This window comes from Taudactylus pleione, unplaced genomic scaffold (assembly GCF_031769625.1).
Source record: "Taudactylus pleione unplaced genomic scaffold, aTauple2 ptg000065l, whole genome shotgun sequence".
NCBI lineage: Eukaryota > Metazoa > Chordata > Amphibia > Anura > Myobatrachidae > Taudactylus > Taudactylus pleione.
Genome location: NW_028284467.1, coordinates 5221843 through 5798558, shown reverse-complemented (window position 1 = coordinate 5798558; position 576716 = coordinate 5221843). Strand labels below are relative to the sequence as shown.

Sequence of the window (576716 nt, the reverse complement as noted above, 5' to 3'; positions counted from 1 at the left end):
CGCAGCACTGATTACATCTGCGGTAAAAGTATCCCCCCTAACTCCTTCCCATCCGCTCTCCTCCCCTACCTACCAGGCTGCAGCCGTGGACCCCAACCTCCCGCTGAAGAGGAGAAGAATTTTTTCTTTTTTTTTAAATTTACTCCGGAGCCGGAGGACAGACCAGGGAACAACACAGCGAGCCGAGGAGGACCTACTCACGCTGAAAGCAGGTAAGTATAACCCGCTATACGTCACCTGAGAGTGGCGTATAGTAACACCATCAAATTCCGAAAATACATAATTTTGGGAATTTGATAAATAGCCTAATTTCTACATCCCCATTCTAATGTACTAATGTATGGGGAGTGTGGAAATTAACACAGATGGACTTAACCAGGAGATATCAGTGTTATCTTCTGTGTTAAGTGTGTTAATGAATACTAAAAACACTGTAATTAAGGAAAATGTCCTTAAAACCGTTATTTTAGTGTTGATGAATAGGACCCATAATCTTTTAAACTGCTGTGTTTGTGTCGCTGCTCTGCTGCTTAGTTTAGCCAGCCACCCTTAACTGTCCAGGGCCGAAACTAGGATTTTTGTCACCCGGGGCAAGACAGTAATTTGCTAATTCTCCCATAGTAATGCCCCCTGCAGCAGTGCCCCTATAGTAATACCCCTTTAGCAGTGCACTTATAGTAATGCCCCTGAGGTAATGCCCTTGTAGTTGTGCCCATATAGTAATGTCCCCATAGTAATGCCCCTGTAGTAGTGCCCATATGGTAATGCCCCATAGTAATGCTCCTATAGTAGTGCCCATAAGGTAATGCCCCTGTAGTAGTGCCCATATGGTAATGCCCCCATAGTAATGCCCCTGTAGTAGTGCCCATGTAGTAATGCCCCCCATAGTAATGCCCCTGTAGTAGTGCCCATATAGTAATGCCCCCCATAGTAATGCCACTGAAGTGCAGCTTACACAAAAAAAATAAAACAATACTTACCTTAAACCCCGCTCCTGCGTCCGCCGCCGTCCGGTCCACCCGGCTGCTCCTCAGAACTATGGGAGAGACATCATGACGTCTCTCCCATAGTGCCCGCGGGAAGAGCCGGAAGCTGAAGTTCAGGAGAGAACTCCAGCCTCCGGCTACCGCAGCGATGCAGCTCTGCGGGCATCCGCTTGGAGCCTCCCTGCGGCGTCAGGCTGGAGGACACTGGCGGCTGGTGCAGCGGCGCACCTGGTGCAAGTGCACCTCAAGCCCCTCCCTAGTTGCGGCCCTGACCCTTTAGATAAAATTGGTGAAAAATATTGTGAACTGTGAGGTGATCAAAATTTACTGCAAAATAGAATGTAAAATCAAACTCACCTTCCTCATTACTTCCTATTGGGCCAAATGTATCACATGCACACTAAATAACGGGGAAAAATTTGAAACACTTGTGCACGCTCTAGAAAAGTGTTTATCATTTATTCATAAATATAATGTGCTCATCTTAAAATATATATATATATTTTTTTTTAAACATTTATTTTCATTTGCCTGGCTGAATCCCACCATGTTGGCGTGGGGCTGTGTGCACCTTTGCTATGGGGCCCCCCAGGGCCGGATTATGGGCGGGGCGACAGGGGCCCCCACACAAATTTAGTGTAGTGCGGACCGCCGTAGTGCGGTCTACACTACACACAAAGCAAAGAACACACTGCCGCTGGGTGCCGGTGGTGGTGTGTTTGTTGTTACTACAAAAACACCGCCGCTGACACCCGGCGGCAGTGTGTTTGTTTTGGCAGCCAATGAAAGTCACACAGACTCTCATTGGCTGCTGCACCCATGGAGGGAGCCGGGCTGGAGCTCACTCATGAGCTCAGCTTTCCGGCTCCTGCAGTGGGTGATGGGAGAGATGTCATGACGTCTCTCCTCATGACATCTCTCCCATAGACTGCCTGCCGGAGGAGCGGAAAGCAGCGGTCGCGACAGGAGCGGCAGGATTCAGGTAAGTGGGTTTTTTTTTATGTATTTGTAAGGGGGCACTGGCACTGCATGGGGGGGCACTACCTAGGGCACTACATAGGGGGGCCTCTACTGGGTACACTGGCATTGCATAGGGAGCCACTACTGGGGGCACTGGCACTGCATAGTGGGGCCACTTCTGGGGGCACTGGCACTGCATAGGGGGGCACTACTGGGGGTACTGGCACTGCATAGGGGGGCCACTACTGCGGGCACTGGCACTGCATAGGGGGCATTACTAGGGTCACTATATAAGGGGCCTGCATAGGGGGGGGGCACTACTGGGGGCACTGCATAAGGGGAACTACTACAGGGGAACTGCATAGGGGAGCATTACTGGGGGCACTATATAAGGGGCCTGCATGGGGGGGCACTACTGGGGGCACTGCATAAGGGGAATTACTACAGGGGGCACTGCATCGAGGAGCATTACTGGGGGGGCTATATAAGGGGCACTGCATAGGGGGGTCTACTACTGTGGGCACTATATAAGGGGCACTGCATAGGGGGGACTACTACTGTGGGCACTATATAAAGGGCACTGCATAAGGGGAACTACTACAGGGGGTCTGCATAGGGTTGACCATTACAGGGGGCACTGCTACTGGGGAGATTGCATAAGGGGCACTACTACAGTGGGCATTGCAAGAGGGGCATTACTACTGGGGGCATTAAGGTGCATACAAATAAATAAATGTTGCTAAGGTGACAAAAAATGGTGGTATATAGGGGCCCCAACAAGTTTGGTGCCCAGGGACCCCCACAGACCTTAATCCGGCCCTGGGGCCCCCCAAAGAGCTAGTTATGCCCCTTGTACCGTAGGTAGGTGCACAGCATAGCATAGCCTTGAGCAGCCATTATTCCTACAGCCAAACTGCCCCACATGATTTTGAGGACTCTTAAAGGCATCACATTCAATTTCAGCCAAAACAATGGTGTTTAGAAGCTCAAATCAACTGTCTCTCATTATTCTATTCATTTGGGGATTTGAAGTTAAATTTTGAGGTCGATTTACGTTTGATTTGCAAATGTTAGTGAAATTTCATTTTCTGTTCGATTTGACATTCGATTTTGGCTTTAGTAAATCTCCAATATCAAAATCAAATGGAAATCGAACCAAAATCAGATGGCAAGTCGTACAGAATCCAAAATCGATCTTTAGTAAATATACCTCCCAGTTAGTTACATCTCTGACGTTATCTCCCTTCACACTCCCATCCGCCCTCTTTGCTCCGCTAATGAATGCTGCCTCTCCTGCCAATTGATTACTTCTTCTCACAACCGCTGCTCCCTACCTCTGGAATTCTCTACCGCTCCCTGTCAAACTCTCAAGACCCACTTCTTCATCAAAGCCTTCCATCTCTCATCCTAACACTGGGCCTGATTCAGAGCTCTGAATCAGGGCCGTTCTTTTTTTTTTTTTGGTGCGGCCTCTTGGCCGCTCGCATAGCTGTGGGTGGGTCTCGCCCATCGCAAGCCCCAGAGAGCTTTCGGCTATAACAGAGCCAGAAGCTCTCCACTGACATCACTTGTGATGTCAGTGGAGCCGCCCCCAAATGGCAGGCGTTCTCATGGGACCACCTCCATTTGTGCAGCCACCCCCTGGCCCGCCCACCAAAGAGGGCGAGCTGTCACTCAACATCGACAGCTCGCCCCCTTTAGTGCGAGACCCGGAGTGACAAGTGCCCGTCGCTAGCCAGGTCTCGCGCATGCGCACGACGGAGCCGGCTCCATCGTGCGCATACGCTGTGGGCCACCATCGACCCGGTTGTGAGCGCTCAGCGCTTGCGACCAGGTCTGAATCAGGCCCACTGTCCCATGCTCACTAACTACCCCATCTGTGTCACCCCTGTCTTACTACCCCTACCCTTTAGAATGTAAGCTCCCGTGAGCAGGGCCCTCTTCCCCTCTGTTCTTTTTCTTCTCTTACTATTACGCACCTAACCTTTGATTCCTGCCACCACACTACTTATTTGAGAGTTATGACCGCTGTTGTAGAAATGTTTATATACCATGTACTTGTTGTGCATTGTCTTGTACTGTAAATCACTGTTCTCTTGTTCTGCTCAATTGTTTATGTACTTTGTAAAGCGCTGCAGAACCCTTGTGGCACCATAGAAATAAAGGATAATAAAGGATAATAATAATAAAAATAATAATAATGATAAGGTTTACACTTTCAGAATCAGAAAAAGTGTAACATGTTTCTCCCACAAGGTGGCAGCAGTGTCCTTGATTGTCTTTCCAGCTAATCCAATATTATTTTGTTAAATTTATTTACTTTATCAAGTTAGATTTGGCACTATTTCTACGGTTTGTGTTTTGCAGAAAGTTTAATAATAATAAATGTTTCTTAGCTTTACAGGAAGGAAATCATGATCTTATTTGTGCAATACAGTTGAGTTTAGCTAGTATGGATGAAGATCGTTTTTCTAAGATAGTGATGGGCAAAGATACAATATATTACAATATTTCCAGAAAGACTGGTGCATCCACGCAGGTTGTGCACAATGCTGTCTCAGCAGACTCTGGAGTATTTCTATCTCCAATGTGTAATAGACCATCGCGACCATCGGGCTTGCGATGGAGACCCTGCAGTAGGGTCTCGCTGCCGCAAGCCCTGGAGTGATTTTGGCTCTATCAGAGCCAAAATCACTCCCACTGACATCACTACTGATGTCAGTGGGGCCGGCTTCAGACGGTAGGCGTTCCCATGGGAACGCCTCCGTCTGGCAGCCACGCCCCCGGCACGCCCACCAAAGGGGGCATGCTGTCAATCAACATCGACAGCACATTCCCTTTAGTGCGAGACCCGGAGCGATGGAGAGCCCGTCGCTATCCGGGTCTCGCGCATGCGCACGACGGAGCTCCCTCCGCATGCGTCCTGCGGTCGCGAGCGGGTCTGAATGACCCCCTGAATGTATGACATATGTCTCCGATATCTGCTGCGATCTCTCCATTCCCGCCGGTAGCCAGAACCTCAATAGGTTTCTATGGTGGATGCGATGCTGCCATATTTACCAACCTCTGGAATGCGATGCATTCCGGAGATTGGCCCCCGCAGCTACTGCCATCAGAAATTGCTAACTTTATTGCACGCTATAAGTGCTCAGGCTGCATATGGCACCGCAGTGGATAACTTATGAACGCCCCTGCAACATCGTTTAAACACACTGGTACGCCTGCATTTCTCATGCCATCCCACGTCATCTTCCACAAATGGTACTTCCTGTCAATCACTCTGCGATGGGTCTGCACAGTCACTGCCGGTGGCCGGTTCGCACACGCGCACTGTGATGCATGCGCAGAATGCAACAATCGGCCGACTGTGTGCTTAATCGCAGTTGCGATCGGTAATGAATCAGGGCCTATGCTTGTTCCATTTATTAAATGCTCAAATGAAGAATGAAAAAGATATAAGATTTAAATTGTTTCTCAGTGACTATGGAAGCTACATTTAGTGCCTGTGGATCTTTTATTTCCAAAGTGTTTGCCCCCAAGGAATCTCATTCCAAAGCTGGTAGACTTGCATTTGAATAGAAAATTGACAATTGAATTAACTTCCTGTCTTCAAAAGTTTGCTAAACAACTTCACTTGCATCCTGATAAAACACTGTGTGCAAATGTATATTTGTAGTGTCATTAGCACAGGAGACCAGTATCCACTGCACAAGTGATGATTCTGGATATAGTGACAAGTCCTTGGTTAGAGGGCTTGCACTTCTGAATTCGGTTTTCAGGTAAACAATCAATCATGACGCACTGTATCCTTGAAAGTCTCCTATACAGATGCCAGTCATGTGTCACAACTATTTACAATGCAAACACGTATTTTATATTTTATTTGGTCTAGGATTGTAATGGCTGGCATGGCAACTGCACTGCTGTGGGTTACACCTCAAGATCCCAGACAGCTTTTGGCAGCCAAAATACAGAGCAATATGGAATGTTCGTTGATGCTGCTGGTGACTGGTCAAGTTGACTGAGACAGCCAGTTCGATCAGCTGTCAGTGACCAGAGAACCACAGTTCCGGGCACATGTGACCCACATTGAAAGGGGCAGACTCCAGTGGGAGATGAGTGAGTGATGTATATAACAGTGTATAAAGCATTCGCTTCTTTCTGCTTATCTCTCTATCTATATATAGGCTGAGTATATAGAGAGAGAGACAGGCAGGGAGTCTATAGTAGAGAGGATTGTGGACTCTAAATACACTGACTGAGACAGTTACTAATAATATTATTGCTGATGCACGCTTGCAGGAGGACACGGGACTCAGAGAAGTCAGGAGTTGGCAGAGAGCACATTGACATTGAATGGAGACAGCCTTTGCCTTGCCTGGGTACAATTGGTCGTCAGTTATCATGTTGACATTCATGTCTATCTGGATAACACGGCGATGAACGGTCCCTGGTCCCTTCAGTGTCTTCCAGGTTACAGCGGTCACACGAGGATCAGTTCCGGCGGCAATGTCTCAGCAGCAGTGTTCCATTGAGTATTTTCCCCACTATCACTAATCCCTAACCTTCCTCCTTGCCCTACCCTTGTTTTGAAAAGAAAAAGTGACTGACAAAAGATGTAAAAATATAAAAATAACAGAAGAAGAAGAAAAAGAACAAGAAGAAGAAGAATTTTAAAAGTGTCATACACTTTCAGAGTCTTTGGTACTGTACAAATATACAAACAATGAGAATATGACTTTAAATGAAGTGTCTTGTACATGTTCATCGTTGCAGGCTCACATGTCAGATTTTCTTTCAGATATGAATGATTGAACGATTTTTAAAATCGTTATCATTCATATCTGACAACAAATCTGACCGTGTGTACGCACCATTAGTATGACACAAGGCCTTTGTTAGATTTATATTAACAGATAAGCAGGCCACAGCAAGGCGGATTTAGAACTCATGGGGCCCCCCTTCCCCAAACAATCATAGCACTATATTTTCGTTCCTGATTTATACCCCTTACATTATTTGCAGTTTAGCTGTTGCATACGTGGAAGAAAAGATAGTAAACATATATACATTCAGATGAGCATCAGTAACATTTCCCTGCATTGGTTATAAGGGCACATGAAATCAAATAACGTTTCTCTTGGACACTTATATGGAACCACTTGTGAGTATAGCACAATACATGAGCAAGCCCTGACAGTACCAGTGTCTTGTCATCAGCATGTAGATCTTATTGAGCAACAACTGCAACATATAGGGGGAAATGTATCAATCCTTGGAGAGAGATAAAGTGGAGAAGTTGCCCAGAGCAAGCAATAAGCTTATAACCATTGTTTAGCTAGCACAGTCTTTGAAATGATAGTTAGCAGCTGATTGGTTGCTTTGGACAAGGACTCCTCTTTTTCGCTCTTTAAGGCTTGATACATATCCCCCATACACTGCTTTGGGGTTTATTTACATTTGGATGTAAGTCCATTTTATGACGCGCCTCTCAGATGTAGCCGTACACGTCCACTTTCACAATCTCCCTGAAAGGCTTTTTTAAAAGTAGGCAAGTATGAACTAGACCAGTGTTGGCTAACCTTGACACTCCAGCTGTTATGGAACTACATAACCCAGCATGCACTCTACAGTTTTGCTATTAGGGCATGCTAAAACTGTGGCAGGGCATGCTGGGATATATAGTTCCACAACAGCTGGAGTGTCAAGGTTAGCCAACACTGAACTAGACACAGCTTTATAACTGCTTTTGTTACTTGTGATAATGGGCATCGCATATTATTATGTAGACATGATATAAATACAAATGGGTATGCACTTCTCTGCCTACTATATCCACTCGAATATGACTCTTTATTATGGCCCATGTTTGACACCTGATAATGAGCTTCTCTATAAATTGCAAACAAAAATTCCAAAAGCTTAAAAAAAATCAATACTTGAAGTGTATGTGCCCTAGCTGGCTCTTCACCACACCATCCCCCACACCACGCTATTTGTAGCAATCAGGCCCAGGCCCAGACTGTGACAGTGTGTGCCCACCCCCCTCCCTGTTTGTAGCAATCAGGCCCAGACAGTGACAGTGTGCCCACCCCCCTACCTGTTTGTAGCAATCAGGCCCAGACAATGACAGTGTGTGCCCCCCCTGCCTGTTTGTAGCAATCAGGCCCAGGCCCAGACTGTGACAGTGTGCCCCCCCCCCCCCCCCCCTCCCTGTTTGTAGCAATCAAAGCCAGGATCAGACAGTGACAGTGTGTGCCCAGGGCCGGCTCTAGATATTACGGCACTCAGGGCGAAAGTTCTCAGTTGTGCCCCCCCCACCCCCTATTTTATGGATAGTGTTCCGGAAAGGAGGCGTGTCCTTGTGGAACACCCCCAATTCATCACACTTTGGGGCGTGCCCAGCACTTACGGAGATGCTGGGCTTCCCCCAAGCTCTACCCTCACAGTGAATAATTGCTGTACGCAGTAATTCGCCTTACACAGTACATCACACGCTGTAATGCCCTTTATAACACATTATGCCACATGCAGTAATGCCCTGTATAACACATTATGCCACACGCAGCAAGGCCCTTTATAACACATTATGCCACATGCAGTAATGCCCTTTATAACACATCCACATGCAGTAATGCCCTGTATAACACATTATGCCACACGCAGTAAGGCCCTTTATAACACATTATGCCACACGCAGTAAGACCCTGTATAATACATTCTCCCCAATTCAAAGTACGCCACACAGTGGTCCCTTATTCATGTTATGACACACAGTAGTGCCCCTTAGTGTCATGGCATCTTTCCCATAGTGCTCACTGGGGGAGCCGGAAGCCGGACCTCAGGAGTGAGCTCCGGCTTTCGGCTGCTGCTGTGGGGAGAGAGCCGGATACCCACAGCGGCAGTAACAAAATGTCAGCGGGCGCCTGGCAAATGGAGCCTCCCTGCGGTGGCAGGAAAGTGGGTGTGGGCAGAAGTGTTGCGGTGGCCACTAAAAGAAATAAAAGGACCGCCCCAGCTTTTTTTTTTTCTTATGGGGCTCAGCGGCGCCCTCTAGGGGCTGGGGCTCTGTGCAACGGCTCTGTTAGCCTACCCCTAGAACCATCCCTGTGTGTGCCTCCCCTCCCCTGTTTGTAGCAATCAGGGCCAGGCTCAGACAGTGACAGTGTTGCCCCCAGGCCCCTCCCCCCTGTTTGTAGCAATCAGGGCCAGGCTCAGACAGTGACAATGTGTGACCCTAGGACCCTCCCCCTCTTTGTGCCCCCCTACTCCCCCTTTTGTAGCAGGTGGCTAATAGTTTACATTGAAGCACTACTCAAACACTACAGGTATGGCGCAGCCTGGCAACTGCTACATCAGAAACACCTCAGGGCTCAGCAGGCAGCGGCTCACATTCTTCACTCTCCTCTGCGCATGTCCTGACTCCTCTCACTGTGCGTGTGATGTCACAAGCACGTGCATCATGACGATTCATACGCAGGGCCGGTGCTAGGGTGTTCTGCGCCCCCCTGCAAACTATAAATTTGCGCCCTCCCACCCATATTTTATAAAGGTACAGCGCGCCCCAAAAAGCTGTGGTCTCACAAGTAAGAAGCTTGACAACGCATTCGGACCCCCGATTTAAATTAGGCCACACGCATCACAATCTTATTCATATTACACCACATGGTAGTACCCGATTAACATTACACCACATAGTAGTGCCCCTTATTATTATGACAAATAGTAGTGCCCCTTATTCACGTTACGCTACACAGTAGTGCCCCTTATACACATAATGGCACAGTAGTACTGATATGAAACCAGATCCCCAGCTGCATCCAAATAATTGTAGAGGGCTCAGATGTCAATGGAGCGTCATCCTAGGATAGAATTTAAGCATATCATGTGACACGCGCTTTCAGTCATGTGATCCTGTTCTTCCACCGCATCGCAGCCTTTCCTACCTTTTACATTTTTGTTGCCTATGGTGTCTCGATTACCAAATACAAATACTTATGTGATACCCAGGTAAAAAAATGTATGGTTTAGTGTGGTGTATTGGTTGAACACCTTACCCAATTTAAGTAGCTTGTTTGTTGAACACAGGTTCATCTAACTCCCACAGAGAGGTAAGGAGGGTTTTTTAAAATAGAGAGAGAGCCACATCTGGATGCTGCAACTGAAGAAGATGTAATTTTATTTATGAAGAATTCTTTCTTCAGCAATGTTAGAATGACAAATAAAGCAACTATGTTTATTTACAACAGCATATGGTTTTCACTGTAATGGTTTTAGTAAATTTTACAACAACAATGCCTTTACCTAACTGATCACCGCAATATGATAAATAACAAGTTTAACACACCAAATACTTTGACATGTACTGTATATATATTGTACATATACTCAGGGCCGGATTGAGGGCCACATGTGCTTGGAGCTGAAAATGACCAAGGGCCTATTATGAGACGTAGAGGAGGGGTGACCAGTGCCATGTAGGAGTGTACATCCCTATACTCTCAGCCTCAATGTCTCCCTAAATATGTAAAAGAAAAAAAATGCTTCATTTTGTGAGGTAAATAGAAATACAATGTTACTACTTATGAGTTATGGCTGACCGTGCGGAGAGCAGATGGCCAATCAACACCATGTTGTCATGACAATGGGCCTATTTTTATGTGGAGGCCTGGAGCTGTAGCTCCATCCGCCCCATTGTTAATCTGGCCCTGCATATACTTTAGTGGGGCCCCGTTAGTCTCATTGTTCAGCTGATTACTGTACAGGTGGTGCACTGTTGGAATGATACGCTTCCTTTTGTTGAAGTTAAATAGAGATGGACTTTCTCAATCTTGGAATAAACAGAAAGCTGCCAGCAATAATCTCCTAAAGGGTCCTTGGTGAAGCCTGGCAATGGTATTGGCATCTATTTAGCAGAGAGTGCTTGGTAAGGTAGTTTATTCCTATGTATTGTAGCTATCAATAGATGAAATGGAGGAGCTGAAGGAAACACACCCTCTTTTATAATGTTTTTCCGACTAATCTGCACCGGATATGGCCGGCCTCTAGCAAACTGTAATGTTGGTAAGCTGGTGTGTGATGGTCGGGTGTACAGCTGCAATACCTCTCCTGCTGCCTGCAATGTCCTCAGAGGTGAGGGAGCCTGTCAGGTGTGCTGCTACTTCTCACTGCTGGTTGTTGCCCTCTGTAGATCTGTCATCCAACCACCTTATATGGTAATGGTGTCTGCCTTTCAGCCAGCCTAGGCCGTGCCCCAGGTCTCTGCCACACACCCTCTGCTGCTTTATCCTCCTGCCGCTCCCCTCACAGCATCTGGGGAACCACTGGGACCAGGTAACAAGCACACGCCATGCAGGTCTGCTCTCTCTGGCAGTTACCTCACCACAGTGCAGCCACCAACTGCAATTTTCTAATTCAATCCTTGAGCCGGCCACATTACTCACTGTCCCCTATTGTCCACTGCCGCTGAGAGGGCCAGTCCAAAAAGGTCCCTTAACCCCAAAGAAAACAAAATCATAGCCTATCTTAGACAATATAGGAGGCACTGTATAACTTTTTGCAGGGGCACCCCAGCATGGTTAGGCATACAGGGTCTTAGTGGGGTGCCACACTTAGAATAATCAACAGTGTTTGCAAAACATTTGCCATCTTACAAGTGTATTCAGACTGTCTCTGATTGTTCCCAGCATGACGATCTTTCATACAGGGAGAAACCTGACTCACTAAAGACTGAAGAGAGGAAGAGCAGAAGCTCAGCTGTCACCAATCCCAGTAGCTACAGTTCAGGCTGATCATTTCAATTAAATCAGCCCCCCAAGACATTTTTGCCAAACCCAGAAATTAGAAATGCACCGTCAGCAAGTCCCCTGGGACCCGTCGGACCTCCAGCAGCCGCCTTGGGTGCCTAACGGTAAATCCGCTACTGAGCCACAGGCAGGGCCGGTTCTACGCATACGCATGGTACGGAGCTGAGTAGGGCACCACATAGTGGAGGGTGCCTCAGCTGTGACCATGTGAGCAGACTGTGTCTCTGTGACACAGCTGCACCGCACGTGTAGCACTACACAGTGACAAACACACAGCCGCCGGCAGCAGTGTGTTTATTTTAATTAGCAGCCAATGAGAGTCTGTCAGACTCTCATTGACTGCTGTGCCCTATGCCGGAGCCGGGCTGGAGCTCACTCATGAGCTCCATCTTCCGGCTCCTGCAGTGGGTATTGGGAGAGACATCATGATGTCTATCCCATAATGCAGAGCGGCCCAGCCCGAGAGGACGGACGGAGGAGCAGATGACAGCGGCGGGAGCCGGAGCCGGGATTCAGGTGTTTTATTTTTATTACGTGTGTGTCTACTGGGGGAGAGCACTGCATGGGGGGCGAAACCTCCACTAGGGGCACAACAAGGGGGGACTACTACTAGGGGCACTACAAGGGGGGAGCCTACTACAAGGGGGAACTACTACTAGGGGCACTACAAGGGGGGGGCTACTACTAGGAGGACTACTACTAGCCTACTACTAGGGACACTACATGGGGGAACTACTACTAGGGGCACTACAAGGGGGGGGCTACCACTGGGGCACTGCATTGGTGAACCACTACTGGGGGTGAACCACTACTAAAGGGCAATACTGGGGGTACTGCATAGGGGGGGAACTACAACTGGGGCCACTATTTAAAGGGCACTGCATAAGGGGGGGGACTACTACTGGGGGCACTATATAAGGGGTTTACTACTGGGGGCACAAAGAGCACTGCACAGGGGGGACCACTACTGGGGGCACTACTGGAGTCCTGCATAAGGGGGACCTCTCCTGGGGCACAAGAGGTACTGCACAGGGGGAAAACTACTGGGGGAACTGTATAAGGGGCAATGCATGGGGGGGTCACTACTGGGGGCCTGCTTAAGGGTGACCACTACTGGGGGCAATGTATAAGGGGCACTACTTGGGGCCTGTATAAGAGGGACCACAATTGGGGGGCATTGCATCCTGGGGTACTTTATAAGGGGCACTACTGGGAGGCCTGCATTAAGGTGCATATGGAATGGAAAGGACTGTTCCCAGAGTGACGAGAAAGGAGTCTGTGTCATGGTTATTGCTTTTTCCATGAGACCACGGACCCTTAATTTGTTTGGGCAAGCGCAACAATATGCCTGGGGGCGCCAAAAAATATACTGGCTTACCAAAAAATTTGGGCTAGGGACGGCCCTGGCCACAGGACATGTTGGATGACTTTTCACTTATTTATATATTTGTAAAGTTATAACAAAGTTCACATCCAAATTAAATTTATCCCATTATTCTAGTCCAAAAAAAAAAAAACAACAAATTTTAGGAGTTCCTGCAATTGTTATCATCTTAGAGTTAAACCATAGGCCTCAATATGCCATAACTTATTATGATTCACCTCTACATGAGGGAAAAGAGGGAAGATCAGGGAATGGAGAAATCAAACATGTAAATTAATTCTCAGTAGTGTTCCAAGAAGATCAAAGCTGCGGAATTTACTTTTTGCTCCAATTCGTCTTCAGAACCTATAACGCAGGAAGGACTTTTTTCATGTCTGATGTAGAACATTTGAATTTTTTTTTTTCATTTAGTTTTACAATAGTTACTGTATATTCTTTTATCTGCTCTCTTCTTTCTACATATTTGTAGTTTTGCAGAATGATGAAGAGCAGACTTCAATAGATTATCCATATGTTCCGCCAGTTTTTTTAATTCCATTTTTATTTTAATGAGAATTGTAAATAAAACATAATGTACAGGACTTTTTAGATTTAATTATGGATTGATAAATGCCAATAACTTATTTAAATTGCATTAGTAATACACTCAGAGTACATGATAAAAGTGAATACTATAATACATACGTGATACTGGTTTGCAGAATTTCTAGCGGCAGGTTTCAGAGTCACGCCACCAGTGTGGGTACAACCAGCATGGCTATCATTGCTAGGCTGCTCTCAAACCCTCCCCTACCTATAGCCTTCAAATATATCATGCTTAACAAATTACCATCCTTCTACGCACACTTAGCCCCAAAGTCAAATTAATAATCCCCCAAAACACTGCAGCATTAAAAAGTCCCATCATCCTACCTTAAAACTACCATGACCCCACTCTTAAATTGCAGCCACTGTCTTCCCAAAATGTAATAGCTACACCCAGCAGCTTTAAATGACTAACTCCCACCCTCCCCATCATTACATTACTTAGTTAGCTTTCCACCCTTATTACTTTTGTTTATGAATCTGAGTGGGCATCAACTTACTGCTTACTTTGCCAGTGTAAAGGCGGGTATCCACTACACGATTAAACAGAGCGATTGAACGATAACAACATCGTTATCATTCAATAATTTGTTAATCGGGCAGCTTAATGTCAAAAACGACCAGCAATGCGCGCTCCTGCTGGTCGTTTTGACATCTATCATCGCCCGAACATGCTGGTCAATCTGCCGATAACGACAGACCATGTTCGGGGATGAGGGAGGGTGCCTACACTGACCGACTGATCATTCAGTGTGGGACAGCACAGTCTGCTAGTGGATGTGCCCCTTAAGATAAAGTATTACAGACTGCAATGTAATAAACACAGAAAGTATATACGGAGTATTCCTTGTTTGTGTTCATCAGTATTATACATATATGCCAGCCTAATAAAGGTCCTCTTACCTCTCTACCTGCCCCTTATAATGCCCATTCCCCTTCCCACCACATGCAGATTATATTGCATCAACCTCCTCTGCTCAGAATCATTCAATTGAAAAGGGGTTTATAATGTTATATATAATTTATTTTAGTCTTACAGTACTTTTACTGATTTCTAAGTTCTCACTGTTAAGTGTCCTATTCTCATTGGGCTCGAAGATCTCTTTTCTCTCCTCAAGGGTGGCACTACCTACACTGCAAGGCAGATCCTGGGCTGCTCTCGAACTGAATGTGTGAATGCAGCCACAGCAGCAGACGGTCTTCTCACGGGAGCTGCGCCTGGCATGGTGCATGCTATCACAGTCACTTCCCTAGCTCCCAGGACCTGTAACCCAAACATCACTGAGCACAGGCCCTATGAAACATGTGGGCAAATCAGCAAGATCAAATACACTATTTCTTTGGGATCAGAGGCATAGGCGCAATTTTAAAAACTTCTTCAGCAGGGGGAGCGATCGCTCCCTCCTACACACACTAGGGCTGTGCACATGCCACTTTTCGTGTTTTGTGTTTTGGTTTCAGATCTGGATCTTTCTTCGTGTTTTGGATCTGGGTTGGTTTTGCCAATTGGATCTGGATTGGTGTTTTGGGTTCTGGGTTTTGTGTTTTGGATCTGGATTTTTTTTTAAAAAAGCATAAAAACAGCTAAAATCACAGAATTTGTGTGTTTTTCTGCTCCTATGCTATTATTAATCTCAATAACCTTAATTTACACTCATTTCCAGTCTATTCTGAACACCTCACACCTCACAATAGTGTTTTTATGTCCAACAGGTTGCACCGAGGTAGATGGATGACTATGCTAAGCGACACGAGTGGGCGGCACAAACACGTGGTCCATCTAGGAGTGACACTGCAGTGGCAGACAGGATGGCAGTTTGAAAAACTAGGCCCCAAACAGTACATAATTCAAAGAAAAAAAAGTGGTGCAAGATGGAATTGTCCTTGGGCCCTCCCACCCACCCTTATGTTGTATAAACAGGAAGCAACCTCCTACGCCTTTCACTGACAAGGTTCCCGGCTGCACTAAACACTCTTTCGGAGTACACACTGGAGGGGGGGCAACTCAGATAAAATAGAGCCAGTTTGTACAGGGACCTCCAAATTGCTTCTTTTTCCTGCCAGTACAGGTACGGACTGTCTGACATGCCTACTTGGATGCTGTCACCGATGTAATCCTTTAACAGACAGACGCACGCTTGTCGCTGCTGCTTTAAGGATGCACGTGCGGCTACATCGCACACAAGTCACAAACACATATAAAAAATAGTTTTTTATTTTTTGGAGCACTTTGAGGGTTACACCACCCTTTAACAGACAGACGCACGCTTGTCCCTGCTGCTTTGAGGACAGTATCATATGCAGTGACAGTAGACTTGTCAGAAATTGTTGGCACGTCCTTCAGTCCGGACCAGATGTCCAAACCGGCCCTTGACTTATGACACAGGCGCACGCTTGGCGCTGCTACTGTGTTGATGCACGTGCGGCTACATCGCACACAAGTCACAAACATAAAAAAAATAGTTTTTTATTTTTTGGAGCACTTAGAGGATGCAAGTGCGGCTACAGCCCACACAATTCACAAAGACAGAAAAAAGAAGAATATTTTTATTGTTTGTGTAGCACACTTTGAGGGTGTCACCACCCTTTAACAGACAGACGCACGCTTGTCGCTGCTGCTTTGAGGATGCAAGTGCGGCTACAGCCCACACAATTCACAAAGACAGAAAAAAGAAGAATATTTTTATTGTTTGTGTAGCACACTTTGAGGGTGTCACCACCCTTTAACAGACAGACGCACGCTTGTCGCTGCTGCTTTAAGGATGCAGGTGGAATCTAGACGGGATTTGGAACCGGGGACACACTACCTCCATCAATTGTCTAAATCCCACTGCACTAATGGCGGATACCGGACGCACGTCTAACACCAACATAGCAGTCAAGGCCTCAGTTATACGTTTTGCTTCAGGATGACTGCTGTCGTACTTCATCCTCATCGCTAGGGACTGTTGCAGGGTCAATTGTTTAGTAAAAGTAGTGGTGTTCCTACTTCCTCTCTGATATGATGAACAACTCCCAGCAGCAGCAACAGCACTAGGAGGAAGTGGTTCTTGATCTTTCCCTATTTTATTTTTATCGGAGAAAGTTTGGTCCTCCATTTATGTTATATTGATATATACGTGCGGCTAAGGCGCACACAAACACAGAAAATATTTTTTTATTTTTGCTGGAGAGTAGTGCATTTTGTGGGTTACACCACCCTTTAAGAAATAAGCCAGCCGGCTCTTTACTTATGGGACACAGGCGCACGCTTGGCACTGCTCCTTTGTTGATGCACGTGCAGCCACAGTGCACACAATTCACAAACACAGAAAATATTTTTTTATTTGGTTTGGACTGGAGTGTACTTTGGGGGTTACAGCACCCTTTAACGGTCAAGCCAGCCGGCCCTTTACTTATGAAACAGGCGCACGCTTGGCACTACTTTGTTGATGCACGTGCGGCTACTGCGCACACAATTCACAAACACAGAAAATATTTTTTTTTTTATAGCACTTGGGGGGAGCACCCCTGACGGCAGAGCACCCCCTGGACAACACTACAGCACCCCTTTAGGACTGGGACACTGCACAGGACTTTGGAGTGGACACAGCCCCTATGGACAACTGACTGCACAACACAGTCCAGCCAGCCCCTATGGACTTTGAAGTAGTGGACACAGCCCCTATTAACAACAGCAGCACAGCACAACACAGTACAGCACAACACTACTCTGCACTACACTACACTACACAGCCCAGCCAGCCCTAACTCCCACCCTCCCTCTTCACTGTCCACAGCCGAGTGAGAAAATGGCGCCGACGTGGATACCTTATATAGGATCCAAAACCCGCGAGACCCGGAAGGCGGGTTGATGACGTTTTGCCTCGATTTCAGATCCGAGTCAGGCGGGAAAAGTCGAGCCTGACTCGGATCGGCCTCGGATCGGGGGGGCTCGGGGGGGTTCGGATTTCAGAAATCCGAACCCGCTCACCCCTGACACACATGGCTGCGCTACTGACAATACTCAGTGAAACACAAGAATATGAACACTCACCTGCACACTCACATTTATAGTTATTGTATCAATTGATCCATAGAACTATACTATATAACTATAGAAGATCTATACCAGAGTCTATCTGGACATTAGGATAACACTGTATGCTATTTCCTGTTTTATTGTTCGTTGCTTTGTTTTAAAATGTAATATTTATTACTAATTGTTATTTGGTAAGGTATAATTCCCCTTCTGTTTTCATACCTGGAAGTGACGTGCAGTGAGGGCAGAAGTGCAGTTTCCTGCCCACACAGTCCACTAAAAGAAGAAACTTGTTTCCTCGCGGGCTCGCTTCATTCGCCCCACTTCGGGCACGGTGGCTCGCTTCGCTCGCCACAAGGTTATATTCCCCCTCTATGCCCACATGGATAATAGGGAATGAAGTTTGACAGTAACGGATGACATCAGGGTACTGAAACTGAAGGGGATCTAGCTGTAACCATTCCATTGTTACAGTATATGCCTATTAGGTTAGACTTCTACTCAAACTTTTTATTTCTGAGCCTGGCAGAGTAGCAAACAATGGTTGGTGTGACTTAATATTTAGAAATCGTGCAGTGTTTCTAGCCAGGTCACTAAACTCGTCGGAGCCTGCTCAATGAGAAATAAACACTAGAGCTTCACAAAAGCCCATGGAAGAAGCTGCTGCAACTAGGCATGCCTCGTATGCCTAGTTGCATGGTGCCCGATTGTGGTGCCCGATTGTGCAGCTTTGAATGGTGCCCGATTGGGGCACTGTAGGCTTGGAGATAAATCTGGCCCTGTCTAAACAAAATAGAATGGGATGTTTGAGGTACTTAGAAACCCCATTTGAGTGCGTTACGGAGTGTCAACATGTTCTGCTACATTTATTCAATGAAGAAATGAGACTGGTGGCTAGTGGGACCTCCGCGGTGTGCTCAGTCTCAGAAGCCATCCTGTGTGGCCTCTCCAGTCTTCCGACCACTGCAAACACTTGTGTAATATTGAATGTCTGGCACTATAATAAAAGCATGTTATCTGCCCCTCATTTATATATAAACAAGAAACTGAAAAATCCACAAAGGTTAAAATAAAATCCCCAATGTTTTACCTTATCTCAGTAAGGCATTTACTCTTTGTCTTAGGAATATAAAGACAAGGGAATATCCTTCATTTCAACAACTAGAAGGCAGTTGGGCAGTTTGTGTAAGTAGCTCTTTTTTGACATTAGAAATATTTAAATGGCAGGGTATATGTGAGAGCATAATTTATTACAACACAGATTTCTTCATGCTGTGCTTCCTCATATAAATTAGATATGTTACAAAAAAAAATGTTTTATTCAAAGGGTTGTTTTACAGTTATCCACATACAGTGCTTGCTGGTAGGCTTGAATGTTTTTGATGAGATACATTTCCAAAAACTGTGAGCTCTTACAGACACACAGTGTATGATGGTCTCTTGCTTAGTAATGGCACATTGTTGGTCTGGAAAGGAATAATGTCAGGATAGCGTATGTGGTGCCCATAGCTGTTAGTGATCAAGTAAATCCATCTGAAACTATAATAAAAAGGTTGGCTGTATTTCACCTTCTTGCTAGGGACCTGGAAGTGACGTGAGTGAGGGCAGAAGTGCAGTTCATGCCCATGAAGGCCATCCAGTTGTCCCCACTTAAAAAAAAAAAAATTTTCCCTTGCGGGCTCGCTGCGCTCGCCACACTTCGGGCTCGGTGGCTCGCTATGCTCGCCATATGGTTATATTCCCCCTCTATGCCCACATGGTTGGTAGGGAATGACGCTTGACACTGGCTGATGACATCATGGTCCTCTATGTGAAGGGGATTTAGACACTATGATAATAAATCCCTTCATCTATACAATGTGTAAAAGATAAAAAATTAATTTGTCAAATCCGACACTTCATTAACTCCCTCCCCCTTAACTCAATCGCTAGATCTCTAACCTCATATGAGTCTTTATGCCTTCACTATCCTCTCATGAAGGGTATCATATCTGTTATTTATAACCTTGTGGTTTATGTTAAACTACCGGACACACCAAGTCATGAACTTCAGTGGGAAAAAGATCTAGGGAGTCCACCTGAAGAGGACACATGGTCTGTGGTGCAGGAGAGGGTGTCTAAATCCTCTATTTCCTCCTTAATCAAGGAGAATGCCTATAAGGTTTACTATAGATGGTACCTGGTGCCTGCCAACTTGTATCATTCAGCTTCTGACCGATGTTGGAGAGGTTGTGGTGAGATGGGTAATATGGTGGTCATGCCCTAAAATAGCCCAATTCTGGGATGGGGTTTCTAGTTTCCTATCAGAAGTTCTTAAAGTGCCACTGACTAAGTCTCCCTGGTCTTTCCTCCTTGGCTGCCCACTCGAGGGCCTTAATAAACATGCTGATAAGCTCTCTTCACATATTTTAAATGCAGCTCAATGTCTATTTGCAAGACAATGGAAGGGTATTGACCCGCCTCCTCGCCAATAACTTATAAATAAAATTTGGCATGTGGCGGCCATGGAGAAATATCAGCCTATCTCCACAATACCGCTCATAGGTTTCTCATGGTTTGGTGTGACTGGTTCTTATATAACAGCACCACGCCACATGGGACTTTGACCTCAGACTTTTTAAATCTCCTACTCTAACGACTACAAAAATTATATATTTTTTTTCTCCATTCTGCCGTGGCGATTTGTGTTCAGGTTTCCTCAACGTGTATCATGGACCCGGATTAGGCCTCCTTCCTATTTACCCAACACCCTCCTCTTCTCTTCTTTTTCCTCTCTCCTCCCTCTTTTCCATGCTCTTATGATTCCCATTTGCTCTCGCTCTTCTTATGCTTTGCACTGTTATTTACAGTCTATTTTATTACGTTTTTGATATCTAGCAATTTTTATTTCTCTCTATTTTTTTCTCTTCATTTTTCCAATCAATTTATTGCTATATGTGCCTATACATTACTATGCAATTCTGTATCTTTTATTTTTGTTCATTCCAGATGTCTTATGCCTATGCATATATTGTTGTACTATTTTATTTTTTGTAAAACTCAAAATAAATGTGTTAAAAAAAATAAAAAAATAAATCTGAACACTCATTTACAAACCTATCACACTGGAAAGCAAATTATGTACCCTGCACCCATGTTTTAAGCAACTTTTATTGTGAGGAGCTGAGCGGATTAAGAGGTTTAAATAAAAGACACAAACAAATTGTATTTTAGAAGAAAATCTTAAGGCTTAATTAATTAATTAGGGTTGTGGTCAGATAATGATAGTAATAGCTGGTAAGTGATGTTTTTATGTTATCCACAAGGATCATTTCCATATTTGTTTGTAATTCCACAATGCATATATATGGTGGCAGTTCCCAAACCAGTAAGTACATATTCCCCTATGCAGGGCCGAAACTAGGATTTTTGTCAGCCGGGGCAAGACAGTCATTTGGCGCCCGGCCGCCCACTATATAGGTAGATTTAATATCCATATACTGTATAGATATGGAGATATATAGATATGGAAATATATAGATATATCTAGAAAGCTACTGTATGTCCCCTGTCCAAACAAGTATGTATGTATATATATTTATCTATAGATAAATATATATATCTATATAGATATATATAATTCATGTAGATATACAGAATATAATGTATTTACTTAGTGGGCGGACTACCTACCAAGTGCTCTATGTCAGTCTGTGCCACTGACTCTTTTTAGACAATCACAGCCCTAGCTCAGCCTCACAGTCATTGCCTCGTGGGATGAGGACATCATCCTCCTACGAGTCTCTGACTGGAGAAGCTCCTCGGTGGCCGCTGTAAGAAAGAGCTGAGTCGCTGAGGAGTATTACACTGTGCAGCGATTTAATATCGCAAGTAGCGGGGCAGTATGCAGTCAGTGTGAGGGGCCATGGGACAACCGCTCCTGTCACCCCACACATAATATTGGCTCCGGACCGGACATCGGTGCCCGCATAATCCGACTCCAGGCACATGCACCCCCAGCCCCCCCTAGTTGCGGCCCTGCCCTATGTATACAATAGGCAGACACATATGCACATTAGCACATAGTTATTAGCATTGCACATTTACATACTCTGCAGCTGATAGGGGAACGTTCGTGTCTCATTGTTGTTTCTTTTTTGGAAAATACAGCATTTGTCCTTTTACTCCATGTAAGAGCATAACTCCCTTATAATAATGCTTTGCAGATGGTATCTATTCAGTAACAGATTAATGCATTTTAAAACTAAAATATATTCCTGAACAGTAAATGAATTGTGTTTGCATGTCAAAATTGGGAAACGCAAAAGTCAGGCCCGGTGCCGGCATCCCCACACACACTGGTATTGTGCCACCATGCTCTTCTTACCTATGCAGGTGGGAGTGGCTGATTTTCTGCTCATAGCACATGGAAATGCAACTAAGAATAAGCTACTATAATAGTCACTATGTGCGCAGGGCACATCACACAAAGCTGCTCAGGTGTACGTGAATCTGTCCCATGCTGGAACTGTGGTGTTTGATTGAAATGTAGCCAAGCGTTAGCCTCCCAGCCAATACAGACATGGTGGAGAAGTAGCTTCACATTTACCAAAAAGCCAACTGCTGGTCTTTCCTGTCAGTGGCTGCAAGAAATGGCCACATTAGTTTATAGATTCTATCCCTTATCTCATTTTAATAATCTCAGACTGCAAAAGAAAATCAAATTTCTTTACTGCATCTCAAAAAGTTATAGCAGTGTGCATTCTCACCCCACCTCTCTGCCTGTGCAAACATCTACACCTGGTAAATTCCATTGTCTTTCTCTGCTCAAGTGTCTCAGCAGAAATCTAGATGCACAGTGGATGCAAAACTGACCAGGCTGAAGTTGGCTTCTTATTCGGCCAGCTTCTTATTCATTTCTTATTCATTTCTTATTCATTTCTTATTCACTTCTTATTCACTTCTTATTCATTTTTTATTCACTTCTTATTCAAGCTCCAGCTTCTTATTCAGAAAATGTTACATTAAAACATTTAAATAAAGTTAGATCACTAAACTAACACTATGTAAACAAAGAATTTACACAGTTTACAATTATTATTTTCCTGGCACAATAAGGATTTTGGCATGAATAGGGCAGTAAAGCGGGCATAGGCACCACATTTTGTCATTTTGAATAAGAAGCTGTAGTTGTGCAGGGGTTAACTAGCTTCGGTCATCAAATGTTACACTTGAAACCCACAGAGGGTGGTCTGGTACATATGACCCACTTGTCATTTCACTTGACCAACAAGGATTTGGGCATGAATAGGGCAGTAAAGTGGGCACAGGCACCATATTTTGTCATTTTGAATAAGAAGCTGTAGTTGTGCAGGGGTTAACTAGCTTCGGTCATCAAATGTTACACTTGAAACCCACAGAGGGTCGTCTGGTACATATGACCCACTTGTCATTTGCCTTGACCAACAAGGATTTTGGCATGAATAGGGCAGTAAAGCGGGCACATCCTCCATAATTTGTCATTTTGAATAAGAAGCTGTAGTTGTGCAGGGGTTAACTAGCTTCGGTCATCACATTTTACACTTGAAACCCACAGAGGGTGGTCAGGTACATATGACCCACTTGTCATTTGCGTTGACCAGCAAGGATTTGGGCATAAATAGGGCAGTAATGTGGGCACATGCACCTGATTTCTTAATTTTTAATAATTACCTGTAGTTTTTCAAGGGTTAAATATCCTTGGTCAACAAATTTGACAATTGACCTCTGAGCATGATCTGGTATTGGAATACAGGGGAAAAAAAAATCTGTGTGGGGTTCACCTTTTATACCGATAACCAGCTCTAGGCTGGTTATAGGGAGGAGGGGGTAACACTATAGCAGGGAGACACACTTAGCATGGTGCCCTCCTCCCATCACATTATTCAGCACTAGGCTGGTTATAGGGAGAAAGGGGTAACACTATAGCAGGGAGATACACTTAGCATGGTGCCCTCCTGCCATCACATTATCCAGCACTAGGCTGGTTATAGGGAGGAAGGGGTAACACTATAGCAGGGAGATACACTTAGCATGGTGCCCTCCTGCCATCACATTATTCAGCACTAGGCTGGTTATAGGGAGAAAGGGGGGTAACACTATAGCAGGGAGACACACTTAGCGTGGTGCCCTCCTGCCACTACATTATCCAGCACTAGGCTAGTTATAGGGAGGAGGGGGTAACACTATAGCAGGGAGATACACTTAGCGTGGTGCCCTCCTGCCATCACATTACCAGCACTAGGCTGGTTATAGGGAGGAAGGGGTAACACTATAGCAGGGAGATACACTTAGCCTGGTGTCCGCCTGCCATCACATTATCCAGCACTAGGCTGGTTATAGGGAGAAAGGGATAACACTATAGCAGGGAGATACACTTAGCGTGGTGCCCTCCTGCCATCACATTATCCAGCACTAGGCTGTTTATAGGGAGGAGTGGGTAACACTATAGCACGGAGATACACTTAGCATGGTGCCCTCCTGCCATCACATTATTAAGCACTAGGCTGGTTATAGGGAGAAAGGGGGGTAACACTATAGCAGGGAGACACACTTAGCATGGTGCCCTCCTGCCACCACATTATCCAGCACTAGGCTAGTTATAGGGAGGAGGGGGTAACACTATAGCAGGAAGATACACTTAGCGTGGTGCCCTCCTGCCATCACATTACCAGCACTAGGCTGGTTATAGGGAGGAAGGGGTAACACTATAGCAGGGAGATACACTTAGCGTGGCGCCCTCCTGCCATCACATTATCCAGCACTAGTCTGGTTATAGGGAGAAGGGGGTAACACTATAGCAGGGAGAGACACTTCGCGTGGTGTCCTCCTGCCATCACATTATCCAGCACTAGGCTGGTTATAGGGAGAAAGGGGGTAAGAATATAGCATTAGTAAAAACCCTACACCTCTGAGCATGATCTGGTATTGGAAAAAAATCTGTGTGGGGTTCACCTTTTATAGGGAGGCGGGGGTAACACTATAGAATATAGCAGGGAGACACACTTAGCGTGGTGTCCTCCTGCCATCACATTAACCAGCCCCAGACTATTCAGCACGTTTCTGGAATCTCTCGGAAAGCTGGTACATCGGCAGTTGCGTAATAAGGGGGGTGCGTGTGGGGCACCTTGCCCTGGGCACCATCTGACAGGAGCAGCAGAGGGGGGAGCTGATTCCAGGGCGATGTCCAGTGCTCAGTGGCGTAACTAGGGCAGGGCCGCCGCGGCCAGTGATGCCCCCACACCGCCGGCCACGGTACTGGCCCATCCTAGTTAAACAGTGTAGTGCCGACTGCAGTGAGAAGCTCATTCAGAGTCGGTCGCTGCTGGCGGACGCTCACTCTGCATGTGGGCAGGTGTTTATTTTTAATCTCCGGCCGCTCGCAAAACTGTGTGTGACCATCCACATCTTGTGTGAGCAGGCTGGAGACAGTCATAATTATCGCGACCATCGGGCTTGCGACGAGACCCTGGGGTAGGGTCTAGCTGCCGCAAGCCCGAGTGTACTTCCTGCTCTAATAGAGCAGGAAGTCCACTACTGACATCACTAGTGATGTCAGCAACCCCTCCTAAAAACGCCAGACGTTCCTAAGGGAACGCATGCTGTCAATCAACATCGACAGCCGTCCCGTCTTGTTGTGAGCCCCGTAGCGACTGACCTTCAGTCGCTCAGCTGGTCTCGCACATGCACCTGCTTTGCGCGGTGCATACTCAAACATCGAGCTGCTTGCGAGCACTGTGCGCTCGCGACTGGCTGAGTGAGCTCCTGAGTGCGATCAGCATTTACTCAGGACCGGCGCTAGGCTTCCCTGCGCCCAGCACTGTTCTGTGCTGCACAGCCGCGCCCCTTCTCTTCCCCTGAGCGCTTACCTAATAGCGCCAGGCGAAGGGTGGGAGGCGGGCTCAGGATAGCCCATAGAGCCGCCAGTGCATTTACAGCAGCCAATGAGAGTCAGACAGACTCTCATTGTCTGCTGCTGCTGGGCCCACTGCAAGAGCTGGGCTGGAGCTCACTCATGGGCTCCGCCTTCCAGCTCCTGTAGTGGGTTATGGGAGAGATGTCATGACATCTCTCCCATAATGCAGAGTGCACCAGCCCGGGAGGACTGCGGTGGTGCGGACGGCGGCGTGAGCAGGAGCGGGGATTCAGGTTAGTTTTTTTTTTTTTACTTGTGTGTTTGTCTAATGGGGGTACAGCATCAGGGGGGGAGGTGACCTCTACTAGGGACTACTACTAACGTATGGAGGTAACTACTATTGGGGGCACTGCATCGGGGGGGGCTCTACTGGGGACTACTACTGGATAGGGGGATCACTACTGGGGGCCTGGATAAGTGGGACCACTACTGCGATCTGCATAAGGGGGACCACTACTGGGGGCACCGTATAAGGGGAACTAATGGCGGGCTGCATAAGAAGGACTACGACAGGGGGAACTGTGTAAGGGGCACTGCATATGGGGATCACTACTGGGGGCACCGTATAAGGGGAACTAATGGGTGACTGCATAAGGGGGACCACTACTAGGGGTACTGTATAAGGGGCACTACTAAGGGCCTGCATAAGAGGGATCACTACTGGGGACATTGTATACTAGGGGTACTGTATAAGGGGTACTACTATGGGCCTGCATAAGAGGGACCACTACTGGGGGCACTGCATAGGGGGGACTGTATAAGGGGCACTGCATTAAGGTGCATATGGAATGGAAAGGAATGTTCAGAGTGACGAGATAGGGATGTGTGTCATGTTGACACGCCCCATTTTTAAGTGTCCGCACCCATTTTTTGTCACACGCACATAGGGAGGGTCGATTTTTAAACTTGTCCTGGGCTCCATATACCCACTGCCAGTGCTGTGACCAAATGCTTGATCCCAGCGCCTTAGTCCTGCAGTCCAGTGAGATGTATCCCCAGCAGGTCACATAAGTGTCCGATGCTGGGACAGTATGTCTGTTTTCAGTGCTGGTCAAGGCCCAGCAGTGGCTGACATGTGGTGCCAGCTAATAGCTGAGTGCAGCTCATTGACCTCCGGCCATTGAAGACGGGTGACAATTTGAATTTGAGCCAATCACAGTGGTGACAATTTTGACAATCTGAGCCAATCACGGCGTGCACTGGCAGCCAATAGAAATCGGCCACAGTGAGCCATTCGCTGTAAGCCGCATCATGGCTGGCTACGCCCATGGCGTCTAGCGTCAGATGTCTCTGGGAAGAAGAGTCAATTTGGCGGTAATGGGTGAAGAGCTCCAGCGGCCGTGGAAGAGTCCAGAAGACACCGGGCTCAAAAGAGAAGAGCTCCGGCGGCTGCAGAAGACGTTAGGAGACACCGGGCTCAATAGAGAAGAGCTCTGGCAGCGCCGCTACTGGCCAGAATGGGCCAGCAACAGAAGAATGCGGCTGAGGACCGGAGAGTACTGCGGTGGTTGGGAAGTAAAAGAGCAAATGAAGATCCTCACTGCATCCTCTCCCACACGAGAGGTAGACCCTCTTTGAGGCCTTACCATCATTAACCCCTCCCTAGACCATCAGATTGTTAGGCAGTAGGCACGTAGGGGTCATGAAGCCTTAAGCCTGTGGCACAAATAGGCAGGCATTAGGCCCGTGCTCCTAAGGCTATAATTGACCCTGGGCAATAGGCCCAGGTCACATAAATAAGCGAGGTGTCAACTTCTCATCTTGTCCTGGGCGCCAAACACCATAGTTCTGCCCCTGGACCTTGGTCACTGCTACCTGGGTGAAGACTGCTGTGGCAGTGGGAGTTTGCCAGCTCAAGGTGAAGACTACAGGAAGCACTGAGATCGTGGAAGTTGGCCCACCTCGGGTGAAGAACACATAGTAATTGTGGATGAACTAGGCTTAGTTCAGCCAAAGACTACTGGACTGGTAAATCTAATTGCATCGTATTTTCATTCAATTGCATGCTATTTTAATTGTCAGGCATTAGGCCCGTGGCCACTGTGGGCGTTAAGCCCTAATCAGCAGGGACGGCCTTTGTTAGGTGGACAATAAGCCTGAGCCAGAGAGGGCACTAGTCCCACAAGGTATAAGGGGCATTAGGCCCTATAGGGTTAATTTGGGATCCACATCATTAACCCATTGTTAGGTGGGCAATAGGCCCTACATAGTGTCATTGATCCCCTAGAAGGCAGGCACTAGGCCTGAGGCAGCAGAAGATGATTAAGCCCTGTAGTACTGTTGTTCTGATTTGATAAGAATGTATTGAGGTTTGTAACCTTGTTACCTCGTCATCTCAGCTACTACAATCAGACCTCCATTAAAAGGTAGGCTGTAGTAAGGTACCTGTTTGTGATTATTGTAATGTTTTGTAACTGCATTATTCCCTTGTCCTGTAACAATTATTGCATTATTGGTGTAGATGCATTGTTGGGGAGCACAGGGGTAGCATGGTGATATGGAGTGCACTACATCCACTCTGTATTGCTGTTGGCAGGGTGCTGATGTATGTATGAGTAGTCAAGTTGGTGTGTGTTGTCAGAGGCGTCACCTACCTTGGTGTCACCTGGTGCGGATGCTCTGAGTCCTCCTGCACGCCATAGGCGTGCGCTCCCAGAAGGGGCATGGCTTCGCAGGAAGGGGCGTGACCTCGCCTGTGAAGCGACATCCCTTATGTGAGCCGATCTTGGGTGCGTTACCGCCTCCCGTTCTCGTCACACAGTGGGCTTCCCCAGTCCTCCTGCAGCTGTTGGGGCAGCCCACAGTCTCTCCCTGCCTCTCTCCGCGTCCTGGCATCACGGTGACACCATCCGACCATGGTGACGCCAAAATAGCAGAGCAGCTCTGCTATTTTGGTGTCAAACCCTTCGGATGGTGTCACCCAGTGCGGCCCGCCCCCATTGGTGGTTCTAGGGGCGGGCTAACAGGGCAGTCACCCATAGCGTCGGCCCTTAGAGGACGCCACTGATTCCCCAGGAGGGCAAAAATAAAAATCCCATAAGAATAAAAAAAAAAAACAGCGCCAGTCCCCCCCGCGTTGATATTTGTTATCAGCGGGCACCCAGCTCCCTCTCTGCAGCAGCAGTCGGAGCTCACTTCAGAGCTCCGGCTCCCGCATAGAGCACTATGGGAGGGACGTCCTGACGTCATGAAGTCTCTCCCATAGAACCGTGGAACCGGAGCTCACTCCTGAGCTCCGGCTCCAGCAGAGAGCACTATGGGAGGGAAGTCATGACATCTCTCCCATAGATCCGTGGTGGAGCCGCAGTCGGACCAGACAGCAGCGGACGCAGGAGCGCGGCCTAAGGTAAGTATTGTGTTTGTAATTTTTATTTTTCAGAAGGGAGACATGGGGCATTACTACTGGGGGCATGTCTATAAGGGGGCATTACTACTGGGGGCATTACTACTGGGGGCATGTCTATAAGTTGGCATTACTACAGGGGGCACTAATGGGGGCATTACAACTGTGGGCACTACTATAGGGGGCATTCCTACTGTGGGCACTACTATAGGGGGCATTATTACTGGGGGCACTACTAATGTGGGCACTACTATAGGGAGCACCACTATTGGGGGCATTACCAATGGAGGCACTACTATAGGGTACTTTACCAATGGGGGCATTAACACTGTGGGTACTACTAAGGGCACTGCAGGGGGGCACCAATACTGGGGCCATTGTGTCAGAGACACCACTGCTGTGAGCATTCTATAAGAGGCACCACTACTGTGGGCATTGTATTAGGGGCACTACTACTCAGTACTGTGGACCTTGTGTATAAGGGGCACTAATTTGAGCATTGTGTAAAAGGGGCACCACTGTGTGTCATAACATGAATAAGGGACTAATGTGTGGCGTAATTTGAATTGGGGATACTGTATTATAGAGGGCATTAATGTGTGTGGCACAATGTATTATACAGGGCATTACTGCGTGTGACGACATGTATTATACAGGGCATTACTGTGTGTGGCATAATGTGTTATACAAATTCTTACTGTGTGTGGCATAATGTGTTAAACAGGGCAATACTGCATGTGGCATAATGTGTTTATAAAGGGCATTACTGCATGTGGCATAATGTGTTATACAGGGCATTACTGCATGTGGCATAAAGTGTTTATACAGGGCATTACTGCATGTGGCATAATGTGTTTATAAAGGGCATTACTGTGTAAGGTGCATTACTGCACATGGCAATTAATCGCCACGAGGGGAGAGCTTAAGGGGAAGCCCAGCACCTTCGTAAGTGCTGGGCACGCCCTAAAGTGTGATGAATTGGGGGTGTTCCGCAAGGACACACCCCCTTTCCGGAAGTGCGTGCGCTTTCAGCGCAAGCACAGGAACATCTTCTACAAAAAGTTGGCAACTGTGAACTTTCGCCCTAAGCTCCACAATGTCTAGAACCGGCCCTGCCCGTACACCCCTTGTGATGCCAGTGTGTGTGGTAAACACTAAAGAAAGAAGTCAGTATAGTGAAGCCGTGTAGGTGGAGGTTGTTTTGTGTTTCTACGCAGGTACCAAGATACGGATCATTTGTCCATTGCCCAAATTATTTATGCCAAAATCCTTGTTGGTCAAGGGAAATAGCAAGTGGGTCATATGTACCTGACCACCCTCTGCGGGTTCCAAGAGTCAAATTTGTTGACCAAAGATATTTACCCCTTGCACAACTACAGCTACTTAGTCAAAATGAGATAATCTGGTACCTGTGCCCGCTTTACTGCCCTATTCATACCAAAATCCTTGTTGGCCAAGGCAAATGACAAGTGGGTCATATGTACCAGACCACCCTCTGTGGGTTTCAAGTGTAACATTTGATGACCGAAGCTAGTTAACCCCTGCACAACTACAGCTTCTTATTCAAAATGACAAAATCTGGTGCCTGTGCCCACTTTACTGCCCTATTCATGCCAGAATCCTTGTTGGTCAAGTGAAATGGCAAATGGGTTATATGTACCAGACCACCCTCTGTGGGTTCCAAGTGTAACATTTGATGACCAAAGCTAGTTAACCCCTGCACAACTACAGCTTCTTGTTCAAAATGACAAATGATGGTGCCTGTGCCCGCTTTACTGCCCTATTCATGCCAAAATCCTTGTTGGTCAAGGCAAATGACAAGTGGGTCATATGTACCAGACCACCCTCTGTGGGTTTCAAGTGTAACATTTGATGACCGAAGCTAGTTAACCCCTGCACAACTACAGCTTCTTATTCAAAATGACAAAATCTGGTGCCTGTGCCCACATTACTGCCCTATTCATGCCAAAATCCTTGTTGGTCAAGTGAAATGGCAAATGGGTTATATGTACCAGACCACCCTCTGTGGGTTTCAAGTGTAAAATGTGATGACCGAAGCTAGTTAACCCCTGCACAACTACAGCTTCTTATTCAAAATGACAAATGATGGTGCCTGTGCCCGCTTTACTGCCCTATTCATGCCAAAATCCTTGTTGGTCAAGGCAAATGACAAGTGGGTCATATGTACCAGACCACCCTCTGTGGGTTTCAAGTGTAACATTTGATGACCGAAGCTAGTTAACCCCTGCACAACTACAGCTTCTTATTCAAAATGACAAAATCTGGTGCCTGTGCCCACGTTTACTGCCCTATTCATGCCAAAATCCTTGTTACGTCAGGAAAATAATAATTGTAGACTGTGTAAGGGACATAAATCTTTGTTTACATAGTGTTAGTTTAGTGATCTAACTTTATTCAAATGTTTTAATGTAACTTTTTCTGAATAAGAAGCTGGAGCTTGAATAAGAAGTGAATAAGAAATGAATAAGAAGTGAATAAGAAATGAATAAGAAGCCAACTTCAGCCTCATGCAAAACTGGTTATGCACAGTGGATGTTACATGCTTTGTGCCAGGAAAACATTTACTTGCACTAAAGTACTGTACCTGGGCCTTTCAGCACCATGGATAGCAAAAGGGAAGTATACCATTCCAAAGAGTATATTTACTAAAGGTCGATTTTGATCGATTTCAAAATCAATTGAAATCAATCAACATCGACAGATATAAAATGATTTTTTTATTGTGTTGAGTATTTTGAAAGTGGTCTTGCTTTTTGTTCTGTATATTGTCTATTTAAAGTGTGTATTTTTTCTAACCTGTGTTTTTTATTGGGGGGGGGGGGGGTTAAACCACTTTGTGTGTTTGTGTGTGAGTGTGGTGTGTTTGTATTTTATTGTTTAGTGTTTTATAATTATGTCTGTTTTTGTCACAGTCCGTTCATATCTGGTGAGAGGCATTATAGCCCTCCGTAGTCTGTTTCAGAGGTTCCCAAACTCCACCATTACAGTCCTTGATAAATGAAGGGTTTCTATGCTATTCTGTTCTGTACATAGTCTAAAGCATTGATGTTGTATAGATATTCTATTCTACTATTTATTGTGGTATTGATGATTTAGCAAATTCGCCACTTAGTAAATTTAGTGCAAAGTCCAACCTCTCAGAGCAGCACTAGATGTAACAGACTGAATAACATTTATTCTGACCGACATTCAGTCAGCTTCTCAATTGCTGCTTATAAAATATCAGCTTTAATTGACACTTAGGTTCTGATTCAGAGGCGCACACCATGTCGCTGCCGCACGCAGGTGGACAATGTTTTCAGTCTGCCCATGTGTCCGAGTCGCACTGCGTATGCGTTCTCATGGCTCTGCTGAAAGCCGCAGAACGAATTTGAATGCAGGGAGGCAATTTCAGTGCACGATCCTGTGTGGTAACGGGGGAGTGGCTAGCCAGACGCGAGCATGTCACAGGCGTGTCGAGTTAAATGACTGAGTCTGTTGCCGCAGTTCCACCGATTTCGGCGGCCATGTTCTGACAGACATTTTGCGCCTCCACAGGGCTGATGCAATGTTTGATAGTGCAACCAACATGCGGCCGATGGTGCGTCTTAATACGCTGCATCCAGTGACCGTCTTTGTGCAAATTCCATGGGCTGCGTTATTACCATAAAGATGCAGTCAAGCTGGGGAAAAAGACACAGTCACAGCTGCATTAGCATCCACCTCTCCATCAGGCCCTTTGGCTGATCAGCATTTAAAATGTTTCAATTATTACACTTACAGCGTAGAGATGTGCGGTTCAGTTCGTCGGAAATCTGAATCCATCAGAATTTCGTAAATCCGAGTCACGGTTCTCATATTCCTGCAGTTCAGAATTCAGATTTTAAATCCAAATTTCGGGTTTTAGATTGCAGAAATTACATGATTTTAGCGGGGGGTTTTTTGTTTGTTTTTTAAAATACAAATACAAAATGCACACACTTAAGGGTGGTTTTACAAAACCAAAACACAAAGATGAATCCAGATCCAAAACTAAACCAAAAACAGGAGGGTTGGCGCACATCGTTACTATAGAGTTGAGTGCAGGGGTTTAGAATCTCCCCAAATTCCAGATTGAGTCATAGGGGTACATTTACTAAAGGTTGACTTTAATCGATTAACAATAGATCTAAATCAATCAACATCGATGTTGTGTTTCAGAGGCTAAAGAAAATATTTACTAACACAATTTTTTTACATCAATTTTTAAGAGTTACAATTTGCGCGATTTAGCCCCTGAAACACAACATCCATGTTGATTAATATCGATTTGAAATAGATTAAAATCAACCTTTAGTAAATTTACACCATAGATTTCCAATAGTTGTACTATTTGGAGGTAATTGGGCTTTCATTCAAAACTTAAGTTTGACTAAAAGATTTGTTGCAAGAACCTAATAGAATTGAAAGAGAAATCTCCTGCTGTACAGAATGAAATGCAGATATATTTTCCCCATATGGATCTTCTCTTAGCTAATACCAGACATTAAGCTCAGATATGAATAAAACTATAAACCAGATCTAAAGAGCAGGTCGATCACTGTTTCCCCTCATGACCATTGGACTGCGCTTCATATCAGTCATACTGTCACAACATCAGATGTAAGATGGCGGGGTTGGCGGAAACAGTCAAATATTCAGGTGCATAGTGTGATCACATTTCTGCGTCTAAAGAGCACATGAGCAGCAGAAATTCATCACCAAGTGTAGAGGTGTATGGTGATAACGTCATGTCACGAAAACAGGTTTGGGCTAGGTGCACTGCCTTTGATAAAGGCAGGACAGATGTTCAGGATCAGCAACGACCCGGCCAGCAAAGCATGTCCACTGCAGATGACAATTTGTGCCGCATTGAAGGTCTGATTCAGGAGGACAGACGCATTCAAATTGGTGATATTGCTGACAAGCTGAACATGTCAGTGGTTACTGTGCACAACATCGTTCATGAGCAACTGGGGTACAGGAAAAAGTGTTCACGCTGGGTACCAAAGAAGTTCACAAACCAATAGGATGGGATTGTCTCTCGTGCACTTGACGTGGTGCCATGAGGAGGGAGTGTAGTTCCTGCAGCCAGGGGCGTTTTAAGAGTGGAGGGGGCCCATGTGCAGCCTCTGTTTGGGCCCCCTCCTCTTTGTCAGATCACTGAGTGCTGTAGATTCTGGCTTTATGCCAGAATCTACTTCATGCCAGAATCTAAATGGCGCCTGCGTCTATTTTCCTGGGGACATCTCTTCTACGCATGCGCATATCACTGGGAAAATGGTGGCAGCCATTTTCCCAGTGAGTTTTTGCTGCTCTGCAGTGCCTCGATCATTAGCATCCGGAACTAATCAATTAGAAGTCCATTTCCTCCCACAGCAAACCCACGGCCAATGCTCGTCAACCCATAAATTCTTAGTTAAGCATCCGGAATATGGGTTAATGCAGGCGTGTCAGCAGCGGTAAGGGCAGAAATACCTACTTACATTTATTTCTCCTTGCACCTCAGGAGAGTGTGAACAGAAATCTGTGGTAAATGTAATCTTCAGGCTTATGGTGGACTGCTAGGGATGTAGTCCAGAAACTAACGGTCTAAATGCCGACCGCCGGCTTCCCGACACTTTAATCCCGGCGTTGGTACTAATGATAGGCGTCGAAAACTCGACGCCTGTCATTAACCAGGTGCCGGAAGACCGACGCCCGGCATACCGAACGAAGGTAAGCCGGGCGCGGGCAGCCCCGAGGGGGGAGGGTTAGGTTTAGGGCTCCCGGTGGGAACTTAGGGTTTGCCCCCCCGAGAGGGTTAGGGTTAGGCTAAGGGAAGGGGGGCTTAGGGTTAGGCACCCCCGGGGGGAGGTTAGGGTTAGGCACCCCCCCGGGGGACAGCTGCAGGCAGCGGTTAGGTTTAGGCACTTAGATGGGGGATTAGGGTTAGGCATGGGGGGGAGGTTATGGTTAGGCACCCCTAAGGGAGGGTTAGGGTAGGGAATTAGGTTAGCAATACTTACCTTAGGACAATCGGGATTTTCACCCTTGCCGGGCAGCCGCTGTCGGGATTTAATACTTACCACACCCGACTGCTATTGTATAGCCCCAGACACTGCTACAAGCCCACAGTAAGCACCGTTTCTAACTGAATCTGCCCCAAAGTCTCTCTCCCTACAATAACAGGAACAAATGATAAGCAGCCTGACGTGTAAAAAGACTAGAAAGTGATCTAAAAAGAAAGAAAAATAAAGTAGAGTTTGTTTCTGAGGGAAAAGAGATACAAACTTGAACTTTCTCTTCCACCTCCTCTCCTTTCTCCCCATGGGACAATGCAGGTACCCGCTGTTGACTGTGTTTTATCTGTCCTCTGGTGGAATGGTTGAAGCTTATTGAGGAAAGCAGGGTTATTTATCAGCCAGACTTGTGAAGACCCATTATGTCCCCTGTGATTTTCTCATTGCCATATCTAATTTGTTCACCTATCACTAGAAGAGTCTTTGATGTGAATTTGGTTAACATAATAAAATGTTTCTGTTTTTTTTCTGTTTCATTGCTTCTAGGCCAGGGCAAGAAGTGAATCTAAAGTCTGTGTATAGTCTGTGTTATTTTCTGCAACTTTGTAAAACACCTGAATAAATCTCTATCATATCAAATGTGTACAAGTATAAAATGAATTGTGTTGCTAAAGCTTTAAGGTTAGATCATATGAAGATTTAAATTCATAAAATACAGATTATCCTAAAGTAAATTTTTTTTGTAGAAGCTAGAGATGAGCAACACTAACAAAACTGTTTTCTGGAAAATCCACATATGGACGTTGAATGTCGCTCCTCGGCTTCCTGGCACATTTTGAAAACAATTCCCCTCCATTATTTTTGTTCCAGTCTGAATTCAAACCTCACTACAGAACAGAATGGCCATCATTGTCCCAGCTCTATTTATAAATAATACATTCTGCAAAATTCATTTTTACAATTAAAGAGACCCATTTAGTGTTGGGGTGATGATGTACATTTTGTGCACACATTAAAAATAAATGACATTTGTATTAAGATTTGCACATATATTAAGATATGGGCAACCTAAAAACTAGAGATGAGAGGTTTGGTTTTGGCTCAGATCCTGCCAAGTTCGAATCTCGGAACACGGCAAAATATCATCTTTGTCCGTGAAAGATGATGTTTTGCCTCGTTCTGAGATCCGAATTGGCGGGAAGATCCGAGCCAAAATTGTCACGGCTCATCTCTGCTAAAAACAAGTTCAGAGATACATCAGTCATCTTTATTTAATAAGAAAATTGAGTGAAGAAAATTGCTGCACCTTTGCTCCTGACAGACGTATTCAAGACATTCTAATAAACGGTTTATTAGCATATCTAGTATGTATCTGTCAGGAGCAAAGGAATGACAATTTTCATAACAAACTTCTTCTCTGGGCCAAGCTGAAGAACAAAAAAAATCAAATAAATAATAATAATAATAATAATCAGCAACACCGCTATAGAACCTGGCTAGTTCCCACTAGAGTAGGAGGACAATGAGCTTTGGGCTTCCCTCATAAAACATTACCCAGAACTAGGCTACAAACTCTGGGCTGGTTACACTGTAACAGGGAAACCTGCAGCATGGGGTGCCCCAGTCATAAATGTCGACCAGACCCTGACTCTTCAGAGTGGGACTATAGCCTTAATGAGGAGTCATAAAAAGGTGTCATAAACCGGGGGTCTTAGTCTGTCTTATTTGATCTGACGATGTCATATTCAGGTGGGCTTTATCTCTCTTTGCCTTCTGCAGTGTTCCTGCTCTGTTTGTTTTAATTTCCTGGACTACATGGGCGCAGCCATGTTGGATACATTCAGGTGACTGATCCATCCAGTCAGATTCTGAATGTTGTGCTCACATGATCTCTGCATCCAATGACAGCCAGGAGTGCCCTATTTAAATGGAACGAGATAGATCCCCTTCTGTTTCTGTACGATTACATCATCAGCCATCATTCCCTACCATCCAAGTGGGCATAGAGGGTGAATATATTCTTGTGGCAAGCAAAGCGAGCCACCGTGCCCGTAGCGTGGTGAGCGAAGCAAACCCACAAGGGGCAGATTTTCTTATTTTTCTGGAAAGTGTGGGCAGAAACCTCCACGTCCGCCCTCACTCACGTCACTTCCAGGTACAGCTACTGAAGGGGTTTTATACTCTTCCCTATTTAAACCTGCACCTGAGACTCTGTCCTTGTTTGAACTAAAAGGAACATTGCTCCTCTGAGCTCTCTCCAGTCCCCTGACTCCAGTCTTCTGCCTGAACCTGCGCTTCTTCCTCTGAGATCTGTTTTAGCTTATTCCATCCTGCTGTCTGTGAGTTGTCTCATCCACTCTGCAGTATATAGCCACCTGCCAGTGTAAAGTCTGCATATTTCAAGCATGTGTTAAGTGTTGCTGTAATACTCCAGCTCCAGTTCATGCCAGTCAGTTAAACTTGCTGTTACCAGCCTGTGTTCAGCTTGCAGTCTCCTCCGATTCTAATCTGGTTTGAGTCTGCTATATTGCCCTGGTTTCACTCTGGTACAAGTCTTCTATACTCCTCTGATTCCAGCCCGGTTCAAGTCTGCTATACTCCTCCAGTTCCAGTACAGTTCAAACCTGTCATCATTCCGGTTTCCAGTCCGATCCAGTCTACATCTCTACAGCCTGTGTTATCCATTACAATTTCCAACCCGGTCCAGCCTGCATATCTTTACTACGGTTCCAGCCTGTGTTCGTGCTACAGTATTCTGAGGTATCCTGTTTATATCAGACTGTTACTGTGCTTCCAAGTGCCAAGTCTTCAGTCTGCTACCATCAGTGACTTCAAGCAAATCTTATGTTACAACTTGCCTGCTCATTGCAAGTTTATGTGGACTATTACCATAACTTATACTTCAGACTATATTGCTGTTCAGTGAACTTTATGTCCATTACTGCCTTTCTCAACACCGCAGCTCCAAGACTGTTCTACGGACTTTCTGTTTATGTTACCATCAGTGTGACAATATATCGTGGTTGTATCTTAAGGTCCTCTCTGTGTATTAGGGCTTGTGCTGAGGCCCTGATTCAGAGACGGACGCTCTGACCAGAGCGCTCGCTCTGAATCAGGGCCCACCTCCATAAATATGGAGCGTCCTCCTGGACGCTCGTATAGCTGTGGGTCACCACCCACAGCATATACGAGCATGCAGGATGATGGTCGCGATGGTCTGGATCTATGTCTCTCTTGAGGGTTTAGTATTCAGGCACCCAGCTCAGGTATCCCAGTTGTACCTATATCACTGGATTCCAAGCAGGCTATTGATTACCTGTTTGACCATCTGTTCTGCTCCTGAGTTATCATGTATTGGTTCCAGCCTCATTGTCCTGAGGTTCAGGTTCAATTAGTTCCAGGAGTAGGCTTGGGGTTTTCCAGTGGTCACTGACTTCTTTGATGACACCAGTTCACTTCTTATGTTTATGGCTTATTCATGAATAAAAACCTGATACGTTCACCACATTTCCAAGTATTACTCGTCAATCCAGTCCATGGGTCCTGCCTAGGATCTAAAACCCAAGTCTGTGACATCTGGCACTAGGGTAATGTTAATAAATAATTCCCTTTGTAGTCTTCATTCTAGCACCCTGCATCTGTCACAAACCAGCAGTTCCTCTTTTCTGCCTGGGGTGTTGCTCTCTGCTCTGGTACTTCTAGCACACACTGGTGTGTATATTAGAAGTTTGTTGCATCACCTGAGTGTGCTAGAAACACCAGAACAGAAAGCAACACCCCAGACAGGAAAGAGGAACTGCTCTGGTTGTGGCAGGTGCAGAGTGCTAGAATGAACACTACCTTTGTGTTTCAACTTTACCACCAGAGTGGTCCCAGTATAATGAGATCCGAGTCATTTAAACTAGGGGTGAGCAGGTTCGGATTTCTGAAATCCGAACCCCCCGAGCCCCCCCGATCCGAGGCCGATCCGAGTCAGGCTCGACTTTTCCCGCCTGACTCGGATCTGAAATCGAGGCAAAACGTCATCATCCCGCCTTCCGGGTCTCGCGGGTTTTGGATCCTATATAAGGTACCCGCGTCGGCGCCATTTTCTCACTCGGCTGTGGACAGTGAAGAGGGAGGGTGGGAGTTAGGGCTGTCTGGGCTGTGTAGTGTAGTGTAGTGTTGTAGTGTAGTGTAGTGCAGTGTAGTGCTGTGCTGTGCTGCTGTTGTCCATAGGGGCTGTGTCGACTACTTCAAAGTCCATAGGGGCTGGCTGAACTGTGTTGTGCAGTCAGTTGTCCATAGGGGCTGTGTCCACTCCAAAGTCCTGTGCAGTGTCCCAGTCCTAAAGGGGTGCTGTAGTGTTGTCCAGGGGGTGCTCTGTCCGTCAGGGGTGCTCCCCCCAAGTGCTAAAAAAAAAAATATTTTTTCTGTGTTTGTGAATTGTGTGCACTTTGGCTGCACGTGAATCAACAAAGGAGCAGTGCCAAGTGTGCGCCTGTGTCCCATAAGTAAAAGGCCGGCTGGCTTGTCTGTTAAACGGTGCTGGAAACCCCAAAGGGCACTCCAAAACAAAATAAAAAAATATTTTTTTTTGTGTTTGTGAATTGTGTGCGCAGTAGCCGCACGTGCATCAACAAAGTAGTGCCAAGCGTGCGCCTGTGTCCCATAAATAAAGGGCCGGCTGGATTGACCGCTAACGGGTGCTGTAACCCCCAAAGGGCACTCCAAACATAATTTAAAAAAAATTTCTGTGTTTGTGAATTGTGTGCACTGTGGCGGCACGTGCATCAACGAAGGAGCAGCGCCAAGCATGCGCCTGTGTCCCATAAGTAAAAGGCTGGCTGGCTTGTCCGCTAAAGGGTGCTGTAACCCCCAAAGGGCACTCCAAACAAAATAAAAAAAACATTTCTGTGTTTGTGAATTGTGTGCACTGTGGCTGCACGTGCATCAACAAAGGAGCAGCTGGCTCATTTCTTAAAGGGTGGTGTAACCCAGAAAGTGCACTAGTCTCCAACAAAAATAAAAAATTATTTTCTGTGTTTGTGTGCGCCTTAGCCGCACGTATATATCAATATAACTTAAATGGAGGACCAAACTTTCTCCGATAAAAATAAAATAGGGAAAGATCAAGAACCACTTCCTCCTAGTGCTGAAGCTGCTGCCACTAGTCATGACATAGATGATAACATGCCATAAACGTCGTCTGCCAAGGCCGATGTCCAATGTCATAGTAGAGGGCACATACAATCCCAAAAGACAAAGTTCAGGAAAATGACCTTCAAAAAAAACATTTAAATCACCTGAAGAGAAACGTAAACTTGCCAATATGCCATTTACGACACGGAGTGGCAAGGAATGGTTAAGGTCTTTCCCTATGTTCATGACTAGTGGTTCAGCTTCACATGACGATGGAAGCCCTCCTCCCACTAAAAAAATCAAACGAGTTAAGCTGGCAAAAGCACAGCGAAGAACTGTGCGTTCTAAGAAGATATCACAAATCCCCAAGGAGAGTCCAAGTGTGGTGGTGGTTGCGATGCCTGACTTTCCCAGCACTGGACGGGAAGAGGTGGCTCTTTCCACCATTTGCACGCCCCCTGCAAGTGCTGAAAGGAGCACCCACAGTCCACTTGCTGATATGCAAATTGAAGATGTCACTGTTGAAGTACAACAGGATGAGGATACTGGTGTAGCTGGCGCTGAGGAGGAAGTTGGCGAGGAGGATTCTGATGGTGATGTGGTTTGTTTAAATCAGGCTCCGGGGGAGACAGTTGTTGTCCGTGGGATGAAAAAGCCCATCACGGTCATGCCTGGGCAGAAGACCAAACATTCCACCTCTTTGGTCTGGCAATACTTCTATCCAAATCCGGACAACAACTGTATTGCCATATGTACCATATGTAAAGGTGAAATAAGTAGGGGTAGGGACGTTAACCACCTAGGAACATCCTCCCTTATACGGCACCTGCAGCGCGTTCATAAAAAGTTATTGTCAAGTTCAGAAACTTTGGCTAAGACAGTAAGCAGTCCAGGGACACCTAAATCCTGTTGTCCTGTTGTATCCAAGCACCTGCAAACCACACAGTCAACTCCCTCCTCGTCAATTTCCTCCTTAGTCAGGATCGGAAGTAGTCCTGCAGGCCATGTCACTGGCATGACTGACTCTCCTATCCGGGATTCCTCCGGAGGATCCTGCATTGCTACGCCTCCTGCTGCCGCTGCTGCTGTTGCTGCTGCTGGGAGTCGTTCATCATCCCAGAGAGGAAGTAGGAACACCACTACTTTTACTAAACAATTGACCCTCCAACTGTCCTTTAAGTACGACAGCAGTCATCCTGAAGCAAAACGTATAACTGAGGCCTTGACTGCTATGTTGGTGTGTGACGTGCGTCCGGTATCCGCCATTAGTGCAGTGGGATTTAGACAATTGATGGAGGTAGTGTGTCCCCGGTTCCAAATCCCGTCTAGATTCCACTTCACTAGGCAGGCGATACCGAGACTGTACAGAAACGTCAGAAAAAGTGTCCTCAGTGTCCTGAAAAATGCCGTTGTACACAATGTCCACTTAACCACGGACATGTGGACAAGTGGAACAGGGCAGACTAAGGACTATATGACTGTGACAGCCCACTGGGTAGATGTATCACCTTACGCAGCAACAGCAGCAGCGTCACCAGTAGCAGCATCTCAGAAACGCCAGCTCGTTCCAAGGCAGGCTACGTTGTGTATCACCGGTTTCAGTAAGAGGCACACCGCCGACAACCTCTTAGAGAAACTGAGGGAAATCATCGCCCAGTGGCTTACCCCACTTAGACTCTCCTGGGGATTTGTGATATCTGACAACGCCACCAATATTGTGCGGGCATTACATCTGGGCAACTTCCAGCACGTCCCATGTTTTGCTCACACAATAAACTTGGTGGTGCAGAATTTTCTGAAAAGCGACAGGGACGTGCAGGAGACACTTTGGGTGGCCCGAAAAATTTCTGGCCACTTTCGCCATTCAGCGACTGCGTGCCAAAGACTGGAGCACCAGCAAACACTCTTGAACCTGCCCCGCCATCACCTGAAGCAAGAGGTTGTGACACGGTGGAACTCAACCCTCTATATGCTTCAGAGGATGGAGGAGCAGGAAAAAGGCCATTCAAGCCTATACATCCACCTATGACATAGGCAAAGGCAGGGGTATGCACCTGACTCAAGCACAGTGGAGAATGATTTCCGTATTGTGCAAGGTTCTCCAGCCCTTCGAACTTGCCACAAGTGAAGTCAGTTCAGACACTGCCAGCTTGAGTCAGGTTATTCCCCTCATCAGGCTTTTGCAGAAGCAGCTGGAGAAAGTGAAGGAGGAGCTAAGACAGAGCGATTCCGCTCGGCATGTGGGACTTGTGGATGAAGCCCTTCTTTTGCTTTGCCAGGATTCCAGGGTGGTCAATCTGTTGAAATCAGACCACTACATTTTGGCCACCGTGCTCGATCCTAGGTTTAAAGCCTATGTGGTGTCTCTCTTTCCGGCCGACACAAGCCTGCAGAGGTGCAAAGACCTGCTGGTGAAAACACTGTCAGCTGAAGCGGAACGTGACACGTCAACAGCTCCTTCTTCATTTTCTCCCGCAACTGGGGCTGCCAGGAAAAAACTTACGTATCCTAAGCAACCCGCTGGCGGTGATGCAGGGCAGGTAGGACCAAGTTTGGACATCTGGTCCGGACTGAATGACCTGTCAACAATTTCTGACATGTCTACTGTCACTGCATATGATACTGTCACCATTGACAGAATGGTGGAGGATTACATAGGTGACAGCATCCAAGTAGGCATGTCAGACAGTCCGTACCTGTACTGGCAGGAAAAAGAGGCAATTTGGAGGCCCCTGTACAAACTGGCTCTATTTTACCTGAGTTGCCCCCCCTCCAGTGTGTACTCCGAAAGAGTGTTTAGTGCAGCCGGGAACCTTGTCAGTGAAAGGCGTAGGAGGTTGCTTCCACAAAATGTGGAGAAGATGATGTTCATAAAATGAATTATCAACTCTTCCAGGGAGACCAGCCTCCAGAACGTACAGAGGGACCTGTGGTTGTGGATTCCAGCAGGGACGAATTAATACTCTGTGAGGATGAGGATGTACACAACACTGAAGAGGGTGAGGAATCGGTGGATGAGGAGGATGAGGATGACATCTTGCCACCTGTTGGACATATAAACACTATTGTGAGGTGTGAGGTGTTCAGTATAGACTGGAAATGAGTGGAAAGTAAGGTTTTTGAGGTTAATAATAGCATAGGAGCAGAAAAATCAACACATTCTGTGATTTTAGCTGTTTTTATGCTTTTTTTAAAAAAATACAGATCCAAAACACAAGACCCAGAAACCAAAACACCGAAGGGTGGTTTTGGCAAAACCAATCCCGATCCAAAACACGAAGAAAGATCCAGATCCAAAACCAAAACACGAAAAGTGGCCGGTGCACAACCCCTAATTTTTAAACCCCTTACACATTCTACTAATAAATAATAAGTCAATAAAACTTACAAAACAGTTAAAGAAACCTGATAAAAAAAATCATCTTTCATGAAGTAGTCTAATGGGAATCTTCTTCCATGACCTAGCCTAGAGGTAATTAAAACCAGAAATGTATACACTCTGATAAATGCTCTGTTCAAAGACCTGACACAGCATGACAGTGTGTCACATGCTCCAACAACCCTTAGACCCTCCAAGAGATGTAGTTATGTGAAGTTTGCCAATAAAGCCTACAAACATGTTGTCACTAGATACAGTATATGTCACCTACATTTTGGCATGTGTTAAAAAGCATGGACATTTCCTCGATAGGATTTAACATATCACAGTGTATAATAAATAATTATCTTCCTCTTGGACATTGCTTATTTTGAGTTTTGAGCTTCATCAAGATCTCCATAAGATATCAACAGTGGGTTTATAGTGCTTCTGAAATCCTGTCCCCTCTTGGTAAAAATAGTATACTACAGTTAGTGAACTGAGTAGGAAGGCCACAGAATTCAGACAGAACTGGAGGAGGCAAAGTTATTTTTTTATGTTGTGTAAAAATGTGCAAATAAGAGAAAGGTGTTATGAAGTATTAAGGTTACAGTCTAGGGGCGGTATGTACTAAAGGAAAAATGCTGTAAAAACCCTCGGAGTTCTTACCGAATTTTCATATGTGCTAAGCCCTGGCCATCCTATTTTCAGTGCGGAGTGTAATGCCAGAAAAACCTGCCGTTACCCTATAGAAGCCTATGGGCTTCTTACCTAATCATGCTCCCGTCGCCCATCACTGGTCCCTACTCACCTCAGTCTCCTGGTTGCTGGCCCGTGCTCCTCCTGGGTCCTCCACCTCCTTCTCCTGCACAGGTCACCAGCAGGAAGCTCCCGCGGCTCAGAGGGGGTGGAGACCAATGGAGACCTCCTCACCTGGCGTCGGCTGCTTCGCAAAGGGCAGCTCTTATCGCAAGAGCTGTTCTTTGTGATACTAATCGCATATGTTAGTAGTACATATGCGATTAGTCATTTTGCGGTGACTGGCGGGATGTACACGTAAGGTTAGTACATTCTGTACATCACGCCCTAGGGCCCTTATTTAATAGCCTGTGAGTTGGAAGCATGGGTGTGATACAGATGAGTTAGCAGGTAATATTAAAGCATACATTAAAAGGGAAAACCAGGCTGGAAGCAGGATTTTCACATTAATGTCAGTAATTTCACAAGGAATACACGTTCTTTCATAACATCTAAATCAGATTAGGAGTGCATAATAACTGGATGTCATATCTAATTTGGCCATCAGTGTCTGTAGATGGCCAAATTAACCACTGATCCCTGTAATCAGCCAAGAAAGAAGACTGACCAGTAAATTACCAACATAATGAATATGATAAAGCTAGTAACAAATATTAGGCTCCAGAATTAACTATATGTATTGCAACCTGGGCTGCTGCCAAAGAACCAGATGGTTCTATGATTCATCTGAATAAATGGATGACTGGCACAAAATTTGATGTAGGTGGACATCATCCACTATTCTTAAAAATCAACATGAGGAGGGCACACAATGCGTTGTGAGCATAATGCTAGACATACACTGTTCAATTGTATCAGCGCAATCAGCTGTAAATCAGATGATGGGGACAATAATTGAACAGTGCTTTGCCGCAACCGAGCAGTAAATATCGGTCTGTCAGACAAGCAACAGTAAAAAATGTTTCCGACGTTAAAATAGTTACTTTTAATTAATTTCGGAATGCGAAGAACAAATATGATACTTAAAACTCTCAGTTAGCTCTGGGTTCCGAGACAGGGCCGCAACTAGCGTGGTGGCCTGCACAATGCCCTGTGTGTGGAGCCGCAACCGCGATCACAGCCTTTCCCTATGGTCCGCCCTCTTCCCGTCTGCTGTAGTGTCTTCAGAGAGGGACTAGAAGAGACATCATGATCCAGTCCCACGGTGCCCTGGTGTTGGGCTGAAAAGCCTGCAACTGCCGAAGACAGAGACTGCGGCTTCCCCCCAGCTCCACAGTATCACAGAGGAGCTTTGTTATATGGTAAGTATGCTGTATTTAAGACAGAGACCCTTGGGGGAGGGTGGGTTTGTACTGTGTAGCATAATGTGTAAGGAGGGGGTGTTGCACTGTGTGGCATAATGTACAAGGCGTGTGCGTATAATGTGTATAAGGTACACTACTATGTAGAGTAATGTGAATAAGAGGCACTACTCTGTCCCGTAATGTGAATGGGGTACAGTGTGGCCACGACCCTTTCCCTATGAGAACACGCTCTTTTTTCAGCCATGCACCTGCGGAAAGCCATGCTGGGATCAAGTGTCTGATCCCAGCATCGGCACAGCTGCAGGGGCAGGCAGAGGGGATGTGTCCTCCACGGGTCACATCCATTGCCAGCGCTGGGACAGTGAGGTTGTCCCCAGCGTCAGTGCAGACGCTGCGGGCACCTGGTGAAGGGACTGGTGGTGGTAAAGTGGCATCGGGAGAAGCTTCGCTCCGGCCGCAAGCTAAGAGGAGCTCGCTGCCCGGAAGCCAAGAAGCGGTGGCGGGTGTTTGGCTCTGGCCGCAAGCCAAACATGGCTCATGGTCCAGCCAATAGGAGGCAGATACGACGAGCCAATCGCATCTTGCCATGTCATAGCCCTGCCCACTCACTGCGTCTTGTATTAGACGCCGCTGAGCGGGAAACTTCAGTCCGGCGGCGGAGTGTGAGGAGAGAAGACCTCCCGAAGCAAAGAAGTCAGAAGGCGCGGCAAGAGTTCCGGCGGCCACGGAAAAGTCCTGAAGACGCCGCTGTCAAGAAAGAAGACAGGTGGCGCCGGCTGAAAGAAGAGAAGAAGAGGCGGCGCTGCTGGCCTGAACGGGCAAGCGTCAGAAGAATGCGGCTGAGAACCAAAGAAGGGTTGCTGTGGTGGTAAGCAAAAGAGCTAATGAAGCTCCCCACTGCAGCCTCTCCCAACGTAACTCGTCCCTAGACCACCAGGGTTGTCGGGCACTAGGCCTGTGGGGCATATTCAGGCATTAGGTCTGTGGCCATATAGGTGGGCACAAGGCCTGGGCGAGGTAGCGGGCATTAAGCCATATAGGGATCAATTGCCCCAATTAGGTGCAAGTGACTTGGATACTAAGGCCCAGGTCACTAAAGGAGTAAGTGGGTGAGCACTAGGCCCATGCCATCAGCCAGGCCCTAGGCCTGTACACATTGAGGAGGGCACTAGACCCTATACAGTAAGCCCCACGGTAGGCAGGCCCATAGGCCTGAGCCCTGTATAAAGTGGCCCTGGGCATTAGGCCCAGGCCACTACCTGAGTCCCACCATTAGGCAGGCCCATAGGCTGAGCCAGCAACCTCAAAAGGGGACTCTGTGCAGTAGGCCCAAGTCTCTCCTGTGCCCCGCAGTAGGCAGGCACAAAGCCTGAGCCGCCTGCCCATTGAGAGTGGTTCTGGGCAATAGGCCCAGACCACTGGTATAGCAAGTAGGTAGCCCCTGTGTAAGTGCATACAGGTGTGAGCAGTTATGCGACTCTCACCCTCCAAGAACTCCGTGGAGAGCTGTCAGGTAATTTCCCAGTAACCAAGAAGAGGAGCTGGCAGGCAACAAACCTTTAAAGGGACAGCACCGTGTTTTGCTCTTTTGTGATTACCATCTGTGATTGTTGTTCTGTGCAGGGCAAATGTTTAGTTGTTTATTGTTATACATGCCACACTACACACACTTTAAGGTGAGGACGATGTTGTCATAGCATGTGTAGTAGCGTGACACAGGTTTAGGCCCTGCACGTCTGTGATGTGTATCTCCTTACAGGGACCTGTAGATGAGTGAGCAGACGAAGAACAAGAGTTAACACGGTGAGCAATAACTGTGTGTACTGTCTCTGACTGTATGCTTGCCTCTACTTATCCTCCATTCTGGGCGGACAGTGGACCTTGCATCCTGGAGTCTTCACCTGGAGCGCGAGTACCTATAGGTGAAAATTCGGGATCTGAGGCCAAAAGTGCCAGTAATGATCTTCACTTAAACTTGAATCCATTAATCGGTTCGGTAGGGCGTGTCGGTCGACGTGAGGAAGGATGGTTCTCACGTCATCGTGTGCGTGTTCTGTTTGGGTTTCCAGGACCGTCTGTTCAACATATGGCCTGAAGGTGAAAGGGTGCGATGCAGGGTAAGAAACAGAAGTACACCTCCACGGCAGCAGGCACCGCACCCCTCTTACACACCTGCGATGCATGCTGTCTCGGTTTACAACATTAGGGGGGGACGGGGTGAGGACACCAATGCTCTATCTGGCACAGGGCCCCAAAATTTCTAGTTATGGCTCTGTTCCGAGATACAGGCCATTTATGACAATGATGGGGTATTTTGTTCTAGTTTGCATCCACAGAATATATAGGACTAGGTTGGCAAAACTGAATACAGAAACACTGAGTCATTATAGGTCTTGTTTTGTTGATGAGATTAATGAGAAAGCTGCTTGGGAAATCTTTAAAGGTGTTTTGCATGGCTTCTTGGGTAACAGAAGAGCTGGAAATGATGTTGAGATTGTGGACAGCTTTCTGTGAGGAGCACTGTGAGAGATTCCACCAAGACATTTCAGCAATGGAAGGAAGATATCAGGGTAGGTGGAAGGCTTCTATGCTTGCTGACTATTTTTGGACAGTGACTAGAGATGCCCCATTAGAAGAGCACAAGTGACAAGCAAAGAGAAAGCTCTCGTGAATAGGCCACTATTCAGACAGGATTTTCGGTTGCTGTATGTGGTTTAGTTTTGTGCTCTTGTGATGATTGAATTGAAACAACTGTTATTTATGGTGTATCAAGAAAATATCAGGTTATTTTAAAATTGCTATTCACTATGACTTTAATACTGAAGGACATATAGTGCAAGTAGTGTAGCTCAAAAACTAGAGCAAATAAAAACATTCTGAAGTCATATTCATTTTTCAGGACCTCATACCTGTATTGGTAAATTATTACTATTTTAGAAAGGCAACAAATTAAAAGTATCTCTTTGTTGTACAGTGTAATTGGTGCTCCGATTTCATCTATCGGACATGCTGACATGCAAGCATCAAATATCGTTGCCATAATCTTATAGTCAGTGGCGGGCTGGGCCAGGGGGTAGGGTGCCATCTGCCCCCCGGGCCGGTACAATTCTAGTGTGTCAGGGCCGGCAGGCACTGGCAGGCAGGCAGAGGATGCGATGCTACGGCTCCGTGCTGCTGCCCAGAGAGAGAGAGAGAGAGAGACGATTCAAGTAACAGGGGCTAACACAAAATGGCTGCCCCCATATCAGGCCACAATTCCAAGAGGCTGGAGAATGAAAAAGGGGGCATGGCCTATCGGGGGAGTGGGAAGAGCCTAAAGAGGAGCTGAATATGAATTATAAAATAAATGTTTTATCACACCCATGGAGGAGAGAGGGCAGAGATGAGGAGTGCCTGCTTCCTTCTTCTACACCCATACCAGGTAAGTGAAGGGTGTCACAGTGGCATAAACTTTGTGTTGTTTTGTTATTTAAAATATGTGTTTGCTGACTAAGTGTGTCTGTGTGTGTTGAGTGAGTGTGTGCGATTGTGTGTGTATATATTTGTAATCTGGGCATAGTCGAAGTAGACATTTTGAAGTGGGGGTATGGAAATATCAGGGGGGCTTTACTTAGGCAGGCCCAAATCCTGAGCCCCCTGATATTTCCATACCCCCACATCCTCTTAAACACCGCACACATTCCCTCACAGTCACAGCACACCACACACCATAGCTCATAGCATACTTCACACCACAGCACACCTCACCCTGCTCTGCTCTGGTGAACGCGGTCACTGCGCTGCCTTCCCTGGGCCCTTCCCCAATCTTTCTCCTTGGTGGTACTGGCATTTTGAAATTCAGCGCCGGCTGTGAGCAAATGACAGCTCGCGGACTGTCAGCAAATTGATTGGTCCGTGGCCGCTCCTGATTGGCTGCCGGTCCGTTAACAGTGATTGGCTCGTGGCCGGAGCCAAATTTAAACATGCAGCTGCTTGGTAACAGGCGCTGAGACAGTGATAGTCCCAGCCCCGGCCTCCCCTGATTGGCTGCTGCTCCGCGAGCCATGATTGATTCGTTGTCGGAGATAAAATCTAAACAAGCAGCCGCTTGTTGACAGGCACTGGGACAGTCCCAGTGCCGAACGGGTGCCGAAGTGAAGGGACGGCATGACATACCATTTCATACCCGCACACTTCAAGCAATGTATATATTTTTTTTTTTTTTTTGTCAGAAGGTGAAAAAAAGCACCTTATAGTGTAATATATTCAATGTCATTGAAGTAAATAAAGGTAATTATGAAGTGTACCATATAGGTTCAAACATCAGGCATGTAGTAGCTTACTGTGGTACACAACCCCAACATTACGGTCAGGCTCGTTTTTAAAATTGCACTCACCAGTAGAAAAGCAGGTCCACTTGCTCTGGTTTGCCCCCCAGGCTGAAAGTTGCCAGCCAGCCCCTGCTTATAGTGTATGGCAATCATATTGGATGTTGTCAGCATGTCAGATAATTGTTCTGTTGGTCTGACAGACATTTTAGTCTGATAGTCTACTCCCAATATTAGTCATTGCTTTTGTTTTTTTAGGTGTAAGAAAATTTAAGAAAATCTAAGAAAATTTCTTATTATCTCCCAACAGTTTTCAACATCCCTTTGCATATAGTCTACATTTAACAGAAAAGGTCTCATAAGCTCTAGAAACTTTTATACATATACATATGTGTGTTGTTCAACAAAATAGTATAAGGGTGATCCTGCACAGGATTTAGTATTTCAGAAAAATAGATAAAAGACCAACTTGTGCTTAAATTACTGACACAATGTCTGTATTATATACAGGGCCGTAGCTAGGGTAGTGCGGCCAGTGCCATGGTAGTGCGGCCAGTGCCAGCACAGGGCACCACAGGTCAGGGGGCGCTGTTTGGGCCTGTCAAATTTCTGTTTATTATCATTCTTGCTTGTAACTTCCTTTTATTTCATCCCCAGCATCTCCTGTCCTCTCCTATCTCTTCCCTGGCCCTTCCCCATGGCCATGGCCCTTTTATGGGTGCATTATGTCCCTTTGAAAAAAGAGGGGGCGCCAATGCTCTTCAAGGCACAGGGCACCAAAATGTCTATTTACGGCTCTGATTATATAGTTTAGTTGGCGGTGCTCACAGGAATAATGTATACAGTACTTAATGGTAAAGGACATTTAGCAAAGGTTAAAGCAGAAGAAATTCCTTTTTGGGGCACTCATTTATTAAATGTCCATAGATAATTAGGCAAGAGAAATGTGGTTAATATTAAAATATACTTTTATTGGTTTCTACTTAAAATAATAGTGTAATTAGACTCATGACAGTGGAGAGTCTGCCTTTCAATTTCCATCATAATCAGAGTTATGTGTAAGAGTATAATCTGCAATGACACATCTGATTAGCATAAACATTCTCATCACAATGTCTCCATAGCAATCTGTATGTGGGAAACAGCATCATATATCGCATATCACATCATTTGTGTACAGATGCTAATTATTCTCATACAGGGGGATGTAGCTATGAAACCAGCGGTCGCGGTGCCACCAGTCTCAATACCAACATTGAAATCCCGACAAGGGACTTAGGCGTAGGTATTTCAATGCCTATCATAGTCCTGACACTGGAACGCCAAAGGACATCAGCCAGAATGAGGTAAGTCCAGGGCACCCTTAGCATTAGCCGCTGGCAGTAGGGTTAGGTTTAGGGTGCGTAGCGGGGTTAGGGTTTTGTTTTGGGGGGAGGGGGGGTTAGGCACCACTGGGGGGGTTAGGCACAAACGGGAGGCGGTTAGGTTTAGGCACAAATGGGGATGTTTAGGGTTAGCCTACAATGATGGAGGGTTAAGTGGGGAAGGGGGAGGGTAAATATACTTACTCGACCCCTGTTGGGAACCAACCATCGGGATACCGTTGTCGGTATTCTGACAGGAGGCATCCAGACAGCCGGCATTACATACCCAATCCCATAAAGGTGCGTATTCCAAATTACACAGTCAGAGATTTGTGAAAAAGAAGAACTCTTTCCACAATTAAATATTTTAACATGTGTCTCAGTACTCTAGTATAGCCTAAGACACTGTTTGCCCCAATGTCAATACAGGCTTTGTTTCATTGTCAGGAACTTGGGGAAGGAAATGATGACATCATAGAATAATACAGTGATAGATTACTCAGACATCAATCATAATGTTTTTGCATAAAGTGCAAGTAGTGCATAGATAGCGAAAGCAACTCTGAGGGTCATTTATAACATCACAAGATAATACATTGGTATTCAGGCATAAATCATTGTGTTTAGCATAAAGTACAAGTAGTACAGCACTGAGGTGTCCATGTCCCTTCTGCTTTCTGGTGTCTTCCAGGGAGAGGACGCCATATGAGAGAGGGACTAGTGACAGTGCGGATAGAAAAAGAAGATTAGGTGAAGGCAGGGGCTCCTGTGCAAAGAGTTAGGTGGCCTCTGTTATCAGGAACATGGCAGAGGCCACATTCTCCGCGGGAGTGTGGCCCACACTGAAGTAAGATACCTGGGTGTAATAGCAGGACGACGGTCTCCTATTGCTGGTCACGATGAATCCCCATTGAGCTGGACCAGGGGATACGCAGAACATGCGTTTCACCTAGTGAGCTTGTACATTATTTTTTCTCTGTAGATTTAACATTATTCTGGCATATTTAAGCAGACATACTGTGATAAGAAAAATTGTTTGAAGGGCAGACTTGCCACTGTCATGAGTCTAATTACCCTTTAATATTATCCACATTTCTCTTACCAAACTACCTACAGACATTTACTAAATGAGTGCCCCCAAAAAGGAATTTCTTCTGCTTTAGTCTTTGGTAAATGTCCTATACCAGTGGTTCCCAAACTGTGAGCCGTGGCACCCTGGGGTGCCTCGGGACACTTACAGGGGTGCCTCAGGCTAGTGGTCCAGCACCAAATAAAATTATTTATGGTCAATGTAATGTAAATATGTGGACAAACAGAAGCTCAAATCTGTCCAGCACCACATAACTGAGCCTAAGGATGGCAAGTAAGCACTATTTACTTCACTTCACTACATTTTTTTTTTAATTTCTCAATAACAAACTTTTGGCTTAGGGGTGCCGTTAAAACAATACTGATAGTCTAGGGCGCCGTGATTCAGAAAAGTTTGGGAACCACTGTCCTATACCATTAAGTATGTGTGTTGTTGCAAGTGTTTTTTAATAAAAAATAACTTGCATTTCTGGTATCATTTTTAATAGTGTACACTTCCCAACTATTGAATTGATTATATGACCACTCAAATAAAAGGAAGACCATAATCATTATTGCATTATGGTTTTATAGCACACTTTTTTATAACCATGACTTACTCCCTACATCCACTTTAAAAGCAAAATTTTTTTTAGGCTTCACCATCTGAAAACATGAGTGTGTCTCGTATTGACTTATTTTGCAAGTTGGTTCAATCATTACCGGTTTTAAATCTTCCCTCTCAACAGGACCCCTGCAGGTTTGTCTGACAGCAGGAGAGGCAAAATCTTACAAGACGAGATGGGTCCTGCTCCGTGCTCTCAGCTGGGCGCTTGCTGACTTAGTTTGCTTTGCAAAATCAGAATACTCTTTGCATACGATATGTCAGAGGCAAATATGGCCTCTGGTTGTCACACAGAAATGAATGCAGTACATATGTCATCCGAATATTGAGGCTTTCAAAATGGCTGCTGGGGTCTGATATGAAACGTCTTTGGGTTGAACTAGTAAATGTATATCTTGTAAAGTGCTAATACTGGTATTGCATTCTGATAAAGTGACTCATGGCTCACACTACCTAGGTTTTACAACCATGACTTGCAAAAGGAGATATGCAAAGCACTACCATAAAATACACAGATTAAAGTACTACATTTGGTTAGATGTGAAAATGGACAATTACTGAATTACATGGCCCAAGTAGTGGCCTAATGGCACACGCAAACACAGTGGTCATTAGACATTTCTTTTCTGCCCAGAAAGATGAACAGCTGGATTTCTATTATTCTCAATGACCAATAATGGTTGTCTAAAAGATCACACTTGGTGGGCTGAAGGCAAGCTTATCAATTCCTATTTGGTCTGTGGGTGCCGTCAAATGAATAAAATGTATGTACTTATTTTCCCCACATCTGCCTCCCAGCATCTCATCTTGTAGCTGCTACAAATAGAATACTAGGAGATGCTGCAGACACATCGAAGATGAAACATGTTTAAGCTGTATATATCCTGAAGGGGACAGTGCACGGTTATTGATTACTTTTTCAAACATTATACTAACTGAACACACTGAATGGTTCAGTTTTCTAAAGAGAAGTCACTGCCTAATGTCTTTAGTGGATCTGACATGCTATTCAGCAGAGAGACCACTGATTTCAGGCTGATGCTGCCGTACAGTCAGAAGATTGGTGCGTGCCCAGTGTGCATACGAGATGGGGGCTTGATCCTTGATCTCCAGGACAGTGGAAAGCAGTACATAAGTGTGAGGAAGAAGGGTTGGATGGCATAAATATGGATTTCCCTATAACAAACAGGGTGCTGACAGCAGGGGCGTATCTACAATAGGTGCAGGGTGTGCGGTGCCCGCACCGCACACCCTGTACCCACATTACTTAAAACTTTCCTCTCCGAGGTCTCGCGCCAGGTGTCAGTGCTGTACAAAAAGCGCGAAAAATGGCCGCCGCGGTTATTTATCCAGCATTTTGCGCATGCGCAGTAGACTCCAGGCACACTCTAGTGCCCAGAGTCTACTAATGCTCCGGTGGCCGGCCAGCCTTGCTAGTCATCTGCCGGCCGTCGGGAAGAGAGAAGGGGGCCCCGGACAGGGAATGCACACGGGCCCCCTCCTCTCTAAAGACGCCCCTGGCTGAGAGGCTTATGTAAAGACCTTAAAGAGTCTCTTATATGCTATATTTCTCCCAGTCACTGTACTAAAGGTTAAACTTTCACAAAATCAGAGAAAGCCTCACAGCAGAAATAGTTGAAGACCAACTGTCCCTTCTCCTATACCGTGACCATTTGGAAGATAAATTAAACTCAATTCAGCTAAAATTTTCTGATCAAAAAGAGGGTACCAAAATAAATATTATTAATAATAATAATAATATCAGAATACATCCCAGAAGAAGTTCCCCCATACAGTATATAACCACTTTTGCTAAAGCTTTGCTCCCAGAATCTTCAGATGGATTTCTTAATTGATAGAGCAATTTCTATCCTGAAACTGCAAGGTATACCACTCAGATTACTGAAAGACAAAACTAACTTGTTTGCATTTCTATCTATCAAAGAGAAACACCTAAATTAATCTATGATCACCAGTACATCCCGTCTGAATACAAGGTTTTCCTGATTTACCAGTGATCAGGCTGCTGTGAGTCTCTTTCAACTGCTTAGACACATTTAAATTCCACAATATCCATTGCAAATGAATTACTTATAGAAACTAAGCAATTGTACAGCACTCCATACTGGACAATATTGTTTTGAGCAGCTTAGTGTACATCTATAAGTCAGTAAAGCCACAAGTAGCCAAACAACATCCTAATATCAATCTAGTATATAGTGAGCTGACCCTAACGCCTTTACAAGGAATTCCCCAATTTCCTTCCATGATTGAATCATTGCATATGGCTTATTTGAATTGCAGACAAACAGTTAAAGTATATCACTTAAGCTGGGCATCCATTATACAATTTTCTGTCAGATATCTGTCCAATCTGGCTGGTTGGAATGAAAAACTGGTAATGTATGGGAGCAAATGACAATCGTCCATTTGCTCACAAACACTGGAAAATTAACCAAAACTGGTTGTTCAGACAAATTGGTTAAAAAAAAAAAAAAAAAACACAAATGTAACCAATTTGATACATTTTTTTGTCCTTTTTTCAGTGTTTAAAACCATATGATCGATTGACATTTGCTCCCATACATTACCAGCCAGATTGGACAGATATCTGACAGATAATTGTATAGTGTATGCCCAGCTTTACTTTTAAGCATCCTATATATCATCATGTAGAGTGCGTTAAGTGGAATCCACCCAAATCAGCAATATAGGAGACACTTCCAATGTTTGCACTATATCAATTAACAACATTGGAACACGACAAGAAAACTTACAACCTTTCAATCATTATGGATTAGATTTACCTGCTGAGAAATTGACCGTCTATATAATTTATCTACTATATATTTATATACTGCATTTAAAAGAAGTTTATTTGTTGGCAAATATCTTCCACAGCTCTCAAGGTAAAGCTGTCATGTCTTACATAGTTATTTAGTATAAAAAAGTAACCTATTAGACCACATAGCGACAAATCTTATATAGAAAATGTAATGGTCTGTTTGTTTGTCTGTCCTCTTATGCATTTGAACACCCCTGCACTGATTGGGATGAAATCAAAGCAAGGTGGTCCAGCTGGATCTTGGCCAGGTTTTAGGGGGTTAGGGTCCCTGATGAGCCTCCCTTTGGTGTACGCTGGGCAGAACTTTGAACGAGTGAGCCTGTTCTTAGCCTTCCATTGGGATGATTTGGCCGAAAACTTCAGAGTGGTAACATTGGATCCCAGAAGACATACTGAGGGGGTTCAGGACCTGGTCGGACCTCTTGTTAATGTACACTGGGCAGAACTTTGACCTGGGGACGCTAGGCAGAACTTTGACCCAGGGAGCCCGTTCTGGGCCTTCCAACTGGATGGATTTGGATGAAAACTTCACAGCATGGTAACATTGGATCCCAGAAGCCATACTAAAAGGTTTAGGTTTCGGTTGGACCTACAGTTAGTGTACACTGGGCAGAACTTTGACTCGGGGAGTCTGTTCTGGGCCTACCACTGGATGGATTTGGACAACATCACATAATAATCTAATTCAGCTAAGGAGCCTGCTGTACCTGGGTGTATCGCAGGAGAAAACGTTGAAATAAATGAAGGGGTTGATGTCAATGTGATCATAGCCTTGGGCATGTTTTTTCACTTTCTACACAGTCTCACAACCCTGGCAAATAGGTACATACTAAGTATACTGGGGAAGTTCCAAAAATTAGATTTTGGTCAAGCTCCATGTATGGCAAGGTAGACAAGTAGGCATATTTACGAAAAACTAAATACTCTGCCTACTTCTTTTACAATTGATCTTTAGTGGCCTATTAATTATTATTTGCAGGATATCCTCCGGAAAAAAAAAATGTTTCTAAAGGAGACCGCAGCAGATATCAGACCACAAAAACAGTCATGGCGGCTGCTTTCTGGACGAATTTACCAAGCTCCAGAATGCAATTTAGAAGCTTGGCCCAGGTAGCAAACACCATCTGAAGATGACATTAGCCATTGTAGCCTATTGGTTTCATATCATAAAAGGCACCGGGAGAGGGATCCGTAGGATCCCTTCCCCGCACTCTACACTCACGCATGTGCGGTCAGCAGACCACACATGCCCAGTAGTGCGGCGGCCACCGGCAATTTGAATTAAAGTGTTGCTAAAGAGATCACTTTACTTTTACACATTGCAGGGACCGGAGCCCCCACCACTGTATGTGTGAGATGATACATGCCGGCTGTAGATCATTTCTTATTGCCGCAAAAAATAGTGGTAAGAAATTATAATTATCGATTCAAAAACCTTATAATTAGTAAATGAGCCCCTTAAAAATAAACATACACAGCCTCTGGACTAGAAGTTTGGATCGGGCAATAACTCGGTGACATGTTTTAATGCTTGCCTGCATTGAGTTCATTTTTCATAGGGACCAATGATCCCTATTGCAAGTGACATGTATGGTCCGTTTACCATACTGTGAATGAAGTGAAGTACAACACACCCTGGTGCCTGAAAATCATCTGTGATTACGCATACCTAATGGAGTTACAATGATATAAATAATATAACTGAACTTCTAGGAAAAAGAAAAATTGAGCAATTTGTATCAAACTGAGCATGTGAATGGGACTTCTCATGGCTGCACATGCAAATAATAGAAAAAGGAAAATGTATCAGTCACAGACAAATGTCTTGGTTTCTTCACTGATAAATCTCCCTTGCAAACAAAGAGCTTGTCCCCAGCAATCTTTGGTTGTCCATATGTCATTCTCACAGTCTATTGTGTCGTATGCACAATAAACAGACAAGCACTTATTTATTATCTAGTCACTGAAACTGTAATGCAAACTGTTTGAGAACAATAGAAGTAAATGTCTCTCCAGTCCCAAAAACAGAGTCACGGAGATCCCCACACAGTGTTCTAGAGCCACAGTAACCCTGGCAGAGGGTCACATTAGCAGAACAATAAAGTAAAAATTAGTTCTGGCTATCTGTAGTGTTGGGTGTAATTAGCATGGGAACAATACCTCAGTAGGGGGCTTCAATGGACCAAAGGCACAAATAAGCATTCAAATTACTGGAGGAATAGAAAGGTGGACAGTTGCATGTGTGAAATCTCTTTATTTAACCAAAAGGCCAAAACTTTTGTGAGTAAACATTGTAAGGGTAGTGTTAAGCAAATATAAAATATATACATGTCAAAATGTCATACTTAGTGCATGAAGGAGCCTATAAGTCTTCACATACTGTATGTAACATAATAAATGACTACATAAACTATGGACAGGCAAATAAAATACATTCACTATCCAGCATATTAGCCATGTGCTTAGATAAATTTATACCGCTACATGATCACAGGTGTATGATGTTATTTGTCTACCTACATGATTGGTGCATGCAGGCTACACTGCTTTACTAAACATACTATTATACACTGTACATTAATAAAATAGACTTACTTGGGCCACACAAGACTATTTTCATATTAAGGATGGACGCAGAGTGAAATAATAATAATGGTCACTTGAAATGGTTAGAACACGGATCATTACTCTTTGCACTGTAGAACCTTAAAAAATAATACAGGTTATGGCTAGAGGTGCATCTCCTGTAACACAGAATATTTGCAAAATCATGTTCATGTTGTTAGCACATCAAAGAGCCCAGCTGGGCAATGCTATGGAGGACAGGAAGCCAGTGCTCAGAGCAATTAACAACTTCTACCCAATAAAACACATTAAAGGGACTCCCAGCCGCCTCCTTAAAGACACACAGATGCTTCTCTCTATCTTTTTAATAAAACCCTTTGATACAGTTTCCCCACCCCCTGATTTGTGCTCCCTTGGAGACTTAACTCTTTCAGGCATGATAAAGATTTAGCTACACAGTTTAAGCTATAGAACGTTTACCTGACTTTCAAACAGAACCTGTGAAAATGTTGGAATTGGAAGCTCTTGTTTCTTCTGCTGCAGAACTGAAATCACATTACATACTGATCCCAGATAAAATACCTATTTGTAAAAGTAGTGCAAAATGGCAACAGATTAAAGTATAAAATGTAGCAGTAATAATACATGCCTGCCTTATCATGTATATTAATCTACACAACTGCTTTAGCAAAGAAATGTAATCCTTTGACCAATCTTCTCCAAATTATATACTGAAATGTTACTAACCACATTCTTACCTCGTTATACCTATATATAAACTGGGTACATGAGACATAAAGACATACAGGTTGTCCAAACTTACTGGAATCTACAGCCAAATATACAGGAGTTTTTCAGCATGGAAAACTGAAGCTAGAGCGAAGAATGAAAATAAACTCATCTTACACTTCTCATAGTTATCCTGGACTAAGCGCCTAATGTATCTGTAAATGTTTATTCATTTCATGGACATGGCAGTGATGCTATCTCTAGTATGGAGACAGAAGAAGCCCCCAAAGACCAATGATCAACAATCAAGTAATTCATGTTGAGCTGAAGTTTTCTTACAGGTGTATCCTTGGTACACTTGCTGAGAAATATAGATATTTGTCAGAAGAGGTAAAATTTCTGTATATCATTAGGAAGACATGATATTTTCTATAGTGAATGCAGCTATGACAGAAGTTCCCAAATGCGGTCCTCAAGGCACCCCAACAGTTCAGGTTTTACAGATATCCATGGTTGACCACAGGTGGTTATATCAAATTGCCTGAGGTACTAATTAAGTCACCTGTGGTCAAGCATGCATATCCTTAAATCTGGACTGTTAGGGTGCCTTTAGGACCTCTGAGCTATTGCATCTTGAAAGTACAGCCATGGTTCATTCATTAAGTACCAATACAGAATTTTAAAGTAGGCTACATAGATGAATTTCCTAACTGTGACTGTTGTCATGACACTGGGATTGTTTATTAATAAAATATAAATGCACATAGCAATCAGACATTTGCTCTTTCATTTACAAACCCAAACCCAGGTTCAGCTGTAAACGCACATAGTGGAAAGAATAAAGCGTCACATTAAACTTCTGCTTGCTGACACTTCAACACTACAACCCTTATTAAACTTTCTCTCCTGAAACAGCTTTTGTCCAGACTCATTTATGTACTCAATGTATAAAGCATAACATTGAGGGAACAGATGTATAGTCTATATTATGCATCACTTTGTACATCACATTGGAGAAATATGGGTGTATTTCAACCAAATATTGCACTGAAAAGACACAGGGTTCCATTGAAACTACAGAGAGACTTTACCTCTGACACATCAGAGGATATATAACTTTTTTTGCAAGAAGAGTCCCATCCACTCATCCATCCGTCTCCTTTACCTGCTAGCCAACGGTTGGTTCCCCAGTGACTGATTGTCACAATTTGGCGATCCCCAGATGCCTGGGTCGGAGGATTGGTGAAATTCAACATGTTGGTTTTTCGCAGATTTGCCAATCACAATCAAAATATGATTGTGATTAAAAGTCACCGATTTGCCAATCACAATCAAAATATGATTGTGATTGGCAAATCGGTGGCTTTTAACATGTTGAATTTCACCAATCATCCAACCAATCGGCGAACATCGATGGCCGCCAGTCGGTATTTCCGAATGGTGGATCGGCGTTTCCGATCCAAACGGAGGATTGGGCAATCTATCACTAGATGTATGGGGCCCTTTAAGGCTATCCATGCTTGAGCACAGTTGACTTAATTAGTACCTTAGTCAAATTGCTTTAACAATCTTTACTCAATCATGCATTTAATTGAAAACTGGACTGCAATAATGTAGATTGGGAACCTCTGGGCCTGATTCAGAGCTGCTCGCTCTGACAGAGCGCTCGCTCTGAATCAGGGCCGGGCTCTTTTTTTTTGGAGCGGCCTCTTGGTCGCTCGCATAGCTGTGGGTGACCACCCACAGCTATAGCGAGTGGCCATGATGATGGTCGCGATGGTCAAGACCATCGCGACCATCGGGCTTGTGACGAGACCCTTGTGGTAGGGTCTCGTTCATCGCAAGCCCCAGACAGCTTTCAGCTCTAACAGAGCTGGAAGCTCTCCACTGACATCACTCGTGATGTCAGTGGGGCCGCCCCCAAACGGCAAGCGTTCCCTCGTGAACGCCTTCGTTTGGGCAGCCGCCCACCAAAGGGGGCGATTTGTCACTCAACATCGACAGCTCGCCCCCTTTGGTGCGAGACCCAGAGCGACGGATTGCCCATCGCTAGCCAGGTCTCACGCATGCACATGACGGAGCCGGCTCCGTCGTGCGCATGCGCTGTGGGCCACCATCGACCCGGTTGCCAGCACTCAGAGTTTGCAACCAGGTCTGAATCAGGCCCTCTGTGCTAAGCAGTAAGCACCCCTGTGAGCATGCTCTCTCTGCCCCGAGTCTGACTGTAATATCTTGTCCCGTTTTTGTATATATGGACACAATACTATATGGGTGCTTTATCAATGTTAAAAAAAGAAGTGAATAAGCCAATCTGACCAACAACAAGATGCAATCTATGTACCATCCACAGACATTGCCAACTTTGTTTGCTGATCACTGCACTAACCATAGAAAATTGGTGAAATTACACAAAAATAGATACACAATGTAAGAAGTTATGATTTACACTGCCACTATTTTTGCATTTTAGCAATTCAAATACATACCTGGCTTCTACAATGTATTGCACAATTAAGTGCAATGGGGGTTATGCCAGATACACACTAGATAATGTGTGTAGCTGGCCGATGCACGATGCTATGAACGACATATCTTGTGGTCATTTTACACCACACAATCTGGTGGATGACTGTACAATATGTTGTTCACCAGCCGCCTCCACAAGCATGGGGTAGTTAATCAAACTGACATATTGAGCAGCATGTAGGCTTGATCTGTCGATGCGATGAAATAACCCTCGGGAGCGCACATGGTCGTTCGTAGTGGGTACACTCTGGCCGACGTGGACGATATGTCGGCCCGATCTGAAATGGACTTCAACATGGCCACATATAGTACAATGTTCAGACAAGCTGGGGGACAAATAGGCATATTTGCCAGCAATTCGTCACCAAGTTTGGCTATGTGGAGTTGCTTGCTTTATAGTACATGGGCACAAAGTGGCATCATATATGAGATTACAGCACTAGGTTGGTTATTTACCATATCAGGAAAAAAAAAAGCATATTGTACATAATCATAGATAAATTTCAGTGCAGGTTTACTGGGCCATAGTACAATAGGATCTGTCGTAATAAACAACCCATGGACAGAAGTCTATCTGGTTCTGTGCTATATCACAGTCAGACATATTAACAAAGATGGTTGCATCTAGATATCAGACAGAGTAAGAGAGTAAGAGAATGACAGAAGATAGGTTTGGTTTATCTCCATATTAGTGTGGTCTTTGCAAATTTCCGTAACCACAAAAGCAGAAAACTGCCTAAAACAGTGCGATAGTCAATTACAGTGAGCAAGAGCAGTAAATTCTAAATTAATTCTTCAGCAAAACTACTCAAATCAGATAAAGAAGAACTGTCTGAGCTTCACTAGAACAGTGGTCCTCAGCCTTAAGCCTCAAGTTTTCCCAACAGGTCATGTTTTGAGGATTTAAGTCTGTGGAAGCAGGTGGGATCATTTCTGACCCAGTAAAGTAGATTAAAGCTGCATACACACGTAAAGATTTTCTGTCCAACCATCCAACTAGTTGATTGGTTGGAATGAAAATCTGGTAAGGTATGAAAGCAAATGACAATCAGCAATTTGCTCCCAAACACCGTAATATGGACAAAAACTGTTGTTTTAACAAATTATGTAGATCAAACATTTAACAAACTTGTCTGACGACCATTTTCATCTGTTTTCTGGCATTTAGGAGCAAATTGCTGATCTTCAGTTACTCCCATACGTTAACAGATTTTCATTCCAACCAATCAAATAGTTGGATGGTTGGACAGAAAATCTTGACGTGTGTATGCATCTTAAATTTGTGCATGAATAAAAAAAATCCACAAAACATGACCTGTTGGTAGTACTTGAGGACTGCAGTTGAGAAGCCCTGCTGTAGACTATTATAGATGAGAAACTTTTTGTAAGACCTTGTTCCTCTCTTATTGACAAAATGGCAGGTGAAAAAGATTTGTTTCAGTAACCAGCTGGAATGTTATGATCAATGGTTTGTAGTTAAAAATATCCAGATTACCACAACTAATACTAAATAAACCAGAGAATTACTACATTCTCTCATCTCTGTCCTTTATGGGAATCCAGTAAGGTACAGTAGTCAGTGGATCCAAGTCTAACTGGACCACTGTAACATGACATGTGAAAAGTATGAGGAGTAGGGGGAAAGTTGATTCAATTAAGCGAGAAGGGGTGAGTTACCATTGCAACACCATGGGAACACCGGTAACAGCAAATTATCTCACCCCTCTCATGGCCTAATCTCGCCCCGGACTCACAGATTTTTGAACACTGCCCAATGGGGCTGCAAACACAAATCATTGAGACCAGAGCTACTGTAAGTACAACATATAGCTGCACTTACTCGCACAGACCCACGGGGCAACTCTAATTTAATCGACTATCAAGAGTGAAGAAAATGCAGAGGACTTTATCCTCACTGCTGGCACATGTAATAAATTATTAGCAGATCAGAGCTGGGTGCACAGAAGGCATCAATGAACTTCTAATATTTTACACAAAACTGATGTTTTAGTTTTAGCCTAATATCAACAACTAGTAAATATGGAATGATTGCACATAAGACACATTTCAGTTTTCCTTTCTTTACTAGCAAATAATGTCAAATAAATTGATAGAAGTAAAAAAATACAGGATAATACACACAGCATATATATATATATATATATATAGAATACATGTTACTACACACAGCGCATATATAGAATACATGATACTACACACACACAGCGTATGTATATATAAAATAAATACTACACACACAGCGTATATATAGAAAACATGATACTACACACACTATATAATATTTATTACCAGTATATTTATATACCACATGCTCACACATACACACACACTAGGGTTAATTTTTGTTGGAAGTCAATTAACCTACCAATATGTTTTTGGATTGCAGGAGGAAACCCACACAAGCACAGGGAGAATATACAAACTCCACACAGTTAGAGCCATAGTGGGAATTGAACCCATGACCTCAGTGCTGTGAGGCAGTAATGCTAGCCATTACACCATCTATGCTGCCCACATATATAGAATACATGATGCTACACACACAGCATATATATCAAACACATGATACTACACACACAGCGTATATATAGAATACATGATACTACACACACACACACACACACACACACAGCATTTATATTGAATACATGATACTACACACACAGCGTATATATAGAATACATGATACTACACACACAGCTTATATTTAGAATACATGATACTACACACACAGCTTATATATAGAATACATGATACCACACACACTGTATATATAACGCTTGTTTACAGTGATGCACTGATCTGTTGACTTCTGATCACCCCATGTTTATTTTGCTCTTGTTCCCAGGATTGTATTTTAATTAAGTTGCCTTTTCCATTACTTGTCTGCACAGTGCACATTGTTCCATTTAGAGCTATAATGCAATGAATACAATGTAACTACTGTTTAAATAAGTGTTACATCCAGGTTCTGGGAGCTAGAAACTCAATTTACTGTAAATCAAAGTAGGGTCTTGAGATACAGTACAATGAAGTGAACATTTCCTAACATGGTCAAGAAACAAGAGAATTAAAAAAAAAAAAAAACTATACATTTCATATCCCCATAAATAAATAAAGTGGATGTGAATATATAGTTGGGCTACATATGGGATTGAAGGTCCCTGGGGAGATCACATCATTGGCATACCAAATTATTCTAACACAGTAAACAGGTGCTCGGCTTAATATAACACTTCTTCCATGTTGTCCATAATGTTGCAGTAATTTGGGACTGTAAATATTACAGTTATTATTTGGTATTAGGTAAGAATTGCTAAGAAGATCAATTTACTTCATGGCTCATACCTTATCTGTCTTTCTGGCCATATGTCCTCACTAACAAGGCTCCAGCCACTAGACTGTCATAACTACTTTACAGAACATAAATGTGAAGGCAAAATGCACATTCCAGTGGTTTTCTCCCTGGATGCAATAAAATATTATTAAATGGATGACGTGTTATTTTACCATATATTAATTTCTACACCAAATGAATATATAGCGTCTAGTTTTATTGCAGTTTTGGAGGATAATTTAAGACACACAACAAATAATGTGTGATTTAATAATAGGAAATACTATACATCTCCATAAATTACCCATAAGATTTCCCCCAGCAGCTCTGACAAAGCCTATATGCTGAGATTACAGACAGATGTGTACCTGATGCTCCCTATTGTTACCAATGGACTCCGGATTAAGACCAGAAATGAACTCACTTATTAACCATCTAAATGGCACAGCTTCACTTTAACCCCTGGGATGCCAAAGAGAAGTAACCAAAAATCGTATTATTAGGCCTCTTATGGATTTCAAGTGTGCTTCCATACACACAGCTCTCAGCTCATGTCCATAAATCTGCTCATTTCGTTGCTTCTTTAAAATAAATGAAATACAGAATGAACAAAAATGAGATTTCCCAACAAAACATCCGTATTCTTATAGCTGCAGTAGCAGTGCTGCTCTTTGCATACATAACAGACAACCCCAGCAGGGGATCTGTGCATTTAAAGGAAGATTCAACTAGACCCCACTTTGAAAATGGTTCAATCTATTTTAATGATTGGTTAGCTTCCTCACTTCAAAGGCAATGCAAACAAACACTCCTGATTGGCTGATGAGCAGTCACAAAAAAAAAAAAAAAAGTTTGCAGAGTGAATCATGAAAGAGTATTAGATTTAGGAGAGAGTCAGAGGAAGCAACGTGACAACACCTGTGCTCCCTCCTGCTCTGGGGATGATAGGATACTGTACATAGCTTCACCAAACCTCATGGCTTCTGTGGTTCTTCTGCACAGAGAGAATACCTTGCAGGCTTATTTACAGGTAAGAGAGGACTACTAAATGTTCTTGGAAGTTATTCTCTAACTCCTGACCGTAGTGTGACCATCTCCTGGGCCAGCCTGTACTTTATCCCTTTAGTGCAATGTAAATTGTACCTTCATTATGAAACACAAGAGACAGTGTCGTTTATTACCTGCTTTATAAAGTGACTTAACAGGTAGCAGGGAAAGCAATGCAGTACACGGTGCAGTATTCAATGCTCACCTGACCAGTAAGGGAATCTGTGGGTGCCTATAGAAAACGCATGCGGTTTGTTCCATGGCTCTGGGTCGGGGCTTCCCCTGCTGTTGACCATTAGGCACCAGCTGGAACCTAGCTCACACCATTGTCTAACACCCGGCACTCTGCTGTGTGTAATTAATACGATTTATTTGTGTGGATAAGGTCACTAGTGCTCGGGTGTTACATATAGCCTGCAGGTGAGCTAACTTTGATTTATTATATAGCATAGACTATAAATATTGGTTTAAAGCATTCACTTCAGGATTGTCACGATTCCTAAACCAGTTCTGTTTCAATATCTAGTAGGTTGCCATATCTATGTAAGGATGCATTTTCTGAATTACTAGCCAAGGTCCCTAATAATGACCGTGCTTAATAAATAGCTAATAGTAAATCAGTAGAAATGTGCAGACCATAGCAAGAGTGCCTTCAATCTAGGGCAGAGATTCTCAAACTTCGTCCTCAAGAAACAGTCCAGGTTTTAAGGATTGAGCACTGATGACTAGATAAAAATTAGAGGTACTAATGAAGTCATCTGTGCTCAAGCAAGGATATCCTTAAAACTTGAACTGTTGGTGTTTCTTGAGGACCGAGTTTGGAGCTCTGATCTAGGGAGTTTACTTAAAACCATCTGTTTGCCTAGTTACACATTCTACCAATATCCTAGTAAATTTAGAAACACCGGTAATGCATGAGACTGTTATTAGCTTATAAGGTGCATAGGAGATACTGCAGCGTTATAACCATGTCAGCTGTGCAATACATCAGTAATAGGAGAGCAGTAGCTCACCTGCCCCAGACCTTTAGGATTGACTGGCTGCTGGTAATGAGATATATACCTGGTAATGTATCTTATTCATTCTGAGTTATGCTGTAACAAGTAGCTTTAACGCCTTCGATTTTTATTTAAAAATACTGGCTGATTGGTCAACAATATTTATATATGGATATGCATTGGTTCCTGTGATTAACAAAATATATATACTATATTAACATTAATCAGAAGTAGGCAGCCTGTGATTTTCCAGTTGTTATCGAACACAAGAGGCTGCTAAGACATACTGGGATTTGTAGTTCTACAGCTATTGAGTTTCAGGTTGCCAAATGCTCATATATACTGTTACAAGACATAGTTGCATCAAGGTGGAAATTGTACAGAATATCCAATATTCTAAATAGCTGTTTGGTTGTTGAGTTTAAGTCTTTGAAACTAAATACATTGTTCGTAAATATGCCATAGTGTGTTTTACCACAATAATGCCATAAATAAAATTGTAAACAAACATAATAGCAGTGTCTAATATTTAAACATGAGCTTATAGCAACTGTACATCTAGAGCAGGGGTATTCAGCATATGGCTCACCAGCTGGTGTGGAACTACACATCCCAGCATGCCCTGCCACAGTTTTAGCATGTCCTAACAGCAGCTGGATGGCTGCATGTTGAATACCCCTTGTATAGTGTATATGCTTTGATCTCTCTAGCTATTTTAATGTTAAACTAAACTGTAAACTTTTTTTTTTTTTTTTGTTTCCTAGGACAGAACACCTAATACATCTCCAGACACCGGACCTGTACCCTCTCTGAACCTACTTCCCCCAGCCTGCGGTTCAGTAACAGCACCCACTCGGGATTACCCACAGTCCTCTTCTAATTTGGTTGGAACAGCACCAACAATGTTTCAGCTCTGGAGCAATGATGTTGCTCCCAACACAGGGATGGGTTCTCACGTTGTGACCTTTGGTGTTCCTAAAGTGCAATATGCTGGTCATATGCAAGCAGTAGGATCTCATGAGCTGCCACTGACTCCTCCGGCTGACCCTACTGTTTATTCTTTTGATTTGTCTCCTGTCAAGATGTTGACTCCACAAGTTCCGAACAACACTATGTATCATTTCCAAGAGACAAATTCAATGACTCAAGACTTCTCAGGTTTCATGCAAGCCCCACAGACGCACATGCCTCCTGCACACATGGATGATCAGACTTGGTGGAGTTTGCAACAGACAAGCCCCAATAACCTTCACTCATTCCATTTGACTAACTCCTTGGTGGTTGGGCCACAGCCTCAACTTGCAGCACTTCTTCAGAGCTCTTCTAAAACATTACTAAGCTCAACTAGACGCTGCAGGAGGTGCAAGTGTCCTAATTGCCAAGCCTCTCCAAGCAATGAGGAGCCAGGCAAGAAGAAGCTTCATATCTGCCATCTTCCAGGTTGTGGCAAGGTATATGGAAAGACCTCCCATCTCAAAGCCCATTTGCGTTGGCATGCTGGTGAAAGACCTTTTGTCTGTAACTGGGTCTTCTGTGGCAAGAGCTTCACCAGATCAGATGAGTTGCAGAGGCATCTTAGGACTCATACGGGAGAAAAGCGTTTTGGATGCCAAGAGTGCGGAAAGAGATTTATGAGGAGCGACCACCTTTCTAAGCATACAAAAACCCATCAAAACAAGAAGGGAAAGTGTGCTAGTCCTCCCATGGATGACATTAAAAAAGAGTGAATGGATTTTAATAGGCCTGCCTGTAAAAAAGGGACAAATCTCCAAATTTTTGTTTTTCCCCTACAATTTTTAAGATTTATTTGTGTTCCTCATAATTGTCATCTTGCAGAAGAAATGTATATTTCTATATAAAATGAGACTTGAGTTGTGACCAAAGTTGCCTAGAAAAAAGGATGATAAAAACGAACATATGAAAAAAATTTGCTTTGAATATTTATGAACTTGAAAAATCTGAGATGTGCAATGATTTTTTCCAATTCCCTTTGTCGTGAAGGTCTTCCTTTTATTTGGGACATTATGGTCTGGTCATAAATATGTTCTTCTTGTAGGTGTGTGGATCAATATAATTTTAGGATGGGGCTAAACTTGCTTAAGTGTATTATATGTAATAATATGTGCATACTGCAAGTTTGAACAAAACAAAGGCCTGGGGCAGATCCATTGCTGCATCCAGTTCTATTTTTGAACCCACTGGCCAGATGTACAGCCCTGTATTTACTGCAGCCATTCCTCTAGAGAAGAGCACATTGTAAGGCCTAGCTAAAGGTCTCGGACACCTCAGATTCTCACTACAGGACATTTTTCAAAATGGAAACCAACATTTAATGTTTTCTTTCCATATAAAAATACTATTTCTTTAAAATATTTTTACTAATTTGTAACTAAAATGTCACTGTAATGTGAAGGTGAAAATAAACATTCTCTTCCCTGGTTCCTTCCACCTTGATTTTTATGTTGTTGCTAATTGTCTGTTGGGTAGCCGATAACAATGTGGTGAACCTCAATTATAATTAAATTATATTGTGACATGGCTTAAAAATCTCATTACAAGTTTCTTAAATGTGCTACATCTGAGCTGCCCTTATCTGAGATCTTATTTACTTAGTCAAGGTCTCAAAGTTATCACATTAAAAGAATATAAAGTTGGAATGTGGTAATGTAAGCTTTAGAAGGCTTGGGGTCAATCAAATTGTCTGCGATGATCTAGTGAGTGTGAGTCATCGCGGCAATAGTCTCACTTTACGGCAGCCCAAACTCGCACAAAAGTGCTTGCAGCCCCGTCAGGCTGTGAGCAAAATTGTGCAAATTCAGGCTTATTGTGGGTCTCGAGGGGTGCAAGTTCAGGTGCCGTTGTCGGCGTTTTAATGCCGTGGCAACAGGCAACTTGCACTTTTCATGGACAATTGGATTGACCCCTATATTTGTTAATAGCAAATGACTAACCTGAATGTAAATGATCTTTATATGCTAACTCATTTATCGGCAAGCAAAAAGCTTTTATCTTCTTTTTTGGGGAAGATTCAGTTATCGATGTCTCACCATAATGTTTGGCTGCAATGCATTATGGGTAGACAAAGCTAACTATGATATTTTGTTAAACAAACTGCTAAATTTCATGTTCACATCAATGGGCTGTGAGGGGGAAAACTAGTGATATTATTACTGTAGTCGTGAAGTGCTTTGGCCTGACTGTCCAGCAACCACTGCATGACTATCGAGGAGAATCAAATCTTCCCCTTTTGAGATTGGGAGTATTGTTACACCTTAATTGAAGAATAGGTTGGTGTGGCACCCAAACCTCGCACCATGCAGTAATCCCATTCAGTTACCTTCTAGTAAGTTTGTGGTTTCCTGAATCTACTGGTTAGTACATACAGTACTTTTACGCTTTTCATCTGTTATTAAATATAGGGGGATGGAAGCCAGAATTATACTGCTTTGCATTATAGAACTAAACTGTATTTAAGCAATCTTCATTTAATGGGTATAATAGAAGGCTGGTGTGTATACAGTGTGATGTTAGAATATTATCTGATTTGGCTTCTATGAAATCACAACATAAAGCAAACCGCACAAACGTTCTCTCCATCTAGTCTGTGTTGGATACAAATGGTCATGAATATAAACCTACAATTCCCAAATTGGCCGCATACACACAGCGATATTGCAGCTGCAATATCTCTGATAGTTGCCCAAAAGTGAACCATAGGGGCATACTGTATGTTCCTATATAAATGGAGAGGAACATTTTAATGCATATCAGAAATGACTACTGGTAGCATTTTGTGTTCAGTTGTCTTCCAGAACCAATGTGGGTGCAAAATATAAATGGGCAAATATAATAATGATCATGTCACTTCACTCCCAGGTCAAGAGACAGGGTTGGGCAGTGTGTGTCTACCATTAATTAACTTCAAGGGAGTCTTATTTGGTCAATAAAATTCTTGTGTTGCAAATATAAAATGTTTTATTTATTTTATCCATGAAAGTCCAATGACTGAAGCCCTGTGCCTTTGTGCAGCCTCCAGCATCATTGGGTTAGTATTATTACTGACAATGTGCTTTTCATTACAGGGTACCCTTGGGCTACATTTCAGAGCACGTTTATGCCCTTGACATACTTGGTGAACACATTGGCTGCTTGGGGCAAGGACATGACAGTGTTTAGAAGTTTGGTTCATAGTGGACACTACATACCTTAATAATTCAACACTTTTTATTAATAGTCAAGTGAAATAGGGCAGAAATTTTACATAAACCACTTACAATACTGCTTATTGCATATTAACATATGTTTTAGTGATCATGGATTTTACAACATGTATTATTATGTTACATTTCTACATACTGTAAGATTATTTTATCACTTATAAATTTAAGAAGGTATAGAATACAAATATTCAAATGCAGGACTCTAACCCCATCTGTCCACGTCTTGTCTCTAATCTGCTAAAGAACGAATTAACTAACAAATTTAACTTTTAAATAATAAACTTTTACAACAAATGCCCGGGTCACTGATCTCTGGTTTCAACTTATCACAGCGGCTTGAAACCTGTTTACACCAGAGGCCAGACCTGAGTTACGGTCGGGGCTTCTCCTCTGCTGGCGATTGGAGGGCTGTCCCCATGCGGTCAAAGGGACCCGTGTCACCTGTTACACTGCCCGTAACCAAGCCTGCTCACTACCTGGGTTGGATTGCTGGGTCACTGGTCCCAGGTTACTTTTCAGGGACCCATTTATACTGAGCCATGGCCTGAGTTGACACAGCAATAAACTGGGTTATATAGCGAGTGTGAAAGGGGTATTAGTGTGCAGTGACTATAAGCTTTACACGTTACTGGCACTATTTCTGAGTAGGAGATGCCTAGATAATCTTATAAATATTCTATTGTATCTCTGGTATAATTGGTACACTAAAGTAGGTGATTTAAATGTTGGCGGTATATTTATTATCAGGACTCCTTAGCCAATATCAAATATACCAGGGTGGTCCATCTAGTATCGTAAAGAGTTTTAAGAGCGACATAGGATCCCCGGGCTTTCACCTATACTGCTTCAACACATACCCTATAATTCTAATTAGAATTTGTCAACACACATTATGTAAGATGAATGCACCTGACACATTCCTCATTCCCTAATGTTGCTATTGTACCTTGCCAGCTCTCCACATGATTATACTGTATGTAGAGATATCCACATAGCACTGTTCCCAGAATCTGCATGTTGCAAAATGCCAGATGCAGGGGGTTGTTGGCACAGTATATGGCACCTTCCACCCTCTCGCCACCTGTGCAGTTGTACCTACAATCAGGTAGATCAGCTCTGTTGTACAACATGTACATTTCTGAAGCTGGGTACACACGTATAGATTTTCTGTCCAACCATCCAACTAGTTGATTGGTTGGAATGAAAATCTGGTAACGGATGGGAGTAACTGATGATCAGCAATTTGCTCCTAAATGCCAGAAAACAGATGAAAATGGCCGTCAGACAAGTTTGTTAAATATTTGAACAATTTGTTCAAACAGTATTTTCCGGCGTTTGGGAGCAAATTGCTGATTGTCATTTGCTTTCATACTTTACCAGATTTTCATTCCAACCAATCAACTAGTTGGATGGTTGGACAGAAAATCGTTACATGTGTACCCAGCCTTAAGCTGGCCATACACGCTACAATTATCGGGGCGATCTGCCCGATATCCGCGGATCGCCACCTATAATTGTAGCGTGTGTGCGGGCGACCGAGGGTTAAATATTGCTCGGGCGGGCATGCCGGATTGTCCGGCATGCCCGTCCGATGCGATGTTTAACAGGTACACTGTCGGCCGCATCGGGCTGTGTATGCCCAGCCACGTCCGACAGACAGACATTTCCTATGTTCCTTCCCATGGAAGGAACAGGGAAATGTCTCTTCTCCCTGGGGCGGAGCGCAGGTGTTGGGCTGATTCACAGTGTATGCCACGGACATCTGCGGGTGGCAGGCTGCCAGATAAAATGTCTGCCGGTCTGACAGGCATTTTATCAGCATGTGTATGCCCAGCTTTAGTGTGTAAGAAGTTAGCATTATCTACCTATTTTAAAGAGGAGATATACATTTATTAAATCTATTTATTAATTTTACTTTTATATAAGTGTTCATCAGAAGATCTAGAAATAAGTTGTCCTTTAAATACAGGCCTTCTCAACCAGTGGGACTCAATGTATTGTGAAACTACAAGTGCCAGCTATCGGCTATCTGGCAAAACATGCAGAGGCTTGTAGCATGACAAGACCGGCAGAGATACAGGTTATCCTAGCCTGATTCAATATATGTATATATTACCTGGTGCTGAAATGCTTCTATGTAGCGTCCTCTGTGTTTGGACACATGGATTGATCAGCCTATCAGAAAACACAACTGTTACCATAGTAGCTGTGCCCACTATGTGGTATACTATATCCACGCCTGCTGGAGTATATTATAATGGGACAATAATAGCTGTTGGCTAAAATAGTGAAGCTGATCCACCAGGTGCCCCTGTAATATTAACACAAAATAACAATGTACCATATCTTATGGTCTGTTCAAAGCTTTTTGGCACTGGAATAAAGACCACAAACACAATAAGTATATGTCAATTGCATGAAAATGAAATCTAATCTTTATCCCAGCTTTACATACATATGATTAGCAGGTTACCACAAGGTCACAGCACTTTGTAAGAGGTCTTATGTTCTATAAAGAAGGGATACTGGGCTTTGTGGGTGAAGAAACCTGGTGAGCATTTGTCTGCAACGTAGGAGTTAACCTTCATCAGTAACGTGATGCTTCACAGTTTGAGGTGTATAAAGGGAGCAAATAGTCAAACAATGGAGGAACAAAACAGCACAGGAAGGAAGAGTGCTTGTCCATTTGATGTCTAAGATCCCCCACCAGGTTTGGGCTCATCTCTTTGGTCTCATCCTTCTGTGAAACTATTTAACTTCCCCACACATTAACCAGCCTTCATTCTCAGCCCTGTGTGTAGCATTCCACTATTCATAATAAACTTGAAAGGGAAGTATCCCCCATCCATGTGAAGATACTGTTGTAATTCTATGATCACATCTATATTTATATTCAAAGTAATACTGCTCATGGCTTTTAGGCTGATGCTTGTGAGACATTATTTGTCATGACATTCCTTATTAAGATGCTGACGTTCCTGCATTTAGAGGTTATAGTCCATCCTCCAACCAGGATGGTGATTTGGAAGAAAGCTGCTTGTTGGGTTTATAAATGGGACAATACCTGCAGTGTACATGAATACAATATGTGGGCCACTCCTATTTCTTCCCAATCTGTAAACTGTAACTTCGTAAACATACAAGTAAAACAAAAATACACCAAGACAAAGAAAATAAAACAAATAAACAGAATATAAAGCACCTCTTTAAAATATAGTGTTGGCAATGCAGACTAGAAGCTATTGAAATGCAAAATATATAATTTAAAATGCAATGAATTAAAACAAAGTTAATGAAAGAATGTTGTTTTCCATTATTATTTATTGCTTACTGCTTGGTACAGTACATACCAATAAACCCTACATAATATATGGCCTCTGTAAGGCAGATTGGCCTGCAGCTGCCAGTTAAACATTGTATGTCAATATTATTTATTAACAGTTATTTATATAGCGCACACATATTCCGCAGCGCTTCACAGAGAATATCTTACCATTCACATCTGTCCCTGCCCCAGTGGAGCTTACAATCTACCACATACTCACAAACATACACACGATGGTCAATTTTGTGGGGAGTCAATTAACCTACCAGTATATTTTTGGAGTGTGGGAGGAAACCCACGCAAGCACAGGGAGAATATACAAACTCCACACAGTGAAGGCCGTAGTGGGAAACGAACCCACGACCTCAGTGCTGTGAGGTAGTAATGCTAACCATTACACCGTCTGTGCTGCCCTCCATTAAACCGTCTGTCAATATGAGTAAATGTCTATTAAATCAATGTATTTAGTGGCTTCCACAGATATGCTTAAGGGTGCAAAAATAGTGTTATTTTAGTTCAGTGTTGGCTAACCTTGACACTCCAGCTGTTATGGAACTACATAACCCAGCATGCACTGCTACAGTTTTGCTATTAGGGCATGCTAAAACTGTGGCAGGGCATGCTGGGATATATAGTTCCACAACAGCTGGAGTGTCAAGGTTAGCCAACACTGTTTTAGTTGTTACTATTATTACCATTTGATTTTATATTATGTATACAGCACCAACATGTTATATAATTATTTACAACCAGGATATATAATGATAATACAGAAAGATTCAATAAAAGAAGGGAAGAGGCTTCTGCTTACTAGAGTATCCATTTTAAGGTGCACACACAGGTAACAGTTATGTAAATAGAGATGAGCGGGTTCGGATCTCAGAGATCCGAACCCACCCAAATTTCAGGGATCCGTGGCGATCCGAGCTAAGCTCGAATCTCCCTGCCTGCCCTGGATCCCTCATCCGAGGCAAAACCTTGCGACCCGAGTGTCGGGTCGCGAGGTTTTGTTTTGAGCGGGCTTAACGCTGATTGGCTGAGAGAGCCGTCTGTCACGGCTCTCAGCCAATCAGCATTAAGCCCATTGAAAATGCACGGAGAGAGAGAGAAAGAAAAGATGGCACCTGCCATCCCCCGCCGCCTGACACCGCAGGCAACCCCCGCTACCAACACCACCGGCATCCCTACTGGCAGCATCCCCCGCTGCCGACACCACAGCTGCCGACACTCCTGCACTGCTGCCCCATGTACTGAGGACACCGTCAGCGACCCCTGCACTGCTGACACTGTCAGCACACATGCACTGAGGACACCGCTAGCACCTCTGCTCTGCCGACACCGCCGGCACTCTGCATTGAGAACACCCCTGCACTGCTGACACAGTCAGCAACCCTGCACTGAGGACACCACTGGCACCCACGCTCTGCCGACACAGCCAGCAAACCTGCACCAAATACACCACTGGCATCCCCAGACTGCCGACACAGCCAGCAAACCTGCACTAAAGACACCACTGGCACCCCCGCACTGCCATTCCATGTACTGAGGATACCGCCAGCAACCCCCGCACTGCCGACACAGCCAGCAAACCTGCACTAAAGACACCACTGGCACCCCCAGACTGCCGACACAGCCAGCAAACCTGCACTAAAGACACCGCTGGCACCCCCGCACTGCCGACACAGCCAGAAAACCTGCAATAAAGACACCGCTGCCACCCCCGCACTGCCAACACAGCCGGCAAACCTGCACTAAAGACACCGCTGGCACCCCCGTACTGCCGACATCACTGGTACCCTTCACTGAGGACACGGCCAGCACTGCAGCACTGCCATTCCATATACTGAGGACACCGTCAGCAACCCCGCTCTGCTGACACTGCTGTCACAGTAAGTGCACTATTGGTGTATCCAACCCACACTGTATAACACGCTGTATCTGTGTTGAAATTAGAAAATTGAAATTAGAAGCTGAACTGCCACATGTTAGTGCTGCCCACTGTGTCACTTAGCTTAGTCAGCCAGCTAGCTGGATGCAACCTTTTGGCCTTCACTAGATGAAGCAAATAATATTGTGAGGTGTTCATTGATTGGAAATTACTGGAAATAAATGTTATTGAGGTTAATTATACTGTAGGAACAGGCCCATTTTATGTGATTTTAGCTGTTTTTATGTTTTTTTAAGAAAAAAATACAGATGCAAAACCAAAACACGAAAACACCCCAGCCTCTTCCATCACCCCAGCCATCTTCACCCCTAAACATCGAACATTTTTGTTAGACACGTCAATTTGATATTGGAACTACTGTTCCCAACTGTGTATATTGTACATGCAGATGGCATCAGTGTTAGTTGTTAATTATTATTGGTCAATGTGATAGACAAAACCAGTCCTGGTGGCCGGCAATCATAACATATGTAGACAAACAGAAGTGCAACCCTGTCCAACACCACATACCTGACCCTAAAGTAACCACAATTTACTTAAATTGATATTTTGTGCACAGCAGAGCAGCAGGTGAATAGATACTCTGGGCCTGATTCAGCAAGGAACGCGGTTGCTAATACGCACGCAATTGGCCGATTGTTGCGTACGCATCGCAGTGACTACGCAGACCCATCACAGAGTGATTGACAGGAAGTGCCATTTGTGGGTGGTAACAGGGGGGTGGTCGGCCGAATGCAGGCGTGCCAGTGCGTTTCATCGCCATTACAGGGGCGTGCATAAATTATTCATTGCGATGCCCTACGCAGCCTGAGGTCTCATAACGTGTGTGGAAGTTAGCTATTTCTGAGTAAGGTCAGGGCTTGTGCAAGTGTGCGTGAGGCTGCGATGGTACTCGATTGTACTGATGGTTTTGCAGTGTTGCTAAACATTACGGATGTGAGTTAAGGTAAAGTGGGCGTCCTTGTGTAGTGCAGCGGCAGCATTGCGATCACAATGGATTAGCATACTATCGCAGTTGAACTGTGTGTGTAATCGCTATTGCATTCGCAGTTGTGTCCCGTAGTGAATCAGGCCCTCAGACAGCACTCGGGGAGTGCTGGGCAAGCCCCCAGAATTATGAATACTGGCGTGCGGGGGAAAGAGACTTAGCTGCATTATACTTATCAAAGTCTATATTGCATAGTACAGGTCATTTACTAAATGAAAAATTGCCACCCATCAGCATAAAAATATAGACTTAGGGCCTGATTCAGAGCTGGACGCTATTTGCGCTTGCTCGTCCAGAAAAAGGGGGTGCCTATTTAAATTAACCGTTCGCTCTTTGCGGTCTGTTCATGCCTCTATGTCTGAACGAGCGAACAAAACATGCGAACGTAATTTTGAAAAAAACTCCCCCTGGCCGCTCGCATCATACGTCATGTCCGCTATTTATTAGATTAATCGAGTACATCGGACGGCGTATGAACTGCTCGCTATTCTTGTGGTTGGTTTTTGCTGCCACAATCATGCGAGCAGTTCTGACTATAAAACAACCAAGTGACGTGGTCGATGACGCTGCTGTATTAATTATGCACACCCTTAAAACGCCCGTTTTGACCTTTAGGCACGCCTGCGTTCTGATTTCCACTCCCCGTTTTCAAGCACCTTCCCCTGTTACCACCCACATACGCCTCCTCCTGTCACTCAAAATAGCAGGCATTCGCTATTTAGCGAGCACATGATTTTTGGCCGCACTGACTGGTTCGCACATGCGTATTACAATCCGTACGCATGCGCAGATGTGCAAACATCGCTCGGAACGAACGAGCGTATGCTTACGAGTGGCTCTGAATCAGGCCCTTAATGTGACATTTACACTTTTGCACTTCTCTTGAGGAGCAGTTCTACTTTTAGAGGAGGATCATGAGAGCAGAGAGAACCATTGTATTGTAAGAGCAAAATCAAGACATTTGCTGGTACACACCAAAGGGTATATTTACTAAAGTTCGATTTTAATCGATTTAAAATCGTTCTAAATTGATCTAAATCAATGTTGTGTTTCAGTGGATAAATCGCACATTTACTAACAGACATTTTTTTAATATTGATTTTTAAATGTTATTAATGTGCGATTTAGCCCCTGAAACACACCATCAGTTTAGATTTTGTTACAATTTAAATCACTTAAAATCGACCTTTAGTAAATACCCCCAAGTGCGTTTTGTAACTGACCTCCACTGTGTGTGGATGATGGGAGAATGTCACTCAATGAAGCAGTATATCAAAAGTGTCCGACATACATCCCATTGGCTGTTAGGAAGGTTTCCCTCTCATTCCGTCTCATTTAGTAGAAGGACTGGGGTCTTGGTAGCAGCAGGCTTGGGATCAGTGCACTGTTTTAGTCTATTTCAGAAGCCCAGAAGCAACACTAATTTCCTAGGTAGCAGATCATATGACTAACAAGGGTTAGGCAAATCCAGGGAATCTAAAACATTTGAATTGTGGTTTTGAAATTTGTATTCAGCAGCATAAAATATGAACTTTTTTCCATTTTTCCTTATCCTGTGAAGGTGGCAGTGCCCCCTCCCCCTAGTGGCAGAATAAATATTGCTCTTGCAAACCTTTCAAACATTCCACTTTAGCAAATTAGGACACTACCTAAAAAATAGTGGTCTTTGGGGGTCATTCAGACCCGTTCGCGAGCAAAGGATGCTCGCAAATGGGTCGATGTTCCCCCACTGCGCATGTGCACGACGGAGGGAGCTCCGTCGCGCGCATGCGCGAGACCCGGACTGCGACAGCCAAGCTGTCGCTCCGGGTCTTGCACCAAAGGGGGCGTGCTGTCGATGTTGATTGATATTTGGTGGCGTGCCTGCCAGACGGAGGCGTTCCCATGGGAAAGCCTTCCGTCTGGGGCCGGCCCCACTGACATCACTAGTGACGTTGTGATACCCTATACTATGGATTTATTCACAATGTAATCATACAATATAGTATAGCAGTAAAGATGGCAATAGTGAATCCTTTCTTATGTTTATTATACTTTGCAAGAACAAAGAAACACTTGGCATATATCAACAATGCATTTCAGTAGACAGTAACACACACATTAACACTCTTGTTTATTTTATTTTTCAGGAACCTGCAGATCACTAGCGAACTCTGGACTTCGAACCTGCAAACTATAAATGGGTAAGTATTCTCTAGTGGCAATTATCAAATGACTGATTTTGCAATTCCCTTAATATCTCTAAAATATATACAAAAAACCTCACATGAGTATGCTAAACGGATAAGTTTACATCAAGAATACACTCACACTACTGCACTTTACATGTCTCATACACTGCTAGTTCAGCGCTGAAATAGTTAATAGGGTGCACCCTTCGTTGCCCGGGATATGAAGAATAGTTCTTAAACTAGCTACAGTACTTTTCTGTATTTAATGCAATACTGTAATCCTCTGTAAATGATCCTGCTGCGATGGTGTTGGTATTACAGTCAGTTCCTTCTCTGCTTAGCAACCTTAGTTCATACTCATAGTATTACAGGTGCTGGCACTGAAGTGTCCCCCTAACACTGCTGGTAACTGTTGTACCTAATCTCCAATATGCGATATCAGGGGGTTACTCTTACTGTTATGATGCAGTCTATAAACCCCAAGCTGATCTCTGCAGGGACTGCTGTGCATATGTAACGGTGGACAACTGTAGGCCTCCAGTTAATAAGCGCCAATGTCACTGAGTGTCTATTTGGGAGGTTGCAGCAGCTTCTTACCTCCGACTCCTTTACAAGCTCAGTCTCTATATTTCTGTAGCTCCGCTGAGGCACTCCCTTGGGGGTCATCTGACACACCTCTCTTATGCTGATTGTTCTCAGAACCTCCCCGGATAACACTGCTTAGTCCCATCGGATGTTCCCCGCCTCAGAGACCTCCGCTGTTTGTCCCGGAGTACGGCCGCAGCCCTCAGGTAAGCATCAAGGCAGCACAGCCCCTTCTCCTGTCCAGCTACCTCACCAACTGCACACACCAACTGCCATTTTTCTCTAGGTCAAATCCTTGAGCCTGCTACAGTACTCACTGGTCCCCTAACGTCCACCACCACTGAGGAGGCAGTGCAAATAGTCCCTGAACCTTAATGAAACCAGTTAAATCATGCCCTATATTAGACAATGGCAGGAGTCACATTAATATTTTACATTTACATAGAGGCATATCAGCGTGGGTAGGAACACAGGGTGTTGGTGGGGTGCCACATACTTCCCCACTAGAATGATGCGTGTCCTCATGCATCTTAGACCTCTATATACTCCTGAAGACATCCACTTTATACATCAGTATCTTTTCGGAATTATTTAAATACATATTAGATACATTCTTTCATTGCATGACGTAGATCACAATTAGTTACAATTACCAGGTAAGTCTAGAAAACTTTAGCTCCTTGCTATAATGTAACAATAGCATAACAGATTACTACATTTGTTACATATTAACACAAAGTTTCTTTAAGTTATGTACTTTTGAATACTCTACCTCACAGGCTAGTGTCTACATTGAATATGCGGGGCATTCTTGTTTTCCTTTTTCGATTTTCCCAGAACTCTTTGCATAATTAATGCTATTTCACTTGAACTTAGTTCAGTATACTCATGGACTGGGAATTTATACTCTGATGGCATAGACAGTAAGGGCTCTTTGGATACAAGACATGGCTCCTCCAGAACAACAGATTTCGATATTTCCATAACAGAATCCAGGCAATTCTGTTCAGGGGACCCCAACCTCTCTGCTAAGGGTGAGTCCAGAGCTTTCTTTGTGTCTTCTTTATGTACAGCTGTACTCAACTCTTGTTGATTGCAGAGGAGCATATGAGAAGCGCTGTCATACACTTTTGGTCGACTCTTTGGTTGTGGTTCTTGAGGAGATGTTGGCCGGACTATTTCTTGCCGGTACTGGCACAACTGTATATTTTGCATTCCTACATCTTTACCAAACACTCCATCCAGCCTTTCACCACGCTCTGGGAGATCGGGATATTGTTTGTGTCCATATGGTCTCTTTAGCCAGTAGGATGGGTAGCGACTCCTCCAGTAAGGACGTTGTTGATTAACCCTCTTTTCCTCTGCCACTCTTTCAACTTCTTCTGGACTCTTTTTACGTTCACTGTGTCGATAGTTATGTGGAGGACCTCTACGATGTGGATAATGCCAATAATGGTTGTGGCTTGATGCATATTTGCTGCCTTGGACTGGAACTCCACCAGGACCAGTTACATTAGTGGCCTTTGCACCTTTCTCTCCTTCAACCACGTAAAACTCTACCAACTCTCCATCTCCCAGACTTCGAAGATATTTTCCTGGGTTGTTCTTTAGGATGGCTGAGTAATGTACAAAAATATCGCTCTTGGAGTCATCTCGATTTATGAATCCATAACCTCGTTGCATGTGGAACCATACAACCTTTCCTGAAATCCTTTTTGCGATAGCTGAGGTAACATTCCCTGCAGTCGGTGTGCTCACAAATTTTATTTTGTTCTGTACTATTGGGCTCAAACTCGCATCTCTGGGTTGCCCTTCTTCCATTTTTGGACCTATTCTTTCTGTCTCTCCTGAGGGCTGGTCCTCATGCTCTCTCTGGATGCAATAACGTTCAATGTGGCCACTTTGCCAGCACTTTCTGCAGATAGGCCTCCCTTGTGTATCAAATTGGTCTGTTGGATGTCGACCTATCTCTCGAGGACTGTCCCAGTAAGACTGGTTCCTTCCCCCACGCTCTTGGTGCCAGTCTCTGCATTTTGCTCCAGCCTGCTCTTGACGAATCACTTTTATCTCCTTCATAATTTCAGTGACAGCACTAGTAAAAATTCCGATCAGATCTTGACCAGACTGTACTTGTTGGGTGACTGTTTCCTTAGGCGACGTAGTGTCTGGCGTCATATATGGTTTGGCTTCTCTAGAATATCCAACTTCCCACTGTTCTGTAGATGAGTCAAATTCAAGATCAGCATTCTGATTGAGCCCAAGAATATCTAATACCGCTTCCTTGAACTTGGAGAATGGGCATACAGGATTCTGACGTCTCAACATCCTGAGTTGGGCCCGTATGGCTTCTCCTCGCGCCCCTTCGATAAATAAATTAATTAGAGTCTCGTCGACTCGTTCTACTTCCCTCGATTCTCGGGCTTGGATGTCCTTCATAGTTTCCTGTAGGCCCAGAGCAAATTCTCTCAGTGACTCTTGAGGTTGCTGTTTCCTAGCATACAAACATCTTCTAAGTTCAGAGACTGTCCTTGCGTCAAATATACTTTGTAACTTTTTGAAAATATCCTCCGCTGTTTTTCTTTCATCATCCGCCCACGCTTTCACCTCTCGCAAAGCAGCTCCTTTCAACTGTCCAATGACTATTTCCACTCTTTGTTCGTCATTCAGTGGATATAATTTGAACATTGATCGCATTTTGTCCTTAAATTCTTCAATAGTGCTCGCACCCTGTGTGCATATCTCCCCTGAATACATGGGTAACCATGGAGCCCCAAAATAGTATGGCATCATAATGGGTGATGTCTGTGTCATATGTACCATACCACTGCTGGGTGAGGCATTTGTTGATGGTGAAGCTCTCTGTCCTGGAGAGGCAGGTAATCGTCTCCGGCCCGTGGTTGATGCAGGAGGCTGAGGTCCTGACATTTTCTGGTCGTATCCTGTTCGCGGACGCCAATTTGTGATACCCTATACTATGGATTTATTCACAATGTAATCATACAATATAGTATAGCAGTAAAGATGGCAATAGTGAATCCTTTCTTATGTTTATTATACTTTGCAAGAACAAAGAAACACTTGGCATATATCAACAATGCATTTCAGTAGACAGTAACACACACATTAACACTCTTGTTTATTTTATTTTTCAGGAACCTGCAGATCACTAGCGAACTCTGGACTTCGAACCTGCAAACTATAAATGGGTAAGTATTCTCTAGTGGCAATTATCAAATGACTGATTTTGCAATTCCCTTAATATCTCTAAAATATATACAAAAAACCTCACATGAGTATGCTAAACGGATAAGTTTACATCAAGAATACACTCACACTACTGCACTTTACATGTCTCATACACTGCTAGTTCAGCGCTGAAATAGTTAATAGGGTGCACCCTTCGTTGCCCGGGATATGAAGAATAGTTCTTAAACTAGCTACAGTACTTTTCTGTATTTAATGCAATACTGTAATCCTCTGTAAATGATCCTGCTGCGATGGTGTTGGTATTACAGTCAGTTCCTTCTCTGCTTAGCAACCTTAGTTCATACTCATAGTATTACAGGTGCTGGCACTGAAGTGTCCCCCTAACACTGCTGGTAACTGTTGTACCTAATCTCCAATATGCGATATCAGGGGGTTACTCTTACTGTTATGATGCAGTCTATAAACCCCACGCTGATCTCTGAAGGGACTGCTGTGCATATGTAACGGTGGACAACTGTAGGCCTCCAGTTAATAAGCGCCAATGTCACTGAGTGTCTATTTGGGAGGTTGCAGCAGCTTCTTACCTCCGACTCCTTTACAAGCTCAGTCTCTATATTTCTGCAGCTCCGCTTGAGGCACTCCCTTAGGGGTCATCTGACACACCTCTCTTATGCTGATTGTTCTCAGAACCTCCCCGGATAACACTGCTTAGTCCCATCAGATGTTCCCCGCCTCAGAGACCTCCGCTGCTTGTCCCGGAGTACGGCCGCAGCCCTCAGGTAAGCATCAAGGCAGCACAGCCCCTTCTCCTGTCCAGCTACCTCACCAACTGCACACACCAACTGCCATTTTTCTCTAGGTCAAATCCTTGAGCCTGCTACAGTACTCACTGGTCCCCTAACGTCCACCACCACTGAGGAGGCAGTGCAAATAGTTCCTGAACCTTAATGAAACCAGTTAAATCATGCCCTATATTAGACAATGGCAGGAGTCACATTAATATTTTACATTTACATAGAGGCATATCAGCGTGGGTAGGAACACAGGGTGTTGGTGGGGTGCCACATACTTCCCCACTAGAATGATGCGTGTCCTCATGCATCTTAGACCTCTATATACTCCTGAAGACATCCACTTTATACATCAGTATCTTTTCGGAATTATTTAAATACATATTAGATACATTCTTTCATTGCATGACGTAGATCACAATTAGTTACAATTACCAGGTAAGTCTAGAAAACTTTAGCTCCTTGCTATAATGTAACAATAGCATAACAGATTACTACATTTGTTACATATTAACACAAAGTTTCTTTAAGTTATGTACTTTTGAATACTCTACCTCACAGGCTAGTGTCTACATTGAATATGCGGGGCATTCTTGTTTTCCTTTTTCGATTTTCCCAGAACTCTTTGCATAATTAATGCTATTTCACTTGAACTTAGTTCAGTATACTCATGGACTGGGAATTTATACTCTGATGGCATAGACAGTAAGGGCTCTTTGGATACAAGACATGGCTCCTCCAGAACAACAGATTTCGATATTTCCATAACAGAATCCAGGCAATTCTGTTCAGGGGACCCCAACCTCTCTGCTAAGGGTGAGTCCAGAGCTTTCTTTGTGTCTTCTTTATGTACAGCTGTACTCAACTCTTGTTGATTGCAGAGGAGCATATGAGAAGCGCTGTCATACACTTTTGGTCGACTCTTTGGTTGTGGTTCTTGAGGAGATGTTGGCCGGACTATTTCTTGCCGGTACTGGCACAACTGTATATTTTGCATTCCTACATCTTTACCAAACACTCCATCCAGCCTTTCACCACGCTCTGGGAGATCGGGATATTGTTTGTGTCCATATGGTCTCTTTAGCCAGTAGGATGGGTAGCGACTCCTCCAGTAAGGACGTTGTTGATTAACCCTCTTTTCCTCTGCCACTCTTTCAACTTCTTCTGGACTCTTTTTACGTTCACTGTGTCGATAGTTATGTGGAGGACCTCTACGATGTGGATAATGCCAATAATGGTTGTGGCTTGATGCATATTTGCTGCCTTGGACTGGAACTCCACCAGGACCAGTTACATTAGTGGCCTTTGCACCTTTCTCTCCTTCAACCACGTAAAACTCTACCAACTCTCCATCTCCCAGACTTCGAAGATATTTTCCTGGGTTGTTCTTTAGGATGGTTGAGTAATGTACAAAAATATCGCTCTTGGAGTCATCTCGATTTATGAATCCATAACCTCGTTGCATGTGGAACCATACAACCTTTCCTGAAATCCTTTTTGCGATAGCTGAGGTAACATTCCCTGCAGTCGGTGTGCTCACAAATTTTATTTTGTTCTGTACTATTGGGCTCAAACTCGCATCTCTGGGTTGCCCTTCTTCCATTTTTGGACCTATTCTTTCTGTCTCTCCTGAGGGCTGGTCCTCATGCTCTCTCTGGATGCAATAACGTTCAATGTGGCCACTTTGCCAGCACTTTCTGCAGATAGGCCTCCCTTGTGTATCAAATTGGTCTGTTGGATGTCGACCTATCTCTCGAGGACTGTCCCAGTAAGACTGGTTCCTTCCCCCACGCTCTTGGTGCCAGTCTCTGCATTTTGCTCCAGCCTGCTCTTGACGAATCACTTTTATCTCCTTCATAATTTCAGTGACAGCACTAGTAAAAATTCCGATCAGATCTTGACCAGACTGTACTTGTTGGGTGACTGTTTCCTTAGGCGACGTAGTGTCTGGCGTCATATATGGTTTGGCTTCTCTAGAATATCCAACTTCCCACTGTTCTGTAGATGAGTCAAATTCAAGATCAGCATTCTGATTGAGCCCAAGAATATCTAATACCGCTTCCTTGAACTTGGAGAATGGGCATACAGGATTCTGACGTCTCAACATCCTGAGTTGGGCCCGTATGGCTTCTCCTCGCGCCCCTTCGATAAATAAATTAATTAGAGTCTCGTCGACTCGTTCTACTTCCCTCGATTCTCGGGCTTGGATGTCCTTCATAGTTTCCTGTAGGCCCAGAGCAAATTCTCTCAGTGACTCTTGAGGTTGCTGTTTCCTAGCATACAAACATCTTCTAAGTTCAGAGACTGTCCTTGCGTCAAATATACTTTGTAACTTTTTGAAAATATCCTCCGCTGTTTTTCTTTCATCATCCGCCCACGCTTTCACCTCTCGCAAAGCAGCTCCTTTCAACTGTCCAATGACTATTTCCACTCTTTGTTCGTCATTCAGTGGATATAATTTGAACATTGATCGCATTTTGTCCTTAAATTCTTCAATAGTGCTCGCACCCTGTGTGCATATCTCCCCTGAATACATGGGTAACCATGGAGCCCCAAAATAGTATGGCATCATAATGGGTGATGTCTGTGTCATATGTACCATACCACTGCTGGGTGAGGCATTTGTTGATGGTGAAGCTCTCTGTCCTGGAGAGGCAGGTAATCGTCTCCGGCCCGTGGTTGATGCAGGAGGCTGAGGTCCTGACATTTTCTGGTCGTATCCTGTTCGCGGACGCCAATTTGTGATACCCTATACTATGGATTTATTCACAATGTAATCATACAATATAGTATAGCAGTAAAGATGGCAATAGTGAATCCTTTCTTATGTTTATTATACTTTGCAAGAACAAAGAAACACTTGGCATATATCAACAATGCATTTCAGTAGACAGTAACACACACATTAACACTCTTGTTTATTTTATTTTTCAGGAACCTGCAGATCACTAGCGAACTCTGGACTTCGAACCTGCAAACTATAAATGGGTAAGTATTCTCTAGTGGCAATTATCAAATGACTGATTTTGCAATTCCCTTAATATCTCTAAAATATATACAAAAAACCTCACATGAGTATGCTAAACGGATAAGTTTACATCAAGAATACACTCACACTACTGCACTTTACATGTCTCATACACTGCTAGTTCAGCGCTGAAATAGTTAATAGGGTGCACCCTTCGTTGCCCGGGATATGAAGAATAGTTCTTAAACTAGCTACAGTACTTTTCTGTATTTAATGCAATACTGTAATCCTCTGTAAATGATCCTGCTGCGATGGTGTTGGTATTACAGTCAGTTCCTTCTCTGCTTAGCAACCTTAGTTCATACTCATAGTATTACAGGTGCTGGCACTGAAGTGTCCCCCTAACACTGCTGGTAACTGTTGTACCTAATCTCCAATATGCGATATCAGGGGGTTACTCTTACTGTTATGATGCAGTCTATAAACCCCACGCTGATCTCTGAAGGGACTGCTGTGCATATGTAACGGTGGACAACTGTAGGCCTCCAGTTAATAAGCGCCAATGTCACTGAGTGTCTATTTGGGAGGTTGCAGCAGCTTCTTACCTCCGACTCCTTTACAAGCTCAGTCTCTATATTTCTGCAGCTCCGCTTGAGGCACTCCCTTAGGGGTCATCTGACACACCTCTCTTATGCTGATTGTTCTCAGAACCTCCCCGGATAACACTGCTTAGTCCCATCAGATGTTCCCCGCCTCAGAGACCTCCGCTGCTTGTCCCGGAGTACGGCCGCAGCCCTCAGGTAAGCATCAAGGCAGCACAGCCCCTTCTCCTGTCCAGCTACCTCACCAACTGCACACACCAACTGCCATTTTTCTCTAGGTCAAATCCTTGAGCCTGCTACAGTACTCACTGGTCCCCTAACGTCCACCACCACTGAGGAGGCAGTGCAAATAGTTCCTGAACCTTAATGAAACCAGTTAAATCATGCCCTATATTAGACAATGGCAGGAGTCACATTAATATTTTACATTTACATAGAGGCATATCAGCGTGGGTAGGAACACAGGGTGTTGGTGGGGTGCCACATACTTCCCCACTAGAATGATGCGTGTCCTCATGCATCTTAGACCTCTATATACTCCTGAAGACATCCACTTTATACATCAGTATCTTTTCGGAATTATTTAAATACATATTAGATACATTCTTTCATTGCATGACGTAGATCACAATTAGTTACAATTACCAGGTAAGTCTAGAAAACTTTAGCTCCTTGCTATAATGTAACAATAGCATAACAGATTACTACATTTGTTACATATTAACACAAAGTTTCTTTAAGTTATGTACTTTTGAATACTCTACCTCACAGGCTAGTGTCTACATTGAATATGCGGGGCATTCTTGTTTTCCTTTTTCGATTTTCCCAGAACTCTTTGCATAATTAATGCTATTTCACTTGAACTTAGTTCAGTATACTCATGGACTGGGAATTTATACTCTGATGGCATAGACAGTAAGGGCTCTTTGGATACAAGACATGGCTCCTCCAGAACAACAGATTTCGATATTTCCATAACAGAATCCAGGCAATTCTGTTCAGGGGACCCCAACCTCTCTGCTAAGGGTGAGTCCAGAGCTTTCTTTGTGTCTTCTTTATGTACAGCTGTACTCAACTCTTGTTGATTGCAGAGGAGCATATGAGAAGCGCTGTCATACACTTTTGGTCGACTCTTTGGTTGTGGTTCTTGAGGAGATGTTGGCCGGACTATTTCTTGCCGGTACTGGCACAACTGTATATTTTGCATTCCTACATCTTTACCAAACACTCCATCCAGCCTTTCACCACGCTCTGGGAGATCGGGATATTGTTTGTGTCCATATGGTCTCTTTAGCCAGTAGGATGGGTAGCGACTCCTCCAGTAAGGACGTTGTTGATTAACCCTCTTTTCCTCTGCCACTCTTTCAACTTCTTCTGGACTCTTTTTACGTTCACTGTGTCGATAGTTATGTGGAGGACCTCTACGATGTGGATAATGCCAATAATGGTTGTGGCTTGATGCATATTTGCTGCCTTGGACTGGAACTCCACCAGGACCAGTTACATTAGTGGCCTTTGCACCTTTCTCTCCTTCAACCACGTAAAACTCTACCAACTCTCCATCTCCCAGACTTCGAAGATATTTTCCTGGGTTGTTCTTTAGGATGGTTGAGTAATGTACAAAAATATCGCTCTTGGAGTCATCTCGATTTATGAATCCATAACCTCGTTGCATGTGGAACCATACAACCTTTCCTGAAATCCTTTTTGCGATAGCTGAGGTAACATTCCCTGCAGTCGGTGTGCTCACAAATTTTATTTTGTTCTGTACTATTGGGCTCAAACTCGCATCTCTGGGTTGCCCTTCTTCCATTTTTGGACCTATTCTTTCTGTCTCTCCTGAGGGCTGGTCCTCATGCTCTCTCTGGATGCAATAACGTTCAATGTGGCCACTTTGCCAGCACTTTCTGCAGATAGGCCTCCCTTGTGTATCAAATTGGTCTGTTGGATGTCGACCTATCTCTCGAGGACTGTCCCAGTAAGACTGGTTCCTTCCCCCACGCTCTTGGTGCCAGTCTCTGCATTTTGCTCCAGCCTGCTCTTGACGAATCACTTTTATCTCCTTCATAATTTCAGTGACAGCACTAGTAAAAATTCCGATCAGATCTTGACCAGACTGTACTTGTTGGGTGACTGTTTCCTTAGGCGACGTAGTGTCTGGCGTCATATATGGTTTGGCTTCTCTAGAATATCCAACTTCCCACTGTTCTGTAGATGAGTCAAATTCAAGATCAGCATTCTGATTGAGCCCAAGAATATCTAATACCGCTTCCTTGAACTTGGAGAATGGGCATACAGGATTCTGACGTCTCAACATCCTGAGTTGGGCCCGTATGGCTTCTCCTCGCGCCCCTTCGATAAATAAATTAATTAGAGTCTCGTCGACTCGTTCTACTTCCCTCGATTCTCGGGCTTGGATGTCCTTCATAGTTTCCTGTAGGCCCAGAGCAAATTCTCTCAGTGACTCTTGAGGTTGCTGTTTCCTAGCATACAAACATCTTCTAAGTTCAGAGACTGTCCTTGCGTCAAATATACTTTGTAACTTTTTGAAAATATCCTCCGCTGTTTTTCTTTCATCATCCGCCCACGCTTTCACCTCTCGCAAAGCAGCTCCTTTCAACTGTCCAATGACTATTTCCACTCTTTGTTCGTCATTCAGTGGATATAATTTGAACATTGATCGCATTTTGTCCTTAAATTCTTCAATAGTGCTCGCACCCTGTGTGCATATCTCCCCTGAATACATGGGTAACCATGGAGCCCCAAAATAGTATGGCATCATAATGGGTGATGTCTGTGTCATATGTACCATACCACTGCTGGGTGAGGCATTTGTTGATGGTGAAGCTCTCTGTCCTGGAGAGGCAGGTAATCGTCTCCGGCCCGTGGTTGATGCAGGAGGCTGAGGTCCTGACATTTTCTGGTCGTATCCTGTTCGCGGACGCCAATTTGTGATACCCTATACTATGGATTTATTCACAATGTAATCATACAATATAGTATAGCAGTAAAGATGGCAATAGTGAATCCTTTCTTATGTTTATTATACTTTGCAAGAACAAAGAAACACTTGGCATATATCAACAATGCATTTCAGTAGACAGTAACACACACATTAACACTCTTGTTTATTTTATTTTTCAGGAACCTGCAGATCACTAGCGAACTCTGGACTTCGAACCTGCAAACTATAAATGGGTAAGTATTCTCTAGTGGCAATTATCAAATGACTGATTTTGCAATTCCCTTAATATCTCTAAAATATATACAAAAAACCTCACATGAGTATGCTAAACGGATAAGTTTACATCAAGAATACACTCACACTACTGCACTTTACATGTCTCATACACTGCTAGTTCAGCGCTGAAATAGTTAATAGGGTGCACCCTTCGTTGCCCGGGATATGAAGAATAGTTCTTAAACTAGCTACAGTACTTTTCTGTATTTAATGCAATACTGTAATCCTCTGTAAATGATCCTGCTGCGATGGTGTTGGTATTACAGTCAGTTCCTTCTCTGCTTAGCAACCTTAGTTCATACTCATAGTATTACAGGTGCTGGCACTGAAGTGTCCCCCTAACACTGCTGGTAACTGTTGTACCTAATCTCCAATATGCGATATCAGGGGGTTACTCTTACTGTTATGATGCAGTCTATAAACCCCACGCTGATCTCTGAAGGGACTGCTGTGCATATGTAACGGTGGACAACTGTAGGCCTCCAGTTAATAAGCGCCAATGTCACTGAGTGTCTATTTGGGAGGTTGCAGCAGCTTCTTACCTCCGACTCCTTTACAAGCTCAGTCTCTATATTTCTGCAGCTCCGCTTGAGGCACTCCCTTAGGGGTCATCTGACACACCTCTCTTATGCTGATTGTTCTCAGAACCTCCCCGGATAACACTGCTTAGTCCCATCAGATGTTCCCCGCCTCAGAGACCTCCGCTGCTTGTCCCGGAGTACGGCCGCAGCCCTCAGGTAAGCATCAAGGCAGCACAGCCCCTTCTCCTGTCTAGCTACCTCACCAACTGCACACACCAACTGCCATTTTTCTCTAGGTCAAATCCTTGAGCCTGCTACAGTACTCACTGGTCCCCTAACGTCCACCACCACTGAGGAGGCAGTGCAAATAGTCCCTGAACCTTAATGAAACCAGTTAAATCATGCCCTATATTAGACAATGGCAGGAGTCACATTAATATTTTACATTTACATAGAGGCATATCAGCGTGGGTAGGAACACAGGGTGTTGGTGGGGTGCCACAACGTCAGTGGGAGTGATTTTGGCTCTGATAGAGCCAAAATCACTCCTGGGCTTGCGGCAGCGAGACCCTACCGCAGGGTCTCCGTCGCAAGCCCGATGGTCGTGGTGGTCAAGACCATCGCGACCATCATCATGGACGCTCGCATATGCTGTGGGTGGTCACCCACAGCTATGCGAGCGTCCAAGAGGACGCTCCATTTTCAGGAAGGAGGGACCTGATTCAGAGCGAGCGCTCTGGTCAGAGCATTCGGCTCTGAATCAGGCCCACTGTCAGCACACATGCACTGAGGACACCGCTAGAACCTCTGCTCTGCCGACACCGCCGGCACTCTGCATTGAGAACACCCCTGTTTCTTAGTCTCCAATCACTTCAGAGGCCAGCGCTCACAGTTGCAGTGGTGTAACCACTGCCCCCGGCGCCTCCAAGCCACCGCGGGGGCTGCGGGGGCAGTAGTTACGCCACTGTGTCTTATTCATCCTGCGTCGGGAGCCGGCTCTTCTGCAGCAGGGGTGAGTATGTGAGGAGTGTGTGTGGTGTTTGTAAGTGTGTATGAGTGTGTGTGTGCATGAGTGTGTGTGTTTGTGTCCAGGTGTCAGTGTGCCCCCCCAGTGTCACTGTGGCCCCCCCATAATGGGCGCTGGGAGAACTACATCTCCCAGCAGCCCTTGCCGCACCCACCAGCCCCTGGAGCCTCCCAGGAGCCCACGGGACTCCCAGCAGCCCCCTCTCCAGTAAGAAGAGAGAGGGGATGCCACCGGGAGCCATGGAGACCCGGACAGGTAAGTGACTTTTTTTTTTTCTTTTGTAAATTTACGTGGCCTGTGGTTTTCAGTGATGAAAACCCTGTGTCCACTGTTTTTTTAGTTAAATCCCGTGGGTATCGGGAGCGCGCATACCTGCGGGATTCCAAAATTGGCCCCAAGGGCGTAAGGTTTTAGCCTCGCTAAACCTCTCTCGCAATTGAATATACCGCATTAATTGAGTTGTATTTTCAAAAGAGGAAACATCTGGATGAGAACGCAGTTACGGCCCGCTTAACCCCTGGGTATAGAAGCTCTGGAGAGTGATAAAGTGGAGAGTGTTAAACGACCAACCACTCAGCTCCCAACTGTCATGTTACAGGCTGTGTTTGAAAAATTACAATTGGGAGATGATTGGTTAGTCTTTTATCAGTCTCCACTTTATCACTTCCCAGATCTTCATACATCTGCCCCATATGCTTTATTTATTATCAACCTACTAAATCATTTGGTGCCACAGTGAGAACGCTGGATTGGAAGAGTCATATGATGATTGGAGCTCACCATACTGTAACTCTGGTTACTGCCACTTAATGACAGCCAATTTCAGCTCAGTTTATTAGTAACCACAAATGTTAGTATTGTGTAACCAAACACAAGCTGAGTGTCATCTTAGTACAATGCCTATTTCTGGAGATCATTGGTAAATTCACCCAGAGTGTGGAGACCTAGGATCTGGGGTGAGTACTCTGGGCTATGACTGTGTGGGTGCATTACATTATATTTCGTTTGAGGTTGTACAGAGACATTGAAGTAATTATGGGGACATGTGAAGTTATACATTGGTATATGAGGCTATTATGGGCTACATGGTAGCATACAGGATTTATTTGGCATTTAAAACTATTCTGGAGCATATGGGAGCTATATGGTGTCCTACTGCCTATGCAATGCATACTTGCCTACTTTCCAGGGACTTTCGGGAGAGCCTCCTGAAAATCATGTGATACTCCTGGCACCCCGCAAGAGTAGGCAAGTCCCCCACATTGTCAGCCGCCCCCCCGCGCCCGCACATGAAAGTGGGCGATTTGGGGGCGATGACACAATTCGCGCTGAATCGCGTCATCGTAGCCCCGTCCCTCGCTTTGTAATGCCGGAAATATTGGCATTATAAAACAAGGGGGCAGGGCCGCAGTGACGTGATCACGCAGAGAAGTATCCGCTCCGCCCACTTCAGCCGCCCACACCCTCCCTGCTGCCAGGGCCGGCGCTACCTTTAGACAGCTGCCTAGGGCCCCGGGATGTCATCCTTATGCTGTTTAATGCTGGTGGCAGCCATGGACCTTATAACTTATAAGCTACAGCTGCTGCTGCACTTCTCCCCTGCTCTGACACTGCCCAAGTCTGACAGGCACATGCAGACAGTGTTAAATGTAGAAGAACAAACACAACAATGAGGAGTGATGGCACCACCCATCTACTTCCCTCTCCAGACTCCTCCCCTCCACTTCCCTCTCCTACCAGCTAGCCTGGCCATTTATAGATGAAGCTCCCAGACAAGATGATGAGGAGCTGTTGAATGATCTTAACAGGGTCTGGTAAGTGAAATTGTCAGCTCTGCACACCTGCACTCCCTTTTACATTCAATTCAGACTCATTTTACAGACACCCACACTCTGTGCAAGCAATAAGAGACCAATATGTGCAGATTCTGGCTGTTTGCTATATTTTCATGTAATAATTGAATCCATATTTTATACATGATGTGATTATACATTTAATAAATTGTGTTATTTAACATTTTGGAGAACCTCTTTCATGCATGCACAGTGTGTATAATATCTATCTATCTATCTATCTATCTATCTATCTATCTATCTATCTATCTATCTATCTATCTATCCAGGGGCGTTTCTAGAGAGGAGGGGGACTGTGTGCAGTCTCTGACATGGGCCCCCTCCTCTCTGTCAGGCGGTCGGCTGTGCACTGATCGGTGCGCAGGCAGCGCCGCACTTATAGACTCTGGGCACTAGAGTGTGCCCAGAGTCTATAGCGCATGCACATGTCACCGGGAAAATGGTCGCTGCAGCCATTTTCACTGCGCATGCGTAAACGACGGGAAAATGGCTGCGGCGGCCATTTTCCAGCCGTTTTTACAGACGGAGACACCAGACGTGGGACTCTGGAGAGGTAAGTATTATAGGTGTAGGGTGTGCGGTGCGGGCCCACCCTGCACCCATTATAAATACGCCCCGTTATCTATCTATCTATCTATCTATCTATCTGATATTCTATCTCTCTATCTCATATCTATCTATCTATCTATCTGATATTCTATCTCTCTATCTCATATCTATCTATCTATCTATCTATCTATCTATCTATCTATCTATCTATCCAATCTATCTATCTTTCTATCTCATATCTATCTGTCTCATATCTATCTATCTATCTATCTATCTATCTATCTATCTATCTATCTATCTATCTATCTATCTATCTCATATCTATCTGATATTCTATCTCATATCTATCTATCTATCTATCTATCTCACATCTATCTATCTATCTATATCATATCTATCTGTCTCTCTGTCTTGTCTGTCTATCTACCTATCTGTCACATATCTGTCTATCTAATATTCTATCTATATTTTCAGATCTATCTATCTATCTATCTATCTATCTATCTATCTATCTATCTATCTATCTATCTATTATATGCACTGTGCATGTGTGAAAGAGGCTAATGTTTATAAATTTGGGCTATATACAAACACACATACAGTATACTGGTGCTATATAAGTAAACTAAGGGCCTGATTCAGACCCTCTCGCGAGCGCATTGATTGTCGATGGTGAGTCAATGTGCATGTGCGGCGTGTGCAAGCCCCGTAGCGAGTGAGAAATCACTCGCTCCGGGGCTCGCAACAAAACGGGACAGCTGTCGATGTTAATCGACAGCTCGCCCCGTTTTGTAGGCGGGGAGGGGGGGTGGCTGTACAAACAGAGGCGTTCCCGAAGGAACGCCTGCCGTTTGTGGGCGGCCCTATTGACATTACTCGTGATGTCAGTAGTGGACTTCCTGGTCTATTAGCGCAGGAAGTCCACTTGGCATTGCGAGTGCTGAGACTCTACCACAAGGGTCTCCTCGCAATGCCAATGGTCGCGATAATCGTGACCATCGCCAGGCCGCACACACAAGCTGTGGGTGGTCACCCACAGCTGTGCGAGTGGCCCGGTGGCCGTAATTTTTTAAAAAAGGTTCGCCCTGATTCAGAATAACTGTATATACTGGATTTTTCCAAAATGTTAAATAACACAATTTATTAAATGTATAATCACAACATTTATAAAATATAAATTAAATTATTACATGAAAATATAGTAAACGGTGAATAAATATGTGTGTGTATATATATATATATATATATATATAGGGGTTAGGGGTGAGCAGGTTCCGATTTCTGAAATCCGAACCCCCCGAGCCCCCCCGATCCGAGACCGATCCGAGTCAGGCTTGACTTTTCCCGCCTGACTCGGATCTGAAATCGAGGCAAAACGTCATCAACCCGCCTTCCGGGTCTCGCGGGTTTTGGATTCTATATAAGGTACCCGCGTCGGCGACATTTTCTCACTCGGCTGTGGACAGTGAAGAGGGAGGGTGGGAGTTAGGGCTGGCTGGGCTGTGTAGTGTAGTGTAGTGCAGTGTAGTGTTGTGCTGTGCTGCGCTGTGCTGCTGTTGTCCATAGGGGCTGTGTCCACTCCTCCAAAGTCCATAGGGGCTGGCTGTATTGTGCTGTGCTGCTGTTGTCCATAGGGTCTGTGTCCACTCCTCCAAAGTCCATAGGGGCTGGCTGGACTGTGTTGTGCAGTCAGTTGTCCATAGGGGCTGTGTCCACTCCAAAGTCCTGTGCAGTGTCCCAGTCCTAACGGGGTGCTGTAGTGTTGTCCAGGGGGTGCTCTGTCCATCAGGGGTGTTCCCCCAAGTGCAAAAAAAATAAATATTTTTTCTGTGTTTGTGAATTGTGTGCGCAGTAGCCGCACGTGCATCAACAAAGTAGCGCCAAGCGTGCGCCTGTGTCATAAGTAAAGGGCCGGCTGGCTTGACCGTTAAAGGGTGCTGTAACCCACAAAGTGCACTCCAAACCAAATAAAAAAATATTTTCTGTGTTTGTGAATTGTGTGTACTGTGGCTGCAAGTGCATCAACAAAGGAGCTGCGCCAAGCGTGCGCCTGTGTCCCATAAGTAAAGGGCCGGCTGGCTTGTCCGTTAAAGGGTGCTGTAACCCCCAAAGTGCACTCCAAAAAAAATTAAAAAATATATTTTTTTGTGTTTGTGAATTGCATGCGCAGTAGCCGCACGTGCATCAACAAAGTAGCGCCAAGCGTGCGCCTGTGTCATAAGTAAAGGGCCGGCTGGCTTGACCGTTAAAGGGTGCTGTAACCCACAAAGTGCACTCCAAACCAAATAAAAAAATATTTTCTGTGTTTGTGAATTGTGTGTACTGTGGCTGCAAGTGCACCAACAAAGGAGCTGCGCCAAGCGTGCGCCTGTGTCCCATAAGTAAAGGGCCGGCTGGCTTGTCCGTTAAAGGGTGCTGTAACCCCCAAAGTGCACTCCAAAAAAAATTAAAAAATATATTTTTTTGTGTTTGTGAATTGCATGCGCAGTAGCCGCACGTGCATCAACAAAGTAGCGCCAAGCGTGCGCCTGTGTCATAAGTAAAGGGCCGGCTGGCTTGACCGTTAAAGGGTGCTGTAACCCACAAAGTGCACTCCAAACCAAATAAAAAAATATTTTCTGTGTTTGTGAATTGTGTGCACTGTGGCTGCACATGCATCCTCAAAGCAGCAGCGCCAAGCGTGCGTCTGTCTGTTAAAGGGTGGTGTAACCCCCAAAGTGCACTCCAACAAAAATAAAACATTTTCTTCTGTGTTTGTGAATTGTTTGCACTTGTACGTGCATCCTCAAAGCAGCAGCGACAAGCGTGCGTCTGTCTGTTAAAGGGTGGTGTAACCCTCAAAGTGCACTCCACAAAGAATAAAAAATTCTTCTTTTTTTTTTCTGTCTTTGTGAATTGTGTAGGCTGTAGCTGCACGTGCATCAACAAAGGAGCAGCGCCAAGCGTGCGCCTGTGTCCCATAAGTAAAGGGCCGGCAGGCTCATTTCTTAAAGGGTGGTGTAACCCACAAAGTGCACTAGTCTCCAACAAAAATTAAAAAATATTTTCTGTGTTTGTGTGCGCCTTAGCCACACGTATATATCAATATAACATAAATGGAGGACCAAACTTTCTCCGATAAAAATAAAATAGGGAAAGATCAAGAACCACTTCCTCCTAGTGCTGTTGCTGCTGCTTTCTATCCAAATCCAGACAACAACTGTCTTGCCATATGTACCATATGTAAAGGTGAAATAAGTAGGGGTAGGGACGTTAACCACCTAGGAACATCCTCCCTTATACGTCACCTGCAGTGCGTTCATAAAAAGTTATTGTCAAGTACAGAAACTTTGACTAAGACCATAAGTAGTCCAGGGACACCTAAATCCCTTTGTCCTGTTGTATCCAAGCGCCTGCAAACCACACCGTCAACTCCCTCCTCGTCAATTTCCTCCTTAGTAAGGATCGGAAGTAGTCCTGCAGGCCATGTCACTGGCATGACTGACTCTCCTATCCGGGATTCCTCCGGAGGATACTGCATTGCTACGCCTACTGCTGCCGCTGCTGCTGGAAGTCGTTTATCATCCCAGAGAGGAAGTAGGAACACCACTACTTTTACTAAACAATTGACCCTCCAACAGTCCTTAGCGAGGAGGATGAAGTACGACAGCAGTCATCCTGAAGCAAAACGTATAACTGAGGCCTTCACTGCTATGTTGGTGTTAGACGTGCGTCCAGTATCCGCCATTAGTGCAGTGGGATTTAGACAATTGATGGAGGTAGTATGTCCCCGGTTCCAAATCCCATCTAGATTCCACTTCACTAGGCAGGCGATACCGAGACTGTACAGAAACGTTAGAAAAATTGTCCTCAGTGTCCTGAAAAATGCGGTTGTACCCAATGTCCACTTAACCACGGACATGTGGACAATTGGAACAGGGCAGACTAAGGACTATATGACTGTGACAGCCCACTGGGTAAATGTATCACCTTACGCAGCAACAACAGCAGCATCACCAGTAGCAGCATCTCAGAAACGCCAGCTCGTTCCAAGGCAGGCTACGCTGTGTATCACCGGTTTCAGTAAGAGGCACACCGCCGACAACCTCTTAGAGAAACTGAGGGAATTCATCGCCCAGTGGCTTACCCCACTTAGACTCTCCTGGGGATTTCTGATATCTGACAACGCCACCAATATTGTGCGGGCATTACATCTGGGCAAATTGCAGCACGTCCCATGTTTTGCTCACACAATAAAGTTGGTGGTGCCGAATTTTCTGAAAAGCGACGGGCGTGCAGGAGACGCTTTGGGTGGCCCGAAAAATTTCTGCACACTTTCACCATTCAGCGACTGCGTGCGCCTGTGTCATAAGTAAAGGGCCGGCTGGCTTGTCCATTAAAGGCTGCTGTAACCCCCAAATTGCACTCCAAACAAAATAAAAAATTCTTCTTTTTTTTTCTGTCTTTGTGAATTGTGTGGGCTGTAGCCGAACCTGCATCCTCAAAGCAGCAGCGACAAGCGTGCATCTGTCTGTTAAAGGGTGGTGTAACCCTCAAAGTGCGCTCCACAAACAATAAAAAAATCTTTTTTTTCTGTGTTTGTGTGCAAAATGTATGCGCAGTAGCCGCACGTGCATCAACACAGCAGCAGCGCCAAGTGTGCACCTGTGTCATAAGTCAAGGGCCGGTTTGGACATCTGGTCCGGACTGAAGGACGTGCCAACAATTCCTGACATGTCTACTGTCACTGCATATGATACTGTCACCACTGACAGAATGGTGGGGAAATTATTTTCTGTGTTTGTGAATTGTGTGCACTGTGGCTGCACGTGCATCACCAAAGGAGCAGCACCAAGCGTGCGCCTGTTTCATAAGTAAAGGGACGGCTGGCTTGTCCGTTAAAGGGTGCTGTAACCCCCAAAGTGTGTGCTCCAACCAAAAGAAAATAATCTTTTTTTCTGTTTTTGTGTGTGAAATGTATGCGCAGTAGCCGCACCTGCATCCTCAAAGCAGCAGCGACAAGCGTGCGTCTGTCTGTTAAAGGGTAGTGTAACCCCCAAAGTGCTTTCCACAAAAAATTAAAAATTCTTTTTTTTTCTGTCTTTTTGAATTGTGTGGGCTGTAGCCGCATCTGCATCCTCAAAGCAGCAGCGTCAAGCGTCCGTCTGTCTGTTAAAGGATTACATCGGTGACAGCATCCAAGTAGGGATGTCAGACAGTCCGTACCTGTACTGGCAGGAAAAAGAGGCAATTTGGAGGCCCCTGTACAAACTGGCTCTATTTTACCTGAGTTGTCCCCCCTCCAGTGTGTACTCCGAAAGAGTGTTTAGTGCAGCCGGGAACCTTGTCAGCGAAAGGCATAGGAGGTTGCTTCCACAAAATGTTCATAAAAATGAATTATCAACTCTTCCAGGGAGACCAGCCTCCAGAACGTACAGAGGGACCTGTGGTGGTGGATTCCAGCGGGGACGAATTAATACTCTGTGAGGATGAGGATGTACACAACACTGAAGTGGGTGAGGAATCAGTGAATGAGGAGGATGAGGACGACATCTTGCCTCCATAGAGCCAGTTTGTGCAGGGACAGATTAATTGCCAGCTTGTTTTGTGGGGGCCCAAACGAACCAATCATTTCAGCCACAGTCGTGTGGCAGACCCTGGCGCTGAACTGATTGGTTTGTTAAAGTGTGCATGTCCTGTTTATACAACATAAGGGTGAGTGGGAGGGCCCAAGGACAATTCCATCTTGCACCTTTTTTTTTTCTTTGCATTATGTACTGTTTGTGGCCTAGTTTTTCAAACTGCCATCCTATCTGCCATTGCAGTGTCACTCCTAGATGGGCCACGTAGCATAGTCATCCATCTACCTCAGTGCAACCTTTTGGACATAAAAACACTATTGTGAGGTGTTCAGAATAGACTGGAATTGAGTGGAAATTAAGGTTTTTGAGGTTAATAATAGCATAGGAGCAGAAAAATCAACACATTCTGTGATTTTAGCTGTTTTTATGCTTTTTTCAAAAAAAATACAGATCCAAAACACAGAACCCAGAACCCAAAACACCGAAGGGTGGTTTTGGCAAAACCAATCCAGATCCAAAATACAAAGAAAGATCCAAAACCAAAACACAAAACACGAAAAGTGGCCGGTGCACACCCCTAATATATATATATATATATATATATATATATATATATATTTATTTATAACAAGCGGCACTCAGGACGACTGGTAATAATCACACAAACACCGCAATAGCTGGAAATCTATATATATATTATCTAGTAACATTTACTTTACGGTATATAGGTATACTATATTTAGTCTAATTCTCTTGCCAGGCATAGGATCCGTTAAGAGCCCAGCCCAGCAAAGAGCTGAAAGCAGAGTAATAGCTTGTGCTATCACTCTATGTTCGGCATTGGGACACGCAGTGGGCATGCATCAGTGGGGAATGACGAATAAAATGTGTAAAAGAGTAGCCCATAGCCAACAGTTTAGCAGCTCCCATAGAAACCTACAGCATTGGCTGTCGAAACTCGAAGGGCTGCAGCAAATATCGGAGGTATCTGCTGTGACCCTCCTTGTTACATTTAGGGGATACTTAATATATTTGGGTACTTCCTGACAACACTTTTGTGTGAGGGGCTGGAGACGGTGGCAATGGGAGGTGGAGGGTGGTAGGATGAGGATTGCCTACAACGCCGGGAAAGCTTGCACCGGCCCTGCCTGCTGCACGAACCTTGCAGCCCCCTCCCGCAGGGGGGTGCCAGAAAGTCGGTTAGTATGATGTAATGGCCATATGGTGGTCTCATGTGGGGCTGATAAGTCTGATGTACACAGAAGATATGTCATTGCTGTACTGCGTACATACAATCATCAACAAAAAGAGGGGAAATGAAATGTCCTAAGATGGTGCACTGTACTAATATTAACTAAAGCATAACTGTTATTTAGTATATAATAAGATTCTGATATCTTCAGATTATAACAATAGAAACAGCAAAAATAGGTTTAAAATACAGATAGATTGAGTGAAAAGATAAAGAAAATATGTGATTTAATATTTTGTTCTAAAGAGAACAAAAGGCAGCACTCCTACACATTTATACAATTTCTTGTTGTTCTTAATATTAGTGGGATGTTTATATTGTCATTTATATGTATATAGTGTTCCCACACTTTAATACACCACCACATAAATCAAAATAATTATCCCTGCCGTTCATATGTATATACTACCCTGGTTATTGGTATACCTCACATAGTTGAAGAAATATTGTCTATCTGACAATGGCCCTCATTCAGAGCTGTACGCTCTGAGCAGAGCGCACGCTCTGAATGAGGGCCTGGCTCCATTTTCACGGAGCGTCCTCCTGGACGCTCGTATAGCTGTGAGACCATCGCGACCATCGAATTTGCGAGCCGGAGCCTGCGGTTGAGTTTCTCAACCGCAAGCTCCGGAGTGATTTTGGCTCTATCAGAGCCAAAATCACTCCCACTGACATCACTAGTGATGTCAGTGGGCCGGCTTCTGACGGGAGGCGTTCCCGTGGGAACGCCCCCGTCAGGGAGGCACGCCCCCGGCACGCCCACCAAAGGGGGCGTGCTGTCAATCAACATTGACAGCACGCCCCCTTTGATCGGACACAACGAGCGAAGGACTTTCCTTCGCTCGTCGCGTCTGGCGCATGCGCACGACGGAGCTCCCTCCGTCGTGTGCATGCTCAGTCCATAATATCGACCCACTTGCGAGCGGACAGCCGCTCGCGAGTGGGTCTGAATCAGGCCCAATGTCCCATATGTATTCTCATAAGGTTAATATAGAGACATTATATATTGTCTTTGACAATTGTCATCAATTATATTTCTGGGTGTTGTTTTAATTTTCCCACAATAATTCCTTAGAAATGTTTATAATATTAAAGTCAATTGTATATTAATAAGTTAGTGGTATTGATAATTAACCCTAGATTATAATTTTGAAAGGTATAACCAAATTTTGTCAGTATCCCTTAGTTGTATATTCATGTGAATTTAGCCAGAATGCTCCTGAGAGGGATGTGCGAATCAATGAGCTATTTAATGTCACACGTGGTTTGCATCCTCATCGGGTTTTGAATCTGCTATATCCTCATATACAGTGTGATTCTCCACTCAGAGTAGAGCCAACTTGTAATAACATGAGGGATTTGGGGGCGTGGCTTGGAGGGCAAGCAGAGCAGAGGCGCCATCACGCAGCTCCTGAAAATATAGTGCATAAAAGGCTTATATCTACAGTTTTACACTGTCCCTGAAAGTGGAAAGTTGACAAGGCACAGTCGGTGACTTAGTGGTCCCCTTGCCCGGCTTCCCGGGAGAGGATCGGAGTGGCGGAACTATCGCGGCCTACTTGAATGCTGGCGTCCCCGGCCTCGGGTGCTGCGCCTGACCTGGGGAGACACTGAGAGCTGTCGGACCGCAACGCGCCCTCTTCAAGCCGCCTGGACATAGCATACCTTGCGAGGTCCTCGGAGCTGGTGGTTCCCGAGGCTGCGGCTTATACTGCTCACCTCCAGCTGCGAGGTGCTTGCAGGCTCCCGCGCTGTTCCCGGAGCCCCAGGGTCGCTGAGGCAGACGAGGCTCATTAATATCCCTGGAGCCGCAACTTCACCCTGCAGATACGGAGGCACATGACCCTGCACTCTGCCTAGCTGTATGTGGACCTGCGGTCGCGCGGAAAAACAACAAGCCGCCGCTTACTAGCACCGGGAAAATTGTCTTCACTGTCTCCTGAAACACTGCTTGGTGGCTTCAAGCTGCACATAACTCCTGAAGCGTGCTTGCCCGCATTCCCTGCCACAGGTACTATCATCACCCAGCCCCCATAAGCCAGGTTTGCTGTCCCTTGTTGATAAGCAGGGCTCTGCAGGTCAGGCTCCCTTATATAAGGGTTCACATTACTTTTGGCTAGAATTATATATTTTTTACCTCCTTTTTTCCTTTTTTCTTTTTTATATATAATTTTATAATTCACCACTAGATGGTGGTATAACCCACATCATTTAAGAGTTGTTGAATAGTGCTATGTGAAGCTTCGCGACGAGCATTGTCACAGCCATCCTACTACGATATTGACTACCAAATACGTGTCATTTTTGCTCTTCCTACCCTTAATCTACTGATTGCACTATGGATAAATTTGTTGCTCCAAATACCCCAAAAACGCAAAGAGCTAGGGAGCTAGGGGTGGTGGCAGAAAAGGCGATCAATCCATGGACACCGCAGATGATACATCGGTACCCTCAACTAATTCCACTGACCGTAATGCCAGTTCTATCTCCGTGACACCATCACTATCCTATGCTGTGATTGTCAGAGCCATAAAGGAATCGGTGGAACCCTTGCTTCAAAAACAGGCAGACAAGTTCATGGGAGCTGTAGCTGATTTAAAATCACAAATATCCTCAATAACACATCAAGTATCTGTGAACGAAAATAGAATTGGGACTAATTTCCATGAGATTTCTGAACTGTAGCAACAGGTGTCGTCCCTAACGTCTAATCAAACACATTTATTAGCTAGGTAGACGATCTAGAAAACAGATCTCGACGTAGTAATCTCAGACTCGTAGGCCTGAAGGAGTCTGTAAAGGGTCCAGACCTTATCAAATTTTTGATGTCAGACATTCCTGGCTTGTTGGGCCTGTCCTCGGAATTGTGCTCACTGGAGATTGAGCGGGCTCACCGTCTGGGACCTTTCAGAGACTCTAATAACTCCAGACCCAGAGCTGTAATTTTTAAATGTCTAAACTTCAAACATAAGGAACTTATCTGGATGTCGGCAAAACAGAAGGGTCCCTTGCAATATGAGGGCCAGCGCCTCTTGATTTTCCAGGACTATTCAGCTGAAGTCTCAAGGGCTCGTAGAATTATGTCACCTATATGCTCCCAACTGATCAAAGCGGGAATCAAATTTACTCTTATGTACCCAGCCAGGCTTCGTATTTTTGCACCCGAAGGCATAAAGGACTTTACGGAGGTGTCGGATGCTCAAGCCTACCTACGGGAAATGGAGCAAGCAACCGGTTCGACTAACATGGATCAAGCTGACTGATAGGACTCTGGCCCTTCAGGTTTTATATTGATCTCAAGCTCAATATCACTTAAGTAATCATTTATTGCTGATATTTGTTTAGCAAATTTTTTCTTGCTTACAGATAATTTGAGGTTTATATTTATCACTGTTACATGTAGCTCTCTTGTTCTATTTGAAGGAGCTCGTCATTAGTTAATTCCTAGTATTTTTTGGTCATTCTGAATGGAACTTCTCTAGGTAGTTCCTATACACGATTTTGATCTAGTCAATTTTAACTTTTTGATAGTTTATGCGTTTGGCTGTGACTGCGCTGGTATGGTGAATTCACCTTCTCTTTACCATGTTCTTATTTTATTTTGGTGTTATTTTTATTTTTGTTTTAGCTTTTGTTGTTTTCTATATTTGATATTTTCAAATGTGTTTTCTAGCAGTGGTACATTACTAGAGCTTGTGAGGCATGAGGGGATTATCTTCCAAATATTTTGAGTTCTCTTACTACCCATGTCATTCCCGCTGTCTATGCTGTCTCCTTGGTGTTTCGCAAAAATTTTATTTCTCTCGTAGGGGGTCAAGTCAAAAATGGTATATAAATCGATTTGGTTTATTGATCCGTAGATTATTCCATGCTTATGTTTTATCATTACTTACAAACTTAGATTCTGCACTTGGAATGTCGGGGGGATTCACTCCCCGGTGAAGAGGAAGCGAATATTAACTCATTTAAACAAATTGAAAGCAGATATTACATATCTCCAAGAAACGCACCTCTCCCCCCCTGAACATGACAAGCTAAACATGTTACATCAAAAAGTATTGGCTTCTTCCTCTTACTCTACCAAAGCACGTGGAGTGGCTATATTAATTAGAAAAGGGATTGCCCATACCATACACACAACTATTACAGATCCAAATGGTCGCTATATCGTAGCAGATGTTACCTTAGATGGCGCAAGATACACATTGTGTAACGTTTATGGGCCTAATAGTTATGACAAAAAATTTATTTTGAATTTAATAAATATATTGTACCCTTTTGCTGACACACAAATTATATTAGGCGGGGATTTTAATTTAGTTGTTTCTCCAATATTAGATAGAAAATATACTTCACGCACTCGTCCTAACCAGCCCAAAGTTGGGCTTCAGTATATGGCGTCCCAACTAAATTTAGCAGATATTTGGAGAGTGAGACACCCGGATGAATTGGAATATTCTTGCTATTCAACTACCCATAATGCGTTCTCCAGGCTGGACTATTTCTTCCTTTCTAATTCTTTATCCCCAATAGTTTTAGACACAGCCATCGAACCCATCTCTATTTCGGACCATGCACCAGTATGGATAGATTTACAGGGGAAATTTCTTCTGGGCCCGTGTTCGCAATGGCGGTTTCCAGCTAAACTTGCTTCCTCACTTAAATTTAAGGCTAGGTTGGGGACCGCTTGGTCTGAGTATGAGTTTAACAATCAAGGCCACAAAAATGACTCTAGTCTTTTTTGGCAAACTGCTAAGGCAGTTCTACGTGGTGATATTGTATCTTTCATGAAAAAATATAGAACTGATCAAGAAGCCATGTACAGATCTGCTCAATCTTCCCTGACCGAAGCATTTCAAACATTTAAAGCATCTCCCTCTTTGGTTAATAAAACAGGTTATTATGAAAGTAGGCAACACTTTAACCAGGTTCTTACCCAGATTGATGACCGATATCAACGGTCTGGTAGATCTCTTTTTTTTCAGTATGGTAACAGGTCTAGCCGCTTGTTATCGAATATGTTAAAAGGAGAAAGGGGTCATACTAATATAGCAGCACTTAGGGATGAACACTCAAACACTCAGTTCAAGGGAGATAAAATAGCAGATATTTTTTATCAATATTATCAGAAGCTATACTCTCAGGAGTCTATATCTGAAACAATCTTTCTGGAGTGGAGTCTCTCTGCCGCAATTATCATTAACACAAATGGAGAACTTAACTAATAAATTCACTACTGATGAAGTCGATCGAGCTATAAAATCGCTTAAACCCATGAAGTCACCAGGCCCGGACGGTTTTAGTGGGGAGTTTTACAAAATACTTTGCCTGCATATTGTACAACCGTTGACTGACCTTTATAATTCTTTACTAGCCGGGGAACCCCTTCCGCAACATTTTAACTCAGCTATAGTGAAAGTGTTACCAAAACCTGGTAGAGATCTTCTTCTCCCCTTGTCCTATAGGCCCATATCTCTACTTAATGTAAAGACTTAAAATTATACTCCCCTCTATTATACACCCGGACCAGACCGGTTTCATATGGGGCCGTAGTTCAGCCATTAATATCAGGAAGGTTCTTGCGGTTTTGCAGTTCCTTCGTGACTCTCCGATGGATGATCCCGGGTTTCTTCTCTCATTAGACGCTGAAAAAGCTTTTGACTTGGTGACGTGGGATCATCTGTTCGAGACTCTTAAACGGTTTGGCATGCCCCCCGTTTTTATCCACTCAATTTCCTCTTTATACTCTTCTCCTAAAACACAAGTTTTAACTAATATTTATTTATCACCCTCCTTTCCCATACACAGGGGTACGAGACAGTCAGGATGTCCCCTTTCCCCTCTCTTATTTGCAGTTGCCCTCGAGCCATTGGCTATAGCTTTGCGACTAAGCCAAGACCACTGGTATAAGAGTTAGACACCGGGAATGCAAGCTGTCCTTGTTTGCTGACGATATGCTGCTTTTCATCTCAAGACCATTGCATTCTATTCCAGCCATACTAAAAATTGTTGATATGTTTGGTTCCTTTGCAGGCTACCGTATTAACATAGATAAGTCAGAATTACTCCCAATTAATGCACCCTCCTTCTTAAACTCTCACCCTAATGTTGCTTCGCTATTTACAGTTGCTCCGCATAAACTTAAATATTTGGGTATCTTCATACCAGCAACACTTTCATCATTATACAGCTATAATTTTTCACCTGTTATTCATAAAATTCGATCCCAATTACTACACTGGAAAGACCTTAAATTATCCTTACTAGGACGAGTAGTAGTAATTAAAAATGTAATATTTCCCAAGTTGGCGTATTTGTTACAAATGCTAACTATTATGATCACGAAGGCTGATGCTCTATTATGCACGCAGGTCTTCTCTAAATTTGTTTGGCACTATCGTAAACCCAGGATGAATCGTTCCCGCACTTATCTACCTAAAACTAGAGGTGGACTTGGTGTGCCACATATTGACGGGTTTGCCAGATCTGCCCACTTTCGTTATATAACAGATTGGCTGCTACACACTAGCAACTTCACTGACCCTGTCCTAGAGGAAGCCCTTTTCCATCCGTATGCACCAGCAGCTCTACTTCACACCCCTACTACACAAATCCCCTCAGGGATTAGATCTAATATATTATTCTGGGACACCTATAGGGCGTGGATTACTATAAATAAAAGTCTGAAGAGGAGCCCTTTCTCATCTCCTTATATACCTCTCTGGGGTAACCCATCTTTCATCCCCTCTCTCACTAACTCGAAATTTCGAACTTGGTATCAGAAAGGCATAATGTCTATTAAAGAAGTATTTGATCCAGGTGGCCATCTCCTTTCTTTTTCGGATTTGCGGGAGAGGTATAATATCCCCCAAACACATTTTTTCATGTTTTTGCAACTCCGCCATTACATTTAATCCTTGGATCCCCCTCTGACCACCTCTAGCCCACCAGATATATTATTATCAATATTATCTACATGCAAACTAATTAAATTTCGTATTAGACACCTATACTCTTATCTAGTCGAAGCGTCTCCTCATACGTGGTCATCCACCATCCTGGCATGGCAATTAGAATTAACCAATTTACCGGAATTTGAATCAATTATCAATTGTTTAGACAAGATTTTACCAGCCCTTAAATCTGCCCGTTTACAGGAGATACACATCCGTACTTTAAATCGTACTTATTTAGCTCCCATCCAAAGGAAGTACTTCGTTCCTTCTGATTCGGGTAATTGCATTAAGCGTGGTCAGTCTGAAGCCTCGCTATCCCATAATGTGTGGCAATGTGGTAAAGTAGCTAAATTTTGGAACAAATTATTGGAGCACATAAATTCCATGTTACACGTACGGTTACCCAAAATAGCTGCGCCATTCCTATTTGCGGAATTCTCCTCATGGGAAAAAATCCATCCTTTACAACCTTGGGAATCCCTGTTGACTGTTGTGGTCACAGTAGCTAAACATTTGATCCTAAAACATAGGATTTCCAGTTCGGCACCTACGTTGGCTGAGTGGAAAACTGCTATGCTAGACGTGTTATATCATGAGAGGCGGATGGCCACGTATGATATAGAGAGAGGTATTTTGGCCTTCTCCAAAAAATGGGAAATATATATAGCCCAGTTACCTGATCACTTACAAGATAACATCTGGAAGGTATTCGAACATACGGAATGGTTCTTACAGAGACAAATCGTTTGATTACTCGTTTAAATACACTTTAATACTTCTTCGTTTCTACCTCCTATATGGATAGGTGCCTGGTTTAGGGGTTTAGGTGCTTAGACCTATACTTATACTTTCTGACATTACAAGTTTTGACCTGAGTGTGACATGGGAATTTTTTGCGAAAACATGTTGGTAGCACTTAACTCTTACAAGATTGCATACCTTGTTATGGCAACTGAGATAAAAATTGCGCGATGCACGTATTGTTTTCTTCTACTTTATTTTATTTTATTTCGTTTCATTTCATTTCACTATTTTATTTTATGGTTATTTCCATGCTTTCTTATCTTTATTTCAACTTTGCTGTTTAAAAAATAAAAAGGGGACAGTAATTATTGTATTTGTCTTTTAAATCAACATTGTATGTGTATATGCAAAATTCTGATTGATTGAAATGTATATTCCTATGTTATGTAAATTTTCTCTTTTGCTGTTCAATAAACAGTTTAAAAAAAAAAAAAAAAACAGGGATTTATCCAGATTTAAAGTCTGTTGTTATACACCTCGGTACTAGGGGTGTGCACCGGCCACTTTTCGTGTTTTGTGTTTTGGTTTTGAATCTGGATCTTTCTTCGTGTTTTGGATCTGGATTGGTTTTGCCAAAACCACCCTTCTGTGTTTTGGGTTCTGGGTTTTGTGTTTTGGATCTGTATTTTTTTAAAAAAAAGCATAAAAACAGCTAAAATCACAGAATTGTTGGTTTTTCTGCTCCTATGCTATTATTAACCTCAATAAGATTAATTTCCACTCATTTCCAGTCTATTCTGAACACCTCACACCCCACAATATTGTTTTTAGTCCAAAAGGTTGCACCAAGGTAGCTGGATGACTATGCCAAGCAACACAAGTGGGCGGCACAAACACGTGGCCCATCTAGGAGTGACACTGCAGTGGCAGACAGGATGGCAGTTTGAAAAACTAGGCCCCAAACAGTACATAATGCAAAGAAAAAAAGAGGTGCAAGATGGAATTGTCCTTGGGCCCTCCGACCCATCCTTATGTTGTATAAACAGGACATGTACACTTTAACAAACCAATCATTTTAGCGCCAGGGTCTGCCACATGACTGTGGCTGAAATGATTGGTTCGTTTGGGCCCCCACAAAACAAGCTGGCAATTAATCTGTCCCTGCACTAACTGGCTCTACAGAGGCAAGATGTCGTCCTCATCCTGCTCATCCACCAATTCCTCACCCTCTTCAGTGTTGTGTACATCCTCATCCTCACATAGTATTAATTTGTCCCTGCTGGAATCCACCACACCAGGTCCCTCTGTACGTTCTGGAGGCTGGTCTCCCTGGAAGAATTGAGAATTCATTTTGATGAACATCATCTTCTCTACATTTTGTGGAACCAACCTCCTATGCCAGGAGGGGGGGCTACTTAGGTAAAACAGAGCCAGTTTGTACAGGGGCCTCCAAGTTGCCTCTTTTTCCTGCCAGCACAGGTACGGACTGTCTGACATGCCTACTTGGATGCTGTCACCGATGTAATTCTCCACCATTCTGTCAATGGTGACAGTATCATATGCAGTGACGGTAGACATGTCAGAAATTGTTGCCAGGTCCTTCAGTCCGGACCAGATGTCCAAACTCAGTCCTGCCTGCCCTGCATCAGCGCCAGTGGATTGCTTAGGATACCTAAGTTGTTTCCTGGCAGCCCCAGTTGCGGGAGAAAATGAAGAAGGAGCTGTTAACGTGTCACGTTCCGCTTCAGCTTTACAGTGTTTTCACCAGGAGGTCTTTGCACCTCTGCAGGCTTGTGTCGGCCGGAAAGAGAGACACCACATAGGCTTTAAACCTAGTATCGAGCACGGTGGCCAAAATGTAGTGGTCTGATTTCAACAGATTGAGCACCCTCGAATCCTGGTAAAGCGAATGAAGGGCTTCATCCACAAGTCTCACATGCTGAGCGGAATCGCTCCGTCTTAGCTCCTCCTTCACTTTCTCCAGCTGCATCTGCAAAAGCCTGATGAGGGGAATGACCTGACTCAAGCTGGCAGTGTCTGAACTGACTTCACATGTGGCAAGTTCGAAGGGCTGGAGAACCTTGCACAACACGGAAATCATTCTCCACTGCGCTTGAGTCAGGTGCATACCCCCTCCTTTGCCTATGTCATAAGTGGATGTATAGGCTTGAATGGCCTTTTTCCTGCTCCTCCATCCTCTGAAGCATATAGAGGGTTGAGTTCCTCTGCGTCACAACCTCTTGCTTCAGGTGATGGCAGGGCAGGTTCAAGACTGTTTGCTGGCGCTCCAGTCTTCGGCACGCAGTGGCTGAATGGCGAAAGTGGACAGAAATTTTTCGGGCTACCCGAAGCGTCTCCTGCACGTCCCTGTTGTTTCAGAAAATTCTGCACCACCAAATTTATTGTGTGAGCAAAACATGGGACGTGCTGGAATTTGCCCAGATGCAATGCCCGCGCAATATTGGTGGCGTTGTCAGATATCACAAATCCCCAGGAGAGTCTAAGTGGCGTAAGCCATTGGGCGATGATTTCCCTAGGTTTCTCTAAGAGGTTGTTGGCGGTGTGCCTCTTACTGAAACCGGTGATACACAGCATAGCCTGCCTTGGAACGAACTGGCGTTTGTGAGCTGTTGCTACTGGTGACGCTGCTGTTGTTGCTGCGTAAGGTGATACATCTACCCAGTGGGCTGTCACAGTCATTTAGTCTGCCCTGTTCCACTTGTCCACATGTCCACATGTCCGTGGTTGAGTGGACATTGGGTACAACCGCATTTTTTAGGACACAGAGGAAACTTTTTCTGATGTCTCTGTACATTCTCGGTATCGCCTGCCTAGTGAAGTGGAATCTAGACGGTATTTGGTACCGGGAACACACTACCTCCATCAATTGTCTAAATCCCACTGCACTAATGGCGTATACCGGACGCACATCTAACAACAACATCAGTGTCTCAGGGTAAATCCATCACCTTACTGCTTCTCATAGTATATTGCTCTTCTTGTCTATTTCATGTTTTTAGAATGTATGGAATTTTTATACATGTGATTATTTGATCAAGTTGTTATACACTTCCAATATTTGTTTTCTTCTCCGTATTTCTAAGTCAGGTCTGTTGTATTTTTATTGTGATTCGCTCAATAAAATGTGTTTAGAAAATAATAAATACTGTACCTGTTGCTACTGCACCTCGTGAGTTTTTGGATAAATATGGTAATTTGTGAAATTATTAAATTATAATTATATACTAAATGTTTGATCTGGATTTGATGCAACTGGCAGCAATTGGATATCCTGTGGTAATTGGCTGCAATCTGTACGATAATCTGGGTTGCCATGGCAGCTATTTCAAACAAAGCAGTGTGAAGTGCAGAATGCAGTCAGAGCTGATATAACCAAGCGTGCGCAAATCTAAAATACACAGAACAGCTGATGTATACCGCGGCCGTAACGTCTTTAAAATGAGTGCCTCAAGTGTATGTCCTAGAAAGCCGCTGATGGATCTACGAGGCGGAGAAACGCGTGGAGCAGAATGCCCTCTGAGCTGAGTAAATTTATGGAATAAGAGATGCTGTCATTAAAGAGTGTGGATCTCGGTATTAGTGTGCTTCACTTGTAAGGTAACAAGTTTCCCTCGTATTGGAATGTGATCACCACTAAACAAGGACATTTAAAAGCACATTGAAACATAGATTGTAAGCTCCACTGGGGCAGGGATTGATGTGAATGGACCAATGTTCTCTGCAAAGTACTGCAGAATATGTGTGCGCTATATAAATAACTGGTAATAAATAAATATATATACTGGATGCTGGAGATCCTAAATTGGGATTGAGCAAAACAACAGACTACCATATATGCATGTTACTATAAACTGTCTAAACTGAACTCTCCCTGCTATTTGCCTACCAACCAACCTCTTAGCTCGCTTATTAGTCTAAGCAAGAGGAAACAGACTAACATCCATTATTCGAGCTACAGAATGTATCTGCTGCTTCACACTAACAAGAATTGCTGCTTTCGATGTGGGTTATAACCCTCTGTTGATGTTCTTACAATATGTACATTAAAGATATTTGAATGCAATCTAATGTTTGGAGGGCAACATAGAATCTAGTAGTCATTAATAGTCTGTCAGTATTTTTTCTGTTTTATTTGGTATTTTTATTAAATTATTATAACTGATTAGCACAGTTTTGTTTGGTATATTGCCAAAAAATGTTTTTATTTCTGGCTGAGATTATCTGTCCATGCAAGATATTGTTCAATATTTTCCAAAGAATTCTGCATGGTGGAGATTTGGCGTCAAATGGCAAATGTATAGGTGTCACAGACGTGGGATTTTGGGGCTGTGTTCTCGGGCAGGGCCTTGGACCTGTATTACTCAGCTCAGATGCTCGCTGGAGGAGACTTGGTTTGATGAAGTTCCTCCGCATGAGAGGATGCAGAAGACTGGTAGAGGATTGATATAACACGGAAGTTGCTTGATGCTGCTGGAAAGCCATGTAATGGATGGTGGAAGCACGGACTGCTAGGTGCGGCTAAGGAGCCGCATGGTAAAGGTGGCAGTACGGGCTGCTGGGTGCGACTAAGGAGTCATAAGGTGACGGTGGTAGCTCGGACGCTACTTGGAGCGGCTGGGAAGCCGTAAGGAGATGATGGTAGCGTGAAAGCTACTTGGAGCGGCTGGGTAGCCGTATGGAGATGGTGGTAGCGTGGAAGCTACTTGGAGCGGCTGGGTAGCCATATGGAGATGGTGATAGCGTGGAGGCTACTTGGAGCGGCTGGGTAGCCGTATGGAGATGGTGGTAGCGTGGACGCTACTTGGAGCGGCTGGGTAACTGTATGGAGATGGAGGTAGCATGGAAGCTACTTGGAGTGACTGGGTAGCCGAATGGAGATGGTGGTAGCATGGAAGCTACTTGGAGTGGCTTGGTAGCCGTATGGAGATGGTGGTAGCATGGAAGCTACTTAGAGCGGCTGGGTAACCGTATGGAGATGGTGGTAGCGTGGAGGCTACTTGGAGCGGCTGGGTAGCCGTATGGAGATGGTGGTAGTAGCGTGGAAGATACTTGGAGCGGCTGGGTAGCCGTATGGAGATGGTGGTAGTGTGGAAGCTACTTGGAGCAGTTGGGTAGCCGTATGGAGATGGTGGTAGCGTGGAAGCTACTTGGAGAGGCTGGGTAACCGTATGGAGATGGTGATAGCGTGGAAGCTACTTTGAGCAGCTGACAACACCTACGGAGCACAGTGGTGAGGCGCACTTAGTTAGACTAAGGGACTTGTTGTACTGGCAACTAGTGAGAGAAGTGAGGTTCCTTTTATAGGAGCGCTGAATGCTTACTGGCTGGAGGAGAAGGAGGAGCAAGTCCACTGGTGGAAACTGCGTCACATGGGTAATCCAAGATGGCCGTGCCCATGAACCAGAGACCCGTGGTGGTCCCACGTGTGAGACGCCGGGCCGGAGACAGGAGAGAGATCACCTGCACAGGCCGGCAGGGCAGCAGACCACTGCGCCGCAGCGCTCTGAGAGGTAGGTGCCGAGGTCTGATTCTGGGGTCTCTGTGGTGAGTTGTGACAATAGGCCAGGATCATATCGTCCCTTGGAATTTCTTCCCGATCATAATAGAGGGATCCTTGATCTGCATGTTCCTGCTCCTGGTCCACCTCATATACCTGCTGCTCCCTCAGCTTCCCCTCCTCATGGTGTGGCTGAGCTGTGAAAAGCAAAAATAAGGTATTAGCACAGAAATGTACAGTAGGTTATCCAGTTAATATAGCAGTTAATATAGCAGGAAGGTGAAAGCCTGTACGCAGGGCTGTAACTAGGGTGTTGTGACGTGCCATGCCACAGGGCACAGCATAGCAGGGGGTTCTGTTCATCTCTGCCTGTCAATTTTCTGTTTATAACCATTCTCACTTGTAGCTCCCTCTTCTTTGATGCCTGGCATCTCCTGGCCGCCCCTATCTCCTCCCTGTCCAACTCCCCCTCCAGTCAGGTCTTCCTTTAATGCACACATTGAAAATACTTATTGTTTTATCATATGCAACGAGTTTTAAAACTGTGAAAAGAAATGGATCCATACTACATGTAGCAAAAGTTGCTTCCATGCTACATGCAAACAATATACATATACGTACAGTACTGTATTCATACAATATACATGTAGGTACAGTACTGTATTCATACAATATAGTGTTGATATGGCTAGTTTGGTAGAAATTTAGTGTATCCACAACAGCATGCATTATACAGTACATCAGACCTTTAATGACTAAATTCAATATTACATTAAAAATCACTATTAAGACAAAACTATTATGTGGTAATTACTGTACCTGCTGCCTGCATCATATCGGGCTCCTCTGGACCCTCTTACTTCCCATTGTCCTGGGCGGGCACCTCCTCCTGGGCAGGCACCTCCTCCTGGGTGGGCACCTCCTCCAGGGCAGGCTCTTCCTCCAGGGCAGCCACCTCCTCCTGGCCAGACACATGCACTTGGTCTGTGTTAGCATAAGAAATGGAAAATATTTTTAGATTATTATTTATCATATGACATCTTCACATATCTGTTGACCTACAGTTTAGTATATTGTAGTCATTACTGTAACCACAGTATACTGTTTCACTCTCTCTCTTTTGCACCATTGTTGCCAAATTAGAAGATTGATAACATGAATATAAATTGTTGACATAATATGAAACATTTACTGTACCCACTAGACCATTTATATGATATTATGTATATTGTATAGTAGTATGTCATAACAACATTCGTATACAATAGGGCTTTTATGGCCTACAATCAATGTCAACATATAAAACTATGCACTACTCCCTATGGGAGCACAATGGTAATGTGAAATCACTTCCAGTGACTCTAATAGGAATGAATAGGATCGCTCTGATTTCTCAAAGTGCAGCAGATCCTATGCTCTGACCAATCAGAGAGCTGCAATTCATCCCTTTTGCAGTACCCACGAGTGACCAAAATTCAGCTATTCTTGGCCCTTTGTTTTAGCATCTTTGTAGTGCACCAACATGAACAGCAATCAAAAATAATTTATGAGTAAAAGACTCCCCCACACACTTCTCTCCTAACCAAATAATTCCAGATGGCGTCTTGCAATACAGCACATCCAAAGGCCAAAGATTATTGACAGTCAAATGATTGAGAAAAGCAGGTATAAGCCCTGCGGATATACGATACTATGAATATTACATCAAGGCGGTGGAGTTTGGCTATTAAGTTCCTGTTGTCCAGCAATTCATTTACATTTTGCTAGGAGCCAGATAATTTTCTGATGTATGGGGAGAATAACTTTGTGAGGAAAGCACTTCTCATTTGTAGGTGTAGATTACCTTTTCTGATTGGTTGATCACACCACATTTTTCATTGGCTGAATTTCATAGCACTTAATTTCTGTAAAATAATCTTCTGCCATCTGACAGTCTGTATTACTTTTGCAAAACATACACGTGCGCAGTCCAGCAGCAGCGCCATCTGCCATGAGCTCCTGTATAGCTTTTGGAAAAATGTCTCGTGCCACTGCATGGAATGTAATTTGTACTAACAGCAACGATAACTAAGGACATATCTATATTATGTCGTTATCTAGTTAATGTTACCTGGCTTGATGACAACTATTGATTCCAGGCTAAGATCTTCTTTTATTTTTGATGTCTGCTTTATGCTAAAAGTAAAAAAATAAGAAAAGACCTCTCAGTTACAGCACATAGAAAGAAAGGGTTATAAAGAGCAATGTATAGCGGCACATTATATCATAGAGCAGCATATTGTATTATAGTACAGCAGGGCCGTAACTAGGGTAGTGCGACCAGTGCCATACCACAGGGCACTGCAGGGCAGGGGGCGCTGTTTGGGCCTGTCAAGTTTCCTGCTTATCATTCTCACTTGTAGCTTCCTCTACTGTTATCCCCAGCATCTCCTGGCCTCCCCTATGTCTTCCCTGGTACTTCCCCATGAGGCCATGGCCCTTTTTCAGGTGCACTATCTTATGTCCCTATTTAAAAAATGGGAGGGGGGCGCCAATGCTCTCTCTGGAACGGGGCACCAAAAAGGCTAGCTACAGCTCTGCAGTGCAGCACAGTAACACAGACATGATTATAACACAGGCAGCACATTGTCTGGGTCTCTTAGTACATGCTGGTCCAATAGTGGCTGCATTTCATTCTCGATGTCAGTGGCGCAGAGAGGGGGGCAGCGGATACTACCGGCGGGGGCCTAATTCCATCGCAGCTTCCCCATCCCTCTTACCTGTCAGCAGCCCAGCCCATACTACTGTGTGCTGGGCTGCAGTGTGACAGAGGAGACTGTTCTCTCCACTGCCTGTGTGGGGATGGGGGGAAGCGATCACACTGATCATGCCCCCCCTGGATTAGACCCTGGCTGAGGGGCCATGTCTCCCGTGATTAGACCACACCCTTCTAATGTAACGGCCCGGGCCAGCTCTCTACAGCCCTGCTCAATGTTGGGAGGTATATTCATTGTTAAATGTGGAAACATCATTTATAGGGCGGGATGTACTAAACAGAAAAATGCATTAAAACCTTCGAAAAATGCGGTTTTCGGACTTTTTTACCGCATTTCCCATATGTACTAAGCAACGATTTGTCCCGGTGGGTAACCCCATCTTCAGGTGGCGTCACCTAATGGCCTTTTATCGAGATGTCCCCTTGAAAGGAGTCCGATCATATTCCTCCCATCTCCCCTGTGAGGATACACAGAAAGACGCCACAGGAACTGGGTGTTAAATCCAGAAGTTCCTTTATCCGAGGACATTGCAGAGGACAACTCTTATAGGGAGAGCTGTCCTTTGTGATTTTATTCACATTTCTAGGTACATACTGCAGTAATCAACTGCAGTATTATGTACCCGATAAGAGGCAGGATGTACCGCGTTGTGGATGCGATGCTTAGCAAATCCTGCCCATATTGTGGTTGAATAGTAGTAATGGGGGCCCATTTATTAAGGATCGCATTTTGCAATGCGATCAGGGCAATCTGGGAGATCCCTCCACTGGCTGAAATGCGGGTAAGTGCCCATAGGACACAGCGGCTAACGCTATCTTCAGATACATTTGGCAGCATCGCATCCCCCATAGAAACCAATGGGGGAGGTGGCTGCCGGCGGCAATGGAGGGATCGCAGCAGGTATCGGAGATACCTGCTGCGGTCCCTCCTTCATACATCCAGGGGATACTAAGTATTTGAGGTAAACCCCTGAAAACAGGTGTTTTCGGGCAATTTACCTCAAATGCACTTTGATAAATGGGCCTCATGGTTAGTAATGAGGGAGGCAGAGTCCACAGAAGAGCAGAGGCAATAAATTCAATACCTGGTCAGATTCTATTTATTTTCTCACTGCAGGGAGATACAGGGGTCACACTAAAGATACAGGGACAGAGGTGGTAACACTAAAGATACAGGAACAGGGGTGGTAACACTTAAGATACAGGGACAGGGGTGGTAACACTGAAGATACTGGGACAGGGGTGGTAACACGGAAGATACAGGGACAGGGGTGGTAACACTGAAGATACAGGGACAGTGATGGTAACTGAAGATACAGGGACAGGGGAGGTAACACTGAAGATACAGGGACGGGTGGTAACACTGAAGATACAGGGACAGATGGGGTAAGACTGAAGATACATGGACAGGGGTGGTAACACTGAAGATACAGGGACAGAGGTGGTAACACTGAAGATACAGGGACAGGGGTGCACACTGAAGATACAGGGACAGGGATGGTAACACTGAAGATGCAGGGACATGGGTGGTAACACTGAAGATGCAGGGATAGGGGTGGTAACACTGAAGCTAAAGGGATGGGGCATGAGGCCAGGAACAAATCTGTCAGCACCAGCCTACTGCACCTAGTACTAAATCTGCCCCTGGAAAAGCCTGGAGACAAATGCACCAACTAGATCACATTGTTGTATTGTGTAATGATAATATAGTAATAATACACCCATGGGCAAGATAAATCTAACACTCTGTACATGATATTAGTAACTTACCAGTATCAAATGGCACAGGCCATAATAGCCACAACAATTGCCAGGAGTATTGGACCTACAACCAGCACGGTGAGCTCCATAGTAGAGATCTTATTCATCTCTATGCAGAAAGAAACAAGTGAGAGACACCATTGTCAGCTGTCTCTAATTTCCAGGGACAGTCCCAGGTTTTAGTGAGTTATCCCTTGGAACCTATGTCCCCAGGAATATCAAAACTTCACAGACGGGTGGCCATTGGTCTGGGATGCCTAACTTAATAACTTGAAGATTAGGTCCTGATCGGACCCCCCGTTAGTGTATGCTGGGCAGAACTTTGACCCAGGAAGCCAGTTCTGAGCCTTCCACAGAATGGGTTTGGATACAAACATCACAGAGGGGTGGCATTTGGTCTGGGATTCCTAACTAAATAAACTTGAAGATTTAAACTTGTGCAACACCAGGTACTTTAGCGAGTAATTCAATATTTATCACAGAACAGTATTTAAAATACAAAAACGCTGTTATGTTTAATAAACATGACATGATGGTATTTGTAGTTCTCCAAGGGCAGCAGAGACATGATGTGGTTAGATGTAGCAAAGTACCCTGGGAAATTATTTTAAATTGCCAGCGCCTATGTAAGTGATAAAGACCACAATGGGTCTACCTTCCATGCTGGTGTCAATGGCAGTTCTGTAGGTGGGCATAAGGCTGGGGATGGCACCATCATATCATGACATCACACGTGCAGGTGGCATTGTTAGGTGTGGATGTGCCCTGCAATGGCTCTCGTCAGTAGTGCCTATTTAAAAATGTAATAAATATACCAATCCCTTGTGTAATTATTTTTTTTTTCTGATATACATGTCATATATCATTTTAACCACACCTGTATGTAAATAGAATATGTAGTCCTGCAATATCAGTCTAAAGTTGACCCTTTATTTATTATCACCATATAACTAACCTCTGGATACAGGTGAGTCTGCACATGAAAACCAAACACTTCACCCAAATCTATCCTCACATAACATAATATGATAACACCCACTTAGGCCCGTATTCAATTAGCCGCGAAAAGTCCGAATCTGTGGAAAAGTATTGTGGATGACGTCATTTCGCCAGGCGGAATCTTTCCGCCATCTTCAATTCCAACTTGTTTTCGCAAATGCAAATCCAACTTGTTTTCGCAATGTAATAGGCGAAAAAGATTTGCAGAATAGCAGGCGGAAAAAAAGTGCAGAATTGCAGTTTTGGGGTGCAAAGGTGCAGAAACCACTTGGGACAGTCCCCCAAAGGATAACTGCGCAAAAAAAACTAAATAAAAAAGTGAGGGACCCCCCAAAAATTTACTTTGAAAATGGGTGCGCAAAAGTACAAATTCGGGGTACAAACAAACACTTTTGAAATAGACTTTGGGGGGTCTACAAGTATGGGTGAGGAGTTTTTTTGCAGGTGCTTGTTGAGGGTGTGTTTTTTACGTGTTTTAAAATTTCACTTTAGCAACTTTAAACCATGCTTGTAAACATTTTCATGTACCCCAAATTTGACAGGACTACTTATTTTCTCCAAAAAATCAGCTAAATGCTATTCTTCACCACTTTTGACACAACTTAAGTACCCCAAATACTTTCATTAGGGCTAATTGGGGACATCTATAGTGATCCCCAATGTTAGTGCATCTATTGGGGGGTATCAGGCTGATTTCCTCATTTCTGATAGCACTTTTCGCGTGTTTGAGTTTCACCGGGTGCCGTTTCCGCATCTTTGGTAATTGAATACGACGAAATGCGTGTGAGCGCACGTAAAGTTTACGCGTCCAAAACACACAAAGTCGGCAAAAAGTATTGCATGCGAAAAAATTTGCTGCTGAGAAACTAATTGAATACGGGCCTATGTGTATTACTGTAGTACTGTGTAAGGTTTGTTGTATTGTATGATAAGCTGTGTATTATATACTTTGTGTGCTGATATCTGCTGATGTATACATGTCTAGTTAAAATAACTGAGGTGTCTGCTTACCTTTTGCTCTTAGAATCGGGACTCCTGTGCACGACCTGAGCAATAATACTAGTAGAAATAGTGTTTTAATACACAAGCTACTCATTTTCTGTCTTTCTCCTTTGAAAACTTCCTATCAAAAGACTCAGGGGCCCATTTATTAAGGATCGCATTTTGCAATGCGATCAGGGCATGCAGTATCGCCCATGATCGCATTGCAAAATGCGATCATACCGGCCGAATGTATGACCCGGCACATGCACGGAGACGGGCTCCGAAAAGACCCCGTACCTGCGATGTGGCCGGAGCGCGTTCCGGACTGCACATGAGCGGGGCCCATTGCCGGCTCAAATGCAGTAAGTGCCCATAGGACACAGCGGCTAACGCATTCCCGATATTGATACATTTGGCAGCATCGCATCCCCCATAGAAACCTATGGGGGAGGCGGCTGCCGGCGGCAATGGAGGGATCGCAGCAGGTATTGGAGATACCTGCTGCGGTCCCTCCTTCATACATTCGGGGGATACTAAGTATATGAGGTAAACCCCTGAAAACAGGTGTTTTCGGGGAATTTACCTCAAATGATCTTTGATAAATGGGCCCCTCAAACTGTTAACGTCTATGACATCACCCTGAGCCAAAGCTCTATTATGATGCGTCATGTGCTGTAATAATGATGTTAGGAAAGGGGTAATTAGAGACAATTGTACAGGGAAAATATAATGTACCTGGTGTGATTTATAAGTAACTGACAGAAATGAAAATAATATCATCACATCAATGTGCTGTTAGTGCAAGGTTTATCCATCTAATTATTAACAGTGTTACCCTTTATTTATGTCTACATCAGTTGCTCTTGTCCTTTTGATTGATACCCTTAACATGGGGGTGCCATGATTTTTAGGGTGGCTAGATAAGATCCCATTTTTACAAATGGTTTCTGTACTACAGAATAATTAACTTTAATTATTAACTAATTAGTCTGAGAATTAAAGAGTACCATTTATGTCCCTCTTATAATATACCTACATCAGTTCTTCATTGCTATTTTATTGCTTCTACACAGAGCCCTGTTCATTGGGATGGGTTCATCGGCCGGTCAGAATCTTAATGCGGTATCCTGACAGGGTTAGAATACCAACACTTTTTGGCCAGTATTCTAACCCTCCGCCTCTCCTAACCCCTAATCATCCGTTCCTGATGCCTGAACCTACCCTCTCCCCCAAATGCCAAAACCTAACCTCCCTGCACCCTAACCCTCCCCCAAACCCTGCTACTTATCTTTTGCACCGGGATTCTGACAAATGTCGGGATTCTGACGCCGGCATTCTGACCACCGGCATCCATTTTGTTGTGATATTAAATGTATCCCCTTTCATTATATATGTGGCCGTGGCAATATTTGTAGTAAAATAGGTTAAGGAACCCTTTGGTGAGGGGCAAAGGTGGGCAGAGTGGTGGGAAATGTGGGCGGAGTTACAGTGGGGGTGGACTGGGCTGCAGTGGGACCAGGGAGACTGCTGCCACTGAGCAGCAGCAGAAGTCTTCTCTGCATGTGTGGGGGGTTTTCTCCTGGCTGAGGAGCTCAGAGCGCCCCCTTTTCTCAATGACTCAATGGAAAATATTTTTTTATTTTTCTAAGGGGGGTCCACGACTCACGCTATTAGGACACGCTCCCGATAAGTGCTGGCCCGGGGGATCAATTAGCCGGTGGTACTATGGCTAAGTACATTCCCCCCTATATGTCTCCTAGGTATTAGATTTTAGAATATATGTCATCTTGGAAGATCTGCCATTTGGTCATGTGCCTGGTATGATGACCAGGGGGGTCCTATTAGCGAAACCCATAGCACTGCTCCTTGCTGAGGATTTCTTCCTAATATAACTGATGGCTGGGTTTTGGGAGTATGAGAACCAATCACAAGCACTGATTTATCCTCCTGTTCACACACCCATCTCTGATACCGTTAGAAAATGGTAATCTTTATTTATGTGCTTTTTCTGTGTCATAACATCAACAGAACTCTAGGTAAATATCTGCATAAATGTTTACTATGTGGTTGTGCAGTTTTAATCACTGGCCCCTATCAATGCTATTGTAAAATTAGAAGACTTACACAGTTTGCATAAGTGCATAAAGGCATCCAATTCCTACAATCTGATAAAGGGCCTCATTTACTAACGAGTTTTATCACCAAAACAAGTGATACATTTCACTGTGTATGATAAATGGAGCTCCAGCCAATCAGCTCCCAACTGTCAACTGTTAGAAAAATGACAGTTGGGAGCTGATTGGCTGGGGCACCATTTATCATACAGAGTGACATTTATCTTTTGGTGATAAAACTCGTTAGTAAATGGGGGCCATAATAGGGAATTTAATATTTATTGTGTGTAGATTATAAATATCAGCAAACGTTAGCCCTAGCAAGTGTCGGCCTGGACCATGAAGAGAAGGGGAATGCAATGGCTGAGGCCCACTGGAAGGTAGTGGCATACCAATGGATGGTCATGGACAGCTGCATGAGGGGTGTGGTCAGCTGCCTGAGGGGGTGTGGCCAGCCAACATTGGTGCAGAAGGTAAAACATTAATTGCTTTGGTTACCTCACCTGAGTTATTGTTTATCATTTTAGTCAGTGTGAGGCCTCTCCCCAACCCTTTCTCTTCCAATTCAAATACACAGACAATGCTGTATACACATACTCATTTGGAAGACTCAGGCCCTCATTCAGAGCCGTACGTTCTGAGCAGAGCGCACGCTCTGAATGAGGGCCGTCCTCCATAACTGTGGGTCACCACCCACAGCCTATATGAGCGTGCAGTTTGATGGCCGCGATGGTCGTGACCATCGCGACCATCGAAACTGCGAGCCGGAGCCTGCGGTTGAGGTTTTCAACCGCAAGGCCCGGAGTGATTTTGGCTCTATCAGAGCCAAAATCACTCCCACTGACATCACTAGTGATGTCAGTGGGCCGGCTTCTGACGGGAGGCGTTCCCTTGGGAACGCCCCCGTCAGGGAGGCACGCCCACCAAAGGGGGCGTGCTGTCAATCAACATCGACAGTACTCCCCCTTTGATCAGACACAACGAGCGAAGGACTTTCCTTCGCTCGTCGCGTCTGGCGCATGCGCAGTGCACAACATCGACCCACTTGCGAGCGAACAGCCGCTTGCGAGTGGGTCTGAATCAGGGCCTCAGAGGGAGGAAAACATGCTTATGACACCTGTCAATTAAGCTAAAGATGCTCATATACTATATGTGCTATACTAGTAATTTATATTTTACGAACTGGAAGGGTTAATAACACAAAATCAGCCAAATCTGAATAGCAGGAGGGGGCACAGGTGCAGCCTCCGTTTGGGGCCCTCCTCTCTGTCAGCTCAGTAGATTCTGTCTTACTGCCATAATCTACTGCGCATGTGCAGGTCTCAGGGAAAATGGTGCCCGCGCATTTTACTTGGGGACATATTTACTGCCCATGCGCGAGTCACCGGGAAAATGGCCGCCGCTGCAGAGCAGCACACAGGAGTTTGCAGAAAGGTATATATAACAATATAGGTGCAAGGTGTGCAGTGTGGACTGCACACGCTGCACCCATTATAAATACGCCCCTGCCTCCCACTGTTTCTATATCCGTAGCCACTGACAACAAAAGAAGAAGAAAAGAATGTCCTGTCTTCCAAATAAGAGGATATTCTTTTCTTCTTTTGTTGTCAGTGTTCTAATATTGTCCTCGGCAGCACCCCCAGTTAGTTTATAAGTAATATAACTTGTGATTCTATACTTTGGGGCTTGTTTGCTAGTCAACAGAAACATAAATACCTACTGGTGCAGAAGTATTCCCAGAAAGCCTTTTCCTTTGATCAATTTATATCCGTAGCCGCCATGCACTATGCACCCAGGGGCCCATGTGGACCACACCCCCTGCCCCCATTATAAATATGCCCCTGCTGCCCATTATTTCTATATCCCTAGCCACCATGCACCATGCACCCAGGGGCCCATGTGGACCGCACCCCATGCCCCCCTTATAAATACGCCCCTGCTGCCCACTGTTTCTATATCCGTAGGCACCATCCACCATGCTGGGTGCAAAAAATCAGTCTAAAACAGACACAATGGGCCAAATGTAATAGGGTGAGAGTTTAAAAAATGTGAAGTTTAGCAGTAAACTCGCCCAATGTAATAGAGTCCGAGAACTTGGAGACTCGCATGTTTTTAGACTCAAGAAACTCTCACGATTTAAACTCTCATCCAGATGTTTTCCCATTTTGAAGATAAAACTCCACCAATGTGAGCGGTTACTGCTAAACTCTGACATTTTCTAAACTCTCACCCTATTACATTTGGCCCCTTATCTCCGTCTGCACACTATGATGGAGCATGGCGTTCTGCCTGCGTGCTCACCACACTCCCATGTCACTCTCACGAAACGGATCAGCTCTGTGCATCCACATGGTCGCTTCCCAGAAACACAAGCGTCAATGGATGTATAAATCCGTCTGCACTTGCGATCTCTGTGTGCGTATGCCATGTCTGGTACTGTACATGCGCAGTTAGCGATCTCTTTCTACGCCGCATGCACCATATACAGATATCCGTAAGACCAGATCGCATTTTAGCTTGCATCTGACTCATAATCAGGACCTAAGCAGAGCTGCATGCAGGTCCGGTATGTGGACAGGTCTTTTTAGCAACTGCGCATGTGTCAGAGCCGAACGCACACATCTCAGGGTCATACGCAGCTCAAGTGTGGCAGAATGGGCAGCGGTCACATGTAGGCCTAATGTTCTGAGGGGGTGTAATGGGCATTTAGGTGGAATTAAAGGTTGTCATATGCAGAGATCTGTCTGCTATCCCCAAGGATTCAGCTGGTGCAAATGCACACTGAGGACTGATTCAGTAGTGGATGCAGGTAAAGTATTGGGTACAAGCGCCTGCTGTGTTACCAATGCCTATCCGTTCCTGAGACGCACAGCTTGTGTCCCGATGGGTAGACGAAGTTGCACTGACACTGGTGGCCATAGTCACTCGGATATTCTGCGTCTGTCATAGGCAGGTGCTATGTCCGATGGTGTGTCTTTCTACACACTTTGGTAGATTCGCGCTGCAGCCGGTGGGTGTCTCAATAGTGCGCCTGCCAGCCATGGCATTAATGTATAGATGCAGTAGCACTACTACAACTGTGTTCATCTCTGGATCTCCCCCTGATAGAGGTGACGGCTACTGCTACAAGCAGATGTATAAGGACGGAGGGACTGCAGAGATGTAAGCTCTGTATACAGGTGGAAATCTGCATTTATGCCCAAGCACACTGCCAGTAACTCTGACCAGCCCCTGTAAGTAGAATGACAGCTCCCACGTGCACAGTGAGACTTTACTCTAGGTTTCATGCATGCACAATAGTAAAAAAATCACTCAACTATGTGAATACTGGAGTAGCGTACATCTCTGAATCGGGCCCAGCCAACGGACACTGATGATTGTCAGCTATCGATGTTCCCAATCATATGGAAATACTGTCCCAATTTAATGCAGAGATTGAGATGGTCGTTTTGAATGGAAAAAGCATTCCCATCAGATGGGGAACATCAATATTGGCAACCATCCCTAGTCTGGGGGTAACATAGGGTCTGATTCAGGGGTGGATGTAACGCTGATGTTTGCAAAGTTATCTGATGTTTTTTGTACTGTGCATGCATCCGAGTCGCACTGCGCATGCGTTCTGAAACTTCTGATGGTTACCGTCGAGGGTCGCAGAACAAATTTGGACACAGAGACAATTTCAGTGAGCATTCCTGGGGGGTAACAGGAGGTAGCTAGTTAGACGTGGGGGTGTTGCGGGCGTGTCGCAGCCAGCGACTGTTTCTTTTATCGCAGCTGCACTGTTCCGACAGACTTTCTGAGCAACCATAGGGCTGCTCTAATGTCCGATGGTGTAACCGATGTGTGTCTGGTGTTGCTGATGGTGCAACTTTTTATGCAAAGAGGCGGATTAGTGATGCATCTGGTTGTCATCTCTGTATAAATCCCATTGGCTGCGATATTAGGAAAAAGACAAAGTCGCGGCTGCTTTAGTGCCCATAGGGCCTGATTCAGAGGCATATACGCTAATTCCATTATAGCTGCGACTTGTATGCAGCAGTACTGAGAGTTTATACTAACGCCGCAGCCACTGTCATTTTTACAGAAACGCCCAAAGGCTGCGTCATTAATCCGCTGCTTCCGTACAAAAGGCGCACCATGGCTGTCCAGAGTGTCCGTCATTGCCTGGCTCCCAGAAACACACACTGACTGTCAGTCACTCAGATAGAGAGAAGTTATACGGATTGATACAAAGCTGCATATAAAGCAGGTGCATCTGCGGATGCATTGGTGGTTGATAATAGTCGCGGACTTCCTCCTATATTACAGTCGGCTGCGCCTATGTGGCTGCACGGCCCCTATACATCCGCTTGTGAGAGCAGCCGTCATCACTATAGGCCCATATGTGAACCAGCCCTATCTATGGTACCAAAGTCTGAAATTGCTGCATCTTTGTGTACTGTAACCTCTGAACAAGCTGCAGTTCTGTCTACATGCCCACGACATGCTCATGGCAAACTTATACCACATTGGCAAAGCCCATTTGCTGCCTAGTTACACCCACTTAGCTGCAAATGGAGAGTTTGCTGACTTTCGTGTCACTCTGAATGGATCCACAGATCTGCAAATGTCGGCCTCGGAGGTGTGCGAGCAGCTGTGAATAAGGCCCGTGGAGTTATAAAGGCAGATGCAGAGTAATACATCAGCTTGCACATCGTATCTTGCCATATTTGCCAACTCTCCCTAATTGTCAGGAAGAGTCACTGAACTAGTAGCAATCTCCATGATTGCACGGCACCCCCATTATGTATATTATTATTTTTTTTCTTCAAATGGTATAATCAGTGCCATTTCCCTGCATTGTTTTATACGGCATAATTATCCCTATGGCTACATGCATTTTCATGTAAAGATTCTCTTGGCTACTTATATGGAACCCCATGTAAAACACAATACATGAGCAAGCCCTGAAAAGGGGATGCAGTCAGAATGCCGACGGTCGAAATGCCGCCACCGGCTTCCCGACTGTCTAATCCCGGCAGGGGTCTAATGACAAGCATCAAAATCCCAACGTCTGTCATTTTACCCACGTCGGGAGCCCGACGCCCGGCATACCAATCGAAGGTAAGCTGGGCAGCGGGCGCGGACAGCCGTCGGGGGGTGGGTTAGGTTAGGGGCTCCCGGGGGGGCCTTAGGGTGAGGCACCCCCACGAGAAGGGTTAGGCTAGGGGAAGGTGGGGTTAGGGTTAGGCTCCCTCAGGGGGAGGTTAGGGTTAGGCACTTGGGGGTAGGTTAGGGTTAGGCATCCCTAAGGGAGAGTTAGGGTTAGGGGGGGGTAAGGTTAGTTATAGTTAAAATTAGGGGTGTGTACCGGCCACTTTTCATGTTTTGTGCTTTGGTTTTGGATCTGGATCTTTCTTCGTGTTTTGGATCTGGATTGGTTTGCCAAAACCACCCTTCCGTGTTTTGGGTTCTGGGTTTTGTGTTTTGGATAAGTATTTTTTTTTAAAAAAAAGCATAAAAACAGCTAAAATCACAGAATTTGTGGGTTTTTCTGCTCCTATGCTATTATTAACCTCAATAACTTTAATTTCCACTCATTTCCAGTCTATTCTGAACACCTCACATCTCACCAGGGCTGGATTAAGGAGGGGGGCGACAGGGGCGGTCGTCCCTGGGCCCCCACACATAGAGGACCCCCACACAGGGTCGGTGTGACCCTGCCAAGAACAGGTGCCGGCGGCACCTGTTCCCGGGAGGGCGCTCTGCAGCTGCGGCCATTCTACTGCATGCAGCACAGTCAGTGCTGCTGCATCAGCTTGGGGCAGGGTGGTAGTGTGGATGGCACATAAGTGCCGTCCACACTACACAGCACAAACACACAGCCGCCAGTGCCGGCAGCTGTGTGTTTGTTTTAGCAGCCGCTGAGTCAGTCAGACTCTGATCGGCTGCTGCTCCCACTGCCGGAGCCTCCGTCTTCCGGCTCCCGCAGTGGCTGATGGGGGAGACGCCATGTCGTCTCTCCCATCATGTAGAGCGGGCCGGCCCGGGAGGACACCGGATGGAGGAGCAGACGACAGAGCGGGGATTAATATACCGTATATACTCGAGTATAAGCCGAGTTTTTCAGCACATGTTTTGTGCTGAAAAAGTACCCCCTCGGCTTATACTCGAGTGAAGTGTGTAGCGCTGACCGGACGGAGTTCGGTCAGCGCTACACAGCACAAACACACAGCAGCCGGAGCCGGCAGCTGTGTGTTTGTTGTAATCAGCAGCCGCTGAGAGTCTGTCAGACTCTCATCGGCTGCTGCTGCTCCCACTGCGGGAGCCATCTCCCGCAGTGGGTAATGGGAGAAACGTCATGAGTAATGACGTCTCTCCCATTCAAAGCGGCCGGCGGAGCTGTTAGCGGCGGGACCAGGAGCGGGGGTTTCAGGTAAGTGATTTTTTTTAAATTCTTATTACGTCTCTCTCTACTGGGGGGGGGACTACTGGGGGCACTACCAGGGGGCGATTACTACAGGGGGCACTACCAGGGGGCGATTACTACAGGGGTCACTACCAGGGGGTGATTACTACAGGGGGCACTAAAAGGGGGCATTACTACTGGGGGCACTAAAAGGGGGGGATTACCACTGGGGGCACTACCAGGGGGGGATTACTACTGGGGGCACTAAAAGGGGGGATTACCACTGGGGGCACTACCAGGGGGTGATTACTACAGGGGGCACTAAAAGGGGGCATTACTACTGGGGGCACTGAAAGGGGGGATTACCACTGGGGTCACTACCAGGGAGGATTACTACTGGGGGCACAACCAGGGGGAATTACTACTGGGGGCACTACCAGCTGCTGCATTTCCCACCCTAGGCTTATACTCGAGTCAATAAGTTTTCCCAGTTTTTTGTGATAAAAGTAGGTACCCCGGCTTATATTCGGGTCGACTTATACTCGAGTATATACGGTAAATGGAAGTTGTTGTTTGTTGGGGGTAGTACAAGTGTCCCTGCTGGGGGGTGCTACTACTAGGGGCACTGCAGCGGGTACTACAAGGGGCACTGCTGGGGGGGTACTACTACTAGGGGCACTGCTGGGGGGGTACTGCTACTAGGGTCACTGCAGGGGGTACTACAAGGGGCACTGCTGGGGGGAATTACTGGGGGGACTACTAGGGGCACTGCTGGGGGTCTACTGGGTGCACTGCACACTGGTGGGACCACTACTAGGGGACACACCATAGAGGGGGATTACAACTAGGGGTACTCCTGGGGGACCACTGCTGGGGCAGACTGCTACTGGGGGCATGGCTGGGCTGGGTTTGACTGTGGCTTGAAGGGCCCCCCCGCAACTTAGTTGCCCTGGGGCCCCCACAAGCCTTAATCTGGCCCTGCACCTCACAATATTGTTTTTAGTCCAAAAGGTTGCACCGAGGTAGCTGGATGACTATGCTAAGCGACACGAGTGGGCAGCACAAACACTTGGGCCATCTAGGAGTGGCACTGCAGTGGCAGACAGGATGGCAGTTTGAAAAACTAGGCCCCAAATAGTACATAACGCAAAGAAAAGATGGAGTTGTCCTTGGACCCTCCCACCCACCCTTATGTTGTATAAACAGGACATTCACACTTTAACAAAGCAATCTTTTCAGCGCCAAGGTATGCCAGACGACTGTGGCTGAAATGATAGGTTTGTTTGGACCCCCACAAAACAACACTGGAATCCACCACCACAGGTCCCTCTGTACGTTCTGGAGGCTAGTCTCCCTGGAAGAGTTGATAATTCATTTTTATGAACATCATCATCTCCACATTTTGTGGAAGCAACCTCCTACGCCTTTTGCTGGCAAGGTTCCTGGCTGCACTAAACACTCTTTCGGAGTACACACTGGTGTGGGGGGGGGGCAACTCAGGTAAAATAGAGCCAGTTTGTACAGGGGCCTCCAAATTGCCTCTTTTTCCTGCCAGTACAGGTACAGACTGTCTGACATGCCTACTTGGATGCTGTCACTGATGTAATCCTCCACCATTCTGTCAATGGTGACAGTATAATATGCAGTGACATGTCAGAAATTGTTGCCAGGTCCTTCAGTCCATGTCCAAACTTGGTCCTGCCTGCCCTGCATCACAGCCAGCGAGTTGCTTAGGATACCTAAGTTGTTTCCTGGCAGCCCCAGTTGTGGGAGAAAATGAAGAGCACGGTGGCCAAAATGTAGTGGTCTGATTTCAACAGATTGACCACCCTGGAATCCTGGCAAAGCGAACGAAGGGCTTCATCCACAAGTCTCACATGCCGAGCGGAATCGCTCCATCTTAGCTCCTCCTTCACTTTCTCCAGCTGCTTCTGCAACAGCCTGATGAGGGGAATGATCTGACTCAAGCTGGCAGTGTCTGAACTGACTTCATGTGTGGCAAGTTCGAAGGGCTGGAGAACCTTGCACAACACGGAAATCATTCTCCACTGCACTTGAGTCAGGTGCATACCCCCTCCTTTGCCTATGTCATAGGTGGATGTATAGACTTGAATGGCCTTTTGCTGCTCCTCCATCCTCTGAAACATATAGAGGGTTGAGTTCCAGAGCATCACAACCTCTTGCTTCAGGTGATGGCGGGGCAGGTTCAAGAGTGTTTGCTGTCGCTCCAGTCTTCGGTACACAGTCGCTGAATGGCGAAAGTGGCCAGAAATTTTACGGGCCACCCAAAGCGTCTCCTGCACGCCCCTGTCGCTTTTCAGAAAATTCTGCAAAACCAAATTTATTGTGTGAGCAAAACATGGGATGTGCTGGAATTTGCCCAGATGTAATGCCTGCACAATATTGGTGGCGTTGTCAGATATCACAAATCCCCAGGAGAGTCTAAGTGGGGTAAGCCACTGGGCGATGATTTCCCTCAGTTTCTCTAATAGGTTGTCGGCGGTGTGCCTCTTACTGAAATCGGTGATACACAGCGTAGCCTGCCTTGGAACGAGCTGGCGTTTCTGAGATGCTGCTACTGGTGACGCTGCTGTTGTTGCTGTGTATGGTGATACATCTACCCAGTGGGCTGTCACAGTCATATAGTCCTTAGTCTGCCCTGTTCCACTTGTCCACATGTCCGTGGTTAAGTGGACATTGGGTAGAACAGCATTTTTCAGGACACTGAGGACAATTTTTCTGATGTTTCTGTACAGTCTCGGTATCGCCTGCCTAGTGAAGTGGAATCTAGATGGGATTTGGAACCGGGGACACACTACCTCCATCAATTGTCTAAATCTCACTGCACTAATGGCGGATACCGGACGCACGTCTAACACCAACATAACGGTCAAGGTCTCAGTTATACGTTTTGCTTCAGGATGACTGCTGTCGTACTTCATCCTCCTCGCTAAGGACTGTTGGAGGCTCAATTGTTTAGTAAAAGTAGTGGTGTTCCCACTTCCTCTCTGGGTTGATGAATGACTCCCAGCAGCAGCAGCGGCAGCAGTAGGCATAGCAATGCAGGATCCTCCAGAGGAATCCCGGATAGGAGAGTCAGTCATGCCAGTGACATGGCCTGCAGGACTACTTCCGATCCTGACTAAGGAGGAAATTGACGAGGAGGGAGTTGACAGTGTGATTTGCAGGTGCTTGGATACAACAGGACAATGGGATTTAGGTGTCCCTGGACTGCTTTCGGTCTTAGGCAAAGTTTCTGAACTTGACAGTAACTTTTTATGAACTCGCTGCAGGTGACATATAAGGGAGTATGTTCCTAGGTGGTTAACGTCCCTACCCCTACTTATTTCACCTTTACATATGGTACATATGGCAAGACAGTTGTTGTCCGGATTTGGATAGAAATATTGCCAGACCAAAGAGGTGGAATGTGGACAACAACTGTCTCCCCCGGAGCCTGATTTAAACAAACCACATCACCATCACAATCCTCCTCGCCAACTTCCTCCTCAGCGCCAGATACACCAGTATCCTCATCCTGTTGTACTTCAACAGTGACATCTTCAATTTGCATATCAGAAAGTGGACTGTGGGTGCTCCTTTCAGCACTTGCAGAGGGCGTGCAAATGGTGGAAAGAGCCACCTCTTCCCGTCCAGTGCTGGGAAGGTCAGGCATCGCAACCGCCACCACACTTGGACTCTCCTTGGGGATTTTTGATATCTTGTTAGAACGCACAGTTCTTCGCTGTGCTTTTGCCAGCTTAACTCATTTGATTTTTGTAGTGGGAGGAGGGCTTCCATCATCATTTGAAGCTGAACCACTAGTCATGAACATAGGGATAGACCTTAGCCTTTCCTTGCCACTCCGTGTCGTAAATGTCATATTGGGAAGTTTACGTTTCTCCTCAGATGATTTAAATGTTTTTTTTAAGGTAATTTGGGATTTTATATGCCATCTACTATGACATTGGGCATCGACCTTAGCAGGCGACATTTATGGCATTTTATCGTCTATGTCATGACTAGTGGCAGCAGCTTCAGCACTAGGAGGAAGTGGTTCTTGATCTTTCCCTATTTTATTTTTAGGGGACAAAGTTTGGTCCTCCAATTATGTTATATTGATTGATATATACGTGCGGCTAAGGCGCACACAAACACAGAAAAGAAGAATTTAAAAATTTTTTTGGAGTGCACTTTGGGGGTTACAGCATCCTTTAACGGTCAAGCCAGCTGGCCCTTGATTTATGACACAGGCGCACGCTTGGCGCTACTTTGTTGATGCACGTGCGGCTACAACGCACTCAATTCGCAAACACAGAAAAAAATATTTTTTTATTTTGTTTGGAGGGCTCTTTTGGGGTTATACCACCATTTAACAGACGAGCCAGCCGGCCCTTTACTTATGACACAGGCGCACGCTTGGCGCTGCTCCTTTGTTGATGCACGTGCAACCACAGTGCACACAATTCACAAACACAGAAAATTATTTTTTATTTTTGTTGGAGTGCACTTTGGGGGTTACACATCCCTTTAAGAGATGAGCCAGCCGGCCCTTTACTTATGGGACACAGGCGCACGCTTGGCGCTGCTCCTTTGTTGATGCACGTGCAACCACAGTGCACACAATTCACAAACACAGAAAATAATTTTTTATTTTTGTTGGAGTGCACTTTGGGGGTTACACAACCCTTTAAGAGATGAGCCAGCCAGCCCTTTACTTATGGGACACAGGCGCACGCTTGGCGCTGCTCCTTTGTTGATGCACGTGCAGCCACAGTGCACACAATTCACAAACACAGAAAATATTTTTTTATTTTATGTTGGAGTGCACTTTGGTGGGTTACACCACCCTTTAAGAGATGGGCCAGCCGGTCCTTTACTTATGGGACACAGGCGCACGCTTGGCGCTGCTCCTTTGTTGATGCACGTGCAGCCACAGTGCACACAATTCACAAACACAGAAAATAATTTTTTATTTTGTTTGGAGTGCACTTTGGGGGTTACAGCACCCTTTAATGGTCAAGCCAGCCGGCCTTTTACTTATGACACAGGCGCACGCTTGGTGCTACTTTGTTGATGCACGTGCGGCTACTGCGCACACAATTCACAAACACAGAAAAAAAATTATTTTAATTTTTTTAATTTGAAGTGCAGTTTGGGGGAGCACCCCTGATGGACAGATCACCCCCTGGACAACATTACAGCACCTCTTTAGGACTACAGCCTTTATGGGACACTTCACAACATAGTCCAGCCAGTCCCTTTAGACTTTGGAGTGGACACTGCCCCTATGGACAACTGACTGCACAACACAGCCCAGCCAGCCCCTATGACAGCAGCACAACACAGACCAGCCAGCCCCTATGGACAACAGCAGCACAACACAGCCCAGTCACCCCCTATGGTCTGAGTGAACACAGCCCCTATGGACAACAGCAGCACAACACAGCCCAGCCAGCCCTAGCTCCCACCCTCTTCACTGTCCACACCCGGAGTGAGAAATGGCACCGACGCGGGGACCTATTATAGAATCCAAAACCCGCGAAATCCGGTAGGCGGGATGATGAAGTTTTGCCTTGATTTCAGTTCCAAGTCAGGCGGGAAAACCCGAGCCGGACTCGGTTCCCGGCTCGGATCAGGGGGGCTCGGATTTCAGAAATCCAAACCCGCTCATCCCTGCGCGGTACTAATCGGTATCCCCACAGTAGTTCTTTGGGAGTGCTTATAATGTTAGAGTCATTGAAAATCTTAATGAATTAGTTGCACTTTTATTATCCCTAATCAATCATATCATAATGGGTATAACCAAATGGTACATGTAGTGTAATAATAATAAGTTTTTAATAAATTTTCAGTGTCCCTCTGTTACTGTATATATTCATGAGTTGCCAGAGTGTTTCTGGGAAGGATATGCAAATCCATCAACTGTTCAGTGTCACATGCAAACTGTATCCCCATCCAGTGTTTCAACTGTTATATACAGTTTAGCCCTCCGCTCGGAGTAGAGCTGGTCCACACTAACATAAGGGATCTCTCCAGGTTTAAGGTATATGTAGACAGAGGCAGAAATGGGGGCCAAAGGGTTTATTGGAAAAAAACAGTACTAATCCTGTTCGGTCCCAGGCACCCAGGTGGGGTGAGCGATCCACTTAGGGGTGTGTGTGGGTGGAGACGGGGAGGTGAGTGGACCCTTTTAGGGGGCTCCTTTCCGTGCAGTTCAATAGACGGGCACGTTACCCCTGCTGGACCTTTGGTCAACAGTCTTAGGATGTCTCGGGGGGAGGGGAGTGGTGGGTTGGCAGCGGGTCTGGCGGTTGTGGATGTACACCCTGGCGGCATCCCGCGCAGGGGTATAAGTCTCGGAGTCACTTACCTACCGGTAGGATTTGTTTGTGAAAAAGGCTTGGGCTGCTGGTAGCTGGTGTTAGTTTCCTTTTGCAGATGCGGTGTTGGATGGCTGCTGCGGTGTCAGCGGTTGTAGGAAGCTCTGTGTGTGTGGTAGTGGTTTGCTGGTGCACTTTGGGTCTTGGTGCACCGCGTTGTTGGCGTTCTGTTCCCGCTGCCTGGTGGGTGCCTGCTGGTGTGGATCGCTTAGGGATTGCTGCTGGACCAACAGCTGTGAGTGGAGCTGCTGTTGGTTGCTCCAAGGGGGCGGTGCGTGGTCGCCTGGGTCTAGCAGGTGGAGTGGTGATCAAGAGGGGTGCGAAGGGCTTTGCTAGGTGTGATGCCCAGCGCGGCCCTGCGGGTGGTGGGTAGAGAGGGTTCTGGAAGCAGCAAGGCTCGACCGAGTTCTCCGCAGGAATGAAGAGCTCTGGTGTAAGCTGGCTGTGGTGTCAGAATGTAGGGGGTCTCCAACGCGTTTCGGCAGGGGCTCTGCCTTCTTCACACCTAGCAAAGCCCTTCGCACCCCTCCTGGAGAGGGTCATGTTGGGAGGTATGCAAGTCATCTCAACAAACAATATAGTTACATAAAGTACCACATTTTACCTCAGGAATGTGCAAAACATGAAATATGTACATATAAAGTACCTGTCATCCTCAGGATTTGTCACATATATATTTTTATTAGAACTGTAGTTACTCCAGTCCCTAACCAGGGCTACATATTATATTAATGTTTCTTATATAAATAAATAAAAAATATTGTGCAGCAGCGCTGATCAGATATCAGATAATACTGTAAAAGGGCTGATTTAGAGTCACACACAGTACGGCCACATCTGCAGCCGCGTTACATGCCCAGGGTATAATGCAGATCTCCGCTTGTAATCAGAGTTGAAATTAACCGTCGTCACTGTCAGCACAAATTTGCACCAGCCCTTTCCTTGGTCTGAAATCTGTCAGATATCTGAATAGCCCACAATTTGGTCTCCATGCCCACGACATACTTATCTTATGTGTAAAGCACCATAGCCGTCCAGTTGCATCCACTCACCCACTGAGATGCTGCCCAGATCATACTTGCCTACTCTCCCCAAATGGTCGGGAGCCTCCCCGAAAATCGAGTGTCCCTCCCGGCCGCCCAGAAGAGTGGGCAAGACTCCTGGCCAGCGCCATCCATCCGCTCTCCCATTGCACAGGTGGCCGGTCCGGGGGGGAACTGATGACGCGATTCGTCCTAAATCGCACCATGGTGGCCTTGCCCCCAGTTACACAGTGCACAGTGTAGTGGGGGCAGGGTCATGATGATGCGATTACACCCCCGCCCACAAAACCGCATCATGCCCCCTTTGCTGTACCGAGCTGGCTGCCTCTCCCGGAAGAGTCAGCTAGATTGTCGGCAAGCCTGGCTCAGATGTAAATGGCTGACTCGTCTGTATTTGTTCAAAATGACATTTGCAGGCTCCAACACATGCACAGTTACTAACAATCACAAGATCCGTCTGCGGAGCAAAGTTGATTCAATTAGGCTCTATGGGGTCTATTTACTAAGCCTTGGATGGAGACAAAGTCGACAGAGATAAGGTAAAAATCAACCAGCTACTAACTCATTTTTCAAACACAGCTTGTGACATGGCAGTCAGGAGCTGATTGGCTGGTACTTTATCTCTGTTCACTTTATCTCCATCCAAGGCTTAGTAAATAAACTCCTATATCTTGTGCAAAGAAAATGAAGAAATAAAAAGTATTTCTGGACAAGCGCTACAGTGGGCCACAGTCTCCTAGCAGCTGTTTGTTATTTGAGGGTAGTCACTCCCTAACAAAGTAAATAAGGAAAAAACTGAGCTTATTGAGGAAAAATAGACCAGATTAAACTAATTAATAATTTTTAATAATAGATAAATATTAATAACTTATTACATTAAAAAACTGCATTTGCATATTACAGGGTCTATGGGCGGGATGTACTGAGTATCGCATCCGCGATGCGGTACATCTCGCCTGTCATCAGGTACATACCGTGGTTGATTACTGCAGTATGTACCTAGAATATCGATCTCCCGATAAGAGTTGGCCTTTGTGATCCTCGGCTAGAGGGACTTCAGGTTTAACACCCAGAAGTCCCTCTTGCCTCCTTCTGCTCATGCACAGAAGGCCACAGGCCGCGGGGGTGATGGGAGGGATCCGATTGGATCCCTCTCAGGGGGAGCGTCCCAAATAGAGGCCCATAGGCTTCTATTGGGTAACGCCACCTGAAGATGGCATTGCCCATCAGGACGAAGCACCAAGGTGCATCGCATTCTGGTGCTTTCTACAGAATGGGTATGTTTGACCGCCGGACGTCAGTCCAGCGGTTCAAATCCAGACGCCGGCAGCCTGATGCTGAGGATGCCGACAGCGGAGGTAAGTTAACTATTTCTAACCCTCTCCCCCCCTAACCCTCCTTTAGGGGCGCCTAACCTCCCCCCCTAGTGACTAACCTTTCCTCGTAAGTGCCTAAACCTAACTCCCCCCCTCCCCGCACCTAAAACCTAACTCTCCCAGGGGGTGCCTAACCCTAACCCCCCCCTACTGCCTAAACCGAACCTCCCTTCCCCCCTTCCCGTAGCCTAACCCTCCCGGGGTGGGGGGTGCCTAACCCTAAGTTCCACCGGGAGGATCCCTAAACCTAACCCCCCCATCCCCGGCTACATACATACTTACCCCCGGTGTTGGACGATCGGTCCGGCGTCCTGTCGGGGTCCCGGCGTCGGGATTAACTTAGGTGTAGACATTTCCCTTGCCGGGATTATCCTGTCGGTATTGAGCCCTACGGCACATACCCTTTCTACATATGGGAAATGCAGTAAAAATTGTGAAAATTGCATTTTCACAGGTTTTACCGCATTTTCCTCTTTAGTACATCCCGTCCTAAATCTTACTGCACTGGGAAAAGGGTTGTAGCCTTGGACTTTTATGCCCGAAGCTATTCAACCACAAGTGCTCTGTAAAACTACTGGTTACACGTGTTTACACATAGATTCCTGAATAAGTACAGCTAATGGCGGCGGTAAGCTGGTCGGGCAGTACGGCGCACTGGCTACAAATTTGTTAATTGTACGCCGTACCGGCCCATACCTCCTTACCACTGCACCACTGGCCCTAAGTGTCCACGAAAGCACCCCCTCACAGCAGCCGTCAGCTTCTGTACTCCTTTATATAGGTAATGGGCTGAGCAAAGATGTCACAGCCTTGCATCACAATCCCAAGACAATAATATGCCATTCCACCCCTGCTTCACACAAGGTAACAATTGATGAGAGGCACTTATGGGGGTGGCGGAGCCTGATGGGAAGTGAAGGGATAGTGCCTGACTTTTTAATATGAACAATAATGTTTAACTAATGGATCTATATCGAATATAATCCCATTTTAGCCAACTACTGTATGTATGTTAATTGTACTGATACAAATAAAACATGCTGTTCGATAATAACTTCTATTAGGGATTTACGTACCTATTTTAGGATTTGCTTTGGGTTTTTTTAACTTAGATTTGCAATGCATTAGAACTCCAGTAATATAATAGTAATGTTTTAAAAATTTTAATTTATTAATTCATGAAAGTTACTAACACTCTGGCGCCCTCTTGTGTTCACAAAGTACATTTCCTGCTGGCTAGCGTACACACTGTATATAGTGTATTTGTGACTGTAGTTTCATTGGGCTTCATTTAATAAAATCAACACATACTTTTATGGTATACATTTTGACCTTTCATGTTATACATTAGTGGAGAAGAAATATTCTGGGAAGACCTTGAAATAATGTAGCTATGTTTACACCTGAAATATCACTCATTACATGTGTGGTTCTTTATGATATTGATTTGAGGTATTTTCTATAAAAGGGTGTCAGTAATTCTGGAGATGATTGTATGTAAATATGTGCTCCAGTCACACAGGATATACAAGTCTCCCATGTTTTGGGGACAGTAATTACTCCTTTGAATAATAATGTGGTCAAGGGGGTGCTACCATGGGCACAAAATTGAGACTGCAGCAACAAAAAGAGGGGAAGTGAAATGTCCTAAGATGGTGCACTGTACTAATATTAACTAAAATATAACTTTTATTTAGTATATAATAAGATTCTGATATCTTCTGATTATAACAATAGAAACAGCGAAAACAGGTTTAAAATACAGATAGATTGAGTGAAAAGATAAAGAAAATATGTGATTTAACATTTTGTTCTAAAGAGAACAAAAGGCAGCACTCCTACACATTTATACAATTTCTTGTTGTTCTTAATATTAGTGGGATGTTTATATTGTCATTTATATGTATATAGTGTTCCCACACTTTAATACACCACCACATAAATCAAAATAATTATCCCTGCTGTTCACATGTATATACTACCCTGGTTATTGGTATACCTCACATACTTGAAGAAATATTGTCTATCTGACAATGTCCTATATGTCTTCTCATAAGGTTAATATAGAGACATTATATCTTGTCTTTGACAATTGTCATCAATTATATATCTGGGTGTAGTTTTAATTTCCCCACAATAATTCCTCAGAAGTGCTTATAATATTAAAGTCACTTGTATATTAATAAGTTAGTGGTATCGATAATTAACCCTAGTTTATAATTTTGAAAGGTATAACCAAATTTTGTCAGTATCCCTTAGTTGTATATTCATGTGAATTTAGCCAGAATGCTCCTGGATGTGCGAATCAATGAGCTATTTAATGTCACACATGGTTTGCATCCTCATATACAGTGTGATTCTCCACTCAGAGTAGAGCCAACTTGTAATAACATGAGGGATTTATCCAGATTTAAAGTCTGTTGTTATACACCTCGGTACTAGTCAGTATCCCCATAGTAGTTCTTTGGGAGTGCTTATAATGTTAGAGTCATTGAAAATCTTAATCAATTAGTTGCACTTTTATTATCCCTAATCAATCCTTATATCATAATGGGTATAACCAAATGGTACATGTAGTGTAATAATAATAAGTTTTTAATACATTTTCAGTATCCCTCTGTTACTGTATATATTCATGAGTTGCCAGAGTGTTTCTGGGAAGGATATGCAAATCCATCAACTGTTCAGTGTCACATGCAAACTGTATCCCCATCCAGTGTTTCAACTGTTATATACAGTATAGCCCTCCGCTCGGAGTAGAGCTGGTCCACACTAACATAAGGGATCTCTCCAGGTTTAAGGTATAGGTAATTCAATCAGCAGAAATAATATACATAACAACACATTGTCATAATGATAGATGGTAGGCAGCGCCGCGTGACCAACGCAGCGTTTCGATAAAGAGCTTTATCAAGGTAAGCCGAGCTGACTTACAGACCTCCATTAAATACCCACAGACATATTGGACCTCATTCAGAGGCAGTCGTTAGTTGCAAGCGGTCGCACTGAATCAGGGCGCTGCTTGCATCCTGAATGACCACCTCCTTGTCGATCGCTAAGCTGTGGGTTAACACCCACAGCTCTAGCGACCGACATGGGAGATGGTCGCGATGGTCAAGACCATCGCGACCATCTGGGCTTATGACCAGACCCTAAGGTTGGGTCTGGGCACTAGTAAGCCCCAGGGAGCAATGATGTCAGTGGGGCCACCCCCAAACGGCAAGCGTTCCGGCTGGAATGCCTCAGTTTGGGCAGGCACGCCCTCTGCCCGTCTCCCAAACGGGGCGAGCTGTCACTCACCATAAACAGCTCGCCCTGTCTGCTGCGAGACCCCTAGCAACTGAGCGTCCATCGCTAGCCAGGTCTCACGCATGCACACGACGGAGCCGGCTCCATCGTGCGCATGCCCAGTGGGGCAACATCGAGTCGGTTGCAAGCGCTCAGCGTTTGCTACCGACTCCGAATGACCCCCATTGTATCCCCAATCAGATGTCCGATGCCTCCGTGTTTGCCAATCATTGCAGACCACGCTCACTGGCTCCACCTCCCTCTCTAGATTGACAGTGCGCCCACGTTCCCTAGTGCTGGTGACGTCATCATAAGGGATCTCAATGGATCCTAGATACATGGATAAAGACTGGAGTAATCAAACTCCGATTTACACTCGCTGTATTAATGCTATTAATAGGTAAAACTTGATAGTGTGTGGCGTTATTTAAGGGGTAATAATATATATGGATGTAACAGAAAACCTCCTAAGTTCATAAGCAATAGGATAAATAGAATGATATAAATCACGTGATCATCATTATGATATTAGGGTCTTTTCAGGATCTCTAATTGATGGTAGAAAAAATGATGGGATCTGGACTAGAGAAAAATAATCAATTGCCTATTGGGCAAAAAAAAAATCAGATTTATTTGAATAAAAAATCTTTAATAATAGTTGTTCTAATCCACATATAAAAATATAAACAAATAAAACTACAATAATAAATAATAATATATATGTTGAATTATTGCAATGTGATTCCAATATTATACAATGATATTATGGTATAATACACTAAATAATAATAATAATTATATGAATAAAGGTTATAATATATGGACATAAACACCTATAATAATTTATTTTATCATTAAAAACCATCCACAATAAGGTGAATTGGAATGCAAGTGATGAATTAAATAAATGTGAACATGCAGTATATATATATATATATATATATATATATATAGATACATAGGTGAAAATATACTGTGATAGGTGATTTAAAATATTTTATACTTATCTCATATTTGATAAAAACAAATATATATATATATATATATATATATATATATATATGAAAATTATAATATTACAGAGTGAAATAAAATAATATAAGAGAATGTATATATAATGAAGTGAAAATTCTATAAATTGTGCAAAATATAGAAATATAAAACAAAAGTGTGATAAAATGTGCATAAAGTGTTCATATTTTGTGTGTAATGTGTAAAGACCATAATAATAGTGTGAAAATAATAAAGAAAAACAAAATAAATGTTAAAAATACTAATGATATCCATAATCTAATAATTATATCTAATAATAATACTATATAAAAATTGTTATATATAAATATGTGGATTCAAAAACAAACAAAAACAAAGAAACAAAAAGCAATCTATTCCACATAAATAATGTGGCTTAATTATCATGTTATTCCACAAAAGAATATCATTATTTATATATAGAAAATGTCAATAAATAAATTGCCCCTCAGATATTTCATGGGGAAACATTTATATTCGTATTATAATTAGCCCAAAAAAGACTCATAAGTATTCTCTTTAGACCTTTTGGTGTCAAAGTGCCCATAAGAAAGATGAATTTAGTCTCCTGTTTCAGAAGTTCACGATCCACATCGCCACCTCTGATGTTTAAGCTGATTCTTTTCATCCCAAAGGCTTAGACCCTTTGGGTTGCTTCCATGATACTTAAAAAAGTGTCTAGCCACTGGTGTCAAGGATTTAAACATTTGTCTGTCCAGTTCCACATTTCTTATACTCCCTATATGTTCTACAGTAGGTGTCTTTTTTTGAGAGGTCTTTTGGTCTTCCCAATATAGTTTTTACCACATGGACATTGTAAATTATAAATAATTCCTGTTGAATCACAATTAATATGCTCCTTTATGTACCAGGTTTTGTTGTATCTGTCACGGAAACTATTGGTAGTAATCATAATTGAACAAGCTTTGCAGGTTCCACATTTTCTGCTTCCTTCTTTCAAAAATAATTGTTTTTTGGGGGACTCTAGATGGCTTCAGACTAAGATGTCTCTAAAGTTTCTAGATCATCTCCAGCTCATTTGAATTCTGTCCCCAATTATCTTTGCTAGATCTTGATCAGTATGTAGTATATGTAGATGTTTATGTAATATATCTTGAATGTTTCTCCATTCGTGATAGAAACTCCCAATGAATCTTACACATTCTTGTTCTTTCTCTTTCTTTTTTGGAATTAGGAGTTGCTCTCTAGTGTACATTCTGGTATCCTTATATGCTTTTCTTATCATTCTCCAGGGTGTGGAGATCCAAACGCAGGCGTGCCTGACTATGCGAGGGGAGTTTAATGGAGTGCATAATTAACAAAGTAGTGTCATTGCACACGTGACATGGGTGGTTAATACACTGACTAGATCATAGTGCTTAAGAGATGGTATGGTCAGCCTTTAGCTCTGCGATCAGCTCCGATGGGTCCCAATGGTATCGATTAATCCTTATATCCCTGGAGATGACGTGTGTTGTGATCGAGATGGGGGTGTGTATTTAGTCTTACGACCGCGTCTTACCCTCGGTCGTTCAGCTAACGAACCCATCTTAGCAACGCAACTTACAATCGCTTCATTTGCATATCTGGCCCCTTTCCCCTACGACCGAGCGGCTGCAACGACCGACTCTGAATGAGGTCCCTATTCCCTCTCCCACCACCCCAGGTAGAGGTAAGCATACGTTGGGGCACACGTCGTCCCCATTGCAGTACCTTGTACCTGGAAATAAAAGTTAATACAGCGAGTGTAAATCGGAGTTTGATTACTCCAGTCATAGCATTATCCAAGTATCTAGGATCCATTAAGATCCCTTTTGATGATGTCACCAGCCCTAGGGAACATGGGCGCACTGTCAATCTAGAGAGGGAGGTGGAGCCAGTGAGCGTGGTCTGCAATGATTGGCAAACACGGAGGCATCGGACATCTGCTTGGTGATACAATGGGGGTCATTCGGAGTCGGTCGCAAGCGCTGAGCTACTGAGCGCTGCCTACCATCTATCATTATGACAATGTGTTGTTATGTATATTATTTCTGCTGATTGAATTACCTATACCTTAAACCTGGAGAGATCCCTTATGTTAGTGTGGACCAGCTCTACTCCGAGCGGAGGGCTAAACTGTATATAACAGTTGAAACACTGGATGGGGATACAGTTTGCATGTGACACTGAACAGTTGATGGATTTGCATATCCTTCCCAGAAACACTCTGGCAACTCATATAAATATATACAGTAACAGAGGGACACTGAAAATTTATTAAAAACTTATTATTATTACACTACATGTACCATTTGGTTATTTATTTATTTATTAACAGTTTCTTATATAGCGCAGCAAATTCCGTTGCGCTTTACAATTTGAATCAAGATTAACATTATACTGGGTTGTAAAAGACATACATACATGACATACATAAGGGTAAGAGGGCCCTGCTCACAAGCTTACAATCTATAGGGAAATAGGTGTTGATACACAAGGAGAGGTGCTATTGCAAATTGGTCCAGCCCAATTGCAGATATTCTTGGTGGGCTGTATAATCCAATCACACTGTTGGCCTAGGGTTAGGAGGATGTTCAATTGAAGAAAGAGAAGATGTGATAGGTGTTTACTATAAGAAGAGAGTTAGATAGGGAGCTATAAAAGGTTAGGTGGGCGGTCCTGGAATCTGATAAGCTTGTCTAAAGAGTTTTCAGAGAACGCTTGAATGTTTGGAAACTAGTGGAAAGTCTTATTGTGCATGGGAGGGCATTCCACAGGGTGGGTGCAGCCCGAAAAAAGTCCTGTAACCGTGCATGGGAACAAGTAATGCGCGGGGATGAGAGACGCAGATCTTGTGCAGAACGGAGATGTCGGGTTGGAAGATATTTTGAGATAAGTGAAGAGATGTATGTTGGTGTGGTTTGGTTAATAGCTTTATGTGTGAGTGTAAGTATTTTAAATTGAATACGGTAGAAGACCGGCAGCCAATGGAGGGACTGACAGAGTGGATCAGCAGACACTGAACGTTTGGTGAGAAAGATCAACCTCGCAGCTGCATTCAAAATGGATTGTAGTGGGGAGAGCCTGTTTTTGGGAAGACCAATAAGGAGACTATTGCAATAGTCAATGCGGGAAATTATGAGTGCGTGTATAAGAGTTTTTGCAGTGTCTTGCATAAGATATGATGGAATTTTGGCTATGTATCTTAGATGTATGTAACAGGATTTAGAGACAGATTGAATGTGGGGAACAAAAGATAGTTCAGAGTCAAGGATGACACCTAGGCAGCGAGCTTGTGGGGTGGGGTAGATTGTCGAGTTGTCAACAGTAATAGAGATATCAGGTTGGTAACTGCTATTGGCTGGTGGAAATATAATTAATTCTGTTTTGGATATATTAAGTTTGAGGTGGCGAGATGACATCCAAGATGAAATGGCAGAGAGACATTCAGTGACACGGACCAGCACAGATGGTGACAATCTGGGGAGGATAGGTAAATTTGAGTATCGTCCGCGTACAGATGATACTGAAAACCAAAAGAGCTGATTAGTTTGCCAAGAGAGGTGGTATATATTGAGAAAAGCAGAGGACCTAATACTGAACCTTGTGGTACTCCAACTGATAGAGGTAGCGAAGTGGAGGTAGAATCAGAAAAGCGAACAGTGAAAGAGCGATTAGATAGGTAAGATGAGAACCAAGAAAGGGCTGTGTCTTGAAGACCTATGGATTGTAGTGTTTGTATGAGAAGAGAGTGGTCAACAGTGTCAAAGGCAGCTGAGAGATCTAGAAAAATTAGAAGTGAATAATGGCCTTTAGCCTTGGCAGTGACCAGATCATTTACTACCTTAGCCAGTGCTGTCTCACTGGAGTGTTGGGAACAAAAGCCTGACTGAAGTGGATCCAATAAGTTGTGGGTGTTAAGAAAGTGTGTGAGGCGAGTGTAGGCAAGTCTCTCCAGTAGCTTAGAGGGGCAAGGTAGCTGGGAGATAGGACGGTAATTTGAGAGAGAGTTAGGGTCAGAATTTTGTTTTTTCAAAATGGGAGTGATCACTGCATGCTTGAACAGTGATGGAAAGATACCAGTAGAGAAAGAGAGATTACAGATTTTAGTTAAGTGTGGAATGAGCACAGGAGACAGAGCTTTACTGATTTGTGAGGGTATAGGATCAAGAGGAGAGGTAGTAGAGTAGGAGGATGAGAAGAGTGTAGCTACTTCATCTTCATTAGTGGGGTCAAATGATAAGAACGTGCCATTGGGTTCAGGTAGGGAATTGAACAAGACCCTGGCTGAGGAAGTGCATACCATTTCATTTCGGATATTATCAATCTTGTTTTTGAAATAGGAAGCAAGATCTTGTGCACTGATAGTAGCAGGTGGGTTGGGTGATGGAGGATTAAGAAGTGATTTAAATGTATTAAAAAGTCGCTTGGGGTTAGAGGCTTGGGCAGAGATAACAGATTGGAAATATATCTGTTTGGCATTATCCAGTGCATTACGATAAGAGTGATAGATTGTCTTATACGTGAGGAAGTCACTTGGAGTATGAGACTTTCGCCACTGACGTTCTACTTTACGTGAGAGTTTTTGTAGGTGTCTTGTGAATTTGGAATGCCACGGCTGACGTCTAAGTCTACGCGGAATGTGATGGGTAGCTGGAGCTACTTCATCAAGGGCTAGTTCTAGGGTCTGGTTCAGGTGTGATACAGCAGTCTCAGGAGAAGTGAAAGTAGAAATAGGTAAGAGTGATTGTTGCAGAGAGGTGGATAGTTGTTCAAAATTAATAGCATTAATATCTCTGCGGGTTTGAGGAGGTTTGGTTGATTTGCTTGGCATTGAGGCTGATGTAATGGAGGAGAGTGTGCAGGTGATAAGGTTATGATCTGAGAGAGGGAAAGGAGAATTAGTGAAATCAGAGACTGAGCATAGTCTGGTAAATACAAGATCAAGGCAGTGGCCATCTTGATGAGTAGAGGAGTCAGTCCATTGGGAGAGGCCAAGAGAGGATGTTAAGGAGAGAAGTTTGGAGGCATGAGGGGATTGTGGACTGTCAATGGGGATATTGAAATCACCCATGATGATGGTGGAGATGTCAGAGGATAGGAAGTGAGGGAGCCAGGCAGAAAAATGTTCCAGAAATTGATTGGGTGGTCCAGGTGGACGATAGATAGCAGCAATGCGCAGAGAGAAAGGAGTGAAAGTCCTAATAGAATGTACTTCAAATGATGTAAATGTAAGGGATAGTACCTGTGGAATAACTGTGTATGTAAAAGATTGGGACAGTAGTATTCCTACTCCACCTCCTTTACTATTACCAGACCTGGAAGTATGTGTGAAGTGTAGACCACCATGTGAGAGTGCTGCAGGGGAGGCAGTGTCTGGTTATACCCATTATGATATAAGGATTGATTAGGGATAATAAAAGTGCAACTAATTGATTAAGATTTTCAATGACTCTAACATTATAAGCACTCCCAAAGAACTACTATGGGGATACTGACTAGTACCGAGGTGTGTAACAACAGACTTTAAATCTGGATAAATCCCTCATGTTATTACAAGTTGAATCTACTCTGAGTGGAGAGTCACACTGTATATGAGGATATAGCAGATTCAAAACCTGATCAGGATGCAAACCATGTGTGACATTAAATAGCTCATTGATTCGCACATCCAGGAGCATTCTGGCTAAATTCACATGAATATACAACTAAGGGATACTGACAAAATTTGGTTATACCTTTCAAAATTATAAACTAGGGTTAATTATCGATACCACTAACTTATTAATATACAAGTGACTTTAATATTATAAGCACTTCTGAGGAATTATTGTGGGGAAATTAAAACAACACCCAGATATATAATTGATAACAATTGTCAAAGACAAGATATAATGTCTCTATATTAACCTTATGAGAAGACATATAGGACATTGTCAGATAGACAATATTTCTTCAAGTATGTGAGGTATACCAATAACCAGGGTAGTATATACATGTGAACAGCAGGGATAATTATTTTGATTTATGTGGTGGTGTATTAAAGTGTGGGAACACTATATACATATAAATGACAATATAAACATCCCACTAATATTAAGAACAACAAGAAATTGTATAAATGTGTAGGAGTGCTGCCTTTTGTTCTCTTTAGAACAAAATATTAAATCACATATTTTCTTTATCTTTTCACTCAATCTATCTGTATTTTAAACATATTTTCGCTGTTTCTATTGTTATAATCAGAAGATATCAGAATCTTATTATATACTAAATAAAAGTTATATTTTAGTTAATATTAGTACAGTGCATCATCTTAGGACATTTCACTTCCCCTCTTTTTGTTGCTGCAGTCTCAATTTTGTGCCCATGGTAGCACCCCCTTGACCACATTATTATTCAAAGGAGTAATTACTGTCCCCAAAACCTGGGAGACTTGTATATCCTGTGTGACTGGAGCACATATTTACATACAATCATCTCCAGAATTACTGACACCCTTTTATAGAAAATACCTCAAATCAATATCGTAAAGAACCACACATGTAATGAGTAAACATAGCTACATTATTTCAAGGTCTTCCCAGAATATTTCTTATCCACTAATGTATAACATGAAAGGTCAAAATGTATACCATAAAAGTATGTGTTGATTTTATTAAATGAAGCCCTATGAAACTACAGTCACAAATACACTATATACAGTGTGTACCCTAGCCAGCAGGAAATGTACTTTTTGAACACAAGAGGGCGCCAGAGTGTTAGTAACTTTCATGAATTAATAAATTCTAATTTTTAAAACATTACTATTATATTACTGGAGTTCTAATGCATTGCAAATCTAAGTTAAAAAAACCCCAAAGCAAATCCTAAAATAGGTACGTAAATCCCTAATAGAAGTTATTATCGAACAGCATGTTTTATTTGTATCAGTACAATTAACATACATACAGTAGTTGGCTAAAATGGGATTATATTCGATAAAGATCCATTAATTAAACATTATTGTTCATATTAAAAAGTCAGGCACTATCCCTTCACTTCCCATCAAGCTCCGCCACCCCCATAAGTGCCTCTCATCAATTGTTACCTTGTGTGAAGCAGGGGTGGAATGGCATATTATTGTTTTGGGATTGTGATGCAAGGCTGTGACATCTTTGCTCAGCCCATTACCTATATAAAGGAGTACAGAAGCTGACGGCTGCTGTGAGGGGGTGCTTTCGTGGACACTTAGGGCCAGTGGTGCAGTGGTAAGGAGGTATGGGCCGGTACGGCGTACCATTAAGAAATTTGTAGCCTGTGCACCGTACTGCCCGACCAGCTTACCGCCGCCATTAGCTGTACTTATTCAGGAATCTATGTGTAAACACGTGTAACCAGTAGTTTTACAGAGCACTTGTGGTTGAATAGCTCCGGGCATAAAAGTCCAAGGCTACAACCCTTTTCCCAGTGCAGTAATATTTAGGACGGGATGTACTAAATAGGAAAATGCGGTAAAACCCGTGAAAATGCAATTTTCATGATTTTTTACTGCGTTTCCCATATGTAGAAAGGGTATGCGCCGTCGGGCTCAATACCGACAGGATAATCCCGGCAAGGGAAATGTCTACACCTATGTTAATCCCGACGCCGGGACCCCGACAGGACGCCGGACCGATCGTCCAACACCGGGGGTAAGTATGTATGTAGCCGGGGATGGGGGGGTTAGGTTTAGGGATCCCCCGGGGGAACTTAGGGTTAGGCACCCCCCACCCCGGGAGGGTTAGGCTACGGGAAGGGGGGAAGGGAGGTTAGGTTTAGGCAGAAGGGGGGGGTTAGGGTTAGGCACCCCCTGGGAGAGTTAGGTTTTAGGTGCGGGGAGGGGGGGAGTTAGGTTTAGGCACTTACGAGGAAGGGTTAGGGTTAGTCACTAGGGGGGAGGTTAGGCGCCCCTAAAGGAGGGTTAGGGGGGGAGAGGGTTAGAAATAGTTAACTTACCTCCGCTGTCGGCATCCTCAGCATCAGGCTGCCGGCGTCGGGATTTGAACCGCTGGACTGACGTCCGGTGGTCAAACATACCCATTCTGTAGAAAGCACCAGAATGCGATGCACCTTGGTGCTTCGTCCTGATGGGCAATGCCATCTTCAGGTGACGTTACCCAATAGAAGCCTTTGGGCCTCTATTTGGGACGCTCCCCCTGAGAGGGATCCAATCGGATCCCTCCCATCACCCCCGTGGCCCGTGGCCTTCTGTGCATGAGCAGAAGGACGCAAGAGGGACTTCTGGGTGTTAAACCTGAAGTCCCTGTAGCCGGGGATCACAAAGGCCAGCTCTTATCGAGAGATCGATATTCTAGGTACATACTGCGGTAATCAACCGCGGTATGTACCTGATGACAGGCGGGATGTACCGCATCGCGGATGCGATACTCAGTACATCCCGCCCATAGACCCTGTAATATGCAAATGCAGTTTTTTAATGTAATAAGTTATTAATATTTATCTATTATTAAAAATTATTAATTAGTTTAATCTGGTCTATTTTTCCTCAATATGCTCAGTTTTTTTCCTTATTTACTTTGTTAGGGAGTGACTACCCTCAAATAACAAACAGCTGCTAGGAGACTGTGGCCCACTGTAGCGCTTGTCCAGAAATACTTTTTATTTCTTCATTTTCTTTGCACAAGATATAGGAGTTTATTTACTAAGCCTTGGATGGAGATAAAGTGAACAGAGATAAAGTACCAGCCAATCAGCTCCTGACTGCCATGTCACAAGCTGTGTTTGAAAAATGAGTTAGTAGCTGGTTGATTTTTACCTTATCTCTGTCGACTTTGTCTCCATCCAAGGCTTAGTAAATAGACCCCATAGAGCCTAATTGAATCAACTTTGCTCCGCAGACGGATCTTGTGATTGTTAGTAACTGTGCATGTGTTGGAGCCTGCAAATGTCATTTTGAACAAATACAGACGAGTCAGCCATTTACATCTGAGCCAGGCTTGCCGACAATCTAGCTGACTCTTCCGGGAGAGGCAGCCAGCTCGGTACAGCAAAGGGGGCATGATGCGGTTTTGTGGGCGGGGGTGTAATCGCATCATCATGACCCTGCCCCCACTACACTGTGCACTGTGTAACTGGGGGCAAGGCCACCATGGTGCGATTTAGGACGAATCGCGTCATCAGTTCCCCCCCGGACCGGCCACCTGTGCAATGGGAGAGCGGATGGATGGCGCTGGCCAGGAGTCTTGCCCACTCTTCTGGGCGGCCGGGAGGGACACTCGATTTTCGGGGAGGCTCCCGACCATTTGGGGAGAGTAGGCAAGTATGATCTGGGCAGCATCTCAGTGGGTGAGTGGATGCAACTGGACGGCTATGGTGCTTTACACATAAGATAAGTATGTCGTGGGCATGGAGACCAAATTGTGGGCTATTCAGATATCTGACAGATTTCAGACCAAGGAAAGGGCTGGTGCAAATTTGTGCTGACAGTGACGACGGTTATTTTCAACTCTGATTACAAGCGGAGATCTGCATTATACCCTGGGCATGTAACGCGGCTGCAGATGTGGCCGTACTGTGTGTGACTCTAAATCAGCCCTTTTACAGTATTATCTGATATCTGATCAGCGCTGCTGCACAATATTTTTTATTTATTTATATAAGAAACATTAATATAATATGTAGCCCTGGTTAGGGACTGGAGTAACTACAGTTCTAATAAAAATATATATGTGACAAATCCTGAGGATGACAGGTACTTTATATGTACATATTTCATGTTTTGCACATTCCTGAGGTAAAATGTGGTACTTTATGTAACTATATTGTTTGTTGAGATGACTTGCATACCTCCCAACATGACCCTCTCCAGGAGGGACACAATGCTCTGGTCCTGGACTTCCCTGGTAATTTCTGATTGGTGGTGGCTCTAGAGGTGGGGCTGCAGCACAGTCCAAAATACAAATAGGGGAGTCACACCAACTGCCAGTGAGTCCCAGCCAGTGATGTGTGGCAGTGTGTGAAATGACAGTTGGTGTGGCTCCCCTATTTGACTTTTGAACTGTGCTGCAGCCCCACCTCTTACCAGGGAAGTCCAGGACCAGGGCATTGTGTCCCTCCTGGAGAGGGTCATGTTGGGAGGTATGGACTTGTGTATAAATGAATGTACATTTATATAACTTTTATGTATAATATGTATTAATACCCTCTTGAGGTAAAATTGTGCCCCAGTTTGTGGGATACACATGCACTGTGGAGGAAAGGGTGGAGTGATAAAAGTAGGAGTGATTTGGTTTCTGTCAGGGAAAGAGGTTCCGGTTTTGAGAGAGGTATATAAGAGCTGTCGCCAGCAGCTGACCGTTAATAAGGGGATCACTTTCTTGAGTGCCCCCTCCCCTGTGTCCTGTGTGGCAGCTGAGCTATGGATGGGCTGCCAGGCGCAGGGGGTGGAGCCGGAGAGGGAGATTATCACAGCAGGAGCTGTGAAGCTGATGGGAGCTGAGTTACTCACCCAGCCAGAGAGGTGGAAGGGGTGGTGAGGTTGCCGATGGCAGTTGCGGCAGTGGAGTCTCTAAGGCGATTGGCTTCTAGGTTGGCTGTCAGCATCGAACGGTGATCGGAAACATGGAGCCAGTGTGAAGTTTGGAGGCCAGGACAGTTTCTCATATAGCGGCCATGGTGCTAGCTCCAGCCCAGAGGCAGTGTCAGTCACAGAGCAGGGAGTGATAGGGAGACACTGCACAGCTGGCAGGGGGCGGATGCTGCTGCGCGGTGGATGCTCTGCCTGATATCACAGCATCAGCACAGCGAAGAGCACTGTTAAAGTACAATTCTTAATAACACCATACCAGTTACTGAGTCTATGTGCTAACTGCTTGGGTGGAATATATATCTATATAACTGGGTTACAGTTAATTGATAAAACTCAGGGTGTAGTTATAAAGCATAATGCCAATGCAGTACTATGGATAATGAGGGATCTTCATCTATAACTAATAGACTATAAAGTAGCCAATGTTACCTAAAGACTGGTACTGACAAAGACACTGTTACAAGGTATGCAGCTAAATCGGTGCTGTAAGAGCTACATCCTAAGCTGCGGTGTCATGCAGCCGGCAGGGAAAGTATAATTAAACTAAGGCCCGCATTCAATTAGCCGCGATAAGTCGGCTAAGTTTCGCCTCCCGGACTTTCCGCCTACATCGCGTGTTTTTGGCGAAAAGACTTTGTGTGCATGCGACAGCTTTTCACCCAATTCAATTCCAAAGGACGCGAAAACGGGAGCCGGCGATACTGAAACAGGCAAAAAGTGCTGTGAGTTTTGGGGAAATCAGCCTGACACCCCCAATATATGCACGACATGGGGGTTCACTATGGATACCCCCAAATTGCCCTGCTGAAGGTATTTGGGGTACTTAAATGGTCTCAATAGGTGCTGTTTAGCGTATTTGAATAAGGGGTGAAGAATAGCATTTAGAAGATTTTTATCAGGAAATAACTAGTCCCAACAAAATTTGGGTCCCTGAAAATGGGGGGTAGCATATTCTAAAGTTGCTAAAGTGAAGTTTTAAAAAACATCAAAAATCCACCTGCCACAAGCACCTGCAATAAAAAAAACACCTGGGGCATACTTGGGGACCCCCCTGGAGTCTATTTCGCTATTTTTTAAATTTGTCCCCCAACTTTGATTTCTTTTTCGCCCCCAAAACGAAAGTAATTTTTTGTGGTGTCCTGAAGTTTTTTTAAAAACTTTTTTGATGCAGATTACCTTTGGGGGACTGTCCCAAGGGATCGCGCTCTCTTTAGTGAATGTTGTAGATGTTGTACATTGGACCCCACTTGCAGAAACACTGTGAGTGAAATAATGCAGACTGGATATATACCAAGGGGGATGTACAGAGTAATTTATTGATGTCACTTGCAGTATAGTGAGGACTAACTGTTTTAAATACATGCATGTGGCAGCTAATAATCTGCGTGGTTTATGCAGGTGAACATATGCAGGTGGTGGGGAGAGATGGGGGGGAGGAGGAGGAATGGACAGGCACTGGACAGATGGATCGTGCAGGGGACCGTCCAGTGACGTGACTAAGTGTGCAGGGGGAGGGCGTCCCGCACCCCACTGCACTGAGCAGCTGATGGTAGTTATGAGCTGTTAGTATCACAAAGTCAGGGTTGAAGTATAACAAGTCTAGATGACAGTCTTGGTGAGGCCTCACCTTATCTTCTTTCTTGGTCCGGGTCCTGGTATCTTCTTTTGGCAGTCTTCATCCACTCCTGCTATAGCCGTTGGTCAGACCATGTTCCAGCGTGCGCCTTCAGTGCGGCTGCTGGTTTGGTGTCCACAGTATGTCAGGTGCTGAATCCCGACCGGACCCGCGATCTCAGGAGGGTGCATGAGAGGGTGCAGCGAACTGACAGGAGTTTGAGGAATGCGGCAGTAGCGTGGTAGCTAGGAAGCTACGTGGAGCGGCTGGATAGCCGTGGGTAGACGTTGGTAGCAGAGTGGCTACGTGGAGTGGCTGGATAGCCGAGGGTAGACGTTGGTAGCTGAGTGGCTACGTGGAGCGGCTGGATAGCCGTGGGTAGAAGTTGGTAGCTGAGTGGCTACGTGGAGCGGCTGGATAGCCGTGGGTAGACGTTGGTAGCTGAGTGGCTACGTGGAGCGGCTGGATAGCCGTGGGTAGACGTTGGTAGCTGGGTGGCTACGTGGAGCGGCTGGATAGCCGTGGGTAGACGTTGGTAGCTAGGTGGGTACGTGGAGCGGCTGGATAGCCGTGGGTAGACGTTGGTAGCTGGGTGGCTACGTGGAGCAGCTGGATAGCCGTGGGTAGACGTTGGTAGCTGAGTGGCTACGTGGAGCGGCTGGATAGCCGTGGGTAGACGTTGGTAGCTGAGTGGCTACGTGGAGCGACTGGATAGCCGTGGGTAGACGTTGGTAGCTGGGTGGCTACGTGGAGCGGCTGGATAGCCGTGGGTAGATGTTGGTAGCTGGGTGGCTACGTGGAGCGGCTGGATAGCCGTGGGTAGACGTTGGTAGCTGAGTGGCTACGTGGAGCGGCTGGAGCGCAGTGGGAAGGCTTGCTTAGTTAAACTAAGAAACTAGTTGCACTGGCAACTTGTGTGAGCATTGGGGATCCTTTTGTAGTGGACACTGGGAGCTGACAGGCTGAGAGAGAAGGAGAAGGCTCCTCATTGGTGGTAGTGGGGTCACATGGGCAATCCAAGATGGCCGCGCCCATGGACCGGAGGACAGCGCTTCCTGGAGGTAGTCAGCGGGGACCAGCGGTCAGCAGGAGCCGGCGTGGGAGCAGCACAGCAGCGGGACCCTCCAGAGGACAACAGCGGAGACTGCCTTGAGAGATGAGGAAGGAGCGTACAGCGCGGGAGCCGGAAGACAGCGCGGGTCAGCGCCCGCACAGGTAAGCGACGGGGTCTGATTCTGGGGTCTCCAGGCCGGCGTGTGACACATTGTTGTCATCGGTGTATAGTATTGTTCTTTTGTTCAATTAAAACGTAAATGCATATATATGTGCATGCTATTGTCTGACGAGTACCGGAAAGTTATGTTACTATTTCTAAAGAAAATGCTAATATAAAAACTTTGGCATTATATGTAAAGTGTATTATTCGCCTAAAGTATTCTAGAACACTTGAAGAATCTCTGGAAAAGAAGAACAGGTTTACTTCATTCTTACACTGTAATATCCTGTGTCATAGTATATGGGTTGCCTAGCTCCCTAATAAAAAAGATAGACAATAGTTGTAACTTCTAAGTGGTTATTCCCAAATAAGGCCCATAATGGCTAATAATACTTGGGGGGGCACTGATGTAGAAAAGTACAACACTTAATAGGAGGATAAAGGTAGGAAAATATTAGACGGTAAGGGGGTTAGTAACCTGGTGACCCTTTATAGAAGGTGAAGGGGGGTTACAAATAGGTGAATAGTAATACAATAAAGATAACTTAGTGCACTCCTGGGAAAGCAGCAGAAATATCATGAAATTGTATTAAATTAGGCATGAGTCACTGGTTTGTCCTGCCTCTGGGTCACTGTGATACATTTCCTCCTAAGGGAATGCCGTTGTCACTAAAATCTTATCAAACAGCATCATGATGATCCATCCCATTCCCCAGCAGCGAGCCGCATGTGAGGCTTTTGGCAAACTAATTGTGGAGATATACCTGATGTAGATTGATTGATTAAATGATTTATACACAAGAACATGGCCAGACCCGGCAGCAGGGGGGGGGGGGGGGGGGGGGGCACTTGTACAGATTACACGGGGCCTCGGCTCTCAGGAATCTCGGGATTCTAGTTCATGTCTCCCCCTTGCCTGTGCCAATGCAGTATTCTGTAAATGCAGAAGGACATCGCAGCCTGGGATCACCATCGCAATCATCACGACCGATGGTTTACATGTTAGAAATATACTACACTAAGGGGTAAATTTACTAATAATCGACTTTGTCCCGAGTTTCCTTGAGAACCGGGACTCGGGAGAGATTAGAAAAATGAAAGATGCAAATTTACAAAGAACAGAATATAGACTGAATCGAGTTTTCCGATGGTGAATGATTTTGAGTTTTCTCTGCCAATATCAGTGAGATACGTGCGGCTGCATTTGTGTTTAATGTAAAAAAAGTAGAAAGAATAAAAGAAAATCGACATGGGCTTTCCCCCCAAAGTATAACCGGTCCCATGTGAGTGTGCAGAATGAGTCCTGCTAAGACACACGCAAGCCCTTGAATGCCGCTGCCTGATTGACAGGCAGAGGCATTTAAGGGGCGGTGCAGGCCCTCGTTTTCTGGGAGTGGCCAGCCCAGGGACTGCGTGGATGTACGCAGTCTGCTGGGCTTGCAAGCCAGCCAGGCTGAGTAAGCTGAGGCTCTCAGCTGGCCATCCGTCCGGCGCCGTCCACCATCGCAACCATCAATGGTCGCGATGGTGATCCCAGCCTGCAACCTCCATCACAGTGCTGTGATCGCAAATACAGCCCCCTGTGTCATACGCCTCCTGCTGCATTTGCATTGTTGCAAGGCTTGTAATTGCAAAGCTGCCAGCCTGCCTGCCTGCCAGCCAGCCTGCCTGCCAGCCTGCCTGCCTGCCTGCCTGCAGCTTTGCAATTGTGATCCTTGCTGAATCAGGTCCTAAGTTTTAAAAATTCCCCCAAAGTGTAAACAAAATAGGATGTTTGAAAAGAAAGACCAGGATGTGAAAGTTCATCTTTGATATAACAAAAGCTTTATTAGTTAACAAAAACATCTAATATTCTGCATCCCCCCTACCCAGTTACCCTTCCCATACAGAGCCTCCATTTTATATAATACAACTTAGTGCTGAGATCTGACAGCATTCCATAAAACATGCAAATACAAGATTATTATACAATGTCCTGCCCCCAGGAGGATAGAGGAGAGGGTTCCTTGTGTGTGCTAATCTGTGGGTTTCCCAGTATAAAATCATTTTCTTTCTACCAATGTCTATGTGTATTATGAAACAAACAACCTGTGGCACCCACAAACTCAAAATAACAGTGCGGTGGTTGTGCTGTGACACCACATTTCACTTTTCTTTAAAGACCGGTGTGCATAGCTCACAACTATTTCTTAGCAATATATTTTCATATACCCAGAGATAGGCAACGGCTGGCATTCTGGTGTGAACGACAGAAGTTGTCCTTCCTTATAGAAATATCTAATGCAGAGTAAAGCAGCCTGTGGCTCTCCAGCTACTGCCAGCAAAATCCTGGAACTTGTAGTTGCACAGCAGCTGTAGTGCATGGGGCTGGCTAAGTCTGACATAAAATATTCAAACAGAACATAGGGCCTGATTCAAACCCGGTTGCAAGCGCTGAGCGCTCGCAACCGGGTTGATGGTGGCCCACAGCGCATGCGCACGAGGGAGCCGGCTCCGTCGTGCGCATGCGCGAGACCCGGCTAGCGACGGGCAGTCCGTCGCTCCGAGTCTCGCCCCAAAGGGGGCGAGCTGTCGATGTTGAGTGACAGCTTACCCCCTTTGGTGGATGGGCCAGGGGGGTGGCTGCCAAAAAGGAGGTGTTCCCATAAGAACGCCTGTCGTTTGGGGGCGGCCCCACTGACATCACAAGTGATGTCAGTGGAGAGATTCCGGCTCTGTTAAAGCCAAAATCTCTCTGGGGCTTGCGGCCACGAGACCCTACCACAAGGGTCTCGTCGCAAGCCTGATGGTTGTGATGGTCTTGACCATTGTGACTATCATCATGGCCGCTCGCTGAAGCTGTGGGTGGTCAACCAAAGCTATGCGAGCGGCCAGGAGGCTGTTCTAATAAAAAACAACTCGGCCCTGATTCAGAGCGAGCGCTCTGTCAGAGCGACCGGGTCTGAATCAGGCCCATAGTTCTGAACACGTGTTAAGCACACAGGGTTCTGGCTCTCACACTCACATTTCGCACTTGTATTTTCAGTAAAGAGAAGCAGTTAGCATCATAAATAATTCAAAATACACACTACCCGTCCTTTACTTTCAAAGAAATTCTGAGGAAAAAAATCTTCATCTCTTTTTTTGTTGCATACAGCTGACATGAGGCACTTAACCAGACCCCGTGCAATACAAATTTAATTAATATGTCATGCAAAGATCTAAAGATAGCCCCAGCATGGAAACAGCACAAACATAAACTGAAAAACAAACAAACCATAATGATAAAATGTGGCTGAGAACTACAATTTATCAAAAATAAACTTTTTGCTGACAGATCAAAATTATTATACATCTCATAATACAATATGAGCCATTTTTACTTTGCGCAGTCTGATAAAAATGGTAGTTAAGTATAGCCATTGCCTACAACCGATGGAGGCAGCCATTTTATGGGTTACCTCCCATGTAAAAGCTGACAACAGTTGGGAGAGTTCATAGTGAATAGATAAGCTATATACACGTGATTTCATAGCCCCTCCCCCAGTCCCGACCTGCTTAGCTCCAACGTTAGGACGTATGTGAATGGAAGAATATATTGTGTTTGAAATTATAATAGTAGAGCATCATTTGTAGTATATTTTTGTATTTTAATTAGCTGTATGTCATCATGGATGAGAGCAAATATATTAGGCAATGGTTAGACTTTTGCAGTCAAATATGGATGTTATCCATAAAAAAGCAAAAAATCATACCTCCCAACTGTGCTGATTTAGGAGGCACGGTCCAAATCATTTGGGAGGTGTGCCCTGGCAATGCGTGTCCCTTTAATAAAACAAGTTCCAGAAACAGGTGCACGTTGAAATAAATGGATGTTTTAGGGCAGGGGTGGGAACCTTTTTTTCTGCAGAGTGCCATTTTGATATATTATTCGAGGGCCCGGTACAGGCCACACCCCCTCTGTGACATCACACAGGGCGGGGCCACAGTCACAGGTGATTACAGCAATGCTCCGGGGAGCTGTAAGGGCAGCGGTGTGTCCATCTGAAGGCGCCCAAAGGACGCTCTAGGCGGCACTGCTGAATAGATTCTATCCATTCTAGGCACCCTGCTAGCCAGATGAGGCAAACAGAAAAAAGCTCCAAGGGCCAGACCAAATGATTCCGCGGGCCTTATATGACCCCTGGGACTGAGGTTCCCCATCCCTGTTTTAGGGGAAAGTGGGCTGGGATGGAAGGCGCTTGCCCAGGACATTCTCTACTATCCATATTAGGGAAAAATAAAAGTTGGAAGGTATGGATGTTACATCATACAGAGGTGTTTTACACAACGATCTTCCCATGAAAGTGAGACAACAAAACCCTCACATCAATGCTCAGAGACACTGGGGTTCCTGCTCCTTCCACTATCAGCCAGTGCAACTATTTTATTATTATTATATATATATATATATATATATATATATATATATTTTGCTTGTATCATATCTGCATGTTATAATTAGTACTGTAAATTATGTATGTCAAATTTAATCTAAATACAGTCCTTACATTGAATTGCACCTTGGCGCTCGCTTCTTTCAACTCAAGGGAGGGCAGCCCTTATCCCAGGTACTGGAGTACGACTCTTTGTGAATTAGAGTGTTGCAATTTGCGCTGTTTTTTATGAAAGCCGCTGCTCCAGTTTGAAATACATGTGCAGGTGGTTACTTGGTTACGGCATTTATTCAATAATTAAGATAGTAATAACCTGAAAATATCTGAAGTAGCTCAAATGCAGGGCCGGATTAAGACCCACATGGGCCTGGAGCTGAAAATGTTCAAGGGCCTATACTGAGAAGGGGAAGAGCTGTGATAGGTGCTGTGTGGGTGTAGTCAGAGTAACCCTGGTTTATACACCCCCTAAACTATGAACCCAATGTCTCCCTAACTACATAGAAATAGAAAAATTGCATAATTTATTTTTTTTTGGAGGGGGGGGGGGGGGAGACTAAAAAAGTTATTTAAATACTTAAAACGCTTGGCCAGTTAGGCAGCTGGTAATCATGCTGTCATGTTGATGGGCCTATTTTTGTGTGAAGGCCTGGAGCTGTAGCTCCATCCGCCCCATTTTTAATCTGGCCCTGCTCAAATGCATGCCTTTCTACAATCTGTCCCAGTATGGTGTTACTTAATGGTAACTATTAGGGGTAAATTTACTAAAGTGAGGGTTTTTAGAAGTGAGTTTAAAAAGTGATGTTGCCCATAGCAACCAATCAGATTCTACTTAACATTTAACTAGCACCTTCTGGAAGATAAAAACTAGAATCTGATTGGTTGCTATGGGCAACATCACTTTTTAAACTCACTTCTAAAAAATCTCACTTTAGTAAATTTACCCCTTACACCTTAATGTGGTGAGTGGAATGGGTTTATAAACAGCTAGCCTGAGGGATTGTCTTGGTTGGGCCTGAAATTAAACTCATAGGAGGTATCCCGTATTACTTATGTGAGAATGTCCCTTCCCACCCATTCCACCTCTTCAGTGGGAAGCATTGATATGCACAAACTGGGTGCGGGACTATATAGGCGCAAATCAGTGTTTGCTTTCTGGACATGTACGGAGCGAAATCACACATAATGCACTACGCAACCGGCATAGTACTCACTCAGCCCCACAGTGTTTCAGTGTACAGGGCAGGGCACCGGAGCTAGAGAGGGCACCTAAGTGCGCGCAGCTAAGGCGCACGCGCGTCCGAACAGGGGGTGTGGTCATCGAAAAGGGGGCGTGTCTATAAGACGCGTCCCCTTTTCGTCACTCTTGGGGGCGTGCCTGGCACTTACAGACATGCCGGGCAGCCCCCAAGCGCTGCAGACAGGGAGAATAGATGCCAGGCGCATGCGTCCGGCGTCTATTCTCCAGCGGTGACTGGGTCACCGCACATTTCTCCACCCGCGGGGCACTGCGACCCACGGGTGAAGACGGCACCCGCAGGCTGTAAGGGCAGGGCGGTTTTTGCCCTCCTTCTGGAGGGCAGGGTGCTTTTTGCCCTCCAGAAGGAGGGCAGGGCACTGCGCCCCGCTAAAACAGCCTAGCTTGAACGCTACTGTTTAATGTAAAAGAAAGAAATATACACAGACAGCCATGGCCAAAAGTTTTGAGAATGAGACAAGCAGAGTTGGCTGGTTTATACCACCTCGGCTTTAAACCATAGTTACTTTAAACCAAATGGGTTTTTAAAAAAAAAAACCACTCTTCTTTTTTTTATTATGCTGACTAAAGGCACAACGCTGTGACTGGTATTATTCCACATTCTTGTTGTTTTTGGTCTTTATCTCAGTAAGCTGAACCAATGCAGTAAATTACACACACTACAAAGATATAGGGAGTATGAACCAGATAAGAGGTGCTAAATCTGCCTAGCATCAAGCTAGGACTTCTCCCCCATCAATCCCATAGGGCAGCAAAAAAAAATCACAGCTAGCATTCTCAATCGCAAAGAGTAAACACCAACATATAAAACAGGCAATACACAGAGAAACACCTCATGGTTTAATCTCCATGGTTACCTTTGTATTTCAATTCAAAACCTTCAGTCCTATTGAGATGAGTGCTAGAAAGAAAGACTTCGGTGTAAATTTACTAAGATGGGAGTTCTATTAAGAAGTGATGTTGCCCATAGCAACCAATCAGATTCCAGGTATTATCTTCTAGAATGTGCTAGATAAATGAGAAATAGAATCTGATTGGTTGCTATGGGCAACATCACTTCTTAAATAGAACTCCCATCTTAGTAAATTTACCCCTTAGTCTCTGTGGTGTCAGAAGTATCATCTTATGAATGGTTGACGAGCAAATATAAACGCAATTGAAAAAGAGTTAACCCCTATGTATTTCCCATTATTTAACTACTTCTGATTGCTCAAACATCTTTTTTTCTTCTTTCAGTTTAGTTCATTCAAAGCTTTGAAACAGAATGGGAACTGAAAAGGTCTCTAAACTAGTGTTTTTATTCAAAATGTTTAATGCCAGTGACATTTCCAGTTCTGATGCTCAACTCCTTTTTTCTGTTTGTGTGTTTTACTGAAAAGTGCTTTTGCATGTTTTAATTATGTTTAGTATAAAACTGGTTTTATTGAAAGTTTGCTGCTTCAGTGTTTTTAGAACTTTTTGTCGGATGTTACTATGGTATACTGAAGTAAATTTACAAGCATTTCATAAGTGTCAATGGCAACATCTGAGAAAAAGGTCTAAAAGCACTGAAGCAGCAAACTGTGAAAACCAGTACTTGTGTCATTCTCAAAACTTTTGGCCATGACTATATATGCAGAAACATCAAACACAATTAAGGATGTACGCGATCAATTGCAACAAAACTTCCCTAGAGCCGTGGCATAAATAGGAATTGTAGGATTCCTGTTCACAATATTATGCAACTGCACCCTCAGAAACAGAGGCTCACAATATGTGGCTATCTTCTCTGTGGAGGAACTAAAAGTCCCAGCATGCTCTGCCAGTAGCGTCTGGCAGGGCATGTTGAGAATTGTATCTCACAACTTCTAGAGCTCCACAGGTTTTCTGAGCAAGTTCTGGAAACCACAAATAATATATATATATATATATATATATATATATATGATACCAGGTGGCACAAGCGAATATATGGCAGAGCACTATATAGTGGTAAAGGTGAGCTACAGATGTATCCTCCTCTACAGATGTATCCTCCTTCATCTATCCTCAGTATGCCAGGCAGCGTGACATGCCTGGCATGAATGAGTCCCCATGTCCCATGCAACTCTGCTAGCGACGGGACTGTGGGCCTGATTCAGACCCTCTCGCAAGCGGCCGCTCGCTCGTACACAGCCGATGTTATGCGCATGCATTGCATGTGCTGCTTGAACTAGTCCGAGCGATCGGGAAGCACACGCTCGCCCAACAAATACAGCCCAGTGGAGTGAGTGACAGGAGAGGCCGTTTGTGGATGGTAACAGGGGCAGGGCAGTAGTACCGGGAGCGGAGTTGCGTACGCAGGCATGCCTGAGTGTTTCAACACCGTTTCAGAGGCGTGCATAATTAACAGGCAACGTCATAGTACACGTCACCTGGTTGAATTATACACTGAAGTGCTCACAGTGCTTGCGGTAGGGTACAGTCAAACACAAGCGCTGCGGTCAGATCCAATGGAACCCGATGTACCGATGGTTGTATATATTTCCTGGAGATGACGTTCGCTAGGGCGGCTAAAGACAGGATGGTGGGTGTCTGTAAACACAAAGTGATCGCACGCAAAGACATAGTGGGCGTGCTTATGCCTTGCCGTGCGATCGTCTGCCTTGATGTCACTTAGCTGAATTTGCATACGCTGGGAGCGAGCGGCCGCATCTAGTGAGAGGGTCTGAATCAGGCCATGTGTGTGACTGTATATGAAGCACAACAGAACTTAGCTTGGAAAAAAGCTGTGGCTGCTGCATTGTAGCACTTCCTATGATGATTCAGAGACTCAGTCGCACACAGATATACAAGTGTCATATATCAAATTAATCAGCACAGTCTCCTGGACGTCCTCGTCACATCACGTTGCGACTTAGCTGCATTTTCGCCAAAATAAGACGCTTGGAGGTAGCAGAGTCTCACTGGACCTGACGCGCCGAGATGGGCTGTTCGGCGTGACTGCAGCAAAGATGTGTGAGGACACATTCGTATACATAACCCTAAGCAGACTGAAGTAGCAGAAGTTCCATTCCTTGAATGATTGGTTGATTAGCCTATGCGGTAAATGCAATAGCATGTGAGTTGAAGGAATTTGCGAGATTTCTGCGATTTAGCAGCTAAAATTAAAGTGGCAATATGTTAACAGGCACAACCACCCCGGTTTTGCCTTTTAAGACATTGCTGCTTTGAATTTAGCAGCTAAATCGCCAAAATCTTGTTCAACCTCATACCAGTATCACTAATATGTTTCACTTTCTCTTCTGTAACCTATCCTGAGATAACACAGTGCTTCTTTATGGAACTGGCTAGTCGCTAAATATTGAATTGACTATTAAAAAAGTGATGTAAACACTTCCTATATAATGTCACTATAAAGTGGTGGTGTGTTGCGTAAACAACATATTCAGAATAGAAAATGACATTACGGGAGGTAATATAAGAAGTTGATGACTGTACAATGTGAAATCATTATTCTTTTGCTTTAATCACTGTTACGTTGGTCCTGAATGAAGAAGAAATATCTGGGCTTATTTAATGTGTACATCTGTGCTGTAATCTTTAGCAACCAATAGGATTCAGGCGCTCTTCTAGAGCAGTTCATAAAATACAAGCATGCAATGTGTTGCTATCTTGTGTACATGCTATTATTTTATTAAATAAACCCAAATGAGTATCAGCACTTGTCTACCATTAATAGCAATTGAAACGTAATAAAAACGAGTATTGCAGTCAAACATTTGTATACTAAACAAAAGAAAAGATAAAGAGCCTGACCAGAGTGGCATATAAATCACTTTGCAGACAGATCTGGTGATTTTTAGCAACTGTGCATGCGTCAGAGCCCATCGCACACCCATCTATGAGTGATTCAGAGTCATCCGTATCTCAGTCACATCTCATCTCCAGGTAGATGGGTGTAACTGGATGGCAGTGGGACTTTCAGATGTAGGCAAAATGTTCTGCGGGTGTGTCATGGGCAGAAAAATGGACTATTCAGAGATGAGCGTTCGCAGAGATCTGGTCTGACTTGGTGCACTTCTGCATGTGGATCTGGTCTGATTACAGATGGATCTCTTGCACCAAGGATAGAATTGGTGCACGTCTGCACCGATAGTGGTGGCGGCTATTTCTGCAAGTGGATGGATAGCAGTACTGCAACCACAGAGATATGTGCAACTCTGCATACAGATGAAGATTCCTATTTATTTTCCAGCACACAATGCGGCCAATGTGTGCAAGTAAGACCCTTAACCTTGATTTATTGATATTCAAGATATTAAAGTGATATGCCACCCTGTCATCCAACATCACAGTTCACCCAAATGTAATGCCACAACTGCTGTGCACTTGCTTGCGGAAGAGCCTGAGAACAATGGGAAAACCCCAATAATTATATAACGCTGCAGGTACCAAGCATGGAAAAAGAGTACAGGGGTTATTAATGGACCATTGGGGTGTGTAATCATTTAGATTTTATTCCCGAAAAGTAATTACGATCTGCTGTAATAAATATAAAATAGGGACAGTTGTCCAGATGCTTAAGTCATCCTCTTTAACAGCCGCAGACCTCTGTGTCCTTTGACATATTATAGCTTCTTTCCATTGCTACAATCCTCAATGCATTAAATTGCCTATCTCCCGTTATTTGGCAAAATACTGTTTGAAATATGGCTTACAGGATTAAATTGAACAATTATTAAACCCTTAAAAATATGAGAAAATATTCAGATTAGATAGACATCATATTATTGCGCTCATAGAATATCTAGACCATGGCTTACACCGCCAAAGGGGAAGAATCACTTTGGAATTTTAGTTTTATTCTTGCACTGGCTATATGTACAAGTAACTGTGGTAATACTCCATCTTCTATACATGACTTAAGTTAAAAAATAAAACAATCCCCCAAGTCAATCCTGATTGGCTGCTAACATACACAGTATGTATTGAGCCAATGGGGAGCAAACATCAAGTAGGTGGAGAAAAGTGATTGTTCAATTTACTGAAAGCTAGGAGAAGAACTAATATCACCAACATTTCCACTACCATGTCTACTCTGGTACTAGGACGGAGTAGTTACCACCATTCTTTGGCTGCCTGACTTTATATTTGTCTCTATGTGCAATATATATGTGATTTAGTGCCCCATCTCCTTTTATAGGCAGACTAATCATAATAACCCTGAATGCATCAAATATATGTGAGATACAGCTGCACAACTGAGACCCTCACATACTAGGTCCCTAGCCTTCATTTCTTTGGGATGTTTGATCATACTATTTTGCACTTTTTATGACAAAACTTTTTTATACAGTTAGAACTGGCTATAAGAAGAAAGTGGCCATTTAAATTAAGAACATGGTTGATCATCTATATAACAACAATATTCATATACAATTTTTGGTCATAACACTACAGGTTGTGTGCAAATATTTGATTTGAAAATCACCTTACAATGGTTCAGCAAGATGACAGGGGCAATGTACTGTAATAGCTACCACTTAGTCTTAAATGTAAGTACTGAGCTTTTATTATTGACAGGCAGGCAGAGATTGTAGATGTGACTGGCAGTGCATGCTGGGTATATGGCTCTGGAAATAACAACCAGCTCTGTCGCTGCTTGAGATTTCCCAATAACTGTGTTCTCACAGCCATTAAATATTTTTATAATGCCATATTTACAGTCATACGATGAGTGGGTGGAGGAGGATGGGGTGAGCAACTCAATCATATAAAAAAGTTTGCTTCTATGGTTCTGGTTCTAATTGATTCTAAGGGGTATATTTACTAAAGTACGGGTTTTTAGAAGTGGTGATATTGCCCATAGCAACCAATCAGATTTTAGCTATTATCTTCTATAAGGTGCTAGATAAATGTTCAGAATCTGATTGGTTGCTATGGGCAACATCTCCACTTCTAAAAACCCGCACTTTAGTAAATATACCCCTTAGAACCAATTAGAACCACCCACTAGACGATATGTTGTCTGATCTGGCGTATCGGATGACATATCGTCCACATCGGGCAGTGTGTACCCCCTATGTCATTGACGACATTGTCAGCGACATTGCCCGTCAGACCTCTGTGCAGGTCCGAGGAGCGATATCGTTGGCGGGGACCATGCTGCCGAATGCAGCATGGTCCCCGCTGTCGCGCAGTCGCTCCTGGCATCGGCAAGTGTGTACTCACTTGCCGATGCTGATTCCCGTTGCTAACATCGTCTAGTGTGTACCGGCCATAAGTCTCACAAAGAAACAAGGAAGCCACAGGTTGCATGAGCCTCATAAAAGACATCCAAAGTGTGTATGTGCTAGTACATTTAAAGTCAAATAGGTGAACGTTACACAGAACTGAACAGGTACATTGCCTCTGTATTGTTGCTGAACTGTAGACTTTATGGTGAAGGGAGTAATACAATGGGTAGGGTAGGTAGATAAGAAACAAGTTTTCCATGGAGTTTACTGAACAATGTATCTGGCGTAGAGAGCACACCTGGGTAGTTTCGGAGTGGATGGTACAACTTACTGCTGTTTAGTAAATTCCAATAAGAATGTCTCACTGAGGTGATGCACAGTGAGCCCTCAGCTTGTGATGGTCACATTTATAGCACTCTGCTCAGTTTTTATGATTGTCAAGTAAGTAGTAGAGAATTGGATCTTGCTCCCTGCTGAATTCAGTAATGGGTGTAATGGTAATATGTCTTCCCTTAGGCATGGGAAAAAACATTTGTTACAATTATTTGTACCCATTACCACCCAGTGGCATACACCGGTCTTCCGTTTGGTTCCTTCAGTCTCTCTTAAGTCAAGTCTAGAATGAGTCTTCATAAGTTTGAGCACATAGTAAACAAAGAATGAAAGGTCACCCAGGCAGTTCTGGGAGTTGGTTGGACATATATAAGAAAGCCATCCTACAAACTTTGTTCTTCAGAGAGCAGACATCAAACTGCAGACTGTGTTGGGTATGGAATAGGCAAAGAGGTGAGTTCCCATCTCACTGGTTTACCCTGTTACAAACACAGGAGCATAAGTTTTCTCTCCACTGGTCTCCGACTACAGCTGCATCCAGAAAACCCAGGGAATGCTTACACAAGGCACTCCTGTATGCTGGGATAATGTTCACAGTTCATCCTCGTCCAACTTGGCCAGCCGTGGAGCAGGTACACTTACTTCATCAGAGGGAGAAGTATACCCCGGGAGCTCCCTCGACAAGGTACTTAGTTTCTGGGGGAGACAAACACATTAAATGAATAAAATGCTCACTAGGTAAAGCTAGGGTGCACGGCATGCATATCAGTGGCAAGGATATAAAGTCAACACTTTATATATGACACTATCATTCTTTACATGAAAAATCTATATCCTAAATGCTTCTCAATCTCTATGTAAGACTATTTGGTGAATGGATAACTTAATCTAAGATAGCCGAGTGGTTGGATTAAATGTACTGAAACACATAATTTCCAGACATTGCGCATTGTACATAGGTGTGTTCTGTAGCCCATGTGTGAGAACACAACAAACTGAGCCATAGAAATGATGTTGCCCGTCACACTTGAAAAAAACAACCCAGATCTAAAGTGTACGTATCACCCACACACAACAATTCTGTGACATGGCTCTATATGAATAAGGATCCGGCCTTGTTAATTAACTAGGCGCTGCAGACTTTGTACATGTCACCAGTTTCTGCTGAATTGATAATGTGTATATTGGTGTAGCAACTATCTGCAAATAGCAACCATGTAAGCAGTGTGGGGAAATCACTTGATAAAGGGTGTTTGCTGCCCCTTGTACTTGTCCAATATTTTTGTCTGCTGGTGGTGTCAGTCTAATAATATATATACAGTAATATAAAATGCTTTTTTTTAAATTATGGCTTCAGACCTAAATGGCAGCCTTCACTGTGTGCACTGGTGATGGGTATGCTTTATATCAAAGTCTTCAATTGCTATATTTATATATATAACTGCTCTTTGTAACCTTAGGGCTACTTGAAATAGAATGTCTACATGGTTAAACACATATGACAATATGGAGAATAAAGGTGCCTACACACTTAGCGACATTTTACACGATTTGCCCGATTCCAACGCATTGTGACGACAAATCGTGTAAAATATGCCCAAATCGTGAGTTTCCACTCACGATCACGATGCCGATGCGCGTCCCTGCAGGTCGTACATCGCATCTTCAGATCTGCCGTGTTGTAGGGCAGATCTGACAATCTCAGTCACGATGCACTGGAATAGTTAGGAGGCACGATAGATCATGTGTCACATTGGACAGTTTTTAACACCAAATCGTGCCCACGACTGCCGGGGAGCTGCTGGGGAGAGTTCAAGGGGAAATCAGACACAATGTCGGATCATGAGCACATCGCCAAGTGTTTAGGTACCTTTAGACACAATTAACAATGTCGATTTTGAGAATCTTAAAGTCCATATTTGATGACATTACCAATCAATTTACAAACAACCTGAAAATTGATGTTGTTTAATTATACCCCTATCCCCACCCCACCTTCTTTACTCTTCCTTCTTCTCCTAGTGTGTATCTCTGTGTCAAACCTATTGTTATTTTTATAGTTGGGTCATGTCTTAAAAACTTTTGGATTACTATAGTGGTATGATATATATGATCTGTTAGCAGACTTTATTTGCCAGGTACAGCTACTCAGAAATTCTACTAGTGTTTTATGCATCTTCCATACAGGACTGGAATAACTGTTTGCTTTTTACAAATGACTTCATATTGTGATAGTGCCTTGGTTAACTTTACTATTTCTAAGGGCTCTATTACTACAATCCGCATATTAAATGCAGATTGTAGTGTGATATTATCGACTGAATTCGCACTGCGAATTCAGGCAATATCACAGGGATTTACTACAAATCCCTTGCAGGGACAGAGCTTGCGAGAAAGCTCTGTCCCTGCGAATCCCATCCGCACACTAGTCACGGTATTTTCACAAAAAATACTGAGACAAAGTGCCCGCGCATGCGCCCCCTGCTACTGCGACCCCCCCTCCCTTAATAGCACTTACCTGCATGATCTGGGCCTCCGGTGATGTCCTCCATGCGTCCGGTCAGGTGAAATCCCATACTGCACTGGAACTCGATCAACTGATAACCGGGCCGCAGTGCACTATGGGAGACCAGCTGACCGGAGGGGAGACATCACCGGAGGCCCGATCACCGGTCCCTGGAGTCAGGTAAGTAAAAAAAATTTTTGACAATTTTTTTTTGGAGACCTTGGGTAACGCCACCTCCAGGTGGCGTTATTATCACAGGGCCTCCCTAGGTATATTTTTCACAATTTATTTTTAGTAATTTTGGCCAGATCACATTTCCCATTACAATTATGGGAAATGCGACCTGATTACTAAAAATAAGTGATACTTAGGGGTTGGAGTAGAATTTTACGAATTCTATTCCAATTGCCCTGTAATAACTATAGGTGATACTAAAATAATGTGAAAAGGGTGTGAAAACACCCTTTTTCACTTTATTTTAGTCAAAATAATGTTAATAAATAGAGCCCTAAGTGAGTTACCTGTTAAGGTAGATTCATTATAATTATTATTGTTAATTAAATAATCCATTTTGCTGTAATCCATTCCTCCTCTTTTTTTTCTATACACTTTCTATACAGTATATGTTTATACTTGTTATAATTATTTTCAATGTCAATTTTGTTGGTGGCCATAACCATACAATAAATATACACCTCTATAGTATCCTGCACTGCAATAGTCTAATATTTTATGTAGATGAACCAAAAAAATCAACAATAAACTGAACAACAATCAGCATCACAAAGAAATATGCAGAAGTTCATAAACAAGACACCAAGAAAGGTGAAAGAAGACATTATTTCAAACTTTTAATTGGATCAGGAAAATAATATAGTTATAATGTACTGTACATGTGTAATAGAAGAAGTTCAAAGATTCATCACCATATCAGCAACACATTTTCAGGAAATATTGTATACTGTACACGACGACACTCTAGGTTTACTAGATAGAAAAACAAAGAGTTTACCTAGATTTCCAAGTGCATGGATTTGCCATACAAGATGGCAGCATTTAGGGTGGGTACCCCTGAATGACAGGCAATCGTGCCGATGTTCAGGGCGGTTTGCCTTCACATTGGACATCACATAATTGCCGGTACACACTATATGATTTAATAAACGAGGGAATGATCACTTGTTCCGTCCTTCAACAATATGTATGGCGCCACCTGCAATATCATATGATTGGCTGTGTCACACGATATCGCAAGCGTCCACAGGAGCGCGTAAATCGGGCATACACACTGCATGATATGTCCGATTTGTCGCTCAGATTTGGCTAAATCGGCCCAATACCGTGCAGGTGTGTACCCAGCCTTACAGAGTAGAAACTGGCCATTAGGAAGGGTTGTGTAGAGTGAAGATGATCCTTGCTAAGTACTGAGCAGGTGCACTAGTTCCCAGGACTGCCATCAGAAATTATGGGGCCCGGGACTGACAAAATAGACAGGGCCCCCATCCCTTATTGAAGGCAGGGTAGTGGCCACACCGACCATTGCGGGAGGCGGCGCAGCTGGGTGAGAAGTGACTCACATCGAGTCATTTACTCGCTGTATTGTGCAGCAGGGGGCCCGGCCGGCGGGATAGCGGTGGGCACTTTTGCGGGCGGCTGCATGCCTGCAGCATACTGCCACTGGGCCTGTCATTGCAGGGGGTAGTAGCGGGTGAACAGGCACTAGCAGGTGCCGGGCAGGCCCCCCAAGTGTTCGGGCCCGGGACTCCAGTACCGGCAGTCCCCCCCTGATGGCGGCCCTGCTAGTTCCCTGTGCTTTTGGAGAGGTGCAAAAGCAGAGCACTACATCACCCTACAACCTGCAACCCCACCCTCTTCCCCCACAGAAAGACCATCATTCCCTTCTTTAGAACTTACCTAGAAGTCTATGTGGTGCTATTTGCCAACAATGCTCCTACTACATTAAGACACTATATTTAAATAATTTACGGGCATATTGAACTGGCCGCAAATTTGTCAAAAATCTTGCGCCGGGGTTGTCCTGCAGGCGCAAGGTTTTTTGCTTTTCAATTGTGCGCGAGAATTTCAGCCAAGGAAATTTCCTTAGGAATTAACATGGTTTATTTCTCGCAGCCTGAGAGCAGGTGCAAAGTCAAGGAAAATCCCTATTTTTAGTTGAAAATGTCAGGACTTGTTTCAGAACCCCTTTGGACAAACCGCTAATGACTAATTAGGCAATTAGAAGTTTCCAATTAGCTTAATTAATCCAATACTTACATGTCATTATTGGGGTGAAAAAAAATGGCCTTAAATTACCCAAATATCAACCTTTTAGATTTTTAAGCTCCACATATTTAAAGTATTTATTTAAACGAAAAAAAATTATTGTTATTGCATAATGTTTTGCGTTTTAGTTTTTAAAATTAAACTGGCTTCAAATTAGCCAAAACAGATTTTTTTTCCTTTTTTTTTATTTTACATTTTTTCGTTTTAATCATTTGCATTTAAACTAAAAAAGTTAGCTCTTTATAATATAAAAAAAAATAAAACAACAACTAAATCACATCAGCAATTTGCAGAACTTTAAAAGCACAAAATATTTTTCTCTGGACCAGTAATAAACATCTATTCTGTTTTCCAATATGTGTTTTAATTTTTAGGACACAGGCTTTTCCCCAACATTTTTTTTTACATTTTCCATGGGTTTTTGTGGGAAAAGTGACAGCGACCATGTCTTTTGCAATTGGGTAGAGCGGGAATCGGGTGCGCTCATACCTACGTTAATGAAAGATGGTCGCTAAGGCGGCTGTAATTTTTGCTGCAAAAAACTCGCGGCTAATTGGATATGCCCCCTAGCCTATTACAGCAGGCTACTGATATAAGTAAAATGTAGATGTTATATAATAGCTGCTGCAAAGTTTAATTCAGTGATAAGGGGTGGTGATAAAGTAGAACATGTAGAATTATGCACATTGCTTCTTTACATTTTTTCTCCTCCCTGCAAACCTATTTGCACTTCTATTTTGCGTTGGTGTTTCCCAAAAGTGAAGAGTAGGGGTACACCTTGATATGTATTCGGATGACCATCTGTGTGTACAATCAAGTCATTTTGCGCTGCACATCCAGTGCGCTTCTTAAATGAGATCCAGAATATGTATTATTGTTTGCTCTTTACCCGGCTGGTAGGGTCACTTTGTGTGGTTCCATTGGAGACAGAAGATGTGGAGGACTCTGGATAATGATTCAAATCAAGATTGATGTGTGCTGGAGTAAGGACTGCTGGGGGTAGGACATCTGAGTGGGAACTTTTTCGAGGGGGATGAACCTGTAAAACATAAGAAGAATTACAGGATTATTAAGGGGCCCATTTATCATGAACTATTTGCAGCATTTTTTGGGAGATAATTGTAGTATCCCCTAGATGTATTCGGAGCCACTGTCTCTGCGGGTGCTTTTATATACATTAAGCTAGTATGATTGCATACTGCAATGTGATCATGGGCGCTAATATCGTGCCCAGATAGCATTGCAAATGTGATCATTGATAAATGGGCCCCTAAATCCTTTTATATGCAATTAAATGCAGACCACACAGTAAAGGGAAAAAACTTAGAGGTTGATTCTAAGTCAGATGCAATGACGATATTCACACAAATGTTGGATAGTTTTCAACTGCACGTGCGTTAAAGTCGCGAAGAAGTTGCACAGCGCATGCGTACAAGGTTGCAGTATCGAATGAGACGCTCAGACTCAGAAATCTATTGAGAAGGTCTGTCTTAGCGGCTTGTTAAGGGAGTGTCATGGGCGTGTCGCAGAAGTGGTTGCGGACTTAGCACAATCGCTTACATTGGTGGCCAATTCTGCAACCGATGGTAGCGTCACACACCAAGCACTATTTCTGCGCCTTATGGTGCTTAAAGTGGGGGTCTCAGTCCTTGCACATTCGAATGAATGGCTGTACACCAGGGAAGGGCTTGTAATGGCATTAGCATGATGCAAGAGCGGCAAAGGATGCAGACACATACGCTGCAGCGTAGACTCAGAATCAGGCCCTTAATATCATAGAATGTATCTTCTGGATACAGAAAAAGACTGGGCTTACCTTGTTTCCAAAGCGACTTTCTCGAGGGTTGCTGGGCAAATAAAGGGATGGCAGGGAAGAATTGTAGGACTTCAGGTTGGGGACTCTATTTCTATCCATAGAGGCAGAAGAATGAGGCCGGAGACCTCCACGGGTCGTCTCCATCATGCTGCTGTTACTGGTTCGGCCAAGACTATTGGACTTACTTTCTCTTCGTTGGTACTCAATAGGTGACTGAAGTGCTGGAAGTGGAGACATATCAGGGGATATTTAGAGATAAATTGCACAGATGACTAATGAAAGTCCACACTAATGTTATTTACAATCTATATGGTTATCTGGTTATCGCTGTTTATTGACGGTTATTGGATTTAGATTATATTTTATTCTATATAAGAGTTAGTTGACAATTCTAACCAAGTTTCAGGAAACTCCAGTAAACTTGGACACAGAAATATAATTTATGAAGGCCCCACGATGCAATCCACAGACAGCAAGATACATGGCGCAGGTCTGGAAGGTTAAAACCGCTACAGTGCAGTCAATTTGCGCTAAATCTGAAATGCAAAACATTCTGACAAATACAAATCTTAATTATTTACAGAACTATATTCTGAACTATCAATTGCATATTTAAATTAGACAAGATTGACCTGACTTATAAAACCTCATAGGTAACACAAGCTACACAACAAAATGACATGAAAACTAAATTTGGAGCCATGTATTTATTTTAACAATTTATTTATTTAATTATTATTTACTGATTCATTTGATGGGTCACTTCTTTGACCAGCACTAAGCATTTCCTTTCACAGACATTGGAGGACCTTCTACCACACGTCACTGCATCTGGTACTAGTGCTAACACAAGACACCTATCAAGGGACAGGCCATTTACGCCAGTGGGCAAATGGTTAAAAACCCTTTGAATTTGTGTAAATATCGAATTGAGTCCAACATTGGACCGGATTCAATTAGAGGCGAAAAGAGCCGTTCGGAGAAAAGTTTTCGGCGATTTGATTTTTCACATGTTTTCACAGTATCTCCAAATTCAATTCCAGGACGATTTTGCCTAAGCGGAAACTCAATGCATTGTAATAGGCGGAAAAGTATCTCCATTGAATTGCAGGTGAAAAAAAGTAGTAAATCTTTATTTTGGGGTGCAAACGTGGGGAAATGACTCAGAACCCATGGGACAGCCCCCCAAAGGACAAATCAGCCCCCCAAAATAAAAAAAATTACCTCAGAACACCCCAAAAATGACATGTCATTTTTGGGGAAAAAAAGTAAATAGTGGGGGGACAGGTATAAAAACTAGCGAAATAGGGTTCTTGGGGTGCCTTAAGGAGGGGCCAAATGTTTTTGGGATTGCGGGTGCATGTATGAGAGAGGTTTTTTAAAGATCACTTTAGAGACAAAAAAAATATGCTAGCACCCATTTTCAACTACCCCAAATTTTACAGGACTGTTTATTCCCCCCCAAAAAAATACTGTTTTAAACCATTTTTCAGCCCTTTTATAAATAAGCAGATAGAAAGCTTTTAACACAAATTAATGACACAAAGTACCTTTATTAGGGCTAATAGTACACATCTGTAATGATTCCAGTGTCAGTGCATCTTAATTTGGGGAACAGACTGATTCCCCCAATCTATTCAGTACTTTCCGCCTGTTCCGCATTCGCTGCTTTCCATTTTTGCCTATTTTGGAATTGAATTAGGCGAAAAGCGAGGACGCGCACGGAAAGTTTTTGCCTCTGAAACAGGCGAATGAGGCGTAAAATGCTGACAGACGAATATGGCGCCATGATTCCATCCCATCTCACAATGGACATACAACACAAAGTGCATTTACAGCATGGCAGTTACTCACCATTAAGAAAGTTGCGCTGGCTATCCAGTATCTGCCCAATGTCTCGGACCCAGGCCGTTCTGATTTCGGGGGTAGAGGCTTGCAGTATGTAACGTACTACGCTGCGATCTGTACCTCGTGACGTCAGTGCAAATTTACTGGGGTCATTATCCACAGATTCTTCAATGCCCAGACAGCTGACCTGCAGAATGGAATGACAATACAAATATAATATCTGGTTAATGGAGTCTGACATGATGAATTACACCACTGTAGAAATGCTTTTTTTTACATACACTATATTTACTTCTTCTCTTTGAGACGGCCAAATAGGGAAAACACCTACACAATTCTGTGCCCTACTGTGGCAAGTTACTGGCAGCTCCTGTACAGCCTGTAGCCATGCTCTTAATGTGTGTTTTCTTGCAAATGATAATAATACAATATAATATAATAGTATAATTCAAACATTGGACCTGATTCAGACCCGCTCGCTAGATTAGGCCGCTTGCTCCCAGCGTATGGTAATCCAAATAAATGACGTCAAGGCAGCCGCTCGCACGGCAAATCATAAGCACGCCCACTATGTCTTGGCGAGCGATCACTTTGTGTTTATAGACGCCCACCAGCCTGTCTTTAGCCGCCCACTAGCGAACGTCATCTCCAGGAAGTATAAACAACCATCGGAACATCGGGAACCATCAGATCAGACCGCAGCGCTTGCAGTTGACTATACCCTACCGCAAACACTGAGAGCAGTTCAGTGTAAAAAACAACCAGGTGACGTGTACTATGACGCTGCCTGTTAATTTTGCACACCTCTGAAACGGCGTTGAAACACTCTAGCACGCCTGCGTCCGCAACTCCACTCCCCCGTTAGTACTGCCCTGCCCGTTACCACCCACAAACGGCCTCTGCTGTCACTCACTCCACTGGGCTGTCATGGCAGGGAGAGCGAGCACATTCCGATCGTTTGTACTAGTTTGCGCATGCGAACTGCACGCATGCATACATTAGCGAACATCGTCTGCAACGAGCGGCCGCTTGCTAGCGAGCGGGTCTGAATCAGGTCCATAGTTCCAGAAGCGCGAAGAACAAATCAGAAATATATCTTCACCTTAGCTTACATTATGGGAGGAGATGAGATTTCTTGTACCTAACACAACTACTAATAACATGGACACTGCACTCATGTCGTGCCAGTAATGCAGCTACCGTAATGATGAACTTGGGCTTTTATCAATGCACTTAACACATTATCCAGAGCACAAGACTCAAGAGTGCTCATCTCTACTTGTCAATAAAAGTTACAGCTTGCTTCTTTCCACACTACTGGCTCTTACCACCACTTTATACTTAGTAACGCAGGGCACACAGCAGCAGGGATAATGCACTGTCTAATGCAAAGCAGTGTTCATTCAGCAATTAAGCAATATTAGTAGCATAGGTGTTTCCATGCCCTAAAGTCTGACTTCCAGAATGGTATGTTTTTTTAAAAACATAGAAAATCACCTTGGTTTAATCTAAATATGAGGGTCAGGATACAAGAATTGCTAGCTGTGGCCAGACTGGACAAGTAATGTTACCTGAAGCGCCCTGTGGCTCAGCTATAACTGAGATGGATCACTCAGAATATCTGAGACAACGTTACAGGCTTGGTAAGCATTACATAAACAAAACAAATGATAGGTAATTGTATATTTGTGGATTAACGGTATTAGATGGGACTCAGATCACATATTTAGATATGGTGGTATTAGTGGACAAATGAACAAACATGTTTTCATGTAGGCTGTCATCCCCTCTGGTAGGAGTCATTGCTATTATACCAGAGTTCATTGACTGACTATATATTACTGTTCCATACTCACTTTAATGCTGTTCTTGAAGATGTACCCAGGCAGTGAGAAACCCTTCTTCTTATCAATGGGCTCACTAAAGATGATGATTTGTTCGAAGAGGAAGACCCTGCGCTCCTTTCCCCTCATCAGAAAACCGCAGTCCTGCTCTGTCACAGCGAACGTGTCTTGTTGCAGGAGCTTGCCCTGAGCTGTGATCTTTCCCTAAAGGAGGCAGAATGGGCATATTCACAACAATGGAATCTTTACTATGTAAAACAGACCCCACTCAGTCCAGCAGGATCCATTCAGAGAGTCAACACCAGATTGTCGACAGGGTCAGAAAGTCGAGAATCTGGTGTTGTCGACCTCAACTTTAGGTCGACAACCAAAATGTCGGCATTAGAAAATGTTGACATGTTCTGAATAGTCACATTTAACATGTCGACATCAGAATGTCGGCATATAGTTTACTGCTTATTTTAGGCATTCTGGTGTCAACATGTAAAATTATATTTTAACCATGTCAACATTTCTGAATATCAACATATTGATTGTCAACATTCAAAATGTCGACTTTTCATACCACACATCCAGCACGTGTTTTAATCATCCTTTATATATTTGACTAAAATAGCTTTATATTTATATCACATTTTTTACAATGTCTTGCTAATCCAATGTATAGTACTACTATGGAACATATTTTAATGCTAAGGGTTTTTACACTTAGCCAAATGGAAAAAAATGTTCAATATAGTTTAATACAATATATGGCATAGAACTATAAATGACCAACTTTGTTCATTTTATATGATAATATCAATAGATGATGTTTCAAAATTGCATAAAACTTTGACACGGCCATTGACTTCAATACCTTAACCTCTATGGTATAATCTGCTGGCCTTAGAACTTAACTTCTACTAGTATACAAATAAGGCACTAATTCCCTTTCTGCCTCCCACCTCTCTATCCCTCTCTTTCCTTCCAGTCCTCAATAGCGTTATATTTAAGGAAGACTAAAAAGTTTGTGAAAATAGACATGCTGACATTTTGTTTCTGCTTTATATTCATTTATTGTGGGCGATTGTTTTTCTTCATTATTGGACGCTTTTTGTGGTTCATGCGTATTGATTGCATATGCTGTAGTTTCAAAAGAATAAACAATTACATACAGTTAAAGTGATCCCGTTGATAGCTAAGAAGAAAAGGTTATAATGCAAGCTTCAGGGCAATGAGGCCTTTCCAGCAGTATGCTTATAATTGTATGGCAGAGTAATATTATGTAATTTGCCATTTTAGCTTTTATTCAGAATATTACCCATGTACCCTTAATGCTTGTACTAAATTTACAAAATATATACACTGATTACCACATATTATTTAAAAAAATTTTGCACCTGATCGTTCTATGGACATGTTTTTAAGGAAGTCAAAAAGACTCTTAGGGGTATATTTACTAAAGTGAGGGTTTTTAGAAGTGGAGTTGTCGCCCATAGCAACCAATCAGATTGTACTTAACATTTATCTAGCACCTTCTAGAGGCTAATAGCTAGAACCATTGGTTGCTATGGGCAACATGTCCACTTCTAAAGACCCACACTTTAGTAAATATACCCCTTAATAACATAGCAGATAATATGGCAATAAAATCATGGTGCTTCTAGTCAAAGAAGCCTCAGGAAGACATCACCCTTCTTACTCAAAGTAGTGTTTCTGTTTCTCTTTCCCTAATATCATAGTTATCATATACACAAGAAAGGAAACATACCTCAAAACCCTGCAGCCGGCCCAGGTTCATCATGTCATTGCATCGTTTAGGGACAAAACACATCACTTCCACCGCTTTCTGCAACAACAATGATCACAGACACAATTGTAACTCCAGGAGGTGCAGATGTTTCACAGTCATTCAGTTAAATGCTCAATGTCTTCATTTTGACAGCATATTTATCAATATTATTTACACAAAAATATTGTGAAAACGGGTGTTTTCACACCCTTTACACATTATTTTACTTTCACCTAAACGTACTAAACAGCAATTCTAGGAGAATTCGCAAAATTCTCCTCCAAGCCATAAATATCGCATTTGTTTAGTAAGCAGATCGCATTTCTCATAATTGTAATGGGAAATGCGATCTACTCAGATTTACTAAAATTGAATTGTGAAAAAATAACAGGAGAAGCCTTGTGATAATAACACCACCTGTAGATGGCGTTATTAGGGCTTTCCCCTATTTCACGACTCCTGATCTGCTCTGACAGGCAGAGCAGAGTCGGGAGCTGGTACCTGTGATCAGCCTTGTGGGTCTAAATAGACCACAGGCTGATTACAGTGCAAAAAAGAACCTATTTATATATATAAAAAAATAACAACACTTAACTGCACCTAGGTACCTGTGATCAGTGATCTGGCGAGCTCATCTGTGACTCTGGTTAGCTGATCAGCGGGCTCCTGCTCAGTGACCCCAGTCAGTTGCTCCGTGCTGTAAACCGAGATGCGGGCATCTGTTTACAGCACAGAGCAGCTGACTGGGGGCCTGATTCAGAGGTGCTCGCTGTTTGCGAGCGTGCTCGTTCTGAATCAGGGCGTATTTTTTTCGGCCTCCAGGCTATTGGTGACCACCCACAGCTTGTGCGAGCGGCCTGGCGATGGTCGCCCGAGGAGACCCTAAGGTAGGGTCTCAGCACTCGCAATGCCGAGTGGACTTCCTGTTCTAACGCCTCCATTTGTGCAGCCAACCCCCCTACCCTCCTACAAAACGGGGTGAGTTTTGTTGCAAGCCCCGGAGCGAGTGACGTTCTCACTCGCTGCGGGGCTTGCGCACGCACATTGTGCGTGCCGCGCGTGCACTCTGGGCCACCATCGGCCCGCTATGCGCTCGAGAGCGGGTCTATATCAGGCCCTGGGGTCACAGTGCAGGAGCCTGGTGATCAGTTGACCGGAGTCACAGAGAAGCTCACATAGGGCATTATTTATCAATGAGTTTAATCACCCAAACAAGTAATAAAACTCGTTGTGTGTGATCATGGGGCTCCAGCCAATCAGCTCCCAACTGTCATCTGTTTGAAAAATGACAGTTGGGAGCTGATTGGCTGTAGCACCATTTATCATACACAGTGAGTTTTAGCACTCGTTTTAAGTGATGAAACTTGTTGATAAATACGGCCATGAATCACTGATTTGCCAAAAAATACCCTGAGAAGTGTGAGGAGAGGATTCGCAGGGACAGAGCTATCTCGCAAGCTCTGTCTCTGCATGCAATATTTGATACATCATTGAGATGTATTAAAATATCACATTGCGCACCAATGATAAAGTGGTTCAGCTGGCATGAATTTATCACGGTGGGTCCATGCCTTCCAATAAACACAAACTGATACTTCAAGGTTTTGATGTGTTCTGTATTTTGGTCTGTCTATTGCAGTTGTGGAGTGTCCTCTACTATTTGTGTATGTCATACACTGATTTAGATTTATTGGTATAATGCAATGTTTTATTTTTCTTGAATGATTTTTGCCTGTACCCCCCATGTTTTTTCTTCCCATTCTTTCTTCCTTTTCTTTTTTTCTGTACTCCTTCCTTTTTATTTGCAAAAAACAAAAAATTCAATAAAAATTATTGTTAAAAAAAAAAATATCACATTGCGATTATGGGCGAATATATCTGAGATGCAGATTGTGATAAATATGCCATATCATACAAGTGGTTTGTGCTTGTGAACTACATACGTACAGCCAGCAAGACCTTAGTAATACACACCTAAATGGATACCCAAAAACTTGATTCAGTAGAGCTAAAAAGTATGTGGATAAAAGAATGTTAAATAGCATCCAACATTACATTTTTATGTATGTGAACTGCTAGGTTACAGTAGCTGGTGTGATCGGAAATGACTTAAACCAAATTTTTAGGGTAACTGATGATCAGTCCCACATACAGGCAGAACAGCTTCAACTCATGCATGCTGGCGAGTGTCCTTGCATGAATGCCAAGCTTCAGGTGCTGCCACACACTTCTATTGGATATAGGCCCTCATTCAGAGCCACTCGCTAGCGGCAGTACGCTCGTTCCGAGCGATGTTCGCACATCTGCGCATGCGTACGGTTTTTAGTACGCATGCGCGAACCAGTCAGTGCGGCCGAAAATCGTTGGTACGCAATATAGCGAGGGCCTGCTATTTTGAGTGACAGAATGAGGCGTATGTGGGTGGTAACAGGGGAAGGTGCTTGAAAACGGGGAGTGGAGATCCGAACGCAGGCGTGCTTAAAGGTCAAAACGGGCGTTTTAAGGGAGTGCATAATTAATACAGCAGCGTCATTGACCACGTCACTTGGTTTTTTTTAACTCAGAACTGCTCGCAAAATAGCGGTTGAAAACACCAACCACAAGAATAGCGAGCAGTTCATACGCTGTACGATGTACTCGATTAATCTAATAAATAGCGGACATGACGTATGGTGCGTGCGGCCAGGGGGCGTTTTTATCAAATAAACGAGCGTATGTTTTGCTCGCTCGTTCACACTTAGAGGTGGGAACAGACTGCAATTTGCGAACGGATCATTTGAATAGCCACCCCTTGTTTTTGAACGAACGACCACAAATAGCGAACGGCTCTGAATCAGGCCCATAGTGTCCAATCCAAAATGTGATATGTCTTGTGCTACAAACATTATATTTGTACACTGTCATGTGTGTGTAGTGTCTTCGTCTTACTGCAAGACCCACCTACTGTTAACCACCACTTCACAGATGAATTCCTTGACATTCTCCTGTAGAATTTGCTTGTATAATCCAAAAGTCATAGTTACATCAATAATGTCAAAGTCCTGTCGCAAGAAAACAGCCGCCAACCGTGAGACCGACCAACGGATTTCACTGTTTGGGATGAGTTTCGTATGTTGAAATGCAGTGCCTGGTTTTCTCATTTAAGCCAAAAAGTTCTAGTAGTAGAGGTTTCCTTCTTGCAATCCTCCCATGCACAACATTCTTGTTCAGTATTTGCCTGATGGTGGACTCATGAACACTGACATTGGCCAGTCCAAAAGAGGCATGTAAAACCTTTAACGTTGCCCTGGAGCTCTTAGTGATCTCCCATATTATTACATGCCTTGCTATTGCAGTCATTTCTATTGGATGAGCACTCCTGGGAATAGAATCCATGGCGATGATTGGCAATGGAATGGTGAAGGCCCCAAGGCCCTGATTCTGAGGCGCTCGCTATTTGCAAGCGCTCACTCTGAATCAGGGCGGATTTTTTTTATAAAAAAATCCGCCTCCAGGCCACACGCATAGCTGTGGGTGACCACCCACAGAGTTTGCGAGCGGCCTGGCGATGGTCGTGATTATCGCGACCATCGGGCTTGCGACGAGACCCTTGTGGTAGGGTCTCAGCTCCCGCAAGCCCCAGTGAACTTCCTGCTCTAATAGAACAGGAAGTTCACTACTGACATCACAAATGATGTCAATAGGGCCGCCCTCAAATGGCAGGCGTTCCTTCGGGAACGCTTCCGTTTGTCCAGCCACCCCCCCTCCCCGTCTACAAAATGGGGCGAGCTATCAAACAACATCGACAGCCGCCCCGTTTTGTAGCGAGCCCCGGAGTGAGTGAAGTTCTCACTCGCTCCGGGGCTCACACACGCACATTGCGCAAATGCGCACTGGCCCACCATCGACCCGCTTGCGAGGGCTATGTACTCGCGAGCGGGTCTGAATCAGGCCCCAAATCTTTAGAAATTGCTTTCGGAGGTCCCCAGAAATCTCTTATGACGAAGACATGGTATGCGTCCACAAACCTGTGCGACGAAGACCAGACTTTGGTAGTGAAGACCGATTCTCCACTTTATGTTTTATTAAATAAGGCTGACCTGGTTGTCATCCCCTTGACTGACACTCATGACTCTGATTAGCTCCTAAAACACACTCATATTCCTAGCGGTTTACATACATTTTTAGACATAGAAATGTAATTTTGGATCTTTTTGATCAATTAATAAATGAAAGAGTATATATTTTTTAGTGTTAATTGATTATTTGTATGGTCTAAGCTGCACATCCACTAGACGACTAGGGAAAGACTGTACGATTACAACATCGTAATCGTACCGTCGTTCCCCATCCCCTGCCGTGCGTACACTGAACGATTAGTCGTTCAGTGTAGGCACCCTTCCTCATCCCCCGAACATGGTCGAGCTGTCGTTATCGGCAGATTGACCGGCATGTTCGAGCAATGATTGATGTCGGAAACGACCAGGGGGAGCGTGCATCGCTGGTCGTTTCCGACATTATAGTGCACGATTTGTGCACGATTAATGAGCGTTTGCACGACTGCGATGTCGTAATCGTGCAATTGCACATTAATATCGCCTAGTGGATGTGCGCTGTTAGATTAACAAATTGTATTGCACCACTGAATGTCTTATGACAAGCAGCCTGTGTGCTACCTAATGCTTGGAGAGCCACAAACTGCCTAAGATTGACCTAAACATGAAAACACAAACAGTAAAATCCTTGCTTCCATCTGGTTACATTTATAAATATGCTTAAGTAATTTATATGCCCCCATCTCTGTAATAATCATAATAGTTATCCATATCATATAAAACGGCAAATCCTGCACACTCAAACTGGCAATCTGAAAACCATGGTTCTTGCTGGTATTTGTGTGCTGGCCTGGGTTCCCAAACTTTGGATACATGGGCTTCACACCCTCAGCACTACATTTTATAAAAATCTAGTCTTGAGTTAATGCACCATTATTTGCACTATAGCAGATAGATAGACAAAAGTGCTATCCAGCCAGTGAATGATGGAATAGTACATTTACATGAATGATAGACGATGTGCTTGCATGTCAGTGCTCCTTTTTACACAATACTTTAATGGCTTTTCCTCACCTCCAGTTCCGACGTGTCTTGTCCAGCTTTACTGTAATACTTGAGGAAATCCTAATTTTGGGGGAAAAGGACACAATTGTGGTGGATTTATTAAAAGTGGCTCAGTGATTGACAACAGCAAATGTAATAGCAAAAGGCACCTGCCATGTCCTATTTTCTATCATACTCTGAAAGAACATAAAAACTGCCTAGAAGCATTGTTTAATACAACAGGGACTAGCTGTGTCTGTACAGCATAAGTTACACTGTTAAGTAATATTTGCAGCTTTAAAAATGTATTATTATTTGAAATTTTCATTATTGGACCTAGATCTTGTCTTTATTTACCATATAGGGAATCTAGGCACAGGCCTATGACATTGTTCCCAAGAGCATGATTTATGGTGATTTTATGTCCTTTGTCACTTCAAAATGTATTGTTTTGCAAATTTGGTATTTAAAAAATGCATATTTCCCAGTAACATGTAGGAAGGGCTATGAGATAGAGTCATGCACATCTGGGGTGCACATTTACTCATTTAGTGCATATTCACCACAATGCTACTTGTTAAAGGGCAAGATCTACTGCAAATACAGCCGTGACTACATTTCATTTGATTAATTCATACTTCCACTGAGATAACTGTAAGAACTTGTTACTATCAGGATCGTCTCCATTAAAGTTTCAAATAACTTACTTTATATCCAGTTGCCTAGGCTCCCTATGGTGCGCAATGCTCCCAAGGTGATGCGGCCACACCCCCTATCCCGATTTACACTCCGCCAATGTTGGGAGGTAGTCATATGGGTAGAGTTTCATGCATGCACTAGCAACATTTGCAGGATTGTATACATGATTGTTTTTACCAGCAAAAGTAAAAATTTCATCACCTACCTATAATCGCTCTTGGCCAGTTCCCTTAATTACAATATTTCTACTTTTTTTTTTTTTTTTTTACAAAATACTTGTCTTTGAAAACACATTTCTGTCTTAATTCAAAGGGGACATAGGAACTGTTTTACTTTCATGTCAAATTTGTACATTTTAATAATTTATTTACATTGTTATTAGAGTGCAGTCAAATGCAATTTCATGTGTCAACTTTTAATAGTTGGTGTAAAGCATTCTATACAAAGTAATAACCCAGGGGTAGGCAACAAGTGGTGATGTGTAACTACACATACCAGCATGCCCTGAAACAATTCTAGCATGTCCCAACAACAAAAAAATGGCAGGATATGCTGAGATGTACAGTTCCAAAGCAGCTGCAGTGCCACATGATGCCTACGGAATACATACAGGATGGCGGTGTTCAGGACATTTGTCGGTGTTTGTCGGTATCCTAACCCTGTCCCTACCATAACCCTAACTCCCCCCTCTCCGGTGCCTTAACTTAACCTAACTTCTCCCCTGGTGCCTAAACCTAACCTCCCCCTCCCCGCACCCTAAACCTAAGTCTCCCCCTAGTGCCTAACTCTAACCCCTAACCCTCCACCTAACCTCAGTACTTACTTTCGGAATCCCAGCGGTCAACATATTGACCACGTCCTGTTACAGAATACATACGCCGGCGTTCGGTATTCTGACTAGTGTCGGCATTCTGACTGCCGGAATCCCAGTGGTCGGGATATTGAATGCACCCCATTGCCTACCTCCTGTAATAGCCAATGATTTACCACTGTGTCATATGAGGACATGTAGAAGTCACGTTGCTCTGTGGTGATAACATTTCTCGATGCCCACGTGCTGTAATGGACATGTGCTATTCTCCACCCTACAACTACAGGTAGATCTCAGTCTACAGCACAAAAGCTTGTTTGTACATCTGCATAATGTGTAAAACACATTCCTGTATCTGTCCTGTATTTAGTACCTGATCTGCCAAGTCCTCCCCATTATAGGCAGCAAATCTGCTAAAATAAATGCAAGTCACAAAAAGAATAAGAAATTATGTTTATATTGCATGTCCTTATTTTTCAAAGTTAATGAATGACCCTTGTATTCTTTTTGTGATTATTAAAACATTCAGGAATCTATTTACTATGCATTGTTAGGAGATAAAGTGAACAGAGGTAAGGTACCAGCCAATCAGCTCCTAACTGCCAAGTCACAGGCTGTTTGAAAAATGGCAGTTAGGAGCTGATTGGCTGGTACCTTATCACCGTTCACTTTATCTCCTAATAAAGCTTAGTAAATAGACCCTGTGGTATACTATGGATAAGTACACTATTGTACTGATGCTCTAAAACAAAAGATCTGAAAGAAAGCTTTTTAATTCCTTCATATATTTCTCCTTAAGGCAATGCTGGCAGTGTTTATATTTCTGTAAGACATACTGCTGAACCTCCCCTGGATCTTCCCTCCACATTGCATGAAATGCGATTCATTTAATGCTGCAAATGCCAGACTGGCCAGAAGCAGACAAGTATACAGCAATAACACATAGGTAAGTTTTGAATTTGAAAATGTTCCAGTCTGTGTTGAGAGATAAAGTGAGCTGCACCATGCAGACAATTGATGAGTGATTAATGTGTCCGTCCCATACCTTTAGCAGCAGCTGGTACTTCATGATCCTCTGCACGGGCTTGATAAGTAGGTCATTGAGTTGCAGGCGGTGTGACAGCTGTTGCCTCAGCTCCTGTGGATGGGGTAAAATGTTTATACATATATTTATATGGTGAATATATAAAGTTTATTTTCCATCCTGTACTGGTAAATCCTGTCTGCTTTAATGTACATGGGTTTCTGTATGACCTTGTTGCATCACATAATACTCACAAGCACGGAGCTAAACACTTGGCATCATTTATAACGCAAACTGAATGCGCAGTCAAAATAACTGTGTTATGCACCACTTTGGCTAGATGGCCCGTACACATCAAGGTGCAATTCCTATGCTACGCTCCACAACATCATATATGTCACCGTGGGGGTGTACCTCGAACTCATGAAACGCTGAGCTGCCACTTAGCCATCACCCCCAAAACATTTGTGCTGCAGATCAACATTGCACAGGAAGTACCTCTCAGCCTTCCTACAAGTAGCCCCCAAATTGGCACCTATAAATGCAGCCATTATGTGAAGCCATTTATAGGAAACATGAAACCAATGACATAAGTGAGGCGTGAGGCTTGTAAATTGATATAATTTATTGATGCAGCCTAGAAAAAGACTGCTTCGCTCTATACAGGGCATGGGAACACAGTTTGTTTTAGTTGCCTTTGAAGTGGCACAGAAAAGAATAGGCATTTACAGTGTATACAGCTACAGATGTGTCCTTGCTCATCTAGTCTCAATACGCCATGCAGCTTGATATACCTGGCGTGAGTGAGCTGCCAGGGAGCGTGCAACTCTGCTAGCGACGGGGCTTTATTTGCCGAAGATGCGTCTAAGTAACAATGCAATGCGACTAGGACGCACCAGGGGACTGTGCTGAGTGTGTAAATGGACATTGGCGTGGAAAAAAGCAGTGGGCGCTGCATCAAGGCACTTCGCATACTGATTGACAGACTCGGTCACACACAGATATAAAAGTGTCACATATCAAATTAATCAGCACAGTCTCCTGGTGCATTTTCGGCAAAAAAAGACACCCGGCGCTAGCATAGTCTCATGGAACCAGACATGCTGTTTGGCGCAATCGCAGCAAAGACGAGTGAGGAAACATCACAACTGATCTGTATATAAAAGGTAATGAAAATAAACAAATCTGTTTGAGAGAACAACATTGCTCTGAAGTTAAAATTGCTCTTTTAAATTGCCATGCACTAAACTATCTCGGGCATATACTGTAAGTGCATAGATTTGTGTGGATAACTGTGAAGTCGGGTGTGGTATAAGAGATAGACAGTAATTAGACAGACAATATCTAGGATGTTGGACAGACAATAGACCGAAAGGGACAAAAGGGCGAAACACTAAAGGTCGACATGTAAGAAGGTCGGCAGTTACAAATGGTCGACGGGGTCAAAAGGTTGACACAAAAAATGGACGACACAAAAATGGTCGACACATGATTTTTTTATTTTTCTAGCCCTAATCTTCACCCTAACACTAACCCTCCCCTTGGTGCCTAACCCTAACCCCTCCTCCTGGTGCCTAACCCTAACCCTTCCTCCTGGTGCCTAACCCTAACCCTTCCTCCTGGTGCCTAACCCTAACCCCTCCCCTTGGTGCCTAACCCTAACCCCTCATCCTAGTGCCTAACCCCTCCCCTTGGTGCCTAACCCTAACCCTTCCTCCTGGTGCCTAACCCTAACCCTTCCTCCTGGTGCCTAACCCTAACCCCTCCTCCTGGTGCCTAACCCTAACCCCTCCTCCTGATGCCTAACCCTAACCCTTCCTCCTGGTGCCTAACCCTAACCCCTCCCCTTGGTGCCTAACCCTAACCCTTCCTCCAGGTGCCTAACCCTCACCCTTCCTCCTGGTGCCTAACCCTAACCCCTCCTCCTGGTGCCTAACCCTAACCCTTCCTCCTGGTGCCTAACCCTAACCCCTCCTCCTGGTGCCTAACCTTAACCCTTCCTCCTGGTGCCTAACCCTTCCTCCTGGTGCCTAATCCTAACCATCGAGGTAGGTGCCTGACCCTAACCGTCCCTTCTAGTGCCTAACCCTAACCCTCTGGTAAGTGCCTAACCCTAACCCTAAACAACAAAGCGGCATGGCAGGTAGGAATAGCACATGAGGAGTGGTCACGGGGACACCAGACACAGGACATGCGTGTCTGTTAGTACAGGCTCTCAGGGTGCCATCTACATAGATATTTTACATATACTGTATGTGTGTGTGCTTCCTTTAACACCTGTCCTCATACTTTATATATACATAGATAGCAGCTTTGCCTCTAGAGAAATGGGGTATTTTGAGAAAATGTAAGGGTTCACTGCAACAGGAACGCACATGCCCTGTCCAACTCCCAGCAGTCCTGCTCCTGCCTCCCGGACCATCTCTCCTCCATCCTTACTGACTGCCTGTCAGCATATGTACCCCCTGCCGAGCTGAGCTCCCTGCTACTTAGAGCAGAGACTTACAGAGTCACAGGTCCGTCCCTCCTCCTCCCAGCTCACCTCATTGGCTGGCAAGGCAAGGAGTAAATGAAATTAATTGGAGAGGGGAGGAGTCTGGAATGGAGAGAGGAGGAGTCAGGACTGGAGAGGGGAGGAGTTTCTTTACTTTGCTTTGTTTTGTTGTGTACAGCCAATTCAAGTTGGTGAGGTTTAGCAATTTTTGATACACCAGCTTTTATGATGTATACCCCTAACTGACACTTAGTGATGTCAATACACAAATAAACATAAAAAACCAAGGATCTAGTAGCAATCTTGATTTTTAATATTTGTATAGTGATGAGATTGTACTGTATGTAATATTTCACTATTACCAACACAAGGTTATATGATTGCTTCTTACCTCAAAGTAGGTATCAATGTACTCGGACACAATGTGCTCAGACTTGGGTTTGTTCTGACAATATACCACATACATGTGCAGCCTGCGCTCCTACACAAATAGAAAATACAACAACACATCCATTAACTAAAATATGCATTACGTGATTTCAGATTATAGCAGAAAAACTCCACCTAAAATGTAGAATCTGGTGTTAGATGAGGTTTGCAATGTTATGATTATATCCGGAGTGTCAGCCCGCTATGCTGTATACTATCCCTACTTGGCTGTCTCTGTTGTTACATCTTAATTTATAGAACTATTATACTTGCCCTTTCCCCGTCCAGTGGTTCCCAAACTTTCTTGAATCACAACGCACTAAAGTATCAGCATTATTTATGGCACCGCTAAGCCAAAGGTTTCTTATAAAGAAATTCAGCAAAATGTTTCAAGTTATGTAAATGTGCTGTTTGTCCATGTATTTATGATTGGCAGCCACCAATACTGGTTCTGCCTATCACATTGACGTTATGATTTGTAGTGGACTACTACCCGTGGCACCCCTGAAAATGTCCTGCGGCATCCCAGGGTGCCACGGCATCCAGTTTGGGAAGCACTGCCCTAGTGCAAGACTGGAAGATACACTCTGCTAGAGGATGTATCTAATAAATTACATATCCATCATTGTAGGCATTCTAATTATAAAGCAGTCCCTTCAAATCCATTATACACATTATTTGTATAAAAAAAAGCCACAGATCCTTTCAGATCTATTATTTAATCCCTTTAAAAAAAAATATATATATATATATATATATATATCAGGTGATACAGAGAGAGGTCAGATCACATCTAGTCATACAAGACACAATAAGGACTCACATGCTTTATGAAGAGCTGTGCTAACCGATGTGGTTCCTCAAGGCACTTTTGAAGCTCACTTAGAAAATAGCTGCAATGGAAGAGTAAATGACGAGTCAGCATAAGAAAAAGCCTCACTCAGCAGATTTCTTAATCCTATAACCCGCATCCCAATGACATGCTAAACCTGAGTAACTCATTTATAGTATCATACTGAGAAGTACATTTCTGTTACATGACCACAGTCTCTTAAATACCTCGCTGAAAGTGCTGAAGATACTAAGGGGTCTATTCATGACGTTAATTATCATTGTAACTTGCCGCGGAGTTGGGAGCATTTCAGTATTGCTCCGGTGCGGTGACAGATGATCAGAAAATCAGCTTCAAGGCTCCTTTCCGGAGCAGTGAATCTATTCAGTGCTCCTTTCGGAGCAGTGACGCTAGTGTGCATGCATGACCTGCAGATCATGTATGTGCACAAGAGCCCCAACATCCAGTGGAAGGAGCCGGACAGGGGCGGAGGGATCCGACCCGGCACTCCTTCCCGTAGCGAAGGAGCGGATTGTGACCCCAGAGCCATGAAGATGGCGAATGCTCCCACACTCAAGCTCTGAAAATATTGTATTTTCGGAGCTTGATGAATTCTGTCCCCATACTAGTGTATGGGGACAGCGGGCCATTCCGCCATAGGAAGGTAAGTACATATCTGTGATATCTCCTGCTTTATCTTCTTGATGAATGTCCTGAAAACTAAATTTTTACAAATGCAGGAGTAAATGTTACATTTTTTATTTTATTTTTAAATTAAGTGATGATGAATAGGCCCCTAAATGATTTTCTAAACCTTCTACACTATAAACAGACATTTTCTTGACCACTTACTCTTTGTGCCAGTCAAATATCTGGTGTATATTCCCAAAAACAATTTTGTCCTTTCCCTTCATGCCCTCGGGAACTCCTTGAGTGGTCATGGTTGCCATGTAACCCTGCAAAATAAAGGCAGCTCTAAATAAATCATAATAACAGTGTAGCTTTCAGTGTGACGTAATTTCTTATAGGTGACTGTGGTCCATTTGGATCAGCCAATACAGAGCACAAGTGTTAGAATTAATGGCAAAGCTGATATGCCATATTAAACATCACGTACAAAGGACTGTCTGTGTTATTATAATGTACAGTTCCTGTTTACAATTAAAACTCCTGATGCCACCAGATTAACAAAACTAGAAGGAATAGCACTATTATACTGCATTCTGTTGATGAGCTTTATATTAGGCCTCTTACCCACTGCCATTTAAATGTCGCATTTGACTTGTTTTTATCGGAAGTAAATATCATGTCCCCATTTGCGTTATTAGGTCTGTGTGTGTTTCCTTAGCAACATTTTTGTTCTTGTAATTGCTTGATCCATTTCAAAGAATATATGGAGGGTTATGAAATAGGTGCCGATTGTCACAGAGCCATCTGTATTTCTGCTAAAATGTACTTGGTTCAGCCTTATAACTCATTGCTTCTTTAAATTTAGCAGCAGTTGGTGTCAGCATTATGAATGTTGACTAGGTGACTGCAAACCGTACACATGCGCAGTGCGGTAATCTTACGTGAATCACATTTTGTATATAGACTTATATACATCTCTAAATCAGGCCCAGAGTAAATGACTCAAATATTACACTGCTGTTTTGTACTTACAGTATATAGAATAAAATGACCTAATACTAGTCTGAAAATAGAATACTAATGAAGGCATTACTCACTGTTATCTCAGATGAGGATTTCTCAGTGAAGAACTGGCTCTGACACAGCAGTGCAGGAAAGCCATCTTCTAATGTCCCATGTTATGGATGACCTAGCTGTTCTCAGCGTGGCCCCGGAACAAAGGAGCACAAATATCCCACTGCCTGCATGAGTTGACATACATCCCAGAGGGCCTGTGCTGTAGAACCCTACCCCTCAATGTTCCTGCTTTCTCTCAGCTCCATCAGCCCAATTTCCTGCTTGTGTTACATCAGCTGGGGACTGTTTATTTATCCCTGTGATGGGGGTTACAACTATCCTTACAATGAACTCTTCAAACAGTAATGAACTCGCTTAACAAAGAGATACGTCACTTGCAAATCAGCAGTCCCCTAATACCACTCTAAGAAGTCAGCTCTTCTGTCCAAATATAACAGTGGCACAAATATATATATATATATATATATATATATATATATAAAACTACAAGACTGCCGAACACACAGTTTCACCCAAAGGAAAAACCACCACTCAAAAGCTTATGGGGTCTATTTACTAAGCCTTGGAGAGAGATAAAGTGAATGGAGATAAGGTACCAACCAATCAGGTCCTAACTGCCATGTCACAGACTGTGTTTGAAAAATGACAGGAGCTAGTTGGTTGGCACCTTATCACCATCTACTTTTTCTCCATCCAAAGCTTAGTAAATAGACCCCATAGTATCTTGTATGACAATTTAAAGGTGCATTTCAAAATAGTGTTGGTATTGTCAAAACATTATTACTATTATTCGTTATTACTATTATAGTAACAACATTTTACCCAGAGAATCTTATTCAGGCACATGAGTTCCTGCCCCTGTATAGCCTATAGCATATTTTCCCAACCAAAAACACACAATCACACGAAATGTAAATCAGCAATAATATTAAATGTAAAACACTCCTGGGGGTAAATTTACTAAAGTTCGATTTGATATTCTACTTTATGAATCTATAAAATCGAATTGAAATCGAATGGCAAAATCCCTCATTTACTAATATTCGATTTTGCATCAGATTTTTCAAATCGAATTAGATTTTGGTTGATTTTAAGAAGGGAATTGATGTTCGATTTTGCATGCTTATGTACAAATCCAACACCAACCAGTCAAAATCGAACTTTAAATCCCCAAATGAGTAGACCTGCTTCATGCTTTCATTTTTAGCATGAGCAGGTCTGATTGACACAGATGCAGCATACATGAGTGAGATCTATGCATGTATCTTTGTGTAAAAAGCTGTAAAGTAATAATTAGAAAAAAAAAATTACGTGGGGTCCCCCCCCCCAAAGCACAACTAGCCCCGAACTTTTCATAGCCAGTCCTGGTTGTGAGAATACAAGGGACAAAAGACATAGGGGTCCCCTGTATTTAGCACAACCAGCACTGGGACAAGCTAGCCAGTCCTGATTTTGGAAATACAGGAGACAAAATGAGTAGGGGTCCCCTGTATTTTGCCATAACCAGAACTGGACATTTTCTAGCAGGGGTGGGTGGGTAATGCCACAGCCAGGGGAACCCTTTCACCGGGTCCCCCAGCCAAAGCATTACCCCTGACCACTAGTCAGCCCAGGACGGGGATCCCTGGGGAGTTTGGGACCCTCCCAATAAAGAGGTCCCCCCTCTAGGACTCTCCAGGCCTGGGCTGATGAGTGACATTTAATTTTCAGTTCAATTTGACATTAGATTTTGGCAAAATCAAAATCGAATGGAAAATCAAACAGAATCCAAAATCGAACTTTAGTAAATATACCCCCTGGTATCTACATAGTGCACAATCAGTGACAGTTACCCATACTTGTCAACTCTCCCTGATTGTCAGTGGGACTCCCTGAAATAGTAGCAATCTCCCTGACTCCCTGAAGAGTCTGGCAATCTACCTGATTGCGTCTTACCCCCATTATGTAGCTGCTATATACAGAAAAAACCAGATACATACATTCAAATGGGATCATTAGTATAATGTCCCTGCATTCATTATAAGGCACAATGACCCCTATGGCTACATGCATTTTCGGAAAAGTATCAGTGTAGTTTTATCAACAAGTAGATCTTAATAACTGCTTTGGGGCTCATTTACATTTGGATGTAAATCAATTTTAGGGTACACCTCTCATATGTAGCAGTACACGCCCACTGTAACGCTGCGCTCATACGTGTTGCTTTCGCAAACTCCCTAAAATGCTTTTTCAAAGTAGTAAACTATGTGATTACCGTATATACTCGAGTATAAGCCGAGTTTTTCAGCACAAAAAATGTGCTGAAAAAGTACCCCCTCGGCTTATACTCGAGTCAAGTGTAGCGCTGACCAGACGGAGTTCGGTCAGCGCTACACACTGCCAAACACACAGCCGCCGGAGCCGGCAGCTGCGTGTTTGGTGTAAAAAGCAGCCGCTGAGAGTCTGTCAGACAGCGGCTGCTGCTGCTCCCACTGCGGGAGCCATCTTCCGGCTCCCGCAGTGGGTGATGGGAGACACGTCGTCATGACGACGTCTCTCCCATGCAAAGCGGCCGGAGGAGCGGACAGCGACGGGACCAGGAGCGGGAGTTACAGGTAAGTGATTTTTTTATTTTATTCTTGTCACGTCTCTCTCTACTGGGGGGTGGGGACTACAGGGGGCACTACCAGGGGGCGATTACTGCAGGGGGCACTAAAAGGGGTATTACCACTGGGGGAACTACCAGGGGGGGATTACTACAGGGGGCACTACCAGGGGGGAATTACTACAGGGAGGGATTACTACAGGGGGCACTAGAAGGGGGGATTACCATTGGGGGAACTACCAGGGGGGGATTACTACAGGGGGCACTACCAGGGGGGGATTACTACAGGGGGCACTAAAAGGGGGGATTACCACTGGGGGAACTACCAGGGGGGGATTACTACAGGGGGCACTACCAGGGGGGATTACTACAGGGGGGGATTACCACTGGGGGAACTACCAGGGGAGGATTACTACAGGGGGCACTACCAGTGGGGGATTACTACAGGGGGCACTAAAAGGGGGGATTACCACTGGGGGTACTACCAGGGGGGGATTACTACTGGAGGCACTGAAAGGGGGGATTACCACTGGGGGCACTACCAGGAGGGTTTACTACTGGGGGCACAACCAGGGGGAATTACTACTGGGGGCACTACCAGCTCCTGCCATTTCCCACACTAGGCTTATACTCGAGTCAATAAGTTTTCCCAGTTTTTTGGGGTAAAAGTAGGTACCTCGGCTTATATTCGGGTCGGTTTATACTCGAGTATATACGTTACCCTTATTTACTATCACTGCACAATGCTCATCAACCATTCACCATATAGTTATTATCTGTCTGTTATTATCTGCATATTAGACAGGAGAGCTCATTTTCAAACACTGCAGTTAAATATAAAATTATCCTGCTCCCAAATTAATCCTATCCATTAGGTAGGATGTACAGTAGGTGACTGCTCAGGTTAATTGTTAGGTTACATGTTAGATATAGTTAGGTAAAACAAAAAAGCATACTATTGTGTCTTGTCCTATCTCTAACTACAGTATATATATATATATATATATATATATATATATATATATATATATATATAGTTTGGCAAGAATTTTAGCTTTATCTTGTATCCAAAAAATAGAACAGATAGGAAATTCAGTATTGGGGTAATTTTCTTGGGCTGCACTAGTTGTGTAATAGTAACAATAGATATAATTCAGGAATAATTATTTTCTTTGTAATTATGCCCATATTTCCCGATATAAAACCTTATTGAATAAAGATACTTAATCCAATATGAAACAAAATAAAATCCCTATTTCTTCTGGGAAAAAAAATAAATAAAAAAATATAGAATTCACTTAGCTAGAATTCAATATTAAAATGTTTGCAGCAAGGAGTGGAACACTACACCAACAGAAGCCCCATAGGAAAATTGTTGGAGGGGCCTAGCAATATGCTCCATCATTCTATGGTCCCATCAGCTCTTGTGAGCATGTGTAGTGCACCCACTAACCACAGGGCACCGTACAAACTACATCAAACCAGTTAAATAAACCCTTCATGACCAGAAATCTTCTTCATTCAATTCATTGGCGGTTATTTACTATAAAAACCCACAGCAACCAATCAGACATTTGCTTTCTTTGTCCAGTTTACACTAAATCCATCTAAGCTATTTGGTAATTGTTTGCCATATGTATATATGCTATCAACTAATGGCAACATAAACTATATACACCTTACCTCTACTATTTGGCCCAAGTCTTCCACATACATCTTCTCTGTTTCTATCAATTCCAATAAGACATACCTAAATGAGTAAAGAAAAGGCAGCACTAGTTATAAATTAAAAGAATATCAAAATATATATGTATTACACCTTTGACTTGTGAGCCAGTGTGAAGCCATACCGTGAGCTACCTGAGTAATAGTTACAGCTAAATGTTTCCAAGCAATCTTGTCCTATCATTTCCAGGGCAAAACAAGCACAACAGGAAGAAACAATTTTGAGTTTAACACCTTAATCTTCCGAGATGGGATTCCCATGACCTCACATTATATCATTCTGAGCTAATGGGGACCCTACTCCTTCCACTATGTAACTCTCAGGCTAATGATTCCCCTCCTATTCCCCACTCATGTGTAGTCACTGTCACTGCTCAACTCTGATTCCTTAGTTTTGGTTCGTCCATAGCTTGACATAGCAACATGTTACCTATCTAGTTCAATAATTACTATGTTCTACGTCATTGAAGCTGTATCCACCAATCGGCTGGCAGCTGGACATTAAATCACTTTACTGACACCTGGCATTAACAAATTACATAAACAGACTAAGCAAACCAGGCTGTGCACCATAATAAAGCAATATACCGGCATGTGTTATGGTGCACAGCATTTAATATATGTGTTATGGTGCACAGCATTTAATATATGTGTTATGGTGCACAGCATTTAATATATGTGTTATGGTGCACAGATGCATTTTTATCTAATGGAATAATGTAATAAAGTGCAATTATATTTAATTTTATGCAATATGCAAGATACAGTAGAAAATACCTTGATTATAGCCAAACTGCTACTATTAGATCAATGATTGGACAAAATGTATTGGAGGCTAGAGTACATATGGCAATAGTTCTGATAATATCCAGCCACATTACTCATCTAAATAGTACCTTTCTTAATTACTCTAATTAATTAATTACATTTTACATAATTGGAATCTTCTTGGCACCTCACTTTCATAAAGTGTCACATATAGATACAGTAAAGAGTCCATATGCTTCTTATGCAATCAGTGAGAGTTACGTTTGTATCCTTGTACCACTACCTATAGCCACATCCCGCAAGCTTTGTGAGCTTACTGTACATATAACAGTTAACAAACAGGCAAGGCTCTCACTAATCACAGTAACCTGGAGCCTCGTGCTCTCTAACTCTTAATATATAAGTGGAACATGAATGTCATCAATTGCTGATCTAATGAGAGATGTTTGGCTGCAGTGACATCACCCATTAACCATAAACAGCTAATTAATCACTGAATTGAAGCCTGAAGCTCATAATTTAGGAAGTAGACACTGATTGGTCACATCCCCCGGAATACACTTCCATTGTCAGCTTATAGGGAAACTCCTTCAAAGTCTATGTTTCTTTTCCTTTGTTACTTATCAGGAGACCAGCATTTCCCTCCAAACATGCAATCATCCAACAAGGAACCGTCCACTGCCCATATGCCCAAAAAGGACTCACTTACATACTCTTTTCTAAGGCACTCTTCCTTTCTTCTTCTGTTTCTTCAGGGGGATAGGAGGAAGCGCCTGACATCTCAGAAGCTATAGACTCTCTCTCTCTGGAGTCTGAGAGGTAGGACGTGTGTGGATCCTGCAAAGTAAAAAGCAATCTCTATACTTCAATGAAACAAAACATTCATTACACGCTGTGTGAGTTCATTCATTGGTATAATTCTAATATATTACAAGTACTAGGAAAGTTCCTTCTAAAAGTTGGTAGAGGAGCAGATGTACTTTTAACTATGTTCAACAAATAACTATCAATGCAATCTTTCTCTTTTGCCTGCATACTGGCTACCGGAAACTGTGTAACCTCCATCCCACTACTCCAATTAGTCACCAGGATGTTGGATTCCTCTTACACAAATATAATCAGATGTTTTACACTTTAAAATGTTATGGTGCTTAGGACAATATCCATAAAAGGCGTCCGGCTTGCAATTATCAAAATGATAACCAAGAAATGTGGAAAATTTTGTGAAACATCCATAACCAAGTACCACAATTATTTACTAAAAAAGTGACTGTGATGCACCTCGGCTTACCTGTCATGATATGATGAATTATCCTACCCTCGACCCTTGTTTGCGTCTTACCTACCTAGTGTTGGTCTATTGCGCTGTGTTGTTCCTAAGATATGTCAACTTACATTTACTGTGTGCAAATGTAAATCCCCGAATAAATGTATTAGCTGACCCGACTCTCTCCTCTTCAAACTCTCCTCAATGTTCCTGCTAGATTGTTCTTTCTGCCATAGTGATTTGTCTCTGTATTCCCTCTCTGCCACAAGTTCCTTATACCCTGCAGAATCCACCCTCTACTTTCCCACCTAAATCTACAATGCCAGCTCCCTCCACACTATCTCCCACACTTTTCAGACAGCTGGGTCTCTTGCCCACTGATTATTTCTCACGCCCGCCTCTAATACTTCTCACGCACTGCACCAACCAATGGAACACTCTTTCTCGTTCAGACTCTCCCTCAAACCTTCATTATTTACTATTTATTTTATTAACAATCCCTCAACGCTCACCTATTCAATCTAGAATACCATCCCTCTGTCTGATCCCTTCCCTTCATCCCACCCCTTCACCCCTAATATCTTTCCAATGCCCCCATTATTCCCATCCCCTTAGAATGTAAGCTCTCATTAGCAGGGCTCCCTCATCTTGTTTCATCCCTTTCCTTAAGCTCAAGTAACTAAGCTGATAGGTATATACATGGGGTTGGGTATGAAATACCGGTGGCTGAATAGCACCCTAACCCCCCACCTCTCCCCCCTAACACTCACCTCCCCCCAGTGGTGCCTAACCCTAACCCCCCCTTCCCGTAGCCTAACCCTCCCCAGGGGGGTGCCTAACCCTAATCTCCCCATGGGGGTGTCTAGACCTAACCCTTTCCCCCCCTGCGGCTAACACCTAACATGACCCACTTACCTTCGTTCGGGATGGCGGCTGTCAGTCTAAAGATAGGCATCAGGATTTCGACGCCTATCTTTAATCCCGAGTTGGGCTTTTGACGTTGGGACTCCGACGCCCAGCATCCCAGCCACTGGTAAATTAACTACATCCCTATGCATGTATTTCTGCTTATACATACAGTTGAATACATGTATACTGCTATGCTATTTTGTTGCTTTGTTTAGCCTGTTTTGTATCATTGCTCTGTCCTGCACTGCTTACCTTTGTAAGAACCTATAAATAATTATAGCACTGCAATGCAAAAAGCAGGGCAAGCGAATGTTATTGTTTATTACTGAGTACACTAACAGAGTAATGTGAAATAGTGAGTATTAGACACACAACTTAATTGCCTTCTAGCCTATACATTATTGATCAGCACAAGAAATGCTGGCAGAGGAGACATTCTGGTAAAAAGAATCTGTCAATGACATAAGAGTTTTCTTCACAAACAGCTCTGGGGATTGTCAATCTTGTTTTTGCAAATAATTTAGTGTATGGTTTCCAGGCCTGGATGGTACTTAAAGCTGTGTACCGTATTAGCAACTACCATTTCACTGACTAGTATGGTCTTATTCCATAATCTAATGTCCAGGTGCAAAGGCCTATTACTCTTAGATTTATTTTCCAAAGCAGAAACAAACTCTCTTAAAACAAACAAGCAAATAAACATTACAGGTTGAGTTTCCCATATCCAAAATGCTTGGGGCCAGATTTTGGATATCAGAATATTCCGTATTTTGGAATATATATATATATATATATATATATATATATATATATATCATAATGAGATATTTTGGGAATGGGACCCAAATCTAAACACAGAATGCATGTATTTGTTATAGACACCTTATACACACAGCCTGCAGGTCATTTTATACAATATTTTCAATAATTTTGTGGCTCAAGCAATGTTTTTGTACATACATGAAATTCATTTGGTCATATACACCTTATACACACAGCCTAAAGGTAAATTTATACTTTCTTTTTAATAATTTTGTGTCTTAAACAAAGTTTGTGTACATTGAATCATCAAAAAGCAAAGGTGTCACTATCTCAGTCATGCTAAAAAAAAATCTGTATTTCAGAATATTTGGAGACTCAACCTGTACAACATAATGGGGGACATGTATGAAATCTAAGTGGTTTTGCTATCCATAGTAACCATTTACATTCAAATTAAATGTGAAATTTAGAAGATGAAAGCAAACATCTGGTTTGTTACTATGTGGGAGATTTATCAAATCTTGGAGAGAGAGAAAGTACCAACCAATCAGCTCCTGTCATTTTACATACTGTGCTAGAAAACCTCTCTCCATGGACTCGATTCAATTCAAAGCGAATTGAATAATGCCAGGAATGAGCTCCCGGAGCTATTCAATTCTGCGCGCTGTTAGTTCGGGGAATGCCCATTCTCCCGCCCCTCGCACCTTAAACAGGGTTTTTAGTCGCGAGAATGGGAGGGATGCGAGAAGAAAAACTTAGTCGGGCTTAGCAGCGCGCTGAATTGAATAGCTCCGTGAGTTCATTCCCGGCGCTATTCAATTCGGTCCTTAACAATAACTTATTTAATAAAATGGTGTTTTGTACACAAATGTGTATGGATAATTGACATTTTAAAAAATGTTCTGAGAAATAATATATCTGCATATGGTAAACTGAAGGTGCAAATAATCCTTAATGGTTCCCAGTCCCATGCCAACTAATCACGGACAGAATTTTTCCTTAAGTTTTGCCTGTCCTTCCCCAACCAATCACAGGCAGAATCTGTCCTCAAATGTTCCCAGTCTTTCCCCAGCCAATTGTTGGCTGAATTTGGCCTTAAGAGCAGATTCAATAACATGAGCTGCCGCCAGGACCTTCCACTGTGCACTTGACGGCAATTCTGGTATCGCATTTTTGCTCGTACCTCCATGGGATGCAAGCCATTCCAACAGCAGCTAGTTGAATCAGCCCCTAAGTGTTCTTAGAACGACACTCACCACACCACACAGTAGCAGCATAAGCTGACCATTACAGTAAAAAGACACACTAACAATAGTGCTATCATAGTCATGTGGTGTGGGTCTCTTAGTATATACACCCTTTGACTTGGGCAAAATACAGACTTGTAAAGCAAATGCTGTTAATTCCTCATTTGTAGCATGATATTTCTATTTTTGCACAATTCTGTCCATTTCTATTTGTAGGCCTACAGTTTAGTGATGGAGAGTGCTGGTGCAATATGATGCTGAGTCTAATCAGAAGATCTGCTGAACATAGGTTACAGTAATGTGCCATGTATTGCACCAAAATGCAAAAACTAGGTATCTGTGTTACTTAGCAAGTTATTTCAAACATATGTGTCTCTTGTGATAATTCAGGAATCAGAAGAAGGGGTCTGATAACACAAATTTGACCTATAGATTGTAAACTCGCGAGCAAGGCCATCTTACCTCTATGTCTGTCTGTTATTACCCAGTTGTAAGTGGCACTTGTAGAACCAATTTTGGTCACGTTGGCATGTTCCCACCCATAAGCACTCACCCAGAATTGAATTCTGACTCTTCTAATCTGGAAGACTCCCAGACATTCTGGTACAGTAGACAACAAGATTGTTAATTTAAGGGTATATCGGCTTAGTACCTTTTTATGGGATGTAGTAAAAAGTTTGACAATGATAATGTTGAATTCATAATATCGACACCACAATGTACACAATGACAGTTATTATGTCAACACTGCCAAAATGTTGACAACCAAAATGTCTACATTCTCAGAATGTCAACAGGTTAAATGTTGTAATTGATGGAATGTCTACATTAGGGTTAGGCTGCGGGGGAAAGAGGGGGTTAGTGTTAGGCACAAGAGGGAGGGTTAGGGGTAAGGATTAGGGTTATGGAAGAATTATTTACCGGTGCTCCGGAGGAACGCATCTCTGACCCGGAATTCACAGTCACATGACCGCCGGGACCTCGAAGACGCTGCTGGAGCCGCCAGGAGCAAGGTAAGTAAACGCTGGGCTACAAGGGACGATGTATGTGTCAACATTCTAATATGTCAACATGTCCTCACTGTCTACATGATGAATATGGACATGGTCAACGTCGACTTTATGTCCATGTCGACATTCTCATGTCAAGATGAATGTCGACATAATGAATGTCAACATATCATACCACAGCCCTTTTTACACCCACAAAATAACATTTTACATATCTACTGAGGTGGAGCAGGGATCAGGTGTGGGGTAACTTTTACACCATCCAGGTGCAATTATACATGGGAACAGTAAGGAAAAAAAAGGTGTTGCTACACCCCAAAAAGTTACACATAGATATAAGATTTGTTGCAGCTTTCGCACTGTGGATAAGTGGGCAGATGCTTATTTCATTCATTTCTGAAATTATTTCACTGATTTCTTCCTGTTTCTGGAAATAGTTTTAATAATTAAAAATTAGACCACTGAGTACTACCATAAGAAAAGCACTGTGCGGGAACAAGTTTTAAAGGTGGACATAAGCCAATGCAAAAAATGTCAGAATGGTCCTGATTCAGGATTGTATAGACAGCTGCTGCCATTGCGTGCGCTTCGTGTTCTGAAATAAATGTGGATTTCCGTCTGTATTCAGAGTCATTTATGCGACCACACCGCTCTCTACTATACAATTGTGACAGTAGTTGTCATCACCATTTGCACCAGTCCTATCCTTGGTGCAAGAGATCCGATCAAAATGTGACGAGCCTCTGCCTACTCTCTGCTCTGAATAGCCCACAATTCCGTCAACATGCCTACTACATGTCCACTGCAAATTTATCCTACATGCAAATACCCCATTGCCATCTAGTTATACCCACTTGCAAGCCCTAAGTTTAGATACTATTGAGATCCGTATAAATATGAATTGTCCATAATTGCTCTAAATTGCATATAGTATGCAGTGCCCAATACGTGTGCAGTTTGCTTATAATCGCGAGATCCGCATGTCGGATCAGGCCCGGTGTGTGCCCACTTTTTCTGGTTCACAAGTAACGCTTAAAGTTTACCAAACACTTCAAGCCATATTCAATTAGCGGCGATAATATCGCATACTGCATACCGTATGCAATTTAGAGCAATTATCGTCTGATTTTATCGTACTCCCGATAATTTATCGCACTTTTATAGTGAGAAACAGGAGAACATTTTTCTCCATCTCAGACTTGGAGAAAAAAAAAGCAAAGTCCCTATTTTTGCCTAAAAATGTGGGGATTTCTTTCAGAACCCTTTGGACACTCCCCCCAATGACAAATTACCACAATTTTTTTTCGTAAGTTACTAAATTGGTTGAAAAACCGCAGCACAAATATTTGGCGAAGAAAAAAAACTTTGAAAATGGGTTTAAAGTATTGGGTCTGGTTTTTCGGGGAGTGATATGGAGGCGAAAAGTGTTATAAACATCGCATGTGGCCGCAGCAGGCGTTTTTTGTATTATTTTGTCAAAAATTTGCGTGGTCGTTTTTTGCCAAAGTACACAACTTACGAAAACATTTTGTGGTAATTTATCATTAGGGGAGGGGGTTGGGCTGGAGGTGTCCAAAGGGTTCTGAAAGACAATCGGACGATAATCGTCCAATATTATTGCCGGCAATATTATTGCTGCTAATTGAATATGGCCCATATTTGTAAACAAAAGGAAAAAAATTAAATAATGGAAAAAAAAAACACAAAATGCTTCAAAAAACTAATATATGTTTACTAAGGTTTTGTGTGTTTTAGCCATAATGGCATCTTACCCTCATTATTAAGTATTATTGTGTCTTGTCTAAGCCTATTAGGGCCATTATGTATTTTAAGATAAACTACTAGAATGTCTATTGAATCTCTCTGCTTCCTCTTACTTACACAGGAGTCATTCATTAAAATGATTATACTGAGACAACCAACGATGTTTGAGAACCCTCACTCCAATACTGCCAGGATATTTTCAAGCCCAGACAGTCTGGCATCCTGTACATCATCTACAGTATAACAAGGCAATCACTTCACTTGCTGGGTCACTGGTTGGAGAAGATCTCAAAGACTTGTGGAAGATAGCAGCCAGCCTGGAGGATTCTGTGACCTGCGACCATGCCCTATATAAGGCCTGACCCAGGTAGAAATTAGTAGAATTAATGTGTGGGTTACTGAAAAAGCCTGGACTGTGGGAAAGATCAGAGACAGACTGTCTGCCTGAAACAAGCACTAGATCAGGTTGGCCATGGACCTATGATGTGAATTATTAATGTGGACATATTGCAGTACAATTATAAAGAGAAAGGGGGGTGGTGCAGGTGTGACCACCCACAACTCCATTCCAAAGGAACATCTGACTGGTAAACCTTGATATATGCTATTAATGGAAAAATCTATGATTTACTTTTCAGCTGGTAGACATTTCTCAATACCAGACGTCATATATTCCAGTCCCATAGATGGGTTAGAGAACAGAACACTGCTTTACTTATATAACACGTTGAAATGTAACTTATCTGTGCATGTATTTCTATATGACTAAAGCATACATAAAAAGCGTAGTTTAGCGTATAAGCCTAAAAATAGTATATTATACATTTCCAGGATTTTAGAGGAGGTCCTATGTATTGTTAACAGCTCAGCACCACTTCATCTATTGTGTGCTGTTATTTCATAATCTATTGAAGTGTAGGATGTAAATGCTGAGGACATTATAAATGAACTGAACCGATCTGTACAATGTATACTTGACTCCATTTCTTTGTCAGATTTACCCTGTGTTCTGCATGGGACACCCGTCCACCCTGACCACAGAGCAGAGTAAATGCGCCATTGTGCCAATGCTATATGAAGACTATAATTTCTGTGAAATGCAGCGTCTACAATGAATGAAGGCAGTTGTTCTAAAATGATAATAATCTGTGGTAAACATGCCACTGTTAACACTATACACATACCGTGGATGTGAAGCTTATTATACACGAGATGGACAATTAAGCCTCTTAAGGAAAGTAAAATGCTGTGCACTTCTGGATATATTGCACTTCATATTTAACATTTCTGTACACAAGTGCATCGCCTTGTCCATTAAGCCCAATTCAAGGTGCAGATTGCCAAATTATCAGTGTTTGGAATCTTCCACATAGAATCAATATGCGCCTTGTTTTGCGGATTGGAGAATGCATCACATCAAAGCCCAACCTACTGTTGCTCTAGGACTAACCCCTTTAGTTATTTAAACTGTTACAATACTACTCAATTTAGCTTTAAATATGCGATTGGCCAAAACAACTAACAGTTTATTACAATGCTTGACGTATTGCCTACAAAAGCATTTTCCCAGCAACGAAGGTGCAAAATGCTTTTCCATCATTACAGTGAAATTGCGCAAAAGCATGTGATGTCACAAATGAGCATTTACACTGCGGTCTGAAATTTCTGCAATTCAGAACTGTCTTGATGTAGAAGAACAATTAAACTGAGTAGTTCTACTTGGCCATTACTTCTTCCTAATAAACTATGATGAATCACTGCTCTGTTATAGTCTAACCACCCTGACTGATGTACTGTGTCCTGCCAGTGCACAATCTGAATGCAGACAGTTCTGGAAAGAGAGAACACTAATAGCTGTCACAGGGACATGCACTAAGCATCGATGAATGACGACTTGCCAAGAGTGGGTGTAGGTGGCCCATGACAAGCCCAGAGCAGATTGACAGGGTGGCTATGGCAGCGGTAATAAGCAATACTTTTAGCTGGCTATTAACTCAATAATTCTCCCCGGCTCTGATCCCCATTCTCTGGTCTTACTCCATGAAGCTGATTGAGTGCAAGAAATATGAGTCTAGGAAAATATTTAATGTGGCTATGTCAGTGACTATTCTGCCACAACTATATGGGAAAAAAGGAAAAAGGCAGAATAACAGTAAAAAAAAAAACTACAAGAATATTCCTTATAAATAAGAAAAACAGAAAATAAACCTAGCAACGGCAGAACCCAATCACATTATATACAATGCACAATATTTTATCTTCAAAGGAATGTCTCCATGGCAACTAAACTGCTGAGCAATGTGCTGCAATGTTAAAGGAACGGACACCTTCTGGATTATAAGGGCAAAAACAATGTTTTGTTTACAGCAGAAATACATCCCCCCCCTCCACAAATGTATAAATATACATTATTGTATCCAATCTGTGCTGAACTGAATAAAGAGGACTGAAACATTTGCTACACCTTGAGTGTTAAGAGAAATAACAATTATGTAATAAATATCCTAATGAGTTTTTTTGTGATAAATAACAGTCACTAAAAGAAAAGCCCATATACATAAATTTTTTCTGTTTTGTGACCTGAAAGACATAGGCCCTCATTCAGAGCCGTACGCTCTGAGCAGAGCGCACGCTCTGAATGAGGGCCGGGCTCCATTTTCATGGAGCGTCCTCCTGGACGCTCGTATAGCTGTGGGTCACCACCCACAGGCTATACGAGCGTGCATTGTGATGGTCGCGATGGTCGAGACCATCGCGACCATCGAATTTGCGAGCCGGAGCCTGCGGTTGAGGTTTTCAACCGCAAGCTCCGGAGTGATTTTGGCTCTATCAGAGCCAAAATCACTCCCACTGACATCACTAGTGATGTCAGTAGGCCGGCTTCTGACGGGAGGCGTTCCCGTGGGAACGCCCCCGTCAGGGAGGCACGCCCCCGGCACGCCCACCAAAGGGGGCGTGCTGTCAATCAACATTGACAGCACGCCCCCTTTGATCGGACACAACGAGCGAAGGACTTTCCTTCGCTCGTCGCGTCTGGCGCATGCGCACGACGGAGCTCCCTCCGTCGTGCGCATGCTCAGTCCATAACATCGACCCACTTGCGAGCGGACAGCCGCTCACGAGTGGGTCTGAATCAGGCCCATAGCACACTTTTAATGTCATTTTCTGCTGTAGCACATCCATGTTCTGCTATTTCATAGTTCTTCTGTGGAGACTTTGGGGGGAATGCAATTAGCCTGCGGTCATTTACAGATGTCTAATTGACTCTCCCTTCCTCCCCCCGGGGCTATTCAATTAGCCCAGAAGCGCGGCCACCTTCAGCATTTCTCTAGGATTTTTTTTCTGGGACTTCAGCATGCTCCGAAAAAAAATACCTGATAATTATCCTGTTTTGGTAAATGGGCAGTGAAAACACATAGGTCTGTGTACTTATCACAGATTCGCCTGTGTTTTCCACTGAAAATAGAACATTTTTCGGGCACAAATAAGGGGTCTAATTGAATTGCCCAAAGGTAAAAAAAGTGAAACAGTCCAGTTTTATTGTGCCCCACAAATTATCGGGGCTAATTGAACTCCCCCTTTGTGTACAACATGTAGTAAATGTTTGTTCTGTGACTGATATGCACATGTTGGTAAAGTGAAAACCTATAGTACATAATGCATAGCAATAAGGGGACAAACGGTATGCCATTACTTCACAAAGGTTAACATTAACAATGTGTTTCTATTTCATTACATTGGTGACTGTGCTTATTTCTAAGCTTTCTCTATAAAATGCACCATGTAAACTGTACTTTTACAGAAGAGAAGAAATGTTGTATTTCAAGAATGATTTTGGTTTTGCAGCCCCCTCGCTCCCTGAATGTACACATGCCCCAGGAGATTCTATGCAGCAAATCCACCGTTAGTCTAAGCATTGCCTATGATTGCAGGCTTTCCAAAAGCACAGTCATTCAGCCGCTTGCTTACTTCCCATTTTAATAAACAACTTGAGTTAGGAATCAGAGGGAGCATTTTGCATTCTTGTCAGGCATTTCATTTTTAATCTTTAAATATAGAGCTGTGTTGTGCATAGGTGCCCTGCATGCCTTCAGATTATATACAAAATACTTCTTAAGCTGGGTACACACTGGGCCTGATTCAGAGATGAACGCAACTGCAAATCGCACGCAGATCGAGCGATTATTTACCATTGCACATGTGTATGCATCGCAGTGCACGTGCGCGAAGGCAGCAATGCGTTCGCTTTGCGTTCACGCAGACCACTGAGGCCCATTGCAGATTGATAGACACGAAAGTGACCGTTTGGGGGTGGGTAGTGAAACGCATAAATTAGTCACTACAATTGCAATACGCAGTTCTGCGTGGCTGAAGAGCTCAATGGCCTGCGTCAGGACAGACCTTCCGCAACGGTAAAATGTCCGCCGATGAACTTCAATGGTACCGATGTTTACGTAGGTATGCGTAGTTGTATGCAGGTGTGATGGCAGTAGAGGGCGTTTTTATGCTCGGGTGATCTTTGCTAACATTAGCATATTTTTGCAACTGCGTTGCTTACGGAGAAGCAGTTGTGATCGCATTAGTGTACGTCTCTGAATCAGGCCCTCTCTGCAATGTGTACCCCGCCAATATGTCAGCTCCACGAGCCGACATATCAGATCCTGGGTACACATCAGAATGATGTTAAGAACGACGGATTGATCACATGTTCCGTGCTTATTACACTGCATGGCGCCGCAAGCGATATCATCAGGTTTGATGTGCCGCGCATCAAATCTGACAATGTCGCATGCAAACGGTGCATACACACTACACGATATGTTGTTCCAGTTTGGTCAAATCAGCCAAATCGGAATGACATCGCTCCAGTGTGTACCCAGCTTTATTCTCTTGCATGTGTTGACACAAACAGCCTTAAATACTGGTAAGTGACACCTTGTGATCATGATGGATGCCACATTCCCCTCTTTGTGCATTTACTGTACAATTAATTAGCTGTGATCCAAATGAACGCCTGGTGGAAACTACTTTTAAGAATTGTGCATATTTACTAAAGTGTGGGTTTTTAGAAGTGGAGATGTTGAACATGGCAACCAATCAGTTTCTACTTATAATTTATCTAGCACCTTCTAAGTTAATAACTAGAATCTGATTGGTTGCTATGGGCAACAACTCCAATTCTAAAAACCTGCACTTTAGTAAATATACACCATTGACTGTATTCACAGCATCCAATAATCTCGTTGGCGCACATTCAAGAACTGCCTCATCATTGACTTGATTGATATTTGAATATATGCAATATCCTTATGTGCCGTAGCATGTATTGTTTACAGCAGTGGTTCACAAACTGTGCGCCGCGGCACCCTGGGGTGCCTTGGGACACTTGCAGGGGTGACACAGGTTGGTGGTCAAGCACCAAATCAAATTATTTATGGTCAATGTAATATAAATATGTGGTCAAACAGAAGTGCAAACCTGTCCTCCACCACATAATTGAGCCTAAGAATGACAGGTAAGTACAATGTACTTAATTTTACTACTTTACTACATTTTTTTCTGAATTTCTCAATAACAAAATTTTGGCTAGGGGTGCTGTGAAAACAATCCTGATACTCTAGGGCAATAATTCTCAAACGTGGTCCTCAGGACCCCACACAGTTCACGTTTTCCAGGTCATCCAGTAGGTGCACATGTGTACTCATTACTCACTGACATATTTTAAAAGATCTACAGATGGAGCCAAGTATTTAACTTCTGATTCTGGGAGGAGACCTGGAAAACATGCACTGTTTGGGGTCCTGAGGACCGAGTTTGAGAACCTGTGCTCTAGGGCGCGTTATTCAAAAAAGTTTGGGAACCACTGGTGTGCAGTGTTCATACTTGTACAGAAGGCACTCATTTAGCAGTTTGAGTACTAAAGGAAGTAATAAACACATCAGCACAGACTTCGGCTGCAGAGGACCATTTCTTATTCTCCCATTTTTTAGATTACTCATGGTGGCACCAATGTACACGACTCTCTAGACTTCCTCAGCCTTAGTCTTAAGAAGTATAGTTCTACACTGAAAATATTTTCCCATAGAAGTAGGACACCTTGTCCCAGCAGCTCCTGAAATATAATAGCATCCGCCCATGTATTACGGAGCACATGAAACATCCTATATACCAGGACTCAATGAGACTCGCAGCGAAGGGTTCGGGAACTCAGAGTCAGAGTCACAGGAGAGAAGTGTAGAGATTTAGGAGGAGGGATGGTAGGCTCTGATTAAAAGTTGTGTTTTTGAGTGATTATTTGAAGCTGGTGAGATTGGTAGAAAGTCTGACTGGGGCTAGATGTATCAATGTGGATTTTAATAAATCCTCAGAAAATTGCAATTTTCTGAGGATTTCTGCTTTAGCTAAGTATCCCTCATATGTATGATCAGGGATCCCCAGCAGATATCAGAGCTATCAGCTGCAGTTCTTCTGTTGTTGTTCAGCAGAGCAGTCTCCATAGGATTCTATAGGGACTGCGATCTGCCCCCAATTGAAACAAGTACAGCTTTTCGGTGCTGGGTCCCGACATCTAACACCAACTTTTGATGGCTTTAGCCATTGTAGCTTGTTGGCTACATTAACACAAACATTTATGGAGAGGTATCTCTTGGCTCCTTCTGTGTTACTTACCACTTGCACATGTGCAGCCCGGTGGCCACGCATGTGCATTACATCTGCTGAGTCCGAAACCCCAAAGTAATGACTTTGCCGGGACAGCAGTTTATTGGGGAGCTGACCTGACATAATTATATTGATACATCCCGGCAGACTAAATGCCAATGAGCACCTGTAGAGAGTAAAAATGGAACATATTTCTTTTGCAATCTCTCTGATACATCTCACCCTTGGTGAGAGAGGGAGTCATCAGCATGAAGCTGGTATTGAGAGACTGAAAGAGTTTGAGTTTCCCAAGGGAGAAGGTTTAGAGGGAGAAGAGGAGGGGCCAAAGGGAAGATCCTTGTCAATGTGACATGCAGAGAAGCTAGAGGTGGGGACAGTTACCATGTTATACCACCACTGTGCCCCGATGTTATAGCAGCTTCATGTCCCATATCATATTTATGTAACAGCATGAAACCAGTGTTCTCCATAACTATGATTGAATTTTGTCCAGGGATTACAGCAGCACTGTACTCAAGTATGATATCCGCACTGTGCTACCATCAGATCATACTAGGAAAGAGCATGCCCAGTAAATACTGACTGCTACCTGTCTGTGCTACCGTCAGACCCTCGAGGATGAGTGGGAACACCCTAGTAGGATAGATATGGAGAAGGTGACCCTTATTTTTCTTGCTTTGAATTACCAAACTAGGCGTGTATGTTTACACCAATCTTTCACATGTTTTCGCCCAGTTGCTAAGACAGGAATACAATTAAACCCCATCAGAAATAATGAAGGTTTCTAAAATAAATGACTTTTAACTTTGGCTCCTAGATACTGTAATCATGACAAATCCCATTATTAGAGTTAGAATCCTTTATTCATATAGCGTCAACATATATTGCAGCACTATTCACTGTTAAATCATTTAAAAAAAGCCCTGTACCAGTGGAACCTACAATCCAAATTACCTACCACAGTTACACAAAACATGCTAGGGACACTTTAGTCGGAAGCCGGTTAACCCCTTCTATTACATTTTTAACAGCTACTAACTATTCCTGAGCACAGAGTATATGTCATTTTTATAGTAGTTTTGACTTACATCATGATTTTTTACATACTGTATCAAAATTTCAGAATTGTAAAGCGCAACAGAATATGCTGGCACTATATAAGTTTAATAAATGAATGTTAATATATAATAAAAATGCTTGAATTCAGTGTACAATGTTTGCAATAGCAAAGCTATAATGTAGCAATTTAGCTCTTCAATGTGCTTTAGAGCACACAATCCCTAATGGCAATAAATAATTCACAGTGAGCAACTTTGCAGCAAAGCGTATAAAGCAGGCGTAATACAGGAACAACAAGCGGTGCTACATATGTAACTTGTACTGTACACACCTTATTGTTGGGTTCTGTGGTCGCCCCTTGAAGCAGGTCACACAGAAAAGATAAGTCAGGCAAGTGATGTTTGTCAGGAGTTTCATGTTCTTTCCATTCCTATGAAGGGCAAAGGAGAAATTAGATCCGAACACTATTCTTTTTATTTTACAGGAAGAATATATGTTTCAGTATATGTTTCTTGTGTATACTCACTGAAGTATTTCTATATACAAATGAATCACTCTTATATACAAAGCTCCCAACAATACCACCCCTTCATACAGTGCATCTCAAATCTCATATACTGTATATGAAGGGACTTAAATGTAATCCAAAATACGAGAGATCCGAGCCGGGACTTGGTTCTACTCTGAACCCCAGAGTGATCGGATCCGGAACTTGGTTCTACTCTGAACCCCAAAGTGATCGGAGCCAGGACTTGGTTCTATTTATTCTGAACCCCAAAGTGATCCGAGCCGGGACTTGGTTCTACTCTGAACCCCAGAGTAATCCGAGCCGGGAATTGGTTCTACTCTGAACCCCAAAGTGATCCGAGCCGGGACTTGGTTCTACTCTGAACCCCAAAGTGATCGGAGCCGGGACTTGGTTCTACTCTGATCCCCAAAGTGATCGGAGCCAGGACTTGGTTCTACTCTGAACCCCAAAGTGATTGGAGCCAGAACTTGGTTCTACTCTGAACCCCAAAGTGATCCGAGCAGGGACTTGGTTCTACTCTGAACCCCAAAGTGATCCGAGCTGGGACTTGGTTCTACTCTGAACACCAAAGTGATTGGAGCCGGAACTTGGTTCGACTCTGAACCCCAAAGTGGTCGGAGCCGGGACTTGGTTCTACTCTGAACCCCAAAGTGATCGGAGCCGGGACACAGTTCGACTGGGATATCCAAGTTCGGGTACGTTTGGTTTTCAGCAAAACCAAACTGCTCATTTCTAGTTATTAGCAGCTCTTCTATACAAGTGAACAAGTATTTCTGGCTTTGTGGCCTATAAATAATGATAAAAACAAAAATAAATGCAGAAAACAAATTGTACAAATACTTCTAGGAATTCATTCAGCAAACTGCATACTTGACTGGTTAGCACAGAGGTATAATTATCTCCTGCCACTATGATTGTTCATGACCCAAAAACAGCTTAACAGACTATGTTACCCCAGACAGACTACCTAATCTATAGTGTCCTGCTGGTGAACCTGCAGCGATGTTCCCCTGAGGCCTCTTACTTTCAGTGCTCATTTGTATTTCTAACAAGCCTGTTTTTAGCATCCTAAAAATGTGCAAATGAATAATTGGATCATTTTAGCAAGTTATAAACATGAGGAAATTGTAGTTCAAGTGAAATCCTTATTGGCCAATTAAGCTAGGATGGACTGTAAAATTTCAAGATTACTTCTGTCTCATTGCCAGGAAAGCAAAATAAATATATAATCCCTCTACAACTATATATTACCATAAATCTGGAAGTATCACAATCCATTAGACATGTGAGATGTAGTGAATAAATCGGTTAACCAAATAACTGGGGAATTCCTCTCAAACTTCTACTCATATGCATAGTTGCAAACTCTCCCTAACTTCCAGGTCAGCCCCAAGTTTTAGAGAGTTCTTTAATGAAATGTCCCTATTTTCAGTATTTACAAACTACTGTAAAACAAAAAATTCTGCTTATTTCTTATTTATAACTATTGAGGGGGGGGGGTGGCAGGACTATTGGCACTGCAGGGGTGCGGCCGCTCTAAAACCTGTAGGTGAAGGAAGCCCAGCAAAGAATGAGTAATGCAGAAAAAAGAAAAACTAAAGATAAATCCAGGACCCCCTCTCCTTCCCGGACCAAAACGTTTAAAAATCTGTGGGTTTGGAGCACACAGAGGCAAAACCTCTGTAACCATTTGTCTTAATTGAAAGGTACTGTATAGGGTAATATCTGACAAATTCCACAGGGATTGGGGTTAGTACATGCTGTTTTGTACATTGTTCCAATTCTGCAACATCAGATGTGTAACAGATCTCCCCATCAATGTACTGTCATATCCACTCCACTTCACTTTTGGCTAAGTGTAATTATTATTAAAACATACATATGAATGGGAAGTCCACTGTTTGCACTGACATCAGAACTGTGTGTTTGAATTAATCTCATTCAGAGAGGACTGCGCTATTGGACTAAGGACAAAGTCACAATACAGGTAACCAGAATTTTGTATTTTAGCATATAATATTGAACAATTAATTAGTCCCTATAATAAATATTTTGCAATGTGTGGCAGCCATGGAATACAGCATCACTGGGACTTATAGCAAAATATAGGGGCCCTGTGTATACTCAAAGAGATCCCAGCTCTGCTCTTCTGAAACTGCATTGGGGCTGCACTGTGCATGTGCTAGAGCAGGGATGGGGAACCTCAGGCCCAGGGGCTGTATAAAGCCCACGGGATCATTTGATCTGGCCCTTGGAGCTTTTTTCTGCTAGCCTCATCTGGCTAGCAGGGTGCCTAGAATGGCACCCTGCAGCCAGAATATATTCAGCAGTGCTGCCTGGAGCGTGCTTAGGACACTTCAAACGGTCACACAGCAGCCCTTACAGCTCCCCGGAGCATCCTCAGGATGCTCTGGACATTGCTGTAATCAGCTGCGATTGTGGCCCCGACCCCATGTGACATCATATGGAGGGGCGTGGCCTGCACCAGGCCCGCAAATAATGTTATATATATCAAAATGGCCCTTGGCAGAAGAAAGGTTCCCCATCCCGGTGCTAGGGGAACAGAGCAAGGGCCTAAGGAGTGTGCACAGGCTCAGACATGCTCCTTTCCCCCCAGACCCCTAGTGGCTGTAGTTCCCCTACTGATGTGTGGTATATGCCGGGGTGTGACACAACCTAAGGCAGCTATCTCAGGCAGATTTCTGAGATGTGTCAAAATGGAAGAAATTCATTCAAATAGAATTCTTTGCTGTAAAAAAGTCAATGATTGCTTCTGCTGTCCTGATATATGTAACACTGATTATATATTTGGCTTATAAAATTTATAATTCTCATTTTCAAATGTTTTATGGTTGTTCTTGAATGATTTTGGGTGGGCATCATATCAGTACTTCAGACAAGAAGAATGACCAGACACCCCCAGACACAAGTGGGCACAAGTGTACTACATATACAAACTGTATGGCAGATACAATAAGTCATAGGAACATTTTCCGTGGATGTCTTTATAATAGAACGTAAGGAAGTTCAGTACACAACCTGAGCCGGAGAAGGTAACCAGTGTTTTTACTGTTGCTATTAGACTTGTAGTTCCACAACAACTGGGGAGTAACAACACAAGACAATTTTATGTAAAGGATGTGAGTTTAACATTAATATATTTGCAAAATATGATCACTGATTAGGCCAAACCTCATCCCTGTACATTGTATTATAACGTTTAACTGTTTGAGAATGTGCTGTATGTTTGGAATCTATTAGTGTGGAAAGTCGCTTTCCCTCACAACCTGTCACAACTCTATTTGTCAAAGGATTTCTTGACATTTTTATTTTACATGTACAACATAAACCCTGCTGTAAATCTGCCTGTTATCTAACAATAATCCGATTATCCGATCCTGCTGACTTCTGTCTATTACCACGGCCATCTCCCATCAGGGCTTTCTAGCTAACTTCATTGTGTGAGAGGATTGTCAAAATAGAACTATTGTGTTGTGAGGTAAACGGCAACAATTGTCTACTTATCAATCACACACTACAGTCTGATGTCCACACTTCATTCTGAGTTACTGTATAGAGTCTTTCTACCAGAGTGCAGTCACGATGTGCAAAGTCCAATAAACCAGTGTATTTTATCTCTGTCAGTCACTGGAATACATGGCTCAGAACTTATACCTTCCTTGCAGGAACAATTCTGAACACATCTGTCTGAATCATGTGTCTTGAAAGGAGCAGTAGATGTAAAACATAAGGTCCAATATGAAAATGTATCTTTTAACCTCGACAAATAATTTTGTAAGGAAGGCCTATGTCATATTGAACATGTTTTAAGTTGTATATTGTGGAAAACACTGAGTGCTGAGAACGCAAAGGGGTCTATTTACTAAGCAGTGTTAGGAGACAGAGTGAAAAGTGATAAGAAAGTGATAAGGGCCAGCCAATCAGCTCCAAACTGTCATCTCACAGGCTGAAAAATGACAGTTGGGAGCTGATTGGCTGGCACCTTATCACTTTCTTATCACTTTTCACTCTGTCTCCTAACACTGCTTAGTAAATAGACCCAAAACTCTTGCTATTCCTCCATGGGTAGCTCTGAGCGACTCCGTGTTCAACAGCTGGACAGCAGCTTCAGATGAAAACAAATGGCCTGCTGGTAGTGGTGCTCAAACCATGGGCTCCAGCCTGCACAGTTTTTAGAAGTGGAGATGTTGCCCATAGCAACCAATCAGATTCCAGCAATTATCTTCTAGGAGGTGCTAGTTAAATGTTAAGCAGAATCTGATTGGTTGCTATGGGCAACATCTCCATTTCTAAAAACTTTCACTTTAGTAAATCTACCCCTTATTCTTTACATATTCAACCATTTCCATGGAGACACTTATTAGTACATCCACTCTGCAGCAGGTAGGATTTTCACAGAGACCACCCAGTTTTCTAGCGACCAAAAAGAGCTGTGGCCCCTTGGTTTCAAGGTAAATAGGTGCGATCTGTGTGGAATCAGCATGTGATCTGGGTGATAGTCTATTTGTCACATTTTGCCTACTCTCAAATTAGGGGCAGAGCTCCCGAACATCTTAAGCTGGGTACACACTGGCCGATATATTGGCCGTTCAATTGATCTGCCAATATATCGTGTCCCCTTCGGCAAGTGTGTACAGACAATATGTCTGTGAACAACGTCGTCCACAGACATATCGCATTGGCTGTGTTGCGCAGCCAATGAACAGATATGTCTGCAGACATATCTGTCCATCGGCAATTGCGTACGGGCGATCAGCCGTTCGCCCATACGCAGGGGAGCAGAGAGGAGGGGGAGGGGAGCCGCGAGCAGGTACTACTTACCCGGGTCCGGCACAGCTCCCCATCCACAGCAGCCCAGCGCAGGCTGCTGTGTGCTGGGCTGCACTGGGAGACTGTCCGAGGCTGCTAAAGCAGCAGCCCGAGCAGTCTCTTATGCCAAAGGGAGGAGCGATTACGCTGATCGCGCCCCCCATTGGCTGTGCGCTGGGCTGAGGGGCACACAGCGCCCCCCTCCCCAGCATCGCAAATGTTTCTGTTTTTTTTGGGGGGGGGTTAAGGGGGAGTGGCCACGGCGTCCGTGATTAAGCCACGCCCCCTACCCGCTCCCCGGCTGCCAGGACCCACTGCAGCATGCAGTGTTTGAATGTGCCTGAGTGCCATTACAGAGGAGGTCCCTGTGTATGAATGTGTCTGAGTGCCATTACAGAGGAGGTCCCTGTGTATGAATATACCTGAGTGCCATTACAGAGGAGGTCCCTGTGCATGAATGTGCCTGAGTGCCATTACAGAGGAGGTCCCTGTGTATGAATGTGTCTGAGTGCCATTACAGAGGAGGTCCCTGTGTTTGAATATGCCTGAGTGCCATTACAGAGGAGGTCCCTGTGTTTGAATGTGCCTGAGTGCCATTACAGAGGAGGTCCCTGTGTATGAATGTGACTGAGTGCCATTACAGAGGAGGTCCCTGTGTATGAATGTGTCTGAGTGTCATTACAGAGGAGGTCCCTGTGTATGAATGTGCCTGAGTGCCATTACAGAGGAGGTCCCTGTGTTTGAATATGCCTGAGTGCCATTACAGAGGAGGTCCCTGTGTATGAATGTGCCTGAGTGCCATTACAGAGGAGGTCCCTGTGTATGAATGTGTCTGAGTGTCATTACAGAGGAGGTCCCTGTGTATGAATGTGCCTGAGTGCCATTACAGAGGAGGTCCCTGTGTATGAATGTGCCTGAGTGCCATTACAGAGGAGGTCCCTGTGTTTGAATATGCCTGAGTGCCATTACGGAGGAGGTCCCTGTGTTTGAATGTGTCTGAGTGCTATTACAGAGGAGGTCCCTGTGTATGAATGTGCCTGAGTGCCATTACAGAGCAGGTTCCTGTGTCACAGGCTCAAACATCCTCATTATAATCTGCAAATGCTGAACAGGATGATTGTTATATAACTAAATAGCTTTATCTGCTGTGGGCCACAGGTTAACCCGAATACATCCAGCTCTTGAAGATCCCAAAATAGTTTGAAAACTGTTTCTGCTGCTGATAGAGGATAACTATAATCCAACTTGTGTTTTGAATGTCATTTCATTTGCTATATACTTTTATAATTATCCATTATTTATAAAGCACCACATTTTCAAAAGTGCTGCATCAAGAACTAGGCAAAAACGTACAGTACAAGTCTTTGCAAAGTATTAAGGGGCTTATTTATTAAATTTACTAAAATCCTCTTGCCAAAAGAGGGGCTTTGATAATAGACAGTCCTTGCGAAAAGCTGGCATAACGCTATCACACTTCTTCCTGGTTGTGGGTCCTGGGCGCACAATATGCATGTGTGGCCGTCTGCCAGCACATGAGTCACAGGATCCCTCTGTGAAAAAGAGCATAGGCTACTATAGGGCAACGCCATCTGGCGATGGTGTCATCCTATTGGGACCAAGTTCATAATAAATTTGACAGCTTTGCAACCCCCATAGAAACCTATAGGGGCTGCGTCTGCTGTCGGAAATTTAGGGACCGAAGCAGATATCAGAGATATCTGCTGCTGTCCCTCCTTCACACATTTGGGAGGTCCTTAATATTTGCGGGTATCCCCAGAAAATATTAATTGATAAATAGGCCCTTAAAAGCTCTTCCAGCACACTACCCTGTTATCATAGCTGATATACATCATATATGGTCATAGTGCTAATCAGTCACACAGGCAGTCATTAGAGCATCATGTCACTTGCTGTCAGAATATGAATTGCTCTGTCATTTAATCAGGGAGACCAGTAGAATGGAAGTTACATTGAGAATCCACAGGGCTTAAATGCTTTAGAGCATTTGTACTTTTTTTATTGCGGCCGCAACTTCAAGTACAGATCCTGTGCGACTCGGCTGCACCAAGCCTCTTTTTAGCTTAAATTGTGCATCTTATTCGCATAAATAAGATAACTGGGAGCAACTAAACTACTTCGTCGCTTGCACTGATCAATTCGATGTGCAGCATTTGTACATCTGTCTGCAAAGGAGTCTAAATCTGTATATGAAGTGCTGTGATGCAGCGGCCGTGGCGTTTTCTCACTACAAGTTCCATTGTGCATCATCTGCGACTTGGGGGCATATTCAATTAGACGCAAAAAGTCTTGTACTTTTCGCCGACATTGCTGGTTTTGCATGCAAAAAAGTATCGCGCGCATCCCCACTTATCCCTGTATTCAATTCCAAAGGAAGCGAAAACGCGTCCCAGCGAAACTCAAACAGGCGAAAAGTGCTGTCAGATTTGGGGAAATCAGCCTGACACCCCCCAAAAGATGCACTAACATTTGGGGATCATGGTAGATGCCCCCGAATAGCCCTGCTAAAGCTATTTGGGGTAATTAAATGCTCTCATTAGCTGCTAATCAGCGTCTTTGAACAAGTGATGAAGAATAGCATTTAGCTGGGCTTTTTTGTGAAAATAACTAGTCCCAGCAAATTTGGGGTACATAAATATGGGTGCAAGCATGGTTAAAAATTGCAAAAGTGAGGTCTTAAAAAGCATTAAAAACGCACCTTCAGCAAGCACCTGCAATCAAAAATACACCTCCCCCATATTTGCAGACTCCCCAAAGTCTATTTCGCTAGTTTTTAAGTTTGTACCCAAACTTTTTCACCCCCTTTTTCAAAGTAAATTTTTGGGGTGTTCTTTATTTTTTTTTAGGATTTTTTTGACGCAGTTTACCTTTGGGGACCGGTTCTAAGGGTGCAGTTTGGTTTCCCCATCTTTGCACCCCAAAACAGCAATTCTGCACTTTTTTATGACAGCTATTCATAGACGAAAATTTTCCGCCAGGTACATTGCATTGCATTTTCGCCCTGGCGAAAAGTCGCCACAATTGAATACGGGGATAAGTTTCCGCTGGTGAAATGACAAGTTAACCGCTAATTAAATACGGCCCTATGTATGTGTTTAAAACCAATTCCTGTGCGGTTAGAGTGTCAGCCCAGCATCTGTAGTACACTGTGAGCTGTGTTTTGCTGCGTCTGCGCTGCAAATAAAATACAAAATTTTGAGAAAAAGACTATTTAATTTGTGAAAATCATACTGATACCTTAGATCTGTCGGCTTTGAAAGTTTTGCCTGAAGCTCCCTCTAGGAATATATTGGATTTGTAAATCAATGTTATTTTATAGCAGAGATAAGTAAATAATTTCTGTATAATGAAGGCTACTGCTGTAAGTTATTTACAATGGAGTTCTCTTCCATTCCTTTTGGAATAACAATTAATAACATTAATGGCTTCTCGATATGGTTTAATCTTTGTAGAGATGAGGGGAACTGTTATGATTGTACATGATGTACACCTCATTTCACCTAATTACACATAGGACCACCAAACGTAGTTCATTTCACAACAAAGCAAGCAGTGTAATGTTATGACTGTCTTCACCCCAGCGTCATTCATAGACTACGGCCCAAATGTAATATCCTGCGAGTTGGATGCACTGGCACAATTTTGGCAAATTTAAAGAGGCAATCATTTAAAAGGCAAAATGACCCTGGTTTTGCCTTTTAAATTATTGCTGCTTGAAATCTAGTGGCTAAATTGCCGGCGCCTGCAACTCACAGGCTATTACATTTCGCCCTATATACGCAAGATGGGAATTTACAAATAGAGGGCCTGATTCAGAGCCGTTCGCTATTAGCGCTCGCTCGTTCAGAAAATAGGGGTGGCTATTCAAATGAACCGTTCGCTCTTTGCGGTCTGTTGCCGCCTCTATGTCTGAACGAGCGAACAAAACATGCGGTCGTTTTTTGGATAAAAACGCCCCCTGGCCGCTCGCATCCTACGTCATGTCCGCTATTTATTAGATTAATCGAGTACATCGACCAGCGTATGAACTGCTCGCTATTCTTGTGGTTGTTTTTTAATACCACAAATTTGCGAGCAGTTCTGACTATAAAATAACCCAGTGACGTGGTCAATGACGCTGCTGTATTAATTATGCACACCCATAAAACGCCCGTTTTGACCTTTAAGCACGCCTGCGTTCTGATCTCCCCTCCCCGTTTTCAAGCACCTTCCCCTGTTACCACCCACATACGCCTCCTCCTGTCACTCATATTAGCAGGCATTCGCTATTTAGCGAAAAAACGATTTTCGGCCGCACTGACTGGTTCGCGCATGCGTATTATGATCCGTACGCATGCGCAGTTGGGCAAACATCGCTCGGAACGAACGAGCGGCCGCTTACGAGCGGCTCTGAATCAGGCCCAGAGTGTAGAATGGCCTTCTGTGGAAAGCAGAACCTGTAGGTCATGGGTATTTAACAGGCAGCTCTCCAGCTGTGGTGGAACTACATATCCCAGCATGCTCTGCCACAGTATTAGCATGCCCTAATACCAAAACTGGTGCAGCGCATGCTGGGATGTGTAGTTCCACAGCAGCTGGAGGGCCGTATATTGAATGCCCCTGCCATAGGTTGTATTACCATAATTTTGCTCCTATACAAACCTGTCTGATCCACAACAAAACTTTAATGTGCATGAAATTTTGCTCACCTCCATTCACTCCCTTACTGTATCTTACAATGCACTTGATTCAGACACGCTCGCGAGCACTATGCGCTCGCAAGCAGGTCGATGGTGGCCCAGTGCGCAGACCCGGATAGCGACGGGCAATCTGTTGCTCCGGGTCTCGTACCAAAGGGGGCGTGCTGTCGATGTTGAGTGAGAGCACGCCCCCTTTGGTGGGTGGGCCGGGGGCGTGGCTGCCCAGACGGAGGCGTTCCCATGGGAACACTCACCGTCTGGGGCCGGCCCCACTGACATCACAAGTGATGTCAGTGGGAGAGCTTTCGGCTCTGTTAGAGCCAAAAGCTCTCTTGGGCTTGCGGCAACGAGACCCTACCACAAGGGTCTCGTCGCAAGCCCGATATCGCGACCATCATCATGGCCGCTCGCATAGCTGTGGGTGACCGTTCGAAAACACCAGAAAGCCGGCCCTGATTCAGAGCAAGCGCTCTGTCAGAGTGTCCGGCTCTGAATCAGGCCCAATGTTTCATGATTTTTTTTCCTGCCCTGTGGTTTAAAAAGCAACATATATTCTGGACTGTGTTTACTGTACTGCGCCAGGTATCAGCATATGTGGGAAGAGGTGCGTAAGGTCAGCAATTCGCTTAAACGCAAGATGGACAGTCTTAGTAAAATGAATGAATGCACTTTTTCTTAGCATTTTCCTCTGAATATATAATCAATTAAACTTTATCTAACTATTAATAATTATATTATAAGTATCCAACTGCATGCAGACCATATTGTCATTGTGTAAATATATGTAGCATTTTGTGCTTCCTTATACTATATCTAGCACATAAATGTGTTACCAAAATAAAAAGCTCAGCAATCATGTCCTCGGCCCATTCCATGCTCTAGTGTCTCTTACTGCATTTGAATTGTGGCGTAATAAACATTTAAAATCAGTAACTGTGTCTTTAGGTGAAAGGATAATGTATCAGCCTTTTATTAAAGAGCTTCTTTTTAAATCCCCTAGTCAGACACAAGTGATTGAAAATATGGTAATAGAGCGAGACATGAGAATGTTTGACAGGAAGGGGCTCCCGTGGTTAGCAACTGATCAGATCTGGAGACCATGAACTCCTTAAAATGTGGAAAATATTTGCTTTTAAGTTACCACATGTATGATATTAAAAAAAGGGGGTGGAAGTGGAAAGAAATATGGAATAAAAAATATAGTATGAAATGAAGAATAACTTGCTCTCTTTAGCCGGACGACAGGAGACTGTTTCTCTGCAGAGAGATTATGCATTATAGAATCAGTAGGGAACTCAGTCTCCGCAGGGTTGTGAGTCATTACATTGTAGGATTACCACTTGGTGCTATATATTAACAACAAAGGCAGCTTCTTGTGAAATTTCAAGGGTATTAACTATGTCGCTCAGGTGCGGTGTACAATCAGCTTTGCAGCAAAAACACAGATAGAATTGCCATCAACAAAATAGATTTAAATATATGTCCCAACATTCAAACAGACAAGAGTGAGGTTAAGCTATCAACATGTTGACTTAAGGACCTTGTAAAAGATGTAAAGGTAATAAAAATGATTATTAGATGAGCAAGTTAGATATATATACTTAATTTCATGTAGATGTACGTTTGACACCATATGCAGTTTACATCAATTTCACAGGAGTCATTTTTCATTTATGCATTGGGGCTCACTATTGTCTTGGCCTGCCAGAAAAGTCCATGGCTTGTCTAGATGATGTTCCTTGCAATGAGCAAATGAAGTTAACTAGGAACTAGATTGCTACTCGCAACGTTTCAGTAACTAACTCAAGAGATGGAACCATTACTGTAAAAAATTACATTTTACCAAATCAATTATACTCTAACTTAAGCCCAAATCTAGAAACATAACATATCTCACCAAACTCTTGTCTTCTGGATGGTTGAAGTCCTCCATCTTCCTCAAAACCCCAAGGTCAAAGCTTCCTCTGCTCCCATCGTCTGCGCTTCTTCTTCGGCCAGGCACTCCCCGCTTTGGCCTGCTCTCAATCTTCTTCGTCCGCTGATCCAAGCGGCTGCCACTACTTAATTTCCTCACAGGGTTTGTCAGCCATTTCTTTAATGTACTGACAGACCTCCTGGATCCAGGAGAACTTGGGGCAGAGCTAGTTGAAGGCTGAGGTTGGATAGAAGCCACAGAAGCTGATATGCTGCCATCACTGCCAGCAATAGAGTAGGATTCTAGAAAAGAAATATCAATTATAGTCTAAGTCCATTTCTATAGCGGTTACAGGACTGAAGCATCTTGCATAAATAGGCTATTTGAAGTATTATATAACAAGACTGCCTTATAAAAAGAATAACATTAATTTATAACAGAAACATGTTTCCACTATTAAACAAGGCACATCTGAGGCAAGGAAAATACAGGACAGCTGGACATCTAACATGTTATAAAACCAATCAAAATATTTTAATATATTTTTTCACAAATGCAAATGTTTCCAAATGTGACAGCTGTAGAGATGTATTTATAACATGTGCATTTCAAAGGCTGGAGGATATGCAGAAGTTTTGTTCATTGTATATGGGATAATGTACGCCCTGCTGTAAATTATAAGGATTCTATCAGTTACTGATGAGTTCCATGACTATATTAAGGCATAAGACTGGAGGCCAAATGCTTTCAAATAAATGTCATGGATTGCTAAAGCAATTGTGAGTATCTGCAATAATTGAAAGTTTGTTGGTTCATTACTTTATAATACAAAATATGGTAACTGACGTGTCAGCACTCATTAATTAGAATCGATCATGTCAGAAGTCAATGTATTTAAAGGAGTTTACACATATATTAGCATCACTTATGTATTATATCCATTGTCACATGTAACAGTAAAGTATGTCCATAATACCTGCATAATGGTGAACCATGCTTTCATTACAAGTACTTACTGAGTTGTCAAACCAACACTACAATATTGTATTTTAAGGCATAAATTACTTTCTCGTAATGATAGGGAAAATTGTAGAAGTGATCCTAGCCAGTAAGAATAAATGTAGTCCCACAGAACAAATGCCTTCTTGTGGTGCACTGGTTTGTGCACCAGTGTAAACATGTAACCATATGATATGCAGGTCATGATGGTGTTGAGTGAAAAGGTGTAAAATTCTGCATCTTCTGATGGGAAGATCAGGATGTCCCTGGCTGAATGTGGCTTAGGTGAACTCAATCTCCTTGTATTGTGCCCATATACAAAAATGAGATTGAATGAGATCTGAATTTGTGACTAATGATATATAATGTTATTCAGTATAAAACTGCCTCTTTGTTAATGGCCACTACAGAGGTTTAGGCCCGGACAAGACCAAAGAGGCAGATAGTCATCACACAGCTAACCAATTAAAGACATTTGTGCATATATCACCTGAAAGGGTACTGGCTTCTATAAGGAGCTGTCCACTTTTGTACTAATAAATTGAGTGGCTCCCCTACAGAAACACCTGTCGCATATTCGTTGCTTTGACCACGTAGCAATAGTAGAGCAGAAATAACAGACAAGAGACCAGAAAGAAGTGTTTTATTTTTAATTAGTAATTGTGCTCATGGGATATTATCCGCATAGTATTTCTATAGAATTTATGGGAAATGAATGAACCTACATACAAAATACAGATACAGATGTGTCCATATACATCTTACCTACGTGCACTACAAGTCGCGTGAGTGTCAATGCGACTAGGCAGCGCAGAGCGTCTCTTTGTGTGACTTTTTACCTTCAAATGCGTCTTATTCGCAAAGTGATACACAAGCAGCTTCTGCTGAGTAAAATGATATGTGTCATGCCTATGTTCTGATACTGCGGCTGTATATGCATGCAAAATACAACAGTACATTACAGTGTCAGCGGCTGTATCTGCGAAATACGTTACAGTGACAGCGGCTGTGGGTGTATCTGCGTGCAAAATACGTTACAGTGACAGCGGCTGTGGGTGCATTTGCGTGCGAAATACGTTACAGTGACAGTGGCTGTGGGTGTATCTGCGTGCGAAATACAACAGTACATTACAGTGTCAGCGGCTGTATCTGCGAAATACGTTACAGTGACAGCGGCTGTGGGTGTATCTGCGTGCGAAATACAACAGTACATTACAGTGTCAGCGGCTGTATCTGCGAAATATGTTACAGTGACAGCGGCTGTGGGTGTATCTGCGTGCAAAATACGTTACAGTGACAGCGGCTGTGGGTGTATCTGCGTGCGAAATACGTTACAGTGACAGCGGTTGCGGGTGTATCTGCGTGCGAAATACGTTACAGTGACAGCGGCTGCGGGTGTATCTGCGTGCGAAATACGTTACAGTGTCAGCAGCTGCGGGTGTATCTGCGTGCGAAATACGTTACAGTGTCAGCAGCTACGGGTGTATCTGCGTGCGAAATACGTTACAGTGACAGCGGCTGTGGGTGCATCTGCGTGCGAAATACGTTACAGTGACAGCGGCTGTGGGTGCATCTGCGTGCGAAATACGTTACAGTGACAGCGGCTGTAGGTGTATCTGCGTGCGAAATACGTTACAGTGACAGCGGCTGCGGGTGTACCTGCGTGCGAAATACGTTACAGTGTCAGCAGCTGCAGGTGTATCTGCGTGCGAAATTAGTTACAGTGACAGCGGCTGTGGGTGTATCTGCATGCGAAATACGTTACAGTGACACCGGCTGTGGGTGTATCTGCGTGCGAAATACGTTACAGTGTTAGCGGCTGTGGGTGTATCTGTGTGCGAAATACGTTACAGTGTTAGCGGCTGCGGGTGTATCTGCGTGCGAAATACGTTACAGTGTCAGCAGCTGCGGGTGTATCTGCGTGCGAAATTAGTTACAGTGACAGCGGCTGTGGGTGTATCTGCGTGCGAAATACGTTACAGTGTTAGCGGCTGTGGGTGTATCTGCGTACGAAATATGTTACAGTGTCAGCGGCTGTGTGTGCATCTGCGTGCAAAATAATTTACACAGTAGCTGTGGGTGTATCTGCGTGCGAAATACGTTACAGTGTTAGCGGCTGTGGGTGTATCTGCGTACGAAATACGTTAGAGTGTCAGTGGCTGTGGGTGTATCTGCGTGCAAAATAAGTTACACAGTAGCTGTGGGTGTATTTGCGTGCAAAACACGTTACAGTGTCAGCGGCTGTGACACTGTAACGTAGCATTAAGACACATTTCAAAGTAAAAAGTCACACGAAAAGACCCTTGGCGCTACCGACTCACATTATGGCATGGCGCAACTAGAATGGTTGTTTAACATGCAAGGAAGTGAGATGTATGTGGACACATCTGTATATCACATTTATTTATGTATTTGTGTGTTTGTTTCCTGAACCTCTTATTGTGTACATGTGGTATGGGATGTCTCATCATACACCATTGCTCAAGTCGCGCCAAATCGCCCAACTCTGCCGGGCATCCAATCAACATGTGTGTCCTATAGACACAAATAAATCTAATGGAAACCACAAAACTCTTGTGCTATTATACGCAGACCAAAATGTAATTTGCAACATCTGTACATCTGTGTGCGCAGAGTCTGAATCTGTGCAAAAAGCGCTCCAATACGAATAGCCGTATCTTTTCACATGCCCTGTTCCAGGGTGCTTAATGTACAACTTTGCACGTGTGTGAAACTGATTCCTTTGCAGTTGAAGTGGCAACCTTGCATATTCAGTACACTGTTTGCGCTTTTCCCCGGTTCCACAATGCATATACAGTAATATGAAACATTTAAAGAAATATAAGGCACGCTACTGATCTTGGGGTATCTCAGCCACTCCGAGTGCCTCGCGCTGTATGGCATATAGATGCTAGGTGTATGAGGACACAACTGTGAACAGCAAACTTCACTGGGGCAGGGACTGAGGTGAACGACCAAATTTTCTCTGTAAAGCGCTGCACAATATGTGTGCGCCATATCATACCTCCCAACATGACCCTCTCCAGGAGGGACACAATGCTCTGGTCCTAGACTTCCCTGGTAAGAGGAGGGGCTGCAGCACAGTTCAAAATTCAAATAGGGGAGCCACACCAACTGTCATTTCACACACTGCCAAACATCACTGGCTGGGACTCACTGGCAGTTGGTGTCACTCCCCTATTTGACTTTTGGACTGTGCTGCAGCCTCACCTCTAGAGCCGCCACCAATCATATTTTACCAGGGAAGTCCAGGACCAGAATATTGTGTCCCTCCTGGAGAGGGTCATGTTGGGAGGTATGCTATATAAATGACTGTTAGTACATTTCTTTAAGAGTTGATGTTATAACATGTTTAAAGCTGCACTGTGTAAGACCTAAAAACATTTAGGGTGATGCATGATAGTGTCAGAAAGTATATGGAACTGGACACTTTGCCCTGTATTATGCACAAGAAAAAAATATTAATTACGCTCCAGGTTACTGACATAAAATTAATAAAAAAAAGAATAGAACAATCATTTTTAATAACATTAACTCAAAACTCCGTAAGTAATTAAGAGGTGAATCATGAAACGTGGGATGCCTTTGATGTATATTATCTACTGTAGGAACTTTAGTGAGGTAAAAGGGCAGAGTGCCAGGCCTAGGTCATATAATGACTAACTCGTGTTTGTGTGGGCTGAAATCCACTGCAGGACACGTAACTATGGTAACCAGTGACTGTAGAGAAGAACCCTATGTTCATCAGTGGTGACAATGACAACCAGCGTTTAAGCATCCAGCACAGCATGCCAGTGGCATGTAATATTTACCCAGACAGAGGGACAGTGACAGGTTTGAAATAGAGAAGCTAACAAGTTATGTCATTAGGGAAGAAACTGACACAGTGCCTGGACATCAAGGAAGCCTGGTGCACAGTATAAAACATACTGTATGATAGCGACATATTTAGATGCCACACAAGCTTCATAAAGTAATCTGGCTAAAACTGATAGAAAATAAGAGGCACGTTTTGTTTTTTTGGTTTAACTTTGCATATACAGGTTGAGTCTCCCACATCCAAATATTCTGAAATACGGAATTTTTTGAGCATGAATGAGATAGTGACACCTTTGATTTCTGATGGTTCAATGTACACAAACTCTGTGCACGAAATTATAAAAAATATTGTATACAATTATTGTCAGGCTGTGTGTATAAGTGGTTATATGACACATAAGTTCATTTCATGTACACAAACTTTGTTTGATGCACAAACTTATTAAAAATATTGTATAAAATTACCTGCAGACTGTGGCCCTGATTCAGAGCCGGACGTTCTGACAGAGCGCTCGCTCTGAATCAGGGCCGTCCTTCTCTTTTTTTAGAGCGGCCTCCTGGCCGCTCGCATAGCTGTGGGTTACCACCCACAGTTATAGCGAGCGGGGAAAAAGACCATCGCGACCATCGGGCTTGCGACGAGACCCTTGTGGTAGGGTCTCGTTGCCGCAAGCCCTGGAGTGCTTTTGGCTCTATCACAAGTGATGTCAGTGGGGCCGGCCCCAGACGGTAGGCGTTCCTATGGGAACGCCTTCATCCGGGCAGCCACGCCCGCGGCACGCCCACCAAAGGGGGCGTGCTGTCAATCACCATCGACGGCACGCCTCCTTTGTAGCGAGACCCGGAGCGACGGCTTGCCCGACGCTATCCAGGTCTCGCGCATGCGCACGACGGAGCCGCCGCGAGCGGGTCTGAATTAGGCCCTGTGTGTATAAGGTGTGACTTGAGTCCCATCCCCTAGATATCTCATTATGGTATGCATATATATTCCAAAATACGGACGAGTCAAATATCCAAAATACTTCTGGTCTCACGCATTTTCTATATGGGAGGCTTAACTTATAATTGAAAATTAAAGAACAAAATAAAATAAAAATGTCTGTAGTATTTCTACAATCTTGCGACAATAAAATTTGTAAAGAAGTGGGAATTCCAAGTATATCTATGAATCTGGTTGGAAAGGTAAAATAGACTAATGGTGAGGTTACTGCCACAGTTCCTGCAGCAACTTGACCCCAGAATATACGCTTCCACCTTGGCCTATTACTTGTACTTGAAAACAGCATCTAAATATCAAACTGTTTAAATAGCAGGAAAGCAACCTCACTTTTACAATTAGCATCCTTTATTTATAAAGTGACAACAAAGCACTACACAATAAGAGGGTCAGGAAACAAATAATAAGGGGTTCATAACATGAAACAAAAAGGTAGAGATGGCCCTGCCCACATGAGTTTACAATCTAAAGGGCAGATTCAATTAGTCATAATCTTCCATCAGAACCTCGCATGCTAATACTATACAAGTTATCCAGGCAAAGAATCCTTGTTTATTGCTCATACCTTGTAGAACAAGCAAGGTTCTCCTGCTGTAATAACCTGCTATGTGCGTAGCTGCACATATGACTGATCTTTCGCACGGGTGGGGTATTATATGCCGGCATCTACAAAGTTAGAATCCCGATTCCCCCTTCCCGCACCCTACACCTAACCCTCACCGGGGGGTGAGGGGGGGGGCTATCCCTAACCTCCCCCCCCAATGGTGCCTAACCCTAACCCCCCCCTGTTTGTAGCCTAAGCGTAGCCTCCCCCATTCCGCAGCCTGAGCCTAGTTGAACACGTTGGGTGTAATTACATCCGCATCAGATGCACAGAACTAAATGCAGATATTCTTCTCTATTCAGATTTGAAGGCATCTCTGCAGCCAGCCCGACCCTATCCGTATGCTTGGTTTCATAGCTGTCATTTTTATCATTGCGTGTTTGCACCAGGCCTATTCTAATTACACATACGTACAATTCTGCATAGTCCACAATTCCTATGACATGTCATCACAAACCTTTGCCTACGTGCCAATGCCATATTACCACCCAGTTATGTCCCTTTAGCTAGAAATGGAGATGTGACTGAGTTGTGTGTATACTTGTGTATACAGCATGCGCAGTATATAAACACAAAACAAGTCTGCAAAACTGATCTGCGTTCAATGCTGTCTCAGTCACATACTGTAGCTTTTTGCAAGGGTCTTGTAAACTAATTCTGTCAATGTTGTGGTTGGGTGAGACATGACCAGTAAGTTTTGCTGGAGCAAACTTAGCAAATTAAGAGCATGTTACATGGCAGTGTGCTGTTCTGCTGGGATGGAGCTTGGACATGGTAGGAGAGTTTAGAGATAAATGAAGGAAGAACAACAAGAGAGGGAGAGAAGAGGTCATGATTTGCAGGTTTAGGCAAAGATGCAGACAAGGCAGAGATAACCAAAGTACGTATGGTCAGAGATTGGGAGAGCTGCTTTACATTGGCTTGTGATGCTCCCAGGACTAAGAAAATAATAGATTGAGGCTTTATTTAGCATCGTATGTAATGATGGTAATGCTTTAGGAGTCCAATGAGGTGGTAATGAACAGAACCTTATCAGTTTGAAGCCACCAAGGTTGAAGGTGGATATGTCAGAGGGGACATGTAAAACCCAGGAAACAAAATGACTAAAAAAAAAAAAATAGGTATTAATACAAAGGAGGTTTGTCAATGACTGCAATATAGGAAGGGGTCAAGGCAGGAGGAGTGAGGACATTGCTTAGAGCAGCTCCTTTGCTTGATTTGTCTCCAGGTCTTGGAAGTAAGTGCAGACCACCACAGGAGATTGCTGCAGCAGAGATGTGTTTGGCACAGGTAGCCAGGATCACATTAGCATCAGAAGATTAAGGGATCTAGATATGGGCTCATAAATGAATTTGAAGCACTTGAATTCTAACCTTGCTTTGAATATGAAGCAACTGTACTGCACATTATTCAAAAGATGCGCAAAGTTACCCATGAAACATGTGCATTAAGAGCATCATTCTGAGTAGGGAGTAAAAGCAAAAAAGAGCAAGTACAGTAACTTGCACCTTGGTACAAACCAAGTTGCACTGCAGGTGGGAAAGGTTTAAATTGTGCAGAAACGAGCGTATTTACAATGGGTGCAGAAAGTGCGGTGCACACGGGCCCCTCAGGTCCAGAGGGGGGCCGCACTGCACACCCTCCACAAATAATATCTAAAACTTACCTCTCCGAGGTCCCGCGTCAGATCTCTCAGCACTGCCCCAAACGACGGAAAATGGCCACTGTGGCAAATTTTGCGCATGCACTGTGAGAAAATCGCCCAGAAAATGGCAGCAGTGCCATTTCCCTGGCGATCTGTGCATGCTCAGTAGACTCTGGGCACACTCTAGTGCCCAGAGCCTACTGATTCTGAGGTGGCCAGCCGCGTCAGTCGGCTGCCGGGGTGAGAGGAGGGATGCACACGGGCCCCCTCCTCTCTAAAGACGCCCCTGTGAAGAAAGATTTAGATCTGAGAGGGGTGTCCAAACCCAAAACTAAATTGCAGTTTAGTAATAAAGCTGTCCAGCATTTTTGGATTACATGCAAAAGCCTTGCAGTGGCTGGTGGCTTATCATACAGTATGTTTGCAGATGTATGCAACTGAGATCTCTGCATTGCTACTATCATGTAGGATGTAAATCTAGGTACACACTATATAATTATTCGGCCAATTAACCAATAATTGGGTGATCGGCCTGATTTATGGTATCGTGTGTAGGCATTGGTATTTTGGTGTTTCACAGATAAAATGGTTAGTAAATGTCCACAAACGCATTATTTATTTTATTACCAGTTATTTATATAGCGCACAGATATTCCGCAGCGCTTTACAGAGAATATTTGTCCATTTACATCAGTCCCTGCCCCAGAGGAGCTTGCAATCTATGGGCCTGATTCAGAGCCGGACGCTATTTGCGCTCGCTCGTTCAGAAAAAGGAGCCGGATATTTAAAGAGCGCTCGCTCTTTGCGGTCTGTTGACGCCTCTATGTCTGAGCGAGCGAACGAAATATGCGCTCGCTATTTTGGTAAAACGCCCCCCTGGCCGTTCGCATCATACGTCATCTCCGCTATTTATTAGATTAATCGAGTACATCGAAAGGCGTCTGAACTGCTCGCAGTGCTTGTGGTAGGATTTTCCTACCGCAATCATGCGAACAGTTCAGGCTAAAAGACAACCAAGTGACGTGGCCGATGACGCTGCTTTGTTAATTATGCACACCCTTAAAATGCCCGTTTTGACCGTTTGGCACGCCTGCATTCGGATCTCCACTCCCCGTTTTCAAGCACCTTCCCCTGTTACCACCCACAAACGCCTCATCCTGTCACTCAAATTAGCAGGCACTCGCTATTTTGCGAACACACGATTTCCGACCGCAATGACTGGTTGGCGCATGTGCATTACGACCCATACGCATGCGCAGATGTGCGAACATCGCTCGGAGCGAACGAGCGGCCGCTTACGAGCGGCTCTGAATCAGGCCCTATGTTCCCTACCACATGTACATGCACATACTTACACACTAGGGTTATTTTTTGTTGGGAGCCAGTTAACCTACCAGTATATTTTTGGAATTTTGTTTTGCAGGATATTTTTGCATTCCTGCGATTATCCAATCGGGCAGCCAAGACTGAAAATCACAGCCTCGATGTCCAGATATGGAGCAGTGTATGTGCATTCTCGATAATCTGCCAATTTGTCCTATGTTTTCCCATGACTACATCATCTTCCTTGTGGGCAGACATATGCATAATGTGTAGTACTTATATTGAGGCTTTTATTGCCAAAAGATTGCCCCGTTTGTCGGGCCAATCAAAAAAATTGGATAGTCATACCTAAAGGACCCCATACATCAGCAATTGATTACAGCAATTGTGCAAGTTGCAATCGATTGTGTATAAAAATCTTTCCCTTTTTCAATCGATTGTGGCAATTCTGCAATCAATTGAAAAAGGGAACATTTTTAATACACAATCGATTACAAATTGCACAATTGCTGCAATCAATTGCTGATGTATGGGGGCTTTAACTTAAGTCTCTTTTGCTGGTCTATTGCAGTGTGCTTGGGAAATTTGTTCTGTTTTTTTTCTTGCCTAGATTAACCCCCCACCCCTTACATGCACCTGGGATGGGCCATTGATTGAGCAACCACCATTCTGTGCATTACATGCAAAAGCATCCAGGATTTACCCTGCATGCATATAGAAACTAAATGTATTTGCACCCCATGCATTGCAACATGGTTATGGTTTAGTTTATCCTGGTGCACCGTTACTTGCTGTGTTTAGCTTTATACCCCACTCAGAATAAAGTCTTAAATATATTTCTGTTAAAACAGAAAATGTATCCAGGTGGTAACTGGAAAAAAGTTCCCTTCCAGTTCTTTTCTAGATACATTTTGTACAAAAAGCAACAGAAATCCATTTGAAGTGCTTGTATGAACAAGCACTGACTGTAGATTATCATTTGTATGTTGTTTAATCATTAAGTCAGTATCTTTTGATTGTGTCATTTTCTTTGTCATCTTTTTGTGGTAAATCTAATGAAAATATTGAGAAGAATAGAATATGAGTACAGATTGTTATTTTACAGCATCCCTCTAGAACAGGAATACAAGTAATGTCAGATATAAGCACTGTGGAAAAATGCTGTAAATCTAATAAGACACATGTCTCACCTGTACGCTCAGAAGAGCTGTTTAAAGGACCACTAAACCAAGAATATAAGCTAAAAACCCCCACTAAGAACATTCAAACATAGATAGAGAGATTGCTATAACTTGACAGAAATGTCAATGCACCATTTGAGTATGTATTATAGAATAGCAGCATTACATTACAGCAACATTTTGGGCAACATCATGTCCTATATCAAGTTAACAGGAACTTTTAGTGATCATTGAGGACAGACTTTGGACACCTCTGCTATACATGGTACCTTACCCCCAACAAACTAGCTAGGATCTACCCCATAGCTTCCCCAACCTTCTGCTGAGATTGTGGTCAATGAGGACCATTTTTACATCAATGGTGAGCCAACCCTAAGATATCTTGCTTTTGGGACAAAGTCATATTTCTCCCCTCCTCACTCCTCCCATGCCCTGGTCAGAAAAATCCATGGTTCTTACTCCTTTGTTACCCAGATGAAGGTACTAACTCCACAAAACTGGTGTCTCTTTTTCTTACTGCCGCTTGTTGGTTAATTGCCACATTTTGGAAACAGGCAGAGTACCCTCTGGTGTAATATCATTAAAATTCTATTTTTGGTACATACCTGTATGGAAAAAACTCTCACGTCATCTGCATGACAGAGACAGGGCCATAGAGACTGGGGCTGGGCCTGGGTACTACACGGTTGTGGACTAAAAGTGGAGGCGTGGTCATGACCCGATGCCCTCAGCCAGGGGAGATTAGTGTGACCACTCCAACAAGCACGGATATTAGTACAGCTCCCTTCCTCTCGGCTCCCCTGGACAGAGAAGATATATTTAATCAGCTTTCCATCCCCCCTCATCTGCTATACTGCACATGTAACCCACTTTCTCTCATTCCTTAGACCAGGAATGGCCAACCTGTGGCTCTCCAGCTGTTGTAAAACTACAAGTCCCAGCATGCACTGCTTCAGCTTTGCTATTAGAGAATGCTAAAACTGTGGCAGGGCATGCTGGGATGTGCAGTTTCACAACAGCTGGAGAGCCACAGGTTGGCCAGGCCTGCCTTAGACTATCTCTTGTAACAGGGTCCGGGATGTTCTAAAGGAAAAATGCGGTAAAAACACAGTTTTCAGGGTTTTAACGCATTTTCCGTATGTGCCATCACCTGGCCGCCGTCTCTCCAATGCGGAGGGTAACGCCAGCTTTTGCTGGCGTTACCCTATAGAAGCCTATAGAAGCCTATGGATCCGATCGGATCCCTCCCAGCATGCTCCGCGGCCACCGTGTCAGTCTGAGCATGTGCAGATGGACTCCCTGGGCATAAACCTGGAAGTCCACGGTGAAGAGCGGGTCACAAGGACAGCTCTTATCGGAAGAGCTGTTCTTTGCTGTACTGATCGCATAAGTTAGTATATACTCGAACAGTAGGGATGCGGGACTGGCGGTAAGTAGCGCCACTGTTAGTACCTCAAGTCACACCACCGGCCCCTTTCTCTGTCTGTGGAGGTTTGCATCCCGAGGTCTTTACACCATGGCGACTTTATTTTGCAACAGTACCCCTTCCACCACCTCATTCTTATTCCTCATCCTTACTTAGTTAAAAGTTGCATATGCGTATGACTCAAGTATGCTTATGTGATCAACTGTTCCAACCGCTTTCATGTTAACTGAGATTACACTATGTTGTCCGTCAAGTTTTCTATGCACCTTTTTTGTTCCTCTATGTTTTCATACAGTCTTTCTTAAATAAAAAACTTACGAAAAAAAAAGGTTTACTAATACAGCATCTACAGGAAATTCAAGGGCAGGCATTGGTGGCCTCTCCACTGCACTCCGCATACACATGGCAGCGTCTCAAAACCTGATTACAGGAAACTTGATGCCTGTAAAGCTGATTGAATCAACTGTATTGTATTACAGTTGCATGATTCAGATTACCACATAACCATTACCATTTTGTAGGGTTTGAAACCAATAATTTGTACAAAAAACCCCATTAAACAAATGCAACAAGTTTAGCTTGCATGGGAATGCCGGAAGGTGGTGAACAAACTGAATCCAGCTGCACGTTTTTAACATTGCTTGCAACAAAAGTTATTTTGTAACGCTACAGCTAGGTCATGGCTCCATGACAATCTAGTATAGTAACCTGAATCCTGTAAGGGTATTAAACTGCACCCTTCTTAAAGACCTGGTTCATATTAATAACAGGCAGATTTTCCAGTATGTGTGTGTCTAACATCTGCCAAGAGATGATATGAGAACATTCAATTAGTTGGTGATTCAGTGCCCGTTTTACTGATGTTATAAAACTGTTCTGTGAAGCAGAGTAATGAGAGATGAAAACTGCCAAGCTGTCAACAAGGTCTAGGTTCCTCCAGGGATCCAGAAATCTCATAACTGGTCTTCATTATATCAAATTTCTACATGGGGATTTGTAAGAGCATTAGCTTTTATAGTGATTGTTGTTGTAGTGGAAGTGCTAGGAGAAATTCTAAGAACATTGATGTACAATATTATTGTATTATCTCAGTCATGCAGTAACCTGATGCATCATTAGTACTGCATGGATCGTTATCAATTTGTAACTGAATGTATTAATCATCTGTTTACTGGGGAAATTATGCGTTATGCCATAATTCTGAAGCAGCAGCACAAACCCAACCCCCACAGAACACCCTTCACTGCTGCACCCATGAGAATCCGGCACTTTAGATTGTAAGCTCCAATGGGGCAGGGAATGCTGTGAATTATTAAAATACTCTTTAACCACTTGCCTGGCATGGTCGCATTTTCTGACCACACCAGGCAGTGCTTTATCTGATCTGGCCGCAATATTTCGACCAGTCAGATAAACAGGGTGGGCGGCTGCAGGAAGAGAATCTTCCTGCAGCTGCTGCTCTTCTGGTCCCTCTGCTTGTATGCACCCTCCCCCAGTGTCTGCTGTGCTGCTGATAACTGCTGATCAGTCACCACAGCAAGATTCCCCTACCCAGCGGCTGCACAGATTAGCAGCAGATGGGAAAAATTTAATTAACCCCCCCTTATCCCCTTAGTGTACCTGATGCCTGAAGCCGTTGTGAAATGAAAAGCCGTTATGGTCGCGATGTTTCCGATATTCCGAAGGTGTTGTTCCGATGTTTCAAAGACCGATTTTTGTTTTTTTTTACAAATAATTTAAAAAAAAATCGAAAAAGGCATGCCAAATGCCACAATTTTATTGCAATAGCATCATATTGGCTACGCCACCAACTGACTAGTGACATTTTGCCGCGAGGTGGGCGGGGCTTAATAAAATAGTGCCTGCTCTGGTGCAGCTGCTGCTGCTGTGTGGGGGCCTCCTAGGTTTGGTGCCCCCGGGACGACCGCCCCTGTCACCCCCCTTTAATCCGACTCTGATTCTTGTTGACATTATCATACCTCCCAAATTTCAGAAATCTGGATACTGGACATTATGTGCACTCTTTATGTGCCCACCATATCATGCCCCTTTGTGTTACTTTCTGGGGGGGGGTGTAATGTGTCATGCCCCCTTTCTCGTCATGCTGGAGGGGGGGAGTACTCCGGCAGCTGCTGAGCTGCCTCTAGCCTCCTCCCAGCACTAAGTGCACGCAGCATCCATTCACTGCTGCTCTGCACCCATCCTCACGACCACCTGTGGGACACTACGGTCAGCAGGTGAGACATCCTGAAAGTGCCCGAAAATCGAGACTATCCCGCTGAAATTGGGACAGTTGGGTGGTATGACATTATGAATGTCGTTATGTTGTTATGAATGTCGTAATGTTGTCATCCTAACCCTCCCCCTCTCCCTACCCTAACCCTCCCTCCCCGAAGTCTAACCTTAACCTTCCCTCAGTGTCTAAACCTAACCTACCCCTCCCCGCACCCTAAACCTAACTCTCTCCCCTTAGTGCCTAACCCTAACCCTTACCCTCCCCCTAGTGCCTAACCCTAATTCTCCCATAAACCTCCCCTAACCCTCCCACTAGTGCCTAACCCTAACCCTGCTACTTACCTTCAGGATGCTGGCGGTCAGGATGCCGACGCAGGGATTCTGACAGGTGTCGGGATTCCGATGCCAGCATTCTGACCGCCTGAATCCCCACGGTCGGTATTGTGACCGCATCCCCTTTTTTCCACTCCAAGTTCCGTTTTCAGTCTCAGTCACACACAGATATATAAATGTCACATATCAAATTAATCAGCACAGTCTACTAGTAATTCCACGGGACCTGACAGCCTTCTCACTCCAGGCATATTGCACAGCATGGTGTATTGAGGCTAGATGAGTAAGGACACATCTGTATGGTTTATTATTTATGTCATTTTAATTCTATTTCATTAACACTTATTGATATATCTTTACACATCTATTCTCTACACTTCACTATCACTTTTTCCCCTTTTTGTGTGATGCCCTGGGGCTGGTCCTTGGCTGGAATTTTTTGGGGTAACTTGCTTCTCGGACGTGAACTCCTTAATGTAAGGGACGCCAGTATAGAGGAGCCTTGACGATGGCCTGGTGATTATTCACATATTTGCAAATGTAACTAATACCTCTGAATCTCTAGTATCATGTAGGATTTAAGTATTTTTTGTTGATATTACTGCAGTGAGCTGGAGGGGATCTTTTTTTTCTGTGGTTCAGTGTAAACCCCACCCTTTACAAGCACCTGTGCTAAGTCATTAATCTGATATGAGCGACCACCATACTTTTTGTTTACACATCTGTATGGTGTAGACTGGAGTGACCTGCTGATGCCCTAAGAGTCAAAATATTTTCTAAAACTTAATTACATCATGACCATAATGCTGCTGTGTCTGAGTAATTATAGTCACACATTGAGCTCCCACTGGTCACCATTCTGGTTTATCCATTGGGGAAACCTAGCAGAACACAGTGACCCTAAATAAACAAGTCACCTGAGTGTGGGGTAACAATCCCATGATTAAAAGCATAGCAATGTATCACTCACTTGAACAGTATCCTCTTTTTACATTAGCAATAATTAGTGCACACCTGCCACTCTTGGAAAATACTATGGGGACTGTACATAGACAGTAATTGAAAATACATAATAGACTCCAAGAGGTAACTCTACCAACGTGTGGGTTTTAAACCACTGCACATTGCTGGCTCTATTGCCCTGCAAATGGCCGAATTGTTACAGTGTTTTAAAGGGTTAAAACAGAAATCAACAATAATGTGAGGTTTAGGAGAGACTGCCATTGTTCCAGAAAACAAAATATAAAATAAAATATTTTCTGTGTCCCCTTACTGTATTTTATTAACATGAATTATATCTATATACTAATTTGTATGGCACTGGCACACTATGCAGGTATAATAAATCTTAGGGCCATCAAAATAATATTATCATTCTTCTAGCTTCTATACTTATTATCATTTTGGGTGCATCTACTGTAATGTGTCCGGAATTTGCCCATAATCTATTGGTATTCAAATGACTTATCTACTATTTTTCTAAGCAACATTCCAATGTAATGAGACAGACCGCACATGGGGTGATTCAGTAGTGGTCGCAACCTTTGCAATTCCGTCCTTGCAATTATGTTAATGCAGCAGGAGGCTTCCATGGACGCAGCATCGTATCATCTGCGTGATCCTTGGCCGGCTGAGTGACCATGGGGCCACGCAGGCTGGCCAACGCAGATGAGGGAAAAAGGCTGGGAAATCTCCATCAGTCGACGGAGATCCTGGCCCATTCTCTCCCCCCCCCCCCAATGGCGGCGACACGTCTACGATTTGTGAAACTGAGAACGTCCCCGCCCCCGAACGACAGCAGACTGTCAATCACTGACAGTCTGCTGCCACTCTGTGTGCGATTCCCGACCATCAGGAATCTGCACTTAGCAGTGCGCGCTGAATAAGGCCCTGAGAGAGACAAAAGAGCAGTTAATGACCAGGTGGACCCTGTCTACTTAATAGACAATCGGTCAGGAGCGGCCTCTCATCTCTGACAGATGATGTGAAACTGCAGGTTAATATATAAGGAAATTTGTATTTTTTACATGAAAAAAAAATTGTGATGGTGAATGGTAACGCATTGGGTGTGTAAGAATTGTTTTGTAGTGGTTTTCTGGCGGTTCTGCTACAAAAACATGCATAAAGCGGTTATTTTACTAAATTTATCCCCACATCTTGAACATACAACTATTAAATAGTTATGGAGAGCAAAGTTTGAAACCTGTAGTTCAACAGGTAAACAAGTTGGTATAAAATGTGTCACAAGATCCTGACCCTACTGTCTCCGTAGATATGGTGACCAGGGTTTGGTCCTGGAGATGGTTACAAACAGTTAGGGAGACCAGTAGTCAGATCACTGCAGGTTAACATTGTGTTTTCTTTCTATGATTGTAAAGTCTTGGCTATGGTGAAATGCTGTTTCAATGAAATCTAATATTTCAATTGCAAATTTAATTTGCTATTGCTAAGTGGATACATCCTGTTATGTTCTGACTGATGGAGATTAGACAATTGTTTTTATTTAACACTATACTAGCATGCGAAGGAAGCAGGAAGTGTCGTCCTAGAAATAGAGAGCCCTAAAGCAAATAAAAATAACAGGATTAGATAACAGTATAAAGCCATTTAGTCAGGAACATTACCATAATCCTTGTAAAATGTTAATTTCATGTACATGCCGGGCTCAAACCAATTACCCTCAATTTACTTGCAGGTGTGAGTAAGTGCAGCTATATGCCACACTTACTATACTGCCGGATTCATTGATTTTTGTTCACAGCTCCATAGGGCTGCATCCAAAAGTATGGGGCGAGGTAGGCAGGCAAGGGTATTGAGTTCCGATGCCATTGCTGGCGTTTTACACCCCGTTGCAATGGCAAATCGCCCATTTCGTGTGGGGCGAGAGATTAGATTGAGCCCATAGTGTACTGCAGGCCTCAGGGGGTGTGGTATAAAAGATTGACAATGTAAAGGTCAACAGTCAATATGTCGACACCAGATGGTCGACAGCAATAGGTTGCAAGGAACAAAAGGTTGACAGGTACAAAAGGTCAAATGATAGAGTTAAAATATTGACAGGTTCAAATGGTCAACACACATGATCGGCACAAAAATGGTCAAAGCATTTTTTTGTAAATTTAACCCTATTTCTAAACTTAAACTTTCCCTAGTGCCTAACCCCAACCCTCCCTCTGGAGTCTAACTCTAACCCTCTCCCTAGTGCCTAAACCTAACCCTCCTCCTAGTGCCTAACTCTAACTGTCCCCTCCAGCAACCTAACCCTAACCCTCCCTCTGGTTAGTCTAATTCTAACCCTCCCCCTAGTGCCTAACCCTAACTGTCCCCCCTGGCAGCCTACCCACTACCCTCCTAAAATGCCTAACCTTAAAAATGTTGAAAAACCTTTAAAAAAATATCAACCATTTGTGTGCCCTCCATTTGTGTGTCAACCATTTGAATCTGTCGACCTTTTATCCCTGTCAACCTTTTGTCTCTGTCAACATATTGCATGTTGACCTACTGACTGTCAGCCCTCACACTGTAGATCTTCTATCCAGATACCCCCTCAGGAGCCTATTTATCATCAGAATTCTGTCCTTAAAATAAGCGTAAATGGCTCTTTCCTCTTTTTTTATTGTAAATGTATTTATCACAACAACAGAGCAACACAGAAAGCAAAAGTACATATGAGAAATGACTGCAGAGATACAGCGTTGTTGGTATAAGCAGAGGAGGAGAGGGTTTGGAAGTTTGGAAGGTGGAGGGAAGAACCCCAAATCTCAAATGGCTTGCCAAACATGAGCCCGGAAAAATAGAGAGGAAAAAGTAACAGAAACATCAAATATCAGCATCAAGGGAGTGAGGGAATACCAGGTTCCCCAAACGGAGTGGAATTTATGGTCTTGATTATGAAGCAGGCTAGTAATGTATGCAAGCATAGCCACGTACCATATACGAGTAACCATAGCATCACGATTAGGGAATCGTCCCCTTTTCCAGTCTGCTGAAGTGACTACTAAGGGTCTTAATGGAATAGCATCATAGCATAACACCCCTGTGACCGTGGAACCAATGAACTGCCATAGAAGGCCTCAAACTTTATTCCAGAAACTATACACCAAGGTACATTACCACCAAATGTGAAAGAAGGTACCGACGTAGCCAAGAGGTAGGGTATATCTGACGTAGTTTGGAATTAACCAAGTACCATGTTGTGTAGATCTTGAAACGGTTTTCCCGAAGTCAAGTATTACTAGAGTATTTGGCAACTCATGCTTAATCCCTCCCGACTCAAAGATAGGTTCAAATTCATTTCCCCAGGCTTCCAGCATGGGAGAGAACAGAATGGTAGAGAAAATATTTCCTTTCAACAGCCCGTAGAATAAACACTGTCTTTCAAAGGGAGTGAGTTGTCTAAGTTTAGGGAACCTTGCATGGGCCTGTACGAGCCCTTTGATTTGCAGGAATGGTTAGTGGGGGCTGTGGGGAAGAAGGTATTTGTTACAGAAATCAGAGAAGGAACTCGGAACAAAATCGACAGTCATATGCCAGAGCTGAGTTTGTTTCCGCATTTTTAAAGAAGAATATAAGAAGGATAGAAAGCAGAAAAATGCGTTATGATCACCAGTGCTTGCAGAAGCCATCCCCATAGAGGATGTAGTCTGCATCCCGGCAGTCAGGATGCCGGGCGGTCAGAATCCCGGCGCCGGAAACCAGACAGCAGTCTAAATTACAGGTACAGAATCCTGACCACTGACATCCCGATGGTGAGTATTACAGTTATGTTTAGGGTTAGGGGTTAGGCACTAGGGGGAGGCTAGGCTGCGGGAGGGATAGGGTTAGGCTGTTAGGGGTTAGGAACTAGTGGGAGGGTTAGGGTCACAGTTTTCTTTGTTCTATAAGTGCCAGCCTGCTCTGTCAGCCATGGCTATGCTTATGCTGATAGAAGTACCTGCATACCCAAATCATTAGACATGACAAGGGTTGCTGGGACTTAAAAACAAATACAAAAAAGGAAATTAAATAATAATATATATTTTAAAAAGAAATTCATCAGGACTGTGAAAAGGCTTGTTATTATGTTATAATAATTGTAGAGTTGTGAGTTGTATGCTGCAGTTAAGGAGAGGGACTTGCACCTGGTTGACATGTATCCGGATGGTAAACGAATACTTTGTACTGGGGTTCCCCCAAACTCATGTATTTGGGGGAACTCCAGTAAGTGGCAGTCCTGGAAGGGCTCTCTGGTACAATATATGTGTTATTATACCCTGGTTTAATTTAGCTCCAGTATATGTGATAGGTGTCCAGTTGATGGGCACTGTGAACAAGGCCTGATGGAAGCTCCCCCTCCCCTGCAATTAAAGCAAAGATTTTAAATAAATGTTTCAGGCTATGGGCCTGATTCAGACCCGCTCGCAAGCGCTATGAGAAATTCACTCGCTTCGGGGCTCGCTACAAACGGAGCGGCTGTCGATGTTGATCGACAACTCGCCCCGTTTTGTAGGCGGGGAGGGAGGGGTGGCTGGCTAAACGGAGGCGTTCCCAAAGGAACGCCTGCCGTTTGAGTGCGGCCCTACTGGCATCACTAGTGATGTCAGTAGTGAGCTTCCGGCTCTATTAGAGGCGGAAGCTTAATGGGGCTTGCAGGAGCTGAGACCCTACCACAAGGGTCTTGTCGCAAGCCCGATGGTCGTGACCATCGCGACCATCACCTGGCCGCCCGCAAAAGCTGTGGGTGGTCACCTACAGCTTAGCGAGCAGCCAGGAGGCCGGTTTATTAATAAAAGCGGCCGCCCTGATTCAGAGAGAGCGCTCGCTTTTTGAATCAGGGCCTATATCCTCTCCACTGCATGGCGCTGTGTCTATTATTGTGTAAGTGATAGTTGGCTAGGACAGACAAACAGACAGTAGCAATGTCTAAGGTCATGTACGTTAACAACATTTATAGCATCAATGACTAAATAAAAATTAATATATTTTGATGAAAACAAAAGGTTATAGGCATTAAATCTTGCATTTGAAGCTACAATTTGTGGATTAATAACATATATATGTTAATGTGCTGCAAATTATTATTAGTATTATTATTATCATCCTTTATTTATATGACGCCACAAGTGTTCAGCAGCGCCTTACATAGTACATAGAACTAATAAGTGAACAAGAAACAAGTAACTTACAGTACATTACAGTGCAGGACAAGGACACGATTTATATACATTGCTGCAATAGCGATTAAAGCACTCACAATAAGCAGCAGGGAGTTGGCAGTCACGTGTTGGGTGCCCTTATGGGGAGTAAAGTGTAGAAGAAAATGTAAAGAGAAGCATATGAGGGAAGAGGTCCCTGCTCATGAGAGCTTACATTCTAAAGAGTCCATGCATAACATCTAAAACCTTAAACATTCACAGTTGGTGTTGGTGTTCCATGTAGCATGCAAAAATCAGTTCTTTGGTTTCAAGTTACTTTATTGCCCAGCGCCAGAGGTTCTATAAATCACATTTTAAGCTCCATAGTACAAATTCTCAGTGTGCCTGGAAAATTCTGTGCGCTGCTCACAGTGCCAAAATTACAAATCACAAAACACGACCATGGCAGACGGAGGAGAACATACAACCGCAGAGCCTGTAGACAGCTAGCTGAGATCCCTTATACAACAAAGCAATATGATACTTTTCAATTAAGTACAATTTATTGGAAAATAATGTTATTACATGAAACTTTGAGAGCTTTGCATTTTATTCTACATTAAAATACAAAAAGGTTGTCACTTGTCACAATTATAACGTTACTAAATCAGATGAAAAATACTTTAAGGAGGCATAGGAGATGGGTTTGGATGAACTGCTTGTGTATGTACAGTGGCCCTGATTCAGAGCCGGACGCTCTGAAAGAGCGCTCGCTCTAAATCAGGGCGTTTATTTTTTTGTGCGGTCTCCAGGCCGCTAGCATAGCTGTGGGTGACCACCCACAGCTATAGCGAGCGGCCAGGTTGATGATTGCGATGGTCAAGACAATCGCGACCATCAGGCTTACGACGAGACCCTTGTGGTAGGGTCTCATGGCCGCAAGCCCCAGAGAGATTTCGGCTCTAACGGAGCCGAAATCTCTCCACTGACATCACTTGTGATGTCAGTGGGGCCACCCACAAAAGGCAGGCGTTCTCATGGGAACGCCTCTGTTTGGGCAGCCACCCCTCCAGCCCGCCCAGCAAAGGAGGCGAGCTGTCACTCATCATCGACAGTTCGCCCCCTTTGGAGCGAGACCCGGAGCGATGGAGTGCCCGTCGCTAGCCGGGTCTCGCGCATGCTCTGTGGGCCACCATCAACCCGGTTGCGAGCGCTCAGCGCTTGCGACCGGGTCTGAATCAGGCCCCGTATTTGTTGTCATGTCTCTGGACTGTTTTCATTTTTGACAATTGTGTAAATATTTGGTAAGCTCAGAAGTCTTTAAGCACAGACTGACCATTACTGTGAATGTATCCACAAATGATTATTTGTAATTACCATACGCAGTTAAGTTTTATTGAGTAGAACAGGAAAATCAGCCACCCAATGGCCCACATGTCTGTGAGGTGTATAAGCATGACTTATGGTGCATACACACGGTCAGATATTCTGGTAGATATAAACGATAACGATATAGTTTATCGTTCAGTCGTTTACATCGACCGGAATATTAGCCCCTTTCAACAACCAAACGATGGTCGATGCACGGGTGCGGATGGTCGATATCGACAATCGTCCGTGCATGCAGGCCAACCTGGTCGATATCGACCAGGTTAGCCTGTTTACTATAGCGACCCAGGATCGTTGATCGTGGGATCGTTAAGTCGTTTGGGGGATGCTGCATATGCTGGATGTTCGATAACAATCATCCAGCACATGCTGGTCGATCAGACGATATCTGATCGTTGTCTGATCGACCCTTGTGTACGGGCCATAAGAATGATCTGATCAAAATAGGTCTAATTATACAGAAAATCTGACTCTGCTTGTTTATGTGTTTGGTTATCGGTTGATCACATAAATAGATTACCCTTACTTGCCTACTTTCTGTTTCTCCTCTCCGGGAGAAGGCCAGAGAGGAGATGCAGGTAGGCGAGATGGGGAGCGAGGCCAGCCTATCCACGTCATTAAGCCCCACCCTCTCACTGTAAAATGCTGCCAGTGCCACATATTTAAATAAGGGGCGGAAGCCTAATGATGTGATTCTCATAGAATTGCGTCATTAGGCTCCGCCCCGCTACTCGTGGACCCAATTCCCTGGAAAATTCTCCCCATTCTGCCTAGGAAGTGGGCGGGTTGCGGGAGAAGTGCCTACTCTTTCGGGAGTGCGGGGCGGTTGCCAGAAAAATCGGGGGCCTCCCTCAGTTTTCGGGAGAGTAGGCAAGTATTGAGATAACCATGTAATAGAGACCCTGTTTGGGCCAAGTGTTAAATCGATGGATCTGATCATTTGGCCAACCGTGCTTATGACAAAATTAAAAATGATCATGTGAGTCAGCAATCATCTGATCAACAATGCTGCGGACCACCAAACGAAAGCTGGACATTAACTGATTGGATTCCACTGGATCCGCTGAATTCAGTATGGTATAGACTGTAAACTCTAGACTGTAAGCAGAGGCAGTTTAAGAAAGGAGCCGTGTGCAGGCTTCGTGTGGCCCCCTCCTCTATGGCAGCGCATTAGACTCTGGCTTTGTGCCAGAGACTACTGCGCATGTGCAGGTCACCGGGAACATGGTGCCCGTGCCACGTTCTCGAAGATCTTTATTTTGCGCACATGCAAGGCATCGGGAAAATGGCCACTGCACCATATTTCCAGTGATTTCTGCTGTACCGCAGTGAGAATTGTCACGGTACTCCGGAGAGGTAAATATCATTATGGGCGCAGGGTGTGTGGTGTGGGCTTCCCTGGAGCCAGGGGCCCGTGTGCACCGCACACCCTGCACCCATTATAGGTACACCAATCACAAACAGAGGGCTCTCTTCCGTCTTGTGCTCCGCCGCTGCCCATATCTGCACTCTACCTTTAGGGTCAACTGTCAGCGCTACCTCCTCGTGTGCTGTAACTGCATATAGAACAATGTGTATATAGCTTGTACAGTATACCATGTTTTGTACTGAAAGTCTCTTGTTTTTATTTTATTTTGTGTGCACTGTTTATGATTACGTACTTTGCAAGGCGCTGCGGTACCTTTGTGGCGCCATATTAATAATGCATATTAATAATAATAATAATAATAATAATAATAATAATAATAATAATAATAAATAGTAAGACAGAATGTTTTTGTTTCAACTACATAAATCAAAGTAATCAACAGCAAAGTGGTAGTAACATATTTAACAGTATTATCTCTCCCAACAGTGGTTTTATTTCTGCAACAACTTCCAAGTGTATTGCTTTAGCAAATAGTTCTGTTCATATAATATTATAATCAATGTTATTCTCCAATTACACTTCACTCAAGGATGTTTCACTCTTACACCAATTACCAGCAGCCTTTTTAGCCCTCTCTCTCTCTACCTAGAAAACTACTGCATTCAGTATTTGTCAAGCCTCTTCATGTGTTAAGCCCCAGATGAAATGCAGCACTTAAACTAAGAATCTTTTCATTAGTTTTATTTTTGCACACTGATTTGACTTCCGCAGTAATAATCTTCATCACACAAGCAGCATTTTGTGCAGTATTTGGGTATTGTCTTATCAGTTCAGACCTGCACATTCCTTAGATACTCTGTACTTCAACAGGTGACATTTTTGTGCCACTAGTTCCTGTGTAATAATGTCACTGCCTCATTTGCATGCTTTCTGACTTAAATATTATTATTATTAACATTTATTTATATGGCGCCACTAGTGTTCCGCAGCGCCTTACAAAGTACATAGACAAAAAAGTAACCATTGACTTACAATACAATACAATACAATACAGGACATGGATAAACATAGCTATATTAGTGACATTAACGCCCGCATAAGCAGCCAAGTGTTAGTTGCCCTAGTGGCTAGTAAGAGATAAATTAAATTACAGTAGGGAGAAGCACAAGAGGGTAGAGGGCCCTGCTCGAAAGAGCTTACATTCTTTAAGGGAGGGGAAGACAAACAGAAGTGACACAGAATGGGGTGGGCCGGGAGAAAGCAAGATGTAGCAGCAAGTTAGGATGAGAGCTGGAAGGCTTTAATGAAGTAGTGGGTCTTAAGAGCTCGTTTGAAAGATGGTAGAGAGGTGCAGAGTCTGATAGAGAGAGGGAGGGAGTTCCAAAGGAGCAGCACGGGCAAAGTCTTGGAGGCGGGAGTGGGAGGAAGTAATCAATTGGCATGAAAGGCGGCATGTATTAAGTGAACGAAGAGGGCGGACAGAAGAGTGAAGGGAGATGAGATCAGAGATGTAAATGGGAGAGGAATGGGTGAGGGCTTTGTAAGTGAGTGTAAGAGCCTTGAATTGGGTTCTGAAAGGGAATGGGAGCCAGTGGAGGGCTTGCAAAAGAGGGGAGGCAGATGTAGAGCGTTTGGAGAGGAAGATGAGCCGAGCAGCAGCATTGAGCACAGACTGGAGAGGAGAGAGATGGGATTTGGGGAGGCCAGCTAGGAGAAGGTTACAGTAGTCCAGTCTGGACATGACCAGTGAATGTACAAGGGTTTTGGTAGCATCCTGGGTGAATATGTGGGAGAAAAGAATTAACCTCATTTTAATCAGAACATAACGTAAAACTTCTGCAGACCTTTTGTAGACCATACCGGACAGTTCTGCATAAACTGTTTTCAATAAAAGTTGATCATTGAAGTGAATTTCACATTTTAAGAGTCAGATTATCGAAAGAAATTAATTTGGGATAAATTCTATAAGCTGCGGGTTGTGTTGCACGGTCTCTTCTCCAGGTATAGTGCTCTGACCTATTCAATTTGAGACCTGCAATTGACCCGCAAGCAGCTTTCCAGGCAGCAATTACTGCTCATGCTTATGGAGGGTACCAGAAATAATAAACTGTAATTGCTGCTGAGGGCTGCTGAGGGACTCTAATTGAATAGCCGTAGACACCCGGGAGAGGAGATTGCACAACACAACCAGCAACTAATTGAATCTGCACCATAGTGTAGTTAGAGCAGCTCTCTGTACCCCACTCCACTAATTCTGCCCCTGCACTAGTCTGTCATTGACAAGCCCCAATCGCAACACGCTGACTACAGATATACAGTATGATCATATGATCGCATTGCTGTGTATGGCAGGTAGTGTTGGCTATAGTATGCAGGATATATAATACAATATAATATTATGTTTTCATCAATTATCTGATAATCATTGTTAGTTTTGCTGTGTAATGCATGAAGCATACAAACACAAATCCAGTTTTGCGAAGCCAAACCAACCAATGTATATCTATTATATCCATGCCACCTTAATAATTTTGCACAAATTACAAAAAAAATAATTTGATAATTAACCTCTTTTAGTTTTGTTAATTTTATTTTGTGTAGAAATGTCCTACCTCAGCTTTTTCTTTATACATAGTATTAAAATAGTAAAATATATATTTGTAATAAAGATATAAATGTTTCAGGACAAAAAAGTACATAAGCACAAAAACACAAAGCTCCAAAATTACCAGAATAAATAGAGAATAATAAGTGAATAAGTGTTAAGTGAATAAGTGTTAAATTAAGAGAATTAATAGTAAAATTAAATTATATATTTTACAAATTTACCTCTTCAACTGTGGTTTACCCCAGTCTCACAGAGACTGGGGTAAACCACAATTCCAGAGATATAGCCAACAAGCCAAAATATCTCCATATAGCTTTGCCGTCACAAATCCACTTTATCTATGTGTACAAAAAGCCTAACAAGTACCAAGATTTTGAATATGCCCCATACTGCTCAAATATTTGGCATATAGCTCCAAATGCCAGCATATCATTCATGTGCCCATATAGCACTCCCATCCACATATATGATATTTAAACTGATCCAAAATACTCAATGGACTAATAATTACAATTTTCAGCTTTACACCGGTCATCCATAACATTAAAACCACTGACAGGTGAAGTATCTTATAACAATGGCATCAGTAATGGTGCGTACACACTGGGCGATATGCTCCCTGAGCGATATCGTCTAGTGTGTCCCCGGCAGGCTGTGCTCAATGTCGTTCATGACATTGAGCACAGCCGCTGAACAATATCATTAGCGATATCGTTCAGCGCCGGGCTCTCTCACCCATTCCCTGACATGCAGCAACCTGACGAGGTCGTCAGGTTGGCCTGCATGTCAGCCCGATGAACGAGGATGACGAACGACCCGCGGGAACGCGCGTCGTCGTCATCGTTCATCTTTTTTGTGTTAAAAATGGACGATAAAGTGGACGACTGAACGATAACGATATCGTTATCGTTCAGTCGTCCACTTTAATCGCCCAGTGTGTACGCACCATTAAGGTGCATACACACTAGACGATATGCTCCCTGAGCGATATCGTCTAGTGTGTCCCCGGCAGGCTGTGCTCAATGTCGTTCATGACATTGAGCACAGCCGCTGAACGATATCATTAGCGATATCGTTCAGCGCCGGGCTCTCTCACCCATTCCCTGACATGCAGCAACCTGACGAGGTCGTCAGGTTGGCCTGCATGTCAGCCCGATGAACGAGGATGACGAACGACCCGCGGGAACGCGCGTCGTCGTCATCGTTCATCTTTTTTGTGTTAAAAATGGACGATAAAGTGGACGACTGAACGATAACGATATCGTTATCGTTCAGTCGTCCACTTTAATCGCCCAGTGTGTACGCACCATTAGTTCTTGAAGTTGATATGTTGGAAACATGAAAAATTGGCAAGTGTAAGGATCGGAGCGAATTTGACAACCATGGCCCAAATTGTGATGGCTAGGCAACTGGGTCAGAGCATCTCCAAAATGGCAGGTCTTGTGGGTTTGTTCCCAGTATGCACTGGTTAGTACCCCTCCAAAAATGATTCAAGGAAGGAGAAACAGTGAACCGGCAACAGAGTCATGGGTGCCCAAGGCTCATTTAGACTGTAAGCTCTCACAAGTAAGGCACTCTTCCCTCATGTGCTTTTCTATCCCCTCATCTCCTCCCGACTGTTACAATGGCACCCAACTGTTGGGCTCTGCTGCTGCATTGTTTAGAAACCTTGTCCATGTCCTGCAATGCTTTGTACTGTAAGTCACTTTTTTCTTGTTTTGTTCATACTGTTTCTGTTTATTTACCTTGTAAGGTACTGCGGACCCCTTGTGGAACCATATAAATATATAATCATAATAATAATGATGGGGAACGAAGGCTAGCCCATCTGGTCCGGTACCATAGAAAATCTACGTTAGCACGATTGCTAAAATAGTTAATGCTGGTTATGATAAAAAGGTGTCAGAACACAACAGTGCATCGCAGCTTGCTGTGTAGCCCTCAGACCATTCAGAGTGCCTATGCTGACCCCTGTCCACTGCTAAAAGCACCTACAATGGGCATGTGAGCCTCAGAAATGGATCATGGAGCAATGGAAGAGGACTGGAGAGGAACGTGGCCATTTGGGAACTCGGACAGGGATTGAGAGGTATCACATTGAGGTGCTCCTTATCCAGATTATAGCACCACTTTTATATGCTTTTACATCCTGCCTTGGTCTGAAGGCCCATTCTGGTACGCTTGCATTGTTGGATTTATGTTATATGTATAATAAATTATGTTAAGAATTACACTATGGGATATCCCTGTTTATAAATATCTTTGAGGTACAAGCGAAAATTTCTATTCAGGGGAGCTATCAGACTGGAAAAAGAATTTAATGGGAGATGACCACCTTAATCCTAGATGTGAGTAGGAATATTATAATTCCACTTGAGTGATTGATATCCAGTGAATGGTTTATTCTCTCTCTTTTTTTGGAGGAATTAATTAACAAAAAAAACTACCACCAGAAAGAGGACTTCTTAAAGTGTATGGACTATCGCAAAGCTATTTTCAGTGTGTGGACATTCACGTAATTATTGGTACCCTAAAGGAAATTGCGCTTGGTATATATTATTTGTTTTTCAATGGAAGACGGTGGCCTGGTCTGATGACTGACATTTTCTTTACATCATGTGAACAGCTGGGTGTGTGTGCGTCGTTTTCCTGGGGAATAGATGGCACCAGGATGCTATATTCAAAGAAGGAAAGCCGGCAAAGGCAGTGTGATGCTCAAGGCAATGTTCTGCTGGGAAACCCTGAGTACTGACATTCATGTGAATGTTACTTTTACACATACCAGGTACCTAAAAATTGCTGCAAACCAAGTACACCCCTTCATGGCAACGGTATTCCCTGAAAGCAGTGGCCACACTGCAAATATTGTTCAAATATGATTTGAGGAACATGACAAAGAGTTCAAGGTGTTGACTTGGCCTCCAAATTCTCCAGCTCTCAAACCAATCGAGCATCTGTAGGATATGCTGGAAAAACAAGCCAGAGCCATGGAGGCCCCACCTCGCAACTTGCAGGACTTAAAGGATCTGCTGCTCACGTCTTAGTGCCAGATACCACAGGACACCTTCAGAGGACTTGTGGAGTCCACGCTACAACGGGGCACAGATATTTTGGTGGCACAAGGGTGACCTACACAATATTAGGCAGGTGGTTTTAATGTTATGGCTGATCGGTGTATATACTAACAATAACAACTGATATATACCGTATGTTACGTTGTACAGTATGTCTGCATTACAATGCCTACTTTGTAAACTAAAATGAATACTGATGCCTCTCAGCATAATACAATCTGGTTACATTTTGTTCCACCTTAGTAACGCATATTTCTCCCACATTCTCAGTTAAACATGTCAGGTCATACCTATGTCTATGGAATAATACAAGAACAATACATGTGGATCCATGGCTGGAAGAGTTAATGCTGGCTCCCACTAGTCACAAGCAGAAAAAGATCTGTAAACCTTGCTGGCAGCTCTGTTAAACAAGCTGCAAATGGTGCTAATTCCATGCAGTGCCTCTCCACTTACTGAATCCGTTCAGGCAAAATTCACATCTTTTGATGTCAAGAGACTCAGAAAAGAACTGTGATTCACTTGTCACGAATTAGACTTCAAATCCAGTTCTGACAACAAAAAGCCTTCTGCTACACTCTTAACTTTCAGCTCTTTGTCCAAATAAGATGATTAAGGTGGTGGTGATCCCAGTGCCTATTATACCAAGATAAATGGTTTATTTAAACAGGAGAAAGACACACAGAGTGGAGAAAGACACACAGAGTGGAGAAAGACACACAACGTGGAGAAAGACACACAAAGTGGAGAAAGACACACAGAGTGGAGAAAGACACACAACGTGGAGAAAGACACACAGAGTGGAGAAAGACACACAAAGTGGAGAAAGACACACAGAGTGGAGGAAAGACACACAGAGTGGAGAAAGACACACAAAGTGGAGAAAGACACACAGAGTGGAGGAAAGACACACAGAGTGGAGAAAGACACACAAAGTGGAGAAAGACACACAGAGTGGAGAAAGACACACAAAGTGGAGAAAGACACACAGAGTGGAGAAAGACACATAGAGTGGAGAAAGACACACAAAGTGGAGGAAGACACACAGAGTGGCAAATGACAGACGAGGACAGGATCTCTTCCGTTAAGATATAAAACTGAATACAGACAAGGGGGTTTGAACATTTATTTCATCAGGACAGACAATAATTTTACCAGCCCTGTGACAGAGGGTATTGTGAATTCCCAACAATCTCTAAATTACATTAATCAGCGAAATTATCTGGCTCATTGACTATCGCTTGCCATCTATCAAGACTGTTCCCACGAGCCAATGGAGTAAATGTATTAAAATATGCGGCCAGCCCCTGAGTTTTAAGAATCCTTATCACCAAATATTGCGGCAATCAGGATTCTTTATCTGACGAGATGTACCAATTGAAGTCACCGAGACATAGGCGCTGTTAAGAGCCTGTCCTAGCGATCATGGACAAATACAGTGATTGTATACTCAATAACTTTACAACTACCTATGGACCCTCTTGGAACTGCTGCTCATGCGTGGCTTCCCAGCTGCGCATGCACAATGCAGAAAAGACTACAATGCACAGCAGGAACGCTTGCAGAGCACCAGAGCTGGATCGCAAGATCCCTCTCCAGCAGGACAGCCTTATAGTAGGCAATTGGCAAAAGCCATGTGATGATGACATTAGCCCACAAAGACGAAATCCGCAAAGCTTTGCTTTGCTAATCTTGTTAAATGATGTCCCCAAAGATAATTATGGGGATGGCTGCTGTGGGAGGTGGGAACGGAAAGCGTTTTCCTAATTGGTACATTCAACCCTGCGTCAGGCACAGCTGGCCTGACAGGCATCACAAAGCTGTTCTCGCTCACCTCTATGCCGCAAGGGGACACAGGGGCCTGCCCCTCCTAGTACCTTCCTATCTCTAGGTGCTGTGTGAAACCCCCCTACTCAGTTTTCCCGCCGCCTGTGTGGAGTGCAGTAGTGACCTTCCTGGCCTCTCAGGCTCATTGCGCCCAAACTCGTCCGACTTTTGAAGGTACGTATTTCTTTTTATTTTCTCACAATTTTATGTTTTTTGCTCATTTTATGAATGAAGATTACAAAGGTTGTGGGTATTTTGCGGAAATATGTAGGTTTTCCCAGGGTGGCCCCTTAGGCATACTGCGCCTCTTAAAATTTTGTATTTTTTATTTTACTTGCTTTAAGGTTAATAAATGTGGTTTTGTGAATTAGATATCCATACATTCTCTCTTTGTACATCCTAATGAAGGCCACTGATCACTTTAAGAACGTTAGAATTGAGTTAATTAGGTGCTAATGATTTTATAACAGGCGCCTGTCAGGCGCTCTGCGCCCGAACCTGGGAGTCCCAGAGGTGCGCCTGATGCAGAGTTAAGGGATACTTAATTCTGTCCTTAAACATGGGGAAATAGCAGTTTATCATACAAGATACTCTAGATGAGTAAAAATATGATTACAAGTATGATAAGATTGCATACAAAGAGCATAAAGAAAAATGTGTTAAGCTGGGTACACACTACTAGATGATATGTCGTCCAAAATGGCTGATATTTTGGAAACATCATCTAATTTGTACGAATTATTGCACGCTCCCGCATTTTCTGATCTGCCTGCAGTGCAGGCTGATCAGAAGATATCTTGAATGACACCATGCTCCTGGAAGTGGCCACTGAACGATATATTGTGAAGTCGCACAATATATCATTTAGTGTGTACGGCCAACCGACAAATCGTTACGTCAGTCGTGCAGATGGCCATGATCCAGGATCATGTAGAGTGTACCCAGCATTAGTGTTTGAATATAATTTCTGCAGTATGATTTCTGTTAGTCAAGAATAAAGTATATAGAAAGTACAAATTATGGTACTGAATTATTTTCATTAAAAAATCAGCAGTTACGTGCATTGTGTTTTTCTCTTGTTCTCTCTACATTAATATTGATATTTGTCCATTCAATCTTCAGGAAAAAAACTGAGCAGAAATCTCTGCAGACCAACATTGGAGACAATGGCATACGAAAATGTGTTTGGAGGAAATTAGTAACTGTCAGTGTAGGTGCAGTTTGACAGTTGATCCTCCGACTCACTGCTCTTCTGTTGGAGCTCTGCCTGGTACATATAAGCCTGTGCCTTCAGATCAGTGCAGTTTAGGCACTGGAAGACTTCCTGAGCGAATTTACTTAAACCAACATTTCAAATCAGAGACACCACAGCCTACTGGTGGGTGCTATGTAGACCTCCATGTCCCTGACCAACTTCAAACATAGCCAAAAACCTAATCCTGGTAAAACTACACCATCATGCCGAATTTGGTGGAGCTAAGTACAAAACTCTGGCCATGCATAAAGGACACACACACACACACTTTCTGACTTATTATATAGATGTGCTAGGCTATTCAACGCACAAGGATGGTGCATCTTATGGGCGTGTAATAGGAGTGTCGCTGAATTGGTTGCGAACTTAGGGATTGATTCAGAGATGTACGCAATGCCCGTCACTGCAGCGTTCACGTACAGATATGTCAACACACATCTATGCTCCATGCGCAACAAGTCGCGTTACACAAAACGTGTGAGCACCGTGAGACTCTGTAGTGCCAAGCGTCTTTCCGTGCAACTTTTTCCCTTACAATGTGTCTTATTCACAGTGATGCGAATAGGATGCAAAAGCAGCTTCTGCTGATGAAAATTATATGCGGCATGCCTATATTCTGTATGCAACTGCATGCGAAATGCTACGTTACAGTGTCAGTGGCTGTGACACTGTTAACGTAGCATTTTGCATACAATACAGTCACAGTCGCACACAGAATATAGGCAAGCCGCATATCATTTTAGCTGCTTGTGCGTCCTATTCGCATCACTTTGCGAATAAAACGCATTTTAAGGGAAAAGGTTGCAAGAAAAAATGCTCAGCGCTACCGAGTCGCGCCACGGCATGGTGCGACAAGAACAGCTGTTTAAAGCACACATTTGTATGCAGCAGACTTGCGAAAATATAGCAATGACAGCCGCCATCTTGTGTGCCATCTTCAGATGCCGCCTTCTGGAGTCTCACATCCACCGCTTATGTACAAAAGCGAAAACATTAGAAACAATGGTTGCACAAATAGCAACACTTTCAACACTTGCTATGACTTCCTCATGTTTCTCATAGACCAAGGTATATCTGTGTCACATTTCACTAACTTACGTAGATCACATGAAGACAGTGCATTGTACTCATGGTGCAGGGAAAGTGTTTATGACCTCCTCCGGTCTGTCAAAAAATAAAAGGCTTAGTAAAGGTTTTAACCTTTGACTCTGGAATTACTGGGAAACAAACTCCAAAGAGCAAGTCTACAGTGTTTAGTGCAAATAGTCCAAAAAGCATCCTTGGATTGTTTTGTTACTATTACATTTATTTAACTGAAAGTAGAAAGAACACAATGAATATAATCAGACATAAAAGATATTTAATGTTGACTTCACTGGTAACATGTTCAGACCAATACCTGCACTGACCACCACTTGATGCAGCCTGTCTATATAATTTGGAATGGGGGTCTTGAATATGTATGGGAGGGAGCGCAGTTTCTATTGATAAATAGGCTCACTTTCTCAGCAATAAGGCTGATATTTTATTGACCATCTTTGATTTAGCAGACTATTAGGTAAACAAAGTATTAATCACCTATCCTGTCCCTTGATCATTTTCCCCATAAACCTTTATGCTAACTCACTCATAAAGAGTTTTTGTACATTTTCTACTATCCTTTATTTATTTTAATATTGAGTCCTCCATTAGTATTTCTTGTATGCACTGTGCTTTTTATTCTTTGGAAAATGTTTAGAAAATCTCCCAGATCAAGATCAACAAAAAGGGATAAAAAGCTGATTTTGATGATTGTATATTTTGTTTTACTTGAGTCTTAAATGGGCTTCACAAATCATTTTAGCTTTAAGCAAGTACTTGAAATAAACAATGAAATGAGCCTATAAACCAGTCACACATGTTTAATTAGTGTCTTTGAAATGTGATGGGACATTTAATATAGTCCAGAAGTGACAAATGGCTCATAAGGTGCGCTATTGAATAATTTAAATACTGCTATATTTAGCTAGTCCACATTTGACATAAGTAACAATTACAGCCATTTTAGTTTGCGACATCTCTATATTTAAACCTCAAATGTTTGTCATTGAAATGCTAATGGTAATATTGTTGGCATTTCACCCAAAATATTTATCTCATTGTGTCTTTCAAAGCTTTTATTTAATTGTCAGGTTTTTGTTAACTGAACTCTATCCCCTAGTGAGCGATCAGAATAAATGTCTTCTTATAACCATTATAATTATTGTAACATGCCATCCCTATTGTTCTGCATGCGCCAAATGTCACTGAGCATAGCCTTAGTTTTTTAAATCTACTATATAAAAGCGAAAATTTGTCCTGACTTTCTATACAAATCCACAGTTTACAAGCCACAATCGTGAAATTTTACATACAAGCGTATTAAAACATGGCGGAGGCAACTAAAAAAATTTAAAATCGAAATTAATTGCTGTTAATTTTTAATTAATGAAAAAAACCACAATTTTTGCATAGCATTCGCCCTCTACTGGTCAGGAACGGAATTACAAAAGGATTTAGCTTATCTACTATTTTTTCTTTTCTATCTTCTCTACTAAATCGAAATGAATTACTGTTACTTTTTAATTAATTAAAAAAACACGATTTTTGCATAGCATTCACCCGTTACAGGTCAGGTACGGAATTACAAAAGGATTTAGCTTATCTAATATTTTTTTCTTTTTTATCTTCTCTACTATATCAAAGCGAAAATTTGTCCTTCTGTACTCCTGTCTTTCTATACAAATCCACAGTTTACAAGCGAATATCGTGACATTTTACATATGACACAGCGGAGGCAACTAAAAAATTTTAAATCGAAATGAATTACTGTTAATTTTTAATTAATTTAAAACAATTTTGGCTGGACGCTCATTGTGGGGCCTCACGGTATATGGGTAGGGCCTCGGAGCAAGCGTTTTGTGTTGTCATGTTTTGTCATGATCTTAATGTTTATTATCGAAGAGAGCTTTAGCAGGCTTCGCCAGCATTCTCAGCTCTCTGACTATACCAAATTATGCAACAACATTGACTTCTTTCTTCCAACTGTGTCAAAATGATGACTTTGCAAGGACCCTGCTTCTCCCAAAGTTTTTCTGCGCAGAAAACAGGGAGTCGTGTAGCTGGTCATCCTGGTATCAGAGCAACAGAAGCTCTTGGCCGTGTTTACACTGTACGTCCCACAAATTTTGAATGCTTCTATCACCGAAGTTTGCTTTACACCATTACAGGTCCTACTTCCTTCGAAGACCTTAGGACTGTTGATGGGGAAGTTTGTCACACTTTTCGTGAGGCCTGCCTAAGGAGAGTTTGGTTGGAGGATGATGTGTAAACAAACATTCTTAAAATCCCGGGCAACGCCAGGTACTCCAGCTAGTAAGCAGATATAAATGCAATTACATTATAGATATGAACTAAAGCATGAAATGTATAGCTTGCATGCACCATTTTGCTGCTACCTCATTAGAAATGCAAGTCAGCCATACTGAAAAGGCAAATGGTTTGTCCAAATTGGAAATGTCAAAATTCACTGCTTTGTAAAATGCTGTGACTAAAATGAACTAAAAATATTTAACAGTTAACAAAGCCCTCACAGTACCAGTACCACACGACACACACATACATATAGTACATAATAAATACCTACATAACTACATACCCGCCCACAATTATCTGCACAGACACACTCAAACCTCTCCTATATACCTTTCCCTGATTCATTGGATTAAATGAGAAAATGGAAATAACAATTATTCACTGTTATCTTTGTTCCACAAACTATCAAGTCACTGACATCAATAAAGATAAAGAGATACATATATCACCTTTCACCTCCCTAAATACACTGCAACTGCTGCTCCCATAACTCTGATAACTCTGTGACAAGTTTTATAACACTGAAACCAGCTGATTGATCAACGTATGCATATACTAGCTGAAGTACCCGTCTTTGCCCGGGTTTAAATCTTCAAGTTATTAAGTTTTATTATGTGATGCCATTCAACTCTATCCAGTAGAAGGCCTAGAACAGGTTCCATTGGTCAAAGTCCTGCCTGGCGCACTCCGGCATGAGGTCTGACCAGGACCCAAACCATTCCATTAGGCATCCCAGACCAATCGCCACCCTCTGCGAAAATTTCATCCAAATCCATCCAGTGGAAGGCCCAGAACAGGCTCCCCGGGTCAAAGTTCTGCACCAACAAGAGGTCCACCAGGACCCTAACCCCCCTAAAACCTGGCCAGGATTCAACTGGACCACCTCGCATTGGTTTCATCCAAATCGGTGCATGGGGTATCTTTAACTTATTAAGTTTTATTATGTGATGTCATCCAAATCCATCCAGTGGAAGGCCCACAACTGGCTCCTGCCCGGCACACTCCGCCGTGAGGTCCGACTGGGACCCCGACCACTCCATTAGGCATCCCAGACCAATTGCCACCCATCTGTGAAGTTTACATCCAAATCCATCCAATGGAAGGCCCAGAACATGTTCCCCAGATCAAATTTCTGTCCAGCGTCCCTGGGTCAAAGTTCTGCCCAGCGTACACCATGGTACGGGAGGTCCGCCCAGCACCTCAACCCCCTAGTATGTGTTCTGGGATCCAATGTTACCACTCTGTAACGTTTGTGCTCAAATCCATCCAGTGGAAGGCTCAGAACAGGCTCCCCGGGTCAAAGTTCTGCCCAGCATACACCAACGGGAGGTCCGACCGGGACCTTAACCCTCCTAAAACCTGGCCAGGATCCAACTGGATCACCTCGCGTTGTCTTCATCCCAATCGGTGCAGGAGTGTCCTAATGCACAACCAGACAAACAAACAGATCAATGAATTTGTCGCTCTGCCGCATTGTCGTCTAATAGCTTACTTTTTCTATACTAAATAACTATGAAAGATTTGGCAACTTATATAAGAGTTGTGGAAGATATTTGCCAACAAACAAACTTCTTTATTTATATATATATATATATATATATATATATATATATATATATATATGATATTAGAACCACTTGGAGAGATGTTGACTTATAGCAGCAACTTTTCTCTTAGTGCATTATATGCAAACCGGTACTCAGGTGGCCCAGCCTCAAACAAGTAAAATTGCATCACTCCAAGGAATAGCCAGAGCACCAGTATGGTGGACACAGGGTCTGATTCATTAAGGATCGCTATTACGATCGTAGCTCCGTAATCACATGCAGGTCTGCTGTGAAAATATGCTAATGTTTGCTATTGCTATCACAATGCCGTCGCACTGCCAGCATAGAGATGCCCACTGCCTCTCACTACTGCTATCTCACATCCACAATACCATTCAAACCTCCATAAAAATCGGTAACATCGAGTACCATCGGCCCCTCATGCAGAATTACAGCAGCCCTGACATTACTCATGTGTGGGGTTGCTTCTCAGCCAAGGGAGTGGGATCACTCACAATTTTGCCTAAGAACACAGCCATGATTAAAGAATGGTATCAAAACATCCTCCAAGAGCAACTTCTCCCAACCATCCAAGAACAGTTTGGTGACGAACAATGCCTTTTCCAGCATGATGGAGTAACTTGCCATAAGGCAAAAGTGATAACTAAGTGGCTCGGGGAACAAAACATTGAAATTTTGGGTCCATGGCCAGGAAACTCCCCAGACCTTATCCCATTGAGAATTTAAGGTCAATCCTCAAGAGGGGGGTGGACAAACAAAAACCCACAAATTCTGACAAACTCCAAGCATTGATTAGGCAAGAATGGGCGGCCATCAGTCAGTATGTGGGCCAGAAGTTGATTGATAGCATGCCAGGGCGAAGTGCAGAGGTCTTGAAAAAGAAGGGTCAACACTGCAAATATTGACTCTGCATAAACTTAATGTAATTGTCAATAAAAGCCTTTGACACTTATGAAATGCTTGTAATTTTACTTCAGTATACCATAGTAACATCTGACAAAAAGGTCTAAAAACACAAGCAGCAAACTTTGTGAAAGCCAATATTGTGTCATTCTCAAAACTGTTGGCCGTGACTGCAATGGTGTATAAAAAATGCCTATCAGCAATGGATGCTTTAATATTGGTAACTGAAAATAAGTCTGATTTAGACATGTACGCTCATGAGACCACTGCCGCATCTGTGTATGTAACTGCTGGACAAAAACATGCAAATGTCACAGACGCTGAGGAACGTACTGAGACACTCATCTGATGCTTTGCAAATCCAAGCATCTACAAACAACAGAAATGATCAGACTGGCGCTCGTATGCTGGTTGTTATAATTGACCAAAAAGAACAGCTGCATACACCTATGGGTCTGTGTATACCCAAATAAGACCACCAATAGGTGATCAAACACAAATGGAAAGAGATGGTGTTGCGCTAATATTCTAAATACTGTAAATAGTAAATCAATTATAAAAATAAAAATTTAAAAAATGAACTGAATATGGCAGAAAACCAACAAACAGATTCAAGACACTAAATTTGTTAAAGGAATCAACATGCTTTATATAAATTGTACTGGAAAATACCTAGTTACAATACAACATGTACTAAAATATATATAATAATCCTTCTGCAGAAGTCTACACAGACTAGTCTAATATATAAAACCTCTAATTAGAAATCGATTGGTGTGTACACATATAAATATCTGTAATAACGCTACATCTTGTTGAATAGCATGAAGATTTCACCGGATTGTAAACCACAAATATATAGATAGGGATGGATTGTCTTATATCCACAATTAACATTTGGAAGATTGAAGCCTTATTTAGGTCTCCATATGAAGGTAAGTGCTGCTGATGTATTAAAATTCAAGTCTTAAACAGACACTTACTTAGCTCCCTGTACCACGGTAAAAAAAATCCCCATCTACCCAGGTTAGCCGCTGCGCTGATAACCTCCAGGTCTCTTAAGACTGCAGCTTCTCTGCTCCGTAATTGGATGCCCGGTGCCGTACAACCAGTACATGCAGGGATGGGTGTGCAGGTGTTTAGGGAGAAGGAGATGTTCCGAGGCTGGTGCTAAACGCCTTTCTCACCTTACCTTCCTCAGTGGCAGACCAAGTCCCGCATAAAGTGTGGGTAACCGAACCCAATTGCTGCTGATTCCCAGGAGAAAAGTGCCAACGTCCGACAGACTTATAGCGATGTGTGGTATATGTTTATTTACTATTTACAGTATTTAGTATATTAGCGCAACACCATCTCTTTGCAAATCCAAGCATCTGTGTACAAAGATGCTGCGTCAGTCGCAGATCATTCCATTATCGCAGTTCTGAGTTTGCCCTATGGTCTTGCAAAAAATGGCTGCGTGCACTGAGACGCCGAATCGACTTTCACTGCGTATAGGATTGCAGGCACAGGCTGTGAGCTGCCCAGAAAATGGTTGCGACATGCTTGTGTTCTATGCCGCCACTACCATTTATCTCCCCCAAACACTCCCTGACTGTCAATCACACTGCAAGTAAAAACTCAATGTGAGCAACTAGCAAAAGTGGTCAAACTGGTCCTCAAGGACCCCTAACAGTTCATGTTTCCCAGACCACCTGTGGATCAGTAGAATGTGTCAGAAGGAATTAAAATGTGACAGTTAGTAATGACCACACCTGTGCACCAGCTACGTGGTCTGGAAAATGTGAACTGTTAGGTGACACTGAGGACCGGGTTGGCTATTCGTGGACTACGGTAATGTACCTTGATGCGTGCACCAAGCTACTCAGATGCATGCGCAAATAGCCGATAATCGTTCAACTGCAAAACATCGGCATAGTGTACATTTCTGACTCAGGCTCTATGGGGGGGGAATTCAATTGAACGCACTATTGAATAGCGACGGGAGGGACTCCCGAAGCTATTCAATACACTGCGCTGTGTGGTCGGAGAATTGGCGGTTAACGCGCCTATCAAGGGTGTTAAGGTGCGTTAACCAGCATTCTCTGACCAAAGTGCCGGGCGCGCGGGTGTTAGCGCCGCGCTATGCAGAAAAACTGCTACGCGCCCGGCACTTTGGTCGGATTTCTCCTCGCATCCCCAGGGGGGTGCGAGAAGAATTCCTTAGCGCGACCAAACAGCGTAGTGTATTGAATAGCTTCGGGAGTCCCTCTATTCAATAGCGCGTTCAATTTAATTCCCCCCTAAGCTTCTACCATACAGCAGCCAAACGCTTTCTCCAACAACAATTGCAATGTTCAATCTGTTACCTTTTGTATCATATGTTCCCCTTGTATCTTAGATTTGGGCAAAGCCATCCTTAAATTCTGTTTCTTGTCATTATTCATAACTTGTACAGTGTTGCAAAACATGTTAGCACTTTATAAATGAAAGTAACAATAAAATAATAATAATAATAATAATAATAATAATAATAATAATAATAATAATAATGTTTCAGCACATTTACATTTTTAATATACACGACTGTATCCTACTACTCGGTAAATGAAAATTAGACATAGTGACCACTGACTTTTAGTCCCACACAGACAGAAGGGATACAAGAGTATGATAAGCAGGCTGGCACATAACAAGAACATCATGATCCCACAGAACACACAAGGTTCCATCTGTCTTACATTGTGATTGTGAAGAGAGATCTTATTTTACAATCAAAACTAAGAACACAACTGAAGCATGCAATCCATGTTGAGGCTGCTAAATGATCCAAATCATGTTTCAATGGTGCTCTCCAATTAACCACTAGGAAGCAACAAACATTTTATTCTTTAATGGTATCTCTGACATCTTCACTTTATGCCATTGGGTGTGAAAATGAAGAGATATCAAAGCCTTCATATGAGAACCGTTATTCAAAAAACAATAACATAAAATCTTGAAATATACTATAATACCTATTATCAGCCTTTAGCACAGAATACCCACAGTATCTGCAGCATAAGCTCACAAACTGCTTAGATGAGATGAATGAGCAGTTATGTACTGTATGTATCCTATAACCTCATTTAGGTTGGAAAAGGTTACACTGGGTCAGATTGTGATAGAAAGCTAAGGCCCTCATTCAGAGCCGCACGCAAGCGGGCGCACGTACGTTAGGCGTACGTACAAAAATATTTAAATTCAATGGCTCGCTCGTATTTTCGTTCGCATCTAAAATTCCTCCCTAAACTCTGACGACCCCTCCTCTAACTAACGAGCGTACGAAATAGCGAGCGTACATCCCCGAAATGGCTTGAAAGGAACGCACGCACAAGTATAAACAGGAAGTGGCCTTGTCAGATGTCGATTACCTGCTCCTTTATTCTGCCTACCTCCATCAATCGTATCATGCCAATCAATGTATCAATTAGCTTAATTGTTTGTTTTTTTTCAACACAATGCAAGAAACTTTACTCTTGTCTGTGTTTGTGTTTACCCGCAGAATACGTACGGATGAAACATTCGCTTGTATTGTTTAAAAAACATGTGAACCACAATTAAACAATTGTACTATTGCTGTGTATCCCCGCATATTTCCCTGGGTTCATTTCTTTATTTAAATTTGCTTACGCATGTCACTGCATCAAGCCTATCCTAACTCTCCATAGATTTCTGGCCCTGTCGAACACATGACTCATACACTAACCAATAAAATTGCTCCTGTTAATTTCCAAAATACATTAGCCAATCAGAAAATTTTTACACACTTTATCAAAAATGATTTTTAAGAAAAACACCATTGCCATCATGAGAGCCTCCGCATTCACCAGGCGTGAGCTGCTGGTGCTTACGGAGGTCATGGATCGCCGGATCACCAGCCAGCCAGAACCCATGACCAACCGGCAGAAGCGCTCCGCGTATGCGGAGGTACGGTCCCGCCTGCGGTCCTTTGGATCACGCCGCAACATCGGGCAGCTGGAGCGCAGGTGGTCCGACCTGCAACGGCGAACGCCCCGCTTGCTGGCATGCTTTCGCATGCAGATCCTGGCAAGTAAGTGTTATGTATTGTGGTTTTAATGTTTGTGTTTGTGGGGCAAACTGCGTGTGCATGTTTTCCTGTCTGTTCTATTTATTATTTGTACTCATATCTGCGTGTGCATGTTTTCCTGTCTGTTCTATTTATTATTTGTACTCATATCTGCGTCTGCATGTTTTCCTGTCTGTTCTATTTATTATTTGTACTCATATCTGCGTCTGCATGTTTTCCTGTCTGTTCTATTTATTATTTGTACTCATATCTGCGTGTGCATGTTTTCCTGTCTGTTCTATTTATTATTTGTACTCATATCTGCGTCTGCATGTTTTCCTGTCTGTTCTATTTATTATTTGTACTCATATCTGCGTGTGCATGTTTTCCTGTCTGTTCTATTTATTATTTGTACTCATATCTGCGTCTGCATGTTTTCCTGTCTGTTCTATTTATTATTTGTACTCATATCTGCGTCTGCATGTTTTCCCTCTTTTTATGAATTTTTAATTCTACTGCTATTTTTTTTTTTTTTTGTTTGTTTGGCCGGATTTGTCCATAAACTAAACGCAATTTATTTGACATATTTTAGGGGGACAGCCAAGACTCCGCCGTCAACGTCGGCGTTCCCGCCCACTCTCCCCAACCCCCAGCCAACACTCCACCCCAAATCTTTCGCCTATTCCCCACTCCTCCCCATCCTTCCCAGACCCTCTCCCGGAAATGTCGGGACTCCTTCCCCTCCGTCCCACTTCCCCCTCTCCTCCACCCACCCCTCTTCCAATTACCCCCTCCCCGGAGTCCAGCATAACTCCGCCCCATTCTTTGGGGAATGACGGATCCTCCGAGGAGGATCATGGAGGTTTTGCCGGAGCTCCCGATTTGTTTCCCGGTATGTTTTTTATTATTTTTTTTTAAAGCACAAACTGTTTGTATGTAATCATGTGTCGTGCCTTTCTTCGTGTTTTTGTGGCTTGACTTTTGTTGACTGTGAAGGTTTGCCTTTACCTCTTCCTGGTGATTTAAGCATACACATATCATACCTGTGGGAATTTGTACCTAGGCCTTGTATTTTTGCCAGCCCACCCTTTTTATTTATGTTTTTGGGTTTAGGAGTGATTTGTTTTTTAATTAATGTTTTTCTGTGGAGTCCCTATTGTTGTATTAACCCACACACTTTTCTCACCCACAGAGGAACAGAGGCGTCGGCAAGAGGTGGCGGATGTTGTGGGGCAGATGCGCCACCATGTAATCGGCCTTCTGGTGGCCCTCGACCGGCTGTCTGGCCTCCTTCGGCATTAGTTTTTTTTTTTTTTGTTGTATTTTCCCAATAAAATTTTAAAGACAAATATACGTTGTGGCTCATTTTTAAAAACCAAAACCAAGATAGTTTAGCCTGACATAAGTTCCTGCAAGGATTTCCCTTTTTTAAAAGTTAGATTGTGTTTTGTCTTTGTATGTCAAACAGACACCAGAAACACATAACAGTAACAATGTAATTTCCCTTTTTGGGTGTAGTGTCAATTTCAGATTTCTACATTTTCCAGGTTCCTACTTGGTGCGCAAGCTGCTTAGGCCAATCTTACAAATCCCAAGGTTGGGCCAGGCTTCCTTTTGGTGTGGATTGGAAAGCTGAAAACATATTTCAGTTTTGCTCATCTGGCGTCAGTACTGGTTTACCCCTTAGTCAAATGTAACTTGTGTTAACCTGGTTACACTTGCTGTTAACGTCCCAAAAAAGGAAGACCATTTCACTCTTCAAACATTTATTCACCACATAACAGAGAAAACAAAGTGGTCACTCCCAAAAAAAATACACAGTGATAAATTCAAATACAACACATACCAAGAAAAAAATAAATAAAAACACAAAATCAAGAACTGGTTGACGAGGGACCATGCCAACATGATTCCACAAACATGGCGTTGCGATATGGGTTCCAGAATATATGCCCAAAAGGACCAGATCCAGGTTTGGTAAGGGTAGCAGGAAGTAGTGAGCGTTGGAGTGCCAAAGATTATGTGAACAAACAGAAGATGGTGAGAAAATTAAAAATAAATTAGATGTTTGCCAAAAAAAACAAACACATTAGGTATAAACACTGGAGTTTTGAACAAACTTACCTAAAAAATCTGGCCACCACATCATCGCGTATGGCCCCCCCACATACTGACCTTCGACCAACCTCGGGGGGGCCATCCTCAGGTAAGGCATCCTCTGGCTGCATTGGGACACCACTCCTTATGGCAATGTTGTGAAATATCCCACACAGGACCACAATTTTAGACACCATATCCGGCACATACATGAGCTCGCCACCAGAGCGGTGGAGGCATCTGAATCGGCCTTTTAAAAGGCCGATACAGCGCTCCACCACTTGCCTGGTGGCTGTAAGTGCGGAATTATACGCACTTTGTGGCCCTGGTGTGGGAGCCAAATAAGGAGTGAGCAGCCAGGACATGCAAGGGTATCCACTGTCTCCTGTGAACAAAAATAGTCCACATCAGGAACACTGTGTATCAAGCTTAACATTGTTATGTACTAAAGGTCTCCACTTACCCAGAAGCCACGCATCACCAGCTTGTAGGTTGGTTAATTTCTGCCATATCCCTGATTGCCGGATGACGAAGGAGTCATGAGCACTTCCGGGTAATTTAGCATTCAGGGACAGGATCTGGAGGGAGGCATCACATACCACCATTACATTCAGGGAGTGATAGTGTTTCCTGTTTCTAAATATGGCCTCCAGCCGTGCTGGAGGCTGAAGTGGTATGTGAGTACCATCCACAACCCCTATGATGTGTGGGAAGCCAGCTATTTGGTAAAAATTGGCCTTGGCCACACTAAGGGCACCCATATCCAAAGGCATTTTAATAAAATGATGGAGGTGCTTGAAAAGTGCCTCCATCACTGCCCTCAGGATCCGGGAAAAGGAGGATTGGGAGATGCCCGCCACTATTCCGACCGTTGTTTGAAACGATCCTGAGGCACAGAAATGTAACACCGCCATAAATTGCGTCAGTGGTGGTATTGCTGTTGGACTGTCAATTTGCCGCTCAAGATCACTTTCTATTAATGAGAGAGTGTCTATGATGATTTTGGGAGGTAGACGGTAGCGTCTTAAAACCTCATCATCGGGCATTCCAAAAAGGGTGACACGTGTTCGAAATATCTGGGGCCTTGCATGCCTACGATGCCTACGCCTGGGACGAGTTTGAGGTTGGTCGTCTTCCGGGAGCAGGGCCAGAACAATTCGCCCCAGATCTACCTGAAATTCAAAGTTTACAATGTAAGGCTTTTGACCCACCCCAAAAGTAAGAAAAAACAACTTAGCTTTCTGATACCATCCATAGCTGCTTACATGCCGGGGTATTGTCATGATACGTATAAACTGTAAAAAAGGCAACAATGAGACGTCAAAAATTTAAAGGGTTTTTTTTTTGGTTAAAAATTGTTGCAAGCCAACACAGAAAATAACGGAAAAACACATTTGGCCATCGATGAAAACTACATTGCACACCGTACGTCAAATAGGGTTCAAATGGACCCAAAAAATGGAAAAGGGAAAAGCAAAACTGGATTATATGATGAATAAGCCGTCCAAAATGCGGTAAATTATTCGCAAATGCAAGTCACTACACCAACAGTCCAAAATGCGGTAAATTATTCGCAAATGCAAGTCACTACACCAACAGTCCAAAATGCGGTAAATTATTCGCAAATGCAAGTCACTACACCAACAGTCCAAAATGCGGTAAATTATTCGCAAATGCAAGTCACTACACCAACAGTCCAAAATGCGGTAAATTATTCGCAAATGCAAGTCACTACACCAACAGTCCAAAATGCGGTAAATTATTCGCAAATGCAAGTCACTACACCAACAGTCCAAAATGCGGTAAATTATTCGCAAATGCAAGTCACTACACCAACAGTCCAAAATGCGGTAAATTATTCGCAAATGCAAGTCACTACACCAACAGTCCAAAATGCGGTAAATTATTCGCAAATGCAAGTCACTACACCAACAGTCAAAAATGCGGTAAATTATTCACAAATGCAAGTCACTACACCAACAGTCAAAAATGCGGTAAATTATTCGCAAATGCAAGTCACTACACCAACAGTCAAAAATGCAGTAATTCATTCGCAAATGCAAGACAAAAAATGGACTTACCCAACTCGAATATATAAGATGTCCTCAAAAAACTTCTTTGGGTCCGAAAACAAAAAAAAACTAAAAAATATGAAATGAGTGTTAAACAAATTAACTAACCACAAAACAGAAGAATACACCAATTGGTCACAAATTTGAATGCACAAAACTTACCAAATCAGGAAAGGATGTTGAAAAAATGAAAAAAATGCGAACGGAAAAACCAAAGAAATGTAGCAAAAACAAACAAAAAAACAACTCTCCAAAATCCTCCAAACGCAACCAACCAACCAAATCCAAACCACTTAACCAACAACACTCCAACAACCCCACCTCGAATCCACACACACCAAGCCATAAATAGTGTTTATTTTCCCGCACAAATTAAGGATGAATCATAGGGACGCACAATCAATGATGCGGCCGCAAACTAACGACGCATGTATAAATACGTCACGAAATCACATAGAATTTCTGGATGATTTCATGCTGGAAGCAGAGACATGGCTTCAAACCAGGGAAACAATGGTCAAAATTGCAGCGGTAAGGCCTTCATGCATTTTGTGTCAATGAGTATTTTAAAACATAATATTGTGCAAGTTGTGAAGTGGCTAAATCTGCATATTTACCCAAATAGGTGAGGAGGATGACATGGAAGAGACTGCTGGCCCCAGTCAACCCGCCAAAGCTGCAAAAAAAAAAAGGCAGCCACATTTCACAAGCAAGGAGATGGAGGTTTTGATCCAGAAGTGCGTTGACATCCTGCCCCAGGCAGCCAGGAATATGAGCCAAAGCCAGAAGTGGAGAATGTGGGAGGAGGTCGCCGTTGCTGTCAATAGGGTGGGTGATTATGTCCGTCTAGCCCGGGATGTCAAACGGCGGTAAGTAAACACTTTCCCATCCTATAAACAAACCCCATTGTAAAAAAAAGGATAATGGTTCCAAATTCATTCCACAGATGGGCAGACTTCAAATATCGTCTAAAACAAAAACTTGCCGACAGGGCTAGGCATGCAAGGGGGACAGGTGGGGGTCCCACCCCTGTGTCATTGGAGTTGACAGACTTAGAAGAGATGGCACAGGGGTGTGTGCAGGCTGTGGAGGTGTTTGGCGTGTCCAACATGGATACGGACATGCCAGACTTTGCGGCTCCTCATGTTGGCCAAGGTAAGTCTTGTGATGTCACCAACTCAGAAATGCTATTGTGCCAATATGTAGATTCTAATGTGAGTCTTTTCTCCAATTTCCTAACAGAGACAGAGGCGGATGAGTCTGCTCCAGAGGGGAGCCTTGGCCGCAGAATTTCTGCTGACTCTGCAGGGGAGGAACCAGTACATCCGGCTGAGGACCCTGCAGAAGCCAGTCCAGGGCGTGCCCCCTCGCAGGCAGTGGGCCTCCTCACAGAACTCAATTTTAAATCGGATTGCCATACGGAGATTCTGCAGAGGATGGACGCCAGTCTGATACGGGTGGCTGAGGCCCTGGAGCAAAATGCTGCGGCCAACGTGACCATTGCTCAGGCCCTGGCGGAAAATACCAGGGCCAACATCCGCATCGCCGATGCCCTGGAGCAGCTCGTTCGCCAGCACATGGTGGAGCCGACCTCCCTTCCTGCCGGAACATCCAGATCCTCTACCTCTGGCACAACATCAGGCAATCCTCCAAATGTGCCTAGCCCTGTGCCTAGTCCAGAGGCCACAACATCTGCCTCTGGACAGGCCAGCCCGATGGCATCCCGGACCCGGTCTGGCGCCCACCCTCACCCAGCCAAACGGGCGAGAAAACGGTGACAGCAATGGCGACTTTTCCCACTTTCCTTCTGTGCTTGGCTCATATTCCTTTCTGGTCAAAACTTCCCTCTCCTTTCTTGTGAAATGTTTTTAAATTTTGTATTTACGATTATGTTAGTAGTTATGTTTTGTTTTTTTTTTGATCAAATATCTTGGCCACAAAAAAAGGCAATACAATATTATGCCAATTTGTTTGTGTGTAAACAATAAATTTAAAAAAAAACACTGACATTGTATTGTGACATTATTGTACAAATGGGTTACATTTAATCCTGGCCTTAAACGCAAAAACTGACCCTCTTTTGTTAAAAAAAAGGCCTCTTTAAGGAACGTTTAAAAAAACACATAGCGATGCAAATTCCACAGTAAACCAAAAAAAAGGGGAGCTAATTAAAAGATGATGACATTATTTTTACAATAGGCCATAACCACCAAATTGTGGCCAAAATAAAAGCCCAAAAATGTACGCTAATTGATTATGTAATCATGACATTAGCAGCTCTGATTTCCACCTGCGTACGCTTTTGTGCTATCCCAATAAACTGCTTTCCAAACACATACCAAGCCGGATTTCAATCCAACACTAATTACTTTACTGACCAGCCACGATTAATCGCAGCACCATCGTGGAGTCCCGGGACGGAGGAGAAGGCCATCGCCAATGTGGTCGAGTAATCCTGACCCTAAGCTGTGCGAGCATTTTGAAGGGAAAGCGGATGTTTCAGTGACGTATGAGACGGTCCGAACACATTTGACGTTCGCATCTGCTAATGTATGTACGCCCCAAAAACGCTTCGCCACGCCTGCGTTTTGTCATCTCCACCCCCGTCAACACCCAAAAACGCCCTGTTCTGTCAATCACATTTGACATGTCACTTCCTGTACGCTATTTTAGGAACGAGAGAAAAAAAGCTCGCAATCTGCCGTACGCACATGCGCGGTGTAACACCGACACATGCGCGGTTAGTCAACATCGGAACGCAACGAGCGTACTGTTGTTAACGTGCGGCTCTGAATGAGGGCCTAAATATGTTTAACATTAGATAGGCTTCCTTAGCTAATATCAATTATTATTAATTAAAGTTAGACCATTTGGATTTTGGAACACTGACTAAGGATTATCTAAACTGGAATTACATGATCTAAGGGCCTGATTCATTACGGATTGCAACTGCGATTTTAATAGTGATTACGCACGCAGACTCACTGCGATAGTATGCTAACCCACTGAGATCGGTATAACACCACAGCACAACATAAAGACGCCCACTTTACCCTACACACATCCGTAATCCTTAGCAAGATTGCGAAACCATCGGTAACATCAGGTACCATCGCAGCCTCACGCACACTTGCACAAGCACTGACCTTACTCAGGAATTGCTAACCTCGTCGCATGCTGTGAGTACTCAAGCTGCGTATGGCATCACAGTGGATAATTCATGAACGCCCATGCAACAGCGTTCAAACGCACTGGCCCGCCGGCCACCCCCCGTCACCTCCCACAAACGGCACTACATGTCAACCACTCTGTGATGGGTCCGCGTAGTCACTGCGATCGCAGTCCCGATCGCAGTGGATGGTTCGAGCACGCGCACTGCAATGCATACGCAGTACGCAACAATCGTCCAATTGCTTGCGTAATTGCAGTTGCGATCAGTAATGAATTAGGCCCTAAGAGAGCAGTGAGATTGTAACAATATGCAATGGTTCTATGTCACAGCTTATGGGACACTAATCAGTGGGGATGTTTTGTCTTTGCAATACTGCATTTTATTCGCTGCTCCTCGGACTTGTTATTTTGCTGTATAACTATAATAAGACTGATAACAGCTCTCACGGCAGGGTAAGCAGAGAAGGAAATCAAGGATGAGGTAAATGTAGAGTTGTGGGAAGAGGAGAGACTCCTGGCCCCGGCATTAACCAGGTCCAATTTTCTAGTTTTGATTTAATGGGAAATGGTATTTGAGTTTCTAGGGCCTGGTTGAGAGTTGTGCGCTAATGCTGTTGCTGCTGTAAATGTGTACACAGACGCTATGCAAATATAAGCAAATGACGCAGATGCCATTGAGCCACCCACCTGTGGCTTTGCAAATCAAAGCATCTGCGTAAAGTGTTGCAGATCATTCGACTGTTGCAGTCCTGAGCGAGTCTATGGTCCCACATAATGGCCGTGGGAATTGGAAGCTGGAGACATATTCCTTTTGTATGGGATCGCAGTTGCAGGGTGACATGGCCGTGACACACCTGCGTTCCTTGTTGCCACTCCCTGCTACCTCCCCCAAACGCTCCCTGACTGTCAATCACACTGCGAATAAATACTCACTGTGAGCCACTAATGGTGGGTACACACTGGGTGATATTACTGAGCGACTGCATGTTACGACATCGTAATCGTGCAATCGCTCAGTAATCGTGCACAAATCGTGCACTTTTATGTCGGAAACGACCAGCGATGCGCACACCCGCTGGTCGTTTCCGACATTGTCCATCACCTGAACATGCAGCACAATCTGACGATAACGACAGATTGGCATGTTCAGGAATGATGGACAGTGCCTGCACTGAATGACTGATCGTTCAGTGCAGACACTACAGGGGATCAGGAACGACGGTACGATTACGATGTCGTAATCGTACTGTCTTTCCTGATCGCCTAGTGTGTACGCACCTTAAGGTAATACACCTTGCCACAACTGAGCGTCTATCTGTATGAGTTAGACACATGCGCAGATGGCTGATAATTGCTCAACTGCGAAACTGTGACTCATGCCCCTAGTCCATTAGGTTACCTTATAAATAAATATACTGAGCAGTGTATTTTAAAGCTGCTGCATCTTCAGCGGTTTTCAGCCACTGAATTTAAAGGGGAAATAATATTACGTACAAAGCCAGATATATTTTATTTATGTCGCATTTATTTTAATGTGATTTCCAGTATGTGGGTTACAAGTAGAAACCCTACTGAAATGAATGGGGAAAACCCTGTACATGCAGAAAATGAGTTGTTGGTGTTTTCATCCCACTCCTCTCAATGCTTGTGTTGCAATCTCAAGTGTCTAAAACCAGTGAAAAAATTTTAAGTGACTTCCAGAGAAATTTACTAAACGAACAGTTTATAAATGACTCCTGTTCTGTACTTAGCACTAGAGAAATCAGTGATTGCAGTGATATGCGATGTCTGGCAATTTTCTTTGAGAGAGATTTAGAAAAGTGGAGCCTTTAATTTTTCTTCAATAGATTTTGTAATTAGCAAATTGACTTAAATCACAAAAAAAAAGAAATACAAATGTGTCCACATACATCTTAACTCCATGCAATACAAGTCGCGTTAAACATAACGCAGGAGAGTCGTGCAACTTGGTAGAGCCGAGCGTATTTCCGTGCAACTTTTTGCCTTAAAAATGCGCTTATCGTTTTAATCAGCAGAAGCTGCTTGTGTGTCCTATTTGCATCGCTTTGTGAGTAAGACACATTTGAAGGTAAAAAGTCACACAAAAGGACACTCAGTGGTACAGAGTCACGGCATGGCATGGCGCAACTAGAAGGGCTGTTTAACGCACAAGGAATTAAAAGGTGTATGTGGAATTTGGACACGTCTGTAGTGACAGACACAGGGCTAAATGTACTATGCAGTGTTTTTCAAGTATGACTGGTTTGGTACTGCCCTGTTAAAGTTAACGTCCAAAACCGCTGAAGATGCAGCGGCTTTGAAAAGTTCTACATAGTACATTAAGCCCACAATATCTTTACCAAGTAACTAATTTATGCAAACGTCCATGTTTGTCTAACCATTATTTCTTTTGCATTTTTTGTAATTTTGCGCTGCTAAAGAGAGCAAAGAAGCATCCAGCTAAATTGTGTGACTGTTAAGATGCTCTCTGTGTATATATATATAAAACAGTCTCTGTATTATATGGTGGTCAGCAGAATGCTTTCTGTACTGTATGGAGGTCAGCAGAATGCTTTCTGTACTATATGGTGGTCAGCAGAATACTTTCTGTAATATATGGCAATAACTACTATGCTCTCTCTACTGCATAACTGTCACTAGGATGCTCTCTTCTTGTATGGCAGTCATTAATATGCTCTCTATACTATATGGCAGTCACGGGGATGCTCTGTTTTGTACAGCAGTAACAAGGATACTCTCTGCATTGTATAATTACAACACAAATAATTACAAATAATTGTCCACCTCTATATTGGATGCTACGTCTGTGACCTGTATAAAGCACTCATGTGACCTCAGAACATTATCCTGTTGAATATAATGCTGTGGGACCTATATATTGTTAAAATACCCTTCATGGTGATAAGTAATATTATATAAAAAAAACAATGATTGCCACAATCTAGAAAAAAAAAAAAATATATATATATATATATATATTACCAGGGTCCGGCACTCCTTCCTCCAAAAGTTACTGTGCTGTGTGCCTTCACAAATATCAACACATTGCAGTCACAGGTGTAGCACTCCAGCCATAAATATCACCTCCAGGCAGCATATCAAGACAGTTTTAATCCACGATTATCACCCTTTAAGGTCCCATTGACCTTAAGGGGTGGTAATCGTGGATTAAAACTGATACAATGTGAGGCCAGGTGGATCCATTGGTTGGGGACTCTTGCTCCCAAGAGGCTCAACGAGCACCATGGCTTACAATGTCTTATATGATTAATTGTTAAGAAATTTGTCTGCATTCCAGTTTAGTATATTACATTTATTAAAAGGAGTAAATATAAGGTAGAAACCTTATTTAAAGTTGGTAGTGATAGTTGGATATGAAGTTCATCAATGATAGTTTAATATCAATTTTGTAGTGTTTAATATGTAAGTTATGTAGTTATGCGATTGGAACCTGCATTGTGATGATGTACTGTTTATTCCCAGGGTTTGCCACGGTGGTTTAGTGTTACCATGGTGATCGGGTCTGTCTGTCGTCATCTCTGGCTGCACTCTGATGACCAAGTGATGACGCCAGGGGAATGTACCGGCGGTCGGGTGAGCAGTCCCACCCTGCTACAGCACGCGCCTTCACTGGGTGATAAAGGTAAGCAGTGGTTACAGCTATTTTATGCCCTGATGAAAATGTGAAATAAATACAATGAAACGTTGTCTTGATATGCTGCCTGGAAGTGATATTTATGTCTGGAGTGCCACACCTGTGACTGGTATATATATATATATATATATATATACTGTATATTGTCAAGAGAGCTAAGCAAGATTCAATAAAAAATATTCTAAAACCTTTATGTATTAAAGAATAAAGTATTGATTTAATGGTTATCGTCATCCTGAAATACGCATACCACCGCAATTCTTGGTAAATAGGTTTCCCAATGCAAGCAGCATGTATGTGTCCACATGCATCTCACTTCCTTGCGCATTAAACAGCCTTCTAGTCACGTCATGCCGTGGCGTGACTTGGTAGCGACGAGCATCATTTTGTGCAATTGTTTACCTTCAAATGTGTCTTATTTGCAAAGTGAAGCGAATAGGACGCACAAGCAGCTTCTGCTGATTGAAATGATATGCATCATGCCTAAATTCACACCAAAAGACGCTGGTCGTTATTGAGTCGCACGGGGCTCATGCGTTATGTTTAACGCGACTTGTAGTGCGCGGAGGTAAGATATGTGCACACAGCTCTATATATTTCAGTTTTATCACTGACGTTAACACTTTGATTCATAAGGCAAAGAGAATAAAGCCCATATTCACCAACAAGAGTGATCTTCACTCTTCGATAAAATTACCCCTGTACATCTTACAGCTAAAATTGTTGAGACTACTGTAAAGATTTAGTAAGGAAGATATATACAAATCCTAATATCTTACATTCCATCAAACAATCTATGTCTTCCTATATTATACATGCACCCATTTATTGCCTGACAGGATGCTAAGTTGTGTGATTTTAAAAGACACACTGTTATTAGATAAGCATAGATATTTGTTCAGAAGGTGGCTAAAGTATCGTGTCTCTTATGGTTTATTATTTTTGAAATGTAGCATGAAGCATACTGAGCTCAAGCACTATATAGAAGTCAGCTGACACAGGAGACTACACTTATCTCCACTTGAATACAAAAACTCATATACAGTAACGGAAAAAATTGAATGATTGCATAGACTGTTACTCTTCCTCTAATAATGATAAAATGAGAACTTACAACTACTACTTAAGAGAAAATTAAAATAAAACTATGATCTACATTGAAATGCTGAATGCAACCCATTAAATGATTTTGCAATGCGTATATTTATGATTAGGTTTCACATGTTTAAACAGTAGCAGGACACCTACTTACGTCACATAATGCCTTCTTAGTCTATAATTGCCACAATTTCCTCTTGGGGCTAAGTACAGTAAGGCATCTATGGGTCAATTTCTATGAATCATTTCACTATAGATATCCCATGAGTCTTAATTAGAGGAAAATAAAAATTCTTAGCTCTTCCGTGAAATAAACAAGCTTTTCTTCCTAAATTAGCAACAACATGCAGACAATTTATGGATGTGGATTAGCTTTGGAGCTGAAAAGATGTGGCTCACAATGGGCCCTCTGAATCAAGAGAAATCTTGATCCATCTGAATATATCCATAGAAAAACCTACCAGATCCATATCAATTATTATATAGAACAACTGTGGCTTCTCTCCATATCTATAGCTAATAATAGTTATTATAATAATGAGTTGGAAGAGGGCTACTCATCACCTGGGCTGGCCGCGACCTCTATGCAGCCCCCCTCTCCCCAGGTGAGTCGACTACCTCATTGGTGCCCGACTTCATTCTAGGATGCACCCAGGATCTCTTTACTTGTACTCTCCGGAGAAGTCTTAAGGCGATACTGCAATTTAGGATTTAAAAGACACCTAAAGGCACTGGAATTCAGTAATGGCTTCCAGAAGACCCTTCTCCGCATTCCAAATCATCACACAGTGACTAAATGACTCTAGTTGGTGGGCTCATCATCTGCCGATTCTGTGGAGATCGCCTTTCCCTCCCTCGTCACACAACAGAGCAAACAATCAATTATACATATAACTTCATAAGGGGACTCCAGTGAGTAAACATGGAAGTCGAAGCCACCATCAGATGCACCAGAACCGCATGGTTAGTCGCTATCATTAGCCGTGTATTGCTCTCTTATAATCAAAGCAACACATTGCTGTAGTTTCAAAGCAAGTACGCAAAATAAAGTCTCTGACCTTATCAACATCTAAACCTTTTTAAGCCCAAGTTATGGTGTCACCATTTTCTTCATCAACATGTCCCACAGGAGCAAGAAACTCAGTGCAATTACAGATAATCAATGGCCACCTCTCTAAACTCTTATCCGTTTGAATCCTCCAGTTTGATCCCAGAACCCAAACTGTTATCACCAATTTGGGTAATAATATCACCGCATTGTTTCAACAGGAAGTGAAAAGGATCACTGAGAAATTTGAAATAGCCTCACTTTGCACGTTTTCCAATAGAGCTCCCCACCTTCAGTAAGCAAACCTAATTTATCTGTGTATAGTTTAGCTGTAGCCGAGAATTTTTTCTGCTGATGGCCTAAGTCCATGACTACATGTTATATGCTTAACTTTCATTGGGTAAACTTCAAAGGACTCTGACATGAGCTGGCATGGGAATCGGATACATAATGAGGCCTTGGAACAAATTAATAATACCGCCTCCAGTTGCATTTGCATGTGAGTAAGAGATAACACAGTTCTGCACAAGCTGCTGCCAATTGTGCAGCACAGGAGGTGGCTCATAATGCTCATCCAGCACCCACTCCACATAACGAACATACCACACCAACATCTCCGGGGATTAGCTCTATGGTGGAGGCTAATGATGATAAGGCATCAGGACCAAACCACACATTTCAGTGTCAAGGAGCTTGACATCCTTGTGACACGTGCCATAGAGACTGCAGAACACTCCAATTGTCCGCTTCAGCAAGAGAATGGATTTGGGCCGAGATCACTGCTGAAGTCAATGCCATGGGACCCATTACACGGACAATGGAAGAATGGACAATGGAAGAAGTTAGAACCTGGTAAGACTTAATAAAAATATAAATGCTTTACAGAAATGTCTCCGAGTCCCTAACATCTGAGCAATGTCACGTTATTGTTAAATTTATACTAACAAAGTACAGCATTATAAAAGGTCACAATGGTGTGTATGACCACAAACATTTTGTCCAACAAGATATACTAATCTGTTTATCTTTGAGGGCTATTTTACAGAAGTATATAAATCTAAAAGGGTCTATAATTTTAAAAGTAAATATTTTTCTAAATCTATACGACCCATGTGTTTAAGCAAGAATAACTAACATTTGACTATCATTTTCAATATTTGAGACATTTCAGGTGGCAAGCCTTCAAGTGCAAGCAGCAGGAGACAATGAGGGGCCATCAACACCATGCTAGGGGGACAGATGGAGGGCCAACCTCTCAAACCTTGGACTACAGCCCACATGAAGAACATACATTGTGTGTATAGAAGAGCAAGAGGTAATAGGCGCTAACCATATACCTTCGGAAGCAGTGTATTTAATATGAAAGGTTTCTTTGTATGTTTTGATTTTATTTAAACAGTATTCATTTATTTTTTATTCTTTCCAATTCTCATTAGATGAGGAGCTTGTCCCTGCTGGGGCTCATTCAGTGGAGGTAGCGGCTAATTCACCACCAATACCACCATCAGAGCCGCACACCAATTACCCCTTTCTCTGGAACTTCCATAAGCTCTTGGAAATTGAGGTGTCATTGGCGTGCCTGAATGTGACCCAGGTAAGGTCGACAGAGAACTTGATAACCTTCACCTGTGATTCCTCTGCTCTGGCCTACCAAGGAATGAGGGATATTTTGGCCAGGATACCAGACCCTAGGCCACAATCGGTAACAACATGTGGCGCGCAGTGCTTAAAGTGGTCCTAGAGACGTGGTGGAACTTACTCCCCCCCCCACCCTTGGCACTATCTTAATAAAGTGACCGCGTGCATCGCAAAAAGGGGCATGGTCTCAGAAGAAAGGGGCGTGGTTACAAAATAGAATCCCCAATTCAAATTACGCCACACAATCTTATCCACATTACACCGCACAGTGTCCCTGATTCACATTACACCACAGTAGTATTGCCCCTTATACAATGCCCACAGCAGTAGTGCCCCTTACACATAATGCCCACAGCAGTAGTGTCCATTATGCAATGCCTATTGTAGTGGTGCCCCAAATGCAGTGCCCCCAGTAGTGGTGCCCCTTATGCAGTGCCCCCAGTAGTGGTGCCCCTTATGCAGTGCCCCCAGTAGTGGTGCCCCTTATGTAGTGCCCCCAGTAGTGTTGCCCCTTATGCAGTGCCCACAGTGGTAGTGCCCCTTATGCAGTGCCCACAGTGGTAGTGCCCCCTATGCAGAGCCCACAGTAGTGGTGTCCCTTATGCAATGCCCCCATTATTAGTGCACCCAGTGGTAATGCCCCCAATAGTAGTGCCACCAGTGGTAATGCCACCATTAGTAGTGCCCCTAGTAGTAATGCCCCCTGTAGTAATGCCCTCAGTAGTAATGTCCCCAGTAGTAGTGCCCCTTACACAAAAAAAAAAACAGTAACACACAATACTTACCTTAAGCCCCGCTCCTGCGTCTGCTGCCGTCCGACTGGCTGCTCCTTGGAACTATGGGAGAGACGTCATGACGTCTCTCCCATAGTGCCCACTGCGGGAGCCGAAATCCGGAGCTCAGGAGTGAACTCCAGCCTATGGCTGCCGCTGTAGGGAAGGAACCCGGCGCCCGCTGGTAACAAAATTTCAGCATGTGCCTGGCAACTGACTGGCCTGGCAGGACTGACTGGCCGGGTAAGGTAGGCTGGAGAAGGCGGAATTGGTTCCGTCTCCAAATAGAACCGACGGAACGCAGTTCCGCCCCGTTCTGGCCCACTTTAACCCTTGCCTGCCGCTGAGCCCTCTAACTCGGGTCAGCAGTCCTCCAGTCCTGGCCAGGCTGGCCCCATCCATGGCCAGGCCTCAAGAAGATCAAGGCAGCAGTCAATCTGTCATCCTTGGCAGCCTGCTGTGAAACGTGCCCAGAGAAAGTGACTTCAATAGTGATCTCCTGTCAGATCCATATTGTAACTGAAGCCCACAATTGCCTGTTTCTAGTCTCTCTAGAAGTGTCACAACCACAAGTATGTAGAGCTTCTTGATACTGAAATATGGCAAATGTCTTTTTTTTATTTTGGGACCTACTTGGCACAGGTGGATTGGCCTTGTAGTCTCCTGTTTATTTATGCTCACCGTAGTTCTAGTTCCTGGTTTGGTAGCATTTTGAGTTGGTGCTTGATGAACATTGCGAGCCCCCTATGTTCTTTTGTAACATTTGCTATGTTAATAAATTATGTTTGATTTGTTAAACCGCTGTCTGTGTCTTGCTTTCAATTGGTGTCGGTGAGGTTTATATTAAATAAGTGAGCAAAATAAACAAAGGGTCATATGATATATGTTTGTAAATATAATTTATTTTTTGTATAGAAAATTATAACGGTCTTGTTCAGTAGGAGTTAGGGAAAGCTGATGCTTGACATCTCTGAAACTTGCATATGTGTTGTACATCAAAACAATGTTTATTGTGTAAAAAAATTTTGTGTGAATTTATGTTGAGTGTCCATATTTTAATTTTTGACAGAGCAAAAAAGGGTATATATTCTTTACAAGGTATGGGGAACCTCCTGCTCGGGGGCCGTATAAGGCCCTTGGAATCATTTGGTCTGGCCCTCTGAGCTTTTTACTGCTAGCCTCATCTGGCTAGCAGGGTGCCTAGAATGGCACCCTGCAGCCAGAATCTATGTAGCAGTGCCGCCTGGAGTGTCCTTAGGGTGCTTCAGATGGTCACACCGCTGCCCTTATAGCTCTCCGGAGCATCCTCAGGATGCTCTGGGCATTGCTGTAATAACTGGAGATTGTGGCCCCACCCCTGAGTGACATCATGCGGAGGAGGCGTGGCCTGCACTTGGCCTGCAAACAATGCTATAGATATCAAAATAGCCCTCGGCAGAAAAAAGGTTCCCCACCCCTGTTGTACATGATCAAGATAATGAAATATAATGCATCCAAAGTGTTTGTGAATATGTGAATCCTTACTTCATATTGGCTAGTTTTTCTTTAAAAAGGTAAAAGTGGTGTCATACAGAATATAAAGTAATCGAGGGAGAATTACAGACACCTGAACAAGTGAGATGGGGTTGCTGCATGGAACAGGATGCTTGTTTAATCTTGGGAATGGAGTGAAAAGTAATTAATAAATGTAGCAAATATTGTGACACGTGCTCCTCTATTTCAGCTGAATGTAATTGATGTGTGTTAGCAATGCACTGTATCAGGCTAATATATAAATGAGCAAACAATAGCATTAGCAATAATGTCACCTGACACAGATGGAGTGCGCTGGGGTCTGATTATCGGTGGATCGTATGATCTGTCATCATTAGTAACATGCTTTGCACCAGCCCTCACCTAGGTGAAGTGAATCTCCTCAGGTGCCAGGATGTGACAGCGTGCGTGCTGCTTGAAGTTTAATGTTGTTATCCATGACATGCCCACAGTCTCACCTTGTAGCGTGGGCACACCAGGCACATGTTCAGTGCACGTCCACTTTCCTCCTGAAAATACTCTACCTCGCGTGCCTGCTGAGAGCTGCGGCAGGGATCGGTGTGGATATTTTGCATATGGACTTTTCGCCTTTTTTCTTTATGCGTATCCGTACTCTGCCAATAATCGCTAATAACGTACACTCGCTCTATTGTGTGCACCTCTGAATCAGGACCAATGTGCAGAATTACAGCTTTATATCACAAAACTCTGAGTCAACTGACTAGTACTTATATAGACGTCTTGTAGAAGATTGACGATATACTTTTTATCTTTCTGCTTTATTTATGCCTCTTTATATTAAGATTTCAGCATGAATTAGATTACCTGCTTACTTTATAGATGGGTAGCAAATCAGGAGTGGCCTTTTTATAAGATCGCTCCTGAGTGGCAGTTTAACCTGTGGTTTGTGCAACCCCAGGCTAATGCATTGGGTGATTTGTATTCTTTCAATAGGAAAAAATCAGGATGGCAATTTGAGGCAGGTCGGGGTAGAAAATGTTTTTTTTTATCTTAAGTAAATATAGTTGCTTCTAGCGTCTTCAGAAAATGTAAGAAAACTGTTGATTTTTAACAGTTCACACTCCATATTTCCCCCCCTGTGTATTCTGCTAGTCCCCCTGGATCTCAGCTCAAACCCCTCCCCCTCCTGTTCCCTTGTACTGTATACTACAAGACTCCCTGTTTCCCTATTCACTCTTCCCTCTTGCTTCCCTCGCTTTCATTATCAAATAATGTCTCATATACCTTTGTAATATCTTTCTGAGGCCTTGTCATGAAATCCTGATTATGGCATGCATTTCATGGACTGTCATACATGGAATCCTGATTATGGCATGCATTTCATGGACTGCCATACATGGAATCCTGATTATGGCATGCATTTCATGGACTGCCATACATGAAATCCTGATTATGGCATGCATTTCATGGACTGCCATACATGGAATCCTGATTATGGCATGCATTTCATGGACTGTCATACATGGAATCCTGATTATGGCATGCATTTCATGGACTGTCATACATGGAATCCTGATTATGGCATGCATTTCATGGACTGTCATACATGGAATCCTGATTATGGCATGCATTTCATGGACTGCCATACATGAAATCCTGATTATGGCATGCATTTCATGGACTGCCATACATGGAATCCTGATTATGGCATGCATTTCATGGACTGTCATACATGGAATCCTGATTATGGCATGCATTTCATGGACTGTCATACATGGAATCCTGATTATGGCATGCATTTCATGGACTGTCATACATGGAATACTGAAAGTTTAAGTTTGTCCTGTCATACATTGATCTACAACCAAATAAAATTGCTAAGAAAAAAAAATGCATTCAAACCTCCCCTGCTGGGTTGAAAGGGAATGTGTTTGATTCAATCAATGTTAGTACAGAGGGGATGCTGAGGTGAATAACATGTTTAGAGAGACTGCTTATAAATGTCCCTTAATGAGTTTTAGAAAGCTGTCTTTTATTGTTGGCCACATATAGAGGAAATGTAATAAATGATGTGTGCAGCCTCAAACAAATTATGTTACCACAAACATGACTTTGTACCGGATTCAGTATGATTGGGGCGCAAACCCCGACAGTGGCATCCCGGCAGCAGTGAAAATCCTGATCGTCCCAAGGTGAGTATTTCCTACCATATTCTACCCCCTAACCCTAACCCTCTCTTAGGGGTGCCTAACCCTAACCTCCCCCCCAAGTGCCTAACCCTAATCCCCCCTCTAAGTGCCTAAACCTAACCCCCCCCCTTCCCCACTGCCTAAACATAAGTCCCCCGGGGGTGTCTAACCCTAACCACTTTTCACCCAGCCTAACCCTAAACTCCCGAGGGGGTGCCTAACCCTAAGTCCCCCCCAAAAATGCTAAGCCTAACCCTCCCCTCTGCGGCTGTCCACGCCCGGCTTACCTTCGATCGGTAAGCCGGTTGTTGGGCTCCCGGCGTAGGTAAAATGACGGGATTCCGTCCGTCAGCTTCCCGACTGCGTCACCTTTGTACCATGCATTGTTTGTTTTACCTCAATACCTTGCTAGCATTTTGATATAATTTAGAATTTGGACGTTGCTGGGAAAGCAAAAATGTGTCTTAAGTGAGACAGTTTTATTATACAATAAGTTTTTCACAACTGTACTGAGATCTAGTACTTCCTTGACCTTCCTCCCAAAGACACACTGAGGCGTCTGTTATTTTTACATGCATTCTCTAGGCTATTAAATTAGCATTTGTACACAATGGGCCTGATTCAGACCCGCTTGCAAGTAGCCGCTCACTCGTTCCTGGCCAATGTTATGCAATTGCGCATGCTTATGCATGGCAGTGCGCGTGCACAAACTAGTCCGAGCGATTGGGATGCGCTCGCTCGCCCGCCCAGCAAAGACAGCCCAGTGGAATGATTGACAGGAGAGGCCGTTTGTGGGTGGTAACAGGGGCAGGGCAGTAGTAAAGGGGGAGTGGAGGTGCAAACGCAGGCGTGCCTGAGTGTTTCAACGCCGTTTCAGAGGCGTGCATAATTAACAGGCATTGTCATAGTACACGTCACCTGGTTGAATTATACACTGAAGTGCTCGCAATGCTTGCGGTAGGGTACAGTTAACCGCAAGCGCTGCGGTCAGTTCCGATGGTACCCGATGTACCGATGGTTGTATATACTTCCTGGAGATGGCGTACGCTATTGGGCGGCTAAAGGCAGGCTGGTGGGTATCTGCATACACAAAGTGATTGCTCGCCAATACATAGTGGGCGTGCTTATGCCTTGCCGTGCGATCGCCTGCCTTGACGTCACTTAGCTGAATTTGCATACGCTGGGAGCGAGCGGCCGCATCTAGCGAACGGCCCTGAATCAGGCCCTATATTCACAGGCTATTGGTGCTGACTGAGTATCCACATAAAGTAAACAATACTCAATGGGCAATAAAACCTAAACATTTATTTTCTAACATGTGGGAGTGATATTGGATATTATACTGTGCACATATCAAACCTTGGAGAGAGAGACAATGTGGGGTAGTTGCTCATAGCAACCAATCACAGCCTGTAATTGATAGACGCTGATTGGTTGCTATGGGAAACTTCTCCACTTTATCTCTCTCTCCAAGGTTTGATACATCTACCCCTAAATCACCAATGATGCCTGTCAGTTTTGAATTGAAGCCAACACTTTAGGTGAATTGGGCTAATGGGTGGTCCTGTGCACCCCCGGACCACCCCCAGTTTCGCCTATGCACACCTATGCTTAATAAATTTACCCTTTTGTTCTAATTATCGGATTGCTGCATTTTGCTTCGCCTACTACTATTTTACATCAATTATACCAAAATGCATACATCGACAAGCTGCAAACAATTCATTTCCAAGGATTTAAAAATCTGTCTTGAAAATGTCTGTCCTCCTTCTATTTCATTGACCAGTACAATTCTACTTATTCTGCCCAGCATACTAAAAGTCATGCTCATTATACAGTCCTTTTAAACAGACTTTTTACGTAAATGTAAGTAGAGCATTTAAAATACAAAACAAATACATTATAACCAAATTTAATAAATGTATCATGATGGAATGGCTGTGCAAAAAGGTTTACTTAGAAATAACCAGATGTTGCATGCTTACATTCACCCATCAATTTCCCTGGAAATTACTGTATTTTAAAATGTTGGCAACTATACAAATTGAAAAATATCACCTATACAAAAATGATATATATACAGTACATTGCTAGAAGGTGCAAACAGAAGCAAGCAGCATAAAACTCCAGTATAAAACCGACTTTTACTAAATTCTCACAATTTTTATCATTATTAGTATTATTAATATTATTATTATATCATAGAACTCAAAGAAAAGCTAAATTATGATTATGCTTTTTATTGCAATATATATTTGTTTTATGTCCTTAGATTTTATAGCGCTCCAGTTATTTTATTTAGTACTTGACTAAACCATATACTTATTAAAACAGTTGACGTTGTGTTTGCCTTTACTCAGAAAAGTACAACCATGAGAGCAAAAGGAAATTTACTGTACAAAAAGTACTCTAAGGCCACGTACACATTAGAATGAAATTGGCATGATTTGCCATGTCGGAACAACAAATCGTGCATTTCATCTAATGTGTATGCACAATTGTGCGCTCCAGCTGACAACACACAAGATCATTTGATTGACCGTGCTGCACAGTCAATCAAACGATATTGTGTATTCGGCTGAGCATTTTAATGAAGGACGGAACGAGGTATCGTTCCGTCGTTCGTTAACTCATGTAGTGATGGTCCGGGGAGAAGGAAAATCACCCCAACCATCTGCACGATTGGCCGTCGTTCTAATGTGTACCTGGCCTTATTGTAACGCTGGGTACACCCTAGACGATATGTCGTTCGATCCCACGGATCGGGGAGACGTATCGGGCACATCGTCTAGTGTGTACCCGCCATGCCGCTGACACATCATCAGCGGCATCAAACCTGCATGCAGGCCTAATGGGGGATATCATTAGTGATGGCAATGCTGCCGAATGCAGCATGTCTCCCGCCGTTGCTCCGTCGCTGCCCGCATCGACAAGTGTCTATGCACTTGCCGATGCCGGCTACCCCGCCGGATCCCGTCGCTAAAGATGTCGGGCACACTAGACATCGTCTAGTGCAGGGGTGGTCAACCAGTCAGAGTCAAAGAGCCCAAAAATATCTGTAGGTATGTCAAAGAGCTGAGATCAAGACGCACATGCATAAAGGGTTGTGGCTTTGTGCCAGCTAGGCCACGCCCCTGGTATGATTTTTGTAAGAGCATGTAAAAGCGCCTGCACACAATCACCGTGGAGGTAACTATTAAAGGGAAAGAAAAAGCCAGAATATAAAAAACATTGAAAAAAACAGATCCTCATAAAATACACTAAAACTCCAACAGTCAGTGTCAGTCAGGGGAGCTGCATCCGGACAATGGAAGAGCCGCATGAGGCTCAAGAGGTTGGCCACTGCTGGTCTAGTGTGTACCCGGCTTAAGACTGATATAATATGTATGACATGTTAAACCATGAAGCAATTAAGCATGCAGACTACAAGAAACAATAAAAAAGACATGTTAAATGAGGCAGTAAAAATATACATTGTAATACCAAACAGTATAATATTGCTACTACTGAGCTAGAAGTTGAAAATTATATTTGGATGCTGAAATGGTATAAGGACAGATACTGTGTAGTAAAACTAGAATTACTACAAGTGTGAACTGTTGCACATGTAAATAAAAAGCTGACGGAATTAAATTGATCCCCGATGTAACAAGGCGTTATCCCGGTCATAGACAGAAACAACTGATGGAACAATAATACAAATTTTCAAGAGCTTATGTTGTAATGTTATTTAATTAACAGTGCAAAAACTGAGATAGTGTAATAATAACATCAGCCATTCAAGCTTTGTGCTCACAGACGTATGTATTGTAGTTGGGAATACAATTAGCTGACAATGGCTGGCATGAGGTGACCTATAGTTGTGCTTAGTATAGTGCAAAATGACAAAATAACAAATGGCAGCTTACAAAGTCCAGTATTGACAAACCAAGATGATACCAAAACTCCCATCACATTACTGACATCTTCCTCTCTGGTATTCCTCCACCCATCTAGCCCTGCTTCAAAACATCTTGCATATTGCAGTAAAACTAATCTTCCTGTGGTCTGCTCATCATCTGCCACACTTCTCTGCAAATGCCTGTGCTGGCTCCCCGTGGGGGAAATGTATCAAGCCTTGGAGAGAGATAAATTACCAACCAACCAGCTTCTAATTGTCATGTTACAGGCTGTGCCTAAATAATGACAGTTAGAAGCTGATTGGTTGGTACTTTATCTTTCTCCTCTTTATCTCTCTCCAAGGATTAGTACTTATCCCCATGTCCTGCAAAATACGATTTAAATTACTTATCCTCACCTACAAAGGCCTCAATAACCCCACTAAGAAATGGCTAAATACTTTTAGTCATGCCCTCTTAAATCTACTTCTGAAATGCAGCTCACCACATCTGAGGTAACCACTCTCTCTTGTACCTACAATACTTCTCCTGTCCTGCAACCCACTTAAGGAATTCCCAAGCATAACCCGTTTGTCTTTAAATCTTACAACACTCTCTTTATCTGAGTTTACCAACTTATGCTGGGTACACACTGGCCGATATATTAGCCGATCAATTGATCGACCGATATATATCTGCTGCCTGTCGGCCAGTGTGTACAGACGATATGTTTGTGAACAACGTCGTTGACAGACATATTGCATTGGCTGTGCTGCGCAGCCGATGGACAGATATATCTGCAGACATATCTGTCCATCTGCAAGTGTGTACGGGTGGTCTGCAGACCGCCTATATACATACAGCTTCAGCCGCGGAGAAAGACAGCTTCAGCCGCAGGGAGGGTGGAGCCCCCCCCGATCCGCCCCCCGGCCAGCGGGACCCACGGCTGCCGGATTGATGATAGTCATTCAGTGTTTATGAACGATCATCATCTACAGATATATCTGCAGATCACTCAATCTGCAGATATATCTGTCAGGAATGTACCCACCTTTACACTACTTACACTAATAAACCCTCACACTTGTCACAATTCCCACTGTCTGCCATACTTGCTCTCTAGTACTAGGTATGTAATCTTTCATATACTGGAAACTCTACCATGAGTAGGGTCCTCACAACCCTTTGTTTGGTTGTTTTGTTTGCATTTATTTTGTCTAACTTCTACGTCTCTGTTCTATGTACGTCCTGTTTTCACCAATGTCTGAGCTGCTGCATAGCTGCCTACTCTCATGTATTGTCCGGGAGGCTCCCAGATCAAAGACATCCCAGGAAATAAACAGCTCAGTCTGCAAAGAGGGCAGGAAAATGTCATGATGACACACATTTGTTCTCTAGCCCAAACTTGAGGGTGATCATATGCGTGATGAAGCAGTTTGTGGCTTTATACTCCTTGATGATGTATATTACATCTTTAAGCAACAGTCAGGGACGCCTTTCATACCTTTTTCCGTTAGGAAGTTATGAAAAACAGTAGTGAATTTCCCATTAGGCACATGCCTAGGGACGCTTTAGTACTGCAATCTGAAATTAACCAGTAACTACAAAATATTTCCACTATGCCATTCTGAGGATGGGCAGGACATGCGCAGTCATAGCTCATGGCTTGTTTTATTATTATCTTAAGCTGCCAATTGTCAAATGAGGGCATATAATCAAAAAAATGTAAATAATAAAATTGGGCGGAGGGGGGGGGGCTATTACTTATGGGCTCCCTGATCCCTAAATCCGCCCCTAATGAAATGTAGGTAAATATGATCTGCAAAATACTTTTGTTCCTTACAAATCAATGACAAAAATAATATTACAATTCATATTTACAAAAACATTGGAAACATAGAAACACAGAAATAAAAGAAAGATGCTCGTCTGGACAGAACAGAGAAAGTAGAGAGACTGGTGGGAATACCATACAAACACATGGGACTGCTTGGACTGCAACCCATAGCAACTAATCTGACTCTGCTGGGGAGATTCAATTAGGAATGAAGTCCCATAGGAGCCTCGTGTGATGTGCTCCTGTGCTCATTTCTGGATATTACAGTACTGTAAACATGAAATACCTGTATGCAGAGTGAGTAACTATAAAGCAATATTTTACTGCCACTGAGGGTCTCATTCAGAGGTGGACGCAAATGCCGATGTTCACGCAGCTGACTGATGTTTTTTCTATTGTGTATGCGTCTGAGCCGCACTGCTCAGACACATACACAATGCACTGCTCATTTGTTGCAATAGATTTAAGATGGCGTCCTTGTATGCAGTGGTACTGGCTCCAGCGTCTTAGTTCCGAAGGACATTCTGAGTAACTTTAGGGTTGTTCAGAACTCTGATGTGTGCGATGACATACGTATTTGCGTAAGACATCGCTATGACTTCAGACAGCGTTTGCGATCCATGAGTGTTTCAGGGTGAAGATTGGCAGGTGACCTAAAGTGATGGGCGTGTTGTGGGAGTGTTATGGGCGTGTTTCGTATTGTGGCTGCGTTCTCTTTCTCAGCACCCCAGCCACAGTGACCATACTTTGAGAAAGTTAAACGGGAGGCTCTGCGCCAGACAAAGGCTGCTCGAAGAGTCAGTGATGCAACCGATGGTGCATTGATGGTGGAGTCATCAGATCCACCAGCGCAAATGAGCATTGCTCAGATAGGCAAAGTGGGTGTCGCAGGGTTTGCTTGATCCGTTGCACAAGAGGAATGCCCAAGCCGACATTTGCATATTTTCGCACATGCCAATGTGAGAAATTGTAGCCGTGAATGGACAGCGTGCACCTCTGATTCAAATCTAGGTGTACCACCTGTCCACCAAGTCCATATAGTGTACTGGGGATGATAAAACTTGTGATATTGAATCATTTATTAATTGTGACTCTAAATTCACGATTTATCTACTTAAATGTGATTGTAATCTGGCCTATGTAGGTTGGACAACAAGATCCCTGAAGCTTCGCTGCATGGAACATCGTCAAAATATTATTAATAAATATTCTAAACATAGTGGCTCTCGGCACTTTAATGATGTACATGAAGCAAAGCTTGATTGCCTAAAATTGATAGGTTTGGAAACTAAACCCCCCAATATTAGAGGTGGACTGAGATTTCAAAAACTTTGTAAACAAGAGATTATGTGGATGTTTAAAATGGGTTCGCTCCACCCTGAGGGTTTAGATGAAAGCATAGAACTAAATTCTGTCCTATGATAACACTTGTGTCTCCATATGGATGTGTGTATATATTTGCATCTGTATGTATACACATGTGTATGCATGCATCCTTATGCATATACAATATACATTCCTTCCCCTTGAAACTATATCCTCTTCTTCCTTGTTTTGCTTTTTGTGGTAGATTTTTGTATATATATGTACTCTACACGTATTTTTCATTTATTTTTTTTATTTAATATATATAGTATACAATTATTTATTATTTCAAATCATTCTATAAAGTATTGATTGAAAGACTTTATTGTTTAGTGACATTTATATTTATTTTATTTTTAATTTATATTTATTTTCATTATTATAATCATTATTATTATCATTTTTATTTTTAGAACCATACCAAACCTATACAGGGTCTCCTGTTTGATTGGCCGCAACAAATGGCCAACTATTAGTTTAGATTTCCTATTTTAATGGGTTAAGTTTTTCAGCTGTTCGTTTTATTTTCTATTTTCATATTATTATTTTTTCTTAATTTTCATTTTTTATTATAGACATATTATCAATATGTTAATTTGCCATTCTCCCTTATCCACTTTTTCTTTTTGATTGCCTTCTGTTATAAATATGTTTTAAATATATGTTTTAAATATGGATTAACTATTGTTATAAACCGATATTAGTGTTTCTTATGCTGAACCTTTTTGGATACAAATGATCCAATTACTTACAACTGGATTGATTCCACTTGTTACATGCCCTTTATATCAAGCTGTTTTACTCAATCGACATATGCCTCTGACGAAGCCGTGGGAGGATCCATGGGGAAACGCGTCAGACACTGTCGCTATCACCTGCCAATTGTCAGTTCCTGTATCACATCAGTGACAGCCATCGCCTGCATCTCAGATTCAATATCCCATTGAGCCGCTACCCTGCTCATTCATTCAGTCGTCATCTACAGCTAAAGACTGCAGTGGAATTCCCTCGGGCATTTGCTGCATACACATCATGGCTCCTGCTCCCGCGCCAGCCCAAACACCTGGAGGTTTGCACAACTGCACACTGGTCATCTCTGGAGCGATTTGGAGCCTGCATTCGGTGGCCAGCAGGACTATAGCAGTGAGGATTCATTGGTCCTTTTAGGTTTTCAGTTCCACACACATCTGCACACAGTTGCTGCACTCATCTTGTGCATTACATAATTGTATCATCCGTGGACATACCATATAGGAGACCTCCTGTGGAGGACAGAACTGTATAACTCCAGTTTCCATGGACTCAGGTTTACTGGTAACATGTATCCATATACATCAATGCAATAGTTGTATGGCTGTATCATTGCATCCACTGGCTATTTATTATACATACATTGTTGTTAATTATCGGTATTGTCATTGCTATTGGTTATATCAGATTTTTATATGAGACACTAAAACTTTTTCACTTTTAATATATTGGTAGGTGCTGAGTTTTTTGCGCTGTGTCCTGTTTTGTATTATATGTCATCAGTTTCCACTAGAATCTGATTAAGAGCACTGACACTGCTCTACACGGCTGCAACCCAGCACCTGTTTATAGTCATAATTATATTTATATTTTCCTAGCGCCTTGATTAGAGTTCCTTTTTGGTTTGACCTCTGATTCAGGCCCTAAGTGATCAGTAAGGAAACTTCCTTATTTTAATGTGAAAATGACAGGGGACAGTGCAGTACCCCAGGGACACCCCTCCCAATAAATAATAATGTATTTATAAGTTTTTAAATAAAATATACCCATTAAAGGGCCTGATTCAGAGATGGACGCAGAATACATAGCCGCTGTGTCTTTGTACGCAGCAGCTGTGAGATAATATGCTGATGCCGCAGGAGCCGCCTTGTGTAAATAAATGCCTCCTCCCGGCTTCTCTGATCCGCTGCGGCATCCTAGGATGCAGCACCAGATCATCTGTGTGAATATCAGTTATCTGAGTAACCCTCAGGTTACTCAGGATGGCCGGGAAAGTCACGTGAAGCTACACCACTGGCTTCAGCATGCCCAAAAAATGGGGCCGACATGCGGCCACCAGCCCCAAATGCAAACAGCATATCAATCATGCTGTAGCATTTAAGGCATTGCGGGCGACATCGCAGCTCCTAGCCTGCACATCGCAGTGCTGCTTCTGTGCATGTGCAGATCTAAAAACATTGGAGATGTAGGTAAACATTGGGGTTTTGCACAACCTGGAATTAGGCCCAAAGACAGGTGATTTTTCATGTCATTTTCTTTAAAAGCAGAAAAATGGGTTATCTGATGTTGGACATGAATGTTAGGTGTCACATTGATGGAAAGGGGTTTCTGATGTTGGACATGAATGTTAGGCGTCACATTAATGGAAAGGGGTTTCTGATGTTGGACATGAATGTTAGATGTCACATTGATGGAAAGGGGTTTCTGAATTTGCAGGTTGGAGATACAAGGGTTTTTTTCAACTTTTTACAAACATGTATAAACACAATTTAAAATCACTATAGAGAAATGTTATTGTACATCAAAACACTCTAGATACATTAATGTAATGAAATAAATTTGTTGGCTATAATTTTTCCACTATTTATAGAGGTTGCAAAAATCAACCATTTGACACAATGTAACTGTCTCCAATACTTTGCTTATGGCCACTAACAGCCTTCTACACTGTCCTGTTATCTTATTTGCCACTTATAGGGGGTGCGCTTCATGTAAATATCCCACAAAATGCGCATGATGTTAATCTGCGAGCACAGGACACGAAACCTGAGTCTGACTGAATCTTCCCTATAGTGAAAGGCTCCTACAGACATTGCACTTAATTAAATCTCCCCATAGTTTTCTATGTTGCTATCTGCCTTATCGCCATTTCTGCACAGTATCCTGACCTAGCATTGGGAAAGGTTAGTGAATAAAACTTTAAACCTGTATTATTATCTTTTATTTATAAAGTACCAACTTTTTCCTGTAAAACTGTACAACTTGCTATAAAGTGTATTACAGCTGGTGCATTGTAATATGTACACTTTATAGCATACAGTACTAGTACTGTATATGCAAATCTTAAGGATACAGAGCAGGCCCATAGGGCTACAGTAAAGTAGCACTGTATAGTATTTTACATCATGTGCCTTGTTTCTATCTAAATTCCCTGGTGGATGTGGTTGAAGCGTTTCTCTCATTACACAGTGTTTATAAATGGCTCTGACAGAAAGCTCAATTTTAGGATTACATAAACAGTCTACTTTTAGAAGACAACATTTTTTTTTTTAAGTTCCACACAAGCCGAAGGCCTAACCGAGCGGAGAACACATGTGATTTAAAACTTACAATATAAATGTGCCAGGACTGTTCTACTCTACCAAGTCTTCCTCGTGGTACATGTATAGTATGTATTTACAGATGTGTCCACATACATCTTACTTCCTTGCGCATTAAAAAGTCTTTCTAGTCGTGCCATGCCGTAACGTGACTAGATAGCACCGAGCATCTTTTCGTGCAACCTTTTACCTTAAAATGCATCTTATTCGCACATATGCGGCATGTCTATATTCTGTGTGTGACTGCGGTGTATCTGCATGTGAAATGCTACATTACAGTGTCACAGCTGCTGACATTATAACGTAGCATTTCGCATGTAGATACACCGCAGTCACACACAGAATATAGACATGCCGCATATCATTTTAATCAGAAGTTGCTTGTGCTCCCTATCCCCATCGCTGTGCGAAATAAGATGCATTTTAAGGTAAACAGTTGCACAAAAGATGCTCAGCACTACCGAGGGGTTGGGTATGATCCCGGCAGTCAGAATCCCGACAGGGTTAACATACTGATACTTGTTGGTCGGTATGCAAACCCTCCCCCTTCCCCCTCCCCTAACCCTCCCTTTTTGGTGCCTAACCCTAACCCTCCCCTCCTCCTAGTGCATAACCCTACACCATGCACCATAACCGTAACCCTCCCCTAACTCCCGATACTTACTTCGGGATGCCGGCGGTCAGGATTCTGAAGCAAGGATCCCGACGTTGTGTTTCCAGTATTTCGGCATTACCGAGGGGTTGGGTATAGATCCCAGCGGTCAGAATACCGACACTTGTTGGTTGGTATGCTAACCCTCCCCCTACCCTAAAACTCCCTTTTTGGTGCCTAACCCTAACCCTCCCCCTAGTGCCTAACCCTATCCCCGCACCCTAAACCTAACCCTCCCCTAACCCCCGATACTTACTTCGGGATGCCGGCAGTTGGGATTCTGGAGCCAGGATCCCGACTTTGTATTTCCGGTATTTCGACCGTCAACACTCAGCATGCCGGGATACCAACTACACCCACTATCGAGTGGCACGGCCCTCGCGTGTTATGTTTAATGCAACTTGTAGTGCACCAAGGTAAGATGTACAGTCAGGTATATAAATATTGGGACATTGACAGAATTTTCATATTTTGGCCTCTATTCACCACCACAATGGCTTAGAAATGAAAGAAACAAGATGTGCTTTAACTGCAGACTTTCAGATTTAATTTGAGGGTAATTACATCCAAATCAGGTGAACGGTGTAGGAATTACAACGGTTTCTATATGTGCCTCCCAATTTTTAAGGGGCCAAAAGTAATGGGACTATCAACTGAAAAGCTATTTCATGGACAGGTGTGGGCTATTCCCTCATTATTTCATTATCAATTAAGCAGGTAAAAGGTCTGGAATTGATTCTATGTGTGACATTTGCATTTGGAATCAGTTGCTGTCGACTCTCAATATGAGATCCAAAGAGCTGTCACTATCAGTGAAGCAAGCCATCATTAGGCTGAAAAATCAAAACAAACCCATCAGAGAGATTGCAAAAACATTAGGTGTGGCCAAATCAACTGTTTGGAACATTCTTAAAAAGAAAGAATGCACCGGAGAGCTCAGCAACACCAAAAGACCCGGAAGACCATGGAAAACAATTGTGGTGGATGACAGAAGAATTATTTCCCTGGTGAAGAAAAACCCCTTCACAACAGTTGGCCAAATCAAGAACACTCTCCAGGAGGTAGGTGTATATGTGTCAAAGTCAACAATCAAGAGAAGACTTCACAAGAGTGAATATAGAGGGTTCACCACAAGATGTAAACCATTGGTGAGCCACAAAAACAGAAAGACCAGATTAGAGTTTGCCAAACAACATCTAAAAAAGCCGTTACAGTTCTGGAACAACATCCTATGGACAGATGAGACAGAGATCAACTTGTACCACAGTGATGGGAAGAGTAGAGTATGGAGAAGGAAAGGAACTGCTCATGATCCAAAACATACCACCTCATCAGTGAAGCATGGTGATGGTAGTGTCATGGCTTGGGCATGTGGAACTGGTTTCCTGTATTTATTGATGATGTGACTGCTGACAAAAGCAGCAGAATGAATTCTGAAGTGTTTTGGGCAATATTATATGCTCATATTCAGTCAAATGCTTCAGAACTCATTGGACAGTGCTTCACAGTGCAGATGGACAATGACCCGAAGCATACTGCAAAAGCAACCAAAGAGTTTTTTAAGGCTAAAAAGTGGAATGTTATGCAATGGCCAAGTCAATCCCCTGACCTGAATCCGAGCATGCATTTCACTTGATGAAGACAAAACTGAAGGGAAAATGCCCCAAGAACAAGCAGGATCTGAAGACATTTGCAGTAGAGGCCTGGCAGAGCATCACCAGGGATGAAACCCAGCGTCTGGTGATGTCTATGCATTCCAGGCTTCAGGCTGTAATTGCCTGCAAAGGATTTGCAACAAAGTATTAAAAAGTGAAAGTTAGATTTAGGATTGTTTAGTTTGTCCCATTACTTTTGGCCCCTTAAAAAGTGGGAGGCACATATAGAAGCCGTTGTAATTCCTACACCGTTCACCTGATTTGGATGTAATTACCCTTAAATTAAATCTGAAAGTCTGCAGTTAAAGCACATCTTGTTTGTTTCATTTCAAAGCCATTGTGGTGGTGAATAGAGGCCAAAATATGAAAATTCTGTCAATGTCCCAATATTTATGGACCTGACTGTATGTGGACACATCTGTAGCATATCAATCTGGAGTCATAGTTTTATCAGCTTTTGTCGTCATAAATAGTAGTACTGTATATACTGCATTGATTTTGATTTGTTTATTTTAAGATATATTTTGTAAATAGACATAATATTATAATATCATTATAATTATAACAGCATAACACAAATCATAAGCGTGCACGACTTGTTACTGAGCGTCACATGACTTACATGCGGGACGCAGTATTATTTTCCAGCAACCACAGCTGGCTTCTAACAACTCCCCCCCTGCTCTATTCTCTGCGTTCCCGCCAAGCAGGCTCAATCAATCGTCTCCACCGTTGTCCCATACAAACAGTGCAGGCTAAGAAGAGCCCAGGTGTTTTGTGCCCATCCCCTTATTGGCACCTCAAATTTAATTCCATACTTGGGAAGATTTCTGAGAAAAGTTATGTACATAAAAGAAAATGGCAAAAGATAAGTACATTAAAATACCAACTTGTAATACAATTACCATTTTGCATAGGCTAACGTACAATATGTTGTCCTGATGGGAAGGCTAGAGCCAATAATGCCCTTTCTGTGGTCAACTGAAAAGATTACATTTTGTTCAACCGGAGGAGACATTTTAATGAACTTCAAGAGATTGAGAGTGCACATTTAAGGGCATATCCAATTGGGTACAGGACTTTGCACGCAAAAAAATTCCGGACCTCACACCCCATTTTGAATTTTCCTGCATGGGGAGATGCGGCCACCTACCCCATAAACTCACCTGTGTTTACTCCTCACCTGTCTGCTCCACACACCACCCACACACACAGGATACACACACACAACTGAACTGACGGAGTCTCACACACACACACAGGCACCGGCAGCACCTCTCACACACTGACACCGGCAACACCCCTCACACACTGACATCGGCAGCACCCCTCGCACACTGACACCGTAAGCACCCCTCACACACTGACACCGGCAACACCCCTCACACACTGACATCGGCAGCACCCCTCACACACTGACACCGTAAGCACCCCTCACACACTGACACCCCTCACAGACACTGGCAGCATCCCTAACAACCTGACATCGGCAGCACCCCTCACACACTGACACTGGAAGCACCCCTCACACACTGACACCCCTCACAGACACTGGCAGCATCCCTAACAACCTGACATCGGCAGCACCCCTCACACACTGACACTGGAAGCACCCCTCACACACTGACACCCCTCACAGACACTGGCATCATCCCTAACAACCTGACATCGGCAGCACCCCTCACACACTGACACTGGAAGCACCCCTCACACACTGACACCCCTCACAGACACTGGCAGCATCCCTAACAACCTGACATCGGCAGCACCCCTCACACACTGACACCGGCAGCACCCCTCACACACTGACACCCCTCACAGACACTGGCAGCATCCCTAACAACCTGACATCGGCAGCATCTCTCAGACACTGACACCGGCAGCACCCCTCACACACTGACACCCCTCACAGACACTGGCAGCACCCCTCACACACTGATACCCCTCACAGACACTGGAGGCACCCCTCACACACTGACACCCCTCACAGACACTGGCAGCACCCCTCACACACAGACACTGGCAGCATCCCTCACACACTGACACCGGCAGCACCCCTCACACACTGACACCGGCAGCACCCCTCACACACTGACACCCCTCACAGACACTGGCAGCATCCCTAACAACCTGACATCGGCAGCACCCCTCACACACTGACACCGGCAGCACCCCTCACACACTGACACCCCTCACTGACACTGGCAGCACCCCTCACACACTGACACCCCTCACTGACACTGGCAGCACCCCTCACACACTGACACCCCTCACTGACACTGGCAGCATCCCTCACACACTGACAGTGGCAGCAACCCTCAAAAACGGACACTGTAAAATTTGAGCACCAAGTGGAAAAATTTAAATCACAAACTCTATTGGAAAGGACAAACCTTGCGGCTGCGGGTGAAACCTCGAGCAGCGTGGTTTATCAAAATTACGCCTCCAGTTGGATATGCCCCTTAGGGTAACATTCCCAGCTTAGAGATGTGTCCTCGTGCACTGTTGCAATTGCACCTTTTAGCTCCACTTGGCACAACTCTGCTTGTAACGAGCATCTTTTTTATGTCTTTTTTGCCCCAAAATATGTCTTAGGGCCGCATTCAATAAGTTTGGCCTCGGCTAAAAAGTTCCGCCTACCCGACTTTTCACCTACATCGCGTGTTTTGGACGCGAAAACTTATCGTACGCGTCCACGCTTTTCGCCCTATTCAATTACTAACCAGGCGAAACGGCAAGCGGCGAATGTAAAGCAGGCGAAAAGTACTGTCAGAATAGGGGAAATCAGTCTGAACCCCCCAAAAAGATGCACTAAAATTGGGAATCAATGTAGAAATGTTCCAATAGACCTAATAAAACTATTTGGGGTACTGAAGCTGTTTAAAATCCTTGTTATTAGCGTCCTTGTAAAAGTGAAGAATGGCATTAAGCTGTTTTTTTTGGTGAAAAAAGTAGTCTTGTCAAATTTGGGGTACTTGAAAATGGGTGCTAGAATCTTTTAAATTCTCTAAAGTGAAGTTTTAAAAAACGTGAAAAACGCACCTGTTGCATGCACCTGCAATCCTAAAAACACCTGACCCATACTTGCAGATCCCTAAGAAGGCGATTTCACTAGTTTTTATGAAAGTACTTGTTTGCGATGTTCTTATGTTTTTTTCCAGATTTTTGCACACAGTTGTCCTTTGGGGGCTGTCCCGAGGGTTCTGAGTGGTTTCCCCACCTTTGCACCCCAAAATAAAAATGTTGCACTTCTTTTCTCCTGCTATTCTTAGGCAAATCTTTTTCGCCTATTACATTTGCATTGACTTTCCACATAGGCGAAAACTGGCTGGAATTGAATTTGGAGATAAGTTCCGACCAATAGAAAAGCCGCGATCAGTGATACTTTTCCGCAGAAAGCGGCTTTTCGCTTCTAATTGAATACGGCCCTTAGTCGCAATGTGATGCAACTAACATGCATCAGGAGACTGCACTGATTCATTTGATATGCGGAACTTCTCTGCGAGGCTGATCCTGAATCTGTCAGTGTTATGAAGCAGCGACCGCTCCGTTTTCCCACACCAAGCTCTGTTGTGCTTCATATACAGACTCAGTAGCACACAGATATACAGGTTATTTCACTACCAAATTGGTCATAAAGGCATGAATTCTGCTTTAATCCACAGTATGCTAAAAATTCACTAGACTGTAGCAGATATATATAGAATTGAAAATATAAATGAGCACATACTATTTAAAGAACCATCAATGCTAAAAAAAAGAAGTCTGTCCTATTTTAAACACTAGAAAAATAGTGGGAAAATATGAAAACCTGCGCTTTACTATTCTTGGAATTGGCTGAAAAAGTTTGAGAACATACATCCAAGCTGTAACTTTCGTGACTTACCAAGTTTGGTCTCCCAAGAAAAATCATTAATCCATTTTACCAGATTTCACCAGATTCACATTCTAATTTTACCATCTTGGTGCATATAGTCTACTGTAGTTCCTATCCTGTTCCCAGGACCAGTGCTACAATTAGGCAGATTTAGGTGGCTGGCTAAGGGTGTCAGCCACTGGTGGGCGCCGCTGAGTCCACAGAAAAAAAAAAGAAGAATGTCCCTTTCAGTCAAGGCCAAGACTACTGATGACCAAGGATGAAGCAGGAACTCCCCCGGCATTGCACTCTCACTTGTTAGTGCTGTAGAGTTAGCAGCAGTGGTGGCTGCCCCTTCCCAATCCGCCAACTTCCTCCTTTCCTCCAGGTGCCAGCCTGTCACTCACATAAGAAGCTAATAAACCCTCACCCCCACCCCTAGTCCACACAAGGAACAAGGATCTGCTGCTGCTGCTGCTGCTGCTGCTGCATGGATCCTGGTAAGGTATTATGACTTTTTAGTGAGAAAGGATTAATGGGTGGGTGGGTGAAAGGAGTGGGGGGCTTGTGTGTGTGTTAATGAGTGCAGACAGGCTTAATGTGTTGAGGGGTGGTGGATTTATTGAGTGCTGACAGGGCTAGTGTATGTATGTGTGTGGGATTAATGAGTGCTGGCAGGGGGAGTGTGTGTGGTGGGGATTAATGGGTGCTGACATATATTGGGGCACAAGTGTGTGGCATAAATAAATATTGGGGCATGGATGTGTGGCACAAAATATTGGGGCACAGCTGTATGGCATATAAAGAATTTGGGGCACGTGTGGCATATGTATTAGGGGCATTGTTTGGCATAATTCACGGCTTTGTTGCATACAATAAATTTGGTGCACAGCTATGTGGCATAAGTATTGGGGGCACAAATGTGTAACATATTATGTGTTGGAGGCATTGATGTGTAGCATAATTATGAATTGGGGATACAGCTGTGTGACATATAATGAATTTGCGGCACAGATGCATGACATAGTATGAATTGGGGGCAGTGTTATGAGGCACAGTATAGTTTTGGGGCTCTGCTGTGTGGTATATTAGTTGGGGCATTTCTATATAGTATATTATGAATTTGGGACACTGCTGTGTGGCATATTATACATTGGCTTCACTAATGTGTGGCATAGTATGAATAAGAGGGAGCAGAGGCGATGGGTGAAATGTTGCCTAGGTCGCCCAGACACCTTGCACCAGCCCATGCCTGTTCCTTATTATGCTCAGTGTGCACAAGGACAATATGTACATTGTTGTTCTCTAGGTTTATTGTAAACACAACATTCAGCTTGATCAGCCAAACAAGAGCTTAAAGATATTATTATCTTTTATTTCCACGGAGCCAGCATTACACATGGAGAATACAAAGCAAACTCACAACGGTAAAATACAGGAACCAAGCTTGAGACAAACTGATTGAAGGTTCTGTTCACAAGAGTTTACAATCTAATAAATTGTAAGATAACAACAAATAGAGAAACATTCTTTTAATATATCTGCATTTTAGCACTACTAATAAGTATATAACATTTTATGCAGTGCAAAAGAAAATCTTTGGGCTAAGTACAAAAATGTTTATATTAATTCTTGAAATAAAGTTATTGTGCATGAAATGATAACACTGTGGCCAACTCATTACGAAGCACCAAACTCTCAGATAAGTGACAGTTTGTTTTTCTTTCCTGTCATCTAGACCAGGGGTTCTCAAAGTTTTTTGCTCTGGGACCCCGTCTAACAATAAAAATTATTACAGGACCCCAGCAAGTTACTGAGGAATGACTGCCACACATGCGTGGTCAGCAGACCGCTCATGCACAGTAGCACTATGGAAACTGAAATGAGGTATCTGCTAATGCCGGGGCAGAACTATGGGAGACAATGGAGGTGCGTCCTCTATTGCCCACAATATAGTCACTTAAGGCTATTCTATATTAGTGTTTTTGTGCATAAGTGATAGATAGATAGATAGATAGATAGATAGATAGATAGATAGATAGATAGATATGCACCACATTTATTTTCCCTTTTGTTTTAGGGGGGCATAAAAATAATAACTTGCCTACTGGCATCTGGTATGAACTTACGCCACTGCGCTAATGCGATCATTTAATTTAGACATTGCAGGGACGAGCTCCTTTCAAAGCCCCTGTCCTTGCAAGGTGAGGCAGAGAGTGACTGGGGAGACAGTGGGTGACTGGGGAGGCAAACGGTGACGTAGGAGGCAGTGGATAACAGGAAGAAACTGTGGGTGATAGGGAGAAACAGTGGGTGATGGTGGCAGAGGGTGGCATGAGAAGGCAGAGGGTGACTGGGGAGGCAATAGGTGACATAGGAGGCAGTGGGTAATAGGGAGAAGCAGTGGGAGACAGGGGGTAGGCAGAGGGTGTCGGGTGATGGAGAGGTAGTGGGTGGCAGCAAGAAGCAGTGGGTGACAGGGGGGGAAGTGGGTGAAAGAGAGAAGCAGTGGGTGACAGGGGGGGAAGTGGGTGAAAGAGAGAAGCAGTGGGTGGCAAGGAGCAGCATAGGGTTTCAGGAAAGACAGTGGGTGACTGGAGAGGCAAAGGGTGACATAGGAGACAGTGGTTAACAGGGAGAACGAGTGGCTCACATGGGGAGGCAGAGGGTGACAGGGAAAGACAGAGGGTGGCAGGGGGTGACTGGATGACAGGGAGAAACAGGGTGATAGGGGGGAGGCAGATCATGGCATGGAAAGGCAGAGGGTGACTGGGGAGGCAATAGGTGACATAGGAGGCAGTAATAGGGAGAAGCAGTGGGTGACAGGGGGAGGCAGAGGGTGACAGAGAGGCAGTGGGTGGCAGGGAGAAGCAGAGGATGGCAGGATAGAAAGTGAGTGACTGGGGAGGTAGTGGGAGGCTAAGGGTGACATAGGACACAGTGGGTAACAGGGAGAACCATTGGGTGACAGGAGGAGGTAGTAGATGAGAAAGACAGAGGGTGCAGTGCGTTTCAAGGAGGAGGCAGTGGATGACGGGGGGAGGCAATGGGTTTTTAATAAATTTGTTTTTTTTTCTCTCCCCCCCCCCTCCAGTTCCCACACTGTGTACTCCCCTGTTCCCCCATAAGGTCTGTGCTCAACACTCCCCTCATTCCTCCTCCTGGGGAAGTTTCTTCTCTCTAAACAGCAATCAACATACATTCGGTGTCCTCCCACCCTGGCAGCAGTGGTCCCCCAGGCTGCACTTACTTAAGAACATCTGCACAGACTGCAGAGAGAGTCTGGCAGCTGGTTCCTCTGAGTCTGCTGCTGAGGCTTGCTGCCTGTGTGTCAGTTTTTGCTGCTGGGCAGGAGGACAAGAGTAGCTGAGCACTGGGGTGGGACGGGGCTGCCTGATGACTCCTCGGATCTCTCAGCCAGTGATCTGAGGAGTCTGAAATAACAGACAGTTCAACTGGTTTCACTCTCCTCAGAGGGGTCATCAACCTCACCCCATGTGAGTCGCGACCCCAAGCTGAGATGGCCGCAACCCACTTTGGGGTCACGACCCACAGTTTGAGAACTGCTGATCTAGACAACTGGAACTAATCCACAACATTTCAGGTACTATTTAAAACAGTCAAAATACCATTGCTCTTAGGCCCTGATTCAGAGCCGGACGCTCTGACAGAGCACTCGCTCTGAATCAGGGCAGGTCTTTTTTTTTTTTTTAGAAAGGCCCCCTGGCCGTTCGCATAGCTGTGGGTGACCACCCACAGCTATAGCGAGCAGCCAGGAAGATGGTCGCGATGGTCAAAACCATCGCGACCATCGGGCTTGTGACGAGAGCCTTGTGGTAGAATCTCGTTGCCGCAAGCCCCAGAGAGATTTCGGCTCTAACAGAGCCGAAATCTCTCCCACTGACATCACTCTCCCACTGACATCACATGGGAACGCCTCCATCTGGGCAGCCACCCCCCCGGCCCACCCACCAAAGGGGGCATGCTGTCACTCAACATCGACAGCACGCCCCCTTTGGTACAAGACCCGGGGCGACGGCTTGCCCGTCGCTATCCGGGTCTCGCGCATGCGCACGACAGAGCCAGCTCCGTTGTGCGCATGCACTCTGGGCCACCATCGACCCGGTTGCGAGCGCTCAGCGCTTGCGACCGGGTCTGAATCAGGCCCTTAGATCATTAAAGAGGTGCCTACTCTCCTGGAGGGTGCAGGATGCTCCCAATTTTTAGGATAGTTGAGCAGGTGGCTATCCCGCATCCCACCCACTTCCTAATGAGGTGAGCAGGATGGGGAGATTATATGGGGACGTTGCAGGTCCGTACGCAGGGGGCGTGGCTAAAATACCGTGTTTAGCCCTGCTTCCTCCTCGTGGACACACGAATTGCGGTATTGTCCCGTGGAAGGGGCCTAATGACGTGGAGAGCCCGGCCCCACCCCCGAAGCTGTCAGTTGCATCTCCACTCTAAGCTTCTCCCGGAGAGAAGTAAAGTCGGCAAGTATGAGAGGAGGTAATAAATATAATGTGAAGAATGGTAGCATAGTAGTTAGCATTACTGACTCACAGTACTGTGGTGATGAGTTTCTTGAACACACTTTATCGGTGTGGGGTTTGTATGTTCTCCAGTGGGTTGCGTGGATTTCCTCCGGGTACTCAGTTTCCTCCCACACTCCAAAAACATACTGGTAGGCTAATTGTTGCTAACAAACATTAACCCTAGTGCAGCATTTTTCAACCACTGTGCCATGGCACACTAGTGTGCCGCGAGTGGTTGTCAAGTGTGCCGCGAGGTCAGTGCAGTCAAAGCTCACTTGACTTGTACTGCTTGTACTGCTGGCCCAGCAGTGCTGGGCTCTTCAGGGAGGCTCAGGGGCGCCCGGGCCGTTTTTCTGTGGGGAGCAATGTGATTGTTTTTTTTGTGGGGGCCTGCCAATATGATTGTTTTCTTTCTGTGGGGCCCAATGTGTGTGTTTTTTGTTATGTGAGGGCTATTCTGTTTTATTTTTTTTCTATGGGGGCAACTGTCTATTCTTTTTCCTGTGAGGGGCTAATTTGTGAGTGTTTTTTTTGGTGAGGGCCAATGTGTGTGTTTTTTCCCGTGAAGGACTGCTAATTGCTAAGGCACACCATCAGTTAGGGACTGCTAATTGCTAAGGCACACCATCAGTAAGGGACTGCTAATTGCTAAGGCACACCATCAGTGAGTGACTGCTAATTGCTATGTCACACCATCAGTGAGGGACTGCTAATTGCTATGTCACACCATCAGTGAGGGACTGCTAATTGCTAATGCACACCATCAGTGAGGGACTGCTAATTGCTAAAGCACACCATCAGTAAGGGACTGATGGTGTGCCTTAGCAATTTTAAAAACTTGTTTGGTCTGCTGCGAGTTGAAAAAGGTTGAAAATCACTGCCCTACTGTGTATATGTGTGCATGTGATAGGGAATATACATTGTAAACTCCACTGTGGCGCTATGGTGCTACCAGGATTAGTGTGAGCTTTATATATACAAATAAATAAACAAATAAATATAATGAAGAGAAAATCTGACATAAAGGATATCCAAAACTAATTCTGCCAGATTAAGATAACTTTGTATGCTCCAGAAGTGTATAAAGCCAACTGTGATGTGATGGAAGCAGAACTATATTCTAAACACAAACCATCTGTATACAGAATGGACACGAGCCGACCCCTGTCAATTCTACAGTCCATACAACGATGCAATGAATTCAATCTAGCATTTTAGGGCTCCCAGCTTGCCCCCATGTTCTATTCTATTACTTATCATGCTACTTGCTGTCATCAGGTCATGCAGGACAACCAATCTTATAAGTGCCTGTGGCATTTGTCTAACTCCAATTTAAAGGTATTAAACTGAGCAGGCAGCTTTACTTTCTGTGTGCCAGACATTTATGGTTTAACCCATGGTTTCCCAAACTCAGTCCTCAAGGTACTACATATGTCATCTGTGGTTTTAAGCATGAATATCCTTAAAACATGGACTATTAGGGTGCCATGGGGACAGAGTTTGGCAACTACTTATTTAATCTATTTCCCTAATTAGTACCACCACTTTTGGCCATCCAGAATCTGTTTATTCTAACAAAGTAATTTTCATCAGACAAGCCAAGGTTAGTGGTTATTCAATGCCTGTGCTTTTCAAGTGTGCTATCTCCAAAAAGTATATTAGCATCGGTGAAGGACAAAAGGAAGAGAAAGCGGTTAGAATGGGAAGAATTAGTACTAAAAAAACAGAGGAAGAGGGCAGAAGAGTTAAAACAATGCAGAAGGCAGAGAAAGATTTATTTATGTGTCATTTGACTCCAGAGAGGATTAAGTCTGAGACTTACTTTTCCACTATCCCTTAGGACTCTTTGGCAGCTGCTTCAAATGTTGGCTCATTAGTCCTATCCCGATGCATGTTGCAATGTAAGAAAGAATCATCAATATTTTGGTCATACTGTGCTACTTTGTTAGATTTAATTCCCTGAGTCAAAGAAGGTTAGATTGGCTGGAAAGAAATAACTGAATGAGAAATACAGAAGTATAGATTAGCATTTCTCAAGTGTGACATCAGAGGGTCTTTTGCTGTAAGCAGCCTGTGTGGCCATAACAAAACATGGTGGTTGCACTTGGCAAATGCTGCAGGAACCAGGGACCAGGGTATGCAACCACCAGTAAAAGTTACAGTAACTGGTTTCCACTACGTTATTGAAAATTAACCGCTAATTGTGATTTCCTGAACTGTGATTGGTCTCTATTAATGACCAATGTCCAGCTGGGATCCATACTTACTTTTGTGTATTGGGTGCTGGACCGTATACCATTCAGATGTGGGGTTATATGTAATAGCCTGCAGACTGTGGGCAACGGCGAAACCCGGTTGATTTTGCCATAGAAATGACTGCTACTTTAAAACATTGAGAAGTCTCGCACGGGACTTGCCGATGCTTGTAGTATGCAGTCTATTACATATACCCCGTGGTCTGGATTTTTTACTGGTCAAGTGTGGTTTGTAATGTATACAGTGAAGTGGGGCTATATTGAGGTTATCACTCTGGGCGGCAGCGGAGTTAGATAATAGGATGTATAATATGCATGCTTGTATAGCAGAGGTGGTGAAACTGGGCACACAATAAGGATGTGAGCTAAAATCTCACAGTTTATGCCACACATTTTTCTTTGTTCTTGTAAACCTCCAATTTTAGACAAACTAAAATAAAACATTACGTTATTACAAGTTGAGTCTCCCATATCTAAATATTCAGAAAAACTGATTTATTTTTAGCCTGACTGAGATAGTGAAGCTTTTGCTTTTTGATGGTTCAATGTACACAAACTTTGTTTAAGGTACAAAATTATTAAAAATAAAGTATAAAATTACCTGCAGGCTGTGTGTATAAGGTGTATATATAACATAAATGCATTATGTGTTTAGATTTGGGTCCCATTCCCAAGACATCTCATTATGGTATGCAAATATTCCAAAATACGGAATATTTTGATATCCAAAATACCCCTGGTCCCAAGCATTTTATATATTGGAGACTCAAACTGTATTGGTCAAATTTCGAATCACTTCTTCAAAGTGATTGCAATATGGTTCTTCAGGCTGAACAAGAAGCAACTGAATCAATGAGCAACTTAGCCATCATGTGAGGCCTAATTGCATTCAGTTGTTCAAGTTCCCTAATGAGCAGCCATTGGTTCCTGAACACACAGTACAGTATAACAGTTCCCCAGTTTGAGTGAATTGCCCCAACTATCCAACCTATATAACTCACACTGATCATAGTTATGGAAGAGTGAAAACTGCTAATCTCTTATTAAGATTACTAATAATCCTAGTATTTTATAGCGTTCATTCATCACGTCATTAGCTATTGTGCAAAGTGTTGCAGGTGTCTTTACTACTCTATCTTCCCCCACCTTTCCACCCTCCCACCACTTCCCCTCTCTCCATCTTTACGTGTGCCTCTCTCTTGTTGTCCCTTATTTCTCCTATAATCTCTGTTCATCCGTCTCCACACACACACGATCTTCCATTAATTTATCTTGCCATCTTTTTTCTCTCTTCCTCTCTTTTCTATCTCATTCCCTTATCCAGCACTTACTGTGTAGGTAGTGAGTAGACTGTCACACATCGGGGTCTTAGCCTTACTTATCTTGTCTGGCGCTGTCATATAATGGTGTTCAGCGTTTCTTCTGGCCGCCGCCAGCATTCCTAAACTTCAGCTTCTCTACTGTATACAAACATCCTGACTGCGTGGGCGCAAACATATTGGATTCAGTCACATGAACACTGTCATCCAGTCACATCTCATCTCAGTCACATGATCACTTCTAGCAATGGAGCAGGAGAGCCCCCTATTTAAACCGTCCCCTGTGACCTACTCATTTCCAGAACAGCTCACTTCTTAGAAAGAGCAATCTCCCTGGCTCCATCTTCAGCTGCTACATGCTCAGTCTCCGGTTCCATTTCCAGATCTGTGCTGGTAACTGGGGTCCGGATCTGTGTATCTTCAGATGCACAGATCTGAGCTCTCCACCTCTAGGGGTATATTTACTAAAGCGCGGGTTTTTAGAAGTGGAGATGTTGCCCATAGCAACCAATCATTCTAGCTATTATCTTCTAGAAGGTGCTAGTTAAATGTTAAGTAGAATCTGATTGGTTGCTATGGACAACATTTCCCCTTCGAAATACCCGCACTTTAATAAATATACCCCCTAGTCTCAGTTCAGAGTTCTTGGTTCCAGTCTAGAGTCTCTACTTGTCTGTTCTCTGAGTTCCCAATAGCGGGTGTCAGTGTCTAGTTCCTGGGATTCAGGTGCTAAGGCTGAGTTTGCCACGATAGGTTCCAGGGTCTTATTCCAGTGGATTCCAATCCAATCTCTGGTTCCAGGACCATTGCCTATCCCAATCCCAAGTGCTACTCTGGTTCAGGTCACACTAGATGAGCAGAAGTTTCATTAATGTACCTAGTTTCAGCTATCAACTAGCTTCAACTAGACTCAATGTGACTTTTTTACCTGGTAGCACTACATTAGCATAGGGTTGACAACAGCTGTGTGCTAGTAACACAAACATTATGTTATGGTGTGGTCACGGAAAACATGTCATATAAAAACTTTCATTTCTGGGAAAAAGTTAAACTTTTCCCTTATTTGAAAGCAATTTTAAAGATGTCAGGATGATGTTCCTATCAGGGATAAATCATTATCCACAATACATACCACCCAACAATCCTCATTTTTGTAAGACTTCCAGGGGAACACTGGTTGTGGCAATCAATTTCACGTATTTCAGTTATTATCAGTCTGTAACACTAGGCGTGAAGTGATGATGACCGGACAGATAAAGGGCTTAGCCTGAGTGCATTGAAAGCGCTGACCATTTTGAACCTTTTTGGATAACAGGTTTCAGAATTATAGATTCCATGCATGTATTTCATTCTCATGTAGTTTCAGTTAGCTGTATGTCTTTCTTGCTGTAGAATATGAACCATCCACTTCACTTATGGCCTGCTAAATATAAGGGCTACATAAGAATAGCATATGTATTTGCTGCGAGTGTCCAGCAAAACATATTGTCTATAAAATAACATGGTGCTGATTTTGCCAACAGTCTAGGAAAGTGAAATTTGCTACAAGCTGCACTGAATGACCATATCATCTGTGAGAGAGAGGAGAAACACAGGGCTATCCTTTGCTGCAAGATTACATGTAGAAAAGAGGCAGGACTGCTGTCTGTTTAATATCTGTCTCTTATCACCTTACTATGTTCCCTGCTCTGCAGACAGATAAATTCCAGACACACTGCATGCAGCTACAGTACAGAGCTGACACAGGAAGTGCACACACTGGCTGCACACATACACTCTCCACAAGTTGTATTCTGTAGGAGAAAGCTGAGATATTACTGTAATAGGAAAATTAAAGTATTACTAATGCAGTAAAACGTATCATTTTTGAAACATTAGTGCACCCATTTGACCCAGTGTAGGCAACCATTCCTTGCATAGAAAATTGCAATATTTATAAAAAAGCAGCCTAACAATTTACTGGAAAATAGTAACCAAACTTACTACAGCCTCACAGCACTGAGGTAGTGGATTTGATTTTTACCATGGAGTTTGTATGTTCTTCATGTGTGTGCGTGGGTTTCCTCCAGGTACTCCGATTTCATCCCACAATCCAAAAATATACTGGCAGGTTAATCGGCTCCCAACTAAAAAATTAACCCTATTGTGTATGTGTGTAGGTGTACATGTGGTAGGGAATATAGAGTGTAAGCTTCACTGGGGCAGGGACTGATGTGAATGGCCAAATATTCTCTGTAACATGCTGCGGAATATGTGTGTGCTATATAAATAACTGGTAATAAGCAATTTACTGAGAACTAGTAACAAAACTGTAACAGGAATTCCCAGTGAATGTTAGGCTTTAATATATTATCGCAAATCACGATAAATGCATTTCTGTGGTATAGGGTGGCAAAAGGCAAAAGGGAGTTTATATATACCTGCTAGTGAGCTAGTGCAGGGACACCCTGAGGTAGAATGTTATGTCAGAAACGCGTTGGTGTTTGCCTTTACTGAGATTATTGGTATTTTTTCCATTTTTTATTCTTGTCATTTTGTCTTCCACTTAGTTTTAGTGGAGACTGTGTTTTATGTATGTACCATTGTATATGGTTTTGTCCAAATAAATTCCATATTTTTGAATAACATTGGACAAGGAACTTTTTTGATTGCCAAGGACCACCTACCATTCCGAATAAAGATACCTTTATGTGGACATCGATGCCTGATCCCAGGTGAGTTTGTATACCTAAGGGTTCTTGACGGGAATGCATGAACAAACCTTAATATAGTGTATGAGGAAATCCTGAACACAAAGATACCTTGATAGGAACACATTGTTTATTAAGGAGGTGAGTCGTGGAATCAAGACTCCATATCAACAGAAATATTTTACAAGATTAGCATAATTTGCTGTGTATTCTCTTTTTATATATTTTGAGTGACAGTCCCAATCAAGAAGGACTTCCGCATGGTCTTGGAAGACAGCGCTTATTGAACCACCCATTTTGTTTTTATTTCATAGATCAATGGTCGTCCAGCAACAGAGTACTCCAACAACAGAACTTTGTGTCCACTTAAGTGTAAAATATTGAACGGTTTTGAGTCAGCAGACTGATCTGCAGTCCAAGCAGCCGATTGGTAAGCTATACACACTAGCCAATTGGCTGCTCGATATGTCTGGCCTGACATCACAACTGGGTGGGTATTTCAATTTGCTCACTCATTTGTAATGTCAGTGTCCAGGTCCCTGCAGATAGTGTACGGACAGGCAGTGAGGCGCCTGTACACACAAGCTGTGCTATATCAGGTGTACACACCCACCGACGCACTCGTTTGTCAACTGAATGAACAATATATATCAACGTACCCAGCATTACTCATATTCATAAGACCTCACTTATTTTCATCAGGTACTGGGTCCTAGTGCACTGAGCTGCCTCTTTTGTGTGCAACCAACAAGTAAATTTAAATATAAAACTATCTCCCCAAATCTCTTAAAAATCCTACTACCACATCTGCCCTTCCGTATTGGAACTTTATTATTTTTATTCTTTACAATTTTAATTTACTTAACTGTATAGTAATTTAGTCTTGATTGGAGATGAATGGTGCCCAATGTCGCTCAATCTTTATTATAATGAGTTTCACATGTCTATGGGGGAATTTCAATTCGTTGCTGTAATTTACCACAGGCTAATTGATCACTCAGAGTTATACAATTAGTCCAACTTAAAGGAGACCCTTAAATAAATCCCCAATAACTATGCTGTTAAGGGGTGAAAAGACCCAGTTAACACATAGGTCCGTGAACTTATCATAGACTCTATGCGGTAACGCCCGTTAATGGCATTTAACGCACCTTTGCAATAAGTGTTAAAAAGGGGCTCAGGTGAAAATGGGTTTCTTATTGAATAGCCTCAGACAATAAAGCCCGAGGCTATCACCCTTTCTCACCCCCCGATAACTTTACGGAGCTAATTGAATATTACCCTATATATTTTTATAGCTCTAGGTTACGTCATGAGACTAAAATGCTTTCATAGCTTTATATATTGTTTATCCATCTCTATGTTCCATAATACTGCCTCATACTAACATGCTTTCACCTTATTCCATTACAAGTTTGCAGATGTATCTGCCCCTTGCATCTGTATAAAGTTTATATCACATACTGTACTTTTTATATCTTGGCATTTCCACAAACTTTCATTGGTTTTACAGCTACCAAAATCATAAATAGAGCAGTATGACTTTTTTTTTATTAAAACTAAACTCTTTATGACAGCCTTTCCCTATTATTTCAATTAAGTTACTTTTTTCAGTTTAACAGCTTAATTATGTATTGTAAGGCTCTCTAACTCCAAGGACGGGATGTAGTTAGCAGACCAGCGGCCGGGATGCTGCCGGTCTAAATCCCGACACGGCAGCCCGACACTGGATTTAAGATAGGCGTCGTAATACCGACGCCTATCTTAATCCCAACGCCGGAATCCAGATGGACGCCATCCTGACAGAGGTAAGTCCGGGGCGTCTTAGCTGTTAGCCGTGGGGGGGGGGGGGGGGTGTTAGGTTCAGGCAATGTAGCAGGGTTAGGTTTGGAAGGGGAGGTTAGGGTTAGGCACCACTACGGGGGGGTCAGGGTTAGCCACTAAGGGAGGAGCGTTAGGTTTAGGCACGAAGGGGGGAGACTTAGGTTTAGGCACTAATGGGGAGGGTTAGGGTGAGGGTTGGGGAGTGTTAGGGTTAGGCTACAAGGCAGGGTTAGAGGGAATAGGGGGGAGGGTTAGTATACTTACCCGACCCCTGTCGGCATACCAACAATCGTGATGACGCTGTCGGTATTTTGACAGGAGGCATCCCGACTGTCGGTATTACATACCCATTCCCCAAAGACAAAGGGAGCTGAAGCCAATAGAATGTTGTATTAGTGGAAATAAAAATGCATCACTGTCTCATTGTGTTTGGTAACTGCGATATGTACAGCATAAAAATAATTATACCCCCCCCACGCACGTCAAACGATAACATGAATATTGTGATGCATTACTTAGGAGTGCTAGTTTGTGATGTCAGGGCACCGGATGGTGAACGAGAGGTTGGGAGATTATGACGAGATGTTATAGAAATTACTAGAAATACTGTACAGTGCAAAATCACGTATATAAAATGGTGGCTTCACAGGTTTTAAAATTATACAAGCATATGGAATATTGTCTGTGGATATATATTGATGTGCCCTTCCTGCTTCAGTGTAAACTAGTTGGAGTTTTACACCTGGTACACAATATTTTTAATGAACATACACACAAGAAGCACAGTCAGTGATACATTAAATCTAAAATAATAAAAAGTTTGCTATACACAAGGTACCTCCCTTTGGAGCTGATTTATCACATGATGATGGGATATCCCCGGAAAACACCCATTTTCGGGCGGGGTGGGGGTACGTGCAAATAATAAGGATTCCCTGGATGTACCATTGAGGGACCATAGCAGATATCTCCGATACATTCAGGCCAATAAAGATTATTTTTGGACGGGAATGGCGGCGATAAGGAACCCATAATATCGGGGGCAGACCACATATATTAATAAAAATGCCCCTTTGCCCACTTCATTAAAATTAGTTAAATGAGGCAGCAAACAAGTTGACTTAATAGTTGATAGCACATATGGGCTCAATTCAACGCGATTTGAATAGTGCCGGGAAGGAGCTCCCAGAGCTATTCAATTCAGTGCGCTGTTATATCGGAGAATGCCCGTTCTCGCACCTTAAACCAGCATTCTCCAACTTAAGTGCCCGGAGCGATGCTGTTCCGCAGCGCTATGATCAGAAAACAGCATTGCGCAAGCAGTTTTGTCGGATTTCTGTTTGCATCCCAGGAGGGGTGCGAGGAGAAATCCTTCAGATGGGCTTAACAACGCTCTGAATTGAATAGCTCCGGGAGCTCCTTCCCGGCGCTATTCAATTCGCGTTGTACTGAATTGAGCCCATAGTCACGATTTTGCATCTCTGCAAATAAAGAACCCGCTTTGTACTTGCACTGCACACTATTTTGTGGATAACAATGTAAGTGTAACCCTAAAACCGCGAAACTGTGGTTGTATATGTGTATTATGAGTTGAACCTACTGTATCTTAAGATAAGTGCAATTAAAAATAACCTCAAAGAAGTGCTCTGGCATGTAGATGTGGCTAGAATAAAAATTCATCAATCATTATCATCAACTCTTAGGAGGCTAATCAAATAACGGATGCGATGATGAGCCTACCGTTATAGGTGGATTTGTGCGTAGCCAAACTTGGCACATTATCACTACACTAATTGAATCACCAAATATCCCAGATATATGTATGTCCAATTTAGGTGTTAGCTATTATATGTCCCCGTAACTTCTGTGACCTCTGTTTTTATGATCGCAGAACTCCTCAATGACTTCCAATATCCCTATCATTGACATTAGGGTGTGCACCATTATACCGTATATATAATCCAATTCTAAAGCAGAAATAATGTGTACTTTCAAATGAGATTACTGCAATGTTATCCTAAAATATAAATATTTAATAGTAGTGATCAATATATTTCACATCAGAGTCCATGATTGCATGTAACTTTGATAATTCATTGTAGCAACTGAGATTGTAACAGTACGCTACATATGTGATGCAATTAAAGGTAATGGGCTTAGTCGCAGGTGAACACATTTGAACTTCTAACATATGTAGTAGGAAAAGATGAATGCAAAAAAAGGCGTACATATCTGTACATACACTATATAGACAAAAGTGATTGGACACCCTGGCAAGAAAAATGCATACCATTGCACACGAGTTCTAAATGGCCACTAATGTGGTGGTTTTGGCAAGAACACTTCGTAGGGAGGCCCATGCACTTGCAATTCTACCGAAACAACAAATGTTTTTATCAGGACGACAATGCCACCTGTCATGTTTCCAGGGCGACGTTGGACTGGTATACAGAGAATTCGGTAACCCAGTTGCACTGGCCAGCTCAGAGTCCAGATCTTAACCCCAATTAAAACCTCTGGGACGAATTGGAGCGACGGGTGCATTCTAGGTCAATCGACCTTCTTCAGTGTCACAGTGGGTCACGGTACATAAGGTGGAATGGCAAAACATACAGTCTGCTGTTGTCCAGGAACTTGTGGACAGTTTTCCAAGAAGGGTGTCTGCAGTAATCACTGCACGTGGTGGACCTACAAAGTACTGACGTCAATAAAATCTCGTTGATCTATTTGCTGTCAGTGTCCAATAACTGTTGTCTATATAGTGTATCTGTATATGTTGAGTTGAACACATATCAAAATGAGTAGAAATCAAAAACAGTATTATTTGCTCTATGCCTACGGCAGGCATAAAAAGTGTGTATGAAGAAACATAAACATAGTACTGCATAATTACGCGAGTTCAATATATATTAAGAAAAAGTAAATATATTAGAAAGGAATAACTATACACATCTATAAATGGGAGTGTATATTGACATAGTAAGCCTGATTCACAGGTGCACGCAAATGCCGGCGCGGCTGCGATATTTTAAGCATTCCTACAGAGATGCCCATCGGCTGCGGTTCTTTGCATAAAAAGTCGAAACATCATACAATCCACCAGCCCTAAGGAGGAGCAGAATGTCCATCTGAACATGGCTGCTGGAATCAGTGTGACTACTGGAAAAGTCGCAGTTGCTGACCTCGACATGGCCGAGCCTGGCTAGCCACCCTCGCTACCTCCCAGGAATGCCAACTGAAATTGACGCATGAATCGAACTCATGTGCAAATCGCAACAGCATCCACCTCTGAAGCAAGCCCATACTTACATACAATTTTTCAAGGAAAAATATATAATAAATTTAATAAAAATAAAATAATATATCAATACAATCTTATAAAACACTATTGTATACACAATCAATGGTAAATATCCATATGGTGTGATCTTAGATATTTTTTTATGATAGTTGCAATGTTCATAAATATCATAGTACTAGCATGAGAGTATGGAAGAACAGTGGCACCCTGATGTCAGTCTCCACTTTGCACAGTTCCTATTTTAAAGAAAGTATAAAAATCACCGGTGATGATCTGGATAGATGAAAATCCCTGTGCAGTAGTTCTTCTAAGTGGTCCACTCGTATATGCTCATCTAGAGGTGGCACCTGTCTGCAGCTTGTGCAGTCCCGTTGGCGGGGAATGGGAATGGCGGATGGTGTGAAGCTGGAACCAAGCAGGTGTAATGATGAGCAACAGCTGGTGTATATAAGATGAAAATTGGTTGGTACTTTATCTCCAACCACTTTACCTCTCTCCAAGGCTTAGTACATAGACCCCTTTATAATGGGGCCCATCCATCAGCGATGAATTGCCGCAAACCCGCAATGCGGCAACCCGGCATCGCGGGATCGCAGAAATCACAGAAATCCAACATGTTGGATTTTCCCGATTTGACGATCGCGATCAAAAAATGATCGCGATCGTCAAATCGCCGACATTTAACATGGAAAATGTTATGTATGGCCACCTTAATAATTCCTTTGCAACAAAAACACAAATCCTAGTTTCAAAGATAAGCGACTTTATATGAGACTACAATGCAAATAAGACGCGAAATTTAGGGAAAATAACAAAAGTTTGTCAACCACTACCTATGGCAGAGCATCTTAAGGCCCCCATACATCAGCAATTGATTGCAGCAATCGTGCAATTTGCAATCAATTGTGTATAAAAATCTTTCCCTTTTTCAATCGATTGCAGAATGCAGAATGGTCACAATCGATTGAAAAAGGGAAAGATTTTTATACACAATTGACTGCAAATTGCACGATTGCTGCAATCAATTGCTGATGCATGGGAGCCTTAAGACACAGCATGCGTCTTGCCCCATATGGTAAAAATGCCCCATATGGCACATCTGTAACTGACGATTCAGCATTGCTGCGAACTGAAAATGGCTATATCTTGGGCATATCAAAATTAAGTTACATAGGGCCTGAGTCAGAGCCGCTCGTAAGCGGCCGCTCATTGGCTCCGAGCGATGTTCGCACAACTGCGCATGCGTATGGGTTGTAATACGCATGCGCGAACCAGTCATTGCGGTCAGAAATTGTGTGCTCGCAAAATAGCGAATGCCTGCTAATTTGAGTGACAGAATGAGGCGTTTGTGGGTGGTAACAGGGGAAGGTGCTTGAAAACTGGGAGTGGAGATCCGAACGCAGGCGTGCCAAACGGTCAAAACGGGCGTTTTAAGGGTGTGCATAATTAACAAAGCAGCGTCATCGACCACGTCACTTGGTTGCCTTTTAGCCTGAACGGCTCGCATGATTGCGGTAGGAAAATGCTACCACAATCACTGCGAGCAGTTCAGATGCCTTTCGATGTACTCGATTAATCTAATAAATAGCGGAGATGACGTATGATGCGAGCGGCCAGGGGCGTTTTTTTAAAAATAGCGAGCGCATGTTTCGTTCGCTCGTTCAGACATAGAGGCGTTAACAGACCGCAAAGAGCGAGCGCTCTATTTAAATATCCGGCCCCTTTTTCTGAACGAGCGAGCGCAAATAGCGTCCTGCTCTGAATCAGGCCCTTAATCCCTTATTATTTGACAATTGGATTGCTAAAAAGGTGAATATAATGTATGTGCTATGATTAAGGTTGCTTGTGGTTGGAGGTAGCTGGCCTGTCCCAGCAGGCAGTTTTTATAAAGTACAAGCTGTAGTACCGTGGCAAGTCCGTGACCAAACGTCATTGGAATTAAGTTGAAAGGGGAGTTTGTATGCGGACATTTGAGTGACGTTTAAATTTATATTATGAAGAACAAAATCAATAGTGAAGTTCCCTGTATGGCATTTTTGTGGACAACATTTAATGTTTTTCTCTCTGATTACAGATTGCCACCACTTCAAACTCGTGAGCAAGCAATGAGAAAAGCAAGATGTCTCCCAGTGTATACCTGCCACTTTAGAGTTTGGTCCTGTGATTTCAGACTTACTTACTGCTGTGCAGTACATTGCCTGAAACCTGTGTTATTATATATATATTTACTTGAGCTTAATATCTCCGTGATACAAACTAACTGTATCAATTTGATTGTGCTAAATGTTTTTTTGGATGGCATTAGTCATTGGAAAGTAACATATAGTATCTGGTATGTATACTGTAGGTCTTTAAATTCTACTGTATTTGTAGAATGAAATGTGTGCAGTATATTTCAAGTGAGCTATTCTGGTCATATGGGCAGCACTACAGATCTCCCTATAATGTGCTCTGCGTAGCAGGTTCCTTGCCGCACATGCACATCGGAGTTGGTACGCCAGTACCTACAAAAAGGTGAATGGGAGTGGGAGGTATGGGAAAACACTTAGGGGCATATTGAATTATAAGCGAAAAGTCAGTTGCCAGACTTTTCGCCGTCATCGGAGGTTTGGGCTGCGAAAAAGTATCGCGCTCGTCCCCGCGTATCCCCGTATTCAATTCCAAATCAGCGAAAACGGGACCCGGCGAATAGGTAATCAGCGAAAAGTGTTGTAATTTTTGGGGAAATCAGTCTGACACCCCCCAAAAGATGCTCTGATATGGGGGTTCACTAGGGTACCCCCGAATAGCCCTGCTAAAGGTATGTGGAGTCTTTAAATGGTCTCAATAGGTGCTATTTAGCGTCTTTGGGAAAGTGGTGGAGAATAACATTTAGCAACTTTTGTTTTGAAAAATAAGTAGCCCCATCAAATTTGGGGCACATGAAAATGGGTACTAGCATATTTTAAACTTACTAATGTGAAGATTTTAAAAAAGTGAAAAATCCACCTTTCCGCAAGCACCTGCAAACAAAAAAAATACCTGGGGCATACTTGGGGACCCCCCCTGAATCTATTTCGCTAGATTAGAAGTTTGTCCCCAATTTTTTTTTTAGCCCCCAAAATGAAAGTACCTTTTTTGGGGGTGTCCTGTGGTACTTTTTAAAGATTATTTGATACAGAATACCTATGGGGGACTGTCCAAGGGGTGCAGGGTGGTTTTTGGCAGTTTGTACCCCAAAACCCCAATTCTGCACTTTTTTTCGACACCTACTCATAGGTGATACTTTATCGCTGGGTTCGAACCACTGACATTCCGCACCGGTGAAAAGTCGGGAAAATTGAATACAGGGATAAGTGAGAAATTCGAAAATGATGTCATCAGCGATAAAGTATTGCTGATAACGGCTTTTCGCAGCCTAATTGAATATGGCCCATCGTCTATGGACCTGCTGATTCAGACCAGCTCGCTAGGATGCGTTTGCACGCAGACAGCCGATTGTTTGATTTCTGTGCATGCATATGCATCGCATTACGCATGCGGGAACCACTGCGAAAGATCAGAATGAGTTTGGTCGCTGCGCACAGACAGCCCAGCAGAGTGAGTGACAGGAAAAGCTGTTTGTGGGTGGTGACAGGGGCTGGCCTTTAATAACAGGGGACTGGATGTGCGAACGCAGGCGTGCCTGAGCGTCCTAACGGAGTTTTAAAGTCGTGCATAATTTAGAGGGAGCGTCATTGTACACATCACCTGGCTGGTTTTTACACTGACGTGATCGCAGTGCTTGCAGCAGGGTATGGTCAACCTCAAATGCTGTGATCGCATCCGATGTTACCCGATGTACCGATGGTTGCATACACTTCCTGGAGATGACATGCGCATGTGGGCGTCTTAAGCCAGGCAGGTGGGCGTCTGCATACACAATGCGATCGCACTCTAAGACATAGTGGGCGTGCGAATGCTTTGCCGTGCAATCGCCCTGCCTACGCAATTTGCATATGCATCGTGGAAGCGAACGCATCTAGCGAGCAGGTCTGAATGAGCTCCTATGTTCTAACCCGGCCTGTAAACTATTCGAATGCAAATTGTCAAGTCAGTTTGGCCTTGATTGAGCAACAAACATACAACGTATCATTTTTATATTTTATTAGGGATGAAGTTTTATTTACAAGTACTTATGGTGCGGTTATCCTTCGTCGATTCAGTGAGTTTTTCCCAAATGCTCAAGTGGTCCAACAATGCTTTCCACTCTGCTACTGTTTATATCACAGATGCGTGAGGGAAACTCTATTTTAGTGTCATCATTAGCCCCAACTTTTTAGATTGGGATATCGGGACAAACTCTTGTTGGCGTGGTCATACATCACAGTGATGTGTCCAGCAATAGAGGACCGCACAAGCCCTTAAATTGGGACTGTCCTGCTTAAATCTGGACAGTTCGGTGGTATAGTTTCATCAATATCTAAAGATTGAATACCAGTCATATAAAAGCAACAGGTTGGCACACAAATAATGCATAGAAATGGTAGAGGGCGTCTGGGGTACTTTGTCTCCTTAACTGTTATCCAAAACCCTGTCAGGCAGCCGTCTTGTTTAATAACATTTTGCAATTGATATCTTAATGCAATGCTCTGACATTTAGCATAGCTGCAGAGACACTGACAAGCTGTACATTTGTGGCATTAGCAACAGGTCCATAATACAGCCTTTGAGCAAATCACCTAGATGGTTATACAGTCTCTGGCGCTCACGCTAAGTTGCAACAGTGATTGTTGTGTATCCCTTTGGTGCTGTAGGAGTTAAATATTTAAATCAACCTGTTGCCATAGCAGCTACTGTTCTACTCTGTCCTGCTCTCTCCTTCCAAATCCTTTACACATTCTTCTGTGGGTCATCCCCAGGCTTACCACTTCATAAAATGGAACTTTAACTCTCGAGTGACTGCATATGATTCTTTGTTTATCTTAGCTATTCTATACTGCTGCAAAGTGTGAACTTATTTCCTTTATAATATTATTATTTTGGGGCTTGTTTGTGAAGCTTAAAAAGCATCCAGACAGGCCTGTTGTTATAAAAATAGAAAAGACAGGTAGAGAAAAAGTAGATTGATTCCCCAGGGTATGTGGTGTTCATGTGGAGAGAATGGACAAGCGGTATAGCCTTCCCCAGGGAAGGGTGTTATGAGAAGAAAACCTCTGCATTTATAGGGGTTTGTTGTAGTGTGCAGGAGCTGTGTTACAGGGGACCTACAACCGTGGCATTGTAATTTCCTACACTACTGCGACAATCAGCCGAACTAAGTCACAAATCTGTGCATCTGAAAGTGCAAACCTATCCCATCTATTGTTCTAGCTTCAGCAGACACAACCTCCATCATTAGCATCGGCACTTGCTCCAGCTCAATGCTCGGTGCAAGAGAACCGTCAGAGAGAGGCGTCCCTTACCCGCACACATGACTCAGGAATACATGGAGTATATACACACCCACAACACTCCCAGGACACTCCCACCAGAAATAGCTGCTCCTTGCGTTTTGATAATCACCGCCGAAAATGCCGGACTACATTTGCTCAAGATGCGCATGCACGCACCAACTTTGAACACTGGGCCTCATTCAGTACGGATCGCAATTGCGATCACATCTGCGAAATCGCACACAACATAGTTGCGAAAGTATACTAATACCTGACACAGCTCAGCCAACATAGAGACGCCCACTGCTGCTATCTCGCATCCGTTCAACCCCGCACTTCTAGTAAACATTGGTAACATTGATGCACATCGGCCCGTCACGCAGCATTCACAACAGGTCTGACCAGCCGCAGATACTGCAAGTCTCGTCGCACGCAGTGGGCTCTCATGCTGCGTGTGCAATCACAGTGGCTAATTTATGCACGCCCATTGAAATGGTGTTCAAACGGACATACAGGCCTGCGTTTCTCCTGTCACCACGGTCACCACCCCCAAACGCTGACAGCCTGTCACTCACTTTGCGATGGATCATTTGTGCATCTGCAATCGCAGTGCGATTGCTGAGCACGTGCAGTGTGGCTTGTATGCATGTGCAATGGCAATCGATCGACTATGCACATAATCGCTATTGCGTACGCTGCTGAATCAGGGCCCATTGTGTGGCACATGAGCACACTATGTTTCGCAATTCAGACACATGTGCAGTTGGGTCGGATATGAGAGATGCGTCCATTTTCACAGATTCGACTTAGAATGAGACCCAATGTGTGAGGGAGAATGTCATCAAGACATCGTGTATCTTTGGAGAGAATATGGAGTCCTCCGCACATTATCAATTTGCTGCCTCTAGATTTTTTGTAGGTCCAGAGCAGCAAAACAAGATCGTAATTAAGATAGAATAACTCTACCCCACGTACACAGTATACATTAATAATAACAGAACACTCTTCCTTATCAGCTGCGGACACAAGTACAAAGCCATGGGTACATTTATGTTGTATACATTTGACAGGAGAGAGACTGAATAAATAATTGTACAATGAATAAACTTTCTAAAGAGTGTTTAAAAATTGACTCTGGTAAAGGATTTATAGTTCTTTGGACAAGTAGCGCAGTGAAAGTACAGTAGGGAGAGATCTTCACTCACAATTAATACCGGTAACCTTGGGCATAAATAACTATGTGGATACCTCCCAAGCGTCCTTATGTAGATAGGACAGTCCTGATTATAGTGGGGACTGTCAGACCATCCAAACAGTATTTTGTTCCAATTTCTGGGACTGTTCGGAGGTGTGCAGCTACTCTTAGGCAATGTCTGGGAGATTCACTTGACTTTCATTGATAATGTATGAGAAGGAAATGCATTTGTTGACAATTATTTTTAGATGGTGGCTCTCAGGATAAGAACCTTGGTACACTTCAAAATGAAGTTTCTGGGTATGAAAACGCTCTGTGGAAGTCCTCTGGTCATACCTTGCAATCAGATAACCTGTGGAGGACAACTGTTGGCACTAGAACTTGTACTCCTGCATCTTGTTCTGGTACAACATGGAATCATAGAGGATTCATTTCTGCTGTGAATCAGGACTGCTTTATGTCTGGGTTTACTTCCCTTACACAGCATTGTTGTCAGTCTTGTCTATAGTCAGTAATGTGGGTAAATCTGGAAAGGCACAGCAACCCACACCTCCCCATCCTGGGGTCCCTTTGTGAATTTGCAGACTGATTTCATGAAAATGAGAAAATGCTGTAACTTTGAGTATCTTAGTACTGAAATTGTTTATCTGTATTCAGGTGGAATGAAGCCTGTCCATGTGCTAAGTAAATGCTGCAACTGTAGCTAAGTAATTACTGGAAGTGTTTATGCTGATGTTCTGTATTCCATTGTCTATCACAGTTCTGACGAGGCACACAATTCCCAGGATATATAGCTATTGCAGTATGTAAGACTATAGGGATAGATAAGACATGTTATTAACCACATTACCAACAAACGTCAGGTAAAGTAAAAAAAACAACAACTTGGGAATTATAAAAAAAAACCAATATAGCAGTTGATGTGCTGATGACCATCTAATAGGAAAACTAGATTCAGACCACATGAAATACATATAAGAAGGACTATGATTCTGCTATTGGTTTGCATTTCACTGATAATCTGATGTTGAGCTATTGCAGGGATTCAATTAATATTTAAAATATTTTCACGCCAAGGTACTTGGCCTACAGAGAAAGGAACCAGACCAGTGATGACACCATGGAACCAGGAGACTGGGGCTATATAGAGGTGTGCCAGAAGATATCCCCTCTTGCGTAAAGATAGCCCAGGTCATACCTTGTGCTTCTGTAAACTCACACTGACGTATGGAAGTATACTTACTAAAGTGTGGGTTTTTATAACTGGAGTTGTTGCTCATAGCAACCAATCAGATTCTAGCTATTATCTTCTAGATGTTGCTAGATAAATGATTGGTAGAATATGATCGCTTGCTATGGGCAACATCTCCACTTCTAGAAACCCGCACTTTAGTAAATATACCCCTTATGGTGCGTACACACGGTACGATAAGTCAGCGATAACGATATCGCTGACTAATCGTCCTGCACCTTCGTAGTGTGCTGGATGATCGTTATTGTTCATCCAGCACACCACCAACCCACCAATGACGGGCCAGCGCTATGTAACCTGGTCGATATCGACCAGGTTGGCCTGCATGCACGGGCGATGGTCGATACCATAATCGTCCACACGTGCCCGCACATCACTAGTCTTTTTGAGGGTTGGTAGCCACCAAAAAATGAACGGTAACGATATGGTCGATATTGTTATCGTTCATATCGTGCATTTTTATCGCACCGTGTGTCAAGGCTGAAACACCTGATACCATACATTACACTACAAGAATAGTCCTGCTCTGCACCATATCTAAGCTTCTACTTCAAATAAGTAAGGCCTGCTTGCCTACCAGTGTCACAAAGCCACTCATTAGCATGTAGCCACAGGTTCAGTTCCTTCTTACTGGAATAACTGAATGCCATCATAACAAGATGGTCAGAAGACTAGGAGGAGGTGTCCAACAGCTAAGACAAGTCATTCATTAGAGTTGTGGCCACTGGGTAGATATCTCTGCACGTGTAGTACATTATTCCCACTTACAGGAATCCAGAATTCCTAAAGTGTACACCACAATACATGGACTTATCAAGAAGTATTTATGTTCAGTCTATAAAAAACAATATGGGGGTCAATAACAGTAGCCATGCAGCGTAACAGCCGCATTGTTATGTTTGCTGCATGTCAGTGTGTGCTCCTGACACATTCATTTGTATATAGAAAGAAAATTAACGTCTTCTTGAGCAACACCTAAGTCTCCTCCTGTGTAATGTTTCCATGACAATGATGAATGCAGGTTTAACACAGGAGAACATAAAGACAATTGAAACTGGTGTCATTGGGTACTGGAAGCACAATCTCTGTAGTGACCAATTACTAACAACAACCTAGACAAACCAAAATGTTACAGGCAATATTCTGGTGTTGCCGCCACTTACTGTATGTCCACAGTCATCCAAGCTGCACTCACCATGCTGCGAAGGCAGCTGTATGCCACCACATATGAAGCCAGGGTGCCTGATTCTGAGTGGGACGCAGCAGCGTCAGTCTGCGGACTTTGCAAAACTACTTTATGCAAATATCGCTACAAGTTCTTCCTGTGTGCAAGGACTGAGACACCCACATTTAACGTCTTCAGACGCTCTAATGCAGCTTGGTGAGTCTTTAGGCGCACCGCTGGTTGCACCATCAAAATTTTAAACAGCCCTACGGCAAATGATTATCTATCTGAATATGGCCTCCTATGTCAACGATTCTGCTTCTCTGTACGCAACCACTATCAGCAACATGTCTGCAACACTCCCATAACACACTCATAAGATGGAACATCTCCATGCGTCCGCTTATCCGCCTCCCTGTCACAGCCCAGGAACGCCCAATACACTTTCAAAACATTTCTTAGACTGAGCGTCACCCATGCGGCTCTGCGGACTCTGGATGCATGCGCAGAAGGAAAGAAATCGCTCCAGTGTGCCTGACATTGCCTATGTAAAGCCAATTAGCAGCAGAGTATGGAGGAACACCTCTGACACGTCTTATACACAGGAAGAAATCTTCTTCCATAAACTTGTGTGTATTTAATATAATTATATAATATAATGTTTTTACCTTCTCAATCACCTCCCCAGCAGGCACTTATATTCTTAGATAAATGTTATCATATTAATTTGATTGGTTGCTTTAAAAAATATATTTTAAAAAAATATAGACTTGCAAAGTATAAAAGTGGGGTTTCTAAAACTGTTTATTTCAAGAATAAAGCATTTTTTTTTATTTGAGGTCTTCTGTTATTGTCATCTTGAGATGGAGGGCTGCTGGTACCACCTATGTTCATGTAAATAGGCTTCTCATGGAGGAAGCTGGTAAAGGCTACCGCTAGCGATACCTGGCTATAGCTATCGTCAGCCAGGGATCTAAAAGAAGGGGCTTCTCCCTATACAGGGATTTTCTCCCTATGATTAATAGAACCCTTAATACAGCATTTTACCATCACTGTGCTGCGGCACACTAGTGTACAGCGAGCAGTTGTCAAGTTTACAGCGGCGGCCAGCTCAGCACACTTGTACTGTAGTGTGTTTTATTCCTGAGGAGGCCAATGTAGGGTGTTTTTTTCCTGAGGAGGCCAATGTAGGGTGTTTTATAACTGTGGAGGCCAATGCAGGATGTTTTATTCCTGAGGCCAATGTAGGGTGTTTTATTCCTGTGGAGGCCAAAGTAGTGTGTTTTATTCCTGAGGAGGCCAATGTAGTGTGTTTTATTCCTGAGGAGGCCAATGTAGGGTGTTTTATTCCTGTGGAGGCCAAAGTAGTGTGTTTTATTCCTGAGGAGGCCAATGTAGTGTGTTTTATTCCTGAGGAGGCCAATGTAGGGTGTTTTATTCCTGTGGAGGCCAATGTAGGGTGTTTTATTCCTGAGGAGGCCAATATAGGGTGTTTTATTCCTGTGGAGGCCAATGTAGGGTGTTTTATTCCTGTGGAGGCCAATGTAGGGTGTTTTATTCCTGTGGAGGCCAATGTAATGTGTTTTATTCCTGAGGAGGCCAAGTTGTGTGTATTTTTTATGTGGGAGCCAATGTTTATGTTTATTCATTGGTCACGCACACCGCATTGCCAGATAGTGTGCCTTGGCAATTTTTGAATCTTGTATACTGTGCCTCTAGTTGAAAATAGATTGAAAATCACTGCCCATTTTACATTGTATTCTAATTTATACATTTTGTTTGCCAATTTTGGCCCCTCATTATTATTATGTTTTATTCAGATGCTTCCATACCAAAATTAAAACCATTACTAAAAACTGATTAAAAGTAAATCAAGTTATGTGTTTTTCTATAAAACAAAAATACCTCCTTCAGATACATTCTGAAAATGTATATTAACTCCTCTCTGTTCACTTTATTCATACACACCTAATTTCTTCTTTAAAAAACATCAGACACAAGATGCCTCAGTTTCCACATTCATGGATGTGGTGACATAAAATAAAATCCTACGTAGTTTTCCACACAATTTACCAACAACAAAAAAGAAATCTGTAAAGAGAAAAAAAATACCCTACACAGTAGTTTCAAATTGTCTTTAAGCTTATGTGTGGACATGCAATCACTATTATGATAGCTTTTTTTGTTACAGTCATTTTTCTCTTATCTCCTAATTCTGTATTTATTTGTGCCGGGAAAAATATCCATTAAAGAAAATATTGATCAACAATAATGAAGAAGGTAAATAGATTGCATAAGAAAAATACTGCAGTAAATAAACACTGCAGTATAATAAAAAGGTAAACATGACAAGAGTGTAGCAATAAAACACACACACACACACACACACACACACACACACACACACACACACACACACACTATAAAACTGTTTATTCACACATGATAGCATGTACAAGTAGGCAGCACAACATGGGAGCAGAAAATTACCCCCTTCGCTGCAGTAGAGGCTGGCCACGTGTAGGGTTTATATAAACATAGCTAACAGCAGGGAGCATTAGATAAGAAGAAAGCAGGAGGAGGAGTGATGAACAGACATACTTGGCATGTTCCCCTAAAACAAATTACTGCAGGAAAACACCCCTTTGTCAGATATTCTGGTCTCTGTTACTTGCACAACTAGTGCATAAGCTACTGGCATCATCTGCAGGCCTTTCCTAGCCTTTAACTCCTCAGCCGCCAGTACTGCAGCTGACCAATAGAGACCTATGCCAGGCCAAACAAATAAATGAAAACACACCAGTAGGATAATGTTAGTGTAGGTTTGTGTGGTAGAGAATTTAGACTTTAAGCTCCACTTGGACATGGTATGATGATTAAACACACTCTGTAACATGTTCTCTGCATAATTAAAAGTTAATAATAACAACAACACTCTTGTCATAAAGGCATTAAGAAGCTATATATATTTATATGATGATGGGGCAATGTGACTGTGTTGTAATGTGGTGAATTTAAAACAGATGTGCTAATATTGCCTGGAAATATATTTTGCTATTCCCTTACCTTGGGAATGCAGAAGAGAGCATGAGAAGGTCAGACATGGTATGTTCCCCCAAAACACCCCCTGAGATGTGGTATGTGCTGCCATGAGGGAGAGGACTGGAATATGGTGATGCAGTGACTGCCATATTTGTTACATATAATATTTACAAGTTTCTATGTATCGCTTTATTATAATGGATGGAACTTACACAGCACACGCACTAAACAATGTGGGCGTGATTCAGAGTCGCAGGCAAAGTGGCCGCATCTGTTTTTTGCGCACTGCGCATGACAAATGCATTTCTGCGGATCTGCAAGAAATTCAAAGTCGTAAGCACGTCAGCCGCATATACTTAGCGTGTATCACTGCCAGCACGCAGCGCTGTACACATCTAGTGCTGGGCCTGTCCTTTATCCGTACGCTTTTATTTGTTACAAATATACTTAGTGCAAATGATAAGCCTGGCAACAGGCATAATTGCACTTACGCACAGCTCTTCATGGCCCGCAGATGCACGGACACAACCTTTTTGACCTTTGCCTACGTGAGATAGCCCATTACAGACCAGTCAGTCCCGGTAAGTCACCCCCAGTTCAGTCACTCATAAGTGGAGATGTGACTGAAATCCAGATAATTCTGCCATCGCCCCTAATTGAGTGCGCTCGGTTCTGAAGCATGCAAAACCACACAATACACGTGCCACAAACAGGTATCACTTCAATTTAGTGCCAGTCCCATAATGCACATTTCCAGGCTCTCTGGGAAAGACCATGTATATACTACCCCTATTGGATCTGTAGAACTGTTTATCAATATGGAACAGAGATATATAACAAAGTCATATATAATTCACTTCATAAAATACAACAGAATGCATCTTGTTAATAGTAAGCATGACTACAGAAATACAATGGAACATAAGTAACAACTGTTGTGGAGCAAGGATATCACAATATATGTAATATCTATCACAATAAGAAAATCGATATATCTATAACATGTCAGTTACCTGACAGCTATTTATCCTTGCGCTTATATGATTTTTAAAAGAGATTATTATATTCACACTATATGCTGCTAATCTAATTAGCCTGTACCAGCTGGCTTGATTTAACTTCAAATAAAATAACCTCAAAAAATGGTATTGTGCCTATATGTGGATTTTATGTATAAAATAGTATACTGTATTCCGTATCACTTGACTCAATAAGCTTACAGGTAGTGTAAAAGGCTACGGAATCAATATTACATGAGCAGTGCTGTACACCAGGGGATTCTCAGGGAGAGAATTTCCCAGCTCTGGGTGGTGTCACGTGAGGGCTTCTCTCTAAGCAGAATACCTGGTAGGAAAAAGAGATCTTCAATATTTCGGAATGTTTTCCCCGGTGACAGAAAAGGAATGTTGCCTGGAATGCTCCACATAGTACCTATGCAGCTTTTACAACAACTGTTTAATACTAGTGTGACAGTATCAGGAAAAGTATCATAGATTTCAATGGAACTTTTCTTTCCTGTGTGACATCCTCTAGGCAAAACCTATTATTTATTTATTAACAGTTTTTTATATATAGTGCATACATATTCCACAGCACTTTACAGAGAATATTTAGCCAATTACATCAGTCCCTGCCTCAGTGGAGCTTATATTCTATATTCACTACCACGTGTACACACACAAACACACGAGGGTTAACTCTTTTTGGGAGCAAATTAACCTACCAGTGATAATTGAATAGTGGGAGGAAATCGGGGTATAATATACAAACTCCACACAGTTAAGCTGGGTACACAAAAAAAGATGTGTGTACCCAGCGATATCTTCAGTGGCGGAACCTGGCAGGGGTAAGTGCACACTTGGCGACAGGGGGAGCATTCGGCAGCATGGCATCGCTAATGATATCCCCAGATAGTACAGCAAGTACAAGCGACTGGGGATATTATCAACCCGCAAGAGCGTGCATTGTTAACGATATAGTGCGTACACACTAGACGATCAAACAAAATTGTCGTAACGATGTGTCGTTATTGGCAATATCGTTTAAAAAATTATCTATTGTGTACGCACCTTTAGGGCCATGGTGGGTATTGAACCCAAGACCTCGGTGCTGTGAGGCAGTCATTTTAACCACTACACCAGCCCTGTGTTTTGTTACACTGTAATGGCCTTGTTTCTCCACCATTACAGTGTAACAAAACACTGCTAATTCACTGTTAAAATTGACAGAGTGAGTTTCTGTCATGATGTCAATGATGATCCCCACTGCACCTTGTTTATAATATTTTGCTGGTATTGCTGAAAGCAGCACAGTGCCCAGGAGAGGACTGCGGCAAAGCTGTCAGTCATTCACACCAATGTCTGTATCCAGCATTCATTGTTAATTTGATTTGTTCGCTCCAAATTAAATTCATGCAACTTTATATCTTTCTCTACTCCTTACAGTTCATTGTGTAACGGTCTTAATCTCCTAATGAAAATTACATTACTTTATCTTTCAAGTAGGTTCATATCACTTTGTAAGACACACTTTTATTCTGTTATGTCTGGATTGCATTTACAAAGAGAATCTGGATAACACAGTCCTGGGTAACAAGTTAATGAAAATTCCAAAATAAATTTTATTTTTGGCTTTAACCCGCAGAATGCCAAGCACATTAGATAAGAATGAGTGGAATAATAGGCAGAAATACCAAGCACATCTCATATATAAGTTTACTTAATTGTACAATTACTAGTAAAGGGACCCAGCATATACCATGACATCTAGGTCCGTCTCCTACACTAGAAGAGCTCAGGTGTGTCCTTAAGCAAAATGCTTAATTTTTCTGTACATTTTCCACATGCATTTTTTATGCAAAACTCAGCCCTTAGTTGTTTAGCTGCTTAGCTTTGTTGTTAACTTGCTATATATTCCCTACAAGCATTCCATTTTGCACAAAAAAAAGACTTAAAATGAATGAATTTATTGATAACTCACTTCTGAAGAGCACTTATAATTTAATGATCAGTGCAACCCTGCAAAATAGAGTGTTCTATTATAAAAGCCTATCATTTCCAGAAAGCTTAACATAGTGAGAACAGTGGTAATTACTATCTTTGCTATTAGTGACACTCTTCTGCCTCTCATTTGCACAGCATACACATTTCTGTAAAGCTGGCCACACACTAGACGATTTTCTGAACGATTTCGACACATTGGAACAATGAATCGCTCAAAAACGTGCAGTTTCCACAAGCGATAACAATCCGATGCGTGTTCCCATGGGTCGTTTGTCGTATTTTCAGATCTTACCTACTGCAGGTAAGATCTGGCAATCTCCTTACTGTTGCACTGGAGATCATTAAGGATGCACGATAGGTCGTTAGTCACATTGCACAGTTTAGCAAGATATCGTCTGTCCAGGAGTGCCGGTGAGTTGCCCAGGGAGTTCAAGTGAAATCGTTGACGACATTGCATCTTTTGTGAGTCGTTTAGTGCGTGGCCAGCTCAGCAAATCCTATTGAATGAGAACATTTTACTCCATTTGTTTGCAAGTCCAATCTGTCTCAGTATGGTATACATACCCTGTTAAAAAATAAAATTCAGTATCCATTTATTAACAATCAATAGCAAAAATTCAACTCCAGGCACGCAGTGAAGGTGTCCCAATTAAATACCGTTCAGTGGATTTCCATGCTAGGGAAGGTAGAACATATGATGATACTGCTGCCATCTGCTCAATAACAGCTAACACAGGCCAATATGCAGTGTCATACGTACAAGCATTTTAATTGGTTGAGTAATTTCTCTCCTACAGTGTTGCAAAACTCCCTGGAATTGAAGGCTGTGAAGTAGGAGTGAATTACGTACTCTTTTTTTTTTTTTTTTTGTATCCCAACCCACATTTTATCAGTGTAGTTTAGTTATTTAGCATAATAAAATAAATTATTTTTATTTTTTGTTTTTTTTCTATTATAAAGTCACTAATTCTAACTAATTGTAAGCATCCAAACTTAGATAATTCCAGACCGGTGAAAATTGAATATGTTGTATTTTATCCGCAGTTAATATACTTTAATTGATATTAAGATCATGATGCCAAAACAGCATTGCAAATCTCTGGTGCCTGTCAGTCAAGAGGGTATATTTACTAAAAAGCGGGTTTTGAAAGCCACAGATGATCCGCAGCTTTGCCCACTGGATTTAAAACGGTAATAGCAATAAATGCAAAACAAGCCTGATGTATCGTTTACTACTATTGACGTTTTCAATTCAGTGGTCAAAGTCACTGAGAATCAGTGTTTGGTAAATATATCCCAATATCTCTTGTGGTGAACATGACAAGGATGTTGAATATCAACTCACTTTATGTAGGTCTGCTGGAACCTCCTGCAGACAAGTGTATACGATATACAAAAAAAACTTTAGTATTGGCTTAATTTACACTGAATGCAGCATACAAATAATTATAACTGTCAAACCTGTGTGCTGCTTCTAATTTTAGAAATGAGTTATTTTTTTTATTTTTGTTTTACTTAATTCTATATTTTTTCCTGGCTCTGCCATGACTTTTCACTTCACAAGTAAGTGTAACAATCAAAAGAAGTATTTGGGATCCTAAAAATAGCATGAGGTCCTCTATATCTATAAAAGTGATAAATAGCAGCAACCAGTTTACAACAGTTCTTGTCAGTCTTTGGTACTTGTCATGATAACATCTTTTAAAGTGGGTTGAAGAAAAATGGTCTATTTTTTAACTGTTTTCCAAATGATTTAAATATCTGCTGTAGAGTATACTAAAACTGTAACTATAATAAACATATTCAGTGCCATAATTGGAGACTGTCACATGGCAGAATTCAGGGATCAAAATAACACTGATAAAAAAAATAGCAGCGATTCTGGCAACCAAGTCGTTCCACCGAGAACACAGGTAACAGTTAATACTTAATATTAATCCAGCAGCCATAAGGATAATTCCTGCATTATGTATTACAATTACATGGAGAATTTATTATTTTCAGCAAAGGATCAACATCTGCCTCTATCTCACTGTTTTTGATCAGACACACTGGTAGGTTTTAAGATACTAATGTATTTAAACACTGCATGCGTCAGCCATTTTATGGGTTGAACCAGTTCTTATGAACTTACACAAACTAGCAAATAGTGACATCAGTGTGTCGTGAGGTGAGTGGAATAGTGACGTAGTGAATTGACATTTCTTATAAATATCAGTTTGTTCCTCATGCCCCAGTGATGTCATACGTCCAGCAGTGACAAATCTGTACCTCTGTCTGTGATGATAATGATTTGATAGGATTCATGTTCAGGAGTATTGGTTCAGCTCACAAAATGGCTGCTTCCACTGCATGTGTGGGCTACGCGTTACTCCTAAACATTTCTGCACATACAACAACCACTTTCAGAGAAAAGACCTTTCCAGCAAACTTGCTAGAGCAGCGGACTTCTGCTTCTCACAGAGGGTGCACTTGCTTCTCTCTTTATACCACTTAATTCTCGTTTTATCCACCCTCCCTTTGTCTTTCTGTCTGCAGGTAGTTCACATTAATTGAGTTTTAGTAAACAGTGATATTGACAATTTCCTTAATTTGCTGCCAAATGAGTCTCCATTGATTTGGCAGCTGGTCAGGTGGTGATTCCTGGATGGCATTCAGAGTGAGATCAGCAGGAAGTTACTCCGAGATCAATAGACCTGACTCAGCACAGTCCCACATCTGTTAGCTCAGAGCTATTATGCTCATACTGTAAGCTGGCGATGTTAACCTGTTACAAACTACAGGCTCTGACATTTTAAATGACTGGAAACTCTTATAATTTTACTGTGTGGTTTTAGTTTAACCATTGCTAGTCTAGTCAATACTGTAGATGGGTCAAGACCAAAAAACTCCTCAATTCCAGTCAAAAGACAAATTTAGAAAATCTGACAAATCTGAAAGCAAAATTTTGGTTTATTGTGTACCATCCCCAACCTACACCCCAGCCGCAGTCAACATATGACTATATAAAGCACAAATGACTAATCTAATGCATATAAAGCAGTGCTGTTGTCACTCTTTTTTGATCAGTCCAAATAGTGATGGAGAGTACAAACATCTGCAAGGAGAACGCATCTCACAGACAATACAGTTAGAATGGTATTTGGTTATGTGACCAGTCGGCAGAATGCCGGCAAGGGATTCATGATAGGCGTCGAGATACCGACGCCTATCATAATCCCGATGCCGGAATCCAGGACAACTCGGTCCCGAACGAGGTAAGTCCAGGGCGCCCGTCCTCTTAGCCGCGGGGGGGATGGTAAGGTTTAGGGCACCCCTAGGCAATTAGGGTTAGGCACCCCCTCAGGAGGGTTAGGTTTAGTGTGCGGGGAGGGGGGGTTAGGTTTAGGCTCCCCTGGGGGGGAGGTTTGGGTTAGGCACTAGGGGGGTAGGTTAGGGTTAGGCATTTCTAAGGGAGGGTTAGGGTTAGTGGGGGAGAGGGGAGGGTAAGGTTACTTATGTGACGCTTCCAGGATTTCCTCCCTTTGGTCAGCCGCTGTTGGGATTTGAACCGGCGGCATCCGTTCAATCCCATTCCGTTAGAATATAGACACTAGACCCTAATTTTGGAGCTATACGTAGGCTACAGACAGCATGAGAATCAGACATTGCATTTACACCTACCGACATATTGTCCGATCCTGCGATTGGAGACACCAATCCGCCGGTCGGTAATGCCGATCGGATTTGCAAATCACGGTCATACTTTGATTGTGATTGACAAATCAGTGAAATCGATCCTCCAACCCGGCATCTCAGGATCTCAGGATTGCGACAATCTGTCACTAGTGTATGGGGGCCAATAGAAAACTTATGTTGGGTCATTAGCATAATCCAGACCAACAGGATACCAATAGCAAACATCTGAAAAATGAGTTAAAGGACTTGTTTAAGTGAAATACAGAGTTTCTATCTAGGTGCATTCACTGTGCTAAACTCTCCTGGCAGTGAAATAAAAAAGGCTGCCTTGTGTTGTGAACAAGCAACTGAGAAGAATGCAATTGTGAACCAGCAATTATGGGCAGAAAGACGGGTAAAGTTTTGTAAAATAATAAAAGGTATGCTCTATCCCTGAATCTTACAGCAGTTTGCAGTGGGAACAAAACTGCAGGCGTACACATTTTAGTTTAGCAATTCACAATTTTAGGAATTGAGATTGTCTAATAATAATATTTTACAATAGACCTGTAGATTGAGACTCCAGCATTGGTCGAAAATATGTTTTTGTTGTCCACTTGTTGTCAGATATGCACTATATTCTATCGGGAACAAATTTGTTTGGGCCCCCAGAACAGTGTAGCTCATCACTTTGTGGAAATACAGAACACTGACATTTGCTTTATGGCACTGCTTTAGCAGTATCTCTATATGCTGACATAACCACAGAAAGGGGCGTAGGCGGAGTAGGTGGAGCTCGAGCCTGCAAGTGACCCTGGCCGGGGAGTACATTATTTTTCCCCACATTAAATAATCTGTCACTAGGGACTGTTCCCTTTCCCAGTGCAGTGCAGAAGAAATGAATGCAGTACCAGCAGGAGCCCCCCCACTCTTAACCTACAGCTGTCTGCGCTCTACAGCGTAAGATTGCCTTAGGGTGCCGCCACCCAGTGGCTGTTAAAGTATTTACACCCCATTATGTATGATTTACAACAATATGTTCCATAGGCAAACCCCCCGCAGTAGGCAGCCTGACACTTAGTAATCCATGTCAGCTGCCAGAGGGGAGCAGATCTGGCTCCGTGCCAAACTTCTACGGAACATTTTTGGCCACCTCGTCTACAGAACCCCTGATGGTCACTGGAGATGGAACTGGAAACGGCCAACTATCCAGCTGTGCATCACTCATATACTGGAACAGTAGTGGTCCTGAAAAGCTGCTATAAGACCAATACTGTAATTGTGGTGGGATGCCAGCGGAACCTAAACGTGAGGTAGAACGTCTGCAATACAAACTTGTATGGCACTACTCGCGGGCGAATGAGACCCTGCAGTGCTCATAGAAATGATGTTAGCTGCCATGTAAGGATGACATCAGTTATACTAGGTTTGACTTATACAAAGAATTTAACAAAATGATTATTGGGTAGTGTGTACAGTGTATATCGGCCGTTTTCAGGAACGTTTTAATCGGTCTGTATCGGTCTAGTCAATAGAATCGTTGGGCAGGGATAGACAGATAAAAAAAAATCTAATCAGACTTTGAGCAATTATAAATGCAATATCTGCAGAAATCATTGCTGCACTGAAAATGCCTTTGAAGTTAATGCTCTGCTGATCTAAAGCTTCAATAAAAAAGCAAGGATGACAAATCCATGTTTAGTTTTCATTTTCATTTAATTATCCTTAATTTTGTATTGCGCCACAGGGGTTCTGCAGCACCTTACAAATGAGCAAAAGAAGAAAACAGAGACTTACAGTACAAAACACTGCAGGACAAGGACATGGTTTATAAACATTGCTGCATCTGCAATCATAGCACTCAAATAAGCAGCAGGGCGGCAGCAACCAAGAGTTAGGTGCCCTTGTAGGGAGTATTTGAAAGCATAAGTAAGGGAAAGGAGAAGCACATGAGGGAAGAGGGTCCTGCTCTTGAGAGCTTACATTCTAAAGGAGTGCGGGGGGTGCAGACAGACAGACGTGACACAGATGGGGTAGACAGCGAAGAAAGAGCATGGAGGAGTCGGTTAGGATGAAAGCTTTGATGAAGTAGTTGGTCTTGAGAGCCCGTTTGAAGTTTAGTAGAGAGGTGGAGAGTCTAATAGGGAGAAGGAGAGAATTCTGGAGGTGAGGAGCAGCATGGGCAAAATCTTGGAGACAGGAGTGTGAGGAAGTAATCAGTTGGCAGGAGAGGCGGCATGCATTTGTGGAGTGAAGTGGGCGGCGGGTGTGCGATGGGAGGGAATCTTTTATATATAATATATATAAACAATTAAACCTCTGCACTTTACACATTTTATTTTGTCTACATAAAGATGCTAAGGCAGAGCTAAGCTGGCCATACACCTCCACGATTTCGGGCCGATTGCCCGATTTTCGACGAGTCATATGATGGATCCTGTGGAAATCGTGTATTTTTTTAGTAAGATACGATCCGATGCGTGCTCCAGCAGCTCCTTAAATCGGATCTTATGATAAGATGTGCAGCCCACATGTTCCATCGTATCATGTGCAGAACGTGCCGTTTCTTTTATTCATGTGATCCATCGTGCGGTAATTCAAGTCATTTCAATGACTGTTTCCCTAATGAGCGCGTGAGGCACACGATCGATCGTACGACTGATCGTGTGCTTTGAAATACAACAAACATGCCGCCGCCGGGACTTTAAACAATGAAGAAAGGGTATGGCGCTGTCTATAATACCACAGTAGAGAAAAGTGATGAGAAAAAATAGTGGAAAGTTTTCCCCCCTATGTGGAGCCAAAAAGATATACAAATACTTATCTGCCGGTAATTAATCAGCGTATTTTCTTTTTGTGTCCACCATGTTCATATTATTCATCCACGTATGCAAAAAATAATAAAGAATACAACATGTGTAGCTTCTCTTTGATAATTAAATCACAGTCAAAAATTTGTGAATTATGTGTTTACACATAAACATGTTCAAATCCATAGTGTCCTCACTATGGGATAGGGTGAATGTCATATCTCTATATATTCAGTAGTTAGTGTATACTTTTGAACAAACACATATACACACACCTCACTTACACACGTGAAGCGTATGTTCAAGCTTATAGTGGTTTCTTTTGCCGCACAGTCCCAATTGTTTTCATTACTTCACATATATCATATGACAATAATCAAGGTTGCATACCAGTACTCACAGAGTTTAGGGGTTTTCCTCATATATCAAGGTATCTTTGTCTCAAAAGTATCATTCCATAACGGTTATAGGCAAAAATAACATTTATTATGCAGAAAAAATTCTTAAATATACAAAAAAGTAAAACTTTATAAAATGCAACAATGTCGCCAGGACTGCCAAGGAGGTCCCGGGAGTCGGATGGTGATTCGGTTCTGATGCTGGTCGTACAGGTGTATGGCCAGCATTATACTGACACCACCCCAATAACAATCCTTTCACCCACATGCTGACCACACCCCCTCTATAGTCACAACTCAGTTGCATGGCACCAAGGTACACCTCTGCTTATATCTTTAACATAGTAAGAGGACAGTCTTGCTTATGCCTTAAAACAATCTTTGAGAGATGTGGCTTAGTGATTTAAAGCAGCAGATAAAGTACTTATAGGTAAGAGTCTCTGTCCAGTCTGTCTGTTTTCCATATCTGTCTGTTTTCCATATCTTGTGTGAATACGCCTAAGGCAATGACATAGATTTTTGTTTTGCCACGTTCATGTTAAGTGTCAACCACTCACAGCCATGGATAATATCCGCTGCCCGCCCACCCTCCTGTGTGTTCTATGTGTGTTTGCTATTGTTAATCGGCAGGGAAGCTGACTAAAAACACTGATAAAGTTGCATAAATATTATTATTAGCTGGCTACATAATACAATACATCTTTTATATCTTCACACACATTTGGCTTAGTAGACATGTTTGGCTATTTGTGAACACAATTACTTTTGTATCCTACTTGCTATTTTTTTGATTTCTGCAGTTGCATCCAGAAGTGCAGAAAGTTATTCATATTAATGTTTTCTAAAGAATAAAGATCTGGCACCTTTAACAGGGTTCCAATTTACGTTCCCAAAGCAGAATTTTAAGAGCAAAGTTGATAGAAGTTAGCATTTTTATGTATGTTTTTAAATGATAGGTAACACTAATTGAAACACTTATTTTGGGGTGCGGTGACCTTTTAGAAAATGAGAAAAATTAATCTGTATATGTTCCTGTTCACAATGTTTGCAAACTAGCCTCACCTTGGTCCCTACAGACCTACACACCCAACACCTATGATGATGATTTCCCATAGGTTTAGCAAAACCTATAGTGTCAAAATGATTGACACTGCCAGCCAGAGCCGGCTATAACCAATTTGGTGCTCTAGGCAAGATTTTGGATGGTGCCTCTTAGCAAATAATCCCACCTCCATGGACAGATTTTAGGAGAAAGTCCCTTATACCCCCCACCATTTATTAAGTCACTTGTGCTTAAGGATGGATATCCTTGAAACTTGGACTGTTAGTGTGATTTGAGGACTGAGGGCCTGATTCAGAGCCGGACGCTCTGACCAGAGCGCTCGCTCTGAATCAGGGCCCTCCTCCATTAAAATGGAGCGTCCTCCTGGACGCTCGTATAGCTGTGGGTCACCACCCACAGCATATACGAGCGTCCAAAAAGATGGTCTTGCGACGGAGACCCTGCGGTAGGGTCTCCCTGCCACAAGCCCTGGAGTGATTTTGGCTCTTTCAGAGCCAAACTCACTCCCACTGACATCACTAGTGATGTCAGTGGGGTCGGCTTCAGACGGTAGGCGTTCCCATGGGAACGCCTCCGTCTGGCAGACACGCCCCCGGCACGCCCACCAAAGGGGGCGTGCTGTCAATCAACATCAACAGCACGCCCCCTTTGGTGCGAGACCCGGAGCGACAGCTTGGCTGTCGCAGTCCGGGTCTCGCGCATGCGCACGACGGAGCTCCCTCCGTTGTGCGCATGCGCAGTGGGGAACATCGACCCACTTGCGAGCGTACTGCCGCTTGCGAGTGGGTCTGAATGACCCCCTGAGTGTTTTGATACACTGATTTACACTATTTCCTTTACAATATGGTGTTTACACTACTGTGCAATATGTTAGTATCACTACACATCAATTAGAGAAGGTAGTCTAAAATTGGGCCACATTTATGAGTCTGATAACAATGAGATCTAGAATGAGATCTTTAAAGTACCCAAAAATTAAGACACACAATTACACTTAAGATGCCCCAGTTACTTGGTACCTGGGCTTTTGCTAGTCCTTAGCATACATGCATGGTTCCTTAATTCCAGAACAATAGTGAGTTTAGAATAGTACAAGGCATTATATATAATATAGGAATTAGCGTTCCCACTAGGCTGTTTTAGCGGGACACTGTAGTGTAGCGATCACCACAAGTGAGAGCTTGGGGCAGTCCGGCATGTCATGCTGGGCAAGACCCCAAGAGTGATGAAAAGGGGGCATGTCTTGAAGACACACCCCCATTACTAGTAACCATACGCCCTTACCGGGCACCGGACTTAGAGTGAACACTAGGAATAGTGAACACTAGGAATAATAACAGTGTTCTCCCCAGGCTGTCTTCTGCGGGTGCATCGACGGCAGAAACAGCCTACCGCCCGGCACTTCCCCATGCCCCAATGCACCGCATTCCCGGTCACCCTCAATGTGTCCTTGTTGCCACAGGCACGGATGCTGGATGCGACTAGTATCTGTATAGCTGTATAAAAAATATATTCTGTGTATATGGGCCTCTAAGAAGAATTATTTCAAGTTATTATAAGGTCAGGATTTAAAACTTTTTTTTATTTTTGCGAACGCCCCACCCGGCTACTTCTTGATGCCACCCGGCTGGTAACATTTTCTGGGGAGAACACTGAATAAGATATAAGAAACTGGAACATTAAATTAGATACAACAGTTAATTCATGTGATCTAGCAGTTGTATTATAAGAAAGATAATACAAAAGGTACAGCACATTTTTTTGTGGATATTTATGAATAATGTAACGTGTACACTGCAGGGGCCAAATGTAATAGGGTGAGAGTTTAGAAACTGTGAGAGTTTTCTCGCACTTTTTAAACTCGGCTAATGTAACAGAGTCCGAGAACAAAGCAACAGAGCAAACTCGCATGTTTTTCAGACTCAAAAAACTCTCACAATTTAAAATCTCATCCAGATGTTTTCCCATTTTGAAGCTAAAACTCGACCAATGTGAGAGTTTACTGCTAAACTTTCATATTTTCTAAACTCTTACCCAATTTATTACTTTTGGCCCCAGGTGTTTGTTCCTGGCCAGGTGATAGACAGAATATCGTTCCCAAAGGTTGAAGGTTAGAAGAACACATTTGCTCAGAAAGGGATTTTTAAGCAAATGTATATAATTCGGGCAGCAAAACAACTTTATTGGAGCAAATCTAGTTGCTTGGCATAACATTATTTATGTCTTAAATTAATCCAAAAACTTGGCATCGGAAAATGCCTATATTACATGTGTTTTTTTCTGTGCTTGAATGAATCACTAAGTAATATCTGTATTCAACCTTTACATTTTATTGAGGAAGGATTAAAAACATCATTACAAAGTCCCAGCTAATACTTTAACTTTACAAATCTAACTTTTGTTAGTGTCATCTTTTCCATCATTGCTTACAGTAGTTTAATGCTATTTATCACTAGACTCATGTGTGTACTTGTTTTCTATTTATGTGCGATCATAATTTATATGATTTGTAACCCTGACTGTCTGGCGCTACAGAGATTTCTAACACCTTACAAATAAACAATGATGACTTGCGTCTTTAGGCGGGTATCCACTACCTGATTAAACAGAGCGATTGAACGATAACGACATTGTTTGTTAATCGGGCACAAATCGGGCAGCTTAATGTCAAAAACGAAATCTATCAACGCCCGAACATGCTGGTCAATCTGCCGATAACGACAGATTGCCATGTTCGGGGATGATGGAGGGTGCCTACACTGAACGACTGACCATTCAGTGTAGGTACTAAGAGGATGGGGAACGACGGTACGATTACGATGTCATAATCGTACTGTCGTGTACCCATCTGCTAGTGGATGCGCGCCATTAAATTATTCCTAAAAGTAAGTGGACACCTTTTTTTTACATCTGTCACTTTGAGTCTATATTATATTGGATGAAGTGTACCTTTACTGTATAAACAGCATGGGGATAGTGCAAAAGGGTCCGACAGAAAGTATAACGCCTGATTTCTCCCACTTACAAGAAGACAAGTACTCTGAAGAAACATGATAAACAGCGACCACCCCCCTAAAACAACCTCTTTAACCACTGAAAATCATTAAAATAATTATTTAGCACAAAATGATATAATCTACCTGGCATTTCTTATCAGATGATGCTAAATTTTATAACCCCCTCCTCTTTACATAAGTTAACTATGCACATTGAATACAATGAAGTGCATCTGGGTGTAAGTGTATGTCTGCAGGGGTTGGGTACGGGATGCCATCGCTCCGGATCCCGTCAGGGTTAGGATACCGACACCTGTCGGTCAGTATCCTAACCCTCCCCCTTTACCCACCCTTACCCTCTCTCCCGGTGCCTAAACCTAACCTCCCCCCAGTGCCTAAACCTAACCTCCCCCTCTCCGCACCCTAAACCTAACCCTCCCCCCTTAGTGCCTAACCCTAACCCTCCCCTTAATGTCTAACCCTAACCTCTAACCCTAACACTCACCCTCCCCCTAATCCCGTTACTGACCTTCAGAATTCAGGCAACGGGATTCTGACAGGTGTCAGCCGGCATTCTGAGTACCGGAATCCCCGTGGTTGGGATTATGACCGCATCCCGTCTGCAGGTGTGTGTGAGAAATTAGTATCTATAAATAATATAATATAAAGGAAGTTGCATTACGTTTAAAGGAACAGCACATTGTACTTAAAGGGAATTTATCCTGGCAAGACAGCAGAAAAGATTCAAAGCAGTAGTCAGTAGAAAAGCATCTAATATATTATATTAAATTGATTAGTGCAAATGTTCCTGTTACATTCAAGGAGCTATTGTATGTTACTGGAAAATCACCTGTACATTTAGTTTACAGCAGTTTTAAATATTTTACATATGTAAATGATTGTCATCAGTGCTTGGCAATGTCTAACAACCAAGTCAAGTCTATCACAGACAAAAGTTGTCCCACAGAAAATATCATGGTGGCGTCACCACACGGTAAATGCTGGACCAGCAGCTAAGTACAATTTCACATGCCTCAGTTACAGCCATACTCAATTGCCAGTACAGTATATTGTAGCATCAGTAAAAGCAACGTTCTGCAGCCATAGGGCAAAATACATTTTGGCAATGTCTGTCAGGCAAGTGAGGGTCGGCTTTAGACAATGATAGATGTTCTGGATTTCCAAGACAGCAGCCAATTTTCCCAGTGGATGCTTACATGCTGCACAGTGGGAAGGGATCAGTATGATCAAATCCCGACATCGGAAGCCCGGCAGGGGTAAAGAACCCGACAGCTAAAAAAGGTAAGTACCCCTAACCCTCTCCCCCCCCAACCCTCCCTTAGGGGTGCCTAAATCTAACCTCTGCTCCAGGTGCCTAACCCTAACTCCCCTCTAAGTGCCTAAACCTAACCCCCCCTTCCCTTGCCTAAACCTAACCCTCTTGGGGGGGGTGCCTAACCCTAAGTCCCCCACGGGAGCCTCTATCCTAACCCTCCCACCCTGCGTCTGTCCGCGCCCGGCGCCCGGCGCCCGGCTTACCTTCGATCGGGATGCCGGGCGTCGGGCTCCTGGCGTAGGTAAAATTACATTTCAGCCTTGCCTGGATTAGACAGTCGGGAAGCCTACTGCTTCCCAGTGGGAAGTGACATCAGATGGACAGGGCTTGCATCACCAAACCCTGCAACCTCAGAAAACCACTAGTAGCAGGGGTGGAATGTGGTTAATATACCTACGGCTGGGATGCCGGCTGCCGGAATCCCGATAAGTTTTAGAAGACCGGCGCCCGAAGACTGGCACCGGAATCCCGGCATGGCTGGAGATGCCGACGCCGGGAATCCCAACATCCAGCATCGTAAGTATAGTGGGGCCAAGTAGATGTTAGCCGCGGGGGGGGGGTTCGATTTAGGCACCCCAGGGGAGTTAGGGTTAGGCTGTGATTTGCATCATTAACCCCCGTGTACTCATGTTATCGTGTTATTGTGTCTACTGTTTTCATGTTATTATGCTTGTTACATTCATGATTATTAGAAAGCTGTATTGTCCGATCAGTAAAATAATAATGATGTCACAATGGTCCCAGCCACATTTTTCTAAGCTCACCTTTGCATCTCCTAGGTAGGAGAAGTAGGAAAACTAAGATAAAGACAATAAAACAAAAAATGACAGCGTTGACCCATTCCTGCCTAAAAGAAAGACCTACAGGAAACAGCTGTGATTATTTGAGGTTTAATTTCACACATTCACATTGGTGCCAAAGTCTGTACATGATGTAAGGGGTGAAATATAACATTCTACTTACAATAATATTTGCTACCTGCAATCCGTTACCAGTGGACGTCTGGTGTACTAACGGCTGAAAGGACATTATGTCAAAGGCGTAAACTGTCAACTCTTTTGAGATCTAAGGTGGTTTGCTAACTGCTTGGATGAAGTCATATTAATAATTTCCCTCCAGCCAGCCTGGTGGTCCTGCACATGTCCTGCACAGCCTATATAAATAGTGCTAGTCCATCTCTCTTGGACTGTAATTACTCCATTATACAGCATTATTCAAAAAAAGCCAAAAGCAGCTCTAGCACAAAGCACATAGCTTACAAATCAATGCATTCTGCTGTGCTGATAGCAAAAATGCAGATGAAACAGGTTGTATTCAAATAGAGAGCGTGAAACAAAACATGATGGAGAGAATGCACACTGATCCATTGGTCCCAAAAACTTACACAGCAATGCAATTACACCTGGATTAGTGACAGGCACTGCCACACTGTTTTGTTTTCATTAAACCTGCTCTGCTGATATCCCCTAAATATTTTCCAATATTTCTCATGTTATTTCTTCTCACAAAATCAAAAAATCAGTATAGACCCAGTCCAGTACACAGATGTTCTTATTACGTCAACCTGAGGTATTCCAATAACAAGATGTATATTATAAAGGTTGGATGATTCCTCCACCCCATTGTACTAGTTGAAGGGCAGGCAATGTACTGTATGTCAAAGAGCAATTCCATGAATCTCTATCTAAAAATAATACATTATTAATACCCTGGTTTCAAATTATTTGTGTTTAAATGTTAAAAAATAGGTGGGTACAAAAGCCAACCGGAGACAACACAAAAATATTTATCTCCATATATATTATGTATATAGTAATCGACAGTAACTTGGCTGAAATCAAATGAAATATTATTCACAGGGCGTAATTCACTTAAGGGGCATACACAAGACGATATCTTTGAACGATAACGATGTAATTCAGCGATATATCATTCATATAATTCCGTGCGTATGCAATGAACGACCAGCGATACGCGCCCCCGCTGGACGATAATATCTGTGGTCATCCGTACGTGCAGGCCAATTTGGATATCGTCCTGTTCAGAGATGTGACTGGATGACTCCACTGAAAGATATCTTTCAGTGTGTACACCCAATATCATTTGTCCTGCACTAGAGAAAGACTTCAAGGGAAATCTTTCACCAATATATAAACAGCACATCATCCCGTGTGTATGCGGCTTTATCATCCAGCGGGAGCGCACATCTTTGGTCGTTTATTGCATACACACGGAGCGATATGAACAATATTTCGTTGAACAATATCGTTATCGTTCATAACGTTCAAAGATATCGTCTCGTGTGTATGCCCCTTAAGAGTGTTACGCGCATCTATACTGAACAAGTGTACGATAACAGAGCTGGGTGTCTATTGCCATCTGAATAGTAGAAATTCATTGACCTGGCACACGTGAAATACAGTACATCACCAGTAAACATGTCATTCTATAACACTACACATTTCTCCTCACTGATTTAACTGTGGGCCTGATTCAGCAGAGGACAGAAGTGCAATCGCAGCTGCATTCTCTTACAGATCGCAGCTGCTAAAATATTCTAATGCCTTCCAAAGCACAGCCGAGCATAGGGACGCCCACTGCTGCCTTCTCATATCAGCCTGACGGCGTGCAACAGCGTAAACATCGGTACTATCAACGCACATCGCGCATTGGATAATATTGATAAACAATTATATATCAGCGTACCGAACCCAAACGTGAATGTAGGCCTATCACATTATCTTTTTTTCCCACAGCAGATCTGAATGCTTTCCCCTTCTCAGTGTTTTTCTAAAACACACCCACACACCAGGATACACCCTACAATCCAGCTGGGGTAATAGTGTAGTATTTCTGCGTAAAAGATTAAGGGGTCTATGTACTAAGCAGTGATAAGAGACAGAGTGAAAAGTGATAAGTCTGTGATAAGGTGCCGGCCAGTCAGCTCCCAACTGTCATCTCACAGGCTGTGTTTGAAAAATGACAGTTGGGAGCTGACTGGCTGGCACTTATCACAGACTTTTCACTTTTCACTCTGGACCTTATTCAGAGGCGGCCGCACGGTCTACGACCGCACGGCCGCCTCGATGTTTGTCAAGTGCGCATGCGCACGAGGGAGCCGGCTCTCTCGTGCGCATGCACGAGACCCGCTACGACCAACAGCGCCGGTCGTAGCGGGTCTCTTTCCAAAGGGGGCGAGCTGTCGATGTTGATTGACAGCTCGCCCCGTTTGGAAGGCGGGCCGGGGGGGTGGCAGCCCAAAGGGAGGCGTTCCCATGGGAACGCCTACCGTTTGGGGGAGGCCCCACTGACATCACAAGTGATGTCAGTGGAGAGCTTCCGGCTCTGACAGAGCCAGAAGCTCTCCGGGGCTTACGACAAGTGAGTAAGCCCCGATGATCGCGATGGTCTCTGACCATCGCGACCATCACCCGAGCGGACGTTAGAGCTGCGGGTGTAAACTCACAGACTAACGACCGAAACAGAGTTTCTGAGCGACCGCTTGCATCCTCCAACTGCCTCTGAATGAGGTCCTCTGTCTCTTATCACTGCTTAGTACATAGACCCCTTATTCAATAAAACTTCTACAAATATCGTGCATACAATTTTAAACCTTGAACAGTTAGCTTATCTTATATGGGTCGCAGTTTTATCCAAATGTATTTCCCAAGCTTCTGGTTCATCCAATGGATGGGAGCTCCAGCAGAAGATCAGTACTTCAGGATTCTGCGGACTAATATCCAGATGGTAGAGGCTTTGTTTTATGGACTACCTCAGGGATGCCCGACTTTCAGGTATGTAACCCCAAGGGAACAGTTTTAAGCACCCCTTTAGTGGCAAAAAAAATCTCATTAATTATCATCTAACTTATACCTGATAAACCTTATCACTTGCCCACGTGGGAGCAGATGGCACTCCATAGATCTGCCTTCCATGCTCCTGGTACTAATGGAACTAGAGACCAACCAGTCGCACAGCATCTTTTACAAGCAGGGGACCTCACGTTATATGTTCATTGATCATATTCCCTGTCCCAATAATTATTATGTTGCAAGTTGCATTGGATTCATCACTTAACACATTAGCTACTCGTGGACTCAATGAATTCTGGGGACTTTCTATGTTTCTTATAATTAGGTATTCGGTGCAGCATATAGATTTGATTGGAGCCTTTTAATGTGCCTACAATCATGGTTTATATTTCTATGGGCATACCACTTTAATATACGTTTTGTACTATATATTTGAGTGTGGGTTCCTGTATACTATAGGGGGGCATGCAAAACAATTGAGTAGCCCCAATGTAAAGTATTACATTGGGGCTAATGAGGTATATATGAGAAAAAGCTGTTTGTTCACAAATTGTTTAAACATGTAAAAGATAAATCAAGCGCTTGTAATTGGTATGACAAATGTGTGGCTATAAACATCATTTAACCACCTTCTTTTTTACAGGTATTGTGCTACACATTTGTCACACTTACCAATTACAAGCGCTTGATTTATCTTTTACAAATAGCCCCCATGTAAGTCACCAACTATCCGGCTGACATGCCCTGTTCCGATCTATGTATCTTTATAATGCAATTATGTTTATACTACATTTATGGCTTTAAATTATTTGTTGGTATATTTGATGTTTCTTACATCTGTTGAATATCCCGGTTTTTTATTGGTTGTCATGGTGACAGTCTCACTGTGGGTGACGCCATGATGTTTTTCCAGTGTTTGCTAGAGTCACACGTGGTGTTGCCCGGGCTATAAGGTGAGCACTGTTTGTATGGGGACGATTAAATTGTTTTATAGTGCCCTATCTCCCCTCTAAGGTGGCGGGAGATCGGGGGTGATATTCAACTGTTTTTTGGTGCCCATGCTTTATCACGCATAGACCCTGTTTTATTAGCCGCGTAATGTGACTAAACCCGTCTAAAGTCCTGGCAGGGGCGCCCAAACCAAACCACAGACTTTTTGCACATTTCTGCTCACCACCTCAGCAGGATGCGAGCAGAAATGTCGGCGCTGGCAGCTATCGTCCCCGAATGGAGTAACAATGCATTGGATCGTTTATGTTACCTGCTTGTATTTATTGGGAAGACCTGAGTGCCATCCTTGCTCGTGTTATATATATATATATATATATATATATATATATATATCCGTATCCCACTACAATGACTGAGCACACTAAATCACATGACTGTGCATTATTTCCCAACGACCGCACACTTACCAGCATGGCAGCACAGCTGGTCTACTCCAGACTGTCCCTCCACAAGTGTAAACAATAGCACCACTCACGACAAATTACTCTGAGAAAAGCAGCACATCCTTGCCTCACTGACAGCAGCTTATCACCACCTCACTGACAGCAGCACATCCTTGCCTCACTGACAGCAGCACATCCCTGCCTCACTGACAGCAGCACATCCATGCCTCACTGACAGCAGCACATCCCTGCCTCACTGACAGAGCATATCACTGCCTCACTGACAGCAGCATATCACCTCACTGATAGCAGCATATCACTGCCTCACTGACAGCAGCACATCACCTCCTCACTGACAGCAGCACATCACTGCCTCACTGACAGCAGCACATCCCTGCCTCACTGACAGCAGCACATCCCTGCCTCACTGACAGAGCATATCACTGCCTCACTGACAGCAGCATATCACCTCACTGACAGCAGCATATCACTGCCTCACTGACAGCAGCACATCACCTCCTCACTGACAGCAGCATATCACTGCCTCACTGACAGCAGCACATCACCTCCTCACTGACAGCAGCATATCACTGCCTCACTGACAGCAGCACATCCCTGCCTCACTGACAGCAGCACATCCCTGCCTCACTGACAGCAGCTTATCACCTCCTCACTGACAGCAGCATATCACTGCCTCACTGACAGCAGCACATCACCTCCACACTGACAGCAGCATATCACTGCCTCACTGACAGCAGCACATCCCTGCCTCACTGACATCAGCATATCCCTGCCTCACTGACAGCAGCACATCCCTGCCTCACTTACAGCAGCACATCACCTCTTCACTGACAGCAGCACATCACTGCCTCACTGACAGCAGCACATCCCTGCCTCACTGACAGCAGCACATCCCTGCCTCACTGACAGCACAACATCCCTGCCTCACTGACAGCACAACATCTCTGCCTCACTGACAGCAGCACATCCCCGCATCACTGACAGCACAACATCCCCGCCTCACTGACAGCAGCACATCCCCGCCTCACGGACAGCAGCACATCCCTGCCTCACTGACAGCAGCACATCCCTGCCTCAATGACAGCAGCACATGGATGCCTCACTGACAGCAGCACATCGATGCCTCACTGACAGCAGCACATCCCTGCCTCACTTACAGCAGCACATCACCTCCTCACTGACAGCAGCACATCACTGCCTCACTGACAGCAGCACATCCTTGCCTCACTGACAGCAGCACATCCCTGCCTCACTGACAAAAATACAAAGTTCTGTGAAATATGTTCACAGTTATATTCACTTACACTGTTATCCTGTTAAATGTTTACTCATTAATAAATATCATAAGCAGCCTATTCTGAACATTTTTTTTCTCCTATTCTGAATCTGTTTTACGCTACATGATTTCCACGTATAATTATTTTGTCACAACAGGGGTCATTTAATAAGATAGTTGTGTGGTCGCTCGGATATACGTACACCTTGGGTGGTTAAATGGACACCAAGGCGTGTAGATATCAGAGCGTGACCGTACACCCAAGACTGGTAAGTGGTATATCTATATACAGATGTGTCCTTGCTCATTAGCCTTAATACGCCGTGCAACGCGATATGCCTGGTGTGAGTGAGCCTCCAGGTCCCGTGCAACTCTGCTAGCGTCTGGCATCTTATTTTGCTAAAAATTTGTTTATGTCGCAAAATAGACACAAAAAAGATGTCAAAAGCTAGCAGAGTCTCAAGGGACCAGGCGCGCCGAGTGAGGACACATCTGACATTGCCTTTTAAAGAATCAAGTTGTATTCATCAAAAAGAATTGTGTGTTAATATATATATGCATTGTCCTTTTTCACAGACAATTTTAACGTAGATGATAAAAAGGACTTGGGGAATGATTCAGAGACGGACGCAAAAATGATTACACACGCATTAGGGCAATTGTTTGCCATCATGCATGCGTAATAAGACGCACTGCGCATGCTCAGCGATCTCACTGCGATCACAAACGCACATATGAATCTATCGCGTGTCTCGAGTGAGTGATAGGATGTCAGCGTTTGAGGGTGGTGACGGGTGGTGGTAAGAGAAATGCAGGCGTACCTGTCCGTTTGAACGCCGTTACATGGGCGTGCATAAATTAGCCACTGCGAGTGCATATACAACTCTGCATGTCTGAAGAGCTCCCGAGGCTGCGGCAGGGCTGACCTGAAGGACAAGATGGCCGCCGATGTGCGATATCGGCGTCTATCTTCTTTTCTGGGAGGCAGCTTCACCTGCTAAGATTTGCAGTTCCAAAGCCTAAAAAATAGCAATATGCGAATTAACTCGCATACAAACATGAATTATGCCCAAAGTACACAATACTTTTGTCCACACTTAACAAGCTGTTTTTGCAATGATATGCAGGGGCACTGAGAGGGGGCAGGGGGCGGGTACTATTTACCCATGCCCGGGCTTGCTGGAGGGGTCCGCCGCCACCCCCCTCCCTCTAAAATCACAGCAGCCCAGCACACGCCGCTGTGTGCTGGGCTGCAGTTGGAGGACTCCTCGCAGCTGCTGAGTAGCAGACGCAGCAGTCTCCTATGCCTGTGGGGGGGAGCAATCACACTGATCGCGCCCCCCCCCCAGCTTTGCACCGAGCTGAGGGACTCACAGCGCCCCCTCTCCTCAGCAGGCAACACCACTACGCGGAACTGCAAAGATCTTTTTTTTTTTTTTTTTAAACATTAAAAATCCTAAGGGTGCGTGGCCACACCACCCGCGATTAGGCCACGCCCCTTCACCCGGGCCCGTCCGGCCTCTCTACGCCCCTGAAGATATGTTGCCAGTACTCATGTTGATGAAGGTTCGCAGATATACCTTCAAACACTTTAAGCTGCATATTGCTTACAAATAAGGTGTAAACGTTGTTGCCCATCACTAACAATAGAGATCTCTGAAACCTTGTCTCAATCCTGGAAAGATCTACAGTTCTTCATTAAAGAATCGTTATAGAAGTGGCAGGGGGTAAGTAGAAACACCAATCACAGTCCTCCCTCTCACCCAACCCCCTTGATTTCTTGTCTGGACTGTGATAGGAGCCAATAGAAAAACAACTCTATGAAACAGCCCCATGGTCTGCGGCTATTAGAAGGGGCATGTTAACAGGGTTGCACGATTTAAATCAAATTATTTAAATCAAATGATTAAATCATGATTTAAATCATCAGGGTTGCATGATTTAAATCAAATTATTTAAATCAAATTATTTAAATCAAATGATGTAGCTGTAGCCCTGGATCATGCACAAAGACGCAACTGCACAATCAGTGAGATCGTACAAGTGTGGAAGAAGCTGTTAGATGATCTTGAAGAGATTGGACACCACAACAATGTAGTAAAGATGGCAAAGGCAAGAGCTAAAATTGTACTCACAGATGCCCACTTGCTGGCTATCTACTTGATCCTAGGTACAGGGGAAAAAAACTTAGTCCTACTGAAATTGAGACTGCTATAGAGTTTGCTCATGCCAATAATCGGCAAATTATGCCGGTCATCATCAACTTTCGTGCACCCATGAAACCATTTGCACCATACATGTTTGAAGTGGAAACTTAATGCCAAGTATCTCCTCTAGCCTGGTGGATGTCCTACGCAGCTCAACTTCAGTTAGACACTTCTGTAGTAAATCTTCTGAAGCAGATGTTCATTGCAGTTTCATCAAGTGCAGGAATTGAAAGGATTTTTTTAACGTACGGTTATGTACAATCCAAAACACGCAACAGATTGGGAAATGAAAAAGGTGGTTGCATGCTACAGAGCCTTTTCTGTTGTGGACAAATGTGAGGATGTGGACAAAGACATGTACATGTTTGACTCAGACTCAAACAACTGATTGAGTGAAATTCAGAGCCTAATTGTACTTTTTGATCCAACTGTTTAGTGTGTATTTATTCTATTACTGTGTTCATTTTGTTACTGTTCTCACTTCAAAAGTTGCTCATGTATTACTAAAACCAGGTGTAAACATCTGAAATTAAACCGTTTACTTAAAAAAACAATCTACAAAATTTATTTAAAAAATTATAAAAGCTCAGATTTTTTTAAATTTTTATTTTCAAAAATCAGAATTTTATGCAACCCTGCATGTTAGTAAAAAAAAAAAAGTAAGATGTAGCAAAGCTTTAAAGATTTTTCCAGTACCGAAATAAAGTACCGAAAGTGGCTTGACAGATTAATTGATTAGAAGATGACTAGAGGGAAAAACAGGTTATCATCATTACAGCTTAATATAAAATCATTTTCATTCAAAAACTCAAAATAGCGAAAACAGATTTGTATCAGAAAAGCATTCAGAATCAGAATCACCTTTGTTGCCAAGTATAAACACATATACAAGGAATTTGACTCCGGTAACCGCTGGCCAAGTACTTAATTGAACACTACTTTCACAATATACAAAAGCCATAATATAAGATTTAGAGAGTAAAACATATAAGATAAAACAGTTGCACTATAATGAGCTACATCTAGTTAGGAGTTAAGCAATAAAATTGCCTGCGGGAAGAAACTCTTTAAATGTCTGGAGGTCTTAACCAGGCAAGATCTGTATCGCCTGCCTGAAGGAGCAGACGAAACAGACCATGACCGGGTGAGCTTCGTCCACCACAATATTTCTGGACCGTTGTCTAACCCTAAACAGGTATAATTCTTGAATAGGTGGAAGATCAACTCCTATGATTCTTTCTGCAATCCTGACCACTCTCTGTAGTCTAACCTTATCCCGTTCACTAGCTTCACCAAACCACACAATTATTGAGGTACATGAGACAGACTCAGTTATTGCTGAATAGAAGAGAATCATCAATTTCCTGAGCTGTCGTAGGAAGTATAACAACCGCTGATGCGCTCTTTTGATGGTAGCGTCAGCGTTCTTTTCCCATTTTAAGTCACTGGAAATAATGGAGTCCAAGAATTTAAAAGAGCCCACCACCAACACAGCAGCATCGGCTAAGATCAGAGGAGATGCATTAACAGACTGCTTTCTAAAGTCAATGATCATCTCAACTGTCTTAGAAGGATTTAACTTTAAGTTGTTCTGGCTGCACCACTGTGCCAACCGATCCACCTCTCTTCTGTAGGCGGAATCATTCCCTCCTTTTATCAATTCAATGACCTTGGTGTCATCTGCAAACTTCAAAAGTTTGACAGATGGGTCCCCAGAGGTGCAAGCATTTATATACAGAGAAAAAAGCAGCGGGGAGAGAACACAACCTTGAGGAGCCCCAATGCTTATCCTCCGTACATTTGAGGCAAATTCTCCCATTTCTATGTACTGTTTCCTGTCTGACAGGAAATCTATAATCCAGCGGCAGGTAGAAACAGGAACCCCCAATTTAATCATTTTGGGTAACAGCATTTCAGGGATGATTGTGTTTTAACGCTGAACTAAAGTCCACGAACAGGTGCTTGGCAAATCAAGGAGCTGCAAAATATAATGCAACCTCATTTTCACTACGTCCTCCACCGATCTATTTGCTCTATAGGCAAACTGCAATGGATCTAGGAGGGAACCCATCATCCTCTTCAGATGGTTCAACACCAATCGACACCAATCGTTCAAAAGTCTTCATGACCACAGATGTAGGAGCAATTGGTCTGTAGTCATTTAAGCCAGTGATGAATTACTTTTTAGGGACCAGCACAATTTTTGAACTCTTAAAGCAAAAAGGAACCACACACTCTTTCAGGGATCTATTAAAGGTACCTGTGAAGACTGGAGCTAGTCGTTCCACACAGATTTTCAGGACAGATAGACACTCTGTCTGGACCTGGGGTCTTCCTGGGCCTTAACCCTTTGAACAACCCGACCACCTCATCCTGACTAACCTGCAACCCTGGGACACTGCCCCTAGGACCAGGTAAGGCAGAAGGAAGAGGTTCCACAGCTTTAACAGAAAAGTAAAAACTAACGTTATAGGCAGAGTCTGTTCTTTCAAACCTGCAGTAAAAGTCATTCAGGTCATCGACCAATTTCTAACTTAAAGCAGTGTGAAAAGGAGCTGACTTATAATTGGTAATAGCCTGCATACCCTTCCACACCAACACAGAATCGTTTGTCAAAAATGTCTTGATCAATTTTCCCAAAAAACTTTTTTGCAGTTCTGGTTATACTGCATCTTATCCCCACTCCTATATGCCTCCTCTTTTGCATGGCGGAGCTATCTAAGCCTCGCATTAAACCATGGCTTGTCGTTATTAAATGTGCAAAACGTTTTTGTGGGCACACACAGATCCTCGCAGAAACTAACATATGATGTCACAGTGTCGTTTAATTCATCCAAATCTGAAGCTACAGTTTCAAACATGCCCCAATCAGTAAAATGAAAACAGGCCTGAAGATCCGATTTAGCCTCATTGGTCCATCTCCTCACAATGCTAACCCTTGGCTTGACGGCTTTGAGTTTGTGCCTATAGCTCGGGAGAAGGTGGACCAAGCAGTGGTCGCAAAGCCCCAGCGCTGCACGTGGAATAGAGCGATATGCATCCTTATGGATAGTATAACAGTGATCCAACGTGCGTTCTTCCCTATGTTTTACATACATATACCTGCAGTGCTCCCACAAAGTAATCAAAATACAGATGTGTCCTCATAAACTATTGCAGAAGTCACGCTAAACAATCTTTCTCGGCACTTCAGGTCCTATGTGACTCGGCTTGCGTCAAGCATCTTTTACAAGTTTTCCTCCCAAAAACACATTTCTGAGACCGCACTGATTAATCTGATATGTGACACAAGTATACTGTGTGTGACGGAGTCTGAATCTATATACAAAGTGCTAGTATGCAACAACCGCACAACGCCAAGTTCTGTTGTGCTTCAAGAGTATACAAGTAATTTGTCACATCACAAATAAGATGCACATTTGGATGAATAAGACGATAGACATAGGCCAATTTGCACAGGTCCGGGCTCTCTCGCACCAGACACCTTTCCATCTACTGTTTCTTAATTTTGAGATTGACTTTTATGTTTATTTTAGTACTGATTACTAGCAATACAATTTCTATCTAAAGCACAGTCCAAACAAACTGACTGCATTTTTCATAATTAAAGCTATAAGAAATGGTATACAAAAGACATTCATGCAAAGTATAAGAAGGTCTGCAGACAAGACATACATTCAAGGAATACAAAGTGATGTAGACAATATATACATGCAGTGTATTAGAAGGGATGTAGACAAAACATACGTTCAAGGAATACGAAGTGATGTAGTCAATAATATATGCAATACATAACATGGGATGAAGACAATACAAACATGCAAGGTATAATAAGGGATGTAGACAATACATACATGCAGTATATAAGAAGAGATGTAGAAAATACATACATACATGTAAGGTATAAGAAGGGATGTAGACAATACATACATGCAGGGTATTAGAAGTGATGTAGACAATACATATATGCAATATATAAGATGGGATGAAGACAATACATACATGTAGGGTATAAGAAGTAATGTAGGCAATACATACATGTAAGGTATAAGAAGGGATGTAGACAATACATACGTGCAGCCTATAAGGGATGTAGACAATACATACATACATGCAAGGTATAAGGAATGTAGACAATACATACATGCAGGGTATTAGAAGTGATGTAGACAATACATATATGCAATATATAAGATGGGATGAAGACAATACATACATGTAAGGCAGGGGTAGCCAATCTTGGTCCTCATGAGCTACCAACAGTTCACATTTTCCAGACCACCTAGCAGGTGCACAGGTGTATTCATTACTAACTAACACATTTGAAAAGATCCACAGGTGGAGCTAATTATATCACTTGTGATTCTGTGAGGAGACCTGCAAAACATGCACCGTTGGTAGCTCTTGAGGACCAGGGTTGGCTACCACTGATGTAAGGTATAAGAAGGGATGTAGACAATAAATACATTTAAGGTATAAGAAGGAATGTAGACAATACATACATGCAGGGTATAAGAAGTGATGTAGAATTACATACATGCAATACATAAGACGGGATGTAGACAATACATACATGTAAGGTATAAGGGATGTAAACAATACATACATGTAAGGTATAAGAAGGGATGTAGATAATACATACATGCAGGGTATAAGAAGTGATGTAGACATTACATACATGCAATACGGTATAAGAAGGGATGTAGGGTCTGAATTAGTTGTGGATTGTATTGCACAGCTGCAAGGAAGCAGCTGTGCAATACCATCAAGCAAATATTTAAGGCTAGGAAGCAGCAATTTGCGATCCAAGTGTAGCGTCAGTAGACACTGAATCGGATCACCATTGTGACCATAGGTCGCGATGGCAGCAACAGCTTAAGCTTACTCAGGTTGGCAGCTTTCGAGGCCAGGAAATCTGCGTCCACCAATGCAGACCCTGTCCTAGGTACTCCCATAATATGGGGGTGGAGCGGGACACCAACCCGGGACACCGAGCAAGGTTGAAGCCAGGCTACCACTTTCACACTTAGGGGGATGACCCGGGTTATTTCCGGGTCGTCACCCTTCACACCAGATCCGGGTCTTGCAGTGACCCCAATCTTCCGGCATTTACTGGGCGCTTGGAGATTATCTAATCTCAAAGCGCCACTGTCCCTGGCTAATCACTTTTTTTTAGGCGTAACCCAGGTCATCAAGATTCGGGTCTCACCTTTCACGCTTGAGCCGGGTCATAGACCCGGGTTGCAAATCTCGGTAAAACCCTGTTAGCGAGCAGGGTCACGCAAAAATCCCAGGTTGTAGGCTTAAGAAAGGGGTATTAACAGAGACAGCAGGAAGATATTATAGATAATGTCAACATTTTTACAATCCAGTCCTCAGGAAAACTCTTAAATGCCAGGAAGCCACCCATTCACTGGTGTCAATCAGGAAGCCTAAGTAAAGGATGGCCTTACCTGTATCCAATCATGGATAGCCTTAAATCCTTCTATTCTAAGGATTCCCTGAGGACTGGTTTGAGAACAGCTGCATTACCATGTATTGCTGCACATGACACATGTAAAACATTCAGTGATGGGTTTTAGGAATCTTTCAGCAATGCAAATTCCTTTCAATGGGAATCACTGTTTGCAACCACCACATCATCTACATTCCCATAAAAGAGAAAAATGACACACATATATATATGTATATATATATATATATATGTATATATATATATATATATATATCCACAGTTCAACCGGCACACTTGTAAGAAAAATTATATATACCTTGCTAAGGTGTCATCCTCAAGTGAAAAACACTCCTTACAGTTACCCCAAATCAGGCAGCACACAGTAGTCTGTCAACAAAGTCCTTTAAGTAGTTTCAATAGAGTCCAACATTTCAGGGTTCCTCCTGACGAAGGGGGTAACCCCAAAATGTTGGACTCTATTAAAACTACTTAAAGGATTTTGTTGACAGGCTACTGATACCATGTTATTCCCCACACGACACAAGCATCCATGTGACTTTACATGATCAGCACCAGAAATGGTGTCAGATAAGCTGTTAGGTAGTGATCCTGACAGACAGCGAGTGCTGCTGGGTTCTGGGATCCAGTAGGGAACGTGAGAACGGGGTACAGTCTGCAGAATCACATTTCACAACATGAAAGAATGAGGAAATCTCAAAACGTGACCTATCACTGTGGTGCAAGATACAGGGGCAGCTATGTGGCCCAGGAATACCATTAACATAGGGCCCGATTCAGATTTGCATGCAAATGCCATCGCAGCTGAGATTTCTCACCAAACGCATTTACACAAATATGCTAATTACCCACCCACCGTCCAGGACTAATTGGGCGTACACATGGGACGATTTTTTGAACGATTTGACGTTAACGACAAATCGTTCACAAAATCGTTCAGTTTCTGAGGCATAACGATGAACGAAAACTACAATTGCGCACTCCCGTTTGTAGTTTCTAGTTTCGATCATCTGAACTTCCTGTCCAACCTGACGATATTGTCAGGTTGGACATGTTCGGGGATGAGGGAGGGAGCCCGGCACTGAACTAAATCTTTCTTGATTTTGTTCAGTGTTTTGTGCTCAGTGTCGATAACGACACTGAGCACAAACTGCCGGGGACACACGGGACGATATTCATTCAGGGAACTTCGTCCCGTGTGTACGCACCTTAAGAGATGGCCACTGAAAGCATCTCACATCCGATGCTCACGCACAAAACTGGAAACATAGTAGGCAGATCCAGCGGCCATCAGCCTTCTGAGTAAGTCAAAGCTGTCCTAGACACAGCGTGTCTCAGACAAGCAGAGGGCTATCCTGTTGCAAGCAAGGACGCAGTGGCTAATTTATACACGTTATGAAAGCAGTGTTTAAACGGTATAACACGCCTTTATCTAACCACCCCGTTACCTCCCACAAATGCTGACTACCTGTCACTCACTTTGTAAGTGAATCCTCTGTGTATGCGCAATCTCAGAACAATCTCTGCGTGTGAGCAGTGTGGCTTTCACGCATGCGCAATGGCCAACAATCGCTCAAACTGGCATTGCGTGCAGATCTGAATCAGGCCCATAGTGCACGATAGCCATTTTACGTCATATATGATCGGTGGCACTAGATAACAGTGAACACTACATCATGACACCTACACAGTCAGTAGCTGGTACAGAACAAAATCATCTCTTCCTTAGACAATGAAATAATAATCAGTCTATATATGAAATCATACATCTGCAATCTAACACTATTCATGTATGCAGAACCTGTGATCTAGGCTCATTTATGACTGCACAAATATACAATATATAACTATTTATGAATGCACAAGTCTGCAATCTAGACTGATTTATGAATGCACTACAGACCCATTTCTCAATGCATAAATTTGCAATCTAGACCCACTTATGAATGCACAAATCTCCAATCTACTCATTTATGAATGCACAAATGTGCAAACCAGCCCTATTTGTGAATGCATACTTCTGCAATCTAGCCCTATTTGTGAATGCATACTTCTGCAATCTAGCCCTATTTGTGAATGTATACTTCTGCAATCTAGCCCTATTTGTGAATGTATACTTCTGCAATCTAGCCCTATTTGTGAATGCATACTTCTGCAATCTAGTCCTATCTGTGAATGCATACTTCTGCAATCTAGTCCTATCTGTGAATGCATACTTCTGCAATCTAGCCCTATCTGTGAATGCATACTTCTGCAATCTAGCCCTATCTGTGAATGCACACTTCTGCAATCTAGCCCTATCTGTGAATGCACACTTCTGCAATCTAGCCCTATCTGTGAATGCACACTTCTGCAATCTAGCCCTATCTGTGAATGCATACTTCTGCAATCTAGCCCTATCTGTGAATGCACACTTCTGCAATCTAGCCCTATCTGTGAATGCACACTTCTGCAATCTAGCCCTATCTGTGAATGCACACTTCTGCAATCTAGCCCTATCTGTGAATGCACACTTCTGCAATCTAGCCCTATCTGTGAATGCACACTTCTGCAATCTAGCCCTATCTGTGAATGCACACTTCTGCAATCTAGCCCTATCTGTGAATGCACACTTCTGCAATCTAGCCCTATCTGTGAATGCACACTTCTGCAATCTAGCCCTATCTGTGAATGCATACTTCTGCAATCTAGCCCTATCTGTGAATGCATGGCATAGTTGGGCTGTGGTAGTAGCAGCACTAAAGGATGTACAGATAGGAACTCTGTGCAACACAGCATCATAAGAGAACCATTACTCTGTAGTGAAGTTGCGGGTGAAATATAGAAACACAGTATCATTTGCAGGGGGTGTTGGGGACACAGAAAATGACATGCTCCCACACAGCAGTGACATATCCACTAACCTCTCACCCGGGCGTAGCAGCAGATGCACTGAGACAGGACTTTGCGGAAAAGGTTTTGGCAAGCACAGCCGTGGCGTGGTTTGCCCCCTCTCATTGCTCCCCAGGCATGGCGATGCCGAACCCGGTCCAAAGCATGCCAGGGATGAGGAGCCCCCAACACTGCCGCCCTCCAGACAGCGCTCAGACCCAGCAGCAAGGCGGGCGGGCAGGCAGGCGGGGAGTGCGGGCGGGGACTCGGAGCAGGGCAGACAGACAGACAGGAGAGTGAGGGAAGCCAGCTGCTGCTGCTGCGCTGAGCCCGGCCGGGAGAGAGTCGCTGCTGAGGGAAGAAGCTGCTGTGGCTGTGGCTGTACCGTAGCTGTACAGAGCTGTTCTGTTGCCACTTTAAAGGAGGAGTCAGTGGCTCTTCCAGAAATGGCTTTTTCCTCCCTCCATCTTCCCACAGTCACTGACTATACCAGGAATCCCTGTTTCCAGTCTCTCTACATAGCACTCAACACTTTGAAATATAAAAACATGAACTTTTTCTACTGCGTCTTGTATCCTTTGTTTACCCTTACTGTCTGCAGATTGAGTTTATTTAGTTACAGTCATAATGTACTTTGCGCCCCCACATATCTATATATATATATATATATATATATATATATATATATATATATATATATACACACACACACATACTTTTATTGCTTAGAATAAAGTAAAACAATAATGCTGAAGATGGTATCGACATTAGTCCTTGGTAGTCAGCCTCCCAGCCCTCCCCACTTTCACACTTATTTTTACAGTGTTAGGGTAACACCAACAGAACAAGATTAGTTTGTGATGCCAGCCCAGGCAACGGATACAATAAATACAGTCAGAAACATCATCCTTTCTGCAAAGGGCTGCAGACAGGTTTTGAAGATGAGTCTGGTGACAATGGGCCTGATTCAGAGCCGTTCGCTATTTGTGGTCGTTCGTTCAAAAACAAGGGGTGGCTATTCAAATGATCCGTTCGCAAATTGCAGTCTGTTCCCACCTCTAAGTCTGAACGAGCGAGCAAAACATACGCTCGTTTATTTGATAAAAACGCCCCCTGGCCGCACGCACCATACGTCATGTCCGCTATTTATTAGATTAATCGAGTACATCGTACAGCGTATGAACTGCTCGCTATTCTTGTGGTTGGTGTTTTCAACCGCTATTTTGCGAGCAGTTCTGAGTTAAAAAAAACCAAGTGACGTGGTCAATGACGCTGCTGTATTAATTATGCACTCCCTTAAAACGCCCGTTTTGACCTTTAAGCACGCCTGCGTTCGGATCTCCACTCCCCGTTTTCAAGCACCTTCCCCTGTTACCACCCACATACGCCTCATTCTGTCACTCAAAATAGCAGGCCCTCGCTATATTGCGTACCAACGATTTTCGGCCGCACTGACTGGTTCGCGCATGCGTACTAAAAACCGTACGCATGCGCAGATGTGCGAACACGCTCGGAACGAGCGTACTGCCGCTAGCGAGTGGCTCTGAATGAGGGCCAATGTCATCATTATCAGTGTTTATGTATAGGGCACCACAGATCCCATAGTAGGATGGACATCGGAAGCACACCATCAAATGATGGCTGGGCTTCCAACATCAAAACTTTCAATGCGAAGGTAACTAACCATCGCATCAAAAGAATTTGATGGCAAAAAAAAAACATGTTTGTGTATGCGCAATAGCAAACCGTGGCCACTCGATATTAAACAGCTACATTCTTTTGTATTTTAACATTGACCATCACTTCCAAACCATTCGATGGCAGCTGCCCTCAGAAAACCCCCATCGAATGGTAATAATACTACTATCGCAAGAAAAACTCATCTGTCTTCTGGCCGCGGGTCCTGCTGACCGGGGGGGGGAGGGTTTGCGCCCCCTTTCCCATGGCCTTCACTGCAGATATATTGGGCACCGGCTGTATAGTACAGCTGATGTGATATGTCTGTTAACGGCGTCGTTCACAGACATCACTGGTACACACTGGCTGACGGGCACGAGATATTTTGCCTGATCAATTGATCGCCCAATATATCTGCCAGCATTACAGATATGGCATACATGAAGGAAATAAACATAATAGCATGAATACAACAAACATGTTAACAGATACATGAATATCATTTAGCATAATAACACATTAATGGATATTCATAAACGAGAATTAACAGCTGGTACAGATACAAGTACATATTTCATGCATGCGAGTGAACAGTTGGCACAAGTTTCAGCATAAGACATGATGTCAGGGACATCCATTGTAAACAGACATGAGACTCCAGGTAGAGAAGACCCTGCCGATCCCAGATTACAATCCTAAAAGATTTTGTTTTGTTTTTTTCAGATTGTTCTGTAAATAAGACATGATGTAGGTCTCCAAGACAGAATTGTGCGTGATATGCAGTAATGTGCCCCTGGAAATAATCTTAATATGTTGACAACAATGCAAATGGGGCAGAGCCGGCCCTAACCAGTTTGATGCCCTAGGATATATTTTGGGTGGTTCCCCGTAGCATCATCGCTAGTTCCGCCTCTGACCCAGCATCCCTCTCCAAGCACAGCACCAATCAACCAGCAGTACAGATCACAGCAGCAGCCAGCAACATCCATCACCCCTCACCCATTGCAATCCTCATCCACAGAGCTGTAACTAGACAATTTAGTGACATGCACCAGCAAGAGCATTGCCCCCCCCCCCCTCTGTTTGTCTCCCTGTCCAGGCTACTGGACTCCGCAAAGGTCCATGGGAGGAAGAGTTGCTGTTCCAGGATGCTCTCGATTTTTCGGGTAACCCCCCCGCGCCCCCAGAAGGGTAGGCACTTCTCCCACATTCTGCCCACTTCCTAGTGAAGTGGACAGAATGGGGAGAATTTCCTCGACGATCGCAGGTCCCCGTACAGGGGGCGGGGCTTAATTAACAATTTCTTATATATCGCAGCAAATTCCATTGCGCTTTACAATTTGAATCAACATTAACATTTTACTGGGTTGTAGAAGACATACATACATAAAAGACATACATAAAGGTAAGAGGGCCCTGCTCGCAAACTTACAACATAGGGTGCCTGTAGCTGTTTATTTTATTTCTTCCTTCACATTGCTTTCCCCCTATTCCACATGTCACCCCCCCTTATACTCTCGCTTTCTCCTCCTCTCCCCTTTCTTCCTCCTGTGTCTCTCTTCTTCCATACCCCTCTCTCTCTTTTCTACTCTTATCCCTTCTCACTCCTCTATCTCTCCCCCCTTTTTCCTATTTTTTTCACTCTCCATCTCTTTGTTTATCCCCCTCTTGCCCGTTCCTTTCCCGTCTCTCTCTCTGTCTCTTACCCAAATTGCTCCTTTCTCTATTCATCTCTTTTTTCCTCCCTTTTTTCTCTCTCGCTGTTTTCTTTCCCTCTCTCTTCTGTCTACCCCTTTCTTCTCTATCCCTCTTTTCTCTCTCTCCCCCTCTTTTCTCCATCTCTTCCCTTCTTTCTCTTTTTCGCTCTGTCACTCACATACACACACAGACGCACATACACACACATATACACACACACACACACACACACACAGACAGTAACACAATACTCCATCACCCACTTCATCTCCAGTACGTCATTCGCCTTAACTTCTACTGTATGTCACAATCTGGGGGGCATAGAGGCCAGTTTGGTAGCGAAGTGGCTCAGCCACGTTAGCCAACAAAAGAGTCCAGCACTACTTGTATGGCCATTATACTGATAGAAGGCATGTGATTGGAGCAGCGTAACTCAGAGACGTATAGCAGTGGAGAGAAGGGATTGGCTGATATTTATGAGTCACTGGGCTCTCACTGCACATGTCATAGACAAACTTTTTTATAGGATTATATAGTAGGTCCTGTGTTTATGTAGCTGCATAGTATCCATGCTTGCCATGTCTCCCACCTTGTTTCCATGAGCTGTAGTAGACAAGTATTAGGTGGGTGGGACTTCATTCAGCAATATTGACTGGGTGGGACAAATGACGTGATTTGCGTCATTTAGCCCCACCCCCTATTTAAATTGAAGCCAATTGCGGCAAATTGCCGCAAAGGGGGTGGGGCTTAATGACACAACCCGTCAGGCCCCGCTACCATCACAACCCGCCTGCTTCTCCTCCCCAGGCTTCTCCCGGGGAGGAGAAGCAAAAGGTAGGCAAGTATGTGTTATACTACTTAAATCTGCAATATGAAGCAGGGCCAAATGTACTGTATACCTATCATTTCAACATCGACAGCTCGCCCCCTTTGGAAAGAGACCCGCTACGACCGGCGCTGTCGGTCGTAGCGGGTCTCACGCATGCGCACAAAGGAGCCAGCTCCCTCGTGCGCATGCGCACTGGACAAACATCGAGGCGGCCATGCAGTCGTAGACCGTAGTACCTGATTACAAGGATTTTTTGGGGCTGCATCTGCTCTGTGGAAATCCCTCCCTCATACAAGACTTTCCCCTAGCCTCAGATCCTATGCAGGTTCTCTGAAAAGCTACTTCTTCAGGCAAACTTATTTATTAGCCACCACCTGCATTTCTAATACCCGATTACCACCACACAGCACACATCACACAAGCTCACATTTATCCTCCTCCTACATTTAAAAACCCTCTGAGCACTGACTGGATAATATCCCAGATATCCCAGTGCCGTAACTAAGGGTGTGTGAGCAGTGCCGCTCACACACAGCCCCAGCATCTGGCTATTGAGTGCCCGGAACGGCACCCTGCAGCCAGAATCGCTGCTTCAGTGCCGACAGCGTGTCCTCTGGATGCTCCAGACAGGCACCCTGCACCTCTTAAGCTACAGAGTGCCTATCTGAGGATGCTCTGATCAGAGCTGTAATTACTGGGGCTGTTGGCCCTGCCCCCTCCACATGACATCATGCTCTCAGGGGGACATGGCCAGCACAGCACAGAAAAGCCCTGTTACTGCTTTCATGTAGCCTCACTGAAGCACATTTTCCATTGCTGTCAGACAGCACCAATATGCAATAAGTGGCACCTACTCTCATGTATCAAACTCCTATTTCCTTATAGATTATAAGCAGGGCAGAGATTACGAGAAGTGAAGATAACTTGCACCAAGGAAAAAAGTCCAACGGAGGTTGGGAGTATTTAGCTAAGACTTTTGGAATTCAACCAATAAGTTCCTAGAAGATAGTGGGATCAAATGGAGTGGAATAGGGAGAGAGGGGGTTCCAGAGCTTCTGCCATCTTTGGACTCAAGATGTCTGGGTTATATGACGAAAAAAAAAGGAAAACAAATATAGGGGCTAACGCAGATTCCCAATTATCGGGAATCTGCGCATGCACAGGACCCATTCAGTGAGTGTGCAGAATGGGTCCTGCTAACATGCACGCTAGCCCTTGAATGCCTCTGCCTGTATGACAGACAGAGGCATTGCAGGGGTGGGGTCGGCCGGCGTTCACGTCCGACCCCGTTCCGTTTTCCGGAGTGGCCAGCCCAGAGACTGTGTGGACGTACACAGTCTTCTGGTCTCGCAAACTGGCCAGCCTGAGTAAGCTGAGGCTTACGCAGTTGGCCGGCCGCCTGGCGCCATCCACCATCGCGACCTTCGACCACCGATGGTAGTGCTGGTATCATAAATGCAGCAGGTGGTGTTATACACTTCCTGCTGCATTTGCATGATTGTAAGGATCGCATTGCAAAGCTGCCTACATGCAGCATTACAATTTGCGATGCTTGCTGAATCAGGCCCATAGTATACACTGTGTGAGTCCAGAAACATACACTCAACACAATATATGCTCACCGATTCTTGAATGTAATTGAGCCTTGGGTAATATGCTTCTCCCACAGAGGAAACTACAAAAACTATGGTGTGATAGGTAATTTAGACAGAAATCTCCAATGGGACACAGACTGATATTAATGATTACTGAGTTCACCCAAGATAGCTGCCTCACCCTGTGCAATAATGTAAAATGATTTGAATCCTTTTGCTGGAAAGGAATTATATAAATAAAGAATTTCTAACAATGTTACCACTAAATATAACTAAAATAGTTAGATCGGTATATTTTTCCAGAAAAGGTGGTAACCATATCTCTATTAATATAACCATTGTTGCCGACATTTTTGATTTCTCCTCTGGGAGATCCTGGAGGGGTAGTCCATGGAGCAACTGCTGTGGTACAACTTACATCATGATGGCAGTACAGTGTCGCAAATCTTGACATCGCACAGCATGGGAGTGGGCCATGGTGATGCAATTCACAGCGAATTACATTTTCACTTTACTAGGAAAGTGGGCATTATACAGGAGTGTTGCCCGCTCTCCCAGGAGTCTAGATGCACTCTCGGAAATGTGGAAGTCTCCTGGACTTTTCTGCCAGTGTAGGCAATTAGTTACACAACACATATCCATAGTTCCAATTGCATCCTTTAAGTGCAGAGGAACAGATTTATTGCATTTGTATTGAGCGAACATTTACTGATGCATCTCTTGTTTGTAAACAAATGGCTCTGGTTCAATACAAAGCCAGTGACTGTTACACTAGTGTCGCTCTCAGAGAAAACAGCAAACTCTGTCTTTGCAACTTAATATACATCCTCTGATTAACTGGAGTTCAAGTTGCCTATCAGAGGCCTGAAGATGCATTTAGACCTTACAACAGATCTCTGTGTGCTTTACACACAGCGCATTATGGTCCTCTACATTCTGTTTGCTTTAGTAACACTCACAGTATTAGTGCTTTAACAGACATCTGTTCCTCCTACAGTAGGCCTGGAATCTTCTAGCTGTACACAAGGATCGGAAAGTTAGGAAATAGTATAAATAGCATGTGACGGCTTCATCATTAAAAGGGCCTACACAGCATTCATCACATCAGTTTATGGCAGGCATGTTGTATTCATATGGGCTGAAGCTAAAGGTAAAATCTATTGAGAGCTACAGTTATAACCAGTGGTCATCTGCATGTTAATTGCCTATGATAATTCACTTTTTGTTTTGTTCCAGCTGATATTTACCCTGCATATAGTATGAGTTTATATGACTAATTTTTATACACACAAACAAGAACATAACATGAGCCCGATATTAACAGTTAGTGGGAGCGATGTGGTCCATCCACCCGCCCCACCTGATCTGCTTTTCTGAGCATGCGTGGCGGCCTGCATATTCATAATGATGCCCGAATAGAGCAGGCTTTTAGATGACTGAGTGCAGATAATGGTGGAACTCCCACCACTGGCAGGGGCTTGGCCACCTCACCCTATGGTCCAATAGCCACTGTATCTGCTGCAATGGCAGTGGTGTCTCCACTGTAAACAAAGCCGTTTAATTTGTACAGGTTTTGTCTTTTTTCCTTCTTTCATCAACTAGATGTTGTCACAAATTCCTCCACTTTTAGCTCCACCAAAAGTTTTTATTTGTTATTGTTTTTGCAGTTAAAATGATGAATAGACCTTCCTTATAGCTTGCTGTAAATTGCTACTCCAAAAGCTTGATAAACCAAATTCATTATAATTTATTATTCACCTTTTTTTTATATAGCTTCAAAATTTCACACAGCGCATTACAGAGAATAATTACATCATATACATCATTCCGTCCTCAGTGTAGCTTACAATCAGAAGCCAATTACTGTAACGCATAGTTGCCTACTTTTGAAAAAGAATTTCAGGGAGATTGTGAAAGCAGCACCTATGAGCGCGCCGATAAAGTGGGCGTGTACTGCTACATCTGAAAGGCGTGTCCTAAAATTTACTAACACCTACATGTAAATGAGCCCCAAAGCAGTTAGTAAGATCTACTTGTTGATGAAATCACACTGCTACTTTTCAGAAAATACATGTAGCCATAGGGGTCATAGGCCCTCATTTTGAGCCGCTCGTTATTTGCGGTCGTTCAAAAACAAGGGGTGGCTATTCAAATGATCCGTTCGCTCATTGCAGTCTGTTCACGCCTCTAAGTCTGAACGAGCGAGCAAAACTTGCGGTTGCAATTTTGACAAAAACGCCCCCTTGCCGCTCGCACCATACGTCATGTCCGCTATTTATTTGATTAATCGAGTACATCGTACAGCGTATGAACTGCTTGCTATTCTTGTGGTTGGTTTTTTCAACCGCTATTTTGCGAGCAGTTCTGAGTAAAAAAAAAACAAGTGACATGGTCAATGACGCTCCAGTTTTAATTATGCACACCCATAAAACGCCCGCTTTGACCTTTAAGCACACCTGCGATCTGATCTCCACTCCCCGTTTTCAAGCACCTTCCCGTTACCACGAACAAACGATTTTCGGCCGCACTGACTGGTTCGCGCATGCGTATTACAACCCGTACGCATGCGCAGATGTGCGAACATCGCTCAGAACGAGTGAACGGCCGCTTACGAGCGGCTCTGAATGAGGGCCATTGTGCCTTATAGCAAATGCCGGGAAATGATACTAATGATCCCATTTGAATGTATATATCTCTGTGTATTTTTAAATATAACAGGTACATAACGGGGGTAAGGTGCAATCAGGGAGATTGTTAGACTCTTCAGGGAGTCAGGAAAATTGCTACTATTTCAGGGAGTCTCCCTGACAATCAGAGAGAGATGGCAAGTATGCCCTTACCCCTCTTCCTTTCCTTCAAAATACCCATTACTTTGCCCTGAGCACCAATAGTATGTGAGTGCAGCACCAGTTCACTATTATTTACCGGAATGTTTGTGGAGTGAGAGGACACTGGAGCACCCAAAAGAAACAACGTAAAGGAGACCTCTGCACTCTTAGTGCAAAATAAAAAATGTGAAGTTTTACTTTTTTCTAATATTGTAGGTTTATACCAGTCAGGCCCACACCATAATGTCAACACAGTATTATATTACACTGTGGCATTTCATTGTACCTGATATTTCTATGAAACAATCTCCACATGTAACGACATTGGATGTTTCATTTAGCACCCTACAGCTATCTTAATAGTTTATGACAGTTTTAGAAATCAGGCTGATAGTGTTTTCACAATTTTTTAAATTGTGCGTCCAAGCACAGTTGCTGCAAAGCAATTTATCTATATGCTACTAAACATCATATGTCATCTTATTCCATTGTATGTCCCCTTTTTATACAATGACCAAAACTGAAGTTATGAGCTACAGCATGGCTTTGACCAATGGAAAATAAGAATGCAGCGGTGTGTGGATACAGAAGGGGCGTGCATAGAAGGGGAACAGAGTTAAAATGTACTTAATATAATTAAGCATAAATTATAGCATCAGTCTCGTTATTTAATAGCCACACCTCGTAGACCTCTCTTGGCACTATGGCTTGACTTACAGCATTAGCTATAACCTGCAATGGGACCAACCTAGCCATTATCTGTCAGCTGCCTCAACAGATCTGTTGTTTTCTTCTTTGCCTCAGTAACTGATGCAAAATGGGTTCCCTTGAGTACAGATCTGACTTTAGGGAAAAGAAAGAAGTCACACGGTGCTAGGTATGGCGAGTATGGAGGGTGTTCTAGCACTGCAGTCTTTTTCTCGGCCAAAAACTGCTCTACAGAGAGATCTGTGTGGGCTGGTGCGTTGTCCTCATGGGGGATGAAACCATTTTTCCACAACTCTGACCTCTTTCTTCTGATTCTTTCCCACAAAGTTGCTAGAACATTTGGATGCTGGAGTCGATGACGATGGAGTCGACGGTCAATTCAGACAGTTTTCTACATTTTTTCCACATTCTCATTTGTTTTGGTGTGTAAGGCCTACCAGGATGTGCATTGTCTTCGCCATCCTCACAACCATCATTAAAATCTTTTGTGCTACTCAATCACATGTGCACATAATATACAATTTGCCTCGGTTAGCAAACTGAAAGATTCGGTGGGTGCTTTGTTCAATTTAACTATAAATTTCTGTACTTTGGAATTAAGCATTTTTACAACGCACGGATAAAACACAACTTCTTTGAATGCTGTGTGACAGCAAATTATTTGTGCGAGACGGGTGAAACTTGCAAAACCGTTTTGGAATTGTCCAAGGTCAATGTTCCACACTCCCTTTTAACTCACACAGTATGGTTTATTTTTTACAAGTACAGTCTTTTTATTTAATAGCCACACCTCATATATGTAGGTGGTTATTGGCGCAAAGAGAAGTGCCGCAACCTTGGTCTAAGTAACGCAATTTTTTGGCTCTTCCTATCACTTCCCTGTTTGCAGGACTGGGCTCTTATCAAGACCAGGGGGGAAATTTACTAAGGGCCGAATTTAATGCATTAAAAATTGATCTAAATCGATCAACGTTGATCGATTTATCGCACATTTACTAACACTTAAAAATTTATATAAAAAATTGTCTGTTAGTAAATGTGTAATTTAGCCCCTGAAACACAATATTCATGTTGATCGATTTAGATTGATTTTAATTGATTAAAATAGACCTTTTGTAAATTTTCCCCCATGTCTCTGCAAGAAAATACTGATACATTGCTCTGAAGAATACTTTCCTGCTGCTGAAATATGGGGTGATAGGAAATTATACTCATTGGGGCAAAAATTAGGGGAATACGATCCTCTAATAAGTGTCCAACTCCTTGCAAGTAGCAGCGGTTGATACAAAATCACCGGAGCAATTCAACATTGCTCTAGTGCGGAGACAGCTGATCTGAAGATGAACTGTCCCTGCGATAGCACTGTCAAGTCTTGAACTTGGGTTCCCACATGCGCACAAAGAACACTGTGCCTGGCGGGAAGACCTGAACGGGGTCTCCATTCCATAGGGAAGGTGCGGGGTCCGGGAATCAGCACCATCTGAAGATGGCGGAGGTTCCCGCTGTCAGACTCCAAAAATGTAGTATTTTCTGAGCTTGATAAATTTAGGGCAACCTACTATTGTATGGGGACATCGGTCCAGATCGGAACTGAAAGGTAAGCAGGAGATATCTTTGATACAGTATATCCTGCACTACCTTTCTAATGAATGGCCCTGTTACTTAAATTGTAAAATATTCATTTTCAATTACTTTTGTAGAAATTAAGGAACAATGACTAAATGTTGAGTAGGGTTGGGGAAGTGCCTATATATTATAAGAATATGACAGTGTAGTCATGCTGTAAGTCATTGACCAATAGCAATACAGAATACTCTTACATATTTTACAGATGTCGATTACTTTTTTTTTTTTTTTTTTAAATAATACAAATACTCCCAGGCCAGCAACAGAAATATCTTAGGACCTCATTCAGAGGCGGTTGCACGGGAGCGATAGGTCATACCCAAAGTGATCGAGAATATGCAAAACGTACATCGTAAGCGCAGAAACACCCACAACAATGAAAGCACACCTCCTATCTCTACGGCCTAATTCAGAGTCGGTCGCAGACGGCAACCTACGTCAGCACGATTAACACCTGTTACATTGTTAATTACCTACAAACATCGGTTGAGGCAGAAACCATCGCCAGCACTCGCAATGCTTAAGGTAGACCCAGGGCTATCCTTAGCTCTGCGAGCAGTAGCATCGTTATTGCAATGAGATGACGTGTGTGATGACTCGCTCAGTAATATATGCATGCCCTTAAAATGCCCTTTTTAAGGTCAACCACGCCTGCGTGCGCACCACCACACCCCCGTTCACAAGCACCTTCCCCTGTAACCACCTACAAATGGCACGAAATGTCAATTACAGCTACAACCTCGTAGTGACTAGCGAGCAAGAGGATTGCGGTTGGGAAGACAGGCTTGCGCACACGCACTGCCATGTACACGCATGCGCAGTTGAAAAAAACATCGCTCGCTACGACAAATCGCTCTGTGTGACCGCCACTGAATGAGGTCCTTAGTTTCAAACAATAGGGCCTGTTCTCTAACATCAAGTGCATAACCACACTTGCCTACTTTTGAAAAAGCATTTCAGGGAGATTGTGAAAGCAACACCACCTATGAGCGTGGGCGTAAAGTGGGCGTGTACTGCTACATCTGAGAGGCGTGTCATATTACATCCAAATGTAAATGAGCCCAAAAGTAGTTAGTAAGATATATTTGTTTATATATGTAATGACATAATTGGGGTAAGGTGCAATCAGGGAGATTGCTACACTCTTCAGGGAGTCAGGGAGATTGCTACTATTTCAGGGAGTCTCCCTGACAATCACGGAGAGTTGGCAAGTATGTGCATAACTACCATAGGTGCAGTGGGTGCAGATGCTATGGGCCCACAGCTGAGGAGGGCGCTCTCTTCATGGTCTGTTCCATGTTTCTATCTTAGTATTTTTGCCAGTAGGCGGTACATGGGACTCTTACATTTGTTGATATGGGGCCCACATGTGACTATTTACGACCCCAGTCTAACATACTATTATTTTTTTAAAGCAGATGACATATGCTGGGCATACACTATACAATTATCTGTCAAATATCTGTCCAATCTGGCTGGTTGGAATGAAAACCTGGTAATGTATGGGAGCAAATGACAGTCGATCATATGGTTTTAAACACTGGAAAATGGACACAAAACAATTGTTCAAATTGGTTAAATTTGTGTGTTTTAATCAATTTGTCTGAACGACCATTTTTGTCTGTTTTCCAGTGTTTATGAGCGAATGGACGATTACCAAACACACTCCCAAAACAAACACACTGCCGCCGGGTGCCGGTGGTGGTGTGTTTGTTGTTACTACAAACACACCGCCGCTGACACCCGGCAGCAGTGTGTTTGTTTTGGCAGCCAATGAGAGTCACACAGACTCTCATTGGCTGCTGTACCCACGGAGGGAGCCAGGCTGGAGCTCACTCATGAGCTCCGCTTTCCGGCTCCCGCAGTGGGTGATGTGAGAGATGTCATGACGTCTCTCCTCATGACATCTCTCCCATAGACTGCCTGCCGGAGGAGCGAGTAGCAAGATTCAGGTAAGTGGGTTTTTTTTGTTTTTTTTTTTTTGTTTTTGTTTTTGTTTTTGTTTAATGTATTTGTAAGGGGGCACTGGCACTGCATGGGGGGGCACTACCTAGGGCACTGCATAGGGGGGCCTCTACTGGGGGCACTGGCACTGCATGGGGGGGCCACCACTTGGGGCACTGCATAGGGGGGGCTCTACTGGGGGCACTGGCACTGCATGGGGGTGGTATTACTGGGGGCACTGGCATTGCATAGGGAGCCACTACTGGGGGCACTGGCACTGCATAGGGGGGCCACTTCTGGGGGCACTGGCACTGCATAGGGGGGCACTACTGGGGATACTGGCACTGCATAGGGGGGCCACTACTGAGGGCACTGGCACTGCATAAGGGGGCATTACAGGGGCCACTATATAAGGGGCCTGCATAGGGGGGGCACTATTGGGGGCACTGCATAAAGGGAACTACTACAGGGGCACTGCATAGAGGAGCATTACTGGGGGCACTATATAAGGGGCCTGCATAGGGGGGGGCACTGCATAAGGGGAACTACTACAGAGGGCACTGCATCAAGGAGCATTACTGGGGGCACTATATAAGGGGCACTGCATAGGGGGGACTACTACTGTGGGCACTATATAAGGGGCACTGCATAAGGGGAACTACTACATGGGGCCTGCATAGGGGGGACCATTACAGGGGGGAAAACGGTGCAGGCAACATTTTCCTGGAGACCCACGCATGCGCAGTACTGCTGTCCCCAGGAAAACGGTACGGGCGACATTTTCCCGGAGACCCACGCATACGCAGTACTGCTGTCCCCAGGAAAACGGTATGTGCGACATTTTCCCGGAGACCCACGCATACGCAGCACTGCTGTCCCCAGGAAAACGGTACGGGCAACATTTTCCCGGAGACCCATGCATGCGCAGTACTGCTGTCCCCAGCAAAACGGTACGTGCGACATTTTCCCGGAGACCCACGCATGCGCAGTAGATTCTGGCACTAAATCTACTGCACTGTGACTCTGCGGCACTGCACGGGAGAGGAGGGGGCCCGCACTGAGTCGGCACACGGGCCCCCCCTCTCTTAAAACGCCCCTGTGCGGAAACTACATTTTCTGCATGATTTTCAGGATGAATGACTTTAATAAATAGGCCCCTACATGTTTACAGTTCTCATGCTCACAATTATTATTTTGAGGATTTGCCATTCCCCATTTAGCAACATCAGAGCTGTAATCTAATCAGTCTGGATAGTGATCTGTGTGTCTGATTCAGTGACACTTCTGCAGCCAATGCCAACGTGTACTGGGGGCTTATATTATGAATACAAAGTTAAAGCTCTATCCTTTAAAAGTAAAATAAAAAGCTAGGACTCTCAAGCAGGAATAGAGCCAATGAAAGAAGAAACAGACTCCAAACCACAAAATGTACAATTTTTAACTGTGAAACCCTAACCCAATGTTAAAAAAAAGCTGCAGGAAGAGAATCTTTTTATAATGGGCCTTGCTGGAAACTATGCAAGTTCTTGCCAAAATTTCTGCCTCTAAACACTCTAGCAAACTGAGCTTTTAACCATTAAGCTGCTGGAGGAAGGACAAAAAAACAGCGTTACAGGACTAAATCATGGAAAATCTGCACCACACACATAACACACATAACCACACACACAAACAAACCTGGACCTGCATTAGCAAAAAAAAGCCCTCACCAATCATCCCCGAGTCTTCAACCTTTGGCCCTCCAGCTGTTGTGGAACTACAGATCCCAGGATGTCCTGCCACAGTTTTAGCATGCTGTTATATCAAAATGGTGGCAGGGCATGCTGGGATGTGTAGTTCCACAGCAGCTGGAGGGCCAAAGGTTGAAGACCCCTGCAACTTTACCCTTTTTACTCAAGATACCTTTAAGAACACAGACACATTCTTTCCTTTCGACAATCCATCATATTAAGCAGTGGAATTTTCAGAACTAGAGAATGGTAACACAGACGCCAATCATTCCACCATCTATTAAGATGCGAATTAACTAAAAATAGAAGATGATGTAGATGGATCTTATAACATTCATAGACTTAGTAATATACCCAGGAACCGATGGGGGCGGTATTTCAGCCCTGGCACCCCTCTGCCATAGGCAGGCAAGAAACGGTGGCGCGGCCACACCTCATGGGGGCGTGTTGCGAGTCACTGGGGCATGGCCATGCCGCCATCTCTCTGCATGCTAGCCAAGCAGAGGACCAGGAGGCTGAGCTGCTCGGCCAGGCTTTCCTTTTGGCATTTGCCAGATGCCAGTCAGACCCTGTTTGTACCTAATTGGAAAGCATAATTGAATATGCTGGCGCTGTAATAGTAAATGTTAGTGTTGTTAATAATACCAAAATGATGAGGCTATATACTGGCTCTGTGAAGATCTATGGTGGCATTATGAGGCAATATAGTGTAATAAGACTTATTTATTAAGCTATGAATACTGCACAAATGTCAGAGCCATCAAGACTATGGAAAGTTTAAGCAGTGGCGTAACTAGGGGGGGTCGGGCAGGGTGCGTGCCCTGGGCGCCACGGTCCGGCCCGCCCTAGTTAGCCACAAGTGTAGCGCCGACCGCAGTGATTGCGGTCGGCGCTACACATTTACACAGGACCGGCGCTAGGCTTCCAGCGCCGGTCCTGTGCTGCACGCCTGAGCCCGTTCCCTCCCCCTGAGTGCTTGCCCAATAGCGCCAGGAGGCGGGCTCAGGCTGTGCATAACACACGCATCGTCGCCAGCGCTGGCGGCGATGCGTGTGTTAAACAGCAGCCGATGAGAGTCAGATAGACTCTCATTGACTGCAGCAGCACCCACTGCAAGAGCCGGACTTCCGTCCGGCTCCTGCAGTGGGTAATGGGACTGACGACATGATGTCATGACGTCTGTCCCATAATGCTGAGCGCGCCAGCCCGGGAGGACTGGCGGGCGGCGGCGGGAGCAGCGGCGCGGACCGGAGCAGCAGGTAAGTATGTTTTTATTTATATATATACATATATTTTTTTTTTAACCTATCTGCAGAACGGGGGAGGGGGGGTGGCTACTACTGGGAGGACCTCTACTGGGGGTGGGGGCACCATTATTGGGAGGACCTCTACTGGGGGGGCTACTACTGGGGGCACTTAATCGGGAGGGGGAAGCTCTACTGGGGACTACTACTTGGGGGGGAACTACCACTGGGGGCATTATAAAAGGGGACTACTAGTAGAGGCACTGCACTCGGGGGACCACTACTGGGGGCAAGAATAGGAAGGGCCACTACAGGGGGCACTGGATAGGGGGGATCACTACTGGGTGCCTGCATAAGGGGACCACTACTGGGAAAACTGCATGGGGGGGACTACTGCTGGGGGCACTATATAAAGGGCACTGCATGGGGGGGACTACTACTGGGGGCACCATATAAAGGGCACTGCATAAGAGGATACCGCTACTGGGCACACTGCATTGTGGGGACTGCTACTGGGGGCACTGCATAAGGGGGAACACTACATGGGGCACTGCATTTGGGGGGACCACTACTGGGGATACTGTATAAGGGGCACTACTATGGGCCTGCATAAGAGGGACCACAACTCCATACTGGGGGTACTGTATAAGGGGTACTACTGGGGTTAAGGTGCATATGTAGAGTTCCCGCTAGGCTGTTTTAGCGGGACTCGGCACCCTGCCCTCCTCCTGGAGGGCAAAAAGCACCCTGCCCTCCAGGAGGAGGGCAAAAAGCGCCCTGCCCTCACAGCCTGCGGGTGCCGTTCTCACCCGCGGGACGCAGTGTCCCGCGGGTGGAGAAACATGCGGTGTCCCGGTCACCGCCAGAGAATAGACGCCGGGCGCATGCGCCCGGCATCTATTCTCCCTTTCTGCAGCGCTTGGGGGCTGCCCGGCGTGTCCGTAAGCGCTGGGCATGCCCCCAAGTATGACGAAAAGGGGATGCGTCTTATAGACACGCCCCTTTTTCAAGACCACGCCCCCTTTTTGGGCGCGCGCATAAGGTTGCCCTCTCTAGCTCCGGCGCCCTGCCTGCCGCCGGAGCTAGAGTGAACACTACATATGGATAGGAATGTTCAGTGTGAAAATAAAGGGGTGTGTCATGTTGACACGCCCCATTTTTAAGTGACCACACCCATTTTTTCACCGCACGCGCCTAAGGCGCGCGCACATCAGTTGGGGGGGCTCCCTTTTCAAATTTGCCCTGGGCTCCACATACCCTAGTTACGCCACTGAGTTTAAGTAAAACTGGTAGTTTAAGTAAAACTTTTCCTGAGCATCGGTACCTTTTTTCGTAAAAAAAAAAACTGCTCGTAAGTATAGTGATAGATATTGCAATTGCTATATTGAATTTCCTCGCCTGGACAGCATCCTACAAGCTTGAGTATCATAGTATTTGGTGACATATGATGGACAGTTGTTCCTGATGTACACAGTACTTAAAATGGGATCAAAAGCCCATTTTCTCTGCATGCCCATTGCCCACAGAGCAAGCAATGCGCTTATACAGATTTGCTCACCCCGGATACTCGCACCTACAGATGTAGCCGCCGTCATCGTTGCCGTGATGCATGCACACAGCTTTGCGCAGCACTGCATAGCGCAACTGTCGCCGGGCTGCGACTAGGCACGGCCGGCGTTCTCCCCATGTTGTCTCTATGGCGTGCATGCAGATGCCATAGACGCGGGCACACTAGTCGCACCATTCATGCCACGATGCGCTCGCATCGTGGCAGCGATGACAGCAGGTACATCTATACATGTGACTGAAGAGGTGGGATGGAGAAGTGATGAAGTAATTTAACATAGGCCAAGTACAGTAAGGGCGTTTTTTGCGTATATTGTGAACATACCTGCACAGAGATGCCTAAATTGTGAGTGCCTGAGGGCAGGTGCAAAGAGACACTGGTGATGAGGATGATGGACAGCGCTAGCAAACCTCTTCTGATTTGCAGATAGCATATTCACAGCTTATTTTCAAGGATTCTACATAAGTTATATGATTTTATGGGTTTAGTTTATCAACATTTTTTTATCATTCTTTTTTCACACAGAATAGAAAAAGCATTACAGATTCAGTATGGATGTGGCACCTCAGGGCAACTCTGGACTAGGGATGGCCATCGACCATAGATGTTTCCAGAATATTGATGGTTTCTGGCTGCTGTCAATTAGTTTTGCCATCGATGGCAGAGAACCAATGGTTCTCTGCCATCAATGGATAATGGTCAGCTGATGTTTTTTTTTCTCTGTACAGGATGGAGCTTGGCCCCACCACCGGTGATCACTAAGCCCCATCCCCATGTTTGATTGGCCCGCAGCTTGGCATCTCCGACAGCGGTGGCCATCGAGGGGGTGCAAACCATCGCTGGTTCACCATAGATGTTTGTGTGCCATCGATGGTTATCACTGATGGGCCCACTGATGGTAACCATCGATGGACACCCCACCGATGGCCATCCCTACTCTGGACTACCTAATTCTTTTTACAACGCTGATCTCTCTCGGTTAAAATGTGGAATGTAAACTAAACTAAATATAGGAGGTTCAGTGTGATTTGTCAACATTCAAAATGTCTAAATCATGCTGTCAACTGCATTATGTTAACAGGTACTGCATGTCGACAGAGTACTTGTACACATGTTCATTATGTCGACATGTGTTCCATGTCAACTTTGACATAAAGTCCGCATGTTCACTATGTCAACACCTATATTCAATGTTAACATTGTATTGTCGACATTATGACTATGGTGCATATTCAATCTGGAGCGAAAAGTCCATTGCCGGACTTTTCGCCGTCATCTGAGGTTTTGCCGTCGAAAAGCTATCGCGCTCGTCCCCGCTATTCACCTATTCAATTTAACATTGGCGAAAACGGGATCCGGCAAAAAGGAAATCGGCGAAAAGTGCTGTAATTTTTGAGGAAATCAGCCTGACACCACCCAAAAGATGCTCTGACATTGGGGATCACTATTGGTACCCCAGAATAGCCCTGCTAAAGGTATGTGGGGTCTTTAAATGGTCTCTATAGGTGCTGTATAGCGTCTTTGGGAAAGTGGTGAAGAATAGCATTTAGAAACTTTTTTGTGGAAAAATAAGTTGTCCCATCAAATTTGGGGTACAAGAAAATGGGTACTAGCATATTTTCAAGTGGCTAATGTGAAGTTTTAAACATCCATCATCAATAAAAAAAAACACCTGCCGACTACTTGGGGACCCCGCCCCGGAGTCTATTTCGATAGTTTAGAAGTTTGTCCCCAAAATGTTTTTTCGACCCCAAAATGAAAGTACCTTTTTTGGGGTGTCCTGTGGTCCTTTTTTACATTTTGTTGACACAGAATAACTTTGGGGGACTGTCCAAGGGGTGCAGGTGGTTTTTGGAAGTCTGCACCCCAAAACCCCAATTCTGCACTTGTTATCGCCACCTATTCATAGGTGATACTTTATCGCTGGGTTCGTACCTCTGACTTTCCACACCAGCGAAAAGTCGGGGAAATTGAATACGGGGATAAGTGAAAAATGCAAAAATGACGATAAAGTAGGGGTGAGTGGGTTCGGTTTTACTCGAATTTACTCGGATCTTTAAACTGCATTTTATTGGCTATCGCCTATCATGTGTTTTGGATAGCCAATATAATAAATCCGAATTTGCGGTAAAGTGGCGATAAGAACCGAGTAAATCCGAGTAAAACCGAGCCTGCACATCCCTACGATAAAGCATCGCCAATAACGGCTTTTTTTGCTCCAAATTGAATATGGCCCTATATAGACATCCTATATTGACATTTTAAGTGTGTCGATATGTTGCAGGTGTCAACATGTAGAATATTGACATTTTAACAATGTTGATATGGTAACACTTGACATTCTGGTGTCAAGATTATGGCTGTCTATATAGTCATTTGTCGACTTGCTGAATGCATACCAAATATAAGACATAACAGGTAGGACAATACAATGTACATAACTGTTAGCATAGAAATGGGTGGTAGATCATCTATTAATAAGGTCTACTCTTTTATAGAACAACTCTGGCACAGTTACAATAAATAATAATAGCTGACACGCCACTCCTCTAGTCTTGTCCTCTACACTGTGTTCTGTGGTACATTATCAGGTTGTTTCTATACTACTCTAATGTAGACAGTGCAGTTCTACACTACTCTCTTCTAATCTCCCACTCTGATTCCTGCCAAGCCTACTTCTTGACTACAGCTATTGCCTTGTATCTGGGCTGTCAGTCCACAGCTTAGCATACCACCTTTCACTGCAAGCCAAGGTCAATGTTATCTTGATGGACTTGAACTTAACTTGGACTTTGCTGTAACCTTCACAGAACTCAGCTATGGGTAGATTGGTAAATTACTTAATTTGGATCCATGTGATTTCATATATGTCACTGTCAACAAGAATCATTACTCCCTCGTACTATCTGAACATAATAGGACAGTAACTGCTCTCCAGTTTTGAAAGCAAACCCAAAGGATTAGACAAGACCATCATAAACTCTTCCAATTCTACCACTAACTCATGATCCACTATATCGGAGCCAGTAACTAGCAGTCACCTCCCTTTTAGGCAATGGAATTGGGACAAGGGAGCATGGTCATGTTACATTGGAGACATGCTACAACCCACATGGGCATCTTTAGTGCTTTTAAAACGTTGTGCCAGCCCCAGGCGCCCTTCCTCTACCCTAATAAATTAACTTCAATAATGAACACATCTAGTACATACAGCATTGAAGGAACATCACTATGGGGGAAAAAATCTACATGAGTTGATAATCAGGAGAGTCCATATCGAATTGGAACTTTCTCATAGAAATCAGGACAGTTGGGAGTTATAACTAAAATACACAACCACTAAGTAATGCTGAGCCTAAGGATCATTACAGGAAATAATGCCTTTAACTTGGTAAAAAATAAAGCCAGTCAATATATTATTGCATTATTCAACTGAAGAACATGATAAAAAGTAAACTTTGTTTATGTTTGCAAAGTATTTAGTTATGTGATTAAATAATTTACTTCTTTTCCAACTTCACTTCAATCCTTTTACATTTTGTATGTTGTGCTTGGAAAAAAAATATTGCAACTATAACTGCAAGCACTTGTTGCTGTGACTACATATTGGAAACTGTGGATTAATAGCAGGAGATACATAATCGCTATGAACATAATAATAAGCATATAGCCTAGCTGCCTCATTTTTGTATAGAACTTCCAATAACCTGCTGTAACTGTAAATTTATTTTTCATGAAATCTTGTATTTACACATGCCAGTGATTTGTCACTGTGGTTTTGTATATTAGTAATGGCATAAAGTGGATAGTCAGTTAAAATAAAAAAAATAAATAAATAATAAAAAAAATATATATATATATATATATATTTAAACACAGAGAAGATGTGAATTGCATGACAGGTTTAAATAGGCAAGCACTGTGTTCATATTAATAGTGACAATACATAATACAATATATCTTCCTGTAACTAAGGACCTCATTCAGAATCTCTCGCTAGCGATGTGCGCTCGCAAGCGGGCCGATGTACCGATGTACGAACTACTCGGTGCGATCGCAGGCCGCTCGCTCGCCCAGCAAAGACAGCCCAGTGAAATGAGTGACAGGAGAGGCCGTTTGTGGGTGGTAACAGGGGAGGGACACTAATAACGGGGGAGTGGAGGTGCGAACGCAGGCGTGCCTGAGTGTTTCAACACCGTTTTAGAGGCATGCATAATTAACACGCAGCGTCATAGTACATGTCACATGCCTGTATTTTACACTGAAGTCCTCGCAGTGCTTGCGGTAGGGTAAGGCAACCACAAGCACTGTGATCGCTTCCGATTGTCCTCGATGTACCAATGTTTTAATCCACCTCCTGGAGATGACATGTGCTGGTGGGCGGCTCTGCCTGTGCGATAGGGCGTACGCTGGCTGCTCGCTAAGACATGGCGAGCGATCGCTTCCCGTGGCGTCACTTTGACAAATTTGCATACACTGGGGGCGAGCGATCGCATCTAGCGAGACTCTGAATGAGGTCCTAAATGAACATTAAAACAACATTAGGCATGTAAATAAATACAACTGAAGCAACAACAATGACACACACATAGAAATATATAGAGAATCTCTTGACCTACACCATCCTGCTAGTATTATATCATCCTGCTAGTATATATCATACCATCCTGCTAGTATTATATCATACCATCCTGCTAGTATTATATCATCCTGCTAGTATTATACCATCCTGCTAGTATTATATCATCCTGCTAGTATTATATCATACCATCCTGCTAGTGTTACACCATCCTGCTAGTATTATATCATCCTGCTAGTATTATATCATACCATCCTGCTAGTATTATACCATCCTGCTAGTATTATACCATCCTGCTAGTATTATATCATCCAGCTAGTATTATACCATCCTGCTAGTATTATATCATCCTGCTAGTATTATATCATCCTGCTAGTATTATACCATCCTGCTAGTATTATATCATCCTGCTAGTATTATATCATACCATCCTGCTAGTATTATACCATCCTGCTAGTATTATACCATCCTGCTAGTATTATATTATCCTGCTAGTATTATATCATCCTGCTAGTATTATATCATCCTGCTAATATTAGATCTAACGCTGTGACCTCAGCTCCCTAATCAGCCTCAACCAAACTCTTTACAAATGGCACCACTCCCACATATGCATTTTTTTTCCTACAAAACAATCAGGCTCTAGAATTTTATTAGAGATTTCTGGGAAATGTAACAAAAAATTAATATGCAAAACAAAACTCTCATCAATCTAAAACACAGTCCTGCTCATTTAAATTACTATAAATATCATAGCACCACTATACTGTTCCTTGTCAGTATATTCTATATTTATTAATAATAATAATAATAGTAATAATAATATTAATAGTAGTAATAATAATAGTAGTAATAATAATAATAAGTATGTTAGATTGGGTGTTCAACGGTTTAAACATGTGGCCCACAGGTATTTTGTGCTGCCTACAGGGTGCAGCGGTGATAGAGATGATCACCCAGTGCCTCCATTATTGCTCTGTACTCGTCTATGTATAAACAAATATTCTTTACAAAGGGTAGAGCCGCTCTGTGCAATAATGGAGGCACCGGGAGCCCATCTTTTTGTCCAGACTCTTTTCTTTCTTCAGCGTATGTGATGTCATAACTTCAAAAGAAAAAAAAAGAAAAAGTATTACATATTGGGTAGAGAATAATGGTTACCATCGATGGTTAACCGACCAATGGCCATCCCTACTCAAAAGACCCTGTGGCCACATCCCCTCAAGATAACACAGTTGATTACAGGCCAGCTCCTGCATTCTGCTTCTGTAACACTAGTCTGAGCGCGCAGTGTGCTGGCCTGGTACAGTACCTGGGTAGCTACACTGAGTGCTCCCTCTCCAATCAGGAGATTTGCACCGCCGGCCAGGATGGAGGTTTCAGATGCTGGCATAACATATACAGCTGCTACACTCAGTAGAAATGACAGAGCAGCTGAGCAGGAAGGTAGGTAGAGGGAGCAAAGGAGAGGACTTGTGTGCACGGGGGCATGTCATGTGAGGAAAAAAATGTGATGGGTTATGGGGCATGTAAGGATACAAATGTGATGGGCATTATGGGTGGAGGGGCATGTGATGAATAATGTGATGGCCAGGGGGGCATGTGATGAAAAATTATGATGGGCAGGGGGAAATTGTGATGACATATTATGATGGGCAGGGGGGAATGTGATAAGAAATGATGGGCAGAGGGGAATGTGATAAGAAATGATGGGCAGGGGGGGATGTGATGAAAAATGTTATGGATGGGGGGCATGTGATGAAAAATGTGATAAAAATTATGAAGGGCAGGGTGGCATGTGATGAAAAATAAGATGGGCAGGGGGGACATGTTAAGAAAAATGTGATGGGTAGGGGGGCATGTGATGAATAATGTGATGGGTAGGGGGGCATGTGATTAATAATGTGATGGGTAGGGGGGGCATGTGATGAATAATGTGATGGGTAGGGGGGCATGTGATGAATAATGTGATGGGTAGGGGGGGCATGTGATGAATAATGTGATGGGTAGGGGGGCATGTGATGAATAATGTGATGGATAGGGGGGCATGTGATGAATAATGTGATGGGTAGGGGGGGCATGTTATGAATAATGTGATGGGTAGGGGGGGCATGTGATGAATAATGTGATGGGTAGGGGGGCATGTGATGAATAATGTAATGGGTAGGGGGGCAAGTGATGAATAATGTAATGGCCAGGACAGGCAAGTGATGAAAAATGATGAAGTGATAAAAAATGACAATGGGCAGGTGGGAGGATGTAATGAAATATGACGATGGACAAGGGGGACACATGATGAAAAATGTTATGTATGGGGGGCATGTGACGGAGAATGTGATGAAAAATTATGGGTAGGGGGGAATGTGGTAAAGAATGTGATGGGCAGGTGTGGCATGTTATGAAAAGTGTGATTGTAGGGTGGCATGTGAGGAAAAATGAGATTGGTAGGGGGGCAGCAGCTCCATGTCAGCACAGAAACTGTAGGCACATCCTGTATTCACTCCGAGGCCACATCCCCTTACACATTTGCTCATGCCCCCTCCACCACTAATACCCCCGCACACTGTCCAATTACGGTGATCGCCCCTGGATCCGCCTCTGGTTATAGCATCTCATGTGGTAACAAAAGGTAAAACACTCTTCAAAGCTTTATACATATTACTGACACTGACAATTTTCTCTCTGTCAAATGTTAATACTTTAATATTTGTTGCGGATTGTTACTACAATATGAAGGACATTAGTGTCTGTTACAACAAAGTGCAACATGCCCGTAACATAATTAGTAGCATAAGTCAGTAAAATAAAGGCAGCTTTGAGAGCACCAGAGACAGTGGCATACTAGAAGTGTTACCACACTTGGTATCAATTATAAAAATGCTTCTTATTCATTTCATCAGGCCAGCACCCACACCAGCAATTAGTGGGTGCTACAGCTTGTTAATTGGTGTGAACAGATATCAGCAGATGAATAAGTAATAATGAATACAAATGAGAATACTGTAGAAATTAGGTTAACCCGTGAGAGGAAAATGTGTATTTGTACATTGTAATAATATTTCAAAGGGCTCTTGGTAACTTTGTAAATATATATAAGAACTACAATCCACTTGTGAACTGAACAAGGTTAAAAAGCAAGGGCACATAATAGACACATTGCTGGCGAGTCCATGTTGAACATTCTAGGTGGCATATTCCAGGGAAACCAGCACTGGTATATAAAGAAATATAGATGCCATAATTCTTGGCTTTACTTGTTTTCTTTTCTTGGGCATCTACATCTGACAAATAACTCATACTGTTGGCATTTTCTTGAGCATTATTAGAGGCACATAACTACAGTTGTTGGCATATTCTTGGGTGTTATTGGTAAAATACAGCATTTCCCTGTATTATTTCCCATAGTGGTTGAACAGCTTGTCTGCAGTTGCCTAACAAACTTTATCTCCACCCTTCCTCCCTCTACTCTCCACCAAGACTAAAGTGACCAATTTTCTACTCATGGGTCACTTTTCCCTGCTCATACTCTTTGACTTTTCTACCACTTATGATACAGTTGACCACCTTCTTCTCCATGACAACCTTCACTTCCTTGACCATAGCAGCATTGTTCTGCCTCTGACCTTTCCTCCCCTCCGATAACTACGTGGAGTTAGTAAGGGCAGGGTGCGGGATAGGTGTGTAGACATATTATTATTATTATCATTTATTTATATGGCACCACAAATGTTCCGCAGCGCCTTACAAAGTACATAAACAAGTTGTAGACAAGCAACTTACAGAACAATACACTACAGGACCAGGACATGGATAATATATATTGCTACATTAGCGACCATAACATATAGACCATTTTTGCTATATTTACAATCATTAGTATTACAGCATTTGCTGCCATCCTTGGAACACTCTTGCTAAGCCCCAAATCCTCTAGGGCTGTGTGTGTTTTGCCATGAGGCCTATAATGATCTAGTTACGTCCCTGATATAACTGCTACTACTGGCAAATTCCCTGGAATTCCTGCTGGCATATTACTGCCTATTGTATCTACCACTATGTTTATTGTTAGGTAGCATATTAGTGGGTATTACTGCTGGCATATTACTGGAAACCTACTATAAGCACTCATCTATTGCTGGGGAGTAGATGGAAAATGTCACACTTTGCTTCAGATGCAAAATGACTTGAATCACACCTGGTTACAAAGCAATTTTTATATGTTAAATACGGGCCTGATTCAGAGATGTACGCTAACCCGATGTTAAGTGCACATCTCCGATTGTTAGAGGACTGCGCATGTGCAGGGTGTGTACTGTGTATGTGCAACCCTCCATTTGCGAGTTCTCTTGCAGTGCCTCCCAGTCTGATTGACAGGTTGCTGCGTTTGAGCAGGGGGAGGTCCTGGGCAGCGTTCCTGGAAAATGCATTCTTCCGTGAGGGAAGAGGCTAGGGTCTGCGTCGGTGGATGCAGATTTCCTGGCCTCGCAAGCTGTCAGGACCCGGTCAGGATATGGTAAGCTTCAGGTGCCGCAGCCTGGCCAAAGGGGCAGCCATCAAGACCGATGGTTGTAATGGTTTGATGGTGATCCTAGGCTCTTAGCGCTGAGATCACAGAAGCCGATGCAGCAAGGAGGTGTCCATTTCCTACAGACTATCCCTGCTGCATTAGCATTTTAGATGGACGCTTGTGTGCAATTCCGTCCATCTCTGAATCAGGCCTGATGTCTTTTAAAAAATTAATTTTTTTGATGGCTTAAACCTGTCCTACATGATGCATCAAAGAAAAGAAGGATGATAAAAATAATCAGCATTGCTTTACTTGGAGCATATTTATTGAAGGGTGAAAAGCCCTATGGCAGGCAAATATGTGTATCCCTCACTGGCAATAAGATTAGCCAGGCTCCATTGGTCATACTGTAATTTCCCTATAGCATTTATAAATGGAATGCAGTCAAAAGGTCGTAAATGACAATGTCAACATTTATTTATGTCAATATATTTTTTCTCAGACTGTCGACAGGTTAACACTGTCTGAATGTCGTCATTAGGGTTAGAGTGCCAGCTGGAGGACTAGGGTTAGGTTGCGGGGGGGGGGTTTGGTTATGCTGCAGGGGAGGGTTAGGGATAGGGGAGAAATACTCACTCGAATGCCGGTGGATCGGAGGTCTGACCCAGAAGTCACATGACCACCGGCAAATGGAAAACGCAGTTGGAGCCGCTGCAGCCGTTGGGAATAGGTAAGTCACCGCTGGGCCACAAGGGACGATATGTTGACATTTAAACTTGACATTTCATCACTGTATATACGTAATGAATGTTCAACATGGTCAACATCGACATTATGACCATGTTGACATTTTCGCACCCAACCCATTTAAGTATCTTCAATTATTTTTCTGTTATTGATTTGTCGGAGTAGAGATAACAAAAGAAAATATGTGAAAATGCTTTTTTTTGATGAATCATTTTTTAAATTCAAATGGCAATATTTTATAAATATTTTTAATTGTTTTTTTTTTTATGTAGTTTTTTTGCAATTGTTTTGTTATACTTAGTGGAACTGAAAGCAGAAGTCTGTGCATGTGGGAACTGGCTAGCTGACTCTCAGGTGCGCATTTCCCTTAACACTGTCACAATGAGGCAGTAAAGGGGTATATTTACTAAATATGTGGGGTGTTAAAAGTGGAGATGTTGCCCATAGCAACCAATCAGATTCTATTTAACATTTATCTAACATCTTATAGAAGATTATAGCTAGAATCTGATTGGTTGCTATGGGCAACATCTCCGCTTCCAAAACTCTGCACTTTAGTAAATATACCCCTAAGAGTATTGCTCAGCTGCCCCAGCTTCATTTTATTGATAAATTACGGATGCACCAGATTTTTTATAGCAGCAATAAATAACCAGCCTCATCCCTGCTTATTAATAAATAGGTCCACATGAGTAGTACAGCAACAAGTGTAAAGGGTTTTCAATCTTTTATAAAACCTATTTTTCAGAGTACTAAACATATTATGTAGAGTCTGCTAACACCTAAAAGGGTAAAGTTTATTCCCAGGTACAAATTGCACCAATACAACTGGGGGTAATTTACTACAGGGCAGGAGTTCTTAACACAGCTGTTACATATATAAATCCTATTCAACTCAATAAGCATGACTTCCGGGACAGCTTGTTATGTGCTATGAAACCTTTGTGTGTTGCTGCCTGTATTTTGTTTGTATTGTACAGCCTACAGAAACACCAAGGATCTCTGTCAATACACAAAGAAAATTGTTTGTCCATTAGCTGGTATTTCAGCCTGCAACAAAACAACAGTAATTTGCCAATTATTGAAATTGTAATATGGTATTACTGTCTTGAGGGGACTTAGGACATAGCACATGCCTAGCAAGACAACAATAGCCAGCAATTTATCTCAGCAGACTACTGTAGCTGCAGTGCAAAGTATGATTCACTGCCATCTGCATAATAGTTGAAAGACTTCCATGATTGTGTCCTTCATTAGTCATGGATTCAAATGTGACTTCTGCCAATTATGTTTTGGAACAAGCCAATCTCTTTAATGGCTTAGATAACATATTAGCAATAGATACTGGAATTCTACGATTCCCATATTATTACATGTAGAGATGAGAATGCAAATAATTATATAAGACTCTGTAGGTGGTATACAGTATCTGATGCAGGTACTGGAGGCATGGTATGAAGATACGAGAAATGATAATGATGATGATGATGACAACAGCAGTACTTTCTGCTGCTTCTCATTGGCTGCCTGTGTATTGGACCCTCCAGCTGATAGTACTTAAATATAGATATACATAGACTTAAGCCCCCCCCATACATCAGCAATTGATTGCAGCAATTGTGCAATTTTCAATCGATTGTATATAAAAATCTTTCCCTTTTTCAATCGATTGCAGATTGCAGGATTGCCACAATCGATTGAAAAAGGGAAAGATTTTTATACACAATCGATTGCAAATTGCACGATTGCTGCAATCAATTGCTGATGTATGGGGGCCTTTATTACACTATTCCTTTGAACTGGGACGCTCATGAATTACACGGGTTCTGTGGTTGGCTGACTTCAAGCCTGTATTTCACCTGGTTTTAATCAGCCACAGAACCTGTGTAATTCATGAGTGTCCCGGCTTAATGGCTTAGGGAGAGATGCACTAAGCTCTGGAAAGTGCTAAATTAAAAAGTGATAAACCACCAGCCACTCAGCTCCTGTCATATTACAGGCTGTGTTTGAAAAATGACAGGAGCTGATTGGTTGGTAGTTTATTACTCTCCAATTTATCACTTTCCACAGCTAAGTACATCTACCCCATAGTATAGTAAGCCTAGATATACAACATAATAGTGTAGTCAGTGTAGTCACTCTCAGCAACTATCATTCGCAGTGTGACTAACAGTCAGGGAGCGTTTAGGGGGGGTAACGGGGAGTGGAAGCAAAGAACGCAGGCATGTCGTGACCGTTTTGCGTGACTGCGACTGGGACCATATATTCACTCAGGACTGCCACAATCTAATGATTTGTGACTGATGGTGCACTTGTATACGCAGATGCTGTAACATTTTACGTAGGTGCTTGGATTTGCAAAGCCGCAGGTGGGCGCCTCAATACATCTCCCGACACCTGCGGCATTTGTATATTTTTGCATTTCAGCCGCGTATACAGATGCAGCAGCAGCAGCATTGGCATACAACTCTGAATCAGATGCTAAGTCACTTGTGCAGGATGAAAACATTAGTTGTTGGGGGTGAGAGGACCAGGGTTGGGAAACACTGTGGTCAGGGCCGACTCTAGGCTTCTATGCGCCCAGTGCCGTCCATTCTGCACTTCCGCCCCCCTTCCCTCCTCCTTTGCATTTACCCAGTAACTCCATAGGGAGGGCAGGGTTCCCCCCCACAGTTGACTATGCGATGGTGTTGATTTCAGGCAGAACTACACTCCGTGCGACGACCCTGCTAGTCTGTGCCTTGAACCGCCACTGATTTTAGTAGACAGTCAAAGCCCAGCGATTCCTACAAGTTTAGGAGAACCCTTAGTACTGCTCAATGCAAAGCACGAAAAGGAAGAATATTTTTCCAATGGTATATTAGATGATGCTCTGAAATCTTTGGTTTGTGCTGCCTGCCTACCTGGCTATTAAGAAGATGTATTAATGATCACAATAAAATTCAGATTATTTCCCCAGACCATCGCTGCCTTACAGACATTTTAGTCCACCGGAATGCATCATTCGAATCTTGTAATAACAGCTCCCCGATATCCAGCCACCCCAGCAATGTTGCTACTTCAGGGTTTCAGACCCAGCATTTGTAATGGACATGCGTTGCCATCGTGCTGCACATGTGCCAATGGCAGCTAACGCAGAGGGATCTCAGCATCTCTCACCTGGAAATTTAGCAGAATGTACTGTAGTCCATAAGCTACAATGGCTAGCGCCATCTGAAGATGACGTTAGCAATTGGGGGGCCAAGCTTCATACATTCTGCTAGTTTGCACCCCATAGAAACCTGACTGCTGTGCCAATGGACTGCAGATTATATCTCCAATATCTGCCTCGGTCATATGGGGGATCCCAAAGTGATGCAAAAACCTCTGAATACTGAAGATTGTTGAGGGTTTACCACAAAATCATTTTGATACATCTTGCCCTATTGTCATTTAGTTATTCTGTTTGTTTTTTTTTATTATGTTCCTATCTACTATCAAGTACAGTCTATAATCAATATCATCGATCACCAGTTCAGATGAAACTGTTTAACATTTTTGTTATGCATATTACCTCCTCATATAGTTCTCATTTAATAACTTGATGAGAATGAAATACAAAAAGAAAGTCCTCACATCTCAATTTTTCTTAAATGTAATATAAAAGTATTGTAGTTTAATTTTTATTAGTGTTCCAACTGTACCCATACATAGACTTGATATGCTGGGCATAGAGTAAGTTAAAACATACTCTACTGTCTATGAATATTTCTATAATATGCCCAATAAAGGTCAAAATAGGAAAAAAAGAAAGAATGTTCCTAGAAAAGAGGGACAATAAAAAGTGGCCATCACAAAGCAAGAAGGGGAATAGCAAGCACGGTGTAAGACGTTGGATGCTAAGGGGTCTATGTACTAAGCAGTGATAAGAGACAGAGTGAAAAGTGATAAGTAAGTGGCAAGGTGCCGGCCAATCAGCTCCCAACTGTCATCTCACAGGCTGTGTTTGAAAAATGACAGTTGGGAGCTGATTGGCTGGCACCTTATCACAGACTTATCACTTTTCACTCTGTCTCTTATCACTGCTTAGTACATAGACCCCTAAATGTTGTAACCTATTCAGATTGAAGTCTACCTATCGGATTACCCTCCAAAATATCAAATCACAGTTGTTGTCATGAGAAATTTTTTTTTTAGTCCTTTCTCATTTTAGACTGAGTTGTTATTAAAAGAATAAAAAACATGCAAATAAAAAAAAATGTTTTTGTAGACCTTGCTCTTCCATACAAATGTCAGTGGACAATAACAAAAATACCACCTGGTAAGTGTGGATCCATCATTTGTCTTCCAGGTACAGTAGGTGGGATTGTATCATTATTTACTGCAATTTTTGTTTCTGCGGACCTAGTCTCTGCCATACATCAGTGTCCCCCTGTCTTAAAGAGAACATACTGTGAGCATCTACTGTACAGACATATCGGGCCTGATTCAAAGCCACACACAATGCGTTGAGCAATTTTGTGCAACTACGCATGCGTGAAACTTTCTGCCAACCCCTACGGTGCACGTGTTACACAGAGTGTACGCACAAAGGTGCTGTTGCAATCGGAACATATTGTATTAGACATGTTGCAGGAAAGCGATGGGCGTTCCTAGGAGATGACTGGTCGGTGGCTAGACATAAAAGCAAAAATGGTCGGTTCAGTGGGTGTGTTATGGGAGTTTCAGGGGAGCATGCCAATGCAAGAGGCTGCTATCACAGTCACACAGCCGCAGACACAGGAGGCCATAGTCAGAAGGCTGGTGCAAATTTTGATGGTGCAACGGATACGGATGCAGCAATCAGTATTACAGCATGTATGGATGCTAATAGTGGGCGTCTCAGACCTAGCACATTAGGCTGAACGGATGTACACAAGGAGAAGAAGTTTGTAGTGGCAGACTGGCTACCGCCAATAGATGCTGCTGCGTGCAACTCAGATTCAGTAATGTGGCCATCCAATACTGTGGACATGCCCAAGTTCTTATTAGTCATGGAAAGGACATGCAGCGCCGGGAAGACATATAGTGCATGCCCAGGCTTTATCTATTAAAACCGGAATCAGTTTTACTTTTTATTAGGATTTTGGTTGCTCTGGTTTCTAACTAGTCTACAACATATGTTAGAAGCTGTTTGAATAGAATGGGCCACGTCACTTCTTTACTTTTCAGCAGTTTTCCTAAAGGTCTCCCAAGGTCTGATAATCAGGGTGTCAACTTTAAATATGCTTCCAGCTGATTATGTAACCACTGCCTGACATACAATGGGGCACATGTATGGTTGGTGAGAAGGGAAAAGTGTTAGGCTGGCCACACACATAGCGATTTTTTTCCCGATCTGGCCGATTCCGACACATTGGAACGACAGATCGGTTAAAAAATGCCGAAATCGTGAGTCCCCACTCACGATCACGATGTAATGCGCGCCCGCGCAGGTCGCACATTGCATCGTCAGATCTGCCGTACTGTAGGGCAGATCTGACAATCTAGACACAATGCACTATAAAAACTCTGGCTCAGGAGATTGGATGAAGATTGGACAGCATAACATGTGCATATCGTGTTCAGAGCTGCCAGGGAGAGTTTCAAGGGAAATTAGACACATCGTCGGATCGTGAGTACATCGGTATGTGTGTGGGCACCTTTAGTAACATTTAAGAGTAGATTGCAATGCAGCTTTAAAAATTTATATTAATTTAACAAATCAAAACTATATTATCTGTAATGGTAATGTTATATTTACTAGTAATATAGTTCTAGCATTTTACAGCTACTGTATTTTGCAACCCACATTTTTTTTTGTGAATAATGTGTAATTAATATGGTCTTTGTCGATGTGAATGTAATAGTCAGTTATGTACTGATCATTTCGGAGTAGAGCCCCAGGAAAAATAACAGAACATCAGTGAAAGTCATCCAGCACAGCAGTAAAATAATAATATAGAAGCAGCAATATATTTCCTACCACCAGGAGGCAGTCACGATGTGCAGTTAGAAAACAGCATCAAAACAAATCATTGCAAAATGAATCCAAGAAGTGACATAAAGGATTCTAAAACAAGTAACAAAGGAGAAGACTTCATGTTGCACTGCAGTTATATAACATAAATTCTTCTTACCACACAATACAGAAAATTAATAAGGTGCCCATTCAACAAGGGCAACTATCTAATACGTGGCAGCAATTGTGTAAATGTGCTCAATAGAAGTGAATGACAAAATCGTAACAATTACAAATCAATAACTCTGTGAACTGTATTTGTGCCTCTTTTCTGTAAAAAAAAGGAGTTGTAGTCCATTGACCAAAACAAGAAAGCAAAAAAAGCCTTCACAAGAATGAGTGTAAATAAAAAGATTTCCATAATAAATACAATATACAGTACATCATTAGCAATAAGAAAAATCCAGGTTAATGGTAGTGTACAAACACAGTTAAATGATCTCATTTATCTAATAAATCTTAGGACAGATCCAGGCAGATAATATATTGTAGTACATGGTGCATAAAAGTGAGTTCACAATCATTACTCTGCAGCTAAGAATTGTATTTAAAAAAATTGGTAACTGTGGGGTGATGCAGCAAGGATCGCAACTGCAAAGGTGCACTCAGGCTATAGATATATATGATGTATGCGCGCAGGCAGCTTTGCAATTACATCCTTGCTATTATGCAAATGTAGCTGGAGGTGTATGACACCCTCTGCTGCATTTGCGATCCCAGCACTGCGACAGAGGTCGCAGGCTGGGGTCACCATCGCGACCATTGGTGATCGATAGTCGCGATGGTGGACAGCACCAGGCCACCAGCCAGCTGAGTAAGCCTCAGCTTACTCAGGCTGGCCAGCTTGCGAGCCCAGGACACTGCGTCCCTGGGCTTGCCATTCCCAGACAACTGGGCAGACACCCCCCGTTTCAGGGAATGCTGGCTGACCCGCCCCTACAGGACAAAAGCCAAGAATAAGTCTGTTAAAAAGGAACAACTATAAAGCAAAATTAATACAGTATATTTCATGTAGAATCTCATGTCATCAATTGCCTAAAGCCAGTTAAAAAATATATGGGGGTCTATTTATGAAGCCAATAATCATGCAAAAACGTCCCTCTTTGCATGGTTTAGGCAATTTTAATTAGAGATGTGCAGTTCGGTTGTGCTGAAAACCGAACACATGTAAATTTTGGAGTACCAAGTTGAACTGAGGAGCTGATTCAGACCCGCTCGCTAGGATGCGATCGCTTGTAGCTGGCCTATATTTGCAATCTGCGCATGTGTATGCATCGCAATGCGCGTGCGAGAACCACTGCGAAAGATCGGGAAGCATTCGCTCACCCAGCATAGACAGCCCAGCTGAATAAGTGACAGGGGAGGCCGTGTGTGGGTGGTGACACGGGCAGGCCACTAGAAACGGGGGAGTTGAGGTGCGAACGCAGGCATGCCTGAGTGTCTCAACGCCGTTTCAGAGGCGTGCATAATTAAGAGGCAGCATCATAGTACACGTCACTTGGTTGTATTTCACACTGAAGTGATCGTAGTGTTTGCGGCAGGGTATAGTCAACCTCAAGAGCTGGGATCACATCCGATGGTGATCGATGTATCAATGGTTTAATGCACTTTCAAGCGATGACGTGCTCAAGTGGGCGTCTTATGAATGGCTGGTAGGCGTCTGAATACATAGTGGGCGTGCTAATGCCTTGCCGTGCGATCACTTGCCTTGCTGGGCGTGCGCTGGATTTGCATACGCTGGGTGCGAGCGAACGCATCTAGCGAGCAGATCTGAATGAGCTCCTGAGTCCCGGCTTGGATCATTCGAATGCATATAAATGGGTCCAACTTACATGATTTTAGCAGTTTTTCTCAATTTTAAAGAAAACCAAAATCAAACCAAAACACTTTAGGGTGGTTTTGACAAAACCATAACATTTGAGGTGATCTTGCTAAAACTAAAACACTGGATTTGTGCAAATCTCAAATTTTAAGGAATATAAACAAATGGTTAACACAGGAGTTGTTAGAGAAACTAGTGCTACAGACCACAGTCCCCATTATACTCAAAGGGGACTGAGGGCCTGATTCAGACCCGCTCACGAGCGCTTGCAAGCGGGTCGATGTTGGGCCAGTGCGCATGCGCACGACGGACCCGGCTCCGTCGTGCGTATGCGCGAGACCCGGATAGCGACGGGCAAGCCGTCGCTATGGGTCTCGCTACAAAGGGGGCGTGCTGTTGATGGTGAGTGACAGCACGCCCCCTTTGGTGGGCGTGCCGGGGGCGTGGCTGGCCAGACGGAGGCGTTCCCATGGGAACGCCTACCGTCTGGGGCCGGCCCCACTGACATCACAAGTGATGTCAGTGGGAGTGCTTTTGGCTCTGATAGAGCCAAAAGCACTCCAGGGCTTGCGGCAGACGAGACCCTACCACAAGGGTCTCGTCGCAAGCCTGATGGTCGCGATGGTCTTGGCCATCGCGACCATCTTTTTGGCCGCTCGCTATAGCTGTGGGTGGTCAACCACAGCTATGCGAGCGGCCAGGAGGCCGCTCTAAAAAAGAGAAGGAGGGCCTTGATTCAGAGCGAGCGCTCCCAAAGAGCATCCGGCTCTGAATCAGGCCCTCAGGTCAGGGATCTTCTTTTCTTCTGCTCCTCCTGCCATCCCATCTATCGCAAATATGTTTCTGCACTTATGCAATCAAGATACTAAAATCACTTGTAAGGAAATAATCAACCTCCTGATATGATCAGCAAAAGTTGACCAATTAAATCCAAACATTATATATAGGCATGTGAAGTAAGGAGAAACATTACTGACCTTCTAATGCAATATCCCCTCCATCACAAATAGTTATACCACCAAAACTCTTCGGCATTTTACAAAGGGGATTTGGTGCCAGAGTCACTGTACTTAAACAACTTTCCATACCTCCCAGTAATTTGAGTTGTTAAAAGGCGTGGTCTCAGGGAGGGGGTGTGGCCTGATGGGCATCCCCGGTTTTTGTTACTCTGGGTGCCTTTCTCATCTGGTACTACAGTAGTTGCACCTGGAAGACCCTTCTGTCTAGCAATTCACTGCTTTATTGAAGTAAATATCTGCTATGTGGGATATGACTTTAGGAAGCTTAGGGTAAGATGTATCAAGCAATGAAAAGAGTAGAGAAGTAGACCAATGGAGAAGTTGCCCATAGCAACCAATTAGCTTCTACTTATCATTTTTGGAACGTACTTGATGAATGCTAACTCAAAGCTGATTAGTTGCTATGAGCAACTTCTCCACTGGTCCTAATTCTCCACACTTTACACTGCTTGATACATCTCAATAAAGCTGCACATTAAAGTAATTAAAATATTGATTGGTTGTGTCCATTAGTATATAAATAAATAACTATATATGTGTGTGTGTGTCTGTCCTTTATGAACGGCCAGAGTTTCGTACCTAGCTCCACCAAATTTGGCATGGTGGTGTAGCTTGACCAGGATTAGGTTTTTGGTTATGTTTGAAGTTCGTCAGAGTCATGGATGTCTAAATGGTGCCAACAAAGTAGACCATAGAGACTCTGATTTGAAAATTTTGTTTAAGCAAGTTCACTGAGGTGCCTCTAGTGCATAAAACTGTCTCTAGTGCATAAAACTGCACTGATCTGAAGGCACGGGCTGATATGTACCAGTGGGGGGCAGGCAGAGCTCCAACGGAAGAGCAGTGAGTCGGATGATCAACTATCACACTGCACCTGCACTGACAGTTACTAATTTCCTCCAAGTACATTTTCATATGCCGTGGTCTCCAACGTTGGTCTGCAGAGATTTATGCTCGACAATGATTACTGGTCTGCCCTCATTTCTATTGCACTGTTTTCTGAATCAGCAGTGATTTGGGAAGATATACTGATTTCTGTCCTGCAAGTCACTCTGCTCCTGATATACCCCATTCCAAACAGCCTGCCTGCACTGTCATTTACTCCTTAATTACATTGTTATCCAGGTGTGAATGACTTCTGTGTTCCATGTCAAAGCTTTCTCCCTTTAGTATACTACATTCACACTAAGTTTAGTTATTTTCATTGCTATTCTCAGCCTTCAAAAGTGTTGTCCTTTTCTGGACCATTCACTGTTAAAGCACAACGAAAGACTAGGGGTATATTTACTAAAGTGCAGGTTTTTAGAAGTCGAGATGTTGCCCATAGCAACCAATCAGATTCTTCTTAACTTTATCTAGCACCTTCTAGAAGATAATAGCTAGAATCTGAATGGTTGCTATGGGCATCATCTCCACTTCTAAAAACCTGCAGTTTAGTAAATATACCCCTAAGTTTCAAATAGCCATGCCACCAAAAAATGATCCAGTCTGGGCTTCAGCTCCTCAGATGCTAGATGTAAAAGAGAGACAAGATGTGAGGAGACCTAGATAGGTCCTTTCCAGGGCTAAAACCATATTAGCAAACAGTGGGGTATTTTTCAGGATCAATGGAGTGGGGTTATAGGCTAGGACAATTTAAAATTTCGGCTGCAGGTGGACTTCAAGGTCCATTCTTCAACCCGGGCAACGCTGGCTATCCCAGCTAGTATATAATCATCCAAGGAATACTCCAGTAGATTGCAATAAACATATTACAGCAGTTTACTAGCTGTTGCCCACAGCTTCTCCCACAATGAAATTTGTTTCTGACAACTTTTTTATTTGATGTGTTCTAGTTGTATTGCTTTGCATAGGGGTCATGGGAGTGGCCTACATGATCAGCAGACTGGTGGCAGCAATGCCTTCACCCACCACTCAAACTAATGTCACTGTGTGCCCTGTGCACAGACTGCTATGTAGCCTCTACTATTCACCCACCACTGACACTAATGTCACTGTGTGCCCTGTGCACAGACTGCTATGTAACCTATCCTATTCACCCACCACTCACACTAATGTCACTGTGTGCCCTGTGCACAGACTGCTATGTAACCTCCTATTCATCCAACACACACCAATGTCACTGTGTGCCCTGTGCACAGACTGCTATGTAGCCTCTCCTATTCACCCACCACTCACATTAATGTCACTGTGTGCCCTGTGCACAGACTGCTATGTAACCTATCCTATTCACCCACCACTCACACTAATGTCACTGTGTGCCCTGTGCACAGACTGCTATGTAACCTCCTATTTACCCAACACTCACACCAATGTCACTGTGTGCCCTGTGCACAGACTGCTATGTAGCCTCTCCTATTCACCCACCACTCACATTAATATCACTGTGTGCCCTGTGCACAGACTGCTATGTAACCTATCCTATTCACCCACCACTCACACTAATGTCACTGTGTGCCCTGTGCACAGACTGCTATGTAACCTCCTATTCACCCAACACTCACACCAATGTCACTGTGTGCCCTGTGCACAGACTGCTATGTAGCCTCTACTATTCACCCACCGCTCACACTAATGTCACTGTGTGCCCTGTGCACAGACTGCTATGTAACCTATCCTATTCACCCACCACTCACACTAATGTCACTGTGTGCCCTGTGCACAGGCTGCTATGTAACCTCCTATTCACCCACCACTCACACTAATGTCACTGTGTGCCCTGTGCACAGACTGCTATGTAGCCTCTACTATTCACCCACCACTCACACTAATGTCACTTTGTGCCCTGTGCACAGACTGCTATGTAACCTCCTATTCACCCAACACTCACACCAATGTCACTGTGTGCCCTGTGCACAGACTGCTATGTAGCCTCTCCTATTCACCCACCACTCACATTAATGTCACTGTGTGCCCTGTGAACAGACTGCTATGTAACCTATCCTATTCACCCACCACTCACACTAATGTCACTGTGTGCCCTGTGCACAGACTGCTATGTAACCTCCTATTCACCCAACACTGACACTAATGTCACTGTGTGCCCTGTGCACAGACTGCTATGTAACCTATCCTATTCACCCACCACTCACACTAATGTCACTGTGTGCCCTGTGCACAGACTGCTATGTAACCTCCTATTCATCCAACACACACCAATGTCACTGTGTGCCCTGTGCACAGACTGCTATGTAGCCTCTCCTATTCACCCACCACTCACATTAATGTCACTGTGTGCCCTGTGCACAGACTGCTATGTAACCTATCCTATTCACCCACCACTCACACTAATGTCACTGTGTGCCCTGTGCACAGACTGCTATGTAACCTCCTATTTACCCAACACTCACACCAATGTCACTGTGTGCCCTGTGCACAGACTGCTATGTAGCCTCTCCTATTCACCCACCACTCACATTAATATCACTGTGTGCCCTGTGCACAGACTGCTATGTAACCTATCCTATTCACCCACCACTCACACTAATGTCACTGTGTGCCCTGTGCACAGACTGCTATGTAACCTCCTATTCACCCAACACTCACACCAATGTCACTGTGTGCCCTGTGCACAGACTGCTATGTAGCCTCTACTATTCACCCACCGCTCACACTAATGTCACTGTGTGCCCTGTGCACAGACTGCTATGTAACCTATCCTATTCACCCACCACTCACACTAATGTCACTGTGTGCCCTGTGCACAGGCTGCTATGTAACCTCCTATTCACCCACCACTCACACTAATGTCACTGTGTGCCCTGTGCACAGACTGCTATGTAGCCTCTACTATTCACCCACCACTCACACTAATGTCACTTTGTGCCCTGTGCACAGACTGCTATGTAACCTCCTATTCACCCAACACTCACACCAATGTCACTGTGTGCCCTGTGCACAGACTGCTATGTAGCCTCTCCTATTCACCCACCACTCACATTAATGTCACTGTGTGCCCTGTGAACAGACTGCTATGTAACCTATCCTATTCACCCACCACTCACACTAATGTCACTGTGTGCCCTGTGCACAGACTGCTATGTAACCTCCTATTCACCCAACACTCACACCAATGTCACTGTGTGCCCTGTGCACAGACTGCTATGTAACCTCCTATTCACCCACCACTCACACCAATGTCACTGTGTGCCATGTGCACAGACTGCTATGTAACCTATCCTATTAACCCACCACTCACACCAATGTCACTGTGTGCCCTGTGCACAGACTGCTATGTTACCTCTCCTATTCACCCACCACTCACACCAATGTCACTGTGTGCCCTGTGCACAGACTGCTACGTACCCTATCCTATTCACCCACCACTCACACTAATGTCACTGTCTGCCCTATGCACAGACTGCTATGCAGCCTCTCCCCCAGCCCTTACCGGCAGCATGCATGGTGCCAAAGTGGTGTAACTAGGGCAGGGCGAGCATGGTGCGTGCCCTGGGTGCCGTAGGACCGGTGGCATGGGGGGGGTGCCGCCGGCCATGTAACCCTAGTTAGCCAGTATAGCACCGACCGCAGTGAGTGCGGTCAGCACTACACATTTACACAGGACCGGCGCTAGGCTTCCAGCGCCGGTCCTGTGCTGCACAGCTGAGCCTGTTCCCTCCCTCCGAGCGCTTGCCCAATAGCGCCAGGAGTGTGTTAAACTGCAGCCAATGAGAGTCAGATAGACTCTCACTGACTGCTGCAGCACCCACTGCAAGAGCCGGGCTTCCGTCCGGCTCCTGCAGTGGGTAATGGGACAGACGTCATATCATGACGTCTCTCCCATAATGCTGAGCGCGCGGTCCGGAGCAGCAGCATGGATTCAGGTAAGTATATTTGTATATTTTTTTTTTTAAACCTGTCTGCACTACTGGGGGCACAATGGGGGAGGGGGTGGCTACTACTGGGGGGACCTCTACTGGGGGTGGCTACTATTGGGGGCACTTAATCGGGAGGGAGAACCTCTATTGGGGACTACTACTTGGGGCGGAACTACTACTGGGGGCATTATAAAAGTGGCCTACTACTAGGGGCACTGCACTGGGGGGACCACTAGTGGGGCCAATAATAGGAAGGACCACTACAGGGGGCACTAGATAGGGGGGATCACTACTGGGGGCCTGCATCAGGGGGACCACTACTGGGGGCACTGCAAGGGGGGAGACTACTATGTAAGGGGCTTACTGCTAGGGGCACTGCACTGGGGGGACCACTACAGGGGGCACTAGATAGGGGGGGATCACTACTGGGTGCCTGCATAACGGGGATCACTACTGGGAAAACTGCATGGGGGGGACTACTGCTGGGGGCACTATATAAAGGGCACTGCATGGGGGGGACTACTACTGGGGGCACTATATAAAGGGCACTGCATAAGGGGATACCACTAGTGGGCGCACTGCATTGCGGGGACTGCTACTGGGGCACTGCATAAGGGGGAACACTACATGGGGCACTGCATTTTTGGGGACCACTACTGGGGGCACTGAATAAGGTGAACTAATTGGGGGCTGTATAAGGAGGTCCACTACTGGGGATACTGTATAAGGGGCACCACTATGGGCCTGCATAAGAGGGACCACAACTGCATACTGGGGGTACTGTATAAGGGGCACTACTGGGGTTAAGGTGCATATGGATAGGAATGTTTTTTTTTGGCACGCACACATATCGGGGAGGGGGGGGGGTTCCCTTTTCAAATACCCTAGTTACGCCACTGATGGTGCCACACCTATCTCTTGCATTGTTGAAGTCATTAATTTTGTTTTCTTATTACTCAGCTTTAACTTGACAGATCGAGATGAAGCAAAGTGCAGGTTATTTCTAGGAGTTTCCACTACAAAATGACGCAGTTTTTCTGAAAATCAATTCAGCAGTTTTTACACCAACTTGGAACAGATAAACAGACACAACGTTCTTATTATATTAGTATAGATTTAGTTGTAGAAGCAATGTTTTGAATCTAGTGTGATCCTTTAGATAGGTATGTATAGCTTGAGAAAGGAAATGTCCCTTCTGCAACTACTGTAAATTAGGGGTGTGCACCGGCCACTTTTCGTGTTTTGTGTTTTGGTTTTGGATCTGGATCTTTCTTCGTGTTTTGGATCTGGATTGGTTTTGCCAAAACCACCCTTCCATGTTTTGGGTTCTGGGTTTTGTGTTTTGGATCTGTATTTTTTTGAAAAAAAGCATAAAAACAGCTAAAATCACAGAATTTGTAGGTTTTTCTGCTCCTATGCTATTATTAACCTCAATAACCTTAATTTCCACTCATTTCCAGTCTATTCTGAACACCTCACACCTCACAATAGTGTTTTTATGTCCAAAAGGTTGCACCGAGGTAGCTGGATGACTATGCTAAGCGACACGAGTGGGCGGCACAAACACGTGACCCATCTAGGAGTGACACTGCAGTGGCAGACAGGATGGCAGTTAGAAAAACTAGGCCCCAAACTGTACATAATGCAAAGAAAAAAAGAGGTGCAAGATGGAATTGTCCTTGGGCCCTCCCACCCACCCTTATGTTGTATAAACAGGACATGCACACTTTAACAAATCAATCATTTCAGCGCCAGGGTCTGCCACACAACTGTGGCTGAAATGATTGGTTCGTATGGGCCCCCACAAAACAAGCTGGCAATTAATGTGTCCCTGCACAAACTGGCTCTACGGAGGCAAGATGTCATCCTCATCCTCCTCATCCACCGATTCCTCACCCTCTTCAGTGTGTACATCCTCATCCTCACAAAGTATTAACTCGTCCCCACTTGAATCCACCACCACAGGTCCCTCTGTACGTTCTGGAGGCTAGTCTCCCTGGAAGAGCTGATAATTCATTTTGATGAACATCATCTTCTCCACATTCTGTGGAAGCAACCTCCTACGCCTTTCGCTGACAAGGTTCCCGGCTGCACTAAACACTCTTTCGGAGTACACACTGGAGGGGGGGCAACTCAGGTAAAATAGAGCCAGTTTGTACAGGGGCCTCCAAATTGCCTCTTTTTCCTGCCAGTACAGGTATGGACTGTCTGACATGCCTACTTGGATGCTGTCACCGATGTAATCCTCCACCATTCTGTCAATGGTGACAGTATCATATGCAGTGACAGTAGACATGTCAGAAATTGTTGCCAGGTCCTTCAGTCCGGACCAGATGTCCAAACTTGGTCCTGCCTGCCCTGCATCACCGCCAGCGGGTTGCTTAGGATACCTAAGTTTTTTCCTGGCAGCCCCAGTTGCGGGAGAAAATGAAGAAGGAGCCGTTGACGTGTCACGTTCCGCTTCAGCTGACAGTGTGTTCACCAGCAGGTCTTTGCACCTCTGCAGGCTTGTGTCGGCCGGAAAGAGAGACACCACATAGGCTTTAAACCTAGGATCGAGCACGGTGGCCAAAATGTAGTGGTCTGATTTCAACAGAGTGACCACCCTGGAATCCTGGCAAAGCGAATGAAGGGCTTCATCCACAAGTCCCACATGCCGAGCGGAATCGCTCCGTCTTAGCTCCTCCTTCACTTTCTCCAGCTGCTTCTGCAAAAGCCTGATGAGGGGAATGACCTGACTCAAGCTGGCAGTGTCTGAACTGACTTCACGTGTGGCAAGTTCGAAGGGTTGAAGAACCTTGCACAACACGGAAATCATTCTCCACTGCGCTTGAGTCAGGTGCATACCCCCTCCTTTGCCTATGTCATAGGTGGATGTATAGGCTTGTATGGCCTTTTGCTGCTCCTCCATCCTCTGAAGCATATAGAGGGTTGAGTTCCACCGCGTCACAACCTCTTGCTTCAGGTGATGGCGGGGCAGGTTCAAGAGTGTTTGCTGGCGCTCCAGTCTTCGGCACGCAGTCGCTGAATGGCGAAAGTGGCCAGAAATTTTTCGGGCCACCCAAAGCGTCTCCTGCACGCCCCTGTCGCTTTTCAGAAAATTCTGCACCACCAAGTTTATTGTGTGAGCAAAACATGGGACGTGCTGGAATTTGCCCAGATGTAATGCCCGCACAATATTGGTGGCGTTGTCAGATATCACAAATCCCCAGGAGAGTCTAAGTGGGGTAAGCCACTGGGTGATGATTTCCCTCAGTTTCTCTAAGAGGTTGTCGGCGGTGTGCCTCTTACTGAAACCGGTGATACACAGCGTAGCCTGCCTTGTAACGAGCTGGCGTTTCTGAGATGCTGCTACTGGTGACGCTGCTGCTGTTGCTGCGTAAGGTGATACATCTACCCAGTGGGCTGTCACAGTCATATAGTCCTTAGTCTGCCCTGTTCCACTTGTCCACATGTCCGTGGGTAAGTGGACATTGTGTACAACGGCATTTTTCAGGACACTGAGGACACTTTTTCTGACGTTTCTGTACAGTCTCGGTATCGCCTGCCTAGTGAAGTGGAATCTAGACGGGATTTGGAACCGGGGACACACTACCTCCATCAATTGTCTAAATCCCACTGCACTAATGGCGGATACCGGACGCACGTCTAACACCAACATAGCAGTCAAGGCCTCAGTTATACGTTTTGCTTCAGGATGACTGCTGTCGTACTTCATCCTCCTCGCTAAGGACTGTTGGAGGGTCAATTGTTTAGTAAAAGTAGTGGTGTTCCTACTTCCTCTCTGGGATGATGAACAACTCCCAGCAGCAGCAGCAACAGCAGCAGCGGCAGCAGTAGGCGTAGCAATGCAGGATCCTCCGGAGGAATCCCGGATAGGAGAGTCAGTCATGCCAGTGATATGGCCTGCAGGACTACTTCCGATCCTGACTAAGGAGGAAATTGACGAGGAGGGAGTTGACGGTGTGGTTTGCAGGCGCTTGGATACAACAGGACAACGGGATTTAGGTGTCCCTGGACTGCTTACGGTCTGAGCCAAAGTTTCTGAACTTGACAGTAACTTTTTATGAACGCGCTGCAGGTGCCGTATAAGGGAGGATGTTCCTAGGTGGTTGACGTCCCTACCCCTACTTATTTCACCTTTACATATGGTACATATGGCAAGACAGTTGTTGTCCGGATTTGGATAGAAATATTGCCAGACCAAAGAGGTGGAATGTTTGGTCTTCTGCCCAGGCATGACCGTGATGGGCTTTTTCATCCCACGGACAACAACTGTCTCCCCCGGAGCCTGATTTAAACAAACCACATCACCATCAGAATCCTCCTCGCCAACTTCCTCCTCAGCGCCAGCTACACCAGTATCCTCATCCTGTTGTACTTCAACAGTGACATCTTCAATTTGCATATCAGCAAGTGGACTGTGGGTGCTCCTTTCAGCACTTGCAGGGGGCGTGCAAATGGTGGAAAGAGCCACCTCTTCCCATCCAGTGCTGGGAAGGTCAGGCATCGCAACCACCACCACACTTGGACTCTCCTTGGGGATTTGTGATATCTTCTTAGAAAGCACAGTTCTTCGCTGTGCTTTTGCCAGCTTAACTCTTTTGATTTTTTTAGTGGGAGGAGTGCTTCCATCGTCATGTGAAGCTGAACCACTAGTCATGAACATACTAGGGATCGACCTTAGCCGTTCCTTGCCACTCCGTGTCGTAAATGGCATATTGGCAAGTTTACGTTTCTCTTCAGCTGATTTAAATGTCTTTTTCAAGGTCATTTTCCTGAACTTTGCCATTTGGGATTGTATGTGCCCTCTACTATGACATTGGGCATCGGCCTTGGCAGACGACGTTGATGGCATGTTATCGTCTATGTCATGACTAGTGGCAGCAGCTTCAGCACTAGGAGGAAGTGGTTCTTGATCTTTCTCTATTTTATTTTTATCGGAGAAAGTTTGGTCCTCCATTTATGTTATATCGATTTGATATATACGTGCGGCTAAACACAGAAAATAATTTTTTTTTTGGTTTGGACTGGAGTGTACTTTGTGGGTTACAGCACCCTTTAACGGTCAAGCCAGCCGGCCCTTTACTTATGACACAGGCGCACTCTTGGCACTACTTTGTTGATGCACGTGCGGCTACTGCGCACACAATTCACAAACACAGAAAATAATTTTTTTTTGGTTTGGACTGGAGTGTACTTTGGGGGTTACAGCACCCTTTAACGGTCAAGCCAGCCGGCCCTTTACTTATGACACAGGCGCACGCTTGGCACTACTTTGTTGATGCACGTGCGGCTACTGCGCACACAATTCACAAACACAGAAAATAATTTTTTTTTGGTTTGGACTGGAGTGTACTTTCGGGGGTTACAGCACCCTTTAACGGTCAAGCCAGCCGGCCCTTTACTTATGACACAGGCGCACGCTTGGCACTACTTTGTTGATGCACGTGCGGCTACTGCGCACACAATTCACAAACACAGAAAATAATTTTTTTTTGGTTTGGACTGGAGTGTACTTTCGGGGGTTACAGCACCCTTTAACGGTCAAGCCAGCCGGCCCTTTACTTATGACACAGGCGCACGCTTGGCACTACTTTGTTGATGCACGTGCGGCTACTGCGCACACAATTCACAAACACAGAAAATAATTTTTTTTTAGGTTTGGACTGGAGTGTACTTTCGGGGGTTACAGCACCCTTAACGGTCAAGCCAGCCGGCCCTTTACTTATGACACAGGCGCACGCTTGGCACTACTTTGTTGATGCACGTGCGGCTACTGCGCACACAATTCACAAACACAGAAAATAATTTTTTTTTGGTTTGGACTGGAGTGTACTTTCGGGGGTTACAGCACCCTTTAACGGTCAAGCCAGCCGGCCCTTTACTTATGACACAGGCGCACGCTTGGCACTACTTTGTTGATGCACGTGCGGCTACTGCGCACACAATTCACAAACACAGAAAATAATTTTTTTTTGGTTTGGACTGGAGTGTACTTTCGGGGGTTACAGCACCCTTTAACGGTCAAGCCAGCCGGCCCTTTACTTATGACACAGGCGCACGCTTGGCACTACTTTGTTGATGCACGTGCGGCTACTGCGCACACAATTCACAAACACAGAAAATAATTTTTTTTTAGGTTTGGACTGGAGTGTACTTTCGGGGGTTACAGCACCCTTAACGGTCAAGCCAGCCGGCCCTTTACTTATGACACAGGCGCACGCTTGGCACTACTTTGTTGATGCACGTGCGGCTACTGCGCACACAATTCACAAACACAGAAAATAATTTTTTTTTAGGTTTGGACTGGAGTGTACTTTCGGGGGTTACAGCACCCTTAACGGTCAAGCCAGCCGGCCCTTTACTTATGACACAGGCGCACGTTTGGCACTACTTTGTTGATGCACGTGCGGCTACTGCGCACACAATTCACAAACACAGAAAATAATTTTTTTTTTGGTTTGGACTGGAGTGTACTTTCGGGGGTTACAGCACCCTTAACGATCAAGCCAGCCGGCCCTTTACTTATGACACAGGCGCACGCTTGGCACTACTTTGTTGATGCACGTGCGGCTACTGCGCACACAATTCACAAACACAGAAAATAATTTTTTTTTTGGTTTGGACTGGAGTGTACTTTCGGGGGTTACAGCACCCTTAACGGTCAAGCCAGCCGGCCCTTTACTTATGACACAGGCGCACGCTTGGCACTACTTTGTTGATGCACGTGCGGCTACTGCGCACACAATTCACAAACACAGAAAATAATTTTTTTTTGGTTTGGACTGGAGTGTACTTTCGGGGGTTACAGCACCCTTTAACGGTCAAGCCAGCCGGCCCTTTACTTATGACACAGGCGCACGCTTGGCACTACTTTGTTGATGCACGTGCGGCTACTGCGCACACAATTCACAAACACAGAAAATATATTATTTTTTTAGCACTTGGGGGGAGCACCCCTGATGGACAGAGCACCCCCTGGACAACACTACAGCACCCCTTTAGGACTGGGACACTGCACAGGACTTTGGAGTGGACACAGCCCCTATGGAGAACTGACTGCACAACACAGTCCAGCCAGCCCCTATGGACTTTGAAGTAGTGGACACAGCCCCTATTAACAACAGCAGCACAGCACAACACAGCCAGCCCCTATGGACTTTGAAGTAGTGGACAACAGCAGCACTACACTACACTACACTACACAGCACTAACTCCCACCCTCCCTCTTCACTGTCCACAGCCGAGTGAGAAAATGGCGCCGACGCGGGTACCTTATATAGGATCCAAAACCCGCGAGACTCGGAAGGCGGGATGATGACGTTTTGCCTCGATGTCAGATCCGAGTCAGGCGGGAAAAGTCGAGCCTGACTCGGATCGGACTCGGATCGGGGGGGCTCGGGGGGGTTCGGATTTCAGAAATCCGAACCCGCTCACCCCTACTGTAAATAAACTAACATGTTTTTTTGCAGTCACCTAGAGTGCTGTCTATTCCTTGGATTATATTCCCCTTTTTTGGGGGCACCTGGAGTTGATTTTCTTTTTTTGTGGTGAGTGCCTATTTTTTCATGCTTTATAAATATACATATATATGATATTTCAAACTATTTGCTTTCTTGAATTAGCATCACACATGTCTTCAATCTTTTAGTCAGTCATTCAGTCTATTTAAATGGAAAAAATATGTCACTTTGCTATTTGGTATCATCATTTGCACCACACTGAACATAGACCAGAGAAAGCAAAGGAGAGAGTTGTCTGAAGTGATCAGATAGAAAGCATGTTAAAGGTAAAGCCTATAGGACCATCTACAAGCAGCTTGATATTCCTGTGACTACAGATGCAAATAATATAAAGAAGTTTATGGGACTGTAGCCAAAGCCAAGGTACTGTGTCTGATCGCACCCTCCAATGATTTATGAGCGACAGTGGACTCCATGGAAGAAGACCCAGGGGGACTCTACTTTTGAAAAAAAAACAACATAAAAAAGTCAGACTGGGAATTGTGAGACCTCAATGCATTTGGGAGAATGTCTTTTGGATATATGAGTCAAAACTGGAACTATTTGGCAAGTCACATCAGCTCTATGTTCTCAGATGAAAAAATTAAGCTTTCAAAGGAAAGAACACCATACCTACTTTGATACATGGAGGAGGTTCGGTTATGTTTTGGGGCTGCTTCGCTACATGTGGCACAGGTTGCCTTGAATCTCTACAGGACAAAATGAAATCTCAAGACTTTCAAGGTATTCTGGAGTGAAACATACTGCCCAGTGTCAGATAGCCCTATCTCAGTCACAGGTTATAAGGTCATCCAACAGGATAATGATCCAATACACATAGCTAAAAGCACCAAAGAATGCATAAGAACAAAACATTGGATTATTCTGAAGTGGCCTTTTATGAGCCCTGATCTGAATCCTATTGAGCCTCGATGGAAAGGAGCTTAAACATGCAGTCTGGAGAAGGCACCCATCAAACTTCCACCAGCTGGAGCATTTTGCTCAGGAAGTGGACCAAACTCCCTGTTACTTTAAAGGTGCAAAAGTCTCATTGTGAGCTACATAAATCAGTGATTGCCTCTAATGGTTGTGCAATAAAATATTGGATTAAGTTTCCCATTTTTGTCCATTTGCCATTTTCGTTTGTTTTATTATTTAAAAAATTTCAGAGTGAAAAATCAAAATGCAAAGTCTGATTTCTATTAAATATGAAATAAACAATGATGGATGCAAATTACTTTTATCAGTTTCAAGTTATTTCAGAGTAAAAATATGGGTTCTTCTTTTTTTCCTGGAAGGGTACCAACAAATGTGTGTGTGTTTGCGAGCATGTGGATTTGTGTGTGAGTATGTTTGTGTGTGTGTGTGTGTATGTGTGTGTGAATATGTATATGTGTGTGTGTGTGAATATGTATGTGTGTGAGTGTCTGTGTCTGTGTGAGTGAGTGAGCATGTGTGTGTGTGTGTGTTATTTAACTCTAGATTCATGTAATTTACCTTCTTCTGATTCTGACATATGGCGAATGTTTTCTGTAAACCATGACCGGAAGTCGGACAGGCGGCGTGTCCTGCCAATGATGGGAGGTGATGGCTGTCTCTCAGCTATATCTGACAGCTCCACAATGCTTTGTCCTTCTTCCACATCAGGGGTGCCCGGCTCCTCCATATTCTCCTCATTACTGCTGTGCTCAGGGGCAGAGGAATCCTCTGAGCAAGTCTCTGAGACCTGTACAGAAACCGCACAAAATGTGAATATCCATTTTTTTCCGATTGTAGTTGTATTATGAATATCACTACAAAACGTTAAATCAGACAGACATACTGTACATTACATCAAACTTCTTTAAAATATAACCCAAAACATTGGTCATCATCCACAAACAAAACTGATATATTTACCCCCTCAAACACTGCACAGTACTCTTTCCACAATCAGTGACAAATATTCAATTGTCATCATTTCTCACTGGCCAATATCTCATATAACTACCTAATATTACCTGAGATCGGAAAACATTAGGTCACTTTTGCTAAATTTTGACATAAACAGAGCCAGGCATTATATTGCCATCATTTCAGGTTTTCAGGAAGGTTGGCCCTGAGATGGAAATGTTATTGACATTAGGAAATTTCAGTAATTCTAGTTTATTGTACTGTTGGCTAAAAAAATATATATATATATATAAATATATATATATATAAATATATATATATATATATATATATATATATATATACTCTTGATAAAAGTCACAAGACTGAAATGTTGAACACAGAACTTGACACAGCTTGTCATTTATTTCTTCTTTGAGTCATCGGAGTGCCTCCTTGCATGCATGATATATATATATATATATATATATGTCCCCTCTATGCTGGCACTCTGTCACACAAACAACGAAGTTCCTCCGGTGCCTGTCCAAAATATCCCATGTAGATCCACCAAAAACGGGACGGCACTCAGAGATTTGATATGCAAAACAACATATATTGCTGCTTTGGAGGCTTTTTTACAATATATGTTGTTTTGCATATCAAATCTCTGAGTGCCGTCCCGTTTTTGGTGGATCTATATATATATATATATATATATATATAATTAAATGGCTACCTCTGGGCTTCTAAGACTTTCAGTCCAGTGCAATTAGTCATGATCAGGGGTGCAAAGAGGAAAGGTACTAATTATCTGGGCCCTTGTTTGTTAGGTAGGCTCAAGCCTTGCAGGCGGAACATCTGAACCCCCCGGGAATGACTTACAGGGCAGGTGTAGCCATGCCCCCTCTCCAGCACCAGGGCTTTGAGACATCTCGGTGGCCTAGATCAGTATAATGAGGTTGCTATTACCAGATTCTATTATGGTAGTAGGTAGCAATGGTGTACAATGGGAGTTAGTTTACACGGTATATACACTTAACCAGTTTATCCTGCACCTGTTTCTATTGGTTTATTAACACAGGTCCAAACAGTATGCAGCAGGTACAGGATGCAAGGATATCCAGGTGCAGCCAGAAGCATATAAGGGTATGCTGGTGCCTGTAGTGCACCTATGGGCATATAGTATACATATACTGGTGGCAGCGGGCTATATATAGTATACTCAGTGGTGGTGACAAAGTGGTGGATTTCAGTGTGGCATCCACAGTCTCCGTTAGTAGAGAGATTCTCAGGGGCACATCCTATACACTGAAGAACGGAACGAGAAAGACGCGACGCACTTGGCAGGTCAGAGGTCGCACCTCCGGTTGCTCTGGGTCCTAGTGCCCGGAGGACAACAGTTGTGAGGTGAGATATAAGCAAAAATGATAAAGACATATATTGTAATACAAAAATCACACAAATGAAACATGTCTAACCAGGTCTAGCTTCTCCTACATGTCAGTGACCAGCGATCCGTGTGGGGATATTGCAGCAGCATTGAGAACTTATTTAGTGTTTGAGGTGCCCCTTAACAGCCTACAAGTATTTTCATCTATCCTATGGTGGGCTATTTGCATTCTGACGAATGACCTGTTCTCTACAGGTGCGTATCCACTAGGCGATTAAACAGGCCGATTGAACGATAATGACGTCGTTATCGTTCAATCGTTTGCTAATCGTCCGCTAATCGTCCATGTAAATGTCAAAAACGACCAGCGATGCGCATGCCAGCTGGTCGTTTTTGACATCTATCATCGCCCGTACATGCTGGTCAACCTGAACCATGATCACGTCAGGTTCAGCATGTACAGGGATAGAATGTAAACTCTCACAAGCAGGGACCTCTTCCCGCATGTGCTTCTCTTTACATTTTCTTCTACTCCTTACTCCCCATAACACGTGACTGCCAACTCCCTGCTGCTTATTGTGAGTGCTTTAATCGCTATTGCAGCAATGTATATAAATCGTGTCCTTGTCCTGAACTGTAATGTACTGTAAGTTACTTGTTTCTTGTTCACTTATTAGTTTTATGTACTATGTAAGAAGCTGCGGAACACTTGTGGCGCCATATAAATAAAGGATAATGATGGATGTGCCTAAACTGAACGACTGAACGTTCACTATAGGCACATCATAGACTGTGAAACGACAGCATGATTACAAAGTCGTAATCGTGCTCTCGTTTCACAGTCGGGAAGTGGACACGCACTTTGAGGCTCTGCAAAGCAGGGCAGCAGTGAACAGGTTCGTGTGCAGGGCAAAGTAATGGGTATTTTGAAGGGAAGGAAGAGGGGTAAGGGGCAGCCTAATGCACATTCCCATTGTATGTCCACACCCCCATCACAGCATTACCATGCTTATTTAGGTTCATTAGAGTCTGAAGAATTGGATCTGTGTTATTATAGTAAGATTCTTTTGTAAAAGAAATGTGACTGTGCTGGGAAGACCAGGGATGCGGGGGTGTCCTACACACAAGCTGCCAGTTGTAAATTTTTTGTGAAAATCTATAGTGTTTCTCTTTTGTCAGGATGCTGTGTGTTTATGTGTTTAATATGACATGTACAGCATAACCACCGTAATCATGGTTGCCATGACAACTCATTCCATCTCTTTCCATGCAGCTCATATATGAGCTATGATTAGGGTAAATAATGAAGAATGAATGTAGAATGGGAGTAATTAGAGCAGGACCAGCTTGTATGTAATAGGTATACAGGTACACATCTTATGGTGGATGGGAAGGGAGGTTATAATTAAAAGTAATTCTAGTTTTCACCAGTCTTGACACAGCAAGATACCTGATTTGAATCCAAATTTTTGTTATTAGTATAATATGTAAGGGGTCTATTTACTAAGCAGTGTTAGGAGACAGAGTGAAAAGTGATAAGAAAGTGATAAGGTGCCAGCCAATCAGCTCCCAACTGTCATTTTTCAAACATAGCCTGTGAGATGACAGTTGGGAGCTGATTGGCTGGCACCTTATCACTTTCTTATCACTTTTCGCTCCTAACACTGCTTAGTAAATAGACCCCTAAGTACTATTATGACCCATTGTCTGTATTTGTTGGTAAGATATTTTATTTGTGAAATGTTATAAAAAGACACAGGATAATTACATACATAAGTGTTAGGAAGCAATGAGAACCGTTTTTTGTAGGATTTTCTTTTGTATTCTTGTTGCGGGCAGTCCCTCTGTAAACTCCAACAGTAATCGGCCATCATGTGACGATCCCACTTTCCTTGATATCTTTCTTCCATTACCCGAACATCCTGGTGGAACCATTCATCCTGTTCTTTGATTAAATCTCCTAGATTGGACGGGAAGTGATCTAAATGGCTGTACAAAAAATGTACTTTAATACTCATGTTGGCACCTACTTTCTCGAAACATTTTAGCATGTTGTGGACTAATTCATGATAGTTGTCTGCCTTGTGATTGCCCAAAAAATTTTGAATGACAGACACATAACTCAGCCATGCATCAGATTCGGTTTCAGTCATAGATGTGGTAAAATTTGGATACCACCAGTTTCCGTATCTGTGGGCCCTCATAAATTCCTTCCTTTAATTTTTCAATACTAAGAGATGGAAATGTTCGACAAATATACGTGAAACAATCGCCTGACTTGTCCAATAATTTTACAAATTGTTTCATTAAACCCAGTTTTATATGGCGGCAGTATGATTGTTTTCCTGTCAATTAAGGGCTCATGAATGATGTTGGCTTCTCCTACAGTTATAACTTCTCTTGGAGGCCATACGGTTTGCTGCCAGTGCTTTTGTTTTGCACGACTATCCCATAAGCATACGTGACAAGGATACTTAGTATATCCACTTTGCTGCCAAAGAAGAGAGTTTACCATTTTTAAATCGACACAAACAGACCACTGATGCTGAGAATAAGCAATTTTTTCTAAGACTAACTTGATATTTTCATACTGTTCTTTAAGTTTTGTTGAATGACCGATAGGCATCGGTTCAAATTTATTCCCATTGTGCAGTAATATGCATTTTAAGCTCCTTTTAAAACTATCCAAAAACAGCCGCTAGTCTTCTGCTCGATATTCTGGTAAGCCCATCATCTGGAGAAGTCCCGGAATATTGTTGCAATACACAAGATTGTTATCTTGGCTAAAGAACGGCAGTATGGCTTGCTCTCTATTTCGATACGACATTATAGTAACATCCGGCTCAAAACAGTGCTTTTCTTGAAGTCTGGATGCTAAAAGCTCAGCTCCTTTTTTCGATAAAATCAATTCACAAATTATCATTTAATCATTTAGTTCCTTTTGAGAAAATTTGTTTGGAGTAGAGGAACTTTCTTCAAACTCACTTTCATCTGTGTTGTCACTTGCACTGGATGAAATTAACATTTCCACATCATCACATCAACTTCGAACAAAGACCTGAATGATGGTACAGGTAAATCTTCGCTATGTGGTATTGGTTGTTTTGCAGAATTCATACTTGGGTATTCCCATTTGTGTTTCTTAAATTGATTCATACCCTTCACATTTACAGCACAAAAATAGCAGTCACTCAAGTGATCTTTTGGCTCACACCACATCATAGGTATGCCAAAATTAAGTCCTTTTTGATCACCTTTAGTCCAATTGCGGAGTGATTCCACGCAGATTTTACAAACTTTGTGAGGCACCCAAATCTTGACTTGCTGGCTTATGTGATGTCCAAAATAAGCCTTATATGTTTGTTTTACGAATACAGTTAGATTGTTTCTTTCTTTTGCAACACTATATATACCGACCTCCCCAACTTTTCCCATATATTTTTATGTCAAAGATTATTGATGTTAAAAAAAAGTATTTCTAGTTTAGATAGATTTAGATCAATGACTGCAGTACTGCAGATCTACATTTATGACAGTGGGAAGATAGCAATCTAAGACTGACTCCATTTCACAATCCCTTACAAACACCCCACTCACGGAGCTCCCATTTCAAACCAAATTACACCTAGCTCCTTATTCCAGGTTGCACTGAACGCCCATTCCAAAATAAATAAAGAAAATCAAGCATTAAAAGAGAGATTTAATTTACACAGGATTGTCACGGAACGTTGGGATTTACGTGAGCCAGTCATATGCTTCCCTGGGACTGTAAATTGCAAGTATATAATTATATGATCTTATTATTATTCATTACCACCAAATCCACATTAGAAGATCTAAGAAGATAAAAATTAATGTGCCTATTAATCAATATATAACTATAATCTGCTATTACCATTATAATCTCATGGAGGCATCTGAGCAATGCACAGCTGCCTCGGATCTCCTGGCCTGAACTGGTAAGACTTAATTTACCACTGTAGCGGGCCAATCTAGCGAGATGTGAGCATGCTTGACCCAACTAGCCAATTTGTTCACATGCAGTGCAACTGAAAGACCAGATGTAGGCCTTCTCTTCCACTAACAAAAATAAATAAATAAAATTGTTTAAAAAAAGTTACTATCTTGTTAAATAGGCTTTCCCATGCTTTCCATTAACTCTTATGGCTGGCAGGGTTACTGCTATTGTTGGCGTTAACCTCTTGATAGGGGATGCAGTTTATTTATCGGCGTCCTGAATGCCAGACGTCGGTATCCCGATGCTGGGAGTACTAAGTACCGAACAAAGGTAATTGGGGACTGTTAGCTGTTAGCCGCAGGGGGGGAGGGTTAGTTTTAGGCATCCCTGGGGGGACTAGGGTTAGGCACTCCTCAGGGAGGGTTACAGTTAGGCTAGGGGAAGGGAGGTTAGGATTAGGCCCCCCCCGGGAGGAATAGGTTTAACGTTTGGGAAGGGGGGGTTAGGCTTAGGCATCTCCGGGAGGAGGTTAGGGTTAGGCACCACCGGGGGGGGGGGGTTAGGGTTAGGCACCACTAAGGGAGGGTTAGGGGGGGGGAGAGTGGAGGGTTATTGTACTTATCAGCACCAGTCGGGATCCTGACGGTTCAGGCTTCCAGTGTCAGTATTTAGTCGGCCGGCAATACATCCGGCAGCATTACATACCGATTCCCTAGATAGATAGGGCAATGCCTTTCACCTTGGTACTAAAGATGATTGACAAATATATACTTTCCTGTTATGCAGTAGTTTAGGGCACTGCAGGAGGCAATAATGAGAGGGGGGGAGGGGTAGGACCAGGGGCGGATTGGCCGTTACCTACAGCGGGAAGATTCCCGGTGGGCCGATTGGTTTGTGGGGCCGCTTGTCACCTGTGGCCCCGCCTCCTATAATACGTCACCCGCTCAAAGTTTAATAGTCTCCTTCTTGACAGGCAGCCCGTCGGCTGCCTGTCACAACTAGCGGTGCTGAGACCCGGGCCGCTGATATTTTAAGTGGAGAGGCCCCAGGACCGACAGGAAAGGTAAGTTCAGCACCACAGGTCTGGTACATAGCCCCGCCCACAACCCCTCCTCGCGCATTGTGTAAGGCCAGCTGGTGCAGCAAGACCTGGGGGGTGGGCTGCTCAAGTGCCCCTGTGCAACCCCCTCACCCCCACCTCTCTCAGAAGCGCCCCCCAGTCTTTGATGGCAGCTGCGATCTGAAACTAATTCAGGAAAAGGACGTTGGAGGCGGAGTCAGAGTAGGGGGCGGGGATACACGGCACGCTCTGAAGTCAGGGCCAGGACTCAGCATGGATGGTAGAACTGAGAGGAGGAGGAGCTGCAGAGTGTAAGGTAAGTGGGACACTATTGTCTAAGTGTATTTGTGACAAGTGTGTGTGTAGCCTATGTATGTGTGACTATGTTATGACAGTATGCATGTAGTCTATGTACATTCGTGACAAGTGTGTGACTGTATGTATGTGTGAGACTGTGTATGTGTGTCTGTATATATGTATGAGTATATGTGTGTGACAGACAGTATGTATGTGTATGATTGCATATGTGTGTGACAGTACTGTGACTATATGTATGTTTATAAGTGTGACAGTGTATATATGTATATATGTTTGTGACTGCATATGTGTGTGACAGTATGTATGTTTATGTGTGTGACTGCATATGTATGTGTATGACAGTATGTATGTGTATGACAGTATGTATGATTATGTGTGTGACAGTATGTATGTGTGTGACAGTATGTATGATTATGTGTGTGACAGTATGTATGTGTGTGACAGTATGTATGATTATGTGTGTGACACTATGTATGAGTGACAGTATGTATGATTATGTGTGTGATAGTATGTATATTTATGTGTGTGACAGTATGTATGTGTATAAGTGTAACTGTGTATGTGTGTGTCTGTATGTATGAATAAGTATGTATGTGTACAGCATGTGTGTGACAGTAAATATGTGCGACAGTATGTATGTGTGTGACAGTATGTTGTGTATGTGTGTGACTATATAGATATGTATAAGTGTGACTGTGTCTGTGTGTGTCTGTATATATGTATGAGTATATGTGTGACTGCATATGTGTGTGACAGTATGTTGTGTATGTGTGTGACAGTATGTATGTGTGTGACTATAGAGATGTGTATGAGTGGCTATGTATGACTATGTATGTAAGTGTATATGTGTGAGACTGTATATGTGAGAAAAAAAACATATGCAGTGTATGTGTGCATATCCCCCATCCATCACAACTGAGGTGCAACAGTCCTTATTATTGGGTACTGTCACACTCATGGGCAGGAGGAAAGTTAGGGAGGGCAGCCCAGCATCAAGGAAAGTGATGTGCATGCCCGCAGCGTGAAATTAATTGGGGACGTGCTATGTGGCCATGCCCCATTTTCATTAGCATGTCCAAGGCTTGCACATGAGCACTTGATCCTCATTTCCCAAATGTTGCCCTCTAGGGCTTTAATCCAGCTCTGCCTCCGCCCAGAGTTTCCCCTTCAGTCTGTGCAGCGATGCAGCAGCGCAGCTCCCATTAGGAATGCAGGATGCCTGTTATGTTTATTATTTCAATAGTTGAATTATTTTCTCCCCCTTTTCATATGGTGGTGCAGGCTTACAGCAGTGTTTAGTAGTGACTGACACAGTTAAAATAGTTAAAGTCGTATTTTAGTATTGTCGACATACTGGTGCCGGGAACCTAGCTTCCATGTATGCAGTGTCATCACTGCCCTATGTATTTCCTCTCATCACATTAATAGGGGGCCCCGAATCTGTATCTTACCTTTGGCCCTTTGGGGTCTTAATTCGGCTCGGTCACCACTTGCTGCATCCGGTCTGTCAGTCTTTAAAAAAATGTCCTGCAGCATGCAGACCTACACTGGCTAATAGGGGGAGATGGATTTCTGTCTGGGGGAGAGGGGGGTTATTTAGTGCTAAGGGGAGATGATGATCTATCTGGGGAGGGGGCTATTATGTGCTAGGACAGGAGGATGGCACTGGAGAGATGCAGGGGGATGGCGGTGGAGAGGCGCAGGGGATAGTGCTGTAGAAGCACATAGTGGGGATGGCCTGGAGGCACACCAAGGCGATGGTACTGGAGACACACAGATAGGACAGTAGGACCCCTGGTACTATTAGAAGAAAAGACTAGGGGACAGTAATCTTCAGTAAAGCAACAATTCTAATGAAAAAATATTACTAATACAAGTGGTACCAAATGTGCAAATATATTTTCTTAATATAAAATAGTTTGATAAGTGAAACTCACTGTTGCATGATGATGACATTGGCTTTATTGTGACACAAACAGGTGGCTTCCAGACCATGTGATCTCCTGCATGAATAGTGATCACCGACTCAGAAACTGCCTGTCCAGGGAGGATCAATTTCTTCAGAGGATTCCCCGTTGCAGAGAAATCATATAGGTAAGAAAAACTAATTCAATTGCTTGCTGTGCTTATTCACTGGAGAGAGGAACAGGGGGCATATCCATCAGCTCATGTAGTGGTGGGCATGCCCCCAGCATAACAAAAATGGGGGGAGTGGCTTGCAGGAATTTCACATAAGGCCACACCCCTTGCCAAGTGGTCACCCCCACTTTTTCGGGAGCGCGCCATAGGCGCGCACAGAGGGCCACTTTCAGACTTTTTTTCCAGGGCCACTTTAAATTCCCAATCTGCCCCTGGGTAGGACAAATTCAGGGAGCAACAGAGCAGACCAATCGCATGCTGTCACCTCTATGAACAGGATGCACTATGCTAAAAAAGCTAGGTTGCTTTTAAGATGCTTTTATTATTGGCTGTGATTATATATAGTTTGGAGTGTTCTAAGGGCTGAAAAACACTAGGAAACAATGAAAACATAAAACAATATAATTTAATTTTACTGGCCTAGTTGAAAGTGGACTCACCAAAGATGGGTGTGCTTTTAGCAAATTGGCGCTTCAGCTTTGCTGACAGAGCCGGCCCTAGGCATAATAAGCTTATGCCTAAGGGCGACTTGAATGCCTAGGGGCATTCAAGGCTAGCCGGCCCTAGGCATAATAAGCTTATGCCTAAGGGCGACTTGAATGCCTAGGGGCATTCAAGGCTCTGCCGCTGCTGCGATCGGAGCTCCGCTCCGACCTGGCAGCATACCTGTCAGCTGGTCAGAATGAGCTTCTGCACAGAAGCTCATTCTGACCCGGTCCCCATTATTTAAATAGTTGAAGTCGGAGTGGACCCGCTTCGGCCGCTTCGGCTCCACCAACATAACAGCCACCCCCCGCCGCGGCCCGGCCCCTTGTTATGACACGGCGCGCGTGACGTCATGCGCGCTGTGTTATAACAAGGGGCAGGGCTACTGGAAGGAGAGGATCGAGAGGAGCCGCGGAAAAGAAGCAGCCAAGGTAAGTGGCGGCTCTGGGGCGGGGAGGCTGAGACGCACTGGGGCTGGGAGGGGGAAGGCTGAGACATGCACTGGGGCTGGGGGGGAGGCTGAGACACGCACTGGGCATGGGGGTGAACGGTTGAGACATGCACTGGGGATGGGGGGGAGGATGAGACACGCACTGGGGCTGGGGGGAAGGCTGAGACACGCACTGGGGATGGGGGTGGAAGGTTGAGACACGCACTGGGGATGGGTGGGAGGCTGAGACATGCACTGGGGCTGGGGGGGGAAGGCTGAGACATGCACTGGGGCTGGGGGGGGAAGGCTGAGACACGTACTGGGGCTGGGCTGAGATACGCACTGGGACTGGGGGGGGAGGCTGAGACATGCACTGGGGCTGGGGGGAGAAGGCTGAGACACACTGGGGATGGGGGGGAGACTGAGACATGCACTGGGGACGGGTGGAGGCTGAGACATGCTCTGGGGCTGGGGGGGGAGGCTGAGACATGCACTGGGGCTGGGGGGGAAGGCTGAGACATGCACTGGGGCTGGGGGAGGAAGGCTGAGACATGCACTGGGGCTGGGGGGGGAGGCTGAGACATGCACTGGGGCTGGGGGAGGGGAAAGCTGAGACACGCACTGGAGCTGGGGGGAAGGCTGAGACAGGCACTGGGGATGGGGGGGAGGCTGAGACACGCACTGGGGATAGGGGGGAGGCTGAGACATGCACTGGGGCTGGGGGGGGAAAGGCTGAGACACGTACTGGGGCTGAGGGGGGGAAGGCTGAGACACGTACTGGGGCTGGGCTGAGACACGCACTGGGGATGGGGGGGAGGCTGAGATACACTGGGGCTGGAGGGGGAAGGCAAGGCTGGGGGGGGAGGCTGAGACACGCACTGGGGCTGGGGGGAGAAGGCTGAGATACACTGGGGCTGGAGGGGGAAGGCAAGGCTGAGATACACTCTGGGGCTTGGGGGGAGAAAGAGGCTGACACACTGGGGGTGGGGGGAAAGAGGCTGACACACTGGGGCTGGGAAACATGCTGGAGGGTAGAATGATGCTGACACACCCTGGGGCTGAGGGGAGAATGAGGCTGACACAGTGGGGAAATGGTGCCGAGAGACACACTGGGTCTAAGGGAATGGGGCCGAGACAAACACTAGGTCTGGGGGAATGGGGCTGGTGGAACTGCAAGGTGGGGTGCCGGCCTTTTATTACGTGTGTGTACGTGTGTGTATATATATATATATATATATATATATGCTAGGGGGCATCAGACAAAATTTTGCCTAGGGCACCGAATTGGCTAGGGCCGGCTCTGTTTGCTGATCTGGGGTGTGGTCAAATTTGTCCATCAATATACAATACAAATGTATTTAAAATTACCACAAAGTAACTTCCCTCATGAAATTTGCTCTCAGACAAATCAAACAAGCTTTAGAGCGGTACTGAACAGCATGATTTAATCTGCTCTTAAGCAAATGGCATTTCCTAAAAAAGTTTAAATTGTGACTAAAGGCCCCAATACACGGTGCGATATGCACTGTGCGACGCGACGGGGGATCCAACGGCCGACATATTGGGCGGTCCCCACACATGGTGCGATCTGGTGGCCGACTGCCTGATATGCCAGCATCCCACTCGCATAGCGCTGCATGGGAATGCACATCGCAAACACAGATCAAGTGAACATGCAGTAAGATCTGGAGGTGCGATGTAAGACCCCACGGGTGCGCTATCCAATATCATGCCCACACACTAGGGGTGTGCACCGGCCACTTTTCGTGTTTTGTGTTTTGGTTTTGGATCTGGATCTTTCTTCGTGTTTTGGATCTGGATTGGTTTTGCCAAAACCACCCTTCCGTGTTTTGGGTTCTGGGTTTTGTGTTTTGGATCTGTATTTTTTTTTAAAAAAGCATAAAAACAGCTAAAATCACAGAATTTGTAGGTTTTTCTGCTCCTATGCTATTATTAACCTCAATAACCTTAATTTCCACTCATTTCCAGTCTATTCTGAACACCTCACACCTCACAATAGTGTTTTTATGTCCAAAACGTTGCACCGAGGTAGCTGGATGACTATGCTAAGCGACACGAGTGGGCGGCACAAACACGTGACCCATCTAGGCGTGAAACTGCAGTGGCAGACAGGATGGCAGTTTGAAAAACTAGGCCCCAAACTGTACATAATGCAAAGAAAAAAAAGAGGTGCAAGATGGAATTGTCCTTGGGCCCTCCCACCCACCCTTATGTTGTATAAACAGGACATGCACACTTTAACAAACCAATCATTTCAGCGCCAGGGTCTGCCACACAACTGTGGCTGAAATGATTGGTTCGTTTGGGCCCCCACAAAACAAGCTGGCAATTAATGTGTCCCTGCACAAACTGGCTCTATGGAGGCAAGATGTCATCCTCATCCTCCTCATCCACCGATTCCTCACCCTCTTCAGTGTGTACATCCTCATCCTCACAAAGTATTAACTCGTCCCCACTTGAATCCACCACCACAGGTCCCTCTGTACCTTCTGGAGGCTGGTCTCCCTGGAAGAGCTGATAATTCATTTTGATGAACATCATCTTCTCCACATTCTGTGGAAGCAACCTCCTACGCCTTTCGCTGACAAGGTTCCCGGCTGCACTAAACACTCTTTCGGAGTACACACTGGAGGGGGGGCAACTCAGGTAAAATAGAGCCAGTTTGTACAGGGGCCTCCAAATTGCCTCTTTTTCCTGCCAGTACAGGTATGGACTGTCTGCCATGCCTACTTGGATGCTGTCACCGATGTAATCCTCCACCATTCTGTCAATGGTGACAGTATCATATGCAGTGACAGTAGACATGTCAGAAATTGTTGCCAGGTCCTTCAGTCCGGACCAGATGTCCAAACTTGGTCCTGCCTGTCCTGCATCACCGCCAGCGGGTTGCTTAGGATACCTAAGTTTTTTCCTGGCAGCCCCAGTTGCAGGAGAAAATGAAGAAGGAGCTGTTGACGTGTCACGTTCCGCTTCAGCTGACAGTGTGTTCACCAGCAGGTCTTTGCACCTCTGCAGGCTTGTGTCGGCCGGAAAGAGAGACACCACATAGGCTTTAAACCTAGGATCGAGCACGGTGGCCAAAATGTAGTGGTCTGATTTCAACAGATTGACCACCCTGGAATCCTGGCAAAGCGAATGAAGGGCTTCATCCACAAGTCCCACATGCCGAGCGGAATCGCTCCGTCTTAGCTCCTCCTTCACTTTCTCCAGCTGCTTCTGCAAAAGCCTGATGAGGGGAATGACCTGACTCAAGCTGGCAGTGTCTGAACTGACTTCACGTGTGGCAAGTTCGAAGGGCTGGAGAACCTTGCACAACACGGAAATCATTCTCCACTGCGCTTGAGTCAGGTGCATACCCCCTCCTTTGCCTATGTCATAGGTGGATGTATAGGCTTGTATGGCCTTTTGCTGCTCCTCCATCCTCTGAAGCATATAGAGGGTTGAGTTCCACCGTGTCACAACCTCTTGCTTCAGGTGATGGCGGGGCAGGTTCAAGAGTGTTTGCTGGCGCTCCAGTCTTCGGCACGCAGTCGCTGAATGGCGAAAGTGGCCAGAAATTTTTCGGGCCACCCAAAGCGTCTCCTGCACGCCCCTGTCGCTTTTCAGAAAATTCTGCACCACCAAGTTTATTGTGTGAGCAAAACATGGGACGTGCTGGAATTTGCCCAGATGTAATGCCCGCACAATATTGGTGGCGTTGTCAGATATCACAAATCCCCAGGAGAGTCTAAGTGGGGTAAGCCACTGGGCGATGATTTCCCTCAGTTTCTCTAAGAGGTTGTCGGCGGTGTGCCTCTTACTGAAACCGGTGATACACAGCGTAGCCTGCCTTGTAACGAGCTGGCGTTTCTGAGATGCTGCTACTGGTGACGCTGCTGCTGTTGCTGCGTAAGGTGATACATCTACCCAGTGGGCTGTCACAGTCATATAGTCCTTAGTCTGCCCTGTTCCACTTGTCCACATGTCCGTGGTTAAGTGGACATTGTGTACAACGGCATTTTTCAGGACACTGAGGACACTTTTTCTGACGTTTCTGTACAGTCTCGGTATCGCCTGCCTAGTGAAGTGGAATCTAGACGGGATTTGGAACCGGGGACACACTACCTCCATCAATTGTCTAAATCCCACTGCACTAATGGCGGATACCGGACGCACGTCTAACACCAACATAGCAGTCAAGGCCTCAGTTATACGTTTTGCTTCAGGATGACTGCTGTCGTACTTCATCCTCCTCGCTAAGGACTGTTGGAGGGTCAATTGTTTAGTAAAAGTAGTGGTGTTCCTACTTCCTCTCTGGGATGATGAACGACTCCCAGCAGCAGCAACAGCAGCAGCGGCAGCAGTAGGCGTAGCAATGCAGGATCCTCCAGAGGAATCCCGGATAGGAGAGTCAGTCATGCCAGTGACATGGCCTGCAGGACTACTTCCGATCCTGACTAAGGAGGAAATTGACGAGGAGGGAGTTGACGGTGTGGTTTGCAGGCGCTTGGATACAACAGGACAACGGGATTTAGGTGTCCCTGGACTGCTTACGGTCTTAGCCAAAGTTTCTGAACTTGACAGTAACTTTTTATGAACGCGCTGCAGGTGCCGTATAAGGGAGGATGTTCCTAGGTGGTTGACGTCCCTACCCCTACTTATTTCACCTTTACATATGGTACATATGGCAAGACAGTTGTTGTCCGGATTTGGATAGAAATATTGCCAGACCAAAGAGGTGGAATGTTTGGTCTTCTGCCCAGGCATGACCGTGATGGGCTTTTTCATCCCACGGACAACAACTGTCTCCCCCGGAGCCTGATTTAAACAAACCACATCACCATCAGAATCCTCCTCGCCAACTTCCTCCTCAGCGCCAGCTACACCAGTATCCTCATCCTGTTGTACTTCAACAGTGACATCTTCAATTTGCATATCAGCAAGTGGACTGTGGGTGCTCCTTTCAGCACTTGCAGGGGGCATGCAAATGGTGGAAAGAGCCACCTCTTCCCGTCCAGTGCTGGGAAGGTCAGGCATCGCAACCACCACCACACTTGGACTCTCCTTGGGGATTTGTGATATCTTCTTAGAAAGCACAGTTCTTCGCTGTGCTTTTGCCAGCTTAACTCTTTTGATTTTTTTAGTGGGAGGAGGGCTTCCATCGTCATGTGAAGCTGAACCACTAGTCAAGAACATACTAGGGATCGACCTTAGCCGTTCCTTGCCACTCCGTGTCGTAAATGGCATATTGGCAAGTTTACGTTTCTCTTCAGCTGATTTAAATGTCTTTTTCAAGGTCATTTTCCTGAACTTTGCCATTTGGGATTGTATGTGCCCTCTACTATGACATTGGGCATCGGCCTTGGCAGACGACGTTGATGGCATGTTATCGTCTATGTCATGACTAGTGGCAGCAGCTTCAGCACTAGGAGGAAGTGGTTCTTGATCTTTCTCTATTTTATTTTTATCGGAGAAAGTTTGGTCCTCCATTTATGTTATATCGATTTGATATATACGTGCGGCTAAACACAGAAAATAATTTTTTTTTTGGTTTGGACTGGAGTGTACTTTGTGGGTTACAGCACCCTTTAACGGTCAAGCCAGCCGGCCCTTTACTTATGACACAGGCGCACTCTTGGCACTACATTGTTGATGCACGTGCGGCTACTGCGCACACAATTCACAAACACAGAAAATAATTTTTTTTTGGTTTGGCCTGGAGTGTACTTTCGGGGGTTACAGCACCCTTTAACGGTCAAGCCAGCCGGCCCTTTACTTATGACACAGGCGCACTCTTGGCACTACTTTGTTGATGCACGTGCGGCTACTGCGCACACAATTCACAAACACAGAAAATAATTTTTTTTTGGTTTGGACTGGAGTGTACTTTCGGGGGTTACAGCACCCTTTAACGGTCAAGCCAGCCGGCCCTTTACTTATGACACAGGCGCACGCTTGGCACTACTTTGTTGATGCACGTGTGGCTACTGCGCACACAATTCACAAACACAGAAAATAATTTTTTTTTTGGTTTGGACTGGAGTGTACTTTCGGGGGTTACAGCACCCTTAACGGTCAAGCCAGCCGGCCCTTTACTTATGACACAGGCGCACGCTTGGCACTACTTTGTTGATGCACGTGCGGCTACTGCGCACACAATTCACAAACACAGAAAATAATTTTTTTTTTGGTTTGGACTGGAGTGTACTTTCGGGGGTTACAGCACCCTTAACGGTCAAGCCAGCCGGCCCTTTACTTATGACACAGGCGCACGCTTGGCACTACTTTGTTGATGCACGTGTGGCTACTGCGCACACAATTCACAAACACAGAAAATAATTTTTTTTTTGGTTTGGACTGGAGTGTACTTTCGGGGGTTACAGCACCCTTAACGGTCAAGCCAGCCGGCCCTTTACTTATGACACAGGCGCACGCTTGGCACTACTTTGTTGATGCACGTGCGGCTACTGCGCACACAATTCACAAACACAGAAAATAATTTTTTTTTTGGTTTGGACTGGAGTGTACTTTCGGGGGTTACAGCACCCTTAACGGTCAAGCCAGCCGGCCCTTTACTTATGACACAGGCGCACGCTTGGCACTACTTTGTTGATGCACGTGTGGCTACTGCGCACACAATTCACAAACACAGAAAATAATTTTTTTTTTGGTTTGGACTGGAGTGTACTTTCGGGGGTTACAGCACCCTTAACGGTCAAGCCAGCCGGCCCTTTACTTATGACACAGGCGCACGCTTGGCACTACTTTGTTGATGCACGTGCGGCTACTGCGCACACAATTCACAAACACAGAAAATAATTTTTTTTTTGGTTTGGACTGGAGTGTACTTTGGGGGTTACAGCACCCTTTAACGGTCAAGCCAGCCGGCCCTTTACTTATGACACAGGCGCACGCTTGGCACTACTTTGTTGATGCACGTGCGACTACTGCGCACACAATTCACAAACACAGAAAATAATATTTTTTTTGGTTTGGACTGGAGTGTACTTTCGGGGGTTACAGCACCCTTAACGGTCAAGCCAGCCGGCCCTTTACTTATGACACAGGCGCACGCTTGGCACTACTTTGTTGATGCACATGCGGCTACTGCGCACACAATTCACAAACACAGAAAATAATTTTTTTTTTGGTTTGGACTGGAGTGTACTTTCGGGGGTTACAGCACCCTTAACGGTCAAGCCAGCCGGCCCTTTACTTATGACACAGGCGCACGCTTGGCACTACTTTGTTGATGCACGTGCGGCTACTGCGCACACAATTCACAAACACAGAAAATAATTTTTTTTTTGGTTTGGACTGGAGTGTACTTTCGGGGGTTACAGCACCCTTAACGGTCAAGCCAGCCGGCCCTTTACTTATGACACAGGCGCACGCTTGGCACTACTTTGTTGATGCACGTGTGGCTACTGCGCACACAATTCACAAACACAGAAAATAATTTTTTTTTTGGTTTGGACTGGAGTGTACTTTCGGGGGTTACAGCACCCTTAACGGTCAAGCCAGCCGGCCCTTTACTTATGACACAGGCGCACGCTTGGCACTACTTTGTTGATGCACGTGCGGCTACTGCGCACACAATTCACAAACACAGAAAATAATTTTTTTTTTGGTTTGGACTGGAGTGTACTTTGGGGGTTACAGCACCCTTTAACGGTCAAGCCAGCCGGCCCTTTACTTATGACACAGGCGCACGCTTGGCACTACTTTGTTGATGCACGTGCGACTACTGCGCACACAATTCACAAACACAGAAAATAATATTTTTTTTGGTTTGGACTGGAGTGTACTTTCGGGGGTTACAGCACCCTTAACGGTCAAGCCAGCCGGCCCTTTACTTATGACACAGGCGCACGCTTGGCACTACTTTGTTGATGCACGTGCGGCTACTGCGCACACAATTCACAAACACAGAAAATAATTTTTTTTTTGGTTTGGACTGGAGTGTACTTTCGGGGGTTACAGCACCCTTAACGGTCAAGCCAGCCGGCCCTTTACTTATGACACAGGCGCACGCTTGGCACTACTTTGTTGATGCACGTGCGGCTACTGCGCACACAATTCACAAACACAGAAAATAATTTTTTTTTTGGTTTGGACTGGAGTGTACTTTCGGGGGTTACAGCACCCTTAACGGTCAAGCCAGCCGGCCCTTTACTTATGACACAGGCGCACGCTTGGCACTACTTTGTTGATGCACGTGCGGCTACTGCGCACACAATTCACAAACACAGAAAATAATTTTTTTTTTGGTTTGGACTGGAGTGTACTTTGGGGGTTACAGCACCCTTTAACGGTCAAGCCAGCCGGCCCTTTACTTATGACACAGGCGCACGCTTGGCACTACTTTGTTGATGCACGTGCGGCTACTGCGCACACAATTCACAAACACAGAAAATAATATATTTTTTGGTTTGGACTGGAGTGTACTTTCGGGGGTTACAGCACCCTTAACGGTCAAGCCAGCCGGCCCTTTACTTATGACACAGGCGCACGTTTGGCACTACTTTGTTGATGCACGTGCGGCTACTGCGCACACAATTCACAAACACAGAAAATAATTTTTTTTTGGGTTTGGACTGGAGTGTACTTTCGGGGGTTACAGCACCCTTAACGGTCAAGCCAGCCGGCCCTTTACTTATGACACAGGCGCACGCTTGGCACTACTTTGTTGATGCACGTGCGGCTACTGCGCACACAATTCACAAACACAGAAAATAATTTTTTTTTTGGTTTGGACTGGAGTGTACTTTCGGGGGTTACAGCACCCTTAACGGTCAAGCCAGCCGGCCCTTTACTTATGACACAGGCGCACGCTTGGCACTACTTTGTTGATGCACGTGCGGCTACTGCGCACACAATTCACAAACACAGAAAATATATTATTTTTTTAGCACTTGGGGGGAGCACCCCTGATGGACAGAGCACCCCCTGGACAACACTACAGCACTCCTTTAGGACTGGGACACTGCACAGGACTTTGGAGTGGACACAGCCCCTATGGAGAACTGACTGCACAACACAGTCCAGCCAGCCCCTATGGACTTTGAAGTAGTGGACACAGCCCCTATTAACAACAGCAGCACAGCACAACACAGCCAGCCCCTATGGACTTTGAAGTAGTGGACAACAGCAGCACTACACTACACTACACTACACAGCCCTAACTCCCACCCTCCCTCTTCACTGTCCACAGCCGAGTGAGAAAATGGCGCCGACGTGTGTACCTTATATAGGATCCAAAACCCGCGAGACTCGGAAGGCGGGAAGATGACGTTTTGCCTCGATTTCAGATCCGAGTCAGGCGGGAAAAGTCGAGCCTGACTCGGATCGGACTCGGATCGGGGGGGCTCGGGGGGGTTCGGATTTCAGAAATCCGAACCCGCTCACCCCTACCACACACGGTACGATATTGTACCAATCCATCAGATCGGCTGCTTTATCATACCGTGTATGGGCACCTTAAGGTCTTTTATCATGTGAGATGGGATCTCTCATACAGGATAACATAATTTTGTGGCATACAAATAGAAACATATTAATGACTGGTAGTGGGCCTACAGCTGATAACTGAGGTTAGTAATACTAGTAGTTTGCCTCCAAAAATTGTGTTTTTTTTATTTTAGGAAAATGAATCAGGAGTTTAAAGGACATATTCAACTAGAAGTTCAAAGGTCACTTAAACACCAATAATAAACAATTAAGTAGTTCTAAAATGCACAAACACATAAGGTACATGCACCTCAGAGGACACCTCAAAATAAAATTATCTTAAAGCACTGTCAAGCTAGAAAATAACATAGATATTATGTAGCATGGGAGATCCTCTTGAATGAATACAATCCTATCGCAGCTAGAACCAATCTGGTGAAAGATTTATGCAGTGAATCAAATCATGTATAACATTTGTGCATACGAGGCAAATCGCCCCACAGTCTATCCAGCCAGCCAGCAGTTGCTCTGCACCATAATAACTTCCTTTCTTATACTGCAAGTATCTTCTCCCTCCCTGTGATATGCATATTCTCTAGCACAGAAATGTACAACCTGTGGGTCATGAAAATCTCAGTATATATATATATATATATATATATATATATATATATATATATATATATATATAAAATAGTTAAGAAGGCACGCGCCTGATAGTGTAATATGTTATGTAAAATAACCGGTGCTCATAAAAATGAGTGTGCGTTCCTAAAAGAAAATCTTTTATGTTTATCTGAAATCCAGAAATTAGTAGTCCGCGCTGGATGGATTAAATGGGATGTTGTCGGCTGGATCACCTTATAAAGAGCTTAAACAAGCTCGTGAGGGAGAGAATGTATATATAGTGTAGTACTTCCTTAAATCAATGAAATGATTATATATAGAGGCTGCAAACCAGATAATGCTAATTTAATAGCCTGTAGTATGTCTTCCTCCACGTAGATCCTAGTACCCTTTATCAGTCCCTCTCTGGAACATATATATATATCCAGTGTATGCAAGCAACTACAGATAATCCAACATGACCTCTTCCATCAGGTACCTAATGGAAGGGGTCATGTTGGAGGATCTGTAGCTCCTTCACGAGCTTGTTTAAGCTCTTTATAAGGTGATCCAGGCGACGACATCCCATTTAATCCATCCAGTGTGGACTACTCATTTCTGGATTTCAGATAAGCATAAAATATTTTCTTTTTGGTACGCACATTCATTTTTATGAGCACCGGTTATTTTACATAAAATATTACACTATCAGGCGCACGTCTTTTAATTAAGGATCAGTGACTTTACGGAATACATCACACTCATAACCACTTATTGCACTAGATGCACCTTATTTATGTTTAGATAATTTATCATCACATTATCTAACTCAGTTTGAGGAAATCAATATTTACTGTGCGCTGTCCCTATATATCTTTCATATATATATATATATATATATATATATATATATATAAATTTGAAAAAATGGGGTGCACTCACCAGTCTTCTGAATAAAACTCCTTTATTAAATTATGACATAGCAGGTTTCACATCAAATCGACGTTTCGGTCCCAAGTTTGGACCTTTGTCAAGATGGTCTTGACAAAGGTCCAAACTTGGGACCGAAATGTCGATTTGATGTGAAACCTGTTATGTCATAATTTAATAAAGGAGTTTTATTCAGATGACTGGTGAGTGCACCCCATTTTTTTAAATTTTTGTCTTTTAAGGGTGGTTCTGTGACTCCCTTTTGGGTAAGCTACCCCGGCAAAATGTTTGTGAAGACGTGAGTGTGGACCTATCTGGGATTTTATATATATATTATATATATTTATATATATATATATATATATATATATATATAAGCCGTCACTCTGGACCCACCGCGGGGTAACTCGCTATTGCAGAGCTGATCTATATATATATATATATCTATATATATATATATATATATATATACATATAGATATAAAAAAAACACAGGTTGGGTCTCCCATATCCAAATATTCAGAAATACGGAATATTCCGAAATACGTTTTTTTTTTCCGCATGACTGAGATAGTGAAACCTTTGCTTTTTGATGGTTCAAAGTACACAAACTTTGTTTAAGACACACGATTATTAAAATATTGTATAAAATTACCTTCAGGCTTTGTGTATAAGGTGTATATGAAACATAAATTAATTTCATGTATGTACACACACTTTGTCTGAGCCCAAAAATTATTGAAAACATTGTATAAAATTACCTGCAGGCTGTGTGTATAAGGTGTATGTCATGACCAGGACCGCGGGTTCACGGGCAGCGCGGACCTTACCTGTCAGAGCGCTCTGGCAGGGACCTTCCTGCAGGAGTCCTGGCTTCTGGAGATGATCCTGGGCCTGGAGATCGGGCAGAGTGGCTGGCAGAACAGCAGGCAGTGCATTCCTGAGCAGTGCTAGCGATCACTGGGCACCGCCATCTTGGATCCAGGTCACATGTCTAATTTCGACCAGTCAGCTTGCAGCTTGGGCTGGAGGGCTAGCAACCAATCCTGCACTAACTGTGGATACTAAAGGGCTGTCAAGAGGCTCTTTAGTTGCCAGTGCAACGTGTTACACAGCCTAGCTGTGTGTTAGTTCCTGGGCTCCCTTGCTTGTATTGCTGCAGTCTTTCATGGTCTAGCCTGCTATCTCTCTGCCCATGTTCCAGTTCGTTCCACCTCTGACTCCGTCCGGATTGCATTCTCCAATTGCCTGTCCGATAGAGGGTCCTGCCGTGCCTGAAGGTTATGTGTCCTTGTACGCCTCCAGTTCCGGCTCCAGTGTCTGACGTACCTCGTCTCCCTCAATTGCCACAGTCTGAACTTGTGCACCTTCCTCCATTCATGAGTCACACCCCATTAAGACCGGCATCTTTTCAATACCAGCAAACGGTCCTACATTCTTCTCCTGTCTCCACTCTGGATCCAAGCTCTAATCAAGTCCTGCCAGTGTATATATAAGGTGTATATAAAACATAAATGCATTCTGTGTTTAGATTTGGGTCCCATTCCAAGATACTTCAGTATGGTGTGCAATAATTCCAATATTCCAAAATACGGAATAATCCGATATCCAAAATACCCCTGGTCCCAAGCATTTTGGATACGGGAGACTCAACCTGTGTATATATATATATATATATATATATATATATCCCTCAGACATTAAATCCTTTTGTTTTTTTTGGGGGGGTGACTTTTTGGATCCCAATCAATGCCACATTGACATATTGTGTACAGTACAGTTCCCTCTTGGTGCCACTATACAAACTGCACCGTCTGCCTCCAGAGATAGCTTCCCTATGCAATATATGAAGAAGCCTATTTAATAAGGATTGTGGTAGTGTTATCATCACTGAAATCTCTGGAAGGTGATTGTGTGGAGCTGTAAAGGAAAGAATGATTTATTTAATTGATTTTTCAACTTTTGCTACAGTTTTATTTTATTTTTTCTCTGTGTCTTACATTTATTGAACTTTTACTGAGTCTTCTACTAGAAACCCTAGACCAGGCTTCCAATGCAGTGCGCATGTGTGACCCCGAAAATCAGGATTGCACACGTGTACAAGGAACATGGATTACAAATGGGGCTTCCATGGGGGTGCACAATACACCACCTCAAGCTAATGTACAGTAACAACCTCTTGAGCACTTGAGAGAAAAATTACTATAACAAGGGCCTGTCTGTAGCATTTGTTGGGACTCAAGTGTTTAAAATGAATGTCTTTGGCTAGTAGATTGCAGATTCAGAGATAGAGAGCATAAAGAGCTTTAGGCTATCCTTCAAGGCTATTTGTTAAGTGTTTGAGTAATGACCCTTCTGATTATGGCAGTGACTTGGGTAAACAACCACCAGGCAATTGAAAGCATCTGAGTTCTAAGAGGGAGGCTTCAGAATTTATTGTGAGAGAAGACACTGCATGGAAACAGGAGTGAGCTCAGGAAAGACTGCAAGGTAGGGTGATACTGACTAGAACTGTCAGAGAATCGAGCAATTTGAATATGGGGATGAGACGCGTGTGAATATTAAGACTACACTTGCTAATTATCGGGTTTTATGTAAATGTGGTCCGTTATTACTGGAGGGTGGAGCAGGGGAGCTGTGCAGAGCAGTGAGGGGGCCTCCATTTTCCTGTATCCATTCAAATGACCATTTTGTGGACTAGTATAGTGTGTATAAAGGTTGCATAACACACAGAGCTGTGCTCATTACTCACTCCTGTAATTTTTTTGGGGGTGTAGTGATCTGGCTCCTACAATTTCATCCTGGCTCCCACATTTTAGAAAAATTTGTCAGACCCACATGTGTCAGACGCTGGGAGAGGACTCTGAAACAAAGCTTGTCCCTGCAAAGGCTAAAAAAGTAGAATGATTTCATAAGTCAGTGGTTCTCAAACTCTGGGCCTGATTCAGAGCCGGACGCTCTGACAAGAGCGCTCGCTCTGAATCAGGGCCGTCCTACCTATTATTGGAGCGGGCTCCTGGCCGCTCGCATAGCTGTGGGTGACCAACCACAGCTTATGCGAGCAGCCAAAATGATGGTCGCAATGGTCTTGACCATCGAGTTTGCGACGAGACCCTTGCGGTAGGGTCTCATCTGCCGCAAGCCTGGAGTACTTTTGGCTCTATCAGAGCCAAAAGCACTCCCACTGACATCACTCACCATCGACAGCACGCCCCCTTTGGTGCAAGACCCATAGCGACAGCTTGGCCGTCGCTATTCGGGTCACGCGCATGCGCACGACGGAGCTCCCTCCGTCGTGCGCATGCACACTAGGGCAACATCGACCCGCTTGCGAGCGCTCAGTGCTTGCGAGCGGGTCTAAATCAGGCCCTCTGTCCCCAGGATCCCACATAGTTTTCCAGGTCATCTAGCATTTGCACAGGTGTAGTCATAACTCACTGACACATTTGATAAGATCCACAGGTGAAACTAATGATTTCACTTGTGATTCTAGAGGAGATGGGAAAACATGAACTGTTTGGGGTCCTGAGGATCAAGATTGAGAACCACTGGCCTAACCACTGGCCTGGTGTGGTCGCATCGTTTATAATCGCACCAGGCTGTGCATTCCCTGACATGGTCGCAAACATTGCGACCAGTGAGAAACGTCTACTGAGCAGTTGCCAGAAGATAATATTCCAGCAGACGCCAATCACAGAGTGACCTCCCAGCCCCTCTGCATCCTTCCCCCCACCCCCAGTCTCTGTTGTGCACCGATCCCAGCTCACACATCTCTAATAGAAACCCGCCAATTTCTGACTGTTTTAAAAAAATAAATAAATACTAGACAGTTAACAGTGGCATCCCTCCCCGCGGTGACACTCGGTACGGGGAGGGATGCCATGCGCGTGGTGCCTCTGCGCGCCGCTGAAAAGGTACGTGGTATCAGGGAACAGGTGTGGCCTTGGGGAAGGGGAGTGGCCTCGCGGCCCGAACTCGGTTACCGGCCCGTGGTCAAACTTATCAATGGGGTGGTGGGGGGTACTGGAGGTACGGGCAGTGCCGGCTCCCCCACTGTGACAGGAGCCGAGTGCTGCACTTAATGCTGCAGTGCAGCACCGGGCTCCTGTCACTGAGAGGGAGCCTGCACCCTTTTCAGTTGTCTAATAAGGCTGTACTGCTCTACGAATGCCTCATCTCTGCGTGTGGGGGAGGAAGCAACATGAGTGCACGGCAGATAAGTGCGGGAAGGGATATATATATGTTCTGTGTATATACATATATATATATATATATATATATATATATATATATATATATATATATATGGAATGGGATTGAAATGCCAGCAGCAAATCCCGACAGCGGATGCCCGACAGGATCAAGAACCCGACATGGGCAGGTAAGTACCCTAACTCCCCTAACCCTAACCCTCCCTTAGTGATGCCTAACCCTAACCTCCCCCCTTATTGTCTAACCCTAACCTACCCCGGGGGTGCCGAACCCTAACCCCCCCTTATCGCTCCCTAAACCTAACCCTCCCAGAGGATCCCTATTTTTTATACTCTTCCAAAAGTGCACAAACGCTTAGAAAAACCGCCCGGACCCCTATTGCGTCCGGGATTGATTTAGCAACATGCAGAATGTCGATTTATGTATTCAAAAATATGTATTTATGTTAAATTCTTATATAAAGGACTCTACACAGATATTGATGGAATTGGAAGATGTAAGATGGGACACACGATTTAAGTGGGTTACCATCGATGTTGAAGCATTGTATATGATAATACCACATAATGGTGGGGTTGAAGCAGTTAGGGTATTTCTAGAAGAGGAGACTGGTGTAAATGAAGAAAAAAGAAAACATCCTTAAGAATAATTATTTTAAATTAGGGGTGTGCACCGGCCACTTTTCGTGTTTTGTGTTTTGGTTTTGGATCTGGATCTTTCTTCGTGTTTTGGATCTGGATTGGTTTTGCCAAAACCACCCTTCCGTGTTTTGGGTACTGGGTTTTGTGTTTTGGATCTGTATTTTTTTTAAAAAAAAGTATAAAAACAGCTAAAATCACAGAATTTGTGGGTTTTTCTGCTCCTATGCTATTATTAACCTCAATAACCTTAATTTCCACTCATTTCCAGTCTATTCTGAACACCTCACACCTCACAATAGTGTTTTATGTCCAAAAGGTTGCACCGAGGTAGCTGGATGGCTATGCTAAGCGACACGAGTGGGCGGCACAAACACGTGGCCCATCTAGGAGTGACACTGCAGTGGCAGACAGGATGGCAGTTTGAAAAACTAGCCCCCAAACAGTACATAATGCAAAGAACAAAAAGAGGTGCAAGATGGAATTGTCCTTGGGCCCTCCCACCCACCCTTATGCTGTATAAACAGGACATGCACACTTTAACAAACCAATCATTTCAGGGCCAGGGTCTGCCACACAACTGAAATGATTGGTTCATCTGGGCCCCCAAAAAACAAGCTGACAATTAATCTGTCCCTGCACAAACTGGCTCTACGGAGACAAGATGTCGTCATCATCCTCCTCATCCACCGATTCCTCACCCTCTTCAGTGTTATGTACATCCTCATCCTCACAGAGTATTAATTCGTCCCCGCTGGAATCCACCACAACAGGTCCCTCTGTACGTTCTGGAGGCTGGTCTCCCTGGAAGAGTTGATAATTAATTTTTATGAACATCATCTTCTCCACATTTTGTGGAAGCAACCTCCTACGTCTTTCGATGACAAGGTTCCCGGCTACACTAAACACTCTTTCGGAGTACACACTGGAGGGGGAGCAACTCAGGTAAAATAGAGCCAGTTTGTACAGGGGCCTCCAAATTGCCTCTTTTTCCTGCCAGTACAGGTACGGACTGTCTGGCATGCCTACATGGATGCTGTCACCGATGTAATCCTCCACCATTCTGTCAATGGTGACAGTATCATATGCAGTGACAGTAGACATGTCAGAAATTGTTGCCAGGTCCTTCAGTCCAGACCAGATGTCCAAACTTGGTCGTGCCTGCCCTGCATCACTGCCAGCGGGTTGCTTAGGATACCTAAGTTGTTTCCTGGCAGCCCCAGTTGCGGGAGAAAATGAAGAAAGAGCTGTTGACGTGTCACGTTCCGCTTCAGCTGACAGTGTTTTCACCAGCAGGTCTTTGCACCTCTGCAGGCTTGTGTTGGCCAGAAAGAGAGACACCACATAGGCTTTAAACCTAGGAACGAGCACAGTGGCCAAAATGTAGTGGTCTGATTTCAACAGATTGACCACCCTGGAATCCTGGCAAAGCGAATTAAGGGCTTCATCCACAAGTCCACATGCTGAGCGGAATCGCTCCATCTTAGCTCCTCCTTCACTTTCTCAGCTGCTTCTGCAAAAGCCTGATGAGGGGAATTACCTGACTCAAGCTGTTAGTGTCTGAACTGACTTCACATGTGGCAAGTTCGAACGGCTGGAGAACCTTGCACAACACGGAAATCATTCTTCACTGTGCTTGAGTCAGGTGCATAACCCTTCCTTTGCTTATGTCATAGGTGGATGTATAGGCTTGAATGGCCTTTTGCTGCTCCTCCATCCTCTGAAGCATATAAAGGGTTGAGTTTCACCATGTCACAACCTCTTGCTTCAGGTGATGGCGGGGCAGGTTCAAGAGTGTTTGCTGGTGCTCCAGTCTTCGGCACGCAGTCGCAGAATGGCGAAAGTGGCCAGAAATTTTTTGGGACACCCAAAGCGTCTCCTGCACACCCCTGTCGCTTTTCAGAAAATTCTGCACCACCAAATTTATGGTTTGAGGAAAACATGGGACGTGCTGGAATTTGCCCAGATGTAATGCCCGCACAATATTGGTGGCGTTGTCAGATATCACAAATCCCCAGAAGAGTCTAAGTGGGGTAAGCCACTGGGCGATGATTTCCCTCAGTTTCTCTAAGAGGTTGTCGGTGGTGTGCCTCTTACTGAAACCGGTGATACACAGTGTAGCCTGCCTTGGAACGAGCTGACGTTTCTGAGATGCTGCTACTGGTGATGCTGCTGTTGTTGCTGCGTAAGGTGATACATCTACCCAGTGGGCTGTCACAGTCATATAGTCCTTAGTCTGCCCTGTTCCACTTGTCAACATGTCCGTAGTTAAGTGGACATTGGGTACAACCGCATTTTTCAGGACACTGAGGACACTTTTTCTGATGTTTCTGTACAGTCTCGGTATCGCCTGCCTAGTGAAGTGGAATCTAGACGGGATTTGGAACCGGGGACACACTACCTCCATCAATTGTCTAAATCCCACTGCACTAGTGGCGGATACCAGATGCACGTCTAACACCAACATAGCAGTCAAGGCCTCAGTTATACGTTTTGCTTCAGGAAGACTGCTGTCGTACTTCATCCTCCTCGCTAAGGACTGTTGGAGGGTCAATTGTTTAGTAAAAGTAGTGGTGTTCCTACTTCCTCTCTGGGATGATGAACGACTCCCAGCAGCAACAGCAGCAGTGGCAGCAGTAGGTGTAGCAATGCAGGATACTGAACTTTGTCATTTGGGATTGTATATGCCCTCTACTATGACATTGGGCATCGGCCTTGGCAGACGATGTTGATGGCATGTTATTGTCTATGTCATGACTAGTGGCAGCAGCTTCAGCACTAGGAGGAAGTGGTTCTTGATCTTTCCCTATTTTATTTTTATCGGAGAAAGTTTGGTCCTCCATTTATGTTATATTGATATATACGTGCGGCTAAGGTGCACATAAACACAGAAAATAATTTATTATTTTTGTTGGAGACTAGTGCACTTTGTGGGTTACACCACCCTTTAAGAAATGAGCCAGCCGGCTCTTTACTTATGGGACACAGGCGCACGCTTGGCGCTGCTCCTTTGTTGATGCACGTGCAGCTACAGTGCACACAATTCACAAAGACAGAAAAAAAAGAAGAATTTTTATTTTTTTGTGGAGCGCACTTTGGGGGTTACACCTCCCTTTAACAGACAGACGCACACTTGGCGCTGCTGCTTTGAGGATGCACGTACAGTGCAGACAATTCACAAACACAGAAGAAAATGTTTTATTTTTGTTGGAGTGCACTTTGGGGGTTACACCACCCTTTAATGGACAGACGCACGCTTGGCGCTGCTGCTTTGAGGATGCACGTACAGTGCACACAATTCACAAACACAGAAGAAAATGTTTTATTTTTGTTGGAGTGCACTTTGGGGGTTACACCACCCTTTAACGGACAGACGCACGCTTGGCGCTGCTGTTTTGAGGATGCACGTACAGTGCACACAATTCACAACCACAGAAGAAAATGTTTTATTTTTGTTGGAGTGCACTTTGGGGGTTACACCACCCTTTAACAGACAGACGCATGCTTGGTGCTGCTGCTTTGAGGATGCACGTACAGTGCACACAATTCACAAACACAGAAAAAAAAAATATTTTTTGGAGTGCACTTTGGGGGTTACAGCACCCTTTAATGGACGAGCCAGCCGGCCCTTTACTTATGACACAGGCGCATGCTTGGCGGTACTTTGTTGATGCATGTGCGGCTACTGCGCACACAATTTACAAACACAGAAAAAAAAATATATATTTTTTTGCACTTGGGGGGAGCACCCCTGATGGACAGAGCACACCCTGGACAATACTACCACACCCCTTTAGGACTGGGACACTGCACAACACAGCCCAGCCAGCCCCTATAGACTTTGGAGTGGACACAGCCCCTATGGACAACTGACTGCACAACACAGCCCAGCCAGCCCCTATGGACAACAAATTGCACAACACAGCCCAGCCAGCCCCTATGGACTTTGGGGGAGTGGACACAGCCCCTATGGACAACAGCAGCACAGCACAACTCAGCCAGCCCCTATGGACTTTGGATGAGTGGACACAGCCCTTATGGACAACAGCAGCACAGCGCAGCACAGCACTACACTACACTACACAGCCCAGCCAGCCCTAACTCCCACCCTCCCTCTTAACTGTCCACAGCTGAGTGAGAAAATGGCACCGACGCGGGTACCTTTTATAGAATCCAAAACCTGCGAGATCCGGAAGGTGGGATGATGACGTTTTGCCTCGATTTCAGATCCGAGTCAGGCGGGAAAAGTCGAGTCTGACTCGGATACGACTCGGATTTCAAAAATCCGAACCCGCTCACCCCTACTTTAAATTCCAGAAAGTGTTCTATAACCAAGAGTGTGGTGTAGCGATGGGGACACCCTATGTAGAAAGTTTGGTAAACCTATACCTAGGAAAATGGGAAAGAAATGTATTTGAGAATAATAATCCCTTTATTGCAAATATTAGAGTGTTTAAAAGGTTTATATATGACATCCTAATTCTATGGGATGGAGACGAGAGAATGTTTAATGAATTAATAGGATACCTGAACTCTAATGATTATAATCTGTTTTTTACCTCTACATATAGGGAGAATAAATTAGAGTTCTTAGATTTGATCTTGGATAGTACTAACTGTAAAACGGGGATCAGATAAAACCTATACATATATTAAAGAAGTCGATCAGAACATTATGTGCATTTTCGTAGTTGTCATGATAAGAAATGGGGGTGTAGACAAATTTGAATCCCAAATTGCGCAAAAAACAAGAACAAGCAGCCTATTATGAACCAAGGAATATTACCAATTCCTCACAAATATAACAAGAAAAAAACAGTTGGTCATAAAATGGCGCTAATTGTCATAAGTTCTCTTACATTAAAATGTATCATTAGTTTCAAAGTCCATCCAATTCTGTGATGTAAAAAATCCCTGTTGTAGAAATGTGTTGGACCAGTGTTCTTATCAACAATTCGGTCCCGGGCAGCCAGGGTCCCCGAATATAATGGAGGGTCAAATGGTGATCTGAGGAAGGACCAGAGCGTCCGAAACATGTTAAGCCCGTGGTGAGAAAGGACCTTTCCGTGTGTACTGCTGGATCACCATTTGATTTACCATCCTCCATTATATCCCTGAAGAAAGCCCTGTGGCCGCTACGCGTCGGAGCTGATATCAACCAATTCCCCCTGAGACACAGATCTCCCGTCAGAGATGATCACAGACGGCCGTCTGAACACACTGATTCCTAACACCACGAGACTCATACCCGGAAGTATCGCGGTCACGGAGTTATATCGCGGTCATATTTTGGCCTCTATTCACCACCACAATGGCTTTGAAATGAAACAAACAAGATGTGCTTTAACTGCAGACTTTCAGATTTAATTTGAGGGTAATTACATCCAAAACAGGTGAACGGTGTAGGAATTACAACAGTTTCTATATATGCCTCTCTCTTTTTAAGGGGCCAAAAGTAATGGGACAAACTAAACAATCCTAAATCTAACTTTCACTTTTTAATGCTTTGCTGCAAATCCTTTGCAGGCAATTATAGTCTGAAGTCTGGAACGCGTAGACATCACCAGACGCTGGGTTTCATCCCTGGTGATGCCCTGCCAGGCCTCTACTGCAAATGTCTTCAGTTCCTGCTTGTTCTTGGGGCATTTTCCCTTCAGTTTTGTCTTCATCAAGTGAAATGCATGCTCAATCGGATTCAGGTCAGGGGATTGACTTGGCCATTGCATAACATTCCACTTTTTAGCCTTAAAAAACTCTTTGGCTGCTTTTGCAGTATGCTTCGGGTCATTGTCCATCTGCACTGTGAAGCGCCGTCCAATGAGTTCTGAAGCATTTGACTGAATATGAGCATATAATACTGCCCCAAACACTTCAGAATTCATTCTGCTGCTTTTGTCAGCAGTCACATCATCAATAAATACAAGGGAAAAAATTCCATTGGCAGCCATACATGCCCACTCCATGACACTACCACCACCATGCTTCACTGATGAGGTGGTATGTTTTGGATCATGAGCAGTTCCTTTCCTTCTCCATACTCTTCTCTTCCCATCACTCTGGTACAAGTTGATCTTTGTCTCATCTGTCCATAGGATGTTGTTCCAGAACTGTAATGGCTTTTTTATATGTTGTTTGGCAAACTGTAATCTGGTCTTCCTGTTTTTGAGGCTCACCAATGGTTTACATCTTGTGGTGAACCCTCTATATTCACTCTTGTGAAGTCTTCTCTTGATTGTTGACTTTGACACATATACACCTACCTCCTGGAGAGTGTTCTTGATTTGGCCAACTGTTGTGATGGGGTTTTTCTTCACCAGGGAAATAATTCTTTTGTCATCCACCACAGTTGTTTTCCGTGGTCTTCCGAGTCTTTTGGTGTTGCTGAGCTCTCCGGTGCGTTCTTTCTTTTTAAGAATGTTCCAAACAGTTGATTTGGCCACACCTAATGTTTTTGCTATCTCTCTGATGGGTTTGTTTTGATTTTTCAGCCTAATGATGGCTTGCTTCACTGATAGTGACAGCTCTTTGGATCTCATATTGAGAGTCGACAGCAACTGATTCCAAATGCAAATGTCACACCTAGAATCCACTCCAGACCTTTTACCTGCTTAATTGATAATAAAATAACGAAGGAATAGCCCACACCTGTCCATGAAATAGCTTTTGAGTTGATAGTCCCATTACTTTTGGCCCCTTAAAAAGTGGGAGGCACATATAGAAACCGTTGTAATTCCTACACCGTTCACCTGATTTGGATGTAATTACCCTCAAATTAAATCTGAAAGTCTGCAGTTAAAGCACATCTTGTTTGTTTCATTTCAAAGCCATTGTGGTGGTGAATAGAGTCCAAAATATGAAAATTCTGTCAATGTCCCAATATTTATGCACCTGACTGTATGTATTTTAAATGGTGTATTGATTCATGTTGTTGTTGTTATTCTGTAAATTAAGTATATATAGGTTTCATTGATTAATGAGCAATTAATGAGTATGGGGATAAAAAGCATGCCTGACAGAGAAAGAACCACACCCCCTGATGAAGTCGCCTATGATGAAAATGCGTTGGGAGTGGCTTAAGGACGTGGATGCAGTGACGTCACACGCTGCCTCTGGAGCCGGCGTGGATCTTTGGAGATAAACTCTGGCGGTTACCTTGACTGTTTGTCGGGAATCGTGTGATCCGTTGAAGCTAAGCTTGCTGTTTTATACTTTTGATGTATGTGAGCAGATTCAATAGTACAGATTGTCTTTTTATTACTTCTCACGAGTGTGCTCTCCATGTTTGTTGCAATTTCCAGATAATTGTCTCTTTTGGCTGAGAGCCGGGAAGCAGCAGCACTACATCTACAGTAGATAGCTCTGGACATTGACTGTGGACTTTCTGCACATTACTGACAGTATTGTGTATATATATATATATATATATATATATATATATATATATATATATACAATGTAACTACAGTACACTGCCGGGAACACTGATAGTGTAATTGCTGAATGAGGGGAGGAGTTTCAGCCGCCTGTAGGGACTAGTTTGATGAGATCTATCTGTCTCTGTAGTGTTCGGCTGAAATAAGAATTTTTCTCATACAGTATAACCCCATTCTCAGATGGCGTTATGTAAACTAAGTTTTTAAGGTTTGGCTTAATGCTTTTCTGCTTAATGGAAAATATTATGCACTGTAGAGAGCAATGGCTTACTCTCCACATTGCGATGTTGTATGAGTCGGGAATTACAGAGAAGATAACTGTATTATTTTCTCCGTTAACCCTTTCCTACATAGCAGTGATGCCTAAATCATGCGCAAACTTTAGTAGATTTAAGTGACTTGTTGCTTGCTAAATACTAGAGCCCAAATATCCACTCTGGATCCAAGTACATGTCCACATCAATAATGTATCACCTGTTATTGTATCATAAACCTTCACACTGTATATACTGCACATTAATGATAGGCAATATATGTTCACAATATCAGTTTATAATGTAGAAAGCACGAGACCTGCGGAAACTCTAATGCTCAGTTCAAGACATGCAACATCAAAGTTCACATAAATGGAAGGATAAGAATATCCCATCATTTGTTTTCCGTCCTCTGCCCAAACGTTACTTCCCTGGCTGAGCTAATCTGTCCTGTCTGAGATTTCATGGGAAAAAGCTACACATGGGAGGGACAACAGTAGGAACAGACCTAGAAAATAAATGCTGTATAGCTGGGTTACACATATATTGTAGCAACGAGAAATGGGAGTTGAACATAAGCATAGTCAAGAGCAGTGACGTAGAGATGAAGTTGGCCCAGCACGGAGCTCAGTGCTTGCTGACTGAAGTTGTATTGTGGACCTCATGCAGAGTTGGATGTAGACCCAAGTACTGTTTCTTTTCCCTGCAACTTGCTCTTTTATTTCAAGAGTGATTAATAAGTACCTCTTCACGATGCACATCTTTTGCTCTGGCAACTCGGCAATATTTTGCACTTACAGCTCCCTGTGCCAGGAAGGGAGTGAAGTGAGCCTGCAGACATGGCCAAAGTACAGTAAGGACATGAAACATGTCCCAACTAACAGTCATACGTTCACCTGTTTGTAGGGCAATGACTTGTGGGTACTTGCGGGCGGAGGCGTCAAGAGAGGGGTAGGGGGTACTAATTACCCTGGCTTGTTGGAGGGGCCCGGGACCAATGACACACCCCCCTCCCTCCCCCTTATCTGTCAGTAACCCAGCACGCGCTGCTGTGTGCTGGGCTGCAGCAGTCTCGTCTGCCTGTGGGGGGGGGAGCGATCACACTGACCCCCCCTCCCCCTGGATTTGCACCAGACTGAGGAGCTCACAGTGCCCTCCTCCCCAGTGTGCAAATTTTTTTCCCTAAGGGAACATGGTTACACCTCCCATGAGTAGACCACGCCCCCATCAGTACCCATGTTAGCTCTTGGCGTCCCTGCTTCGGGTGGGTGGAGAGGGGTGCAGGAGACTTTCCCACTTTTATGGGTGGCTGGGAGCACCAGCAATTTTCGGGAGCCTCCTGGTCATTCCGGGAGAATAGGCAAGTATGCCTATATTACACATAAACACTTATACACATATACACAAACAACATGGCTGTATTTAATAAACAAACAAAAATGGCATTCAGCACCTGGCAAGATTTTCTTTTTCTTTTTTAGAATTACCTTCATATCCCAGTGTAAAGTCCTCACACAGGGGAGGCAAAAGGCTGCCAGACACAGGGGGAAGTGAGAGGCTGCTGGAGGGACACGGGGGGAGGTGAGTTGCTGAGGGGACATAATGTGTAAGGGACTTTACTGTGTGTCATGATGTTAAAAGGGGCATTACTTTGTGTGGCATCATATGTAAGGGGTATTACTGCATGGCATAATGTATAAGGAGCACTACTACTGCATGGCATAATGTGTTATAAGGGGCACTACTACTGTGTGGCACAGTGTGTAGCATACGGACTACTACTGTATGGCATAATGTAAATGGGCTCTGTGCAGCACAACGTGAATAGGCTCTGTGTGGCATAACATGATTGGGATCTACTGTGTGGTGTTACGTGAATAAGGGACACTGCTGTGCAGTGTAATGTGACTAAGGGACAACACTGTATGGTGTAATGTGACTATGGAGCACTACTGTGTAACATAATTTGAATTGGTGGTACTATTGTATGGTAATGCCACTTCCCATCGAGACCACACCTGTTTTTTTTCGGCGCATGATCTCCCTGCTTCCATTATGGATGGGAGCACCAATGTTCTTTATGTACACAGGAAAATATTTTAGTTATGGCTCTGCTTTGGTGTGCACAGTTGTGTTGTGTTCTGTGTTCAGCACCCCTACCCTAAAAAATTCCTACAGTGAACATTATCTAATCCACTAGAACTGCTAAGCTAGGGCTTGGTCAATGGAAAATGCCTTCCCTTTTATTTGTGTTTTATTTGTGCGTGACCTACACCAATGAAGTGCCAGCTTTACCAAACAGAACCAAGCAAATACCAAATGTCTGACTATGGCATATGTTTGAATCTTCTGCAGGATATGTTCTGGTGTATGTACTTTAATACAGAGAATGATGTATACTTGTATGTTGTTCTAATATTACTTTTACACAGTCGAGTCACATTATTATGACCACCAGCTTATAGCCAAAGTAACCGCTGTGTGCAGCACAGACATCAGCTACACAGGCTGTGAGTGACTAAAAAAGGTGCTGGTAGGTTGGCACAAGTATCTGGAGCCATGCTGACTGCAGTGCCTCCCACAGCTGCCAGAGGGTGCGTGGTGGAGTCCATAGAGCGAACACAACGATCAATGTGGTCCCACAGATGCTCAATTGGGATCAAGTCCTGGGAAATAGGGGGCCAGGGAAGTACTTGGAAGTCTTGGTCATGCTCGTCTAACCACTGTCAGACATTCTAGCCGTGTGACATGTCGCATTGTCTTGCTGGAAGATCCCATCCGCCTCAGGGAAGACAATCAGCATTTATGGGTGTACGTGCTCTACAAGGATGGATTCATAAACAAATTGGATGAGGGTGCCTTCCACATGGATGAGTGGGCCCAAAGAATGCCATAAATCTCCCACCACCAGCTTGTGTTCTTCCAGAAATGGTTGCAAGGTGTTTGTTGTCCGATGTTTCTCATCTGACAAGCCAACGTCCATCCGTTCGTTGAAGCAGAAAACGTGACTCATCGCAGAAGGCAACACTTCGCCACTCAGCGGAGGTCCAATTCCAATACAGTCGTGAAAATTGAAGCCTTTTCTGCCGATGCACCTTCGTTAGCATAGGTGCAGTGACCATCCGTTAGCTTTGGAGCCCCATACGCAGCAGGGTTTGCTGAACTGTCATTTTAGACACACGTCTGGTGGCCTCCTGGTTCGTTTTGATGGTGAGCTGCTCCACTGTCGGTCGGCCCTCAAGCACCTTCGTAGCCGGCGTTCACCTCTCACATCAATGGCACGTGGTGCTAAGCAGTTTCCACGTTGATAATTAGCAATGGTGCCATTTGTCCAGTCACGATACACCTTCACCACAGTAGCACGTGAACAGTTCACAAACTGCGCTGTTTCTGAAATATTGCCACCCTTGGCCCGAAAGCTAATAATCATCCCTTTTTGCAACTCAGATAAATCCCCCTTTTTTACCCATGACAGCAACGAGTGATATGTGTGCAGACGGCTTATCGCACACTTTATATACCCACCAAGCCAGAGCCGGCACGTGATGTAGTCCATGGGCTACGCGCTGCCGATGTCAAATGTAGGAGGTGGTCATAATAAAGTGACTCGACTGTGTATTTGTAAGAGCATAGACTAAAGCTGGGTACACACTGAGACGATGTCAGCACGATATGCAGTTCCCGGCCTTATCGGAAGGACATATCGTCCGCAACGCTCAGTGTGCGCTCCCACTTCCATATGCGACCTCATCCGATTGACTGTGCTGCTGGACGATATCGCATGCGGCCCCATTGCAGGTAATATAGGACGGAACGAGGTATCGTTCCGTTGTTCATTACCTTGTCATGATGTGTACCCAGGATGCGTCGGCCATCGGGAGGGCATATCAGCTGTGTACACATCGCTCAGTGTGTACCCAGCTTGAGAAGTGGGAGGAGACTGGAATAGTTAGGCGAGGAGTCTATGCCAGGATCCAGATGCTGATGCGAGGTGGGCCTGTGTGCTTTAAATGCCAGAGCCTATTTTTAGTCTCAGGGCCTGATTCAGACCCGCTCGCAAGCGGGTTGATGGTGGCCCAGTGCACATGCGCACGACGGAGCCGTGCGCATGCGCGAGACCCGGATAGCAAAGGGCAAACCGTCGCTCCGGGTCTCGTACCAAAGGGGGCGTGCTGTCGATGTTGAGTGACAGCACAGCACCTTTGGTGGGCGGGCCGGTGGGCGTGGCTGCCCAGACGGAGGTGGAGCACTCTTGGGCTTGCGGCAATGAGACCCTACCACAAGGGTCTTGTCGCAAGCCTGATGGTCGCGATGGTCTTGACCACCCACAGCTATAGCAAGCAGCCAGGAGGCCGCTCTAAAAAAACAGAAGGCCGGCCCTGATTCAGAGCGAGCACTCTGTCAGAGCGTCCGGCTCTGAATCAGGCACTCAGACCCAGCCCTAGTCCCAATACATGGTTAGTCATGTTTTACCCACCGTGACCACTTTACATGCCTTTTACAATTTTGCAGTGATATGAGAGGAGGTAGATGGGCATCAAAATGGAAGAGCGTTGCCAAAAACCATCTGCAGATTTTTCTTCAGTTAGGACACAATGAAGTATATGGGCAGTGTAATATTTTCCTATGAATAGGCTTTTTTATGTTTTGGAAATGGAACAGACTTCAAAAATATGAATTCTTGAAAGTGTAAAGCATCAAAGAAAAGCAGGCAATCAATTAGTACAATATGCCAGTTTTGCATTATTTGCATCAATTAGAGCTATCCTTTTATACTAATTATTGCCCTGTCATTTAACAAAGCACAATCTATCTAATTTAATGTAAAACTGATCGCGCCCCCCCCCTTGATTTTCCCCGGGCTGAGGGGCTTAGAGCGACCCTCTCCCCAGCACTACGGAAATGGGTTTTCGTTTCCCCAAAGGGGAATTAGGCCATGCCCACTCCCGGGCCCGGAACGGCTCTCTACGCCCCTACACATGTGTGGTCCAATATATATAGCACATATACAGACCCCCTCTCTTTCAAATTATGTTTGTCCCTGCAGAGAGTGTGAGTCGAGCTGGAGGCTGATAGATAAAAATGTCCACTATCACACACATTTTCCGCTCTCTGTCCCTCCTCATCTTGGTGCTCTATGCACATGTATAACCATGGCTGACCCTGTTTGGAGGCCATTTAAACGGCATGTGGAGAAGTCTGATAGCATGTGGGAAGGTATAGGGGGCATTTAAGGGGCATGTGAAGGAGCCTTATGCTATATATGGGGCATGTGGGAGGTCTGATGGGCATTGTAAATGGCGTGTGGGAAACACATGGGCTTTGGGAGTCTATTTTTCCATTTTCGCTCCTCTCCATGTCAAAAAACTGGCTACAGCACTGACTGTCAGCAAGATCTTACAGACTTACCCAGTACTAAATAGGATTCCTACAGTCCTTTCACACTATGCATAAAAGTGTTCAAAGAAGATTTTGGAATGAATGAAGGTCCATTTAATCTATATTAGAGTCCGATCTTCAGACATCTAAAGTCAATCTGAGCATTGGCTCGGGTCTTCCCGTCTGACTCTGATACAACTTTGAGGCAAAACGTCATCCTCGCGGTGTTGTATTCTTGCAGGTATTGGATTCTATATAAGGTGCTGCTGTTGGGACTCAATGCCATTTCCCTGTCAGGCACACTGCTGTATGCTGCGCTGTACTCTGCTGTATAGGCTGTGCTGTGTCCAGACTCATAAGTGGCTGTGCTGGTCTTAGTCAATGTTTGTAGGGGGGGCATGCTGCTGTATGCTGCATTGTACTCTGCTGTAAGTTGGCTGTGCTGTGTCCATCTAATCAGATGTTCACGTGCATATATAAGCCCTGTGACTCCACACAGTTTGAATTAAGCTGCAACCTCAAAAAATCTAAATGCCACCAAGGAAATGCAAGAGGGTGAGGGGAATATTTGTGTAGCTGACGCCGGCGCTAATGAGGATGTTGAAGATGAAGATGTGTAAGTCAGGCATCAGTGGAAGCAGCTCTTGGCCATGATAAGAGGAAGGCCATTCCATGCCTGGTCATAGGACCTACAAATGCGCTTCTTATGTGTGGAATTATTTTTACCCAAATCCTGACAACAATTGTCAAGCCATCTGTAGTGTTTGTAAAACCACGGTAAGTAGAGGTAGGGACGTTAGCCATCTAGAAACTTCCTCCCTGTTACGTTATTTGCAGCAAACTCATGAAAAGTGGTGCTAAAAAAAACCAAGCAGTTCAGCATCAGCTTCTCTCAAGGTCAACTAGATCCCAGCACCCACAATCTCTACCGCCAATACCTTCATCCTTAATATCCACAGTAATGATCAGAGGTAGTCCTACATCAAATTTGTTAAGGCTTGGTGACTACTCCCCTATCCAGGATTCCTCAGAAGAATCCATCAGCGCTAGGCCTGTTGCTACTGCTGCTGGGGATGGCTCTTCATCCCAGAAGAGGACTAAGAAGACTACTATTTAAAAAAAAACAACTGACTTTGAAACAATCCTTTGCAAGGACCTAGTCTCACCTAGTCACACAGAGGATCACTGATGCCATCTCGGCTATGCTAGTATTAGATCTGCATCCAATATCCGCCATTAATGCAGTGGATTTCACACAGTTAATTTAGGTCCTGTGCCTCCGGTACCAAATTCAATCTCAGTTCCATTTTACCCGAAAAGCCATTCCTCGGCTGTACCAGGATGTTAAAAAACCTAATCATTGACCTACAAAGTGCCAGTGTACCCACTGTCCACCTAACCACAGATATGTGGACATGCGGTAGAGGCCAAACTAAAGATTACATGACTATGACATCCCACTGGGTGGGTGATTCATCTTTAGAAGCAGCAGCAGTATCCAACAAACAAGCTCATTTAGTGGCAGGCTACTCTGTGTATCACCGGCTTCACTAAGAGGCATACCACTGACAACCTCTTAAAAACACTAAGGGATGTCATAACAGAATAGCTTACCCCAATTGGACTCTCTTCAGGATTTGTGACTTCTGGCAATGCCACCAATATTCAGAGAGCATTACAGCTGGGTGAATTCCAACACGTCCAATGTTTTGCTCACACAATCAACTTGGTGGTACAGAGTTGTTTTTTTAAAAATGACAGGGGAATTCCGGAAATACTGTCTGTGGCCAGAAAAATTTCGGGACATTTTTGCCATTCAGCCACAGCATGCAGGAGATTGCAGCAGCTGCAAGAACAGGTAAATTTTCCCTACCACCAAATGAAGCAAGAGGTGGTAACCAGGTGGAATTCCACCCTTGATATGCTTCAGCAGATGGATGAACAGCAAAAAGCCATCCACAGTTATACAACAAGCCATGACATTGGGAGAGGAGGGGGAGTGTTCTTTAGACCAGCGCAGGGGAGAATGCTTTCTGTTTTGTGCAAGGTGCTCAAACCCTTCGAAGTAGCCACCTGTGAACTGTTCAGACACTGCTAGCTTGAGTCAGGTGATTCCTTGCTTGAGAAATTGAAGGAAGAGATTAAACAAAGCAATGCCGCTAAGTATCTCAGATTTGTAGATCAAGTCCTTTGTTCGCTTCGTCAGGATCCGAGGGTTGCCAATATCCTGAAATCGGATCACTAAATATTGGCAACTGTGCTTGATCCCAGGTTTAAGTGGTACGTTGCTTCTTTCTTTTCAACTGACCTAGATCTTAAGAGATGCAAAAAGCTCCTGTTGAGTAAATTGGCAGCTCAAGTGGTACATGACACGATGACATCTCCTCCTTCAGTTTCTCTGGCAGCTGCAAGGAAAAAACTCAGCTTTCCCAAAAGACCCAGTGGTGATACAGAGTAGTCAACACAACATTGTGACATCTAGTCGGGTCTAAAAGATTTGCCAAAAGTTAGTGACACCTCTACCACGACTCCATCCTATAGGGTCACCATCCAAAGAATGGTGGAGGATTATTTTCATGACACCATACACATAGGCATGTCACAGAGTTCCTCTGACTACTGGAAAGAAAAAAAAGGCAATTTGGAGGCCCTTGTACAGCTAGCTAGCTTTGCATTACTTAAGCTGCCCACCCTCCAGTGTGTACTCAGAGAGAGTTTTCAGCACAGCCGGTAACCTAACCAGCAATCGGCGTAGGAGATTACTTCCGCAAAATGTTAAAAAGATAATGTTAATCAAAAAGAGCTGGAAATAGGAAGACATTTACCTCCAATTACGTAAAACAAAATACAGAGGCTCCTGTAATGGTGGATTCCAGCAGAGATGAATTAATAGTGTGTGAGGATGATGTACACACTCATGAGGGTGAGAAATCAGATGAGAGTGACCTCTTCTAACTGTTAATAGGATTAACAGCTGCCTTATGCCCATTGGTAGCTTGTTTTGTGGGGGCCCAAATAAACCAATCACTTTAGCCACAAATGGCAGTCCCTGTCTCCAAAGTGTTTTTTGTTTTGTTAAACTGTGCATTCCAGTTTAATATATACAACAGAAGGGTCAGTGGGAGGGCACAAGGACAATTCCATTTTGCACCTCTTTTCTTTGCATTATGCGCTGATTGGGGCATTGTCTTTTTGTGTAGATGACAAATGTTTTTTGAACTGCCATCCTGCCTGCCACTGCAGTGCCATTCTCTTTCATAGATGTGCCATGTTAGAAGTTGCATTACCACAGCCGCTGAAATCTTCTACATGCATTTAGTGAATGCCGAAAATGTCCAGAAAATGTTATGGCCACAGACAGCATCCCCTGCATGCCCCTTTGATTCTTGAATTTTTTTTTGAACCACGGAAGAGCTCCACTGAGCCAAGGACTGATGTGAATCAGTAAATTTTCTTTGTAAATACCTCCCCTCCTCTCTCATAAATTTGCTTCGGAATCCAAAACTTAAATTTACTATGAATGAACCCTTCCTTTCCCTGCCTTCAGCTACATACATACACATCTACCTTGGGCCTCTGATCTAGTTATTGTTTAATAAAAACATTCTTGGGTTCTTTCTATGGGGTAGTATAGTTTATTAAACTGCCATCCTGTCTGCCACTGCAGTGCCATTCTCTTTCCTAGATGTGCCATGTTGGAAGTTGAACTACCACAGCCGCTGCAATCTTCTACATTCAGTTGATGAATATTGAAAATGTCCAGAAATGTTTCTACTCACAGACAGCATCCCCTGCATGCCCCTTTGATTAAAAAAAAAAATTCTGAACCATGGAAGAGCTCCACTACGGTAAGGACTGATGTGAATGAGTAAATTTTCTTTGTAAATGCCTCCCCTCCTCCCTCATAAATTTGCTTCGGAATCCAATTTACAACGAATCAACCCTTCCTTTCCCTGCCTTCAACTACATACATACTGCATCTCCCTAAGGGCTCTTGATTAATGAGAACATTTGTTTCTGATGTGCCATGTTGAAAGTTGAACTGCCATGTGTTTGTGCCGCCCCCAGTGCTGTCGCTTATCTTAGTCAGCCAGCTAGCTCGGTGTAACCTTTTAGCCTAAACTGGATGAAAACAATATTGTCAGCTGTGAGGTGGTCAAAATTGACTGGAAATAAGTGGAAATTAATGTTCTTGAGTTTAATAATACTCTAGGAATAAACAAAGGCTCAAATTATGTGAAAAGACTGGAACAAGATGTGTTGGAGCACTGGTTTGAAAGAAGAACACAGAAAGTACTAAAAAACTGTTTTAATAAAACAAGTGTGCAAAATACATGTGGACATAAAATATGATATCATGAGCTTTGCTTGATGCTCTTTATATGATTGGGAATATATTCCTTATAAATAAAAACAGTACATGATCAGTTATCTAAAGAATCAGGGAAAGGAGATCCAAAGCTATAGTGTCGAGAGTCTAATAGCACCTGATGCAGTGGGACACATGCATGGAAGTATTAAAAGCGGTGAATGAGAATATCCTCACAGTTAAATTAGTAAGAATATGCTGAATCCAAAAGATTGAAGTAAGCGTCCTTTTATTTACAGGTGGCTAATGGACCGATGTATTCTCCGTAATATTAATAATATAGTTCACCAAAGGTGAGAGGCTGTTACCTCTATGAGGAGCCGTATATAGAAATACAATACAGTATCTGTATGTGATATACACTCACCCCAAATGTGGGTCTCTCGTGTGGTCTGTCGGGTGTAGCACTCCACCGTAAAACAACGGGAGCGTGACCTCTACATGTGTTAGGAGCAGGTAAGGTCCTTCCCGATCCTCAGTACCTGGTATGACCTGCCACTAGATGGAGTGGTCTGCGTGGTGTGGCGCTCTACCGCTTGACAGCGGGAGCATAAGCCTCGAGTGTGTAATAGGGGATATAGTCCGTTAGGTCTCGGGTTAGCCAGTTACCTTTTAGGTCTGGAACAGCCGGACTGCAGTCGTAACGGCAGGATGTTGTAAAGCTCACTCTGTGGATCAGATGTAAGTGGTGAGTAAAATCCAGTGAGACTGCATAATGGATACAGCGATCTTCTGGGTGGAAGCAAGTGGATCTCCAATGCACAAGCTATCTCGCAAGGCAAGTAAAGTGTTCCTTGACGCGTTTCTCTAGGTTTAGGGGTCCCGGTTTCTTCAGAAGGTGTCAAATTATGTGATTTAGCATTTTTATTTATTTTTTGGGAAAAAAATTCCAAAACCAAAACCAGACACAGCGTTTTGGCAAAACCAACACCAAAGCCGGAGTACGAATTAGAACCAAAACCAGCAAAAATGGTCCGGCGGACATCTCTAATCTATAATAAAAATTTACAGAATGGTACTCTGCACTTGGTCATGTAAGCACCGTTGGGCAGGGCTGGCTTAAGATTTGTGGGGCCCCAGGGCAATTAACTTGTTGGGGCCCCTATCAATAAGATTGGCAATAACATATGCTAGCGATGTTATTAAATATTATACTGTTTAAATACTCCCAGCACTACAAATGTGTTAAACCCACCGCAAAGAAACCCAGGTTCACACACGGTATGCTACAGTGACACTGGTGATGTAATTATGTGTAGGAGATCCGGATGCCCTGTTGGTAATCCGGCACTACTGTTGGGGACCTTAAAGTGTATAAACAAAATAGAGTTTACCTTAACTGCTATATTTCCAGCGCTGATATGTGTGCTCAAATGCAGCAATGTCTATCACTCCTCACTGAGGAGCAGATGTATCAAATCTTTGAAAGAGATAAGTTGCCCATAGCAACAAATCAGCTTCTAATTGTTATTTCATAGACTGTGCTATAAAAACTATAGCTTCTCTCCTTTATTTCTCTCAAAGCTTTGAATCGTCTCCCCTCCAATTTGAATACTTTTATTAGTTGTGGCACTACAAGTCCCAAGCACTCTGGCATTTCTTCTCTGCATCTTGTTTAGCACAGGTCACTATGATCTATAAACATTTGGCATTTATGTTAAATTATGTTAGGATTTTTTGGATAATTGCTAATAATTGTTATCTAAATGCAGTTCTTGTTTATAAGTTGCACACCATGGAATATATATTGTGTTACAAGATTTTCCTCCCTTGTCCAGCTTGCTGGGACTGGATGAGAGGAACCGATAGGTATAAATATGTAGACTTTCCACCTAGGGCCGGCATTGGTTGATGTATACATCAGATTCACAAAGGCCATTAACTAAAAATACCTTGAAATTCCTTACATGGAATGTTGAAGGGCTGAATACCCCTATAAAAAGGAAGAAAATATTGCATCATTTAAAACGTTTCTCACCAGACGTGGTATTTTTACAGGAATCCCATTGGAAGTAAGGAGATTCAAATACTCTTAGGGACAATTGGGTAAAGGAATTTAAAAGCGCAACTTTCACTACTAAAACCAGAGGGGTGATTATTTTATTTAGTAAATTTATTACTTATGAGATATTCGGCTCAAACAGGCTTTATTAAAGGACGTCACTCTACTCACAATATCCGCACTGTTTTAGCGGCACCACCTACATTCAACACTGCACGTATTATAGTTCTTCCGAAACCTAACAAAGATCCTGCCCTGGTCTCCTCATACCGCCCAATTTCCCTGCTCAATCAGGACCTGAAACTGCTTTCCAAAATTATGGCCCAGCGTCTACAGTTACTGCTCCCTAAATTACTACATTCGGCTCAAACAGGCTTTATTAAAGGACGTCACTCTACTCACAATATCCGCACTGTTTTAGCGGCAATGTACCAGTCACATGTGGAGAAAAGGAAAAGACAAATTGTGGTGAGTTGTGACGCTGACAAGGCATTCGATAAGAGTGTCTTGGTCTCATTTAATACGTATATTTAATTACCAAGGGTTTGGCCCTGATTTCATTCATATATTCAAAACACTATATCAGGATCCGAAAGCCTTTCTGACAATAAACTCTTTAAATACCCGACCATTTTGTCTGACTAGAAGTACAAGACAAGGCTGCCCGCTCTCACCACTACTTTTGATTTGGCCCTAGTCCCCCTACTACGCCATTTTGAAAAGGCAGGGGGCTGGCGAGGCATTTTCTTGGCAGGACATGAGATTAAATTTTCGGTCTTTGCCGATGATCTTTTATTGTATTTTGCTAACCCCAGGGAGGCTATACCACTCCTCCTGCAGATCCTGCAAGTATTTGAGGAGATAGCGGGTTTTAAAATTAATTATGCTAAAACTGAGGCCTTGGCCTTTTTGGAAGAGGCTAGGGCAGGATGGGGAGATTCCTTTCCCTTTAGATGGGCAGATAAATACATCACTTATTTAGGTGTCAATGTTCCTTCACATCCTTCTCAATTGTATGCTGTTAACTACACCCCACTGTTGTTAAAAACATACACAGATTTTAATAAATGGGCCCATCTCCCATTGTCCTATATAGGTAGATGTCATCTTTATAAAATGATCAGTTTCCCTAAATTTCTTTACATTCTCCAAATGCTACCACTTATCCCAGATAAGAGAGACCGTAGACTTTTTAATCAGGCTTTACAAAAATTCATATGGGCTGGAAAACGCCCCAGGATTTCACTGTTTAAGTTGCAACAACAGACACATATGGGAGGGGTAAATCTACCATGTCTTAGACAATATGCCCTGGCCGCTAATTATCGAATAGCAATGGACTGGATTTGAGGTCATAACACTTACACCACGTATTCTATGGAGCAGGCATTTACGCCACACCATAATTTGGTGTCTCTTTTACATACCCATCCTCTTAGTTTACCTCCCGCAGCTAAAGAAAACATGTTAATAAATACGACATGCATAGCATGGCGAGTTATTAGAACACAACTTCACTTATCTAAACAGTCCTCACTATTTTTACCATTATGGGGCAACCCATCTTTTTCACCTGGCAATTCAACCCAATTTCAATGCTGGCATACTAGTGGCATTAGATATATTTATCAATTTTTACACGACCAAACACTCCAACCTCTCACTCGCTCTCAAATGCAGGAGAAATTCCCCTCCATTATTATTCCTTTATTTCCTTATTTGCAGGCAATGAGTTATATTCAGGCCATGTTGCATGGATTTTTGGCAGCTGATTTAAACTGGCGTCTAGATGATGCGTTACGTTGCAAACCACAGGGACCTTTTTCTACTTCCTTTATATATTCCTGTGCCCGGCCTCTTATTAATTTAGAGACAAGTAAAATGGAAGGAGGTCTTCCCGCAAATCCCCATAGAGACTATTGCTTTTTCATGTCTTAAAATGAATAAACGATTGGGATCAGTCTCTTATAATGAAATGCATCTCAAAATTTTACATAGAGCATACTACACTACACCCTTAAATTGAAAAATATTATTGGAGATGCACCTAATGCCAATTGTTATAAATGTTCAGCACCTGACGCCGATATAGTACACTGCCTGTGGGATTGTCCATGTGTACAGGTTTTCTAGGATGAACTTAATAGCTATATAAAAGAGACTCTAAAAATTGCTTTTGTGATCTCTAAAGAATGGGCTTTCTGGAAGATAACCACAAACACACATTCACAGGGTTTGACAAAAGGAAATAAGTTACTTCTGACCAAATTGACTGCAGCTGCCAAGAAGACCATTCTCTCACAATGGATTGAACCCAACCCACCTACCCTTACATTATTACATCCTAGAATAATATTTCTGTTTACAATGGACTGGACAGAGATGTCCACCAATAAAGAAAACCTTACTGAAAAGTTTTTTGGTACATGGTTACCTTATATTTATACATTATCCCCATCACTTAAGGATTCTTTACGGAGATGTTTCCAACTAACGTCATGGTTTAATTTGGAAGTACTTGCTAATGGTCCTCCCTTTTGATTTTGATTTTGATTCTGATTTTGACTCATACTACAGCTATAAGACGGCCCGTTAATGTTAATGTTAATGGTAACGATAATGGTAATTATGACTGTAACAAAATATGTAACAGTGTTTGTAGCTACTTCTTGTGTGCGCAACTGCAATTTATATTTATATTTGGATTTATGTACTGCAAATATTATAATTATTTTGTTGGATGATTCTCGGCAATGTGTTTATCATGTTGAGGATTATTTAAGATGTAATTGTATTACAATATGCCATTTTCCTAACAATAAAATGTTTTTCAAAAAAACGTTTGGCAGCTTCTCATCTCTCTCATCTATATACTGGTCTCCAGAGGCGACTCCTACCTTTTTCTGGCAGGGGGGCTGTCGGTGCAGCAGCCTGGTCAATGTCCCAACCAGCTCCTGTTTGCTTCGGCTCCTGCCAGGTGCATTGCACATGCACAATGCATCTGGCAGGGCTTAGCTCTCTCTCTCTGCTAATCAAGGTCCAGAATGGTAGCCCCATGGGGAGAAAACACCTCCTCTGGGACTGCCTGTCTGGCTGTGATACCGCTTCTAGGAAGTGGGCGGGATGCGGGAGATCCACCCACTCTTTGGGTGGTCCGTGAGAGTAGATAAGTATGCTCCAAACATGGAAATCTTTGCTTACATCCATAAGTGTGCAAAATTATTTTCTTTTTTAAACTTGTCATTTTATGTTTGATTGAGGAATTCCTCATACCATACTGTATATCTCATTGCTATCCCCATCCTAAGTGACTTGTGACAGTGCCTAGCATTTCCACTTTTTATATCCAGGTCCATATAACATGCATTTCCAACAACATGTGCTCACTGAACTTTAACTGCATGAGAACTCCCCAATACAGTACATCCCAGTTACACCCTTTTGGTCACAAGTGAAAATGCGATGAATAAGTGTACTCCTGGATGGCTCGTATTTGCATGGTGGGCTGTGGGACAATCAGAAATAGAGGTGGGGCTTAGTATCAGCCGGGGGTGGGGCTTAGTATCAGCCAGGGGTGGGGCTAAGCTTTGTCCCATCAAAAAAATAAACAACCATCTGGTTTAACTCGCCCATCGATGGCAAATCCATAAGTCATCAGTAGTTAACCATTGATGGTTGTTAACTATCGATGCACGATGGCCATCCCTACTACCCACTTCACTAGGAAGTGGGTTGGCTGTGGGAGGGCCACCAACTCATTAGGGGATCCCAAGGCTCTAGGGGACTACCCAAAATTTCTGTAAGTATGATGCATTATCCCAAAGAGAGGAAAATATGCTTGGGATGATATAATTTTGCCATTTCTCTGATAGAGATGTTTCGTTCTTGGACATATTAAAGATGTTTCTAACCTGAAAAAACATTAGGCAGATTTAGTTATTTAAAAAAACAAAACAAAGTTGTTTATTTTCTTAGTTGATCAAACCACAGAAGTCTACGTATTTATATCCACTCAAAGAGAAGTCACATGTTTTTATTTCAGCATTGCTCTTGTGACTTTAGTTTACACACATTTCTCATTTTCACCTGTGCAGATACTGTATTTCATAATATTAATGTTAATAAAGTAAAAGCAACCCTCTTCGAAATATAAATGCACACAGACCGCTATACACTAATGGCTCATATACTGTATAGTGACTTTGATCAGTTATAAAATCTAAGAGCTTCATACTCATCAAGGACATTACAAAGACATAACTTTGGTTTATGATCAAGTAGCTCTTTAAAGACAGTTTCATAAAACAAATCATAATCTTTTATGAAGACACTATGTTCTTTTCATGTATTACTCACTGGAAGCAACTGTGAGTAGCTTTAAAAACATCAGCATTCCAAATTGGTGAGCAGCCTTAGCGGCTGATGATCGCACTCAGTGTGGATGAGTACAGTTTGTATTTTCTGAATGTGAATCACATATTGCTAACAGATCTGTTACACAATCATCATTTTTCATTTGTAGTTGTTTTTCTGGTTTTAATTTTTTTTTTTTTTGCACTAAAGCAGTTTAGAATATCCCAGAGCATACTAGCGTTATTTATCATGTCACGACTTTGAAGCTTGAAAGTGCCATCATAACTATTATTTATATGTCCCCATTTAACCCAGCAGTTTACTCACCATAAATATTGATGGTGTTGACAGATCCTAAAATGCCCTGTTTAGGGGTATTAGCTGCAGCCACTGTAGACATTTTTTCACAAAGGATATCAGCTGCACTGCTGACCATTTGTTATAAACTGTGTAGGATGGACAAACTAGTAAGTAACCAAAAGATTTTAGTGGTTTGTGAGACTTGGCTGTCATTTACCTTATTGACATTAAATACTGACAGCACCACCCGCTCTTCAAGCCTGCAAGTGCGCTGTCTTGGAGTTATCTTTGACGATTTGGGTCTGATGACTGCTGATGCAGCAATTTTTATAGGCCCTTGACTATGTTCTACAAAGTCATATTTTTGTGTGTGTGTTCTTTCTGTTCCTGTTTCTGTCAATTATAAGGTGCTGCAGACTCCTTGAAGCGCCATAAAGAAATAAAGTAACAATAATTATATGCTTGGAAAACTCATACAACAGATTTACATTGGCGATGCTTATATTTCTCTCTAGAACCATGCTTGATATTTTACTTTAGGGAAGATCCAGATGAGAGGTCCAGGGGGCGTAATCATTATGCAGTGCAGCCAGTTGGGGCTGTGATGATGTGAATCACTGCGATTTGAGTCATCAAGTCCCCTGACTGCCCACTTCTCTGGGGCCGTAGGTGGCATCTGGGATACTGGTCTACTCACCGGGAAGTCTAGGAGAGCATACCTAATTACCAAATTAGGACACATTATTACAGAATCGGTATGGCCGGCGGTTCGATTCCCGGCAGCAGCAGCCCGACACTGCAACAGACCCCGGCAGCGGCAGCCCGACAGCGCTGGAAATCCCGATCGTCGTAAGGTAAGTAATGACTTACCTAACCTAACCCCCCTAACCCTAACCCTCCTTAGGGGTGCCTAACCCTAACCTCTCCCCCCGTGCCTAATCCTAATCCCCCCTGTAAGTGCCTAACCGTAACCCCCCCTTTCCCGCTGCCTAAACCTAAGTCCCCCGGGGGGGTGCCTAACTCTAAGTCCCCCCCGGGGGTGCCTAACCCTAACCCTCCCTCCCCCTAGCCTAACCCTACCCCTCCCGGGGGGGTGCCTAACCCTAAGTCCCCCCGAGTGCGCTAAACCTAACCCTCCCCCCCGCGGCTGTCCGCTTGCCGCGCCCGGCGTCGGTGAAATGAGCGGCGTCTACATCTAGACGCTGGGCATTTCACCCTCGCCGGGATATGACAGTCGGGAAGCTGGCTGTCTGTATAATGTCAGCCGGCTTCCCGATTGCATCCCTATTATTACATATAAACCTACTGTATAACTGTTATTTCATGTGCTAATGCTTAATGGGATTCATTTTATTCTTTACCTTATTTGCATCTAAAAACTTTTAATAAAAGTGTCAATTAAAACAATACTATTAATATGAACCTGTAATATCAGAGATGTGTAATGTACAGTAAAACACATTTATAAGGTAATAGTTATCATAAATAGGTTCATTACTACCTCTATGTTGTACCACCAAAACTATCATTGCTTGAAGGGAGGTTATTCTGTATATAAACTATAAAGTAAATATGATAGAGAAAACAAATATTTGGTAAATAAAATATACACGGGGAGCATAAAAAGCACCCATATAAATTTCCCCCACAACAGTCTGTGCTTAGGGCCAACATGACCAGCAAACCTGAGAATGTTGAAAAACCTGGTTGCCCAAAGACCACAATCTGCATCATCAACTGACCGCACAGCACACGCCTGCAGTAATCCAGTTGTTTAGTCTGATTATTAAACAGTCAGATAGATGGATCGTGGGTTTTAATCCAGAGATCCTTTGAAAACAACAAGTAAGTTACTTCTATTTTCTGTTATTATTACTACTAGAGATGAGCGGGTCCGATTCTCAGAAAACCAGACCCGCCCAAACATTGGTATTCCGAGACAGATCCGAGTCAGGCTCGGCTTTTCCCACCTGACTCGTATCCGAAAATAAGGCAAAACGTCATCGATCCCGTGTAGGATTCTTGCGAGTTTTGGAATGCATATAATTCCCTCCGACCGGTGATCGGCGCCAGGGGTGTGCTGTCCATCCGGAGGTGTGCTGTCAATCCAGAGGTGTGCTGTCCATCCATTGTGCTGTCCATCCAGGGGTGTGCTGTCAATCCAGAGGTGTGCTGTCCATCCATTGTGCTGTCCATCCAGGGGTGTGCTGTCAATCCAGAGGTGTGCTGTCCATCCAGGGGCTATGCTGTCCATCCAGGGGCTATGCTGTCCATCCAGGGGTGTGCTGTGCTGTCCATCCAGTGGTGTGCTATCCATCCAGGGGTGTACTGTCCATCCAGAGGTGTGCTGTCCATCCATTGTGCTGTCCATCCAAGGAAGTGCTGTGCGGTCCATCCAGTGGTGTGCTATCCATCCAGGGGTGTGCTGTCCATCCAGAGGTGTGCTGTCCATCCAGGGGTGTGCTGTCCATCCAGGGGTGTGCTGTCCATCCAGGAACTATGCTCTCCATCCAGGGGCTGTGTGCTGAGTCCATCCAGGGGCTGTGCTGTCCATCCAAGGGCTGTAAAAAAAAAGTAAAGAAAAGTTTTACAATTTAAAAAAAAAATAAAAAGTTAAAAAAAAGTTAAAAAGTAGATTTTTTTGTGCTGTACCCCCGTGTATCCATATAAGCACTGTGACACTGCTGGCCATTCCCCAGTGTATTCTTCCGTACCCCAGTGTATCCATATAACCACTGTGACGCTGCAGGCCATACCAAAGTGTATGCTTCTGTATACCAGTGCATCCATATAAACACTGTGACACTGCAGGCCGTTCCCCAGTGTATTCTTCCGTACCCCAGTGTATCCATATAACCACTGTGACGCTGCAGGCCATACCAAAGTGTATGCTTCTGTATACCAGTGCATCCATATAAACACTGTGACACTGTAGGCTGTACCCCAGTGTATGCTTTCGTACCCCAGTGTATCCATATAAGCACTGTGGCACTGCAGGCCGTACCCCAGTGTATGATTACGTACCAGACCCCAGTGTATACATATAAGCACTGGGACACTGCAGGCGGTACCCCCCCAGTGTATCCATATAAGCACTGTGACACTGCAGTCTATCCATATAAGTACTGTGACGCTGCAGGCCATACCCTAGTGTATATTTCCGTATCCCAGTGTATCCATATAAGCACTGTGACGCTGCAGGCCATACCCTAGTGTATATTTCCGTATCCCAGTGTATCCATATAAGCACTGTGACGCTGCAGGCCATACCCCATTGTATACTTCCGTATCCTAGTGTATCCATATAATCACTGTGACGCTGCAGGCCATACCCCAGTGTATACTTCCGTACCCCAGTGTATCCATATAAGCACTGTGACACTGCAGGCCATACCCCAGTGTATGTTTTCATACTCCAGTGTATCCATATAAGCACTGGTATGCTGCAGGTTGTATCCCACTGCATTTACATAAGTGGTGTGACACCGCAGTGTCATTTGCTAAAAAAGTTTAAAAAAAGTTAATAAAAATTAAAAAAACATTTATATTTGTTGTTGTACTGTTTCACCCAGTGGCCGTGCTGTGTTGCCCATCCAGTGGCTGTGTCCAACCAATCCCTGTCCTGTCACAGACTGTGACTCCATAAGAGCCGGCCCTAGGCATAGGCATTCTAAGCCTAGGGGCGTTCCAGGGCTCTGTAGCTCTCCCTGTAACAGTCCACTAGGTGTGTGTATTGCCTTCAGTGGCATCAACAGCAGCATCTTAGAAACAGCCGTTCATTCAGAGGCAGGCTACTCTGTGTATCATCAGTTTCACTAAGAGGCATACCGCTGACAACCTCTTTAAAAAACTCAGGGAAGTCATTGCAAAATGGCTTACCCCGCTTGGACTCTCCTCAGGATTTTTGATTTCTGCCAACACCACCAATATTGTGAGAGCATTACAGCTGGGTGAATCCAAAATGTCCCATGTTTTGCTCACACAATCAACTTGGTGGTGCAAATTTTTTTTAAAATGACAGGGCTATGCAGGCGTTGCTCTCTGTGGGCCAAAAAATTTCTGGATATTTTTGCCATTCAGCAGGTGCATGTAGAAGATTGCAGCACCCTACCACCAGCTGAAGCAAGAGGTAGCAACAAGGTGGAACTCCACCCTTTATATGCTTCAGCAGATGGAGGAACAGCGAAAAGCCATCCAAAGCTACACAATGACCTATGACATAGGAAGAGGAGGGGGAATGTACCTTACTCAAGCTCAGTGGAGAATACTTTCCATAATTCCCCTAATTAAACTGTTAGAAAAGCAGCTTGAGAAACTGAAGGAGAAGCTGAAACAAAGCAAATCTGCTAAGTATGTTGGACTTGTAGATCAAGGGCCTGATTCAGCAAGGATGGCAGTTGCTAATATGCACGCAATTGGAAGATTTTTGCATTCTGCACATGCGTATGCATCTCAGTGCGCGTGAGCGAACTAGACACTGCGATCAGGACAATCGCAGAGGCTACACAGACCTATAGCAGAGTGATTGACAGGACGTGCTGTTTGTGGGTGGTGATGGGGGGGTGGTCGGCCAAACGCAGGTGTGCCACTGCGTTCGCATGCCATTTCAGGAAAGTGCAGAAATTAGCCACTGCAATGCCCTACGCAGGTCTCATAGTGTACGTGGCTGTTAGCAATTTCTGAGTAAGGTCTGGGCTTGTGCAGGTGTGCGTATGGGTCTGATATTACTTGAAGTTACCGATTGTTTCGCTATATTGCTAAGTATTATGGATGTGAGACAAGGGAAAGTGGGCGTCCTTATGTGAGTCTGTGATCACAATGCTATACTGCGATCACAATGCATTTGCATATCACCGCTGATATTAGCAACTGCATTGCATGCACATTAGCAAAATGCTGAATCGGGCCCAAGTCTTTTATTCGCTTCGCCAGGATCCAAGGGTTGTCAGGATCTTCCAATCAAATCAATACATTTTGTCGATCATACTTGATCCCAGGTTTAAGTCATATGTCGTGTCTTTCTTCCCAATGGACACAGATCTGAAGAGATGCAAAGAGCTGTTGGTAAACAAATTGTCAGCCCAAGCGGCACATGATGCAGCAATAGCTCCTCCTTCAATTTCTCCAGCAAGTGCGGCTGCCAGGAAAAAACTACACTTTCCCAAAAGACACACTGGTGATGCAGACGAGTCAACACAGCATGTTTTGACATCTAGTTGGGTCTAAAAGAATTGCCTACAATTAATGATACTGCTAAAGAATGGTTGAGGACTATTTGAATGATAGCATCCAAATAGGAATGTCAGATAGTCTGTTTGACTAGGGCAGGAAAAAAAGGCAATTTGGAGGTCCTTGCACAAACTGGCTTTGCTCTACTTAAGCTGCCCACCCTCCCATGTGTACACAGAAAGAGTTTTCAGCACAGCCGGGAACCTTGTCAGCGATCAGGGTAGGAGGCTAATGTGGAAAAGATGATGTTCATCAAAATGAACTACAGATTCCAAGACGAAGACCTTTACCGCCAATAACATCCAAAAAATACAGAGGAACCAGTAATGGTGGATTCCAGCGGGGACAAATGAATATTGTGTGAAGATGATGTACACACTGATGAGGGTGAGGAATCGGATGATAATGGCAACAACATCTTGCCTCTGTATAGTCAGTTTGTGTACGTAGAGCTGTTATATTATATATGTACTCATGTGTAGTTGCGGACTATATTATATAGGTCGCACCACTAGAGCATTACGTGTACGTTTCATGGAACACAGACGAAATATTTTGAAACGATATCAATTTCATAGCGTGTCACGACACTACTCTCTGATACATAATGGCAATCCAAGCTGCCTCTCGATTGTAGGGATTGAAATGATTTCACGAACCTCTAGGGGAGGAGACAGATATAATAAATTATGTCGCCAAGAGGTATACTGGACCTTACAATTTAATTCTTTATATCCTACAGGATTAAATGAAACCATTGAACTAAATTCAGTTATGTAATTCTTATTATATATTACCATGAACATCTGAAAATAGATAATTTTTGGAGTACATGTTAATTAAAGGATTATTGATTGGGACCGATAACATAACGTGTCCATTCCGACAATATACTTATTATATTATGAGCCACTTAAAGCTGTGTAGATAGATATTACGACACAAATAATGACACATTTATTTATATATTTTATAAAAAATTTTGTTCCATCATCCAATCTCAGTTTCCTATACATCCTATATCATTATGTTATTATTTGGAGGGCAGGAAGAATGATGTATCATTTGACAATCAACTATCAATTATTGGTCTAATGTCATATATTTGTCATGTGTGACATTGTATGAATAGGTGGTCTATATCCAGTTCATTCTGGAAATTATATGATTATTGATAATTACCATCTTTCCTCACTTTTGGACTATACAATGTTTATGTTATAGTTTCATATATAAATATAGACATTGTAATTTAATTCACCGATTATTTATTTATTATTATTTTTTTGTTTGGGCCTCATGCTAGGTACACTTAGCATACATAGTTTCAGGATTTTGCTAGAACATACTGTTTGTATAGATAGTCGAACACAAAATTGTACTTTATACATGATCGGGTATCCTAACCATTTGATGTGATCGTATGATCGGATTTTATGATATAATCGGTTGCCATATAATGGATAAATATATTAATTAATATTAAGAGAATTTGAAATTCCTATCATATTATAGACCATTACGTTTTGATTTATTGAATGAGAAAGCGTGTAATATATTATATGACGGAATATGAACTTTGGGTAGAATTGAACACAATCTAAAGTTTGTTTATGAATATATGTCTATGGAGATCCAAGCACGTCCGTTTGACGTACTAACTCCACAAGCGTTAATGTTTTTTGACACTTTCTGTTGATGCGGATGAAATGCTTAGTCCCATAACTCTTTTTATAAATATGTCGGATCTATATAGATGGTTGCTTAGCAACAGAGGTTCGTTAAGACTTATATATTATTGGTCCGCTTGAGACATCTGATATGGTCACATGATCGGAAACCTCATGATGCAGCTAGTTGCTATGCAACCAGTAAATAGACGCTGGTAACATTACTCGCTATTTACGATCACGTGACAAATATTGATCACGTGATCCGGCTGCAACTCGCAATAAATATACCAAACAACACTAATGTTTTTGTTTATCTATCTACTTTATTAAGATATATATACACTTTAGAACACCAAAAAAGGACTGCCTTCATATTTTTGATTACTTGTAGAGATTTTAGAGAAGCGGAAGTCTAATGAAAAACAAATGATATAGTACACAGGTGCATTCTATTTTACTTATCAAAGGGGTATATAAGGAGCTTTATGGAGCCATTTCAATTATGCTTCTGATGAAGCTGGAGTGCTAATATCCAGCGAAACGCGTTAAGCAAGGATTGGATTTACACTTTATGGATATTGGGATCATTTCCTCATCATTCGCCAAAGGAACATTTTGCAGCTATTCCATCAACCATTCTACCCTCAAACGCCTGAGGAAACAATCGCTGACAACACCATACACCATTGCAGTGATCTGCCCATTGGACTTATATCCTGAGGGACCTTTCTGTGGACTGATGATTCAATTCCAGTCCTCTGTACCATCAACATTGCCATTGCAGTTACTCTGCTAATTGGACTGCCATCCCAAAGGATTTCTATATGGTAAATATTTGCTGCTTCTGAACTGTATCAATTTCTCATTGACTACTGACTTGGACAATATCCACTTTTCATCAATTTTCCCATAATAATTTCCATAGAGTCATATTATATATCACTCCAATTATAGCTCCTATAGGACATGGTTTTTAGTTATATGTATGTTTTATATTACAAATAAATGTATATTGTGGTTTTTAGACATCCGATTCTCAATTGATTTTTAAATTTTACTTTTTATTCATCTATTTGATTCATTCACAATTTTTATTTAGCGCCAATCACTTCTTTCTTTTTCTTTGTGTACGTAGAGATCATTGCCGGCAATGTCAGCTGCCCATTGGCAGTCCCTGTCGCTGAAGTGATTGGTTTGTTAAAATGTGCATGTCCTGTTTAATATATACAATATAAAAGTGGGTGGAAGGGCCGAAGGACAATTCGATCTTGCACCTCTTTTCTTTGCATTATGGGCTGTTTGGGGCATTGCTGACTGTCTTTTCGCATAGACGATAAACAGTTTTAAGCTGCCATCCTATCTGCAACTGCAGTGCCATTCTTGTTTCCTAGATGTGCCATGTTGGAAGTCACACTGCCACGGCCACTGAAATCTTCTACATGCAGTTGATGAATATCAAAAATGTCCACAAATTGTTATGGCCACAGACAGCATCTCATGTATGCCCCTTTCATTAAAAAAAAAAATCTGAACCACCAAGTTGATTGGGTGGGCAAAACATGGTAGATTTTCAAATGTATATAAATTTATATAAATAATGGTTCAGCTCAATAAACGCCTGCCTCCTTTGTATGTAGGTGACGCTAAGCGGAATAACTGGATAATGTAGATGGTGGGTGTCATGCGAGAGACCAGAAATATGAGCAGCAGCACAGAACATTTTCCTGCCAGGATGTGTGCAATAAAGTTTAAATACATTTAATACAAAAATTAGTTGTGTATATTGGTCACATAGGTATATTTACATGGTACATACCATGTGTAAAGCAGGCGGAGGTAACCTAAGGCACTCCACCCGTTGACAAACAACTTCCAGCAGGCCTGGCAAACAGCACGGATGCTGCAAGTTGTAGTTCTGCCAGAGAGCTACAGGCTACTTTCCTCTGATGTAAACAGCAAATCGTTGTCCCATTATCCCCAACAACCTCCCTGAGCACAAAGTAAGTGTCTGTTTACAGTGTGTACTATTTAGCAGCACCTCCACAAGCAAGGCCACCAAATTTCTATTAGATGTAAAAAATATACAGCGTATATGGGCTGAATCAATATTCAATGAGGATGTTGCACAAAATGCACAAAATGACTGCCCTCACTGTATGTTTGCAACAGGTGCTCTGCAGATGTCACACAGGTGATCAGGTTTTAGGTGGTTGGTTAACATAGGACACAAGTGGGCTTCAGTGAGCCTGCTCCCACATATGCCTCAAGAATCTTTGTGCGATGGTGCAGACATAATATCTTCTGACACACTATCCATGCGCGAATACCGAACCTCCTCCAGATCAAAGATGTCTTTCAGGAATTGAATATCTTTATTCTACATTGATCCTCCATCATAAATGTTCTTCAGAATCAAAATAATAATAAATTTACAAACTAATCAATCCTTTCTCTGTCTTCACCTACTGTTTGTGGCATAAACATACTCCAACTGCCGTGGGCCTCTGACCTAGTTCTTGATTAATGAAAACATTTTTGATTTTAACTTCCTATGGGGTCGTATAGTTTATTAAACTGCTATCCTGTCTGCCACTGAAGTGCCACTTTGTTTCCAAGATGTGCCATGTTGGAAGCTGAACTGCCACATGTTTGTGACGCCCACTGCTGTCGCTTAGCTTAGTCAATCAGCTAGCTCTATGCAACCTTTTGGCCTAAGTTGGATGAAATCAATATTGTGAGCTGTGAGGTGGATAAAATTTACTAGAAAGTACTGGAAATAAATGTTATTGAGGTTAATAATACTTAGGAACAAAAACAGGCCCAAATAATGTGATTTCAGCTGATTTTATTATTTTTGAGAAATAAATACAGATCCAAAACCAAAACAAGCAATGGCGGTTTTGGTAAAACTAAATCTAGATCCAAAACACGAAGGAGATATAGGCCCTGATTCAGAGCCGGACGCTCTGACCAGAGCGCTCGCTCTGAATCAGGGCCCACCTCCATTAATATGGAGCGTCCTCCTGGACGCTCGTATAGCTGTGGGTCACCACCCACAGCATATACGAGCGTGCAGGATGATGGTCGCGATGGTCTTGACCATCGCGACCATCGAAACTGCGAGCAAAAGCCTGCGGTTGGGTTTTTCAACCGCAAGGCCAGGAGTGATTTTGGCTCTATCAGAGCCAAAATCACTCCCACTGACATCACTAGTGTCAGTGGGGCCGGCTTCAGACGGTAGGCGTTCCCTTGGGAACGCCTCCGTCTGGCAGGCACGCCCACCAAAGGGGGCGTGCTGTCAGTCACCATCGACAGCACGCCCCCTTTGATGAGACACTCCGAGCGAAGGAAAGTCCTTCTCTCGTCGGGGCTCGCGCATGCGCACGACGGAGCTCCCTCCGTCATGCGCATGCGCAGTGGGGACCATCGACCCACTTGCGAGCGGACAGCCGCTCGCGAGTGGGTCTGAATGAGGGCCATAGTTCCAAAACCAAAACACGGGGGTCGACGCACATCTCTAATTACAACCAAGCCTTATCTTATTACTGTTTTGTTCTCAATTGTAAAGACTCAAGAGCAATGCAATATGATGTAAATGTAAAAAAATAATAATAAAACAGTTTAAACATTATTCTGTAATACAAGAATTCCAGTACCAAAACTGTATGATAAGATGCCCACGGGTTAGCAAATGCAGTTGGTCAATTTAGCCTATTTGATTTGCAGTGGGCAAGTGTATACAGTCACTGGCCACCACATATCATGATCCCATCTTGTGACCTGATGAATGTACAACTAGATCTGTGCAATCACACTTAAACTAGGCCCAGGAATCTACATGGAAACTTTTGCATGCCGCCACTTCTCTGTTAGTTTAAACTTGCAAATTAAAGTGGCACTCATATTAAGTTCAAAGCCATGCATATGTTATACTTAATATTAACTCCACTTAAATTCAAGGTCATGCTGCCAAAAAGTGGATGCTTGCAAAAGCAGCCACTTAGTAAATCTAGACCCACACGCAGAGGCGTCACTAGGGTCGGTGTCACCTGGTGCTTTAATGCACGGTGACACCCCCCCCCCCACCCCCCCATCCACCGGAAAAAAAAAGAAAAATCGGGACCAAGGTGCACAGCTCCGCGAACTCTTCCCCCATACCAGTCCAGCAGTCACACTGTGCTCCTCACAGAATGCCAGGCGCACCCGGCGGGCGTGGCGATATTCTGGGTAGCAGTGCTTGACGTGGTCCTAGAGATGTAGTGGAACGACCCCCCCTCCCCACGGCGATTTATCAAAAAAAGGACAGCGTGCGCCTAAGGTGTGTAGCGCAAAAAAAGGGCGTGATCTTGAAAGAAAGGGACATGGTCATACAATACTATTCCCAATTCAAATTACGCCACAGTAGCACAATCTTATCCACATTACACCGCACATAGTGCTAGAGATTCACATTACACCATAAAGTAGTGTCCCTTATTTATGCTCTGACACACAGTAGTGCCCATTTTACACAATGACCACATTATTGACACTTATACACAATGCCCACAGTAGTAGTGCCTATAATTCAATGCCCCCAGTAGTAGTGCCCATTATGCAGTTCCCCTTTTACGCAATGCCCCCTGTAGTTGTGCCCAATATGCAATGCTTCCTGTATTAGAACCCATTATGCAATGCCTCCTATATTAAAGCCCATTATGCAATGCCTCCTGTATTAGAGCCCCTTACGCTGTGCCCCCAGTAGCTCCCATTATGGAGTGCCCCTTATACAGTAGGCTCAGTAGCGGCCCTTATGCAGTGTCCCCTATAGTGCCCATATACAGTACCCCAGTAGTGCCCTTATATAGTACCCCCAGTAGCACCCCTTATACAGTGCCCCTTATAGTGCCCTTATACAGTACCCCCAGTAGCACCCCTTATACAGTACCCCTATGGTGCCCTTATACAGTACCCCAGTAGTGCCTTTATACAGTACCCCCAGTAGCACCCCTTATGCAGTGCCCCCTATAGTGCCTTTATACAGTACCTCAGTAGTGCCCTTATACAGTACCCCAGTAGCTCCCCTTATGCAGTGCCCCCAGACAGTAGTGCCCCATATGCTGTGCCCCCAGTAGTGCCCTTATGCAGTGGCCCCAGAACACCCCCAGTAATGCCCATTATGCTGTGCCCCTTCCCCTGTGCAATAATACTTACCTATCTTCAGGATATCCAGGCTGGCTTCCACCAGGAGGGTTCCGGGCGCGCACCTCCTTCTTCCTCCGGCATGCCGCGTGCATGACGACGTCACCGCGGCCGGCGTCCAGGGCAACACATAGACACATAGAGATGCTCTGTGCCTGTGTGTGGCTCTGGACACCGGCCGCGGTGAGAGAACCAAGTGACCCCCGGCGGCGGCGTGCAGGGCCTTGGGGTCGTCGGTGGTGGTGCAGAGGAAGGGGGTGTGCGGCCAGCAGGTGCGGTGCGCGGGTCTGTGTGCTGCTCTTTTTGGTGTCACCCCCTTGAAGGCCGCACCCCCCGCACCCCCCTTCTGACGCCACTGCCCACACGATTTGCAGCATTATAGTGCCAGAGTATAATCCTTACGGTACAAATGCAATGCTTTCCCGTATTTAATGTTATAGCATCAATTGTGTGCAAATCTACAAACATTTTAACACAGTATAACATTTATTTTTGAGCACAGGGCCAAAAAGTTTGAGACTGTTTTACAAATGGCAATGCATACTGTTGCCAATGCAATGCATACTTGCCTACTATCCTGGAATGGCCGGGAGGCTCCCGGAAATCGGATGGTACTCCCGCACCCAGCGCCGGTGCAAGGTTTCTTGGCCCCCTAGGCATTTCTTCAACCTTGCGCGGATAGCTACACAAGCCCTTATGCAGTGCCCCTAGTAGTGCCCCTTATACAGTGCCCCGAGTAGTGGTCCCCCTATGCAGTGCCCCTTATATAGTGCCCCAGGTAGTGGTCCCCCTATGCAGTGCCCCTTATATAGTGCCCCAGGTAGTGGCCCCCCTATGCAGTGCCCCTTATATAATGCCCCCAGTAGTAGTCCCCCTTATATAGTGCTCCCAGTACTAACCCCCAGGTGCAGTGCCCCCAGTAGTGGTCCCTCCAATGCAGTGCTCCAAGTAGTAGTCCCCCCCAGCAGTGCCCCCAGTAGTAGTCCTCCCCCAGCAATGCCCCCAGTAGTAATCCCCCATCTTTGCAGTGCCTCCTGCAGTATTCCTCACCTATGCAGTGCTCCCAGCAGTAATTACCACCTATGCAGTGGCCCCTGCAGTAATCTCCACCTATGTACTTCCCTCAGTAGTGGTCCCACCAGTGCAATGCCCCCATTAGTGGTCCCACCAGTGCAGAGCCCCCAGTAGTGGTCCCACCAGTACAGAGCCTCCAGTAGTAGTCCCCCCAGCAGTGAGTGCTCCCAGTAGTAATCCCCCCCAGCAATGCCTCCAGTAGTAGTCCCCCCAGCAGTGAGTGCTCCCCATAAGTAGTCCCCCCAGCAGTGCCCCCAGTGGTAGTCCCCCCCAGCAGTGCCACCAGTGGTAGTCCCCCCCCAGCAGTGTCCCCACTAGTAGTCCCCCCCCCCACAGCAGTACCCCCAGCAGTGATCCCAGGGCGAGACAGACACACACATAAAAACAAACAAACTCCACTTACCTTAATCCCTGCTCTGGCGTCCGCTCCTCTTTCCCCCGCTCTGCATGATGGGAGAGACGTCATGACATCTTTTCCATCACTCACTGCGGAAGCCGGAAAATGGAGCTCATGAGTGAGCTCCAGCCCACCTCCGGCAGTGGGCGCAGCAGCCAATGAGAGTCTGTCTGACTCTTTTCGGCTGCTAAAACAAACACACAGCTGCCAGCGCCGGTGGCTGTGTGATTGTTACTAGTAGTGTAGTGCGGACTGCACTTGTGTGTGGTACACACTACACATTATTCCAGAGACGCTCTGCAGTGGCCAGCGCTCTTAGGCAGCTGCCTAAGTTTGCCTAGTGGTAGCGCCGGCCCTGCCCACACCCCCCTCTAGCAGCCCAATCCCCCCACGTGTCAGCCGCAGGCAATCCTCCCGCAGCTGCCCACTTACAGAGCACAAGTGGGTGGTCTGGTAGGTTGATGATGCGATTTGCGCTGAATGACATCATCATAGCCCCCACCCCCCGGTTATCTCAACACTGTATAGCAGGGGGGGGGGGTATGAGGACACAATCACGTCGCCATGCCCCCCTGCACAGCCCACCTATGCAGCCACCACGCCCCTTCTAGGCCGAACTGGCTGCCCCCTCCCAGAGGAGAGGGGAGAAAAGACGACAAGTATGATGCAATGTTCCAAATATTCCCATCTCATATTTAAAACCACGAGTCCAAGAAAAAAATAGGTGTGGTGCTTTTTGTAGCTGTAACTCACATAAATCGTAAAAAGTTTGGTATAATTTTCCTTGTTTTTTTTCATCAGGCTTCTATTAATGATTTAGTACTGTACAGTGTCATGGACTATCAAGGCAACTACAGTCACATGATGCAGTGAGAAGAGAGACTTTGGAAGACCCTTCTGAATCCTGTCTGTTCTGTGCACTGTAAAATTGTCAATTTACTCCTCCCATTCTCCCTTCATATAACATGCTGCCAGCTGTGAGCGTTGTCTGTGTAGCTGGCAGCCATATCTTATGCACATGGGTGCCGAGAGGGGGGGGGGAGCGGGTATAAATTACCCGGGACTGGGCTTGCTGCAGGGGCCCAGCGGGGGCCCGGGTCCGGCACCGCTCCCTCTCCCTCTTAAATCACAGCAGCCCAGCACACGCTGCTGTGTGTTGGGCTGCACTGGGAGACTGCTCGTGGCTGCTAAAGCAGCAGCTGGAGCAGTCTCCTATACCTATGGGGGGAGCTATCACACTGATCGCGCCCCCCATTGGCTGTGCACCGGGCTGAGGGGCAGACAGAACCCCTCTCCCCAGCACGCAGCACCGCTTCGTGGCGATGAAAAAAAATATTTTTTTTTCTAAGGGGTGTGGCCACGCTTCCCACGATCAGGCCACACCCCATGTCACCTGAGCCCGGCGCGGCTCTCGTCGGCCCTTCTTATGCAACCTCCACAGAGGTTTTGAAAAGGTGATATGAATTGTTTTTATTTCTATTTCAATTAATTAAAAGTGGAATGACTTGGAAAACTTTTAGTATGGCCAAAGTCTGCAGGCTACAAAATCATTATAGTTATATAGCTCTACTAATTAACACAGCATTATAAAGAGAACATATGTCATTAATTTCAGCCTCTGACACAGTGAAGCTTACAGTCTATGGGCCAAATTCAATTCAGTGCGATGATGAATAGTCACGGGAGGAAGCTCCCGCAGCTATTCAATACACCGTGCTGTTTGTCTTGTCTGCAATTGGTTAAGTCAGAGAATGCCGTTTCTCGCGACTTAATCTGGGTGTTAAGGTGCAGTAACCGGCATTTGTTTACTAAAGTGCTGTTAGCGCCGCGCTAAGCCGGCAAACTACGCGCCCGCCACTTTTGTCGGATTTCTCCTCGCATCCCCAGACGGGTACTTTATGTCTCTCCAAGCTATGATATTCTGCCCCTATATTCCCTATCACTTGGACACACATACACACTGCAATTCATTTTGTCAGAATTCAATTACTTACCAGTATGTTTTTTGGAGTGTTAGAGGAAACTGAAGCAGCCAGAGGACACACACACACAAGCATGGGGAGAACATACAAAACCCACCCCAATGGGGCATGGCTGGGAATTTAACTTATAACCTCAGTGATTGAGGCTGTAATGCTAACCACTATGCCATCCATGCTACCGAATGGTCAAATGCATATGAACATGTAGAAAACGGTTAAATTAGTACCCAACACAAACATATTTGATTTTGAATACACATAGTCACGGGAGGAAGCTCCCGCAGCTATTCAATACACCGTGCTGTTTGTCTTGTCTGCAATTGGTTAAGTCAGAGAATGCCGTTTCTCGCGACTTAATCTGGGTGTTAAGGTGCAGTAACCGGCATTTGTTTACTAAAGTGCTGTTAGCGCCGCGCTAAGCCGGCAAACTACGCGCCCGCCACTTTTGTCGGATTTCTCCTCGCATCCCCAGACGGGTACTTTATGTCTCTCCAAGCTATGATATTCTGCCCCTATATTCCCTATCACTTGGACACACATACACACTGCAATTCATTTTGTCAGAATTCAATTACTTACCAGTATGTTTTTTGGAGTGTTAGAGGAAACTGAAGCAGCCAGAGGACACACACACACAAGCATGGGGAGAACATACAAACCCCACCCCAATGGGGCATGGCTGGGAATTTAACTTATAACCTCAGTGATTGAGGCTGTAATGCTAACCACTATGCCATCCATGCTACCGAATGGTCAAATGCATATGAACATGTAGAAAACGGTTAAATTAGTACCCAACACAAACATATTTGATTTTGAATACACATCCTTGAAAAAATAATATTTCCCTTTTTCTACATGAATTATTTACAGCTAAAATCAGAATCAAACAAGCACCAAAACTTGGACTGTGAATGACTTTAATGTATTTGCTTGTACTTCCCCTCCTGCAACTTTTATTGAATGCACCATGCACATGAGGTTTGGCCACTGGCTATTCAGTGTTGGTGAAGAACAGCCGTGTGGGTGTATGTGTCACTGTGGCCTGTCAGTCTCTTTGTCTCCTTGGACAGTAACTGCACACAGAGGTAATCTTCCAACCAGATTTATCCACATGTCCAATAATGGTCCTATAGATTAGATTAGTAGAAGGCATGGGGTCACCGTGGGACCACACACACGCTGCAGTTTAGGGCCAGTTGCTTGATAGAACTGTAGATAGTCCTACTTCTCTAATGTATACAATGCAGAGATCACTGCAAAGCTCTGTGATAATTTGGGTAACTAAAATAAACAACTCTGCTAAATATATACTAATATGGCTTCAAAAGGAGCCAAAGAGACAAAGCAATGCATGTAGTAAAAGTTGCAAGAGGACATGTACAATACAAGGTGTCCAACTTTCACACGGTCAGATTTTTCTTCAGGTCTGAACGATAATGATTTAAAAAATCGTTCAATCGTTCATATCTGAAGGAAACTCTGACATATCAGACATGTCTGAACGATGAATGATGAATGATGCGCGTTCCCGATGGTCAGATAACGATATCTGACATCTGATGTGTTTGCAGTCAGATTTGGACGATTCCATTCATTTTAATGCAGTCAAAAATCGTTCATAGTTCAAATTGTTCAAATCGTTGGTCAAATCGTTCATCAAATCGTTCAGATCATTCAATCGTTCATCTGACACATCTGACAAATCTGACCGTGAGTATGCTCCATAAGACAGGCTGTAACTGGTAAATGATGCACATTGCCAGTAGGCACACGGACTACACACGGGTTCCTGTATAAAAGCAGGTTGTTTGCCTTGCAATTATTATATTAGTAACTCAGAAAAATTCTATAATTATATAATTATCTCATGAAGACAGACATAAATATATGTATTTAGTATTTGTCAGCTGGATTTCAAAGCCTTTTAAAGTACAACTACAAACCAGCTATAACATGTGTATTGCAGAGAATACAATATGCTAGAATTAACCTAATGGAACACATGAAATACTGGGATGGAACTTTGAAGCTTGCTCAATTACTCAGAGTCAATTTATATTTCCTTTTCTTTGTAACCTTTACTATGGAATGAGCATAAAGTTACTAGGTATATAGCGACTGACGTATACTGGACCAAGTGGTGTGCAAAAGTGCAATAAATATAAAGTGACAATACTACAAACAATAAATATTCAAAGATACCATGTATCTATTTAATAAATGCTCAATTTACTAGGGAATGCTCTTCTTTACTCCTATCAGATTGTTGATTGTTCCCTGTCCCTAGTGCTATTATTAACGGGATGTAGTTAGGAAGCCGACGGTCTAAATCCTGACCACCGGCTTCCCGACTTTCTAATCTCGGCATGGTACTAATGACAGGCGTCTAAATCCCGACGCCTGTCATTTTACCTACGCCGGGAGCCCAACGCCCGGCAAACCGATCGAAGGTAAGCCGGGCGCCGGATGCAGACAGCCGCAGTGGGGAGGGTTAGGTTAGGGGGCTCCCGGGGGGGACTTAGGGTTAGGCACCCCCTCGGGAGGTTAGGGTTAGGCTAGGGGAAGGGGGAGTAAGGGTTAAGAGGGGGGTTAGGGTTAGGCACTTGGGTGGGAGGTTAGGTTAGGGTTAGGTACTGTCGAAGCTGGATAATTGGCTGAGACAAGATCAGTTTAAAATTGAATTGCGGCGACGCCATCTTGCGACTGGCCACAAGACGCCATCTTGGAAATGAAATCGCAAGACGCCATTTTGCGAATGGCCGCCCCAGTGCCATTTTAGATAAACTCAAAATTAAGTACATATGGCAATATTACTAATAGCATCATGTGATTGCATCTTTCACCGTTTCTCATATACACATTAATACGCACAATTGCTCTGTTAACTAGTCGCATATTAGCGAATGCATAAGATCCTATATGAAAACGCTGTTTAGTAGCTAAATGTGCACGCATCTGTCCCCAGTTAACTAGCGTCTTTATATCAAACCCCGTATACTCACACATTACATATTCACATATAAGCTTCCATAAGCTTTAAGGTAAAAGATTTAAGTTTGTTCGTTAAGTATAAATGCTATGAAATAAAGATTGTTTGGTAACTAAGGTTTTATACATGATAAGTAAGCTGTGTTTGGTTTTGTACTGATGCGTACTCTTTCCATAGTATTCTGGTATTATCGGTGGGGAGATCGCATCATGCATTCTTGACTTATGGACCGCAGAGACTTCAAGCACAAAATGTATATAATATGAACAACTGTTAGGATGTTGCATGTGGCGGGAATCTAGGGACCCTCAGTTGTTGGAGGCTGGGTTGTGTCTATTTGAATCAGCCTGTTAAATGCTCTGTAACAGATGTATCCCCCTTTTGAACCAATGACATCAGCAACAAACGTCTCTATTGTTTTGTCTATTCCTGAGGGGTATAAATATGTGTGCTCAAACGCTGGGTTGTTAGTCTTCGTGCTGAATGCTGATAGACGAGGGGTTTCTTGCTGATGCCTAACATCTGGTCCGGAAGCACTGCATATGTATACTGTACTTGGGTCTGTATAATTCCTTTGCACCGAATTGTGTCTGGATCAATAGCGTGTAACTGACTGTACTTTTACCTGAATAATACTTGTGCTTTGGAACCACAGATTCCAGGTCTTAAGTCTTTATTTACTGTAAGACTGCGTACGCAAATTAGCATCATCCTTAGAGTTTTATAGGTAGGATATTAGAAGGTATAGGCAGGGGTATATAGAGGTTCTGATCCAGTATCGTTAGTACCCCAAAGGGAGGGTTAGGGTTAGGGGGTAGAATCGGGTTAGTAGTCGATACTTACCTTTTGACGTTCGGGATCTTGAACCATGTGGCCGGTGGTAATACCTACTACACCCCTATAAACAACAAGCATTACAAAGACAAACACTCCTTCAGGGTAACTTGCTGTATATTGCTCATGCAATGGTCACTTCACTCCCAATTAATCTATGGTGTTAAATGACTTTGCACCTATTCTTATATTATCCTCTGGTGAAATCTGCCACCTAAGCACTTTATTGTTGTGTTGAGTCATAAAGCAGATATGTGATGTGATTCACAGCTGTTGAGCATTTGACAATCTGTAGCCTAATTTGTTTACATTTGGCTAGTTCATGCCCTCGGGCATCCACTTTTACTTTTTGTATCACTTCCTAGTTTCTTTATAGATTGTAATCATTAGTGAGTAGAACCTTTATATCTTTGTGCTCAAGATCAGTACCATTATTGTTGTCAGTATTTATTAGTATGGTTATTATTAGTGTATTTTTGCTGTATTTCCCTATTGCACAGATCTGCAGAATATGCAGTGTAGTTTAGAAACAAAGCATTCTAGTATTGAATACCCAGACTACCAATAGTTATGTATACAGCACCACAAGCAGATTTCTGTTCCCATGATGCTGTGTAAAACAGAACTTTGGTTTTCATCTAAATCCTAATTCATTCACAGTTTAAGCTTTTGTCGGCCCTGTGCTGACCCTGTTTTGGCAACATATGAGTTTTTCACAATCCAACATCAATATGACGTTAGCTGGGTCACGTATTTTCAGAAGTAGTGTCAATGCTACACACAAGCGACCGATATTTTCAGCCTGTGGATGTGTCAGAGCCGCACTGGGCATGCGTCCCAATAGTTACCGCTGGGAGCTGCAGAACAGATTTGGACCCAGATAGAGCACAGGTTCTCAAACTCGGTCCTCAGGACCCCAAACAGTGCATGTTTTCCCGGTCTCCTCACAGAATCACAAGTGAAATAATTAGCTCCACCTGTGGCTCTTTTAAAATGTGTCAGTGAGTAATGAATACACCTGTGCTCCTGCTTGGTGACCTGGAAAACATGACCTGTGTGGGGTCCTGAGGTCCGAGTTTGAGAATCACTGAGATAGAGGACAAGTTCACTGGGCGTTTCTGGGTGGTAAAAGGGGGGTAACTAGACGTGGGCGTGTTGTGATCAGCGACTGCATCTTTTTCCGCAGTTGCACTGATACTGGTGGCCATACTCTGTGCCTCCATTGGTCTGGTGCAATCTCCGTTGGTGCAACCGATGTGCGGCCGATGTTGCATCTAAATCCTATTGGCTGCAGCATTAGCATAAAGACCAAGTCGCAGAAAAATAAGTAGTTGCAGCTGAAATAGTGTGTGCCCCTGACTCAGGCCCTCTGGCTTTCAGCCACTTGTTGAAATTTTTTAAAGTGTATTTTTAAATAACTCCCATGTTAAAGAAAAATGCTTTATTTAAATAATAAAGCATTTTTGCAGTGAAATTCACAGAATGTAGCAGAAAAAGGATTGCGGCAATACGTGTACCACCACGACTCTTGTTGACGCTTTTGCGGTCAAGGATCTTTGCACTGACTGTGAGCCTTTGTAAGATGGGGCTTTACTCAGTTGGTTCAATGGAGCCCTCATCCACTAATGTATGGAGTGATTTATATTGTAAAAGGTAATAAAAACAAGAAGTGTGACTATATAAAAGAATACATCTCATTTCTAATCATCTTATGAAAGTAACTTGTAATTGCAACAAATACTATAAAATATAGAATACTGTATAAATATAATACATGATGTAAAATGGGGTATAAGAAAAACCATTACATCAAACTTTTGAATAATTCTAGTGTACTTAAACAGTCATATTAAAGATTTGTTTGCAACCTGCTGATATACTGTACTGTACTATATAATGATAAGAAACATGTGGGTACATTTACTGAGCAGCAATTTTTAAATCCCATTAGTTTTGCCCTGGTTTACTGATTGAATTGCATACCGCGTATACACTAAGCTCAAACCAACTGCAAAACAGTGGAGGAACCACTTTAGAATTGAATAAAACATCAAATGATCATCAATGATTTTACCATTACAATTATAGAAAACACAAATTTACTAGGGGCGAGGCTAGAAACCACTGCAAACTCTTTGAAAAAAAAGAGGTGGCTTTGACAGGCGAGGTAGCTATAAAGTATGCTGTTAGGGCTATCCAAGAGGACTCACAATAGGTCAATCATTATGTAATGAATAAGGAAGCAGATACTGTAACACTGATAATTCATGAGGGAAATACTGATTTATTAATATATTAGGGGGAAAATTATTGTTTAGTTTCATTAAAAGAGCAATATTATTTATTAATTATATGTCAAGCATTTATTATTTTATGATGTGGACACTGTTTATGTAGCCATAAAATTTTAAAAACATTTTTAAACACCATTAATTAATATTGTTCTCTCCACATGTGTTGTTTTTGTTGGCAGTGACATATTTTGTTGACATTCATCATATTGACATGTCGACATGCAGCACGTCTACATGCTCACTATGTTGTCATCGAGCATGTCAACATTCATAGTGAAATTTCAACATGATTTGAATGTTGACAAAACTTCCCTGGTGGCCTAGAGTTGACTTAACTGGTATGGCGGGTCTAGCAGCTCCAACAATGTCTTCTTGGTCAAGCAGTCAGCTAATGAGGACTTCCGGTGGATCCTTCAGTGCTTCTGGCAGTGAGTATCTCTAACTCTTCCCCTTAGTGCCTAACCCTAACTTCCCCTCCCATAGCCTGACCCTAACCCTCCCCCTCCTTCCCTTCCCACCAGGACCATCTTAACAGCATTGTAGGCCCTGGGCAAACCAATGCACTGGGGCCCTTACCCACCCATTCACGCGAAATAAAAATGTAAGCGATCAATAAAATAAACCTTTAGATTTATTGGTACTTTCAACAAAATCAATGTTTAAATATAAAAAACATGATGTAAAGATTACAGACTTCACATCCCTCTTCTCTTCTCCAGCTTGCAGTGCACTTCCTGCTCTGCACTGCAGATGTTATTAAAGTATGGGGGTCCCCTGAAAGAGCAGTGCCCATGGGGAAGTGCCTTCTGTGCCCCCCCCTACCTTAATCTGGCTCTGTGGCAGCAGGTTGGGAGGCATGTAGTGATGCTGCCTGGCCGCTCTGATTGTGTGTATTTTCTCTGCCTGCCTCACAGCCGGCTGCCCTATGCATGAAGTGATCGGCTGAACACTCCATATAGATGTTAACAATCTCGACCATCTAACTGTCAACATTGTTATGTTGACATCATATATTGTAAATGTCGACATTTTGGCAACATCCCGTTTTTATTTTTTATACATAGTTTTCAGACCAGTTGAGGCTAATTTGCTGGCCCGATTTTTCCGGTATGTTTGCTGTGACTTAAACTCAACACTTATTACAATAGGCGAATTATATTCAGTACACTGACAAAATCTGGACAGCAACTTGCATTGACCTGTGTTTGAGGAAACTCTTGTTTATGCATTTATGCATATATTGTGTAACCCCCCCTTTCCCTTCCGGGAGGGGGGGGAGGGGGGGGGAGTGCCTAAACTTAAGTACCCCGGGGGTTCCTAAATCTAACCATCCCACCCCCCCACAGCTACAACCTAAAACACCAGGCTTACCTTCGTTCGGTATGCCAGGTGTTGGGATTTCGACGTGGGGCTAATGATAGGTGTCGGATTTCGATGCCTATCTTTAGTCCCATGTCAGACATTCCATGTTGGAATTACGGCGACCAGCATCCCTTGAAAACAAAGTTTTATGAGTTTGCTTGAGAGAGCAAACACTATTATTATTATTATTATTATTATTATTATTATTATTATTAATAATAATATCTTTTATTTTTGCAGTGCCTTACAGAGTACATACACAAATAAGAAAACAGTGACTTACAATACAAAACAATGCATGAAAAGGACATGGTTTATAAATCTGATTGGGTGAGGGCTTTGTAAATGAGTGTAAGAACCTTGAATCAAATTCTGAAGAGGAAGGGGAGGCAGTGTAGGTCTTATTAGGAGAGGGAGATGAGGTTCTTGAAATATGACTGTTTAGAGAGGGAAAGAGCAGCACGGTTGGATGAGAGAATAAATTTGAAATGAAGAATGTCTACTTTAGAGCGAGATTTCCTCAACTGCCGCAAGGCGGATCGTGCACATGTTTGTAGGTATCTGGTAGATTTAGAATGCCAGGGTTGAGGTTTGAGTCTGCTAAGGTGAGTAGTGATTGCTGGAGCAATAGCGTCAAGAGCAGAAGAAAGGGAGGCATTGTATAAGGAAGTGGCTTGTTCAGGGCAGGAGAGAGAAAGAATAGGGGAGAAAGGTGAGTCAAGCAGGGAGTATAATGAAACGGCGTCGATAACATCAATGTTACGTTTAGTGATAGTAGCCTTAGGAGGCTGAGGTGCAGAAGGTGAGCGGGATAAGTTAAAAGAGAGAAGGTGATGGTCAGAGAGGGGGGAATGAAGAATTGATTAAATCAGAGATATCACAATGGTGAGTGAATACCAGATGAGTGCCCACTCAAAAGAGAGGGTGAGTTGGTCCATTGGGAGAGATCAAATGATGATGTGAGGGTAAGGAGTTTAGAGGCAGATAATTCTGTGGGGATATCGATAGGGATATTGAAGTCACCTAAGATAATGGAGGAAAGACCTGAAGAGAGGAAGTGAAGGAGACAGGAAACAAAGTTGTCAAGGAATTTTGAGGGAGAGCCAGTTGAATGGTAAATGACAGCTACTTGAAGGTGAACAGGTCGAAAGAAGCTTATAGCATGAACCTTAAATGTAGAGAATGTAATGGATGGTTCTGAGGGAATGAGTTGGTAGCAGAAACCGGATGATAGAAGGACCCCAATACCACTACCATGGCGACCCCTGGGAGTGTGAAAGAATATGAGGCCCCTAGATGAGAGCACAGCGGGAGAAATGATGTCAGGGGGGAAGTCCAGGTTTCAGTTATGACTAGGTGATTCAGGGAGTTGGAGATGAAAAGGTCATGGGTGGGTACCAGTTTATTATAAACTGGTCTGGCATTCCAGAGGGCACAGGAGAGAGGAACAGCGTTTGTAGAAGTATGAGATTATCAGGTTGCTGTAGTATGGAGGTGAGATAAATTTGAGGAATGGAGATGAAGAGAGTGTAGTGATGGCTCCTGAATTAGGAAGGGAGACTGGAGGAGGTAGGCAGGGAGGGAGTTTAGTGTGATGCGGAAGGAGGTATGGTGAGGTTACAGGGAGAGGAGGGAGGGAGCCGGGCTTAGTGTTGGGGTAGCAGGACTATGGTTAGGGAGAAGTGACTAAAAATGGAGTAGCAGGAGATGTGTGGGAGGAAAGGAGAAGAGAGAATGGCATACAGAGGAGGAGGGTGAGGGGAAGGGGGAGAATAAAGGTGGGCACAGGGGCCAGAATAAAGGATTATATAGACACTGAGTGAAGAGAGGGTTTTGCAGAACACATGGCCATGGTGTGGATGAGGAAAATGGAGGCGGAAACTGGAAGGAATGGAGGCTGTATGAGAGAGACAGTGTAGTAGATTTGCATAAATGCAGGTGCAATAAATGCAAAATGCTACGTTACAGTGTCAGTGGCTGTGACACTATAACGTAGCATTTTGCATGCAGATATAAACACAGTTGCACATAGAATATAGGCACGCCACATACTGTATCATTTAATTTAATCAGCAGAAGCTTTAGCATCCTATTCACATCACTTTACGAATTATGCACCTGTGACGGTAAAACAAGTTGCACTAAATAACACTTGCCGCTACCGAGTCATCCCACGGCATGGCACGACTAGAATGGCTATTTAAAGTGCAAGGAAGTATGTGAACACATCTGTATGCAGTCATGTTTGTGAAAACCAGAAGGCCTGCACACAAAGTTGCAAGTGAAGTGGTAAGTTCTTGCAGTGTCCAAACATGAAGTTCAAGGTATGCAGACTGATGTTTTTTTGTGGTGGAGATTTAGCAAACTCATAGTTGTTGCCTCATAGTAGTCCTTCTGTAGTAGGGATTGATGTTTGATTTTTCTCCTTCAATTTTCATTCTGTTTAATGGCGTTATAACGCCGATAATATGTTTAAAATGTAAATTGCACTTTTAAATTATGTACTTATAACATTATGCACCCTACAGCCAAAGGCCTGCTACCTAACAATGAACCTTAAGTAGTTCTTCAGATGGAAATGGTTCTTGGAGCCCCACTCCTTCCTATGGGAAAGAGGTATCTCCGGGGTTGCGATGAGGGATCCGAGAGGATCTCTCCACCACCTCCTCACTGCTAAATAAGCAGCTTTGTGCATGCGTGACCTCAGCTTAAACATGTGCAGAAGATGGCCACGGAGGTGGTAAGTAACGTTGCTACTGAAGTAGCTGTGCTATTAATCATTGGGACAGCTGCTTTCCGGATCAGGGGCCCCCTAGCCTCTACTTACTACATATGACGACATGCAACTCATCAGAATATAGGCATCAAAACGCGTTTTTTACAACTTTACAGGGAATTTATTTTCGGACTCACTGCTTTTATGTTTCCATTGTCTCTCCCTTCATAAGGGGCTGCAGGGGCAACGCAGGGTTTCTGAATATGTGTGTGTATATAATTATATATATATATATATATATATATATTAGGGGTGAGCGGGTTCGGATTTCAGAAATCCTAACCCCCCCGAGCCCCCCCGATCCGAGTCCGATCCGAGTCAGGCTCGACTTTTCCCGCCTGACTCGGATCTGATATCGAGGCAAAACGTCATCATCCCGCCTTCCGAGTCTCGCGAGTTTTGGATCCTATATAAGGTACCCGCGTCGGCGCCGTTTTCTCACTCGGCTGTGGACAGTGAAGAGGGAGGGTGGGAGTAACGGCTGTGTAGTGTAGTGTAGTGTAGTGCTGCTGTTGTCCACTACTTCAAAGTCCATAGGGGCTGGCTGTGTTGTGCTGTGCTGCTGTTGTTAATAGGGGCTGTGTCCACTACTTCAAAGTCCATAGGGGCTGGCTGGACTGTGTTGTGCAGTCAGTTCTCCATAGGGGCTGTGTCCACTCCAAAGTCCTGTGCAGTGTCCCAGTACTAAAGAGGTGCTGTAGTGTTGTCCAGGGGGTGCTCTGTCCATCAGGGGTGCTCCCCCCAAGTGCTAAAAAAATAATATATTTTCTGTGTTTGTGAATTGTGTGCGCAGTAGCCGCACGTGCATCAACAAAGTAGTGCCAAGCGTGCGCCTGTGTCATAAGTAAAGGGCCGGCTGGCTTGACCGTTAAAGGGTGCTGTAACCCCCAAAGTACAAAAAAAAATTATTTTCTGTGTTTAGCCGCACGTATATATCAAATCGATATAACATAAATGGAGGACCAAACTTTCTCCGATAAAAATAAAATAGAGAAAGATCAAGAACCACTTCCTCCTAGTGCTGAAGCTGCTGCCACTAGTCATGACATAGACGATAACATGCCATCAACGTCGTCTGCCAAGGCCGATGCCCAATGTCATAGTAGAGGGCACATACAATCCCAAATGGCAAAGTTCAGGAAAATGACCTTGAAAAAGACATTTAAATCAGCTGAAGAGAAACGTAAACTTGCCAATATGCCATTTACGACACGAAGTGGCAAGGAACGGCTAAGGTCGATCCCTAGTATGTCAGGACTAGTGGTTCAGCTTCACATGACGATGGAAGCCCTCCTCCCACTAAAAAAATCAAAAGAGTTAAGCTGGCAAAAGCACAGCGAAGAACTGTGCTTTCTAAGAAGATATCACAAATCCCCAAGGAGAGTCCAAGTGTGGTGGTGGTTGCGATGCCTGACCTTCCCAGCACTGGACGGGAAGAGGTGGCTCTTTCCACCATTTGCACGCCCCCTGCAAGTGCTGAAAGGAGCACCCACAGTCCACTTGCTGATATGCAAATTGAAGATGTCACTGTTGAAGTACAACAGGATGAGGATACTGGTGTAGCTGGCGCTGAGGAGGAAGTTGGCAAGGAGGATTCTGATGGTGATGTGGTTTGTTTAAATCAGGCTCCGGGGGAGACAGTTGTTGTCCGTGGGATGAAAAAGCCCATCACGGTCATGCCTGGGCAGAAGACCAAACATTCCACCTCTTTGGTCTGGCAATATTTCTATCCAAATCCGGACAACAACTGTCTTGCCATATGTACCATATGTAAAGGTGAAATAAGTAGGGGTAGGGGACGTCAACCACCTAGGAACATCCTCCCTTATACGGCACCTGCAGCGCGTTCATAAAAAGTTACTGTCAAGTTCAGAAACTTTGGCTAAGACCGTAAGCAGTCCAGGGACACCTAAATCCCGTTGTCCTGTTGTATCCAAGCGCCTGCAAACCACACCGTCAACTCCCTCCTCGTCAATTTCCTCCTTAGTCAGGATCGGAAGTAGTCCTGCAGGCCATGTCACTGGCATGACTGACTCTCCTATCCGGGATTCCTCCGGAGGATCCTGCATTGCTACGCCTACTGCTGCCGCTGCTGCTGTTGCTGCTGCTGGGAGTCGTTCATCATCCCAGAGAGGAAGTAGGAACACCACTACTTTTACTAAACAATTGACCCTCCAACAGTCCTTAGCGAGGAGGATGAAGTACGACAGCAGTCATCCTGAAGCAAAACGTATAACTGAGGCCTTGACTGCTATGTTGGTGTTAGACGTGCATCCGGTATCCGCCATTAGTGCAGTGGGATTTAGACAATTGATGGAGGTAGTGTGTCCCCGGTTCCAAATCCCGTCTAGATTCCACTTCACTAGGCAGGCGATACCGAGACTGTTCAGAAACGTCAGAAAAAGTGTCCTCAGTGTCCTGAAAAATGCCGTTGTACACAATGTCCACTTAACCACGGACATGTGGACAAGTGGAACAGGGCAGACTAAGGACTATATGACTGTGACAGCCCACTGGGTAGATGTATCACCTTACGCAGCAACAGCAGCAGCGTCACCAGTAGCAGCATCTCAGAAACGCCAGCTCGTTACAAGGCAGGCTACGCTGTGTATCACCGGTTTCAGTAAGAGGCACACCGCCGACAACCTCTTAGAGAAACTGAGGGAAATCATCGCCCAGTGGCTTACCCCACTTAGACTCTCCTGGGGATTTGTGATATCTGACAACGCCACCAATATTGTGCGGGCATTACATCTGGGCAAATTCCAGCACGTCCCATGTTTTGCTCACACAATAAACTTGGTGGTGCAGAATTTTCTGAAAAGCGACAGGGGCGTGCAGGAGACGCTTTGGGTGGCCCGAAAAATTTCTGGCCACTTTCGCCATTCAGCGACTGCGTGCCGAAGACTGGAGCGCCAGCAAACACTCTTGAACCTGCCCCGCCATCACCTGAAGCAAGAGGTTGTGACGCGGTGGAACTCAACCCTCTATATGCTTCAGAGGATGGAGGAGCAGCAAAAGGCCATACAAGCCTATACATCCACCTATGACATAGGCAAAGGAGGGGGTATGCACCTGACTCAAGCGCAGTGGAGAATGATTTCCGTGTTGTGCAAGGTTCTCCAGCCCTTCGAACTTGCCACACGTGAAGTCAGTTCAGACACTGCCAGCTTGAGTCAGGTCATTCCCCTCATCAGGCTTTTGCAGAAGCAGCTGGAGAAAGTGAAGGAGGAGCTAAGACGGAGCGATTCCGCTCGGCATGTGGGACTTGTGGATGAAGCCCTTCATTCGCTTTGCCAGGATTCCAGGGTGGTCAATCTGTTGAAATCAGACCACTACATTTTGGCCACCGTGCTCGATCCTAGGTTTAAAGCCTATGTGGTGTCTCTCTTTCCGGCCGACACAAGCCTGCAGAGGTGCAAAGACCTGCTGGTGAACACACTGTCAGCTGAAGCGGAACGTGACACGTCAACGGCTCCTTCTTCATTTTCTCCTGCAACTGGGGCTGCCAGGAAAAAACTTAGGTATCCTAAGCAACCCGCTGGCGGTGATGCAGGGCAGGCAGGACCAAGTTTGGACATCTGGTCTGGACTGAAGGACCTGGCAACAATTTCTGACATGTCTACTGTCACTGCATATGATACTGTCACCATTGACAGAATGGTGGAGGATTACATCGGTGACAGCATCCTCGTAGGCATGTCAGACAGTCCATACCTGTACTGGCAGGAAAAAGAGGCAATTTGGAGGCCCCTGTACAAACTGGCTCTATTTTACCTGAGTTGCCCCCCCTCCAGTGTGTACTCCGAAAGAGTGTTTAGTGCAGCCGGGAAACTTGTCAGCGAAAGGCATAGGAGGTTGCTTCCACAGAATGTGGAGAAGATGATGTTCATCAAAATGAATTATCAGCTCTTCCAGGGAGACCAGCCTCCAGAAGGTACAGAGGGACCTGTGGTGGTGGATTCAAGTGGGGACGAGTTAATACTTTGTGAGGATGAGGATGTACACACTGAAGAGGGTGAGGAATCGGTGGATGAGGAGGATGAGGATGACATCTTGCCTCCGTAGAGCCAGTTTGTGCAGGGACACATTCATTGCCAGCTTGTTTTGTGGGGGCCCAAACGAACCAATCATTTCAGCCACAGTTGTGTGGCAGACCCTGGCGCTGAAATGATTGATTTGTTAAAGTGTGCATGTCCTGTTTATACAACATAAGGGTGGGTGGGAGGGCCCAAGGACAATTCCATCTTGCACTTCTTTTTTTTCTTTGCATTATGTACAGTTTGGGGCCTAGTTTTTCTAACTGCCATCCTGTCTGCCACTGCAGTGTCACTCCTAGATGGGTCACGTGTTTGTGCCGCCCACTCGTGTCGCTTAGCATAGTCATCCAGCTACCTCGGTGCAACCTTTTGGACATAAAAACACTATTGTGAGGTGTGAGGTGTTCAGAATAGACTGGCAATGAGTGGAAATTAAGGTTATTGAGTTAATAATAGCATAGGAGCAGAAAAACCTACAAATTCTGTGATTTTAGCTGTTTTTATGCTTTTTTAAAAAAAAATACAGATCCAAAACACAAAACCCAGAACCCAAAACACGGAAGGGTGGTTTTGGCAACACCAATCCAGATCCAAAACACGAAGAAAGATCCAGATCCAAAACCAAAACACGAAAAGTGGCCGGTGCACACCCCTAATATATATAATTACGCCCCACATGTCTTTCACACATGGATAGTCAAATTTTTACAATGTATTGTACAGTTGTATTCCCAATTTGGACTGCCCCCTTCCCCTCCCACACACAGACACTCAGAGCAGATTATACCCACAGACACTCAGAGCAGATTACACACACAGACACTCAGAGCAGATTACACACACGGACACTCGCAGCGCAGTGCAGATTACACACACGGACACTCGCAGTGCAGATTACACACATGGACACTCGCAGCGCAGATTACACACACGGACACTCGCAGCGCAGTGCAGATTACACACACAGACACTCAGAGCAGATTTCACACACACAGACGCAGGGCCGGCTCCAGGGGTTGAGCACCCTGTTCCGGCTCTTAAGAGGGCGCGACCGAAATGGGGGCATGGCCTAATTACCATAGGCCACGCCCCCTATGTGACGTTATTTGGAGGCGTGCCCGCATGGCACACCTCCAAATAAAGTCAGGCTGGGGGGAGCCTCACTAGCTGGGCTTCCCCCAGCCCTCTCCCGTCACTGAATGGAAGCCGCGCGCATGAGTGCAGCATCCATTCAGACTCTGCCAACGTTTTTTTTATTCATGGGCTGGCTGCTGGCACTGACAGGCAGGCTGTATGTATGTGGTGGGGTGTGGCACGCCAGCACATTAGTCTCACACACACACACGCACACACACACACAGCCTGCCTGCCAGTGCTAGCAGCCAGCCTGAGCCCATGATGTGATGCGGGGATGAGCCATGAGCGGCATTCACTTACCATCTCCTCCGCACCACGGACGCCCTCTTCACCTCGTCCATGCCTCCAGTGTCAGCGGTAGGGCGAAAGCGCAGCAGCAGCAGCAGCGGGGTGGGTGCAGAGCCCGGCATGACAGTGACAGCCAGGGAAAATGCCGGCAGAAAATCGGCGCGCCCTCTTTAGGTGGTGACCTCGTGCGGCCGCTCAGGTGGAACATGCCTGGAGCCGGCCCTGCACAGACACTCGCAGTGCAGATTACACACACAGACACTCAGATTTGAGACTGCCCCCCCACACACACACACTCGGACTGCAGACCATCTCCTCCCATGGTATAAAAAGAGGCTGGCAGGTACCTGTGATGCCAGTTGCTTGTGACAGTACTAAATTACCTGCTGTCCGGACTTTAACCAATGAGGAGTGCAGTGACCTAGCATGTACTATATGCAACATCCTGTATTAGATATAAGTTCACGCCCTATAAAAAGCCAGTTAACCTCTGGCCTCATTTTTCTACAGATGCGCCATGCAATTCTCCGTGATTGCATATGCCACGCAATGCTATGGCACGCACTGCGATCGCACCATGCATTCCTATGGAAGCACGTACGAAGTGCGCATATCCGCTCGCATACGTACATCTCGCGCTCTGCATGGCGCGATTCGCCGCACCATTGGCAACAATACAGCAGGGCATATCTGTATGGTCATGGAATCCATTGGTGACTTCTAATATTTTTTTATTCCCCAGTCGGGTGTGCATTATTTATACCATATAGTCCATAATGAATAACTCTCGGAAACTGAATAGGTAAATGTCATTTGTGTTTTGGAAAAGACTTGGACAATGATTTTTTTTACATCTCTATATTTATATAACAGTCACATATCGTGTTCATTCATCATTGTATGTGCATGCAGTGTTTTTAATTTGGCAGAGCTTAAACAAATTAAAAGTCTGCAAGCTGTTTTTAGCCTCATAGGAAAATGATTTTCCTGTGTAATTTGGAAATTAAATGACATTTTTATATTAAAGTCGCCTCCAGGCCCGATGCAAGGTTTCTTGGCACCCTAGGCATTTCTTCAACCTTACGCCCCCCCCAACCTCGGATAGCTGCACAAGCCCTTATGCAGTGCCCCCGGTGGTGCCCGTTATATAGTGCCCCCAGTAGTAGTCCCCCCCCCCCAGCAGTACCCCCAGCAGTGATCCCAGGGCCAGACAGACACACACGTAAAAAAACCCAAAAACCTCCACTTCCCTTAATCCCCGCTCCAGCGTCCGCTCCTCTGTCCCCCTGGGCCGGCCTGCTCTGCATGATGGGAGAGACGTCATGGCGTCTCTCCCATCACCCACTGCGGGAGCCGGAAATGGAGCTCATGAGTGAGCTCCAGCCCGTCTCTGGCAGTGGGCGCAGCAGCCAATGAGAGTCTGTCCGACTCTCTTCGGCTGCTAAAACAAACACACAGCTGTCGGCGCCAGCGGCTATGTGTTTGTTACTAGTAGTATATTGGCAGACTCTTCAGGGAGACAGGGAGATTGCTACTATTTCAGGGAGTCTCCCTGACAATGAGGGAGGGTTGGCAAGCCTGTTCCAGAGGCGCCCTGCAGTGGCCGGCAATCTTAGGCAGCTGCCTAAGTTTGCCTAGTGGTAGCACCTGCCCTGGTCGCCTCACAGATTCAAATAATAGAACTCTTTCAGCGTTCAAGAGTAATTTATTAAGATATCCTTGTGACTGTATTTTCCCTGTACACTGTACATATAAATTCACTAAAGTGTGTCACAAAACATATAGTGCTATTTTCAGCTCAGAGCATTCATAGCATTCCTCTTTAATGATAAATGACATGAAAAAACACTTTTTAAACAAAGTATTCTGTAAGCAATTGTCTGAAGTAGGAAAAAAAAAAAGACAGTATATTATTAATTTGTACTTAGGGCCTGATTCAGTAAGGATCGCAACTGCGATTATGCACGCAATCGGCTGATTGTTGCGTTCTGCGCATGCGTATGCATTGCGCATGCGCAAACACTCCACTGCGATCAGGACTGCGATCGCAGTCACTACACAGACCTTTAGCAGAGTGATTGACAGGAAGTACTGTATGGAGTGGTGACGGGGTGGTCGGCGAAACGCAGGCGTGCCAGGGCGTTTGAACGCCATTGCATGGGCGTGCATAAATTATCCGCTGCAATGCCATATGCAGCTTGTGTACTCACAGCGTGCGACGAAGTTAGTAATTCCTGAGTAAGGTCAGAACTTGTGCAAGTGTGCGTGAGGCTGTGATGGTACTCGATGTTACCGATGGTTTCGCAGTCTTAAGTAATACGGATGTGTGTAAGGTAAGGTGGGCGTCCTGCGATGGCATAGCGACTGTGCGATCGAAAATGGGTGTGTGGCCTAATTACCATAGGCCACACCCCCTATGTGACGTTATTAGGAGGAGTGCCTACATCCAAATAACGTCAGGCTGGGGGGAGCCTCATTAGCTGGGCTTCCCCCAGCCCTCTCCCGTCACTGAATGGATGTCGCGTGCGTGCGCACAGCATCCATTCAGAGTCTCCGGGGTCCGGCACCACCGCACAGTTGCGGAGGTGGGGGTCCCCAACCTCCCAATTTGACCACCCGCGGACCACTACAGTCCACGGGTGGAACAGTAATCGGGATTTTGGGAAGGGGTGCGTCCTCAATGGGTGGCAACCCTGTGCAACCACATAGGTTGAACACCCCTAGAGCTGGCCCTGCGGATAAGTCTTGAGAAATTTCCGTGCATGCACAAAACAATCACATAAGTAAATATCTGCATTTCGTGTGGCTCTGAATCAGACCCCAATATGTGAATGTTGCACCCAGGGATGGTGCTCGCTTGTTCGGTGCCCCACTGCCTGGGAACTACAGATACCTGTTCAGGGACTAACACAGGATTTTTACAGGGGAAGGTCCATATACACACATGCATACACATATATATATATGCACATACATACACACACACACACACACACACACACACAAACACACACACATATATTATTCATTTAATACCAGTTCAGCATCCTACCAAACCTGAGTTCCATGTCTCACAGGGACACTCCCTTCTTGGATGTCAAGGTAGACAAGATGGAGCTTGAAACGCCACTAATATTCCATACCCACAACTAAGACTCGAACACACCCATTACACCAGCTGGACCAACACCCAGTTGGCATTGCCTTCAGGTACCAGCTTGCTGTCTGTATTTTCTTTCATAGTAAAGAGACATTATACATGTCAATGAAATCCTAGTTTGTTCAACCAGAGCATCAGAGCATAATCATAAATGATTTAACTGCATCACAATAAGGAATTAATTGCTAAATGCTGTAGACAACAATCATTACAAATATGGAGGTTTGCTATCAAGAATCAAGGCGAGTAATAAAAGTAGTGGATTGTCTTGTGTTGTGTTAATCCAGCCAATCAACTAAAATTTTCTGAGAAATAATTATTTGTGCTCTGTTATTCTGCTACACAGGCACATTCTTATACGCAACATTTCCGGTGTCTATACTTACTGTATGCTTTAACTTTTCACCCAGTCGAGATTTGAGAAAAATACAGGGGAAGATGCATCAGACCTTGGAAAGAGTTAAAGTGGTGAGAGATAAAGTACCAACTAATCAGCTCCTAACTCCAATATTCTGATTGGTTGGTACTTTAACTCTCTCTACTTTATCTCTCTCCAAGCTTTGATACATCTCCCCCACAGCCTGTAAAATGACAGTAAGTAGCTGATAAGTAGGAAAAGTTTATCTTCTCCATAAATAGCATAACTGACCACTCCCCATGGAAATCTATGGGAGTTGTATCACTAATGGGCCCCATACATCAGAGATGGATTGCCACGATCCCGCGATGATGCAACCTGGCATCGCAAGATCGCAGAAATCAAACATGTTGGATTTAGGCGATTTGACGATCTCGATCAAAAAATTATCGCAATTGTCAAATCGTGGACATTTAACATGTCAAATGTCTGCGATCTCGCGACGGATCGCAGAACATAGATGGTGGGCGATCGGAAATTTCCAATGGCGATCAGAAAATTCCGATCGCAGCCCTGCATCGTGGCGATCCGTCGCAAATGTATGGGCACTTTTAGAAAAGAAAACTAAGTGAAACATCAACTTCACTGGAGTTTTCTATAAATAGGGAGAAAAGAAAATAAGTTTTTATGTTTACTAAATAGATCACTTTATACTGTTGCAAACCACTGTGTGTATGTATTTTGTGCATATACAGCATATATCTATATATATATATCTATAGATATATATCCACGCACACAGACACACACGCATATCTATGCTAATATAATAAGAACTTTGTGTCTGTCTGTTGTTGGCGCAGAAACTACTGAACCGATTTGCATAAAAACTGCATCATTTAGTGGAAACTCCTAGAAATAACCTGCACTTTGTTTGCATTAGCATGGTATTTGCATTAATTGTCATTTGTCTATTATCCAGGGGTCTTTTGAACCTGCACCCAAATATGGCATATGGCTTTGGTATATATGGTATGTCTTTCACAAAGCATTATAATCTCAATAATTAATATTCAGTATTCACAGAGTGGATGGTACAGTATTCTGTTTTTTAGTTTCTATAAGAAAAACAAGCTTCACATAGTTTACATTGTAATGTTTGCACATATTTTACAACAAAAACAGTGTTGAAAAAAAAATACAGTTCAAAATAGTTTAGAATGATCTCCAATCAGAGTGGAGCACCCATCCGCAGCAGCAAAAGTGTTTATACTGGTATGTAATAATACTGTAGTACAGTACAATCAACAATGGAGCACTTAGTAGAAGTCAGTATCTATTATTGGTAGGGGACATAATTTATCCCAGTGTATAAAAAAGTTAATGATTCCAAAACTACTGCTACAGCTAACAGTAATCCAGCAAAAATTTTATAGAGGAACAAGCAACTTTGTAAATCTGTCTAAACAATCCACGGAACAATATCACATTCATTTGGTTTGCATCAAAACTTTGCATTTGACTTTTTGGCATGTTAGTCATTGAGCCATTGTAGCATATGTATCATTATGTGCTGTATCCAGCACACAGGTGTTTAGGAAAACAAATTAAAGGTGAAATATTAGATTAATTTTTGCTAGATGCCTCTGTAATATTGCAATGGTATTTACTAACAAAATAATTGAAATAGTGCTGGCATGGACAGATTCTGCTATCCTGTAGGCTGAGTTCATCAATTGTACAGTGCTACGCAAACTGAAATAGATGATGAAAATGAGAGAACTGCTGGCAATAGATTTCCTAAACAAATTATACGTACAATGTTTCTGTTTCTAAAATGAAGCCATACATGCATTCACTTTTATGAGGTGTATTTATTACAATATTAGCACTAGCCCCCCAAAATTAAGAATCCTTATCGCTGCATATTGCAGAATTAAGGATGATTTTTTAATTTACATTTATTAATTTCAAACACCCAGACATGACACCGATAAGAGCCCGACCCGCCGATCAGTAAGAAGTAAAGTGCTCTCATATACAATCACTTTACTTTGGACACCGGACGTGCTACTGCGCATGTGCAGCTTTGTGGCTGAGCGTGAAAAAGACACAATGGGCATTGGGATCTCCTGTTGCCCACTGGAGAGGGATCGCAAAATCCAGTAGTGATGCCCCATTGAAGGTAACGGGCTAATGCCATCTGAAGATGGCATTAGTTCACGCACGCCTTCGCTTTACAGACTTTGTTAAATATGATCCCCATAGAAAACTATGGGGACAGCTGCTGGGAGGGCTGGTGGCCAGAAAGCAGGAGATAGCTCCGATATTACTTCATTCTACCCTTAAGCACTTTCCGCATATTTTCAGGGCAGAAATGATTAATAAATAGGACCTTTAGAGACTTATTTAATGTTTGTCAAATTTTTTACTCAATAAATTGTTACAAGTGGAGTGCACTAGTCAGGGCCGGCAACAGAAATCATGGGGCCCGGTACACACATTCTTTTAGAGGCCCTCCATCCCAGGGTCCCTGGAAAATACAGGCCAGTCACTTGAGAGTCTGTCTAAAGCCGCATACACACTAGATGATAAAAGTGAACTATATGGAGGATAACGATTTCGTTAACGATATTTCGTTCATATCGTCCAGTGTGTATGCACAACTTCGTTAATAATGCACGCTCCCGTGAATTGTTAACGATGCCTTCTATCGCCTGAACTGGCAGGTCAATTTGACAATATCGTCAGGAACTGTCTGTTCGGTGATGGATGGCGTCACTGAACCATATCGTTAACTATATCGTTCAGTGTGTATGCACAATGTAATTTGCCCGGGAGATGAAGGGCAAGCACTGACAATATCTCTCATGGAGCATATCGTCTAGTGTGTATCCGCCTTTACCTATATGTGATTTCTCTGGGTAACCTCTGAGCCCCCACAGTGACCCTCCAAGTCCAACACTTACCTTGTTCTATGTCTCTGCTTGTGTGTCTTCTCCTCAGCTTGCAATGCGCCGGATCCTCTCTTGCCTCTCTGTGCTGACTTGACTCCTCTGGCCACTTGATTCTTGAAGGACTTAACCTAAGCAGCATGGGGGCTGGTATTAGCTCCTTTGCATAAGCATATTTTATATATATGCACACTGTGCTTCCATATCCCACTGTGCTCCCCATCTGATGCTGTACTCTCTCATGCCTCATCCCACACTGTGCCCTCCCATCTCCCATCCCACACAGAATCTGTATGAATGACCTCCGGATCTATGTAAAATCCCGACGACGGAAGACCGGCAGCAGTGAAGATTCCGACAAGGTAAGTAACTAACTATCCCTAACCTTCCACCCCCCCTAAGTCTAACCCACCTTTAGGGGTGCCTAACCCTAACCTCCCCTCCATAGTGCCCACTGTGCTCTCCCATCCCCCACTGTGCTATCCCATCCCCCATCCCCCACTGTGCTATCCCATCCCCCATCCCACACTGCGCTCTCCCATCCCCCATTGTGCTCCCCCATCCCACACTGTGCTCTCCCTTCCCCCCATTGTGCTATCCTATCCCCCATCCCCCACTGTGCTATCCCATCCCCATCCCACACTGTGCTATCCCATCCCCATCCCACATTGTGCTATCCCATCCCCCATCCCCCACTGTGCTATCCCATCCCCCATTCCACACTGTGCTATCCCATCCCCATCCCACACTGTGCTATCCCATTCCCATCCCACACTGTGCTATCCCATCCCCATCCCACACTGTGCTATCCCATCCCCATCCCACACTCTGCTCTCTCATCCCCCATCCCCCACTGTGCTCTCCCATCCCCATCCCCCACTGTGCTATCCCATCCCACATCTCACACTGTGCTATCCCATCCCCATCCCACACTGAGCTATCCCATCCCCATCCCACACTGTGCTATCCCATCCCCATCCCACACTGTGCTATCCCATCCCCATCCCACACTGTGCTATCCCATCCCCATCCCACACTCTGCTCTCTCATCCCCCATCCCACACTGTGCTCTCCCATCCCCATCCCACACTGTGCTCTCCCTTCCCCCATTGTGCTATCCTATCCCCCATCCCCCACTGTGCTCTCCCATCCCCCATCCCACAGTGCTATCCCATCCCCCATCCCCCACTGTGCTATCCCATCCCCATCCCACACTGTGCTATCCCATCCCCATCCCACATTGTGCTATCCCATCCCCCATCCCCCACTGTGCTATCCCATCCCCCATCCCACACTGTGCTATCCCATCCCCATCCCACACTCTGCTCTCTCATCCCCCATCCCCCACTGTGCTATCCCATCCCACACTGTGCTATCCCATCCCCATCCCACATTGTGCTATCCATCCCCCATCCCCCACTGTGCTATCCCATCCCCCACTGTGCTCTCCCATCCCCATCCCACACTGTGCTATCCCATCCCCATCCCACACTGTGCTCTCTCATCCCCCATCCCACACTGTGCTATCCCATCCCCATCCCACAGTCTGCTCTCTCATCCCCCATCCCCCACTGTGCTCTCCCATCCCCATCCCACACTCTGCTCTCTCATCCCCCATCCCCCACTGTGCTCTCCCATCCCCCATCCCACACTGTGCTCTCCCATCCCCCATCCCCCACTGTGGTCTCCCATCCCCCATCCCACACTGTGCTATCCCATCCCCCATCCCCCACTGTGCTATCCCATCCCCCACCCCCCACTGTGCTATCCCATCCCCCATCCCACACTGTGCTCCCCTATCCCTCACTGTGCTATCCCATCTCCCCTCTCACACTGTGCTATCCCATCCCCCACTGTGCTATCCCATCCCCCATCCCCCACTGTGCTATCCCATCCCCCACCCCACACTGTGCTATCCCATCCCCCATCCCACACTGTGCTCTCCCATACCCCATCCCCCACTGTGCTATCCCATCCCCCATCCCACACTGTGCTATCCCATTCCCCACCCCCCACTGTGCTCTCCCATCCCCATCCCACACTCTGCTCTCTCATCCACCATCTCCCACTGTGCTCTCCCATCCCCCATCCCACACTGTGCTATCCCATCCCCCACTGTGCTCTCCAATCCCCATCCCACACTGTGCTATCCCATCCCCCATCCCCCACTGACTGTGCTATCCCACCCCCCCACCCCCCGCTGTGCTATCCCATCCCCCATCCCACACTGTGCTCTCCCATCCCCCATCCCACACTGTGCTATCCCATCCCCCATTCCACACTGTGCTATCCCATCCCCCATCCCACACTGTGCTATCCCATCCCCATCCCACACTGTGCTCTCCCATCCCCCACTGTGCTATCCCATCCCCCACCCCCCACTGTGCTATACCATCCCCCATCCCACACTGTGCTCTCCCATCCCCCATCCCACACTGTGCTATCCCATCCCCCATCCCACACTGTGCTATCCCATCCCCCATCCCACACTGTGCTATCCCATCCCCATCCCCCACTGTGCTCTCCCATCCCCCATCCCACAGTGCTATCCCATCCCCCATCCCCCACTGTGCTATCCCATCCCCATCCCACACTGTGCTATCCCATCCCCATCCCACATTGTGCTATCCCATCCCCCATCCCCCACTGTGCTATCCCATCCCCATCCCACACTGTGCTATCCCATCCCCATCCCACACTCTGCTCTCTCATCCCCCATCCCCCACTGTGCTATCCCATCCCCATCCCACACTGTGCTATCCCATCCCCATCCCACACTCTGCTCTCTCATCCCCCATCCCCCACTGTGCTATCCCATCCCCATCCTACACTGTGCTATCCCATCCCCATCCCACATTGTGCTATCCCATCCCCCACTGTGCTATCCCATCCCCCACTGTGCTCTCCCATCCCCCATCCCACATTGTGCTATCCCATCCCCCATCCCCCACTGTGCTATCCCATCCCCATCCCACACTGTGCTATCCCATCCCCATCCACACTCTGCTCTCTCATCCCCCATCCCACACTGTGCTATCCCATCCCCATCCCACACTCTGCTCTCTCATCCCCCATCCCCCACTGTGCTCGCCCATCCCCATCCCACACTCTGCTCTCTCATCCCCATCCCCCACTGTGCTCTCCCATCCCCCATCCCACACTGTGCTATCCCATCCCCCACTGTGCTCTCCCATCCCCCATCCCACACTGTGCTATCCCATCCCCCATCCCCCACTGTGCTATCCCATCCCCCACCCCCCACTGTGCTATCCCATCCCCCATCCCACACTGTGCTCTCCTATCCCTCACTGTGCTATCCCATCTCCCCTCTCACACTGTGCTATCCCATCCCCCATCCCCCACTGTGCTATCCCATCCCCCACTGTGCTATTCCATCCCCCACCCCCCACTGTGCTATCCCATCCCCCATCCCACACTGTGCTCTCCCATCCCCCATCCCACACTGTGCTATGCCATCCCCCATTCCACACTGTGCTATCCCATCCCCCATCCCACACTGTGCTTTCCCATCCCCCATCCCACACTGCGCTCTCCCATCCCCCATTGTGCTCCCCCATCCCACACTGTGCTCTCCCTTCCCCCCTTTGTGCTATCCTATCCCCCATCCCCCACTGTGCTATCCCATCCCCATCCCACACTGTGCTATCCCATCCCCATCCCACATTGTGCTATCCCATCCCCCATCCCCCACTGTGCTATCCCATCCCCCATCCCACACTGTGCTATCCCATCCCCATCCCACACTGTGCTATCCCATCCCCATCCCACACTGTGCTATCCCATCCCCATCCCACACTGTGCTATCCCATCCCCATCCCACACTCTGCTCTCTCATCCCCCATCCCCCACTGTGCTCTCCCATCCCCATCCCACACTGTGCTCTCCCTTCCCCCATTGTGCTATCCTATCCCCCATCCCCCACTGTGCTATCCCATCCCCCATCTCACACTGTGCTATCCCATCCCCATCCCACACTGAGCTATCCCATCCCCATCCCACACTGTGCTATCCCATCCCCATCCCACACTGTGCTATCCCATCCCCATCCCACACTGTGCTATCCCATCCCCATCCCACACTGTGCTATCCCATCCCCATCCCACACTCTGCTCTCTCATCCCCCATCCCACACTCTGCTCTCCCATCCCCATCCCACACTGTGCTCTCCCTTTTCCCATTGTGCTATCCTATCCCCCACCCCCCACTGTGCTCTCCCATCCCCCATCCCACAGTGCTATCCCATCCCCCACTGTGCTATCCCATCCCCATCCCACACTGTGCTATCCCATCCCCATCCCACATTGTGCTATCCCATCCCCCATCCCCCACTGTGCTATCCCATCCCCCATCCCACACTGTGCTATCCCATCCCCCATCCCACACTGTGCTATCCCATCCCCATCCCACACTGTGCTATCCCATTCCCATCCCACACTGTGCTATCCCATCCCCATCCCACACTGTGCTATCCCATCCCCATCCCACACTCTGCTCTCTCATCCCCCATCCCCCACTGTGCTCTCCCATCCCCATCCCACACTGTGCTCTCCCTTCCCCCATTGTGCTATCCTATCCCCCATCCCCCACTGTGCTATCCCATCCCCCATCTCACACTGTGCTATCCCATCCCCATCCCACACTGAGCTATCCCATCCCCATCCCACACTGTGCTATCCCATCCCCATCCCACACTGTGCTATCCCATCCCCATCCCACACTGTGCTATCCCATCCCCATCCCACACTGTGCTATCCCATCCCCATCCCACACTCTGCTCTCTCATCCCCCATCCCACACTGTGCTCTCCCATCCCCATCCCACACTGTGCTCTCCCTTCCCCCATTGTGCTATCCTATCCCCCACCCCCCACTGTGCTCTCCCATCCCCCATCCCACAGTGCTATCCCATCCCCCATCCCCCACTGTGCTATCCCATCCCCATCCCACACTGTGCTATCCCATCCCCATCCCACATTGTGCTATCCCATCCCCCATCCCCACTGTGCTATCCCATCCCCCATCATACACTGTGCTATCCCATCCCCATCCCACACTCTGCTCTCTCATCCCCCATCCCCCACTGTGCTATCCCATCCCACACTGTGCTATCCCATCCCCATCCCACATTGTGCTATCCATCCCCCATCCCCCACTGTGCTATCCCATCCCCCACTGTGCTCTCCCATCCCCATCCCACACTGTGCTATCCCATCCCCATCCCACACTGTGCTCTCTCATCCCCCATCCCACACTGTGCTATCCCATCCCCATCCCACAGTCTGCTCTCTCATCCCCCATCCCCCACTGTGCTCCCCCATCCCCATCTCACACTCTGCTCTCTCATCCCCCATCCCCCACTGTGCTCTCCCATCCCCCATCCCACACTGTGCTCTCCCATCCCCCATCCCCCACTGTGCTCTCCCATCCCCCATCCCACACTGTGCTATCCCATCCCCATCCCACACTCTGCTCTCTCATCCCCCATCCCCCACTGTGCTATCCCATCCCACACTGTGCTATCCCATCCCCATCCCACATTGTGCTATCCATCCCCCATCCCCCACTGTGCTATCCCATCCCCCACTGTGCTCTCCCATCCCCATCCCACACTGTGCTATCCCATCCCCATCCCACACTGTGCTCTCTCATCCCCCATCCCACACTGTGCTATCCCATCCCCATCCCACAGTCTGCTCTCTCATCCCCCATCCCCCACTGTGCTCCCCCATCCCCATCTCACACTCTGCTCTCTCATCCCCCATCCCCCACTGTGCTCTCCCATCCCCCATCCCACACTGTGCTATCCCATCCCCCATCCCACACTGTGCTCTCCCATACCCTATCCCACACTGTGCTATCCCATCCCCCATCCCTCACTGTGCTATCCCTTCCCCCACCCCCCACTGTGCTCTTCCATCCCCATCCCACACTCTGCTCTCTCATCCCCCATCCCCCACTGTGCTATCCCATCCCACACTGTGCTATCCCATCCCCATCCCACATTGTGCTATCCATCCCCCATCCCCCACTGTGCTATCCCATCCCCCACTGTGCTCTCCCATCCCCATCCCACACTGTGCTATCCCATCCCCATCCCACACTGTGCTCTCTCATCCCCCATCCCACACTGTGCTATCCCATCCCCATCCCACAGTCTGCTCTCTCATCCCCCATCCCCCACTGTGCTCCCCCATCCCCATCTCACACTCTGCTCTCTCATCCCCCATCCCCCACTGTGCTCTCCCATCCCCCATCCCACACTGTGCTATCCCATCCCCCATCCCACACTGTGCTCTCCCATACCCTATCCCACACTGTGCTATCCCATCCCCCATCCCTCACTGTGCTATCCCTTCCCCCACCCCCCACTGTGCTCTTCCATCCCCATCCCACACTCTGCTCTCTCATCCACCATCTCCCACTGTGCTATCCCACCCCCCCACCCCCCACTGTGCTATCCCATCCCCCATCCCACACTGTGCTCTCCCATCCCCCATCCCACACTGTGCTATCCCTTCCCCCATTCCACACTGTGCTATCCCATCCCCCATCCCACACTGTGCTATCCCATCCCCATCCCACACTGTGCTCTCCCATCCCCCACTGTGCTATCCCATCCCCCACCCCCCACTGTGCTATACCATCCCCCATCCCACACTTTGCTCTCCCATCCCCTATCCCACACTGTGCTATCCCATCCCCATCCCACAGTCTGCTCTCTCATCCCCCATCCCCCACTGTGCTCCCCCATCCCCATCTCACACTCTGCTCTCTCATCCCCCATCCCACACTGTGCTCTCCCATCCCCCATCCCACACTGTGCTATCCCATCCCCCATCCCACACTGTGCTATCCCATCCCCCATCCCACACTGTGCTATCCCATCCCCATCCCCCACTGTGCTCTCCCATCCCCCATCCCACAGTGCTATCCCATCCCCCACTGTGCTATCCCATCCCCATCCCACACTGTGCTATCCCATCCCCATCCCACATTGTGCTATCCCATCCCCCATCCCCCACTGTGCTATCCCATCCCCCATCCCACACTGTGCTCTCCCATCCCCATCCCACACTCTGCTCTCTCATCCCCCATCCCCCTCTGTGCTATCCCATCCCCATCCCACACTGTGCTATCCCATCCCCATCCCACACTCTGCTCTCTCATCCCCCATCCCCCACTGTGCTATCCCATGCCCATCCCACACTGTGCTATCCCATCCCCATCCCACATTGTGCTATCCCATCCCCCACTGTGCTATCCCATCCCCCACTGTGCTCTCCCATCCCCCATTGTGCTATCCCATCCCCCACTGTGCTATCCCATCCCCATCCCACACTGTGCTATCCCATCCCCATCCCACACTCTGCTCTCTCATCCCCCATCCCACACTGTGCTATCCCATCCCCATCCCACACTCTGCTCTCTCATCCCCCATCCCCCACTGTGCTCGCCCATCCCCATCCCACACTCTGCTCTCTCATCCCCCATCCCCCACTGTGCTCTCCCATCCCCCATCCCACACTGTGCTATCCCATCCCCCACTGTGCTCTCCCATCCCCCACCCCCCACTGTGCTATCCCATCCCCCATCCCCCACTGTGCTATCCCATCCCCCACCCCCACTGTGCTATCCCATCCCCCATCCCACACTGTGCTCTCCTATCCCTCACTGTGCTATCCCATCTCCCCTCTCACACTGTGCTATCCCATCCCCCATCCCCCACTGTGCTATCCCATCCCCCACTGTGCTATTCCATCCCCCACCCCCCACTGTGCTATCCCATCCCCCATCCCACACTGTGCTCTCCCATCCCCCATCCCACACTGTGCTATGCCATCCCCCATTCCACACTGTGCTATCCCATTCCCCATCCCACACTGTGGTATCCCATCCCCATCCCACACTGTGCTCTCCCATGCCCCATTGTGCTCTCCCATCTCCCCGTGCTTCCCAACCCTATCCCACATTTTGTGTCACCCTCCTCCCCCCAGGCTGCACTTACCTGTTGGAGCTTCCTGGGCAAATTCTGCTGACTCGAGTCCTTCATTCTTCTGAGTCCTGACTGGTGCTGGGCGGGACTGGGGAGACAGACCACTGTGGTGGGGGCGGGGCTGCCTAATGACTGCTTCTATCATCCAGTGATATGAGGAGACATCAGGCAGTAGCTCTGCCCCCACCCCAGTGCTGAGCAGCTTCTCCAAGCCCCGGCGGACAGCGCTGCAGTAACCAATAAGTGACACAGATCGGAATTCGGGTGCGCTGTTGCTCTATGTAATATAATGTATATGCAGCATGCAGCTGCAGTTCATTTCTCCCAGCAGTGCAGGCAGCGGTACACTCTGGGGCCCCCTAGGACCTCGGGGCCAGGTACAGTTGTACCCCTGGGCCTCCCCTGTCGTCGTGCATGGCACTAGGGCGCAGTCTCCAACAACATGGCTCTTCAAGGGACACTTTTGATCCCTTTCTATTCTAAGATGGTTGCCGATACTCTATGCAGGCTCTGTACTAGCTTCCTTTACAGTGTGTGAGCGATAGTGGGGGATGGCTGTCCTCCTCTTACCCCCATGAGACCAGGAACTGCTTTTACTGCTTATCCAGTGCCTGCACCGTTAGCCCAGTGTATAAGTCAGTCAGTAGCTGGTAAGATGTGAAAACCGTGCTCCGCTTCAGGCTCTGTTTCATACTAGGAAGTTACCAGTGTAACAGTGAGTACTGCTGTACATCAATAAACCACACAATCCTGGTTAAGTTCCACTGGACTGGCTACTTGGCTTATTTGTGTAGATCCTCTGGGGTGTACACAACTCTGCCAGAACACCAAGTTGTACAGACATTTCCAACATAAATAACCAGGGGCATTTTAAGAGAGGAGGGGGCCCGTGTGCAGCCTCCGTTTGTAGATTCTGGCTTCATGCCAAAATCTACTGCGCATGCGCAGATCACTAGGAAAATGGTGTCCGCACCTACTTTCCCTGGGACATCTTTTCTGCGCATGCGCAGATCACTGGGAAAATGGCCGCTGCTCTGCAGTGCCGATCCGGTGCTGTGGAGCAGCATTTTTGGGATTCGGCAGAGAGGTAAGTATAATTACCTATGGGTGCAGGGTGTGTGGTGTGTGCCTGTGCGCACTGCACACCTTGCACCTATTATAAAGACGCCTATGTAAATAACAGATGAATTCACATTTGTTAGTTGCTAAGTTTTTCAGAGCTTGGAAAATTGACTAGACTACAGTTCTTTAGAATAATAAGGACTGTGGTCTGCAGTGTTAGTTTGGCTCACATGAAATATCTCTGATATGCCCTGCTTTAGGGGCCTATTCATCATTACATAATTATGTTTGAAATTGCTGCAAGTTCAAAGTACCGTTAGGAGGCATTCATCACGTCTCATTAACTAAAGCATAACTTCCGAAAAGCTGTTCTTTTTAATACTTTTCCCCTTTATCTATGCTGTCTCCCTCCTAACCCACAGCCTCTGGCCCTGTCTACCCCTCTTCCTACCCGTATCCTTTGCCCTGTGTCTACCCTCTCCCTACCCACAGCTTCTGCCTCTATCCTCTCCTCTGTTTTCTCTTATCTTTGACCCTGCCCTCTCCTACCCGCTGCCTGTCCCCGGTGTTCCCTCTCTCTGTGCTCCCCTTCCCACAGCCTGTTCTAGTGTCCATGCTCCCTGTGCTCCCCTGCCAGCTCCGGAGCCTGTCTCTGGTGTTAGTGGAGAGCCATCGGCAGTGTTGTAGATGGAGGCAGGAGCAGGGAGGGTCTAGAGGGTGCTGTGGAGGGGATGATGGAGGGAGCTGTAGCTCCCAGCCCGCAGTCTGCTTCTACCCTCGGCCCTGGTGTTCCATCTCCCTGTACTCAACTACTCGCAGCCAGTCCATGTAAACAGCAGCCTGTGAAGGTTATTGGGAGCTCAACGCCATCTCAGAATAGCATTCAGTAACACCATCAAGTTTTGATAAAAATACTTATTTTGGAACTTGGTGAATAGTGTTCTATTTTTCTAATAGTGAACTTGGTGAAAAATTTAATTTTCACATGCTTTTGTGAAAAATAAGTGATGATGAATAGGCCCCTCAGACTCTACCGAATAACCCTAAAGGACAATTTATTCAAAAATAAATAATAAACTCGCATTTATTCTCTCCTTCTTAAATCCCGGGATCCTTAATATGTAGTCCTTCTATTTCCAACCACAAAGCACACCCCATAGGTTTCTATGGGGCTGTAAGCTTGGCCCCGGCCACTAATGCTGAAGATGGCATTAGCCTATAGTAGACTATGGGCTATTACGTATAAAGCAGATACTTTCAGAGAGAGGGTTCCTCTAGGACACTCTCCGTCTGCCCCATTGACGCATTTCCCGTTATATGGCCACGCATGCGTAGTAAGATTGAGGACCCAAACCATGAGCAGAGTGATATTGTAAGTTACATCTTCCTCGGGATGGGCTTTTATCAGTGCCCGTGTCCTGGCAAAAACCTTTGCTACATTCCCATGAAATAAATTTATTATTATGTTACAGATTTTAAAAGGCAGATTGTGATAAATAGGGTCCAGGTACTTAAATTACAGGAAGACTGCAGTTTAGGCATAATTTTTAGCTTCTTAAATAGCTCCTAAATCTTATATGAAAGCGCGTAAATCTGCTTTTACCACACAGTTTAGGGGTCTGTAAGCTGCCACACTTTGGAGGCCTTTTTTGGTTACGTTTGAGTTTTCATCCTTCACACCACAGGACGGCTGTATCCAATCTGTGGCAGTTTGTATCCTGCATTCTAAACCCCATGTTTAGTACATTTCCCCATAAATGTCTTCAGATTCCCAATCAGAGGAATTTAGAGTTCACAGTTCCCTTCAATTTCAAAGAGATCCACAAATTAGCTAAACTAAACTAATAATGTGCAGTTTCCTGTGCCACGATTTACTTACTGGCAATCTTCTGCTGGATCGTAAAACTCCAGATATAAAAAACCATCACATGGAAAATTCTTTGTTTTCCCAGTTGGCACTAATAAAGTGCAGCACACACTGAAAGGACTTATTCGTAGGTACACTTTTTTCAACTAACCACAGTACATTCTGCATGGAACACGCACTGAACTGAGGCAGACTCAGAATGCTGGAATCACTGATATTTGATATTCACATGGGCAGCAAGTACACATGGAGCACAGGATGAGTTGGTGAAAACTTTCTGTGTTCCACTTGTCTTTTTTACGGGAAATATGACGGTGCACAAAGCATCTGTTCATAGTTAGGGTTACCAAACTATCCATACTATGAGGGGAATTTAATTAGCAGCGGTAATTTAACATCGGGCTAATTGAAGTAGCCGGGCTAATTTTACCACAGGCTAATTGAAGTAGCCGGGCTATTCAACTAGAGCCCAGGCAGCCCACAGGCTGCAGTTAATGAGGAAATAAAGTTAACGAGAAAAGAAACCTGCGTTAAATTGCCTGTTTGCGGGTTCCGCGACCGTGTTAACTATAGGTCTGGGAACCAGATTCTATGGGTTAACGCGCGTTAACACAATAATTTACCGGGCGAGAAAAAAGGGCTCTATTTTAATAGCCCCGGGCGTTAAAGCCTGAGACTACCACCCTTTTTCACCCACGGTGTATTACCGCTGCTAATTGAAATCTCCCCTATACCTTTAAACTAGGACTTTCAGGAATTACACAGGCTCTATGGCAGATTAAAACCAGGTGAAATACAGGATTGAAGTCAGCCAACCACAGAACCTGTGTAACTCATGAGTGTTCCAGAGAAAAGGGACAGTATAGCATGATACTTTTCAGAGTTTGTTCCAGCGGCGTAACAACCGTCCCTGCAGACCCCACGGTGGCTTGGGGACGCCAGCAGGGGAGGGTGCAGGGACACGACACTTGGGGAGAAGGTGGCGGATGACAAGCGGCTGGAGTGTGTAATGCCCCGGGCACCGCCCATTCCAGCTCAGTCCTGTCGGCGCTGGGAGGGCTGAGGCAGCTGGGACCCTGGCCGCTGTGTGTGTGGGCAAGGACAAGACGAGGATCGGGGCAGACTGGGCATCTCCAATGACAGATCCCCTCCCCCTGACATCTCATCTTGTCGCTGCTGTAGTCTCCGCGGGCAGCAGCAGCAGCCTGGTGGTGGCTTGGGAGCCTGCTGTACAGTGGTCAGACGGCCGGTGTGCTAATCCTAGCAATGGTATACTATATGCAGGGCCGGCAACAGAAATCACGGGTCCCGGTACACACTTTTTTAGGGCCCCCTCCCATTCCCGGGTCTCTGTCAGGTACGGGCCATTTGCTTGAGAGTCTGCCTTACCTATATGTGTTTTCTCTGCAATGGGGAACCTTTGAAGAAATAGTTTCTCCCTAGGACTGCAGTCGGTATTCCGTTTTCACGAGCGAGATCACATGGTTCAGAAGACGCCTGTTTGCGAAGGAATATAACCAATGTGACTGTCATATAGCAGAGGTTTGACCAGAAACAGGGGTGATATGGAGAAGCAGTGGGTGACCGGGTAAGGGTGAAAGAGAGAGGGTAACAGAAAGAGGCAGAGGGTAATGGGAAGAGGGTGACAGGGTGAAGCAGAAGGAGACATGGAGAGGGTAACAGGGAGAGGGTAACAGGTAGAGGCAAAGGGTGACAAACAGAGGGTAATAGGGAGAGACAGAGGTTGATAGGGAGAAGCAGTGGGTGACAGGGTAAGGGTGAAAGGGCGTGGGTGATGGAGAGGCAGTAGGTGACGGGGAGAGGCAGTGGGTGAAGGGTAGGGGCAGGGGGTAAGTGAGGTATCTGTAGGAGGGTGTAAAGGGGGTTAATTGGGTTAGAAGAGTTTACTGGGACATGAAGGGAATGTATCAGTGGGAGAAACAGGAGAGAGAGAATATAAAAAATGTAAAAAAAAAATAGTAAGGAACTCACCCTTCACCCAGTCCTTGTGCAGAGACGCTATCTACAGCAGGCATCTTCCCCTGGCCGACACAGCAGGGCAAAGCCAGAGCCCTATGAGTGGGAACACAGGCCAGACTCCTCTCATCTGGTTTTGCGCCGGGGTCGGTCACTAGAGTGTGACGTCAGGCCCCCGGAAACAGCAGAAGAGGAGGGGAGGAGACGGGAGGGGAGGAGGGGGGTCGGATAACCTCCTCCTCCTTTGCTACGGCCGCAGCAATTGACTGCTGTCAATGCTGCTGCGGGCACCCTCATTACCGTGGGCTCCGGCTGCACCGCCGGACATTACGCCATTGAGCCCGTACATGCCTGCAGCAGGTATAGCTGGGTTTGTCTCTGGGCCCCTAAAATCTCTGGGCCCAGTACGGCTGAGCCCCTAGTCCCCCCCTGTCGCTGGGCCTGACTATATGCCCAGTGCCTCCTCCTCGCAGCACCGCACAGACGAGCAGGAATACCTTTAGGCCTATGCGGACGTGCTGGAGAGATAGAAAGGTACTGGCTAACGGCTCAAGGCAGCGGGGAGAAGGGCACCAGGCACCTAAAATAGCCGCAGCCAGAAGCAAGTGTCAGTTACTGCAGATAAGGCAGCAGCAGCATATGTGAGCACACACACACATGCCGAGGCACTGCTGCATACCGTGGCTCTGTCTCATGTGTGATTCCACTGCCCTGTGTGCTGCCTTCCAGCGGTCTATGGAGGAGGTAGGTGACTGTATTGGAGCACACAGCAGGTCGCAAGCGGCTCCATCAATCATTTTGCTTACATATTTACTAGCAAAGACTGCTTCCTGACTTTTTTCTTACATTGCTCTGGACTGAACTTAACAAATCATTGAGCTAATTATGAATAGATTTTTTATATATTCGCACACAGATTGCTATACATATTGGTTGATGTAATTCGTATGTACACTGTATGTTTGCAAATAAGTTTTTATAGAGGATGCTTATGATTATAGGTTGATTAATAGAACATAGTATATATTTTTTAATAAATAAGGTATTTTAACCATAAGTATTTGTGATTAAATTACACCACCACTGCTTATATTTTCTTTGTCTTTTTAATATTGGGTTGGCTACCCATTTGCAGCTGCTTTTTGTGTTGTACAGATACTGTATATCACAACCTCCCAGTAATAGGGGTATTAGTAGGGGCAGATGGAGAATCGTCTCTAGAGGAGGAGAGGGGTCTTTAGGTGAGGGGGCGCCAGAAACATTTTTGGCAGGGGGGAGCAAAATTTATAGCCACTGGTTTGTTCATGCTCATGTGTTTTACAAGGGGTTTCACATACCTCCCAACTGTCCCGCATTTAGCGGGACAGTCCCATTTTCCTGGGACTGTCCCGCTATCCCGCCCGCGGGCCGCAGTGTCCCGCGGTGGATGGGAAGTTGGGGGAAGCATACGTGCATGCACACAGCATCTATTGAGAGTACGGGGGGAAGCCCGGGGGTTGCCCAGCATCTCGGAGATGCTGGGCACGCCCCATTAGTGATGTAAAGGGGGGCTTGTCATCTCACCTTTTTGGTCGCGGGCGCAGATCCCTACTCCCTTCCAGCAAATGTTGGGAGGTATGGTTTCATATAAGTGGCCACAGGAAACCTTATATGAAAATGCAGGTAAAAAGCATTTGAAAAAGCTCCCACAAAGAGGAGCGAAACGCGTCGAAGGGGTTAACCACAGTGGCTCAGCGCTATCATCTGGAAGAAATTTTATTGCCACCAACCGCCAAGTTACATTGTTCTCAGCAGAGAGGTGTCGGCTCCTATAGAAGCCTTAACCAGCGGACACCTAGGATACAAGAGAGAGTGACGGCAAATACATCACTAGTGGAGCCACGTGATCGTCACCGGATCGGGACCTCAGTCAGGTGTGTGCCTCACCGGCAGCCGCTGCTCCACCTTGCCTCCATACAGGCTCAGTCAGGCCAATTTTCTGACTACGAAAGCAAGCGGCATTTCCAACACTACCAGTGAGGATACGCGAACGCGTCCAGCCCATGATACCGGTCAGTACGGATATTACTCTGCCTACATTGAGTTCACTCAGCCAAATTGGCTGTGAGAGCAAGCGGTATCCTTTGTAGAACTATCAAGGACACAAGACCACTAATAGACCACGGAAATTGGTCAGGTTATTGCACTAACCATTAGCCGTCACTCTGTTCTAATTTTCAGAAGTAACTATTGACACACAATTAACATTGGTTCGTGTTGTATATATATCAACAGTACTGGCGGACTATAGATCCCAGCCAGACACGGAATCACTGAAGAGATATCATTATTGTGCAATCTATTGTGTGCCAGGTTGCCTTGGTGGATCAAGTGGCATGTTTTCATTCAAGTGTACTTTAATATAAAGAATCTTGATATACTGCACTATCAGTCTAGATGCCGTTTTTAGATTAATCCATTAAGCATCAGATACAGCTGATACATTGAGCGGTTCAAATCAATTATATCCAAGTACAGATACATTTATTCCAGTTCTAGCTGTCACCGTATTTATAACCAATTTGTTGTTGTTTTTATATGAAGATATTATATCTTTTAATATGTCTATTTTATTGTATGCACAATAAATAATTTGCGATTCAGAGAAGTTATCACGTGGATCAATCAAGTATACTCCATTATACAGCAACAGCAGTACAATCTTTTTTCTGTTTATCTTGTAGTTTTTGTTGTGTCAGTCTAGCACATACTTACCTACTTTGCTGGGCAGCTTTCCGGGAGCAGCAGGAGGGGACCTGCTGCTCTCCTCTTCGGGGGGCGGGGCCAGACGATAGACGGCATTAGGCCCCGCCCCCTTTACAGAAAACCCCCGTGATTCGCGGGTTTGTGAGGGGCTAAATGATGCGATTTGCCTAATTTAGCCCCGCCCCTTCCCGACGGACCCGATAATCTCAGGTAAAATCTTCCCATCCTGCCCACTTCAATAGGAAGTGGGCGGGATGCGGGAGATATGCCTACTCTTCCGGGATCACGGGGGGTTACCCGAAAAATCGGGAGCCTCCCGAGATTCCCGGGAGAGTAGGCATGTATGGTCTAGCAACTGACATTAAGGTATGCTGCGCTGGTGCTAGTATATCTATATATTTTCATACACAGTACCATACCATCAATATTGTTTCTATTACGATTGTTATATAAGGAGCGCTAGGTAGGAATTGAGATCCCAGATCTCAACTCTTTTTTTCTTCATTAGCCATCATTGTGCCTAAAAACCAATGCAGGGAAATGACACTGACTATACAATTTGAATGTATTATATATCAGCTACATAATAGAGGTAAGGTGCAATCAGGGAGATTGCTAGACTCTTCAGGGAGTCATTGAGGTTGCCACTATTTTATAGAGTCTCCCTGATAATCAATGAGAGTTGGCAAGTATGCAGTACGGTGAGCCTAGTCATAGTACAGAAACGGTATATTAAAGGGCAATTCCACTTTTAAAAATAGATTTTTTTTGTTTATAATGATCCACTGCCTCTGCTTATAGTAGATGCAATTATGTGAGAGGCCCAATTGTGCAGTAGAAGCTCTGTCCTACCTTGATCAGGGCTGATGGTAGGCTGCTGATATTATTCTCATCCCTATGCAATCACCCCAGGGGCGTATTAAAAGAGGAGGGTGCCAGTGTGCAGTTTCTGTCCAGGGCAGAAACTCTACCTGGTGGCTGGCTGCACTCTGAGCACAGCAGTAAACTCTGGGCACTAGTCTGTGCCAGAGTCTACTGGACATGCGCAGGTCACCGGGGAAATGGTCCGGCAGCCATTTTCCCAGTGACTTCCCTACTGCGCATGCGCAAAAAGCCAGGAAAATGGCCACGGCGGCCATTTTCCATGTGATTTGCACAGCAATCCTACTGGTGATGGTAAGTAGTGAATAAATGGGTGCAGGGTGTACGGTGTGGGCCCCCCTGGACCCAGGGGCCCATGTGCACTGCACAGTCTCCACCCACTGTTGATATACCCCTGAATCACACCTTCTCTTCAAAATGCCCCAAATGCCCTGTCACTGACACAGAGAAGCAGCAGCTGCAACAGCACTACACAAAGTACTGCTGGAGGCGGCTTTCAGTGCTGTGTAGCACTGGGAAAAATAAAAGCATTCAATAAGTGACATGATGCCACTCAATGTTTTAGAGCCCTCTAAACTGTTTACAATGTACTGCCTTAGTGTGCCTAATGTTAGCACCAGCCCTGCGCTTAATACAGCTTCTGGCTCTGTAAGTATTGGTGCTAGCGGTACCTGACAAAGTCCCTGCATAAGCATCAATGAGACTTTCAATGTCTGTTGTATGAAGTTGTCTGAGCACATTGCATGGAGACTCAGCAGTGTGAGCCCCGCAGTTCTGGTAAATGGGATAACTGGGGGAAAGATTAAAGTAATATTTTTCAAAAGTGGAATAAAACTATGTAGTTCCCAGGCTCCTTGCACTAATACAGTCCCGTCAATGTTCTTGTTATTGGCCAGACCAGTCATCATGAAGACTTTCTGTTTTTGGGGAGGTTACATCAGTAAAAAAAAATGGAATGTGAAACAAACCTTTGGTAAATGGTAAGAGCTGACTATGAATATCTCCATGTGAAAAATAAAAGCCATGATATGATTAGAGCTGTACAATATTGTAACACAATGATAAAGATGATCTTTCCACTCATTTCACATTTCTATCATATTCTTATATATAAGGAAACAGATTGTCAGATCTATTTTCCATGCAGAGATGTTTTACCTGTGAAAGACTATAGTCTCTGCCTTTTCCATGACAGTGTCGGCCACGCTGAGTTGTTATGACAGCTGTGACAACCATTAACATTATGTTTATTCTGAACCAAATATATCCATGTCAGATAGGCATGGGAAAGCGGGAAGAGATAGATCCCCTTCCGTTTCTGTATGATGATGTCATCTGCCAGTGTCCAACGTCATTCCCTACCATCCAAGTGAGCATAGAGGGACAATATATTCTTGTGGCAAGCGAAGCAAGCCGCCGTGCCCGCAGCGTGGCGAGCGAAGCGAAAATGCAAGGGGCCAACTTTCTTATTTTCGTGTAAAGTGTGGGCAGTAACCTCCACTTCTGCCCTCACTCACATCACTTCCAGGTACGGCTAGTGAAGGGGATTTATCCTCTTCCATGGGAAAGTCTTCATCGTTATGTGCTCATGTGTGAGTATTGGAACAAATAAAATATATCTGACAAAACTCTAAGAAACAAAGCAATGAGTATATGTCCGCTGTGAGTATATGTTAATAAATGCATACGCAAACAGACTAAGCAGACGCCTAGCAATACACAATACCACCCACTTCCCTTAAAGTGCGTCCTGTTATACCATGCAAGATAGCGGAAACATCGGTAACATCGAGAACCATCTAACACATTAGCATAATTAAGGTTGACCTGACTTCATGCAGGATTTCTGCCACTTCCTGCGTGCAACTAGACCTCAAGCTTCATCCGTCGCCGCAAGGGCTTAAATATGCGCACCCCTAAAATGCCGTCCAAACGCACAGGCACGCCTGTGTTTGCCCGACCACCCCCCACAAATGGCACTTCCTGTCAACCACTGTGCTGTGGGTCTGCATAGCCTCTGCAAACGCAGTTCCCATCGCAGTAGCTAGTTCGCACACGCGCAATGCGATGCATACGCACGCACAGTACGCAACAATCGTCCGATTGCATACATCTGCATCCGTGCTGAATCAGGCCCTGAGTCACACTGTGCACGCATCCCAATTTTGTACATACAGAGTCACAGTAGAGATTTTGAACACATGCGGGCCTATTTATCAATTTTTTTTTTTACTAAAATAATGTGAAAACGTCTTTTGGGGCAATTCCTCCAAGCCCTTAAATTCACATTCTTTTAGCAAGCAGATCACATTTCCATACTTGTAATGGGAAATGAGATCTGTTTCAGATTTACTAAAAGAAATTGTAAAAAAAATACCGAGAGGGAGCCCTGCGCTAATAACGGTATCTGGAGATGGCATTAAGCAGGGTTTCCACCCCCTATTTCACCTTCTCTAGCTCCGCCTTCCCTGCCTGTTGAAAGAGAGAGCAAATTTTGGAATAGGCTTCTGTGATCAACCATGTGTTGATCACAGTAAAAAAAATAAAAAAAACACACTTAACTCCGTTCAGGTGATCGGTGACCCGGCGAGCTCCTCGGTGACCCAGTCATCTGATTGATCTGCCCTGGTCATTTGATCGGTAAACTGAGATGCTGTAAAGTCTCGGGAGCATCTTAGGTTTACTGCGGGAATCAGATGACCGGGGTCATGCACAGCCATCAGATGACCAGATCCCCGAGGAGCTCACCGTTCACCTAAATTGTGTTAAGTGTAAGTTATAGAGGAAAGTGTAAGCTGAGCGGGGGAGGGAGTGCGGGGGAGAGCCAGCGGCTCATGGACAGGCACAGTCTCAGGGTATTTTTTTGCGAAAAATACACTGAGAAGTGCGGGGAGAGGATTTGCATGGACAGAGTATTCTCGCAAGCTGTGTCCATGTATGCAATATTTTATTCATGCTCGCGATGTATTCAAATGAGATGTTGCATCTTATGGGTGTGTCGGAGGCATAATGTGGAAAGCTGTTGAGTAGAAAGAGACCGTATGCAGATGGAGAAACTGTACCTGCTATAGAGTAGTGCAAGTTTCAGTGGTGCCATCGATTGTGTGTTTAACCACTTAACTGACGTTTTCATTCCCAGTAAACCGCTCAGATATTGTTAAATAATAAAAAGAATAAAAAAAGATGACAAAGTTTAAAAACTATTTTGAATAATATATTTAAATATTTTCCATAATATTTTAAATATTTTCCATCCCTCTGTGTCCATAGGCCCCCAATATAAAATTACTGCCTATCCCTTATAGGCAATAGACCAACCCCAGGGGTCATAAATCCTAATAATAATTCCCCCCAAACCCCATTAATAGTAAACAAATCCCTGTTTCTAAACCAACCATCCCCCCTGCAAAAAGACCCTTTTTTCTTTGCCCCCCATCCTCCTTCTCTCCTATGACCACTATAATTAGTTTTTTTTATTATTTTACTCCCCTTCCAGAATCATCGTACTCTTTATTAGTGCCCCACTGATATTCGATCTCCCCCCTGGTTATCCCCCCAGCCCCCATGGGCATATGTCCCCCTTTCCCCCATATGTGTGTGCAGACATATTAGAATCATAAAGAACAATTGTTGTTTAACTCATAAGTTTGTGTGGTGTATAACACAGAAATTATTCACTGGTTTGTATAAACAAATTATATAACAATAAAACATGTGTAATATGATACCAGGAGGTTTGTTGTGAACTGACCCTGTCTGCTCTGTCACAGATGCGCATTTCACTGCTAGTGGCTTGCTCACTGACTCTGGGTGCACCACCAACTTTTCTTGAAAAAATAATCCAGTATTGGATCATTAATATACTGTTGGTATATTTCTCCACAATACAGTACATTAGCTGCTGAAAAAGGTGTGAGAGTTATTCCTGTTCAGAACTGCAAAAAAAACTTTTGTAGAGTACATGCCTTCACAATTGTTGTCAGGATTTGGGTTAAAATAATTCCACACCCAAGACGTTGCTTTTCTGGTCTTACAGTATGCCCAGGCATAACAATGGCTTTCTTTTTACTAGTGCAAACAGGTAACCCGTATATAAACGACGATCCATACTGATTGGTTGTCCATCTGTCATTTCACACTTGGTAAGTATTGCCTCATTATATCTCTGCTGATCGACGATGACAGTTCCGGTACTCAAGTTTTGTGAGAGCCTCAAGCCTAACAGGTGATGTGCAGGCCCTAGGTCTTTTAACTTTTGTTCTAAGAGAGATGCTTGACAGTGGATAGGTGTTCTTCTGACCTGCTAGCAACTGATCATCCATTTATTCAAACCATAATGAACAATTCCATCTCTAAAATGACAACATCTAACTTAATGTGCCAACCACTCTGTTTTAGACAATAAAATCACAAAGCAGAATGAGTCTGCGCACTGAGCTCTCTTGTGTTGGTGAGCTGCTAGCAACTTATAGGTACCCTAGCCTATAAAGTAGAAATCAATAGAAAAAAGGATGTTGCTGCGCTCAACCTCTATATAATGGGTAAGTGGCATTCATATTTAAGACCCATCTGTTAATGCGGAGTTGTCCAAATCAGAGAATGAATGAATGTGCATATTTACACCTGGTATCAATCATACACACACAGTGCACCCTATGTATCAAATAGTAGAACCAAAGGTAATAATGGTCTGTATATGAAGGTGGATAGTCTATCCTTGGTATGCTGTATATAGACATAGATGTGTCAGAAGCATAATTTGTAAAAATCAGAATATTTTATTAAGGCATGTGCTAAACCAGAGCTAGCTAGAAAAGCTGCACTTGCAAAAATAGTGTCAATAGCTGGATGTTACAAAGCATATGCTGGCTACTACACTGTGCATTTTCAGTCTTGATCCAAATAGAGGACTTTTCTATATTATTCACACTCTGGGTACTGGGCCCATAACGTACTGATATAAGCTATTGGTTACAGTAGGTGTCATTGGAATGTTAAATGTATGTTAGTCCACATAGATGTCCTTAACCAGGATGGTGGGTTTATTTGGTAACAGCGGTGTACACAGGGTTAATAGCGGTGAAAGCTGTAGTAGTAGTAGGGACAGTGCTAACAGTAGTAACAGCAGTAATGGCGGTAGGTAACAACAGCAGGTCTCTACAGAGGAGCTAAGTACTGCACATCTCTACACAGTAGCACAGAGCACAGCAGTGACATCATCCCACCGGCATGTCACTGTAAAAGATGAGAGAGCGCAGAAGCACACTCCCCTCCAACAGAAGACTTCGGTGTGAGTTGGTCAGTTTAACATATAAATAATATCTAATATTTTTAATTTGTGCATGATCTCCAGTTTTAGAGTATGTAATTTCCTCTGCCTAGTCTTTATTGTATGTCACCCATCCCCTCCATGTTCCACTTTCTCCCACATGCACACACGCATACAGACCCTGAAAATGTGACAGCACTGACATGAAGAACAGCAGACTAGCCGCTCATATGGGATTTGAAATGCTAAACATATTGATTAGCCTGTAACCATTATAACAGTAAAACATGATAATTGCTAGACTTTTCATCTTGTTGGAGGACTGCTGGCAGGGGCGCCGGAGGATTGGGTACTGATTACCCAGACCCAGGTTGATTGGAGGGGCCTGGGTCTGCCGCTACCCCCTCTCCCCCCTCCTATCAGCGGCAGCAGCGTCCTCTGCAGTGAGTACAGGGAGACTGCTGCTGTCGCTGAGTGCAGCAGCAGTCTCCTCTGCCTGCATAAGATAGAAGGGGGAGTGCGATCGTACTGCCTGAGGGGCACAATGGCACCCACCTTTAGAGCACGATAATATTTTTTTTTTTGCAGGGGGCGTGGCCACACCTCTTTACATTAGGTCAAACCCCTTGCATTTACCTAGACAGGCTCTCTACAGCCGTACCTACTTGTACAATAAATCTATCTATGTAAAATTAGAGCATGATAAAAATTATCTCATCACAACAGCAAGGATGGGGCACACAAGAAGGAGAGGTAAAATGGATGGTGGAGGTCGAAGGAATGGGGAGGAGTTAAGGGAATGAGACAAACACATGGGGGAAGCTATAACATTGGGGGAGAAAATGGAATTAGGCAGGTGAAGGGAATTAATGAGGTATAGAAGAGGAGTGAGAAGAATGAGGGGTGAAGTAGTTGAGTTAGGTAAAGAGGTAGGAGAAAAATATATAGAGGTTGTTGTAGAGAGAGGAGAAAGCAGTATAGGCAGATAATTAGAGTGTCACATTCGTGTTAAGGAGATTTCCTACAGAGGAGCTGGAAGTCAAGGTCTCGGGTTGGGAAATGAACCGGAGGCAAGGGGCCTGGATATAAGTCCTCCTCATCCACAAGTACCGGATGTTGGTGAGACCTGACCAAAGGCGTGGAGTCTAACCTGCTAGGAGGTGTTCACCAGTGACCCCTCCAATTGGGATTCAGGTTTTTGCTGCACCCAGCAGGCAGATCGTGGCCCTTTGGTCAGGTATCCGGCACCAGTGGGAATAGAGGATTTAATCATAGGAGAGACACAGGATAGTAATATGTTGAAGGTACTGAGTACACTAGTTATGGTTTTTTGGGCATAGCACAGTCACTGAGGAATGGTAGCACGAGATGTACTTGATGGTAGTACTGAATACACATGTTGTGGCTAAAGTTGCAGCACAGACACTGAGGAATGGTATCACCAGATGTACTTGATGATGGCACAGTGTACACATGCTGTGGCTAATGATGCAGCACAGACACTGAGGAATGGTATCACCAGATGTACTTGATGCAGGTACTGAGACCCTGATTCAGAGCCGGACGCTCTGACAGAGCGCTCGCTCTGAATCAGGGCCGTCCTTCTTGATTTTTAGAGCGGCCTCCTTGCCGCTCGTATAGCTGTGGGTGACCACCAACAGCTATAGCGAGCAGCCAGGAAGATGGTCGTGATGGTCAAGACCATCGCGACCATCGGGCTTGCGAGGAGACCCTTGTGGTAGGGTCTCGTTGCCGCAAGCCCTGGAGTGCTTTCGGATAAAACAGAGCCGAAAGCACTCCCACTGACATCACTTGTGATGTCAGTGGGGTCGGCCCCAGATGGTAGGCGTTCCCATGGGAACGCCTCCATCTGGGCAGCCACGCCCCCGGCACGCCCACCAAAGGGGGTGTGCTGTCACTCAACATCGACAGCATGTCCCCTTTGGTACGAGACCCGGAGCGAAGATTTGCCCGTCGCTATCAGGGTCTCGCGCATGCATACGGCGGAGCCGGCTCCGTCGTGCGCATGCGCACTGGGCCACCATCGACCCACTTGCAAGCGCTCAGCACTCGCGAGCGGGTCTGAATCAGGCCCTGAGTACACACGCTGTGGCTAAGGTCACAGCACAGATGGTATCGCGAGATGTACTTGATGCAGGTACTGAGTACATATGCTGTGGCTAAACACTAGTAGTAGCTCTGACAAGAGTGGAGCACGGAACCTGGAACGAACTAACGGCAAGCATATACCAGAAGAAACAACGTTGTACAGGCAACTTCCTGCTGTCCAGAGCCCAGTTATATACCCTAAGGTTGCAGTCCATTGGAGAACAGCATCAGCTGACAGCAACCATGCTACCATTGGGTAAAGGGCCAGTCAGGTGATGAAGAAACCTGCAGTAACCAAGTCACGGGGCAGCACATGGATGTCCAAGCGGTCCCAAGGCATAACAATCAGCGCGTCACTCGTGCCGCCGCACCTGACGTCTGACCACTCGAGAAGTCAGGGGAATTTGGCCGATCCTAGGCCGTAACCTGACAGAAAGTGGTGAGAGGCATGAGGCGGTTACAGAGGGAGAAGTGAAGGGAATGAGATGGGTAACAAGTTTGAGTTGTGGGGGTGGGTGGGGAGTTAAAAATATTTTGGTTAGTAAAGGAAGAGGAGTAAAGGACATCATGCAGATATTATATCTATCTATCTTTGTTTGTTTCAGTTTTTTCAGATAAACTTTACTTGCTCAGAGACTCTTTCTGTCTAATAATTAATGTTTCTGCCCCTGAAGCACACGGAGCTTAGTATAACATAGCGATGCACAATGGAGGCTTTCCAATGCCTATCTGACATGGATATATTTGGTTCAGGATAAACATATGGCTGATGGCTGTCACAGCTGTCATAACAACTCAGCATGTCCGACACTGTCATGGAAAAGGCAGAAACTATAGTCTTTCGCAGGTAAAACATCTCTGTAAGCAAAATAGATATGACAATCTGTTTCTTACATATAAGAATATGATACAAATGTAAAATGAGTGGAAATATCATCTTATCATTGTGTTCTCAGGTTGTACAGCTGTAATCATATCTAATACTTTGCACACATTTTCCATATTTGTACATATTGTATACTCCTCCTCTCCCTCCACCACACACTTTTTTTTTTAGAATATTAGACCTACAGTAAAGGACATTTGTGTATAATCCCAGTAATGTGATATTTTGCTCACCATGAAAATAAAAGTTATGGTAGACTTGCCATTAATAACTCTTTTTTTCGAGGTCCATAGGATTCACAAGGATACATACCATGGGGTAATGTGGTTGGAGAGCTCCAGGAACCAAACAGTTAAAGCTTTCAGCTCCCAGGATGCCTCGAGTCCTTCTCCATATATATACCCCACCCCCAGCCACAGGCCTTCAGTTTTGTAAACAAGCCTCAAGGCAGTAGAAGGAAAGAGGAGAAGGAAGAACAATCGTACACCAGAAGCATTCTCACACAAGATGAGGGAATCTGTGATCGAAAGAAAAAATACCCAATGCAGCCAGATGCGTCAGGGTGGGTGCCCTGTGGACCCTATGGACTTCGAAGAAAGTTATCAATGGTAAGTCTACCATAACTTTTATTTTCTTCTTCAGGGTCCATAGCGATCCACAGGGATAACATGGGGATGTCCTAAAGCAGTTCCCTTAAGGGTGGGGGACACTCCTGAGCAGAAAGGAGAACTCGTCGGCCAAAGGAAGCATCCTGAGAGGCAAAAGTATCAAAGGCATAGAATCTAATAAAAGTGTGGACAGAAGACCACGTGGCTGCCTTGCACAATAGTTCAGCAGAGGCACCACGACTAAAAACGATGGTCCTAAAGACCGAGGGCCTCATTCAGAGGCGGTCGGAGGATGCAAGCGGTTGCTCAGAAACTGGACAGCCTCTTGTATCCTGACCGGCCACCTCTGTTTTGCTCTAACGACCGCTAGGGTGATGGTCGCGATGGTCAGAGACCATCGCGACCATCGGGGCTTACGACGAGACCCTAGGGTAGGGTCTCACTTGTCATAAGCCCCGGAGAGCTTCTGGCTCTGTCAGAGCCGGAAGCTCTCCACTGACATCACTAGTGATGTCAGTGGGGCCTCCCCCAAAATGGTAGGCGTTCCCATAGGAATGCCTCCGTTGGGCTGCCACCCCCCCTGGCCCGCCTTCTAAACGGGGCGAGCTGTCAATCAACATCGACAGCTCGCCCCCTTTGGAAAGAGACCCGCTACGACCGGCGCTGTCGGTCGTAGCGGGTCTCACGCATGCGCACGAAGGAGCCGGCTCCCTCGTGCGCATGAGCACTTGACAAACATCGAGGCGGCCGTGCGGTCGTAGACCGTACGGCCGCCTCTGAATGAAGGCCCGAGTGCTGTCACCGTGTTTGGGCCAGGGAGATCAGCCTGTGTGTACACCTGAGAGATAGTCATACGTAACCATCAAGCCAGGGGCTGCTTGTTAGCTGGCCACCCTCATTTGTGAAAACCATATAATACAAAAAGAGCATCTGATTTTCCAACAGAGTTTGTACGCTCCACATAGATATGGAGAGCGCAAACTGCATCCAGGGAGGCTTCACCTACAGACAGGTCTGTAGCATGAAAAGCTGGAACTACAATTTCTTAATTACATGAAAACGGGACATTACCTTAGGAAGGTAACCCTCCCTTGTACGAAATACAGCTCTATCCTGGTATTAAAAATGGGGAGCGACAAGAGAGCACTGCCAAATCAGAAGAGGTAGCGAGGAGAAAAAGGGGCCTATTCATTAACATAAAAAAAAATCGATGGAGGTAATTAGGTTTAGAACGCGCATGGAGTTCTACCTAATTACCCGGAGGAATTCATCACTCCTCCTCTCCATAAGTATCTATTCTGAAAAGCTGTAATTTTTGCGATTACAGCTTTTCTGGAAATAGATACTTTTCCCTGCCTGCTGTAACCTACCGCAGCTGTAATCAGTGCTGCTCATGTGCCGTTATGTTCACAAAAGAGGCGCATGCGCAGCACTGATTACAGCTGTGGTAATTCTGTGTTCCCCCTAAACCCCCCCCCCTCCGCTCTCTCTCCTACCTACCTGGCTGCCTGTCAGAGGCTGCGGCTGCGGACCCTGACCTCCCGTCTAAAGATTTTTATTTTTTTTTACTTTATTGTCTTTTTTTTTAACTTTAGTGTGTTATGCCGGGAGAAGACAGTCAGAGCAGCATCCGGAGCCGGAGGAGGGACCAGGGAGCGACAGAGGGAGCCGGCAGAGGGACCAGGGAGTGACAGAGGGAGCTGAGGAGGACCTGCTCACGCTGAAAGCAGGTAAACATAACCCGCTGTATACCACCTGAGAGTGGCGTATAGTAACACCATCAAATTCTAAAAATATATAATTTTCAGAATTTGATGAATAGCCTAATTTCTACATCCCAATACTAATGAATGGGGAATGAGGAAATTAACGCAGACGGACTTAACCAGGTGTTAATGAATACTAAGAAAACGGTAATTAAGGAAAATGTCCTTAAAACCATTATTTTAGTGTTGATGAAAAGACAGATCCCACAGTGCTACCGGTGGGACAAAAGGAGGCTGAACTTGCAGCACTCCCTGAAAAAAAGATTCTAACATCTGGTATTGAAGCAATCTTCCTCTGGAACCAGACTGACAATGCAGAAAGCTGTACTCTCAAAGTGCCCAGGTAAAGACCAAGGTTTAAACCATCCTGGAGATAAGCCAGTACCCAGGAAACTCTAAAAACCTTAAAATCATACTTCCTGTGGGAACACCATTGACCAAAAGAATACCAAACCCTTTAATAGATGAGGGCAGAGGCAGGCTTTGCTGCCCTAAGCATCGTTTCAATCACAGAGCTGAAGAAACCTTTGGCTCTTAAGATGGGAGATTCAAGAGCCACTCCGTCAAAGCCAGACGAGGTAATTCCGGATGCCAGCAGGGACCCTGTACTAACAGATCCTGCCATAGAGGAAAAGGATATGGACTGTCTATGGATAGATTCTGTATGTCAGTGAACCAATGACGTCTGGGCCAAGCCGGAGCCACTAGTATTACTGTTCCGCCTTTCTAATTACATTTCCTGAGGACTCTTGGGAGGAGGGAAATTGGAGGAAAGAGATACACCAGCTTGAAGTCCCATGTTACTGCCAGTATGTCCACGAATGCTGCTGATGGGTCTCTGGACCTGGATTTGTACGGGATCGGTATGATTTACCACCGGCCGACAGCGGAATCCCAGCAGTGAAGATCCCGACAGGTAAGTATATTTTCTATTTACTAACTTAACCTCCCCCCCAACCCTAACCCTCCCTTAAGGATGCCTTACCCTAACCTCCCTCCAAGTACCTAACCCTAACCCCCTCTAAGTGCCTAAACCTAACCCCCCCTTCCCCGCAGCCTAACCCTAAGTTTCCCAGGGTGTGCCTAACCCTAACCTCTCCCCGGGGGTGCCTAACCCTAACCCCCCCCTTCCGCTAGCCTAACCCTAACCTCCCGGGGGGTGCCTAACCCTAAGTCTCCCTGGGAGCCCCTAACCTAACCTTCCCCCCCTCGCGGCTGTCTGCGCATGGTGCCCGGCTTACATTCGATCGGTAAGCCGGGTGTCAGGCCCCCGGCATAGGTCTAATGACAGGCATCGGGACTGGAGCTGTACCGGCCTGCTGTGGAGCAGGTCCTGTGCCATGATAAGTGCTTTGTATACAGCTCGCAGATCCAGAATGTTTATTGGCAGATGACTTTCCTGGTTTGTCCATCTTCCCTGAAAGGAGTGATGACCTGTCACTGCCCCCCATCCACGAAGACTGGCATCTGTGGTGAGAGGCACCCAATCTGGAATCCAGAATGGGTGCCCTTTGTCCAGATGATCCTTGTTCAGCCACCACAAGAGGGAGAGACAAACCTCTAGAGTGAGAAGTATCCTCTTGGACCTTATTAGCTGATACTGTCTGTTCCACCTGGAGAGAGTCAATCTTTGCAGAGGCCTGGAATGAAACTGAGCATACCCCACCATGTCGAAGGTGGATACCATTGATTCCAGGCAGGCTATAGTCAGTTGAAGATGGTATTGTAAAACAACTGGAGTTTGTGCCAATATCAGAAGATCATCCAGATATTGTAGTATTCCATTCCCTGACGCCTTCATGACTGCCATTATCTTGGTAAATACTCGGGGGTCCATTGATAGGCCAAAGGGCAGTGCATGAAATTGGTAATGTTGTTGTAGGACAGCAATCCACAGAAATTGTTGGTGGGATGGCTTAATAGGAACATGCAGATACGCATCCTGAATGTCCAGGGAAACCATAAAATCCCCAGGCTCCACTGCCAAAATAATTGACCCTTAGAGTTTCCATACGGAACTTGGGTACATGGATAAACCTGTTGAGGGTTTTTAGATTTAGAATAGAGTGATAAAACCCATTTGGTTTCTGAACCAAAAATAGATTGGAATAATAACCCCTTTCTCGTTGCAACACAGGAACTGGTATTATTACCCCTGTCTGCAGCAGGGAGTGAATGGCCTTCTGAAGGGCCAAAGCCTTGACCGCACCTGATGGAGGATCTGTGCAAAACCCCCAGGAGGAGGCCCACCCCATCAGGCCGAGGGATTATCATCCGGCTTAGAAGCCTGACATCTGGCCGGCACAGACCTCTAAGTTTGTCGCCTGGATGTCCTGCGAAAACTAGACAGCTTGGAGAAAGATTGTTCCTTTGCTCGTCCCTGAAGACTAAAGGACCGAAAAGAAAACTGCCTAGATTTTATTGTACCCATAGATGGCAGATCTGCAGACTTTGAAGCCGCCACAGTAGCTATTATCTTATCTAACTCTGCTCCAAAAAGTATATTTCCTTAGAAAGGTAAGGTATCCAGAGTCTTCTTTGGTCCTGTATCAGCTTTCCAGGATCTTAACCAAAGGACCCTTTTCGCCACTACAGAAGCTGCTGATGCTTTAGAAGCTAAAATTCCAGCATCTACTGCAGCACCTGCGCCGGAAGCAAGGACTGCCATATGCGATTCCCCGTAAACGAGGAATCGCCTTATCTGACATCTTTGTGCTTCCGGTTGCAGTCCGGGTCCCAGCATCGCTGCTAGCAAGCTCAGCCGAGACCCTCCAAAATCACCAGCCCTGTTACTGGTGTTGTAGTCCGGCGGAGGTAGACGGAGTCGCAGTACAGATGCTCAGTACTGCCAACATAAAAACATAAAAATAACATTAAACATAAAATAAAAGCTTAGGGACTGCCTGAGCAGTCCCCTATTACAATGGTGCGTCTATATATATATATATTAGGGGTGTGCACCGGCCACTTTTCGTGTTTTGTGTTTTGGTTTTGGATCTGGATCTTTCTTCGTGTTTTGGATCTGGATTGGTTTTGCCAAAACCACCCTTCCGTGTTTTGGGTTCTGGGTTTTGTGTTTTGGATCTGTATTTTTTTTAAAAAAAGCATAAAAACAGCTAAAATCACAGAATTTGTAGGTTTTTCTGCTCCTATGCTATTATTAACATCAATAACCTTAATTTCCACTCATTTCCAGTCTATTCTGAACACCTCACACCTCACAATAGTGTTTTTATGTCCAAAAGGTTGCACCGAGGTAGCTGGATGACTATGCTAAGCGATACGAGTGGGCGGCATAAACACGTGACCCATCTAGGAGTGACACTGCAGTGGCAGACAGGATGGCAGTTAGAAAAACTAGGCCCCAAACTGTACATAATGCAAAGAAAAAAAAGAGGTGCAAGATGGAATTGTCCTTGGGCCCTCCCACCCACCCTTATGTTGTATAAACAGGACATGCACACTTTAACAAACCAATCATTTCAGCGCCAGGGTCTGCCACACAACTGTGGCTGAAATGATTGGTTCGTTTGGGCCCCCACAAAACAAGCTGGCAATTAATGTGTCCCTGCACAAACTGGCTCTACGGAGGCAAGATGTCATCCTCATCCTCCTCATCCACCGATTCCTCACCCTCTTCAGTGTGTACATCCTCATCCTCACAAAGTATTAACTCATCCCCACTTGAATCCACCACCACAGGTCCCTCTGTACCTTCTGGAGGCTGGTCTCCCTGGAAGAGCTGATAATTCATTTTGATGAACATCATCTTCTCCACATTCTGTGGAAGCAACCTCCTACGCCTTTCGCTGACAAGGTTCCCGGCTGCACTAAACACTCTTTCGGAGTACACACTGGAGGGGGGGCAACTCAGGTAAAATAGAGCCAGTTTGTACAGGGGCCTCCAAATTGCCTCTTTTTCCTGCCAGTACAGGTATGGACTGTCTGACATGCCTACTTGGATGCTGTCACCGATGTAATCCTCCACCATTCTGTCAATGGTGACAGTATCATATGCAGTGACAGTAGACATGTCAGAAATTGTTGCCAGGTCCTTCAGTCCGGACCAGATGTCCAAACTTGTCCTGCCTGCCCTGCATCACTGCCAGCGGGTTGCTTAGGATACCTAAGTTTTTTCCTGGCAGCCCCAGTTGCGGGAGAAAATGAAGAAGGAGCCGTTGACGTGTCACGTTCCGCTTCAGCTGACAGTGTTTTCACCAGCAGGTCTTTGCACCTCTGCAGGCTTGTGTCGGCCGGAAAGAGAGACACCACATAGGCTTTAAACCTAGGATCGAGCACGGTGGCCAAAATGTAGTGGTCTGATTTCAACAGATTGACCACCCTGGAATCCTGGCAAAGCGAATGAAGGGCTTCATCCACAAGTCCCACATGCCGAGCGGAATCGCTCCATCTTAGCTCCTCCTTCACTTTCTCCAGCTGCTTCTGCAAAAGCCTGATGAGGGGAATGACCTGACTCAAGCTGGCAGTGTCTGAACTGACTTCACGTGTGGCAAGTTCGAAGGGCTGGAGAACCTTGCACAACACGGAAATCAATCTCCACTGCGCTTGAGTCAGGTGCATACCCCCTCCTTTGCCTATGTCATAGGTGGATGTATAGGCTTGTATGGCCTTTTGCTGCTCCTCCATCCTCTGAAGCATATAGAGGGTTGAGTTCCACCGCGTCACAACCTCTTGCTTCAGGTGATGGCGGGGCAGGTTCAAGAGTGTTTGCTGGCGCTCCAGTCTTCGGCACGCAGTCGCTGAATGGCGAAAGTGGCCAGAAATTTTTCGGGCCACCCAAAGCGTCTCCTGCACGCCCCTGTCGCTTTTCAGAAAATTCGCCACCACCAAGTTTATTGTGTGAGCAAAACATGGGACGTGCTGGAATTTGCCCAGATGTAATGCCCGCACAATATTGGTGGCGTTGTCAGATATCACAAATCCCCAGGAGAGTCTAAGTGGGGTAAGCCACTGGGCGATGATTTCCCTCAGTTTCTCTAAGAGGTTGTCGGCGGTGTGCCTCTTACTGAAACCGATGATACACAGCGTAGCCTGCCTTGTAACGAGCTGGCGTTTCTGAGATGCTGCTACTGGTGACGCTGCTGCTGTTGCTACGTAAGGTGATACATCTACCCAGTGGGCTGTCACAGTCATATAGTCCTTAGTCTGCCCTGTTCCACTTGTCCACATGTCCGTGGTTAAGTGGACATTGTGTACAACGGCATTTTTCAGGACACTGAGGACACTTTTTCTGACGTTTCTGTACAGTCTCGGTATTGCCTGCCTAGTGAAGTTGAATCTAGACGGGATTTGGAACCGGGGACACACTACCTCCATCAATTGTCTAAATCCCACTGCACTAATGGCGGATAACGGACGTACGTCTAACACCAACATAGCAGTCAAGGCCTCAGTTATACGTTTTGCTTCAGGATGACTGCTGTTGTACGTCATCCTCCTCGCTAAGGACTGTTGGAGGGTCAATTGTTTAGTAAAAGTAGTGGTGTTCCTACTTCCTCTCTGGGATGATGAACGACTCCCAGCAGCAGCAACAGCAGCAGCGGCAGCAGTAGGCGTAGCAATGCAGGATCCTCCGGAGGAATCCCGGATAGGAGAGTCAGTCATGCCAGTGACATGGCCTGCAGGACTACTTCCAATCCTGACTAAGGAGGAAATTGACGAGGAGGGAGTTGACGGTGTGGTTTGCAGGCGCTTGGATACAACAGGACAACGGGATTAAGGTGTCCCTGGACTGCTTACGGTCTTAGCCAAAGTTTCTGAACTTGACAGTAACTTTTTATGAACGCGCTGCAGGTGCCGTATAAGGGAGGATGTTCCTAGGTGGTTGACGTTCCTACCCCTACTTATTTCACCTTTACATATGGTACATATGGCAAGACAGTTGTTGTCCGGATTTGGATAGAAATATTGCCAGACCAAAGAGGTGGAATGTTTGGTCTTCTGCCCAGGCATGACCGTGATGGGCTTTTTCATCCCACGGACAACAACTGTCTCCCCCGGAGCCTGATTTAAACAAACCACATCACCATCAGAATCCTCCTCGCCAACTTCCTCCTCAGCGCCAGCTACACCAGTATCCTCATCCTGTTGTACTTCAACAGTGACATCTTCAATTTGCATATCAGCAAGTGGACTGTGGGTGCTCCTTTCAGCACTTGCAGGGGGCGTGCAAATGGTGGAAAGAGCCACCTCTTCCCGTCCAGTGCTGGGAAGGTCAGGCATCGCAACCACCACCACACTTGGACTCTCCTTGGGGATTTGTGATATCTTCTTAGAAAGCACAGTTCTTCGCTGTGCTTTTGCCAGCTTAACTCTTTTGATTTTTTTAGTGGGAGGAGGGCTTCCATCGTCATGTGAAGCTGAACCACTAGTCATGAACATACTAGGGATCGACCTTAGCCGTTCCTTGCCACTCCGTGTCGTAAATGGCATATTGGCAAGTTTACGTTTCTCTTCAGCTGATTTAAATGTTTTTTTCAAGGTCATTTTCCTGAACTTTGTCATTTGGGATTGTATGTGCCCTCTACTATGACATTGGGCATCGGCCTTGGCAGACGACGTTGATGGCATGTTATCGTCTATGTCATGACTAGTGGCAGCAGCTTCAGCACTAGGAGGAAGTGGTTCTTGATCTTTCTCTATTTTATTTTTATCGGAGAAAGTTTGGTCCTCCATTTATGTTATATCGATTTGATATATACGTGCGGCTAAACACAGAAAATAATTTTTTTTTTGGTTTGGACTGGAGTGTACTTTGGGGGTTACAGCACCCTTTAACGGTCAAGCCAGCCGGCCCTTTACTTATGAGTCATTATGACACAGGCGCACGCTTGGCACTACTTTGTTGATGCACGTGCGGCTACAGCGCACACAATTCACAAACACAGAAAATAATTTTTTTTTTGGTTTGGACTGGAGTGTACTTTCGGGGGTTACAGCACCCTTTAACGGTCAAGCCAGCCGGCCCTTTACTTATGACACAGGCGCACGCTTGGCACTACTTTGTTGATGCACGTGCGGCTACTGCGCACACAATTCACAAACACAGAAAATAATTTTTTTTTTGGTTTGGACTGGAGTGTACTTTGGGGGTTACAGCACCCTTTAACGGTCAAGCCAGCCGGCCCTTTACTTATGACACAGGCGCACGCTTGGCACTACTTTGTTGATGCACGTGCGGCTACTGCGCAAACAATTCACAAACACAGAAAATAAATTTTTTTTTGGTTTGGACTGGAGTGTACTTTGGGGGTTACAGCACCCTTTAACGGTCAAGCCAGCCGGCCCTTTACTTATGACACAGGCGCACGCTTGGCACTACTTTGTTGATGCACGTGCGGCTACTGCGCACACAATTCACAAACACAGAAAATAATTTTTTTTTTGGTTTGGACTGGAGTGTACTTTCGGGGGTTACAGCACCCTTAACGGTCAAGCCAGCCGGCCCTTTACTTATGACACAGGCGCACGCTTGGCACTACTTTGTTGATGCACGTGCGGCTACTGCGCACACAATTCACAAACGCAGAAAATATATTATTTTTTTAGCACTTGGGGGGAGCACCCCTGATGGACAGAGCACCCCCTGGACAACACTACAGCACCCCTTTAGGACTGGGACACTGCACAGGACTTTGGAGTGGACACAGCCCCTATGGAGAACTGACTGCACAACACAGTCCAGCCAGCCCCTATGGACTTTGAAGTAGTGGACACAGCCCCTATTAACAACAGCAGCACAGCACAACACAGCCAGCCCCTATGGACTTTGAAGTAGTGGACAACAGCAGCACTACACTACATTACACTACACAGCCCTAACTCCCACCCTCCCTCTTCACTGTCCACAGCCGAGTGAGAAAATGGCGCCGACGCGGGTACCTTATATAGGATCCAAAACCCGCAAGACTCGGAAGGCGGGATGATGACGTTTTGCCTCGATTTCAGATCCGAGTCAGGCGGGAAAAGTCGAGCCTGATTCGGATCGGACTCGGATCGGGGGGGCTCGGGGGGGTTCGGATTTCAGAAATCCGAACCCGCTCACCCCTAATATATATATATATATATATATATATATATATATATACACACAACTCTGTGAGAGCTGTAATTGGGTGATCGCCAGGGCCGCCATTATAAATGGTGGGGGCCCGGCACTGAAAAAATAGCCAGCCAGCCCTTCCCCAACCAGACAGCCCCTGCACCAACCAGTCAGCCCCTGCCCCAACCACAGCCCCTGCCCCAGCCAGACAGCCCCTGCACCAGATAGCCACCCCAGCCAGCCTGGCCCAGCCCCAGATAGCCAGCCCCTGCCCCAGACAGCCAGCCCCAGCCCAATAGCCAGTCTGCCCCAACCCCACACTTACCTGATGCTTGTAGCTCCAGCCTTTTCAGTCAAAATCCTAGTCCTCTGCTCTCTGTATCAGTTGCGCGGCGTGACATCATGACATTACGCGCGCCGGCTGCCAGGTCTTACTCTCTCCAAATGAAAACTGCAGCATAGCAGGCACGGGGGGTGGCAGCTCCGGGCGAGCCGGCCCCGCTCTCTGTCCAGGCCTCCAGTCCAGTCCCTGATGGCCTCCTGTCCAGGCCCTGATGGCAGCCCTGGTGATCGTTGCGCGCTACCCGGCAACTGCCATGTCAGCTGTCAGCGATTCCGCTTCAGGTAGTATGAAAGCCACCTGACTTAGAAGCGCTGACAGCTGAACAGGCAGTTGCTGGGCAGCTCTGAGAGTGGCCCGCTGATTGTGCAGAGACGGAGACAAGGCTGTCTCTGAAAAAAAAATTGGTTGGTCAGGGGGGTTTCTGGGTAGTCAGAACCCCCCCTGCGTGCGCTAGTCTAAAATAGTTTTCCCAAGTTCAGCAAGGAGAAGCTGGAGTGGCAGCTGTGGTGTGTGGGCGGAATACGGGGGCTGGCCTGGCAATCAAGTGAGGGCAGAAAAGAGGCCAACCGACTAATCAGCAGTGAGGGGCGAGTGGAAGACTGAGAAATGACATTGAGGCCGGGGCTGTCTGGTTCAGGTGACACGTTACCGTCACACGCCCGGGACATGTACTGAGACGCCCACCCGAGCAATTGCAGTTGTCCGCAACTGCGTACACATACGCAGCTTTGGGCGCAGATCATGCAAATATCAACTTCCTCAGTGAGTCTATAGTCACTCAGACTGGCCGCCGTAACTGAGACGCTGGAGCCATGTTTCATGTGTACAGGATCACAGATGTGACACGTCCTTGGAATGGTCGAGACGTGCCTGCGTTTTTAGCCGACAGTCCCCATTGCCGCCTCCAAACACTTCTTGCCTGTCAATCACACTGCGAATAAAAGGGTCTCTGTATTAAGTCTTGGAGAGAGATACAATGGATGGCTATGTAATACCAGCCAATCAACTCCTAATTGTCATTTTTCAAATACAGTCTGTAAAGTGATAGTTATGAGCTGATTTCCTGGTACTTTATCTCCATCCACTCTCTCCAAGGCTTAGTATATAGACCCCATAGGCGACTACAGTAATGTACTTTGATGCATGCAGTGGCTCAGTTTGTGACAACATCGGCATAGCATATACTGTAACTCTCAATCAGTCCAATTGTTAATGACATTCTTTCTTCCTCTCCTGAATGATGAAACTATGGGCCTGATTCAGAGCCGCTCGTAAGCGGCCGCTCGTTCGTTCCGAGCGATGTTTGCCCAACTGCGCATGCGTACGGATCAGTGCGGCCGAAAATTGTTTGTTCGCTAAATAGCGAATGCCTGCTATTTTGAGTGACAGGAGGAGGCGTATGTGGGTGGTAACAGGGGAAGGTGCTTGAAAACGGGGAGTGGAGATCCGAACGCAGGCGTGCTTAAAGGTAAAAACGGGCGTTTTATGGGTGTGCATAATTAATACAGCAGCGTCATTGACCACGTCACTGGGTTATTTTATAGTCAGAACTGCTCGCAAGATTGTGGTAGGAAAAACCAACCACAAGAATAGCGAGCAGTTCATATGCTGGTCGATGTACTCGATTAATCTAATAAATAGCGGACATGACGTAGGATGCGAGCGGCCAGGGGGCGTAGTTATCCAAAAAACGACCGCAAGTTTTGTTCGCTCGTTCAGACATGGAGGCATGAACAGACCGCAAAGAGCGAACGGTTCATTTGAATAGCCACCCCCTTTTCCTGAACGACCGTCCGCAAATAGCGTCCGGCTCTGAATCAGGCCCTATGCTCATAAATTTAGACCATATGGACTCTCCTGTTTTATATGCTCCGGGCCCCCCAAAGCCTTAATCCAGTTCTTTTCCAACACAAACTGTTATGTTCATGTTTTGACTTAATATAATTTTTTAATATAGCAGCTTCATAATGGGGGTAAGGTGCAATCAGGATTACTAGGGTAAAATTACCAAAATTCGAGTTTGGTTGAGTTGTTTTTTTTTTTCTTAATCTCGGGCGATTTTCCCGTTTTTAAACTCGCAAATTTACTAAAAAGTGAGTTTAGCTGAAAGTGAGTTTTTCGATGGTGAAGCAAATCGAGATATCTCCACTGAGTTGCAAGTTTACATGAGATTACTCACCCGAGATTGCAGTGCTTTCTCTCTGCCTAACTCTCCTGAGCTAGCAGCCTGCACATGTCAGTGGGATATGTGATGGCTGCTTGTGTGTTACACCTGTTATAGAAGGATTAAATTTAAAAAAAATTGATGTTGCCCCCCCCCCACCCACCCTAAAAGCATAACCATCCCCGGACTGGTCAGCCAGTACTGGTTCCAAAAATTACGGGGAACAAAACGAGTAGGGTTCCCCCGTAATTTGGGAACCAGCAGCTGGCTCCCAATATAGGGGGGAAAAATTGCATAGGGTTCCCCCTATATTTAAAACCAGCACCGGACCCAAACCGACCGTGGTGTAATGCCACAGCCAGGAAACCATATCACTGGGTCTCCATGGCCAAAGCATTCTCACCCCAAGCCGGTCAGGCCAAGCTGGGGATCTCAGGGGAGGGGGGACCCCCCAAAAAAGGCTTGGTCTGAAGCCCGGGGCTCTTCCCCGCACCCCTGGGCTGTGGGTATGGGGATAATAATGTGTAAAATAGTAGAAAACTATTGTATTTTACAGTGGAACTACAGGTGCCAGCATGCCTGCCCTTTGGAACTTGTGGTACTACAAGTGCCAGCAGGCGGCTAGCACCCGTACCCCCACTGTAAAATAAAAAGTTAAAAAACCACAGTACACACACACCATATCTAGTAAAACTTTATTACATACACCTAACCCACTCACACATACTTACCTGTGCCAGATGGTCTGTCCACTTCTCCCATGTAGATTCCATGGGTGTACCTGGAAAAAAGATCCCATACTCACCTCCATCCTTGCGCCGCTCTCCGTAGCATCCACGCACTTGGCAAAATAAGAAAACGACTTATGTGAACCATACAAACAGGTGAAAGTATATGTTGTGCCATAATACTTGCACCTCGCAAAATGACAGATGACCCTAATCATCTGTTAGTTGGCACGGGCAGATAGCCAATCAGCGGCTGATTTACATGTCCCAGTCAATGACCGTAAGTCGCTCATTGACTGGGACCCACTTGTAACCAGCCAATGAGCAGCCACCTCCACACTGCGTGAACTCAGGTCGGTCGGCCAGCTTGGCACTGCTACTTTAGTATATCTATTATATCAACATCAATCTGCAAGAACATCAACTAGAGCTTAATAATAAGAGCACAAACTAGATCGCTTGGACACCTTCATCTCTATGGAAGGTATCCCTGTTATAATTACATTTTTCCTTAAAAGAACATTCTGTAAAATTTCCTATTGGATGCTGTCCATGAACAGAATTCTTTTTCCACCACCATTTCTTTGTACGCATATCTCATTACAGCATTTAGCAGGGCTTGTTATTTCTATAAGAGAACATTTTGCCCCTGGGCCGTGTGTGTGAAAGTTCATGAGAAGAACACACCTTGGAATAGATTCCCATGGGAATGTGTGCAGCAACATGTTTCCTGGAAGAACTTACTACGGTTGAATCCAATCTAAAAGCTAAAGCCACAAATTACCTTATCGGTAGAGAAGCTGAGAGCACAGATCCAATCAGGCAATGGGTTTAATCTCAGTTGCCACTATAAGAAATTATGTTCTGCCCGGATGTATCAAGAAACACCATCAAGGACAGGGGCTCCAACAGGAGCCCGTGCCCGCAATGTGTAAAGTAAAGCATATTTGCTGACATTTAGGCTGCCAGGTCGGCACTGTGAGGGGCGTTAAGCTGCAGATTTGGGCGGTGCTGGGGGCTTGGTGACGTGTATGTATAATCTTGGCCCTGTCCCCAGGGCCGCTAGCTAGGGTAGTGCGGCCGGTGCCATCGAGCAGGGCACCACGGGTCAGGGGGCGCAGTTTGGGCCTGTCAAATTTCTCTTTATTATCATTCTCACTAATAGCTTCCTCTTATTTCATCCTCAATATTTCCTAACCTCCCCTATCTCTTCCCTGGCCCTTCCCCATGAAGCCATGGCCCTTTTTTGGGTGCATTATGTCCCTTTGAAAATGAGAGGGGCGCCAATGCTCTTTCTGGTACAGGGCACCAAAAAGTCTAGTTACGGCACATCTAGACAATGCCGCGATTGTGGGGGGCAGGGCCAAAATGATGCAATTCAGTGTGAAACACATCATTGGCTGCTTGTACCACCCACTTCACTCGAGCAGTAGGCAGCCCGGGTTGGCGGAGGCTCCAGATGCCCTGGCCACTCTTTCGGCAGCTGGGAGTGCCACCCAATGTTTGGGAGCCATCTTGCCATTCTCTGAGAACAGGCACGTATGAAGTAAAGTGATTGCTGATTCGATAATTTTACTTTGTCCAAAAGGTCAGCCAGCGTGCTACTGTGCATGCGCAGTCATCTGTCTGTGCATGTACAATCGTCCATTACAGGGAAGGGATTTTACGGATCCCTCTCCTGGTAAATTGTGCGATATGCAGCCCATAGGACACCGAGGCCAAGCAAAGCCTTGAGCACCCCCTTAAGGGGGCTACTATTGCGATCGGAAACAGAGGAACCGCAGTGGAACCTACGTCAAACATTCAGGTGATACTTACATTTTGCAGGGATTTCCCACAAGATGTGTTTAATAAATATGCCCCATCTCTGCTATTATTTCCAGCCAAGTCACATGAGACATTTGTATCTGTGTACTTTTTAACTTGTATTTCTGTTGCATATTTTTCTGATAGCAATTATAGTTCATCATCGTAGGCTGCATTAAAGCCAGCAGGGAGGTTTCATACGGCAATAAAGATGTTAACTTGAAAATACTGCAGTCCCTTATCTGGATCTCCGTTCCCCTCCCCCTGATCTAATTCTCTGTTTTGCCTCAATGTCTCAGCTTTGAAGACAGCCAACTACTTAGTTAAAAAAATAAATAAACTCTTTTTTTTTGGGTGATGCAACTGTCTTCACAATGTCTACATTTGTCTCAGTACTTGTGTACTTTACAGACTCATTGCAGAGAGAACCCAAGAGTCCTACAATCATTATTATTATCAATCATGGTAACGTCTAAATCCCCTTCACGGAGAGGACCCTGATGTCATCAGCCAGTGTCCAGCATCATTCCCTACTATCCAAGTGGGCATAGAGGGGGAATATAACCTTGTGGCGAGCGTAGCGAGCCACCGAGCCCGAAGCATGGTGAGCGCAGCGAGGGGACAACTTTCTTCTTTAGGTGGGGACAATGGGCCTGATTCAGAGCCGCTCGTAAGCGGCCGCTCGTTCGTTCCGAGCGATGTTAGCCCAACTGCGCATGCGTACGGATCGTTATACGCATGCGCTAACCAGTCAGTGCGGCCGAAATTCATGTGCTCGCAAAATAGCGAATGCCTGCTATTTTGAGTGACAGAAAGAGGCGTATGTGGGTGGTAACAGGGGAAGGTGCTTGAAAATGGGGAGTGGAAATCAGAACGCAGGCGTGCTTAAAGGTCAAAACGGGCGTTTTATGGGTGTGCGCATTTAAAACAGCAGCGTCATGGACCACGTCACTGGGTTATTTTATAGTCAGAACTGCTCGCAAAATTGTGGTAACAAACACCAACCCCAAGAATAGCGAGCAGTTCATACCCTTGTCGATGTACTCGATTAATCTAATAAATAGCGGACATGACGTAGGATGCGAGCGGCCAGGGGGCGTATTTTTCCAAAAAACGAACGCAAGTTTTGTTCGCTCGTTCAGACATAGAGGCGTGAACAGACCGCAAACAGCGAACGGTTCATTTGAATAGCCACCCCTAGTTTTAGAACGAACGACCGCAAATAGCGAGTGGCTCTGAATGAGGGCCTATGTTCGGTACTTGTTTACGTAAAGTACACAAGTACCATTTAAAACATTCATTGGGTTCTCTCTGCAATGAGTCCGTAAAGTACACAAGTACCTTTGTCTCTTTCAGTAATGGAACAGTCTGTTAGTTGCAGTGGGGTACATTTTGTCAAATATTGCTATTATATTCCATTTTGATGGAAACAAATATTATTTATCAGTATATCACTTTAAAGCACTTATAGATGATCTGCTCAGTAACTTCCCAAATGAAAATAAAAATGGAAATAGTACTTAGTGATCTATTCAGTGGTCGAAGTGGGGCGGTATACGGCGGTATGACATACCGCCACTTCCCGACCCCACTTCATTTTAGCCGCAGAAAAGAATGCACCAGCGCTGGGATGCAGTATGGTATCCCAGCGCTGGAACAGCGGCGGAAATGTGTAGAGATGTGTCCCGCAGGGGACACATCTCGATCGGCGGCAGCGGCCACGCTGGCATGTAGCCGGGACAAAGCATCCGGTCCTGGCTACAGTCAGCACACACTGGCCGCCAGCCAATCGCAAAGCTCGCGGCTGCAAGCCAATCACGGGGCTCGCAGCCGCCAGCCAATCACAGGGCTCGCGGCAACCAGCCAATCACGGGGCTCGCGTCCGCCAGCCAATGAGAAGCTGCCAAGTGGCAGCTTCTCATTGGCTCGCACAACTGCACCAGCAACGTGGGACCCGGTGCTCCTGAGTCTTTGCAGCTCCGTTCCAGCAGCGCACTGAGCGCAGGACAGAGGTAAGTAGTGAGAGGGAATAGAGAGAGGGGAGGATGTGAGAGGGAATAGAGAGAGGGGCAGGCAGTTAGTATTGTAGGTGGTGACAGAGAGGGAATTAGTGAGAAGGGCAGGGTGTGAGAGAGGGGAGCAGGCAGGGAGAGTGGGGGGGGGTGAGACGTACAATGGGGTGATATGGAAGCAGGGGCCCAAGGGGAGGGGGGGGGAAGAGATTCATTCGCCATACCCCCACCTCTAAATTCCCACTTCGAGCACTGGATCTATTCATCATCACTTACTTTATAAAAACATTAACACTTTCACCTACTTTTGTATAAATTAAGTATTGGGGCTATTCATAATAAAGGTAATGGAGAAGATGTCACAGATATCTCCTGCTTACCTTTCAGTCCAGATCTGGCCCACTGTTCCCATACACTAGTATGGCCACCTAAATACATAAAGCTCAGAAAATACAAAATTATAGGAGCTTGACTGCAGGAACACTCGCCGCACCGAAGCTGCTAACCTATGGGATCCTTCTGCTACTGCTAAGCTTCTTCCGCCTGAAGTCGCACATGTGTGTGAACCCAAGTTCATGCATGCGTAGTAGCACTGCTGAGTCAGACTCGGCAGTGCTAAGTTTCACTGCTACTAAAGTAGCGGTGAAAGGATTTGTGGGGACAGCTGATCCGCTTCATGGCAATATTGAATTGCTCCAGTGCTCACAGTGAGTTAAAATGTTAATTATTGGGAGAAACCCAGTCCCCGATAACTATCATAATGAATAGGCCCCTTAGTCTTATGAAAACAGCATAACTGAAAAATATTAGCATGGATGTGATATTATTTTGTTAACTATAAGCAAAATGTTCCTTGCCACAGCTTTAGGGGCCTATTCATCAACACTAAAATAACGGTTTTAAGGACATTTCCCTTAATTACCATTATTTAGTATTCATTAACACACTTAACGCCTGAGATATCACTGATATCTCCAGGTTAAGTCCATCTGCGTTAATTTCCACACTCCCCATTAGGGATGTGCAGGCTCGGATAGGTTCGAGTTTGCACGTGGAGTTCGGATTTTTCCTGCCAAAAAAACGGAACTCAGAACGAGGCAAAACGTCATCTTACATGGACGAACATCATCATTCCTGGTCTTTTGTCCAGGAATGATGATGTTCGTCCATGTAAGATGACGTTTTGCCTCGTTTTGAGTTCCGTTTTTTTGGAGGGAAAAATCCGAACTCCACGTGCAAACTCGAACCTATCCGAGCCTGCACATCCCTACTCCCCATACATTAGTACATTAGTATGGGGATGTAGAAATTAGGCTATCCATCAAATTCCAAAAATTATGTATTTACGGAATTTGATGGTGTTACTATACTCCACTCTCAGGTGGAGTATAGCGGGTTATACTTACCTGCTTTCAGCGTGAGCAGATCCTTCTCAGCTCCCTCCATCGCTCCCTGGTCCGTCCTCCGGCTCCGGCTGCTGCTCTGACACAGGCTGCGTTCTCCCGGTAGAACACAGTAAAGTTAAAAAAACAAAACAAAGAAACAGTAAAGTTTAAATAAAAATAAAAAATTCGGTTGCAGTCTATGACAGGCGGGCAGGTAGGTGGTGGAGGGGAGCGGAGGGGGGGTTTGGGTGAGGTCGGACGGATACAGAATTACCGCAGCTGTAATCAGTGCTGCGCATGCGCCGCTTTTGTGAACGTAACGGCGCATGCGCAGCACTGATTACAGCTGCGGTAAGTTACAGCAGGCAGGGAAAAGTATCCATTTTCTGAAAAGCTGTTATCGCAAAAATGACAGCTTTTTGGAATAGATAGTTATGGAGAGGAGGAATGATGAATTCCTCTGGTAATTAGGTAGAACTCCAATGCGAGTTCTAAACCTAATTACCTCCATCGATTTTTGAGTAATGATGAATAGGCCCCTCAGTGACACATGAAAGTGTTCCTATGCTAAGAGACCGACAAGGTAGGATTTAAAAACATTGTGGAAAGTGTGAAAGGTGCATTTATGATGTACACTACAGTAAGCAGATATAAGCTTTCACAGGGCCGAAACTAGGATATCTGTCACCCAGTGCAAGGCAGCAATTTTGCGCCCCCTCCCTTCCCGTACCTGGATTTTGTCCTTGCTCCTCGATAAGGCAGTGCACTACTCAGACATACCTGGTATAGTGACTTACATTATTCCACAAATCATAATGCCCATTACACATTATGCCACACACTGCAATGCCTATTACCAAAGTGCCACTTACATATTTGCCCAACACCATTTTATCCCCCACAGTAATGCTTCTAATTATTTTAAAATTACCTGCTCGTTGCCAGGGGGTTTATGCTCGTTGCCAGGGGTTACATGCTCGTTGCCATGGGGTTTCATGCCTGTTGCCAGGGGTTACATGCTTGTTGCCAGGGGGTTTCATGCTTATTGTCAGGGTATTTATGCTTGTTACCAGGGGTTACATGCTCGTTGCCATGGGGTTTCATGCTTGTTGCCAGGAGTTACATGCTCGTTGCCATGGGGTTTATGCTCGTTGCCAGGGGGTTTCATGCTTGTTGTCAGGCACTTCCGGGAACGCTGTGCGCATTGCGCTCTGCTAACAGACACTAGAGGTCCAGTAGGACCTCTAGCATCTGTCTCTTCTTTGGCGGCGGCCATTTTTGGATGGCCGTTTTCAGCAGAGTCCATGCGGACGGCTAGTCCGCATGGAATCTGTTGAAAACGGCCATCCAAAAATGGCCGCTGCCAAGGAGGAGACAGACACTAGAGATCCAGTCTCCTCTTTGGCGGTGGCCATTTTCAGATGGCCGAGCCAGATTTTTCACCCCCTCGCAATACCCACGCGTTGCACGTGCACCTCTAGCCCCCCCCTAGTTGCAGCCCTGGCTTTCATTACTGTAACATATTGTAGCTGCCAACAGCCCAGGGGGCCTATTCATCAACACTAAATTAACGTGTTTAAGGACATTTTCCTTAAATAACGTTATTTTAGTATTCATGAAGCCACTTAGCACAGGAGATATCACTGATATCTCCTTGCTAAGTCCCCCTGCGTTAATTTCCACACTCCCCATACATTAGTATGGGGAGTGTGGAAATTATGGTATTCATCAAATTCCGAAAATTATGAATTTTCGGAATTTGATGGAGGAACTATCCGCCACTGTGAGGTGGCGAATAGCATCTGAAACTTACCTGCTTCCAGCTGGACAGGTCCCCCGGCGTTTTCCTCCGGCGCTCTGGTGCGTCCTCTGGCTCCGGAGGCTGTGGTGTGCTGGGAGACCATGTGACAGACCAGCAGGACGGAGCCGGAGGCTGCTGCGCGGACAGGTAAATGCTGAAGGGGGGGGGAGGTGAGCGGGGGGGAGGGGGGGCAGGTGAGCGGAGGGGGGGGGACACAAACTTACCGCATGTGTAGGTAGTGCTGCGCATGCGCTGGGTTAACAAATGTAACAGCGCATGCGCAGCACTGATTACAGCTGCAGTAAGTTAGTGTAGACAGGGATAACTATCTATTCCTGAAAAGCTGTCATCGCAAAAATGACAGCTTTTCGGAATAGATAGTTATGGAGAGGAGGAATGATGAATTCCTCTGGTAATTAGGTAGAAACTCCATGCGAGTTCTAAACCTAATTACCTCCAGAGAAAGTTTAGTAATGATCAATAGGCACCCAGGTATGAAAGATTTGTACCTGTGAATTTATATCCTTGAGAATGTCTTTGTTAATCATCACTGACGAACTGCTTAGTACTATTTCTATTATTCTGCATACTTACTACCATTTTCATTCTACTCTGGGCTTTATATGTTATTATTTATGTGGAAGATCTAAATGCAAACTCATAATATTATTGCCATATTGGGAAACATATTAAGATGGGGATAGTAGCGTACAGAGACCTGATTTGACAGTAGCAAGTATGAGGTGTTTAGTGGCACCAGATCCTCTGCAAATTATCCCTGGAAATGATTTAAGAAGAATGTTTGAAAGTCTGCTCAACTCTATGCTGGCGCGTTCAAAACGTAGGGGTTCACTAATGGAGTGGAGATAAGCTCTGTCCTTCTCACAACTAATCAAATAGTTATACAAGGAGAAATCACTCATTTCTCCTGTTACCTCGTTTCTGCTGCTTACTGCCATGAACCACCATGGGTATGGCGGCCTAAATCAATTTACCAAGTGGCACAAAGCTTAGGTTTTTTGCAGGAAACTATCACCATTTCGGAATTGCAGTAGCTGTTGGGGTCTATTTACTAAGCCTTGGATGTACCAAGGCTAAAGTACCAGCCAATCAGCTCCTAACTGCCATGTCACAGGCTGTGTTTGAAAAATGACAAGAGCTGATTGGCTGGTACTTTATCTCCGTTCACCTTATCGCCATCCATGGATTAGTAAATAGACCCCTTAATCCGCTAATGGGGGCTGCTGAGTCAAATCACTATGTACATGCACAGACAATAGTCACGCATTCGCAGACAGCAGCCGTACATGCACAGATAATCTCTTTTCGCTGACAACATCAGGCTGCTGGTGACAGGGAGAAGACCCATGCAAAGGAGCCCTGACATTCCAAATTGCAGCAATATGCAGTGATTCATAATGATAGTTATAAGCTTCCCTATAGATTGTAAGCTTGCGAGCAGGGCCCTCTTACCTCTGTCTGTCTGTTATTATTACCCAGTTTTATTCTATTAATGTTTCCAATTGAAAAGCGCAACGGAATATGTTGCGCTATATAAGAATCTGTTAATAAATAAAAAAAAAAAAATTAATAGTTACTGCAGGCCCACTGCCACCAATGATAAATAGAACCTTGAACGCTGTGCGGTTGGTATAGGTTACTATGAACTTGCACCATGTGAGTAAATATCCCCAACTTGTTTTATTATGCTTAGAAATCTGTATTGAGACATTGGGCTCTATTTATTAACATTATTTTTACTAACATAAAGTGAAAAAGGGTGTTTTCACACCCTTTTCACATTATTTTAGTTTCACCTGTACTTATTACAGGGCAATTGGAGTAGAATTAGTAAAATTCTACTCCAACCCCTAGTATCACTTATTTTTAGTAAAGCAGATCGCATTTCCCATAATTGTAATGGGAAATGTGATCCGACCAGAGTTACTAAAAATAAATTGTAAAAAAATACCGGGGGAAGCCCTGTGATAATAACGCCACCTGGAGGTGGCGTTATCCAGGGTCTCCCCCAGTTACCGGGCTCCCACTCTGCTCTAACGGGGAGAGCAAAGGCGGGAGCCGGTACCAGTAATCAGCTATGTGGTCTAAACAGACCGCAAGCTGATTGCTGTAAAAAGAAGAAAAAAAAAATGTAAACATTTTTTTTTACTTACCTGAATCCAGGGACCGGTGATCGGGTCTCCGGTGATGGCTCCTCTCCGGTCAGCTGGTCTCCCATAGTGCACTGCGGCCCGGTCATCAGGTGATCGGGTCCCAGTGCAGTATGGGAGATCACCTGATCGGGAAGCCCGGAGAAGATCACCGGAGGCCAGGAAGATGCAGGTAAGTGTAATGAAGGGAGGGGGGGGTCGCGGGGGTCTGCTATCGTGGGGGCGGGGATTAGCGTCAGTGGGGGGTAGCAGCGACGGTGGGTCGGCGCATGCGCGGGCTCTTAGTCGTGGTATTTTTTCCGAAAATACCGCAACTACAGTGCGGATGGGATCAGCAGGGACAGAGCTTTATCACAAGCTCTGTCCCTGCAAGGGATTTATAGTAAATCCCTGTGATATTGCCTGAATTTGCAATGCAAATTCACTCAGTAATATCACACTACAATCCGCATTCAATATGCGGATTGTAGTAAATAGAGCCCTATGTATTCTCAGGAAAATGAAAACCTTATATAAAAGGTAATATTTGCAAGTACATCAGTATAATGACAGACATAAGTTGGGGACATACTGTACTTGTCAATATATCGTTTGTTTGATCGAAGGACAAAATATCACGAGTGCATGGGCAGGTTTGTGCACCCAATATGTCTGTAAACGTCGTTCACAGATATATCAGGTCGGCCCAGCAGCACAGCCGATGCCGATATATCTGAAAGATATATCAGTGCATTGGCATGTGTGTACGGGCTAAGGATGGCCATTGAGCTTCGATGATTCATATTCATCGATTGTTTATGGCCGATGTCGAATCCTTTTACCATTGATGGGGGATAACCAGATGGTTTCCCTCCATCGATGGCACAGCATGATCAAATGTTTTTTTGTTTTTATTTTTACAAGGTGTCGGGACACGGAGCATAGCCCTGCCCTCAGCACCTGTGAAGCTCTGCCCCCATATTCTGATTGGCCCACGGGCCAGTCAGTCAAAGAACAGGGATGACCATCGGTTGGTGAAACCATTGATGGTCATCCATTGCATAGTTGGTAACCATTGATAACAACTTGCTATATCGCCATCGATGGTAACCATCAATGGAAACCACACCAATGGCAATTCCTAGTACGGGCGCCCACAGCCTCATACTGACATCTCAACTGGGCGGACAAATTTAAATGGCTGCCCAGTTGTGATGTCAGGCCGATTGGTAAGTGTGTATAGCTTACAAATTGGCCGCTTGGATGGCGGATCAGTCTGGTGACTGATTTGTCGTTATTGTGTGTACCCAGCAATTGTATCCTAACAACACTAGTTGTACTATCACACATAATAAACTAAAAGATCAACATTTCCCATTATGTACAGGCAATTACATAAGTTGTTTTAACTAATAAAACATAATTTTATTGTCATTGTAGTTATTCTACTTATATATCACCAACTTATTTCACAGAGCAGTGCAACAGGTAGACAAATACAATAATAACAATATGGGAACATACAATGATACCCCCGGGAAATTGCTGGGTCTATCAACCTGGCAGTTTCCCAGATCTCAGCCTGACCCTGGTAAAGAGCAGATTCGGGGACCTGGGACAGCATCTCGGGTTGTTTGCGTTCACACTATCTAAATCCTGGGTGATGCTCTTTCAAGTGCAAAAACCCAGGATTTAGATGTAAGTGTGAAAAGGTTATAAGAGGGCCCAGAACGCTAAGCTTGCAATTTAACAGAATATAGGAATCTAAGTTTCAAAGCCTCCACATAATATAATACTGGTACATATTTATAAATATATTTTAGTTCAATCTAAAACATATATTATTGTTTGTCTAATACATTACTGACGTTAATACATGAAATTGATGTGTCTACCACATACAGTGTGTGTGACTACTCTTGTGAAGTTTTTATATTATATGGCTACAAAATGTATATATACATATATGACATACCCATTGATGGCTTGGAAGCACAAGGGACCCTAGGATATCAGCCATAGCACCGAGCATCTGATCCGTACGCCCTGCATGTCTCTGTGGAGTCTTCATGTTATACATCCAACTCCTTCTGGAATTCTGCTAATTTGTAGTCCTGTTTTCACTCCTCAGCCCCAGCTGGGTGCTGCACCCATTGAAGTTGCAGTCAGCAGCACTGTATTCAGGAAAGTTTTGGAATTGAGAGGTTAAAAGAGTCAGCTAATAGTGAGATTGTGTGTGCAGTGACAGACCAGAGCAGATTGCTGAGAGGCAGGGAGAGGCCAGTGAGCACAGCAAGCTAAACAGTGATAAATCCTTGCAACAACTAGAAAGCCAGTCCCTTTCACCAACTCCCCTCCACAAGTTTGGCTGGCCTCATTGCAGTGTTGTGGAAGGCAGCCATATGTTGGGTGTAAGTTACCGTAACATCCCATGCAACAACTGCGATTAGGAGCAGATGCTTAACTCTTTCACTGCCAGAAATGTCTGACGTAATATACCTAATAGCTATGAAGTCTACAGCTTGCTTTAAAAAAAAAAAAGATAATGCATTTGATATCTTTTTTTCACATCTCTAAAATACCATTGTACAATTTTATTTTAATTTGTAGAAACTAACCCTCCCAGTGGTGAGTGCTAAGTCAGTTGAACCTTTCAGGAGCCCCTGGTTATGAAGAAACCGTAGGAATTCTGGCCTAATAATCAGCTGATTCTTTAGCCATAAACTAGAGTTTAGAAAACAAACTTCTTTTGGAAATGAGGACATGTTTCAGTGCTAAATCACCAGTTTACTAGTGGCACAACTAGGAGAAGGCTGGCAATAGTATAGCACAGGCATATAAATCATTTTAAGCTGTAGGGGGCCTATTTATCAATATCCCCTGAAAATAACCATTTTATTTGGGGCAGGGTACCTGTAAATACTAAGTTCCCCTGAATGTATCTATGGGGGACCTCAGCAGATATCTGACATTATTGTTTGCAGAGTTTACCAAGCTCTGAAATGCTTCGCTATTGCCATCTCCATATGGTATTAGTTCATACATGCCTACTCTCCCAGGAGTTGCGGGAGGCTCACGTTTTTCTGGGTAATCCCCTGCACCCCCGAAAGAGTAGGAATATCTCCCACATCCCGTCCACCTCCTAGTGAAGTGGGCTGGATGGGGAGATTTTAGGACAAATTTGCAGGTCCGTATGCACGGGGCAGAACTAAACAATGCAATCATGTCATTTAGCCCCTCCTCGCGGACCCGCAAATCATGGGCTTTCCAGCAAAGGGGACAGGGCTTAATGACAGCTGAAGCCTGGCCCCACCCGCCGAAGCCGAGATGACCGGGCTGCTCCCGGAAAAGATGAATGAAAAGTCTGCAAGTACAGTATGTGTCAGTCAGGGGCTGGCTGGAAACCTTTAGCCCAAGGGGCAAACACATGCAAATGGCCCTGGCATTTCTACCAGGAAACTGTGAAGGAAAAATGGATTAAACAATCAATGAAATAATTATGTCAAAGAGCTATAATACCTCTTTTCCACCAAAAACCCAGGTCCGACCTGGGTTTTTGGACATGGTTCCAACCCTGGTCAGACCCAGGTCAGACCCATTTACACTGCACCTTTGATCTGGGTTACTCCCAGGTCAGCCCTGTTCACACTGAACTCAGGTCTGCCCTGCTAAACCTGTGAGGTCATAAAAAGTGGGAGGTGAATGCTCCACAACCACCAATCCGCTAATTTTAGGCTTGATCCAGGTCAGATAACCTGGGTTGCACCGTTTACACTGCACCATTACCTGGGTCCATCCTGGGTCCAACCCTGGTAGCTACCTGGGTTGGATTGCAGGGTCACTTGACCCAGGTTATTTTTCAGGGACCCTTTTACACTGAGCTGCGACCCGGGTAGACCCAGCAAAAACCCAGGTTTTTGCTCTGGTGTAAAAGGGGTATAAATAAAAACAACACTTACCTGCACCTCCTGATACAACAAAGAGCATTACAGTGACTTGTATATGCTAGTGACCGATATACAACACAGTGACCATTTTAATGACCAACACACAACACGGAGCATTCTGCTGATTGATATACAGTGCAGGTAGCATTATAGTGACATCAATATATTAGAGAACATTCTAGTATCTTATATAAAATATAGACAGCATTCTAGCAGCAGCTTTTGTCGACTGTTAAACTGTCCATTTATTTGGTGTGGATGCTAAAATTCTTACTAGACATAATGGTATTAATTTAGCAAGGATGGTCTGGTCACAGACCATAATTATTATTAGCATTTGTTTTTATGGCGCCACAAGTGTTCCGCAGCGCCTTACAGAGTACATAAACTAATAAGTGTACAAGAAACAAGTAACTTACAGTTCATTATAGAGCAGGACAAGGACACGATTTATATACATTGCTGCAATAGCGATTAAAGCACTCACAATAAGCAGCAGGGAGTTGGCAGTCATGTGTTAGTGCCCTTATGGCATACTTGCCTACTTTTGAAAAAGCATTTCAGGGAGATTGTGAAAACAACTACTATGAGTGGGCGTGTACTGCTACGTCTGAGAGGCGTGTCATAAAACTAATTTACATCCAAATGTAGACGAGCCCCAAAGCAGTTAGTAAGATCTATTTGTTGATGAGAACACACTGATACTTTTCAGAAAATACATGTAGCCATATGGATCTTTGTGCTTGATAACCAATGCAGGGAAATTATACTAATGATCCCTTTTTAATGTATATATCTCTGTTTTTTTTAATATAACAGCTTCATAATGTGAGTAAGGCTGAAATCAGGGAGATTGTTAGACTCTTCAGGAAGACAGGGAGATTGCTACTATTTCAGGGAGTCTCCCTGACAATGAGGGAGAGTTGGCAAGTATGCCTTATAGGGAGTAAGGAGTAGAAGAAAATGTAAAGAGGAGCACATGAGGGAAGAGGTCCCTGCTTGTGAGAGCTTACATTCTAAGGGCTCTATTTACTACAACCCGCATATTGAATGCGGATTGTAGTGTGATATTACCGAGTGAATTCGCATTGCGAATTCAGGCAATATCACAGGGATTTACTATACCATCTGCACTCTAGTCGCGATATTTTCGGAAAAAATACCGCGACTAAGAGCCCGTGCATGCGCTGACCCACCGTCGCTAAGCCTAGCCCCCCGCGATCGCGGACCCCCCCTCCCTTCATTACACTTACCTGCATCCTCCTGGCCTCCGGTGATCTTCTTCGGGCTTCCCGATCAGGTGATCTCCCATTACGCACTGGAACCCGATCACCTGATGACCGGGCCGCAGTGCACTATGGGAGACCAGGTGACCGGAGAGGAGCCATCACCGGAGGCCCGATCACCGGTCCCTGGATTCAGGTAAGTAAAAAAAAATATGTTTCAATTTTTTTTTTTTTTTTTTTTACAGCAATCAGCTCCACCTCCAGGTGGCGTTATTATCACAGGGCTTCCCCCGGTATTTTTTTACAATTTATTTTTAGTAACTCTGGTCGGATCACATTTCCCATTACAGTTATGGGAAATGCGATCTGCTTTACTAAAAATAAGTGATACTAGGGGTTGGAGTAGAATTTTACTAATTCTACTCCAATTGCCCTGTAATAAGTACAGGTGAAACTAAAATAATGTGAAAAGGGTGTGAAAACACCCTTTTTCACTTTATTTTAGTAAAAATAATGTTAATAAATAGAGCCCTTAATCTTAAAAATGTAATTATGATTAATAAATGTAGTTAGTAAAGTTCTACACTATTATGTGTAAAAATCATGAAAAAATAAATTGACACATTACAAACAAGCTATCTACTACATATACATACATTCTACTGCCAACATAATAATAATAATATTAAAATCAATTAAAAAAAATAATAAATTATAATTTCCAAGTGTAATAACATCAGACCAGGCTTGCCTACCCTCCTGATTTTCGGGTGGCGCTCCCAAAACCCCGGAAAGACAGGCAAGCCTCCCGGCAGCCAGCAACCCTCCCGACCTCCCCCCAGAATTAGCTGGAAACCTCCTCAGCGGTGGGGGGGGCGGTGACACTTTTCACACTGAATCGCGTCATCGTGGCCTCGCCCCCTGCTTCACAATGTCGGCCTTGTGAAGAGGGGGCAGGGCCACGATGATGCGATAGCGCGGCCCCACCCCGGCTCCGCCCCCAATGTGACGTCAATGCCCGGGCACGCCCCCCGCTGTTAGCCGACAATCAGCTCCCTCCCGGAAGGAAGGAGTTGATTGTCAGCAAGTATGCATCAGACCCTTATTCCCATTCCCTCATTTAAAATCAGGCCCCAGATCTGACTTCCTCATTTAAAATTAGACTCCGAATCTGACCCCTCTAACTCTCTCTTTAAAAATTAGATGCATATTTTGCCCCCTTCTTGAAAATCAGACCTCAGATTTGACCCCACCAGCTCCATTATTAAAAAAAAGAATCACACCTTAGATCTGAGGGCCTGATTCAGAGCCGAACACTCTGACCAGAGCGCTCGCTCTGAATCAGGGCCCTCCTCCATGAAAATGGAGCGTCCTCCTTCCATGATTATGGTCGCGATGGTCAAGACCACCGCTACCATCGGGCTTGCGACGGAGACCCTGCGGTAGGGTCTCGCTGCCGCAAGCCCTGGAGTGATTTTGGCTCTATTAGAGCCAAAATCACTCCCACTGACATCACTAGTGATGTCAGTGGGGCCGGCTGCAAATGGTAGGCGTTCCCATGGGATCTGATTTTCCCCCAGTGTATATGGATCTTCACCAAGTGTTAAAATAAATTGCACTTATTAATGCAATCCCTACCCAGATTAAGACCATCTCATCCAGTATAATCTAATTAAAATACATATGAATTTTGCTATATATGCAAATCAAAACCCCAATATGTTTTTCGCACAATTGAGTGTAATTCTTTTACACAACATGAATCAGACCTCAGATCTATGGGGCAACCAAATCACATAATTCACCCAAATCCTGCAGTCACTCGCCCTCTCCTGCATGGAGCTCTCACTGCATGCTGATTGGTGAATAGCTCCAGCCATCCACCCACCAATCAGCATGCGGAGCACTCCTATCACTATGAATGGTGAAGAGCCAGTGCTATCACCAATCAGCAGTCTAGCAGGATGCCATTTTAGTAGTGCAGCCACTCACTCCCCACATGTAGCTTGAGTATGACAGATGGCTGGGAGGCAGAGAGAGGAGGATAGAGCCCCCACTGATCTGATTGTCTTATAATTACAATTGGCACAGCAAACTCTGCCTACCTCTTGCTGGCTGTCACGCTGCAGTCCAAAAATGTAGGAATTCTAACGGCCCGGGGAGCAGATGCTACCTTGTCCCCTGGCCCAGCCTGCCACTGGCAACCGGGAAACATACAGGTTGCTTATGACTCACCAGCAGCTGCAACACTGCGTGTCCAATGCACAACAACCATTTTAAGAACCAATGGGAAGTGAAGTGATTACAGCACATGCTGGGGTTCCCTGGGGAGGTGGGGATCCCCCCAATAAAGGGGTCACCTTCTCCAGGGCACCCCAGGCCTGGGATGATAGGGGATTTGAAGTTCGTTTTTGAGTAGTATTTGGTGTTTGATTTGTACATGGGTATGCAAAATCGCTAAATCAAACATAAAATCACTATTAAAAATCATACCAAATCAAATTCAATTTAGAAAAGGCTTCTAAAATCGAACTTTAGTAAATGTGGGATTTTGACAGAGATTTCTACATTCAATTTGATTCGATTTGAGGTGAGCTAAATCGAATGCAAAATCGAACTTTGATAAATATACCCCTCAGACTTAGGGCCTGATTCAGACCCTCTCGCTAGATACAGCCGATAGCTCCCAGCGTATGGAAATTCAGCTAAGTGACGTCAAGGCAGGCAATCGCACGGCAAGGCATAAACACGCCCACTATGTCTTAGCAAGCAATCGCTTTGTGTTTATAGACGCCCACCAGCCTGTTTTTGCGAACGTCATCTCCAGGAAGTTTATACAACCATCAGTACACCGGGAACCATCGGATCAGACCGCAGTGCTTGTGGTTGACTGTACCCTACCGCAAGCACTGCGAGCACTTCAGTGTATAATTCAACCAGGTGACGTGTACTATGACGCTGCCTGTTAATTATGCACGCCTCTGAAACGGCGTTGAAACAGGCACGCCTGCGTTCACACCTCCACTCCCCCGTTACTACTGCCCTGCCCCTGTTACCACCCACAAACGGCCTCTCCTGTCACTCATTCCACTGGGCTGTCTTTGCTGGGTGAGCAAGTGCTTCCTGACCGCTCTAACTAGTTTGCGCACGCGCACTGCTATGCATACGCAATTGCATAACATGGTCCGCGTACGAGCGAGGGGCCGCTTGCGAGAGTGTCTGAATCAGGCCCACAGTCACACACTGAAGTATTAATGTCACACATCACAGTGGTCTGTGGAGCTCATTCAGACCTGCTAAGATGCAAACGCTCGCTGCTGCCGATAGTTTGCAATGTGTATGCATTGTGCGCATGCATCGCAATGCACGTGCGCATTACCTTAACGAAAGTACAGCATGGCAGAGTGAGTGACAGGGGAAGCTGTTTGTAAGTGGTAATAGGGGTTGGCCATTAAAAACGGGGGATTGGAGGTGCAAACGCAGGCGTGCCTGAGCATCTCAATGGCGTTTTAGAGGTGTGTAATTATAAGGCAGCATCATAGTACACGGCTCCTGGCTGGTTTTTACACTGAACTGCTCGCAGTGCTTGCAGCAGATTATGGTCAACCTCAAGCACTGCGATCGCATCCAATGTTACCCGATGTACCGATGGTTGCATACACTTCCTGGACATGACGTGCACAAGTGGGCGTCTTAAGACAGGCTGGTGGGTGTCTTCATACACTATGTGATCGCCTTCTAATACGATACCATTGTGTATGACGCTATATTTGGTTATTAGCGTTGTGCGTCTGCTTTGTTACTGCATATTGTTGAAAGTCCTATCAAAACCTATACGCATATTAGATAATACATATAAAATATACAAGACGCACAACGCACAGTTGCGCTGTACTTCAAATCACAGATAACCACAAAACACCTAGATGCACAACGCATATTAGCGAATTTACACAATATTCTCACACCCAAACATGCAATCACTTATAACAAGGTTCCCAAGCATTGAGGTTAATATTAGAGGCTTTATTAGCTAATACTTATTTTGTGAAATGTAATGTATATGATATTTAAGGTACAGAAGCTGGTAGACATGTCATGTTTGGTACCATTCTAAATCACTGTTTATTTTCAGATCTCCGGTTCTATTGGCAAGGAGATGGCATCATGCGTCTGCAAGTTATAAATTATAGGAAATTAGTGGTTAGAATGTATATCTGTATGTAGTGTCTTTTGACTAGTTTAAACCAGTGTTTCGGCGTGAAAACCACACAAAGCCACGTCTAAGGAACTGGGACATACCCCCAGTGATGCTGATGAACTGACCTATGATCTGCATTGTACCAGAATGTCCAGGAGCAAGATCCAATGGAAATCTTTCAACTAGTTTCTTTGTTCTGTAAGGTATATAACCTGAGTACTGATTATACTGATTATAGTATACAGCCATTCTTCTTGGATGACCGCAGGCTTCTGGATTGATGACTGGATACTGGGACCAGTGCGCACACGTATGTATCGGCTTGTACCTTTGTATTTACTTGCTTTTTGCGCTAATTGTCTAGATCACAGCGCGTTATACTTTTCATCGAATAATATAACTTTTTGTGCTTTGGAACCACAATTGGATTGGAAAGCAATTATTTCTTAAGCGACTTGTAGCGCTAAATAGCAACATTTAGGTATAGAGATTTAGGTGTATCAATACCCTCTTTGCCTGCCAAGAGTCAGGTTTAGAGGTTAAAGTAAACTTGAGACAATCCTGGAGTGTGGTGACCTCTGCAGTCCAAGCCCATGGGATTATTTTCTTATAATGAATGTTTTGGTCTCACCAGTGTTTGTTTATATCACTTGCAGCATGCTATGTACACACTCTCATTGGGATGGGTGGCACATGTGTTGCTTGCCAATAATCTCATATTATAAACTACATAACATTAATTAAAAAGAAAACAAAATATTTTGATGAAAATAAACAAAGTATGCCATAATTACAGTAAAACTTCCTGCCACCCCAATAAAGGTTATTCAGAACCAAGAAAAACATGGTCCTGAACTGCAAGAGTTGTTTTGTGATGTCATGCCACCAAATACGCATGTTAATTTAGAAAAGTACAGGGGGCGGGATGTACTAAGCATCGCATCTGCGAGTTGTCCTTTGTGATAGCCCCAGAGAGAGGGACTTCCGGGGTTTAACACCCAGAAGTCCCTCTGGCATCCTTCTGCGCATGCAGGGGGTGATGGGAGGTATCCAATTGGATCCCTCTCAGGAGAGGTGTCCCGAAAAGAAGTGCATATTAAGCCCCGGAAAGGTTCGTCTCGATGGGTAACGCCATCTTCAGATGGCGTTACCCATCGAGACGAACCATTCCGGTGCTTAGTACATATGGGGTATCCGCATTTTCCCCTTTAGTACATCCCGCCCAGTGGTTAGTGAGCTAAGATGGCATCAACTGGGGTGGTGCAAATTTCTACAACCATTTTCAAGGGCAGGTGGAGGGATTATAGTTTTCCTTGCTAAATGCAGACTAGGTGCACTGTTTTGTATGTTGAGATGCAATATGAGAATCTATTATTGTTATTATTATTATAATTTATTTATATGGCTCCACAAGTGTTCCACAGCGCCTTACAAGTAGCTATAAATCTTCCAAAGCCCACTATGGAGCAGTGGGCTGAGCAGAGTGATGTCCCTATTCATGTCATCCCTCAGTACCCATCCCTGTGGAGGACAATTAGTAATGACTTTGTATGTGTGAGGAGAGCAGTGACCATTTTCTTGTAGATAGAGGGCCTGATTCAGAGATGGACGCTAATGCAATTGCAGCTGCAATTTTACATGGAATGCAGCTGCAAAAATATGCTAATAGTTCCAAAGCTTACCCAAGCATAAAGGCGCCCACCGCTGCCTTCTCATATCCGTATGACGTCGCTTACCTGCGTAAACATCTGTAACATCGACGGACATCGAGCGGCCATTTTGCCCTTGCAGCAGGTCTGACCAAGCGCAGACTCGGCAGCTCTCCTGACACGCAGAGGGCTCTCATGCTGTGTATGAGATTGCAAGTGATAATTTATGCATGCCCATGTCATCATGGTTAAACGGTCAGACATGGCTGTGTTTTATTGACAACCCCCCCGTTATGTTCCCCCAACGCTGACTACCTGTCACTCACTTTGTGAATGTATCCTATGAATCACAAGACAATGCTCAGTGCGGCTTATACGCATGCGCAATGGCAAACAATCGCTTGATCTGTGTAAGAATCACATTAGCGTCCATCTCTGAATCAGGCCAAGAGTTTATTTTCCAGTATGAGGTACACTAAAGGAAACTGTCTGCGCTTCAGCCACAAATGTAGTCATTACTTATAAGATATACATTTGTTTATTGCTTCTAACCCTTAACAACCTTGTCTAGCTTACTTAACTTAAACTAATAAATAAAGACACAGACAACAAGAGCTTGGCTAAAAGGTCACAGCTTTTATTTATAATTAATTAACCTAACCAAGGTGGCTAAGAGACGCTACAGACTCAGTTCTAGCTTTTACTTTGCTCAAATACTCAGGGAACTACTGACACGTCCCCCCCTCTAGACGCACTAACGCTGCGAGGGTCCCACTTCCCTCCTGGGCCAATCCGAGACACTTCTGTGCAAAAGCGCCCAGGTCCCCCTGTGCGGAGCAGGACAAATTCGCCAGGTTCATCGAGGGCAAGTGCCCCCACAACGTATCTTACGCCACATAAAGCCACTGAGCTGCAGCGCACTACCGCCATGCTGCGCCTCCCCCTCCTTTGCCTATGTCATAGATGGATGTATAGGCTTGAATGGCCTTTTGCTGCTCCTCCATCCTCTGAATCATATAGAGGGTTGAGTTCCACTGCGTCACAACCTCTTGCTTCAGGTGATAGCGGGGCAGGTTCAAGAGTGTTTGCTGGCGCTCCAGTTTTCGGCACGCAGTCGCTGAATGGTGAAAGTGGCCAGAAATTTTTCGGCCAACCAAAGCGTCTCCTGCACGCCCCTGTCGCTTTTCAGAAAATTCTGCACCACCAAATTTATTGTGTGAGCAAAACATGGGACGTGCTGGAATTTGCCCAGATGTAATGCCCGCACAATATTGGTGGCGTTGTCAGATATCACAAATCCCCAGGAGAGTCTAAGTGGGGTAAGCCACTGGGCGATGATTTCCCTCAGTTTCTCTAAGAGGTTGTCAGCGGTGTGCCTCTTACTGAAACCAGTGATACACAGCGTAGCCTGCCTTGCAACGAGCTGGCGTTTCTGAGATGCTCCTACTGGTGACGCTGCTGTTGTTGCTGCGTAAGGTGATACATCTACCCAGTGGGCTGTCGCAGTCATATAGTACGTAGTCTGCCCTGTTCCACTTGCCCACATGTCCGTGGTTAAGTGGACATTGGGTACAACCGCATTTTTCAGGACACTGAGGACACTTTTCTGACGTTTCTGTACAGTCTCGGTATCGCCTGCATAGTGAAGTGGAATCTAGGCGGGATTTGGAACCGGGGACACACTACCTCCATCAATTGTCTAAATCCCACTGCACTAATGGCGGATACCGGACGCACGTCTAACACCAACATAGAAGTCAAGGCCTCAGTTATACATTTTGCTTCAGGATGACTGCTGTCGTACTTCATCCTCCTCGCTAAGGACTGTTGGAGGGTCAATTGTTTAGTAAAAGTAGAGGTGTTCCTACTTCCTCTCTGGGATGATGAACGACTCCCAGCAGCAACAGCAGCAGCAGCGACAGCAGTAGGCGTAGCAATGCAGGATCCTCCGGAGGAATCCCGGATAGGAGAGTCAGTCATGCCAGTGACATGGCCTGCAGGACTACTTCCGGTCCTGACTAAGGAGGAAATTGACGAGGAGGGAGTTGACGGTGTGGTTTGCAGGTGCTTGGATACAACAGGACAAAGGGATTTAGGTGTCCCTGGACTGCTTACGGTCTTAGCCAAAGTTTCTGAACTTGACAGTAACATTTTATGAACGCTTTGCAGGTAACGTATAAGGGAGGATGTTCCTAGGTGGTTAACGTCCCTACCCCTACTTATTTCACCTTTACATATGGTACATATGGCAAGACAGTTGTTGTCCGGATTTGGATAGAAATATTGCCAGACCAAAGAGGTGGAATGTTTGGTCTTCTGCCCAGGCATGACCGTGATGGGCTTTTTCATCCCATGGACAACAACTGTCTCCCCCGGAGCCTTATTTAAACAAACCACATCACCATCAGAATCCTCCTCGCCAACTTCCTCCTCAGCGCCAGCTACACCGGTATCCTCAACCTGTTGTACTTCAACAGTGACATCTTCAATTTGCATATCAACAAGTGGACTGGGGGTGCTCCTTTCAGCACTTGCAGGGGGCATGCAAATGGTGGAAAGAGCCACCTCTTCCCGCCCAGTGCTGGGAAGGTCAGGCATCGCAACCGCCACCACACTTGGACTCTCCTTGGGGATTTGTGCTATCTTCTTAGAATGCACAGTTCTTTGCTGTGCTTTTGCCAGCTTAACTCGTTTGATTTTTTTAGCGGGAGGAGGGCTTCCATCGTCATATGAAGCTGAACCACTAGTCATGAACATAGGGAAAGACCTTAGCCGTTCCTTGCCACTCCGTGTCGTAAATGGCATATTGGCAAGTTTACGTTTCTCCTCAGATGATTTAAATGTTTTTTTTAAGGTCATTTTCCTGAACTTTGTCATTTGGGATTGTATATGCCCTCTACTATGACATTGGGCATCAGCCTTGGCAGACGACGTTGATGGCATGTTATCGTCTATGTCATGACTAGTGGCAGCAGCTTCAGCACTAGGAGGAAGTGGTTCTTGATCTTTCCCTATTTTATTTTTAATGAAGAAAGTTTGGTCCTCCATTTATGTTATATTGATATATACCTGCGGCTAAGGAGCACACAAACACAGAAAATAATTTTTTATTTTTGTTAGAGACTAGTGCACTTTGTGGGTTACACCACCCTTTAAGAAATGAGCCAGCCGGCTCTTTACTTATGGGACACAGGCGCACGCTTGGCACTGCTCCTTTGTTGATGCACGTGCAGCTACAGTGCACACAATTCACAAAGACAGAAAAAAAAGAATTTTTTATTTTTTGTGGAGCGCACTTTGAGGGTTACACCACCCTTTAACAGACAGAGGCACGCTTGGCGCTGCTGCTTTGAGGATGCACACACAGTGCAGACAATTCACAAACACAGAAGAAACTGTTTTATTTTTGTTGGAGTGCACTTTGGGGGTTACACCACCCTTTTACAGACTGACGCACGCTTGGCGCTGCTGCTTTGAGGATGCACGTACAGTGCACACAATTCACAAACACAGAAAAAAATATATATTTTTTGGAGTGCACTTTGGGGGTTACAGCACCCTTTAATGGACGAGCCAACCGGCCGTTTACTTATGACACAGGTGCACGCTTGGCACTGCTCTTTTGTTGATGCACGTGCAGCCACGGTGCACACAATTCACAAACACAGAAAATAATTTTTTGTTTTGTTTGGAGTGCACTTTGTGGGTTACTCCACCCTTTAACAGATGAGCCAGCCGGCCCTTTACTTATGACACAGGCGCACCCTTGGCGCTACTTTGTTGATGCATGTGCGGCCACAGTGCACACAATTCACAAACACAAAAAAATATATATTTTTATTTTTTTTAGAGTGCACTTTGGGGGTTACAGCACCCTTTAACGGACAAGCCAGCTGGCCCTTTACTTATGGGACACAGGTGCACGCTTGGCGCTGCTCTTTTGTTGATGCACGTGCAGCCACAGTGCACACAATTCACAAACACAGAAAATATTTTTTTATTTTGTTTGGAGTGCACTTTGGGGGTTACACCACCCTTTAACAGACGAGCCAGCTGGCCCTTTACTTATGACACAGGCGCACGCTTGGCGCTACTTTGTTGATGCACGTGTGGCTACTGCGCACACAATTCACAAACACAAAAAAAATATATATATTTTTTATTTGGAGTGCACTTTGGGGGTTACAGCACCCTTTAACGGACAAGCCAGCCATCCCTTTACTTATGGGACACAGGCGCACGCTTGGCGCTGCTCCTTTGTTGATGCACGTGCAGCCACAGTGCACACAATTCACAAACACGGAAGGTAATTTTTTACTTTGTTTGGAGTGCACTTTGGAGGTTACAGCACCCTTTAACGGTCAAGCCAGCCGGCCCTTTACTTATGACACAGGCGCACGCTTGGCGTTACTTTGTTGATACACGTGCGGCTACTGCGCACACAATTCACAAACAGAAAAAAAAAATAAAGAAATTTTTTGTAGTGCACTTTGGGGGAGCACCCCTGATGCACAGATCACCCCCTGGACAACACTACAGCACCCCTCTAGGACTACAGCCTTTATGGGACACTGCTCAACACAGTCCAGCCAGCCTCTATAGACTTTGGAGTGGACACAGCCCTATGACTGCAACTGACTGCACAACATAGCCCAGCCAGCCCCTATAACAGCAGCACAACACAGCCCAGCCAGCCCCCATGGACAACAGCAGCACAACACAGCCCAGTCAGCCCCTATGGACTGAGTGGTCACAGCCCCTATTGACAACAGCAGCACAACACAGCATGGTAACGGGGGGGGTGGTCGGCCAAACGCAGGCGTGCCAGTGCGTTTGATCGCTGTTGCAGGGGTGTGCATAAATTATCCACTGCGATGGCCTACGCAGCCTGAGGCCTCATAGCGTGCGCTGAAATTAGCAATTTCTGAGCAATGTCAGAGCTTGTGCAGGTGTGCGTGAGGCTGCGATGGTACTCGATTGTACCGATGTTTTCGCAGTCCTGCTAAACATTATGGATGTGTGTAAGGTAAAGTGGGTGTCCTTATATTGTGCTGAGATTGCATTGCAGTTGATTAGCATACTTTCGCAGTGAGACTGCGTGCGTAATCGCTATTGCATTCGCATCTGCGTTCCTTGCTGAATCAGGCCCTGTTTCCTAGCTACTTGAATTTCTGAGACCTCTATAGGATTAATATGATTAATACTTTCCTGATAAAACTGTTGTATACAACCCGATTGGTTGCTATGGGCAATATCTCCATTTCTACAAACGCTCATCCCTAGTATAACACAACATAAACAGTAACGGGTGGGATGGTGGGTTTCAAAGATCCAGGAAGAAAGAGGCTGTCTATATTCACACAAGCCATCATATACTGCTCGTCTGACCACTCCCTCAAGCAATATCATTGGCTCACCCAACCAGCTGACCAGACAGCCTTATAATCTGCCCAGCAACAAGGCTGTCATAACAGCCATACAGCAAAAGACATAGTATTCTTTGTTATTCTCACGCTTATCCAGCCTTCGCCTACTATTCTTCTCCCCAGCATTTCCTCAGGATAACTGGCCAGTGAGATTACTCTGCACACAATGAGGATCCACTCTTGGAGCCTTATTCAGATTTAGAAGTAAGAGCAAAAAAAACCATGTTGCTTTTGCATGTACTGTACCAAACAAATACGGGGCAGCTTTGTTTTTACATTGAAATGTAGAATTAAAATAGGACATGCCCCTCCCACCTACAGTGCATCCGGGAAGTATTCACAACGCTTCACTTTTTCCACATTTTGTTATGTTACAGCCTTATTCCAAATTAATTTTTGTCCTCAAAATTCTACACACAATACCCCATAATGACAACGTGTAAAAAGTTTTTTTGAGATTTTTGCAAATTTAATACAAAAAAACCCACTAATGCTGCATACACATACAACGATTTAGTAAATAAATGATTTTAGTAAACGAAAATCGTTTACTAAAATCGTTCATTTACTAAATGTAATGAACGATTTTTTTGAACTACAAACGATTTTTGCATATTCCCTTATTGAAAATCGTTGAGTTGGTCAGTCTGACTGAACTACAAACTACAAACGTGAATGCGCATGAACGATAATCGTTCATCGTTTTAACTCAGAAAGTGAACGATTTGTTCAACGATTGAACGATAAATTATATCGTTATCGATAATCGTTGAAAAAAATCGTTGTGTGTGTATGCACCTTTAGAAATCACATGTACATAAGTATTCACGGCCTTTGCAATGAATCTCAAAATTGAGCTCAGGTGCATCCTGTTTCCACTGATCACCCTTGAGATGTTCCTACAGCTTAATTGGAGTCCACCTGTGGTAAATTCAGTTGATTGGACATGATTTTGAAAGGCATACACCTGTCTATATATAAGGTCCTATACTTGACAGTGCATGTCAGAGCACAAACCAAGCATGAAGTCCAAGGAATTATCTGAAGACCTCCGAGACAGGATTGTCTCGAGGCACAAATCTGGGAAAGGGTACAGAAAAATATCTGCTGCTTTGAAGGTCCCAATGAGCACAGTGGCCTCCATCATCCGTAAATGGAAGAAGTTCGGAACCACCAGGACTCTTCCTAGAGTTGGCCGGCCGTCTAAACTGAGCCAATCGTGGGAGAAGAGCCCTAGTCAGGGAGGTGACCAAGAACCTGATGGTCACTCTGTCAGAGCTACAGCATTCCTCTGTGGAGAGAGGAGAACCTTCCAGAAGTACAACCATCTCTGCAGCAATCCACCAATCAGGCCTGTATGGTTGAGTGGCCAGACGGAAGCCACTCCTTAGTAAAAAGCACATGGCAGCCCACCTAGAGTTTGCCAAAATGCACCTGAAGTACTCTCAGACCATGAGAGACAAAGATTGAATTCTTTGGCGTGAATGCCAGGCGTTATGTTTGGAGGAAACCAGGCACCGCTCATCACCAGGCCAATATCATCCCTACAGTGAAGCATGATGGTGGCAGCATCATGCTGTGGGGATGTTTTTCAACGGCAGGAACTGGGAGACTAGTCAGGGTAGAGGGAAAGATGAATGCAGCAATGTACAGAGTCATCCTGTATGAAAACCTGCTCCAGAGCACTCTTGACCTCAGAGTGGGGCGACGGTTCATCTTTCAGCAGGATAATGACCCTAAGCACACAGCCAATATATCAAAAGCAGTGGCTTTAGGACAACTCTGTGAATGTCCTTGAGTGGCCCAGGAAGAGCCCAGACTTGAATCCAATTGAACATCTTTGGAGAGATCTGAAAATGGCTGTGCACCGACGCTTCCCATCCAACTTGAAGGAGCTTGAGAGGTGCTGCAAAGAGGAATGGGCGAAACTGCCCAAAGATAGGTGTGCTAAGCTTGTGGCATCATATTCAAAAAGACTTGAGGCTGTAATTGCTGCCAAAGGTGCATCAACAAAGTATTGAGCAAAGTTTGTGAATACTTGTGCTTTCTTTTTTTTTCTATTAAATTTGCAAAAATCTCAAAAAACTCTTTACACGTTGTCATTATGGGGTATTGTGTGTAGAATTTTGAGGACAAAAATTTATTTATTCCATATTGGAATAAGGCTGTAACATAACAAAATGTGAAAAAATTTAAGCGTTGTGAATACTTTCAGGATGCACTGTATATATCTGTACATTTAAAATTTACACCACCTACAGTTCAAAATTATTTTTTTTACCTTTTTTGTGTCTTAGACCTTTTTTTTACTCTTATGCCTAACTATGTATAAGACCATAGATCTATCTATATATTAAATCAAATGTCCTGACTGACTGACTCACTTAGGTACAGTATACTTACTAAAGTGAGACTTTTTAGAAGTGGAGATGTTGCCCATAGCAACCAATCAGATTCTAGCTATTATCTTCTAGAGGGTACTAGTTAAATGTTAAGAAGAATCTGATTGGTTGCTATGGGCAACATCTCCATTTCTAAATACGCTCACTTTAATAAATATACCCCACTGACTCAAACCCCTGGACCTAGAAACATGAAAATCGGGGAGAAATTCCTTCCATGACATAGGTGCCCACTTATGCCGGATACACACTAGATGATATGTCATTTGATCTGGCAAAATCGGACAACATATCGAACTCATTGACTAGTGTGTACCCTCAATGTCACTGATGCGCGCTCCCACGCATCGTCAGCGACATCGCCTGTCGAACCTGCATGCAAGTCCATGCTGCCCTCACCTTCGTGCTGTCGCTGCTGGTATTGGCAAGTGTGTTGCTTACGAGGTCTTGTGTTTACCGGCCTTAAGAAAGGATTTTTTAAAATTTTACTCCTAAGGGGGTGAAAAGGGATAAAATGTTCCTCCCCCTGTAAGATGTCCTGCCTGACTGACTCATCGTGGCTGCAGCACAGTTCAGAGTTCAAACACCAACTGTCATCCCCAAGTGCTGCCAAACATCACTGGCAGTTGATGTGGCTCCTTCTATTTGAATAGTGAGGGAAGGGAATGTGTTACTACAGAGGTAAGAGAGGAAAATGTGTTACAACAGCAGTGAGAGGAAAATATGTTACTATAGAGGTGACGGAGGGGAATGTGTTAATACACAGCTGAGGGAAGAGAATGTGTTACTAGAGAGGTAAGGGAAGGGAATGTGTTACTCCACAGGTATGAGAGGGAATGTGTTACTACACAGGTGAGGGAGGAAAATGTGCTGCTACACAGGTAGGGAGGGGAATGTCAAATGTGTTACTACGGGGCGAGGGAGGGGAATGTGTTACTACAGGGGTTAGCGGGGGTAATGTGTTACTACAGAGGTGAGGGAGGTGAATGAGTTACTATAGAGGTGATGGAGAGGAATGTTGAATGTGTTACAACAGGCGAAGAAGGGAAATGTGTTACTACAGAGGTGAGCAAGGATAATGTGTTAATATAGAGCTCAGGGAGTGGAATGTGTTAGTACACATGTGACGGAGGGTAAGTAATGTCTTACTATAACAGTGATGCATTACTATAGAGGTGAAGGATTAATGTGTTACTGGAGTGGTGAGATGGAAATGGAAACGGTAAATAGCTATGGTCTACACGGGTGAAACCGGGTACATCAGCTAGTACTATCCTCCTGGAATGTCTAGGAATCTCCTGAGAAGGTATGTTAACTTCCTGCATCCACGCTGTGTCTCCCATACTGCCGTGATTAGAGAGGCCAAACCTGGATTGGGATCAGCGGGATCCTGGGATTTTGGCCTAAAAATAGCCGGGATCAAATCCATGGATTAGAAGCTTCCAATCCCAGCCATAAATGTTTTTTTTTTACATGCCGGACAGTGCTGAGCACCTCCAACTGTGTGCTTAGATATTGCCCGGCTCCCCCTTCCCCCAGCTGGCACTACGCAGCGTGACGTGAGGACAGAGGTCACTCTGCACAGTGCAGGTTGGAGCCCCTACCCACCCACCCCTGTCCTGGGTTCTTGTTATTTTCAAAGCCCTGTCCGCCACCTTGCAAGTAGCTGTGGAGGCTGGATGGGGGGCTTTTTTTTTTTTAAACTAGGCCAATCCCGGATATCCCAGCCCGGGATTGGCCTACCTAGCCATGATGCACAGTGACGTGCAGGGCTGGATTAAGGTTTTGTGGGCCCTACAAGACTACTGTGACAATGGGCAGGCCCCAGTTTGGTCACATGGAATGTGTCTATGTTTTGTCATTGACACTGTGAATATGGTACCCAGTCACTGAAGGGGTGTGGTTGCAGCACTCCTTTGTAACTGTACACCCCCTAATGCCCCTGAGCACCAATTCCCTCCCAAAATATATATTTATGTAACCCTTGCAAATTTAAGTAAATTTATATATAAGGTAAAAAAAGCTTTGTGAATCTAAAAACTACAGTAACTATAGATAGGGCTGCCATCAGAAATTGGGGGCCTGGGACTGACAAAATAGGCGCGGCTCTTGGTCCCCTAAATCACTCCCCCAGTCCCGCCTCTTCCTCCGCTACTTTTTTCCAACAAAAAAAAAATTGGGGGCAAAACTTATAAAGCCTGCCACCACGTCAAGGTAGACTCTTTAGGAAGGTCTAGCACATACACCAAGATACAGACCAAAAGGTCACACTGATATTATATTTGTAATGTCTAAGCGTTATGGGAGTGCCATGCATGTGTCATGGCAGTGTTATGAGAGTGTCATGCCTGTGTCATGGCCGTTTTATGGGAGTGACATACTTCTGTCATGGCCATGTTATAGGAGTGTCAAGCATGCGTGAGGGGAGTGTCTTGGGAGTGTTATGGAAGTGTCATATGTGTGTTATGGGAATTTCATGTGTGTGTTATGGGAATGTCATGGGTGTGTTATGGGAGTGTCATGAGAGTGTCATGTACGCTCTATGGGAGTGTCATGCACGTGTCATGGGAGGGTTACGGAGATTGTCATGCACATGTTATGGGAGTGTTACGGATATTGTCATGCGCGTGTTATGGGAGTGTCACACATGTGTTATGGTAGTGTCATGGCCGTGTTATGGGAGCGTCATGGGAGTGTTATAAGAGCGTCATGGGAGTGTTATTGGAGTGGCATGAGAGTTTCATGCGCGTATTTTGGGCATGTTAAGGGAATGTCATGCGCATGTTATGGGTGTCATGTGGGTGTTATAAGAGTGTTATGGGAGTGTCATGCGCGTGTTATGTGAGTGTCATGGGAGTTTTATGGGCATGTTATGGGAGTGGCATGCGCTTGTTATGGGAATGTCATTCATATGTTATGGGAGTGTTATGAGAGTATCATGCACATGTTATGGGTGTGTTATGGGCGTGTCATACGCATGTTATGGGAGTATTATGGGAGTGTCATGTGCGTGTTATGGGAGTGCCATTCATGTGTTATGGGAGTGTTATGAGAGTATCATGCACATGTTATGGGCGTGTTATGGGCGTGTCATACGCATGTTATGGGAGTATTATGGGAGTGTCATGCGGGTGTTATGGGAGTGCCATTCATGTATTATGGGAGTGTCAAGCATATGTTATGAAAGTGTTATTGGAATGCTATGAGAGTGTCATGCGCGTGCTATAGGAAGTGTTATGAGAGTGTCATGCGCGTGTTATGTGAGTGTCATGGGAGTTCTATGAGCATGTTATGGGAGTGGCATGCGCTTGTTATTGGAGTGTCGTTCATGTTTTATAGGAGTGTTATGAGAGTATCATGCACATGTTATGGGCGTGTTATGGGAGTGTCATACGCATGTTATGGGAGTATTATGGGAGTGTCATGCGCGTGTTATGGGAGTGCCATTCATGTGTTATGGGAGTGTTATGATAGTATCATGCACGTTTCATGGGAGTGTTATGAGAGTGTCATGCGTGTATTATGGGAGTGTCATGCATATGTTATGAGAGTGTTATGGGAATACTATGAGAGTGTCATGTGCGTGCTATAGAAAGTGCCATGGGAGTGTTATGAGAGTGTCATGTGTGTGTTATGGGAGTGTCATGTGTGTGTCATGGGAGTGTTAGTAGTATTCCCCCCTGTAGTGCCCCCAGTAGTATTACCCCCCTGTAGTGCTCCCAGTAGTCCCCCCCTTGTAGTGCCCCCAGTAGTATTCCCCCCCTGTAGTGCTCCCAGTAGTCCCCCCCTTGTAGTGTCCCCAGTAGTATTCCCCCCCTGTAGTGCTCCCAGTAGTCCCACCCCTTGTAGTGCCCCCAGTAGTATTCCCCCCCTGTAGTGCCCCCAGTAGTATTTCCCCCCCTGTAGTGCCCCAGTAGTATTCCCCCCCTGTAGTGCTCCCAGTAGTCCCCCCCTTGTAGTGCCCCCAGTAGTATTCCCCCCCTGTAGTGCTCCCAGTAGTCCCCCCTTGTAGTGCCCGCAGTAGTATTCCCCCCCTGTAGTACTCCCAGTAGTCCCCCCCCTTGTAGTGCTCCCAGTAGTATTCCCCCCTGTAGTGCTCCCAGTAGTCCCCCCCTTGTAGTGCCCCAGTAGTATTCCCCCACTGTAGTGCTCCCAGTAGTCCCCCCTTGTAGTGCCCCCAGTAGCATTCCCCCCCTGTAGTGCTCCCAGTAGTCCCCCCTTGTAGTACCCCCAGTAGTATTCCCCCCTGTAGTGCCCCCAGTAGTATTCCCCCCTGTAGTGCTCCCAGTAGTAGTCCCCTTGTAGTGCCCCCAGTAGTATTCCCCCCCTGTAGTGCTCCCAGTAGTCCCCCCCTTGTAGTGCCCCCAGTAGTATTCCCCCCTGTAGTGCCCCCAGTAGTCCCCCCTGTAGTTCCCCCAGTAGTATTCCCCCCTGTAGTGCCCCCAGTAGTATTCCCCCCTGTAGTGCTCCCAGTAGTAGTCTCCTTGTAGTGCCCCCAGTAGTATTCCCCCCCTGTAGTGCTCCCAGTAGTCCCCCCCTTGTAGTGCCCACAGTAGTAATCAACCTCCCCCCGCAGTAGAGACAAAAAAAAAAACACTTACCTGACACCCGCTCCTGCTCCCGCCGCGAGATCAGCTCCTCCGTCCGCCGCTTTGCATTATGGGAGTGACGCGTCACTCCCATTACCCACTGCTGGAGCCGGAAGATGTCCGGCTCTGGCAGTGGGAGCAGCAGCCGATGAGAGTCTGTCTGACTCTCATCAGCTGCTAAAGCAAACACACAGCTGCCGGCTCCGGCGGCTGTGTGTTTGTGCTGTATAGCGCTGACCGAACTCCGTCCAGTCAGCACTACACACGCGGTGCAGCTATGTCACAGAGACACAGTCTGCACCGCGGCCCGCATGGTACGCACTATGTGGCGCCTTACGCAGCTGCGTACCATGCGTAACGGGAGAACCGGCCATGCATGAAGGGCATCCTGAAGATGGCCGCTGCAAAGCTGCTATAGGCTGCGTTGCTCTGTTTGGGAGTGTTTTAAGTGAAGATGACATCAGAGGTGACGGAGACCAGGAGGAATTTATGTTGTGTTGTGTTTCTGGGGCAAAATCACACATTTACTAACAGATAATTTGTGAATAGTTTTTTTAAGTATTAGTAGATGTGTGCTTTAGTCCCAGAAACAAAACATTGATGTTGATTGGTTTTAATCTATTTTAAATCGATTAAAATTGACCTTTAGCAAACATACCCCTTTGTTTTTAGGATGCTCTCTTAAATATATATATCGGTCATTAGGATACTATCTGTAATGTTTTTGATCACTTGGATATCTGTATTGAATATTTGCCACTAGGGTGCTCTCAATATTATATGTCGGTCACTGGGATGCTCTTTATGTTGTATGGCAGCCTCTAGGATGCCTACAGTTGATTTGGTACCGCTTATGTGAGCTCTTGTATTTACTTAGCATTGTTTCCAGATCACTGAAGTCTGTATCATTACATTAACGGGAAATCTTATTAATATAATGGCAACTGTGGGCCTGAGTCAGCAAGGAACGCAGTTGCTAATACACACACAATCGGACGATTTTTGCGTACTGTGCATGCGTATGCATCGCAGTGTGCGAACTAGCCATTGCGATTGGGACTGCGATCGCAGCGGCTACGCAGACCCATCACAGAGTGATTAACAGGAGGTGCCATTTGTGGGTGGCAACGGGGGGGGGGGGGGTCGGCCAAACGCAGGCGTGCCAGTGCGTTTGATCGCTGTTGCAGGGGTGTGCATAAATTATCCACTGCGATGGCCTACGCAGCCTGAGGCCTCATAGCGTGCGCTGAAGTTAGCAATTTCTGAGCAATGTGTGAGCTTGTGCAAGTGTGCGTGAGGCTGCGATGGTACTCGATTGTACCGATGTTTTTGCAGTCCTGCTAAACATTATGGATGTGTGTAAGGTAAAGTGGGTGTCCTTATATTGTGCTGAGATTGCATTGCAGTTGACTAGCATACTTTCGCAGTGAGACTGCGTGCGTAATCGCTATTGCATTCGCATCTGCGTTCCTTGCTGAATCAGGCCCTGTTTCCTTGCTACTTGAATTTCTGAGACCTCTATAGGATTAATATGATTAATACTTTCCTGATAAAACTGTTGTATACAACCCGATTGGTTGCTATGGGCAACATCTCCATTTCTACAAACCCACACTTTAGTAAATATACACCTTATAGTCAATCAGAGCACTAGAATGTTAATAGAAGCACAAATCATATCAGTTGAGCCAGATTTATCAAGTTTGATGTCAGGATGCTGATGGTCTAAATGCCAGCATCCTGACTGTCTAATCCCGGCAATTGTCTAATGACCAGCGTCGAAATCCTGAAGCCTGTCATTAGACCTACACCGGGAGCCCAACATCCGGCTTACCGATTGAAGGTAAGCCGGGCGCAGGGCGCGGACAGCCGCGCGGGGGGGGGGGGGGTGTGTTAGGTTAGGGGCTCCCGAGGGATTTAGGGTTAGGCACCCCCCCGGGAGGTTAGGGTTAGGCTAGGGGAAGGGGGGTTTGGGTTAGTCACCCCCGCGGGGAGGTTAGGGTAAGGCACCCCCACGGGAGACAGGGTTAGGCTGCAGGGAAGGGGGGCTTAGGTTTAGGCACAAGGAGGGGGGTTAGGGTTAGGCATTCTGATTCCATTTAACAGTGACTTTTCAATTGTTAATTTATTTAAGTTATACAACCATACTTGAACAGTTTCTTATGTTACATCCTGTATAAAACTGTTGTATAATTTAGGATTTATCAACTAAGAAGTCTAAGATGCAGTTGCACTTGCAAGATACAATTGCTTTGCAAATCTGGTCCTACTGCATCAATGATGTGTGCAGATTGCCTATGATAGAAATTACTTGCCATCAGGGGTGTATCTTGGGGTCCAAGCACCCCTGGCAAACTAGGGGACTGGCGCCCCCCTCCAATAACTGCTTCTACTTGAAAAAATAAAATAACACACACTGGGGGTAGTTTAATTCAGACACCTGTAGAAATAGGGAGAATATTTTTTTTTCTCTTTTTAACATATATGTCTTTTACAGAACTTACTCTATTGCAATCCACTATTTACTAATGCCAAAATACACAGGAAAAGCTTGAAAACATAGCATAAAAAACAAACATGCATTATGGGTAAAATAATTTACATATATTCAAATTGGAGTGTACACTGCAATATGTTTTTTTAACTCTGCCATATAATTCACTGGTAAAACCGCCCACATGGGTCCATTGCTATCTCACACACAATAATAAAAACAGCCCATAAGGATTATATCTTAAACTTGACACCTGAGTATCCACAATCTATAAAGATCATGGTCAACTCCCCATACAGTGGAAAAAATACATTTATTAGTACTTACACTGGGGGTAGTTCAACTTACACGCCTGTAGAAATAGGGAGACAATATATATATATATATATATATATATATATATATATATATATATACTTTTTTTTAATATGTATGTTTTTATATTTTTTCAGTTATAACACTTACTACATGCAAGCACTGTTTATTAATTTCTATATGTCAACAACACAGGAAAATAGGGCATCAGTAACAAACAAGGTACATTGTGGGCAAGATAATTTGCATATATGCAAATTATCTTGAGAATAGAGCATTGTGGTTGATGTGGTGCTTACACTCTTTTCCTGCAAGGTTGACATATGTTTCTGATATAAAGGGACATATAAGAAGCCTGATACACATTAACAATCAATGGAGGACACTGATAAGAGCAGAGGAGACAGAAGGAAACCAGCAATCATTTGTTAATGATGTCAGGTGGCAATGGCGCCGCCCCCTCAGCTGGCGCCCCTGGCGAGGGCCATCCAGGCCAATAGGAAGATACGCCCCTGCTTGCCATGCACCACTCTGTTGTATGGGATACAGTAATTATGTCGACATTCACAATGCTGAGAATCATGTTGATACCACAATGTCGACAGTTATGTTGACATTGTCAAAACATTTCACATGTTGACATAAGGGATATGGTTAGGCTGCAACATTGGAAGTTTAGGGATAGGGTGCAGGAGGGGAAGTTGGGGTTAGGCATTAGGGGGGGTTAGAGAGGGGCTACAGAAGGGGAGGGTTAGGCACTAGGGAGAGGGTTAGAGATAGGCTACAGGATGAGAGGTTAGGATTAAGCACTAGGGGGAGGGTTAGGTAGCAGAACGGGAGGTTAGGGATAGGCACTAGGGCGAGGGTTAGGCTGCAGGAGGGGAGGTTAGGGATTGGCACTAGGGGGAGGGTTAGAGATAACCTATGGGAGGGGAGGTTAGGGTTAGGCTGCAGGAGGGCAGGTTAGGGATTGGCACTAGGGGGAGGGTTAGGCTGCAGGAGGGGAGGTTAGGGATAGGCACTAGGGGGAGGGTTAGGCTGCAGGAGGGGAGGTTAGGGATAGGCACTAGGGGGAGGGTTAGGCTGCAGGAGGGGAGGTTAGGGATAGGCACTAGGGAGAGGGTTAGAGATTAGAAATACTGCTGGAACCACCACGAGAACAGCTGGAAGTCATCGTTG

The 576716-nt window shown here is 44.3% G+C and overlaps 5 protein-coding genes and 1 long non-coding RNA gene across 9 annotated transcripts; 2 read left to right on the top strand and 4 right to left on the bottom strand.

Moving 5' to 3' along the window:
* The first annotated feature begins 65818 nt into the window (after positions 1-65818).
* Positions 65819-69466, top strand: LOC148534631 (transcription factor Sp5-like). Of its 3 annotated transcripts, none has more exons than XM_088466155.1 (2): positions 65819-65997; positions 67777-69466. In XM_088466155.1, the coding sequence occupies exons 1-2, from the start codon at positions 65944-65946 to the stop codon at positions 68737-68739; spliced, it is 1017 nt and encodes a 338-aa protein (XP_088322281.1). In that variant the 5' UTR covers positions 65819-65943; the 3' UTR covers positions 68740-69466. The 3 variants fall into 3 exon arrangements, with proteins under 3 accessions (XP_088322281.1, XP_088322273.1, XP_088322265.1); XM_088466147.1 differs by lacking the exon at positions 65819-65997 and adding an exon at positions 66328-66434; XM_088466139.1 differs by lacking the exon at positions 65819-65997 and adding an exon at positions 66811-67079.
* A 4275-nt stretch (positions 69467-73741) lies between these two features.
* Positions 73742-83060, bottom strand: LOC148534630 (uncharacterized). The gene is made up of 2 exons (XM_088465867.1): positions 82380-83060; positions 73742-73795 (listed from the first exon to the last, which is right to left on the bottom strand). The coding sequence occupies exons 1-2, from the start codon at positions 83058-83060 to the stop codon at positions 73742-73744; spliced, it is 735 nt and encodes a 244-aa protein (XP_088321993.1).
* A 2933-nt stretch (positions 83061-85993) lies between these two features.
* On the bottom strand, positions 85994-86840 carry LOC148534629 (uncharacterized). Its single transcript, XM_088465866.1, has 2 exons — positions 86155-86840; positions 85994-86072 (listed from the first exon to the last, which is right to left on the bottom strand). Exons 1-2 carry the CDS (start codon positions 86838-86840, stop codon positions 85994-85996), a joined length of 765 nt encoding a protein of 254 aa, XP_088321992.1.
* Positions 86841-89026: 2186 nt separating this feature from the next.
* On the bottom strand, positions 89027-90620 carry LOC148534628 (uncharacterized). The gene is made up of 2 exons (XM_088465865.1): positions 89940-90620; positions 89027-89068 (listed from the first exon to the last, which is right to left on the bottom strand). Exons 1-2 carry the CDS (start codon positions 90618-90620, stop codon positions 89027-89029), a joined length of 723 nt encoding a protein of 240 aa, XP_088321991.1.
* A 77527-nt stretch (positions 90621-168147) lies between these two features.
* ARHGEF25 (Rho guanine nucleotide exchange factor 25) lies at positions 168148-551556 on the bottom strand. Of its 2 annotated transcripts, XM_088466128.1 has the most exons (17): positions 551264-551556; positions 413838-414066; positions 225599-225918; positions 213977-214075; positions 199677-199804; positions 198158-198224; positions 193036-193139; positions 192175-192244; positions 191314-191403; positions 188450-188542; positions 185925-185975; positions 180796-180873; positions 179055-179246; positions 177205-177385; positions 175351-175571; positions 174424-174573; positions 168148-169441 (listed from the first exon to the last, which is right to left on the bottom strand). In XM_088466128.1, the coding sequence occupies exons 1-17, from the start codon at positions 551366-551368 to the stop codon at positions 169337-169339; spliced, it is 2283 nt and encodes a 760-aa protein (XP_088322254.1). In that variant the 5' UTR covers positions 551369-551556; the 3' UTR covers positions 168148-169336. The 2 variants fall into 2 exon arrangements, with proteins under 2 accessions (XP_088322254.1, XP_088322260.1); XM_088466134.1 differs by lacking the exons at positions 413838-414066; positions 551264-551556 and adding an exon at positions 363912-364198.
* LOC148534626 (uncharacterized) lies at positions 526910-559074 on the top strand. The gene is made up of 3 exons (XR_015877038.1): positions 526910-527071; positions 528667-528801; positions 558597-559074. It is a non-coding gene; the product is annotated as an uncharacterized LOC148534626 (long non-coding RNA).
* The last annotated feature ends 17642 nt before the right edge of the window (positions 559075-576716 follow it).

Coding starts and splice junctions, on each gene's coding strand:
- LOC148534631 (XM_088466155.1), top strand. CDS start 65,944: ATGGCTTCTGTGGTTCTTCTGCACAGAGAGAATACCTTGCAGGCTTAT. Junction 65,998..67,776: donor CCTTGCAGGCTTATTTACAG/GTAAGAGAGGAC, acceptor TTTGTTTCCTAG/GACAGAACACCTAATACATC.
- LOC148534630 (XM_088465867.1), bottom strand. CDS start 83,060: ATGACACAGACATCACCCATTATGATGCCATACTATTTTGGGGCTCCA. Junction 73,796..82,379: donor AGGAAACAGTCACCCAACAA/GTACAGTCTGGT, acceptor CCTACGTTGCAG/ACAAATGCTCACCAGGTTTC.
- LOC148534629 (XM_088465866.1), bottom strand. CDS start 86,840: ATGACACAGACATCACCCATTATGATGCCATACTATTTTGGGGCTCCA. Junction 86,073..86,154: donor ACAGTCACCCAACAAGTACA/GTCTGGTCAAGA, acceptor CGTCAAGAGCAG/GCTGGAGCAAAATGCAGAGA.
- LOC148534628 (XM_088465865.1), bottom strand. CDS start 90,620: ATGACACAGACATCACCCATTATGATGCCATACTATTTTGGGGCTCCA. Junction 89,069..89,939: donor AGGAAACAGTCACCCAACAA/GTACAGTCTGGT, acceptor CCGATCTCCCAG/AGCGTGGTGAAAGGCTGGAT.
- ARHGEF25 (XM_088466128.1), bottom strand. CDS start 551,368: ATGTATAACATGAAGACTCCACAGAGACATGCAGGGCGTACGGATCAG. Junction 199,805..213,976: donor CCACAGAACCCAACAATAAG/GTGTGTACAGTA, acceptor TTTACTTTGCAG/GATCCACACACGTCCTACCT. Junction 193,140..198,157: donor ACTTGGGCCAAATAGTAGAG/GTAAGGTGTATA, acceptor TTTATTTTGCAG/GGTTACATGGCAACCATGAC.